At 42.8% G+C, this 487,587-nt stretch overlaps 16 protein-coding genes and 4 long non-coding RNA genes across 45 annotated transcripts; 11 read left to right on the top strand and 9 right to left on the bottom strand.

The window, feature by feature from the left end:
• Window positions 1–1,562: 1,562 nt before the first annotated feature.
• Window positions 1,563–3,326, top strand: LOC117218873 (transforming growth factor beta regulator 1). Its single transcript, XM_033467591.2, has 5 exons — window positions 1,563–1,860; window positions 2,014–2,242; window positions 2,314–2,590; window positions 2,667–2,886; window positions 2,967–3,326. The coding sequence occupies exons 1-5, from the start codon at window positions 1,741–1,743 to the stop codon at window positions 3,138–3,140; spliced, it is 1,020 nt and encodes a 339-aa protein (XP_033323482.1). The 5' UTR covers window positions 1,563–1,740; the 3' UTR covers window positions 3,141–3,326.
• An 811-nt stretch (window positions 3,327–4,137) lies between these two features.
• tank (EI24 domain-containing protein tank) lies at window positions 4,138–6,369 on the bottom strand. Of its 2 annotated transcripts, none has more exons than XM_033467593.2 (7): window positions 6,351–6,369; window positions 5,772–5,847; window positions 5,302–5,483; window positions 4,979–5,234; window positions 4,541–4,884; window positions 4,376–4,450; window positions 4,138–4,295 (listed from the first exon to the last, which is right to left on the bottom strand). In XM_033467593.2, the coding sequence occupies exons 2-7, from the start codon at window positions 5,784–5,786 to the stop codon at window positions 4,208–4,210; spliced, it is 960 nt and encodes a 319-aa protein (XP_033323484.1). In that variant the 5' UTR covers window positions 5,787–5,847; window positions 6,351–6,369; the 3' UTR covers window positions 4,138–4,207. The 2 variants fall into 2 exon arrangements, with proteins under 2 accessions (XP_033323484.1, XP_033323486.1); XM_033467595.1 differs by lacking the exon at window positions 6,351–6,369 and adding an exon at window positions 6,178–6,196.
• A 1,066-nt stretch (window positions 6,370–7,435) lies between these two features.
• ArgRS (arginine--tRNA ligase-like protein) lies at window positions 7,436–10,423 on the top strand. The gene is made up of 8 exons (XM_033467602.2): window positions 7,436–7,590; window positions 7,713–7,868; window positions 7,987–8,212; window positions 8,291–8,715; window positions 8,905–9,046; window positions 9,155–9,414; window positions 9,501–9,693; window positions 9,778–10,423. Exons 1-8 carry the CDS (start codon window positions 7,534–7,536, stop codon window positions 10,350–10,352), a joined length of 2,034 nt encoding a protein of 677 aa, XP_033323493.2. The 5' UTR covers window positions 7,436–7,533; the 3' UTR covers window positions 10,353–10,423.
• Window positions 10,424–10,619: 196 nt separating this feature from the next.
• On the top strand, window positions 10,620–15,624 carry LeuRS (Leucyl-tRNA synthetase). Of its 2 annotated transcripts, none has more exons than XM_033467601.2 (13): window positions 10,620–10,763; window positions 11,047–11,259; window positions 11,360–11,569; window positions 11,642–11,803; window positions 11,881–13,024; window positions 13,106–13,244; window positions 13,307–13,577; window positions 13,648–13,895; window positions 13,968–14,202; window positions 14,288–14,545; window positions 14,624–14,839; window positions 14,928–15,153; window positions 15,271–15,624. In XM_033467601.2, the coding sequence occupies exons 1-13, from the start codon at window positions 10,761–10,763 to the stop codon at window positions 15,486–15,488; spliced, it is 3,543 nt and encodes a 1,180-aa protein (XP_033323492.2). In that variant the 5' UTR covers window positions 10,620–10,760; the 3' UTR covers window positions 15,489–15,624. The 2 variants fall into 2 exon arrangements, with proteins under 2 accessions (XP_033323492.2, XP_076378710.1); XM_076522595.1 differs by lacking the exon at window positions 10,620–10,763 and adding an exon at window positions 10,947–10,967.
• Window positions 15,625–15,647: 23 nt separating this feature from the next.
• Window positions 15,648–17,161, bottom strand: LOC117218880 (betaine-homocysteine S-methyltransferase). Its single transcript, XM_033467606.2, has one exon. It carries the CDS (start codon window positions 16,820–16,822, stop codon window positions 15,857–15,859), a length of 966 nt encoding a protein of 321 aa, XP_033323497.1. The 5' UTR covers window positions 16,823–17,161; the 3' UTR covers window positions 15,648–15,856.
• Window positions 17,162–17,299: 138 nt separating this feature from the next.
• Window positions 17,300–21,414, bottom strand: LOC117218879 (betaine-homocysteine S-methyltransferase). 3 transcript variants are annotated; one of them, XM_076522611.1, is made up of 4 exons: window positions 19,881–20,959; window positions 19,445–19,773; window positions 18,547–19,112; window positions 17,300–18,450 (listed from the first exon to the last, which is right to left on the bottom strand). In XM_076522611.1, the coding sequence occupies exons 3-4, from the start codon at window positions 18,709–18,711 to the stop codon at window positions 17,467–17,469; spliced, it is 1,149 nt and encodes a 382-aa protein (XP_076378726.1). In that variant the 5' UTR covers window positions 18,712–19,112; window positions 19,445–19,773; window positions 19,881–20,959; the 3' UTR covers window positions 17,300–17,466. The 3 variants fall into 3 exon arrangements, with proteins under 3 accessions (XP_076378726.1, XP_033323495.2, XP_033323494.2); XM_033467604.2 differs by lacking the exon at window positions 19,881–20,959 and adding an exon at window positions 21,276–21,414 and having other exon boundaries at window positions 18,547–19,773; XM_033467603.2 differs by having other exon boundaries at window positions 18,547–19,773.
• A 30-nt stretch (window positions 21,415–21,444) lies between these two features.
• On the top strand, window positions 21,445–22,518 carry LOC117218881 (protein lethal(2)essential for life). Its single transcript, XM_033467607.2, has 2 exons — window positions 21,445–21,579; window positions 21,647–22,518. The coding sequence occupies exon 2, from the start codon at window positions 21,652–21,654 to the stop codon at window positions 22,291–22,293; it is 642 nt and encodes a 213-aa protein (XP_033323498.2). The 5' UTR covers window positions 21,445–21,579; window positions 21,647–21,651; the 3' UTR covers window positions 22,294–22,518.
• A 298-nt stretch (window positions 22,519–22,816) lies between these two features.
• Window positions 22,817–79,503, bottom strand: LOC117218876 (uncharacterized). Of its 4 annotated transcripts, XM_033467596.2 has the most exons (13): window positions 79,226–79,503; window positions 78,720–78,799; window positions 74,510–74,584; window positions 33,550–33,735; window positions 32,736–32,843; window positions 32,210–32,597; window positions 27,538–30,300; window positions 27,358–27,461; window positions 27,172–27,271; window positions 24,504–24,585; window positions 24,233–24,422; window positions 24,028–24,123; window positions 22,817–23,933 (listed from the first exon to the last, which is right to left on the bottom strand). In XM_033467596.2, exons 1-13 carry the CDS (start codon window positions 79,326–79,328, stop codon window positions 23,781–23,783), a joined length of 4,428 nt encoding a protein of 1,475 aa, XP_033323487.2. In that variant the 5' UTR covers window positions 79,329–79,503; the 3' UTR covers window positions 22,817–23,780. The 4 variants fall into 4 exon arrangements, with proteins under 4 accessions (XP_033323487.2, XP_033323489.2, XP_033323488.2 ...); XM_033467598.2 differs by lacking the exons at window positions 74,510–74,584; window positions 78,720–78,799; window positions 79,226–79,503 and adding an exon at window positions 64,870–65,151; XM_033467597.2 differs by lacking the exons at window positions 74,510–74,584; window positions 78,720–78,799; window positions 79,226–79,503 and adding an exon at window positions 63,965–64,063.
• Window positions 25,450–26,509, top strand: LOC117218884 (uncharacterized). The gene is made up of 2 exons (XR_013033604.1): window positions 25,450–25,982; window positions 26,052–26,509. It is a non-coding gene; the product is annotated as an uncharacterized LOC117218884 (long non-coding RNA).
• Window positions 74,207–79,678, top strand: LOC117218885 (uncharacterized). 3 transcript variants are annotated; one of them, XR_013033603.1, is made up of 3 exons: window positions 74,207–74,473; window positions 74,534–74,785; window positions 79,505–79,678. It is a non-coding gene; the product is annotated as an uncharacterized LOC117218885 (long non-coding RNA). The 3 variants fall into 3 exon arrangements; XR_013033602.1 differs by lacking the exon at window positions 79,505–79,678 and adding an exon at window positions 75,638–76,142; XR_013033601.1 differs by lacking the exon at window positions 79,505–79,678 and having other exon boundaries at window positions 74,534–74,789.
• A 1,805-nt stretch (window positions 79,679–81,483) lies between these two features.
• Window positions 81,484–299,917, bottom strand: scalloped (TEA domain transcription factor 1 homolog scalloped). 7 transcript variants are annotated; one of them, XM_076523254.1, is made up of 10 exons: window positions 299,701–299,917; window positions 222,747–222,827; window positions 130,940–131,064; window positions 129,224–129,362; window positions 102,604–102,734; window positions 94,385–94,540; window positions 89,755–89,970; window positions 89,390–89,619; window positions 88,301–88,535; window positions 81,484–87,709 (listed from the first exon to the last, which is right to left on the bottom strand). In XM_076523254.1, the coding sequence occupies exons 2-10, from the start codon at window positions 222,781–222,783 to the stop codon at window positions 87,596–87,598; spliced, it is 1,383 nt and encodes a 460-aa protein (XP_076379369.1). In that variant the 5' UTR covers window positions 222,784–222,827; window positions 299,701–299,917; the 3' UTR covers window positions 81,484–87,595. The 7 variants fall into 7 exon arrangements, with proteins under 7 accessions (XP_076379369.1, XP_076379370.1, XP_076379368.1 ...); XM_076523255.1 differs by lacking the exon at window positions 299,701–299,917 and adding an exon at window positions 299,283–299,614; XM_076523253.1 differs by lacking the exon at window positions 299,701–299,917 and adding an exon at window positions 297,430–299,078.
• Window positions 299,918–308,454: 8,537 nt separating this feature from the next.
• Window positions 308,455–312,249, top strand: LOC117227226 (integrator complex subunit 12). Its single transcript, XM_033482299.2, has 3 exons — window positions 308,455–309,745; window positions 310,448–310,769; window positions 310,850–312,249. The coding sequence occupies exons 1-3, from the start codon at window positions 309,194–309,196 to the stop codon at window positions 311,017–311,019; spliced, it is 1,044 nt and encodes a 347-aa protein (XP_033338190.1). The 5' UTR covers window positions 308,455–309,193; the 3' UTR covers window positions 311,020–312,249.
• A 357-nt stretch (window positions 312,250–312,606) lies between these two features.
• On the bottom strand, window positions 312,607–321,784 carry LOC117227235 (post-GPI attachment to proteins factor 2-like). Of its 4 annotated transcripts, none has more exons than XM_033482318.2 (5): window positions 321,688–321,784; window positions 320,270–320,552; window positions 319,880–320,147; window positions 319,575–319,772; window positions 312,607–319,474 (listed from the first exon to the last, which is right to left on the bottom strand). In XM_033482318.2, the coding sequence occupies exons 2-5, from the start codon at window positions 320,432–320,434 to the stop codon at window positions 319,341–319,343; spliced, it is 765 nt and encodes a 254-aa protein (XP_033338209.1). In that variant the 5' UTR covers window positions 320,435–320,552; window positions 321,688–321,784; the 3' UTR covers window positions 312,607–319,340. The 4 variants fall into 4 exon arrangements, with proteins under 4 accessions (XP_033338209.1, XP_033338210.1, XP_033338212.1 ...); XM_033482319.2 differs by lacking the exon at window positions 321,688–321,784 and adding an exon at window positions 321,322–321,611; XM_033482321.2 differs by lacking the exon at window positions 321,688–321,784 and adding an exon at window positions 321,056–321,276.
• A 127-nt stretch (window positions 321,785–321,911) lies between these two features.
• Rbm13 (RNA-binding motif protein 13) lies at window positions 321,912–324,204 on the bottom strand. Its single transcript, XM_033482317.2, has 7 exons — window positions 323,842–324,204; window positions 323,733–323,779; window positions 323,516–323,659; window positions 323,046–323,358; window positions 322,724–322,960; window positions 322,197–322,274; window positions 321,912–322,117 (listed from the first exon to the last, which is right to left on the bottom strand). The coding sequence occupies exons 1-7, from the start codon at window positions 323,854–323,856 to the stop codon at window positions 321,980–321,982; spliced, it is 972 nt and encodes a 323-aa protein (XP_033338208.2). The 5' UTR covers window positions 323,857–324,204; the 3' UTR covers window positions 321,912–321,979.
• A 586-nt stretch (window positions 324,205–324,790) lies between these two features.
• Tace (ADAM 17-like protease Tace) lies at window positions 324,791–328,594 on the top strand. 2 transcript variants are annotated; one of them, XM_076522893.1, is made up of 14 exons: window positions 324,791–325,082; window positions 325,174–325,312; window positions 325,394–325,494; window positions 325,575–325,696; window positions 325,768–325,918; window positions 325,990–326,186; window positions 326,264–326,458; window positions 326,542–326,680; window positions 326,762–326,916; window positions 327,008–327,088; window positions 327,164–327,372; window positions 327,505–327,743; window positions 327,823–327,938; window positions 327,997–328,594. In XM_076522893.1, exons 1-14 carry the CDS (start codon window positions 325,025–325,027, stop codon window positions 328,303–328,305), a joined length of 2,211 nt encoding a protein of 736 aa, XP_076379008.1. In that variant the 5' UTR covers window positions 324,791–325,024; the 3' UTR covers window positions 328,306–328,594. The 2 variants fall into 2 exon arrangements, with proteins under 2 accessions (XP_076379008.1, XP_076379007.1); XM_076522892.1 differs by having other exon boundaries at window positions 325,162–325,312.
• LOC143259651 (uncharacterized) lies at window positions 327,366–329,721 on the bottom strand. 2 transcript variants are annotated; one of them, XR_013033670.1, is made up of 3 exons: window positions 328,771–329,721; window positions 327,821–328,001; window positions 327,366–327,638 (listed from the first exon to the last, which is right to left on the bottom strand). It is a non-coding gene; the product is annotated as an uncharacterized LOC143259651 (long non-coding RNA). The 2 variants fall into 2 exon arrangements; XR_013033669.1 differs by having other exon boundaries at window positions 328,870–329,721.
• LOC143259650 (uncharacterized) lies at window positions 328,807–331,262 on the top strand. Its single transcript, XR_013033668.1, has 2 exons — window positions 328,807–328,986; window positions 330,849–331,262. It is a non-coding gene; the product is annotated as an uncharacterized LOC143259650 (long non-coding RNA).
• Window positions 331,263–331,615: 353 nt separating this feature from the next.
• On the top strand, window positions 331,616–345,255 carry LOC117227231 (uncharacterized). 4 transcript variants are annotated; one of them, XM_076522897.1, is made up of 6 exons: window positions 331,616–331,838; window positions 332,095–332,194; window positions 332,765–332,884; window positions 332,973–333,147; window positions 333,371–333,487; window positions 342,179–345,255. In XM_076522897.1, the coding sequence occupies exons 2-6, from the start codon at window positions 332,135–332,137 to the stop codon at window positions 343,132–343,134; spliced, it is 1,428 nt and encodes a 475-aa protein (XP_076379012.1). In that variant the 5' UTR covers window positions 331,616–331,838; window positions 332,095–332,134; the 3' UTR covers window positions 343,135–345,255. The 4 variants fall into 4 exon arrangements, with proteins under 4 accessions (XP_076379012.1, XP_033338206.2, XP_033338205.2 ...); XM_033482315.2 differs by having other exon boundaries at window positions 331,706–331,838; window positions 332,973–333,156; XM_033482314.2 differs by lacking the exon at window positions 331,616–331,838 and adding an exon at window positions 331,856–332,005.
• Window positions 345,256–345,360: 105 nt separating this feature from the next.
• LOC117227230 (paired box protein Pax-6) lies at window positions 345,361–473,487 on the bottom strand. 3 transcript variants are annotated; one of them, XM_076522894.1, is made up of 10 exons: window positions 472,580–473,487; window positions 459,444–459,567; window positions 434,094–434,259; window positions 429,131–429,311; window positions 401,508–401,698; window positions 401,307–401,416; window positions 351,804–352,063; window positions 350,424–350,737; window positions 349,312–349,619; window positions 345,361–347,372 (listed from the first exon to the last, which is right to left on the bottom strand). In XM_076522894.1, exons 2-10 carry the CDS (start codon window positions 459,454–459,456, stop codon window positions 347,278–347,280), a joined length of 1,638 nt encoding a protein of 545 aa, XP_076379009.1. In that variant the 5' UTR covers window positions 459,457–459,567; window positions 472,580–473,487; the 3' UTR covers window positions 345,361–347,277. The 3 variants fall into 3 exon arrangements, with proteins under 3 accessions (XP_076379009.1, XP_033338201.1, XP_076379011.1); XM_033482310.2 differs by having other exon boundaries at window positions 350,424–350,764; window positions 472,580–473,484; XM_076522896.1 differs by having other exon boundaries at window positions 347,287–347,372; window positions 349,228–349,619; window positions 350,424–350,764; window positions 472,580–473,485.
• LOC117227232 (uncharacterized) lies at window positions 373,812–376,306 on the top strand. The gene is made up of 3 exons (XM_076522898.1): window positions 373,812–373,970; window positions 374,151–374,741; window positions 375,618–376,306. The coding sequence occupies exons 1-3, from the start codon at window positions 373,965–373,967 to the stop codon at window positions 376,104–376,106; spliced, it is 1,086 nt and encodes a 361-aa protein (XP_076379013.1). The 5' UTR covers window positions 373,812–373,964; the 3' UTR covers window positions 376,107–376,306.
• Window positions 473,488–487,587: the final 14,100 nt, after the last annotated feature.

Here is a 487,587-nt window from a genome sequence, read left to right as displayed (position 1 = left end):
CAGCTAGAAACATGTGCAGCGAGCCTACACTCTTGCTTAGAATCATTCTTGCCGAACGAATCACCGAGAATGCAAAACGCAATATTCGTTACCACCGCACTGACGATTATGATCAATTATACCATGTATTGAGAACTCAAGTTTCTACGCCAGTAACCACCGGCGGATGCCGTACTAAATTGCAAAGCACCTATGAAAACCGAGGTCAGTGCCCTTCGACATCGTGAGCCACAATTCCAGCCAGCAAATGCATCCTCAACTGCATGGGTAAGTTTCTTATTGATAATATTTTTCATATTTCTCTAATAAACAAATCCATTACGTCCCTTAACGCGATTATTTATTATTAAATTAGCTTTGCGAATCATTCGTTGAATTCTGTTCGAACACGGAATTATTCAAATTAAAATATCATTTACGAACTTTGTTAATCTCCACTGTACACCTTGCATAAAAATTTCATATGGTACACGTGAGGTGTCATGCACACCAGAAAATTAAAACGGCTGTCACGGTTAAACTACATATTATTTCGGGTCCGAAAAATTAGTAAATATTCTTCAGACATTCTGAAATAAGGATATGAACAGCGTTTTTCTTAAAATTATCACTGTCACAAGGTAAAAAAAAATATCAAAAGCTCATGCTCCGTGACTTGTTCATTGATTCGAACGCGGCACAGAGTCCCCCTTTAGCTGTCAATCTCCGCGGCAGGAGCACGTGGCGCTCGATCGATCGACCACGTCGTGGTTCGCGCCATCGCCTCTGATTGGTCAGTGTTTTTCGTTAATAACTCGTAAACAAAGCCGCAGATTGTATTTTCGCAAAGGAAAAAGTTACTTAGAATGACCTCAGCTACCCCACATTTCCGTAATGCGAGACATTTTTGGAACACACTGTATGTATGTGAAGTTTACGACGTTGATTGCTTAACAGAACGTACGTCTCAGAATCGATTTAAAAAATTTCGTTCCGAAGATTTTTCACTTAAAGATGACCAACGTTCTGGTCTACCTTCTGAAGTTGATGATGACAAAATCGAAGCTATAATTGAATCCGATCGTCGTATAACTGTACTGATTGCAAAAAGGTTAAATGCATCACAAACAACAATTGAATATGTAGTTTAAATTTCTCACTTATTCTCCTTTGAGGAATATCCAAAGAACTTTTCTGAGACGCCTAGGGATGTTTATGAGAGGTTGGAGACTTTCAATAATACGAAATTTCTGAAAAAATACATAAAATACGTCTAATTGCGTTAAATTGCGTCTAACCAATTCCTCAACCTTTCACAAGCGACAATTTTGTTAATAAACAATAAATTTTAGAAGTAAATGTATACGAAACTAGAAGCTAGGAGCCGTTCACGTTTGCCAAAATGGAGAACAAATTTGATGTCGCATAAATATTCAAAAATTGCTCTAACTCAATATGTAATTGCTTAAACAGTTGCTATATAATTGCCCATTATTGATCTGTAATTGCTCTTAATTGGTTCTTCGTAGTTTCTCAGAAATTTCCAAAAAACTTCTTTAGGACGACTAGGGACTTTTATGAAAGACTGGAGACTAATAATAATACGAATTTTCTGAAAAAATGCATAAAACGTGCTGCACGAGCTATGTGTCAAATAATTGCTCTTTAATTGATAAATATCGTTGTGTAATTACTTTTAATTACACACTAATTATCAATTGTTCATAAAGTCGTAAAATTCTCTAATATAATATTCTTAAAATGACTCAGGTTTACGATAATTATTATAATGAATTTCAAAAGAATGCAGAGTTGCAACAGAATATAAAATATAAAAGAAAATATCGAAGGTTAAAGAGGATTATAAAGCACACAGTCTTTGTAAGTTTATATTTGTTAGCTTGTTAGCTTTGTTAGCTTTGTTAGCTTACTTTGTAACTTTATATTTGTTTGACAGCCAATCAATATTTCTTTTCTTTGATTAACACTCAGTCTCTATATACAATGTAACAATAAAATTAACGATTACATTAGGAAAATGCAGCACTATGCGATCAAGTTGCACAAATGCAAGAGAATCTTATGCTTGTAAAAGAAGAAAGACTGTTTCTTTTACGTAAATTGTGTCAACAACAAGGAGACGTAGATCCATCTGCTGTGATTCCTAGATCTCAGTCAAATACTATTAATTCCACTTTGTTCAATCCGGAATGCTCTACTCCTAAAAAGGCTGCAAAAAAAAGGGTTTCAACAGATGGATCAGGTATTAACTTGTAGATTTTATTACAATCGCATTAGAAAATGTCGATCGTTACCCTACAGTTGTGTTTACAGAAACAAAGAACAAATCTAAACGATACAATAAAATTATGCGTAAGGTAGTTCAATTGATACCGATGGATATGCATGGAAGGCCTATATTTCCCATTTCCTTGGGTGACCTTACTGTTTATTCGCTTGGTGAAGTAATATCCGATAGAATACCCTATCACACGGAAGATCTCATTTATCCAGTAGGTTATTGCAGCACAAGAGTATATGCCAATTTAAGAGATGTAAAAACAAAAAGTTTTTACACGTGCAAAATATTAGACGGTGGCTCAAAACCGAGGTATCAACTTGTATATTCTCCTAATTGATCAATGTTTCATGCATATTGCTAGAACAGATTCAAATGATTTTCATAGATTTGAAATAGTGTCCGACAATGACCTGGATCAACCACTGGTGGGATCAACTCCTGACGAATGTCATTCAAAACTATTGATGGCAATTTCTCCTGCACTTCGAACAATAACACCGAAGGGTGCTGACTTTTTTGGCATTTCCCATCCTACAATTCAAAATCTTATACAAAGTATCCCTGGCACTCGTAAACTAGCTGTATATAAACAACAACGTTTCGAAGTATACAATTTACCTGTTTATGCATTATTTAGAATCATGTTGTTGAAAACTCATGTTCCTAATTTTTGATCTTTATTTAGGTAAGCAAGAGTCAAATTATGGAGAGAGACACAAGTCCAATAATGGAGGATGAAACGGATCCTGGACTTGGATTTATTGCTTTGCACAGGAATTATACTTTAACAAATTCTTATCGGATTAAGGAAGAACCTTCGGATCATGATCTCCTAACTCTTCAGGAACTACTTGCTTAGTTTTCATAACTGTTGATATTTAATAGCTATAAGTATCAGGAGGTATCAAACAATACATAATTATCAGATAGAACAAAGTGCGATAAAACGTGTATAAAACGATTTTATTTTCCATCTGTGTGACTTTGAATCGTTCCATTAAATAATGTACAAATATATAATAATATAACATAATGTTGAAGTAAACACAGCGCGACTCGTACTCTTACTCGTTTACACAATATTGATATAATATTTAATTATACTAGTACACGAAATAACATAGTCTAGATTTAAATCTAATATTTAAACTTTGTCTTAAGATTAATAGTCATAGTTAGTATTTTGTTCAGTATCATTTCGATACACCACGAATGGTACAGTGAAGTAAACTGACTTGTTTTATCAGAACCCCTTTTGCGGTTAGATATTGTCATTGTAAGTCGCACCTTACAATGTAAGAGTCTCAGAATTGACTAGTTGCGGTAAAATAACATTCGGCATCCAAAACTATAAAACTAATTCCTTTCATATCGCAAATATGTTCACCAAATCTAATAAATCGATATGTTGGCAAATATTTTTTTCACTTAAATGTTAATAGTTCCCTTTAACTTTTGTTTATATAGTTTTCATTTGTTCACAAACTTGTAAGCATTATTACATGGTACAAAACAAAAACATTTTGGCATAAGTTCGTAAAATTTGAATGAAATAAAATATAATTTTTGTACATATATGTACAGGTACAAATTTTTTATAAAATATCATACAGAGGGAAGTAAAAGTTACTTTCTGTTGTAAAAATATTGACACAACGATAGTTTTCAATTGTACAACATACTGTTCTCATTTAAATAATTAATGAAACTGTAGAAATGTTCAAACAGATTTTTTCTGTCTTTGCCATACCGTGTTAGGACAACATAAAAATCACATGAAAATTCTCTATAATCATATCTTTGACATCTATGAAAATCAATTAAATAAACGCCCAATAAGAAATAATAAAAATATGTAAAAAACCTGAAAAATAGTTTATTGCTACATATTTTATTGAAGTAATATGCAGATTATACTGTTCGTTGTCACCGTCTGGTCGCTGGTCTAATTGTTTTATTGAAGAGTGTGTTTGCGATTGCAATTACCGGTGAAAACAGTTTCAGAGGACGATTACTGAAATAATAGATTTTTTTGTCATAAAATTCAATAATCGTCAAGTATGAATTATTTGTGTAGAATATGAAATTATCTACCATACTCCAGTCACAGGTTCTGCTTCGTTCCCGCTAACAATAAATACTGGAAATAATATAGAGAAGACACAGCCACTAAAAAAAACAACAACGATTTTAGTCTTAGAAAAACCATCTATTAGAATAAAAGAAGAGAAGAAAAGAATGTCGTTTTGAAAAAATTACCTTATTACATATGAATTGGGCAGTTGGGTAAGTACTGCTAATGGCAAGCCAAAACCCACAAAGTATGGCCAGTTACTTTCAATGAAACTCAAACGCTTGTGCAACTCCCAGCCCATATTGAACCATTTATACTCGAAAGTATAGAGAGCGTACAGAAGGCACATGTGTACTAAGGCCAGAATATCACCTACAATAGGTAATGGGAACCTGGATACCAACATTCCTTGGCCCAAAAACAATGCTTGAACTAATATACTGAAAAGTGTGTCTGCTATCAGCTTGCTTACACTGGATAGCAGTAATGGCCTTCCTTGCCTATATCGGTAAGCACTGTCCGCTATATCCTACATCGTTTACAATTATATAGTGTTTTTTATTAAATCCTTGAACGATTATATTACCTAAACCTTTCCTCTTTTACCATAAAGTAACTCATACCTGAAACCATAAACTGTTGACTATTCTACTGAGTAGAAACAGTGGTAGTACCCATACAGTGCCAAATGTTAATGATAAAAATGGTTTTGTCCATGACCATACAGTCATACCCATACCCGACGAATGACCAAATATAATGGTCAATAAGTATTTGAGAAATGGAAGTAGGCCGCATTCAAAGATCAATATGCTTGCCCAAAATACACCACCATTCAATGCGCAACATTGAATTGTTCTCTTCAGTACTTTCGATTCCCTAAAGACAACACAACGTTATGGGCATAACAAACTTTTAGACACACGTATCTCTGTAGACAATATACCTTAACTGGTTATAATAATGTTTCGAAGGATTATGTATAAGCACAATATCTTTTCCATGAGTATCTGTCCTAGACGGAGATTGTTTATATAACTTCTCATTGATGCGTTTATCCATATAAAATAGGACAACTGCTCCCCTTAAGCTGTCGGTCAGACCTCTATACATGGCACGTATTATTCCCTGAAATTATAAAAAGCAACTCTATTAGTACTTTATTATCCTTCTTAAACGAATATAAGTAAATTGTTCCTTTTTAGTTTACATATCCTCTTGTTAATATAGGAGTAGAGATAACATTTAGCACGTCAGAATTTAATATATAATCTGTTCAATTGTTAAGTTACAAATATTTCCATTAACAAAGCTAAAGGGCATGAGGAAAATACAATGAACATGTAATTCTCACGTGAACATATTTGTGATAACCTTCACTGTGTTTTTAGTAGAAGTCACGATTGTTATACTTACTGTCACGTTATCCATATTTTACAATAGTGTCCACGATAGCATATAATTAATCTATACTCGAAATATGATGAGAGATCTGGCAAAGAAACATATTCGAGGTAACATAACTGTCGACATCGGGAACAATGTGTAAGCACACCGAGAAAATTATGTTTATGAGGATGATTCGAATAGTACAAAGTTCCTCGACACCTTGAATATACGCATACTGTCATTCAATAATCTAATAATGCTTGATAAATGTGAATTTCCCTTTGTAAAACATACGAGTTCAAGTAACCAGCAAATTTAATGAAATTCCTAATGCATCAGCTGATTGATATTCCTTGAAAGCAAAGGTCAGCGGTGTGTTAATAGGTATAAAGGTCAATGCGGATGAAAAATAGTATCGTTTAATGCATAATACATCATTGTTAATGAAGTCGTATAAGAAGCACAATAGAAGAATTCGTTTCTTAGAAATTAATTAGATAATATCGAGTTCAATGTTTCAATACATATGTACATATTTTCCTATGTGTAAGTTATACATTTAGCAGCGTTTTTTATTCAATTTATGAAACACGCATTCGTACATACATATAATACGTATGTACATGGAACTGTAAAGAAAATTAACAAAGAACTAGCGCAGCTGACTTCAGCTGAGTCTACTTATACTTAAGATTTACATGACAATATGTATTACATAATTTGCATAGGTGACTGTTTTCATGAAACAAATAATTTTCATTCAATTGTACATACATTTATATTTATATATATATATGTGTATGTATTTTGGAAACTAAACAATTAAATTTTTGGTAAACTTGTCAAAAAGGTACAATCTCGATTTGTACTGGAAGAGGGTCGGCCCGACAATATGTACAATGTATGTACATAAAAATCCCTACGAAATGAGTTACAGTCATGTAAGCAATTCTGCTTCACCGTAGTAAGCATTTTTATCCCCACCATTTTAATGCGCATCAAGGGCCGCGCAGTTGCTTTAAAAGGAGAACGGGAGATGATCGAGAGAGACAGAACGAAACCAGCGGGCTCTATGCGTGTGTCCACATAGACGAGAAATCTAGGCCGTCTCACTTTACCGTGCTTGCGGTCTCACTCTTCGCGCAGCCTGGCGCTCCATTCAAAACTCCATTTGAAATTTCCGATCACACAGTCCAGCATATTTATGAACGTCTTAAAACGGCGATCATTTCTACAATTATTAAAATTTTCGAAAACCCTTAAGCTATACTTTAAATAATTTTTCTAGATTATATCTTAAATAATTTATGAATTTACAAAATTTTGTTAATTCAATCATCCCAGTACATACTTGTCAAGTGTGACGGTCAGCATTGCTTAGCTGTAAAGTGTTAACCAATCAGAGGAGAAGCAGATTCTTTACCTGCTATGTAATTCTAAGCCGGTTGCCCCGGTCTCATAAACACATAAATGCATATATAATGTACTGACGAAACATACACGTGAATTGTATCGATATTACCAGTATCGAATATATCGCTGTACGTACTTCCTAACAAATTATAAAATGATATCAAGGAATGTAAATAAATTATTTAATTATATTTATAATATGTGCATATAACATGCTAAGTTTTCTTTCTTTTTTTATTTTATATAGTACGTACTGAGTACTATACTACCAACTTCTCCTTACGAAATATTGATATTTGGCTTGAGTAGTGTAGTATTTTGACACTTCAGTGGTGCTTGTGTATACACCGAGGAAAGATAAGCGTTCCATTGTTCCATGCACATGATGTCTGCACCGAATTTGGAAGTTTTCTATAAAAGGGCGGCTGCAGCGGTAAATTATATCTATCACTTGTTTTTCTTCATTATTTATAAAGTTTGGAGATGATGTAACCTCAACGGAATAGTTGTAAGCGTTTTAGGTTATAATTTTTTATATCCATATATGTTCTTTAGGAAGAAGAGATTGCAGCTTTGAAAAAGCAAGTTGAATATTTACAGCAGAGTATTGCGAATAACGATTCTAAATTACAAACTGTGCCTAAAGATGAATATACAAAATTGGAACTAGAAAACATCAAACTAAAACATAGGGTAGCCATTCTAAAAAGGGTATGTTTTTTTAAATATTATAATTTATATATAATATGTTGGTTAAATTTTACTTTTACTAAATACTTCATTACTATTTTAATTTGTCTGATCCTTTGTTTGTTCGTTTCATTGATAGACCATCGAAGCTGATAGATCGAAGATTCAAAGTGAGGTGAAAATAGATGTGTATAATGCAATAAGCATATACGATACATTGTATAAGTTATTCAAAAAAGCCATTCATGCCGCATATGGAGATAAAATTGAACCTCCAGTGATTATAACAACTAGTAATAATCCAAAATTTGGAGATTACCAATGTAATAGTGCTATGCCGCTTACAACATTACTTAGTAATAATGGTAAGTATCGGAATGAGTGTACATGTTAAAAGTTCATATTAAAGTATTGTACTACTAACTACATGCATATTCGAGTAGGAATTAGAACATCGCCAATAGAAGTTGCAAAAAGTATAATAACAAAAATTGAGAATTCCGACATGATTGACAGATTTGAGGTGGCAGGTGGTGGCTTTATAAATATATTTCTGAAACGGAAATTTGCACAGATAGCACTGAGTAATTTGGTAAAATGTGGAAAAGCTTTGCCACCATATACCAAGAAACAAAAAGTTATTGTTGACTTCTCGAGTCCCAACATTGCTAAAGAGATGCATGTTGGGCATTTAAGGTCCACTATAATTGGAGATAGTATCGCAAGATTATTGGAATACATAGGACACGACGTGCTGAGAATAAATCACATTGGTGACTGGGGAACCCAATTTGGAATGTTGATAGCTCATCTACAAGATAGGTTCCCCGATTATTTAATTGTATCACCTTCTATTACAGATCTTCAGGTGATTAAATTTAATCTAATTGAGGTGCATTACATTTCTGTTTATTAATCCTTCGGTGCACGGACGAATAAAATTTAAACTTGTGGAATTTCAAATGGAAGTAAATTATAGATTGAAAGGATTCCACAAACTCAACACGTGCACTGGAGAACGTTCAAAATATTCGAATTAATGATTTGTAAATTATAGAGCTTTTATAAAGAATCAAAGGAAAGATTCGATCAAGATCAAGAATTTAAAACACGTGCTTACGAGTGTGTTGTTAAGTTACAAGCATTTGATACCGATATGATAAGGGCGTGGCGACTAATTTGTGATGTTTCTAGGAAAGGTAAAGTCATCTATACATAAAATAATCTTCATTTGACTGAGAATAAATAATTAGTATAGCACTCTTTACCTATTCCCATTTGTTTCTTTTTTTTCCCATTAAATCCAGACATTGAAAAGGTATATGTTCGATTGAACATTAAATTGATAGAAAGGGGTGAATCTTTTTATCAGAAACATATGGAATGTTTAATCAAAGACCTCGAGTCGAGAGGACTATTAGAAGAAGACGATGGACGAAAAGTAATGTGGAGTAAATGCGGAAATGAGATACCTCTCACTATTATCAAATCTGATGGTGCTTTTACATACGATACCTCAGATTTAGCAGCTTTAAAACAACGATTAGAAGAAGAAAGAGCTGATTGGGTAAATTATTATAACTACAACTAGCGTATTGTCTTGCTTAACATCAATTGTTAATTATCTGACCCAGAACGACACATTATTTACAGATTATATACGTAACAGATGCTGGTCAGTCTACGCATTTTCAAGTATTAGTACACTGTGGTGAAAGAGCAGGTATTGTAAAAAGTTGGCATAGAATAGATCACGTTGGATTCGGTGTAGTACTTGGTCAAGATAAAAAGAAATTTAAGACTAGGTCCGGAGAAACAGTAAAGTTAATTGATTTACTAGACGAAGGTAAATACTTTGGTTTCTTGTCTCTTTATGTATTATTGGCATATTGTATTGAAGTTGATCCATCGTCAATTTATGCTTATTCAGGTTTAAGAAGAGCACTTCAAAAGTTAAAAGAAAAACAACGCGATAAGGTGCTCACAGAAGAGGAATTGAAGAAAGCTCAAGAATCTATTGCTTACGGATGTATAAAATATGCAGATTTGTCACATAACAGAAATCACGATTATGTGTTTTCTTTTGACAAAATGTTAGAAGACAAGGGAAACACAGCAGTGTACTTACTGTATGCTCTCACCAGAATACGTTCTATTGCAAGAACAGCGAATATTTCGCAAGAAAAGTTGCAAGAACTTGCGCAAAATACGCCGATATCGTTAGACCATCAAAAAGAATGGAAATTAGCTAAAGTATTAATAAAATTTCCAGATGTATTAATTAAGATTACAAAAGATTTGTACTTACATCAGTTGTGCGAGTATTGTTATGAAATTGCATGCGCATTCACCGAATTCTATGATAATTGTTATTGCGTTGAAAAAAATGAAAGTGGGGAAATAGTGGAAATAAATATGGGTCGTATATTATTGACAGAAGCTACTGCAATTATTATGGAAAAATGTTTTTCGATACTCGGTTTAGAACCGGTTGAGCGTATGTGAATATATTTATGCATATTATGTATTTGTGAAATGTGAGATTGGAATAAAAAGTGGATGTTTTTTTTAAGGAATCACATGATAAACGTATGTATACATATGTATATGTAACATGCTTTCACTTTCATTTAAATCTGTAATAAGCAGTCTTTCTATTCTTTTCACTCCCTTCTGCTGCACCGAATATGGACGTACCTGTATCTGAACATATATTCCCGTAAAAAATTACATCATGTATTTATATGTATGTACATCATGCACACGTACGTACATACATACAGCGATCTGTGCTGTTTTATGAACAGAACAGTTTCTTCAGTTCTCACCTGAACTTCACGGCACGTGTATGAAAGTATTGACCTATCGTGTTTAGTATATCAACTGATTTCTAATTTATTGTTGACAACAAAAATGGTAATTATTAATTTTCCTACTGTTCTCGGAATGATATCAAAATAATTAATTGTCAATTACTACAATTTTATTTATAACCAATAAATTAGCGTGAATAACTTTCATGCCGGCAATGATGCAATAGTGGCGTATAATAGACTCAATATGTTTTTAATAATTCAAGATTAACAATTATCAAACACGGAGAACATTGTTCTGTAAAATGTTATTGTCTTTTATTTTAATTATACGTAATCTTCGGTATTAGAAAAAGATCTGCATCACGTTTCTTGTAAATTCACAGACAACTGAAAGGAAAGGTACGTTCAAGGTAGAATATCTACAGAAAATTGAGAAAGATGTACAAGCAAAGTGGGAAGCTGAAAAGGTGTACGAGCAGGACGCACCCTTGGAAGTTAGAAAGTCTGCAGATGACAAATTTTTTGCAACTTTTCCTTTTCCTTATATGAATGGAAGACTTCATCTAGGACACATATTTTCATTATCGAAATGCGAAGTAAATATTGGATCAAATAATTTGAAAAGTTCCAAATATTTTATAATTCGTTTGTATGAAACTAAATGATATTAATGCGTGTCATAACTATTGCATGTAGTTTGCTGCACGGTATAATCGGCTCTTGGGAAAGAAAGTACTATTTCCATTTGGTTTACATTGCACTGGTATGCCTATCAAAGCATGCGCTGATAAATTAAAGAGGGAAATGGAATTGTATGGGTGTCCACCAAAATTTCCTGAAGAAGAAACGGTAATAGAACAAGACGTAGATGACTTAATAATAAAAGATAAGAGTAAAGGAACAAAGGTAATGTGACAATGCATTGTGCGCAGAATATGTATCTAATTCATGTTTATAAATTCGTCTGACTGATTTCAGAGTAAAGCAGTTGCAAAAACAGCTAGTGTCAAGTATCAATGGCAAATTATGCAAACGCTAGGTTTGGAGGATGAAGACATAAAGAAGTTTGCGGATTCTGCGTACTGGTTAGACTATTTTCCACCTCTTGCTGTGCAAGATTTAAAGTCTATTGGATTACATGTAAATTAATGAAAAACCTTTTGTAGTTTTTCTTGTATTTGTGGTGATCATAAGGCAGGAGGTCCTATTTGTTTTAGGTGGACTGGCGCCGAACGTTTATCACGACAGATGCAAATCCATTTTTTGATTCGTTTGTACGTTGGCAATTTCAACATTTGAAAGCTAGAAACAAGATAAAATATGGAAAAAGACATACAATCTATTCGCCAAAAGACGGTCAGCCATGTATGGATCATGATAGATCGTCAGGGGAGGGGGTAGGGCCGCAAGAATACACGCTAATTAAAATGAAGCTCAAAGAGCCTTACCCGATAAATCTAAAATGTCTTTCTGGGAAACCTGTTTACTTGGTAGCTGCAACTCTGAGACCGGAAACAATGTATGGTCAAACAAATTGTTGGATTCATCCGGAAATAACATATATTGCCTATTCTCTGTCAAACGGAGATGTGTATATATCAACTGAAAGAGCAGCAAGAAACATGGCTTACCAAAACTTCTTCAAAGAAGAAGGAAAAATATTTACCGAACTGAAAATTATCGGGAAAGATATATTAGGATTAGCCGTGGAAGCACCTCTTACAGCCTATAAAGTAATTTACACTTTACCCATGTTGACCATCAGGGAAGACAAAGGGACTGGGATTGTTACCTCGGTGCCTAGCGATTCCCCTGATGATTATGCGGCTTTAGTAGATCTCAAGAAGAAAGAACCGTTCAGGAAAAAGTATGGGGTGGCCGATGAAATGGTGTTACCTTATGATCCTATACCCGTCATCAAAGTGCCAGAATTTGGTGATTTAACTGCAGTAACGTTGTACGAGAAATTGAAAATACAGTCTCAAAATGACAAAACAAAACTTTCGGAGGCAAAAGAAATGGCGTATCTTAAAGGTTTCTACGACGGAATCCTACTAGTTGGTAAATACAAAGGGAGCAAGGTGCAGGAAGCAAAGAAAGAAATACAAAAAGATTTAATAAGCAAAGGGAAAGCAGTTTTGTATTATGAGCCCGAGAGAAAAGTTATGTCTCGGACGAACGACGAGTGTGTAGTAGCTTTATGTGATCAATGGTATCTGGATTACGGCGAAGAAAACTGGAAAAAGGAAGCTACGAAAGCTTTAGCCAATCTTAATACTTTCCATGACGAAGTAAGAAAGAATTTTATGGCGTGTCTGGACTGGTTGCATGAATACGCGTGTTCAAGGACTTATGGGCTTGGTGATTTTTTTGTAGTAATTTTGAGAGAATAATAGGATCGAAGAGTGTTGTTAATGTACCTTTAATAATCATAAATTTTAGGTACTAAATTGCCGTGGGATGAAACCTGGTTAATCGAATCCCTCTCCGATTCAACGATTTACATGGCTTACTACACTGTTGCACATTTATTGCAAGGAGGAACATTCAAAGGCGACAAGACAAATACATATAACATCAAGTAAAGTTTAAACATTTATATATCCATGCGAAAATGTATTAAAATACGATAACGATATTTAGGGCTGAGGATATGAAACCAGAAGTATGGGACTACATCTTCTTCGAAGATGCTAAGCTTCCAAAAACAAGTATAAAGAAACAGGCACTGGAACACATGCGACGTGAATTTCAATACTGGTATCCAGTGGACGTAAGAGTTTCTGGGAAAGATTTAGTACAAAACCATTTAACCTTTTTTATTTACAACCATACCGCAATATGGCCCGAACAGCCGGAATTATGGCCAAAAGGAATAAGAGCCAATGGACACGTTCTATTAAACTCGGCTAAGGTAAAATAATGCTCTTAGCAATATGTCATGAGATACTGCCTACTAAATGTTATGAGTTTTATCTTGTTAGATGTCGAAATCGGAAGGCAATTTTCTAACACTTGCCGAGGCAGTAGAAAAATTTTCGGCCGACGGTACACGGCTTTCGTTAGCTGATTCTGGCGATTCGGTAGAAGATGCTAATTTTGTTGAAACCACGGCGAATGCTGGAATTCTTCGACTGTACAATCTTATCGAATGGATGAAGGAAGTATTGGCTTCCAAAAGCACTTTTAGACATGGGAAACCACATACGTTCAATGACAAGGTTTTCGACAGGTATCCCTATTTATTAAAAAAATCCTTATGATTCTGTTTCTAAAACTAATACTAAGTTTATAATTCAACTAGTGAAATCAACCTAAAAATACGCGAGACTGGAGACAATTATTCGAAAATGTTGTACAAAGAAGCATTAAAAGCAGGCTTCTTCGAATTGCAAGCAATAAAGGACAAATACTTACAATTGACTACGCTAGACAATGCAAATTGGACACTGATTATGAAATTTATGGAAACTCAAATTATACTGTTGTCACCTATTTGTCCGCATATATCGGAATATCTATGGAAACTAATTGGTAATGTGAGTATTCGTCTTTAATTAGAAATGGCAATATACTCATTTACGACAGTAATTACAATAAGATGAAATTTGAACTTTTCATCAGGAAGATAGTATATTAAATGCTAGATGGCCCCAGATTGAAGAAATCGATGAAATTCTTATAAAATCATCTCAGTATCTAATGGATGCTGCACACTCATTCAGAATCCTCCTAAAAGCTTATATGACACCGAAAAAAGGACCAAAAGGAAAAGACGGTGCAACGGTCGTAGAAAAGCCTACTGATGGTACAATTTGGGTAGCAAAAACCTACCCCGCTTGGCAAAGTACTGTTTTAACTACAATGAAAAATTTGTTTGTTGTAAGCGATTATTATAAACAGATTCGTGCGTTCAATTCGAATGATAAATTTATTTAAAACTGTTAAATCGGCTTACAGAGTAACGGCAATAAACTACCAGAAAATAAAATGATTGCGATCGAACTAGGAAAATTGCAGGATCTGAAGAAATACATGAAACGAGTGATGCCATTTGTGCAATTTGTACGAGAAAGGATGGAGGTTATTGGATTCAATGCGTTCAATTTAACTTTAGATTTCGATGAATTCAACGTTCTTCAAGATAGTAAAAAATATCTTGAAAATACTTTGGGTGTAAGCAATGTGTTTATATAGAAAATCTGTGCAACTAAAATTCGTATGTACGATTAATTAATTCGCTCTCTTATTTATTTCAATACAGTTGACGAATATCGTGATAAAGTATACCGACGAAGCTCCAGAAAAAACGAGAGAAGAATGTTGCCCAGGCTCACCGTACATGAATTTTTCTAATCCTAGTCTCTCTATATGTATTACTAATCCACAAAAATGCAATGGTTTATTCAGGATGATTATGAAAATCATGAACAGAGACACTGGTGAAGATGTAATCGCACGAATAATGAAACAGAACGAATTTATAAATAGTACGTATTATTTACTGGTGTAAATAATATTTTAAATAATTTACTGGCGCTTGCGTATGTGCGGTACGTGTGTTTTTGTGTCATTGTGTTTATTAACCGTCATGATTTTTGTTGCAGACCCGTTATCCGTTTCTCTGTACCGTTACAGTGATCCTTGTTTAGGACCTAGAACCAAACCAATTGTTGACGATATTTTAAGAGGTAAAGTTGAAGTTCCTTGCACCTCTGTATTTAATGTCGATGTAGAAAACAAAATCATTCAAGTCAACGTTGAAGGAAATATTTATGACATCGGTAACGAGCTAGTATACATAGTTCAGTCTAACGACAATTAAAGCATAAATCGGAATTATAATACTTTCCATAATACAAATATGATACAAGTAACAAACTGGTTACAAAAATTATTTTCTCAAACGTAAACATTTGAACATGTAATTTTTGTATTGATAAATAAATCAATTTCACGAATCTTATCTTTGATTCTTCGTGTGTCCATATTGAAAGAAAGTTTATTTATATATACATACATACATACATATATATACATACATATATATCAAAATATCTCTTTGAATTTTTATGTAAGTGTTACATAAAAATTCAAAGAAATATTTTGATTCTCGAAGATGCTTCTCTGAGTGACAAAATTGCGTGTGAGTTAGAGGCAAGTTTGTTAGCAAGTTGTTCAAAGTTTGTTTTTTTAGTTGCCCTGCCAGGTGTTCACCTCTGCCCATATTTTCTTGATGTCTTCGGCATTTGTCCTACAACAACCACCTACATATTCAACACCCAGATTCAACCATTCGTGTACAAATTGATGTAAAGTGTATCCCCCTTGCTTTTGAATCCAGCCGGATTCCACTGTATATTTGTCACCGCTATTGGGATATACTACCAATGGCATGAGATTTTTCTTACGATTTCCGTTGACTACCTTCAACAAAGGTGTCACGTTCTGTGGTGCGATACAATTAACGCCAATTGCTAAAATTTGTCCTGGTGAAGCTTTTTTATAACATTCCGTTACAACATCATGGAAACTAGACCCGTCTGCTATACTCTGTCCATCGTCGCGACAAGAAAAGGACAACCATGCTTTGGTATTTGGATATTCTTTCAGCAGAGTAACCAGAGCTTCTGCTTCTCGTTTACAAGGTATCGTTTCCATCGCCAATATGTCGATACCGCTAGCGATCAATTTATCGATACGAGGCCTGTGCCAATCCATAAGAATCTTTTCGGACACCGATGAACAGTATCTGCCGGTATATTCCGAGGCATCGTGCAAACAGGCGCCATATGGTCCAACGGATCCAGCAATCAATGGATTCTCGTTTACAATTTCCTTTCCTTCGGCCTTTGTTTCTCTCTTGTATAAGTTTACAGCTTCTTTGGCGTAATCGACAGCTTTACAAAATAAATTCAGGCTCTCTTCTTCCGTTAGACCAATATACTTGGAAAAACCGTCGATCGATGCTTGGTAGGTATTCGTAAGAATAATTCCGGCGCCAGCATTCAAAAAGTCCAAGTGCGTAGAAATAATGGCATTTGGATTTGTGACGAGAAATCGCGCAGTCCACAGAGGATCACCGTCTATTATGTCACCCACGTGAGTCGCTAATTGTGTAGAAAATCCACCGTCCAGCACTTTGATCGTTGTAGACATAATTTGACTTTGAAATTATACGATTTATATGATGTAATTCGAACAGAGAAACTGCTATTCCTCAACAAGCCAACTTTTACAGATGCACATACACGTATCTATTGCTTAAGTGTTTCTGAAAATCTGAGGCAATACTTTCTATGAGTGGCTGCAGAGAATGCTGTTAATCCAAAGTCCGCGAAGAATCTCAGATAAGTATTATACTGTACGAGGCTCTTTAAAAAAATACAAGTTTTAAGATTATGCTCTTTTTTATATGTACCTAGGATGTCGGGAAGATCTCGCGTATCAACGACAGAAATAGAATGTGTGTGTGCGTGTGTGTGTATGCAATGTAATATTTTCAAACGTCTTGAATAGTATCTATCTCTAATCTGATAGCTATAGTAAATATTTATTTTCGAATATCTGTTAACTGATAAGTTTCAGCATGCAACAAGTGGTTTTCAAATTTATTGATATCACTTTTGGATCGCATCTTTTGCTACTTATGTTTTTATTGTCCATGAGCAATGAATTGTTACATAATTTACAGAAGAAATAGATTTTTCTCTCTACATAAAAATTATTTCATGTACAAAACAACTCTCTGCTCGATGCAAAGAGACATAAATTATTGTCTTTTAAGTCAAATCCATTAAACATTATTTTAGCAGATTTTTCTTCTTGAAACTGCTTACTTCTTTTCTAATCGACTTTATATTGTCCGTATACATTCTGCAACAGCCTCCAAGGTATCGTACACCAAATTTCAACCATTCCGGAATAAAACTTTCCATGGAATTACATGTTTCATTCCAAACCCATCCTTTGGTTGGAGAATATATTTCTCCGCTATTGGGGTATGCTATTAGTGGAATAAACTCGTTTCCTTCGTTTCTGTTAATATTTTTTAATAAGCCGCTCACATCCGACGGAGCAAGGCAATTCACACCAATGGCGACAAGCTGTCCTGGTAAAGCCATTTTGTAACAACGTGTAGCTACTTCTTCAAAATTACTTCCATCCGCTAAATTTGGACTGTTTCGTTCGCACGAAAATGAAAGCCATGCTTTAACATTTGGATATTCTCGTAAAAGTTCGACCAATGCTTCTGCTTCTTGATAGCAAGGTATAGTTTCTAATGCTAACAAGTCAATGCCAGCATCTACTAAAACATCGATACGTGATTTGTGCCACTGTTTTATGATTTGGCTGGACGTAGTTCTACCATAAGCTCCATTGTATTCTGAACCATCGTGTAAACTAGCTCCATAAGGACCACAAGAGCCAGCAATCAATGGATTTTTATTTTCAACCTCCTCGTTTCCCGATGTTTCTTTGATGTAATTGTCAACCGCTTTTCTAGCAAGTTCAACAGCTTTAGCTAATAAATTTTTACTGGCTTCTTCGCTAATAGATAAATGTTTTGTTAAACCAGAAATTGAAGCTTGATAAGTATTAGTTTCTATGATATCTGCTCCTGCTCTTAAAAAATCTAAATGCGTTGCATAAACTGCGTCTGGATTCGTTGCTAAGAAACGTGCTGTCCATAAGGGATCGCCATCAATTTTTGCACCAACATGTGTAGATAATTGTGCACCAAATCCACCATCTAAAATTTTAACGTCCATCTTTCCTCGCATTACCTTGGAAAAAGTCGTCAGTAATGAACAAATAGTAATCCATAAATTACTCGTCTTCTTTATCAGATGTTCAAGAATCGAATCATTTTATATACATACGTGCATATCTTGTATTTTGCTGCATATAAATTTCTTACTACGAATAATTGAAGATGATTTTACATCTCCTATCAGACTTGTAATATAATTGCGATAACCTTTTATGTTTATCGTCGATACATATGTTTGTATGTATACATTTACATTGTATACATATTCGAACATCTATCGTTCCCTATCAAAAATATTCAAGAAACATCACGATGTACCGTTTATTAAGAAATTCGAATGGTATAAAATCTAACTCAATGTGTAACAGCAATTTATTTTGAATTAGTTATGAATTTGACGGCAAGTATTCGTGTGATTTGTATCAAATGCAGATCCATATTGCATTCGTTCCGCATGTCACATGGACTCGTACGGATTTGGCAATTTGGCATCAATGCCTCCTTCATGCTAGACCTTGTAGCGCTATCTGTTGTCGAAAGTGGGCAGATCAGTCGCAATAAAAGCGGACCTAGGCGTTACCAAATACACAGCCTTGGAATCCGTACAGACATTGTACCTTACGGACTTTACCGTGTTGCGTTCAACGTTACCGACAGTTCACGATTTTAGGCACGCTAACAAGAAGCAAATGTAATTTTACAAACAATAACGAAAAGTTGTTTCAAGCAAACAGTGCAAATTACATTGGAATAAAGTGTAATTCAGATTTATTTACTGCGCTAAGCGCCGAAAATGTTTTATATGAGATAGATAAAAATGTGGATAGGAAATGATTAACCGAGATACATACGTCGAGCTCCGTAAATATGTATGTATGTACATATGTATTTCGGTTAATCATTTCCTATCCACATTTCTATCTAGCGTGGATCGTGGGATAGGGCGCATGCGCAGTAGTGGTAATTCTTGCACTCTTGAGCATTACTGATATAGTCTACAAACTCACGCCAAGTTACCAAAAGTTCATCAATTACACCGTCGACGGCGCTGAGATTGAATTTCTTCAAATCTTATAAAATTGTTCTGCTGAGCCCTTCGGGATAGGACATCATAAATCCTCAGTCAAAGTCCTTTTCCTCGTTCAAGTTTCCGAGCCCGAATTCTTGGCGTGTAATACCTTCACAACCCTCGTAGGCGCGCTGTCGAAGCATCACCACCACCACCACCGCCAATAATCATCGAGTTGCAACCGGTAGACGGACCATCCGACGAATCAGCGTCCAGCCGGGGGACTCCATTTTCCTATTGACCGAGAAGAAAGGAGGGGAAAGGAAGCTGGAAAAAGATTAAAAACCGAATGATAGAAAATCACAGAATACACATCGTACAGCTCAGACAATAAAGCGTTTCAGCGCTCATCGAAAATTCGCTACAATTCATACCAAATGCGAACCAAGCTCTCCTTTAACCTTTTAGGTACGGCTGGATTCTGCGCGAGGCTATTTCTCTGGACGGCAGAGTCTGATATGTACTATACAGAGTCTGATACTGTATATTCTGTCTGTATATACAGGGTGTCCCAAAAATGTCTCGCAATCCGAAAGTGGCGGGTTCCTCAGGCCATCCGCGAAAGCCACTATAGTGGCGTGTGGTTCTGAAAGATGACATCCGCGGAAGCCACTATAGTGGCGCGTCGTGCCTAAAAGGTTAAGCAGAGTCTTGGCACCAAATTGACATAAATATCCTCCCCCAGTACAATACCAAGTGTTTAGCATGTATTTGGTCGAAACACGAAACAGAGTTGGCTGACTTAGTACGATCGTATTGTTATCTTATGACCACTTATAACTTATGATACAACCGAATAGAACGATATTGTAGAAAGGCGTCGAATATTCCAAGCGTCGTCGCCGGTACACTCATTGGATTATTCTTAGAAGATATTTAAAGCTGACCAAATATCTATAATTAACATTTGAATTACACTTTGTACAACGTATCGCTTTCATTACTAGGTAGTCCAAAATAAACATAATCCAACGGATATGTATGCATTCAAGTAAAGGAGCAGATACATAATTATTTTGATAGAGATGTAACGATGGTATGCTACATACATACACATATGTATACAGCACGGTATACACAAAATCTATTTTCATATGCATATATGTATAGTTCGTCGTTCGTCGCTTTCGTATGTTTATATGGTTGAACTCCATGATTAAATCCTGTTGACTGTGAACATCGTTTTCTACGGACATATTTACACGTCGCCCACGACAACACGGTATGATTTTTTCAATAAAGATCAATGAGAAATTACCCATTCAAGGATATTTCCCATGAAAACAATGATCTCTAAATTGAAGATACATTAGTTATTATTATTAGTTATTAGATCGTTGATTTTCATTCTATTACAGCGTTTTGAAAAAGCGTTTCGTAGCTAAACAGCTCGTTTGCAAGTAAGTAATTTCCCATGAGAACAATGATCTCTAAATTGAAGATACATTAGTTATTATTATTAGTTATTAGATCGTGTTGATTTTCATTCTATTACAGCGTTTTGAAAAAGCGTTTCGTAGCTAAATGGGTCGTTTGCAAGTAAGTAATTTCCCATGAGAACAATGATCTCTAAATTGAAGATATATTAGTTATTATTATTAGTTATATTAGATCGTTGATTTTCATTCTATTACAGCGTTTTGAAAAAGCGTTTCGTAGCTAAATTGGTCGTTTGCAAGTAAGTAATTTCGCATGAGAACAATGATCTCTAAAAATTGAAGATATATTAGTTATTATTATTAGTTATATTAGATTGTTGATTTTCATACTATTACAGCGTTTTGAAAAAGCGTTTCGTAGCTAAATTGGTCGTTTGCAAGTAAGAAAATATACGTGTGTAGAAGTTTCTGGAGACCGAAAACTCATGCGTGTTCGAGCTCGGAACGTTCTGGATCTGTCTGATCCATCGGTCGGTGCGCGTATAAATATCCGCGGTGCGGAGCGTATGGTAACAAGCAATAGCAGCCGGTAGCAGGTAACAGTCAGCACGTCAGCCGTGTAGCTGTAGCGGTCCGAGTAGAAAGCATCGAAGATTCAAAAGCGACTTGCAAGTCTGTGAATATTAAATAGTAGGTTCGTGTCAACGTATCAAACTACATATTTAGCAAGTACAACAAGTAACACAAGTGAACTGATCCAGTCGAAATGTCTCTGATACCGTTGCTGTTCTCCGACTGGTGGGAGGATTTGGATCGTCCTCATCGACTTCTCGATCAGAACTTCGGCTTAGGACTGCGTCCCGAGCAACTGCTGAACCAGAACATCATGGATCACTACATTTTGCCTCTCCGGGAGAGAAGAACGGGTAGAAATCCGCTGATCTACTACAGACCGTGGGGTGAACTTCTGCGAAATGAAGGAGGAGGCGGTACATCCACCGTCAAAGCGGACAAGGACAAGTTCCAAGTTGTCCTGGACGTTCAGCAATTCAAACCCGACGAGATCAACGTGAAAGTTGTGGACAGATCTGTCGTGGTCGAGGCTAAACACGAGGAGAAACAGGACGAACACGGATGGATATCTCGCCAGTTCACCAGAAGATACATAATACCTGAACAATGCAACATCGACGAGCTCACGTCGAGCCTGTCCTCCGACGGCGTACTTAGCATCACCGCGCCTAGAAAGGACATGCCGAAGACCCAGTCCGAGAGATCAATCTCGATCGAGCGGACTGGAAAGCCGGCACTGAGAGAGAACCAACAGGAGACGAAAGAAGAGGCGAAAGCGGAGACGAAAGAAGAGGCGAAAGCGGAGAAGAAAGAAGAGAAGAAAGAAGAAAAGTAATTATTTGTTAAATATGCCCGTTACAAGTTCTAACCTATATTGTAATCTGTGTGTTTCTATTTCTCATACGAGCTTCGTTTACTTTCACGTTAAATAAGTCCACATTGTTGAAAATATTTATACATGTTACATTGCATTGTAAAATATGCTTTTTTTAAGTTCTACTTTTAAGAAATTTTGTAATAAATACTTTAGACAATAAAACCGACGTTCTTTTTATCGTGATTATCTTATTTTTGATTTGATAAGAAAATTAATGGCAATATGTGTAGTAACATCGATATACAACAATTAAAATTAAGATCTTGAACGCTAGAAACTATTGCATATTTCCTATACATACAGTTTACTGTTCTGTAACAACTGTAGACAGATTTTCTAAAAATATTGGTGATCGTAATAGTACGATCTACTCACTGCACAGTACGGTATCGCGAGCGATAAACAAATAAAATAACAATTGCAAAATAAAGTCGTAGCTGAAACAATTTAATCAAAGAGTTTCGTTAAAAGGTCCGATATATCTGATTGTATATATTTATGCATATATTTTATTTATATTATGTATATATACAGACTGTATACATATACATGTACATATGTCTTGTAGGTAAATCTCTGTTGGATATGCGAGCGATGTTAGAGCTTCATACAAAAATTATAGTCAATTCAAGAGGTACAATAAAACATTTAACATTAGTTTATGCACCATTTGCTATTTCACAATACCGCGTTTACTTTTAGCGTATTACTTTTGTACATTTGAAGGAAAATCGAAACAAGCGGTCTTCTTTACACAGTATTATAAAATTTAAACCTATGACAACACGAATGCAACTAACGCGTATATCTTGTGAGATTATAACGAGCAAATTTATACGAGTTGAAATTGAGAACAATACAAATACTTATACCGTACGTTTAATATTCCTTATTACTTTATACGTTGTACAGTATTCGATTAGATTTTATTTATTCGTCTTCAAATTAACAATCACACTTTTATCGGGGTCATTGTGGATTCCTGTATAACAGACTACGGAGTTTTTGTTAATTCATGTTCATTTTCATATTTATCTACGCGTATACGTATAATATATGTGTGTATGTGCATGCGTGTGGTGTGTGTGCGCGCGCGCGCGTGTAGTATACGTATCCATATACATATCTTATTGTCGGCGAGCAAATTAGAATTCTCTGATAACCATTAGAAAGTTTCGTTAAATGCGTTGTATAAAGTATTCGTGAGGATATTCGTTCGTTTTAAGGTTTATAGTCTTTCGAGCCTTATTGCCTTGTAAAAAAATTCATTGCAAACGCTGTACACCATGTCTCTTGGCAGTACAATCACGAATGTCTTCTACGTGCTCCTTCTTCCTTTATCTTTGTCGAATGTCGTTCGGTTCAAAGAAATGTATTTTTGCAATGTTGCCTTCAACTATAGTTTAACAATTAACAAAGCCTAGAATGCATCGGAAGTTTTAATATCAGTTGTCCTTCAGCACTTCTTTTAAGATAGAACCTGTATTTCTGGCTGGCACAAAGTCCGGGAATGTTGGAAGATTTACATTGGAGAGCAACAACGTGGATTGCGTCGACGATGTAGAATGCTGTCTGCTGTGGCCAGGTTTTTGCAAGGACTGTAAAAAGAGACAAGCATTGTAGTTAAGATATGCTTGTACTTTATAAAAGTTATTATTATTATTCATTATTATTCATTATTATTATTCATACCGATGTTTGTATAGGCAGCGCAGGTAATTGCGGCTTCGGTATCGATTCGCTTTCCAAAAATCTCACGAATGCCGCCGTCAAGGATGCTTCTTGATCCTGGGGTGCGTAACAATTTGTGAGCTTAAGTTTTTCGTTCAGTATTTATGCTTAATAAAAAATTTCTATTAACAAAGAAGAATTGGGAAAATCTATACAATTAATCTACCTTGTTCGAGATATGAGAACCGCTATTTAAACGCCAAAACCAACCGTTTTGAGCGGTCGTGTTGAGCAAACCAGCTCTATCCCTTTCTGCCTCGTTGAAATCCAAAATCGTAGAAAATACTTTGAGTACCGATGGTTTGTCTGCCGTCGGTGCGGTGAGATAGCCCAAGAGAATATTTTTAATGAGAGACCTGAAAAAATATTACTCATATTAGCGGTTGAGCGGAAAGTGTCTGCGATGTTAATGGTAAATTCAAAATTAATTTACTGACTTGTTAACTTTTCCCTCCCCGCTTTGTCGTGCTTCCTCTATCCTTTGGTCGGCAGTGGTTACAAGATTGGTTAATCGGTCCACTATAAATATACGATAGAAAAGCATGAGGCAAACGTTCGTAAAGTTATTATTAGTAAATAGACTGCAACAATACGATCTTCGATCGAGTAAACTATTCGTTGTTCAAGGAATCTTTAGTATCTTAGATATTTGATTTTTGTACAATATGCATTCCAGCGTTGTAAGGTTGGCAGATTCGAAGGTTGAAAAGACATGAGCGTAAGTATAACACAAGTACTGGTTCTTCGAATATCACACCAGTACCTGATGTAATACTCACACCCGTGTCTTAATTGATCATGCTGCATTCTTCATTCATCATGCCGTACTATAGCAAACTAACTTTCACACATGCCACTAGAAGTAAGAAAGCTATATAAGGTAGTAATTATAATAATATAATTAGTATGTTACAATGATATAAACTATTCCATTAGAACTCGATAGCTGTTTATTAGTATCTGTTAGGGTTTCTTTACTTCTATAATTTGTACATAGAAATGAAATTAAAGGGTGCCTGTTTGTTATTTTTTTGTGTACGAATTGGACGGTATTTTGTTACAAAAATGAAATATATTGAGTATTCGTTGTTGCATTGCTAGGGCAAAACTATAAACAAGACGAAAATATGCATTATTATATAGGAAAATGAAAATTTGTATTGCATGCTTTCATCTTTGTAGGATCATGGGAGCGGGTGGGAAACCCCACGAGGTAATATGAGCTGTTACAATTTACACGCTCACAGTTACCGCATGAGATTACCCACTCTAACGCTACCAAATTATACGTGTGGTTTTAAGTATGGATATGTATGTATGCATCTATGTATGTATGTATGTATGCAAGTATGTATGTATATGTATGCATGTATATATGCATATGTGTGCGCGCGCGCGTGTGTGTGCGTGTGTGTGTGTATATGTATATACATATATACATACATACATCTTTTTCTAACGTATCCTATATTATTATAGCATGTACACATATGTATGTATGTACATATATCCGTAGCCAGAACATTCTGTGGACATAAAGTTTACGTTTGTTCGATTGGTATCGTACGATCGCAAATATAATCGACATAATTATACATACAATTGAGCGACAGGTGATCAAACATATAAATTTTAGAACTCAAGCGTATGATTTAGTAGTACTGCATAGTCATAATAACTAGCATCTTTTTTTTTCCAAGGACCAACCAGTAAATAGATAAGGTCACGGTGTTACCTAATAAGTCGCTTTTACATTGTATCGCGTGCGCACCGATAATTCGACCGCATGTTATGCAGATGTTGCAGATTCAAAGAGAAACCGTGGAATGCTAGATTTATTAGATAAATTGCAAAGAAAACGAAACGAAGAAACAAAATAAGAAGGATAGTAATTTCACATACATACAAAAAAAAAGGTAATGTACAATTCAATGGTTGGCTCGTATTCCATTTCTGGATGCGATAGATTGAGAATTTATGTTTAGAAATGTGGGAGGAAAAATAGTACCAGCACCAGTGGCAATGCATGGGCCAACGAGGATGTGATTTAGTGTGCTAAGGCGACGATCCAGTTCGTAGCCGGATACCAGCAAGAATCCTGGGCTATTCTCAAAATCCCAGAATTACCAGCTGATATTTGACTACGTAACCGGAGTTTCTATGTGTTTGCGCTTGCAGATTAGTCACAGATCGCACTCGAACCAATAATTCTAGAGTGGGATTTGAACCGCGTCACCAGTGCATAAACTAAAATGAGAGTGTACAATGGTTTTGCAGGTTGATATTATAGCAAGCTGTGGAAATATCGGGTCCAGTTGAACAATTTCATTACAATAGATACGTGCGCTTTTGGAAGATATTGTTACGAACGTATGCTAGATTTAGACTTTTTAATATTATCATCAGCGTGATTATACCTAATAAATATTATGTATTAACGACAGCGAGTGATCGCAAGATATCTCGTTGCTTTGAGTTTAAACCATCCGTCAGTGTCCTCGAAGGATAATACATATATATACCGCAACATAATTGAAAAAATTATTTACGCTTTCACCCAAGAATGATAATTAAGCAACAAAAAGATTAGGCACCGTTCAACCTAGAATGCTGAGTTACAGTATTTTTTTATAAAATGATTATTTTACACTTCATACAATAGAACCCTCTATCCAAATAAGCACGTGAATGTGTTATTTACTTACAGGTAGCAACGGTTTACGATTTCGTGTTTTGTATCGCGCGTTTAACAACAAATTAGAAAAATCTGTATTAAACAAATCGGCAGCGGACGTTTGAGCGTCGACGAGTTCTCGTATTAAAATTCCATAAACACGGTGTTACGTCAGCAAAAGTTCTTTTACGGTATCTTTTCATTGTGAAATTACGCTAACCATGCGAGATGTCAAAGTGGCAAGATGCAGGTAGAAAATAAATGTGAGAAATAATAATAATAATACTAATAATGATAATGATAATGATAATAATGCTAATAATAATAATAATGCTAATAATAATAATGCTAATAATGATAATGATGATGATAATGATAATAATAATAATAATAGTAATAATAATAATGATAACTATTACAAAGTCGAATACCTTCTTCGCTCAGCTGTTGGATACGTTCTGTTTTTTTGTCGAGCTGCTCGCTAAGTCTGGACGCTGCTTGTACGCCTTCTTTAGCTTCGGTTAATTGTTCCTATTAACAGGTATTAAAAATGACATTGAATGGGCAACACGATGAGAACACGGCTGAGAACCGTGTGTGGCGAAACCGATACACACCCTGATATTGATAATATCGTTGGCTAATTCTTCTTGTCTTCTATGCGATTCGTTCAGTTTCGCTCGAAGCCTCTCAGTAGCTGCTCGAATGTCTTTTTCTTTATCTAAAATATCAACGCGCCGTTAAAGAAACATGTTGGAATATGTCGCCGGTAATCGAAGGATTTAAAATATGTATACCTCGTTGGAATTGTTCCAAGACGATTTGCAAGTTGGTCAAAGACGCGGACTGCGACAAGATTTTATCTTCCGCGCTGGACAATTTATTTTGTATGTCGTCCCTTTGCTGAACGATCAGCGCCATTTGCTGCTGCAACGTTTCCACTTGTTGATTCGCCCTGATGTTAGCGGACGTGTACGCGGTCGAACTATTTTTCATTTTCTCCTCGGCTTGCTGCAGCTTCGCCTCCAATTCTTGCCTCGCTTCCTCCACGATCAGAGCTTCTTCCGTGTAAGTGGACTGGATTTCCACCAAGTGCGTTCGCAACCTTTCCAATTCCTTCTCCGCGTTCGCCTCTTTGTTCTGACTCTCGATCAGCTGATGCTGCATTATCCGGTGACTGGATTGCTCCTGAATCAAGGCGGCTTCCAGCGCGTTGCACTTCTCGTTGAGAACCGCGGTCTCTGCCAGAAGTCTGGTATGATCGACGATCCCGCAGGTTCCGCCGGTGTCCGATGCCTCGGCGTTCCTCAGACGCTGTTCAATCTCGCGCATCTGGCTCGTGATCCGTTCCAGTTCCAGCTTCATCGCGACCAGCTGGCTCGAAGATTCGTCCCTTTCCGCGGTCAAGCTCTGTATCTGCGCCACGTGCTCGTTCATCAGATGCGTCAGTCGTCGAATCTCGTCGTAATACTGCAAGCTTTCGTTGTGCTTCGCGGTAAGAAGGCTCACCAGCTCGTCCCTTTCCTTCGTCACGGCCGCGACATGGTCCCATCCCACTTCCGAGCTGTTCCTAGCAAGATCCATCGACGTCTTCAATATATTCAGCTCCTCGTCCTTCTCGCTGACCAAATGGGACAAGTTCTCGATCGTCTGCTTCGCCATGTCGGCCGACTCCGCCCTGACCTCGATCCCATGGAGTTCCCTCCGCGCTTCCGCAATTTCAGCCATCAAGCTCTCGTTCTTGTTCCTCAGGATCTCGTTTTCCTGCGCCATTCCCTTCAGAACCATCGACACTCGCTCTCTCTCTTCTCCCTCGTTGTCGACACGATTCGACAGCTCGTTGATCCGCGCCTGCAGACTCGCGGTCTCCTCTTCGAACTGTTTACATCTGGCCCGAAGATCTTCGTTCAGGATCCTCGAGCTTTCGTTGTCTTCGGTCAGCCTCCGGACGGTCGCCTGCAAATCGTTCTCAACAGCCGACTCGGACATCCGTTTCGACTCTTCTTCCCGCTTTCGTTTGTCGCGTTCGTTTCGAAGTCGTTCGTTCTCCGATTCCAGTTCCCCGGCTTTTCTACGCAACGAGCAAAGCTCGTTCTCCAACCAGACGTACTTTTCCTCGGTTTCTCGCAACCGTTTCACGATCTCGCTCAATTCCATCTCCCTGTTTGCCACAGCTGCCGCCAGTTCTTGCTGCTCCTGCTCGAGCAACGATTTCTCCGTGTTCACCAAGTCGATCTTATCGTTCGATTCGTCCTGAATGGCCGAGATCTGCTCGAAAAGGGAGTTTTTTTCCTTCGTCGAGCTCTCGTACTCTTGGCTCAGCCTCGCGATCTGGCTTTCCTTCAGACGTATCTGGTTCAACGCTTCGTCCAATTCTTTCCTCGTATTCAGGATATCGCGCTCGAAATGGTCCCTCTCGCAGGTAACACTGTCCAGTTGTTCTCGAAGATCATCGTCCTGCTTCTCCAGCGCCACTTGCTCCCGCCACTTCGAGATCTCGATTTCCAGCCGATCGTTCTTACGCGACAACTCCTCGTTATCCCTCTCCATTTGCTGTTTGGCTTCGACCAGAACCGACAAACTATCCTCCAGGTGCTTCCTATTCCGAGCAGACTCGCCCAGCTCGCGTTCAACCCGCTCCAGGTCGAGCTTCAGTTCCTCGACGTACGCGGCGTTCTCCTGGAAGTCTTTGCATTTGTTCAAGGTCGCGGTAAGCTGGTCCCGCGTCTCCTTGCCCAAGCACTCCAGATGCTCGATCTTCTCCTTAAGTTCGCTGTTCTCGTCCAAAGCGGCGAGCAGCCTGCGATTCAGATTCTCGAACGAGCCGTCGGTCTCTTCGACGCATTCAGGAATGTCCTCGAGTCGCCAGCCCGTCGATTTTTTCGTTTTAGCCAGCGTGATCGCGGATGCGGGCCCGCGACTACTCTCCTTTCGCAGCGCCTCGTTCTCCGCCCGAAGCTGCTCGAGCTGCTCGTGCAGAGACTCGGTTTCCGATTCCAACGAGGCGACGCGTTCCTCGCTGGCCTCCGGTATGGACGGCAGATTCAACTTCAAATCCTGGATCTCCAGCATCAGCGTGTCTATGTGCGTCTGCATCTCGTCGCACTCGATCTGCAGGCTTTCCTTCGTCTCGGCGACGTCCTTCAGCTCCCGGTTCAATTCCGTCAGCCTCTTCTCCAACATATCCTTCTTCCATTTCGCGTCGACGTATTGCCTGGCGACGGTCTCGAAGATCGACGCGTCCGGCTCCGGCTCCAGCGCCGCGTTCTTTAAGATCTCTTTCACCTTGGCGGCGAGTTCCTCGATCGTCGACTCGTTTTCTCGGCAGTTCTCCCGAACGGTTGTCTCTCCCGTGGCCGTGTTTTCCGCGCGAACAGTTTGGCAGAAACGTGTGACCGTTTCGACTCGGACACGTTTCGTCGTTTCGCCGCCGGTCAACGTGTTCTCCAGCTGGACAACCTTGTCCTGGGCCTGGTTGTAATCCACGTAGAGCTGCTCGTAAGCATTTTGAAGGCGTTGGTGCTTCTTCTCGATTTCCTCCTTGAGGGACAGCAGCTTTTCTGCAACACGAAAACAATTTCAACGGCGGTCTCGACACGGTCGTTAACCTTTTAGGTACGGCTGAATTCTGCGCGAGGCTATTTCTCTGGACGGCAGAGTTTGACGTGTACTGTACAGAGTCTGATACTGTATATACAGGATGTCCCAAAAATGTCTCGCAATCCGAAAGTGGCGGGTTCCTCGGGCCATTCGAAGCAACTTTTTCCTTTACAAAAATTTTCTCCGAGGCACCGTTAACGAGTTATCAACGAAAAACAGTGACCAATGAGAGGCGAGCTCGGCTGGCGCGGGGCGATCGAGCCAATGAGCGGAACTGGGCTTCGCGCGCTGGTTGGCTGGGCCGCCTCGCGTCAGCCGTACTCGATTCTTATTGGTCACTGTTTTTCGTTAATAACTCGTTAACGGTGCATCGGAGAACATTTTTGTAAAGGAAGAAGTTGCTTCGAATGATCCGAGGAACCCGCCATTTCCGGATTGCGAGACATTTTTGGGACACCCTGTAGACTGTTGTAAATCGATGCGAAGACAAAAGAAGTGTGAAACAATGCATATGAAGACGATTATTTGATTCGAACGATGAGCGAGTGAGCTACTAGAGCAAGCCACTATAGTGACGCGTCGTTCTGAAAGATGACATCCGCGAAAGCCACTATAGTGGCGTGTCGTTCTGAAAGATGACATCCGCGAAAGCCACTATAGTGGCGTGTCGTTCTGAAAGATGACATCCGCGGAAGCCACTATAGTGGCGCGTCATGCCTAAAAGGTTAAACGATTGAAATGTCATGTCGGTTAAGTTTACTAATCTAGTTTGATGGGAAACATTTTTTTGTTAAGCCATCGGAAGGGGTTGAAATGGGGACTGATTTGTGACTCACCCTGTGTATGGACATCTTTTCAAGCTTTTTTAAGATTGGACCGAACGAGTTGAATTTTTGGGGGTATCTTAGAAGATCTAGTTTGATAGACAATGTGTAACACAAAATTGTGCAGGAATAGCAAATACAAAAAAGAGACAAAAATATATAGACAAGTTTTTCAGAGTAAGATGATAAAATATCGAGACTTTTTTTTCTTACAGTTTTTGCTTGAAAGTTCTGGAAAACCCTGTAGTCTGTTGTAAATCGATGTGAAGCAAAAGAAGTGTGAAACAATGCATATGAAGACGATTATTTGATTCGAACGATGAGCGAGTGAGCTACTAGAGCAAGCCACTATAGTGGCGCGTCGTTCAGAGAGATGACATCCGCGAAAGCCACTATAGTGGCGTGTCGTTCTGAAAGATGACATCCGCGGAAGCCACTATAGTGGCGCGTCGTTCTGAAAGGTGACATCCGCGGAAGCCACTATAGTGGCGCGTCATGCCTAAAAGGTTAAACGATTGAAATGTCATGTCGGTTAAGTTTACTAATCTAGTTTCATGGGAAACATTTTTTTGTTAAGCCATCGGAAGGGGTTGAAATGGGGACTGATTTGTGACTCACCTTGTATATGGACATCTTTTCAAGCTTTTTTAAGATTGGACCGAACGAGTTGAATTTTTGGGGGTATCTTAGAAGATCTAGTTTGATAGACAATGTGTAACACAAAATTGTGCAGGAATAGCAAATACAAAAAGGAGACAAAAATATATAGACAAGTTTTTCAGAGTAAGATGATAAAATATCGAGACTTTTTTTTCTTACAGTTTTTGCTTGAAAGTTCTGGAAAACCCTGTAGTCTGTTGTAAATCGATGTGAAGCAAAAGAAGTGTGAAACAATGCATATGAAGACGATTATTTGATTCGAACGATGAGCGAGTGAGCTACTAGAGCAAGCCACTATAGTGGCGCGTCGTGCCTAAAAGGTTCAAGAGTTTCCTCGAAATCGAATTCGAGAAACACTGTTTCGATCTTCTCTCTCTGTACTCACGAATCGATTCCTCGTGCTGCTGATCCAGCTCCTCGACGCTCGCGAACAGCCTCTGGTTCTCTTCTTGTAGCTCGTCGATCTTCTTCTGGAACTCCGTTTCTTTGTTACTCGGGACGGCGTCGCACCCGGACCTCGTGGTCGAACCGGCGAGCTCGTTTTGGTCGAAATTGTTGTCGGGCTTGGAATGTTTCTCCTCGAAAACGGACTTTTCCTGCCTGCCGGTCTCGTTGCGCTTTTGCTGATTCTCGGTCTCCAACGCTCTCAACGCGGACCGCACGAGATCCTGCTTCTCGAGGGAGTTCAATTTCGACAGCACCGCGCGCAAATCGTTGGTCAACGCCGTTTCGTCCGGCTGTGCGCGTTTCGTGTTCCTCTCTGCCTCTCGGTTCTGATCAAATCCGAACAGAACCGATCCGAACGAAACAAAAGAAAAAACAAAATCATTTCGAGGTGCGGAAGAAGGCTTTTATTCCGGATTTAAACCGCGTTCGAATTCAACGTGATTTTTTTGTTTGCCACGTTCTACCTTTTCCTCCATTTGTATAATACGGTTCACCATGTCCTGCTTGGCTCGCAGAAATTCTCCTGTCTGATATCCGTCGGAGAGATCGTCTTTCAGAGAGGAATTGGTCACCTGCGTGAAACGAGACCTTCCTCAGAACGTTTTCTCGGGAAACGAAATATCGCATGAAATATCGCATGAAATATGCGTTATGAGATATGCCATGAAATCTCTGGATCGACGGTCGAACAAAGTGGAAATAATAATAATAATAATAATAATAATAATAATAATAATAATAATAATAATAATAATAATAATAATACGGTATATTCGGTTTCGATCGGTCGCGAACCGAATTCGGTCTCGTGATTTCGGCCAATAACGCGTGCAAGAGCATGCGCCAGGTTCAATGATATGCCAGAACGATACGATATCGATTAACGATAACGCGTAACGACATGCGTCGTCACGTGCACGTATGCGTGAAACGGTCCGCCCCGGTCGGTCGGGCGCGCGCGGTTAAAATTAAATGCAATTATCTCCAAACAATTACAATCGTAATCGTGTCTTTTATGGTCGCAATAATTAGTGGGACAGAGGAAACGAGCAACGTGATTATTAAACGGCCGGGGGGAAGGAGGATCGACGAGGGGGAGAGAAAGGAAGAAGGGCGCGCATATTGTTGCAGGAGTGGCCATCGAATCTCGGAAAAATTCTTTTCGAATAATGTAAAGAGCTATTTATTTGGGGGCAACGGCATTGTGCTTTCTTTCTAAGCGAATGTAAAGTAAAACCGACGTGTTCGAAAAGGTACGAACGCGGTCCGATATCTTACCACTTGAACGCGTTTCAATTCGGTCTCCAATTTAGTCTCCAATTTGGTCTCCAGCTCGCGTATCCTCATGGCGGCTTGCGCCAGTTGTTCTTGCAGCTGCCGATTCTGGTTTTTCGAATTACGGTTCTTGGTGGACACCGGATCCCAGAAGAATGCTTCGTCGTCGTCATCTTGGTGGCTGCCGTTCTGCAACGAGGAAAAACAATCGCGACGTCAAGCATTTTTCTCGAGGAACAAAATCGGGAAACAAAAATTGACAGAATTTTCTTTACGTTCTACATCGTATCGTATGCTTACGATATGTTACGTGCTTTCGTTTTCATGTTCGTTTATCATTCGTTTGTTCACGGGCGAAACCGAGAGAAGCGCGAGAAAAGGCGATACATAGGGCGAAACGAAATAAAAATGATACGAAAGAAAATGTCGTCGCTCGTAGAGATTGGTCAAGCGATTATTTGTGTATCGTACAATATTTCTGCAGCAATAGAGTTTCAGACTTTCAGGGTTTGTTCGATTCGGACCGATATGCTGCGCGATGGTTCACAGAACGAAATAGTGTGTGATTTCTTAACACTAATCTAAAAAATAATTAATTTTTGCTGTAATATCATATCTCAAACGACAAAATTAAATAAAGCAGTTATTTCTAATCGTCACATATCCACGTTTCAAACTTCCCACCACCTATTTTTGTACTCAAAATAGTTTATAATTTATGGTGAAGAACTTCCAAATAAATTGTTTAATTACACTAACCGTTTCTATCGTGTTCCAACAAGACGTTAGTAACAAGATCGAGTAACATTATCTTTAAAATTTCAATAAATGAAAATTCTGTTAACAGGCTTCCGGTAAATCAAGTGTTAAGGAATAGATTTGTCATTTGATTTTTCTATTTAACACTAAACCTACCGCGGTCAAAGTGACCGCTTTCTTATTTTGCAATTCTGCAAAGTTCCGAGACTTTTTCGTGGAAAACGCTTGAATAAGTCATCAGGTCTACCGGAAAGTTCTGTCCGTTTAAGAAATGAAAGGAAATAATAGATTTTTCATAAATTTAGTAATATTTATTGTACAGTATAATTTCCGTCGTTACTTATGACCTCTTGCCAGCGTGATGGCAATTTGTGAGCAACATTGTTCAAAAATATATGTCTCAAATGAACATGTGCGTACCTATCGAAATTTGCAATGACATTATCAGACAGAACTTTCCCCCCGGTAGACCTAATATATTATTGGAGGAAGTTTTATAATAAAAACTTTACGAATTCCAAATAAATTCGGTCTTCTCACTTTTGCGAGAAGCAGTACAACGCCAGTTAGTATCACTGCTTGGTAGGTTTAGTGTTAAATGTTTCAATCAAAAAATATTTCAATACAAAGAAATACGGTATTCGATAAATTGAATAAACGTCAAGAGGTATCTATTGGGTTGGCAACTAAGTAATTGCCGATTTCAGTTATAAATGTCTCTCACTCCCATTTTTGTGATATCCGTAAATGTTATATTATAAAATTATTATTATTATTATCATTATGTTATTTTTTATTATCCGTGAATGTTAGCAACTGGACAAATTGAATGCAACGATCAAGGAAAAGCGACCACAATGCTATAGTTAGCTTGCTGACTTTTTTAACACCCAAGAAATATAGTTCAAATGTTATTTTAGTTTTCTAAAATGGCACCAAAGTGGTACCACCGGCATACAACAGATAGTTTTTGCATGGCACCAGCGTGGTGCCACCGGACGGCATAGTGTTAATATTGAAACCAATAAAAGGATTAGCTTCAGTCTCAACGAGGAGGTTTTGATAATATATTGGGTTGGCAACTAAGTAATTGCCGATTTCAGCTATAGATGTCTCTCACTCCCATTTTTATGATATCCGTAAATGTTATATTATAAAATTATTATTATTATTATTATGTTATTTTATATTATCCGTGAATGTTAGCAACTGGACGAATTGAATGCAGCGGTCAAGAAAAAGCGACCAGAATTGGTCGATCGTAAAGGTGCCATTTTCCAGCAGGACAATGCTAGGCCGCACACGTCTTTGTCCACTCGGCAAAAATTGATGGATATTGGTTGGGAATTGATGTTACACCCACCATATAGCCCTGATCTCGCGCCATCGGATCACCACTTATTTCGATCCCTGGACAACTCCCTTCGTGGTAAAACTTTTAACGATGATGACGCTGTAAAATCTCACTTAACTCAGTTTTTGACCGAAAAGGATCAGACTTTCTACGAGCGTGGAATTTTCAAGTTGTCGGAGAGATGGCAAAAGGTCATCGAACAAAATGGAAAATACATTACAGATTAAACTTCGTTCCAAGTAAAAAGAAATTTTTTATTTCATTGTACAAATCGGCAATTACTTAGTTGCCAACCCAATAAATTCGATTCGATGGTAGATCGATGGCGGCTTCTCGTCTACGAAATCACGCGGACCGTGACAACGGTGACGTTCGTTCCGAGACCTCGGTAGTAACGCAGGATGCGACTACCGAGGCACCGGATGATTAGTAACTTGGTATTGTTATGCAGGTTTACATAAGAGGCTCATGGTATCAGCAATGTGCCTAGTATGGCGCTGTTCGACCGCATGCCTGGTCGACAAAAAAAGAAATATGTATATGAAAGAAGAAAAAAGAACGGCCAATGAGAGAAGGAGGTGGATAAGAAGATGGAGAAGGAGGTGGAGAAGACGACGAAGCCGAGGAAGGCGATCGAGTAGAAGGAGGTCGAGGAGGTCGAGGAGGAGGCGCAGGAGGCGATAGGTGGGAGCACACTTATGCAATAGAAATTACGAGCGGTTACAAAGTTTTCGAGTAAGAGAAAGAAGCCTGTAACTATCTATTACATATCGGGGAATCCGAGCGGCGCGTTCGGTTTTTAAAATTGCCCCCCTGGCCTCTTTTCTCGAATGGAAACGATGTCAAGAATCCACAGTGATTTTACAGTGAACCTTGCTTAACAGTGAATCGAAACTTTACAAGCCTTGTCTCGTTTCATAGGAATCGCCTGAATCATGTAATCCTCCCGCGAGCACCGTAAAATGCGTTTATGCGTTCTCGCCGACCGTTTTTTTTAATCGTTTCATCCATTCGAGGGCCGTGCTCGCATTGCTGCGGGACCAGAACAATGATATTGTTCCGTGGACAATATCGGCAGCGCCAATAGGCAGAGCAAGCTCGAGTTCGATTAGCACGAAGACGCGCAACTTTCGTTCGATCACGATCGCGATTACGATTGCGCGGCCGAGGGAAGCTGTTGCGACAATTGCGGACCACTAATCGCGACCAGAAAAATATTATTTCGTTCACTTATTCACGGGAAAAATCCTTTATCGCAAGAGAAGACGTTACATAGGGTAAAAAGAAAATTCAAAATTACACGAAAGAAAATAGAATTTTGTCATCGTTGCGTCGAACTGACGCGCCGATCTTTACCGGACAGTTTTATATCTTCTCTCTGCTGAAATATCGAAACCGAAGAAACGTTTCCGATTGCGTCTATATTCCAAATTCTAGATTCTAAATTCCAGATTCCAGATTCTAGATCGTCGGTGAAACTGCTCGGTGTCTTTCTTGATCGATTCCAAAGTCCTTCGCGGCGCGCGCATTACCATAATTCTATACAAATTATTCAATGAGCCGTTGTGGTAGTCGCGCATCGCCCAGACAAAGGACTACAAAACGGTTTTTAATCTGACATAAGTTTCCCCCAAGATTCACCTTTTGACCGGCCTTTATGTTGTCCAAAGTTCTTTCTAATCTAAAAGTCAATTCGCAGTATACATATTTTCCATTTCGAGCCGCATAATGTGAACAGCGACGATGTCAATGTTGCGCGACTCGAGCTTTCTGCTTTTGCCTCGGTTCCGAGTTCCGAGTTCCGAAGTTCCAAGTTAACAGACTAACAGCTCCGCCCCGACAAGGATGCTCCGTTTAACGCGCGATCGGGCCCTATCTATGCATGCACATACATATATCCTATCGTGTCATTGATCTCTCGGAAACCGAACGCTTTCGGAATTATTTACGAAATTCGTTCGACGTTCTAAATAGGTAGGATTGCGCGCACGTTCCGATGAATAAGAAACGAGCCAAGAATTCCTCTCGAATAATTTATTTCGTAACGTCCGTCGAATTGCGTTACATATTTAATAAGATTACGCGAGCGTTAAGAAATCTAGTTCGCATCAAAATATTTTATTCCGGCGAGATTTACCTTCGAACGTTCGATTCGGTGTTCGATCGAATGCTGGTTTTCCAGGCTTTCGGGCGATCGTCGTTCTCTTCGCGATATCTAGTTTCCCCGAGGAAAGCGAATCAATGTTTTGATTGGCCAGTTAGTTGTTTCTTTTTTTCGACGAGTACACTCGACGTGATAACGTAAAATTTTCTGATAACGTAAAATCTTTTGATTAATCTTCGAAAGAATTTAATAATTTAATTTATATAAATTTTAATAATTCATTGTTAAATATATTGATTTATAAAAAAATTTATTTAAACAATTGATATATCGTTATAATGATTAAATTAGTAAATTTAAGCTAATTTAGACTTAAGCTAATAAATAATTTTAAGGAATTCGGCAAAATAATTATATTCACCTGTTTATCAAAAACATGTCTTTTTGGGTATAATGAAAATTTGCACAATGAAAACTTTAAATCGCTGCGGTATTTTGACTGTACGAAGGTAGCATAATCATTTGTCTTTTAATCGAGGACTAGAATGAAGGGGTTAATGAGATATAAACTGTCTAAAATTAAATAAATAATTTAGATTTTAAGTAAAAATACTTAGATTTAATAAAGGGACGAGAAGACCCTATAGAATTTAATACATTTATTATTTTAGTATTAGTATAATGATAAATTATAATATGTTAAAATCTTCTTCGCGACGAGTATACTCGTGAGAAACGGTTAACTGATTCAGAAAAATACTCTTTCTTCAATTATAATAATATATTTCATAAAAGTGTTGCATCGAAGCGCGCACGATCTTCAAACTTTTTCAAATACGTCGAGCGTTGTCTACCGTAACTATAGGATCGACGCCAATGGAAAGCGCGACGAGATGACGCTGCGCCAGCAGTGGCGTGGCGACGTGATGCGCAGTGGGACGTCTACCGGGTGAACTTGATAATTCTGAACTGCAACGGCGACGCTTCGTCAGAGTAGTTCAGAATCGTAACCCTATGCCGCTGTGCGGAATTGCCGCGCATGCGCCGCCTGTCCCCACTCCTTGCGTAGCGACTTTTCGCGTGTACACTGAGAGCATCGCTGGGGAGAAGATTAACCCTTTGCACTCGAGTGGTGACTCTGAGGCGACACTAAAATCGTTAGTTCGCGTTCTAAGATAATTTTTATATTAACGTAATAATAAGGTAATATTAACGTAATAATATTATATTAACGTAATAATAAGGTAATTTTTATATGAAATTTAAAAAATCGGTAAAAGTGTAACTGCGATCGCAAGTTATCGCAACATTCAATTTCATACGCATAAAATACGCTTTGTCGTATAAAATGGAAATACCATAAGTCGGAAAAATTTATTTTAGATTTACGGTTAAAATGGCTTCGAGTGCGAAGGGTTGAAGATTCGATAGAGTAGAAGCAGACGAAGAAATTGAAGTCTGAAACGCGAAACGGAAACCAAAACCAACGCGAGAATGTCCGTAATGTTTTTGCATATATGTATCTATTATGTACTCTGTGATAACTTGAAAGCGACGAATGAACGTAAAATCATTGCATCGATGGATGAGCCGACGACGAGTCAAAGCGATTCGGTGTCTCATCCTTGCATACTATTTGCTCGAGATCCCTTCGGATATGCGACTGATATCGATACACATACCGTTACCGTTACCGTTACCGATAGCGAGAGCGAGGACGAAAGCTGTACCCACACCGATATCGATACCGAAATCGAAATCGAAATAGAGGAAACGCTTTCGCGTTCGATTTCGAGAATGGTAATCGATGCGCGCACTTTATGCAGCCACCTCGGTCGAATCGATTCTGATACCGATCCCGGTTGAGGCAACGAGACTAACCGACGTTCGATACCTTCTTGGATTTCAGAAAACACGAAAATTGTCGTAACGTATTATTTCATTATTTATTATATTATCTTATTTATTATTATTATATTATATTATTGTTATAATATAATATAGTATAATATAATATAGTATAATATAATATAATATAATATAATATAATATAATATAATATAATATAATATAATATAATATAATATAATATAATATAATATAATATAATATAATATAATATAATATAATAATAATATAATAATATAATATAATAATAATAAATATAGTAATATAATATTAATAATATAAATATATTATATTATTATATTATTATTATATTATATATTATTTATTATATTATTTCATTATATTATTCGTATTGCATAATTTCATTTTCTTTTCAACGCTCGCTTATTTCTTTTTGTACGCAAACAGCGGATTTTTCTCGTTTACATGGACTCCACCGGACGAGCGAACAGCACCGAGATAATTACAAGACGAAAAAGGGAGAGAACCGTAAGCCGTCGAGAAGATCGTTCGTTGAAAAGAAATCGGTCCGGAGACACGTTAATAATAATTGGTGTAGTCTTACATTTTGACACGTTGAAGCAGCGAGGCGTCGCGACGCGACGCGACGAGGCTTGCTCGCACGCGCGTCTCCCAAAAGGGGGTAAATTCTAATGAATATGAAAGAGGCCTCCGTTAGGTCAGGTCAAGGAATAATGCATCGTTTGACTTGCATGCGGCCAAGCGACAAAAGTTTCCTTCTTTTTTCCATTACGGCATGCGTGTGTGTGGTTGCTGTCACCTTGAGCACTTGGTTTCTTGCGATTACGACAGCCAGGCTCTCCCTGTAGCAATTCTTACCATTAATAACTTGACGCTTCGAGAAACGTCATAGAACGTCTTTTTTATTCCTATCCGCTCACGATTCTACGTACAATATCGTGCCGTCGTGCATCGCGTATCTGGATCGCGTTAGGATACTAGTGTTGTGTGTGTGTGTGTGTATTTATTTGCTTTATTTCTTTACATATTTACTGACCGACTATAAACCGTTTGATTTTTTATTGACATAAAGTTAGTTATACGTTGAATTGAAAATATATCGATGCAGCTACAATATTTATTAACATTTACAAAAATCCTATTCTGGCAGTTGAACTGATCGAATAAAATCCTATGCTGTTTCTAAAAGAGGATTACTTCGTAAAGATATATATATATATATATATATATATATATATATATATATATATATATATATATATATAGAGAGAGAGAGAGAGAGAGAGAGAGAAAGAGAGAGAGAGAGAGAGGATTACTTCGTAAAGATAGATATATATATATAATAAGTAATATAGAGTAATATATAGTAATCTATAATTATATATATTATAGATTACTATAGATTACTCTATATTATAGATTACTATAATATTATAGTGACTATATGTATATATCTACCTTTACGAAGTAATCCCCCCCTCTCTCTCTCTCTCTCCCTCTCTCTCTCTCTCTCTCCCTCTTTCTCTCTCTATAATATATATATATATTCTATATACTACACTCTATATATATATATAGAATAGAGTATATTTAAACGAACTACCTATGTATGTATGTATGTATGTATGTATGTATGTATATTTGTACGTACGTTTGCATATGTTTGTATGTATGTATGTATGTATATATTTATGTTTGCATGTATGCATTTGTGCATGTATGTATGTAGGTATGTACGTACATATGTCTGTAGATCGCGTCTTTTCCTGACCAGTTCATCGACACCTTCTCTTATTATGCTAAAATCAACCAGTTTTCCCCCCCCCCTTCTGCCATCTTTTCTTTTCCTTTCTTCCACTCCCATTGTATTGGGTAGTCCATTCAAAGATACACACATACGTACGCTGTTTGAACAGGGATCCGCGACTATTTGGGTTTCCGAGGCTAATTAGAGGCGATTCAAACAAAATTTACGACTTTCCGGATCTTAATTCCTTCTATTTTCCAGCTTATTCTACAGTATAAATGCCGGCACATTATTGAAATTTGAAATTCTATTGCCTTCGAGGTGAAACAGGAAGTTTAAATAGTTTCCAACGACGCGGTGAACACGCACAATTCTAATTTATGTAACTAGTAGACAGGATAACTATGCATCGTCTATATCGAAATTGCTATTCGGCCCATTCTTAATTTATACGAACGATCTACTCAATTTATTTGATCCACGCTTCGCACACGACTTACGTTCGGTCAGAATATCAAGCAGTGCTATTATTATTATTAATATTATTATTATTATTATTATTACTATTATTATTATCATTATTACTGTTACTATTATTATTACTATTATTATTATTATTGTCTATTTATATTGTCTTATAATATCAAGCAGTGCTATTATTATTACTACTACTACTACTACTACTATTATTATTATTATTGTTATTATTATTATTATTATTATTATTATTATTACTATTACTATTACTATTATTATTACTATTATTATTATTATTATTGTCTATTTAGTATCTATGGGTGAACAGCCATAAAAACACAATAAGTTTGTAGCGGATGGTTAAAAAATAACATGAGAGTAAGATAAAAGCGGATGTTACAAAAGATCACAGAAAATTTTGGCTTGTCATATCTCGTACACAACAGAGCGTTTAAAGTCGAAAAACAACTTTCAGATCTTACGGTCTGAGGCGTAAGGCGTGGATGCATAAGCAGACTCTTCGTAAGTCAACTAGGAAACCTCGATGTTCGTAGTTCCGTTTGCGAATGTTCCAAGAACTGCCGCGAGAAAGAACGTCGGTCGACCTGCGCGCGACACTTCGAAGGCACGTTTCTCATTACGTTATGGATAGCTCGGAGTAATAATTTGTCGATCCTAACAAACTGTGCACACCGTTGACGCAACAACGATAACGATCCTCCTCTGTTTTTCATCGATACGTTAAGCTGCTCGATGCCCTGTTTACTCTGCGCGTATATATGTACACGTATACAGGTAAGAGATGTGTTACTAAAAAATTGAAACCATATGTCGCCAAAGGTCTTTGACGCGTATCGAGAACACAATGCGGTCGCGACAATGTAGATTTATAGATGCGCGTAGAATGTAGAAGCTCGCGTCGAACGACGATACGCGATGGTTACCGTTGCAAATCAAACAAATTGACGCGAACACTTGCAATTGTTAGCCGGACGGATGACGAGTCGACAAAACGTTAATCGTGCAGGGTGCTAGGATATTTTACTGTTCTCATCGCGTTCAAAGCTTCTTTTACCGTGCCGATCCCCGTTCGAATTCTGACTCTGAACTACGGCAGCGACACCTGACACCGACTTCGACTCCGCTTTTCTATCACTACAGTAATGTCTCCTTAACTGACGCACAGGTTGTGCTCAAAAATGGACAATTTGGGAAGAGGAGATACGATTATTCGAGCTTTGCGGTTTATTATTTATAGTTATAAATTGTCCACAATTATAAGAACTAGCCGCAAGGATCGAATAATCGTGTCTCCTCTTCCCAAATTATCCAATTTAGTGGACAAACTGAGCGTCGGTAAGGGAGACATTACTGTACGCGGAACAACGTATAGTCCTCGCGCGACAAGAAGGCGCCTTTGTGCTTATATTCCCCCCACCCCCACACCCTTATTAGCTGCCCCACTGCCGCGGCATTCGATCGCTATTGGCCGAGAATGGCGGCGAAGATCGTCGTCGGTCAATTCATATTATTCGGGAAGCGCGAAGAGATTCGATTATTTCATAATTTTTACAGTAATGTCTCTCTAATTGACGCTCCACAAAAATGGACAATTTGGGAAGAGGAGACACGATTATTCGAGCCTTGCGGTTTATTATTTATAGTTATAAATTGTCCACAATTATAAAAACGAGCCGCAAGGCTCGAATAATCGTATCTCCTCTTCCCAAATTATCCATTTTAGTGGACGATCTGAGCGTCAGTAAGGGAGACATTACTGTACATAGTAGAATTATGATAGCGGAACTGGTTCCTGTGGAGCGTGGAATGACCGATTTCTGTGTCTTTCGTTCGTTGTATGGCATAATTCGCTTTATGTTTAATATAATAATAATAATAATAAGATATTTTATTTACGGGGTTATTTACTCTTTAGTCTAACGAATATTACACTCTCTCTTATACTATATATACTATACTATACTATACTATACTATACTATACTATACTATATAATACTACACTCTTTAGGTTAACGAATATTACATTGCATTAAACTTTATATTTGTCGAATAAGACGTGTTAAATGTTTTTATTCGAATATAAACAAAATAAAAGAATAAAATTGAATATGTTTGAATATTACGTATCTAGAGTTGTAGGGTTGCGGAGTCGGTTCCCGCGGATGTGACCAATCGCTGCGCTTCTTTGGATTCTTTTCGGGCATGATTCACTTTGGATTTATCGAATAGAACGTATCGAACGTTTTAAATTCGTAAAAGATTGGAACAACGATAATTGCGAAGAATTGCGGTAGCAATTGTTTTCGAACCGATTAAAGTTCCAGATTAATTGAATCTTCGTTGATCCGGTTGGCAGGACACGAGATTATCCGAACGACTAACCATGTTTCCTGTTTCTTTTGACACTTAGCCAACCGAACGGGGAGATCTCCTCGTTTTAAATTCAGTCGGTTGACGACCGAATGGATGATTGATGAAAAATGAGAAACGATTGCTTAATTTTATTAAGATTTGCAAGAGGTACGAATGCTGAAGAAGTGATCAATGCCATATAAGTTAGCTTCATAATTTTCGTTTAATCGAATGAAATATTTCAATTTTATTCAAATTTCTGAGGTTCCTAGCGCGATCGTGGAAGTATTAACCCTTTGCACTCGAAACCATTTTAACTATGAATCTAAATTCATTTTTCTGACTTACGGTGTTTTCATTTCACACGACAAAGTGCATTTTATGCATGTAAAATTTAGTCTTGTGACTCGTACAACAATTAGACTTTCAAGTATTTTTCATATCTAAGCTTTTACAATATAAAAATTACCTTGGAACGCGATGTGATAATTTTAGCGGTGCCTCAGGGTCACCAATCGAGTGTAAAGGGTTAAAATCGAAGCTTCGAAAATCGAACCGAAGATTTCCCGAACACTTAGACGGTCGCAACAAGTGCTCACGCTCGAATCGTAGTCGTAGACATACTCCGCTTATGGTGCCGTGTTGCGGTGACACGCACCCAAGCAGAAATTGTGCGGGGAAACAAAAACCCGAATAAATAGAAATCAAATTCTGAACAAAGATATTAAGCGTCCGCATAATTTCTGCTCCCGTAAGTGAACCCGCGGCAGCGTGGATTTGCATAATGATAAGCAGCAACGTACCGACTAATCGCAATCGCAATCGCAGTCGCAGTCGCAGTCGCAATAGTTTCCCGTAAAATGTGCTTCCCGTGCAATCTTCGCCGCCCTTTAATATACGCATTGCACAAGTTACTCGAACGACTGCACATCGCTGTAATACGTTACAATCGCAAATAAACCTCGGAATAGGTGGAGACTGTGTATTCTACGAGTGCAAACAGCGATAGCGGACGCGAAGGATTATATTCACTTTTATACATATGGTCTGCCGATGTACGCCGAGGTCTTCCAGCCAGTACTAATTATAATCCCGCCGAGATAAATGACGGTAAAACTTCAAACATGGTGACGAATCGTTGCAGCATTATTAAATAGATACTGATCACTCCGCATCGAGTGAATCACGCGCTGTACAGGGTGTCCCGAAAGTGACTCGTAATACGGAAATGGAAGGTTCCTGAAGTGATTCGAAGCAACTTTCTCCTTAGCGAAAATGCGATCCGCGGCTTTGTTTACGAGTTATTAACGAATAAACGGTGACCAATGAGAGGCGAGCTTGGCTTTCGCGGGGCAGCCCAGCCAACGAGCGCACGAAGCCCAGTTCTGCCGATTGGCTCGGTCGTCTCGCGCCTCTCAGCTGATCTCGCCTCCTATTGGTCGCTGTTTTTTCGTTAATAACTCGTAAACAAAGCCGCGGATTGCATTTGCGCCAAGGAGAAAGTTGCTTCGAATCACTTCAGGAATCTCCTATTTCCGGATTGCGAGACATTTTTCGGACACTCCGTAGATGCGGCAAAAGGCAGCGACTGCCTCGTCGCAGTCTCGTTGTTTCAATTTCGACCACGAAGTTCCGTTGTTCATCATTCGACTGCGGAGATGTTTATGCAAAATAAGAACGTTCTTGCTCGGTTCCAACAATCGATCTCAAAATATTTATCATTAATCGAAATATTCGTGCGAAATAATCGACTGGATTGTTCGGTGGTGTGTCAAAGCGAGCACGTACACAAAATACACACATACCTACGTGTGTTTACGAAGTAGATAAACGTATGTATACGATACAGAGCACACGCGTGCACGCGCGCGTACACGCATAGGCGGAACCGTACGGTAAAAGAACGGTAGATAGCGAGCGTGGGAAAGGAAGCTCCTATCAATGACTGCGTAAACGTGCACTATTCTAATCTGGTCGGAAAAGAGATCGAACACGATGTTCTCGGAACTTTTTCTCGAGCGCGATATTATCTAAGAATCAATAACGATTTATCGGGCAGGAAGAAACGGCCGCGAAGCTCCATTATAAAACGATGAGCAATTTAACGGGAAGAAGAACTTTTAAGCCCGATAACAGGTGGCTTTTCTTGTGTTTTTTCAACCGAGAAGCAAGCGGCGACGTTTCGAGACGATCGAACCGGGACGAACACGAAACGGGACTGCGGTTGAGACCGATTGTGAGACTGGGACGCGAGAAGCTACGGGGACGGGACGTCGAATGTAAGCAGATGCTACTCAATATTCTAACGCGAGCTATGTCAACACGGCCCGTAATAAAACCTCCATTACGCTGTCCGTATGTGTCCACGTGCTTTGTTTTAATCGTCCAGAGTCTAGAGACTCCATTGTGCCAGTCGACGGAGCGCCTGGAAAATTCAATTGGATTGTGTTGTGTCTGTTGGTGCCGCGACAAACGAAGCTCTTCTCGACGATCGACCTGTTACGAAAATCGTTCTCGCACACTACATTGTATATACATACACGCGTTGCTTTCAAATCGTGTATTTCTTACCTTGGTTCTACGATCTAGAAATGTTATTCGCAGATCCTAGTGCGGTACAGCTTGCTCGGACTGTTTGCACCACTTCAAACATGTTTCATGCATTATACGGACCATTAATATTTTCCTGTGATGCGCGGCTTAATCATTTGCATATGTATATACAACATGATTTTCACAATCATTGTTTATATATATATTCCTTAGATCATTTGAAGCAACTTCTTCCTTTACAAAAATGTTCTCCGAGGCACCGTTAACGAGTTATCAACGAAAAATAGTGACCAATAAGAATCGAGTACGGCTGACGCGAGGCGGCCCAACCAACCAACGCTCGAAGCCCAGTTCCGCTCATTGGCTCGGTCGCCTCGCGCCAGCCGAGCTCGCTTCTCATTGGTCACTGTTTTTCGTTGATAACTCGTTAACGGTGCCTCGGAGAAAATTTTTGTAAAGGAAGAAGTTGCTTCAAATGAACCGAGGAACCCGCTACTTTCGGATTGCGAGACATTTTTGGGACACCCTGTATATATATATAAATTAGTATTATATATATTAAAATAATGAATATTAAGGAATCAATTTAAATTAGTATATATATACTAATGATAGAAGTAGTAGATAGAATTAGTATATATATACTAATTTAAATTGATTCCTTAAAATTCATTATTTTAAATGCTCAGGGTCCAGCGAATCCAAGAGAGTTGTTGCTAACCATCTTTTCCTCCTTAATAGTGTACGAGTGAAATGTTTTTTATTCAGATCCTACAACAAGAATTATCCTACCCCAGCAAACGAGCACGGTACCGTAATGGATCTTTCCAGTGTTTCCTCATTATTGAATGTTGAACGTCGAACCGATTTCGATGAAATATTTAACACGCGTGTAAGTCACAGAAGAGACCTACAAAACGGATCGTTTAAATTGTCGTAATAAACTCCAATAAAAAAAAGTTAAAAACGAAAATTCTTTACTTCTTTTTTTTTCTTTTGGTCGATACAGGCAATAGGAAAATGAAAAAGAAAAGATTCCAGTCATTTAATTCAGTTCGGTCCGGTTCGAAGAAAAGTTATTTCGTTTTAAACGATGTTTCTTAACTGTTGTCCGTAAATGTATACATATGTATACATATACTAAACAGATGCAAACCAACATGTAGGCGTGAAAGGAAAGAATTGGCAAACGATGCGCAACACGCGACGAACAACGATGAACGAGCAACAACCGGACAGGCAAAAGCAGGGAAGCAGGTCACGATAAGAGCCGGACAATCAAAGGTTGTGCGTTCCCTCCGCCTAGATACGTCACTCCAGGTATCAGGAATAAACGAAGGTTCGAGCATTCTGCCGTTCGGTGAATTGTTCGCATTGCAAATATTAGCTGCAGTCCCGAGTAACACCGCCGGGATATTTCTATCCGACGCGGCGCTCGCGTCTTCCTGTAAATTCATCGCGAGAACCAGTTCCTTTTTCTCCACGAAAAGCAAATTCGCACGTGGAAATTTGCGAAACACCCGAGCGACGCTCGAGAATCGATATTGCTGTTGCAATAACAATATGTAGTTCGGCCCATATGTTTGTGTTTGGTTTTACTTTCGATTGAAATTTCCGGCATAAAAATTGGCCATCGTGACATCGTTTTGTCTCATACGTCGTTCGATGAATTCCTTCGGTTTTTCACTTGTTGCGCGAATGTTTCGCTTGTCCGTTCCGTGCGAGTTACAAAGTGGTTGACTTTTTGACAACTATGAGAGCGTCGCAAGCTAACACGAACAGACATTTATAATTTAAATATTTGACTGCTGAGGAGCGCTATCGCGCTCTTCGCATTTTTGGGACAACATAAGAAGAGCGCGATAGCGCTCCTCAGCAGTCAAACGGTTATATTATAAATATAACGGTTATATTATTAAAAAAAACAGGAGCGCTGTCGCGCTCTTCGCATTTTTGGAACAACATAAGAAGAGCGCGTTAGCGCTCCTGTCTTTTTTATGCCAAGACTGCGGAGAACGTAATAACGCTGCTCTCTAAATCACTAGAATTTGTGCTTATTACCAATTTTATTCACAAAATTAATTAAAACAAATTTACGTAAATAAGTGGCATTTTTTAATTTTTGTTGTTGCAAAGCAAAATACAAGTGAGTTTATTGTACGAAAAGTGTTTTACATTTTTTCCCCATACGCGCGCAATTAGTGCCGCAGTTTTGGCATATGTCCGAAAAAATACGTCAGCAGCCAAACGGTTAATCATAAAGCAAAACGATTGATATAATATCACAAATAGTCGATGCTCCATAGTTATCGAAAAATTCATTCCCTTGCTGTTATTATATTGCTTACAAGTATATATATATATATAATATAATATAATATAATATAATATAATATAATATAATATAATATAATATAATATAATATAATATAATATTATATATAATAATATTGCTTATATTATTACTACGAAATGAATAAGTGAATTTGCGAATAACGAAAGGTGAATTAAAAGTACTATAGAACGCAAGAAAGAATGAAACAAATTTTACGAATCTTTTATGCGAGTCACTCTCAAGCTTCAACTTGCAATTGCAACTCGCTGCTTTTCGAATGAGAACGATAACGAAAAAGAAAACGAAGATAGTCTCGAATAAGGGTAATTTCGAATAAAAAGGAGATTGTAGCTTTCGCAATATTATAGAACGAAATTGGCACGAGGCTCGTTGGTTGTGCGAGCATGCGTACAGTGTTTTAGTTAGGTCGGCATGGTCGGCTCTTGCACCGGGACGGTGACGGTGACGATGACGGTGACGGTAACGACGGCGACAGGCACATTGCAGGCACGTACCTGTGCTGGTACTATTAGCTAGCGTATTAACGTCGCGCGATGCCAATGACGTAATGACGTAATCCAACGCCGACCACCATGCGCGTACAGGAAAACAGGCCATTGAAATTTTTTACCGACTAAGCTCCTCGTTGCCCCTTCGATTTTCGATCTCCAAGTCGAGCGCTGCGAGAAATATGGAGAACGTGGCAACGCGACAGCGTCGAGAACGTCGAGAAATACATGCAGTTATTTAACCCTTGTCCGTCCCTGGTGCTAATTCGCCGCTACTTTCAAGTTTCAACATTAAATATATGCAGCTATTGTTATCGATGAGAAAACATGAAACTTAAAGATGCGACAATATTTGTGTAGAAAAGAGCCTTCGCATGCCATTTCGACATAGAGATGAATTTCACGAGCAGGAGAAAACAGGTCGCTTCCTTCTTCGTCGAAACACGTGTACTCAGAGGCTACTATACAGAGTGTCCCAAAAATGACTCGCAATCCGAAAGTAGTGGGTTCCTCGGATCGTTCGAAGCAACTTTTTCCTTTACGAAAACTTTCTCCGAGGCACCGTTAACGAGTTATTAACGAAAAACAGTGACCAATGAGAGGCGAGCTCGGCTGGCGCGAGGCGATCGAGCCAATGAGCGGAACTGGGCTTCGCGCGCTGGTTGGCTGGGCCGCCTCGCGTCAGCCGTACTCGATTCTTATTGGTCACTGTTTTTCGTTGATAACTCGTTAACGGTGCCTCGGAGAACATTTTTGTAAAGGAAGAAGTTGCTTCAAATGATCGGAGGAACCCGCCATTTCCGGACTGCGAGACATTTTTGGGACACTCTGTAGGGAGTCGAGTCTAATACTTCGGAAGAATTTTGAACGGATACGAGCGAAAACGACGAACAAATGCAGTGGTCAGTTTGCTGTACATGTCTTAACGTACATTATGCACACCGCACATAATGTATGTTGTATAAGAAAGTAGGCGCGATAAGAAAGTAGGCTTATTCTAATAATTTATCTGCAACAGATATTTAGTAATATAAATTTTTCGCCGCTTCTTATTATACACATATCGATTTCTTACGACAGCGCCAATTTGACAGACGAGACGAGAGCCGCGTTAAAATTGAAAAAACGACGGCGGGACCAGGGTTGAATGGACGTAGGAAAATTTCACTGTGTAACGACGATGACACGCTCGACCATCCGAAAAGTTTCGTTCCTGTTTCACTATTTTGTAAAACGTATGAAACTCGACGGAATCGAGTATCTGCCAAACGGAATATACATATCGACAAACTTTCATACCGAGAGATAGATTCTTCGGAATTCGCCTCGGGGGTGATTGCCCGATTTAGTTTACCGCAATAATAATTTGAATCTGGTAAGCGGCGTGCAACAGATATATAACTCCGATCGGACACGCTGTCAACGATTCCGAAGTTTTGTCGAAGGGTAGAAAATCAAACGGAAATGCGGAGAAACGAAAAACTAAGAACGAAGAAAGAAACGGAGACGTCTCATACTCTAGCACATTCGTCGCCGCGTCACCCAGATCTGGGTGACGGGTATGTTTCCGTGGAGACCCCGTCGCTCTTCTTATTCAATTTATAGGACTTTCAGTTGGATTTTAAAAGGAACAAAGTGGTATAATCACTGAAATATAAGGATATTAATATAGGATATACAATTTAAAAATATTATAAATATACATATTATACTATACATCTTACTAATTTATATTTAGTATAACACGTTACATTATACTATGTCGTATGGTGTGCGTTGAAACATTCTAAACACATTTGAGGTGATTTTGGACAATTCGAACGATATGGTCGCAGTTATTTTTACATTTTTTTTCGCTTCTTGACGTTCAGGTTGTGTCAAAATTAAATATTATTTAAAATTATTTATTTAAAAAAATTTATCGCTCTGTTTATGTTTCGTAGGTCGTAGTTCTTTTTACATTTTTTTTCGTTTCTTGACGTTCAGCTTGTGTCTAGATTAAATATTATTTAAAATTATTTATTTAAAAAAATTTATCGCTCTGTTTATGTTTCGTAGGTCGTAGTTCTTTTTACATTTTTTTTCGCTTCTTGACGCTCAGCTTGTGTCAAGATTAAATATTATTTAAAATTATTTATTTAAAAAAATGTATCGCTCTTTTTATGTTTCGGTGCTCCAACAGTCGGATTTGGGCCCCGCGAAAAACTCAACCGAATTGCGCTGGTACGACGAACGTGCCTAGACGAGAGCGTGCAATTTGAAAGTTTCGTTGGAACACAACGTGCGAGAGTTCTGGCCCCTTATCTTGGCCGAGAACACGCTGAATATTAACTTCTGAGTATCTTAGGCGAGTTACGGTGTACCTTTTCTGTCCATGTTGGTAATATCCTCCGGTATCGCGAGAAGGGAAACGAACACGGGTGCCCGCCCGGCAGACTACATACTCGGAAAGGCTGAAGGTGGAGAAAGATGACCAATTGAAAGAACTCGACGATGGGAAACGACGGCTCTCGTCTCGTCTCGTCTCGTCTCGTCGGCTTTGCTGACTAATCGTCGAGGCGGGCACCTTTCTGGCTCGCGCGATCGTGTGTCCCCAGTCCCCGACGCGAACGTCACCGCCTATCGCTTCGGCTCGCGAAATTCAAGAGCCGAAATTGTTCTCGTGGCTAAATCGTTCCCGTTGCTCGTTGATTAAACGCTAAACCTACCGCGGTCGAAGTGACCGCTTTTCTTATTTTGCAATTCTGCGAAGTTCCGAGAGTCTTTCGTGGAAAACGCTTGTAGAAGTTAGGAGAAACAATCGCGACGTCAAGCATTTTTCTCGAGGAACAAAATCGGGAAACAAAAATTGACAGAATTTTCTTTACGTTCTACATCGTATCGTATGCTTACGATATGTTACGTGCTTTCGTTTTCATGTTCGTTTATCATTCGTTTGTTCACGGGCGACACCGAGAGAAGCGCGAGAAAAGGCGATACGTAGGGCGAAACGAAATAAAAATGATACGAAAGAAAATGTCGTCGCTCGTAGAGATTGGTCAAGCGATTATTGCGTATCGTACAATATTTCTGCAACAATAGAGTTTCAGACTTACAGGGTTTGTTCGTTTCGGATCGATATGCTGTGCGATGGTTCACAGAACGAAATAGTGTGTGATTTCTTAACACTAATCTAAAAAATAATTAATTTTTGCTGTAATATCATATCTCAAACGACAAAATTAAATAAAGCAGTTATTTCTAATCGTCACATATCCATGTTTCAAACTTCCCACCACCTATTTTTGTACTCAAAATAGTTTATAATTTATGGTGAAGAACTTCCAAATAAATTGTTTAATTACGCTAACTGTTTCTATCGTTTTCCAACAAGACGTTAGCAACAAGATCGAGTAACATTATCTAAACATTTCAATAAATGAAAATTCTGTTAATAGGCTTCCGGTAAATCAAGTGTTAAGGAATAGATTTGTCATTTGATTTTTCTATTTAACACTAAACCTACCGCGGTCAAAGTGACCGCTTTCTTATTTTGCAATTCTGCAAAGTTCCGAGACTCTTTCGTGGAAAACGCTTGAATAAGTTATCAGGTCTACCGGAAAGTTCTGTCCGTTTAAGAAATGAAAGGAAATAATAGATTTCTCATAAATTTGGTAATATTTATTGTACAGTTTAATTTTCGTCGTTACTTATGACCTCTTGCCAGCGTGATGGCAATTTGTGAGCAACATTTTTCAAAAATATATGTCTCAAATGAACATGTGCGTACCTATCGAAATTTGCAATGACATTATCAGACAGAACTTTCCGGTAGACCTAATATATTATTGGAGGAGGTTTTATTATTTACAATTATGTATTATTGTTTATAATTCTTTATAATATATATATATATATATATATTTATAATTATATATATTATATTATATATATATATATTTATAATTATATATATTATATTATATATATATATATTTATAATTATATATATTATATTATATATATTATATATTATATATTATATATATATATTTATAATTATTTTTTTATAATTATGTATTATTATATTTACAAATTCTAAATAAATTCGGTCCTCTCGCTTTTGCGAAGCAGTACATGCCAGTTAGTATTACTGCTTGGTAGGTTTAGCGTTAAACCGATCGAGTCCACGGAAATCCTAACACGGGCAACGGAACAACGGCGATTCTTCCTACCGCGGTAACAAGCGCGACAACGCGACAACGCATCTCCGCATGCTCAAGATTCTATACTACGACCCTGCTACTCGTTTCCTTCGCCGAGCTAAATGCAAGAGAAAAGAAATACGCGCGAAGAATGCGTTCGACTGCATCGAAACAGTTCGCCAGCACTGTAACACGGCCGTGAGGGACAGAACGACGAAAGGGTTCGTAACAGTTCTGGAAAAAGTCGAGAAAGTGTCTGTTAACGGTTTGCGCCGATTAGATTAGATAAGATTAGATTAGATTAGTAAACGGTCTACGATCGATCTCTAAACGGTTTAAACAATTTTTTGATAACCATAGAGCGTACGGCGCGATTAGGAACGACAAATAGACACACACATACATACGTGTCCGAGGCTGCGTACTTTACTAGCGAGGCTTTATTCGTGCGCATGACGCGTACGCGAAAAATCGAACTAATAAAAATCTGACAAAAAGTCGTCGCTGTCGTCGGCGTTCGAGACTTTCGTCTCTTCGAGAGGCGCCGAGGGGAACGGTTTCTTTTCTGTTTTCGAGCCTCGAGGCGCGTATATTCCGCTCCTCTTTTTCGTAATTCCTCGGCAAACAATACCGCCGAAAATACACATCCGTACGTGCGAAGGACCTGAACGAAACTCACGAAACTCTCTAAATCTCGAACAACGAGCAAGACACGCTGCGCGACGCTTTTTCCGCGCGAGTCGAAAAATCGGTTCTCGACGAATTTCGATCGCGTGTTCGCAGATTCGCGATGAAACCGTGCTCGTCCCGTCGCCTGACACAACTTTACTTGCCACCGCGCTTTTTAACTGGACGAGTAAAAAAATGCATCAGAATGCATCGGAATGCACGTTGCCGACGCGAGGCGACGCGAGGCGGGGCGAGGCGGGTCGAAGCGACGAACGTTCCAGAATTTGCAACGCTGCTACGAACGTATTACCGGTTGTTCTTGATCTTTGATCTACGTCAACGTGTCGAAAAAAGGTCTGCGCTCTTCTTGCAAATAGAATAAAAATACATGTACGTATATATGGCACAAGGTAACGCCGGAAAGTAGCTACGAATCGAGAATATTGACGTTAGAAGCACGCCCCGCGCCGCGACGCGGCTGCGGCTGCATCGAGGATGCAATTAAGTATTCCGCCGCGTGGAACAAATAGGGATTCCGGTTCAACAACGTTCGAAATATTTACGCGAGCGTACCGGTAACGTGTCATCGAAACCTATAATATTCGTTTCACGCGACATTTATCATGGAATCGGTGTTTTAACACTATGCCGTCCGGTGGCACCGCGCTGGTGCCATGCAAAAATTATCTGTAACTATAGCATTATGCTTATTTGACTAAGAATTAAGTACGAAAATTCTTGGATGACTTATCTTAATTTTAGAAATTTATGTTAACGCCATCTTCGAAATTTTTTTTTAAATATAACATTTCCAAGCTATTATGCTATTATGTGTCGAACGAAAGAATCATATCTAAGATCTGCGGACGGCGTAGTGTTAATAAACGGATAATAATAATATATATATATATATATTATATATAATATATATAATATATATATATTACTATCCAATAGTTATTGTCTATTTGACTATTCAATAGTAAATCGGTGCCGTTTATTATTATTATATATATTATATTTATATATTATTATAGTTATATATATATACTATAATATTATATATATTATATATATAGTATTATTATATATAATATATTATTTTACTATATTATATATTTATATTTATTATTATTTTATTATTTTATTTATTTACTATTATTATATATATATACTATAATAATAATATATAATAGTATATATATAATAATAAACGGCACCGATTTACTATTGAATAGTCAATAATAATTATAGACAATAATATGGATAGATATAGACAATAACTATTGCATAGTCGAAGTTGGGAGAGCCATCTTAAAGTCTAACGGAGATCACCGTTACGGACGTTATCGGTTATTTGGTCCGTAGAACGAACGGGTAGGTACTGTGTATCGGTGTCGTATCGGTACCGAGCATGCCAAAGTGCACGGTGACTTTGCATCTGCATCTCGTCGGAGGTTGCGACTCTCGACGCTGTTACGTCACACCGATGACCTGCAATTAAGCACGGCCGAACGTCGGTTCACCGTGTGTATTTCACGTTATTTGAAAAATCCTGTTCGTTTCTAAGAACTTACTACTTGCGCTTTCTTTTCCTATTTTTTTCGTTGCCGTTACAGATTCGTGCACGAATAAGGCTGTTCAAGGTCGAAAATTCTAACTCAATGCATACATGCAGTGACTCGCATTAATATTCGGACACGACATTGTTGGAAGAATTATTGCTCCTTTTCATTGTTTACGATAGTATTATCGAATCAATTGTTTTCTCATATAATAAAGCACTTCTTAAAGCACTTCTTATCAGGACAATGATCCTAAGCAGAAGGCCAGAATTGTACAGGAATATTTATTATACAATTGTCCAAAAGTACTGCATCCTGCTTCTCAATCGCCTGATTTAAATCCGATTGAAAGTTTATGGGATCGATTGGACCGCAAAATTCGTACAACATCTACAAGGACAACAACAGAGATAAAACAACGTTTGTTAGACGAATGGAAACGGACTTCGCCGGATTATTTAAATAAAATCATCTGTAACATGCCCAAGCGATTACACGAAGTAATATAACAAAAGGGTCAACCGACAAAATATTAACATTATGATAACACGATCGAAAAGATTTTCATTTTATATAAAATTAATGTAATTCGTTCGCTGTCCGAATATTTTTGCGACGTTAAATTTTCTCACAATCTTGTTGATCGCTTGTTATACGAAAGAACATGCGCAACGAATAAACAAAATTTATGTTTCTGCTTACTTTAAGAAGTGCTTTATTATATGAGAAAACAATTGATTCAATAATACTGTCGTAAACAATAAAAAGGAGCAATAATTCTTCTAACAATATCGCGTCCGAATATTAATGCGAGTCACCGTACATATGTACATAAGTAACTACGTACCTAAAGGTTTCATAGATAAGGATTATCGCTCGCGGTTGACTTTTTATTTTCGTCCGGCTTATCGGTAATAGCGACCGATCGTCCAATCGCATAACAGCATAGCCGTTAATAAATGTGCATAAGAAAAATGTCTCGTATCGTCGTCGACGTGGACGTGGACGTAGACGCCAACTTATCGGTTTTCGCAATCATCCTTCCCGTTATCGGAAAGAAAAAATATAATAGATTTGTTCGAACCGCGAGACAATGGTCAGTAGCCTTGCCTGACTTTGAGCTCGCATATTTTTATCGCGTTCGACCAGCAACGTTTCCGTCGTGCTCGCAAAAATTTTCCGACGCGGGACATTCGCTTGCTTGCCAACTTAAAAGGTGAAAGCGAAACCGCGAAACTTCGTTCTCCGGCGACGTTCTCGAGCTTTGTTATCTTTTCGATTCGAAAAAACGTTCGAAAAAGCTCTCCTACGTTTCAACGATTTCGCGAACATTCGAGCGGAATATTGAAATGAAACGATAATGGATTTGGAAGGCTAGCTATTTTGCGATGCAAGCGCACACCACCCGACATCGGTTACGTAAAGCAAGCCGGTGCCGTACCGACCATAGCGACCGCGTACGTATGTATGTATGTATTTTCAAGCGGCCGGAGTTTTCTATTCGCACGCGAAAGGGACCCAAAGGCAAACGAAACGCAACAAAGTAACAATATTCTCCGCGAAGCTTATCGAAAGATCAACGTTCTCCTTTTTTCCAAGACCGGTGCGGTCTGGAAAATTTTTCTATCGGATCGAAGCGTACGAAGAATTCTTGCAATACTTCAGATCGCGCCGATGTCTAAAAAATGTAAAATTTATGCTCGAACTCGATGTTACAGTTACATCTATTTTCGTGACACGTTACACAACGTTTCGCGTCGATTTGGCCGATGCCGATTTTAAATCCGGTAGCAAAATTTATCTAACGCTTTAGAGAAGAATATAACCGCTTCGGAGAAAGAATCGATTCAAGCGCGAGAACTATCGAAATTGCGAATTTCTCGTTGTAACGATTCGATGATACCGCTGATTCTTTTTCGATGTTCCGAGAGCGAAGAAAATGTTTATACCGCATTTTCTCTATCTTTCATTTATTCTGCTTTAAGGGTTTTTTTTTTATTTTTACACAACTTTGTCGCCGAGATCCATTGTGCGGCGTAACGACGCGACGCGACGCGGCGCGACGCGAAGCGAAGCGACAAAAATGATCGGACCAGGTGAGGTCGTATTGCGGTTCGCGGTACCCTAGTAAGTAATTTCATTCTCTGTTCCGCCACCGTGAAATGGTAACGCGACTGCCTGTTCGATATGGTTCGCGATTGTCACTGTTTCAGAATCGAAACCAACTCCTTGTTGTTCTTTTAGCTTTTCGACTTCGCCCATTTCCTGCAGAATTTCGTTACGAATTTATTCGTTTGGCAACTAAGTAATTGCCGATTTCAGTTATAGATGTCTCACACTCCCATTTTTATGATATCCGTAAATGTTATATTATAAAATTATTATTATTATTATTATGTTATTTTTTATTATCCGTGAATGTTAGCAACTGGACAAATTGAATGCAGCATTCAAGGAAATGCGACCACAATGTTATAGTTAGCTTGCTGACTTTTTTAACATCCAAAAAATATAGTTCAAATGTTATTTCAGTTTTCTAAAATGGCACCAAAGTGGCACCACCGGCATACAACAGGTAGTTTTTGCATGGCACCAGCGTGGTGCCACCGGACGGCATAGTGTTAATATTGAAACCAATAAAAGGATTAGCTTCAGTCTCAACGAGGAGGTTTTGATAATATATTGGGTTGGCAACTAAGTAATTGCCGATTTCAGTTATAGATGCCTCTCACTCCCATTTTTATGATATCCGTAAATGTTATATTATAAAATTGTTATTATTATTATTATGTTATTTTTTATTATCCGTGAATGTTAGCAACTGGACAAATTGAATGCAGCGGTCAAGGAAATGCGACCACAATGCTATAGTTAGCTTGCTGATTTTTTTAACACCCAAAAAATATAGTTCAAATGTTATTTCAGTTTTCTAAAATGGCACCAAAGTGGTACCGCCGGCATACAACAAATAGTTTTTGCATGGCACCAGCGTGGTGCCACCGGACGGCATAGTGTTAATATTGAAACCAATAAAAGGATTAGCTTCAGTCTCAACGAGGAGGTTTTGATAATATATTGGGTTGGCAACTAAGTAATTGCCGATTTCAGTTATAGATGTCTCTCACTCCCATTTTTATGATATCCGTAAATGTTATATTATAAAATTATTATTATTATTATTATGTTATTTTTTATTATCCGTGAATGTTAGCAACTGGACAAATTGAATGCAGCGGTCAAGGAAAAGCGACCAGAATTTGTCGATCGTAAAGGTGTCATTTTCCAGCAGGACAATGTTAGGCCGCACACGTCTTTGTCCACTCGGCAAAAATTGATGGATATTGGTTGGGAATTGATGTTACACCCACCATATAGCCCTGATCTCGCGCCATCGGATTACCACTTATTTCGATCCCTGGACAACTCCCTTCGCGGTAAAACTTTTAACGATGATGACGCTGTAAAATCTCACTTAACTCAGTTTTCGGCCGAAAAGGATCAGACTTTCTACGAGCGTGGAATTTTCAAGTTGTCAGAGAGATGGCGAAAGGTCGTCGAACAAAATGGAAAATACATTACAGATTAAACTTCGTTCCAAGTAAAAAGAAATTTTTTATTTCATTGAACAAATCAGCAATTACTTAGTTGCCAACCCAGTAGTTACCGATTGTCAACGATTCTAAAAACATGGTGCAAAGTCGGAATAATCGTATCTCCTGTTCCCAAATTGTCCATTTTTCTGCACAATTTGAGCGTTTTTGGCCGAAAAGGATCAGACTTTCTACGAGCGTGGAATTTTCAAGTTGTCAGAGAGATGGCGAAAGGTCATCGAACAAAATGGAAAATACATTACAGATTAAACTTCATTCTAAGTAAAAAGAAATTTTTTATTTCATTGAACAAATCGGCAATTACTTAGTTGCCAACCCAATAGCTACAGTACTGATTTCAGCCGAGATCGTATTTCATTATCGACCTCGCTAATGAATAAATACCGAACGAACTGTTACGAGTTTTCGAATTCGTAGAGTTTTGGTGTACGTTGTTCTGTTCACCCTGGATCGGATGGAACGGTCGGTGCAACGCGTCGGAATAAATAACGCCACAATTTTTGTGCAGCCCCCTGTCTTCGGGAGAAAATATCCGGGTGTTAATTTACTCGAGTTTACAGCATTCCGCGCGACGCGCGTTTCAATTCACGCCTCAAAACTCAAACTAACTCGTGAGTTTCTCCGGCACGTTGCTGCTGCACACCGCGGCGACGAGCAACGAGCAACGACACAACGCGGCAACGCGTATCCATCGCGTTCGTCCATGCAGGTGTATGTATGTACTTACTTTTCTCGTTCGCGTTTCATTTCAAACTCCCTCCTCGTTCCCATCGCTCGGCAGATTTCGTCCTGAAGATCAACCTTCGAACCTTATCCGACAAAGCAACGACTCGCACGACGCGCTCCTTCGACTTTGTTCCATTCTGCTCCTGCTTCTTCTACTTTTTCTTTCGCCAAAGTACATACTCATTAGTCCACGTTGTCCGAGTCGATGCAACATCCTTGCAACGTCTATGCAAAACCGTTTCCGAGCAATGAAAAAGTTGTCCAGAGACTCCTCCCCTCGGCCCGAAAAAGTTAATAAATGTAAACCGGACGATTCCGATTTATCCTTTTACATTTCGGTACGTTTCGATAACGAGCGTTCCGTCGTCGAGCCGGCAATTTTTTTTCATTCTTGCTGTCCCCTTTTCCCAAAACATCGTCATCTATCGGGGATCGCTTTTCCGAAATTCACGAAGCAACGCGCGGCTCGAGCGTCAACCGACCGCCATTTTCTTCTCTCGACGAACCCTGAACTTTACACGAGATTACGTAGGCTGTAGTCGGTTAAATCGCGGTGACAAATTGCTGCGACTTTACTTCGTTTTTGGGTATATTTCGCTTTACAGGTGTTTATCGAATAAGACATTCCTATATTTCTTTATTCTTTTTATTTTCGTTATTCTCGAATCAAGAAATTTTGTCCTAATATGTCCTATTTGATGCACTTAACACGTTCAGCGTCACGTCGGTCAAATATGAGCTGTTTATTTTGAAAGTGCCCTAAGTCATTTTTCAAAAACACCGAGCTAGCTATTTTAATATTCACATTTCTACCTTATACATATAATTTAATGTCAGCAAAGCTGAAAGAACGCAGTGACCCTTAGGAACACAAAAACATTATACCACCATGTTATCAATTAGCAATATTTTTTAATTTATTAAAACGTAAAAACCTTAAATATCTGGATTTTCAAATAAATGGATTTAGGCCACTTTCAAAATAAACGGCTGATATGGGCGACACTGATCTTTGACCAATTGAAAATTCATTTTCATTGTAATATATTCGAACAAACTGAGTTTGACTAGAATGTTTCGGATGCGAAGGAGTTCTAATATCATCCACTACGATAAACTTTAACTTTCTAGTACTTTCGGCTCGATTAATTAAATTGCTTTGATTTTGTAGGAATTTTTTAGTGCTCGATCGTGGGCACCGAACGCGTTAAAGCGACTCGTGTCCGAAAAGAAACGAAACGCGCGACAATTCGTCGCAGCACAAAATAACCGGCTCCGTTACGCAGCGGAATAGAGAATGTAGGAAAAATCGAGAAAAAAGAACGAAACTCGAAATCGGAGAATCTTGAATAATGGATCGCGGATCGTTACCACGGTTCGCAATTGTGAACCGGTGGCACGACAATTACGTGTGTGCTTCTATTGCGCAACTGGATCGCTGGACGAAGACCTTGATTACGTTTACACCTCCGCGGATATTTTTACATCTTTCTCAACGTCGAGCAATCTTCGTTTTTCCTAGCCGAGCCAAGGACTCCTCCATATTTCCTAGCTACGAAATTCGGACGAAAATCGACGAAGCGAATTAGGCCAGGCACGATTTTCAAAAACTCGTTCTAGAGGCGTCTCTTGCGTTTCGAAGAAATATCAAATTGGAACGAATTGCTTTGGATCGTCGATCGTCGACTGTCCCGTTCAAGGGATCGGCGTTGTTGCGTTGCGTTGCGTTGCGTTGCATTGCGTTGCAGCAGACTAAACAATCGTTGTTCCCAAAGCGATAATACACAGTCATCTTTCTAGAGGCTACACACGATGTCGTGCGACCAGCTTCAAAATGGCAGCCGGGTTAATTGTACTTTGTAACGCTGGTTAGCTCGATCCACGCGTCGCGAAGTTTATCGAACAACAATACAACTTGTAAAAGAAGCTAGGAGAGGATACTGCTCGCGGAACGATAAAAGGCCAGCGCATTCGAAATGCCGCATGACGGACGTAACACGGATCACGTGGAATTGCACATTATTACCAGCGATATTATTTGCAGATTTAGAATTATCGACTGCAAGGTTAGAGTACAAGGATCGACTTAATTACCTGGCAACTAAGGCAGCAGGCACGCGTGTCTCGCCCGTGGCATTCTCTGTCCTTTCCACTGTTTTCTGCCGTTTCAATCGCGCGAGAATCGAATCGAATCGAATCGAATCGAAATCGAAATCGCTGCAGCTCCCTACTCTTCACATTTGCCGCGGCTGGAATTGGTTTCTTCTTCTTATTTCAAAGGACGGCGAATATTTCACGGTAGAAAAAACACTTTCGAGGTTCGATGCATCGATGCACACATCCATTACTATGCCAAAGATAAAACGACACCGCGAGCTTATCAGGCGGTTAACTTCACTTTTGCAATAAAAATTGCTGGAACGAACGTCGCAGCTACTCGCGTGGTTAATTGTTCCACGCGTTCGTTAACGTTCGGTAATCGTAGAAATTTGTCCTTCGCGTTTTATCTGCACCGATAAACACGGTTATTCTACTTTGTACCGTAACAAATATCAATAGCGTTTCTTTCTTTGCTCTGCTTTGCTCTGCTCTGCTCTGCACTACGCTGCTCAACCGGACAATCCTTTTTACGAGATATTCTTCGTTCTTTTGTTTACAAATATTTGCTGGTAAAATCGTTCTTCTCGAACGGCAGAGAGAACACGCGTCAAGAATAGTAATGTCTCCCTAATTGACGCTCAGATTGTCCAGAGAAATGGACAATTTGCGAAGTGAAGATACGATTATTTTGTTTACAAATATTTGCTGGTAAAATCGTTTTTCTCGAACGGCAAAGAGAACACGCATCAAGTACAGCAATGTCTCCCTAATTGACGCTCAGATTGTCCAGAAAAATGGACAATTTGCGGAGAGCAGATACGATTATTCGAGCCTTGTAGCTCGTATTTTATAATTGTTGACAATCGGTAACTATAAGAACGAGTTGCAAGGCTCGAATAATCGTATCTCCCCTCTTCCCAAATTGACCATTTTTTTGTGTGGACAATTCGAGCGTCAATTAGAGAGACATTACTGTGCTCGCATAATAAATATACATATCTCTTACGTCTTACTACGACACGGTCCAAAAAATATAGGATCATATTTCTCGACTCGTTTCTACGTTCCTCCTAGATTTTGTTGAATAATATATCGCAAAATGCATCACCGGCGTGTCGGCGAATCGCAGCGAAACGTACGAGCGTATTCCCCGGCAACGTAAAGTAAAACCACAAGGCGCGAAGATTAGACCACCGTTCTCCTTATCCGTCATATTACCCGGAACTTGATCCGCGAATCGAAGATTTCGAAGGTCGCAACACATTTTTTCCATCGTGAAGATCGTCCTATCGTGGCTCTCATCGATCAAATCTATCCAATCTATCTAATCGAAAGAAGCGTCCTCTTACGGACTCGATCATTTGTTTCGATTTCAAAATTGCAATAAATTTCTCGAAAATGATACCGATGCTTCGGCATACCCGAGAACCTCGAGCACCTCGCCTCGTGCTCATTATTACCTGCAATTCGTATCTATACGGGTCCACGTTCGTGACGGGAGAAAAATCTTTAAACGGAGCGAACGAAAAGCTTTCGAAGCGCATTTACGGAAAACCGCTTCTCGAGAGGTTGTTTGCACAACGACTGTTAATCCTGTTTGTAATGTTTGCGAGCGTGGCGTGATGCGGCACGGTTCGCCTCGCCTTGCCTCGCCTCGCCTCGCCTCGCCGCGGCGGTTCTGCGCAGATGTCGCAGAAATCGTGTTGCTCGTAACCAGAACAATCGTTTCCGATCGTAAACCGGAAAGAATATGGATCATTCTCGAACATGCATGCTAGCTGAACCGACGAGGCGAATTTGGTGGATTGTTCGCGCTTGCTCGCGACGCGACGACGCGTCGATCGAGCGCAAGGGGATGATGAAGTTGAATCGCACGTCCCGGTGGAAACTTGTTGCGTCGCCTTGCTGACGTATACGTATTATCGCGCACCCTCGTCCTCACCCTCGCTCACTAATCAGCCGCCGGTCACTCGCCGCCGCACTCGCCCCCGCACTCGCGACGACCGACATGCGCCACCAACTTTTCCGGACCGTTTCATAGCTATCGCGGCGGCTAACTAGATTATTCGTAGCGCCGAGGGAATTGTTAACCTTGTTTCAGCGCCCGTCTCGGTGCGGAGTGCTCTGCAGAAGTGCGGAGAACCTATCGGGGCAGGCTCGCGGGACATTGTCATCGCCTATATGGGAGCCTAATATCGTAGAAGCCAGCTGGCGACGTCGAGACTGTGCAAATAACCGTGCACCGGAGTCAACGGCACTTGCAATTCGTTGCAATTCGAATATGCCATCGGCCAGAATAATGTTGGCGCTGTTCGCGATCGTCTTCCGCGAAATCGTAAATGTATAATAAATTTGTTTCTCTTACTTGATGTCGAACGGACACTCGTCTACCCTGCTGTTAAGCCTCTTTCCCGCGTAAGGGTGTATCCTCTGCCGAGGAGATAACACAAGCCGAAGGGAGGCAAGCCGAGGCGAGCCCCATCCAACGGCCACGGCGGCGTTTCGCTGCTACGGAACAACTCGAGAAGGTGGTTGCCGTTCGACTACGACTGGAAACTGAACGGAGATGTTCGCGCATCCGAGAGCTCGGACCCGCGTTCACCGTTCGACCGTCGAGAACCGACTGAGCGTTCGGTGCCGCTTGCCGCTGCACCTCCTACTCCTGCTATCGTGCAACCATCGGGCAACCCTCGGCCGCGGAGAGGAGAGGGCACAGGCACGCAAGCGAGCACGCGAGCAACCGTCCCGGCAACCGAGCAACAAGGCACGCACGCATCGAGAACCTATCGCGCTCTATCGTCGCTGTTGCTCTGCCGTTTTGCTGCTGCTGACACAGAAACGTGCATCGTTGCTCCGGTCGCACGAACTAGCACTGACACCGACGACAACGACAACGACAACGACAACGACATCTATATCGACACTGCTGACGTCGACGACGCAGGTATCAAAAATAGATGTGCACACCGATGACACGTCAAGATATATTCTACGGGCAAATGCAGGATGTCCCAAAAATGTCTCGCAATCCGGAAATGGGGGGTTCCTGAGGTCATTTGAAGCAACTTTTTCCTTTGCGAAAATGTTCTCCGAGGCTTCGTTTACGAGTTATCAACGAAAGACACTGGCCAATGAGAGGCGAGCTCGCTCAGCGCTTGGCGGCCGAGCCAATGAGCGCACGACAGCCCAGTTCCGCTCATTGGCTCGGCCGTCTCGCGCCAGCTGATCTCTCGCCTCTTATTGGTCGCTGTTTTTCATCGATAACTCGTAAACAAAGCGGCGGATTGAATTTTCGCTAAGGAAAAAGTTACTCCAAACGACCTCAAGAATCCCCCATTTCTGGATTGCGAGACATTCTTGGGACACCTTGTAGATTCCCTGTTGCGTACGAACGGCTAGAGGTGACACGAACATTGGTCGGCAGTGATCGCGGCGGTGCATACAGCATACATACAGCGTGTAGAACTCGGCACACAGCATATGTGAACAGCACACAGCACGCACGCGTTTGCGTGGAAACGAAGAACGTGTAACCACGGAGTAGCACGATCTCGCAGCGCGGGACCACGTGTCTCCCAGTTTCGTCTCGACATTCGGAGCTACGAGTTCGCGTTAACACTTCGCATTCGCTGAGTTTGTCGGTTGTTCAACGATCGACTCGGTGTTAACACTAAACCTACCACGGTCAAAATGACCGATTTCTTATTTCACGATACTACGAACTTTGGAGACTTCTTCGTAGGAAATGATCGAACAAATTATATTATTGAAACAAGTCTCACAATTAAAACTGTACAAAATCCAAATGAATTCTATCTTTTCACTCTTATGAGTCAATGCACTGTCATTACTGCTCGGTTGGTTCAGTGTTAAGAAACACAGTAATGTCTCTCTTACTGACGCGCTCAGATTGTCCACTAAAATGGGCAATTTGGGAAGAGGAGATACGATTATTCGAGCCTTGCGGCTCGTTTTTATAATTTTGGACAATTTATAACTATAAATAATAAACCGCAAGGCTCGAATAATCGTATCTCCTCTTCCCAAATTGTCCATTCTTGTGGACAATCTGAGCGTCAATTAGAGAGACGTTACTGTACGTCGACGCGTCGTAATATTAGGTGATTCGTTAAACGCACACCCGCATACGTTTGCGCGCAAAAACATGAATGAAGCAAGTTTTCACCGTAGCGGAGATTTTGGCAAATGGCTCGAGTCCATCGGGTCGAAATTGGCTCCGAATGCGCGGCATCGTCGACATCTTGTCAAAATGGAAAACATTCTATCGCCCTTGTGTCGCGCGATTCGTAAACCATGTTGCCCGAGTATTACACCCTATCGCTGTTCAATATGTACAGTAATGTCTCCCTTATTGACGCGCTCAAATTGTCCACTAAAATGGACAATCTGGGAAGAGGAGATACGATTATTCGAGCCTTGCGTCTCGTGTTTTTATAACTGTGGAGAATTTCTAACTATAAAGATAAACTGCAAGGCTCGAACAATCGTGTCTCCTCTTCCCAAACTGTCCATTTTTGAGCACAATCTGAGCGTCAGTAAGGGAGACGTTACTGTACCCAGTTTTATAACAATAAAAACAAGGGACACCTTATGTCGAACGGCGATAAAGCAGTGAATCGGATGAACAGTTTTGTAAGGACTTGTTTCGAACCTAATAACACTGACCGCAAATATGTCGATCTTATTGCTATAATTGCCAAATATCCTGCAAAACTAAATCTCGAACTCGGTCGGTCGAGCTAAATCTCGGAGAGCACCGCGAGATTCTAAAGAGCAGGACCGACTAGCAAAGCGGAGTGTAGCATCGAAATTTACAAGCAAAGTAGCGCTAGAATCGTTTGTCATACCATGCATAACTTTATACAGGAAACATAGATCCGCGACGATGCTTCTGGACTAGACACAACCTGCAGTAACGTCTCCCTTACTGACGCTCAGACGCTCTTCCTTACTGTCCACTAAAATGGACAATCTGGGAAGAGGAGATACGATTATTCGAGCCTTGTTTTTGTAATTGTCTCGTGTTTTTATAATTGTGTACAATTTCTAACTATAAATAATAAACCACAAGACTCGAACAATCGTATCTCCTCTTCCCAAATTGTCCATTTTTCTGCGCAATCTGGGCGTCAATCAGAGAGACATTACCGTAACTATTTCAGCGTCGGTATATACGATACACGGTGTACGGTATACGCGATCGCCGAAAGAAGAGAAATGAAGCAACGTCGAATATCGCGTCAGTCTTTTAAGCCCTACGTATCTCCTTTCGTATTTCTTTTCGCTGACGCGGACGCAAACTGCACACCGAACTCGCGCAATTCGACCAAGTATAGGCTGCACGTTTTGCCGCGTGTTCGCTCCGCGCTGCTGTTGCATGCAGGAGGAACGGTTTTCGTTCTTTTCAAGGGGATATTTTGTGCTTCTCGAAGCCAGGAGATCCGAAAGAAAATTCCCGGCCGAAGACTTATTTACGCGCTCGCGTTGTCCCCGCAGCAAAGTTCACAGAGTTTCGGTCGAGGAACAACCGCGGGCACGGTCATGAATAATGTAATTAGGCTAGCTGCCGCGTTTTCCTTTCGAACGTGTTTGCGTACGTGCGTACGTATGTATGTACGACGCATCGTTGTTAACAGGACAGGACATTTTTATCGGCCCCCATGCGAACCCGTGCTGCGGGCGCAGCTGAACCGAACCAGAGTGGAAAAGGCGCGTTACCGGTGACATTATGCTAATCGTAGGGTCATGTTCATTCCCAGTTCACCGTTTCCCGTGCCTCGTCCTTCTTTCTCCCCTATTTTTTCCTCGAGTCCACCTACGAGAGACGTCTTTCCCGTTTCACCGGAAGATCCGCTGTTCGCGTCCGACGAAACACCGTTCCGGTTAGCTCGGTCAGCTCGGTTATTCGGCTTAGCGGTGCGGTATTCGTGTGAACAGGTTGCCGGAGTCCTTTCGCGCATAGGCGAATCTCGTCGAATTTTTCTAATACAAATTCTAGCCCGTGACCGAAATCGTTCGGTAAAATGTTTTTCCACGCACCACGCAACTTTCGCCGAGCCGAAGCGACAACGAAACAACTCGCCGGGACAACTCACCGACAGCAACGAAATCGCGAGTTCTTCCAGCAAAGTTACCGTTCGGGTCTGCCTATTCTTCGATACGTCGTGTGAAAACGGGGAAACACGGATTCCGGTATTCGCACACCTGTTGTTCCTTCAGTCCGTCGTTAAGCAGGTCGGATAAACCCGCTTAGGGCTTGTAAACGCGACAAGTCGGAGTCGATAAAATGTTGCGAGACGTCGAACGAAGATGTGAAATAATACAAATCTCCTGGAATTACTGTATATTTTCGATGAAGATCCAAAACGATGATGCTCTCCGAATTAGCGAATCTTATACGATTCTTATGTCTGCAAATTTTATATACTGACCTTAGGTCAAAATTATTATTTGGACATCGCAGGGAGATCTGCAGCGGTAACAATAGCAGCAGCAACAGCAGCAACAACAACAACAAAAACGGCAACTAGCAGCAGCAGCAACAGCAGCAGCAGCACGTAGAAGAGTAGAAACTCGATCGACCTACATTTATAGCCATTCACGAGGGAAGGTAGTCATAGTCACTATCACCCCCGGGGAGTAAGCACCCTTCGATGCTCGACCTATCGTATTTCGACGCGTTATCGGGGAAGATGAAACGCTAATAATTACAACATATACGCCTATACCCATAGCGACATAAACGAAACGCCGCGCTATTTTCCGTCGTGCCATATTTTGTTATGCCAGCGAAATAAGATCGTTCCGTTGTTGCGTTTCAAAATGTTTTCGCCTCGCGGCTAGAAGCTTACAATTAGCGGAAACGTGGAAAATTTTTAAACGGAGCCCGATAAGCGACGCATTAAGTAATTTTTCGAATCAGCAATTGCGGTGGACTTCAAGGACCCGACAGTTGAGACCGACCGCACTCGAAAACGGCCATGGCTATTGTTGTCGGGGGGATGGTGAGTCACAGCGTCGCGACGTCACAGCGAGACACTTGCACGGCGCGGCGTCACGGCGTCGGCGGTGTCGTCGTGTCACGACGCGGCAACGAATTTCATCTTGCCCGCCCTCGTTCAACACGTGATGGAAATGGACGAGTCGCGCGACGTTTTACCACCTGATTCGATCGGTTATTAAAAGCCGAAAGTGTCGGAGGTCACCGGCTACATCCGGTGCTCCGCGTCGAGAATGCAGCGTAACGATTCGAACCGAAGACTGCCGCGTTACCGGCAGGGTATAATACGGTAATGTCTCCCTAATTGACGCTCAGATTGTCCACGAAAATGGACAATCTGGGAAGAGGAGCCTTGCGAATTCGAGCGTCGCGACTCGTTTTTATAGTCACCGATTTTCAACAATTGTAAAAACGAGCTGCAAACAGACGTAATACAATAATGTATCCCTAATTGACGCTCAGATTGTCCACGAAAATGGACAATTTGGGAAGAGGAGCCTAGCGAATTCGAGCGTTGCGAATTCGAGCGTTGCGACTCGTTTTTATAGTCACCGATTTTCAACAATTGTAAAAACGAGCTGCAAGCAGACGCAATACAATGTCTCCCTAATTGACGCTCAGATTATCCACATAAATGGACAATCTGGGAAGAGGAGCCCAGCGAATTCGAGCGTTGCGACTCGTTTTTATAGTCACCGATTTTCAACAATTATAAAAACGAGCTACAAGCAGACGTAATACAATAATGTATCCCTAATTGACGCTAAGATTGTCCACATAAATGGACAATCTGCGAAGAGGAGCCTTGGGGAATTCGAGCCTTGCGATTTTGAGCGTTGCGACTCGTTTCTATAGTCACTGATTTTCAACAATTATAAAAACGAGCTGCAAGCAGACGTAATACAATAATGTCTCCCTAATTGACGCTCAGATTGTCCACGAAAATGGACAATTTGGGAAGAGGAGCCTAGCGAATTCGAGCCCTGCGAATTCAAGAGTTGCGACTCGTTTTTATAGTCACCGATTTTTAACAATTATAAAAACGAATAATTGTATCTTCCAAAATTGTCCGTTTTTGTGGACAATCTGAGCGTCAATTAGGGAGACATTATTGTATTGCGTCTCCTCGTGTCTCGCACGTTCCGCTCATTCTTTGTGTACTACGAGATGCGAGAAATTTGGAATTTTCGAAGATCCGGGTCCGTGGCTGCCGCGAAATAAAACGGACGACGCGTATAATTCGCGTCGAATTTTTGATAAAACTGCTCGACGAAAATTTTCAAAAATTTTCGTGTCCGTATCCTGTTGTTCTCTCTTCTACCCTTGCACCCGTTAAGCTGTTCGTTCTACAGAATGTCCCAAAAATATCTCGCAAACCAGAAACGAGAAGTTCATGGGATCATTTGAAGTAACTTTTTCCTTAGCGAAAATGCATTCCGTGGCTTCGTTTACGAATTATTAACGAGAAACACTGACCAATGAGAGGCGAGCACGCCTAGCGCTTGGCGGCCGAGCCAATGAGCGCACGACAGCCCAGTTCCGCTCATTGGCTCGGCCGCCTTGCGCCAGCGTTATCGCACCTCTCATTGGTCACTCTTTTTCGTTAATAGCTCGTAAACAAAGCCGTGGATTGCATTTTCGCCAAGGACAAACTTACTTCAAATTACCTCAGGAACCTCCCATTCTCGGGTTGCGAGACATTTTTGGGACACCCTGTATAACTACTTTATATTCCTTCGGGTGCCGAACGCATAATGCCCGTGCGACCTGGTATGTCAGACGCTCGTTTGAACCATTTGTTTGTCGAACGCGACAAACGAAGGTCTGCGATACGCGGCATGCGACGTGCGAGACGCGAGGAGACGCAATACAGTAATGTCTCCCTAATTGACGCTCCGATTGTCCACAAAAACGGACAATTTTGGTAGAGAATATACGATTATTTGAAAATATTATTTATAATATTAATATTATTATTATATATATAATATATATATACTATATATATAATATAATTAATATATATACTATATATATAGTATAGTATACAGTATATAGTAAAATATTATAAATAATATATATATATAATATTATTATTTATTATTAATATTATTGAAAATCGGTGACTACAAAAACGAGTCGCAACGCTCGAATTCGCAAGACTCGTCTTCCCAGATTGTCCATTTATGTGGACAATCTGAGCGTCAATTATGGAGACATTACCGTATACCCTCCCGGTAACGCGTAACGGCGTAATCGGCAGCGAGGGAGGAAACGAGCGAGTCTCCTCGAACAGCATTTAGGAGGCCACCGGGTGTGGAAGGGAGAGGTTGGACCGATCCTTTGTTGGCCCAAGATACGAAATAAAGTGCGAGGTTACGGTTATCGGCTTATCTGGCATTCCTAGCGAACGTTCCTATCGCGTGAAACGACGCCGCATCGATGTCGCTTCTTACGTTCGCTGCCTTTCGAAATTTTGTATCCCGCGAACCGATACCGATTCGAACGAGGATTTCCGGATCTCTTTGATCGGCAAACCGGTGGTCGATATCAACGATATTTCTCCCTCTGTAGAGGATCCTAAAATTCAGTCGAATGCGTTCGATCAATCGTATTTGCAATTCGAACGAATTCGAAGCATAATCGTACAACTGTTGGCAAACAATTCGACGACACCCGATCTCGATCGTGGATCGTGGATCATCCTTGCGATTGCCTAACAACTGGAATCTGAACGTTCTTTAGAACGTTGAAGAAGCAACAGTTGGTTTTGAATGCGACTGCCCGTAGCCGAGGGTGCATCGCTCGTGAATCGTGCTAGTTTGCGACTGCGACTGCAACTCCAAACACGATTGCGACCGCGACCCCAAACAGTTGTTAACGCGCGGCTCATCGATGGATATTTTTTTCGCCAATTTTACAAAGCACACGTCTGCGCGCCCGTGATCGTTGTTTCTACGTACAGGATTGTCGCAAAGATCTCTCGCAGTGGGAGAACTCTCGTCGAACCACGCGTTTTGTCAACAATTTCGAGAAATTATTGCGATGCAATTTTTTCGTTGCTTCGACAATCGCTTAATCCATCGACTGCCACGCAAATTTAGCGCGTCTTGCCCTGGGTGCCACGGTTTTATTTGAAAAAAGAGAGAGAGAGAGAACACGAAGTTTTACAAAATATAATAATATTAAGTTACCGATATAATATTGCAATGGCATTTACAGTATTTTTTTTTTGATAATCAATATGTTCTCTATACCAGAGGTGTCAAACTTGCGGCCCGAGATGAACATTTTAGCAGCCCAGTCAATATATCCGACGCAAAGTAAAAATAAAATAGAAATAGTCTCGGCCAATAAAATTTCTCCCGAAATAGGAAAGATAGTACCAGAGAAGAGATGTCAAGCATCAGGACGTAAACAATAATTTAACTTTATATATGTTTATTACAATGTACTAGTCAAAATAAAAATATTTGTTTCTATGAACATTGATTTTTTTTGCGGCCCACCTAAAGTTAAGCATTGTTTATTTGGCCCATGTTAGCTTTTGAGTTTGACACCCCTGCTCTACACTATACAGGGTGTCCCAAAAATGTCTCGTAATCCGGAAATGGCGGGTTCCTCGGATCATTTGAAGCAGCTTCTTCCTTTACAAAAATGTTCTCCGAGGCACCGTTAACGAGTTATTAACAAAAAACAGTGACCAATAAGAGGCGAGGGATCAGCTGACGCGAGCCGGCCAAGCCAATGAGCGGAACTGGGCTGTCGTGCGCTCATTGGCTCGGCCGCCAAGCGCTAGGCGAGCTCGCCTCTCATTGGTCACTGTTTTTCGTTAATAACTCGTTAACGGTGCCTCGGAGAAAATTTTCGTAAAGGAAAAAGTTGCTTCGAATGACCCGAGGAACCCACTACTTTCGGATTGCGAGACATTTTTGGGACGCCCTGTATAGTAACCTCTGGGTGCACGTGTTTCGACAAAAAAAAAAAGGAAGGAAAAAGGAAGCGACGCGTTTTCTCCTGCTCGTGAAATTCATCTCTATGTCGAAATGGCATGCGAAGGCTCTTTTCTACACAAATATTGTCGCATCTTTAAGTCTCATATTTTCTCATTGATAATAGTAGCTTCATATATTTAAATATTGAATGACCCGAGGAACCCGCCACTTTCGGATTGCGAGACAGTTTTGGGACGCCCTGTATACATTTTTCATTCATCCTTTCTAATAGTTCCTAACTCAAACAGCCATTTGTAGCCAATCTAAATTTGCAGCACCCACTACTATGATATCTCGTAGCTGACAGTTTTGGTACAGACGTTTACCACGAGATACATATCTCGTAGTTGGCAGTCAATGGGTTAAAAAGTCGCCGAAAAATAACATCCCGCGCGAAATTGTTTTTCTAAAGGAAGGCGCGCTTGAAGTGACATTGCCGATTGTCTCCGGGAATTGCCGGTTTAACGATCGGAGAGGGCGGCGGATTCTTTTCGAGCACTTCGAAACAGCTTCGGCTCCCGAGGTGTGCGAATACGCAACGGTAACAAACGGCGGCACGTCTCGAAGAAGCGCGTTACAGCGCAAGCGGCACGAACGGGGCAAGATACGGGAGGGGGGAGCGAGTGTTTAGCAGATTTCTATCTGCATCATCGTCCGCTACTTAGCATATACACGGCGCGGCGCGACCTACGAGAGTGAACCGAACGCGAACAGTTCGCGTCGGGTACGTACATACTTGAAAAGAAACGGTAGAGAACGGTAAAGAAACGGCGCGTTAAGAAACGACACTGTTACTCGAACCTTCGCGATAGAACGAGCAGCCGCGTTTTTTTTCTGCATTGTCGCGGCTTCGAATGCTTCTCGTCGTTGACGAGAAACGAGCATCATCTTCGCGGATTTTTCTCGACGCCGGTTAGCAGCCGGGTTATGTTTTCGGTGGAACACTTAACAAAGTAAGGCGGTGAAAATGTCGTATTTCGTTGACTTACCGAATCTTTCTGTTTTGCGTTCAGCTCGATCACCGTTTTCTGAAGCTCGCAGTTCTGCCGGCGCAACAGCGAGATCTGTCAATGATCGAAACATATATCCTCGTTAGCGTTTGCAATTCTTGTTCCTATGGAGGTTATAAAATTGCGCGCGGCGGTGTCGATGGAGATTTTCGAGGGAATCGTTGGCGACGTTGTTGAAATAGCAACGAAAAATCGGTATCGGGTACGACAACGGCGACGGCGACGGCGACACGGGGAAAAAAAAAATAGAAAAAGGTACGTTGACACGAGGAACGCGGTAATCACGTCACGGGCTTAAATATTGGTAACCATAATCAGAAGGAAATCCGGTGGTACGCCGTGCTGTGGGCACGGAGACCGTACGATGCGCGTTTCTGTTTGCCTTCCTTATCTCAGGTTTGCGCTGCGATAACCGTCTTTCCCCTTCCCCGAACGTTATATCACCTATACCGCGCTATCTCGCACCACCGCGCCGAGCCACGTGACGTCACACCGCGCCGAGCCGCCGTCGAGCAGGCCGTTGCGTTCGGAAGGATCGGAAGCGACGCCTAGCGATGGAAACGATCGAGCGAAAGCGAGGCGACCGAAACGTTCGTTTCGAATCATATTTCGAATAAATCGCTTGGAACGCCGAACGTTATTCGAATATTCCTTGCCGGAGTGTTTCTGTAGTTCGGGAAAATTTTGTTCAAGACTTTCGAAGAATTTCTTCGAATGAACACGCAAGGGAACAATTTCGGAGAGATTATTCGACTGGATCGATAATTATTAGGTCTACCGGAAAGTTCTGTCCGATAGTGTCACTTCAAGTTTCAATCCATATGCACACGTTGATTTGAGACATATATGACTATCTCTCTTTATCATTGCATTTACACACGTGTACTCTCCTAAATAAACTGAAACAAAGATGTCTCGTGTCATTATTAAGTGAGACGCGATCGTGAAAACATGGCTACCGATGATAATGCCAGACCACGTGCTGCTTTGGCGACTCGTCAGAAAATCGCAGAGCTAGGCTGGCAAATTCTGTCGCATCCACCATACTCCCCGGACCTAGCACCCTCCGATTATCACTTGTTTCTCTCTTTGCAAAACTTTTTACAGGAACAAAAATTCAAAACTGAAGCTGATGCCAACCGAGCACTAGTCGAGTTCTTCGCCTCTAAAAATAAATCATTTTTTAAAAATGGCATTTACAAGTTGCCATCGCGCTGGCAAGAAGTCATAAGTAACGATGGAAAGTATATTCTACAATAAATATTATTAAATGTATGAAAATTGTGTTATATTTCAATTCAAACACGGACAGAACTTTCCGGTAGACCTAATATTTTGAGAACAGGATTTTCATAAGTTAACCTTTTGCACTCGAGCGGTGTCTCTGAGGCACCACTGAAATTTGTTATATCACGTTCTAAGATAATTTTCACATTAACAAAGTTTAGATTTTTAAAAATTGTTAAAAGTGTAACCGTTGTGTAAGTCGCTAGACCCGATTTCGCGCGCGTAAAATGCACTTTGTCGTATAAAATGAAAATATTAGGTAAGAAGACATAAGTAACGATGGAAAGTATATTCTACAATAAAAATATTATTAAATGTATGAAAATTGTGTTATATTTCAATTCAAGAACGGACAGAACTTTCCGGTAGACTTAATACATACGTTTCAACGAGACAACCGATACAGTAAATTCTCTCCAATTGTCCCGCGAGCTTGTAAACAAAACTGGACAATTCGGGAAAAGGAGATACGATTATTCTTAGCTCGTTTTTATAGTCGCCGATTGTGAACAATTATAAAAACGAGCGTATCGTATGTTCTCTTTCCGTATTGTCCAATTTCGTTTGCAAGCCGAGGGACAATTGGAAAGAATTTACTGTATTTTGAACATTTTCGCGGCGCGTCAACGATAGATCGTGGCTGTGGTCTCGGTTTCTCAAGGATGCGAGAGCGGTCGCGCGAGCATCGTTATCGTCGATGTAGACCGTAGGCTCATCGCTATCTATCGGTTCGTAGAACAACAGAGGGCATGGTCCTGAAGTTTAGCACAAAAGCACGAACGAACAGCGGCGCGCGCGCTTTCGGTCTCTCTTCGCTTCCACAAATTGTCCGCGATAACGAACCGGAACGACGCGACGCGATGCGACGCGACGCGACGTGACTGTGTAGAGCGCAGACTTCAATGACCCCCTTCTGCCTCCTCCTTTACCACCCTCTGTGTTCCCCTTTCTTCGTTCCACGATGAAACGATTGCACGTCCGAAGGTCGTTTCGACCGGTAATATTTTATGAAAGAAACGCGACGATCGCCGACAAAAATTGAATATTTTCGAAGGATCGTAATTGCGAATAGATTTTCAACGAAAACGATGGTTTACTCGTTGGAAGGACTGCTACAGTAATGTCTCCCTTACTGACGCTCCGATTGTCCACTAAAATGGATCATTTTGGGAAGAGGAGATACGATTATTCGCGGCTCGTTTTTATAGTCGCCGATTATTATAAATACAATTATAAAAACAAGCGTATCGTATCTTCTCTTTCCGTATTGTCCATTTTTGTTTACAAGCCGAGGGACAATTCGAAAGAATTTACTGTGTTTTGAACATTTTCGCCGACAAAAATTGAATATTTACGAAGGATCGTAATTGCGAATAGATTTTCAACGAGAACGATGGTTTGCTCGTTGGAAGGACTGCTACAAGTAATGTCTCCCTTACTGACGCTCCGATTGTCTACTAAAATGGATCATTTGGGAAAAGGAGATACGATTATTCGAGCCTTGCGTCTCGTGTTTTTATAATTGTGGACAATTTATAACTGTAAAAATAAACCGCAAGGCTCGAATAATCGTATCTCTTCTTCCCAAATTGTCCATTTTCGTCCACAATCTGATTGTGGACGAAATTGTGCACAAGAATGGACAATTTGGGAAGAGGAGATACGATCGTTCGAGCGTTGCGGCTCGTTTTTATAATTGTGGACAATTTCTAACTGTAAAAATAAACCGCAAGGCTCGAATAATCGTATCTCCTCTTCCCAAATTGTTCATTTTTGTGGTCAATCTATCCGCGATACGTTTCAGCCGTCATATTTAATGCATATTTATACAGTGTGTTCGGAAAATCGTGGTACAACCGGCAATAGAGTGATTCCACGTGCAAAACTAAGTCGAGAAAAAGGAATAACATTTTCTTATTTAAGGCTCCGTTTTCGAGAAAAATTAGCTTGAAAGAGCAATACAGTAATGTCTCCCTTACTGACGCTCAGATTGTCCACTGAAATGGATAATTTGGGAAAAGGAGATACGATCGTTCGAGCCTTGCGTCTCGTGCTTTTATAATCGTGGACAATTTATAACTATAAAAATAAACCGCAAAGCTCGAATAATCGTATCTCCTCCTCACAAATTGTCCATTTTTGTGGACGATCTGAGCGTCGGTAAGGGAGACATTATACTGTATTACTCACGGATTCACTCCTGACGATCTACTCGTTTCGTCTTGAACGAGCATGCTACAATTTCATGAAAATTTGAACTCCGAACGTCCGATTTACACATCGAGGACACATCGAACATCGATGTTGCCCTCCTGCTTCGAGATTCCAACGAATAAAATCACAGAACTTGCCGAAACGTCCGACTTGTTTATTTTTCACCGCTGCTACGTTCAGATTGAACTACGCGCTCCGCGTATCGCTCCTTCCTAAAGGGTTGCCAGTTTGACGGGTAGGCGGGTCGACGGTCTAGCGCGAGTCGTACATACATACGTGTGTATATGTAGCGGGTGGCAGGATTCGAAGTAGGTGTTGCACGAGATAAGGTAAACGTATTTACATTACACTCAATCCCGTTTATTATGGAAAGCAACATCTGTTAAAATAATTTAAAACCGGCGCGGCTGTAACCGTACCCTTATCGAATCGATCGACATCTGCGCATCGGCACCAAGGATTTCTAATGAATTCGACAGCCGGTCGCGAAGCAACTATTAAACCTTGAAAACGATCGCAGCGAATCCTTCTCGTGTCTCGGGAAATGAAAGTCGACAAATGATTTATGCGACGCACAAAAGTTCTAATTTAACCGAGAGGCACTTTCCATGGTTTTCGTATTTATAATTTTCGTGAATCGAAAGCGCAAAGATTCCGACAAATTTTTTAGGATTAAGTTGATACTTACCTCGGTGTCTTTCGTCTTGAGCAGCTCTTGAAGTTCGACGCATCTTTGATTCGCTTCGTTCAATGCCCTCGTACGTTCGTCTGCGCGTAAAAGACAATTGTAATTGCACGAGAACGTAAAATAATATATATATATAATATATATTATAATATATATATATAATAATAATATATATATAATATATATTATTTTATATCATAATTATTTTAATAATTAATTTAATAATTATTAAAATAATTATTATTAATTTAATAACTATTTTATATAATAATATATATATATAATATAGATTCGTAACTAACAAACGATTCGAGCGAAAATTCGGATTTCAACGTGAACCACGCGATTCGAATTTCCCGCCACTTTGTCGCGCCCTCGCACGGTAAAGCAGAACCTTAAATTGACAGTCGAGAGTAACCTCCAACTGCGAGCAACGCGTACGTAGTAAAAAAGACGAATGGCAATTCGCGGTAGTTGAATTCGAATTAAAATGAAATTCTGCGTACCTATTTCGTCTACGATGCCCTCTGACAAGACCTCCTTCGTGAAGTTCGATATCTGGCCCTTTAAATTCGACAAGCTAGGCAGTCCGTCACCGAACCACGCCATTTTACACGTCGACACTTCTCGTTGACAGTATTTTCGGTGGCGTTATTCGAGCACTGATCGAAATTGTGTTACGAGCACCTCATATTTTCGAGAGACTATACGTTAACGACACAAAAGTATCAAAACATTGAGTAACAGTAACCACGTAGTAACCTTTCTAAAATGCACAATTTTAGCGAAACATGGTTGGCAACACTACGCGAAGAACCACCAGACATCGTGGGACTTTTCCCGCTTATGCAGATCATGGACAAACATCGGACGGATATTATAGACCATTTACAATGTACATATTGAAATTTGGAATATGAATGGAATAGACAATAGAATAGAGTACATACGTACATAGAGCAGACGCTTATTTTTGTCCATGAAAGTTTTCTGTTCACGAACCACGGATCTACCAAATTATGGTTTCGCGTGTCATTTACAATCTACGACTACGACCACGAGCAAATCCGCGTGCAACGAGTACGCGATAAAACCGCGTGCAAATCCGTGTGCAAATTCGTGAACAAATTCGCGACCTGCAGATTGAACTACGAAATGCATCACGATGAGAATTAAAACCTAGACGAGCTAAAATTCGTTCGGTACTTTAATTCTTTAGGAAGAAACGAAAAGAGAAAGAACGCAGCACTTTTCGGGTACTCATGAAACAGAATCTTCTTCTAAAACGTGATGTAAGATTGCGTAAAAACAAATGTCCGGAGAAATTTCAAACAAAATGTGCATAGAAATTTTTATAATTGCTGTCCTTAGCTTTTCCAAACTCTCGCGCGTATAAAATTGAATGGTGGCGCCACCTGTCCGTGACACTTGTTAACTCGACAATCGAAATAAATCAAATATGTAACACACGATACCAGCGGATCGAAATTAACGTTTTCGGTCTCAAACTGTTTTTAGCGATCCAGCGAATCGATCGTATATCCGAGGTTATCATAATTATTGCTGATTACTGATTTCTTTAAAAAAAAAATAGGCCCCATGAATTGTGGCGCATTGGTGCAGCGTGGCGACCGACGCCCAAACTAACTCTCTCCCATAGTCCCGTATGCGGAATCCATGGTCGTCGAAAAATATTAATTAAAGCCTAATTAGAGCAAATCAAAATTAATGATGTGCACAGAAGTATTTAGGAGAATCTGCTGCATCGATATCATGTGGAAAATAACGAAGATGTCACGATCACGATACGCAATTAATTAACGTAATACTTGAACAAGCCTAAAAAGTCAATTAATTATGTTTAGCAGTGTTCTTATCTGTTTTATTTTCATATGGTATCGATGCAGTAGATTCTGCCATTTTGCTGATCAATCTTGTATTCTTGATTTATTTCTGTACGCTCTGACGTTCAAAAATATTCCCATAACTAATGTTTTGCGACAACCCTGTTTGTGCGTACAACGGAGATTTAGTTCGGCTGTTTACCGCCACGTGGTGATAGCGTGTCCATGATCCATAAAATTTCAAAAATGCATGTTTTGTTTGAAAAAGAAACCCTAATTAAGCTTTATCATATAGCACACCGAGATATAGAATCGTTACACTGGGTTACCGTAAATGGTGTCAGATTAAATATATTCATTTTTAGCCAGTAGCTCTCGAGTTGTTTCATTTTTTCTTAGTTCGAGTTTCCAGATTTCGCTTTCTTTACCATTATTTAAAATATTTATTCATTGCGCGATTAGAACCAGGTATTAGCGTCAAGGCCAAAGTTTCTCTTAACCATATATATGAATCCAATATATGTAATAAATATTTTTAAATATTAATATAAATATTATATATAAATTAATATAAATATTTTTGCCATTTTTTATCGAAGAGTTTGCAAGATTCTGCCTGGATTGTCACGTTTTTAATTTATTAGAACCGCATCAATGTTCCTTAGCTAACAGATCGATAAAGTATAGTGCACTCAAGATATTAATTGTATGTTGAAAAAATGAAAGCAATAACAATGACACCGGTAACACGGTAATAGTAATAGTAACAGTAACAATACAATAACAATAAGGATCGAAACACACTATCATGCTGTTCTTGGAACAGTAATGTGAATTACAGGCATACTAACATACTGGCACAACAATGCGCATCATGCGTTTTTATGTCTTTCATAGGGGGAGTCATCGAAATGATACAATTTCTTTTTATATCAATTATTTATTTTCCATACAAATTATAAACATGTTTTTCAAATACTGTACATATACTGAATTCTATTATATTTTTAAACCTCTAATTTAATGATATATCATTTCATTCTTCATTTACTTGTTAAATCAACTACTTTGATCCTCGTTTCATTTTATTTATGATAATATACAGGTAGATCCCATTCGTTCTGATCAATATTTCATTTATTTCTTTTGTATAATCAAGCTCAATTCTTTGATATGGCAGTTCCAGGATATGAAGAAATAGAAATTTGAAATAAGCGCGAGCTTCTCTTTTTTCTTGGGCGTACACAAATTGAATAATACATTGTAATAATTCAAGTCGATGTTTTCATAGAGATTATTCATGGAACCATTGGACGAATTTTCATTTTCAGTGAATCGAACGGAAATTCCGACCAACGCGTCGCAAAGCAAAGCGATATAGTGAATACGGGACACAAATTCTTCCGAACTGAGTATAAATACGTACATAGTGTTTGTTTCGATAGTCGGGCGTGTCTCTCTATGAAAATACAGACGAAGGATTGTTTGCGCTTCAGTTTGAAACAGTTTAACCGAATTCGGCAGAGAATTTACAAGTTAAAGAATTTTCCGTTCTCGCGAAGGTCTATACACAATACAATACGCAAACATGTAGCCGCTGGAACTTCTCTTTTGATGATCATTATGTAAATATGTACAAAGATATTTAACAAATTTCTGGTTCTCGTCATCGATTGTAACATGTATCGTGTACAGAGCGCGAATTCGTTTTCATTCTCCTTTCTCCCGCGTTTCTTCGCGTCCTTTCGCATTAACAGCGTTTATTTTTTCTTCCACGTTTCGTTTTCCCTTCCCTAATCCACTTCTGCGTTTCTATTCTTTATCGGATTTCGAGTTTCCTGTCTGATATCATCGATATAGAGTGAGAGAGTGCTATTTTCTATCTTCACAGAAGACATAGATAAATATATATTTTCATAATCTTTCCTTATAAATGTAATTCGCTTACTTTAAAATCATTATTCAATAATGTTAATAATATTAGTATCGGTGCTCCGTTTTTTTGTTCTTTTTCGATTTCATATTTCTCCCTTGTTTTTGTTTCATTCCGTCGAAATCAAAATCAAAATCAAAATAAAAAATCAAAATCAAAAAAGTCAAAATCAAAACCAAAATCAAGACAAAATTCGCATTAATCGAACGACATTTGAGTATCTTTCAAAGATATATCGTGATTTGTTGTTTCCTTCGTAAGAGAACGCTTTATCGCGAGACGATTCGGAACCACGAGATGTGCCCAATTTTTCTATCAACGGTATACAACAGTTTTCGAAAAATCGCCAATCGTGTATTCATCTTATTCGTTACCGTTTATTAAAAAAAAAAAAAACAAAAAACTCATTTACATTTTCAAGGAATGCTTGTAATTCCTTTGAACAATAATTCGCGCGATTGTTAAAAATTTAAATACATTTCTAAACAATGCAATTCTCACGCAAGAACATCTCGATGGTTCCAATTTCACCTTAACCTTTACAATTTTGCAAGATTACAATGTATATATAATAATATTTATTATTATTATGTATATATGTATATGCATACATACATACGTATATACATACATACATACATACATACATACAAACATACATACATATACATACATACATACATACATACATACATACATACATACATACATATATGTATATGTATATAAAAAAGAACAAGAGACTTATGGTCAATTATTACAAAACAAAAAAAAAAGAGAGAATAGGTAACAATAATTAAAAAAAAATTGTTTGAAAGCTGCCAGTTATCGAACGAAAGCCACGTAACGTTACCATCTAAAATATAAGTTCTTCCTTTGATATATTCAGTCGATCACTTAGCAAATTCAATTCTCACCCCAAATAAAAAGCGACGTTACTTCTGACTAAAACAGAGATCAAAATACATTGCCACTTGTTGCGTAAAAGTTAATTAACGTAAAAATACAGGTAAGTATTATTAATTAATTCTTAAATTATACAATGATTCTCTCCTGTATATATGTATGAGTAATGTTCGCCGCCAATATGGGCAAGCACATTCTTTTCGAACACATAATCGATCAGATTAAAAAATACCATAGATAATTCTCTGTGCATACAACACACGGTTGGGATTTCACGAGAGATGCGAATCGAATGAAAAATAAACCGCAGGTCGCGTGTATTTATCGACGCGTATTAACGCGTTCTCTACCAACATTGTGAAAAAGTATTTCTCGCACACGATCAACAATAACAATAATCAAATATACACAACTGCTAGCCAAGATTTGGTGGATTTTTTTTGGACAGTTTGTCAACAACGATACGACGAATTCAAAGTCAGCCGCCAGTCGTTATTCTCGTTCGACAAATTCTCCGTATTATCCTCTTTTTAGAGATTGAACGAACTTTTATACTGGAAAAATCCTCGAGTCAAGTTCCGTCGTTATAATTTGCACCGATAAAAAAAAAAGAAAAAAAAAAGAGAAAAAAACACACAACGTTAACGTATGCCTCGGGAATTAAACTCGACAAACATTTTGACCGTAACAACCCCGTGCATATTATCCCCAAGTTCCTTTCCTCTTCTTCCTTTTTTTTTTCTTTTTAATGAAAAAATAGAGACTACGCGCGGCTCTGTGAGCAGTCATTCCTCGGAAGTACGGTAACGTCCCGTTGATTTCCTCGTTGTTCCTTCCGAATATCTTCTTTCTTTTTTCTTTTTTTTTAATAATTACGAAGTACAACCGAATTCGTTAAGGTACGCGTGCACATCTGTTACCGAACCTCGTCCACCCAATGTCCATACAATCATTTCCGAAGCCTAAACTCTAAACGAAACGATAACGATCGCAGACCGATACCGCGTTATCGTGTGCCGTATGCTGTTAGGGGTAGGGGCAGGGGATAACGGTAACGGTAACGGTAACGAGAACGAGAACGAAAACGAGAACGAGAACGAGAATGAGAACGAGAACGAGAATTCGGCAACGGGCGTAGACGCGCGCGCCTGTTCGAATCGACGAGACGGTACCGTTGCAAAAGATTTGCGGTAGGTAGCGAACGCGTTAAATAATCGCGTTACCATCACCGATTCAAGGAAAATCTCTGCGTTCAAGCATTCGTCGTGGTCCATGCGTTTGAGAAACGTTGCTTTAAGTACGAAACACATTGTCGAGAAAGATTCGTGAGAACTTTAGTAAACGTGTTGCTCGAGGTTCAGAGAGCTTCAATGAAATCACGTTATCGATTGTTCGTCGTCATCGATACGGAGGTCTCGACGAGAGGTTTTGTTATCACTGGTGTGCGCGTGTGACCGTTTTCTTTCTGTTCCGCGTGTGTTCGCGCGCGTGCCCGCGTTGTGTTCTGTTTGCGTGTGTGTTATACGGGTGGGAGAGCGGTGATCTCGAACTGCGAGATCCTCCGGCCGACAAGTCGTGAGATCGTTTATTCGCAAAAAGTTTAACAGAGAAACGTCTCCGTCGATCGTTTCGGTTCCCCCGAAAAGGAAAACGGATAGTCGCCTACGGATGAAAGTTGCTTGTGTCGCGTAGCGAGCAATGATAGAAAGATTTGTTAAGAAGCTCGAAGTGTGCCAAGTATGAGAGCGAGTCGCGCAACAGGATATAGAAAAGAAAGAGCTTAGGGTACGAGAAGTAAAATCGATTACAAGAAATACAAAACACATCCCTCTAATCTAAGTGTCGCGCTGCCTGAAATTGGCTGGCTGGATTAAAAAGACTCTGTTCCTTTTGTTAAAATGGAAAAAAAATGAATTACGACGTAAAAAAAGAAACGACGAGAGCAATAATCCCACTTTTCTATTACCTATCCGGCATCCGATCGTTGAAAATTGAAAAGTTCTGCGGCGAGAATTCTCACGTTAATCGCAGTACAGTTATATATATATAAAGAAAAACAAATGGGTGACAGAAACGGTGGTCGAAATAGAACAGAAAAGCTTTGGGGAAAGGTTTGCGTAACGTTTCACGATACCATGCTCTCGACTTTGCTATCTTCTCACGATCAAATGAAAAGGGGACAGAGAGAAGAAGCGAAGAATAGAAAGAGAGAAGAAGAGAAGAGAAGAAAGAAAGAGACGAACAGAGAAACGGAGGAAAATGAGAAAAAGAGAAAGACAAAAAGAAAATGAGAAAATGACGAAGAAAGTATAGTAACGTTAATGTAACCAAGGAAACTTAAGAAATCATAATAATGGCATACCTCTCTATTAAACTTCCATTTCGTTTAAAACTTAGAAATCACTTAGATAACTTTATACACGATCATTTATAACAATGTAAATTGTAATCATTGCATTAATATTTAACATATATATTCTTATATGTAATATATGTATATCTGTGTGTGGATGTCTTGTCTGATCTATTTCCTAGTTTAATAATAATAAAACTATAATACTAAATTATGTCAGTACCACGCCTTTCCGAGATCAGAGTCTGTTTCTCCTTCTTTTTTCTCCGTTCCGTTTTCTTTTTTTGCTATTTTTTGTCGTTTTCATACTTTTTTTTTTTCTTCTTGGTACATACAGCTATCGTCGACGCATTCTCATACCAAATTTATTGTCAATTTTAACTTAACATTTATTATATCTCTGTATTAAAATCCCGACGATATCGATTCGATTCGTTTCGTAGAGCAAATGACGCGAAATATTCATAAAATATATATGTATATATATATGTATGTATGTATATATATATATGGATACTATATACATATGTATATATATATACATATATATGTATATATATATGTGTGTATATATGTATATATATATATATACATGCGATTACATCTGTTTCAATATAAAATTTACAGTTTACTTTTTTCCTCAAAATCTGAAACGTGGTTCCCGCGCATTGGTCGCGGGGAATCCTTTCCACAATCTATTAAAACACGCGTACCAATTATTTCTTACAAGTTTTACCAGTTTTCTGAATCAAACTCAAGCTCGGTCTGGCCAGTACTTTTAACGTGTGTTTTTGCGTGTCATGTATGTATGTACGTGTGTGTACGTGTGCGAATGCGTGCGCGCGTATTTTTCTCTGTTAAAACGTGTTCGTGTTTGCACGTTTCCACGGTAATGCACGGTTGCACGGTTGCACGGTTGTACGGTTGTGGGTGGCATGTACGAGTTTCAAGTTCCCTCCGAGGAGTTTCTTGGGAAATGTTCGTTCGAACGTCGCGGAGTCGAGCAGTCTCGTTAAAAAATTCAACCGATCGAGATTATCGGCGGAGATATCGGCGTTCACCGTCTAATTGGACAATCGTTTAGACTCGTCCTCGAGTCGTTGAAATACCTCTTTATGAATTTGTCGCCGGACGACGGAACATTTTCGATCGAAACTCCGCGAGAACGTGGACGCGGAAACGTTTTTCTTTTTTCTTCGAAACGTTTGCCGCGACCACGCCGTGTATACATAGACCGAGCGTGTTACTATGTAACGTATTCACGCTTAACCCTTTGAAGCGTACAGTTGTTAAAGGGAATCCCTAGGATTGGTCACTCCGTAGCTGCTAAAACGATGAAATCGGTAAAAGATACATATTCGCGACATGCAAAATCGTTTAAAACTACAAAACCCACATACAAAGTATAAATATAATATTTGTTACACGTAAATATTATACTTACACCGATATTAATGGTCAGGTTGGATACAAAGTGATATAAAAAGAAAAGGAGGGGGGGGGGGACAGAGGGCGGAGATGAAGATGGTAATGGAGATGGAGATGGAGATAGAGATGGAGATGGAGATGGAGATGGAGATGGTGATGGAGATGGAGATGGGAGAAGAGTGAGCGGAAGAGGAGAGAGAGAGAAAATAAACGGGTGAAAGAAAAAGTGAAAACGAAAGAAACGAGCTTGTAAAGACATTTGCGGTGGTTGCACGTATTAACCACGACACTTCAAAAGGTTATTAGAAATCCCTGTGTGTAATCGTGTAGTTGCGCGTATGGATGATTTTTGAAATGTGATGGTAGGCACTGATGGGGGTGGATGGCTGCATGGCGAGCAGGTTCAAGCAGGCTAGTCCTTGATCAATCTGTATATGTGATGTTGCGCGCCGTGCTCGGACGTCGACACTTCGAACACGTATGCCGTACAGAGTAACGTTTCCTGCGTATCCCTGTTCGTGACAACCTGCAATCGAAGGAGAATGATCGTCGTTGAATGTTCTGTTCGAACCACTGGCGACCGATTTTTGTATCTCGGTTCTCGGTTATGTCTCGCTGGACTATAACAGGTCGTCCCAAAAATGTCTCGCAATCTGAAAGTGGTGGATTCCTCGGGTCATTTGAAGCAACTTTTTCCTTTGCGAAAATGTTCTCCGAGGCTTCGTTTACGAGTTATCAACGAAAAACACTGACCAATGAGAGGCTAGCTCGCCCAGCGCTCGGCCGTCTCGCGCCAGCTGATCTCTCGCCGCTTATTGGTCGCTGTTTTTCGTCGATAACTCGTAAACAAAGCCGCGGATTGAATTTTCGCTAAGGAAAAAGTTACTCCAAACGACCCCAGGAATCCCCCATTTCTGGATCGCGGGACATTCTTGGGACACCCTGTATAGTCGGTCGATTCACGGACGAACTTCGGATCTCGCTAGCTCGCGAGAGCTCCCGAACTTCCGAGCACCCGAGCTCCTAAGCTCGTAAGCTCCCGTAGCTGCGCAAGATCAAGCTCTAGATTTCGGACAGAAAACGGAAAGAAACGATAAAATATCGTGCAACAACATACCTGGAGAATGGTGAAATTCTCGAGCACGCTGTTCATCATATACTTCTCCGGCAGGTGCTTCAATTTGTGTATAAAATTGATCATGTACTCGCACATGGGCGATCGACTGATCCGATAGACGAACCTGCCATTTTCGAACCTAGCGTATTCCGTTTCCACTTTCTCCACCACTTGTTTACCGAAAGAGCAGACTTTGGTCGAGCATGTTATCGTCATGTTCTCGTTGCTCTCGTACCTACCGAACAAACGGAAGCGTAACAGTAACGGTAACGAGCGTACTCGCGTTCACCGATATCGAAGTCATTCGTTATATAAATATACAGAGTGTCCCAAAAAATGTCCCGCAATCCGGAAATGGCGGGTTCCTCCGATCATTTGAAGCAGCTTCTTCCTTTACAAAAATGTTCTCCGAGGCACCGTTAACGAGTTATTAACGAAAAACAGCGACCAATAAGAATCGAGTACGGCTGACGCGAGGCGACCCAGCCAACCAGCGCGCGAAGCCCGGTTCCGCTCATTGGCTCGGTCGCCTCGCGCCAGCCGAGCTCGCCTCTCATTGGTCACTGTTTTTCGTTGATAACTCGTTAACGGTGCCTCGGAGAAAATTGTTGTAAAGGAAGAAGTTGCTTCGAACGATCCGAGGAACCCACTACTTTCGGATTGCGAGACATTTTTGGGACATCCTGTATAGTAGCCTCTGGGTACACGTGTTTCGACGAAAAAGGAAGCGACGCGTTGTCTCCTGCTCGTGAAATTCATCTCTATGTCGAAATGGCATGCGAAGGCTCTTTTCTACACAAATATTGTCGCATCTTTAAGTTTCATGTTTTCTCATCGATAACAATAGCTGCATATATTTAATGTTGAAGCTTGAAAGTATCGGCGAAACACCCTGTACATATGTCGTACAAGTAATCCGCGAGCCGCTCGGTCGAGGCGAATCGATAGAGACGAGATCTGGCACTCGAACCAGGTGTCCGAGCAAGTTCTATCGTCCGCTGCTCCGTTTAGCCCGGATAATCGATGATCTACCAAGCGTACGCGACCGATCGGTGCGACGAAAACGACGACAAAATTTGAACAACTTACTGGCTCGTCACGCCGTAAAAGGCTCTCGCTTCGTCTTGGATGTTGGTATTGAGATCGGCCCAAAATTTCACGAGAAAGAAGGCCGCCTGAGGTCCTTTGTCGTAAAGCTCCTTCAGACCGCCCTTTTTCTCCGGGAATTTGTCGTATATCTGCCTAACGTCGACAGCCTCTAGTAACGGATCCGCGTAAGTCGCGGATCCTCCTATGTGGACGAACAGGTGTTTATGGTACTGAAAATGAAAAGATTTCGTTTTGAAAAAAAAGAAAAGAAGACGAAACGATCGAAGCGCCGTGTAATCGGTGCGATATCGGAGCGGAAACAACGCGCGGACAGAGTTGTTTCTCTCGAAAGGTATCTCGCTTACAATATCCTGGTCTCTCTGCTGATCCATGTAGGCCGAGAACTCGACGAGCCTGAGCTTGTGGGTTGCAATGGCACGTCCTTCCCAGGGCGGGGGTGGTTGAGCCTGGACCATGTCGCCGCTCGAGACCGCCGTCGCTGGTTTCCCAGTGTACGCCGGCTGCGAAAATGGCTTGACATCCTGAGATGTTCCTGGCTGCAGACCCGGCTGCCAAAATTGCTGAAAATCCGACGTTTCCAACGGTCATTTTGCAACATCGACGCGACATTTCCGCGGGCTCGCGGGTTAGGGTTAGGCTCGTCGCGACAGGGTTCGTTAGCATTTCCTTAGCGTTTTCCTCGCGTCGAAGCTCCTCGAACGCTCACCGAACGAAACGCACCGTTCTTGACTCGCGTTGACTGCCGAGCGAGATCTTGATCGTGATCGTGATCTTAATAATCGCGATAATCTTGCTACGAATCTACGCGCCGTTCGCGGCAGAGTAACGGAGCGACAAACTGCTTCGCTATTTATCGAATTGGATATTCATCGTATTCATTATTCATCGTACTTTTATTTCGTTTATTCGTATTTATTACAAGGAAACGCGACGCGCCTTATCCGACGAATATAATGCGAACTGTGCCCGGAAACAATTGGTCACCCCGTTAGCGTTCGCGCGCACTTAATTCTTGCGCCCTCAATCGTAACGCGGCCCTGCTACGCGCGTACGCAGAATTTCCAAAACGTGTACATCGTTTCATGGGGGGAAAAAACAACTTCGCAGCTTCCTCGACCGTTCGGGTTTCAAAGTAACGCGCGATCGGGCCGAAGAAGCAAGTATTCTGTGCACAGAGGAAAGGCAAATCTTGACGCCTAAATCATCCCTTTCGCCCCGGCACGCCTTGTTCCGTTCACGATAAAACTAGACCGAAGCGAATACCGACCGTTCGATCGAATTCTAAGTTCTAAGTTCGATCCAATTCTATACGGCCAAAGCTACGAACGATTCGCTTCGACGAACGGTGAAAAAGAAACGAGCGTCCGAAGTTGATGTCGCAACCGAACGACCGATGAAGTCGCTAAGGCAGTCAACGCGAGAACTGTCTCACCGGACCGGCTTCACGGACAATGGAAGAACAGTGGAAGCTCCGTTACACGTGTTACAATGTACGGTTAAAATGTACGCGTTCGACTATATTCGAATAGATTTTCCGACGAACGATCGAAAACGCGTTGAAACGCGACGACATTCGAGCCGCCTTCCGCGGTTTCTTTCGATCGGATCGCGCGTAACGGAGGCTCCACGGAAAATCGAGTATCCGTGACACGAAACTTCGAGATTCCACAAATGAAAAAAGATCTCCCATCGTTCACCGCGAGCCATCGAGCCATCGAGCCATCGGGCGAGGAACGACCGCGAATCGCTTTCCGGTACGGAGCGAAAGAAACAACGCAACAACGACAAGAACAACAACAGCAACGAGATGAGAATACAAACATGTACCAACGCGAGTGAAAGAAGATAATAAGTAGTGGTATTATCTGAAGAGAGAAAGACAGTTTCGTAAGCCACAACAACGTTTCGTAACGTGTGATTATGTGAATAATAGGTATATGTGTATTATACTGTTCAGGATACACGGTATTGCCTCGATAATCGCACGCTGTCCATTATTGGTTCCTTGATCGCTTTGTCGTTATTTTTGCACGGACGACGAAACAAAGAAGAAAAGGAAGAACCGAGAGAGAGAGAGAGAGAGAGAGAGAGAGAGAGAGAGAGAGAGAGAGAGAGAGAATAATCATAATCTCGAATAAAAGGTGAAACGATGTTATCAGAACCAACGTGAACGGGGGCGATTATAAGGAGGGAATACTGTATACGTATATGCAACCCGTGCGCGTGTATACAATATATATGCCCAGTTGATACGTATGTAAATACATAGAGCAACGGACGATTGAACAATACACAACAAGGGCCCCCAAGGGCGTAGCAGCAGAGAGAGAGAGCAAGGGATTGTAATTTCACGAGGATGGTTAGTTTTTGTCAGAGAAGCTTTCGCGATGCGGACTTCGATGCAGTCTACGTGTACGCTGGAAAGCTACGATTTCCACGGAATTCCATTCGAAACAGAGCTATAAATATACAGGGCGATCCGAAAATGTCTCGCGATCTGGAAATGGGAGATTGCTGAGATCGTTCGAAGCAACTTTTTCCTTTGCGAAAATTTTCTCCGCGGCTTCGTTCGCGAGTTATTCACGAAAAACACTGACCAATAAGAGGCGAGCTCGGCTGGCGCGCGGCGGCCCAGCCGACGAACGGTCGGCGCCCAGTTCCGCCCACTGACTCGAGCGCCTCGCGGCAGCTGATCCCGCCTCTCATTGGTCAGCGTTTTTCGTTGATAACTCGTAAACGAAGCCGCGGATCGCATTTTCGCTAAGGAAAAAGTTGCTCCGAATCGCCTCAGGAATCCCCTACTGTCGGATTGCGAGACATTTTTGGGACACCCTGTATATGTATGTCGATGCCGAGTAACATTTGCCGTTCGATTATCGCGAAGCAATCGTCACGGTAGAGTCGAAAGTGCTTTTTCCACGGAAGAAGCAGAGACGCGGCGATCGAGACGCTCTCTAAAATTCCCCTCGTTCTCTGGACGAGTCTCGACTCCGCCGCTGAAAGAAACGACAGATCGGTGCGACGGACAACGGCGTGTCGCAACCAGTCGCGATGGTTAATCGGCGACGAAATGCGACGAGTTCGTTCGTCGTCCAGAGACGCGCGACGGGATCATTGTTCGCGAGTCTGTCGAGCTGTTCGACGAACGCCAAAACTTTGGAGAACGTAAACGCAACGGTGAACGCAACGCAAACGCAACGTGTAAACGCAACGCAAGCGGATTAAAACGGTTGCAGGGCAAAGCGGTTAGAAAAATAGAGACCAACTTCAAAGAAGAAGCCAAACCGGCAGTACACAGCGATTAGAATTTCCATGTTCAAGACGACGAGACACCGTTCTGGGCGCGATTACTACACGCCCCCCTGACACGCTCGGACGAATATGCAGGCTTGCGAACCGATAATTCGCGAACGGATCTGGATTAATTGGCGCGTCTACGATGATCGCGCGTCGGAACGTTTACCCAATTTTCCGTTTCGAAGGATGCACGCGTTGCGGGCCATGTAAACGGCGTACATGGGAAAACACCGTGCGAACGCGCCGACCGCGTTTGCCGCGACAGCACTTGGACGTCTGTTAATTGGGATAGCTTCTGACAGAGACCGGCGGATAACGCGGATCCTCGATACCGCTGCTCGGTAACGCATCGTTTTAGGATCATTGGGCAAACATCCGCGTACGCAAAACTAATGCAACGGCATTGAAACGAAACGGTTGTTGTAAGGTCGACGTGCGAACGGATTAACCTTTTAGGTACGGCTGAATTCTGCGCGAGGCTATTTCTCTGGACGGCAGAGTCTGATATGTACTGTACAGAGCGTCTGTATATTCTGTCTGTATATTGTTAAGATATAGATATATTGTTGACACATTAAAGGCGGGAGTCGTAGTACTACGATTTATCTCGACTTATACGATTTATCTCGATTTATCTCGTAATTAGTGTTTAGTTCTTTTTTAATATTTCTTTTAGTTTTAAGAGTTTAAATAAACTTTTTTAAGTCTACATTTTTTTACGATTACACCAAATATCGCCCGCTCTAGGACGAAAAACGAGGCGGGGCGGTCGCCGCGTTACCTAGCATACTTTCGTCAAGATCCCCCGACTTTGATGTGTTAACAGTTATATTGTTAAGATAAGTCTGTATATTGTAAATCGATGTGAAGACAAAAGAAGTGTGAAACGATGCAGATGAAGACGATTATTTGATCCAAACGATGACCGAGTGAGATGACATCCGCGAAAGCCAACTATAGTGGCGCGTCGTTCAGAGAGATGACATCCGCGAAAGTCACTATAGTGGCGCGTCGTTCAGAGAGATGACATCCGCGAAAGCCACTATAGTGGCGCGTCGTTCAGAGATGACATCCGCGAAAGCCACTATAGTGGCGCGTCGTTCAGAGAGATGACATTCGCGAAAGTCACTATAGTGGCGCGTCGTTCAGAGAGATGACATCCGCGAAAGCCAACTATAGTGGCGCGTCGTTCAGAGAGATGATATCCGCGGAAGCCACTATAGCAGCGCGTCGTGCCTAAAAGGTTAAGACCGAAGCAAGTTTTCACGAAAATCGCTTCTCGAGTCGACATTTACGATACGCAATTGTTTTCGGTGCTCCGGGTGCTTTTTGGCTCGTCAGAGTATTCGAACTCTTTCTCTCTTTCTCTCTTCATCTCTCGCTCTCTTCCTCTCTTCCTCTCTACCTCTCTGAACCGATTCACCGTGTCTCGTCGTCTCGCCCAAAAGCTCGTGGCTCCCTCGGAAAGTAGTATATCGCAGTCCGACAACGAAACAACGAAAATAGAAAACGAAAAGAAACAGAAACAGAAACGGAGAAACGATAATAATAATAAAGAAGCACGAGAAAACAGACGAAGAAAAAGACAAAGACAAAGACAAAGAAAAAGAAAAAGTAAAAGAAAAAGTAAAAGAAAATGAAAATCGTTCCAAGGGGTTTCTCGTGATCGGGACTTACCGCTCCGGGATAGGAGACAGGGGTGGAAGCGTGAAGGGCAAGGGGCCCCACGAGGGCAGGGGGCATCTTGTTGTGTATCGCACTCCCAGCTGATACTATCTGGGCGCTCGACATGCTCGACATTGTCTGGAGCGCCTTCTCCTTGGCGGCATGATCCTAACAAATTGTCAAACCGGTTACAACGCATCGCCGATATTGCCATCGCGAGACGGGAAACCCTCGCGAACGTAATCCCTTTTGCAAGTTGCGTTCGTTTGCAAGCACACGGTTGTTGCGCGACGGCGAGCGGACGAGAGGCGGCGGGAGACACGCGACACGATCTATTCGATCGACAACGGTGGTTCGAACGTGGACGATCGAAGAGATGGTCGGCGATGCTCCGTGCAAACGAATGGCACGCGGAGGGACGATAAACCGAGAAGTCGAAAATCGAAGAAGTAAGGCGAAAGCTGTACAGTAATGTCACTCTAATTGACGCAAAGATTGTCCATAGAAATGGACAATACGGGAAGAGGGGATGCAATTATTCGAGCTTTGCGGTTCGTTTTTATAATCGTCGACAATTCGTGGCCATAAAAACGAACCGCAAGGCTCGAGCAATCGCACCCCCTCTTCTAATTAGGGAGACATTACTGTACAATAATGTCTTCCTAATTAGAAGAGGGGATATCCATTTTTGTGGACAATCTGAGCGCTACTAATGTCTCCCAGTAATGTCTCCCTTACTGACGCTCAGATTGTCCACAAAAATGGGCAATTTTGGAAAAGGAGATACGATTTCTCGAGCCTTGTGGCTCGCTTTTTATGGTTATCGATTGTCAACAACTGTAAAAACGAGTTGCAAGGCTCGAACAATCGTATCCCTCCTTCCCAAATTGTTCAGTTTGCTGAACAATCTGAGCGTCAGTAAGGGAGACATTACTGTACTTGGTATTTTCCAAGGAATCGTTTTTGCTGCCCGACGCGGTATACGAGGCGAACCGATAAAATCTAATCGATAAATCATTTCTCATCGGTGCATAATTTCGTATTCGTTACATTACTGTACAGTAATGTCTCCCTAATTGACGCTCAGATTGTCCACGGAAATGGACAATTTTGGGAAAGGAAATACGATTTCTCGAGCTTTGTGGCTCGCTTTTTATAGTTATCGATTGTCAACAACTGTAAAAACGAGTTGCAAGGCTCGAACAATCGTATCCCCTCTTCTAATTAGGGAGACATTACTGTACAATAATGTCTCCCTAAGGACACGATTGTTCGAGCCTTGCAACTCGTTTTTACAGTCGTTGACAATCGATAACCGTAAAAAACGTGCAACAAGGCTCGAGAAATCGTATTTCCTTTCCCAAAATTGTCCATTTCTGTGGACAATCTGAGCGTCAATTAGGGAGACATTACTGGGAGACATTAGTAGCGCTCAGATTGTCCACAAAAATGGGTATCCCCTCTTCTAATTAGGGAGACATTACTGTACAATAATGTCTTCCTAATTAGAAGAGGGGATATCCATTTTTGTGGACAATCTGAGCGCTACTAATGTCTCCCAGTAATGTCTCCCTAATTGACGCTCAGATTGTCCACAGAAATGGACAATTTTGGGAAAGGAAATACGATTTCTCGAGCCTTGTTGCACGTTTTTTACGGTTATCGATTGTCAACGACTGTAAAAACGAGTTGCAAGGCTCGAACAATCGTGTCCCCTCTTCCCAAATTGTCCATTTTGGTGCACAATCTGAGCGTCGGAAAGGGAGACATTACTATACAGTAATGTTGACGCTCAGATCGATCGTCAATGATGATGACGCTCTGACTAATTGACGCTAAGATTGTCCACAGAAATGGACAACTCGGGAAGAGGAGATGCAATTATTCGAGCTTTGCGGTTTGTTTTTATGGTCACGAATTGTCGACGATTATAAAAACAAGCTGCAAGGCTCGAACAATCGTATCCTTAGGGAGACATTATTGTACAGTAATGTCTTCCTAATTAGAAGAGGGGATATCCATTTTTGAGGACAATCTGAGCGCTACTAATGTCTCCCAGTAATGTCTCCCTTACTGACGCTCAGATTGTCCACAGAAATGGACAATTTTGGGAAAGGAAATACAATTTCTCAATTCTTGTATCCCGCTTTTTATGGTTATCGATTGTCAACGACTGTAAAAACGAGTTGCAAGGCTCGAACAATCGTGTTCGCCCTTCCCAAATCGTCCATTTTGGCGCACAATCTGAGCGTGTCAGTAAGGGAGACATTACCGTACTTGGTATTTTCCAAGGAATCGTTTTTGCTGCCCGACGCGGTATACGAGGCGAACCGATAAAATCGAATCGATAAACCATTTCTCATCGGTGCATAATTTCGTTATCGCTGCTGGGTTTCGCCCCTACAGGTGTCGGTGTTTCAGCCTGACCGTGGTTGATGTCATCGATCGCTATCGGGAGAACGGCAATGCAGTTGATTGCAGAAACAAGCCCGGTTTTGGGTCGCGAAATTCGCGGGAATTTTGCGCTTTTATCGGAAAGCCGTCGTTTTAATCAGAGGCCCTCGGACCGAAAATCGCTGACGGAGCGAACGAGGGATTCGTTCGCGTGATATCCGGGAAATTGGCGTGTCCCCCGCGCCCGCACCCGCGCCCGTACCCGCGCCCAACCTACACCACCCGCGCTCTTCGCATCCACGCTCGCATCCACGCCCACGTCCACACCCACACCCAGGGAGCCCGAACCCGTGTGCCCGGCTACAGAGCTTTTCAATTTCGTTCATAAATCCGTAATGGGAGAGCCATTACAAACTGCGCGTTTGGAATGAAGCGCGCCCGTCCGCGTAACAATGCCAACTGCATACGGTTTTAATAGGTGCACGCGGCGCGCTGAAAAACTCTAATGTTACACCCGACTTACTCTACCGTTCTTCTTTTTCTTTTTTTTCCTCCGTCCTTCGACCGGTAAACGCGTCGTTTTCCGTTGCCTGTCTTTTCTCGCCGGCGTACTACGCGCCGGTGTATTTCTTCGTTTTACGCTCGCGTTTTCTTCGCGCTAATCGCCGATTGCCTCGCGGGTCGACTGTCGCGGCTCGAACCGAGCTTTCGGACAAAGGGCAGCTGCATCGGCCGACTTTCTCGACGTCGACCTCGAGAACGTCGCGAATCTCGATTATCCTACGATTCGTTCGTCCCGAACGCGTTCGAGCTTCCGACGAGAAGCAATTTGTCGAAGGCGAGATTGGCATACGGGCGCGATATGCTTCGCGAACGACGCGACCCCGCGCCACCCCTTTATCACCTAGCTATATATACGCAACTTAATGGCCGAGCCGTAGCGGATGAACGAATAAGCTGGATGAACGAATAGCTGCGGTAACGTCGTAGTCTCATTTGTACGTTCGATCGAGTCGCAAACGCTGTGCAAATAAGCCGCGACACGGATCCCTTCGCCGACGCACGGAATAAAAAAATATTGCAAGGATCCGGCGCGGTCGTGTCCTTTTACGCGCGCGTAGCACGACGTCGAAACTGCTCTGTGTAAGTACACGCTCGCTTCAGGCCGCTTTAGCCCGCTTTACCCCGCTTTATGTAGCCCTCTTTCGCCCTCTTCCGCCCTCTTTCTCCGATCGAGGTCCGCCGCGGAGGTCTGTTTGCACGCGGCGCGCAGCGTGTAGCACGCGTTTTATTTCGCTCGCGGCGTGATTTAATAAAAGGAACGGCCGCGCGGACAAATTTTCGAATTTAAAAAACGATTATCACGGTGCCGGGCTGCACGCGAAAAGCTCCATTGAATTCCGCGGGACCGTTGTTCGAATCGTGCACCGCGGGTGAACTCGCAGTCGAATATCAATTCGGTTAATTGAGAGAGAGCTGGCTCTCTCTTCTTTTTTTTTCCACCCCACCCCCTCTCGGCCACCCTCCCTCGGCCACCCTCGGCCGGCCCGCTTCCCCTGTTTTTTCTTGTTTTAATTTCCGCGTCTCTCGTTCTCTTTGTCCCGCCGGGCATCGTTTTGTCCTTGTCCGCTGCAGCCCCTCATCGTGCAAATACACGCGAGGAATGCAGGATTGGCTGGGTAACCCGGGCTGGACATGTTTATCGACATTCTGAAACGCCGCGCCGGTTGGCCGTTTTTGGGTATCGCTGGTTATCGGACTACGTTTACACCGCAACAATCAATTACAGCGTAACGCTCGGCAGGATTATTCCGGAAATTGATTGCGCGGCCCGCGATCTCGAAAGAATGCACTCCCGGGGAAAAATGACGCGCGTTCGATTAACCTCTCGTTACCGGTGATTGCGGAACGGTCGGCCGACCGCTCCGCTCCGCTCCGCGCTCGTCGTTGTTGTTACACGCCGCTTGTCCGGCCGATCGCGTCTACGATATTAATTATCGTAAATTAATAGCGCGACCCCCGAGAGTCGTCCGGCGGAATAAAAAGTTCGATGGAAAATTTTTCGTCGGGAATTCAATTGGAAATTCGGGGACAAAAATGACTGCGAATCGCCGGCAAGCCGGAAACGGCTCCGTTCCAGCGGGCCGCCGGGCCGTGGAAGTTGTCCGGCGTGGTTTTTGCGCGCGCGGTTGGTTCGCGAAACTTTGACACGACCGCCGGCGGACCCGTGAAAATATACGGCCGCGGCACGGTTCGCCGCGAATGGTCTTTAACGGCAGTAACCGGGCGTAGAAATTAAATAAGGCGCGACCACAGGAAACGTAAACAGCGTGCCTAAAAATTCTTTTCTCGCGGGATATTTATTATTGCGCATGCGTGTGTACATGTGTAACGTGTTGTGTTCTCGGGGGAGATCTGCGGGTCGCGCGATCGCGGGGAACTCTCGACTCGCCTCGGCTCGGAAGCGCGAGCAGAGCGAGCAAAGCGGCCTGAAACACGGTCAGCTCGGCCGCGCGCGCGACGCACCTGAAACTCTCGAAACGCGGAAAACGCCGAAACTTCCAAATTGCGGAAAACGTCGGAAAACGCCGAAGCTTTCAAAACGCGGAAAACGCCGAAACGTCGTAAACGCCGAAGCTTTCAAAACGCGGAAAACGCCGAGACGCCAGAAAACGCCGAAACGCGGAAAACGCCGAAACTTCCAAAACGCGGAAAACGCCGAAACTTCCAAATCGCGGAAAACGCCGAAACGCCGGAGAACGCCGAAACTTCCAAAACGCGGAAAACGCCGAAACGTCGTAAACGCTGAAACTTCCAAAACGCGAAAAACGCGGAAAACGCCGAAACGCGGAAAAAGGCCGAAACTTCCAAAACGCGGAAAACGCCGAAACTTCCAAATCGCGGAAAACGCCGAAACGCCGGAGAACGCCGAAACTTCCAAAACGCGGAAAACGCGGAAAACGCCGAAACTTCCAAAACGCGGAAAACGCCGAAACGTCGTAAACGCTGAAACTTCCAAAACGCGAAAAACGCGGAAAACGCCGAAACGTCGTAAACGCCGAAAACGCTCGAAGCGACCGAAACGCGGAAACTAGGAAATTACGTCACACGGTCGGCCCAGGGTTGCTTTTCGAACGAACAACGTTCCCGTTGTAGCGATCGTCTGCATACGATTTTCGAGAACAGGACTCGACGGAATTGTTCGGGTGCGCGAATATCGGAAGCACGAAGTTCGTTAACGCGGTAATCGACTAAATCGAACGGTGAGTTCTTCGCGCGTGTTTCGATCGCGTCACTTTGTACCAAATATTCCGATTCGTCGGCTATTGTCCGCGATTCTATAAACATTGCGCCCTTGTTTTCTATCCTCTTTCGTTTCGAATGGTATCGACGAATGGAAATGCCGAGTCCAACCACCGCGCTGTGATTTATTAACAGCCCGCGCAATTGTTCCCGAATCGCTTTAATAATTCAGTCGTTGATTAAACGAGCCCCGGGTTCATTTTTACGCCTGATTTATTGCTTTACAAACCACCCCGGCGTCGCTTTCGATCGAACAAATTCCCTCCATTGACAATTAATTCTCGATCCGATCCGATCCGATCCGATCCGATCGGATCCGACTCGATCCGATCCAATTCGATTCGTATCATTCCGATACGAATCGTCGTGGATAAAATTCCACGGCAGGTAATTCGTTGACAGATAAAAATGGGACAACTATCGCGTAGCTTCGACTTGCCGAACGACGCTCCTACGGATTGCGAATCGGAAGGTCTATTTTTCAAAGGTATATACAGGGTGTCCCAGGTTTTGATGTTCAAACTTTGTCGGTGTATTCTATGGCACAAAGTAAGAAAAGAATGTTATGTAAACATAGGTCATAACATTTTTTTCTTACTTTGTGCCATAGAATACACTGACAAAGTTTGAACATTAAAACCTATTCCTATTCTGAAGTTTTGTTATAACTTCTTAATAAAGCTCCATATGTAAACATAGGTCATATAGAGCTTTATTAAGAAGTTATAACAAAAATTCAGAATAGGAATAGTAATCAACTTGCTGTTACTGCGAGCATTGGCTTGAATAGATCAGCACATGCCGTGTGTTTATGTAAGCTGTGTTTATTAATACATTTCGAAACGTATTAATAACCGCTGTTGACAATACATGATTGACATCGAGCGAAGATTTTTTTTTATTTTTTATTTTCTTTTTAGTTGATTACTATTCCTATTCTGAATTTTTGTTATAACTTCTTAATAAAGCTCTATACGAGCTATGTTTGCATAACATTTTTTTCGTACTTTGTGCCATAGAATATACTGACAAAGTTTGAACATTAAAACCTGGGACACTCTGTATAGCAGAAGGCTGTTCGATTTCCGGAGGAAACGTTTTTATAATTACTAGAAATTACTGCGGGCGTATGGCATATCGAGCGTAAAATTTAACCTCATACATCGATCGAATCGACGAAAGCAAATTGAGCCGTTTATTTTGAAAATGGCCTAAGTCATATTTCAAAAACACCGAACTAGCTATTTTAATATTCACATTTCTACGTTATACATATAATTTCATGTCAGCGAAGCTGAAAGAACGCAGTGACCCTTAGGAACACGAAAACATTATACCACCATGTTATCAATTAGCAATATTTTTAAATTTATTAAAACATAAAAACCTTAAATATCTGGATTTTCAAATAAATGGACTTAGGCCACTTTCAAAATAAACGGCTCAATTATAATAATAGAAAGAGCAGATCAATATGGAGGACATTCTTTTCTTCTGCTTGTACGTATAGCGCGTATAATAATGTTTTCTGCTTACATGCACAGATACAGGTATCGGTACAAGTATAGTCATACAAGGATAGGTATTAGGTACGCATAGTATAAGGATAGATCGTTGTAAATGTAATTAGAAAATTTGTTCCGGTATTAAATGTTTAATTCGTATCAAATGTTCGATCGTTGTTCGGGCCTGTTGAGAAGTATGTACCGTTATATGCGAGAAAATGAAATACATAAAGTGACTCGCCTTAATATATTCGGACACGATATTGTTACAAGAATTATTGCTCCTTTTTATTGTTTACGATAGTATTATCGAATCAATTGTTTTCTCATATAATGAAGCACTTCTTAAAGCACTTCTTATCAGGACAATGATCCTAAACAGAAGGCCAGAATTGTACAGGAATATTTATTATACAATTGTCCAAAAGTACTGCATCCTCCTTCTCAATCGCCTGATTTAAATCCGATTGAAAGTTTATGGGATCGATTGGACCGCAAAATTCGTACAACATCTACAAGGACAACAACAGAGATAAAACAACGTTTGTTAGACGAATGGAAACGGACTTCGCCGGATTATTTAAATAAAATCATCTGTAACATGCCCAAGCGATTACACGAAGTAATATAACAAAAGGGTCAACCGACAAAATATTAACATTATGATAACACGATCGAAAAGATTTTCATTTTATATAAAATTAATGTAATTCGTTCGTTGTCCGAATATTTTTGCGACGTTAAATTTTCTCACAATCTTGTTGATCGCTTGTTATACGAAAGAACATGCGCAACGAATAAACAAAATTTATGTTTCTGCTTACTTTAAGAAGTGCTTTATTATATGAGAAAACAATTGATTCAATAATACTGTCGTAAACAATAAAAAGGAGCAATAATTCTTCTAACAATATCGTGTCCGAATATATTAATGCTAGTCACTGTACGTACACGATGATACCGTATGCGCGTGTACTCGCGGGCCAATAAGGAAAGCGAGCGAGAAAAATAAAGTCTTCGGATACTCACCACTTTGAGTTTCGCCTGTATTTCACGGAGTTTTCGCCTGGCGAGGACCTGTATGTGCGAAGATACCTGCTTTCGCGTTCTCGTTTTGCCTGTTCTCAACTTGATGTAACGAGCGATCAGCTCGTTTCGACCTGCAACAATCGGAAGAAAACGCGCCCGATTTAATGGAGAAACAGAAGAGGATTTTGTCGAAACCGAATTTAGATGGTTGTCGCATACTTGCGACAAAGTATGCACGCGAATGTTCGAATATTCGGCTTTACCGATCGTCGAACCGTCGAACAATTGCCGGTGTCGATTCGATTTCTCTAGAATTCCAGCTCACCAAATCTAAATTACCCTGTTACTACCCTCACGGTCAAGTAACAGAGTTGACATTTTGCACAGATAAGTTCTTCTCGATCAGCAATCGAACGGTATTGGGTTGGCAACTAAGTAATTGCCGATTTGTTCAATGAAATACAATTTTTTTGTTTACTTGGATTGAAGTTTAACACATTCCGTGCCGAGCTTTTTTTACTCGAATCTTCACACTTTGATATTTTACTAAAACTTGATGTATTACGTGCAATTATTAATTCTCGTACACATAACAACGTAACAAAAACTTATCAACGCCCATTCTTGCGGTGGAAATTGATTCTTCGGTTCTAAATTTCTTGTAAACAATTTGTTCAGTTCACTAAGTAAACATGCAAGCGTGTACCATGGATGGTACACGTGGCACGGAAGGTGTTAATCTGTAATGTATTTTCCATTTTGTTCGATGACCTTTTGCCGTCTCTCTGACAACTTGAAAATTCCACGCTCGCAGAAGGTCTGATCCTTTTCGGCCAAAAACTGAGTTAAGTGAGATTTTACAGCGTCGTCATCGTTAAAAGTTTTACCACGAAGGGAGTTGTCCAGGGATCGAAATAAGTGGTAATCCGATGGCGCGAGATCAGGGCTATATGGTGGGTGTAACATCAATTCCCAACCAATATCCATCAATTTTTGCCGAGTGGACAAAGACGTGTGCGGCCTAGCATTGTCCTGCTGGAAAATGACACCTTTACGATCGACCGATTCTGGTCGCTTTTTCTTGACCGCTGCATTCAATTTGTCCAGTTGTTAACATTCACGGATAATAAAAAATAACATAATAATAATAATAATAATAATTTTATAATATAACATTTACGGATATCATAAAAATGGGAGTGAGAGACATCTATAACTGAAATCGGCAATTACTTAGTTGCCAACCCAATATATTATCAAAACCTTCTCGTTGAGACTGAAGCTAATCCTTTTATTGGTTTCAATATTAACACTATGCCGTCCGGTGGCACCACGCTGGTGCCATGCAAAAACTATCTGTTGTATGCCGGCGGTACCACTTTGGTGCCATTTTAGAAAACTGAAATAACATTTGAACTATATTTTTTGGGTGTTAAAAAAGTCAGCAAGCTAACTATAGCATTGTGGTCGCTTTTCCTTGACCGCTGCATTCAATTTGTCCAGTTGCTAACATTCACGGATAATAAAAAATAACATAATAATAATAATAATAATAATAATTTTATAATATAACATTTACGGATATCATAAAAATGGGAGTGAGAGACATCTATAACTGAAATCGGCAATTACTTAGTTGCCAACCCAATATAATACCCATTAAAAAAACCACAAAGGGACAATTTTGACAATCTTAATCGGCTAGGCCCTTCCGGATTCGCGCACCCAGCAGCCAAGCTCGCTGTCGGTTTTGTTTCGTTCGGAGCGATTAAAAATATGGCGCGTTTCGCCATCGAACGCAACGTCTGCAAACAAAGTGTTTCGTTCAGAAATTCTGTTTGGCGCGGAGAGTAGTACACCCTCCCGTTCTCGGCTTGCTTCGCACGCTGGAAAGCAAACGGTAAGGGAGGATGTGCGATCGTAATTAAATCGAGTCCGGGATAAGCGAGTGAAAGATCGCCACGACGGATAGATAGCCGAGGGACGGGAACGATAACGAGCGTGATAAATTGAAACCAAGCTAAGGACTCGGTGCGGATGCTAGACTGAGACGAGGGTGGAAAAAAGACGAAAATGACGATATACAGGGTGTCCCAAAAATGTCTCGCAATCCGAAAGTAGGGGATTCCTGGGGTGATTCGAAGCAACTTTTTCCTTAGCGAAAATGCAGTCCGCGGCTTCGTTTACGAGTTATTAACGAAGAACAGTGACCAATCAGAGGCGAGATCACTTGGCGCGAGACGGCGGAGCCAATGAGCGGAACTGGGCTCCGTGCACTCGTTGGCTGGGTCGCCGCGCGCCAGCCGAGCTCGCCTCTTATTGGTCAGTGTTTTTTCGTTAATAACTCGTAAACGAAGCCTCGGAGAAAATTTTCGCAAAGGAAAAAGTTGCTTCAAATGACCTCGGAAACCTCCCGTTTCCGGATTACGAGACATTTTCGGGACACCCTGTAGAGACGGCGGAAGATAGCAGCGTGAACACGCGGCACAGAGTTGTGTCAAAGTACAGGGTTGAGAATACAAGGTGCAAAGTGTGCAGACGCATCGGTGAAAGGAGTAACGAAGATGCTTTCGCGGTGCGCGGTTCGCGTTTCGCGGTTACGCCGACATAAAATAACCCGGCTGAATTTGAAGAGGAGTGGAAACGGGGGAAGGGGGCCGGGGTTAAAAGCGCGCGCGTGCATACGAACACGAATTAATTCGAGTGTAGGGTGCTCTCGGTTTTCGAGGGCCGATGAAAACGCGCACGAGGAGGGTCTTCCCCACCGACAATGATCGCGTTCCATTTGCACGGTCGGCCGATTTTTTATTTAACGCTGTTTTTTCATAATGGCTATCGGACGACCAGCCGAATTCACCGGCGTTTTCCACCGTTCGCAGAATGCACAATGATGTTATTGCAGTCTATCGAACCGTGCGAAACGCGTCGACAAAAAAATTCACCGGAACCCAGCCCTCGCCTCGCGGAAACATAAACCAGCGGATTCAATGATTTCACGTATTTCGATCAGCCGTTTTGTATGGAGATTTCAATCGCGTTGGCTTCGCTCTGTCTGCGAGAACACCCTTTTTTTTCTCTCTGGGCCGCGGCGTTATTACGGTCCGTTGCGTTATTACCCGGCAAATTGAGTGCCCTCCGGCGAATGCACTTTGATAACTTATTTTCACCTGGAGATACGGGGGGGAAACGGAGACGGAAACGGAGACGGAAACGGAAACGGAAACGAGAATACGCTTCCGTTTTCCCTTTACGCGAACCAGAATTTTCGAGGCGCGTTCTTTTCGACGCACGCGTTGCTTTTCGTTCTCGTTCTCGTCCCGTTTCGGTCTCGTTTTTCTTCTCGTCCCGTTTCGTTTCCTTTTCTTCTCGCTGTGCAAACACACGTCTACGCATGTTTCAACTAAATACGAAAAATCTCAAGCGAGATATACGAAAAAATTCAAATCCTCCGATTCGAATTGTACCGTACATCGAAGGGACGCGATCCCAGTTATCGCAGCACCGTAAACGTTTGACGTCGTCTGGTTCCGGGTTTACCGGTTTTATGGGTTTTACTGGTTTTACGGGCGAGGCTGTAAACTCTGAACGACTGTGAAATCTAAGCAACGATAACGCGCCGCATGGAATACGATTTACCGGATTCAATCGGCTGGAACTCAATCGATCGTTCAAAGCGGACCACCACCTACCCCCCTTTTGCGTGCACTCTCTTCTTTCCTTCTTCTTCTTCCCATCCGTCAGATTATACATGCATGGTTACGTTACATTGAAACTGCGACTAAGAAAATGCAAGCGCAAGTCCCGTCCGTTTTTATCTACCGGAGTGCTTCGAGTCGCCTTCGCTTCGACCCTCGAAGTCCCGAAATCTCGCTGTACCACACCTTTACCGATTTCTGCAGCGGCGACAATTGCGTTGGTCGGTCGTTTTGCTTTCGCATAGACGGTATCTGTATCCGATCGTCGCGGAAGATACGTGCGTAACACATACATATTGCGAACCATTCAAATGGACGTCGTTGTTTTTATAAATCACGATTCGACCTCGACCTCGACGATATCGGTGTAAGTCAGAAGTGACTCCGTCGTAGGACGATGTCCTCCGGTAATGCGAGGTTAATCTATTTAACTGTTTGCGTACCAGATGGTTCTGAAAAAAGAGGATCGAAAAGCGCCGAAGAGCGCAATAGCGCTCCTTCGATTATGTGTCGAAAAAAGCCGAAGAGCGCAATAGCGCTCCTTCGATTATGCGTCGAAAAAAGCCGAAGAGTGCAATAGCGCTCCTTCGATTATGCGTCGAAAAAAGCCGTAAAATATAAAATAAAACGTTACGAATGAAAATATATATACTATTAATTTAGAATAGGTAACAACAAAATGCAAATTGGATTACTGACAGCGATGCGACGCGCGACGTATACATGCGTCTGAAAGACTGAGCACGTTTCGACAAATTTCGGGTGGGCCGTAAGTCGTCTGTTTCGGCCAAATGCCCTGGCTTTTCTCGACACAAAATCTAAAGAGCGCAAAAGTGGGCTCGTGGTACGCAAACGGTGATCTATTTCTTGATTCGAATGAGATTCACGTAAAGACACGAAGAGTGTTTAACCCTTAGCGCTCCGCGCGTTTCTCGAGTACAGTAATGTCTCCCTTACTGACGCTGAGACTGTCCAGAAAAATGGACAATTTGGGAAGAGAAGATACGATTATTCCAGCCTTTCGTTTCGTTTTTATAGTTACGAATTGTCAACGAATATAAGAACGTACCGTAGGGCTCGAATAATCGCATCTCCTGTTCCCAGATTGTCCATTTTTCAGCACAATTTGAGCGTCAGTTAGGGAGACATTACTGTACTGCCTACCAGCAACTCCGGTACATTTTTGGAGCGGAGCGCCCGAGATAAAGGAAGTCTTATTTTCAGCGGAAAAGATTACACGTACTTGTGAATGCATTTGATTTTATTGATTTTATAAATGAGCCGTTTATTTTGGAAGTGGCATAAGTCACTTTGTTTTTAAGTCGATATATTTAAGGGTTTAGGTTTTAATTTTAATATGGAAGCTAACTTTCGAGAAGATTTACTTGTATTTGTTATCTCAGGATACTGATCTTTTTCTCAGTATAAATAATTTCGTATGAACATTAAAAAAATCTCCACTTTTCATTACGGTAAAGTGACTTATGCCACTTTCAAAATAAACTGCTCAAATATACATTTTCCTATTGCAAATAAAAGATAAATTTTCAATTTTGTAATTCACCATGGTGCGATATCTTTGGTAAGAATCTCCCATGCGCATTCTGGGTTTACTCGGACAAGTGTCACAGTGTTCGCTTTGCCAAATAGAGTTACCAGATATTTCTTTCAAGTTTAGAACATTTTCGGCGCAATTGTTGGTTTCCTTTATAATTTCATTCACCAATTCGTCCGTGAAAAATAATTTAAAATATCGTATCGGCTGTTCGATGTTTGTAGGAACTTGTGGTCCAATGACCTGTGGCAATACACTAAAAGGTATTCTATCTGGAATATGTAATTCTTCCGTAACATCGCGCCGATCGTCCAAGTCTTGTAACGAATCTTCACTTTCGCTTTCAACAAAATTCTCATTCTTCGTCTCTTTGGTAGTATAATTTCGCTACTGCTACTCAAAGTGTCAGAATTATAACCAACATTGTCTTCCACAATGTCTTTTAACTCTTCAAAATCAAACACGTCTTCGGTATCGCTCGGCTCTAAATTCTCGTCGTAATATTTATTTTTCCCCGTGTTGCTAACCATAGAAAAGGTCAAAAAACGGTTTAATCGTAATGGTACAGACTTAGCACGTTTTAACTACAGATAACAATTGCTAACGCCGACGATAACGTATGCTAAAAACGTTTGGCTCCGCAGCGGAGCCTTCGGAGTTACGGAACAAATGACAAATGTTTCCGTAGCGGAGCCTTCGGACCGCTAAGGGTTAATTTGATCGATTTCGACTGCGGTGCACCATGTCGATGTCGATGCCGATGCCGATACCGACGCCAACGTCGACGCTGACGTCGACGCCGAACGCTGTCGAGGAGCACGGAATAGCGACGAGCAGCGCGGAATAGCGCGGAGTAGCGTGGAGTAGCGCGGAATGGAGATAAGCGTGGTGGGAGGGGTTAAAGGAGGCAAAGGAGCGGTCGGGAAAACAGGCGAGATGGAGCGAGAGTAGGGAGTGGGGGGGAGCGTCTGAGGAAGCAGGAAAAAGGAGGGCGGGGAGAGGGGAGGCACAGAGAGCACCGAAGCATCGGGAGGAAAATATTCGAGATTCCAGGCGAACCGCGTGATGACTCAATTTCGCAAGGACCGTTAAATGGCCCGCTGTGAACCACGCGCCGGTACTGGTCGCGTTCCTTCTCTGTTTTTGAAGGCCGAACATTCTTCGAAGGGGGTTGGTTCCGTCGACTTGAATACGCCCGGAAAATACTGTTATAAAGGATCCATTCTCGGCGGTTTATTTACGTAACTCTGCCCCGGAGCACGGAAAAAGATGGTCGCTGCCTAGAACATTGTTCGACGAAATTCGATCGACTCGCGCGGAGCGTATTAAATTAAGTGGACACGCGGCGCTCCTTCTTTTCGTAGCGCACGGTATTTTGCACGGTGTGTAACTGGTGCAGCAACGGCGCCGCGCCGGCCGTGTTGCGCGAAACGGCGACCTCCCAGAGGGAGAGAGAAAGCGGTCTTCGTGCTCGTTACTTCGAGTTCGAGATCATAATGGCCCTTCTTGTTAAATTGAGCATCAGCCAAGTGATTTACGTTGATTGCTCGACGCGACGCGCATCCACTGCCCTCACCCTCTCCCATCTTCTTCTTCGCTAGCCTCTCGCCCCTCGCGCCCTCTCGCCGTCGCAGCCGCTGCGAATCCACCCTCTTGCTCTCTCTCTCTCTCTCCCATCCTCTTGCTCTCTCTCTCTCTCTCTCCCACCCTCTTGCTCTCTCTCTCTCTCTCTCTCCCACCCTCTTGCATGCTCTCTCTCCCTCCCTCCTTCTTGCTCTCTCTCTCTCCCATCCTCTTGCTCTCTCTCTCTCTCTCTCTCCCACCCTCTTCACGCTCTCTCTCCCTCCCTCCTTCTTGCTCTCTCTCTCTCTCTCCCATCCTCTTGCTCTCTCTCTCTCCCATCCTCTTGCTCTCTCTCTTTCTCACCCTCTTGCTCTCTCTCTTTCTCTCTCTCTCTCCCACCCTCTTGCTCTCTCTCTCTCCCTCCCTCTTGCTCTCTCTCTCTCTTTCTCTCTCTGTGTGTGTCTCTCTCCCTCCCTCCCGTCCTCTCCCTCACGCTAGAGTTATACCGCCCCTTCCGATCCTCTGTACGACACGTAACTTTTCTCACCAGTGTACGCACGGTGCATCGATCGTTGATCTTGTTCACAGCGATTCCATTCTACCATGGAGATCGGTCGTCTTCGTTTCGATCGGCGCCGAATCGCCAGGGAAATACGGCTTGCCTCGATCCACTTTGCTCTCGTTGCACCCTCTGAATCTGTTCCAATTTTTTGGAACTAGATTCTCTCCTTTCTTGCTCGTTCTCCTTTTTTTTTAACGCATCGCGCTTCGTATTTACGGACAGCCCCGGCGGCTGTCATATAATATCATCTGCGTTCGATGATACTTAGCGAAATTTAACCTTTTAGGTATGGCTGAATTCTGCGCGAGGCTATTTCTCTGGACGGCAGAGTGTCTGTATATTCTGTCTATATATTGTTAACAGTTATGTCGTTAAGATCAGTCTGTATATTGTAAATCGATGCGAAGACAAAAGAAGTGTGAAACAATGCATATGAAGACGATTATTTGATTCGAACGATGAGCGAGTGAGCTACTAGAGTAAGCCACTATAGTGGCGCGTCGTTCAGAGAGATGACATCCGCGAAAGCCACTGTAGTGGCGCGTCGTTCAGAGAGATGACATCCGCGGAAGCCGCTATAGTGGCGCGTCGTTCAGAGAGATGATATCCGCGAAAGCCACTATAGTGGCATATCGTTCTGAAAGATGATATCCACGAAAACCACTATAGTGGCATATCGTTCTGAAAGATGATATCCACGAAAACCACTATAGTGGCATATCGTTCTGAAAGATGATATCCACGAAAACCACTATAGTGGCATATCGTTCTGAAAGATGATATCCACGAAAACCACTATAGTGGCGCGTCGTTCAGAGAGACGACATCCGCGAAAGCCACTATAGTGGCGCGTCGTTCAGAGAGACGACATCCGCGAAAGCCACTATAGTGGCGCGTCGTGCCTAAAAGGTTAATCGGTCGTCCGTTTCGTCGGTTTTAATCGGCGAACGACGAATAAATGATTTCTCGCGTTCATAGAATCCGATACGAGCGAGCACGTTCGAATAATCGTCTCGTAAAAATGACCGACTCCGTGGATCGAACGATCGATTCGATCGATCGCGGTTTCGGGTTCGACTCGGCACCCGACACCCGACACCCGAGTTTCCCGTTTCGATCGGATGCCCGATCGTAGCGTCGTCGTCGAAACGGTAGCTCGGCTTACGGAGTAATAAGCGAGACAGGGGTATACTTTAAGAGTAATTAATTAGGACGGTCTGCTACGAGCATTCTTGGCAATCCACGTTCAATTAGTCGCTCCTCTAGGAGAACCGCCGAGTGCATAGTGCATAGCCCCGTGTGTACGTACACTGCTAAAGTACGTACACGGACCGACGCGTTCTTGCCGCTTGGCCGACGCGGCGCGGAGCAGCCGTTGACGGAAGGGATCGCTTTTGACGAGTCGAGAATCCAACGTGCGGCCTCGGACATCGGTTCTCCGGATCTAGAGAGGGTCTACGGGTCTAGACTTTACCGGCAAGTGCCCGTAACGTTGGTCGATGCTCTGCAAACAGTGTGCCCTATGCCGGTCCTTCGAGACTCGAAGTGCATTTAAGCTCGTTTAGTCGATTAGTAATCGTCGAGCAATGCGATCGAATCGAGGGATACTCGAAAGGCGAACCGGACCGGGCCGGACCGGACCGGACCCGCCTCTCCCACTTCGTCGTTCTCGCGATTCCTGTAGTCTAGGCCGGAAGGCTGCTTTTCTTCTTTCCTTGTCCAACGAAGCCTGTCGATATTCGTATCAATCTACTGTATTTGCCGTTTACTGTTCTCGATCGGTCGTTAATTACGATCACCGATTACGATGTTTCTTTTTACGATAGCGTCGGTGTTTCATTTGTAATCGCGCGTGAAATATGAAACGCGTGAAGTGAAATACAAAATATACGGTATACGTAAAAACGAGAATTGATGTTCTGCGTAACTGAAACTTTTGTAGGAATTTTCCATGTATTTGAATTGAATTGAATCGGATTGAATTGAATTGAATTCCATTTGCTTAGCGTGAATGGGTCATATGTACTTTTAATTTGTCATAACAGTAATATAGCATCGCAATGATAACGGTGATAATAATAATAATAATAATAGAATGATAATAATAGAATAATAATAAAAGTAAACATGGAAATGAAAACAAGACGATTACAACGTGCAATGCGAACGCAAAATAAACGTTCTAGATTCCAATCTTTGGAAGATTTCGTTTGGAAGAAAACGTTTACGAAATGCTAGTCGTTCGCCGTGCGATAATATCCGGAGTACAGTAATGTCTCTCTAATTGACGCCCAGAGTGACCACAAGAATGGACAATTTGGAAAGAGGAGATACGATTATTCGAGCCTTGCGGTTTATTTTTATAGTTATAAATTGTCCACAATTATAAAAACAAGCCGCAAAGCTCGAATAATCGTATCTCCTCTTTCCAAATTGTCCATTCTAGTGAAGAATCTGAACGTTAGTAAGGGAGACATTATACTGTACTCGTCATGGAGAGGTGGCAGTATTTTGTGTATTTAATGCGGATTTATAGGATTAATGTAGATCGATAGAATTTATGTCAACTGAAGTAAAATTTGCACTCTCAATTATAAGAAAATGTCACCGATCTGTACGATTGCCTCGTGTAATCTGTTATGCTTCGCAAATGTTTTACGCTGTCCTAAAAATTAGTGTAATGTCTCTCTAATTGACGCTCGGATTGTCCACAAAGATAGGCAATTTGGGAAAAAGAGATACGATTAATTTGAGTCTTCCGCCTCGTTTTTATAATTACCGATTCTCAACAGCTATAAAAACGAGGCGCAAGGCTCGAACAATCGTATTTGCTCTTCTCAAATTATTCATTTTAGTGGACGCAGTGTAGTCTAATGTCTCCCTTACTGACGCTCAGATTGTCCACTAAAATGGACAATTTGGGAAGAGGAGATACGATTATTCGAGCCTTGCGGTTGATTTTTATACTTATAAATTGTCCACAATTATAAAAACGAGCCGCAAGGCTCGAACAATCGTATCTCCTCTTTCCAAATTGTCCATTTTAGAGGACAATCCGAGCGTCAGTAAGGGAGACATTACTGTATGTAGTTGGCACGCGCTCGCCGGTCGCCGACCGGCACTCGGACATCGAGCGAATCGTCCGATAAGTAAGATGATTTCGGTAGGAAATGCCGTGGCAGACGGTTGGTAATATATATGTATAAAAATTGAACAGCTTGGCGGGCCACCGAAGGCTGGTTCGTATCGTGACCGGTCGGGTCCTTATGGGCGTGTATACTCGAGCGAGAAACGAGGGGAGAGAAGATAGAAGTCGATAAGTGTCCTTGCGCCAGAAGGAGGATCCTCTCGCATCTTGACACGGTCACCCCCCACCGCAACGCGACTCGCACAAACTCGCTCGCGAAAGCCTGGCGAACCCCTACCCAAGAAGTCGGTCTTCTCTTCTTATCATCCCTGCGCCCGCCATTCCATCCATCTTCCTTTCTTTCCATTTTCTTCGGTGCTACGGTATACCACTACTACTACACCACCACCACCACCACCACCACTACCATCGCTACCACCCACCACTACACCTCGCTCTACTCCGCATCGTCGGGAACACCGTCGTCGGCTGGGATCCGCCGTCATGGCACACCATACCAGAATCCTCGGCCACCCCATCCGCCCCATCCATCCCATCCACCGCCCCAACCACCTCGAGCACCCCTCTGTTCCCTCTGTTCCCGCCGTTCCCGCTGTTAGCTCCCTTTCCGGGTCCCGTGCGCCGGCCCCGTCCCTCTAAAACCCGCGCCTCCACCTCGTGCTCTGTTCACTAATTGCACATTCTTCGCATAGTTTCGCCACCGTCCGCCCCTGCCAACCCCGATCTACGCCAAGGACGGACGGCGAAGGGGAATTGTAAGCCCTCGACACACGACCAGCCTCGCCATCCTCGCCACCCTCGCCACCCTCGCCACCCTTTCGCTTCGCGTCTCGCTCGCTCTTTCCTTTCCACCTTTCCACCTTTTCACCCTCCCTCCGCGCCGTTGCGCTCTCTCTCTCGCTCTCTCTCGAGCTGTTCCTCTCTCTCTTTCTTTTTCTCTTTCTCATCCTCTCTCTCTCTCTCTCTCTCTCTCTCTCTCTCCTTGTCTCTCTCGCTTTCTCTCTCCGAGCTGTCTTCTTGTTCCAGCGGCCTCGTATGCTCGTACCATCTACCATGCCGTATCACCGTATCCTTCTCCCTCATTTTACTTTCCGCTTGCTTTCGTACTCCTTGCCCTCTCTATTCTTGACCCCACCCACCGGCATCGCCACCCTCTCGTTCCAAGCATCCACCGTGCTTTTGTGCCGTTAACTCAGTGAGTCCACGCTTCCCAGAAATCAAGCGTGTGTTCGTTGGCGAGTCTCTGTGTGTTTCGTGTCGCTCGTCGGCTCGTCGCTCGTCGCGCACTCGGCCGTGCCAAGGAGAACTGTGAACGACGAAGCTGCGTAACAGCGAAGAACGGAAGGACGAGCATCCGCGAGAAAGACGCGGGTTGAACGTGCTTCTTACGACAACTCTATTTTTTCGAGCGATTTCGGTGGCGCGCGTCGATAAGACGGCCTCCTAAAAGTAGCGAGATCTCTGCGAGACGAATGGTCGAAGACCAGGGGCGACCAAAGCGTCGACCGTGTAATTACTCATAATTATTATTAATTATTCCTAGTCGCCCGCCTGTCCGATATTATCTATGTTTGTTTGAAATTTAAACTTATTTTTGGCTTTAAATTAGTATTTTTCTCATGATCATTTGACACATACGATGTTGGCAGATATTATTTTAAAATAATATCTGCCAGCATTTTGCCAAAATAATATCTGCCAACCGGCTATTATTTTAAAAAACAGGTCGCCCTCAGGTCATTCCTGCTCTAGACTCTAGACTCTAGAATCTAGAATATCTAGAACCATATGGATGCCACGCTGCGATTTTGCATCATTTCGAGAAATCGAATTTTCCCAACGTTGCTTGTCCCAAAGTTCCCAGCTACGGATTCGCCTAAGCTTCGCATCAACTACTTAATGCTGGATTCACGCAACGCTAAATAATATTTAAGTAACATTTGACCCAAGTGGCCGGTCGTTTCGACGGGTTCCGTAAACCGAAGCGTCGAATGGATCCCGAATCGCGAACGAAATATCTTGAAACAAAACACGACAAGTTTCTTACAAGTAATCCTTGTAAGAAAAGATTTTATTTCAATAATTTCTAATATATGTCAGAAATTATGGCTCGCACGAATGCCAGATGTATTCGGTACTTGTCCATACCGGTAATCGGATGGATGCCGGTATACAGGGTGTCCCAAAATTATGGTATTTCCGGGAAACGAAGGGTTCCTGGGGTCATTTGTAGCAACTTTTTCCTCAGCGAAAATGTTCTACGATGCTTCGTTCACGAGTTATTAACGAAAAACACTGACCAATCAAAGACGAGCTCGGTTGGCGCAAGGCAGCCGAGCCAATCAGCGGATCTGGGCTTCGCGCGCTCGTTGGCTCGGCCGCCTCGCGCCGATCGAGCTCGCCTCTCATTGGTCACTGTTTCTTGTCGATAACTCGCGAACGAAGCCTCGTAGAATATTTTCGCTAAGGAAAAAGTTGCTTCAAATGATCTCGGGAACCTCTCATTTCCCGGAAATACCATAATTTTGGAATACCCTATATATCCGGCGCTCGGCCACACAGGTGACCAGATGGATGCCGGATATATCCGGCGCTAGTACCGAAAGGGTTAAAGACCTCGACGGCAAAAATATCTCTGGATATTACACGGTACTTTTATTGTTGATGTACGACGGTCGCCCGCACGAGTGTCCATAATTTCGCGAAACAATCGTGCATCGACTCCTTTGCAAAGCGCATGGGATACGACGCATCGTCGAAACCGAAGGAAATACAAGAAAGAAACGAGAATAAACAAGGCGCGTTGCATCGTTTGTCAACACCGACTAAATCGATTCTTAAGATAATTTAGAGTTTAGTTTATCCACGGTAACTTCCTCATTTATTTCGCTTGTCCTTTTCAACACTTTGGCACGCGTAGATTACACTTCTAAATTTATAATTTACAATTCTACCGGTCTAAATGTTCGGAAATGTCGCTCGCGTCGACACGGATTCTATTTCACTCGTGCAACGCGTATAATAGCGAAACATCGTCTAGAGCAGGGCGGAGGTGAAACGTCCGTGGGACGGAATCAAAGATGTTGGAGGATGAAGAGGACAGAGACAGTGGGAGGAGGGACGATCAGGGTCGAAATAGCAGCCTTACGCAAACTATGCGCTTACTGGAAAGATCGTTTCAAGGTTTACGGAAGGCGTATAATCCCGTTTATCGTGCTCGTAAATCCGGGAGTATACACTCCTCGGTTTTCGCCCTTCCTTTAGCTTCGATCACCCCTCGCGACGCCAGAAACTCGGTGGCCGGTGGCCGGTGGTCGGTGATCGGTCGTCGGTCGTCGGTCGTCGGACTACCAGTTTAATTCCTTTTCGTTTTACGAGCGGCTTTTACGAGCCGTCTTACTCGACCGCTTGCACCAATCTACAGGTCTTAGAAACGGGCAAGCCAACCTCGAAGAGGCTTACACGTTCGACGATGCTTTAGAAATTTCAATACAGCAGAAGCGCTTTCGCCTTGAAGCTCTGTTATCCGAAAGCTTCGCTCCACGAATCTTCTAATATCCTTGTGGAAATATGCGTGCACGCGACCGTATTATACCGTACGCCGTACACCGGAGCGGTAATTCTAATAAACATATTTCGGCGAATTTCTTTCTACTCGATCGCATGTTGAATGATAATTAACCTTTTAGGTACGGCTGAATTCTGCGCGAGGCTATTTCTCTGGACGGCAGAGTCTGATATGTACTGTACAGAGCGTCTGTATATTCTGTCTGTATATTGTTAAGATACAGTTATATTGTTGACACATTAAAGGCGGGAGTCGTAGTACTACGATTTATCTCGACTTATACGATTTATCTCGATTTATCTCGTAATTAGTGTTTAGTTCTTTTTTAATATTTCTTTTAGTTTTAAGAGTTTAAATAAACTTTTTTAAGTCTACATTTTTTTACGATTACACCAAATATCGCCCGCTCTAGGACGAAAAACGAGGCGGGGCGGTCGCCGCGTTACCTAGCATACTTTCGTCAAGATCCCCCGACTTTGATGTGTCAACAGTTATATTGTTAAGATAAGTCTGTATATTGTAAATCGATGTGAAGACAAAAGAAGTGTGAAACAATGCATATGAAGACGATTATTTGATTCAAACGATGACCGAGTGAGATGACATCCGCGAAAGCCAACTATAGTGGCGCGTCGTTCAGAGAGATGACATCCGCGGAAGCCACTATAGTGGCGCGTCGTGCCAAAAAGTTTAACGGACTGCGGGTTTTATGCGTTCACGGCGCAAAATTTTGTAGATCGAAGGCCAAACGTTTTGAAAGCATTTAAAGAATTAGAAAATGCTATTTGTCTTACATTCGACTCGTCAAAATTATTGGGAAAAGAAACAGTTGCCTGGTGTAGCCAGCCTCCGTGTCTTGCAATTAACGCGGATCATTTTTATTCAGCATCAAAATCTGCGGTCTAGTAATTCGAAACGATCGATTCGTATTCTTATCAGCGGTCGTTAAACGAACAATAGCGATAAGAATTATTTCAATGACGTTTCGATAGGTGAAAGAGGATCGTTTTAACAACGAGACGCTGCGAGCTCGGCACGTACGCGTATGCCGAACTATGATAGCGGTATTGCCACGAGCTTTCGATATTGGTCCACGTGCTTCCGCACGCGACTCTAGATATATTCATAGTTTCCTCCGTATGTACAGTAATGTCTCTCTAACTGACGCTCAGATTGTCTACAAAAATGGATAATTTGGGAAAAGGAGATACGATAATTCGAGCCTTGCGGTTCGGTTTTATATTGGGTTGGCAACTAAGTAATTGCCGATTTCAGTTATAGATGTCTCTCACTCCCATTTTTATGATATTCGTAAATGTTATATTATAAAATTATTATTATTATTATTATTATTATTATTATGTTATTTTTTATTATCCGTGAATGTTAACAACTGGACAAATTGAATGCAGCGGTCAAGGAAAAGCGACCAGAATCGGTCAATCGTAAAGGTGTCATTTTCCAGCAGGACAATGCTAGGCCGCACACGTCTTTGTCCACTCGGCAAAAATTGATGGATATTGGTTGGGAATCGATGTTACACCCACCATATAGCCCTGATCTCGCGCCATCGGATTACCACTTATTTCGATCCCTGGACAACTCCCTTCGTGGTAAAACTTTTAACGATGACGACGCTGTAAAATCTCACTTAACTCAGTTTTCGGCCGAAAATGATCAGACTTTATACGAGCGTGGAATTTTCAAGTTGTCAGAGAGACGGCGAAAGGTCATCGAACAAAATGGAAAATACATTACAGATTAAACTTCATTCCAAGTAAAAAATAATTTTTTATCTCATTGAACAAATCGGCAAATTGCCAACCCAATAGTTACGAATTGTCAAGAACTATACAAGGTGTCCCGAAAATGTCTCGCAATCCGGAAACGGCAGGTCCCTGAGGTGATTTGAAGTAACTTTTTCCTTTGCAAAAATTTTCTCCGAGGCTTCGTTTACGAGTTATTAACGAAAAAACACTGACCAATAAGATGCGAGCTCGGCTGGCGCGCGGCGGTCCAGCCAATGAGTGCACGGAGCTCAGTTCCGCTCATTGGCTCGGCCGTCTCGCGCCAAATGATCTCGCCTCTGATCGGTCACTGTTTTTCGTTAATAACTCGTAAACAAAGCCGCAGATTGCATTTTCGCTAAGGAAAAGATTGCTTCAAATCACTTCAGGAATTCCCTACTTTCGGATTGCGAGACATTACTCCCTGTAGAAACGAGCTGCAAGGCTCGAATAATCGTATCTCCTGTTGCCAAATTGTCCATTTTTCTGCATAATCTGAGCGTCAGTTAGAGAGACATTACTGTATTTCTCTATCGTCCACTACCGAGCGGTGGACGGATAAGCGAAAGCTCGCGACTGCAAAATAGGCGCGGTAACCTAAATCGGTACGCGGACGGCGAGTAAGGTGAAAAGAGATGGCGAAGAGAGGGCGATGAGAGGTTGAGGAGCGGACGAGGCGAGGGTGGGAGGCGAAAGTACAGGAATAGAGAGGGGAAAAAAGAGAAAGGATGGGGAGGGCCGAAGCTCGAAGAAACGGGACAAGGAAAGCTCGCGGGCTGGCTTATCCTCCGGAAGGAGATACAAGGCAGCAGCCCGTCCGCCGGTTTCTGGGGATGTAAGGCTGGGGGTGCCAGGCAACTACCACGAATTAATATTCATTACCCCGCGGAACGTCAAAGCTGGCTGCTCGAGATTGTACAAATATGAAACAACGTAGTTGCGCTAATTAAAATACCTGGCTGCTTTCTTGGCAGAAACGAAATTCTCCTCCCCCAACCCCTCCGACCCAACCCCACCCCACCCCTTTTCTTTCGTTTACTATTTTACTCAGAATCCGATAACGTTGTCGCTGCCGCTGTCACCGGCGACTCCGTCGTTGCTACCTCTACTCTCGCGTTGCCTGCACCCAACGTTGTCGCCGTTACACCGTGCATTTTCATCTAGGCATGGCTCAGAAAATTCCAACGGGGCTCGGTTGAATCGGAATGTCCATTTTAAAAAACGCTAGCCTAGCAGCGGTCCTTTGAACGGGACCGGCGGAGGGATAAATTCGATCGAAGGTGGTCTCGTTACGCGAGCACGGCGGATCAACCGGTGAAAACTTGTCGTAGAAACGATACATCGATTGTCCGAGCAATTGTTTTCGGGATTAACGGTAACAACGATAACAACCGATTGATAACTGTTGAAGCAAGAAGTAATTTCTTGAGTCTTGGGAAGCCTCCACATCCTGAAGTGCAGGGTTTCCATATACCTGAGGAGAGTACACAGGTATAAAAACATGTCGCCCAGGCCTCTCAGGTTCTTCCGTACTCTCATACTGTGCGCTTCTTCAGAGTGTTTCCTTCACTTCTTTCTTAAATATAGTTATTTACGTGTTTCTCATTCTACACCCTTTTATTTCAAATAACAACCCCCTCAACAATAACGATCGACGTCTCTCTCTCTCTCGGTCCACGGATTGCGACCACGCGAACCATCCGAGTCCGTCTTAGAATCGGTTCATCGTGTCGGTTCATCGACAGGTCCTAATCAATTTTTTCTCCGAAGCTGTATAGAAGCGATAGAAGCGATAGAAGCGAAGATTCGAAGTATTTGCGTGGAAAGGCGTGTTCGTTTCAGCAGGAAGCAACGGGACAAGGCAAGACGGAGAGAATATCCGGGGCAGACACGGTGAAACGCGCAAACGCGCAAACGCGCGAACGGGAAGAAGAGAGGACACGACGAGGAGGGATGTAATAATCTGCGTCCGCATTGTCCGTCTTGCCGGCATGGCCGAGTCCTTTGACATCTCACGGAGTTTAATTAAACTCGAGCGTATAATAGCTGCCCGTCGAGAAGGCGACCCGAGGTCCAACGTCCTTGTCCGACGCCTGCTACCGCTATCCCTGGCCGCCATCCGCTGTCCGCTATTTGCTATCTGCTATCCGCTACCAACTACCCGCTACCAGCTACCAGCTACCAAATACTAACCATTCGCTATCGAATGCACGCGCGGCATCCCGCTATCGTTGCGCCACCGTCTTACCGCCGTTTCGCTTTCGTCGCATTCTCAGAACCGATTTTTTCGATAGTCATTTCCGCGGCCGCAGGGGTAGTCTACGTTTACGATCCTTCGCGGATTGTTATTTCATCCTTGTGTTCGTCGTCGTCGTCGTCGTCGTCGTCGCAGTCGTTTTGCTATTTGTTCTGCTTTCCTCGAACTTGAACGTCGCATCCGAACACGGAGGAAGAATCCACGGCGCCGTGTCGTGTGAATGCTCATAATTTCACGCTTCGACGACGCCGCGGCATCGGATTATTGGATCGGAAATCAAGAGAGGAAGTCTCCCTGCAATCGTTGTCTGGCACCGAGAAGATCGGAATGGTCGTTTCCGCGACAGAACCTGGGGAACGCGTCCCTGGGGAACCGCCGCTGGCTGGCCATCGCTTCCCGAAACGACGAAAGACCGGCCGAAATTGCGGGAAGAACGTTTCCTCGAACCTCCTTAAAGCCTCGGCATTCTTGTCGTCCGGTCACCTTTTTCGTCGCAACTTTTCCGGAACGGCGACGCTCGTTCGCGGCGAGCATTTCCAACGCCGCGCCGCGTCGCACCGTTTCGTATTCGTTGTTTCGTAGGGAAAGAATAGACGCGCGACGACGCAAGAGTGGGTGGCCTCGGTGGTGTTTGAAAACCTACCTGCCAAAAATTATATAGCTCTGTTTTCTTTTTTTCTTTTTGGTAAATTAACGTACGATCCGAGTACATATACCGATACAGGTCAACGATAAAAAGGGGGAAAGTAATCGAATTCGTCTAGGTACCGCGGATCTTTGCGCAAAATAAATATGTTCTTTGCAGTCGTGCAAGGCGTAGGAGCAAAGCGCAGTCTCGTTTCTCCCTTAAATAATTTTCAGAAGTTGTAATCAACGTATCGACATTTTTGGTTTCTTTCGATCTGTCCTCTGTTCTACGTTTCGCTTACACATTTTTCTTATAAACGAATCATGTCCGTCATCTAGCAACGACCGAGTTAGAACTCGAGCGACATCGAACTTATCTTTCAACGTCGTTGCTTTTTACCGATTCTGCAACACTTATCTTATTATATACTTATCTATGTATAACTTGCTGACGGATAAACATGAATTCTCGAATCGTCGTATTTCGAGTTTCTGCCAGGTTTCCGAGGCTCGGACCGCGCGTTGTACCGTGCAACGTTCGGATGGTCACGGTGCACGGTGCTATTGAAGCTTGAAATCATGGCCAAAATCCAAAAAATCGATGTTGTCGTTGGGGAGTTTTTGACTTACGGATTGGTTAGTTTAACGATGCGTCCGTGTGGTAGGGAAAACGAAATGACCCATACTTTTATACCTGAATGGCAATTACACTCTGAATTTCGAGGTTTTTGGGCAGCCGTTACTCGTGAGCGAGACCGACAGTACGAAGTGAATAGTTTAAAGCGTGTATGTTTTTGTGGAAGTGTTTTTTTCAATTGTGTAAAATGGATATTGTTCCTGGTGCTAAGTACAACATTTTGTACCGCTAACATCTCACGAATTGTTAACTATTACATTAGTAAATCGATAAATTGTAGATTCAAATTACAAGAGCAAATGGAATGCATTTACTGTAAAGTTATAGTCGAAACTTTTGCGGCCATGAGGGCCTGCTTTCAAACTTACCGGAGCCATAGTTTATAGTTTCATCTAGCTGCGCTTAAAAAATTGGCTGCATCGCGTTGCACTTTTTTCAGTTACAACCATTTTTGTGAGTCAACGTACGGGAAACCGTCTCACGAGAGTATCTAAGACGGAATAACTTTCTACAAATCGTGCCAAATTGCTTACATCGTTTTGAGATGTTAGAAAAAACACTTTATTAGGCAATGTCGAAAATTATTTTGAAAAAAAATGAAATTTTTAGATTGAAAAAAATGTTTCAATTTTTGGTTTTCCATTTTCAGGATCTCGTGACAGTCGACAGTGTCTAACTAGGAAAGAAGTGTTCCTTATTATTAAAGAAAACTTGGATAGTGACAATAATTCGATAATAGAATATTTTAAGCAAAAAATATTGCAGCAAGAAGGATTCGTGATCGACACGAACGATGATGTGACACAAGCCATGAAAAAATTATTTTCTGCCTCGAGATGTCAGCAATCTGAATCGTTGAAGTCGTTCCGAAAATGTTGTTATCAAAAATATTACTGTAGAATCTTGGGAAAAAACAAGGGAACTGTATACAGGACTTTTGACTTCGTAGCCGATCGACCCTTCCGCATAGCTACGGAACCTTCCTGATTTCCCAATGTTTCAACAACCCATCCGCCATTTTGTTTCTGGAATTTTGAAATTCAGATTCGCAATCGGCGACCACGAAAACCCTCGCATACAAATTGTCAAATAAATCCGTCGCTGTTTCTTATTTTGATTTGATGATTTCGAGCTTCTACCTCGACAGAAGTAGAAGCAGAAAGAAGAGTAGGTGCGAGAAAAAGTTCGGTCGACGACGCGACGGTTGCGTTTGCTCCCGAGAGTTCCGATTCTTGCAAATTGGTATCTCTTTCCCCGGCGATGGCTGTCAAAGGTTTTACAAGTTTTCCGGATTCGTTTGAATCGCGAAAGGGAAAGCGTCGTTGAGGTGGCCGAGGTGGCCGAGGTGACCGAGGCGGTCGAGAGGTGGCCGAGACTCTCTCCTTCCGCCGCCGCGCCGCGCCACGCCGGTCAATAACTGGACACTGCCTTCCTTCTCCACCCCTTGGACAACCTCGTACCATGCGACACATTCGTAGTCCCACCCATGTCGGGCAAGTTCTCTGCCATTTTTCCGTACACTTCTGCCTTTGCGTTCGAAGAAAGCGCACCGCAACGGAGTACAACGCCGCGCCGGCGTACGGTACGACGATTATTGCCGTCGATTGTTTGTTCGTCGGCGTAACCCGACGTTACCGTTGACAACGCGCGGATACGTTGTCTCGAGAAGAAGACGCAGCGTGTCGTCGAGCCAAACGACAATCGTGGAATTTGATTAACGCTAAATTAATAATATTATATTATAAAATAATATATTAATAATATTAATAATATTATATTAATAATATTAATAATATTATATTAATAATATTAATAATATCATATTAATAATATAATATTGACGCCTAATAATATTGACCCCTATTAATAACTGACGCTGAGATTGCGCAGAAAAATGGACAATTTTGGAAGAGGAGATGCAATTATTCGAGCTTTGCGGTTTATTTTTATAGTCGCGAATTGCCAACGATCATAAAAACGAGTCGCAAGGCTCGCATAATCGTGTCTCCTCTTCCCAAATTGTTCATTTTAGTGGACAATCCGAGCGTCAGTAAGGGAGACATTACTGTATATATTGAGCAGCGATAGGGTGTAATACTCGGGCAACATGGTTTACGAATCGCGCGACACAAGGGCGATAGAATGTTTTCCACTTTGACAAGATGTCGGCGATGCCGCGCATTCGGAGCCAATTTCGACCCGATGGACTCGAGCCATTTGCCGAAATCTCCGCTATGGTGAAAACTTGGTTCATTCATGTTTTTGCGCGCAAACGTACGCGGGCGTGCGTTTAACGGATCGCCTAATATTACGACGCGTCGACGTACAGTAACGTCTCTCTAATTGACGCTCAGATTGGCCACAAAAATGGACAATTTTTGGAGGAGGAGACACGATTATTCGAGCTTTGCGGTTTATTTTTATAGTTACAAATTGTCCACAATTATAAAAACGAGCAACAAGGCTCGAAAAATCGTATATCCTTTTCCCAAATTATCCATTTTAGTGGACAATCCGAGCGTCAGTAAGGGAGACATTACTGTATTGCTCTTTCAAGCTAATTTTTCTCGAAAATGGAGCCTTAAATAAGAAAATGTTATTCCTTTTTCTCGACTTAGTTTTGCACGTGGAATCACCCTATTGCCGGTTGTACCACGACTTTCCGAACACACTGTATAAATATGCAGTAAATATGGCGGCTGAAACGTATTGCGGATAGATTGACCACAAAAATGGACAATTTGTGAGGAGGAGACACGATTGTTCGAGCCTTGCGCGGTTTCTCTTCACAGTTACGAATTGTCAAAGGTTACAAAACCGCCGCAAGGCTCGAACAATCGTATCTCCTCTTCCCAAATTGTCCATTTTTCTGGACAATCCGAGCGTCAGTTAGGGAAACATTACTGTATTTGGATCGGGACTAGAGTCCATTGGCACGGTTCGATTGCCGAACGTCGATGCGACCAGCGGCCGTTTACGTCGTTACACGAGACGAATTTTCGGTGTTTCGCGTTACAGAGCTATCCTCTGACAAACAACACGGAATTGGTTAATTGCGACTATTTAGAAACGACCCCGACGAAACAGCACGATAGCACGATATCCAATGCAACCATTCGCCGACTCTGTTTCAGCATCGAATGCGATCGCGACGCTCTTTCGAGTCGAGCGAATCGATGGAATCACTCGTAAACGCGGTCAGTTTATCCGTGCAAATCGGAATCTAGGATTCCTCGTGCGTTTTTACAACGACTCCAACTTTTGTCGGTAAGTGTATGCCTAGCGATGGCCTCGACCTGTACGGTAGCGCAACTTTGTAATAAACCGGTCGTGAAACTGTTCGATAGTTCTTTGCTGTACCGTTGCTTTCTTTTACTCTCATCCGCCTTTGCTCCGCTTTCGGTACTTACTTAGGTACTTACTGTACGGATGTTGCTTCGCTTCACCGATATTCATCGGTGACTTCTCGTGTTTTGTATCCGATCCGACGAATGTGCCGAGGATTCGGAGATAACGGAAGCATCTTACGACACGTCTGCGGAAGCTGATATTTATACGGGCGACGACGACGATGACGACGACGATGACGACAACGACAACATCGACAATGGTAACGGAGACGTCGACAGCAGGCCGAGTCGTCGGCGTCCACCGATTGGAAATAGAGGATAACGAGGCGTGAAAATCGCTTAACGCGATTGGCCATCGATCCTAGGGGAAACTTATCTTGCCCGTTGTTCGTTCGCCCAGCCAATAAAGGATCCCTCGGCCTTTCCCCAGGATTAAATATCTCGGGGCAATTTACCTCGTTCTCGAGGTACCTCTTGCCACGTCTCCTCCTGCTTCGTCCCTTGGCACTGCTGGTACGTCCACGCGCGAACCCTTCTCCCCCCGTTCCTCCTCCTTCACCTCGCCGTCACCTCGTCACGGTTGGTTCGCTCTTCTTTTTCCATCGGAACGTCGACGCCCCGTACCCCGTGATTTCTCCGCGAAAGACCGATCGTCCGAAGAGATGCAGCACTAGGAACGAGGATTCTGTTCGTTCCGTGAAACGTTATCGCGCGGTAACCTCTTTTATTTCTCCCAAGAGCTCCCACGCATACCTTTATTAGCTGCCGCTCTCGATTTCCATTTAGGAATCGAAGCAACAGAAAGTACAGTGATGTCTTCTCTCATTGACGCCCGGATCGCGCACAAGAATGGACAATTTGGGAAGAGGAGATACGATTATTCGAGCCTTGCGGTTCGTTTTTATAGTTACGAATTGTCAAGAACTATAGAAACGAGCCGCACGGCTCGAATAATCGTATCTCCTCTTCCCAAATTGTCCAGCTTATCTCCTCTTTATGTATCTCCTTTTCGCAAATTGTCCGTTTTTGTAGACAATCTGAGCGTCAGTTAGAGAGACATTACTGTACATACGGAGGGAACTATGAATGTAGCTACAGGGTGTCCCAAAAATGTCTCGCAAACCGAAAGTGGCGGGTTCCTTGGATCATTCGAAGCAACTTTTTCCTTTACAAAAATTTTCTCCGAGGCACCGTTAACGAGTTATCGACGAAAAACAGTGACCAATGAGAGACGACCTCGGCTGGAGCGCGGCGACCGAGCCGACGAGCGGAACTGGGCTTCGCGCGCTGGTTGGCTGGGCCTCGATTCTTATTGGTCACTGTTTTTCGTTGATAACTCGTTAACGGTGCCTCGGAGAACATTTTCGCAAAGGAAAAAGTTGCTTCAAATGATCCGAGGAACCCGTCATTTCCGGATTGCGAGACATTTTTGGGACACCCTGTAGAGTCGCGTGTGGAAGCACGTGTACCAATACCGAAAGCTCGTGGCAATACCGCTATCATAGTTATTTATATAGTTATAAATTGTCCAGAATTATAAAAACGAGCCGCAAGGCTCGAATAATCGCATCTCCCCGAATTATCGAATCTAGTGGACAATCTGAGCGTCAGTAAGGGAGACATTACTGTACCTAGAGAGTTTCGGTCGGATGCGCGACGCAACGGGAGTAACGCGTTGGTGGAAACGTCTGGACGGACATCGTTATTGCTCGATGCCGAGGTCGGTATACGTGACCGAGCAGATATTGCCTGTTACGAGACCGCGGGTAACACCGTAGTCGCCGCCGTTAACTGGCCGGCACGAGCTCTCCAACCCGAGGCAATAACGCCACACTTCGAAAGATACCCCCTCGGATCGACATCTTTGTCCGAGAACAGTTTAGCGCTTTCCATCGCTTCCATCGCTTCCATCGTTCGCGAAACGGTCGTCGCGCACCGCGTTGTTAGAAGTAAGATGGTAATGGGCGATGAAGCGCGCTTTCTCGATCGGCTTGAAAATTCTGCTAGAAATTATGCATAGTCCACGGTCTTCCGAGCAAATTACCAAATGAAATATTATCGAAACGTCTAAGTGATAGAAGGAGCGCGTTGTAGAACAGGTTCCTCCGATACAGAAGCTCGTGCAACGAATTGAATTTGTACGACCATATCTACGCTACCCATCTTACCTAGAATAAAACTGTTCCTTATCGAATCCAAACCTTCTACCGGCCACGAAAGAAACCAAAATTGAGATCAGATCCACATCCGATAGTTCGCATGTTCTTTCGCGTCTTCGACCGAGCGGGTTAGAATGGTAGCGGCGCGAGTCGGATTTTCCTTGTTGCGAGAAACAGGGAGCGTTTCTATTATATGTAGTTCGCCAACGAGCGTGTCGTTCGCCGGCCAAATTTATCGTCACGATAATTCAGGGTTCGGTTATAGCAACTTTATCGCTTATTTCGCCCGCCGTTTCGACATTTTCGAGAATGTCGCTTACGCCGGTATGAATTCTAACCCGCTCGACCGCCTCGTTCAAGCGCGATGCAACGAAACAATTTTAACGACGTAGTAGTAGACTGTACATATAATAGTGTAGTCGAATATATCGATTCCTTTTCCATACAAACCGGTCACACCCGTAAGAGAATAAGTAAATACAGCAATGTCTCCCTTACCGACGCTCAGATTGTCCACTAAATTGGATAATTTGGGAAGAGGAGACACGATTGTTTGAGTCTTGCAGCTCGTTTTTTATAGTTGTTGACAATTCGCAAAATGAACCGCAAGGCTCGAATAATCGTATCTCGTATTCCCAAATTGTCCACTAAATTAGATAATTTGGGAAGAGGAGATACGATTGTTCGAGCCTTGCGGCACGTTTTTATAATTCTGGACAATTTATAACTATAAAAATAAACCACAAGGCTCGAATAATCGTATCTCCTCTTCCCAAATTGTCCATTTTTGTGGAGCGTCAATTAGAGAGACGTTACTGTAAAAATTATGAAATAATCGAATCTCTTCGCGCTTCCCGAATAATATGAATTGACCGACGACGATCTTCGCCGCCGTTCTCGACCAACAGCGATCGAGTGCCGCGGCAGTGGGGCAGCTAATAAGGGCGTGGGGGTGGGGGGAATATAAGCGCAAAGACGCCTTCTTGTCGCGCGAGGACTATACGTTGTTCCGCGTACAGTAATGTCTCCCTTACTGACGCTCAGATTGTCCACTAAATTGGATAATTTGGGAAGAGGGGACACGATTGTTCGAGCCTTGCGGCTCGTTTTTATAATCGTGAACAATTTATAAATATAAAAGCAAACCGCAAGGCTCGAATAATCGTATCTCCTCTTCCCAAATTGTTCATTTTTGTGGAGCGTCAATTAGAGAGACATTACTGTACTCTCTAGACACAACGCTCGCGAATTACGCGTAGTAGATCCGGGGGGAAACGGGCTCGGTCGATCGAACAAATCGCGTTTTATTTTTCAGCTATTCGGGACATTTTTCTTCCGATTAATTTTGATCCGCGCGTAATGAACGTTGTTCCGTATTATTATTTGTACGCCTTCTCCGAACGAAACCGAGAAGGCTATCCGGAGGAATCGCGCGGCGTATCGCTTCGTAGGATCGACGTTGTTCGTCGTTCGAGTAAACGAATTTGAATTTGCTTCGAGAATGCTTTGAGAACGGGACGACCGGTTTCGTCGAAACTTTCGTCGGGCCATCCGGAACGAAATCCATTTAAAAGTTGTTCCCGTCGTCGGCGAAGCGCACGCGCGGAAGCTCCCTCGCAATTATATTTAGAGGTCTAGAGAGGCTGCCGATGGTGGTTTCATCCCCGAGGGAAACATCGAAAAGAGATTTGCCAGGAAATTGTTCGACTCACCGTACATCTTCCCTTCGTCGGACAGGATGATTTTGCGTCGGCCGCATGGTGGATATATAGTGAGGGCTTCCTGGAAGCTCTGCTCGATATCCGGCGACCACACACCCTCCGCGTCCGCTGCCGATAAGTCCTTCTCGTCCTGAAAAATATGGGAACGCGGCAATTCGTCGATCGTTCGATTCGCCGGCCGGAATCAATTTCGCTCGAATCGTAAACGTCGTTCTTTTCCGATTCCAACGAATTTCCTTCCGGCCGACGCGAGCGACGTGGCTCGGCCCGAGAGCATTTTTGCGCGGCGAATTGCGAATCGTGCGCGAGATAAACCTTTTTTTGCGCATCGGCGATCGATAAACCCGAGCGATAAATTGTCGAGCCTCGCGCTGCGGTGGCCGGGTAATTTTCACCCAGTAGGTATTTAAATCGCTCGCTCTCGATTGCTCGATGATTCCCATCGACGAGATGAAATAAACCGCATCGGGAACGACGGAACGACTGGTAAAAGTCTGCGAGAAGTACGGCAATGTCTCTCTAATTGACGCTCGGATTGTCCACAAAATTGGACAATTTTGGGAAGAAGAGATACGATTCTTCGAGCCTTGCGACTCATTTTTATAGTTATCGATTGTCAACAGTTATAAAAACTAGGTGCAGTGCTCGGACAATCGTATCTCCTCTTCCCGAATTATCCACTTTTGGGGACTATCTGAGCGTCAGTAAGGGAGACATTACTGTATTCAGTACTGTATTGACATTACTAAATATCTCGATCGCTTACTTTATCTTTTATCGTATCATTTCTTCTCTTTTTTCTTTGTTTCTTTTCGATATACAGTAATGTCTCTCTAATTGACGCCCAGATTGCGCGCACAAAAATGGACAATTTGGAAAGAGGAGATACGATTATTCGAGCCTTGCAGTTGATTTTTATAGTTATAAATTATCCACAATTATAAAAACGAGCCGCAAGGCTTAATATTCGAAAAAACGTATCTAATCTTCCCGAACTATCCATTTTAATGGACAATTTGAGCGTCAGTAAGGGAGACATTTCTATACAGTAATGTCTTTCTAATTGACGGCCAGTTTGTGCACAGAAATGGACAATTTGGGAAGAGGAGATACGATTATTCGAGCTTGTTGCGGTTTACTTTTATAGTTATAAATTGTCCATAATTATAGAAATGAGCCGCAAGGCTCGAATAATCATATCTCCTCTTCCAAAATTATCCACTTTTGGGGACAATCTGAGCGTCAGTAAGGGAGTCATTACCGTATTCATGTTTATTTTCTCCGTTTTTACATTATTTAAATATCTCGATCGCTTACTTTATCTTCTATCGTATCATTTCTTCTCTTTTTTCTTTGCTTCTTTTCGATATACAGTAATGTCTCTCTAATTGACGCCCAGATTACGCGCACAAAAATGGCAATTTGGGAAGAGGAGATACGATTATTCGAGCCTTGCGGTTTATTTGTATAGTTATAAATTATCCACAATTATAAAAACGAGCCGCAAGGCTATAATATTCGAATAATCGTATCTCCTCTTCCCAAATTGTCCATTTCTGTGCGCAACCTGAGCGTCAGTAAGGGAGACATTACTCTATAACACGCGCGTTTGATCTGAAAATTCTGCACGATCTCTAAAAAGAACGAGAAGCAGAACGAAAGAGAATCGACGAAACATTGCAGGAACTGCGGATAATTGTAACTTACATCGCTAATTTCACCAACGTCGAGGTTCTTGGTATCCGAGCCGGAGCCGTTCGCGTCGGGCGGCGGCCCGGAACTCGCTGGAGTCCACGGCGCGGAAATGGTGTCGGCTGCAGCCACCGCACTGCCTGCAACAATTGAACGTATTTTCAACGATTTCAGTCTCGCCAGCTGTGCGCGCGCGAGCGAAATTTTCCTTCACGTTACGTGAAACTCGGACGATATTCGTTTACCAACACGCGTATCGTTCGCTGACCAAAATTGGTTGTTGAGATAATTCGGAGTTCGATTAATTGATAGCAACTTCATCGTTTATTTTATCGTTACAACCTATTCGCATCTGTACGTAGATCACGTTCGTGGATGCAAAGGCGAGCATTTTCAAAAATATCGCTTACGCCGATACGGATTCGAATCTCCTGGGATCGATAAATACGTCCGTTCGTGTCTTCGAATCGGATATAGTCGCGTGCTACGGCGGTCGATAATTGAATCCAGCTGGAAATTGTTGACGGAAGGTGGAAGGAACGTGGAAATGGCCAAGGGGGATGAAACGGAAGCGTGCGCGACAGAGCAAGGTGGCTCGCGCGTGTGCCTGTACGTCGCGATCGGGCTGGCGCGTTCGCGCGGCGTGCGAGTGCTCGTGTGCGTGCGGCGCGCGATGTAGGAGGGGGTGGGGGGTGGTGGAAAAATCAGCGCGTGAAAAATCGCGGTCGAACGGAGCGCGGCGCGGCGCGGCACGGTGCGCTCGTTGGCGCGGCCAGGACAGAATCTCTATACGTTGGAGCAACAAGTGTTCGCTGATATCGCGTATCAGTGCCGCGGTCGGCGGTGGGGGTTAGTCGTAGGCGGTACACTCCGCCTACCGGGGGTGGAGTGTGTACGTTGAGCCCCCGGAAGAGCCTCCTTCCCCTCGGCTTCGACCGTGATACCGGATCCCTTGCGCGGGAACAAACCTCCCGAAACCAGGAGAAATCGGGAGAAATCCTGCGTCCCGACGCGTTCCGCGAGATCTTCCAATCCCAAAGCGAAACATCGTTTCCTTCTGTTTACGCGAACACGGCGAGACACCCTTCGCGAATGTCCGGCGGAGTTTCCATCGTCGTCCGTGGCCATCGTCCTCCTCAAAATATCGACAACCTAGTCGGGAACGAAGTTATCGGCGGTAGGGTCTGTTAAACGACTCGTAATCGACTGATACCGAATACCGAATAAAGTAGCAGGAGCCGGCAACCGTTGGGCAAGGCCAATTGCTGCGCCCTATATTTATGCGAATTAGTACGTTTTGTTCTTCGAGTATGTGCGATCGAAGAATACGAATTGTCTTGACGCTATGTATGTATATTTTTTAAATATACGTTGACCTACCTGCTACGTGTACATACGAGTATCCGCGAAACCATATTCGAAATCTATTGTCGTACGAAAAAATAGTCGATCCGTATATGTCGTCCAAATCGCGATAATCGCTTACAAGAGATCATCCCCGAAATCTCAATACGTCGCGCACATCGTACGGATATTTTCGTTTACCGAACCAGGCTGGCGTTACCGAAGATTTCAATCGACGAAGAACGCGTCTTCGGCGGAAACCGCTCGAAGATAAAACCCTGACCGGACTGGCACCGAACACGGTAAGTTCTCCCTAATCGACGCTCAAATTGTGCACAAAAATGGACAATTTCGGGCGAGGAGATACGATCGATCCGAGCCTCGCGGCTCGTTTTTACAGTCGTTGACAATCGAGCCGTTTATTTTGAATGTGGCATAAGTCACTTTGTTTTCAAGTCGATATATTTAAGGGTTTGCGTTTGAACACGTTTCAAAATATGGATGCTAACTTTCGAGAAGATTTACTTGTATTTGTTATCTCAGGATACTGATATTTTTCTCGGTATAAATAATTTCGTATAAACATTAAGAAATCGCCACTTTTCATTACGGTAAAGTGACTTATGCCACTTTCAAAATAAACGGCTCAATCGGTAACTATAAAAACGAGCCGCAGAAGCTCGAACAATCGTATCTCCTGTTCCGAAATTGTCCATTTTCGTGTACAATCTGAGCGTCGATTAGGTTGAATTTACTGTATTCGCGTGTGCCACGATGGTAGGGTTTTTTTTGCGTCGCGAGGCACGAGCCACGAGCCACGGGCCACGATACGCAACGCGTTAGCTGGTGAAAACGAGCGGGAGCTTTAATAGAGAGGCGAGCGAGTCCAGATGCTGGCGCACGCGTACGGTCGCTGGTCGCTGGTCGCGACGGCAACGGCAACCGACGACCAGCGATCGACTACCGGCGACGGCGACGGCGACTACGAACCACTAGAGCAACAACCATCGGATACATGCACATACATGCTTCCGGCTAGCCAAACTGGATATACCGCCTACGACTATCTGCCTGTACGCGCGAACGTTCTCCGCGGAGCGGTGTCGTCGTTGCACGATGCACGATGCACGATGCACGAGCACACGGATAGCGCGCTCGCGTGTAATGCTAGCACGACAGAATGCATAGATCATGGCGGATGACGCATGGTTGCATTCGGCGTGCTCGCCGTTCGCTGCTCGCTGCTCGCCGGTCGACGCTCGCCGCTCGACGGGGGTTGTCCAGCAGAGGGATGGAAATGCGCGGCGGATGAAGGATAGGAAATGGCCGGGTCAGCCGTGATAGGGCGCAGGAACCCGCCACGAAACGCGGAGGAGGGGAGAAAGCATTTCGGAATGTCGCCGTGGCTACTCTCGGTCATGGGAGAGACCGGAACGTCCTCGACCACCTGGCCGGCTTGTCCCGGCATAACTAAATTTCTTGTCTCCTTTTAACTCGAACCGAAACGTTTCCAAACATTTGCTAGAGGGGGACGCGGACTTGCGAGAGGCGGGGACAGCAATGCGAAACTTGCTCCTTCTCCGGCATTGTTGCGTCGAGTTTTCCACTCGCGATTCTATTCGTTTCGTCTACTCGCGTCGTCCGTCTAGAAAATATCACGACGCATCTATCCATTCCACGGGCTTCGCAAAACTTGTAACACGCGGTCCCCAGTCTCGGCTACGAACCCGCGGAACGACCGGCGACCATTTCTTTTCTCAGAGTTTCCTGCGAATCGAACGATAACAAGTTGTATCGACGTATCGCGATCTACAGGGTGTCCCAAAAATGTGTCGCAATTCGGAAATGGCGGGTTCCTCGGATCATTCGAAGCAACTTCTTCCTTTACAAAAATTTTCTCCGAGGCACCGTTCACGAGTTATCAACGAAAAACGGTGACCAATAAGAATCGAGTACGACTGACGCGAGGCGGCCCAGCCAACCAGCGCGCGAAGCCCAGTTCCGCTCATTGGCTCGGGGTGACGCAATGAAAATGCGCGCATAGCACAGTGGGTCAGTCCACACTTTTGTACGAAGATTTTCTTAAGCAATAACTAAATCTTTTGTTTCCTGCAAACGTTCTGTTAAGGGCCTACAATATGTTCAAATCTATGAACAAGCTTCGAACAAGAACGTAACCTCAAATTTTGTAAATCAATTCAGGTCAAACGACGATTATACCTGTAGCTGTTTTTTCGGAATCCTTGTAAGAAAAGACTTTATTAGAATAATTTCTAATACGTCAGAAATATTGCTCGCACGAATGCCAGATGTATTCGGCACTTATCCATACCGGTCATCGCATGGATACCGGTAAACAGGGTGTCCCAAAATTATGGTATTTCCGGGAAACGAGGGGTTCCTGGGGTCGTTTGTAGCAACTTTTTCCTCAGCGAAAATGTTCTACGATGCTTCGTTCACGAGTTATTAACGAAAAACACTGACCAATCAAAGACGAGCTCGGTTGACGCAAGGCAGCCGAGCCAATCAGCGGATCTGGGCTTCGCGCGCTCGTTGGCTCGGCCGCCTCGCGCCGATCGAGCTCGCCTCTCATTGGTCACTGTTTTTCGTCGATAACTCGCGAACGAAGCCTCGTAGAATATTTTCGCTAAGGAAAAAGTTGCTTCAAATGATCTCGGGAACCCCTCATTTCCCGGAAATACCATAATTTTGGGATACCCTGTATATCCGGCGCTCGGTGACTGATATATCCATCGGGACATCTGTGACAGATATATCCGACCGGATGCCGGATATATCCGGCGCTCGTACCGAAAGGGTTAAAAATCGGCGTGCTACGTATGCGCTGGATGCGTATGCGCGACGGTGACATCCGTAAATCGTTCGAAGCGGCTTTATCCTTGAGCAAACGCGTCGTACATAGAGCGTCGCGTATCCGATTCACAGACCCGAGGGTGTAGTAAATGGCGTGTTCGCGGATAGCGGTGGTTCTGGCTAAGCTGTAAATTTGCCGTATAACCATTCGAGGGTAGCCGGCTCCGGTCGAGCAGGCCCGGCTCAGCCAGCAGCAGCCCGTTCCCGTTCCCGTTCCCATGCTCGTGCTCCTGCTTCTACCCGTGCTCCTACTCGTGCTCGCGCCCGTTCCCGTGGCCTATGCCCGTGCCTGGTTTGCGGGGGAATTCGGTGGACGCTGCGAGAGATGGAGAGACGGAAGATGCAGGATGGAGAACGAAGGACGGAGAGAGAGGCAGAGAGGGAGGAAAGGAGGAAAGCGGAAGGTGGAAGGTGGTGGGTGGTAGGAGGGAGGAGGTAGGTGGTAGGTGGAAGGGTGAGACAGGAGACGGGGGTCGTAGGAGCATTCATAGCAGAGACCAGAGGGTGGCTTCGGTGGAATGCGTCCCGTTTAATATCGCGGAACATTATATATCGCCTCTCTTGTCCCTACGTTGTCCGTGCCGCACGCTATAACACGTACCTACAAACACACCGACGACGCGGCGCTACGCTAGGCGACGCTAGGCGACGCTAGGCGACCCGAGGCGGCGCGACGGTTCGCCCACGGCGATCCTTTGGCGACATTGACTCGTCCACGCAGTTTTCCCGGCCTATATGCCACGAACGTGTCGAATTCTTCCTGCGGCACCCCCGTTCACCTTCGAACGTGACCCCGCTGGATTAAAACACAGGCACGCCGCGTATCGCGACAACGTGTTCTCGGTACACCACCGAGCGAAGTCAAGTTTCCGTTTTCCTTCGAGCTTTCCTTCTCGTCGTCGTTAGAGACGGACACCTCGAAAGGAACAGAGGTGTCTTATTAGGTCTACCGGAATCGTAATCTGTAATCCGTAATCCGTTCTTATCGTTGTGACAATCTCTTTTTCCTTATTAGTCGAAAGGGTCGCGGATTAGCAGTCTCCGATTCCTCCTTGCTATACCGTTTCTCGACTCTCGATTCCCGTTTCCCGTTTCACGAAAAAACATTTCTCGACCGAACGAACCGCTTCGACGTCTCGTTCAACTCCGAAGAACGTATCGTCGACCCCTGGCACGCTTAAAGGACGGTCGAAAAATGTTCGCGGAGTTTGAAACACGTATTTTTGTTCCAAGAATGTTCGGAAGAATAAATCAATTTTTGATATTTTATTTTTGCATCGATAGGGTGTTATCCAAACGTGTTATTTAACGGTATCGCACGAAGAAATATCAGGTCTACCGGAAAATTCTGTCCGATAGTGTCACTTCAAGTTTCAGTCCATATGCGCATGTTGATTTGAGACATATATGACTATCTCTCTTTATCATTGCATTTACACACGTGTACTCTCCTAAATAAACTGAAACAAAGATGTCTCGTGTCATTATTAAGTGAGACGCGATCGTGAAAACATGGCTACCGATGATAATGCCAGGCCACGTGCTGCTTTGGCGACTCGTCAGAAAATCGCAGAGCCAGGCTGGGAAATTCTGTCGCATCCACCATACTCCCCAGACCTAGCACCCTCCGATTATCACTTGTTTCTCTCTTCGCAAAACTTTTTACAGGAACAAAAATTCAAAACTGAAGCTGATGTCAACCAAGCACTAGTCGAGTTCTTCGCCTCTATAAATAAATCATTTTTTAAAAATGGCACTTACAAGTCGCCATCGCGCTGGCAAGAAGTCATAAGTAACGATGGAAAGCATAATCTACAATAAATATTATTAAATGTATGAAAATCGTGTTATATTTCAATTCAAAGACGGACAGAACTTTCCGGTAGACCTAATATTTTGGGAACAGGATTTTCATAAGTTAACCCTTTGCACTCGAGCGGTGACTCTGAGGCACCACCGAAATTTGTTATATCACGTTCTAAGATAATTTTCATATTAACAAAGTTTAGATTTTTAAAAATTGTTAAAAGCGTAACCGTTGTGTAAGTCGCAAGACTCGATTTCGCGCGCGTGAAATGCACTTTTTCGTATAAAATGAAAATATTAGGTAAGAAGTCATAAGTAACGATGTAAAGTATATTCTACAATAAATATTATTAAATGTATGAAAATTGTGTTATATTTCAATTCAAAAACGGACAGAACTTTCCGGTAGACCTAATATTAACCCTTACGGGACCAAAACTATTTATTTCCAGTTTACACACTGCCAAGTCCAGAATGTTTTTCAGACAAAGAGAAACTTTTTACTGAAATTTTTTGCATCGAATATAGAGAAGAGATATTCATTTTTTAAAAATAAAACTTCGTTGATATATTTTCATCGAAACAATCGTGCCTATTCTTCCAATGTTTCCTGCCAGATTTTGCGGTTTTATTGATTTCCGCCGCGTGTATGGCGGCATTGGATCGTTTAAGGGTTAAACTGTTCGAGCACCGACCAACGTTCCGAATCGTTCGGAAAACGAAGCTTTAAATTGATAAAATCATTTCTAAATCAGCGAGAACGAACAAAGTGAAGTCTGGATTATCTAACGATGAAGTCGTTCGGAAACTCTACGAACGATGCCGTTTGTCCGATTTTTACCTTCTAGTGGAGCGTCCGAATCGAGCTTTTTTCGATTTTCGGATGTTTCCACTCGCTCGTCGGAATCGACAATGAACTACGTTGAAGATCGTTGGACGATCTCGGAACGGTTCCCTCGACGATGTACGACGGACCGGGACTCGTGCCGATTAGAACTCGGAACTGTTCGTAAATAAAACGCGAAGTGACAACGTAACGCGTAGCCGAAAGCGCGAGTGGATTGTTGCACGATGCACTCAGGATAATCATTTTCCAGAGTATTTTCCAGCGAGAATACCCTTTGTGCGGGTTTAAACATAGATTTAATTATATCATATTAAAATTATAATATGCCTGTAGTATCAGCGTCGCTGTACGTCGAGAATGGTAATTTAATTCCTCTCGCAAAGGTATCAAAATTATAATATCCGTCCATATTGCGCCAGCTGTACCCTTTCGACTCGCCCCCCCCCCCCCTCATCACACCGGCCACACCGTCGACGCTACTACTCGCTTCCACATCGTGTTTCAACATCGTGTAGGTTCCATTGGTTTATCAACAAACCAACCGACAGGATTATGAAATAAAATAATTTTTACTATTTTTATCTCGCTCGTTAGAAGGGTTGATCGCGATCCCCTTTTACACTAGACTAAACAAAGTATCGGTGGCATTGTGCTGTGGTAGCAGATCCAGGCGCTTTAACGACTTTTTTCTTCGAATTACAGTAATGTCTCTCTAATTGACGCCCGGATTGCGCACAAAAATGAACAATTTTGGAAGAGGAGATACGATTATTCGAGCCTTGCGGTTCATATTTATATTTACGAATTAGTGATAACTATAAAAACGAGCTGCATGGTTCGAACAATCGTATCTCCTCTTCCCAAATTGTCCATCTTTCTGCATAATTTGAGCGTCAGCACACACAGTTAGGGGGAGACATTAATGTATTAAACTAGCAAATCGACTAAGACGTTCGTCCGTTGAATAAACGCGAAATAACAGAAAGTACAGTAATGTCTCTCTAATTGACGCCCAGATTGACCACAAAGTGGACAATTTTGGAAGAGGAGATATGATTATTCAAGCCTTGCGGTTTATTTTTATATTTATAAATTGTCCACAATTATAAAAATGAGCCGCAAGCCTCGAATAATCGTATCTCCTCTTCCCAAATTATCCATTTTAGTGGACAATCTGAGCGTCAGTAAGGGAGACATTACTGCACATATCGAGCAGCGATAGGGTGTAATACTCGGGCAATATGGTTTACGAATCGCGCGCCACAAGGGCCATAAAATGTTTTCCGCTTTGACAAGAAGTCGGCAATGCCGCTTCAAAAGAACGAAGATCGAGATCGAAAGAGAGAGAGAGAGAGAGAGAGAGAGAGAGAGAGAGAGAAAGGGAGAGAGGGGCGGGGGAGATCGCTTCCTACGCGAAAAGCGTAAAGTGGACGATTTTCCTCCGATCAGTCTTTGTGTTGTGGCGGCTACCTCCAGACCCGCCAGCAGATGGCTCCTCTTCCCGCAAGTAACCGATCCGCCTCAATTTGTATATACAGGGCGTCCCAAAAATGTCTCGCAATCCGAAAGTAGCGGGTTCCTCGGGTCACTCGAAGCAACTTTTTCCTTTACAAAAATTTTCTCCGAGGCACCGTTAACGAGTTATGAACGAAAAACAGTGACCAATGAGAGGCGAGCTCGGCTGGCGCGCGGCGACCGAGCCAATGAGCGGAACTGGGCTACGCGCGCTGGTTGGCTGGGCCGCCTCGCGTCAGGCGCACTCGATTCTTATTGGTCTCTGTTTTTCGTGGATAACTCGTTAACGGTGCCTCGGAGAAAATTTTTGTAAAGGAAAAAGTTGCTTCGAATGATCCGAGAAACCCGCCATTTCCAGACTTCGTCCTTCCGATCGATATCCCAACGTCTGAGGCAAGGGCCCGCTGAGTCCTCTAGCGGGTCCTGGACGAAAAACGTCTCCCCCTCTCCCTTATCTCCTTACTCCCTAACACAGTCACTTCAACTACCGCCAAAGTGTAAAGCGAGAATTTCTATCGTCGACACTGTATTCCTGTTCTAAAATAACAGGGATAAGACCGCGCGTGTCGCTTCGACGGTTCGCATTACGCGAACATTACAAAATTGTCCATTCGAAAATTGTGATACAGATATATATTTAGGAGATCGCGATAACTGGCAGCGGAAAACGGTATTTTCACGCCAAAGTCTGCAAGTTCTGTGTGCCGGTTACATCGAAGGCGCGCGCCCGCGGATGGCCGAAGATTCTCGTAGCTCGATTTGAAATTCGGCCGGCCAGAAGTTTTGGGCTCGAGCCCGAAACGTCGGGCACGCGTGCACCCTTAGAAACCGCGATAGCATCTTGCAACGGATGTTTCAGCATCTCGATAGAACGATCTCGAGGATCGGAATGGTAAACGTGGAAGATCGCGCCGCGATCCGGCCGAGTTTACAAGTGTCTCGATCGATCGTGAAACCCGTGAGAAGGCAGGCAGCTTGGAAAATGGGCGAGGAGAGAAAAGAACGTAAAAGAGGTAAAGGCGGTAAAGGCGGTAAAGGCGGGTAAAGAAGGTAAAAGACGTAAAGGACGCGCGCGCGGCCATAGCCTTCGGGTTTTATAGCGCAGCCTCCCCTATCGCGGGTCGAACAACGCGATCCGAAGCCCGCCGCGGCTGCGGCCCGATCTCGACCTACCCCAACCAGCCGGCCGGCCCTCGAGCTCTCGAGCTGGTTGTATCCCCGTGGAAATATTCGAGTGTACCTATTTATTATTTGTTCCCCGTTCGATCGCGGTGACTGGCTGTTACCCGCCGAGGCCACGGCACGAAGCCGCCGTCTCTTCGGTTCTGTTCCCACTTTTGCTCTCTCTTGCTTCCTGCTTTTGCTCCTGGTTCAGAGCTTTTGCTCGCTGCTTCCGGGGGAGGGGGAGCGCCGCGAGGGGCGCGAATCACTGTCGAGTCTCGCGTGGCCGCGCACAAGTGGATGGATGCGTGGAAACGAGGCGCGAATTGGTCTCGATCTTTTATTTCTTTTTTTCGACGGGGGCGAAACAAAACCGAGGGGAGGAGAGAACACGCAGCGTGGATAAAAGGCAGGGAAAAACGCGAAGAGAAGAGAAACGGGGAGAGAGAGAGAGAGAGAAACGGGCCGGAGAGATTAATTACTGTCATGCGGTGAATGGATGCACCTGTGGCCTCGAAGCAAGCTTTTTTCTATCGGGTGCTGCAGGAAATTAACCTTCCCTGCTTGCCAGTTGAATTCTCCAGTTTTTACGGCTCTTCGTGTGCGCGCTGTTTCCTTCATTTTTTTCCCCCGTTCGCCCCGCGAACCCCTCTCTGCCCGCGCGTTTCCCCCTCGACGAAACGGCGTATGTAAAAGCAAGGGAAACAGACGCCGCTCGTTCGACTCCTCGACGATATTCTCCTAATTGCACCGAAACTTTTCTGGTCCCCGCGCGATTCTCGATAAGGCGAGAGACGCGAGACGTCGTCCCAGCGTTCGTCGTTAATTCGACGAACGACGATATGTCTTCTCGCGCGAAACGAGCCAACGCGACACCCGCGCTCTCCCTATCGTAAACAGGCGCGTGCATCGATCGAATAAAATGTTGTCGAGCATTTCTTTCTTCAGCCGCTATTCGAGCGAGCCGTTTGTCGTTGTTTCGGCGCACGTTTCGGGCCGTTTCGTCAGAACTGCGGATCAAAGTTTCCATTTGGTTGAACGGATCGATTTCCACGCCCCGACAGCCACGCTTAGATCTAGATCGTGATTCTACCTATACAACGTACAATCGAAATATGGCCTACGTAATCCAATGAATGGCGTCACGCAGTTTCACGCACACTAGGGGATAACTTACACTCGGTATTTTAACCGGTTCTATGGAAACCTTTAAACGTTGATTGCACAATATGTAGTTATCAATTGCATCGTTATGTCCGGCAACTATGTATAAAATAGCATATATGCAATGCAAAGGGCTTCTAGTTCGTTTACCAATAAACAATAACAACAACATTGATAATAATAATAATAATGATAATATTCTTCGTAACTCTGATTGATTTTTCGGCAAGCATTCGATCGCGAATGTAGCATTCAGGGAGAAACAAGTTTAGCCTATTTCGGAATGTTGTCGCATGTGCTTGTTGAATTGTCAACTGTTGCTTAGCGGCGGGAAGAAGCGACGCTACGAAAGAATATAGCGGATGTAGGAATCGTTAAAATGGATCGCTATTGTAGCGGGAAGCTCGTCGCTTCACAGTCTGGCAGCGGTCGCTACGATGCACAGTGGTATAAAAGCTCGAAATCATGATCAAAATAAGAATTGGTCGCTGATTACGAATCTGAATTTAAACATTCCAAAAACAAAATAGCGGATCAAATATGGCGGACGGGTTGTTGAACAATTGGGAAATCGGGAAGGTTCCGTGGCTATGCGGGAAGGTCGATCGGCTACGAAGCCAAAGCTCCTGTATACAGTTCCCTTGTTTTTTCCCAAGATTCTACAGTAATATTTTTGACAATAAAATTTTCGGAACGACTTCAACGATTCAGATTGCTGACATTTCAAGGCAGAAAATAATTTTTTCATGGCTTGTGTCACATCATCGCTCGTGTCGTCCACAAATCCATCTTGCTGCAATATTTTTTGCTTAAAATATTCTATTATCGAATTATCGTCATTATTTAAGTTTTCTTTAATAATAAGGAACACTTCTTTCCTAGTTAGACAGTGTCGACTGTCACGAGATCCTGAAAATGGAAAACCAAAAATTGAAACATTTTTTTCAATCTAACAAATTTCATTTTTTTTCAAAATAATTTTCGACATTGCCTAATAAAGTGTTTTTTCTAACATCTCAAAACGATGTAAGCAATTTTTGCACGATTTGTAGAAAGTTATTCCGTCTTAGATACTCTCGCGAGACAGTTTCCCGTACGTTGACTCACAAAAATGGTTGTAACTGAAAAAAAGTGCAACGCGATGCAGCCAATTTTTTAAGCGCAGCTAGATGAAACTATAAACTATGGCTCCGGTAAGTTTGAAAGCAGGCCCTCATAGGCCGCAAAAGTTTCGACTATAACTTTACAGTAAATGCATTCCATTTGCTCTTGTAATTTGAATCTACAATTTATCGATTTACCAATGTAATAGTTAACAATTCGTGAGATGTTAGCGGTACAAAATGTTGCACTTAGCACCAGGAACAATACCCATTTTTCACGATTGAAAAAGAATACTTCCACAAAAACATACACGCTTTAAACTATTCACTTCGTACTGTCATTCACGCTCGCGAGTAACGACTACCCAAAAATCTCGAAATTCGGAGTGTAGTTGCCATTCAGGTATAAAAGTATGGGTCATTTCGTTTTTCCCACCACACGGACGCATCATTAAACTAACTAATCCGTAAGTCAAGAACTCCCCAACGACAACTTCGATTTTTTGGATTTTGGCCATGATTTCAGGCTTCTATACCACTGTGCGCCGGTCACGGTCCGGCTTTTATCGAAATCGAAGAATTTTTTTCCGAAGCGGGACGAAACAGGTGCGCCGCACAGTGGGGCATAGCGACGAAGTTACGTCAGAATCAAAGAACTTTTCATAGAATCGAGATAAGGCGATTGATATTTTTTCTACGTTGGAGCCGAAACGTTGCGAAATAGGAGAAAGACGGAGAGAACGCGGTACGAGTAGTTTTTATTGTCGAAATTTTTCGTTAAAGTCGAGATATTCCACCCAAAATTTTGATCCATCTGATACCAGGATACGTACAGTTATACATACATCGTTTCAAATTCGGTCGTAAAATTGATCGACCGCTTCGGAATTTCGAAAAAAAATCAACGGGTCGTCGATTTGTTCGCTCAAATCGATGTTTTTTTTTCAAAAGCCCGAAGCGGTGGAGAAACTTTGCGAGCGGATTTGAGATCGGCGCGCGAAAATCTATGGGAAACGAAATGCAATAATGTCAACGTCGACGCGTAAATCAGGGAACGTGTGTGTATACGCCCTCGATCTATCGCCATTACAAACGAAGTTGTTCTATTGCAAAACATAAAAAAGGAAGGGAAAAAAAAGAAACGCGTCGACAACGCACGCTGGGAAGTTTCGTACAGTCGTTCGGATTCGAGTTCCCCGATTCCAGCGCCGGTTTCCGCGAACCATCGACTATAATACGGTTAATGGTTTTCTGCTTGAACGGCGAGTCGAGCACGCCTCTTTCCTTATTCTCGAGAAGCATTCAATTATTGACTCGGATTCGAAGCCGACGCATTAGCATACCGTGAATAATTCATGCCCGAACGGTTAATCCGGCAATATGTAAATTAATCCCGCTAATTGCGGCCAACAATACGAACGTTGCGACGCGGAATCGCCGAACGATTTATGTACATATTTCGTCGCGGGGCGGCTTTAACGAGGCAACGCGACAAATTCGTGGTCGGCGCGGCGTAGCGGCCGAAAATATAACAAGTACGCGTACAGCGATCGAAAGGAGGAAGCGGATAGATTGTATGCAGACGCGGCGGATGTAAATATAGATACCGATATCGTAATTACACGTAAATAGCGTCGCGGTATACGTATATACGTACGTGCACGCGTACAATCGTAACCGAGGAGGAGCAGCTCGAAACGCGAGCTTGGCTCGCGATAAAAAATACTTGTCGTCCCGAGCTATTCAATCCGTAACTGCTACGCGAGCGATTTACGAAGCACGGCGATTCAATTCGATTCTGTTCGATTCGATTCGATAAGACACGATACGATACGATACGATACGATCCGTCTCGATGATTTAACGGCTGGTAGACACCGCGAGCCACGCATCGAGATTCGCGGAGTCAACGAGGCGAAAATATTTGTTGCATCGACGAACACCGGTCGAGATGAGGCGACGTGCAAGCGGCAGTACGCGCGTACACGTATACAGGGTGTCCCAAAAATGTCTCGCAATCCGAAAGTGGCGGCTTCCTCGGATCATTTGAAGCAAGTTTTTCCTTTACAAAAATGTTCTCCGAGGCACCGTTAACGAGTTATCAACGAAAAACAGTGACCAATAAGAATCGAGTACGGCCGACGCGAGGCGGCCCAGCCAACCAGCGCGCGAAGCCCGGTTCCGCTCATTGGCTCGATCGCCTCGCGCCAGCCGAGCTCGCCTCTCATTGGTCACTGTTTTTCGTTGATAACTCGTTAACGGTGCCTCGGAGAAAATTTTTGTAAAGGAAAAAGTGGCTCCGAGTGGCCCGAGGAACCCGCCACTTTCGGATTGCGAGACATTTTTGGGACACTCTGTATGCAGTCGGGTCGACGGTTCTCGCGAACGCGTCGTCGAACGCGCGGCTTTTTCTACGTTTCGGAGGTAATTAGAAGTAATTAGGATCGGATAAAATTGTTATGTTGCTCGACGAGTTGCGACACAAAGGTGGTCGACGTAGGTGCACCGACGGAACGGAGCGCAGAGAGAACCGAACAAACGCTGGATCATCGATCGTTCCTGTGGAATTCATTTCGAGACTGGTTTTCATCGAGAATCCTCTCGCGGTGTCGCTCGTAGTCCCGCGACACGCGGGCTTTCTACCTCGCGATACAACCGAAAGTGTATCCATAATTCACGCTGAAAAACGCAAAAGTCGCGGTACGCGTTCGAACGAACGATTCGGGAGAAAGCGAGTCCCGAGCGCGAACGGTTCGACGCGGTTCGTTTAATCTCCGAATCTCTCGAAAATATGGGTCGCGTTAAAAAAAGAGAGGGAAAAAAAGGTAAACGAAGGCGGAGCAGAGGCTGAAGATGAATTCGGTTGGAGCCACGACGACAAAGGTTCGGCGAATAAAACCGAGGAAACGCGTAAACGGATGTCGCGTTGCGCGCAACTTGTCGAGGAAAAAAGACGCGCACGGTGCTCGGGGACGCATAATTAATCCTCTGTTAATTCCCGCGACCCTTTTCACCGTAAATTGCTTCTGCGAATTATTTCGTTCTAATTTAGCTCGAACGAAAAGCATAACGATACAGTGGCGCGAGTAAATTACTCGCAGGTCGACGCTAATCGCTCTTGCGCGCCAGCAAATCTCGCGTTAAAAGAGCAGTGTCATTGCGCGAGTGCGCCCGTCCTCCCATTCCCGTTTCTTTTCTCTTTACGCAACGGCAACTGCGACTGCGACTGCGACAGCAACGTCAGCGGCAGAGTGCTATTCGCTTCGTCATTAACGGTAAAAGAAGAAACAAAGAAACGGAGAAGAGTCAGCTTGGAAAATAAAAGAATAATGTTACCGTCGCGTCGTCGTCGTCGCTGCTACCGCGTCGCCAGCACCGTTGCTGCCACCGCACAGTGTATAGAAGCCTGAAATCATGGCCAAAATCCAAAAAATCGAAGTTGTCGTTGGGGGGTTCTTTGACTTACGGATTGGTTAGTTTAACGATGCGTCCGTGTGGTGGGAAAAACGAAATGACTCATACTTTTATACCTGAATGGCAACTACAATCCGAATTTCGAGATTTTTGGGCAGTCGTTACTCGCGAGCGTGAATGACAGTACGAAGTGAATAGTTTAAAGCGTGCATGTTTTTGTGGAAGTGTTTTTTTTTCAATTGTGTAAAATGGATATTGTTCCTGGTGCTAAGTACAACATTTTGCACCGCTAACATCTCACGAATTCTTAATTATTACATTGGAAAATCGATAAATTGTAGATTCAAATTACAAGAGCAAATGGAATGCATTTACTGTAAAGTTATAGTCGAAACTTTTGCGGCCATGAGGGCCTACTTTCAAACTTACCGGAGCCATAGTTTATAGTTTCATCCAGCTGCACTTAAAAAATTGGCTGCATCGCGTTGCACTTTTTTCAGTTACAACCATTTTTGTGAGTCAACGTACGGGAAACTGTCTCGCGAGAGTATCTAAGACGGAATAACTTTCTAGAAATCGTGCCAAATTGCTTACATCGTTTTGAGATGTTAGAAAAAACACTTTATTAGGCAATGTCGAAAATTATTTTGAAAAAAAATGAAATTTGTTAGATTGGAAAAAATGTTTCAATTTTTGGTTTTCCATTTTCAGGATCTCGTGACAGTCGATACTGTCTAACTAGGAAAGAAGTGTTCCTTATTATTAAGGAAAACTTGAATAGTGACGATAATTCGATAATAGAATATTTTAAGCAAAAACTATCGCAGCAGGAAGGATTTGTGGTCGACACGAGCGATGATGTGACACAAGTCATGAACAAATTATTTTCTGCCTCGAGATGTCAGCAATCTGAATCGTTGAAGTCGTTCCGAAAATTTTATTGCCAAAAGTATTACTGTAGAATCTTGGGAAAAAACAAGGGAACTGTATACAGGAGCTTTGGCTTCGTAGCCGATCGACCTTTCCGCATAGCCACGGAACCTTCCTGATTTCTTAATTTTTCAACAACCCATCCGCCATATTTGATTCGCCATTTTGTTTTTGGAATTTTTAAATTCAGATTCGTAATCAGCGACCACGAAAACCCTTACACACAAATTTTCAAATAAATCCGTCGCTATTTCTTATTTTGGCCATGATTTCGAGCTTTTCTACCACTGTGCATCGTAGCGCGTCGACGACGACGATCGAGGACGCGGCTCGGAGTCCGATCCCCGTGGGCGACGGTGTTCTCTCTTTTCCCAATGGTCCTAAGATTCCTACGTTTCCAATATGTTTCCAAGTTGCCGGCCGTCCAGCCGACAATCGCGGAAACAATAAATTAGCGACACTCGGCTGCGCGTCGCAAAACGCAGATATAATATAAAACATAACTCCGTACATTTATCGCAGGAAATTATTAATATTCGAACACTCTTCGGTACCAAAGAAACTGTTTGCTCGCATTGCTACACGCGTAGACGAGTTTAGATCGTTGCATCGGCCGTTTGTCTCCCGAGAAACTTCGTCGTACGACGAATTTTACGAAAGGAATATGCAAGATCGGTAAGCGATGACGTCGACGTGATACTACTGTATCTGCCGAATCGATCTTTAGAACGGCGATCCGAATCGGCGGCGATAGGTGTCGGTATTCTTTTTGCCGAGACTTTTTCTCCCCGTGATGCATCGACACCGGCAGAGTCGGCCTGAACCCAAGAAGAATGGAGGAAGCAGACTGCGGGAAAAGGAATGAAAAAAGGAAAGGAACCGGTTGTTGCCTCTCCAGCAGCTGTCTTCCGAGCTAATCTCGAGAAAGATCGAGCAACCGAAGAAGAAGAAGAAGAAGAAGAAGGAAAAGAAGGAGAGGAAGAAGAAGAGCGATATCTTGTCACGGCTCGACTCGGCTCGGCTCGTTTCGGCTCGTCTCGGTACAGTTCGACATCGAACAGCTCCCCGTTTCTGAAAACGACGGAGTGCTCTTTCGGCCAGCTTCCATTACCCTTGCTCGCTTTCTTTCCAGCCTCAGGTTTTGTTGCTGCCGCGTTTCGTCTCTCTCTCTCTCTCTCTCTCTCTCTCTCTCTCTCTCGTAAGAGGACACCGTGGATAACCTTTCCACGGTTCAAAAGGAATCAGCTGTTGCGACGAAACGAAGCGACGAGACGTTCCGCAAAAACCGGCATCATACGGGATCATCTGATCGGAGTCGGAGCGATCAGAGAGCCGAACAGCCGGACAGCCGGATAGGTAACGTATGAAAATTCGCGTAGGGTGCCTTCGGTTCAGCGAATCATCGACTCGACCAGGATTTTTCAAACTCTGTTAGCGGCTGTCGATCCTGCGCCGCTCGACCGATTGGGTCGACTGTCAGCGCGCCGACTTTACCTTCCTCCCTTACCAAGCTATTGGGTTGGCAACGAAGTAATTGCCGATTTGTTCAATGAAATAAAAAATTATTTTTTACTTGGAACGAAGTTTAATCTGTAATGTATTTTCCATTTTGTTCGATGACCTTTTGCCATCTCTCTGACAACTTGAAAATTCCACGCTCGTAGAAAGTCTGATCCTTTTCGGCCAAAAACTGAGTTAAGTGAGATTTTACAGCGTCATCATCGTTAAAAGTTTTACCACGAAGGGAGTTGTCCAGAGATCGAAATAAGTGGTAATCCGATGGCGCGAGATCAGGGCTATATGGTGGGTGTAACATCGATTCCCAAGCAATATCCATCAATTTTTGCCGAGTGGACAAAGACGTGTGCGGCCTAGCATTGTCCTGCTGGAAAATGACACCTTTACGATCGACCAATTCTGGTCGCTTTTCCTTGACCGCTGCATTCAATTTGTCCAGTTGCTAACGTTCACGGATAATAAAAAATAACATAATAATAATAATAATTTTATAATATAACATTTACGGATATCATAAAAATGGGAGTGAGAGACATCTATAACTGAAATCGGCAATTACTTAGTTGCTAACCCAATACAACGTTTAAAGGTCGAAATACACCATCGTGCCGTTCCCGGTACGATTTATGCCGGAGCGTCGACGATCGCTCGACGTCACGTCAACGTCCCGCGCCGATCGGAAGTCGTTGCAATCTCTTTGAAAAGTTTGCGAGTTACTGTCGTTATACCGTATACGAGTATTTGATATTTTTAGTGTGTCGTCGTTTCAATGAAACATATTTGTGAAACGTAGAAATTAACCCTTTACAGTCGAGCGTTGACTCTAAGGCACCGCTAAAAATTGTCACTTCGCATTTTTGGCTTCTTTTAATTTGTTCGCCTAATTGGTTAAATGTCCTATCCTGTATAAAGGATCAAAAGACAGGAAGGGAGTGGAAGGAAGAAGCGAAGAAAGGGAGGAAGGAAGGAAGGAAGGAAGGAAGCGAGGAAGGAAGGAAGGAAGGAAGGAAGGAAGGAAGGAAGGAAGGCATGAAGCAGACAAGATTGCATATTTATCAGTCGATATTGGCGGTAAAGGGTGAGCGCGCGTGGATGTACCGTTAATCCCATTTGCATAAGACGATAAGCGATAAGACTGGGCATATGCGTGCATGCAAACGGCAGGCGTGTGTTGCTTTGGATATAAGCGAATGTAGCGCGCGCGGCCAGAGAAACCAGTTCCGAAGAAAAAGGAAAGCGAGTAGAGGGAACGGGAAAGAATATGAGAAGAATAAGCGAAGAATACGAGAGGAGAAAGAGAAGAATAAGAGAAAAAGGAGAAAGGAGCGTGTCGTTGTCGGTGTCGGTGTCGCTGTCGGGACATGGACGCCGCTCGTCGCTAGCAGTAATTACGCGAGGGTTGCGATCCGCGGTAACGATTCTGCAAAGAGAACGGAAAACGCGCGTCGCCGTCGACAATCGGCCATTGCCGCGAAGTCGACTCCATCGTGACGATAGGAAAATGTGGACGAAGGACGTGTCTAAACGGGTTCGCTCGGTGGCCGAGAATCGCATTCTTGGAGTACTCCGCAAGGTATTCTGGAATCGTAATCTGTAATCCGTAATCCGTTCTTATCGTTGCGACAATCTCTTTTTCCTTATTAGTCGAAAGGGTCGCGGATTAGCAGTCTCCGATTCCTCCTTGCTATACCGTTTCTCGACTCTCGATTCCCGTTTCCCGTTTCACGAAAAAACATTTCTCGACCGAACGAACCGCTTCGACGTCTCGTTCAACTCCGAAGAACGTATCGTCGACCCCTGGCACGCTTAAAGGACGGTCGAAAAATGTTCGCGGAGTTTGAAACACGTATTTTTGTTCCAAGAATGTTCGGAAGAATAAATCAATTTTTGATATTTTACTTTTGCATCGATAGAGTGTTATCCAAACGTGTTATTTAACGGTATCGCACGAAGAAATATTAGGTCTACCGGAAAGTTCTGTCCGATAGTGTCACTTCAAGTTTCAGTCCATATGCGCATGTTGATTTGAGACATATGACTATCTCTCTTTATCATTGCATTTACACACGTGTACTCTCCCAAATAAACTGAAACAAAGATGTCTCGTGTCATTATTAAGTGAGACGCGATCGTGAAAACATGGCTACCGATGATAATGCCAGGCCACGTGCTGCTTTGGCGACTCGTCAGAAAATCGCAGAGCCAGGCTGGGAAATTCTGTCGCATCCACCATACTCCCCAGACCTATCACCCTCCGATTATCACTTGTTTCTGTCTTTGCAAAACTTTTTACAGGAAAAAAATTCAAAACTGAAGCTGATGTCAACCGAGCACTAGTTGAGTTCTTCGCCTCTATAAATAAATCATTTTTTAAAAATGGCATTTACAAATTGCCATCACGCTGGCAAGAAGTCATAAGTAACGATGGAAAGCATAATCTACAATAAATATTATTAAATGTATGAAAATTGTGTTATATTTCAATTCAAAAACGGACAGAACTTTCCGGTAGACCTAATATATCTCGAACAGAAAAGATAATATTTATTGCACTCGTTGGACCGTCCCTCAGCGATGAAACTACTAAACGAGTCGAAACGACTGGTTCTTCGATTTTTCATTTACAGTTTTCGATGTTAGACGAATGTTTCCATGAGAAATGTTATAATTATATGTTATACAAATTTAGACATACCACCTTATTCCGGCCTGTATTGTAACAGGTATCGTGCCAATTTCAAATGAATCCAATCTCGTCGTTGTTATAAAACAATATGCGTTCGGGACTCGGTAGTACAGTAATGTTTCCCTAATTGGCGCTGAGATTGTGCACAGAAATGGACAATTTGAGAAGAGGAGATACGATTATCCGAGCCTTGCGGCTCGTTTTGTATGGTTATCGATTGTCAACAACTATAAAAACGAGCCGCGAGGCTCGAATTCGCAAGGCTCCTCTTCCGAAATTATCCGTTTTTGTGAACAATCTGAGCGTCAGTAAGGGAGACATTACTGTACAGTAAGGGAGACATTACTTTATCCGAGTCTTGCGGCTCGTTTTTATAATTATTGACAATTCATAACTGTAGAAACAAACCGAAAGGCTCGAATAATCGTACCTGCTCCTTCCAAATTGTCCATTGTTGTGGACAATCTGACCGTCAGTAAGGGAGGCATTACTGTACTAGCGTCCGGCAGACCTTAAACCTTTTAGCACCTCGAGAGTCCTAGGGTTAACGGAACGAGCAGCGAAAGAAGAACGAAGAGTCTCGAGGGTCGAGAGAAAGAGAAAGAGAAAGAATGAAGAAGAAAGAAGAAAGGAAGAAGAAAAAGAAGAAAAAGAAGAAGAAAAAGAAGAAAAACTGGTTATCGCGGCGAGGAATTATTATACGGAGAGTTTGAATTTCGACCGCAATTTCGGCGCAGCTGTGCTATCCGTCCCGTTCTAACCTGGCTCGCTCGTCTTTCGATAGTACTCTCGAAACTGCGGAGTAAAGTCAAGCGAATGGTTACAAATTGAAGACGCTAATTTACACACGGTTTCGCACTCGAGCTTGCTCGATTCCTCCGACCTGCTGCTAGCCTGCCTGCCTGCCTGCCTCCTTGCCTGCCTGCGCTTATTAACTCGCGCAAGTTTACGAGCCGGTTTCTAGCGGCTAACAAGGTAAACAATGTTTGGCAATTATCTCGGTTAAATGATCCTCGTGAGACGCTGCTCCCGTGTACAACAGCCCACGCCGCGTAGGAGAAGCGACGACGGAGGAGACAGTTTCTCGCGCGCAACCCTAGAAAATCTACCGATCCGCGGGTCCCGCGGCGCTATTTCTCCGCTACTTCTTCGTTTCTCGGACAGATTACGATCGTCCGTTTAAGGCCGATTTCTATCGTTCGTCCCCGACACCGAACGGTTACGGCACGATTCGTTCGGCTCGGGCAAATGCCATCCACCGGCGGTATTTATATCACCGGCCCGCGTTAGGCAGCGGCAGCCATAAGAATTCGTTCGTTCAACGTACGATGATTATGTCGGTTGGAAACGTGTTTGCGCCTTTGTTCGTGAAAGATCCGCGCCGCGCGACAGTATTAACAGGGCCGGGTAGCCGCACACTATGACAACCCACACATAGAAGAAAAAATAATATATACGTATATTAGTTTTAGAGGTTTACATCCACTGAAACTGACGCTTTACTATCGAAGTGTGCAGTTCGCAAGTGGAGAATTTAGATTCCCAAAAGACTAAACTCGGGGACTTCGGTTGTAGAAATATCCGTTTTGCAGTTATTCAGGAGATATTTGCAATATTCGGCCAGAGTGGTGTCAATATCTCACGAGCGCTCTCCCTTAGCGCTCCGTTGGCTCCGCTATGGAGACATCCGTCATTCGTTCCGTAAATCCGAAGGCTCTGCTGCGGGGCCCAACGTTTTTAGCATGATTACACCGAAGATCCTATGTTTTTGTCGACGTTGGCAATTGTTGTTTGTAGTGAAAACGTGCTTAGCGCGTGTACCATTACGATTGGAACATTTTCTGCCCATTTTTATACTTAGCAACATAAAATGAATAAAATCGAACGCTTTCGCAAGGACGCGTAATCTTTTCCGCTCGAAATAAGGCTTCCTTTATCTCGGGCGCTTTGCTCCAAAAATGTGCCGGAGTTGCTGGTAGTGATATTTTTCAGAAAAACGCTGTTCAACTTTATTTTAGAACGTCCGAAGAATATTTACTAATTTTTAATTTAATTTAATTATCAATCGGGCCGATTCCAGCGAAGATTAACGATAACAAAATTCCGGCAAACTCGCGCAAAAGATATCTTTGTTTCAATAATTCCGTATCCGAACAGAATTCAACAGACGATTCGCGATGCTAATTTTATAATAAATCGCGTCGAAGAACACGAGGGATGTATTTATTTAAGAATTGCGAAGAATATCGTTAATAGTAAATTTACCCGTTTCGACGAGGATGCATTTACTGCTTGGAAATTTCGGTCACGATTCACGATGTCGATGCACCGACCTCGCGCAAGTAGATACCATTACGATTAAAACATTTCTTGCCCATTTTTATACTTAGCAACATAAAATGAATAAAATCGAACGCTTTCGCAAGGACGTGTAATCTTTTCCGCTCGAAATAAGACTTCCTTTATCTCGGACGCTTTGCTCCAAAAATGTGCCGGAGTTGCTAGTAGGTAGTACTCGAGAGACGCGTGGAGCGCTAAGGGTTAAATTCGAATTTGCACGAAGATACGCAGTCTGCCAACGATGATTCGCGAACGGTCGAAAGTCGGTAGACGGTTGTCGAGTGTCATTTAAAGGCTCGACGAAATTCTTGCGCGCGTTGTGAACAGACGCTAATAAATCAGTGGGAAAAGGGCAACTCGCGGTGACAAAGAAACGAACGAAAAAGTTTGGGGAGGCGAGTGTCACCGGGGTAGAAAGGGTTAACCGTTTGGCTGCTAACGTATTTTTTCATAATAAGAAGAGCGCGATAGCGTTCCTCAGCAGTCAAACGGTTAACACGTTCCGTGCCGAGCTTTTTTTACTCGAATCTTCACACTTTGATATTTTACTAAAACTTGATGTATTACGTGCAATTATTAATCCTCGTACACATAACAACGTAACAAAAACTTATCAACGCCCATTCTTGCGGTGGAAATTGATTCTTCGGTTCTAAATTTCTTGTAAACAATTTGTTCAGTTCACTAAGTAAACATGCAAGCGTGTACCATCGATGGTACACGTGGCACGGAACGTGTTAATAGACAAAGTAGAGGAGAATAGGTAAAGGACACGTCGTTTTGCTCTGCGCAAAAGGTTAAAGAGAAGAGAAGAACAAATTGACGGAGGATAATCGAACGTTGTCGTTGTCGTCTGCGCGTCAGTTCGGGCAAATTATTGTGACCGAGAACGCCGACCGGCAAATGATTTCGTCTGAAACGATTCGCGACGCCACGTGAAAACGGTCTTATCTCTTTATCCGCGATCGAACCGAATTTATCCGAACCGAACCGTTCCGCTTCGTTCCGTAAACGTTTCTCGCCCGGACGGATGACGTGGATCGGTCTTTAAACGAGAACAAGAATGACAGTAACAACCCATTTCTCGAATAACGCGCGAAAAACAACGATCGAGTAACGTGTAAATTCGTAAATCGTGTGAAAGGTAAACGCGCGCCCGGACGGTCCTTGCAGAGCTAATCTCTGCGCACGAAAGATCATCGCTGCTTGGATCGCGGAGATTGTTACCGTTAAATGAACCATTGCGAGGAGCTTGACGTCGCTGTGTAGCTGCACGCTCGAAAGCGCTACGCGTGCCTGAAAAGCGAGGAAATTGCGGAAAAAGGAATTGAAAGGGTAGAAGGAGAGAAGTACGCGCGCGCGAGCGCGAGGAAGAGAGAGAGAGGGGGGGGAGTGAGAGAGATAGAGGGAGCGAGAGAGAGAGAGGAAGCGAGAGCGAAAGAGAGAGAGAGAGAGAGGGAGCAAGAGAGAGAGAGAGAGAGAGAGAGAGAGAGAGAGAGGAAGATATGCGAGGTGTGGCAAGACGAGGTGGAACGAGGTATAGGGCGTAGGTAATTATCCATAGGAAGGTTCAAACTGGAAAGCAAAGTCGAAGGGTGGCTCTCCCGCGAGAGGCGTGAATTACACAGCGAGGCAAGCGAGCCGGTAGACAGGCTCATTGTCCTCCGCTAGTTTAATTAATGCAGCTGAACCGGCAGCCTCTCTCGTTCCTCTCGCCCCTCTCGGCTCTGCCTCTTTCCTCTCTACTCTCTACTACCTACTCTCTACTCTCTTCTCTCGCCATTCCTCTTCCCTCGGCCGCATCTCTCTCTCTCTCTCTCTCTCTCTCTCTTCCGTCTCTCTTTTCTTCTTCGTTCATTCTGCGTTCCCACTTGCAACCTCTACGCGCCGCGACGATGTAGACGCGAGCCGACCGGGGAAATATGTACACCGAGCCACCACGAGGTGCCTGCTGTGCCTGCCTACCATCGTCGCACGGATATTTAACAAGATCGGTCCGTCGATCGGCGCAACGACGCGACACCGATCATCGCGCGATAAAATACTACTCGTTGCTCCGAACGTCGTTTTTAAACCGATATCAAACGTTTCTTTGTGCACTGGCTGTCTCGCGCGATATGCCTAAAAAGCGTATCGACTCGATCGAAGCACCGATGGCCGCGGGAAAAGACAAAGGTTACAGCTCTACGATCACGATCCTATCGTGCGAGAGGAGGCAAGAGGAAGGAACGTTAAAGCTTTGGAAGGTGAGCTGCGAAACTGCTTACGGTGGAGTCGAGCACCGTAATCTGTTGCGCCCGCCGCCGCGCCGCGTCGGATCATAGACGTAGCAGGGTTCAGGCACAATCGAGTCAAAGCCATGAAAGACGAAGAGGAACGGAACGGAAGACGATCTTCTCTCATCGGTTCTTTCTGCATGTTAGCCTGCTTGCTTGCTTGTTTCGCTCTCCCTTCCTCCCTCTCTCCCTCTCTCTCTCTCTCTCTCTCTCCCTCCCTCTCTCTCTCTCCCTCCCTCTCTCTCTCTCTCTGGGGGGGGGGGGGGGGGGGGAGATGGGATGATACGTAGAATACATATACACTTACGGACAAAAGTTAAGAAACAACGTAATCGTTTGATACATTTCGGTATATTGTCTATCTTCTAAGATACATAGGTTGGAACAAAAAATAGCATAATGAGATAGCATCCCATACATCAATGATCAATGAGTTTTTTCTCAAACATACTTGTACAAGAGCCATAATTAAATCGAATCGAAGAAATAAGACAAAAGCTGCGCGACACAAGTTAAGAAACATACATCGCTTAAGTTATATAATCACTTTTAATGAAAAACAGCGATGTATCGATGTCTGTAGCTTTCATAATAGTCTAATAAGATGTTGGATAACCCTTGGATTCGTGGACTGCATTGCATCTGCGTGGTATAGATTCGATTAATCGAACACAAAATTCGGTCGGTATTTCTGAACATATTTTCGCGATTGTTTCCATTAATTCTGCTTTATTGTTAAAAGAGTGACTCATCGCCAAAATTATAAAACAATTCGATGAATATGGAACTGTTAAAACGACACCGCGAACTGGCAGACCGCGAAAAACAGATGAAAAACCGGATCGTCGAATTGCAAGCCTTTCTAAGTCGAATCCATTTTACACTGCTTCAGAAATTAAAAATCAACTCTATCTGGAAAACATTAGTAACGGGACAATTAACCGGCGTTTAGATGAAAATAATCTTTTTTCACGCAAAGCATGCAAGAATCCACTTGCGTCGAAGAAAAATAGAGCAGCTCGATTGGAGTTTGATAGAGAACACCTTAATCGGATTGCTACCGAGTGGTCAAAAATTTTATGGAGCAACGAGAGTACGTTAAACCTGTTTGGAAACGACTCTAAAAATAATGTGCGACGCCCTACTGGACAACGATTTCATGTTAAATACCTAAAACCGATGGTAAAATTTGGTGGCGGCAATGTAACGGTGCGGGGTTGTTTCTCGCGTAACGACTCTGGTCCATCAGTACAAATAAAAGAATCAATGGATAGAATTGTGTATCGTGACATCTTACAAAATCATATGCTGCCATTTGCCAATGAAAAAATGTCATCAGGGTGGTTATTTCAACGCGATAACGACCCTAAACATTCTTCCAAGTTGGTCAAGACGTTTCTTGCAGAACAAAATATTAATGTAATCAAGTGGCCAAGTCAAACCCCGGACTTGAACCCAATTGAATATCTATGGGATTGCATTGGACGTCAGTTGGGAAGTCATTCTTTTAACAATAAAGCAGAATTAATGGAAACAATCACGAAAATATAGTCAGAAATACCGACTGAGTTTTGTGTTCGATCAATCGAATCTATGCCACACAGATTCAATGCAGTCCACAAATCCAAGGGTTATCCAACATCTTATTAGACTGTTACGAAAACTACAGACATCGATACATCGCTGTTTTTCATTAAAAGTGATTATATAACTTAAGATATATAACTTTAAGATTATATAACTTTTGCCTCATTTCTTCGATTGAATTTAATTATGGCTCTCGTACAAGTATGTTTGAGAAATGATGATGAATTGATCAATGATGTACGGGATGCTATCTCATTATGCTACTTTTAGTTCCAATCTATGTATCATAGAAGATAGAGAATATACCGAAACGTATCAAACGATTACGTTGTTTCTGAACTTTTGTCGGTAAGTGTATATATAACAGAAAACGGCCGGAAAACTGTAGGAAAATTAATCGGCGTTCCTGTTTGCCGAGCCAACCTGCGAATTTGAATTGAATTACGGTTGTTCGCGTCGTCGGAGCGTGTTTCGAGTAACCTACTTTTCGAGAAAGATCTCGAGGAAGTTTCGAGAGGACACGAGCACGCGAGATTCCGTGTAGGATACCGTCTTTAAATTCGAATCGGTCGAAACACAACTCGGTTGCGCGCCGAAGATGTTGATTAAACGATATTGCGCGTGCACCCGAGTCAAAACTTATCGATGCCGAAAAAACGTTGCAACTTCCTCGATGGTAGCGCGCCAACGTGCTCCGGAATCGTCGTTTTTTGTTGGAATAATCGAAAGTCGGTGACCTAAGAGACATTTAACTCCTTGCAGTCGGAGCCACTTTAACTCGAAATCCAAAATAATTTCTCGGACCTACAGCATTTCCATTTTATACAACTTAATGCGTTTTATACATATGAAATTGGGCTTTGCGACAAAGGCAACTGTTACGCTACTAACAATCTTTTAAATATAAACCAATTTGATGCTATTAAAATTATTTTCAAACGTGATATAACAATTTTTAAGGGCGCCTTAGAGTCGCCAGCCGAGTGCAAAGGGTTAAAGCCTGAGCGCCGGCAACGTATCGGCCACTCAAACCCCGAACGCCGGTCTTGTTCGCTTATTTCTGATCACTGAATAGCCAAAAAAAATATTTAAAACATTATATATTTTCGTAAGATAATACATTTTATTTGCATATTCTTCATATACGAATTAACGATAATTAAAAATTTAAACAAAATCGAAATTTTTAGTTTATAATTATTAAAAAAATTGAGTTTCTCATTTCATGGTGGGGCAGCTACTCAAGCGACAGACTCAGATCAATCCGCGTTTTCGCGGGGCCGGCTGTCAATGTGATAAGCGCCGCATTACAACGACTGATCATTCGAATGCTTCGCCTAACCGATTCGCTGCCTCGCTCTTGCAACTCGCAGGATTCGATCGATAGGAAGCTGCCGCCGCCGCCAAACTTTCGATGAAAATGCCTGTTTAGAGAAAACCGTGGTTCGCTTCGCGACCAACAAACTCGTTTGCTTCTCCCGCTACTCTTCGTGTATCCGCACGCTTTCATTGCGCGTTGTTCTTTTCTCGGCGCGCGCAACTTTGCTGGCCTACTACAGTAACGCCTCTCTAATTGGCGCTCAGATTGTCCACAAAAATGGACAATTTGGGAAGAGGAGACACGATTATTCGAACCTTGCGCCTCGTTTTTATAGTTGTTGAGATGATCGGTAATTATAAAAACGAGGCGCAAGACTCAAATTAATCGTGTCTCCTCTTCCCAAATTATTCAATGTAGTGGACAATCTGAGCGTCAGTAAGGGAGACATTACTGTACGCGGAACAACGTATAGTCCTCGCGCGACAAGAAGGCGCCTTTGCGCTTACATTCCCCCCACCCCCACACCCTTATTAGCTGCCCCACTGCCGCGACACTCGATCGCTATTGGCCGAGAACGGCGGCGAAGATCGTCGTCGGTCAATTCATATTATTCGGGAAGCGCGAAGAGATTCGATTATTTCATAATTTTTACAGTAATGTCTCTCTAATTGACGCTCCACAAAAATGGACAATTTGGGAAGAGGAGATACGATCATTCGAGCCTTGCGGTTTATTTTTATAGTTATAAATTGTCCACAATTATAAAAACGAGCCGCATGGCTCGAATAATCGTATCTCCTCTTCCCGAATTGTCCATTTTTCTGCATAATCTGAGCGTCAGTTCAGCGGAGACATTACTGTATTCAACTAGCAAATCGACTAAGACGTTCGTTCGTTGGATAAACGCGACGTCGATAACGAAGATTTGCGAGGATCTCGTAGAATACGATGCGACGAACCATCTTGCTGCGTCGAGGCGAAATATTTCGGTTTACGAACAAGCATCTTCCCGTCCAACCGTAAAGTCTCGTTAGTCTCGGCAATCTCCGTTTCGATTCGATCTAACCGATTGCGAAACAACGTCGTGTTCGCGGGATTTTTCGAAGAGTTCGAGCAATCTCACAGAACGCTCCGCGCTCGCGGACGCTTGAAAAAGTGTCAACGAAATCTAGACGAAATCGTTTTTTCCGTTAGTTGGTGTAAAAGTATACGTTTCATCGTCCGTCGTGCGCTACGTAAGATTCGCGTTAATTAAACGATGTCACGGAAGGTTTAATCGACTGTTCGCAAGAATCGATGCGACGTCCCTCGAGCCGCGTGCAAACCGATCGGAAGATGCCGAGGAAAGGCGAAAGCAAAGGCGAAAGCAAAGGCGAAAGCGAAAGAAGATGAAAAAGGGAGCGGTGACGAATAATGAGAAGACGGCAGATTTGTATGTAAGATAGATATTGTCTGCAACGATTGCAAGGTGCAGGAACTATTTCTTTCCTTATTAATTTGCACGAGTTCAACGTGATACAAGGTAGCGGAACCGGTCGCTGCTAGGTGACCGGTTTCTGTGCCTTTGCTTTCTTTTCGGTCATAATTCGCTATAGATTCAGCGAACGAGGCGTACTGTATTTTTTTTTTTTAGCGAACAAAATATTGGGTTGGCAACTAAGTAATCGCGGATTTGTTCAATGAAATAAAAAATTATTTTTTACTTGGGATGAAGTTTAATCTGTAATGTATTTCCCATTTTGTTCGATGACCTTCTGCCATCTCTCCGACAACTTGAAAATTCCACGCTCGTAGAAAGTCTGATCCTTTTCGGCCAAAAACGCTCAAATTGTGCAGAAAAATGGACAATTTGGGAACAGGAGATACGATTATTCCGACTTTGTACCATGTTTTTATAATCGTTGACAATCGGTAACTACTGGGTTGGCAACTAAGTAATTGCTGATTTGTTCAATGAAATAAAAAATTATTTTTTACTTGGGATGAAGTTTAATCTGTAATGTATTTCCCATTTTGTTCGATGACCTTTCGCCATCTCTCCGACAACTTGAAAATTCCACGCTCGTAAAAAGTCTGATCCTTTTCGGCCAAAAACTGAGTTAAGCGAGATTTCACAGCGTCATCATCGTTAAAAGTTTTACCACGAAGGGAGTTGTCCTGGGATCGAAATAAGTGGTAATCCGATGGCGCGAAATCAGGGCTATATGGTGGGTGTAACATCAATTCCCAACCAATATCCATCAATTTTTGCCGAGTGGACAAAGACGTGTGCGGCCTAGCATTGTCCTGCTGGAAAATGACACCTTTACGATCGACCAATTCTGGTCGTTTTTCCTTGACCGCTGCATTCAATTTGTCCAGTTGCTAGCATTCACGGATAATAAAAAATAACATAATAATAATAATAATTTTATAATATAACATTTACGGACATCATAAAAATGGGAGTGAGAGACATCTATAACTGAAATCGGCAATTACTTAGTTGCCAACCCAATAGAAGAAGGAAACAATTTGTTACGTCTCGTTCCATAGATATAAAGCGAATCGTGCCCGAAAATAAACCGAAGGCGCAACAATCGATGGGTTCGCGGTAACCCGCGGCTCCATTATCCTAACCGATTTTGAAATTCATCCGTTCGTTAGATTTACGAAATTCGTAGTCTAGCAACGAGTGCCGAGTAACGAGTAGTCACGAGTTAACGAGCAATAGCAAACGGCGATGGCGGTGGCGATCGGGGAGTTTGAAGAGTAGAAAGTGACGAGAAGGAAAATAAAAAGAAAAGAGAAGAAAAAGAGAAAGAAGAGGTAGAAGAAGAAGCGAAAGGGTGCGAAGAGAGACGCGGTGGAGGAACGTCGCCGACTGCTATTTATATTCGATGCAGCGGACGTTCAACCTGCGAGCACCCCCGCCTTACGCGACATATCCTCTCGTTCGCTGTTCGCTGCCCCTGGCCCCTGCGCCCTGCTCCCCTGCCCCCTTGTCCGCCGGTCCTCGAGAGCGTCGAGAGCGAGAGCAAGTGGAAACGGACAAACTCGCGAATAAATCTTTCGGTCGGTCGGTAGCCCCGGTCAGGGCCGTCCCATATTCCTATTTTCTGACTGGGCTCGAAACCCGATTGGTTCAACGAAAATAAATGGGATTCTACAGGGATGAGACACTATATACGATGGAAAGCGTCTCCCCGATGATTTATCGCGACGACGCGACGCGTCGCGACGCCTTACCGGTGTGGCAAACGTGAACCCGACACAATATTATGCATCGTTATCGGTACAGTTTCCGTACATCCACTGGACGTCGACGATAGATACTTAATCGACGGAGCCGAACGATCTCCGTTCGCGACGCGATCTGCTTGAAAGCTTTTTTTGGGCGTCGACTTTTCACCGAAGAAACACGACGAATCGGCCCGTTATCCGGTGAATTCGCTCTTCTTCGACTCCTTTTGTTTCACGACGACGATCTTTTCTTTTTTGTGCCGTGAGAGCAAGCTCCATTTATTATGATTTATTTTGACTAAACGTTTCACGAAATATTTCAGAAATACATACACTTACCGACAAAAGTTAAGAAACGACGTAATCGTTTGATACATTTTGGTATATTGTCTATCTTCTAAGATACATAGGTTGGAACTAAAAATAGCATAATGAGATAGCATCCCGTACATCAATGATCAATGAGTTTTCTCTCAAACATACTTGTACGAGAGCCATAATTAAATCGAATCGAAGAAATAAGACAAAAGCTGCGCGACACAAGTGAAGAAACATACATCGCTTAAATTATATAATCACTTTTAATGAAAAACAGCGATGCATCGATGTCTGTAGCTTTCATAATAGTCTAATAAGATGTTAAATAACCCTTGGATTTGAGGACTGCGTTGCAATTGCGTGGCATAGATTCGATTAATCGAACACAAAACTCGGTCGGTATTTCTGAACATATCTTCGCGATTGTTTCCATTAATTCTGCTTTATTGTTAAAAGAGTGACTTATCGCCAAAATTATAAAACGATTCGATAAATACGGAACTGTTAAAACGGCACCGCGAACTGGCAGACCGCGAAAAACAGATGAAAAACCAGATCGTCGAATTGCAAAACTTTCTAAGTCGAGTCCATTTTACACTGCTTCAGAAATTAAAAATCAACTCTATCTGGAAAACATTAGAAAACACGTTCAATCCAGGTTTTCCCGTGAAAGAAGAAAGTCCTGTGCTGGTAGACGACGATCGTTCAAACTTTCGACATCTTTGATCTCTACTGCGCGGAGAAAACGTTACGGCTCGAAAGAAAACTGTGAAAATTCGAAGTGTTGCCATAAGTGCTAGGTATCAATGGGTAAGAAGAACGTAAAACGTGCCAAATACAGCAAAATTATCTCTAATCGACGCTCAGATTGTGCACAAAAACGGACAATTTGGGAAGAGGAAATACGATTATTCGAGCACTGCAGCTCCTTTTTATAATTGTTGAAAATCGGAGACTATAAAAACGAGTCGCAAGGCTCAAATTCGCAAGGCTCCTCTTTCCAAATTGTCTATTTCCGTGGACAATCTGAGCGTCAATTAGAGAGACATTATTGTACAGTAATGTCTCCCTTACTGACGCTCAGATTCTCCACTAAAATGCACAATTCGGGAAAAGGAGATACGATTATTACACGGCTTTTATAATTGTTGGCAATTCCGCAACTATAAAAGCAATCTGAGCGTCGATTAAAGAGACATTACTGTAGTCGGACGGATTACAGCAATGTCTCTCTTACTGACGCTCGGATTGTGCACAAAAATGGACAATTTGGGAAGAGGAAATACCATTATTCGAGCCTTTCGGTTTGGTTTTACAGTTATGAATTGTCAATAATTATAAAAACGAGCCGCAAGACTCGGATAAAGTAATGTCTCCCTTACTGTACAGTAATGTCTCCCTTACTGACGCTCAGATTCTCCACTAAAATGAATAATTTGGGAAGAGGAGATACGATTATTCGAGCCTCGCCGCTCGTTTTTACAATTGTGGATAATTTATAACTATAAAAATAAACCGCGAGGCTCGGATAATCGTGTCTCCTCTTCCCAAATTGTCCATTTTCCTGCATAATCTGAGCGTCGATTAGGGAGAATTTACTGTTACGAGAAATTTCCGACAAGATATTTCGTCGTGCTTGGTTCGCAGGTTAAATTAGATTTCTTTCCTCTACGAGATGGGGAAAAAGAAGAGAGGAGAGGAAAGAAGAGGAAGAAGTTGATCGTCCATTCACCGAGCTGGCGTCTACGGACGTGCGAAGGAAAGCGGAAGAAAGCGAGAAAATGGCAGGTCGAATGTAGCGAACGAAAAGAAGAGATTCGGTCCTGGTCGCGCGAGGAAATCGAGCAGGACGAAGACGAAGGAATGGAAAAGGAGAGAAAAGCATGTATCAGCTTTGGTTGTAATTAGAATCCATTTCGTGAAAATGGCAGTGTAAGCGGCGGCGGCGGCGGCGGTGGCAGCGGCGGAGGCTTCAAAATACTCGACCGGCTGCCGACTGCCGGCTGCTTCTGCCCTCTCGATCCTCTCCCGTTTCCCTCCCGTTTCCCTCCCGGTTCCCTCCCGGTTCTCTCCCGTTTCCCTCCCGTTTCCCTCCCGTTTCCCTCCCGTTCCCCTACCGCGCTTCCACCGATGATCCTCTCCTCCAGTGGCAAGCATACGTGCGCTGTCGCGTTTAATACGATTACATAATACCCACCGGCACGGAACGTTATCCTCTTACGCGTAAAGCAGGAGGAAAATAATTCGAAAGATAAGAGATTTCGAATAGATTTCCGTACTTGGATGGTGCGCGGGTCTGCCTGCTACCGTTGTTCGAACATTGAATCGTCCCCCGTGTGCGCTAACGAGCGGAAATATAATGTTCGTATCAAAGAATACTTTCAAAGTTCTGTTCGCAGCAATGGTTCTTTCTTTCGTTCGAAGATGAAACCCACCTCGGCGATGCTACTCTGGTATATGCTAGATACGGTGCAGCATATATTCCTTAAATACGTATCTTTCAAAATAATCGAACCCGTGACTCTTCTCTCTCGCAAAATTACGATACCATTCTTAGCTTATCGGGCACGTATCGTCTTAAAGCTCTCCTCGAACCGTGTTATTTTAGGTGAAAAAGTTTCCAATCGAATCGCTAGCGACAGAATAAATTAAGCTCATCGCGTTGCGTGGTTCACCCTATATATATAGCGCTTAATATGTATATATATATACACAGGATGTCCCAAAAATGTCTCGCAGTCCGGAAGTAGAGGATTCTTCAGGTCATTTGAAGCAACTTTTTCCTTAGCGAAAATCTTCTCCGAGGCTTCGTTTACGAGTTATTAACGATAAACAGTGACCAATCAGAGGCGAGATCATTTGGCGCGAGACGGCCGAGCCAACGAGTGGAGCTGGGCTCCGTGCACTCGTTGGCTGGGCCGCCGCACGCCAGCCGGGCTCGCCTCTTATTGGTCAGTGTTTTTCGTTAATAACTCGTAAACGAAGCCTTGGAGGAAATTTTCTCAAAGGAAAAAGTTCCTTCAAATGACTTCAGGAACTTTCCATTTTCGGGACATCCTGTATATTATATATCATATTAATCGTTTGACTGCTGAGGAGCATTGTTGCACTCTTCTTATAAAGAAGAGTTTTTCTTATAAAAATATGTCAGCAGTCAAATGGTTAAGCTCATATTATGAGCTTAATATACATACATAGAGGAGAGAGAGAGAGAGAGAGAGAGAGAGAGAGAGAGAGAGAGAGAGAGAAATATAGATATATAGAAATATATAGAATTTCCCCGGATGGTCTACTTTATTAGGAATTACAAAAGTATATAAATATTTGTAATTCCTAATAAAGTAGATCATCCGTGGAAATTCTACTTTCGCTTGGTCAAACGGAGAGTCGATGACGATACAACGACCATTGGAAAAAGCTCGCCAATGTTTGCAGAGTTTATACCCTTGTGGGAGAATCGGTCGAATGGATTCGAATATGAGAACCTCTGCGATGCACCACGTACTTACTTAGTAAGGTAACTGGTCTACTGGTGGGGGTCAAATGTCGTACGGTGACTCACCATCGGCTCAAAGTGGTTGCCGCTTGCTGCTTACCGCATGCTTGTCGCTTACTGCTTGCAGCTTACCGCTTACCGGTCATTGGTTACCAGAGTTGGGCAGTATTATTCGAATTGCTTGAAGTAGATTATTTATCTAAAATAATTATTCGAACGAACTTCTTTTTAACCGAATAATTTTAGTCGAATAACAATTACATACTCGTTCTCCGTAATAAATTATTCGATCGATTCATTCGTACGCAGATTGTAAAATCATTCGAACAGAGATTGTAAAATTATTCGAATAACAATTCGAATATAATCGTTGACAGTTTTCTTTCTATGTAATCCTTGAGATACGAGTCCCATCGGAATGTACGATGACTCGACTTCCTTTGCATTCGAAGAAAGATTATTTAGTTGTGCGCGAACAGCGAATCAGAAAGTTAATTGTAAAAATTAACAAGGGAGAAATAAAATTATTATTCTCTATTCTATTATTAATAAATTATTATTCCTACAACGTGCGACTTCTTGTTCGAACAAAATAATCGTATTTCTTCTTAGCATAACGTGCAATTTTCAATATTTTGACGCGCTAAAGGGTCTGGTAGCGGTAAATTAATTGCATCTATCTGGAGCGAAATTGTACTTCTTCTAGAAGCTCGATCAACTTTTTCGGTTGTACTTAACGCGTTGGTAGAACGTCGCGCGTCCGTGTCTTACCCTAAATTAGAATTTCTTCGTAAACTATTCCTGACGCTTGCAAGACTAATATAGATGATAAACAGTACGCGTATATCATATCCTAATGCTGTCTGTATAGGGTATATGGTATACAGTACAGAGTACAGTAATGTCTCCCTAATTGACGCTCAGATTGCACACAAATGTGGACAATTCGGGAAGAGGAGATACGATTGTTCGAGTCTTGCAGCTCGTTTTTTTATAGTTGTTGACAATTCGCAAAATGAACCGCAAGGCTCGAATAATCGTATCTCGTATTCCCAAATTGTCCACTAAATTGGATAATTTGGGAAGAGGAGATACGATTGTTCGAGTCTTGCAGCTCGTTTTTTTATAGTTGTTGACAATTCGCAGAATGAACCGCAAGGCTCGAATAATCGTATCTCGTATTCCCAAATTGTCCACTAAATTGGATAATTTGGGAAGAGGAGATACGATTGTTCGAGTCTTGCAGCTCGTTTTTTTATAGTTGTTGACAATTCGCAAAATGAACCGCAAGGCTCGAATAATCGTATCTCGTATTCCCAAATTGTCCACTACATTGAATAATTCGGGAAGAGGAGATACGATTGTTCGAGTCTTGCAGCTCGTTTTTTTATAGTTGTTGACAATTCGCAAAATGAACCGCAAGGCTCGAATAATCGTATCTCGTATTCCCAAATTGTCCACTAAATTGAATAATTTGGGAAGAAGAGATACGATTGTTCGAGTCTTGCAGCTCGTTTTTTTATAGTTGTTGACAATTCGCAAAATGAACCGCAAGGCTCGAATAATCGTATCTCGTATTCCCAAATTGTCCACTAAATTGAATAATTTGGGAAGAGGAGATACGATTGTTCGAGTCTTGCAGCTCGTTTTTTTATAGTTGTTGACAATTCGCAAAATGAACCGCAAGGCTCGAATAATCGTATCTCGTATTCCCAAATTGTCCACTAAATTGAATAATTTGGGAAGAGGAGATACGATTGTTCGAGTCTTGCAGCTCGTTTTTTTATAGTTGTAGACAATTCGCAAAATGAACCGCAAGGCTCGAATAATCGTATCTCGTATTCCCAAATTGTCCACTAAATTGAATAATTTGGGAAGAAGAGATACGATTGTTTGAGCATTGCGGCTCGTTTTTATAATTGTGGACAATTTATAACTATAAAAATAAACCGCAAGGCTCGAATGATCGTATCTCCTCTTCCCAAATTGTCCATTTTTGTGGAGCGTCAATTAGAGAGACATTACTGTAAAAATTATGAAATAATCGAATCTCTTCGCGCTTCCCGAATAATATGAATTGACCGACGGCGATCTTCGTCGCCGTTCTCGGCCAATAGCGATCGAGTGCCGCGGCAGTGGGGCAGCTAATAAGGGTGTGGGGGTGGGGGAATATAAGCGTAAAGGCGCCTTCTTGTCGCGCGAGGACTATACGTTGTTCCGCGTACAGTAATGTCTCCCTTACTGACGCTCAGATTGTCCACTAAATTGGATACTTTGGGAAGAGGAGATACGATTGTTCGAGCCTTGCGGCTCAATTTTATAATTATGAACAATTTATAACTATAAAAAAAAACCGCAAGGCTCGAACAATCGTATCTCGTATTCCCAAATTGTCCGTTTTTCTGGACAATCTGGGCGTCAATTAGAGAGACATTACTGTATACAGTATACGCCAAGGTGAAAAGTGATTTCCGTACTTTCGAGCCTCGGAGTTTAAATGTTTCGCGCTTCGTTCCGTATCATCCGATCTAATAAAATCGACACGGCCGAACCCACGCGGGCCGCCATTATTTACACAATGGAGGTAGGAGATACTTATCGGATTTGATCGGCCGTAAGAGAGAAGAGAAAAGAGAGAAGAGAGAAGAGTGAAACGGGGGTCGGTAGACTGATGACGGGGTTGAAGAGAAATCGTAATTGATCGGTTGTCGACTCGCGGGCTCAATTTCGCGTTCGGTTGCGACGCGACGCGGCGCGACTCGACGCCGCGCCGTGGATACGATACATGTAACGGGTGTCACGATTCTGTCGACTGGCCCGGAAACGGCTAATAATTCGGTCGCGGTAATTGAATCAGGCAATTAGGACAGCCCGTAGAACATCGTCGTTTCGACGGATGTCCTCGAACATCGTTGGAAAGCATCGTTTTGTCCTCGGTTCCGAGTAGACTCTGCTGATTTTATGCATTTATGACAAAAGCGAACGGATGAAATTCGAAACGGTGAAAACAACGAAACAATTTGAAGACGTTGTCGCATTAGGCGTTCGACTCGTTAAGCTCGTTTAAAAAAGAAACGAATATACGGAATACAAATTATTCGATTCTAAGAAACAGAGAAGTTAAATTGGAAATCTGTATTTCTTCTTCTTTTAATCGCTTTAACTGGTCGAAGACGAGATTGCAATGTCCTCTTAAATTATTCGTATTTTTCTGGCGATTTCAGTCGGAAACGCGTTAAAATCCGCAGTCCATTTTGTTACCATTAAATTTAGCCAAAAAGGTCCCCCGAAATCGACTGGAATATCTCAGGGAATGGCTCTGCTCCTTCTCCTCCTCTCCTGCCAAATACGATAGAATTTTCCATTTAATTCGGATCTCGTTTCGATCTTGCGACTCGAATTAAGCGAGAAAAACGCGCGATGCATCGATTTATCTTTGATCGATCGTCGATGTTATTCCTTTCGTAATTACGTAATTAGGAACGAACAAAGAGAAACGAATACGTGCATATATGTACGTATCGCGATGCGAGCCGCATCCTTGGAACGTCGAATGCTCTCCGAAATTGATCCTGACCTTTTATCTTTTCTTCCCATCTTTCCTCGCTCGGCTGGAAAAGCAAACGCGCACAGTTCAAGGTAGTCGATCGCAGAGCAGAGGCGGCGAGAGCGTCGCGCGAAAGGTTTGTTCGCCGAGGAGTAGTTTAGCTTGTAGCCTGCGACTAGCAACTATTCGAGCGACGCGAAACATTTCTAGCACGTATGTACATACAGGGTGTCCAAAAATTATTGTACGAGCGGGAAATGAGGGATTCCTGAGGCGATTCGAAGTTACTTTTTCCTTGGCGAGAATGCAATTCGCGACTTCGTTTACGAGTTATCAACGAAAAACACTGACCAATCGGAGAGCGAGCGCGGTCAGCGCTCCGCCCTTTCGGCCAATGCCGTGTCGCGACGGCCGTCTGACGCAGTGGCAGTGGTCGCGAGGGCGGGGCGTCAGCAGTACGCGATCTCTCATTGGTCCCTGTTTTTCGTTAATAACTCGTAAACGAAGCCGCGGATTGCATTTTCGCTAAGGAAAAACTTGCTTCGAATGACCTCAAGAACCTGTCCCTTCCCGCTTGTACAATAATTTTGAGTCATCCTGTATGTTACGAAGGATAACAAATTTTTACGTTCGGTATTTCGTGTGCCAACCGAAAAGCGTACATCTTCGTCGGCAGACCGCGTATCTTTGTGCAAAATAAAAATAGTTATATCGGTTGCAAGATGTAGGAGCCAAGCGCGATCCTGTTTTTTCTTAAATAATTTTCATAACATTGTAATTAATTAGCCAACGTATTACCAACGTTGTTACCAACGTATTTGGGTTCTTTTCATCTTTTCGCTATTTTACGTTTCTCGCGTGTACACCTTTTTCCCATAAACGCATAAAATCCGCGGTCTATTCGTCGGTAAACACCGACACAGGAAAAACATCGGCGCGTGTAATCGAGCATCGCGGACTGTGGTACGACGGAACGAACCTTCTTTCGTTCCTCCGCCAGCGAAACAGAAGATAGTTTCACGTGGGCTGACTCGGATCGGATCGATGCGAAGACCGAAGGAAAGGAGCGGCGAGGATGTTTTTTTGTTCTTAGCGACGACCGCGCGCGGTGGTGCGATCGCGCGGATGGGTTTATGCGACTACAGTTCGCGCGGCTAGATTTATGCCGATACTTAATGCGGCCCGCATAGAGAATATATGCACGCGTATAAATATGTATAACACTGTTCGACACGATTTTTGGATTCCCATAGCCACTGTGAAATTCTCGTAGAGCTTCACTCCCTGAACAAGAATCCGAAAACCGAATTGCTCCATCGCCCTCAGTTTTTTAAATAAACGGACTTTTGTAAAAATCCCAAATTTTCGACAAAAATGAGGCATTGCATGGAAAGTACAAACGTTAGAAAGTTCTAATCGGTGTTAGAAGATAGAGGAGAGTTTCCCGAATATAGTGGCATGCAATTGATTAATTGTTTTTGGTCCTGAATAGCAACAAATTGATGCCAAAGTTTAAAAAAGTGTCGACGCGCGCAGTTTCTCCGCAATGTTTTTGTACTTTTACGAAAAGTTCTTTGTTGAGCACGAAAACTCTACCCAGGATCGGATTCTGTAGACATTTCTGAAGAAGAAACGGCCCGATAGAAGCGTCGGAACGATGTACATTTTGAGTAGGTCGAGAAAATGTTCGTCGGCAACATGTACACGATGTTTTGCCGCCATGTGCTTCGCTGTGCAGTGTAATCGGCAGTCCGGGAGATCGCCAATGGAATTTTTCTTTTCGTTAATGGATCGAGCCGAGGGATTTAGCGTTTCATTTTTCCCGGTGACATTAACGCGTTGCGAATCGACGGCCGAGTAAATCTCGATTGAATCTTCGTCGGCCCGAAGCCGCGGAACAGAGTGTGCGAAAAGTCGGGCCGAGATTTTCTCCGCATTATATCCTAGAATAAGGCTTACGTTTTATGGCGTCGCGCAATCAAGCGCCACGCCGTTACAGACGCAGAAAAAAGACTGGAAAGGGATTCTTTGGTTGAGACTTAACGGAGCGGCCGAAGTAACGATAGGTTCGTTCTTATTCTCTTAGTCAGTTTTGTTATTACATAGTCGATGATTCGTTGTAATGCATTTACTGAAACACGCAATTATTTAACACTAGACTTAAGGTGCACTATATTGGTTTGTAAGAGTAAACGATAAGACGTTTACTACGATTTTGAACGAGCTTCATCGTATCGTATACATACATGTATATTAATTATTAGTATATTTATTATATTCAATTTTTTTTTATTTTATTTAATTTTTATTATATTTATATTTATTATATTTTATAGTATATTTAGTATATTTATTATTTACTATGCCGTCCGCAGATCTTAGGTATGATTCTTTTGTTCGACACCAGCATAATAGCTTGGAAATTTTAGATTTTAACAAAAATTTCGAAGATGGCGGTAGTATAAATTCCTAAAATTAAGATATGTTATCCAAGAATTTTCGTACTTAATTCTTAGTTAAACAAGCACAATGCTGTAGTTAGTTCGCCGCATTTTAACACTCAAGAAATATAGTTCAAAAGTTATTTCAGTTTTTTAAAATGGCACCGAAGTGGTACCACCGGACGGCATAGTGTTAATAATATATTAATAAATAATACAATATATATGTACATTGAAGAAATAACCGCTGAATGTATTTTTACAATCTGAATAGCTATTTTCTGATAAAGCTATTTTAACTGTAAATTTCAAATAATTGTTTTTTGATTTATAGTATTTTCATTTTATACGACAAAGTGCATTTTACGCGCGCGAAATTGAGTCCGAATTTTTATCCGAAATTTGTCTACGATATAATTTGTTATACGTCTATTTATATATATCTATTTATATACGTCTCACTTAATAATGACATGAGACATCTTTGTGTCAGTTTATTTAGGACAGTACACGTGTGTAAATGCAATGATAAAGAGAGATAGTCATACATGTCTCAAATGAACATGTGCATACGGATTGAAACTCGAAGTGACACTATCGGACAGAACTTTCCGGTAGACCTAATATAAATATGACACAGTCGAATGCGATCGAACCGTTCGCCCGATCCGAGATCGACGATGGCCGCTATATATCGAGCCACGAAATTATGATGATCGTTGCGAGAAACAATTTGCCGATTGCAGATACAGAGAGACAGTTTAAGAACGCGTTTCCCTTCGCCTGGCTCGCGCGATGCTGTGTATCGCGCACAAAGCGAAGGATCCGCCCGTAATTTCAGCATTGCGCAACAATAATGATCCCCGAGACAATGGCTCGCTCGTACATATTGGGTGGCAAAAGCGTTTCGCGTGGGTCGAGGATCGCGCAGGTAACGTCGGCACGCACACGGTCGCGCATTCGCGCGCGCGTACACGCATGCGGAGTGGGGGAGCGAGCGAGCGAGCGGAGGGCAGGGGGCAGACGGGCACAGCAGGCAGACACGAACAGGCACAGAGAGCGACGCGGAGGCGAATTACATATTGCCGAAGCACGAGCCTCGGCGCTGCGAGAAATTCTGTTGTCTTTCTGCCGTGAATAACTCGCGGAACTCGAAATTAATCGTCGAGCGATCTTAATAAACGCAATAACGAACAAGCTTTGCAGTTTCCGCCTCAGCTACTTTAAACGGTGCCGGTGACAACTGGCGATAAGCCGGCACGCTTTAATAACTATTTGACTTTAATTAAGCTATTTCTGCCAGTGTTTCGCGCGTTGCTGCCGCGCCCGCGCGTCCCCTCGTCTCCGTCTACGTCTCCGTCTTCCTAGCCATTCGTCGCGCTGCCGACTGGAATTGTCATCGTCGTCGTCGTCGTTGTCGTCGTCGTCGTCGCCGCGGCGAATGGTGCCGTTATCGGGACAGGTCTCGCCAGAATTCGAACCTTTCTCGGAATCAACAACACTTCTGAACGCGCTCGGATCTCTTGCTCGAATTGCGTAGCAAAATAAAAAACAAACAAAACGAAGACAGCAGACACGGTGGTCGATAAGCGAACGCGAATAGGCTATTTTTTAAATATATTTTCGATAACATGAAAGGAAAATGATTTCCCCCGATTTCATACGTTTTATAGTGTAGCATAATTACGTCAACACGCGGAAAGGGGTGATTCCTGAGGTCATTTGAAGCAACTTTTTCCTTAGCGAAAATGCAATCCGCGGCTTCGTTTACTAATTATCGACGAAAAACAGTGACCAATGAGAGGCAAGCTCGGCTGGCGCGAGGCGGCCGAGCCGACGAGCGGTAGAAACCCAGTTCCACCGATTGGCTCGGCCGTCTAGCGCTAGGCGAGGAGTTCGCCTCTCATTGGTCAGAGTTTTTCGTTAATAACTCGCGAACGAAGCCGCGGATCGCATTTTCGCTAAGGAAAAAGTTGCTTCAAATGACCTCGGGAACATCATTGCATCATTTCCCACGTGTACAATAATTTTGGGACACACTGTACACATATCTAACCGATACGTATTCTCTCGCTATTGGTTAATCGTTGAACGAGAGTTAGAATAAAGCGAGGCTATGCGTGCGAACGCGCGAATTGTTTTCTCAGCGACGCGTTTGTCAGAATTCTCAAAATTATTCGCAAGAGTCGAAACAAGTGCTCATTCCTTCGCCCGTATTGTACGCTTATCTAACTTATAATTGTTCAAACTCGCATGTTTTTATATAATATACCGTGGCTGGAATATCAAGGAGCTCGAATTTTCGAGCGCCCCCATTCTAGCCAATGCGAGCACACCAATAACTTGGTAAAATCAATACCACGAAGACTCGGAGCGATCGTAAATTCCAAAGGCGACCCTACTAAATATTAGAATAGCAACTAACTCGATCTTAACCCGTTAAATCGACAGTTTTTGTTGAAAATAGCACCTGCACGAATGTTTATTACGCTTGCATTTTCGAGCATGTTCGAAAGTTTCGTCAAAATCTTCGCAACAAATGTAAATAAAAACCGTTTCTGTTTCGTTGGTGTTTGTTCCAGAAACTTTTAAAAACCGGTGTCCGCCTTCGTTGTAAACATTTCTTTGTAACGAAGGAACTTGTAGATTATATTTTTTCTCGGAATCGTCTACCGTACGAATACTTTCTACACCCGCTCTAGCTCGGGTGCGTTAAGGCGCGAGGCGTAATGGAATCGAAATTACCAAGAAAACCGGAAGAAATCGCGAGGACCGTGACGAATCGAACACCCTGGAACCGGCAATTATGCCCGTCGAGGTGGCTGCGCGTTCGGTTCCGGCACATAAAGCAGGAAACGCGCGCATCTCAATCGCGCTTCCTTTCGTTTCTTGAATGCAAGTTGCGACTCCGCGGATGAAAGAAATCCAAATCGCGCGCCCACTGCTCGCCTCGATCTTCGCGGAGAGGTGCGCCAAGTATTGGGCGAGAGAGAGAGAGAGAGAGAGAGAGAGAGAGAGAGAGAGACTAGTATATTACATATGCGTGCACGCATCTCGGTTACACTCTTCTCCTCTTTCTTTCTCATTCATTCCCTCCCCTTGCTTTTTCTCTGCTTCTCTTCCATTTCTTTCCTTCTCCTTTTCGAAGGATTTCGAGGAACGGACGCGCGTATAAATGGGGAATTCTAACCGGACGTCGGGCGTTATTGCGAATTAACTGTCATCTATTTCGTGACAAAAAACAGAGCCGTCGCGAATAAAGCATAATAGCGAAACGTTGTAAATATTCCATTTGCATTAGTACGTGCGCGTTAATAATAATAATAGTAATAATAATAATAATAATGATGATGATGATGATGATGATGATAATAATAATAATAATAATAATAATAATAATAATAATAATAATAATAATAATATTTATTCGATCGACAGGAAAAAGTTCCTGTATTACAATAGTATGACAATACAGTAATGTCTCCCATACTGACGCTCAGATTGTCCACTAAAATGGACAATTTGCGAAGAGGAGATACGATTATTCGAGCCTTGCGGCTCGTTTTTATAATTGTGGATAATTTATAACTATAAAAATAAACTGCAAGGCTCGAATAATCGTATTTCCTCTTCCCAAATTGCCATTTTTGTGCGCGCAATCTGGGCGTCAATCAGAGAGACATTACTGTATATCGAAAAGAAGCAAAGAAAAAAGAGAAATGATAAGATAGAAGATAAAGTAAGCGATCAAGATACTTAAATAATGTAAAAACGGAGAAAATAAAGATGAATACAGTAATGTCTCCCTTACTGACGCTCAGATTGTCCCCAACAGTGGATAATTTTGGAAGAGGAGATACGATTATTCGAGCATTGCGGCTCTTTTTTATAATTGTGGAAAATTTATAACTATAAAAATAAACCGCAACAGGCCCGAATAATCGTATCTCCTCTTCCCAAATTGTCCATTTTCGTGCGCAATCTGGGCGTCAATTAGAGAGACATTACTGATACGGTACGGGATCGTTGGAACAAATCGTCGAATAAACGAAATCTATTTAGCGATCCATTGATTTTGCTTCGTGTTTTCGAAAAACTCTATAAGAAAAGCATTCTCCGTTTAGCATCGTAAAACCCGACGAAGTTAAAATCTGTGACGCAAACAACGATGCGACTGAAATAGATGGGTAGAAAGATCTTAACCGAAAGAGAGACAAAAAGAAACGTAGAGAGAGGGAGAGAGAGAAAGAAGAGAGAGAGAGAGAGAGAGAGAGAAGGGAGAGTGAGAGAAAGAGCTCGTTCTTACGTGATCGTGGACACGGTATATCACGGTTTCGTTTTACTTCGCGGTGGTTAGATAAACAAGATTTAGCGGCGATAACCTCAAAGTGTTATGTTTTATGTGGTTACACGTGTGTGCACATGCGAGTACAATGGAGAAACGCCAACGACGATTCGCCGACCCGTGTCGTGTAACCCGTCGTGATATGTTGTCTTGCCAAAAAAGCGAGGCGCGAGTAGATCGAAAAATTGGCACTCGCGCGAACAACAATCGGCACGGATGAATTTTCAAATGTTCAATTTAACGCTCCGGCTGGATTCATTTGAAACTGATTCATTGTCGCTGCCGGTAATCGACGACGAAACGTCCGCTTAGGCCTCCCAAGACGGTAGCTAGGTCGATCTTGACCCGGAGTATACGACCCGTTCGCTTACAATCGGAGCAGTGGAGCCAATTACCGTGGCACAGCGCGATCGATCGCTGTGCCTTTGGTTTCTTTTCGGCTACGATATCTTCGCTTTAGATTCGTCGAGCAAGACGCATTCGATTTTTTAAGCGAACAATTGAACGCGGCGAAGGAATAGAAAAATTTGGCAAGTCTTCGATAAAATGTCAAGGTTAATTATGCCCGAAAACGAAGCGAAGGCGATTGGTCGCCGTGCGATAACCCTCCAAGATTTACCGAATTTTCGACGATTAACCTTTTGAGCTCTGAATACTCCTGGCCGAAACGGTTCGTAGGGACGGAGCGCGGCTATCGCTGACCATCGCTGGGGGCGGAATACTTTTTTGCCACACCGAAGTGACTATTCAAGGCGCAAACAGTAATAAATTATGGTGATTCTTTTGTAGAAGGTTAAATAATTAATCTTCCGATTCAATGTCCGATGACAGTGATTCACTATATTCTATTTCACTGTCGTCCCTTGTGAAATATTCCTCAAGATTTGACATTTTGTAGGGTGTCACGAATGAAAAAAAAAAATCGAACAAGTTATATTCCGCACTATCGTTGTTGACGCGAGCGAGACCGTGAGGTTCTTACATTCGCAAGACGATACTGCTGACTGAGTCGTTTCGAGTGCTTCGAGTCGCGAAAAGGTGACAGTGCAGGTAATTATTTTGAAATCTAATTGGTTAGAGAGTGGGACATAAAATGGGATTTCCGTTTCGGAAATTCCCGGGGATTTTTATGACCCTAATATTGCCCAACCGCTACCTAAGGAAGGCAAATTACTATCGAGTGCCCCTGTATTAATTTTACACGAAAATAACTGCATATCGATTGAAAAAAATCGACAAACGCATATATGCGCCCTTAGTCCAGGCCGATGACTTAGAGAAAACACATTGTTTTGTCCGTACGTTCGGTTAGTCGCCTAACGTACATGCGCGGCCGAACTATTGTACGCTCGATTCGCGCTTCCTACGGCAAACTAATGACGTGGAAGGGTCTCTAGTAGTCTTAGAGAACTTTATTTTTTGTGTTGCACTCTCTGCGAGCGCTGGTGGAAGAATGCTCTTCCAACGCTGGAAAGTCGTGGAAGAGCACCCGTGGATGGAGGTAGATTGTTTATTATTGGTCGAGGCACGAATCACCCCTTGGAGGGGGGTGTCTGCCTTGACCCTTGTTGGGGCCTGAGAGGGTTTCCCCAATGGTGGGACCTTTTTATGGCCCTTGTCTCTGGACGCAACACACATAAATGCGGCCTTAGGCTACACGGATGACTTTCGCCAAACGCGTATACGCGTCCATAGAGCTCTAAGGGTTGAATCAAGTGAATCGAATGAAATCGCATTAGGAACAACGGAGAAGCCGATAAGTTTGCAAGAAACACCGTCGCAAAAATATTTTGAATGAAGCGTCAGAATTGTTCCGACTCCAAAGTCTGTCGTGAAATTTCATCGAATTAGCCCCGCCCCGTTAGTCGCAAGTTTTCGATATGAATTAGAGTCAATTACACGGGGCCGTGAGTAATCCCGTGCAAACCGAGCATCCATTCATCGAGTTAGCTAGAACTTGAAACTCGATGAGCAGCAAAGTTCGTCCGACATTAAAATCGAGCGCGATTTAATTTCCGGGGCTCGATCGGTTCGAACGGCCCTCGGGCACTGGTATATTCGTCGTTCGCCCGTTCTATTCGATTTTTTCTGATCCGGCGATCCAGCGATCCGACGTCAATTTCTTCGATCGCGAAACAATTGGCCGACCGGTCGAAACATTTGAGCCGTTTACTTTGAAAGTGGCATAAGTCACTTTTTTTTCTTTTTTTTTTAAATGAGAAGATACCGTTCAATTGTAATTAGTGATACTATAAACTCGATTTTTTTGAAAAAGTGACTTATGCCACTTTCACAATAAACGGCTCCATTTATTCGTTGAATCGATATTCTCGCCGTCTCGAAATACGTATTTCTATCCGAGAATTTCTCGAAATTCGAGCAGAAGAATCGAATCGAATGTCGAGATGTACGAAGAATGGGAAGAAAAGGAAGCTCGTTTCGATCGTTATACATACATACGTAATCCGACAATCTCACTTGCAATCTCACTTGCATCGGCAACTGGTAAAAGCAGCCCTTGAATATGCACCGGCTGGCCGAAAAGTTTCGATTAATACGAAAGACTTACCTGAAACAGATCAAAGAAAAACGACTGTCGGTTATTGTGCTCGTATCGAACGCTACTACCGCGTTTCATTCAACGATCAACAATTATAAATATTTTATATATATAATATATATGTAATAATATATATATTAATATAATATTTTACAACGATCTTTTGCTGATATATAATAATAATATAATATATATATATATATATATATATATATATATATATATGTATTATATTATTATTATATTATTATTATATATATATATCAGCAAAAGATCGTTGTAAAATATTATATAATATATATATATATATATATATATATATTTTACTATTATATAATATTTTACAACGATCTTTTGCTGTTTGACAAAGTGTATAATATTCATTCGATAGAGCTTTTTCTGCTCTACAAAACTGTGCTAATCGTCTTTTCGAGTAATTTAATTTTTTATTATTTTCGAGGCTTGGAAATGGAATATCCAGGAGGTAAAAAGCAACGTTTTCGACACCTTCTCTTCTTCGCTCTTCATCGAGGCCAAAAAGCTGCCGAAGCAGCCCGGAACATTTGCAACGTATACGGAGAAGGTGTCGCAGGCGAGTTTACAGCACGGAAATGGTTTGCGAAGTTCAAAAATGGCGATTTTGACGTCGACGCCCCGCAGAGCGGAAGACCTTCTGAATTCGAATTTAATCCGGGCTCCCAATTTTTCGGCAAATCCCATTGCATAAAGACGATCGAGAATCGTTTTATGATCGCAGTTCATTTTTTCGGCCAATTCACGACTTGTTCGGTGACCGTCCTCCTTCGAAAGTGCTTCGAGACGCTCTTCGTCGAATTCAGAAGGTCTTCCGCTCTGCGGGGCGTGTCGTCGACGTCAAAATTGCCGTTTTTGAACTTCGCAAACCATGTCCGTGCTGTAGACTCGCCTGTGACACCTTCTCCGTATACGTTGCAAATGTCCCGGGCTGCTTCGGCAGCTTTTCGGCCTCGATGAAAAGCGAAGAAGAGAAGGTGTCGAAAACGTTGCTTTTTCAGCTCCTGGATATTCCATTTCTAAGCCTCGAAAGTAACAAAAAATTAAATTACTCAAAACTGACTATTAGCACAGTTTTGTAGAGCAGAAAGAGCTCCATCGAATGAATATTATACACTTTGTCAAACGGCAAAAAATCGTTGTAAAATAAAAGAAAATATAAAAACGCAACAAACTTATTTCGCAACCAAATATCAGCTTGACCAACGAGTTCGCGGAGATCCTCGACGATGCGCGCCGTTTTCTGCATTCGTCGAAGATCGTCGCGCGAACCTAATGGTAAATTTTCGCATGACGTACAACGTAGAACGGACAACGTGCAACTATCCAATTAAGACGCACACGTGCACACGGAACGGGAAATCGATCGAATCAGCGGATATAGCGATCGCGGTGCGTTCGAACGAAGTCGTTTTCAGGCCCCGTTCTCCGGGGAGAATCGATCGGGGACGAGTTTCCGGTGCCGAGATAGTTCGCAGTCGAGTTCGCTGTGACTGCGGGACTTCAAGTTTTGAAAACGTGCAAACCATGCGAGTTGATTCGCTCGCGTCCCGCGTCTCGCGGGTCACGTTGCGCGCGCCGACAACGCGACCAGAAGAAACGAGCGCAAAATAGAAACACCACAAAACAAGTGAAAGCATTCGGTTCTACATAGTATTTATGGTTCACCGATGTTTCCAATGAATATGTATACCATGTACATTCTTTCGTATCTAGAACGATCGTTGCGGATCGAGGCTTACCGTATAAAATTGTACACAATACGACAAACGATCCTAAGCGTTAATCCGCTTTTACAGTGCTCCATCTCCAAGCCTCGCAGTGCTCGTCGAGGTTTAGTCCGATCAATCCGTTTTACAGAACAGGTATACCTGTTGCACGAACAAATTATATCGTAGACAAATTTCGGGTAAAAATTGAGCAACGTCGACGAACGATCGAGGGCGATGACTTGTTTTTCTAACACTAAACCTACCGCGGTCAAAGTGACCGCTTTCTTATTTTGCAATTCTGCAAAGTTCCGAGACTCTTTCGTGGAGAACGCTTGAATAAGTTATATTAGGTCTACCGGAAAGTTCTGTCCGATAGTGTCACTTCGAGTTTCAATCCATATGCGCATGTTGATTTGAGACATATATGACTATCTCTCTTTATCATTGCATTTACACACGTGTACTCTCCCAAATAAACTGAAACAAAGATGTCTCGTGTCGTTATTAAGTGAGACGCGATCGCGAAAACATGGCTACCGATGATAATGCCAGACCACATGCTGCTTTGGCGACTCGTCAGAAAATCGCAGAGTTAGGCTGGGAAATTCTGTCGCATCCACCATACTCCCCAGACCTAGCACCCTCCGATTATCGCTTGTTTCTCTCTTTGCAAAACTTTTTACAGGAACAAAAATTCAAAACTGAAGCTGATGTCAACCAAGCATTAGTCGAGATCTTCGCCTCTGAAAATAAATCATTTTTTAAAAATGGCATTTCATAATGGCAAGAAGTCATAAGTAACGATGGAAAGTATATTCTACAATAAATATTATTAAATGTATGGAAATTGTGTTATATTTCAATTCAAAAACGGACAGAACTTTCCGGTAGACCTAATAATATAGAATAATAAATATATAATATAATATAATATAATATAATATAATATAATATAATATAATATAATATAATATAATATAATATAATATAATATAATATAATATAATATAATATAATATAGTATAATATAATATAATATAATATAGTATAATATAATATAATATAATATAATATGATATAATAATAATAAAAACTTTACAAATTCCAAATAAATTCGGTCTTCTCACTTTTGTGAAGCAGTACATGCCAGTTAGTATTACTGCTTGGTTGATTTAGTGTTAAATGAAACGAGGAAGATCAAACTTCGTTCGGCTGCAAACGGCATCTCCGAAAACGGAAAACAAATTTTGCATCTTTGCAAAATCCGAGCATTTGGTGAAATTTTGAAATTTTCAATACGACTAACATGGCTTCGCAGTCTTATGATTACTGCGACGAGGATGCGTTGAGCTTATAATCGAGATACTCTATCATAAAGTAGAGATTTCGAGCTTCGATTTGAAACGGGAGTCATCGTTCTGCGATGATTTTTCACGAAATTATCGTCGCTAGAAATTGGCCGATCGATCGATCGACCGGCCGACAACTCAATTATACAACGGTTGCTCAAATGTCGGTAAGTTGATCGCACGGCGGTTCAATCTCGACTACGGTACAACAGTTCCATAGCAACCCCTATCTTCAATTATTCTATTAGGGGTTGTCCACCACAGAACAGTATCGCATTATAGCGATTTGATTTGGACAAGTTGCCGTAACGCATGTATGAAAGTACCGGTATCGGCCGTAAATACCGATATTAAAACCTAATTACGGTTTCACTAATACCGGTATGATACCGATACCTCAAAATACCCCGGTATTCTCTCTCTCAATTCCAGCATTTAACCCTTTCCACTCGAATGGCGATTCCAAGGCGCCATTGAAAATTGTTACGTCACGTTTCAAAATAATATTGTTAATCGAATTTGTTCATATTTGGAAGAACTGTTGAAAGGATAACTCTGTTGCATCGATCAGAAAATTCAATTTCATACGTATAAAATGCATTAGGTTGTTTAAAATGGAAATACAGTGGGGTCGGAAGAACTGTATTAAATTTTGCGTTAATTTGGCTTCGAGAGAGAGTTCGAAGGGTTAACATTGAACGTAGAACCAATGACCACTGTCTACTGATCACTGATCATTGACGAGCGATCACTGACCATTGATCATTGGTCACTGACCATTGGCCACTCATCACTGACCGTTGACCATTGACTACCAGCCGTTGACCACTGATCACTGACCATTGACATAACCTTGGCATATTTGTATATATCGCATTTATGTTACATTTTGACAACTGATCACTGACCATGGACCACTGATCACTGACCGTTGACCACTGATCACTGACCATTGACATAACCTTGACATATTTATATATATCGCATTTATGTTACATTTTGACAACTGATCATTGACAACTGATCACTGACCATTGACCACTGATCACTGGCCGTTGACCATTGACTACTAGCCGTTGACCACTGATCACTGACGATTGACATAACCTTGACATATTTGTATATTATTTATGTTACATAACAGATTTGTTTGTACCTTGGCAATTTCTTATTACTGATTATCCTGTTACATTGAAATATTTGTTACTTGTTTAAATGTATTATGCTCAAATACGTCTCAGTTATGTATGTATTATATTAGAATGTGTGTTACCATAATAAAATTAGTCGATACACAGTTTCTAAAAAATTACCGAATACCGAATGTTGATAAAAGATGTTTTTATTCGACAAAAAACAAAACAAAATCGTTGCACCTTTTTAACATAACTGTATATTATTTATGTACGAATCGATTCGTCTTTATATCTCCTGCAAAAATTGTTAGCGTACTTCGGTCGAAAATTAATTAGTTTAAATGTTACGATCATTGTCCCGAACGCCCATAAGATCGCATCACTGTGCACCACAACGTTTGCGCGTCGTACCAGGCTGCGTTTGCAAAACTACACGTGTATGCATATATGTATTATGTATCAAGCTCGGATGCGTGTATATTGTACATCACCGTTACCCACAGGATAACGATAGATCGATGGAACACGCTCGGATTAACGGGCTGCACGCTCGCGCGTTTCCAAACTCGCGCGCACCGTGGCCGCACCATGCGTTATCGGGCCGCTCGTATTTTCTCCCCGGGCACGGGAGCCCTTCTTGCGGTTATCGAGATAACACGACATCCGACAGCCGTGTTTCCATGCGTGTCGAAAGCTGCGCGGTTCCTTGTTCCGGCGACGCGTACTTTTTTCCAATTCCGCCACGACCACGCGAATTCCTTCGACTCCGCCGAATAACTTCGTTATGGCCGTTGTCGCCGATCCCATAATCGTTCGCCTCGGAAATATGTTCGGATTTTCGTCGGAATATCTTCCATCGATTGCAACTCTCGCGTCGAATAACGCCGGTTTAGTAACGGCTGCAATAATATCTCCCTCGAAGGTCTCGTCTCTTTCCTCGTCCCTTCCCCCATCACCATTTGTTTCCTAGCACGATAGAACACACACGATCCAATTACATTTTCGTTAGCCAAGAATCTATATCATAAGCTTTCCCCATGTTAGAGAACATAATGTTGCGGGAACCACTCTCGTTCGACTAGATTACCAGACATCGATCGGTTTTCTGGTACGCATTAATACGGTATTACCAATACAGTAATGATGTCTCCCTAATTGACGCTTGGATTCTTCAGAAAAATGGACAATTTTGGAAGAAGAGACGCGATTATTCGTGTCTTGCATCTCGTTTTTATAATTGTTGACATATTCGTAACTATAAAAATGAATCGCAAGAGATATTAGTGTACTATTAGAGCACGTTTCATTCTCAACTGTCGAGTGCATGGGCACCTTTTCTTAGCTGTCAGTTATTTGTCTACGTTTGAAGAAAAGGCACATACAGGCGGCCCTCGACTTTTGCACATACTATTGGGTTCGCAACTAAGTAATTGCCGATTTCAGTTATAGATGTCTCTCACTCCCATTTTTATGATATCCGTAAATGTTATATTATAAAATTGTTATTATTATTATTATGTTATTTTTTATTATCCGTGAATGTTAGCAACTTGACAAATCGAATGCGGCGGTCAAGGAAAAGCGACCAGAATTGGTCGATCGTAAAGGTGTCATTTTCCAGCAGGACAATGCTAGGCCGCACACGTCTTTGTCCACTCGGCAAAAATTGATGGATATTGGTTGGGAATTGATGTTACACCCACCATATAGCCCTGATTTCACGCCATCGGATTACCACTAATTGTCGATTTCAGTTATAGATGTCTCTCACTCCCATTTTTATGATATCCGTAAATGTTATATTAAAAAATTATTATTATTATTATTATTATGTTATTTTTTATTATCCGTGAATGTTAGCAACTGAACAAATTGAATGCAGCGGTCAAGGAAAAGCGACCACAATGCTATAGTTAGCTTGCTGACTTTTTTAACACCCAAGAAATATAGTTCAAATGTTATTTCAGTTTTATAAAATGGCACCAAAGTGGTACCACCGGCATACAACAGATAGTTTTTGCGTGGCACCAGCGTGGTGCCACCGGACGGCATAGTGTTAATATTGAAACCAATAAAAGGATTAGCTTCAGTCTCAACGAGGAGGTTTTGATAATATATTGGGTTGGCAACTAAGTAATTGCCGATTTCAGCTATAGACGTCTCTCACTCCCATTTTTATGATGTCCGTAAATGTTATATTATAAAATTATTATTATTATTTTTGTTATTTTTTATTATCCGTGAATGCTAGCAACTGGGCAAATTGAATGCAGCGGTCAAGGAAAAGCGACCAGAATTGGTCGATCGTAAAGGTGCCATTTTCCAGCAGGACAATGCTAGGCCGCACACGTCTTTGACCACTCGGCAAAAATTGATGGATATTGGTTGGGAATTGATGTTACACCCACCATATAGGCCTGATCTCGCGCCATCGGATTACCACTTATTTCGATCCCTGGACAACTCCCTTCGCGGTAAAACTTTTAACGACGATGACGCTGTAAAATCTCACTTAACTCAGTTTTTGGCCGAAAAGGATCAGACTTTCTACGAGCGTGGAATTTTCAAGTTGTCAGAGAGACGGCAAAAGGTCATCGGACAAAATGGAAAATACATTACAGATTAAACTTCGTTCCAAGTAAAAAACAATTTTTATTTCATTGAACAAATCGGCAATTATTAGGGGGACCGGAAAGTAATGTCGTTTTCTCAAGTTAAATTCACACGACTACATTTTTAACAAGTTTTTATTTCTAATCAACAATATATTCACCTTCGTTATCAACAACCTTTTGCCATCTAGTATACAAATTTTCAATGCCGGAGCGGTAAAAATCAATCGGTTTTTCTGTAAAATATGTCGAGATAGCATTTTGGACATCATCAAAATTTTCTAATTTTTTGCCACTAAGACAATGTTGCAGTGATCGGAATAAATGGTAATCCGAGGGTGCAATATCGGGCGAGTATGGTGGGTGAGGCAGTACCTCCCACCCCAATTCGTTAATTTTGTCTAAGGTCCGTTTTGCACAGTGCGGTCTTGCATTGTCATGTTGCAGAATAACTCCTTTTCTGTTGACAATCGCCGGATATTTTTCAATCAAAGACTGGTTTGCTCGTTCCAGTTGTTCACAATAGACATCTGCATTAACAGTTTGTCCAGGTTTTAACATTTCAAAGTGAACAACTCCGCGTGTATTCCACCAAACACACAGAAGTGCCTTTTTGGGGTGTAAACCCGGCTTTGCAGTAGTTTGTGGTAATTCATTTCGGCTGAGCCACTGCCTTTTGCGTTTCGGATTGTCGTACAGGACCCATTTTTCGTCTCCAGTGATCAAGCGATGAAAAAACGGATCTGTGCGGTGCCGTTGAAGCAATACGTTGCACGTGATGGACCGGTTGGCTTTATTCTGTTCGGACAGATTATGGGGGACCCAAACACCAGCTCTGCTTATTTTTCCAATCTGTGGCAAATGTTCTTGCTACCACTTCTGCCCTTAGCACATCGTTATCTAATGTTGTTGGTCTTCCTGATCGATGGGCGTCCGAGAGATCAAAATTGCCTGATCCGAACTTGGAGAACCATCTTTGGCATTTTCGAACGTCCAATGCGCTTGGATAAACATCGCAAATGTTTTTAGTCGCAGCAGTCGCGGTATTACCCTTGCGAAACTCAAAAAGCATACAATGCCGGATATGCTCTTCTGGTATTTGACTGGCCATTTCACCCCAAATTACAAAAAAAAATCTAATACTTGATTATTCAGAAGCAAATATGATACAATAACCTCAAAATCTCTTTGACACGCCTTCCAAGTACGTAATGAGCTACCAAATGACAATCAAATATCGAAATGCGCAGAAACGACATTTACTTTCCGGTCCCCCTAATACTTAGTTGCCAACCCAATACATATATGTACATACGTGTATAACTGTAATATTTAAACACTTCGATGCTCTTACCTCTAATATAATACTCGCGCATCGTTCCCTGCAGTCTGACGATTCGACGGAGAGCGAATCTGATCCTGCATGCATATTTTACTTATCGGTAACCGGCCATTAGCAACGGTAGAATAATTATTGCCGACAAATAGAAATCAGATAAACCGATAGTATTCGTTTCGACGACGGAGCTGAAACGTTGCGGAGTAAGGGAAGAATAGAGGGAACGTGGTACGAACATTTTTTAACTCTTTGCACTCGAGGGCTCCGGAGCGGAGCCATTTAAAATTTGTCTTCAAACTCGAGGGCTCCGCTACGGAGACAATGCAAATAATTTTCAGTTTTTAACATAAGAACAAAAACAAATCGTAAAAATTAGTTATAGGATGTTTCGCTGTTGGTGACAAATGACGTTTGTATCCATAAACAATTAAAAAAATAATAACATACAACGATGACTTTTCTTTTAATGCTTATATCATGAACTTACATGAGAATATGATCTTTTCACTAAAATGGCTTCGAGTTGCTGGTAATATGACTGAAAAAAAACTTCGAGTGCAAAGGGTTAATATTGAAAATGTCTGTTATACTTGAAATATTTCGACAAAATTGTGACTTATTCGATAGCCGCGTAGATTTCGGACTCGACGATCGCAAAATTTATCCGTAGCTTTGGGAGCTAGAAAATGGATCGATTCGAGTGAAAATAATATAACGAGAGTTTTTCGATTTCGACGCAACCTCGTCACTGTGACGTATCGTGCGCCGCAAAGGATATTCGAGGTCATCGAAAACAATGGAGGACCGACTAAAACGTTAAGGTTCCTTCGTATCGTGTTCACGTGATCATTTTGTAGATACGAATAAAAAAAATATTAACACTTTATCGACCGCTAGCCTATTTATCGGCTTCTCGATTGCCAATGTTTATCGATCGCTAGCCTATTAATCGGCTTTTCGATTGCCAATGCTTATCGACCGATAGCCTATTAATCGACTTTTAGCTATCGACGGTTTTCGCTTCTTTACTGTTTTGTTAGTAGCTGACCTCCTGTATGCTGACCTCCCCATATCCTTATGAATTATAATTATAATAATTATATTATTATTTATTATTATTTTTAAAGGAATAAGCACAACACAATGAATAGCGAAAATTTAGCCGGTACTGGGAGCAAATGCGCGCGCGACTAAGCCAGTCCTTACTGAGTGGCAGCCTCAACCACAACCGGACGATAAAGTGTTAAGCGAACCTACATTTATTTCGCGCAACATTTTCAAATTGTTCCAATACCTACATAACAACCATATTAATCAAAATTATATGATTTAAATAATAGCGTGTTCCGCTAAACGCATCGCATCGAATCGCCCGTACCAATAACAAAACGGAAAAATAGTACGTAAAACGCGTTAATATTCTATAAGAAAAATGAGTCGAACTATCTGTCGGATACTGTATCTGTGTAGAATACACCTGCAGATGTATGCGACAATGATATTCTTAATGGAAGGCTACAGATTGACCGTGATTAATCGAAGCGTGTCACCTGCCGCGGAGAGAGGAAGATGCGTCGAAAATAAAAGTTGGCCGTCGCAGCGGTCAGAGATGGCTGGAGGCATATACTATAGAAAGAAGAAGAGGAAGAAGAGAATGAACAGCGTGGGAGAAAGGAGGCGAGAGGGGGAAAAGACGGACGGACGGACGGACAGAGAGAGAGAGAGAGAGAGAGAGAGAGAGAGAGAGAGAGAGATGCGAAACGTGGCTCGAACCACTCCTCCCTTCATAAATGTTTGAGCGGACGGCAAAGTGCGGAGTGGTATCGGGCTCCCTCCACAGTCCACGCACAGTCCGCAGCCTTCCGTTCCGTATCCACTAACTGAATTAACCGGTCGCCGGTGTACCGTTGCGCCGCAACGCTGCGCGATGCGACGCGTATATTGTAGTATGACGCGCACCTAGGAGAAACACGCGTGCAAAACTCGCGCTTTGCGGATCCGCATCGCGCGAGCCACGCGTATCCTTCGTACGAAACGTTGCCCCGTCCGGTTCTCCGGTGATTCGGCCCTCCTCCGGCCCTCCCGACTCACGAAACCCCGGCCGCAATATATTACCGAGCGCGATGTCCCGTGCAATTTACGTACGATTATGCAGATGCGCACGAAGCTCGCCCACGTCCTGCTTTCCGACGCGAAAGAACGACGAGGAAAGTTGCAGCGAAAGGGAGAATCGCGCATAGACAGAAACAGAGAGAGGGAGAAAGTTGGGAAAACGAACAAGTCGCGTCCGGCTTCTATGTATGGGAATCAGAACCGTTGCGGGAAGAGAATGGATGCATAGATAGGTGGTACATAAAGCGAGAAAAGACAAAAAAAACTCTTTCTGGTTTCGAGCAATGTCTTACTCGAGAATAAAACCGCCGCGATGCCGTCTCGCGTATCGTACGTATATCGAAGCTGGAATACGATATCGTGGCGTTCCCGGTCCGGGCCAGGTCCGGTAAACTCTTATCGGCGTTCACCCTGCCAAACAGTGATATAGAAGCCTGAAATCAGGGCCAAAATCCTAAAAATCGAAGTTGTCGTTGGAGAGTTTTTTGACTTACGGATTGGTTAGTTTAACCCTTTCGGTACGAGCGCGTTGTCCGCCGTGACACTTCCACTGTACGGGGTGCCGCGCCGAAAATGCGCACATAACGCAGGGTCAGTTCACTTTTGTGGATATTTTTTCTTAAGCGTTAAGTAATGACTGTGCTTAATCCGTTTCTAAATCTTTCTTTAAATATTTCCTGTAAACATTCTGTAAAGGGCCTACAGAAATATGGCTTACATGGATGCCGGATGTATTCGGCACTCGGCCACACAGGTGACTAGATGGATGTCGGATATATCCGGCGCTCGTACCGAAAGGGTTAATGATGCATCCGTGTGGTGGGAAAAACGAAATGACCCATACTTTCATACCTGAATGACAATTGCACTTCGAATTTCGAGTTTTTTAGGCAGTCGTTACTCGCGAGCGAGAGCGAAAGTACGAAGTGAATGGTTTAAAGCGTGTATGTTTTTGTGGAAGTGTTTTTTTTTCAATCGTGTAAAATGGATATTGTTCCTGGTGCTAAGTACAACATTTTGTACCGCTAACATCTCACGAATTGTTAACTATTACATTGGAAAATCGATAAATTGTAGATTCAAATTATAAGAGCAAATGGAATGCATTTACTGTAAAGTTATAGTCGAAACTTTTGCGGCCATGAGGGCCTGCTTTCAAACTTACCGGAGCCATAGTTTATAGTTTCATCTAGCTGCGCTTAAAAAATTGGCTGCAACGCGTTGCACTTTTTTCAGTTACAACCATTTTTGTGAGTCAACGTACGGGAAACTGTCTCGCGAGAGTATCTAAGACGGAATAACTTTCTACAAATCGTGCCAAATTGCTTACATCGTTTCGAGATGTTAGGAAAAACACTTTATTAGGCAATGTCGAAAATTATTTTGAAAAAGAATGAAATTTGTTAGATTGAAAAAAATGTGTCAATTTTTGGTTTTCCATTTTCAGGATCTCGTGACAGTCGATACTGTCTAACTGGGAAAGAAGTGTTCCTTATTATTAAAGAAAACTTGAATAGTGACGATAATTCGATAATAGAATATTTTAAGCAAAAAATATTGCAGCAAGAAGGATTCGTGGTCGACACGAACGATGATGTGACACAAGCCATGAAAAAATTATTTTCTGCCTCGAGATATCAGCAATCTGAATCTCTGAAGTCGTTCCGAAAATTCTATTGTCAAAAATATTACTGTAGAATCTTGGGAAAAAACAAGGGAACTGTATACAGGACCTTTGGCTTCGTAGCCGATCGACTTTCCCGCATAGCCACGGAACCTTCCTGATTTCCCAATTTTTCAACAACCCATCCGCCATATTTGATGCGCCATTTTGTTTTTGGAAAACAAAAATCGCTACAGCAAAATTTTTAAAAATGTGTTTTAGTCATTGGTACAGTAAACTAGTCCCTTTTACGCTGAAACAAATTCGAGTCGTTCAGTCCGATCCGAAAGAAGTCATTCGGTTTTAGAAGCTGGTCGATTACTTTTTGCCAGGGATTGTATTATTCGCAGGTGCAGGAGGACCGGTAGGTTCTAAACGCGCGTTTCGTCTCGTTTCGTTTCGTCGCATGGCGTCGCGTTCACGGAGACGACTAAGAATGATTTATTATGCGCGAGACACTGCTGTACGCGAGCTGGGCATAAGGACGAACCAGCCAGCCAGCCAGCCAGCCAGCCAGCTAGCCAGCATCGCTTTATTTCATTTTATGGCCACCCTTTGCCCGTTGCAACTTTATTGCGAAATTCATTTACGGCGGAGTCGGCCCGTCCGAAAGACCCCTTAGACTACCTGAAAGGACGTAAAAGCCGCGATAATTGAAGTTCTGCCTCGGTCTACCACCGCTAAAATTCTTCCCTTACAGTTTAGTCAAGTTTATTAGACCGTAAGAGAAATTCGAAAACGCGCGCGGATATACGTACACGCGTCGCATACATCGAGACCGATCGATTGTAGAAACACCGTCACAGGACGCGAACCGACGATTACGCTCGAATCTTCGTGCATTTATTCAATAACGCGAGGCACAAGACGCGTGAGCAATCAAAAAATGGGTACGGCCCGGCCGATGAAAATGTGCGCTTCGGATAAGCGAATTAGCCGCGTATCACGCAGAGTCGCCGCCGCGCAAACGTTTCGCGGCCCGCGGCTCGCCGCTCGCGTCTCGCGTCTCGCGCTTCGTTGCCTCGTGTTCCGTGCCACGTGCCGCACGCTTCGCGATTCGCGACACGACGCCTGCCGTCGATGCCGTCGACGCCGTCGATGGCCATGCCCCGCGGGTCGCACCGCCGCCCGCGGTAACGACGTCGCGCACGTTCACTCGTGTTATCGGCGGTCCACGGATAAAATAATGTGCCTGTGTAAATATCGTTTACCGCATTCCTTCGTGACATTTACCGGTCCGTGCGGTCCGCTGTAGAAACAGCAGAAAAGTTGTCGACCATGCTGCGCTATTACCTATTTTATTCGCGTTGTGCTCTATGGAATATACAGGGTGGACACCCTGTATTACATTGGAGAGACATTAATGTACAACAATGTCTCTCTAATTGATGGTCAGATTCTCCACTAAAATGAATAATTTGGGAAGAGATACGATTATTCGAGCCTTACGGTTTATTTTTATAGTTATAAATTGTCCACAATTGTAAAAACGAACAGCAAGGCTCGAATAATCGTATCTCCTTTTCCCGAATTGTGCATTTTAGTGGAGAATCTGAGCGTCGGTAAGGGAGACATTAGTGTACAATTAGTGTACAATAATGTTTCTCTAATTGACGCTCAGATTGTCATCAGAAATAGACAATTTGGGAAGAGGAGCCTTGCGAATTCGGACCTTGCGACTCATTTTTATAGTCACCGATTTTCAACAATTATAAAAAGGAGCTGCAATGTTCGAATAATCGTATTTCCTCTTCCCAAATTGTCCATTTTTGTGCACAATCCGAGCGTCAGTAAGAGAGACATTACTGTAATCCGTCCGACTACAGTAATGTCTCTTTAATCGACGCTCAGATTGCTTTTATAGTTACGAATTGTCAACAATTATAAAAGCCGTGTAATAATCGTATCTCCTTTTCCCGAATTGTGCATTTTAGTGGAGAAACTGAGCGTCGGTAAGGGAGACATTAGTGTACAATAATGTCTCTCTTATTGACGAACAGATTGTACACGGAAATAAACAATTTGGGAAGAGGAGCCTTGCGAATTTGAGCCTTGCGACTCGTTCTTATAGTCACCGATTTTCAACAATTATAAAAAGGAGCTGCAATGTTCGAATAATCGTATTTCCTCTTCCCAAATTGTCCATTTTTGTGCACAATCCGAGCGTCAGTAAGAGAGACATTACTGTAATCCGTCCGACTACAGTAATGTCTCTTTAATCGACGCTCAGATTGCTTTTATAGTTACGAATTGTCAACAATTATAAAAGCCGTGTAATAATCGTATCTCCTTTTCCCGAATTGTGCATTTTAGTGGAGAAACTGAGCGTCGGTAAGGGAGACATTAGTGTACAATAATGTCTCTCTTATTGACGCTCAGATTGTCCACGGAAATAAACAATTTGGGAAGAGGAGCCTTGCGAATTTGAGCCTTGCGACTCGTTCTTATAGTCACCGATTTTCAACAATTATAAAAAGGAGCTGCAATGTTCGAATAATCGTATTTCCTCTTCCCAAATTGTCCATTTTTGTGCACAATCCGAGCGTCAGTAAGAGAGACATTACTGTAATCCGTCCGACTACAGTAATGTCTCTTTAATCGACGCTCAGATTGCTTTTATAGTTACGAATTGTCAACAATTATAAAAGCCGCGTAATAATCGTATCTCCTTTTTCCAAATTGTCCATTTTCGTGCACCATTTGTGCGTCAGTAAGAGAGACATTACTGTAATCCGTCCGACTACAGTCCGCGAGCGAATGAAGAAGTTTTCCACCGCACACAAGTGTACAAGTAATTTCGAATCATCCTACCCCGCGCTGGTTGGCTCGGCCGCCTCGCGTCAGCCGAGCTCGCCTCTCATTGGTCACTGTTTTTCGTTAATAACTCGTTAACGGTGCCTCGGAGAACATTTTCGTAAAGGAAGAAGTTGCTTCAAATGATCCGAGGAATCCGCCATTTCTGTGAAACATTTTTGGGACACCCTATATATCTATATATACATATAGATACTCGATAATTTCGCGCTCCTGTGGTATCGATTCAGGTAATCGCTGAAATCAGGACGGTAGTTTGCTGCTTGACCGTAAACGAGGTTTAATCGTTCGTTTTAATGGCACGGCCAACGGTTTTTCCCATTTGAGTTTTGCAAAGCGACGACAGAGAAGCTTATGCGAAATTCCTAGGCGTTTCGCATCGCATCCAAGTCGATTTAATTATCATCGATGCGGACCCAGAGCATTCGAATCGTTCGCTCGATTGCTCTTTTTCCGGTAATTAAATGAAACGAATCATTGTTACATTAGGAACAAAAAGATTGTACCTACCAAGCCCGCGAGAAATATCTTGGAAAATATGTTTGAAAAAATTGCCGAACAACAATAAAAACGTCGGAGGGTTAAACGGTACGGAACAACCAGTTGCGGAGAACTCGAGAATCTTCAGCGTCCGCGATCGGCGATACAAACGTTTACGGAAAAGCGACGCGGGTACGACAAATGGGAATGAAGGAGAAGCAAAGGAGGGAAAGACGAAACGAAAGAGAAAGAAAGGAGAGAGAAATGAGAAAGAAGAAACGGAGAGAGGGGAAAAAGTAAAGGGAAAAAGGAAAGGTGAAAGCAACGTTGGTGCGCCTAGAATTTCACAGTCGTCTACGCTACTGCACGCTCATTAACGACCGTTCACGGTACACCCACACACGCACCGCGACCGCGACGTGCACAAATGCGTGTGCGCAAACGCGTGTAAACACCGCAGCGGTGCGCGCGCGGATCGTTTGAATAATGCGACGCGCAATTACGCGACCGAACGGGAAGACGTGATTCGTTCGTCCGTTTGTTCTAGGTTCGCGAATCGACTTCGCGAACGGCTGTCTCGCTGAAAACTCGATGCTCCGCGCAAAAATATTAGAGTCGCGGCGATTCGCAGACTCGAACCCGTTCGAAATTGTCGAATAGAACAGGCTGCGCCATTGAACGGTGAACAGAAAAATTCTCCCTAATCGACGCTCAGATTGTACACAAAATTGGACAATTTCGGAAGAGGAGATACGATTGTTCGAGCTTCTGCGGCTCGTTTTTATAGTCACCGATTGAGCCGTTTATTTTGAAAGTGGCATAAGTCACTTTACCGTAATGAAAAGTGGCGATTTCTTAATGTTTATACGAAATTATTTATACCGAGGAAAATATCAGTATCTTGAGATAACAAATACAAGTAAATCTTCTCGAAAGTAAGCATCCATATTTTTAAAAGTGCTCAAACGCAAACCCTTAAATATATCGACTTAAAAACAAAGTGACTTATGCCACTTTCAAAAGAAACGGCTCGATTGTCAACGACTGTAAAAACGAGCCGCGAGGCTCGGATCGATCGTATCTCCTCGCCCGAAATTGTCCATTTTTGTGCACAATTTCAGCGTCGATTATGAAGAACTTACCATGTTCGGTGCCAGTCCGGTCAAGGTTTTATCCTCGAGCGGTTTCCGCCGAAGACGCGTTCTTCGTCGATCGAAATCTTCGGTAACGCCAGCCTGGTTCGGTAAATGAAAATATCCGTACGATGTGCGCGACGTATTGAGATTTCGGGGATGATCTCTTAAAAGCGATTATCGCGATTTGGACGACATATACGGATCGACTATTTTTTCGTACGACAATAGATTTCGAATACGGTTTCGCGGATGCTCGTATGTACACGTAGCAGGTAGGTCAACGTATATTTAAAAAATATACATACATAGCGTCAAGACAATTCGTATTCTTCGTTCGCACATACTCGAAGAACAAAACGTACTAATTCGCATAAATATAGGGCGCAGCAATTGGCCTCGCCCAACGGTTGCCGGCTCCTGCTACTTTATTCGGTATTCGGTATCAGTCGATTACGAGTCGTTTAACAGACCCTACCGCCGATAACTTCGTTCCCGACTAGGTTGTCGATATTTTGAGGAGGACGATGGCCACGGACGACGATGGAAACTCCGCCGGACATTCGCGAAGGGTGTCTCGCCGTGTTCGCGTAAACAGAAGGAAACGATGTTTCGCTTTGGGATTGGAAGATCTCGCGGAACGCGTCGGGACGCAGGATTTCTCCCGATTTCTCCAGGTTTCGGGAGGTTTGTTCCCGCGCAAGGGATCCGGTATCACGGTCAAAGCCGAGGGGAAGGAGGCTCTTCTGTGGGCTCGACGTACACACTCCACCCCCGGTAGGCGGAGTGTACCGAGGCTCGAATAATCGTATCTCCTTCTCCCAAATTGTCCAGTTCCGTGTACAATTTGAACGTCGATTAGAAGGAATTGCTGTAATTCGTTTCGAGTTGGATCAGTGTATTCGCGGCTCTCAGGAAAAACGCAGCAAGTCGCGATTTCAACAAATTTCAGTGAACGCGTTAATTGCACCGTAGCATATAGGATTTACGTATTTGTCGGAGAAATACATCGCGAAAACAATTTTTATAGGCGCCGATATCTCGGAAATGAAAACACTCGCGGCCGCGGCGATTCGTTCTTCCTTACAGTCGTAAATATCGAGATCGGACGTTATCTTGAACTTCGTTTCTGACGTTAAAAAGACGGCTTATTTGAACGCAGAAACATTAGGCTACATAATCCACCGATCGAACCGGCGAAACCAAGTATTCGCGAGGATCGAAATAATATCGTAGAAATATTCGTTGAAAATATTTTACAACAAGAATTACTAGAATCACTAACCGTAATCGATCTTTCTGCTGCCTCTATAGTTTCAAATGTCGAAATCGAATAAGAGATCTGTTGCAACCGTCGCACCGATTGCTACATTCTATCGCGCGTACTCTAATTTAGATTTTATTTATTTACAAGCGTATGAATAAATAAATAAACAAATCAGAATGTTACCACGTTAAGCAACAGGTAACTGGTAACATCAGGAGAATCGGCAACGAAGCATTGCCCGCAGAACTTGTGCAATACTAATCGTATTACCTTCGAAGAATAATCTTTCTGTTCGAGTCGCTCGCAACCGTACTGCAAACTCGAGAGAGAAGATTGTCATCGACGAACAGTTCGACGGACGTTATTAACACTAAACATACCGCGGTCAAAGTGACCGCTTTCTTATTTTGCAATTCTGCAAAGTTCCGAGACTCTTTCGTGGAGAACGCTTGAATAAGTTATATTAGGTCTACCGGAAAGTTCTGTCCGATAGTGTCACTTCAAGTTTCAATCCATATGCACATGTTGATTTGAGACATATATGACTATCTCTCTTTATCATTGCATTTACACGCATGTACTCTCCTAAATAAACTGAAACAAAGATGTCTCGTGTCATTATTAAGTGAGACGCGATCGCGAAAACATGGCTACCGATGATAATGCCAGACCACATGCTGCTTTGGCGACTCGTCAGAAAATCGCAGAGCTAGGCTGGGAAATTCTGTCGCATTCACCATACTCCCCAGATCTAGCACCCTCCGATTATCACTTGTTTCTCTCTTTGCAAAAATTTTTACAGGAAAAAAATTCAAAACTGAAGCTGATGTCAACCGAGCACTAGTCGAGTTCTTCGCCTCTAAAAATAAATCATTTTTTTTAAATGGCATTTACAAGTTGCCATTACGCTGGCAAGAAGTCATAAGTAACGATGGAAAGTATATTCTACAATAAATGTTAGTAAATGTATGAAAATTGTGTTATATTTCAGTTCAAAAACGGACAGAACTTTCCGGTAGACCTAATATTAATGGAGCAAGGTAATATATATTAATAATATATAATAATAAATATATAATATAATATAATATAATATAATATAATATAATATAGTATAGTATAGTATAGTATAGTATAGTATAGTATAGTATAGTATAGTATAGTATAGTATAGTACAGTACAGTACAGTATAATATAATATAATATAATAATAATATAATATAATATAATATAATATAATATAATAATAATATAATATAATATAATATAATTTAATATAGTATAGTATAGTATAGTATAGTATAGTATAGTATAGTATAGTATAGTATAGTATAGTATAGTATAGTATAGTATAATATAATATAATAATAATAATAATATAATATAATATATAATAATAAAAAATTTACAAATTCCAAATAAATTCGGTCTTCTCGCTTTTGTGAAGCAGTACACGCCAGTTAGTATCACTGCTTGGTAGGTTTAGCGTTAATTGTTGAGAAAATTCGTTTCGATTCTCCTCGACAAGGAGAAGAACAGCGACGATCGAAATCACGAGCGAAGCGCGGCGCTTTGTCTCTCGGGCAAAATAATTTGGTCTTTTGGATTCGGCGAGTCTGTCGCGAGCCCGGTCCAGAGATTCTGCACGCAACAATAGCATACGCAGAAACGCGGAGATGCACGCGGCACGCGTATTTCGGCCGGGTTTCGTGCGCGTCCGCGTCCGCGCTTGGCAGCTGCTTTCAGTTGTCCATCGGCCGCGAGGAAACGCGATTCGTAATTTGCCGTGCGTTCGTAGAAACTAGAAACGTAACGATGATTCATACGCGGAAAAGGATTGGTCTCGGTCGAGCGGCACTCGCGAGGAGCTAGGAATATCGCTCGCTCGACTCGCGCACAGAAATGCACCTGAATGGAGATCGCTGCTGCTCCCCCGGCCCCGCACCTCGAGCAGAGCCACGGAGCTTCGACACGTCGTTATCTGCCGGCGATAATTTCATCGTTCTTGCGAGCCTAATTTACCGTCGAGAACTTCTCCACGCATTCGCTAACCGCGTCGCTGGCGTGCATATACATATAGTTTCTATTTGTTGGATTTGTCGTATTAAATACGTCGTATACTCCTCGAAAATATGACGAAAGAGAAGCTATAAATTCTCTAGATATCATGCCAAGGGTTACGATTTTCAATAATTATATTATATATTATATCCAGAAAATTCATCCGACGTTCTTCACGCGAACGCGTTAATGAGAATGGCAGTTTCAATCGCGTACCAACGAGTCAACGTCGATAACTAAATCGAATAATTTCGTTTGGAATTGTCGTAAAAAGAGAGAATTTTAAGATTCCTTTTAAAGAAAGTGCGCCCAATTAAAAATCCCGCGGGCCCTCTCCGGTGCACGAGTTGGGTTCGAGGGAATCACGAAGGTGCTTTCATTTATTCGTTCGTGTATACGGGTAAAAAAAACCCTTTGTTACAGAAGAAGAAAGAAAAAGGAAGATTTTATATCAGTAGCGAGTACGATGAAAAATGGATATTATATTGATTATATATATATTGAGTATATTGAGTATATATATATATATATATATATATATATATATATATATATATATATATATATTGAGTATATATATATAATGAGTCAATATTCAATATACTCAATATATAATGCGCATATGCTCAATAGATCATTATATGTCCAAAAATTTCTTTATTTTTCGTACCCAAGGTCACACGAAGGTCGTGATATTATAGGTTATTAGATTCGTCTTGATCTTAGCTGTCGTGATATAATGCTAGAAATATGTAATCCCATTTGAAAAAACATCGATGACCTTGAAATTTCAAAAACTATGACCTTTACAAAAATATGATTTCCACCGCAACACGTGTCCCTTCGAACCAAACAATTTGTTCCTCAAGCATTTCCGCGTATCATTAACGATAATGGAGATATCGCTTTGTAACAGAGTTACTGAGACACCCTGTGTATACAGGGTGTACAGTAATTTCGATACACGTATGTCCGTCACATTTGACGGAAAGGAACCGTATTCAATCGATAAAAATATAAAGCGAAGACCAGGTCCCTGGAAGCCTATCCGTGCGATACAAGTAATATTCTTCTCCCGTGAACCGGAGAGAGGCTCGATAGGCTCCCGGTTAACGAAGCGTTAAGCCACTCGCGAGTCTTGTCCACTCGTATTTTCTATGGTTACGATATTTTGCAGTCTGTTCCATCAGAACGTTCTCCCTTTCGCTGCGGAACAGAGGGATTGCAGTAATGTCTCCCTTACTGACGCTCAGATTGTCCCCAAAAATGGACAATTCGGGAAGAGGAAATACGATTATTCGAGCCTTGCGGTTTGTTTTTATAATAATTATTATATATAATTTAATTTTATTATGTAATTTAATTTTATTATGTAATTCATTATATATAAATTGTCCACAATTATAAAAATGAGCCGCAAGGCTCGAATAATCGCATCTCCTTTTCCCGAATTATCCATTTTTGGGGACAATCTGAGCGTCAGTAAGGGAGACATTACTGTACAGTAATAGATTGTGCAGAAAAATGGACAATTTGGGAACAGGAGATACGATTATTCCGGCTTTGCACTACGTTTTTATAATCGTTGACAATCGGTAACTATAAAAACGAGTCGTAAGGCTCGAATTCGCAAGGCTCCCCTTCCCAAATTGTCCATTTTCGTGGACAATCAGAGCGTCAGTAAGGGAGACATTACTGTATTCCGTAAGGCGATACTCGCAGAGAGCTGTGAGACACGTTTTAAATACATATTAGGTCTACCGGAAAGTTCTGTCTGATAATGTCATTGCAAATTTCAATAGATATGCACATATTTATGTGAGACATATATTTTTGAAAAATGTTGCTCACAAATTGCCATCACGCTGGCAAGAGGTCATAAGTAACGACGGAAATTATATTGTACAATATAAATAGTACTAAATTTATGAAAAATCTATTATTTCCTTTCATTTCTTAAACGGACAGAACTTTTCGGTAGACCTAATATGTATAGAGCGACACGTTTTCGGTGATCACCATTCGCCATCGTCTTGCGTTTTCCGTCGCATGAGATGTGTCACCGAAAATATAAATTATAATTAAGCTTTGGAAAAGCTTTACGAGAGCTATGTCGAGAACGAAGACAGTCCTCGGTCCTCTCTCGACGACAAAACGCGCAACGTCCAAGATCAAACGTAATTCTCTCTCGTTGTTAAGTTTAAATCTTAAATTGTTGTTAACCTTTCAGGTACGGCTGAATTCTGCGCGAGGCTATTTCTCTGGACGGCAGAGTCTGATATGTACTGTACAGAGCGTCTGTATATTCTGTCTGTATATTGTTAAGATACAGTTATATTGTTGACACATTAAAGGCGGGAGTCGTAGTACTACGATTTATCTCGACTTATACGATTTATCTCGATTTATCTCGTAATTAGTGTTTAGTTCTTTTTTAATATTTCTTTTAGTTTTAAGAGTTTAAATAAACTTTTTTAAGTCTACATTTTTTTACGATTACACCAAATATCGCCCGCTCTAGGACGAAAAACGAGGCGGGGCGGTCGCCGCGTTACCTAGCATACTTTCGTCAAGATCCCCCGACTTTGATGTGTCAACAGTTATATTGTTAAGATAAGTCTATATATTGTAAATCGATGTGAAGACAAAAGAAGTGTGAAACGATGCAGATGAAGACGATTATTTGATCCAAACGATGACCGAGTGAGATGACATCCGCGAAAGCCAACTATAGTGGCGCGTCGTTCAGAGAGATGACATCCGCGAAAGCCACTATAGTGGCATGTCGTTCTTGAAAGATGACATCCGCGAAAGCCACTATAGCGGCGCGTTGTGCCTAAAAGATTAAGTCTCGATCTTAATTCACCAATTCACCGATTAACCCTACGATTCGATAGTTCCGTGTTCTAGAAGTTTCTGGGATGTTCGACGTACATATATTTTGAAAAACGGCGACGGACAAGGTCGAAACGAAGAAGAAGAAGAAGGTGACGTGCTTGTAATTGGTTGCTCTCTAGTTAAAGTGCTTACGTAAAGGAAGGCTATTAGAAGAGGACACGAAGGAGGGGTTGACGAAAGAGACGACGAGGCGGTGCAATGGTACGTGGCCCGTTGATTCACCGCAATAACGAGGAAGCGTAGTCGTAGCCGGGGATCCTTGTCTAGAAGGATACCGAGCCTATTACGAAACCGCTAAACCGCAAATAGCGAAATAGCTGATAGCTGATAGCTGATAGTCGATATAGCCAATGGCGCGGCTCGGAGCGGTGCGGCGCGGCGCGCTAGTTCCGGATGCGTGGAACGCGTAACTCGAATTACACTCTTTCTTTTTTTCCGAGGGCATCGATCAAATCGGTTTCTGTTCGGGTTAAACGAGCGATCGATCGATGAGAATGTTCCGCATCTTCTTCCTGCTTCCTTATTTCTTTTTTTCTTTCATCCACTTCCTCCTTCTTTCTCCTCGTCCGTGCTCAAGGTTTCGTACACAATTACTTGTTCCGAATAAGAAGAATAAATTAACCCTTTGCACTCGAAGCTATTTTAACTGTAAATGTAAAACAATTGTTTCTGACTCACAGTATTTTTATTTTCTACGACAAATGTGCATTTTATGCATATGAAATTGACTCTTGCGATTCACGCTACGGTCAGATTGTTCAGAAAAATGGACAATTTGCGAAGAGGAGATACGATTATTCGAGCCTTGCGAAGCCTTGTCTTTACAGTTACGAATCGTCAACAATTATAAAAACGAGCCGCAAAGTTCGAATGATCGTATCTCCTCTTCCCAAATTGTCGTGGACAATGTGAGCGTCGGTAAGGGAGACATTACTGTACGTTGTATCTAGTTCAGAAGCATCGTCGCGGATCTATGTTTCCTGTATAAAGTTATGCATGGTATGACAAACGATTCTAGCGCTACTTTGCTTGTAAATTTCGATGCTACACTCCGCTTTGCTAAGTCGGTCCTGCTCTTTAGAATCTCGCGGTGCTCTCCGAGATTTAGCTCGACCGACCGAGTTCGAGATTTAGTTTTGCCGGATATTTGGCAATTATAGCAATAAGATCGACATATTTGCGGTCAGTGTTATTAGGTTCGAAACAAGTCCTTACAAAACTGTTCATCCGATTCACTGCTTTATCGCCGTTCGACATAAGGTGTCCCTTGTTTTTATTATTATAAAACTGGGTACAGTAATGTCTCCCTTACTGACGCTCAGATTGTGCTCAAAAATGGACAGTTTGGGAAGAGGAGACACGATTGTTCGAGCCTTGCAGTTCCTTTTTATAATTGTTGAAAATCGGTGACTATAAAAACGAGTCGTAAGGCTCCTCTTCCCAAATTGTCTATTTCTGTGGACAATCTGAGCGTCAATTAGAGAGACATTACTGTACAGTGAGGTCTCCCTTACTGACGCTCAGATTCTCCACTAAAATGAATAATTTGGCAAGAGGAGATACGATTATTACGCGGCTTTTATAATTGTTGACAATTCGTAACTATAAAAGCAATCTGAGCGTCGATTAAAGAGACATTACTGTAGTCGTACGGATTAGTTATAAAAACACGAGACGCAAGGCTCGAATAATCGTATCTCCTCTTCCCAGATTGTCCATTTTAGTGGACAATTTGAGTGCGTCAATAAGGGAGACATTACTGTACATATTGAGCAGCGATAGGGTGTAATACCTAATGTTTTCCACTTTGACAAGATGTCGGCGATGCCGCGCATTCGGAGCCAACTTCGACCCGATGGACTCGAGCCATTTGCCAAAATCTCCGCTATGGTGAAAACTTGCTTCATTCATGTTTTTGCGCGCAAACGTATGCGGGTGTGCGTTTAACGGATCACCTAATATTACGACGCGTCGACGTACAGTAACGTCTCTCTAATTGACGCTCAGATTGTCCACAAGAATGGACAATTTGGGAAGAGGAGATACGATTATTCGAGCCTTGCGATTTATTTTTATAGTTATAAATTGTCCACAATTATAAAAACGAGCCGCAAAGTTCGAATGATCGTATCTCCTCTTCCCAAATTGTCGTGGACAATGTGAGCGTCAGTAAAGGAGACATTACTATGAACGTATTTAACCCCTTGCCGTAATTTGACGAGAGTCCGACTCGTCGTGAAAATTTCTAGTATTAACTCATTGAGTGATAGATGTTATTTTGTCCTTTAGAATTGCAATAAAATTCTATTCTTTTGTCGTCAATATTTAAGCATTCAAGTAAATTTAGGCACAGAATAAGCATTAATTTTTCTTTTCTTTCTAAGAAATGATTACGATCGAAAAATTTCTAATCGCAGTAGCTGCGAAGAAGATGGTACGTCAAGGGGTTAATAAGACTCTCGGACACTGCGCGCGTGCATTGGCGCGAACGAAACCGCGAGATCAACGGTGACGTCGGTGAATCCGTTGCGGCGATCAATTCGCTCGCAAGAAAACAGCGCGGATCGGAATTCTGACATTTTCGTCGGAATACCTTGAACCATGGGGAATGTAGAAAACAAAACTCTCGCATGTATACCGTGCGCGCAACGCGAACGTGAACGCGAACGCGAACGCGCACACGTATTCAAAAGCGTATCAACGCAGAAACTAAATTACCGTTCCTTTGTGTGCCGCTCTATTATCGCGGACATGTTCGTTAAACACTGCCAAGATGAAACGGTACGAATGATCGTTTGTCGCGCGAGCTCGACTAACTCCCAGCCGCCGCTAATTTCATTGAGAATATTTCAGCGTAGAACGCCGCTGGGGGGGTCGCTGGTACGGGTTTACGCGGTTACGCGGGCTAGCGTGTCTGGGCCGGAAAGTTATGTTGCGTTGTAACAGCGGATGGCTGACGCTCGCGCATGAATGCAGCTCCCGTGTCGTTTTCCCAGCGTCGGTACTGTTTGTTGGTACCGTTGGTACCGTGGCTACTGTTGCTACTGTTGGTACTGTTGGTACTGCTGCTATTGTTTGTAGGCAGCAACGCGAATTACGAGTTATACGCGTCTACCGTCTGCGCGCGTAACGCGTAACTTGTAACTTGTAACGCGTAACGTGTAACGCGTATCGAACAGCCGACAACGTTCGACAAAAGACGCCGCGTGCAGTTTTACCAGCAACGGTTCTAGCATAAACACACCCGGAAGCGCTAATATTTAACCCAAAAATTTCCTTATTTAACCCTTAGCGCTCCGAAGGCTCCGCTACGGTGACATTTGTCATCTGTTCCGTAATTTGTGCTGTTTTTTGCATATCCTTTTATGGGCATCTGAAGTTGCCTTTTTGGGACAAAAACAGCTGTTCTTTCTTCAAACTGCGGTCGTTTCAACAATTATTAACTCTTAGCGCTCCGAAGACTCCGCTACGGAGACATTTGTCATTTGTTCTGATAATGATATTCTAGGATATTCAAATTGAATTCTCGAATTGTTGGCTCTCGATAGTATTGCCAGTATTTGAGCGACAGTTGTTTGTAAACCGAACTGGACCCGAGCGTCCCGGTGTGATCATAGGGGTTTTAACCCTTAGCGCTCCGAAGGCTCCGCTACGGAGATATTTGTCATTTGTTCCGTAACTCCGAAGGCTCCGCTGCGGAGCCAAACGTTTTTAGCATACGTTATCGTCGGCGTTAGCAATTGTTATCTGTAGTCAAAACGTGCTAAGTCTGTACCATTACGATTAAACCGTTTTTTGACCTTTTCTATGGTTAGCAACACGGAAAAAAATAAATATTACGACGAGAATTTAGAGCCGAGCGATACCGAAGACGTGTTTGATTTTGAAGAGTTAAAAGACATTGTGGAAAACAATGTTGGTTACGATTCTGACACTTCGAGTGGCAGTAGCGAAATTATACTACCAAAGAGACGAAGAATGAGAATTATTGAAAGCGAAAGCGAAGATTCGTTACAAGACTTGGACGAACGGCACGATGTTACGGAAGAATTATATATTCCAGATAGAATACCTTTTAGTGTATTGCCACAGGTCGTTGGACCACAAGTTCCTACAAACATCGAACAGCCGATACGATATTTTAAATTATTTTTCACGGACGAATCGGCGAATGAAATTATAAAGGAAACCAACGATTACGCAGAAAATGTTCTAAACTTGAAAGAAATATCTGGTAACTCTATTTGGCAAAGCGAATACCGCGACACTTGTCCAAGTAAACCCAGAATGCGCATGGGAGATTGTTACCAAAGATATCGCACCATGGTGAATTACAAAATTGAAAATTTATCTTTTATTTGCAATAGGAAAATGTATATTTATAAAATCAATAAAATCAAATGCATTCGCAAGGACGTGTAATCTTTTCTGCTCGAAATAAGACTTCCTTTATCTGAGGCGCTCCGCTCCAAAAATGTACCGGAGTTGCTGGTAGGCAGTACAGTAATGTCTCCCTAACTGACGCTCAAATTGTGCTGAAAAATGGACAATCTGGGAACAGGAGATGCGATTATTCGAGCCCTACGGTACGTTCTTATATTCGTTGACAATTCGTAACTATAAAAACGAAACGAAAGACTGAAATAATCGTATCTTCTCTTCCCAAATTGTCCATTTTTCTGGACAATCTCAGCGTCAGTAAGGGAGACATTACTGTACTCGAGAAACGCGCGGAGCGCTAAGGGTTAAATATTAGAATCTAGTGAAAATTGCACACAGAAATACATAAATGTCAATACTTAATGCAAGATACATAGTAACGTTAAAATTAAGCTAATGGTTAAGGTAGTATTTCTGCTCGTAAAATGCGTATTCTTACTTGATCCAGTCATGGACCGATCTGTGCAAGATACATGTATTTACTATTTTTCACCTACATTTGTCAAAATACAAATACCTAATACGAGCAACAATATCCACTGGTCTGTTACAATTCTTTCACTCGATATTCTCTAACTTCTGTTTACTTTCCCCACCTTTTCCCTCCGTGTGCCTTACGAAAATAGTTGGATATATCTATTAGCTACTTGGAAATCTAACAGTTATATCCGTCACTTTCCATAAAACTTTGTAATTCAATTTTCTGTAAGAATTTAGTACACGAGCCGGAAGGTATTATTTGATATTTGGCACCAACAGAGCAGTAAAGAAAATCATCGATTTTCTTTGATCGATTATATTGCCAAAATTTGAGTGTTCAGAGTTCCGTATATAATTACTTATTCCGAATAAAAAGAATAAATAAATAAAAGAAATCAAACTTAATCAAAGAGTCTGCTTTGATCGATTATATCGCCAAAAATTTGAGTGCTCAAAGTTCCGTATATAATTACTTATTCCGAATAAAAAGAATAAATTAATCAAAGAAATCAAACTTAATCAAAGAGTCTGCTTTGACCGATTATATCGCCAAAAATTGGAGTGCTCAAAGTTCCGTATATAATTACTTATTCCGAATAAAAAGAATAAATTAATCAAAGAAATCAAACTTAATCGAAGAGTCTGCTTTGACCGATTATATCGCCAAAAATTGGAGTGCTCAAAGTTCCGTATATAATTACTTATTCCAAATAAAAAGAACAAATTAATCAAACAAATCAAACAAAATAAATATTTACATCGCGAAAAGGTGTTCTCGCGTATAATCATCGTCTTTTTATTACAGCCTTCTTGGTCGGTAAAACATCTTAGCCTGCCTAAATCGACCGTTTCGGCCACCGCGCGGCGTCGAGAAAGCAGCGCTCGAAAAACAACGAATCGGACTGGTTCCTCGCGGAGTCGCGGACAGGCTGTCTCCGGTCAACTCGCGAACGGTAGGCTAGCGATCGTACACAGACGGAGTCGTGTAACGCGAAGCGATCGAACGGAACCCGCGGCACGGAAAAAGAGTCGGGAAATACACGCGACTGGAAAGAGTAGGGTGACGAGAGTGCATTCGCGAGACAAAGCCGAAGGGAACGAGAGAAATAGCGGCGGGAAAAGAGGTGAGGCGGAGCGAGGAAAAAGAAGGAAGGAGAAAGAAGGGAGAAACAAGGTGAGAAAGAAGGAGATGGAAGAAGGAAGAAAGAATGGAACACCGAGCTGCGGAGAGACGTGCGTGGACGCGCCAATTACCAACTCGTCCAAAGACGGCCATTAGGGGTCTCGACAAACAAACAACTTTCCCTTTTTGTCGTCTCGAAGCTCGATCGTTTTAACGATCATCGGTACACCTTCGCGTGATTTCAGATGGAGAAGGGCCGACCGCGTGTTAACCGTTCTTCTGGCTAGCCGATTCGTTTCTTTGTAGCGATCCGCCTGCCTTTGATCTCGAACGAAGGAGCAGCTCGAGCCGCCTCGACGACCGCTCGACCGCGTCGTCCGCATCGTCCGCTTCGACCGCTCGGACCGTTTGAACCGGCAAGACCGCGCCGCGTCGATGCGGACCGTGCTCCTCCGCCGATCTCCGCGTCGACGTCGACGTTGACCGAAGCTGTTCGAGACCCGTGAACGTCTCGACGACCAATCGTTCGAAGAGCATCGTCAACCTTGCAGCAATCTTATGAAATATCGCCGAACGAGCTGCGCGATTAAAAAATTGTACCGGCGCTCCCGATACCGATCTACGCTTCGTTCGCCAATTTTCCTTTTCTCCCTTGTTTCTCCCAATTTTCCAACGTCGATGCCACGCGTCGTGGCGACGAATGGTACGCGGACGAGCACGTTCAGCCATCGTACAATACAGCAAGAGAGCCAACGAATCGATCTTCGTTGCTACGTAAGCAACCGTTTCTGTATTCGTTTTAACCCTTAGCGCTCCGTTGGATCTGCTATGGAGATATCCGTCATTTGTTCCGTAAATCCGAAGGCTCTGCTGCGGAGCCCAATGATTTTAGCATTATTATACCGAAGATGCTATGTTTTTGTCGACGTTGGCAATTGTTGTTTGTAGCGAAAACGTGCTTAGCGCGTGTACCATTACGATTGAAACATCTTTTGCCCATTATACTTAGCAACATAAAATGGATAAAATCGAACGCTTTCGCAAGGACGTGTAATCTTTTCCGCTCGAAATAAGGCTTCCTTTATCTCGGGCGCTTAGCTCCAAAAATGTGCCGGAGTTGCTGGTAGCGATATTTTTCAGAAAAACGCTGTTCAACTTTATTTTAGAACGTTCGAAGAATATTTACTAATTTTTTATTTAATTTAATTATCAATCGAGCCGATTCCAGTGAAGATTGACGATACAAAAATTCCGGCAAGCTCGCGCAGAAGATATTTTTGTTTCAATAATTCCGTGTCCAAACAGAATTCAACAGACGATTCGCGATGCTAATATTATAATAAATCGCGTCGAAGAACACGAGGGATTTAAGAATTGCGAAGAATATCGTTAATAGTAAATTTACCCGTTTCGACGAGGATGCATTTGCTGCTTGGAAATTTCGGTCACAATTCACGATGTCGATGCACCGACCTCGCACAATGTTCAGTAGATACCATTACGATTAAAACATTTCTTGCCCATTTTTATACTTAGCAACATAAAATGAATAAAATCGAACGCTTTCGCAAGGACGTGTAATCTTTTCTGCTCAAAATAAGACTTCCTTTGTCTCAGGCGATTTGCTCCAAAAATTTGCTGGAGTTGCAGGTAGGTAGCACTCGAGAAACGCGTGGAGCGCTAAGGGTTAATATAATATATCGTCGTCGAAGACTGATCCAGCTTATAGTACTTTATTTATAGTACTACTTTACTTATAGTACTATATAGTACTATTTTTATTACTTTTTGTTTTACATTGTGATCCGAGCATCGAACGCTGGAAAACGTCGAAAGAAAGGGTGGCGTCCGTGGAAGGCTCGTTTGTACGCGGACAAGAATCACCCGAGAATTTTCTCGGGTATTTTGTAACCGGACGCATCGAGAGTTGAACAAGTTTCTTGCCAGTCGTCGACTTTCCCCGTCGATGCTTGTCAAACGGACGCGCCCGCGTCTTTCCGAATGCAAATTTGCGCGATCGACGAACGCGAACGAATAATTTTCAAAATGTGGAGTAGAAAAATGCGCGAGACTACCGCCGGCTTTCCGGTCCGCCCGTTTCTCCGTGAAACATTTCAATTTGAACGTCGCATACCAGACAGAAACGCAATTCGAATTCGCAGTTTGAAAAAACGCAACGATCGCTGGACTACCGGACTACGCGCCGGTCGCCGACCTCGGCCAAAAATGGAAAAAAAACTGAAACGCGTCCGTAATGAATCCGTAACGAATCTGAGACGAATGTGAAACGAATTCGGAACGAAACGAAACGAATCAACGAAACAGCTGACTCCGAAATATAGAGCGCGCGAAATAGACATACGTAATTATTAGGTCTACCGGAAAGTTCTGTCCGATAGTGTCACTTCAAGTTTCAATCCATATGCACATGTTGATTTGAGACATATATGACTATCTCTCTTTATCATTGCATTTACACACGTGTACTCTCCTAAATAAACTGAAACAAAGATGTCTCGTGTCATTATTAAGTGAGACGCGATCGTGAAAACATGGCTACCGATGATAATGCCAGACCACGTGCTGCTTTGGCGACTCGTCAGAAAATCGCAGAGCTAGGCTGGCAAATTCTGTCGCATCCACCATACTCCCCAGACCTAGCACCCTCCGATTATCGCTTGTTTCTCTCTTTGCAAAACTTTTTACAGGAACAAAAATTCAAAACTGAAGCTGATGTCAACCGAGCATTAGTCGAGTTCTTCGCCTCTAAAAATAAGTCATTTTTTAAAAATGGCATTTACAAGTTGCCATCACGCTGGCAAGAAGTCATAAGTAACGATGGAAAGTATATTCTACAATAAATATTATTAAATGTATGAAAATTGTGTTATATTTCAATTCAAAAACGGACAGAACTTTCCGGTAGACCTAATATTTTGGGAACAGGATTTTCATAAGTTAACCCTTTGCACTCGAGCGGTGACTCTGAGGCACCACCGAAATTTGTTATATCACGTTCTAAGATAATTTTCACATTAACAAAGTTTAGATTTTTAAAAATTGTTAAAAGCGTAACCGTTGTGTAAGTCGCAAGACTCGATTTCGCGCGCGTAAAATGCACTTTTTCGTATAAAATGAAAATATTAGGTAAGAAGTCATAAGTAACGATGTAAAGTATATTCTACAATAAATATTATTAAATGTATGAAAATCGTGTTATATTTCAATTCAAAAACGGACAGAACTTTCCGGTAGGCCTAATATATCTCGAACAGAAAAGATAATATTTATTGCACTCGTTGGACCGTCCCTCGGCGATGAAACTACTAAACGAGTCGAAACGACTGGTTCTTCGATTTTTCATTTACAGTTTTCGATGTTAGACGAATGTTTCCATGAGAAATATTATAATTATATATTATACAAATTTAGACATACCACCTTATTCCGGCCTATACTGTAACAGGTATCGTGCCAATTTCAAATAAATCCAATCTCATCGTTGTTATAAAACAATAAGCGTTCGGGACTCGGTAGTACAGTAACGTCTTCCTAATTGACGCCTGAGATTGTGCACAGAAATGGACAATTTCGGAAGAGGAGATACGATTATCCGAGCCTTGCGGCTCGTTTTTTATGGTTATCGATTGTCAACAACTATAAAAACGAGCCGCGAGGCTCGAATTCGCAAGGCTCCTCTTCCCAAATTGTCCATTTTTGTGGAGAATCTGAGCGTCAGTAAGGGAGACATTACTGTACAGTAAGGGAGACATTACTTTATCCGAGTCTTGCGGCTCGTTTTTATAATTATTGACAATTCATAACTATAAAAACAAACCGAGTGGCTCGAATAATCGTATCTCCTCCTCCCAAATTATCCATTGTTGTGGACAATCTGAGCGTCAGTAAGGGAGACATTACTTTATCCGTGTCTTGCGGCTCGTTTTTATAATTATTGACAATTCATAACTGTAAAAACAAACCGAAAATCTCGACTAATCGTATCTCCTCTTCCCAAATTGTTCATTTTTGTGGAGAATCTGAGCGTCAGTAAGGGAGACATTACTGTACAGTAAGGGAGACATGACTTTATCCGAGTCTTGCGGTACGTTTTCATAATTATTGACAATTCCTAACTGTAAAAACAAACCGAAAGGTTCGAATAATCGTATCTCCTCTTCCCAAATTGTCCATTTTTGTGAACAATCTGAGCGTCAGTAAGGGAGACATTACCGTACAGTAAGGGAGACATTACTTTATCCGAGTCTTGCGTCAAAAAGCGGACAGAACTTTCCGGTGGACCTAATATTTTCCGTTCGAATAACGCCGCGACGCGGAACGGAAAAGAACGATAAACGAACAGAGAAGAACGGCGATCCGGTGAAGAGAGTCGATGGAGGAGAAGTCGCGGATGAAAAACGTGAGACAACACCTCCGGCGAACAATAAGGCTGGCGAAGAAACGATTTTCTAAAGGGGGAGAACGAGGGGAACGTGCGCAAACGACAGTCTCGATTGTGCAAAATTCACGCGAGATACGTATGTATCTATTATACTTGTATATCAAGAATCCATATACTATTGGCGCGGCGACACGCGGGCGAGAGGGGTAAACGGAGAAGGGTAGGGGTGTATCGAGGTCGACCGGTTCTCCAACAGCCGTCACCCGTTAAGGGACATTGCGACATACGCTCCAGCCTCCTCTCCCTCTTTTTCACCGTTTCTCTCCGTTTCTCTCCAGCTATCCACCTTTCTCTCTCTCTCTCTCTCTCTCTCTCTCTCTCTCTCTCTCTCTCTCTTCGCCTCGTTCGCGCGTTCAACTTGGCCACTGCTAAACCCAGATCCAACCGAAGGAATAAATTCTACGCGTCTTGGATTAGCGCGCGCCGCGCGCTTCGCCGCTCTTTCAGCTTCGGACGGGTCCGACCCAACCCCGATCGAGTTCGTCGAAATTTCGGCTCCCTCGGAAATCAACGACACCGACTTCTTCGGCACGGTGTTCGTCGACCGTGTTACCAGGCTCCAGATTTCATCGAGAACGAATAGAACGAGATATGAAAAGGCTTACGAGGATAAAGATCTAAAGTGAATCACTTTGGTATTAGGTCAACCGGGCGAGATTTGGGTCAAGGTTGGCCCTCGGTTAACCCTCCATGGGCCGAATATTTTTCTTGAATATAGGAAAATGTGTGCAGCGGAAGATCTATTATTATAAACTTGTATACGCTAAGTGAAAAAATATTTAACAGTTTGAACAACTTTATTATAATTAGTTGAATTTGTAACTTTGAAGTAACAACGGCTTACAATGTTTCCACTTCTGTGCATAAATGCTTAAGCGTGAAATTCCATAAAACAGTTCGAATGTGGCGTTAAACATTGATGTACGTTGCATTTGGAACTGGTTGCGAAGTAGTTTTTCTGATTTTTCCTCATCTGATGATAATTCGGTACTAAATTCATCGTCACTGGCGATAATATTTATGCGTCGTCTGATAAATGCTACCGAATGATCTTCATCGGACTCAGAATCTAATAAAGAATCTTCGGATCTGTTACCGCTAATGCGTCCAATTCTATAATTCCTCTTTTATTTTTCTATGATTTTGTATTCATATTTCTGGGTATTTGATATATAAAGTTGAAAATAGAAGAAAGCACAACTATTATCCTAAATACACTCGAATCTACCACAATATCCCAATGTAACACTGAAAGTTACAAAACTGGATCATATACAAACAGTAACAAAATGATTATTGAAATGCAAATAAATAAATTGTTATTGATATACGAACCCAGAGCTATTATATATTTTATATATTTTATATTAAAATATTAAAAATTTATTAAAATTATTAAAATTATATATTTTATATTAAAAATTTATTAAAATTATATATTTTATATTAAAATATTTTTTATATTTTATTTATATATTTTCTTTTATTTAGTAAACACCGACAAAAGCACAAATAATCTCAATTGCACAAGACGGTCCCTTTGGTTTCTATCTGCAGACAACTTTGCAAGGTATTTATTTTGACATTTCAGGTCGATGGTGCTGCCAACCGTCGTCAATATTGTTATCGGTTATTTCAGAGGCATTATATAATTAAGACGTACACATCATCTTGAGAGAAAAACTAAAACTATTTGGTAAAATGTGGATATATCAGCTTGTGACTTGAAAGTTACATGGGCCCATAGAGGGTTAAGTTTGTCTTTTCGCATCGTTTCGCATATACGCTCGTATCCAAGAATCATTTTAACGATTACCTGACCTATCGTTTCAATAAAGACCTAAGGAAAGTTCGAATAAACGGTTAAATAATTCTTGATTATTTCATAATTCGATCAAACGCGCGAGACATTTATACAATGCCCGCATTTAACGTCGCTGTCGGCTAATACTTTCGTCGGCTAAGGTCGTCGTCGATTAACCCTCCATCTGCGGTTACCGGGTCGTTTCGACCCAGCGTACTTTTAATCGTCGCCCAATTACTCGGTCTACGGAAATTCGATCAAACAAATCGCTGTCGCACTAGGAACAGCCGAAAGAGAAGCAGATCTACGAGAAGAATCTTCAAAGAATACGTTTGGAAAAATTATATTTATATCTTATATATAAATTATATATATAATTTAAATTAAATTATATATAATATAATTAAATTGTATATAAATATAAATTTATATATACAATATAATTAAATCATATATAAATCTATATTATTTATATCTTAGAATTATTAGACTCGTCGTCGATCGTGCAATCGTTAAAATGATCCATCGTTCGATGGTTGAAGGAGTTGTCGGTCGAGTTTGTAATCGGTGAATACCGGATAGAAGAAATCTGTGTCGTTAATTTCCGCGAAACCCGAAATTTGTTGGTCTAAACCAGGAGCGTCAAACTCGCGGCCCGAGATGAAGATTTTTGCGGCCCGGTCAATATATTCGACGCAAAGTAGAAATAAAATAGAAATGTGAATTAGAAATTTTGAAAGTAGTCTCGGCCAATCAAATTTCTCCCGAAATAGGAAAGATAGTATCGGAGAAGAGATGTCAAGTATCAGGACGTGAACAATAATTACAAACAATAATTAATACTGGTTTAATAGTATTATTATTACTATTATTATTATTATTAATTTAATAAAATATTACTATTACTATTATTATTAATATTAGTTTTATTAATACTGGTAAAACAATAATTAATACTAGTTTAATAGTATTATTATTACTATTATTATTATTATTATTAATTTAATAAAATATTACTATTATTATTATTATTAATACTAGTTTTATTAATACTGGTAAAACAATAATTAATACTAGTTTAATAGTATTATTATTAATATTATTATTATTATTAATTTAATAAAATATTACTATTATTATTATTATTAATACTAGTTTTATTAATACTGGTAAAACAATAATTAATACTAGTTTAATAGTATTATTATTACTATTATTATTATTATTAATTTAATAAAAAATTACTATTATTATTATTATTAATACTAGTAAAACAATAATTAATACTAGTTTAATAGTATTATTATTACTATTATTATTACTATTATTAATTTAATAAAATATTACTATTATTATTATTATTAATACTAGTCAAAATGAAAATATTTGTTTCTATGAACATTGGTTTCTTTTTTGCGGCCCACCTAAAGTTAAGCATTGTTTATTTGGCCCAAGTTAGCTTTTGAGTTTGACACCCCTGGTCTAAACTAACTGACCGTTTTTGCCCAAATACCGTTCACCGAGCACAGTACGTCGATCGACAAGAGTAAAATCGCAAAAGCGATTTCACTTGATCATTCGACGTTGGCTCGCACGGAATCGATCCCCCGGTGCGGCCGAGAATCGAACGATCGCCGTCGCTGAAAATTCGAACAACCGATCTCCGCATAGAAGGTGTACCAGCTTGGCGAACCTCGGCGGTTGTATTGCGATATCACACGGTCGGATTTATAGCCCGGACAATCTGCTGGCTATTTTAATACTCGCCTTCGAAACTACGTAATACTCCACGCTCCACGCTCTTACACTCGACACCCCACACGCGCTTGCGAATACATACATATATCTCGATCTATCGCCGGATTTTTAACGAGCCGGCTGTCGGCTGTCGGCCGCCGCCGGTCGCCGCCGCACGTCCAGCGTTAGACCGGCCATTTTTACTTTCCATTCTTTTCTTCCTGTTCTCCTCGAGAGCGCAAGAGAGCAAGACCAATACACGCTCGTATACGATATCTCGATGCTCGATATCGCGCGCGACTCAAGGCCCAGTCTCGACGGACGCATAATCGAACTCGTTCGGGTCGGCGTCGATAAAGTTATCGTAAGAAATAGTCGGGAACAATTAGCCCGATGATCGGTAATTACGGTGCTCGGGTTTCAACGTTCGAGAAAACGACGAAAGCAAGATCGAATTACTCGCCGACGAAATCGACACTTTCACGTGTTTCGCTAATTATCGTCGTAACGGTGAAGATAACGGTCAAGATAAAGGGTAAAGATAAACGTAACGGTAACGGCGTTGGCGATGGTAACAATAATGGTAATGATAATAAAAGTAAGCTTAACCAGTTAGCTGTGCTCGACGAGTATACTCGTCACGGAGAAATGGCGATACTTTGTGACACGACGAGTATACTCGTCGTGCGTAAGAAGTAATGGCCATTGGCTATTTAAATTGTAATTTTAAGGAAAACGAACACATATTCTCAAATTTCAAGATGTTCAGAATATTTTCAGGCCAATCCTGCGCGAAGTTGTTTACATTGTTGTAAAAATGAAATTAGAAAAGAATCACGGTATCGGCGTTCGACGTGCAAAGTGCCATTACATATTGTTCCTTGCTTTGCTAAATACCGCTCTCTCTCTACAGTAGCAATTTGAATTTTTAACTTTTATAAGTATCCGATTATCCCTGGGTTTTTCGTTCATCATGTATATGGTATATGTTAACGTCAAGCGAATGAGTAAATATTAGTGATAAAATTGTTAATTTTATCGAATAAAACCGTCTTTTCGATCCAATATTTTAACAGCGACGCTTACATCGCGTTCGACGAGTATACTCGTCGTCGCTCGATTCGTCGCGACACGTATAGCTGCGCGCTCTGAAACGGAGGCGCCGCAGCTAACTGGTTAAAATATCGTCTCGCGGGTCGACTCTGTCATTTCGTTCTCACCCTGTGTTCAAATAGACACGGACGATCGGAAGTTCTGCACCGAGAATCGTATCGGGTCCCGATTCTGGATTTCGGATTTCGGATTTCGCTTTCTGGGTGCCGTAAATACAGCAATCTGGCAACGTCTCGTCGCGTTTTTAACGTAAACTTTTCGATCGCGAGTAAGAAAGTGAAAGAAAGCGAAGCGAAGCGAAAGAAGGAGCCGGTGCGAGATCACCGATAATTGTCCTCGTTCGCTTGATTCTCGCGACACATACAGGCAGTCCCGAAAATGTCTCGCAATCCGAAAGTAGGAAATTCCTGAGGTCATTTGAGGCAACTTTTTCCTTAGCGAAAATGCAATCCATGGCTTCGTTTACGAGTTATCAGCGAAAAACAGTGACCAATCAGAGGCGCCAATGAGCGGAACTGGGCTCCGCGCACTCGTTTGCTGGGCCGCCGCGCGCCAGCCGAGCACGCCTCTTATTGGTCAGTGTTTTTCGTTGATAACTCGTAAACGAAGCCTCGGAGAAAATTTTCGAAAAGGAAAAAGTTGCTTAAAATGACCCCAGGAACCTGCCATTTCCGGATTGCGAGACATTTTCGGGACAGCCTGTACAGGTGCGCGCTCTGAAATGGAGGCGCCGCAGTTAACCGGTTAAATAAAATTTGTCGATACGTTAACATATCTATTGTAAACAGTTGTATTTTGTTCCTCCCCCGCCTGTCTCGTGCCTTGGATGTGCATCGTCCTCGTGATTTCTACCGTTAGTAATTTCTAATCTGTTTATACGATCGAATTCGATAAATGCATCGATCGCTTTGCGTTGCGATTCGGAGACACAACGGACAATACTGTGCATGCAACAAGTAAATAAAAACAGATCAGGAGTACGGAAGCAGAGGCAGAAGCAGAAGCAAACAAACGAATAAACACACACAAATAAACGCATAAGAGAGTAAACACACTACACCACGGTCACACTGCCAGTGATAAAATTCTTTCCGGCGCAAACTGCATCGCGACGCAGTCGATGGAGAGCAGTGCATCGCGCGGCGCGCGTAAAACACCGCGAGGTTTCGTTCGTGAAAGTAACGGTCCTCGCGTTTTTTCGATTCAACCACGTTCCCGGACGCTAATTCGCGCCGCGCTGCGTCAAGCCGAAAACCGAGTCGAACCAGGCCAAGCCAGACTAGATCGGATCTAACCGAGACCAGGCAAAGCCACCCCGCGCCACCCCGCACCGCTGTGGGCAAGGCGTGCGCCACACGCGGTAAAAAACAATACGTGCCCCGTGGACGCCACACAGTGGGCCGGATCGAAGATTTCGGTGACTTTTTGACAAAAACCTAATTTTCTCATATATATGTCCGGTCAATTTTTATTGCTTGTTAAATGTCCAATAGTTAATGTAATAGATACGACAATTTAAAGTTGATCACTTTGAGCACTACATTTGTCGCCAAAAAATATGCTTCTTTTCCTCGCAATGTCCTGACAAACCTAATTAATTTTTTCCTTTGCTTTCTTTTATAATATTAGGAGGCAATATTATTACCCTCGAAAGTGGGTATATTAATAAAAATGATCATAAGTTGTAACGGATACGACAATTTAAAGTTGAACATTTTGAGCACTACATTTGTCGCCAAAAAATATGCTTCTTTTCCTCGCGATGTCCTCACGAACTTAATTAATTTTTTCCTTTGCTTTCTTTTTTAACATTAGGAGGCAATATTATTACCTTCGAAAGTGGGAATATTAGTAAAAATGATCATAAATTGTAACGGATACAACAATTTAAAGTTGAACATTTTGAGCACTACATTTGTCGCCAAAAAATATGCTTCTTTTCCTCGCGATGTCCTCACGAACTTAATTAATTGTTTCCTTTGCTTTCTTTTTTAACATTAGGAGGCAATATTTCTCGTTAGGAAGCAGTAGCTTAAATTAAGATTATTGTATCCTATATATGAAAGATATAATGTTTAATAAAATACAAAAAGTGTAAAAATTCTTTACATTCGACAAGGAATTTCTTTTGACACCCAAGGACTCACAGTTTCGGACAAACGATATATTTTCAGGATACCTTCCTCTACGTAATTCTGTAAAGGTTATATACCAAGACGAAACAGATTGTAAATTATTACGTTTTAAAGATATCAACGTTACGTTACTTTGAGGTTAAAGAATTTGGGAAGAGGAGCCTTGCGACTCGTTTTTATAGTTACCGATTATCAACGATTATAAAAACATAGTACAAAGCCGCAATAATCGTATCTCCTCTTACCGAATTGTCCATTTTCGTGCACAATCCGAGCGTCAGTAAGGGAGACATTACTATAATCCGTACGACTACAGTAATGTCTCTTTAATCGACGCTCAGATTGCTTTTATAGTTACGAATCGTCAACAATTATAAAAGCCGCGTAATAATCGTATCTCCTCTTCCCAAATTATTCATTTTAGTGGAGAATCTGAGCGTCAGTAAGGGAGACATTAGTGTACAATAATGTCTCTCTAATTGACGCTCAGATTATCCACAGAAATAGACAATTTGGGAAGAGGAGCCTTACGACTCGTTTTTATAGTAACCGATTTTCAACAATTATAAAAAGGAGCTGCAAGGCTCAAAGAATCGTATCTCCACTTCCCGAATTGTCCATTTTCGTGCACAATCTGAGCGTCAGTAAGGGAGACATTACTGTACTTGGTACTTTCCAAGGAATCGTTTTTGCTACCCGACGCGATATACGAGGCGAACCGATAAAATCGAATCGATAAATAAATAAATAAATTGTCCACAAAAATGGACAATTTTGGAAAAGGAGATACGATTTTTCGAGCCTTGTGCTCGCTTTTTATGGTTATCGATTGTCAACAACTGTAAAAACGAGTTACAAGGCTCGAACAATCGTGTCCCCTCTTCCCAAATTGTCCATTTTGGCGCACAATCCGAGCGTCAGTAAGGGAGACATTATTATAATCCGTACGACTACAGTAATGTCCCTTTAATCGACGCTCAGATTGTTTTTATAGTTACGAATTGTCAACAATTATAAAAGGCGCGTAATAATCGTATCTCCTCTTCCCAAATTCTCCATTTTCGTCCACAATCCGAGCATCAGTTAGGGACGACATTGCCGTAGTTGAACTATTGGTCAAAATTTCCTTTACCGTAAGCATGCTTTCATCGAATGACTTTTTACAGCGTTCGACCGTGCGATTGCCCCATAGCGCGCCGGCGAGTTTATGATTTTGCTTAATTAATGGTCCCCTCGCATCCGCCTCCCACCACGGGTCCATCCCTCGCGGCTCGCGGCGTACACGAGACCCCCGACCCCGACACGGTCTCCCCACCGTAGCCGGCCGGCTGGCCGACCAGAAACAGCCTGGTGGCCATTAGCCTGCACGGATTGCGCAATTTCGGGAAATTGCGAAGTAATTCGCGGTTGCGGCCACTCTCGGCTTCGAGCAACAGAGGAAGAGTGAATGGGTGAATGAATAAGAGAGAGGGAGAGAGAGAGAGAGAGAGAGAGAGAGAGAGAGAGAGAGAGAGAGAAAGACAGCGAGGGATAGAAAGTGCGAGAGAAACGGGAGGATCCGTTGCGAATTCGAGGAAAAGACGACCGTTGAAGCGTCCGCAGTCCAACTTGCTGCTCCAACCCTCGGTTCCACGGCGATCGATCCGACGGAGAACCGGAAGCCGGCCAACGAGGACAATTATCGGTGATTTCGCGCCGGCTCCTTCTTTCGCTTCGCTTCGCTTTCTTTCACTTTCTTACTCGCGATCGAAAAGTTTACGTTAAAAACGCGACGAGACGTTGCCAGATTGCTGTATTTACGGCACCCAGAAAGCGAAATCCGAAATCCGAAATCCAGAATCGGGACCCGACACGATTCTCGGTGCAGAACTTCCGATCGTCCGTGTCTATTTGGACACAGGGTGAGAACGAAATGACAGAGTCGACCCGCGAGACGATATTTTAACCAGTTAGCTGCGGCGCCTCCGTTTCAGAGCGCGCAGCTATACGTGTCGCGACGAATCGAGCGACGACGAATATACTCGTCGAACGCGATGTAAGCGTCGCTGTTAAAATATTGGATCGAAAAGACGGTTTTATTCGATAAAATTGACAATTTTATCCCTAATATTTACTCATTCGCTTGACGTTAATATATACCATATACATGATGAACGAAAATCCCAGGGATAATCGGATACTTATAAAAGTTAAAAATTCAAATTGCTACTGTAGAGAGAGAGAGCGGTATTTAGCAAAGCAAGGAACAATATGTAATGGCACTTTGCACGTCGAACACCGATACCGTGATTCTTTTCTAATTTCATTTTTATAACAATGTAAACAACTTCGCGCAGGATTGGCCTGAAAATATTCTGAACATCTTGAAATTTGAGAATATGTTTTCGTTTTCCTTAAAATTACAATTTAAATAGCCAATGGCCATTACTTCTTACGCACGACGAGTATACTCGTCGTGTCACAAAATATTGCCATTTCTCCATAACTAGTATACTCGTCGAACACAGCTAACTGGTTAATTGAATCGATTCGCTCGAAAGGAGACCTTCTGGCCGGGTTCCACGGCACTTGCCCGCTATCCGCATCTACGATACAGTTTCTTACTTATTTAGGCGTCACCGAATCACGTGTTCATTTGTTTCTGGTAAACGCAGTGGACATTATAATACAGCGTGTCTCCCAAAAATGTCTCGCAATCCGAGAATGGGAGATTCCTGAGGTAATTTCAAGTAAGTTTGTCCTTGGCGAAAATGCAATCCGCCGCTTTGTTTACGAGTTATTAACGAAAAAGAGTGACCAATGAGAGGTGAGATAATGCTGGCGCAAGGTGGCCGAGCCAATGAGCGGAACTGGGCTTCGTGCGCTCATTGGCTCGGTCGCCAAGCGCTAGGCGAGCTCGCCTCTCATTGGTCAGTGTTTTTCGTTAATAATTCGTAAACAAAGCCACGGGTTGCATTTTCGCTAAGGAAAAAGTTACTTGAAATGGTCCCAGGAACTTCTCATTTCCGGTTTGCGAGACATTTTTGGGAAACCCTGTATACGCGGTCACCATTTGAGTGGGGGGATAACTCGGGGTAACTTTTTCCAAAGTGGAATATTTTTAAAGCGTTATTAAATGCGACTATTTTATCGCGCAACGACTAAAATACTTGATTTAATTTCGCTGTTACTCGGAACGGCCACAGAAAATAAGAAGCTTCGGTTTCTTCACGTTTTTATCCAACCCCGCCGACGAGAATTTAATGCGTTTAATGCGTTTAACGTGTTTTTCTTAGACAAATCGCCGGCCGGCTACGCGGATCGAAATATTATTCCCGAAGTTTGCGGAACGCACTCTTTGCCGAACATGAATTTCTGTAATCGGTTATACGAACACGCTATTCCAGCGTGCACGAGGGCGCTTTATGCCTCGGCTCTCGCGGCGTACTTCGTTATTCCGCGTCTACCGAATCTACGATGCCTGAAAAGCTTACAAAAAAGACGAACCGTTTTTTATCGAAAACTCTTATCAGAAAAGATGGCTGACGTACCTTGTACAAACTGCATTTTTCGCACTATTTGCCGGGGGCCGGGGATCCTAAAACAACGTTCTCCCGGTTTCTAGAAGCTCGTCCACCACCACCATACCGTATGCACGGACGTTACTCGATCCTTCGCGTAGATTCGCATAATTCGATTTCGTTGTCGTCAACGAAACAGCTACAAGAATACCGAGCAAAACATTGAATCGAAAAATCGAAAATTATTCGAAGAATTTTTGTCGCGCGAAATGCCGAATCGATAAATTGGAAAACTTTTCTCTGGACAACGGCGTCGTGTTCGTTTACACCTTTCGTTACCGGCGCAGCGCTGCAACTACGGCCAGCCTGCATCCAGACGGTAAACGTTCCGATAAACGAGAGATGAAAAAACTTTCGCGAAACGTAGAAAGATAGGAAAAGTAATACGTAGTAGTCGCGAATCGATTACGAATCGTTCGAAGGAAACGTGAAGAAAGTGGAGAAACAGAAAGAAAACGGAAATCGAAAACTGAAAGTGAGGCAGAGGCAGAGGCAGAAGCAGAAACAGAAGAGGAATAAATAAAAAAAGAAATGGCTACAATACCGATGCTATTCTGAGTACTGAGTTCCCAGTCTTTCATGAGGATTTCTCGGGCAGGTCAGGATGACGGCGACGTGGGTACACCTATAATGCAGACAGTGAGATCACACATGTAGAAAACCATGAGCTTGTGTCAACATAAATAATCGTGAGATCACGGGTGGAATTATTTTCGACGGGGGGCAAATATCGTTCGGGTATATTCGGGAATATCCGCGGAGTATCGCACCACCTGGGAACAAAAGGGCCCGCAAATGTTACGATATAGCGGGCGCGGAGTACGATTTTCTCCCAAAGCTATGCAGTAAATTTTCGCTTTGGAATAAACTCGAGCTCGGGAGCATCGTATTTCGGCGAATTCGTAATTCGCATTTTGCAAGTTGTCCGGGCCCTCTGCGTTGCACGCAACAGTTGCTTTCGAACGTCGAGCTCTACGTCACGAGCGTCCATTGTCGACGGAGTCGTGCCGCGTTTTCAACCAAATACATGATCCTGCAACTATGATTTTTTCGAACAATCTTTACGTTCGCGTTACACCGAACTCCGGTAAGATCTGCTTTATAATGAAGGCGACGAAAAATACTATCGCTGTCACTCGGTATCCTAATTGCAACGAAAACTTTCCAAGTACAGTAATGTCTCTCTAATTGACGGCCTGATTGCGCAGAAAAATGGACAATTTGGGAAAAGGAGATACGATTATTCGAGCCTTGCGGTTTATTTTTATAGTTATAAATTGTCCGCAATTGTAAAAACGAGCGGCAAGGCTCGAATAATCGTATCTCTTCTTCCCAAATTATTCATTTTAGTGGAGAATCTGAGCGTCAGTAAGGGAGACATTAGTGTACAATAATGTCTCTCTAATTGACGCTCAGATTTTCCACAGAAATAGACAGTTTGGGAAGAGGAGCCTTGCGAATTCGAGCCTTGCGACTCGTTTTTATAGTCACCGATTTTCAACAATTATAAAAACGAGCTGCAAGAATCGAATAATCGTATCTCCTCTTCCCAAATTATCCATTTTTGGGGACAATCTGAGCGTCAGTTGGGGAGACATTACTTGTACGACGTCGCACCGATAATTGACGATTTATTTTCAGAACGAACTCGTAAACAAGATAAACGAATATTTTGCAAGCTATCGTCGACGATACCGTTTCAGAATATTTGATTGAAAAATTCGACGACCTCGAAAAGACCTAGAAGGGGCAGAATTTGATTTCGATTTACAATCTACGAACAACATCTACATCCGGTAGATCGTGTTCGAAATCTTCGTCCAACCCGATATTATAGAATATACAGGATGTCCCAAAAATGTCTCGCAATCCGAAAGTGGCGGGTTCCTCAGGTCATTGGAAGCAACTTTTTCCTTTACAAAAATTTTCTCCGAGGCACCGTTAACGAGTTTTCAACGAAAAACAGTGACCAATGAGAGGCGAGCTCGGCTGGCGCGAGGCGACCGAGCCAATGAGCGGAACTGGGCTTCGTGCGCTGGTTGGCTGGGCCGCCTCGCGTCGGTCGTACTCGATTCTTATTGGTCCCTTGTTTTACGTTAATAACTCGTTAACGGTGCCTCGGAGAACATTTTTGTAAAGGAAGAAGCTGCTTCAAATGATCCGAGGAACCCGCCATTTCTGCGAGACATTTTTGGGGCACCCTGTAGAATATCGCGAAGCAAGTGGTTGAAAGTCAAACACGGACAAGTTCGCAGACTGTGAAGCGTAGAGTGTAGAGGTAGGAGACGCAACTGTATCGTCGCGTCAGCGTCGGCATGTACAGGCGGTAAAGGCACAGCACGATGCAACGAGAACGTGCACGAGTCCGTGTTTTTCTTGCGTCGGCTGTAAACTGTAAAGGACCGGATGTATTCCGACTTTCACACGACCACGCAGTGAAATCACCGGCTCGTAATCGACGAGCCAGCGACTCGCGTCGCGGTTACGCTCGCGAGCATCTTCGGAAAGCGTGGAGGCGAGCGTCGAGCGGCGAACGTCGAGCGTCGAGCGTCGAGCGTTCGCACGAACAAACAAGCAGCGTATTGCGTTGCGAGCGCAACGAGCACCGTTTTCGATATCGGCCGTGTTGTTGCGCAACTAACGGTAACTGCTGGAATCGCCGCTGCGGATTTCTTGCACGCGGAACCACGGGCATCGAGAGTCCCGGATTGCGAGCCCTCGGCCCTGAGCCAGGAGCCCCGGGGCCCAAGGCCTAAGGCCTAGGCCTACCGAGCGATCGAGAGGTCCGAGACGTTTCCGTGCGATGCTTCGTCCCAGATGCAACACTTTCTCCGACGATATAGCTCAATTGTTCTCCATTTATCCGATACAAGTCAATTATCCGGTGTAACCCGTCCGACTTCATTTACGCGAATCGTTCGCGTCTATTGGGTTGGCAACTAAGTAATTGCCGATTTCAGTTATAGATGTCTCTCACTCCCATTTTTATGATACCCGTAAATGTTATATTATAAAATTATTATTATTATTATTATTATTATTATTATTATTATTATTATTATTATTATTATTATTATTATTATTATTATTATTATTATTATGTTATTTTGTATTATCCGTGAATGTTAGCAACTGGACAAATTGAATGCAGCGGTCAAGGAAAGGCGACCACAATGCTATAGTTAGCTTGCTGACTTTTTTAACACCCAAGAAATATAGTTCAAATGTTATTTTAGTTTTCTAAAATGGCACCAAAGTGGTACCACCGGCATACAACAGATAGATTTTGCATGGCACCAGCGTGGTGCCACCGGACGGCATAGTGTTAATATTGAAACCAATAAAAGGATTAGCTTCAGTCTCAACGAGGAGGTTTTGATAATATATTGGGTTGGCAACTAAGTAATTGCCGATTTCAGCTATAGATGTCTCTCACTCCCATTTTTATGATACCCGTAAATGTTATATTATAAAATTATTATTATTATTATGTTATTTTTTATTATCCGTGAATGTTAGCAACTGGACAAATTGAATGCAGCGGTCAAGGAAAAGCGACCAGAATTAATCGATCGTAAAGGTGTCATTTTCCAGCAGGACAATGCTAAGCCGCACACGTCTTTGTCCACTCGGCAAAAATTGATGGATATTGGTTGGGAATTGATGTTACACCCACCATATAGCCCTGATCTCGCGCCATCGGATTACCACTTATTTCGATCCCTGGACAACTCCCTTCGCGGTAAAACTTTTAACGATGACGACGCTGTAAAATCTCGCTTAACTCAGTTTTTGGCCGAAAAGGATCAGACTTTCTACGAGCGTGGAGTTTTCATGTTGTCAGAGAGATGGCAAAAGGTCATCGAACAAAATGGAAAATACATTACAGATTAAACTTCGTTCCAAGTAAAAAAAAATTTTTCATTTCATTGAACAAATCGGCAATTACTTAGTTGCCAACCCAATAGTTGGCCTAGCCAGGCACGATCATGGTCTCGCTGGCATCGAAACGCTCGCAGAAGCCACAAGCTGTTCGTTCATTTTGTAGAATTCGCGGACACAAGCGTTCGCGCTCGTACAGCGGCACGATTGAATATAAGCTGTTTCGCGTTTCAACGTGATTTCGACTCGCGAAAGAAATCTCTTGGTTCCGGTGTTGTTGAAATAGGTTCGTGGATCGGGTAGCCACGAATTTTAAAAAGCGATCGCTCGAACACATCGATTCCGGAGCTCCGCAAATTATTTTTCCGAAATATTTTTCGCAACCCATATATTTTTGCAACGCATTCTCGCAAAACATATTTTCAGGTTGCGTAACATTTCGAACATGTTTCTTGTAACGCGATCAAACTATGAACGGAAAAATGGATGGAAAAAATTCTGGCAATAAAATTCCGCGCGCGGTTCGCTGACCGTGCGCGGAAAATCGTTAAAATTTTCGTCGTTTTCTCCGTCGGACGAAGAGTTCCGGTTTTGGTATTCATTTGTAATTCCGTGATCTATTTTACGTCGACGCGTCGCGTCGCGTCGCGTCGTCGCATCGGCAGCGGCAACCGGTAGCCGTAGCGACAGATACCAATAACGGATCCCTGTACAATTGCTGTCAATTCTATGGTTCGACAGACGGGACAGTCTTATCGCGAAATTCTTGATCGCACCCGATTAGAGCTGTTGCGCGAGGACACGCTTTTAGGTGCCTGCCTCGTGCGCCTACGTCTAGCATTTCGAACGGCGCGCGGTAGAAAAAAATAAGATTCGCCCGCGCAAGGGAAGAACGACGTAAGCCAGGGATGTCAAAGTCGCGGCCCGAGATGAACACACTTTTGCGGCCCGGTCAATATATTCGACGCAAAGTAGAAATAAAATAGAAATGTGAATTAGAAATTTTGAAAGTAGTCTCGGCCAATCAAATTTCTCCCGAAATAGGAAAGATAGTATCAGAGAAGAGATGTCAAGTATCAGGACGTGAACAATAATTACAAACAATACTTAATACTAGTTTAATAGTATTATTATTACTATTATTATTATTATTAATTTAATAAAATATTACTATTATTATTATTATTAATTTAATAAAATATTACTATTATTATTATTATTAATACTAGTTTTATTAATACTAGTAAAACAATAATTAATACTAGTTTAATAGTATTATTATTACTATTATTATTATTATTAATTTAATAAAATATTACTATTATTATTATTATTAATACTAGTAAAACAATAATTAATACTAGTCAAAATGAAAATATTTGTTTATTATTAATACTAGTTTTATTAATACTAGTAAAACAATAATTAATAATAACATTGATTTCTTTTTTGCGGCCCACCTAAAGTTAAGCATTGTTCATTTGGCCCAAGTTAGCTTTTGAGTCTGACACCCCTGACATAAGCGAACGCCGTTCGTTTATTTACTCGTCCGTCTCGCTCGCGACTGCGAATACGCGCATTCTTTTGTCCGACCGTTTCGAGGCCCGTTAAAAAATCCACGACAAGGCAGGCTTCCGGGTATAAAGTTGAGCATCTAGGAAAGAATGCGAAGTCTCGGGGAACGCTCTTCTCTATACGCGGAAAGGAATTTCGAGGATGAACCCTGCCTTAGGCATCATCGAGACATCGAGAACGTTGCCCCGGGCTGTTAGGTGGAGCCCCAACGCGTAGCTGCGCGGCGTTACACCTGCATGCATGAATCATACGTGTATGCACACAATACGCGTGTACTCGTATGCGTAAAACATACACGCGCTGCCGTGAACAAGTAAAAGTTTACCAACTTTATTTTATTGCTATACATTCGCGTACAGTGAACATTTATGAATTCTGGTAAAGTAATAAATAATTAGTAATAAATTAGTGAAAGATTAAATATTGCAATCCCAAAGTTTCGAATCTCTCTCTCTCTCTCTCTCTCGCGCGCTCTCTCTCTCTCTCTCTCTCTCTCTTTCTAGCGCTCTCTCTCTCTCTCTCTCTCTCTCTCTCGCGCGCGCTCTATCTCTCGTGCTCTCTCTCGCGCACTCTCTCTCTCGCTCTTTCTCTCTAGCGCTCTCTCTCTCGCGCGCTCTCTCTCCCTCTCACTCTCGCGCTCTCTCACTCTCTCTCTCTCTCTCTCTCTCTCTCTCTCTCTCTCTCTCTCTCTCTCTCTCTCTCTCTGTACGTATGCGTGCGCGTTTCTCTCGGTTCGATGGGTTTTCGCGGCAAGCAATCGGCAGGAACGAAATATTCGATTACAGCGAAGCGTCTTAAGAGATGTTCATTGTTTCTCTTGGTCCGCGTACACTCGAAGCGAATCGACGCGAGTCACGTAACAAGCATTTTATCCCTATTCGTCGAAGACTCGAGCAACTCGTTGATATAATGACCGTGATCGTTGGATCGTGACGCTATAAATGCTACACTCGGCTAATTGAAAAAAAAACCGCTTCGATGGTATCAGCACCGAAATGTATCGCGTAGGGTCGCGAGATGCGAACACTCGTTGCGCACGGCGCAATTCGAATCAAACGTCTCTTGATGCGCTACTAGCGCAGAAGTCGAGATGCGTTCCGCGGCTTGAACACGACCTCCATTAGCCTTCCCGATAAGCGTGCTAATTGGTTGACTTCACTGAACGAGCAATACGTACGGCGCAGCGGATTTTAACTCGCTCTTTTTTCCTTCTTTCTCCGCGACTGGACTTTTCGATCTCAACCTCGACGCGACGCGAACTACGCGGAACTACGATATCGCTCGGTCCAGAGATCGAAAATCTTGCGCGAACGTCGGAAGAAATTTCAATTTTTCCTTAACCCTTTCGGTACGAGCGCGCTGGCAGCCGTGACACTCCCACTGCACGGGGTGCCGCGCCGAAAATGCGCACATAGCACAGTGGGCCGGTCCAGTTTTGTACGAAGATTTTCTTAAGTAATAACTGTGATTAATCCGTTTCTAAATCTTTCGTTTCCTGTAAACGTTCTGTAAAGGGCCTACAATATGTGAAAATCTATGAACAAGTTTCGAACAAAAATGTAACCTCAAATTTTGTAAATCAATTCAGATCAAACGACGATTATACCTGTAGCTGTTTTTCCGGAATCCTTGTAAGAAAAGACTTTATTAGAATAATTTCTAATATCGACGTATCGCGATCTACAGGGTGTCCCAAAAATGTGTCGCAATTCGGAAATGGCGGGTTCCTCGGATCATTCGAAGCAACTTCTTCCTTTACAAAAATTTTCTCCGAGGCACCGTTCACGAGTTATCAACGAAAAACGGTGACCAATAAGAATCGAGTACGGCTGACGCGAGGCGGCCCAGCCAACCAGCGCGCGAAGCCCAGTTCCGCTCATTGGCTCGGAGTGACGCAACGAAAATGCGCGCATAGCACAGTGGGTCAGTCCACACTTTTATACGAAGATTTTCTTAAGCAATAACTAAATCTTTTGTTTCCTGCAAACGTTCTGTAAAGGGCCTACAATATGTTCAAATCTATGAACAAGCTTCGAACAAGAACGTAACCTCAAATTTTGTAAATCAATTCAGGACAAACGACGATTATACCTGTAGCTGTTTTTTCGGAATCCTTGTAAGAAAAGACTTTATTAGAATATTTTCTAATATGTCAGAAATATGGCTCGCACGAATGCCGGATGTATTCGGCACTTGTCCATACCGGTCATCGGACGGATGCTGGTATACAGGATGTCCCAAAATTATGGTATTTCCGGGAAACGAGAGGTTCCTGGTGTCATTTGTAGCAACTTTTTCCTCAGCAAAAATGTTCTACGATGCTTCGTTTACGAGTTATTAACGAAAAACACTGACCAATCAAAGACGAGCTCGGTTGGCGCAAGGCAGCCGTGCCAATCAGCGGATCTGGGCTTCGCGCGCTCGTTGGCTCGGCCGCCTCGCGCCGATCGAGCTCGCCTCTCATTGGTCACTGTTTTTCGTCGATAACTCGCGAACGAAGCCTCGTAGAATATTTTCGCTAAGGAAAAAGTTGCTTCAAATGATCTCGGGAACCTCTCATTTCCCGGAAATACCATAATTTTGGAACACCCTGTATATCCGGCGCTCGGCCACACAGGCGACCAGATGGATGCCGGATATATCCGGTGCTCGTACCGAAAGGGTTAAACATTTCTTCCGTCCGAATCTGTACAGTTCGTCTCGGCGTCGGCGAGCCGAGGCAGTAGATAAGGCAACTACGAGTGTTCGATCGCGCGAGCATTACATACCCCTGGCGAAAAGTATTCGAACAACTTTTCAAACGCGATAACTGTTTTCAAACCGAACCGAACCGAACCAAACCGAACGGCTTGAATCTGTTTCAACGTCTCGTCTGTGCGTCAAGCAATTTCAATGAAATTTCCAGCATGTAGCACAAGTTACTGAAATCTACGAAACGCATTTTTTACACGCGCTTTTTACATCCGTTACACGCTCCGTTGGATATATCGATTGCGCTATTAAAAGCGTAGAAAAATCGTAGAAACGGCCGCGGCTCGAAAACGAAACATTATCGTACGTTACGTCGTCGAATATTCCGTGCACATTATCTCCGTAAAGTTCCAAGTGAATCGAACTTATAATTATAAGTTGTACATCCCCCGAGATTTCGCGACGGCCAGGTTGGAAAATGTAGTTTCTAGAAAAACGTAAAAGAAGTTTCAAGACGACCCGACCCGTCTCTCTTCGATAAAGCAAGAATATTCAAGCTGTAGCTTCGGTCGTTAAACGTTCGAATTTCGAAATATCGCTTCGTACGTATAACATTCTACACGCTTCATTCAAACTCTAAGAGAAAATGAATCGATCTTTTTTAACCGTTGCAACGGTGTCCTCCGCCACCTCCCCCACCCTTAATTGCTGCCGCAGCACCGTGCAATCGCGATAAACGCATCGATACGTCTCTACAGACAGCGTGTATTCCCCTGCGCATGCTGCGAATAGTACGCATCAACGTACGCGCAGCCCACTCATCGTTTGTTACGGTTTAGATAACACTGGAAGAGGACACGGGGGAGGATTGCAATGGATTACCAGCACACAATTAACACGACTGAGGTATCCGTTTGATTTTACACAATCCACCCCGCAGGTAACCATCCCGGTTCGCCTCTTCATCACGATAATCCACCTCTACGCCTCCTATCGCGGCGCGGCGCGGCGCGGTGCGGCGCGGCGTGACGCGGCGTGACGCAGCGCGGCGTGGTGCGGCGCGGCGTGGCACATTAGCATGGCATGGCGCGACGAGAAGCAGCGCCGAGTATCGACGCATAAATGAAAACCGCCGAACGTATTTAATTTACGAATGCATATTGCTTTTCATTTTAATAGGAACTGTTCGAAACAAAGCCGGTAATTACGGCGTGCTTTTGTCACTTTGAAGGTGCCGGCTTTCGATTCCCTTAACGCCACGAGATCGTACCTCGCGCATCGCGCTTCTCGCTCCATACCCACCCTCCGCTCTTCTCCATTCGCTCTGTCCCTCCCCCCTTCGCTTTTTCGCTTCGGTTCCCGCCGATGCACCAACTTGCTAATTACACTGTCCGACAAAATCAAACTTTTTTTCCGGGTTCCTATAGCCACTATGAAATTCTTGTAGAGCTTCACTCGCTGAACAAGAATCCGAAAACCGAATTGCTCCGTCACCCTCGGTTTTTTAGGTAAACGGACTTTTGTAAAAACCCAACATTTTCGACAAAAATGAGGTATTGCATGGAAAGTACAAATGTTAGAAAGTTCTAATCGGTGTAAAAAGATAGAGGAGAGTTTTTCGAATACAGTGGCATGCAATTTGTTAATTGTTTTTGGTCCTGAATAGCAATGAATTGATGTCAAAGTTTAAAAAAGCGTCGACGTGCGAAGTTTCTGCGCAATATTTTTGTACTTTTACGAAAAGTTTTTTGTTCGGCACGAAAACTCTACCCAGGATCGGATTCTGCAGACATTTCTGAAGAAGAAACGGCCCGGTAAAAGCGTCCGAACGATATACATTTCGAGTAGATCGAGAAAATGTTCGACGGCAACATGTACACGACGTTTTGCCGCCATGTGCTTCGCTGCACGCTTCTCTCTGTCCGACAGGGCCGAAGCTATGGGTAATCAACACCGATGGAGGGATCAAATGGGTTACCCACTTTTCGTAAATAATATTTGAATTTTTTTTAATACTTCAATGATCTGTTTTTTCTTTTTACATATTTTACAGTTTTTACAAGAGTACGTTTATTTAACACGTTCCGTGCCACGTGTACCATCCATGGTACACGCTTGCATGTTTACTTAGTGAACCGAACAAATTGTTTACAAGAAATTTAGAACCGAAGAATCAATTTCCACCGCAAGAATGGGCGTTGATAAGTTTTTGTTACGTTGTTATGTGTACGAGAATTAATAATTGCACGTAATACATCAAAAGTTTTAGTAAAATATCAAAGTGTGAAGATTCGAGTAAAAAAAGCTCGGCACGGAACGTGTTAACCCTTTAGACACGACGCGCCACTATAGTGGCTTTCGTGGATGTCATCTCTCTGAACGACTATAGGCCACTATAGACGAGATCAACTGCCGCGAGATGGCCGAGCCAACGGCGCCAGCGGTCGAGCGGTCGAATCCCAGCTCAGCTGACGCAAGGCGACCGAGCCAATGAGCAGAACTGGGCTTCGCGCGCTGGTTGGCTGGGCCGCCTCGCGTCAGCCGTACTCGATTCTTATTGGTCACTGTTTTTCGTTAATAACTCGTTAACGGTGCCTCGGAGAACATTTTTGTAAAGGAAGAAGTTGCTTCAAATGATCCGAGGAACCCGCCATTTCCGGATTGCGAGACATTTTTAGGACACCCTGTAGACTGTTGTAAATCGATGCGAAGACAAAAGAAGTGTGAAACAATGCATATGAAGACGATTATTTGATTCGAACGATGAGCGAGTGAGCTACTAGAGCAAGCCACTATAGTGGCGCGTCGTTCAGAGAGATGACATCCGCGAAAGCCACTATAGTGGCGTGTCGTTCTAAAAGATGATATCCGCGGAAGTCACTATAGTGGCGCGTTGTGTCTAAAAGGTTAAAGGAATAAATGAAATTCTACTCGGCTCTTATAATATTTCGTAATATTTCTAATAATTCACGTTCGTTCAAATATTTTGCAATCGATGAATACAATTTTGATCGCGCGTAAAGATCCACGATTCAGTTACAAGAATGAAAAGAGGAGGTACAGTAATGTCTCCCTTACTGACGCTCAGATTGTGCACAAAAATGGACAATTTGGGAAGAGGAGATATGTGCCTTGCATCTCGTTTTCAAAATCGTTGACAATTCCTTACTATAAAAACAAACCATAAAGCTGGAATAATCGCACCTCCTCTTCCAAAATTGTCCATTTTCGTGCGCAATCTCAGCGTCGATAAGGAAGACATTACCGTATACCGTGTAATACGATGTAGCGCGCAGGCTGATTTTTCCATCCACCCGGTATCTTGAGAAATTCCACGATAGCTTGTGCTATCGACGGCGGATTTACGCTGGAAAATCCGCCAAGGAAGTCCAGTAGCTAGCGCGCGGTACAACGGAAATCCCAGCCGAGAAATGTAATCACGGAATTATGTTAATTGCCCGTGGCATGTCTCTCGCGTTCGATATTCCAGTATCGCGGGTCTCGTTACGATACAGAGAGCAAATTAGTAGTAGGGAGGCCGGCCGAGGAAGATTCTAGGAGCGATCGTAGCTACGAATAACTCGTGGTCCATTCAAGGGTGCATAGCAGGGCCAAGTGAATTTGCCCGTTTGCCCCAACGACGGAGATGCTCGGCTTGGGAACGATGCGCGACGACGTTCGATTGCGCCGACAGTCAAGAATAATCCCTCCTTCTCCTCCTCCTCCACTTCCTCTACCGCTCCACGTCACCCTCAATATCTTCCTATTCAATCAAATGTGAAGAGAGAGAGAGAGAGAGAGAGAGAGAGAGAGGGAGAGTAAGATGGGTTGATAGGATAGATAGATAGATAGATAGATAGATAGATAGATAGAGAGAGAGAGAGAGAGAGAGAGAGAGGGGGGGGGAGTAAGATGGGTTGATAGGATAGATAGATAGATAGATAGATAGAGAGAGAGAGAGAGAGAGAGAGAGAGAGGAGAGTAAGGGGGGAGAGTAACAACCGAATTCCCAGCATACCACGAGGCCAACTGGTTAGCAAGCGATTTACGATATTGTAAACCGATGCGACGGTGGCAGCCGTGCCCACCGCCGAACCTCAATCTAATAGTGGCGACTTCGACCTCCAATGCCAAAGGCACGTCGTCCGACAGTAACATTGTTCGGGCCGCTTTTACTTCCGCCTGTTCGACGCCGGCCCGACGCCCGCTGGGTTCTTGCTTTCCTCCCCGATGTCCGATATAGAGCCTCGGCCTAACGACTGCTGCCATTCTCACGGTGATTGTAAACGTCCGAACCATTTATCCGAAAATATAAATTCGCTGGATCGTTACGATCCTGACGAAATCGAGGTGATCGAGGTGATCTTCTACGAGTAATACAAAGTCGCGAAGCGAACGACGAAGGAAAGAGGTGAAGAGAAGAAGGACGGACACGTTTCGGGGACAAACGCGAGGAGGATCGTCCCAGACAGGTTACAAACGGCAATCCAGTTGCAAACGTAAATCGAGGTAGGAGCTGCTCGCGAGCAACCATGCGGAATAATGATACGTAATCGGGAAACTCCCGCGCTCCCGCGCCAGCACCCAGCGGCCAACAGTCGGCAGACCAGCGCTTCGAACTCGACGCTCGGCGTCTCTCGATATACGTATATATATACTCTGCACTCTGCACCGTGGACCGTGGACTGTGCAGCAGCCGGCGCGGGGGCGATCGCGAAAGCGAACGCGAACGCGAGTCGCGAGTCGCGGACGCGAGTCGCGGACGCGAGCCGGCGACCGGCAGCGAGCAGCGAGCAGCCAGAAGACAGCCAGAAGGCAGCCAGCAGCCGGCCACGTGTTTGTGTCGGTACGCGTGCGTTCGAAGTGTATGCTATCTAGAAGTGGTTGTAGAACAAGCGAAACGTGGCCGTGCCATTTACCGGTTGCGCTCTCGCTCTCGTTCTTGTTCTCGTTCTCGTTCTAGTTCCCGTTCTCGTTCTCGTTCCCATTCTCGCTCTCGCTCGCGCGCTCGCGATCGACGCGATACAACGATACAAGCACACGACCCCGGCGCGTATTCAACAACCCCTAACTTCTCCGTTACCTGCAGTTACAACAACAGCCACCCCTGTTCCGAGCGTACGCGGCTACTACCGCTAATTAAAGTTGCACGATGATCCAGTCGCGCGTCCGTAGCTGTTCAACAATACATGGAGAATCAATTATGCAAGGAGAAATGTACCGTTCGGTCGAAAGAACGCGGCGCGGCGCCGCAGTGGTATAAAAGCCTGATATCATGGCCAAAATCTTACAAATCGGGATTGGTTAGTTTAATGATGCGTCCGTGTGGTGGGAAAAACGAAATGACCCATACTTTTATACCTGAATGGCAATTGCACTTCGAATTTCGAGTTTGTTGGGCAGTCGTTACTCGCGAGCGTGAACGACAGTACGAAGTGAATAGTTTAAAGCGTGTATGTTTTTGTGGAAATGTTTTTTTTGTATCGTGTAAAATGGATATTGTTCCTGGTGCTAAGTACAACATTTTGTACCGCTAACATCTCACGAATTGTTAACTATTACATTGGTAAATCGATAAATTGTAGATTCAAATTACAAGAGCAAATGGAATGCATTTACTGTAAAGTTATAGTCGAAACTTCTGCGGCCTATGAGGGCCTGCTTTCAAACTTACCGGAGCCATGGTTTATAGTTTCATCTAGCTGCGCTTAAAAAATTGGCTGCATCGCGTTGCACTTTTTTCAGTTACAACCATTTTCGTGAGGCAACGTACGGGAAACTGTCTCGCGAGAATATCTAAGACGGAATAACTTTCTACAAATCGTGCCAAATTGCTTACATCGTTTTGAGATGTTAGAAAAAACACTTTATTAGGCAATGTCGAAAATTATTTTGAAAAAAACTGAAATTTGTTAGATTGTAAAAAATGTTTCAATTTTTGGTTTTCTATTTTCAGGATCTCGTGACAGTCGATACTGTCTAACTAGGAAAGAAGTGTTCCTTATTATTAAAGAAAACTTAAATAGTGACGATAATTCGATGATAGAATATTTTAAGCAAAAAATATTGCAGCAAGAAGGATTCGTGGTCGACACGAACGATGATGTGACACGAGCCATGAAAAAATTACTCTCTGCCTCGAGATGTCAGCAATCTGAATCGTTGAAGTCGTCCCGAAAATTTTATTGTCAAAAATATTACTGTAGAATCTTGAGAAAAAACAAGGGAACTGTATACAGGACCTTTGGCTTCGTAGCCGATCGACCTTTCCGCATAGCCACGGAACCTTCCTGATTTCCCAATTTTTCAACAACCCATCCGCCATATTTGATCCGTTATTTTGTTTTTGGAATTGTTAAATTCACATTCGTAATCAGCGACCATGAAAACCCTTACGTACAAATTTTCAAATAAATCCGTCGCTATTTCTTATTTTGGCCATGATTTCGAGCTTTTCACCGCCGCGGCGATTCGACTACAAATTCGTATAACACAGAGAGACAGAGAGAGAGAGAGGATGAGAGAGATAGGCAGAGACAGAGAGAAAGAGAGAGAGAGAGAGAGAAAGAGAGAGAGTGATAGAGAGTAAGAGAGAGAGGGAGGGAGAGAAAGAGAGAGAGTGATAGAGAGAAAGAGAGAGAGGGACAGAGAGAAAGAGAGGGAGAGAGAGAGAACGACGCATGAATTGAGATTGATCCTGGATTTCCCAGCGCGTCGCGCGTCCGTGGATCAAACTACGCGTCCAAAAGATTTCCGGTGAAACCATATTTTGGGCGCGATTCGCGCTTAACGTCGCTCTCCGCGCGCGAACGATTCAACGATTCATTCAGCGCTGTGTCGCGCCGGTAAACGCGATGTTCGACGATAGTCCCGCGAATCGTTTCACAGTGGCATCCTCCGCGAGAAACACGAGCGTATCGTGCGACGAAATCTATATGTATGGCGCAAACAACAACAGCTTCGCGTAAAGCAGAAACCAGCACTGAAATCCGAGAAGAATATGACGCGAGCAATTAGCGAGGACGCAAAGGTAAACGCAACAATGTGTGTGTGTGCGTGCGTATGGTAGGATACCATAAAATTCCAATCCGACGATCTTGTTTCAACCCAAAATCGTATTCCGTCGAAATAATTGTTAACGTTGCGAATTGCGTCCGCGGCATGTACGAAGCGCGTGCGGATTGGATAATTTCAGCTGCAAAGCTACCCGTGCCGTATTTCCTCTCCCTCGAAATACACGAATACACGAATACTCGAATACTCATTTCGCCCTTGCTTCTCGCTTGCTCTTATGTGCGCGGCGCCCAGTCCCGTTTCATGCATCGTTCTCTCTCTCTCCCTCTCTTTCTCTCTGTCTCTCTCTCTCTTTCTCCCTCCCTCTCTCTCTCTTTCTCTCTATCACTCTCTCTCTCTTTCTCTCTCTCCCTCTCTCTCTTTCTCTCTATCACTCTCTCTCTCTCTCTTTCTCTCTGTCTATCTCTCTCATCCTCTCTCTCTCTCTCTGTCTCTCTGTGTCCGTCCCTGTCCCGCGATGCGCCTGCGAATACGTCGGAGCCGTAGAGACCGTTTCCCGGTTTCAACCTTCATCCCCTCGCGCTCCCCACCCACGCACTATCGCTCTCTCTTTCTCTCTCTCTCTCTCTCTCTCTCGCTCTCCCTCCCCACGTCCTCCACTTCTCGCCGTCTCTCTTTCTACCTATTCGTGTGTCCATTCTCCACGCAGCTGTCACTGTTGCACACTCGACGGTCGAGTGCATATACCTGCAGTTCGCGTACAGTTACATTTTTGCGGTTGACGCAACCATTCTGTTCATCGTCCGCGTAAATATGTGCGTGATTACTTTTAATTCCCTCTATTTGTCGGGCTCGTCCTCCACCGCTGTCCGCCTCTTCCCATTTTTCTCTTCGTCCCGCTCCGCAACACGTTCGTTCGACCCTTTCCCGAGGACGAAAAGTCTTTTCATCTCTGAACGCGTGTCCGGACACCGGTTAACCGCGCAACCTGTCGCTGTCGCTGCCGCTTCCGCGCTCCACGCGCTGTTCGCGAATCTCCGCGCGGTCATGATTCGTTACCCGCTTCAAATTGATTCGCCAGAAACTCCCGGAAATATTTTTCACGACAATTGATTGCCGATAGGGGGAGAAAAAAGAGGTCGAAGGAACGGTCGGAATTCCGTTCCTACGCGTACCGACCGTCGAAACGCGTTGTCGATCGTCGGGAACGGAGGAACCGGAATCGACGGTGTGCCAAACTTTTTCGAACGCGCGCGTGTTAGGTTGACTGGGGGGGAAAAAGGGCGAATACTTACTCTAGCGGCTTTGCTGCGAGTCTGTTAATTTTTGGAGGGATTCGAAGGATCGTGAAAGTCTGTGTCCTAACCTTAAACGTAAATACAGATCTCGGGGGGGGGGGGGGGGCGAAGAAGTAGCGTGGTTTCGGTACTTCTTCGGCAGAAGATAAGGTGAAATTTAACCCTTTGCACTCGAGTAGTGACTCTGAGGCACCGCTAAAATTGTTACATCACGTTCCAAGATAATATTTATATTATCGAAGCTTTGGTATAAAATGATTGTTAAAAGTCTAACTGTCGTATGAGTCGCAAGACTCGATTTCATATGCGTGAAATGCACTTTGTCGTATATAATGAATAATAATAATAATAATAATATATAATAAAAAATACTATAAGTCAGAAAAGTTAATTTAGATTTACAGTTGAAATTGCTTCGAGTGCAAAGGGTTAAAAGGGTTAAAGAAATTGTAGATCGCGCGAGGCGATTCCGACGATTCTGAAGTATATTATAGAAAACAAGATTTTTATCGGAACGGTAATCGCCGTTTGGTTTTAGTTTTCGAGATGCAGTAATGTTTTTTTAATTGACACTCAGTTTGTCCACAAAAATGGCGAATTTGGGAGGAGGAGATACCATTATTCGAGCCTTGCGGTTCGTTTTTATAGTTACAAATTGTCAACAACTATAACAACGAGAAGCAAAACACGGATAATCATATTTCCTCTTTCCAAATTGTCCATTTTTGGGGACAATCTGAGCGTCAGTAAGGGAGACATTACTGTACAGTAATAGATTGTGCAGAAAAATGGACAATTTTGGAACAGGAGATACGATTATTCCGGCTTTGCACTATGTTTTTATAATTGTTGACAATCGGTAACTATAAAAACGAATCGCAAGGATCGAATAATCGTATCTCCTCTTCCAAAATTGTCCATTTTGGTGGACAATATGAGCGTCAGTAAGGGAGACATTACTGTATTTGCAAAACTTGTTGGATCTACCTACCGCATCGACTTCGGCGTTAGTTTCACGCGTTATTCACCGAACGCCGTCGTCGCCAAGTCCAACCCGAACCAATTGATTATCATTTAATTGAATTAATTAAATAATTAATTTTGTCGAGCTCTCCGATCAATCCCTTGTTTCGATGATCAAATGTTTTCTTTTAAGACGCTGTACAAAGTAAACATAATATTTTAGGGCAAGGCTATTAACTCTTTGCGGTCGAGTGTCGGCAAATAGCCGCCCAAGTCTTTTTACCCTTTCTTTTTTTATTAATTTATTAACACTATGTCGTCCGGTGGCACCACGCTGCTGCCATGCAAAAACTATCCGTTGTATGCCGGTGGTACCACTTTGGTGCCATTTTAAAAAACTGAAATAACATTTGAACTATATTTCTTGGGTGTTAAAAGGCAGCGAACTAACTATAGCATTGTGCTTGTTTAACTAAGAATTAAGTACAAAAATTCTTGCACGACTTATCTGAATTTTAGGAATTTATATTACCGCCATCTTCGAAATTTTTGTTAAAATCTAAAATTTCCAAGCTATCATGCCGGCGTCGAACAAAAGAATCATATCTAAGATCTGCGGACGGCGTAGTATTAATTATTAATATAAATGTATTAATTTAACCGTAGATTCAGAACGAATTTCAGTTCGACGAGTCAGTCTTTCTGTGTCACTACCAGAGAAACCAACAAAGTTTTCCACATATTTATAATCTTATAATAATACAATTATATCTTATAACATTTTTTTTTATTTTATATCCAACACCTGTCGTCCACAGCGACGCAACGCCCGTCGAGCGGCTTCGTCCGCAAAGGGTTAAACGAAATATTTTGCAGAAAAAAGTCCAGTTTGCAACCACACCGAACTCCCTCGCGATTCAAGCAAAGGAGAAACCGCCTCTCCGTACGGACGTCGAGAAATATTGTGCTATCGAAAGTGTGAACACTCTCTGGGATCCACGCAGAAGATAAACGCGGGGAATTGAAAGAACGAGCGCGGACCGGAAGCTGCTCTAACATTAGGGAAGAATTCTAGATCAAAGGAAGCTTCTTGATTCCTTAGGCTTTACACGCTGCTCGCACGCGAGAGCTACTTGGGCCCGCGTTTTAAGCTGCCGCACGCTTTCGAAGCTTTCCCTTTTTCATTCGCTTCTCTCCCTTTTAGAGGCGCTTCCGCTGAAAGAAAATCCAAGGTGTCGTGGTTTATCTTATCCACGGTGAAATTTAAATGCAGCAAAAGGTACTGCGTGGCCTTGTCTGTCTGTCTGTGTGCGCACAGACGTATGGAAACTGTATTTGCCTCTTTTCCGAAAGGCGAAGCGAGCGAGCAAGACGAAGAGAGAGAGAGAGGGAGGGAGAGGGTGGAGAGCGGAGGAGAAAGAGCTGTCCTTGCGAGGAAGGTCCGCAAGGTGAGCAGATTGTCGGTTGGCTATCGGAAATATTTTCTAGCTCCGAGAATTTATCGGGCGTCTGCCCGGAAATATTTGAAAATTCCTTGGACGCTGATGCAAGGCGGCACGGCTCGGCGCGGTTCGACGCGGCTCCGCTCGGCTCGGCTCGACCCGGCGCACGTACAAGAGCCGGCTACCGTCGCTCTTCCGATCTACGATATTCTTCACACCTTAATTAATATTGTGATGGACGAGATTTTTACTTTCTCCGTCACAGCACCAATGCGCGTCGCGTCAGACCTCGTTTTTACGTAAACGGCGGACGGACAATTTCCGCTTCGATTCTCTACGATAACTCGAATCGTTGCCGAATCTAGCCAGAGCTAGGATCCACGGATTTTCCAGTTCAGACCTCTGATTTCAATTAGAAGATACCTGTGTGCTGCGTAGACAGCACACTCTACGCTCACATCTATACCTATTCCATGCAGTTGCCGCAATTTCGACCTTCTTCCTTCGTTGCGATTGCATCAGGTACGCAACACTTTTCTCAAATGCATTTCTACGATTGAAGAATCAAATTACATCGTTACAAATCATATAGAAATTTGGAATAAAAATTGGCCAACGTCGATAACGACAATACCGGCGGTACATGACAAAATTGCAAGGGTTACTTTAAAGCGCTGTAACTTTGCGAACAGAAATCGCAGCCTGGTTTCTTTTCTCGTGAAATTAAAGAGGAAGGATCGAACTTCCTCCTGCTGCAAACGGCATCTCTGAAAACAATTTTACAATGTCCGCGCATTACGTTTAACTTGACAATTTTCAATATGATAAACATGATATTGTAATTAAAAAGTTACAGCGACGAATGTGCATCGAACTTAAAATTTAGGAACGCTATCTTAAAGCAGAGCTCTCGAGCTTTAATTTGAAGTGCGCGTCATCGTCCTGCGATGATTTTTCACGGAGTTATCGTCGGTCGAAGTTCGACGACTGTTAACCAAAAATTCTCTATGCTATAATTTGTTCGAGCAATTTCAAGATATTTTAATAATAAAATTAATATATTTTCGGGCATTTCTTTCGACCCAAACCGTGCCCACTCTTCGCGATCTCTTTTCTTTTTTCCATGCACCCCCGTCGCTCAATTTACGGCTTGATTTTACGCAGCCAGAAAATCTTTGCGAAGCTCTAGAATTACCTAAAAAAAGTTGGAGAGTGCCGTCGCCGACATCGAACGAACGAGCCTCGAAATTTCGACGAATTTTAACGAAATGTTGCAACGAATATCGTCGAACCTGTGAAAATTTGGCGAAGGAAAATATCGCGAAAGAATCGTGTGGAAAAATAAAATGTTCGTTAACGATCAAAATCAAGTCGAACTTCCAAATATTTCGAGCGATCGAGTCGACGAGTTCGCGTCGATTAAAAAAAGAAAGGTTGATTCTTTTAAACCGCAACAGCGACAGAAAAACCGAATAGAATACAATTCACTTCTGTGTTCCGAGATGTTATAATTATTCTTTCGTTAAGCTGTGCGAGATAAATATGTATTTCTAAGTGTTTGTATCAGCTTTTATTTCCGGTAATTTTTCTTGCGTACTTACAGGCTACTATTTCACGGGATTTTCATTCGCGTTAAACAAATCCACGTGGTACGAATATTTCGCGTAAATCGAGGTACACTGTACCGTACACAGTATACAAATGCACCGTGCACGGTGCACCGTGCACCGTATGCAGCGTACGGCATACGGTATACGGTATAAAGTATATCGTAGCCAAGCTGTCGAATAACAGATCGAATGGCGCGGCAACTCGATGAAAACGAAGATGGAAGAGAAACGAGAGAGGAACTCGATCTCGATAGCCACGCTGCGATAGCAGGCCGTGGCATACCACCATCGTCGCGCGTCGCCTCGCGTCGGTAATACATATAAGGTGACGGAATAAGATTACGAACCCTCCAGCCTCGATAGCACCCAGCCCCCTCTCCTCTTAGGTAGGATTGCTGCCCTTATTGCAAAGACCACGAGTTTATTGCCAAGGACTATGCGCCTCGTTCACTACCCGCCGATTTATACGGATGAGAGCACACGTATGTAATGTTCAACTCTAAGCGCATACCGTGCATTCAATTCCACCGATTATCGATCGATCCAATATTTATTCGTGTCGCGTGATCTTCTTTTATCTTTTTATTTTTAGGTCAAAAAAGGTCAAAAAGGTTGACGCTCAAATTGTCCACAGAAATACAGACTGTCCCAAAAATGTCTCGCAATCCGAAAATGGCGGGTTCCTCGGATCATTTGAAGCAACTTTTTCCTTTACAAAAATGTTCTCCGAGGCACCGTTAACGAGTTATCAACGAAAAACAGTGACCAATAAGAATCGAGTACGGCCGACGCGAGGCGGCCCAGCCAACCAGCGCGCGAAGCCCGGTTCCGCTCATTGGCTCGGTCGCCTCGCGCCAACCGAGCTCGCCTCTCATTGGTCACTGTTTTTCGTTCATAACTCGTTAACGGTGCTTCGGAGAAAATTTTTGTAAAGGAAAAAGTTGCTTGGAATGACCTGAGAAAGCCTTGCGACTCGTTTTTATAGTTACCGATTTTCAACAGTTATAAAAACGAGCCGCAAGGCTCGAATGATCGTATCTCCTCTTCCCAAATTGTCCATTTTTGTGGACAAAAAGAGCGTCAGTTAGGGAGACATTACTGTACTACGTTTCGACTATACTGTCGTCAGCGACAAGAATTCGGTGTTTCTGCTAGATTTTGCTACACGTAGAGTCAAGTTTCCCTGAAATAGATCATATGGTATCTTTAACGCGCTTTTCAGACATCAGAAATGTCTGGATACATTTTGAATACAGTGTCAAACCTCGTGTTATTTTCTTTCATAATCGTTAGAATCGCTGGACCGCGGATCTTTGTGCAAAATAAAAACTGTCCGTAATAAAGTTAATTGCACGAAATACAAGTTAGATGGAAATGTCTTTTCTCTTTCAATAATTGTAATAAGTAGAAATAATGTAACGGTATGTTTGACCTGTTCATTTTTGGTATAAATGCGTAAAATTCGCGGTCTAGCGATCACTTTTGAAATAAAAATATTCAACGTATTACTTTAAGTAACGCGTTATTTTATTTTAAAATTATTTGAGACAATTGTGAAATTCTTCTCGAAGATGATACACGGCGATCTAATTATCGGGCTCCCTCAACGAGTCCGGTTTATATGTACCGTCGACCTCGTTGGCATTTATGCAAGACGAAAGTAACGATCCGACGATATTAAACGATTGCCCGATAATAAGGAACGTTTCTCTGAAAAATGTCACTCTTTTCGTCTTCCGTAACCGTCGTGCCATTATTTTCTTTCGCGACGACGTAAGATCGACTCGAATAAAACATCTCTCGAGCATGAACTGTTCGAGAAACGAGTTTTGAGAATTATCTCGAGAATTATTTCCTTCGTTGCATTTGAAACGAAATAATTCGTTGATTGAAATTGCTATCGTTTCGAATGTTTCGATATTATTTTTTCTTTTCGGATCGCGGCGTTGAAAAGAACAGTTTTTTCTTTCGACACGAATCATTTCAAATAATTAGCCCTTATTTTCGGTGGAACGGTAAGGAATAGACGAGTTCGCTCGTGCGCGAAGGTAAGCGAAGGTAAGCGAAGCGAAGTGTATACCTTTGTTTAAATATGAATGCTATTTCAACATGGCAAATCCATAAATCCAGAATGAACGGTGCTGTACGACGACCCTGAAGCAGCCCCTTCAGGATCACACTTGTTGCTCGGCACCCTTGGTTCGTAAAGTCACCCCTTCGGGCAGCCCTTTTTTCCGGAAGAGGCTCGAGTATTAAAAGAATTTACGGAACAATCTTCGACCTCGTTCGTACGTGCCTCGGCTACGATACTTTTACGACTACGGCTACGACTACGACTACCATTACGACTACGACTACGATGCAACAGTCGAATTACAATACTATCGATATTTCAGTTTTCTCGTTGAAAGTTTTCCCCGTTTCAGGATAAGCCTCGTAACGATACACGTACGTATACATATGTATACATACGTGGACGGAAGGTGTACGTAGACGTGTTCAAACATACGTATTGTTGTTACCGTTACCATTGTTATCAATATTGTTATTGCTATTACTATTGATACAATAGTATTATTATCGTATCCAACCATCTATGTAGTTTATATCAAGCACATCGTACATATGTATCTCCCATGAAGACCGCAATCTCGCCTCTCTGACAGAGGTAGGTGTATTAAATAACAAGATCTACTCTTTTTACATTTCATTAAAACGTTGTGCCCTTTTTGATCACAGTGACTGCCGCGTCCTCCAAATGTGGATGACAAAATTCTTGTCTCAGATTTGAAAGGTAATTGTTACGCTAATGCCTCTTCTATTTATCGAATGCCTCGAAAAAGAAACTGGTATCGAACAACGTCGCTTTGTGATTTGAACTTAACCATTTGCGGACGAAGCCGCTCGACGGGTATCGCGTCGCTGTGGACGACAGGTGTTGGATATAAAATAAAAATGTTATAAGATATAATTATGTTATTATGAGATTATAAGTATGTGGGAAACTTTGTTGGTTTCTCTGGTAGTGACACAGAAAGACTGACTCGTCGAACTGAAATTCGTTCTGAACCTACGGTTAAATTAATAAATTTATATTAACAATTAACACTACGCCATCCGCAGATCTTAGAGATGATTCTTTTTGTTTGACGCCGGCATGATAGCTTGGAAATTTTAGATTTTAACAACAATTTCGAAGATGGCGGTAATATAAATTCCTAAAATTCAGATAAGTCGTACAAGAATTTTCGTACTTAATTCTTAGTTAAACAAGCACAATGCTATAGTTAGTTCGCTGCCTTTTAACACCCAAGAAATATAGTTCAAATGTTATTTCAGTTTTTCAAAATGGCACCAAAGTGGTACCACCGGCGTACAACAGATAGTTTTTGCATGGCACCAGCGTGGTGCCACCGGACGGAATAGTGTTAATAAATTAATAAAAAAAGAAAGGGTAAAAAGACTTGGGCGGCTATTTGCCGACACTCGTCCGCAAAGGGTTAATTGCATAAAACTGTTTAATCGTATGCAATTTTTAAGATCGTTGACGCGATAGTGCGTTAATGGTCCACACTGATAGAATGGTAACCGCGTTATAGTATAGTATATAGTATAGTATAGTATATAGTATAGTATATAGTATAGTATATAGTATAGTATATAGTATATAATATATAGTATAGTATATAGTATATAATATATAGTATAGTATATAGTATATAATATATAGTATAGTATATAGTATATAATATATAGTATAGTATATAGTATATAATATATAGTATAGTATATAGTATATAATATATAGTATAGTATATAGTATATAATATATAGTATAGTTGCTGTACACGTTCGATGAATACTCTTGAACAGAACTCCACGGATTCGACAAACAGCACCTTCGAATTCGACGCGATCCGAAAGGTACTCTCGTTTACACATATCAAGATAGCTATAGTATCGCCATTCTATATCTATCGTATAGCCTGTCTATATCATATAGCCATGTGCATATACTATACATGCGTATACATATTGTAGCGTCGAGCCGCGTCGATGGAAAACGGGCGGCGGGCAGGGAGCAGCGAGCAGGGCAAACGTTTCCGTTCATCGATTCATCTCTGGAATTCTTTTTCTTTCACTCTCGACTTTGCCAGCGCTCCTCTACTCGATTTCCATTATTGGCAAACCGATAACTCGGCGCGTCGGTCATAAATCAAATTGCCAGAGTATTTTCGCCTAGCTTCGTCTACTAAAGAAACCTACTAAAGGAACCTGCTACAGAAACTTATTCCACCGACAGCTCCTTCATCCTCTAATTAACGATCTGCCAAATGACGGTTCCATTTTTTTTACTTTACGAGCAATCGTATCGTGGAAACCAAGGTCCTCCTCTCCTTTTGCATCCATGCCGACGATGCAGCTACCAAACATTTATGTCAGTTCGCTATACTGTAATGTCTCTCTAATTGACGCTCGGATTGTCCACCAAAATGGACAATTTTGGAAGAGGAGATACGATTGTTCGAGCCTTATATGGCTCGTTTTTTATGGTTATCGATTGTCAACAACTATAAAAACGAGCCGCGAGGCTCGAATTCGCAAGGCTTCTCTTCCCAAAATGTCCATTTTTCGTGGAGAATCTGAGCGTCAGTAAGGGAAACATTACCGTACAGTAAGGGAGACATTACTTTATCCGAGTCTTGCGGCTCGTTTTTATAATTATTGACAATTCATAACTATAAAAACGAATAGAGAGGCTCGAATAATCGTATCTCCTCCTCCCAAATTGTCCATTTTCGTGGAGAATCTGAGCGTCAGTAAGGGAGACATTACGTTATCCGAGTCTTGCGGCTCGTTTTTATAATTATTGACAATTCATAACTATAAAAACAAATCGAGAGGCTCGAATAATCGTATCTCCTCCTCCCAAATTGTCCATTTTCGTGGACAATCTAAGCGTCAGTAATGGAGACATTACTTTATCCGTGTCTTGCGGCTCGTTTTTATAATTATTGACAATTCATAACTATAAAAACGAATAGAGAGGCTCGAATAATCGTATCTCCTCCTCCCAAATTGTCCATTTTTGTGGAGAATCTGAGCGTCAGTAAGGGAGACATTACTTTATCCGAGCCTTGCGGCTCGTTTTTATAATTATTGACAATTCATAACTATAAAAACAAATCGAGAGGCTCGAATAATCGTATCTCCTCCTCCCAAATTGTCCATTTTCGTGGACAATCTGAGCGTCAGTAAGGGAGACATTACTTTATCCGTGTCTTGCGACTCGTTTTTATCATTATTGACAATTCATAACTGTAAAAACAAACCGAAAGGCTCGAATAATCGTATCTCCTCCTCCCAAATTAACCATTTTCGTGGACAATCTGAATATCAGTAAGGGAGACATTACTGTACTAGCGTCCGGCAGACCTTAAACCTTTTAGCACCTCGAGAGTCCTAGGGTTAACGTAACGAGCAGCGAAAGAAGAACAAAGAGTCCGAGGGTCGAGAGAAAGAGAAAGAGAAAGAGGAAGAAGGGAGAAGAAAGAAGAAATGAAGAAGATTATTATATTTTTATGGTTTTACCGATTGTCGACGATTATAAAAACGAGCTGCAAGTCTCGAACAATCGTACCTTCTCTTCCAAAATTGTCCATTTTAGTGGACAATCTGAGCGTCAATTAGAGAGAGAGAGAGAGAGAGATTACATGTATATGTAATCAAATCTTCCGGAGCTGCAATTTACTTTTTCGACTGTTCGCGAGAGAAGAAAACGTTGCAGACCAAACAGAGAGCGAATTGCCAGTCGCGTACTTCGAGCCAGGAATTGAAATTCGATGCCATCGTTCTGCCAGGTGAATGAGCACCACTGACGGCCACCTTAAGAGAAATAAAGCGTGCGAGCGAACGAACAGAGAACAGAATATCGTCGGTGGCGAAGAGATGCTAGTGGTGGGGAGGTTTGGGTCAGGATGCGCCTGGCCAGGAAATGCACTTGATGCAGCGTCTTCGTTGTCGTTGTAGTTGTCGTCATCGTCATCGCCATCACCATCGCCATCGCCATCGCCATCGCCATCGTCATCGTCGACATCGTCGTGGTTTCTGCTACTCGGTGGTAGTGTAGTTGTGGTAGTGGTAGTAGTGTAATTGTGGTAGTGGTAGTAGTGTAATGGTAGTGGTAGTACTGTAGTGGTAGTGGAGTGGTAGTAGTGGTGGTGGTAGTGGTACAGTAGTAGAGGAAGATGAGTCATCGGAGATACGGAAAACCGGTTCGCCACGGCTATAAGCCTCCCATCCTCTCGGCCATTCTCCGCTTCCAATTCTCTCTTCCAACTTCTGTCACTCTTTCAATTTTTCTAGGTTCGTTTTCTTCGGCGTAGGGTGGTCGGTGCTCGGGCAGTCAGCACTTTCCAGCGCTTTCAGCTAAACCTCGAACGGTTACCTAACCGCTTTACAGCCTCCTATGTTCCGACTTCCGATGGTAGGATTAAAGGTGAATCTATCGGCATCGGCATCGACATCAACATCAACATCAATATCAACGTGAATATCAACGTCGGCATCATCTTTCTTCGCTTTGTCACACCGCGTACGGATTGTTAGATTGTACGAGCAACGGTTCCTTTTCTGATCGAGAAATTAATCGATCGCAGAAAGGTCAGCTTTTTCAGTTCCCCTACTCGCGACCTTCCAAACTTGGATCATGGATCTACCTATGTTCTAGCATGCACGATCCAGCATTATACCGTACAGTCGATGTACAAATCGTTCCTACGCTTTTTAAAACGAAATGCAGCAATGTCTCTTACTAACGCTTAGATCGTGCAGAAAAATGGACAATTTGGGAAGAGGAGACACGATTATTCGAGCCTTGCGACTCGTTTTTATAATTGTGGACAATTTATAACTATAAAAATAAATCGCAAGGCTCGAATAATCGTATCTCCTCTCCCAAATTGTCCATTTTGGTGGACAATCTGAGCGTCAGTAAGGGAGACATTACTGTACAGTAACGCGCTCACAGAGACGCTCAGGTTGTGTACAGAAATGGACAATTTGGGAAGAGGAGATAATTGTGGACAATTTATAACTATAAAAATAAACCACAAGGCTCGAATAATCCTATCTCCTCTTCCCAAATTGTCCATTTTTGTGGAGCGTCAATTAGGGAGACATTACTGTAAAAATTATGAAATAATCGAATCTCTTCGCGCTTGCCGAATAATATGAATTGACCGACGACGATCTTCGCCGCCGTTCTCGGCCAATAGCGATCGAGTGTCGCGGCAGTGGGGCAGCTAATAAGGGTGTGGGGGTGGGGGAATATAAACGCAAAGGCGCCTTCTTGTCGCGCGAGGACTATACGTTGTTCCGCGTACAGTAATGTCTCCCTTACTGACGCTCAGATTGTCCACTAAATTGGACAATTTGGGAAGAGGAGACACGATTATTCGAGCCTCGCGGCTCGTTTTTATAATCGTTGACAACTCGTGACTATAAAAACAAACCTCGAATAATGAAGTAATTAATATAAAATATTATTATATTATATTTAATATAAATATAAAGTAATGAATATTGAAGTAATTAACAAAGCTCGAATAATTGCATCTCCTCTTCCCAAATTGTCCATTCATCTGCGCAATCTCAGCGTCAATAAGGGAGACATTACTGTAATCTTTTTATAATTGGGCCGTGTTATCTAAATATTTTGAGGATTTGGCTAAATTCGATGGCTAAAAAATTGCTTTCAAAAGTTAAGAAACGACGTCTTTTTTTTCAACCTTTTTATGCGAGCCTGTAACAAAAATGAAAGGAAAGAAATGCATTTTGTAGATCTCGGTAACTTACGCGCACGCCGAAAATTACATCGAAATCGGTCGACGCGTGGTCAACCTACAGTCGTTGAAAGGTGTAAAAAGAAAATTATCCGTGCAGCTCGTGCCAAGGTCGAGCCAGCGAGATGTACAAAATGCATTTTTAAATTGTTGTTCATAGACTCGGATAAAAAAGATGGAAGCAACGTCGTTTTTTAATCGCTTTATCAAACAATTTTCAAATCGCTTATCAAATCGCTTTTATAAACAATTTTCAAATCGCTTATCAAATCGCTTTTATAAACAATTTGTTAGTTTTTTAGTCATTCTCTGATAAACCGATCCTTCTAACATCCCAAAAGACATGAAATGGCTTGGTCCTATTTTAAAAAGGTTTGTCCGTTTTAAAAGGAAAGCAAACTGTTTATAAACCGACCGCGGATTATGCACCATAACCGTGGCAACAATAACAACAGACACCGGTGCGATCGGAGAAAATATCGAGCTGCGGCGTGTCGGTCCCGTCGACGATCCGATCGTGCATCCGGTAAAACCATGAATGCCATCCTCGAACGTAAATTGCTTTAAGGAAAACGACACTCGCGAGTCTCTCTGGTCTATTCGGAACTCGGAATCGACCGCGACTTCGTAGAATTACCAAGTGCATTGCGCTCGATTGCAAAAACTTTGCATACATATATTGTCGTGCAGCGTTCCGAAATGCACTGACCTTCTATTGTTTGTCGACAAATCGCCGCATGCCGCATGCCTCGCGCCGCGCGCTGCATGCCGTATGCCGCGCACCTCGCTCGTTCGCCGCGGTTTCACTTTTTGCTATCTTTTGCACCGGTTTACCGATCCGAGAACGCAAGAAAGAGAAAACGGTAGAGAGATAGAGAGTGTGAGAGAGAGAGGGAGAGAGAGAGAGAAAGACGCGGAGAGCATTCGTGTTCATCTCGCGGAGTCGGCACGAATCTCGCCAGAGCTTGGCTGCATCGATGCATCTTGACCTTTTTCTTGGCCCCTTGAAATGTCATTAAACCAGAGGCCGGCACGATCTCGTTAGAAAAGGCCTTGAGAGGAAACTTGGTTGCTTCATCGACCGGTCTTCTTGCTAGCGCATATTAAAAACTGTAAAGCCAACTGCAACGATTGCTCGTTAAACGATATCGCGCGATTTCGAAACGTTTCGTACGAACGGAGGCAAAACTGCTTCCAAATATTGACTTCGACGCGACACGCGCGCTCCGGGATTTTCTAATCAACGATCGGCGATGGGAGCATACGGAACGTTAACGATGGAATCGATAATTACGGATAACGATCGGGTTGGAATCTCGAACGATTCTACGGAAATTTGTACGGAGAACTCGGTTTAAAAAAAAGCCACCGACGCTGGATTTACAGACCACCGAAAGCAGCTGTTTCCTAGTAGTTTATAAAAGCAACGACCAGACGTTTCTTCTGATTTTGAACGAGTTATATGATAATATAACATTTGCCGAGAATACCTAATTGTATATTGAATCTATCGAATATCTCTTTACGATCTGAATAATCGTAACTGAAGTATTGGGATGGTAACTAAGTAATTGCCGATTTCAGTTATAGATGTCTCTCACTCCCATTTTTATGACATCCGTAAATGTTATATTATAAAATTATTATTATTATTATTATGTTATTTTTTATTATCCGTGAATGTTAGCAACTGGACAAATTGAATGCAGCGGTCAAGGAAAAGCGACCAGAATTGGTCGATCGTAAAGGTGTCATTTTCCAGCAGGACAATGCTAGGCCGCACACGTCTTTGTCCACTCGGCAAAAATTGATGGATATTGGTTGGGAATTGTTGTTACACCCACCATATAACCCTGATCTCGCGCCATCGGATTACCACTTATTTCGATCTCTGGACAACTCCCTTCGTGGTAAAACTTTTAACGACGATGACGCTGTAAAATCTCACTTAACTCAGTTTTTGGCCGAAAAGGATCAGACTTTCTACGAGCGTGGAATTTTCAAGTTGTCAGAGAGATGGCGAAAGGTCATCGATCAAAATGGAAAATACATTACAGATGAAACTTCGTTCCAAGTAAAGAAAAATTTTTCATTTCATTGAACAAATCGGCAATTACTTAATTGCCAACCCAATAATTGGTGATCCGTCGTTTCGACGGGTTCCGTAAATACGTATATCGTTATGAAAAATCATCGTCCTTGAAAAGTTTTCAACTGTACGATATTTCAACTGTCCCGGGCATTGCAATTTTTCTGAATTCCAAGCTGACCCGATTCCCCTTACGGTGCTTGAATTTTACAAACTTTACAAACTTATATACATATACAGGGTATCCCAAAAATGTCGAGCAATTCGAAAGTGGCGGGTTCCCCAGGTCATTCGAAGCAACTTTTTCCTTTACAAAAATTTTCTCCGAGCAGAAACACCGAATTCTTGTCGCTGATGATAGTATAGTCGAAAAATAGTGCACAAAATGTCCACAAAAATGGACAATTTGGGAAGAGGGAATACGATTATTCGAGCCTTGCAGCTCGTTTTTATAACTGTTGAAAATCGGTAACTACAAAAACGAGTCGCAATGCTTCCTCTGGCCATTTGAAGCAACTTTTTCCTTTACAAAAATTTTCTCCGAGGCTCCGTTAACGAGTTATCAACGAAAAACAGTGACCAATGACCATTGACCGGCGCAAGGCGACCGAGACAATGAGCGGAACTGGGCTTCGCGCGCTGGTTGGCTGGGCCGCCTCGCGTCAGCCGTACTCGATTCTTATTGGTCACTGTTTTTCGTTGATAACTCGTTGACGGTGCCTCGGAGAACATTTTTGTAAAGGAAGAAGTTGCTTCGAATGATCCGAGGAACCCGCCATTTCCGGATTGCGAGACATTTTTGGGACACCCTGTGTAATGTTCGCTTAACATTGAAACGTGAAAACGAACGAGTCGACGCAACACGCGACGCATCGAATGAAAAGGCAACCCTCGAGAGCGAGGTTGGAGATCTGAAACCGGAAACAGCACGGACGATCAAACAGTCAAAAATGATACAAATTCGTCGGGGTCTCGTCACGAACTGTCCATTGTTTCACGCGGACGGTCGCGCCGACTCGCAGACCGATAAATTAGATTCTGAAATGGGTAGTAAAACGAAGCTGTGGTTTACGAGGTCCGTCGAAGCGGGACGCGGCGGCGGCGGCGGTGGCGGCGGCCGCGGCTGCAGCGGCGGTACACTTTGGTGCAGGTTTACAAATACGCGGATCAATTCCAGGTTTATCGTTCGACAGCGACGATTGGTAGATTCCCGTCGTTGCATCCATACGTAAAATATAGTAGTGGAGTAGGAACATGGATGTACATCCACGCTACACGCTACACGCTACATGCCACACGCCACACGCTTTACGCCACGCGTCACAGGCTGCAGGCTACACGCGAAACACGCGCGCGCGTGTCTGTGTAGAAATTATATTAGGTCGGGAACTATGAAACGGGCGCTGAATGAGGTAAATCGCGTTTTGTTTCCATCTGGTTTCGGAGAAAAATAAAATAAAAATGGGACACAAACGCGAAAACAAATGTTACGAAATGAGTAAGAAGAATACCTTTAAAATTTATAAATAAAAATATTGAAGCGCACGTTACGATGAACACAGTCGCAGCTGAGCACAGACTAAACAAAAACGTCCGTTTCATAGTTTCAAATTTAATACATGTTCGTACAGTTGCCCACAAAAGTGTTCCTACACGAGAACGAAATTTGTTCGATTCAATTTTATTAGTATCTACAAAACGTTTTTTTCTGCAATGTGTATTTGGGAGACGGGCAATTTGCACATAATCGACGGTATTATGGATAAATTTGTTTATCTAAATATACTTAAGGATAACTTAAAAGTTAGTACCGAGATGTATTTGGAATTTCGAATGACTGCAACTTCTATCAAGATAATGACCTAAACACTTTTTACTTTTTTTTAAACAGTTTATCTATATTATTCCCCATGCGGTAGCAACGCTTTCTCAGTCTTCGGATCTCGATCCAATTGCACGTCTATGGGGAAAAAATTAGAAGCACGCCAATTTCGAACCGGGAAGAATTCAAAAACATTTTAAAATCTAGATTTGAGGATATAAGCAATGAAATTACTTCCAACTTAGTGCAATCGATGCACCAACGATAACAAGTTTAAATTAAAACGAAAGGTAATCCTACTAAGTATTAATAGTCTTTAAATTCGTATTATTACTAAATGTACGAAGACTTTCGTGACCCGATATTTGTACCATATAGTAAATATACTCTACTTACTTAAAGATAAAAAGGGACGTGTTTATTTACTCCTATATACTATATATATTATATATTATTATTATTATATATATATTATATTATTTTATTATATATATATATATATATATATTATATATATATTATTATATTATTTTATTATATATATATTATTATATATTATATTATATATATTTATTTACTCCCCTTATTTGAAGACTAGGAAATGTTCTTTAATCGTGTGTATACATAATCTGAAAAACGTTATATATATACTAATAAAAAAAATTGAATTCAGCAAATTTTATTCTAGTGTACGAACACTTTTGTCGGCAATTGTACACGTACCACGTACACGATAATGCACACGGATTCTACATATACAGTGACTCGCATTAATATTCGGACACGATACTATTAGGAAAATGATCGCTCCTTTTCATTGTTTATGATAGTATTATCGAATCAATTGTTTTCAATTGGTATCATGGACAGAATGAAGTATTTGGACATTTAAAAAGAAATTTAATTACAAGTGCTATAAATATGGGTATACGTACAGTTTTTTTAAGTTTTATCAGGACAATGATCCTAAACGCAAGGCCAGAATTGTACAGGAATATTTATTATAGAACTGTCCAAAAGTACTGCATCCTCCTCCTCAATCGCCTGATTTAAATCCGATTGAAAATTTATGGGACCAATTCGACCGCAAAATTCGTACAACATCTACAAAGACAACAACAGAAATAAAACAACGTTTGTTAGACGAATGGAAACGGATTTCGCCGGATTATTTAAATAAAATCATCTGTAACAAGCCCAAGCGATTACACGAAGTAATATAACAAAAGGGTCAACCGACAAAATATTAATATTATGATAACACGATCGAAAAGATTTTCATTTTACATAAAATTAATGTAATTCGTTCGCTGTCCGAACATTTTTGCGACGTTAAATTTTGTCACAATCTTGTTTATCGCTTATTTATATGTGCAATAAATAAATAATATTATATTATTATATATAATATAATAATATTTTAAATAATATATTAAATAAATAATATATTAAATAATATAATATTATTATATTAATGTTTCTACTTACTATAAGAAGTGCTTTATTATATGAGAAAACAATTGATTCGATGATACTATGATAAACAGTAAGAAGGAGCAATAATTTTTCTAATAATATCGTGTCCGAATATTAATGCGAGTCACTGTAATCCGATCCCGGTGCGCATCGCCATAATAATTTACTTCCCGGTCTATCTCGCTCTGTCTCTCCGCGACTATATCTTCGTCGCTCTCGAATGCGACCGCAACCTGCATCGCCGATAAAATACGAGCAAATCGACTGTAGCGGCTATTTTCTGCCCAGTTACGTAAATTAATGCCAGAAACGATAGTCGGTTTATTGTTTAATCGATCGCCTGAGCAACCCACGGAAGCAACGACGACTTCGAATCGATGATATCGCGAGTCGGCGGACCAGCAACGATCGCGCGACGATAACGCGTGAGAATTTCCGATTTTGAAATTTTCAGGCGACGGTGGATGTGTCGAGAGTCGAGACGTTCGAACGTTAAAATAGCGATCGATTAAACGTGAAACAACCAAGACGAGCGCGCCGAGTTCCAGTATCGTGCGAACGCTTTGAAACGCAAACGGTGCTTCCGAATGCTTCGGAAAAATTCTAGCAGTCGAGAAGCACGTTTATTTATACGTATATACGACCCTCGAGCGGTAATTGCGATCGGAGATTGCGGATCATGCGAATTCGCGAGAATTTCGCGTCGGTAGCAACGGGCCGTTACACGTGTAGACGTGTACGAAACGTCGTCGCGCAAGTATGCGTGGTTCGTGGCACGATGGAAAACTGCGATCGCCGGCCAACAGCGGCACGCAAAACGAGCCGACAAAGGCGTCTTATCGTCGCTAATTTATATTTCAAAAGGTTACCGGTACCATCGAAGGACCGTAAAAATTGCCGAAGCTATCCGCGCGAGTAAATTTCCCTTGTCGGCATCGGCATCGGCATCAAAGTTCTCGCGGCGATCGATTTATCAATCGCTTCCGCGCAATGCCGAGTACGCGCGCGCGACAATTGCCTGTCTTGTCTTTTCGAATCGTGTAGAAGACTCGCCCGAGCGCGCGGTACCCTCGACGGAGGAAAATCAGACGCCGGTAGAACAAACAAGTTTGCTTGGTTTACGAGCTTACGAGCCTACGAGCCCGCGAGCCTATCAGAAAACTGTAACCGAAGGACCCGGAACGATCGTGCATACCTAACCCGAAGCTTCGTCTATCGCGCGTGCAGACATACCTCTCCAAGGTATGCGAGATCACCAAATAGCTCCGGTTAATACGAATAACTTACCTGAAACAAAAAACAATTACATTCGTTAGCTATTTAGTGGCGTCGTCGAACGGTATCGTCGATACACGCGAGCGCACACATTTTCGAAATAATTTCCCATCGACTTCCGCGACTCGGAAGGTACAGTAATGTCTCCCTTACTGACGCTCAGATTGTCCACTAAAATGGACGATTTGGGAAGAGGAGATACGATTATTATTCGAGCCTTGCGTTTTATTTTTATAGTTACAAATTGTTCACAATTATAAAAACGAGCGGCAAGGCTCGAACAATCGTATCTCCTCTTCCCGAATTATCCAATTTAGTGGACAATCTGAGCGTCAGTAAGGGAGACATTACTGTACGCGGAACATCGTATAGTCCTCGCGCGACAAGAAGCCGCCTTTGCGCTTATATTCCCCCCACCCCCACACCCTTATTAGCTGCCCCACTGACGCGGCACTCGATCGCTATTGGCCGAGAACGGCGGCGAAGATCGTAGTCGGTCAATTCATATTATTCGGGAAGCGCGAAGAGATTCGATTATTTCATAATTTTTACAGTAATGTCTCTCTAATTGACGCTCCACGAAAATGGACAATTTGGGAAGAGGAGATAGGATTATTCGAGCCTTGTGGTTTATTTTTATAGTTATAAATTGTCCACAATTATCTCCTCTTCCCAAATTGTCCATTTCTGTACACAACCTGAGCGTCTCTGTAAGCGCGTTACTGTACAGTAATGTCTCCCTTACTGACGCTCAGATTTTCCACCAAAATGGACAATTCGGGAAGAGAAGACACGATTATTATTCGATCCTTGCAGTTTATTTTTATAGTTATAAATTGCCTACAATTATAAAAATGAGCAGCAAGGCTCGAATAATCGTATCTCCTCTTCCGAGATTGTCCATTCTTGTGGACAATCTGAGCGTCAATTAGAGGGACATTACTGTACGTCGACGCGTCGTAAAATTAAGCGATCCGTTAAACGCACGCCCGCGTACGTTTGCGCGCAAAAACATGAATGAACCAAGTTTTCACAATAGCGGAGATTTTGGCAAATGGCTCGAGTCCATCGGGTCGAAATTGGCTCCGAATGCGCGCGCTTTGCTCTCCGCGCGAAGTCGTCGCCGCGCGGTTTCGTCCCCCGTCTCTCACCTATGCAGCTTCGACCGGGCTGTGCGGATCTTTGGCACACGCGCAATTTTCATTATCTCGTTTCGTTATCTGGTTTCCGGTCGATGCTAAAATCGGTCGAATTCTACTTTCCGGTGATAAACACGATCGACGACGCGTTCGACTATGAAATCGCGGTATTACACGCGGTAACGACAACGATCGTTTAAATTGCCATCGATCTACTGTCCACGATCGCGTGGACGGCTCGGAAATCGGTCGGTGTAAGTCCATTGATCTTGAAATTCGGATAAACAAGGACTATGCGAATTAGCTGTCGAAGAGTAACGTTATTAACGGAATCCACGATTTTTATTATAAAATAACGTCGGAACGAACTCGATCGGAAAAGAAACGAAAGAAAAGAACGTCGATCTTATCTTCTTTGGAAAAAAACTGGTAGCTAGCTGGTGCTGCTTGTTTACGTTTATCGATTCATCGTGCGCCACTAATTTTCAAAGAAACCTGGGCTCCCATCGATCGGCTTCCGGTGCGCGTTATATGTACAGGGATAATAACGGTTTAAATAGGATTTTTGAACGTTTTGCAAATACGATCGGGTTAACCGGCGTGAAGGTGATTCACGATCGTTTAATTTTCCCAGACGAGTCCACCCGCGGACCGGGAATAATTGGTCGAGCAAATAATAGCCGCGTGGCACTGTTGACCGACGATCGAGCAGAGTTTCGACGCTTCGACGATGAATAGACCGTGGTGATTTAGGATCCAGGATCTCGATGGTATACGCGCGTAGAATATCGTAGATCGTAGAATGTAGAATGTAGAATGTAGGAATTCAAATCCAGGATCTAGAACGAAGGATCTAAACCCACGCAAACGCCTACCACCGCATTGGCAGCCATCGGGGAAAATGTCTTTCGGCCGGCTGTCGATTCGCGATTCTGTATCGCGTAGACGTCGATCTTGAATAATCCGGGCCATTATTAGATTCATTGGGGTTACACATCGATCGATATAGCGCGGGTATATTTTTGCGTTTCGATCGCGTTGCGCAATACGTATACCGTAAAATAATTCACCGTGCATCGCGTATCCGTGCGCATTTATGCGCGGCTGTTCGCGTACCAAGTACACTAATGTCTCCCTTACTGACGCTCAAATTGTCCACTAAAATGGACAATTTGGGAAGAGGAGAAACGATTATTCCAGCCTTACGGTTCATTTTTATAGTTACGAATTGTCAACAACTATAAAAACGAGATGCAAGGCACATATCTCCTCTTCCCAAATTGTCTATTTTTGTGCACAATCTGTGCGTCAGTAAGGGAGACATTACTGTATACGGTAAACGCGAAGAAAGGTGTCCAGAAAGCTATCGTTGTATCCGATAGTCGTTGAAACGGTTGTATTAACGGAAGATATACAGTAATGTCTCTCTAATTGACGCCCAGATTACGCGCACAAAAATGGACAATTTGGGAAGAGGAGAAACGATTATTCCAGCCTTACGGTTCATTTTTATAGTTATAAATTGTCCACAATTATAAAAACGAGAAACGAGTTACTGTACAGTAATGTCTCCCTTACTGACGCTCAGGTTGTGTACAGAAATGGGCAATTCGGGAAGACAAGATACGATTATTCGAACCTTGCAACTCGTTTTCATAGTTGTTGACAATCGATAACCAAAAAAAAAAAACGAGCAACAAGGCTCGAACAATCGTATCTTCTCTTCCAAAACTGTCCATTTTTGAGGACAATCTGAGCGTCAGTTAGAGAGACATTACTGTAATTCGCAAAACTATCATCGACCGATATACGTATGTACACAATTAGGTACCTACGTATGTATACGTGCGTGCACGTACGTAGATACATATACCGTTCCCAACGAGCCGGCCGAGCCGACGTTGTTTCGATGATTTGCAGGATGATTTCTTTCGACAACCGCATCGATTTAGCGCTTCTTCGTTTTCATAATTTCTCTATTGGAACAAAACAATTCGAACTTCATCTACGCTTTCGTTTACCGTCGTTCCTAAGCTTCGATAACGGACGAATCAAGCTTTGTTCCGATTTACGAGAAACGAATATAGTATTCGCATTTGGTAGATCCTGCGTGCTTTTTATAGTTACCGATTTGCAGCAATTATAAAAACGTGCCGCAAGGCTCGAGTAATCTCGTATCTCCTCTTCCCAAATGTCCATTTTTGTGGAGCGTCAATTAGAGAGGCATTACTGTAAAAATTATGAAATAATCGAATCTCTTCGCGCTTCCCGAATAATATGAATTGACCGACGACGATCTTCGCCGCCGTTCTCGGCCAATAGCGATCGAGTGCCGCGGCAGTGGGGCAGCTAATAAGGGTGTGGGGGTGGGGGGAATATAAGCGCAAAGGCGCCTTCTTGTCGCGCGAGGACTATACTTTGTTCCGCGTACAGTAATGTCTCCCTTACTGACGCTTAAATTGTCCACTAAATTGGATAATTTGGGAAGAGGAGATACGATTATTCGAGCCTTGCCGCTCGTTTTTATAATTGTGGACAATTTATAACTATAAAAATAAACCGCAAGGCTCGAATAATAATCGTATCTCCTCTTCCCGAATTGTCTATTTTGGTGGACAATCTGAGCGTCAGTAAGGGAGACATTACTGTACCGTGAAAACTGTAGTAGAGTAAACACGCGTCGATTCTGGCTCTCGTAAAAAAATGTCTATTAACCGAATCGTGGTTCTCCTTTCATAATTTCTCTATTGGAACAAAACAATTTGGATTTCATCTACGCTTTCGTTTACTGTCGTTCCTAAGCTTCGATAACGGACGAATCAGGCATTGTTCCGATTTACGAGAAACAAATATAGTATTCGTATTCGGTAGATCCTGCGTGACGCGTTGATCGCGAGTCCGACTCGTTGTTACGATGCAAGGGGTTAACCCGTAACTACTACACCTATTCAAAGTTACGTAACCGCTATTAGCGGTCGCCGGACAGACCGCCAATGTTTGTTGCGTTATTATTGACATTAAACCACGAATCGAAATCAAATGAAAACGAAGGGGTTCGGGGTTTCTTGTTCCGGAAGCAAGGTCTTTGTCGTTCATCGGATAGAAACAAGTGTATTATTACCACGGATCGATGAGTGTAAGAGAGATATCGCAGATCGACGATAGCAGTTGAATTTACTATTAAATCGATTCTTTCGATAGAAAATTCAGCAACTTCTTCAACGAGGCGATTTCGATGGTAAGATTCGTACGGTAATCTGGTTCGAAATTATCGAACTTTATCGAATCTGGGAAAGCGATTATCGATAATCACGGTATTGCGTCCGGCCAGTTAAAGATTCAAGCATTATGCGAAGGTCGGAAACTGTTGGTAAAAGTGTAATCTCCGGGAAAGACCTCTTTTTTTTATTTCCTCGTTGTGTTCGTAACAAAAAGTCAAAGAACGCGTCGGGGGCAGCCTCGAGTGGACGAGAGAAATACAGAGAAACGTCGGACTAGTGCTCGTGCTCGTGCTCATGCTCGTACGCGACGCGGACGCGGACGCGGACGGAGCAAGTGGAATAAAAAGGTTTATGGTTGTTTCGGGTGCTCTATCTTTAGGACTCACATATCATGCTACGCTCTCTCTCTCTCTCTCTCTCTCTCTCTCTGCCTCTCTTTCGCTCGCTCGCTCCCTCGGCCACCTCTTACTTTCTGCTCCTTTTTCCTCTCTTTTTCTACTTTCTTCTTGTTTTGTTCCTCTCTTTTCAACTCGCCTCGCGCGACCCTTCTGGCTGAACCCTCGACTGAGTTATTTCACGGTTAAAATAGTCGAGTATTCCTCCCGACTGAGAGGTTGCCCGCAGCCTGGCAGCCTGGCTGCTCGTCTGCTCGTCTGCCCTCTGCTCGCCCGACTGCCTGACTGCTTGATTGTCATTCGCTCAGTTTCGCCCGCAAAAAAATGCTAGACGAATCCAGTACCCAGACACCTAACGCACCACCGACGGCTACCATCGGTTCACTAATTTATCCATTTATTTTGTCGTCCCCGACCAAATACAGGATACACGTTTCGCGAGCCACACCTGCGCGAAACTAATGGAAAGAAGACGAGCTGCCAAATGAAATTCAAGATATCAATGACGACTACTACGGTCACTGTTTAACGTCGCACAACGACTGTGATTGTAACTAGAATTATTATCGTGGTAGTCGAACGCGAATGGGAGACAGGTGTATCCGGCGAGGGCGCCAGGTTCAAGAATCGCGGGAAAGACAGGCCAACGAGAGGAAGAACGCGGGAGACGAGTTTCTGAGTTGAGAAGCAAACGAGACGATTAACCATTTCGGGAGCGCGTCGTGGTCGAACTAGCGAAACAAAAATGGAGGGAAATGGTACTTGTCTCGTTGACCTATAATTAAACCGCGCGTCGTCGTTGCGAGCGAACGGTACGTTTCACCGGTGTCGTTCGACGAACAATCTCGTTAAGGGAACTCTCTGCTCCACTCCGCTCGATTCCATTCCGTTCGGAGAAATTTCGAGGGGAAAAATGCCGCGCCGGGGAACGCGCCTGTAGGTACGAATAATTAAGAGTACAGAAATGACTCCCTTATTGACGCTCGGATTGTTCACTAAAATGGATAATTTGGGAAGAGGAGATTATTCGAGCCTCGCGGCTCGTTTTTATAATTGTGGACAATTTATAAATATAAAAATAAACCGCGAGGCTCGAATGATCGTATCTAATCTTCTCAAATTGTCCATTTTTGTGGAGCGTCAATTAGAGAGGCATTACTGTAAAAATTATGAAATAATCGAATCTCTTCGCGCTTCCCGAATAATATGAATTGACCGACGACGATCTTCGCCGCCGTTCTCGGCCAATAGCGATCGAGTGCCGCGGCAGTGGGGCAGCTAATAAGAGTGTGGGGGTGGGGGGAATATAAGCGCAAAGGCGCCTTCTTGTCGCGCGAGGACTATACTTTGTTCCGCGTACAGTAATATCTCCCTTACTGACGCTCAGATTGTCCACTAAATTGGATAATTTGGGAAGATGAGATACGATTATTCGAGCCTTGCCGCTCGTTTTTATAATTGTGGACAATTTGTAACTATAAAAATAAACCGCAAGACTCGAATAATAATCGTATCTCCTCTTCCCAAATCGTTCATTTTAATGGACAATCTGAGCGTCAATTAGAGAGACGTTACTGTACGTCGACGCGTCGTAATATTAGGCGATCCGTTAAACGCACGCCCGCATACGTTTGCGCGCAAAAACATGAATGAACCAAGTTTTCACCATAGCGGAGATTTTGGCAAATGGCTCGAGTCCATCTGGTCGAAATTGGCTCCGAATGCGCGGCATCGCTGACATCTTGTCAAAGTGGAAAACATTCTATCGCCCTTGTGTCGCGCGATTCGTAAATCATGTTGCCTGAGTATTACACCCTATCGCTGCTCAATATGTACAGTAATGTCTCCCTTACTGACGCTCAGTTTGTCCACTAAAATGTACAATTTGGGAAGAGGAAACACGATTATCTGAGTCTTGCGGCTCGTTTTTATGATCGTTGACAATTCGCGACTATAAAAATAAACCGCGAAGCTCGAATAATCGCATCTCCTCTTAAAAAATTGTCCATTTTTTTGCGCAATCCTCAGCGTACCGAGCGAACCCTTCTTCCGTTTCTTTCGAAAACGCTTTTCTTTCGTGGAAAATGATCATCGTCGATTGACAAAGCACAGTCGTGGAGAAGAAGGAAGAAGAAGGAGGTGACGTGAAATGGCAAGTGACACGGAGCCAGTCATTATTCCATCAACGGGTGGTCCGTCATCGGCGTCGAGCGTCGGGTGTCGGGCGTCGGCCGACGTCGGGCGTCGAGTAGAAACATTCGCGAGGCGGGTGCACATGTGTTTACGCGCGATTGCGCGCATGTGCACGCAGATGATAACGCGTAACGAAAGTGGTTGGTTCCCGCCGTTCGTCGAGAGAAGAACTGCTCGAGGAGAGATGCGCGGTGTCGAACAGCTGAAATTCGCACGAATTTGTAGAAATTTGCAGAAATTCGCGTAAACGTGATCAAACGAGGATCGCCGGGAACAAGAGAAGAAGCTTGCGCTCGGCGATGCGGATGAAACACGCGTCACGCGCCTATTTACATCCGCATCAACCAGTTAGCCGTTGTAATCTGTTTGAAAAGTGTGCGAGTTACTCTCATTATACTGTACCGCGTGTTTGATTTTCTTCGTACGTCGGCGTTTGTCAAATACATATACAGGGTGTCCCGAAAAATGTCTCGTAATACGGAAACGGGGGTGGCTGAGAGGTCGTTCGAAGCAACTTTTTCCTTAGCGAAAGTTCAATCTGTGGCTTTGTTTACGAGTCATTAACGAAAAACACTGACCAATCAGACCACCATTGCAGTCGAGCACCGACTCCGAGGCGTCGTTAAAAATTCTGGTATCGCGTTTCAAAATAATTTGAATATACTAAAAAATATAATTTATAAAATAATAAAATAATAATTAAAATAATAAAATATATAATTATAAAATAATTTGAAAATACTATGGGTCGGACAAACTAATTGCGAATTTCGAGTTAAAATGGCTCCGACTGCAAAACTGTTAACGACAACTATGAAAATATGTTTTCGGAGAGTAGGCTCGTCGCGAACAAAAGGCCCGTCGAAAACGGCTAACCGGTGAAAAGCTCGTAGCCTTCCGCGAGTCTCTTTTTTTCGTTGAACGTTAAACGGTGAGCATTGCCGTTCGTCGAACGCGTATTAGTTGCGATTGTTGTTATCGCGATGTTACCTGCTCGAGTAACCGTTAAATCGAGTTTGCGAGGTTACTTCTCGTCTTAAGCGAAAGTAATTGGTAGATTGGCCGCCGGAGAAAACCGCATTACCTCGATCCAACCATCTATCCCTACGGTCTACGATCTCCAGGTATCGGGTTTTTCGAGACTTTTTCTCTCGCAAGAACGAGACGGTCGTACCTGTTTCATATAAAATGAACTGCGCTCGAAATTTTTGAACACGAGTCTACGCGCTTTGTTTTTACTATTATTATATTATTATTATTATTATTATTATTATTATTATTCCTACTATCGTTATTGTTGCGTACCACAACTTCTCCTATTGCTATTACAATTCTTAATATTATTCATATTGCTACCATCTTCTCTCATTCTGCCTCCGTTCATTGTTATCTTTTTATTATTAATTTTCCGTTTGTCTACCTTTGTCTCGTCTACTCGCTACTATAACATTCTCTGTAACAATGGGTCCGCCCGGTTCATATTATTATTATTATCATTATCATCATTTGTTATCATTATTATTATCATATTTATTATATTATAATATTAATATTTATTATATTTTAATATAATATATAATATTATTATATTATTATTATTATTATTGTTATCATTATTATCATTGTTACTATTATTATAACACAAGTCTACGCGTTTTGTTATTGCTATTATTAATATTATTATTATTATTCCTACTATCGTTATTATTGCGAACCACAACTTCTCCTATTGCTATTACAATCGTTAATATTATTCATATTGCTACCATCTTCTCTCATTCTGCCTCCGTTCATTGTTATCTTTTTATTATTAATTTTCCGTTTGTCTACCTTTGTCTCGTCTACTCGCTACTATAACATTCTCTGTAACAATGAGTCCACCCGGTTCACATTATTATTATTAATATTAATATCATCATCATCACCATCATTATTGTTATTATTATTATAACTTAAGTGTAAAGGTGTTGAGATACGAAGGCACCGTTCAACGCAAACAACACAATCTCTGATGAAAGAGCAATTTCGAAATTAATTCCATCGGCGACAATCGTTCCGGATCGCGGATTTCCGATATCTTGGGTAATTTCCTTTGGTCGCTTTGAAAGGCCAGCACGAGAATAGATTGCAGGAGGCTGTGCAACAAGGAAAGAATGGCATCACGGCGGAAGATCAGGGACTAAAAGGAAGACGAGAGGCCGGTCGACCCTCTCTCTTCCCTTCCTCCAGATCCTCCCTTCGTTTCTTCTCTTCTCTTCTCTTCTCCTCCCTTTTCTTCTCTTCTCGCCTCGTTTCGTTTCATTCTCAGTTTCGACCGCCCTCCTTTGTTCTCGCGCCACTTTCCGGACCTAGTCCTCGCTTCGTATCTTTCGTTTCTTCCTTTTCCTCTGCTATATCTTCCACTATAATAGTGCCAACGATCTGTTTCGTCGTTGTTTTTTTTTCGTGATTCACGGTTACACAGAAAGGAAAGCACGGACCTCGACTCGAAGCGGTCGATAGAGGCAGAAGAAGGCGCGAAAACAGCAAGGAAAGAAGAAAGAAAAGGGAAAGCCAACGAGATTGTTTCGTGGTAAGATGACAGCGACGACGATGGCGACGATGACGACAACCTGCTGCTTTCGACGAACTCTTTCAAACGAGAAGATGAAGAGACGCGAAAGTCGCAGAGGTGAAGATGGGCAATTCTCGACGAGCGGAGCAATTGTCGAATCGCGGTTATCTTTCCAATCCGAGCGCGACTACCGGAAGAAAAGCTCTCGAATCGGCGATCGTAGGTAGTAACGAGAATCTCTACACGAATTTTTCCTCGAGAGGAAACCGTCGTTCGAAGCACTGGATGCGATATGACCGAAAACAGAGGAATTGCCCGATCGCGAAGACTGGCAACTGATATTAACCCTTTGCAGACGAGTGTCGGCAAATAGCCGCCCAAATCTTTTTACCGATTTTTTTAATTAATTTATTAAGATCTTAGATATGATTCCTTTGTTTGACGCCGGCATAATAGCTTGGAAATGTTAGATTTTAACAACAATTTCGAAGATGGCCGTAATATAAATTTCTAAAATTAAGATATGTCGTCCAAGAATTTTCGTACTTAATTCTTATTTAAATATAAGCACAATGCTATAGTTAGCTTGCTGCCTTTTAACATCCAAGAAATATAGTTCAAATGTTATTTCAGTTTTTCAAAATGGCCCCAAAGTGGTACCACCGGCATACAACCGGCATAAATTGATTAACCCTTTGCACTCGAGTGGTGACTCAGAGGCACCACGAAAATTTGTTACATCACGTTTTCAGATAATTTTTATATTAACAAAGTTTAGATTTACAAAATCATTAAGAGCGTATGCATAATATGCATTTTATCGTATAAAATCAAAATACTATAAGTGAGAAAAATGATTTTATATTTACAGTTAAAATAGCTTCGAGTGCAAAGGGTTAATTTAACCGTAGGTTCAGAACGAATTTCAGTCTGTCGAGTCAGCCTTTCAGTGTCACTACCAGAGAAACCAGCGAAGTTTTCCACATATTTTATAACTTGTAACATTTTTATTTTATTTTATTTTATTTTATATCCAATACCTCGTCCACGACGACGCTCGCCCGTCGAGCGGCTTCGTCCGCAAAGGGTTAAAAAACGGATAAAAAGCGAAGAACGATTGCAGGAGGTCTTCCGCGGCGATGCGCAGCCGAGGACAGAATGGAAGAGCCGAACGTCGCGAAGGAAAGATCGAACGCATCGCGCAGGCCCGACCAAAAAGATCGGAGGATGGTGCGACTAATAAAATATGCCTAAAGATTTCAAGCAGAATTTTGATCTTCGCGGCCGATCGTTTGCTCGAGGGCTGGACAAGAAGAGATTCTCGTCGTCGCGAAGAAATCTAACGAACCGAATGCCGCGAAAGCGGTGAATCAAAGATAAAGCATACACGCTTGAAGCCTGTGTCACTTTCGCCCTGGTCGCTCGTACACGCTCGTAACTTCTGCGAAACACCGCCCGGTTAGTTTGCGCCTTTTTTTAGCCGGCGACCAATAATACGCCACGCGCGACGCGAGTAAAGCGAAAAAGATGTATAAAATCCGCAGTCCGGTGATAACGTAGCTCCGCGTAAGGTTTGTAACGTTTGGACTTCGAAGCACGAGCGAACGTTCGAACGAGAACTATAGAAATTTCAACGAGGAAAAAAATGTCGTACGAAAAGAAACGCCAAATGGGTCACTCTCGAGGAATCTAGGAGTTTCGAGGGTGGCGCGTGCAATTGTGCACGAAGAGGAAAAAATGTGCTCGGAGACGTTCGCGCGTTGGAAAAGAAAAGAGGAGCGTTTCGCTCGGTCCACGAATCGTCCACGCCAGATGGTTCAAGATCGAGAGGCCTTGTTTGGGAGATACGAAAAGCTAAACCGCGACGCGCGAGAGCTCCGACGAGGTCGGTGGCAAAAGGTGGACGCAAGAGGGGCAAGTATGTAAGCGCAAAGAAGAGAAAAAAAGCGTTCTTAGAGAGAACACCGACGTAGGCACCGGGTAGATTTCGAAGTACGATCGAAAAAGGAAGGAGAATTCTGGATAAATTGACCGGTAGCCGAGGCATGGCGGATCGGAGATCGGGGATTGGGGGAAAGGAGAAAGGAGATCGGGGGTATGGGCGAAGGCAAGGAGTCGTAAACGAGAGGAAACGAGAGGGCGAGCGTAGGGTGGGTGTGTAACCCATCCCGTTTCGAGTGCATTCGACGAAAGGGGCCACGACGAGGAGTAGCTTCGCTTCGGTTCGGTTCGGTTCGGTTCGGTTCCGTGCTGTTCCGTGAGAGCACGCGGACGATAATTCGGAGCCGCGCGGTCGACTCAAAGGACCCGCGAGACGATATATCAATGCCTTGCTTGCGGAACAATTCGAACTATCCGCGATACACAAAGAAAAATACCAAATCGAATGCCTGGAATAGCGACGAGCGGCCACGGCGGCTCCTTCCATCTCTTTCGTTCTCGCTCCGACTACCGCTCCTGAATTCTCCCTCGGCCCACCCGCCCCTCCCGGCCCTCCCGATTCTCGGCTCCCGACTCTCCCGACCCGTTCGGTCCCCACGGTGTCCACGGTGCCCCACGGTCCCTATGGCCCCGCCAGTTCTTTCACCCCGTTCCCGCCGATTCCTCCCTTCCTCCACTGCTCTCTGCTCTATCGAATCGTTCTCCTATTCCGTGAGCATCGTGGTCTCTTCTCTCTTTCTACACGGCGAGCAGCGCCCGACGCTTTCCCCGGTCCGCCAGGACTGGCTGCCGATGCCAATGGACTACACCACGCCGAGGAGGACTCTCTTCTCGGACCTCGAGAGCATTCATGCGTGCGCATCGCATCGGCCGTGTACGAGAATTCGCGGTCGCGGTCGCGGTCGCGGTCGCGATCGAGAATTTCCTACGATCTCTCTCTCTCTCTCTCTCTCTCTCTCTCTCTCTCTCTCTCTCTCTCTATTCGCGAGCTAGAAATTATCCGGTGTTGCGAGAGATTTTACATTTACAATTTTAGGATCTCGGATTTGCGTCGGATCCACGCAGACCCCGGGTCTTCTTCGGAAAGCAGTCTACCGTCACTGATGGATTTCATTCGCGTTCGAATTAAGGAAAAAATTCCTTTCGGACCGATCGAGCGATTCGTCGGTAGAAATGTAAGTTCCTTCGAATGGATACCTATGTTACACCAACTCGAACTCCCATATATAATACATATATGTAATCATAATAATAATAGTAATTATATGATATAATATTATATATATTATACTATAATATGTATGTATAAAATATTATATTATAATATGTATGTATAAAATATTATATTATAATATATGTATATGTATAATATTATATTATAATTTATGTATGTGTATAATATTATATTATAATATATATGTATATGTATAATATTATATTATAATATATATGTATATATATAATATTATATTATAATATATGTATATGTATAATATTATACTATAATAGATATGTATAATATATATGTATAGTATTATATTATAATATGATATATATATATATATATATATATATTATTATATATTATAAAATATTACATACATATTACAATTAAAAAAAACTTCGAACATCAACTTGTCGCGGCCGTAAGATTCTACTCGATGAATAATTGATCGCAGCGGATTTCATTGGCACACGCGTAAATCGAATGCTGCCGAAGCGGAGCTCGATAAAACTGCTGGACAATATTTCGAGACAGCCGTGTACATAATTAAATTTGTCCACCGTAGCTCGTAATTAGTCGATCGATTTCTCGATCGAGCGAGCGAGCGCGCCAGCGTCACAATCGAGGAATCAAGGAGTTGATTTATCCCAACGAATGGAAAATATCGGCCGAGCAGGCAATAGTCGCAGACAGAAGAAGAGAGCCGCGTGGGCACGCGCGCGCGCGTACACGCGTGTGCCACACAAACGCATGGAGCACGCGTCTTGTATCTGGTGCAGACCGGCTACTATACTATACGCCAATCGAATGATGAAGCAGTGGTTTGGTTATAATTGGATCAGTTTAGTTAGGTATTGCAAATATTGGCAGCCAGGGAAGCTGCCGGCGACCCAGTGATGAAACCTAATTGGGTAAGTCGGCCTGGCTTCGCGCCAAACGAACCAGCCCAGCTTCAAATTCTAGATAGCCTACCACGATCATGCCTTCCATCTCGCCTCCATGCTCCATCCTCCATCCTGTCTCTTCTCGTCCAACCTCATCGCCTCGCCTCGCCTCGCCTCGCCCCGTCTCGCTTCCCCTCGCCCGTTGTAGCGCCGTTGTCGCCATGTCCGTCGAGGTACGGAAATTGACACGTAAATACAAGGTGGGTCGCGTACGTGGAAACTGGAAATGGACGATGGGGAATTCGTTGGACCGACTGGGTTTAATTGGACTGCGATGTTGCGACGAGGCGAGACGAGACGCGACGAGACGCGACCGCGCGACGTCCAAATTGCGTCGAAAGAGGAACAGAGACACGAACGGGGCAGACCGGATCGAACTTCGAAAACGAATGCTTCGAATTATGTAAACGAGATCAACCGAAGCCCGGTAGACCGCGCTCCCGCGTCGCGAGAACGACGAACCATTTTTCTGGAATCCTCGGATGCGCAAGGACTCGATCCGCATCATGATCGGAAACAGCGCAGAAATTAACCCTCGAGTGGCGACTCTGAGGCACCACTAATATTAGTTATGTGAGCTTTTAAGATAATTTTGATATTAACAAAGTTTACATTTGAAAAATTGTTAACAGTGTAACTGTTGCGCGAGTCCCAAGAGTCAATTTTCATATATGAGCCGTTTATTTTGAAAGTGGCATAAGTCACTTTACCGTAATGAAAAGTGCTGATTTTTTAATGTTTATACGAAATTATTTATACTGAGAAAAATATCAATATCCTGAGATAACAAATACAAGTAAATCTTCTCGAAAGTTAGCATCCATATCTTTAAACGTGTTAAAACGCAAACCCTTAAATATGCATAAAATTCATTTTCTCATGTAAAATAGAAATACTGTAAGTTAGAAAAATGATTTTATATTTTCAGTTGAAATAGCTTCGAGTGCAAAGGGTTAAAAGATCAGTTCAAAGTACAGTAATGTCTCTCTAATCGACGACCAGATTGCGCAGGAAAATGGACAATTTGGGAAGAGGATATACGATTATTCGAGCCTTGCGGTTTATTTTTATAGTTATAAATTGTCCACAATTATAAAAACGAGCCGCAAGGCTCGAACAATCGTATCCAGTCTTCCAAAATTGTCCATTTCAGTGGACAATCTGAGCGTCAGTAAGGGAGACATTACTGTACGTAGAACAACGTATAGTCCTCGCGCGACAAGAAGGCGCCTTTGCGCTTATATTCCCCCCACTCCCACACCCTTATCAGCTGCCCCACTGCCGCGGCACTCGATCGCTATTGGCCGAGAACGGCGGCGAAGATCGTCGTCGGTCAATTCATATTATTCGGGAAGCGCGAAGAGATTCGATTATTTCATAATTTTTACAGTAATGTCTCTCTAATTGACGCTCCACAAAAATGGACAATTTGAGAAGAGGAGATACGATTATTCGAGCCTTGCGGTTTATTTTTATATTTATAAATTGTCCACAATTATAGAAACGAGCCGCAAGGCTCGAACAATCGTATCCAGTCTTCCAAAATTGTCCATTTTAGTGGACAATCTGAGCGTCAGTAAGGGGGACATTACTGTACGTACTGCACGCGTTTCGATTCGTGCAAATTCGCGCGACTTTGACAAGAAATTTCGGTGCGGGGGACAGGGGTGAACGAACCGTAGGAGGAGAAGAACGTGCTCGTCGCTCGAGGTTCGAGATGCACCGTGCATTGTAAACGAGCCGGTCGCGACAAGTGTGCACTTGATAGTGTTGACCTTTCAATGACGCTAAGTTACTACTCCTTGCCGGCGCGTCGCTGTTGCCATCCCCGCCGCTTCCCCCCACCCCTTCCTTCTCGCTCCCTTTCCGCGCGTTCCACCGAATCCGATCCTCCTCGAGCCGATTTTCGAGAGGGCAACGAGATCGTTAAACGTATTTCGCTACCTGCGACGATCGTGACGCGACGAATTTCCGCCTTCCAATTATCGTCCGCTGCCAATTGTGCGCCAATTTTTCTCGAACATTCGAATAACGTAGAGCGACCCACGAAAGTGAACACTTATCGAAACGCGATAACGTTCTCCAAGCTGGTCTAAACGACTCGAATTTTTGCGACGTGTTAGAAGAACCGGTTTGCCGTATAATGACTTTCTTAAAATTTCAATATTACTTTGTAAAACTGTAAACTGAATCCTTCCATCGTATACGAAGTAACGCATTCGACTCGTTTAGTCCAGTTTTGAAAATGTTACCGCGTACAAGAACGTGCACGAAAGTTTTGTGGACCACTGTACGTACAATATACGGTAATGTCTCCCTTACTTTTTATTCGAGTCGATCTTACGTCGTCGCGAAAGAAAATAATGGTTCGCCGGTTACGGAAGACGAAAAGAGTGACATTTTTCAGAGAAACGTTCCTTATCATCGGACAATCGTTTGATATCGTCGGATCGTTACTTTCGTCTTGCATAAATGCCAACGAGGTCGGCGGTACATATAAACCGGTCTCGTTGAGGGAGCCCGATAATTAGATCGCCGTGTATCATCTTCGAAAAGAATTTCACAATTGTCTCAAATAATTTTAAAATAAAATAACGCGTTACTTAAAATAATACGTTGAATATTTTTATTTCAAAAGTGATCGCTAGACCGCGAATTTTACGCATTTATACCACAAATGAACAGGTCACACATACCGTTACATTATTTCTACTTATTACAATTATTGAAAGAGAAAAGACATTTCCATCTAACTTGTGTTCCGTGCAATTAACTCTATTACGGACAGTTTTTATTTTGCACAAAGATCCGCGGTCCAGCGATTCTAACGATTATGAAAGAAAATAACACGAGGTTTGACACTGTATTCAAAATGTATCCAGACATTTCTGATGTCTGAAAAGCGCGTTAAAGATACCATATGATCTATTTCAGGGAAGGTCGACTCTACGTGTAGCAAAATCTAGCAGAAACGCCGAATTCTTGTCGCTGACGACAGTATAGTCGAAACGTAGTACAGTAATGTCTCCCTAACTGACGCTCAGATTGTCCACAAAAATGGACAATTTGGGAAGAGGAGATACGATTATTACGCGCCTTTTATAATTGTTGACAATTCGTAACTATAAAAGCAATCTGAGCGTCGATTAAAGAGACATTACTGTAGTCGTACGGATTACAGTAATGTCCCCCTTACTGACGCTCGGATTGTGCGCCAAAATGGACAATTTGGGAAGAGGAGATACGATTATTCGAGCCTTGCAGCTCGTTTTTATAATTGTTGAAAATCGGTGACTATAAAAACGAGTCGCAAGGCTCGACTAATCGCATCTCCTCCTCCCAAATTGTCCATTTTTGTGGACAATTTAAGCGTCAAATTGACATTACTAGTACATATGTACGTATACACGTTGATTCGGATAAACTTGTTGCGCGCTAGTTGCAATCGAATTTATTAATCTGCGATCAAAAATACGTGATGTATTTTACGTGATTTTCCATGTTTTCCAATTGCTGGAATCGTGCGAGCTCTTTATCAGCGGAAAAGTAACGACCGCGTAAAACAACGGGCATCGTTGACGAATCGATCAGTATCGACGATCGCGGTAAACATCTTCTCGAAACGAACAGGTACACGTAACGGATGTCGATGGTCCAACCACGAACCAGGATCGGAGTTTATTAAACGAACGGGTGATCGAGGCAATTGTACGCGTATATATACATATACATATGTATATGTACACGGAACTGTGAGCAGGGAGCATCGAGCCGAATGGGAAGCCTAAGTCAGCGGGCAGCCGACCGAGGTCGCGACAAGTTCGAGGTTAATCGTTCGTTTGGCATGAAGCGCCTCTTTGACCGGCCAATCCGTGCCGCGTAACGCGAAAACGGAAAAAAAGAAAAGTAACGATCGACCGATCAAAATGGTTGATTAAATACACGGTACATACGCGGCACATACGCGGTACTCGATCCGACACTATCGCCAGGCCGCGATAAATCGAGAACCGATCCTCCCCAACGATTTCATTAGATTCAATGCCAACTTTAGAAATGGGGTTTTGAAAACATGATTCGGACACCATGGTCGAACACTCTGGAAAGCCTGGTCGAGGATGAAAGGTTTATCTGAAAATGTGCAGAGAGCGGAAAATAATGGCAACGCGTTCGCGGATATATATATTAATATATATATAATATATAATAATATATAATATAATATATATAATATATATTATATATTATATATAATATAATATATAATATAACCATTGTCGCGGACGTGCGACGACCACGATTTTCTATTTCGCGTAATGAACATCGAACGAATGAATTATTAATTTTTATAATTTATACATTATATTAATTATTTATAATCAAAAATAACAATTTACATATTACATGTTATATCAATTATTATAATTTAATTATTGAAAATCGTAACGCGTAGCATATATAGTAATGTCTCTCTAATTGACGCTCGGATTGTCCACGAAAGTGGACGATTTTGGAAGAGAAGATACGATTGTTCGAGCCTTGTGGCTCGTTCTTTTACGGCTACCGATTGTCAACGACTATAAAGACGAGTTGCGAGGCTCGAATAATCGCGTCTCCTCTTCCCAAATTATCCATTTTAGTGGACAATCTGAGCGTCAGTAAGGGAGACATTACTGTATAGATATTTAGAGAATTTTCGCTAAGCTTCTCTGTGACAACATTGTCGTCATATTTTGGAGAGGGATACTAAATTAATTAAATATTAATTATAAGTATTAATATAAAATATAAAATAATATAAAATAATAATATAAAATAATATAGTATAATATAATATAATATAATATAATATAATATAATTTAATATAATATAATATAATATAATATAATATAATATAATATAATATAATATAATATAATATAATATAATATAATATAATATAAAATATTAATTAAATAAATAAAGAGGGGTAAATAGAACTGTGCGCGTCAGCGACGCTGCTAGCGAACGTGTTAAAAGAGATTTCTCTTGCAAAGTTGCTGCGAAACCTAACGAGTTTCGCGCAAAATGCTCGTCTCGTATGAAGAAGTGGATAGTACTCGATGCTCGATTCTCGTTTCTCGATCCTCGATTCTCGACCCCGACCGTGTACGGTCGCGCATGCGATTGTAAGTAAGTACGTTCTATCTCGCACTCGTCTAAAGTGTACATATGTACGCTGACGCTGACACAGGCTGACGGCGGGGATCGCGTGAGCAAGAGAGTCCCAATCCCCACAACGGGTGGCGCGGTCCCAATGAATAATTCATGAGAGGAGTTGCACAGTCACGGGGTCCCGTGCCCATGATCATCGCAAGACACGCTGGCACTCTAGCCGCGGTCCCAGGTCCCTGGGTCCCTGGTCCCCGGCTTCTCCCTCTCCTCTGCACGAATTATCGTACGCGCATTCGTATCGTTGCCTTAGCGCAGGCGTGTCAAACTCAAAAGCTAACTTGGGCCAAATACACGATGCTTAACTTTAGGTGGGCCGCAAAAAAAAAATCAATGTTCATAGAAACAAATATTTTTATTTGACTAGTACATTGTAATAAACGTATATAAAGTTAATTATTGTTTACGTCCTGATACTTGACATCTCTTCTCTGATGCTATCTTTCCGATTTCGGGAGAAATTTGATTGGCCGAGACTACTTTCAAAATTTCTAATTCACATTTCTATTTTATTTTTACTTTGCGTCGGATATATTGACCGGGCCGCAAAAATGTTCATCTCGGGCCGCGAGTTTGACACCCCTGCCTCAGCGGCTTCTCCCTAAGTCTGTTTATTTTTCTTCCGGATTTCTCATAAAACGTGATATTTTTTAACCTTAAGAAGGAATCTAGATCGGACCAAAAACGGCAATCGTTATTGTTCGGATGAAAATTGTCTATCATACTCTGTCTAAATATCTCATACTCTATAACACGTTTCAAAATCGTCCGGCTCGGTTCGCCCGCCTCGCAGAATTCCAAAGAATTTATAAATTCTACGTTTCTCTCTTCAAACAGCGAAAAGTACGTTATTCTTTGGAGCTCTCGCGATCGGATTCCTTGTTTCGACGTGACAAAGTAAAGGGATTTTTGCTCGCGAGAACATCGATTAGTATATTTAGCTCGAAATGACAGGAAAAGCGAATAATTTCGGTGCGAAGTATATCATGGTTTACTTGCAAGAGAATAATTCTTTGGAAGACGCGAATAGTGAAGAAAGAGTGAGAGAGAGAGAGTGGGGAGAGGCTAAGAGCAGAGAAACAGTGCGTCAGCTCCCGCCAGAAATAACATGGATATACTTAGACGGCCCTCCGTGCAAGATCCAACCAAACCACGAACCATCTCCGAGATCATTCGAGTTGTACTAATGAAAACTGCGCCGCGCCTCTCCCTGCCTCTCCTTACCCCCGCCATCCCCCGCGCCGCTCGTCGTCCCTCCCCGCTACTCCACGCCTCCTCTCGTCGGCGCCGCTACTTCGGAATAAAGGGGCTCTCTGCTGTCTATTATCGCCCCCCATACTCGATACCTCGTCGATTATCTGCTCGCCAAGAAACGATTCGGAGAAATAACATCCAAGAACGATTTTCAAGCTAATTGTAAGATGGGAGGCCGATACATACCGACGAATAGGTTTTTCGTGAATCCGATCGATGACGAAAGACTACTTATACCCACGAAACTATGACAAATCGAGCATCGTGCCAACAGGATGCGAGAAGAGGCTAGAGACCGTGCCAGCGAGCGCGGCCATGCGACGGCGAGAACACGGGGAAACCTATCCAACGATAAGTCTGTAGAGATAGCGATCGCAAAGAGGAACAACGATGCAACTTTTTATCGAAGACGCGACACAAATTCATCGTTGAATGATCATCGCTATTGCGACGACGTATCGGTTGGTTAGATACATACATACATACACTCACTGAGAAAACTTAAAAAACGACGTAATCGTTTGATACATTTCGGTATATTGTCTATCTTCTAAGATACATAGGTTGGAACAAAAAATAGCATAATGAGATAGCATCCCGTATATCAATGATCAATTAGTTTTTTCTCAAACATACTTGAACGAGAGCCATAATTAAATTGAATCGAAGAAATGAGGCAAAAGCTGCGCGACACAAGTTAAGAAACATTCATCGCTTAAGTTATATAATCACTTTTAATGAAAAACAGCGATGTATCGATGTCTGTAGCTTTCATAATAGTCTAATAAGGTGTTAGATAACCCTTGGATTTGAGGACTGCATTGCAATTGCGTGGCATAGATTCGATTAATCGAACACAAAACTCGGTCGGTATTTCTGAACATATCTTCGCGATTGTTTCCATTAATTCTGCTTTATTGTTAAAAGAGTGACTTATCGCCAAAATTGTAAAACGATTCGATGAATATGGAACTGTTAAAACGACACCGCGAACTGGCAGACAGCGAAAAACAGATGAAAAACTAGATGCTCGAATTGCAAGACTTTCTAAGTCGAATCCATTTTACACTGCTTCTGAAATTAATAATCAACTGTGTCTGGAAAACATTAGTAACGGGACAATTAACCGGCGTTTAGATGAAAATAATCTTTTTTCACGCAAAGCATGCAAGAATCCATTGGGTCGAAGAAAAATAGAGCAGCTCGATTGGAGTTTGATAGAGAACACCTTAATCGGACTGCTACCGAGTGGTCAAAAATTTTATGGAGCAACGAGAGTACGTTAAACCTGTTTAGAAACGACTCTAAAAATAATGTGCGACGCCCTACTGGACAACGATTTCATGTTGAATACCTAAAACCGACGGTTAAATTTGGTGGTGGCAATGTAACGGTGCGGGGTTGTTTCTCGCGTAACGGCTCTGGTCCATCAGTACAAATAAAAGAAACAATGGATAGAATTGTGTATCGTGACATCTTACAAAACCATATGCTGCCATTCGCCAATGAAAAAAATGTCATCAGGGTGGTTATTTCAACGCGATAACGACCCTAAACATTCTTCCAAGTTGGTTAAGACGTTTCTTGCAGAACAAAATATTAATGTAATCAAGTGGCCAAGTCAAACCCCGGACTTGAACCCAATTGAATATCTATGGGATTGCATTAGACGTCAGTTGGGAAGTCATTCTTTTAACAATAAAGCAGAATTAATGGAAACAATCACGAAAATATGGTCAGAAATACCGACTGAGTTTTGTGTTCGATTAATCGAATCTATGCCACGCAGATGCAATGCAGTCCTCAAATCCAAGGGTTATCCAACATCTTATTAGACTGTTATGAAAACTACAGACATTGACACGTCGCTGTTTTTCATTAAAAGTGACTATATAACTTAAGCGATGTATGTTTCTTAACTTGTGTCGCGCAGCTTTTGTCTCATTTCTTCGATTCGATTTAATTATGGCTCTTGTACAAGTATGTTTGAGAAAAAACTCATTGATCATTGATGTATGCGATGCTATCTCATTATGCTATTTTTTTGTTCCAACCTATGTATCATAGAAGATAGAGAATATACCGAAATGTATCAAACGATTACGTTGTTTCTTAACTTTTGTCAGTAAGTGTATGTACAGTAATGTCTCCCTAATTGACTCTCAGATTGTGGACAAAACTGGACAATTTGGGAAAGGGAGATACGATTGTTCGAGCCTTGCAGCTCGTTTTTATAGTTGTTGACAATCGATAACCATAAAAAACGAGTCACAAGGCTCGAACACTCGTATCTCCTCTTCCAAAATTGTCCATTCTTGTGGACAATCTGAGCGTCAATTAGAGAGACAATACTGTAGTTTCTTAAAATCTCCGGTCGAACGATTCTGACTGCGAGACGCGAGAAGAACCGAGGCGGTTAACTTCTCTAGCCATAAAAGGACGTGTCGGTTCGCGGGATCCAGCCCCAAAGGATGAGGAAATTCGTCTAATCTATTTTCTTGTTCCGAGCTGCGACCATTGTCAGCGATGATACAACGTAAGCACGATCCGTAATGGTTCGAAACGATCCATGATCGCACGTTTGATCGTGACCGTTTTGGGTCAGTTCCAATCGTAGGTGAGCGGCCTCGTGGAATTTCAACACGTGGAACAGCTAAATCATCCAGGATTAATAATTAGTCCCGGGAAACGAGGAGCGGTCCAAGCGTTCGTCGTGCGGACGTAGAATACGGACAGGCGATAGGGACGCGGATCGTTTCGGATTTGTCTCTAATTCGTCGAAGCGACATGAACGAACATTCTCGGGGGCATCGATCAACGTACACGATCGAGGTATGCAAAATGAAAAATGCCGGTTGCAGCGTATGCACTCGTAGAATCGGTATCGAGCTTACTACTCGACGTAATGTTGTGTCTCAGCTTGGAGATTGGAGATTGGCCAACCCAGAGACATTATTGGGCCAGAGTATAACACAATCGAACCAGTTCGAATATCCACCGCTACACTTAGTTTAACCCGGGATCCTTGGTTCGACCTACCGCCGCGGCGCACCGCGAAGGCAACGCGGCAATGGTAAGCCTTGTCAAGCAACTATTTAGCAGCGTTTAAGCAAGCAAATATTTTAGCACGATTTTAAAAGCACGATAAGCCCTTTTTCATTCGAACCGCGAATATTCGTTCGTAGTAGACGCGGCTGTTTCGATCCTAGGCAATTGTGCGAAGGAGCCTCGACTAAAATGTCGCGTCGAACACGGTTCGAGATGGTCTTGCTACACCCGTTGCGTTTATTTCGTGCTCGTTTTAAGCAGTTTCAATCGACCGAGAGACTTTTCTGCGACAGTCGAGCCCCCGCGTTGACGCGCAACACGTTGCGTGCGCGAATCCATGGATTCGTGGCATAGCTACCTGTTACGTTCCTCTGTAACGCGTACGCGTACACGATCGCAGCTCTCGCCGTTCTGTATTTTCTTGATGAAACGCGCGGTAGCTCGTATAGGACGGGCATCGCGTACCGAGCGCTCGGGTTCGCCGATTGCCCGCCGTGCAATGGATTATGCAGTCTGCACTTAGAAAGTTTCCCCTAGTCGACGACGATTCCCCATGGTTCGTCGCAAGAAGGAACGTTTAGCTGGAAATCACGAAACGCGCATAGAACTTCGCTCGAAAGGAGAACCACGATTCGGTTAATAGACATTTTTTACGAGAGCCAGAATCGACGCGTGTTTACTCTACTACAGTTTTCACGGTACAGTGATGTCTCCCTTACTGATATTCAGATTGTCCACGAAAATGGTCAATTTGGGAGGAGGTGATACGATTATTCGAGCCTCTCGGTTTGTTTTTACAGTTATGAATTGTCAATAATGATAAAAACGAGTCGCAAGACACGGATAAAGTAATGTCTCCGTTACTGACGCTTAGATTGTCCACGAAAATGGACAATTTGGGAGGAGGGGATACAATTATTCGAGCCTTTCGGTTTGTTTTTATAGTTATGAATTGTCAATAATTATAAAAACGAGCCGCAAGACTCGGATAAAGTGATGTCTCCCTTACTGACGCTTAGATTATCCACGAAAATGGACAATTTGGGAGGAGGAGATACAATTATTCGAGCCTCTCGGTTTGTTTTTACAGTTATGAATTGTCAATAATTGTAAAAACGAGTCGCAAGACTCGGATAAAGTAATGTCTCCCTTACTGACGCTTAGATTGTCCTCGAAAATGGACAATTTGGGAGGAGGAGATACGATTATTCCAGCCTTTCGGTTTGTTTTTACAGTTATGAATTGTCAATAATGATAAAAACGAGTCGCAAGACACGGATAAAGTAATGTCTCCCATACTGACGCTCCGATTGTCCACTAGAATGGATAATTTGGGAAGAGGAGATACGAGATTACTCGAGCCTTGCGGCTCGTTTTTATAATTGTTGAAAATCGGTAACTACAAAAAGCACGCAGGATCTGCCAAATGCGAATACTATATTCGTTTCTCGTAAATCGGAACAAAGCTTGATTCGTCCGTTATCGGAGCTTAGGAACGACGGTAAACGAAAGCGTAGATGAAGTTCTAATTGTTTTGTTCCAATAGAGAAATTATGAAGACGAAGAAGCGCTAAATCGATGCGGTTGTCGAAAGAAATCATCCTGCAAATCATCGAAACAACGTCGGCTCGACCGGCTGGTTGGGAACGGTATATGTGGCTACGTACGTGCACGCACGTATACATACGTAGGTACCTAATTGTGTACATACGATGGTAGTTTTGCGAATTACAGTAATGTCTCTCTAACTGACGCTCAGATTGTCCTCAAAAATGGACAATTTTCGAAGAGAAGATACGATTGCTCGAACCTTGTTGCTCGTTTTTTTTTTGGTTATCGATTGTCAACAACTATGAAAACGAGTTGCAAGGTTCGAATAATCGTATCTCTTCTTCCCAAATTGCCCATTTCTGTACACAACCTGAGCGTCAGTAAGGGAGATATTATTGTACAGTAATTCGTTTCTCGTTTTTATAATTGTGGACAATTTATAACTATAAAAATAAACCGCAAGGCTCGTATAATCGTATCTCCTCTTCCCAAATTGTCCATTTTTGTGGTCAATCTGGGCGTCAATTAGAGAGACATTACTGTATATCTTCCGTTAATACAACCGTTTCAACGGCTATCGGATACAACGATAGCTTTCTGGACACCTTTCTTCGCGTCTACCGTATACAGTAATGTCTCCCTTACTGACGCTCAGATTGTGCACAAAAATAGACAATTTGGGAAGAGGAGATATGCGCCTTGCATCTCGTTTTTATAGTTGTTGACAATTCGTAACTATAAAAACGAATCGCAAGGCTCCAATAATCGTATCTCCTCTTCCCAAATTGTCCATTTTTGTGGTCAATCTGGGCGTCAAGTAGAGAGACATTACTTTACTCTCTCTCTCTCTCTCTCTCTCTCTCTCTCTCTCTCTCTCTCTCTCTCTCTCTCTCTCTCTCTGTCGGCTTGCCGCAGAAACGACTGAAAGGTACGCAACGAAAGAGGAGAAAAGAACGCGAGTGCAGTTCGAGAGACAACGACGTTGTAAACGCGCCTAACGAAACCCTAGGATGACCAGGTCAACGCGTAATATCCATTCTACCGTGATAATATTATTGTATCTACAATGATGTCGCGTCGGTCTATAACTGCCGACGGCTTCGACGGCGCGACGACCAACGATTGACATCGTGTCCTAATTCGATGTCGTGCGACTACAAAATCCAAGTCCGGCCGACCAACCGACGCGACGACAAACAAACAAAAAACGTTCTCGAGCCAGGATTTCTTTCGTTTTGTCTTCGTAAAAATCACGTCGCCTTTGTCCATCGACGAACTTTTGTTTGTTTTGCACGCAGGCTGCTCGCTTCGAACATTTCTTGCAGCCACGCCGCGGATTTTTATGCAAAATAAAAACTGTACTCGCTAATCGCAAGATACAGCAGCTACGTAAATATTTCATTTCTCGATCGTTCGAATACGTTAGTTTAGTTTATTCGCACCCTTTCGGGTCACGAAGTCGTCCATTCCTTTTACGAAAGCTATTACTTCTAATAAGTTGAAAATAGTTCGATGACATTTTTAAATTCGCCAAATTCGATCTAGTCATTTTCAAATCCGCGAATTACATACAGTAATGTCTCCCTTATTGACGCTGAGATTCCGCACGAAAATGCACAATTTGGGAAGAGGAGATACGATTATTCGAGGCCTTGCGGCTCGTTTTTATAATTGTTGAAAATCGGTAACTATAAAAACGAGTCGCAAGGCTCGAATAATCGTGTCTCCTCTTCCCAAATTGACTATTTCTGTGGACAATCTGAGCGTCAATTAGAGAGACATTACTGTACTTATAACGTAACGTGTTTTACCCTGATGTCCATTATCGGTGGGATCTTGTACGAGGGGTCGTTGAAATCATGTCTAAACAGCCATCATTTTTGTAGAAGCAGAAAAGTGTGCTATGCTATTTCAGAAAATAGAGATGATCTTGAAATTTCCCAAACCCCTCCTCTTACAAAACGACGATTACATACTCGCACATCACCCTCCGTACCATACAACTCGCGTCTGTAAAAGGTTCCTCTAAATTCTATAGGGTGTCCCAAAAGTCGCTGGCAATCGGGAAACGAGGGATTCCCGAGATCGTTCGAAGTAACTTTTTCCTTAGCGCAGACGCAATCCGAGGCTTTGTTCATGAGTTATTAATAAAAAATAGTGACCAACAAGAGGCAATCTCGGCTGGTGCGAGGCGACGAGGCCCAGTTCCGCTGATTGGCTGCGTCAGCCGATCCGACTGATCACGTCGAAGAACCTCGGGGACCCCTCATTTCCCCGTTTGGGACACCCACTATGTACAGGGTGTCCCAAAAATGTCTCGAGAATTGGAGGTTCCTGAGGTAATTTGAAGTAAGTTTGTCCTTGGCGAAAATGCAATCCTCGGCCTTGTTTACGAGTTATTAACGAAAAAGAGTGACCAATGAGAGGTGAGATATGCTTGCGCAAGGCGGCCGAGCCAATGAGCGGAACTGGGCTTCGCGCGCTCATTGGCTCGGCCGCCAAGCGCTAGGCGAGCTCGCCTCTCATTGGTCAGCGTTTTTCGTTAATAATTCGTAAACGAAGCCACGGATTGCATTTTCGCTAAGGAAAAAGTTGCTTCAAATGATCCCAGGAACTTCTCATTTCCAGTTTGCGAGACATTTCTGGGACACCCTGCATATCTTGAGAAACAACGAAGACATTCAAGATTATGTCCAATTTATTGAAATCTGCTGTAATGCCATAAGGCCACGATACACAACGATACGTGAGAGGGTACGCGACAAACGTAATTGTTCGCGTGGAAAATTCCTCGGCAAATTTGATCGCGAGTCGCGCAGCTACGGTAATCTATCCCGCGCCATAACGAAGGAAAGACAGAAGGCGGAGGAGAGGCGCGAGGAAAGAGGACACAGCAATTTAATCTTTCTCCGGTGTTGAGAGTTCTATATCGTTATGGCAGATGCGTCGTGTCCACGGTTTATTACATTTTTCCTCGCCTACCAGAACCAACTAATGGACTACTAGAAATAGTACCAAGGCTATACACAGAGGGGACGTCGCCTGCACCCCGGGCTCGGCTCGACCACCATTGCGATCGACGTCGAGTAATTTCAAGTTTCTCCTATTTATTTCGAATTTTATTTCCGACGTTCACCTCTCTCCTCTTCTCTTTTTACTTTTGTTATTCGTCGCGGACTGATCTCTGTCTCGGTGTTCCCGTGAAACGTAAGAACACGCGAAACAAAAGATAGAAGACAAGGCGACGTAAGACATAAGTTATCGGGGGATTTGGACGATCGCGGACACGGATCAAGGAAAAGGATCGATACGCTCTCCGGCCAACTTCTTTCGAACGTTTCGGATTTTCTCGTGTACGCGGGATAAATTTCGTGGATTATCTCCGGCAACTCGACACGACGGTCTCGCATAGCTATTTTAAATGTTACGTGTATATTACGAACGAAATTTCGTTACCGTGGGGAGGACGTAATCGCGAGAACTCGCAGTTCCGAAGTTACAACTAGTTGGGACGCTTCGAATAGCTAGGAACGCGCGCCGGAATTTTCGAAATGTTTCGCATGAAGAATTTTACGCGCGGCCGATTTATACGGGCTAGTTCTACTCAGACTTTTGTCAAGAACGCGCGAACGCGACGCGTATCATCGAATTTATAAGTGTACGACCTTGATTTATAGCTTTATCGCGAACCGTGCAGAACCCGTCATGCTCGAATATTAGAACGACGAGATCGAGAACGATAAAATTCTTCTTTATTTTTGCTATAAATTATTGCCCGCCCAAGTTTTCCCATTAACCCTTACGTAGGCGATCTCTATAGTTGCGCGACGACCGGGATACCCGGATACACGATCTGTTTTATTTTCAACGATCTACGTTTTAATTATTCATCGTTTTCCTCTCGGATAGCATGAAAAATGTCGTTTTCGTACTTTCAATTTTTCAAAATCGATGAACCGTGTCTGCTTGTGTATAGTCGAGGACAAAAGTAAGTGGACAGACGATGAAAACGGATATCGACAACGTTTATACGATATAGCATCGTAATTTCAATGTTTAAGCAGTACAACGTTTTCGTCCACGTCTTAAATTCTCTACGGTATTATGTACTAGATATCTTTTTCATATTTTTTTCCACGACATTTTTTGATATTTTATACTCTAGGGCTATGAGACGGTAACTTAACTTATTATATAACAGTCCGAAAGAATTAAGTTGATATTTCTGCTGTTTTCTGCATTTCTATGTTATTCGACGCTTAATCTTACTCGTACGAAGCTTAAATAATGTACTGGAAAGTTTATTCAATGTCGCTATGTACAAACATGACCTACATATAATATTTATATACATTTCTTATCTCACAACAATAATTATTATATATATATTTTCCAGTACATTATTCAAGCTTCGTACGAGCAAGATTAATATAAGATTAATATAGACGAATAATATAAAAATGCAGAAAACAGCAGAAATATCAACTTAATTCTTTCGGACTGTTATATAATAAGTTAATATAATAAGTTATATAGTATATAAGTTACTAGTATATAAGTTATAGTATATAAGTTACTAGTATATAAGTTACTATATAAGTTATATAATAAGTTATATATATATATATATATATATATATATCAATCGAGTGTCCACTTATTTCTCAGTAATTCGTTGATTTTTTGTTTAAACTTAATTTGTGTTTGCACCGACTATAAATATTACTTTTGATCGTTATTAAAATAATCTATACGCTATAAGGATAAATGTTAAATACAGCCTGAACATGTAATTACGATGCTATGTCGATTAAATTTTATCGATATCGTTTCTCATCGTCTGTTCACTTACCTTTGTCCTTTCAAATAAAGGCGAACCGCGCGAGAAAAGCAAACAGCCGTGGTCTATTTGTTCGGCAGTTAGAAGAAAAACTTTTTCTTTTAACAATTCGAACACGATGATGTGAATGTTAATGTTACGAGGCATGCCGAATAAACCAGACACGGGATGGAACCGGTGAAAAGACAATCACAAATACGATCGTGTTGTATTCGTAAGAACGATCCGGATGAAAAATGGAGGAAAACTCCAAAAAAAAAAAATTGCCACCATTGCATAAAACCAGTTTGCACACCGACGAGCATCATCGATACAATTGCAACATACTGTAATAATCGTAGTAATTTGTAATTATTGTCTGTATTAATCCGCCCCTACAACGTTAAATAAATAGTAAAATAACTAAGAGATATGTATCTTATACATATAATTCGATCATAAAAAATTACTCGTAATCGACAAAACTACTACTACTATGTATTTTGATTGGTTGGCAACAGCGATAAATTAGACACATTTGCAGTCAATGTCACAAAATTCAAAACGTGTAGCGTTTACATAAACTGTTCACCTGAACTGCTGATTCGCCGATTCTCTGTCAGTCTAAATACGATATGCTATTGTTCTGTTATTGTAAAAGTAGATGTCGATTGCACAACAATCGTATGGACAGGTTTGAAACTTAGTTGCTTAAAAAGCCTTTGCATAAATCTACTTCTCAAAGCGTATACGTATGTATAGGTATAAAAGTGCCTAAACAATGGGGAGTCAAGGCGATATAGCATCGTAATTTCAATGTTTAAGCTTTATTTAACATTTATCTTTATAGCATATAGATCTATCTTATAAATATCTTATAAATGATATGCCGCGACGACTAGAGAGACCATAATTGCAACAAAGGCGGCAATACCGAATACTAATTAGCAGTTATTGGTAGTGTCCACAATGTTTTGTCTTTCTGTAATTCGTTGACTTTTTGTTCAAACTTAATTTGGGTTTGTATCGACTATAAATATTACTTTTGATTAAACTGCTGATTCGCCGATTCTCTGTCTATGTCTAAATACGATATGCTATTGTTCCGTTACTGTAAAAGTAGACGTGTCGGTTGCACAACAATCGCATGGACAGGTTTGAAACTTAGTTGCTTAAAAAGCCTTTGCATAAATCTACTTCTCAAAGCGTGTACGTATGTATAGATATAAAACTGCCTAAACAATGGGTAGCCGAGGCGATTTTGCCTTATCATGCCGGGTAGACACGGCGGCAGAACTTCCAAGTAAACGTAGAAGCGGTTGGTCGTTGGCCGCGCGAGGGTTAAAATGTGCGTATTTGTTTCAGACGTCGGATTTCGAAACGGTGACGGGGCAGAAACGGGACTCGTTGAAGCCAGATCCAAGCCAGAAGAAGTACTAAACAAGCTTCATTTTCCATTGGGTGGCCGATACCCTATATCGAAATCGCGTGATTGTGGCTCGATTGGTATGCAGACAAACTGCAGTGGGGTGCTGCATTATTTCCGAAAGGGAAAAGTAGATGCGGAGAGAGAGAGAGAGACGAAGAGAGATAGAAAGAGATAGAAAGAGAGAGAAAGAGAGAGAGAGAGAGAGAGAGAGAGAGAGAGAGAGAGAGAGAGAGAGAGACGACGACGACGGAACGGGACGGGACGAGACGAGACGGGATGAACGCGAGGGGAATCGTGACTGTGTACGCGTACATTCTACGGGGGAGGAGAGCACGAGGGAGAGAGCAGTGGCCAGGTGGTAAAACCACCCCATGATTTTCTGACCCGTGAAACTTCCCCGGGGAGAGGGAGCCAACCCCGCGCACGTTCTCAATCACGCGATTGAAATGCACACACGTTTCTCTGCGCTGAACCGAACAGATACGTGTACGTACACCAATCTCTATACCGTGCACCGTATATACAGTACACCCCGTGTATACATATAGCGTATACCGTGTACCGTATGCAATATGTATTACAGTATATGTACGGTATACCGATAAATTCTCGTCGGTAGGTAGCTATCTGTCGCGACCATGCCACGTATTCTATCGGCCGTCTTATTACCGGATATCGAGTATCGATTACTACCAGAAACATTTTCTCTCGTTTCGTAATAACGATCATAACGCGTCGTGTACACACAACCTATCGCTCTCGCTCGCGCGAGCACGCAAGCATACACTGTTCACGAGGATAATACGAGTGCACGCACAACACCGTAGGGGTAGAGGAGCGGGCGTTTTTACAACCGGCCACGGCCATCGAAACGGTAAATCACGACTGGGCTAACAACCGAGGCGGCGCGGCGCGGCTCGCTGTTGTGCGGTGCAACTTCTGCTTCCGGTTGCTCGCGGACTAGCCGATGCGAATCGACGATGACCAACGAGGCGAATGCTAAATAACTAAATATTATTTATCGAAAAAAAGAAAACACGACATCGCATCGACATGGATCCGCATCGCGAAAAATATAACCCCGATTCGGATATTAGACAAAGTTTACCGTTCTCTCTTTTACCGAACATTTCATCCGAGCGAAACTTCGAGCATCGAAAGCCCCTCGGATCGTCGATGCGGCGTTCGAGCGAGTTTAAAAGGCCAGCTATGTACTTTGAAAGTTCTGTTCTCGGCAATTTGTTGTTCCACAAATTGAATGTCCGCCTCGGTAATGTGCTAGATCGAACTCTTGTCGCTGCTCACGCGAAACTACGATTGCGTATTTACTCTTTATACTCGAGACCATAAACGGCGTGATCGATTGTTTGAGAGTCCAAATTAGCACCTTTCAAGCTGAAAGTGCCGTGAAAATTGTGGCTGGAACTGCGAACGAACCGAGCGACCATCCAGATCTCTTCGACATTTCTCTGCCGTCTCTTAGAACATTATGTATCACCGCGTGAATTCTTTGTACACATACAGGGTGTCCCAAAAATGTCTCGCAATCCGAAAGTAGGGGATTCCTGAGGTGATTTGAAGCAACTTTTTCCTTTGCGAAAATGCAATCCGCGGCTTCGTTTACGAGTTATTAACGAAAAACAGTGACCAAACAGAGGCGAGATCATTTGGCGCGAGACGGCCGAGCCAATGAGCGGAACTGGGCTCCGTGCACTCGTTGGCTGGGCCGCCGCGCGTCAGCCGAGCTCGCCTCTCATTGGTCAGTGTTTTGCGTTGATAACTCGTAAACGAAGCCTCGGAGAACATTTTCGCAAAGGAAAGAGTTGCTTCGAATGACCTCAGGAATCTCCCATTTTCCGGATTGCGAGACATTTTCGGGACACCCTGTAAATCCATGATGTCCAATATCTAATAGCGTCTCGAATTTTCTATTGATCAACATCCGTTGAACCTACGCTAGAACTTATAAAGCTCGTTAATAAAAAATAATAATAACGATTAAACTTGGCAACGATCGAACACCACTATCACGAACAACTGAATTATTTCTATACATAGAACCGTTTCTAATAAAAGCTATTGCCAACTAGTAAAGAATTTTTGATTATTAACGTCGATTGCAAAGGCTGCGATCGGAACGCCGTGAAAATATTATAACGTGGACAAACGAGTAGATTCGATACGTATCGGCGCGTAACGCAGCGTGTTCGCAATTTTCATCGACGAAATTTCCACGGGTGAGCGGGTCTGCCCGCGTGAAACCGGTCGTCGGTTAATTTACTACTTTCAATTTTACACTATTAACGAGAGGCCAAAAAAAAGTTTCGTTTCTCGATCCTCGGCACAGCGCACGAGCCCGACTTTATAAACGGCGCGGAGAATCGCGATAAAAATCAACGCGTGTACGTGACATTTGTTTCAACAACGAAATGTCACGCGAAAATTGTCCTTCGCGCGATGAAACGTGCGATAAATTATTATTATTATTATTGGATCGAATATATCGGTGACTCCTTGGCATCGCGCGATTGCCTAAAATCAATGTTCATTTTTAAGGGATTCGACGACCTTTTTTTTGATGCAACCATTCAACGTTCGATATTGTCGCCAACGTAGAGAGGCGGCCGAGCACGTCATTTTTTTTATTAAAAAAACGAATATCTCTTCTCTATATTTGATACAAAAATTTTCAGTGAAAAATTTCTCTTCGTCTGAAAAAAAACAGTCTGGACTTGGCAGTGTGTAAACTGGAAATAGTTTTGGTTCCCTAAGGGTTAATGCTATGAAACGATCTACAATATGTATGTATTCTATTTCGGTTACGTGTTCGGTAACATCCGGCAATACTAAATTCATTGATTTCGTTATATTGAAGTCCTTTAAATAATTCAAAGTTTCATAGAGAAACTGTGAAAATCGTTTAGACTTTGCTAGACGGAGAAATTTAGGGGAATTATCGAAAATTTGAGAGACGTTCATAGGTATTATTACGAGCTAAACGGAATTATATTTCTTCGGATATAATGAAGAAATTCATAGCTAGAACTATCTTAATCAAAGAAAATATCATGTACTTATGGACAGGAGTGTATTGTATTTCACTGGCTCGATCTCGTATGACAGTTGACACTTTCCGAACAACCAATACTAATCGTATTGTACTTTTTTAGCGCGTTCGTTATATTATATTATATCATACAAGTTGTCTCGAAAATGTCTCGCAATTCGGAAATGGGAGGTTCCTGAGGTCATTCGAAGCAACTTTTTCCTTTGCGAAAATTGTCTCCGTGGCTTCGTTTACGAGTTATTAACGAAAAGCACTGACCAATAAGAGGCGAGCTCGACTGGCGCGCGGCGGCCCAGCCAACGAGTGCACGGAGGCCAGTTCCGCTCATTGGCTCGGCCGTCGCGCGCCAAATGATCTCGCCTCTGATTGGTCACTGTTTTTCGTTAATAACTCGTAAACGAAGCCGCGGATTGCATTTTCGCAAAGGAAAAAGTTGCTTCAAACGATCTCAGGAATCTCCTACTTTCGGATTACGAGACATTTTTGGGACCCCCTGTACATTAGACAGTTGCTAGTCCCGAACGATTATTTCTCGTCGTCCAAGTATCCACGCAACAGCAGATCGTCTTGCTGAAAACCTTTGACCTGATCGGTGCTCGGTTAAGCTGGTTCCACCGGTTTAACGTTCGACCTTTCGCAGATCGATCTAGGGAACGACAACTTTTTCTGCGGCTTTTATCGGGGATTTATGCGGCCATTCGGAAATACATACACACGCGAAACCAAGCTGCCGGCACACGCGCCCGTGCGTATTCGTAGTTCGGATAGGATCCCTTCAACAAAATTCGAAATATATATTTCAACGACGGAAATTCCGAAAACGGTTGCTCGAAACTTTTCAAATTTAACCTGGTCTCCGCTAAAAATACATATAGCCACGTGGATATACGTAGAGACGAGAATAGATGAAGAAAAAAAAAGAAAAAACAGAGCAAAGATCGCGACGATCTCAAGAAGTGAACGGCGCGCACAGTTTCGATTCAAGCTAAGAGAGAAACGTTGCTATTCGAGGAACCAACGAGTGCCGAGCGCACGGAAAAAGGCAAAGGAGTAACTCTAGAGGAGAAGACGCCGAAAGGAAAAAAGGAGAAGGGCGAGCGTACACCTTCGAAGGTAATTTTAGTTACTTGACAATTTGGCATCGTCTACGACAAATAGAAAGTGACGGGCTGCGAAAGAAAGCAACGGGAGGCAGAGGCAGAGGCAGAGGCAGAGGCAGAGGGTCGAACGGGAGAAGTGGAAAAGGAAAGAAGAGAGCAAAAAGACCGGTGCAAGCGCGATAATCTATTTGCTCCTTCCGTAGCGCAACGGGACAAGAAGTCCTATTTATATCGCGAGAAGCCTCGGTTTAATGAGTCTAGCTGCTGTCACTGCTACTACCACACTCTACCATTGCTGCCGCTACCGCTACCACTGCCGCAACTACCATCACTATTGCCATCGGTACTGCTGTACTACTAGTGTCGGATTACGATTCTATCGTGTATTCAATATTTGTTGCACTCTCTGCGAGTTTAATCAGCCAATCAACATTTTAGTCGGAATTGTGATCCGATCTCGCTTGTAATACAGCGAAGGTACGATACGGTTTGCGTAAAGGTTCGAGTAAATGCTAGACTATTTAACCAGTTAGCTGTTGCAATCCGAAAAGTGTGCATGTTACTGTAATTATTCTGTGTATTACAGGTTTGATTTCCTTCATAGTTTCTTTAAATACAACACTTTTATTTTTATGACAAGGATACACATTTTAATGTTCTTTATGGAGTTATACTATACACGCTTTAATATTCTTTATGGAGTTATACTATACACACTTTAATATTCTTTATGGAGTTATACTATAAAAATATAGTAGTGTAGTATGCTGGAGTGTAGTATATAGTATATGGAGTTATACTATAAAAATATAGTATAACTCTAATATATAACTCTAAAATATACTATAAAAATATAGTATTAATATATAACTCTAAAATATACTATCAAAATATAGTATAACTCCACATACTATATACCACACTCCAGTTATACCATACACACTTTAATATTCTTTATGGAGTTATACTATATTTTTATAGTAGACTTTAACATTCTTTATGGAGTTATACTATATTTTTATAGTAGACTTTAATATTCTTTATAGAATTATACTATAAAAATATAGTATAACTCCATATACTATATACTACACACTTCAGTTATACTATACACACTTTAATATTCTTTATGGAGTTATACTATATTTTTATAGTAGACTTTAATATTCTTTATAGAGTTATACTATAAAAATATAGTATAACTCTAATATATAACTCTAAAATATACTATAAAAATATAGTATAACTCCATACATTATATTTTTATATAGTAGACTTTAACATTCTTCACGGAGTTATACTACAAAAATATAGTATAACTCCATAAAGAATATTAAATTGTGTATCCTTGTTAATCGGTTAGCTGTTTCCGCCGAGTAACTGGATAATCTGTATATTAATTTTTACTAAAAAAAAAAAGACGCTAGTTGGCGAAAGGAAACGATGTTATCCGAGTTTCAATATTTGACAAGATTCGATAAGGCAAAACGATAAAACTCCACTATCGGGCGTAGAAAGTGAAGGCACGTTTAGCGAAGGTGATACGAATATCGAATTCATCGATTACCGATTACCGCCGCCGCGCCGCTACCGGTTCCGCGGTTCGAGCGCGAGCGCGCGCGCGTGCACGGCGTCGTTTCCCCCTTTGGAAGAAAAACAAACTGTTCGCCGAACGAGACCGAGCCGGTGCTAAAGGTGGAGGTGGTGTAATGGCAATGGTAATGATAGTGGTAGTAGTGTGGTGGTGGTATGGTAGAGGAAGAGGTAGAGGTAGAGGTAGAAGTAGAGGTAGAGGTAGAGGTAGAGGTAGGGCCAGCGGTAGTGGTGACGGTAGTGTTCGTGGTGGTGTTCGAGGAGAAGAGGTAGGAGAAGGAGGGCAGAACCGTCTCGATGAAACATACGGTTGTTCGGTTGTTGCACCTGCTACTTAACCGGTATCGTTCCTCGCGAACGGGAACCGAAGATTTTATCCGACTAGTTAAAAATTCGATAGCTATCGCGAGCTTCGAGAGGAACCGGCGATTTTTAACTGGCCCGCCCGACTCGATGCAAATGCATGCCGCGTTGCGTCGCGCCGCACCGCACCGCACCGCACCGCATCGGACCCGCACGGTGATTAACAACTCTCAACTCTCGACCTAACCCAGACCATGACGCGACGCTCTTGCGGCTTCCGAAAGTTGCAGTTGCAATCGTCGATTTGCCAACACTGTGGATCACCTTCTATTCGTAATTCGTGCAATTCGATACAAACGTCCGATGCGACGCTCTCGACGGCTATGTAAGCAGGTACATACACATAGTAGCTACTCTCCGACCTAAGCAACTTCGAAATCATCGTTTCGAAGTCTTCGCATACCTTGTTACATGTCGCGACAACGACCAATTATTCGAGAAATTTGAACGCCGTACCTAATTCGATAGAAAACAGGTGATTCACCGGCTCGAACATATGTATCTGTATGCATTAACGTTATCGTCGTTATTATCTATAGGTATTAACACATTGAATGCCACGGGGGTCACCGGCGACCGGCGCTTAATTTTTCCGTCGGAATTTTCCCGCGACACTGGGTATGTGGAAAATCGTATACGTAAATTGAAAATCCATCGTCGAACACTGTAAAAACGCAAAGCTTCTTTTGGCAACGTTAAATCGAGGAAAACTCTTTCGCGCGTTTCTCGTCCTATTCGAAGCGTTCTCCAATTAAAAAACCTTCTGTGCGCGATACTTTTAGACGCGACTTATCGAATACGCCAAAAATAGGAAATCATATTTGGAAACGTGAATCGAGAATGACGATTTAAAATGGCGGGTTGCGTCTGCTTCATTTCACTTCGATATCCTTAATTCTCCGAGGCATACGATTTTAACACGTTGAATGCCACGGGGGTCACCGGTGACCGGCGCTTAAATACTATGCAGTCCGCAGATCTTAGATACGATTCTTTTGTTCGACGCCGGCATAATAGCTTGGAAATTTTAGATTTTAACAAAAATTTCGATGATGGCGGTAATATAAATTCCTAAAATTAAGATAAGTCGTCCAAGAATTTTCGTACTTAATTCTTAGTTAAATAAGCACGACGCTATAGTTAGTTTGCTGCCTTTTAACACCCAAGAAATATAGTTCAAATGTTATTTCAGTTTTTTAAAATGGCACCAAAGTGGTACCACCGGCATACAACGGATAGTTTTTGCATGGCACCAGCGTGGTGCCATCGGACGGCATAGTGTTAACTTGGCGGTGACGCCATGGGGGCCACCGGTGACCGGCGCGCCCAAATTGATAGAAATATATATAATTTCAAACAAATGTCAATATCTAAAATTTTGTATCATTACCATCGTCGATTCGAACAGTGACCCCTGTCGCAATTAACATATCAAACATGGTTACACACTGTAACTTATCTATCGCAGATAATATTTCAACATTACATGTATCACATAGAAAGAAAATTCATCGCGGCGCCACGGGCAATTTCTGTAAAACCGGCATGGCATTCAACGTGTTAAATAATCCGGAAATCGAGTGAAACGTCGAGATCGTGGTCGATCGTTTCAAAAAGAAATCGCAGACTATTGCACGTCGATGCAAGAACGACGATGCCACAGGCACGGAGTGTAAACGATGAAAAAGAATTCGATTGTTGCGAAATTCGAAAGAGAAATGGATTTTTATGTCGTCGAACGCGATTAACGGCTGACTGGAAATACGCGTTTCAAGTTCCCCGTGATATTGTTTTCAGAACGATGACTACTATTGCTCGTCCGGCAATAAAACGTTTCGATCCGACGCCAAAGTTCGTTCGGGAAGAAAAAAAGAGTGAAGGAAACGTATTCGTGTAATTTCGAAGAAATTTATTTCAGAGTAACGCTATGTATTCTCCTGCCACGCTCTCATGTGGTAAAAGAAAACCCCGAAAAACCTACTTCGATGTACCATTATTTTTTGTTAACCTTGCATCATGGACAGTGTCAACGTCGTCGATGTACAGATGACAGGACAGCAGTCGACAATTGAGCTGTTTATTTTGAAAGTGGCTCAAGTCACTTCACCGTGATGAAAAGTGGTGATTTTTTTAATGTTTATACGAAATTATTTATACTGAGAAAAATATCAGTATTCTGAGATAACAAATACAAGTTAAAAACAAAGTGACTTATGTCACTTTCAAAATAAACGGGTCATATATAAATATATGATAATAAATATCGCTATATAAATATAAATGGCTGTTATATTATACTATATATTATATTATTATATATATGCCACTTTCAAAATAAACGGCTCAATTACAATGCCAACCCGAAATCTCTGTGCTCTGCATAATCGACGGCGAAAACCTTTTCCGAAGAGTGTATACCTGAACGTACGGCTCACCCAGCCGCGATAGCAAACCAAGTATCTGATTAAATTTATGTAATGGCGTGTTTCCATGTCACCTAGGAATTATTTTTGATAACCTACTGCGATAACGCCATTCTGCTGGTCGCCGCCACTCGAATATTCCAGCGACGTTGATCGTTCGCGACCGTGTGCTCTCGCTAAACATCGCACGAAACTCGAAACAACGTTCGTCGGTCGGTAAACAAATCGCGCTGCACGGCGTGTACGCGTTGCTGAAACCGTGACTTTCGGCTGGTTTTTCAGCATTTCTGTTTTCTGTTCACTGGCTTTTCCGGCTGAGAGAGAAAGAGAGAGAGAAAGATCCGCGATGTAAACAATGAAAATTGAACGACGACAGTCCTTCCTATCGTTCCTAAATTTACTTTTTGAACGCAGAAATTCTCCTTATCGAAGGGACGGCGAACAGAACGTCGTATAGAACGAGGAAAGTCATTGATTTGAAAACGAAACTGCTACGTACGTGCGCGTGAAAAGTCATAAAAAAGTCTACGAGAAGAACAACGCCGTGTTCCGACGGGCGAGCGTTCACGACGCGACGCGACGGTACGCGAGACGCGACGCGACCGTTAAGTTGTACGTCGAATGGACCTAAGGAGAGAAAAAAAAAGAACTATCTGTGTACAACAAGGCACTCGTCGCGCACAAATGCACAGGTACATTCACAATCGCACAGGTAGGCACATGCAAGCGCGTATACATCCGCGCACAGAGGCACACGATTAAAAGAGAAACTCACTCCAGAAATAATGCACAGTATCCATCCAAGTCGCGGTGGCGAAGGTAGGGCTTTTCTTGTCCTGGATTATCGAGACGCGAAACGGTGTACGACGACGAAGGCCGGGCGAGCCGAGAGTTTACCGCGACGAGTGTAGTTTCCGCGAGATCGTCGTCGTCGTCGTCGCCGTCGTCGTCTTACGACGACGACAACGCTTTTTCCCCGGACGGGTTTCTGTCGGCAACCTTCTCGATAATCCGTGTTTCACGTATCTCTACACTTCGCATTCACTGGCCGTACGCGGACCGAGAACGCACACTGCGTGTCACGTTAAAAAAAACACCGTCTACATTACTCGCCGCGAAACGTGTATTTCGCGCCGAGAGCTTTTCCCGCGTTTCGTTTCGTTTCGTTCCGTTGACGCACACGCGATATACGGCAACGCAGTCAGAGTGAGACGGAGAGAACACACACACATGTAACACGCGCGAATGGAGAAAGAGCGGGGAACCGAGTAAGAGCGAGCAGGAGGAGGAGGAGGCGGAGGAGAAGGAGGAGGGGAAGCAGAAAGGAAGAGAGAGCGGGAGAGAGGGACCGGGAAAGAAGAAGAACGAAAGGAGATGGAGAACATTCGAGAATGACGGGAAAGGGAAAGAGAGACGCGTACGTGGACACGCGTTACGCTGCTGCAACTAATGAAATTTGTGCGAATACACTTGGATCGTTCCCGCCTCGAGGGAAAAAATAAATCTGCGTTGTCGTCGGCGTTGTCGCTGCCGGTGCTGCTGCTCCACCTTCAGAGCTCGAGTGTAAATTGCATTATATATGTGCGGCAGAGTGCGTGAACGCGCGCGCGCGCGCCCGCGCACAGTTTTCAAAACAAGACCGGTACCATATATATATGTATATATATCTTTCAACGTTTCTTCCGACGTGACGGGTCCGACCGACGTTTTTCCTATTCTCGGCGAATTTCTCTATTACTCGGCCGGTTTTTCCCCACACATACGCTGCGGTGGATCAATAATTCACTATACGAATTCACCAGAAGCAGGAGAGCGAGCGGACCGTGCAGAACGCAAACACACTAAAGCAGAAGCACGCGTTTCTGTCGTGGCGCGCTCTTCTCAGGGAAACGCACGCAGCCCACCACCACCACCATCACCGTCACCACCACTACCACCACCACCACCTCCGGCAAACGCGAATCACACTTGGTCCTAACCTCCGCGACACGGGTCTCGTGTCCGTGTCTAGTGTGTTGTATGCCGAGCTGAGCTGAGCCGAGCCGAGCCGAGCCGAGTTGAGCTGAGAGCTGAGCCGAGCCGAGCCGAGCCGAGACGAACCGAGTTGTCAGAGAGAATGCAGACACTTTGCTACCACATACACGGTACTTGCGTTCTCTTGACACACAGCTGACACAACGCTCGTAAACACGCGACAGTCGGACAAAGACCGATGCATGGATGCGCTGATGCACCACCGAACTACAGAGTTAGATGCGATAGACCGGCACGGCACGACTCGTACTCTTCGTTTATCAAACTGATTCTACCATCGTGTCATCTCTCTCTTTCTCTCTCTCGCTCTTTCTCTCTTTCTATCACTCTCGTTCCCTCCCCCCCTACGTCCGCGAAACACAACCTCTCTCGCTCGCTCGCTCGTCCGTGCACGGACACACATATGCACGCACATACACGCTCGCAGCCAGATTCCCTCTATCTCCGTCTTACGCGCGTTCTCTCTCCCTCCCTCCGCCCCCCTCCCTCTCTATCTATCTCTCTCTTTCTTCGAAAGCAATGTAAGAGCAATATCACCACTGGCAGCAACACGGAGCTAGCAATACGAACATCACGGTCACCGGAAATACAAACCTGACAACCGCGGGACACACGAGGAAATCACCGAGAAATCGGTAGTATCGTTTACTAACTCGGGATCACAATCGACAGAATAACGTCGCTCGTGTACACGATTATCCACGCACTTGGTCCGCGCTTACGTTCTCTTTTCCACGTAATATTTGTCTTTATCGCACTGCCGGTTCGTCGGTCGGTCTCTTTCTTTCGCGAGGCGTCTATCGCCCTCTGTCTCTCGCTCCTTTTCGTCCGTCTGTACGTCTGTCGGTCTGTCGGTGTCCGACGGTGTGTGTATATTCGCCGTCGTCGCTGCTGTCGAATCCGTTCGGTGCGCGGCCCCTGTGTGGGACGACGCCGCTAGGACACACGGGCGTGGACGAGTAGACGCGGTCTTTCGAGGACGTTTCGACACTATATTCTTTAATGTACTTACCACTGGGCGAGCTGACGTGGCGACGCGCGCGCGCGGAGCCTTTTGCACACCGAGTAAAATTCGCACAGTAATATTAGCGCGCAACGTTGCACCCCGGTAAATACGAGCGCAGTCACCACTCTTGTTTTTGGTATGCCAGGAATGGCACAAAGAATCTGGACAACGCACACGCCTGCTGCGCAGCCGGTCTGCGCACACGCTGACACCGCTTATGCGGCCGCGGGAGAAACCAGAAGCCGAGACTGTCCGAGTGCCCGCGAACCCGCCCGATCCTAACCGACCGTCTATCCCCCACCATCCGCCATCTAACCCAGACCGTTCCGTCCCCACTCCGCCTGACGACACGAATGGCACGATCGGTCGCGGCAGCCGCGGCAGTCGCGTCACGCACGTAATAGAGATTGGATGTTACTCGCTCACTCGTTTATCCTTTCTTGTTCAAGTTTTAGAGGCACTTGTTGAATTTCAGCCGTCGCATTTAACCAGTACCAGCTTCTTCTTTTTTTCCATACGACCTTCCGAGAAACGTCCGAACGTTGCTCGATCGTTCGATTCGTATCCATCGCGGATCGATTATCATAACCTTGACAAGACCCTGGTAATTTTAACGTAATCCCGATCCGATGACGAACCGTGTATCGATCATCTTTCTTCGTTAAACAGTGGACAATACGAAGGATGTAGGTACTCTAGTATACATATGTAGAACGGTATCATCAGACACTCTATGGTTATTTTATTTAAAGAAACGCAAACGCCGCATATTGTAATATGTATATCGCACACGTTGAAGTTGCTGTACATAGATCGATTCGAATGTAAACATATTTCGTTAGCCGTTCTGATGTAAATGGGGGAATCGTAAAGGGAGTCATTTGTATTTAATGCGTAGTTAACGGTCTCAAGGGATTAGCCGACGTTGGGTTAGTTTGTTTGCGAAACGTAACTAACCCAGTGTACCTGTGCGCTGGCTTAAAATTATCGAGTGGCGTTTGTGGTCCGGTTCAACCAATCGGATCTTTTGCTTCGGCTATCGTCGAGGCAATCTTACCTTTTCTACCTGTTACGCCCTAAAGCAACTTTAGCATGCTATACCATAGAATAGAATTTTAAATGCTAGAAAATAACCCATATTTTCCGTGAAACCTACAACTATTAGGGGGACCGGAAAGTAATGTCGTTTCTGTGCATATTTATCTGTTTGAATTTAATGTAAACAAACGACATAACTTTCCGGTCCACCTAATATTTTTGATTGATAGCAACGCGTCAGAATTTCTTATTTTTTGGTAAGCTATAAACAAATTGTTCAATGTTTACTTTGCACACGTAAATCGACTCTGATCGTTTAGAAGTATACGAGCATAAGAAGCATATGATCATTTATATAGAAATCTCACGCGAACGATTTAATAGTTACCGAGAGCTATTTTGCTGATGATTTATTCCACTTGTACCAATCATCGACTACCTACTTTATCTACAGAGGGTTATTGTACAAAGACTTATCACAAAAAAAGGCGTGAATGGCAAAAGTTGCGCTAATCGTTTGTAGGTATAATTTCGTTCGGCCATCGTTCACGGATATATCGAATTTCGAAATTGGCGAAGCATCCTTATCTTTGCCGAAGGAACTTCGACTTCGTTCAAGTAAAATCATACGTCGAGCGTGAACTTCTATTTTTCTCGAGCAATAAATATTTTATATATATATTTATATATTTATATATATATTCTTATATTTAGTAGATATGTATAAATATATTATTACACATATCTACTACGTGCCTGTATATACTTTTATTTTTCTCGAGCAATAAATATTTGGATAAGTCGATTTGGAAGAATATTTACCAGAAAAAGGGTCGTTTACATATCTACTACGCTGCCTGTATATACTTTTATTTTTCTCGAGCAATAAATATTTGGATAAGTCGATTTGGAAGAACATTTACCAGAAAAAGGGTCTTTTACATATCTACTACGCTGCCTATATATACTTTTATTTTTCTTGAGCAATAAATATTTGGATAAGTCGATTTGGAAGAATATTTACCAGAAAAAGGGTCGTTTACATATCTACTACGCTGCCTGTATATACTTTTATTTTTCTCGAGCAATAAATATTTGGATAAGTCGATTTGGAAGAACATTTACCAGAAAAAGGGTCTTTTACATATCTACTACGCTGCCTATATATACTTTTATTTTTCTTGAGCAATAAATATTTGGATAAGTCGATTTGGAAGAATATTTACCAGAAAAAGGGTCGTTTACATATCTACTACGCTGCCTGTATATACTTTTATTTTTCTCGAGAAATAAATATTTGGATAAGTCGATTTGGAAGAATATTTACCAGGAAAAGGGTCGATTACATATCTCTACTACGTGCCTGTATGTATACATATACACGTATGTATACTATGCACGCTATGTATGTACATAGGATGGAATCTCGAACGCGAATGCCATTGAAATCTGATCGATCCTTTAGAAATTGAAACAAACGAGCTACTACAGATACGGATCTGTTGAAAAGTTGATTACAATGATCGTGAAGTTAAATTCGGGCGACATTCGACAGCCGAAACATTGAAACGCACGGTTTTCGAACTGCTGGAAAATACGTTACGAATGTACCATATGCATTATTCGTTGTACGCATGCATATAACACATAGATACTTGGCACACGCACACGCGGAACAAATTTAACGCGGCAACGAACGTTTAGAGGTGCGATTTAAACGTGACAAAATCGGGGTAACGTTCGCGAAATCAAATGTCACGTATTAAAATGACGTTTAAAGCATGCCCTTTGTACAAAGTCAAAAGCAGTAATTAATGCTTTTATCCTATAATCATATACATACACGCATACACGTAAGCCTGTAACATAGTATACATACAGAATGCAGCGTGTGTTGGAACCTCCGTTTTGTCAATCGGGCGCATTATATCCGACAAACGTTTACGAGCCATCGCAGGTTAGCGAAGTGTACGTAATACGAATACACGTGTGCGTGCATGTATTCCATAGTACGTGCATGTAGGCGCGTATAGCGTACATGCAGGTGACAGATTCGTCGAGGATCGTGTACCGCGAGCACAGTTTTTCTATGGGTTTTCATTGTCGGCGGTGTGTGCGACGCGTTGAATAGGACAACAAACGGTTCGATTTCAGCCGCGAGCTTTACCTACCTAATTACGTTAACGCCCAATTTTCCAGACGCGTCGACGAACCACGTGAACCGCTTGTCAATGATCCCGTTAGCTTCGTGACAACAGTTTCGTTCGACAAGGCACATACATATAGACAAAGTATGGTCGCCGATAACAACGGGTCGAATAACTCGCGTGAAAATCCTATATGCACAGCAATGTCTCCCTAATTGACGCTCAGATTGCGCACAAAAATGGACAATTTGGGAAGAGGAGATACGATTATTCGAGGCCTTGCGGCTCGTTTGTATAATTGTTGAAAATCGGTGACTATAAAAACGAGTCGCAAGGCTACTCTTTCCAAATTGTCTATTTCTGTGAACAATCTGAGCGTCAATTAGAGAGACATTACTATACAGTGATGTCTCCCTTACTGACGCGCAGATTCTCCACTAAAATGACAGAAAGAGAGTACAGTAATGTCTCTCTAATTGACGCCCAGATTGACCATAAAAATGGACAATTTGGGAAGAGGAGATACGATTATTCGAGGCCTCGCGGTTTATTTTTATAACTATAAATTGTCCACAATTGTAAAAACGAGAAACGAATTACTGTACAGTAATGTCTCCCTTACTGACGCTCAGGTTGTGTACAGAAATGGACAATTTGGGAAGAGGAGATACGATTATTCGAACCTTGCAACTCGTTTTTATAGTTGTTGACAATCGATAACCAAAAAAGAACCAGCATCAAGGTTCGAGCAATCGTATCTTCTCTTCGAAAATTGTCCATTTTTTAGGACAATCTGAGCGTCAGTTAGAGAGACATTACTGTAATTCGCAAAACTACCATCGACCGATATACGTATGTACACAATTAGGTACCTACGTATGTATACGTGCGTGCACGTACGTAGATACATATACCGTTCCCAACGAGCCGGTCGAGCCGATGTTGTTTCGATGATTTGCAGGATAATTTCTTTCGACAACCGCATCGATTTAGCGCTTCTTCGTCTTCATAATTTCTCTATTGGAATAAAACAATTTGAATTTCATCTACGCTTTCGTTTACCATCGTTCCTAAGCTTCGATAACGGACGAATCAAGCTTTGTTCCGATTTTCGAGAAACGAATATAGTTCGCATTTGGTAAAAATGTCTCGCAATTCAAAAGTGGCGGATTCCTCAGGTCATTTGAAGCAATTTTTTCCTTTGCGAAAATTTTCTCCGAGGCACCGTTAACAAGTTATTAACAAAAAACAGTGACCAATGAGAGGCGAGCTCGGCTGGCGCGAAACGACCGCTCTAACGAGCGGAACTAGGTTGCCTGGGCGCTGGTTGGCTGGGCCGCCTCGCGTCAGCCGTACTCGATTCTTATTGGTCACTGTTTTACGTTAATAACTCGTAAACGAAACCGCGGATTGCATTTTCGCTAAGGAAAAAGTTGCTTCAAATGACCTCAGGAATCCCCTACTTTCGGATTGCGAGACATTATTGGGACACCCTGTAGTTACCGACTTTCAACAACTATAAAAACGAGTCGCAAGGCTCGAATAATCGTATCTCCTCTTCCCAAATTGTCTATTTCTGTGAACAATCTGAGCGTCAATTAGGGAGACATTACTGTACCTATAATTGTGTAATTTCTACCGATACATTTAATGCGAACAGAATTTTGTGGAGCCACGCAAGGATGCAGAATTGTTACCATCGCCGTTGTATTGGCATCGAATGAAACACGAAAATATCGTGAAAGAAGTGCAAGAACATCGCTATTCGAGCGTTAAATGAAACTTCGCACACGCGACTGCGCCAATCCGATGCTCTCCATTTCACCGTGTTACACGATCAGGTGTTTTGCATTCGGTCGTATCTAATAACTTAATTTAGTATCGACACACAAGTTCATCGACATCGGCGATCGATGACACCCGAACCTGACCGTTGCAAGAATCTTCCAGCTACGTTCAGTCTTCTTCGTCTTCGTCTTCGTCTTCGTCTTCGTCTTCGTTTGGTATGCTCCGATCTGGCTAGAACGGTGATCCGAGCGAAAGTATTTATCGTTTAATTTCAGTGTTGACAGCGCGATGCATCAACCGATTCAACAGAAATTGGAGCAAACTTGAAATTATAGGTACGCAGAAGTTACATCTATTGTTCCGGCATTGTATGGAACTACGGCAGAGGACGCAGAACCTGGCCAATTCTAGTTTCCGCTTTAATTTGTGACGTTACGACAATGGCCAAATTGTATGCGAATAGCGTGCGCATAGAACAACCGCGCGATCAAATTATGTACGTATTTCTCTCTCTCTCTCTCGCGACGAGCGCTTTAAATATCCTTTTAAAAAAAAGATTCCCTCGATGAATCTTTACCTTGTATTATATTTCGCCTACAATTTGAACGTTTTCTCGAATGTCTGGCATCGTCGTCGTAGTAATTTTCCTTTTCGCCAGGGAATATTTTTATTTGCGTGTTTTACGTTGCCTTCACCTCTTCCCCGTTGATTCCGTTATTTTAAAAAAAAAGAAGGAGTAGAGGCGTTCGTTCGATCCATCCTACGGTAAACCTTCGCATCACCTCATAAACTTGGAAAACATTTCTTATAAGCGGCGGATATTCCGCGAGGGTGGGATACCGGGCGAAACTTATCACCTCGGAGATTTATTTGCGCGAACGACAAGAAAAAAGATATTAAAATATCGCCGAAAGCCTTATTTCGTAGATGCCTGAAATATCGTGGAATCATACTAAATCGTACCAATACTATCTAAACCAATGCTACTCGTAATCCATGTATATTTACCCTTCATCTGTAGCTAATTGTTAGTCTTCGACCGATTTATCGTCAAATCGAGCAACAAACTAGCAGAACCGTTGCCGGAATACTATCCCTTTTAAAACGCGATAACTTTCTTTAAAGTGGACTGGGGCAGCGGCGCCCCGGTCACCGTGGGCGGACCAATCGCTGTGCCCTTGGTTTCTTTTCGGGCATAATTCGCTTTTTATATATTAATATTAATATTATTATTATATTATAATATTAATATTATTATTATATTATAATATTAATATTATTATTATATATTAATATTAATATTATTATTATATTATAATATTAATATTATTATTATATTATTATATTAATATTATTATTATATTATAATATTAATATTAAATCTTTTTCCTTATCCTTCTCTTTTATTTATTTGTGAATACAAACATTTTTCATTCTTCTATATCGTTTATTTTTCAATAAAAAAATATTGACATTCTTTTATTTCGTTTGTTTCTGAATAAAAGAAATTCTGTACGTCTTATTCGAAGAACATAAAGTTAATTCTAAACGGTAACCAGAGCGCCACTAGACCTAGACCAGCTTGAAAAACAAAGTTACTCCTTTTTAAAAGGTGTGTTCCAATACTTGTTGCCAGGGGTTGCACGGTCGCGCGTACGTAGACATTCCAAAGTAATGCGCTCGAATCGAGTTGAAAATATAGAAGTATGAAAATGTAGAGGCGCAGAACTGAAGAAACGACGAGACAAAGAAGCGAAGAAACGAAGAAGAAGAAAGAAGAAAGAAGAAAGCAGGAAGGAGACTAGAGGGAAAGAGCGAGAGAGAGAGAGAGAGGGTAAATGGTGGCTGGAAAGGACGGGGCAACGTCGAGAGACGCGTAGCTCACCTGGCATACCAGGGGAATATCGCGACACATTTTGATCGAATTCTTCTCGAGGTCGAGGAATGTCGGTATCTCCAGTAGATATTATTACATATTTAGGTGGTACGGTGAGCTCTCGGAGGTAATACACTTAGACGTATTCTCTCGGTGCTGGCGTTGCTGTCGGGGTTGCCGGGTTTCGCCGGTGGTGGTGGTGCAAGGGCAGGATAGGGCAGGATAGGACAAGGCAGGGGGCAAACCAGGCGGGGATACGGATCCAGGTTTACTCGCGCGCACCCTTATCCGTTACCCGTACCCCGACCCCGTGCCCCGTGCTCCGTGCCCCGTGCCGGCGCTCCGCACCCCGTGCTCCCGGCCGCCGCCACCACCCGCCGCGCCGATCCCGCGCCTTTGCCCTCGATCTCGAAGGATCGCAGTTTGCGCGATATCCTGCATATCTCGGCATACCGTCCTCGTCGTTTCCGACATTGTTCCCCGGCTCCTGCTCCGATCCACCGGCGAATAATCCTACTCGTTCGACGTCTACCGACTCCGGCTTCTCAGCTGGATTCCACTCGATTCTGGTACTCTGCTTGCAGGGCGAGAACACATCGCAAGTCCATAATTATCGAAACGAAGACTTTCTTCGACGATCTCTCTCGCCGATCTCTCAATCGATTCCGGCACACCGGATCGTAGAAAACTGCGAGTTCTCTTCGAGATTTCTCTGGAGCTGCGGAGTCGGACATAATTAATTTTATATCTAGAGAATAAGGCGTATTAACCCTTTGGGGACGAAGCCGCTCGACGGGTATCGCGTCGCTGTGGACGACAGGTGTTGGATATAAAATAAAAATGTTATAAGATATAATTATATTATTATAAGATTATAAATATGTGGAAAACTTTGCTGGTTTCTCTGGTAGTGGCACAGAAAGACTGACTCGTCGAACTGAAATTCGTTCTGAACCTACGGTTAAATTAATACATTTATATTAATAATTAACACTATGCCGTCCGCAGATCTTAGATACGATTCTTTTGTTCGACGCCGGCATGATAGCTTGGAAATTTTAGATTTTAACAAAAATTTCGAAGATGGCGGTAATATAAATTCCTAAAATTAAGATAAGTCGTCCAAGAATTCTCGTACTTAATTCTTAGTTAAATAAGCACAATGCTATAGTTAGTTCGCTGCCTTTTAACACCCAAGAAATATAGTTCAAATGTTATTTCAGTTTTTTAAAATGGCACCAAAGTGGTACCACCGGCATACAACGGATAGTTTTTGCATGGCACCAGCGTGGTGCCACCGGACGGCATAGTGTTAATAAATTAATTTAAAAAAAACGGTAAAAAGACTTGGGCGGCTATTTGCCGACACTCGTCCGCAAAGGGTTAAATCTTTTTATCTAAATTTTATCTGAACGGAAGTTCTGAAAATACCAAAAAAGTTGTTATGAAAAAGCTTAAGAAAGTATCCAAAATTTAAATAAAACGTTCTAGGGAAAATATCGCGATATTAATTGTATCGATGAAACGTCTTACGATTCCGAGAAAACAAAACTTTCGTGAACTTCTAAATGTACTGTGATATTACATATTATTTGTAGAAAATATAAATGTATCGAAGCATGTTAATTACTTACTACCCCGTAGCGATAGAAAACATTCTCGATCGATAGATCTTATTGCGGGACCAACGAATAACGCTCAAGAATCGAATTTCATTTCCTAGGAGACATTTCTTAGTAACGCGTAATACAGGATGTCCCGAAAATGTCTCGCAATCTGCGAGAGGATGATTCCTGAGGTGATTCGAAGCAACTTTTTCCTTTGCGAAAATGCGATCCGCGGCTTCGTTTACGAATTATTAGCGAAAAACCGTGGCCAATGAGAGGCGAGCTCGGCTGGCGCGCGGCGGCCCGGCCAACGAGCGCACTGAGCTCGGTTCCGCTCATTGGCTCGGCCGTCTCGCGTCAACTGATCTCCCGTTAACTGATCTCGCGTCTCATTGGTCACGGTTTCTCGCTAATAACTCGTAAACGAAGCCGCGGATCGCATTTTCGCTAAGGAAAAAGTTGCTTCAAATAACCCCAGGAACTTCCCATTTCTGGATTACGAGACATTTTTGGGACACCCTGTATAGATGAATAGCGCAGCCACTAGCAGAACAAGTTCCAGTTGAGAAATATCAATTACCTACATACGTACATAAGTATCTACATACTCCGATTTCGAACGTTCCGCAATGAACGTCTCCATCCAGATCCAGAGGTGTTCCGCTTCCATTATCGACGTTAACATTCGCTCGATGCAGAATCGTCGCAATCGAGTTCGTCGAGTGTGTCGAGTGTGTCGAGTGTTTGCTGTTCGAGTCGACGTTCGTGTCGTTTCATTTCGATCCGGAAAGGTACAATTTTTCGTACTCTTCGAGTACGTTACAACACTTTCTGATCTTTCGTCTCTCAGCGCCGATCGCCATTACCAATCGTCGATGAGAAGAAATTAGGAGAAGCAAAGCTTTTGTTGGTCCAGAGGTTTCGGTATGTTTCTTCGCTTTCCGTGCCGTTGGTTAATTGAACGTTAGCTAAAAAGCTGCGATACAACGTTCGACGGAGAACATCGTGCTTATCGCACGATATCGCCGCCGTCGGATTAGGAAATGTACGAGGACGCGGAAGACGCGTCTTCCTCCCTGACCTCGTGCAACGTCGACACCAAAGATTTCACCGACGCTCTGGCGTTGCTGCGTTCGACGGATATCGATAGCGCGGATAAGCTTTATGAAATTTTGGACACGAGCATCGAGAAGGTGTACGGTTTTGAGAGAACTTTAAGAGCGAGGATGCCGCAGAAATTCGATCGGAACGCGAAGCCCCGCGAAAGTACGTTTGCCATCGGCAAATCCGGGAGGCAAGACGACGCGACGTCGCGAAAGGATGATAATGCTGCGAAGAAAACCGCAAACGTATCGGCTTTCGCGAACGACCCGATAAAAAGCGACGGGAGATCGACGAGAATATTCGACAACGAGACAGAGGCGGAATCCGTTTGGAAATCTCGGAGAGCGCTCGATAATGCCGCGACGAACGATTACAAGCTGTTCAAGTCGTCCGACGAGGAGGAAGTTAAAGTTGACCATTTTAGCGAGACGGCGGATATTCCGAGGATATCCATTCCGGATGAAGGATCGGGGGACGGACTTTTTTGCAAGGTTTTTATTCGTTTCTTCGCGTTGAATTGTTAACTCGGTTTACCGTTCCTTCGACTTTTATACACACGCGTGTACGTAATACTATATTATTTTATATTATATTATATTCAACATATATTATATCGTAACACATTATATCCAAAAGATGTTTTTGTTCCAACGATCTCATACTGTATTATTCTCTTTCGTTTTCTCCGTTTTCACGTTAATATCTCGATCGCTTATTTTATCATTTATCGTATCACTTCTTTTCTTTCTTCTTTGCTTATTTTAGATATCCTATTTGTGCGACATATTGTCATGTTATTGTCATACGGGGATCTTCGCGCATTGATTAAATAATAATAATTATTATTATTATTATAGTTATAGTATAGTTATATTTATAGTTATAACTATATAGTTATAGTTATAGTATATTATTATAGTTATGTAGTATTATTATTATAGTTATAATAATAATAATTATTATTATTATTATTATATATATATTAATAATATTAATATTATTATTATTATAACTATAATAATATACTATAACTATATAGTTATAATAATAATAATATTAATATTATTAATATATATAATAATTATTATTATTATTATAACTATAATAATAATACTATAACTATAACTATTTTTATTATTATTATAGTTATAATAATAATTATAATTGTTATCGTTGTTTTCGTATTATAAAAGATATGTAACGGAGCAAAATTGGGACCGCTGATTTTATTGGAGTGTCAAGACTGTCAAGAAGTTTACCATCCTTTGTGTCACCAACCGCCTGTGGTAGACATCGATGTTTACGATCCTAGAATCGTATGGCACTGTAACAACTGCGCCAACACAGTTTCTGCAGATCGTGATCTTATCCTAAACGAGAAGAACACGAAGAAATTTTATCGACGAAACGACACGAATACCGCCAAAAAAAGTGCTATCAATGTCGACAAATCGGTCAAAATGGAAGAATATCTTTCAAAAAATGATACGACCAGCTTCGAGAAAACTTGTCCCGGTAAACGCTTCACGCTTCACCCGACCTATTGAACTCTTGTAATTTCGTCTTGTACATAATCGGGGATCGTTATTTTGCAGGCGCTGCGCGAGAAACTTGCGGTGGCGACAGCGGCAACCATCAAGTTATGTCGTATTCGAAGGATTCGTCACTGTCGACCAACAAAATGCAGAGCCTATCCTCCAATCAATTGAAGAAACGAATTGGCTCTAAACTTTCGGTAACGCGTGTTGTAACAAAACAATCTTGATATTTCTCCCAAAGAAGAAGAAAAACGTGTAGAACGCACGAATGTAAGGATTGCGTCCATGTACGTGTTACACGAATTCTCAAAAGTAGCAGTGAAGCTTGCAAGTGTACACCGTTGCTAATGACTACATATATCAAGTGCTGCAGGATTAGTAGAGATAGATAGATATACAGGATGTCCCAAAAATGTCTCGCAATCCGAAAGTGGCGGGTTCCTCGGGTCGTTCGAAGCAACTTTTTCCTTTACAAAAATTTTCTCCGAGGCACCGTTAACGAGTTATCAACGAAAAACAGTGACCAATGAGAGGCGAGCTCGGCTGTCGCGAGGCGACCGAGCCAATGAGCGGAACCGGGCTTCGCGCGCTGGTTGGCTGGGCCGCCTCGCGTCAGCCGTACTCGCCTCTCATTGGTCACTGTTTTTCGTTGATAACTCGTTAACGGTGCGTCGGAGGACATTTTTGTAAAGGAAGAAGTTGCTTCGAATGATCCGAGGAACCCGCCATTCCCGGATTGCGAGACATTTTTGGGACACCATAGAGAGAGAGAGAGTTCGAATCTGATAGCTCGTTTCTGCGAGAAATCGCTCTGATCGTAGTGCAGGCTGCGTTGGCTGGACCAGTTATACAGTTGTAGATGAGACGGCCCTCGCATAACAAGTGCAACAAAATGATAAATTATCCCGTTTCCATAAATAGAAGCAAGACGTTGGAAAATCAGGAGTCGATGGTAGACGCGACGTTTCTAATAATTGACAAGGTTTCGTGATGCGATCGATATTCCCGTAATAATTGCAGAAAAGTCTCTGTCATTGTCGCGCTTTCTCAGTCCGTTTTCTCGCGTTCGTTCTCTGCGCGTTAGGGTCAACAGAGTTCAATTACCTTCGGCAACCACGCCAAAGTTTTCATCAGGCGTCATATACTCGATCACTTTCGCTCGAATTGATCGTGCGTACGGGACGAGCCGAGCCGAGACGCGACGCGTTCAAAGATGCGTGCAAGAGAAGAGAATCGAATACGCGGCCGAGGTGATAAAGAATTACAGATCGCCGCAAGTTACGTGTCAATTCAATTTATGTTACGTACACGTACATGTTAGCCTACAAGAATTAGAATACAAGTCGAAGAATTATGTCTAATCTATGGAGCGCGTGAACGCCTGTTTCGTACAGGTCTGGGTTTAATGTAATAATATATAAATAATATATAATATTATAACAATAATATATATTATAATAATATTATAATATTAATATTATAATATATAATATTATAATAATATTATAATATTAATATTATAATATATAATATTATAATAATATTATAATATTAATATTATAATATATAATATTATAATAATATTATAATATTAATTAATATAATATTATAATATTAATATTATAATATATAATATTATAGTAATATTATAATAATAAATAATATTAATGTATAACGAATCTGGGAACAATTATTTTATAACTATATAGTCCGCGAACTTTGTGCGGCGGCCGCCGCCGTTAACGCAACGAAGGTACGTCTTTCTAATCGAGACTGATGGAACTTCTGTAACATAAATTAATAACGGAACCAAATGTTTGTGGAATTTGTATATTTTTGTCAATCTCATCTTGTAAATCAATCTACAAAAATAATAGCAGCATGTACTTCACTCCAGGTATACCTATTTATTCGTATGTATGCGGCTACTCTGTGGAAGTATGTGTATAAGAGGGTTGTTTCGAAATAATAGAAAATTTCGATCGATCGGGCTACCACCTACGCCTACGACTACAATACTCGAAACAACGAAATGTATTCTACAGAAGCAAAGTTTATTCAATTTTCTTGTCCCCCCTCGGGGAAATTGTCCGGTTACGGTTACGATTACGGTTACGGTTACGGTATACACTAGTTTGGTACTTCTCCGCAATACCCTCGCTCCTTACAATCTCCACTTCCGCAAACTTCGTCAAAATTAGAGCAACATTCACGGAATCAAATCTCAATTTTTCGACACAATTCTCGCGCAATCGTCGCAACAATTATGCAACTTTGCGGCTTTCGATATTCGATATTATCAATAATATTAATAATAATATAATATCAATATTATCAATATTAATAATAATAATAATATAATATCAATATTATCGATATTAATAATAATAATAATAATATATCAATATTATCGATATTAATAATAATAATAATAATATATCAATATTATCGATATTAATAATAATAATAATAATATATCAATATTAATAATAATAATAATATCAATATTACCAATATTAATAATATCAATATTAATAATAATAATAATAATAATATAATATCAATATTCAATAGTCAATATTGAAATATTGGCCGACGAAATCGTGTCTTTGGTTCTTGCATCGTATCCATCAATCGTCGTTTCCGAATAGTAAAATGTAATAGTAAATGTTCTTTACGACACCGAAATTGGATCACGAATTTCGAACGAGAAGAGCTGCGCGAAGGATTACGCGGAATCGAACAAAATCAAGCCGCCTCGGAGAAATCGCGAAAAGCTTTTCTCTCGTTGCCCAGTAGATGCTGTTCCGAAGACAAAGAAAGGTGCATTTCAGCGACAACGTACATATACCTCGAATTTCAAGTACCCGATGCAAGAACAGCTAAATACCCGATAAACCATCGTAGAAACGTAAGACAGCCATTTATGCTTATTATCACAGAACCATCGGTCATTGGAATTAATCTCGTGTCGAAGAAGTGAAATCCGTTTTTACGTTCGTTCGTTCGTTCGTTCGTTCGTTCGTCTAAAATCAGAAAAAGTGTTTCGGTAGCAAAATTATGTTGAAAAATATGCGCCCAGGAATAACATCCGCGAGCTGGTAGCAAGAATATCCGCGTACAAATTTCTTTCCGGATTCCTTGACTCGGCGAACAGCAGACCGAAGCATTTTTCTAATTTTTCGCCGTACAAGAGCGTGTTTCGTCGTCGAAGCGAATATCTCGCGAAAATTACCGTTGCCTTTCCCACGAGTCGTTTATACCCTCGTTTCGATATGTTTATTATTTTCTTTCTTGTTGCTTTTCATAGTCGGTTTCATAATAGTGTCATTATTGCTGTGTGTGTTCGATTCAGTTCAATAAAGTCTGAACTATACAAAAAGTGCTATAAATACTATATACGAGGCTCGTTCTTTGCACGCAAACTTCCTAAATCGTTTACACAAAGACAAAAAATATATACTTTGTTTAGAGATAACAATCACGTAAAAGATAACATCGGTTCACAACCAAATATTACTATACTCTAGAGAACTATTAATCGCGTCGCGGGGGTATCGTCGATTTCCTAAAAATCGAGTCGGTAGTTCTTCTTCTTTTTTTTTTTGTCGTTTTAAGATTTTCATCAATTTTTCTCTCGCTAATTCTTCATTAGTAGTCACTCAGAGAGTGTGAACGCATCTTTCTAACATGCTCGTACGTTTTTCCCGGCGTTATACGTTAATCGTTCGTGTTAGCTTTGAAGTTTGTTCTTCCAAAAGTTTCGCTATTAATATACTCGTTATGTATAATACTCAAGTGGTAATAAAAAGCTATTGATAGCGTTTGAAGCGCTAACGGTGCAGGCATGCGTGTAACGAGAAAAATTGACGTGTAGATAATGATATCCATAGGAGAAACTTATGATCGCGATGCGCGCGAGCACAGCGCGCGTTCGCGGAACCATGCTATGTTCCGCGGTTCCAAGCAATTCGGTACTTGATATCTTAAATGACGATCGCGACAGAAAGTCATCCTACATTGACTATGGTGCGCCTTTGATCGTAGACTCGTCGTACCTAACGTATCGCTCTATCTTTAGAGAGGTATTCACCTCGTGTACTTACTTGCATTATTATTAATACAATCGTATCGTAAAATAATAACAATAGTAGTAGTAATAATACTAATAGTAATAATAATAGTAATAATAGTAATAATAATAGTAATAATAATAATAATAATAATAATAACAATAATAATAATAATAATGCAACATACAGTTGCTCGGAATAAGGTGCGAGTCAAGCGATTATCGATACCTCCCTTCATCCCCGCATCGCAGTCGGCTTAAATCTATTGTAAACATAATTGTTAATTACATTGTAGTTTTTCGGTGTAGTCGCTCTGCTCGAGAACGCTTTACATACAATAATAAACGCCTCCGTTTCAACCGCAGGAGACATTCAACCTAATTCGTGACAGAGTTGTCGTGCCAAGTAGCTGACATCAATTAAATAAAGATTCTGACACGTGTCAAGGTTACTTTGTGTCGCGTTGCACTATGTCAACCCATTGATTGACCTACGAGTATCTTTCAGGCAGCCACCTAAGGTCGCGCGGTACCCTCGCAAGTGAAATTGCACTATAAATCCGATATAACGCGTAGAATAGATTCGAGGAAAATGGGATCGTACGAATTGTTCGTGTCGTTCCGAACCATTCGAATTGTTAGCATTTCAAAACCGGATGGTAACGATGGAATCGCAACGAATGTACTTGGTACATCGCGTAAACATCGTAATCGTTTGTTTGTCCGAGTGATCATGCTCGATGGTAAAGAGATCTAACTTTGTATAGTGTACTGGCACTTATACATGCGACACTTCACATAAACCCTATCAGGCTTCTTTATCTTTTCGGGCCGCTGTAATGCAACCCGAGAGTGTCGCGTTAAACTATATTACAAAATAAGTACCAGCCTAATATTATCGTTAAGATTACTGTGATTACTACGGTTATTATCATCATCATTATCATCATCATCATCATCATCATCGGCATCATTATCATTATCATTATCGTCATCATCATCATTACCACTATCACTATCGTTACGTTTATTATTCCTCTTATTATTTTTGTTATTGCAACTAACAAATAATAATAAGTCACAATGCTTTCTCAACGCTCTACTTATACGTACGTACGTTTCTATGTATATAATATGTGTGTATGTATGCATATATACATATATATGTATATATGTATATATAAGTGTGTGTGTATGTGCAATACGGTATATAATAAATCGTTTTTGCAAACTCTTTGAAATGATTTACCACTACTGTACTTTTAGGATAGTTTTAATTTTAGAGTCCGCAGCACGTAGATATCATATTTAGACTGCCCTACTCGTAAGCATGCTACACATATCCATAGATATTCGTTAAATATTCACTGAACTATCCTCAAACAAGAAAAACGTCTGCTATAAATAAATGCAAAAAAAAATGATTGCACGGAGAGTACGAGGAAAATAAATAAAATCGGCTAAGCGCGTACATCGTGAACTAGTTGAAGATTTCCATGTAGCACGACAAATTTCACGCAAATACGATGAACGCACATTGTATCTAGGTATGCATGTTGATGGATGATGGTATTGTGAATACATCACTTGGCACGGATTCGAATGTTTAAAAGTTACATCAAGAGAAACTAACTGTTTCTCCATTGTGGTTACAAACAAGTCTAAACTGGTTATTAAAAGCCAAAAGATTTCCAAATATTATTAGGAAGCCATATATTGGCAGAAAGAAATGAAAAATACAGTAAATTCTCCTTAATTGGCCCTCGGCTTGTACACAAAAATAGATAGAAATTTGAGAAGAGGGGATACGGTTATTCGAGCCTTGCACCACGTTTTTATAGTTGTTGACGATACAGTTGGTAACTATAAAAACGAACCGCAAGGCTGGGATAATCGTATCTCCTCTTCCCAAATTGCCTATTTCTGTGTACAAGCTGGAGGTCAATTAGGGAGAATTTTTGATGATATTTCTATCTATTCCAAGGCAAAGGGTTCAACACAATTGAACAGTCGAACAATTACTTTCACTATGAAGAAGAAGAAGAAACTCGAAAACAGAGATATGAAAAATATGCAATAATGACACCCCTACGCAAACGTTATCAAGGATCTATTTTGTCAGTATCTGCAATGAAAACATGTGTACAGGACACATTTTGTCAATAATATGTCACACACTGCTGTAACACTGTGTGATACGCGCATTCACCTAGCGTTTGTAAGCGTTAGTAGCATTTATACGAATTTATAAAACTGATTCGGTCGTCTAAAGCAATGTGTTTTATCACATATTTATTTCGTTTCGTTTCTTTTCGTTTCATTCCATTTCACTGCGTTTCATTGCGTTCCATTCAGTTTCATATTGTTGTGTTCAATGCTCAAAGTGAAGCATGGAAACTTTGACAAAGTATACTGGTTTTCAAATGTAAAATTTTATGCGAACAATTATTCGAATTCCACAATGTTGTTGTACAATTTTGGACGTTATTTGAGCTTTGGTCAGGAATACATTGTATAATACAAGATAAATATTGATTTCATATGTTATATGTTCTTTCTCTATTAACGTTGTTACCATACGTACGCCAATTATAGTTTCGATAGTTATCGTCGCTGCACTCACAAGTCGTACATTAAATAGAAACATAAGCATTAATTTTCACATCCACAACATAATACTGTAACGATTCGTTCCATCGGACGAGTTACCTTTGTTCAGAACAATCTGTTATAGTTCGATTGTTTTATGTTTTACATACTGTACGAATCGTGTTGTATTACTTATACACAATGAAATATGTATATTGATGATATACAGCTGTACAATGTTAGACAATATTACTACAGTACCTTAAATTAAAATTGCGTACACTTATTTCATACGTAAAGCATGTACCCTCATAAAACATGAAAGTCATGCCAATGTAAATGCATCCTACATACTAACAATGCATTAGAATTCATGATGTCATGTAACAATATTTTTAAACAAATAAATCAAAACACGACGACTAGAATATATTATTGACTAGAATTCTCACTTTACGGAAAACCTCTACAGAAGCAACTTTAAAATTATTTTTGTAAAACAGCTTTCGCCGTGACCTTCTCTTTCCCTTTTATTACCATTGCTCGCACTTACTTTTTCAAAAACAAAAACTATATACAGAAATCAGACATCCTAATTCTTTTCGTTTCTTTTGACTCTGTAATATTTTATATTGTTCGGATGTAGGATACATATTTCTCTAGTATCGCTACAAGTTTCCACTACCTAAAAGGCCATTAAAGATTTCATTGCCTGGGAAGATACCAATGCCATACTTTGGAAGCGCTAGATTCTTTGCTTTAGCATTTTAATTGTGCCATTGTCGATTATTTCGAAAATAACTGGAAGATACCTATTTTGTGTTTTAGTTCAAAATAAACAACATCAGAATTTATGTTGTCAAAAAAAAAGCTATTTAGAGTGTACCATATAGTCAAACTGGTTTTTCTCTTTCTCTTTTTTTTCACTTTTTTTGTTTGTTTTTGTTAAAGTAAACATGAGTCAATCGGAGAAATTTTTGTTTTGTGCATCATTCTTCTGTGTATCCACTCAATATGTAAAAAATTTTTGAACACTTGTCGACATTTTGTCGTTTCGGTTAGATAGTTGGATGTAAGAAATATTTGTTGCATGTGTATATAAATGTAGCATCCAAATTTCAATATCTTTTGATTATAACCATTGTAGGAAAGATGAGCGAGATTTAAGATCGTTGCGAAAAAAATAATTTCTGTATCATGTTATTCTTACCAGTACAATAAATTTCGAAATTTTAAAATAAACGTATATATTCAGTAGATAATAAAAAGAAAAACGACGGTAAAAAAAATTAAAAACTATGGAAGAAAGACTCCTGTATGGGGAGCATAATCAATTATTAAAAATTCGATATACATTATATTGATGCATGCTCTAACATCGCCTGGACATAGTGCATAAATAATCAGAATAATTGACATTTACCATAAATGAACGAAAGAGACTTTTCTCAAGAATTTAGAATAGCAATGACAGTCATCGCAAACTGATTATCTGACAATAGTGAAGAAATTAATAAACATAACTTGTCCTTTATCAAATCAAGTAATTAGATTCTTTGCAATGTCTATATTTATTTGGAAAATAAGAGAAATTTAGAAGCGATAGTTATGTGAAATTTTTACTTTCAGCTTATATTGGATATAAGCACACTGTTTATCATCGAAACCACTGTACATATAAAATGTTTGGTACGAACTATTTTAAACCTGTTTGCATAGAAAGATGTTTTGTTAAAAAGTTTTCAACAGTATTTACCAGTGGATACTCAGCATTATATAATATGACATACATACTTTTAACTCTTGGCAATAGCACTTCCAGACAGTGGCAGTAGGCACTTTGATGACAATAATAGGATAATGATAAATATAAAATATCATAAGGAGTTATTCCACCTTTAAGGTTGGTAAACCATTCCCAACAACCAGCTGTTCCTTGGGAAAGTCTAGAACTACGGTAACATGAAAACCCATGTTTGCAGAGGCAATCACATATTCGCACAAGGAAAACCAACTAAATGCTGTTAAAAAAAATATTATAATAAGTTTCATATGTAGTCATTATCGAGATATATATATTATGTATAATTTTCGATACAAAAGAGATACAAGTTTTCTTACCCAAATCATGGCAGAGCAGTCTGTGTTTTAAGAAAAACACAATAAGTCCAATAGTACTAATAAGACTTGTTACAAAAAGTGCCTGTTTATACTGAAGACTTGGTGCATTCGGTGTTATAAGGCGACTCAGCCTTACCGCTGTTAACATATATGTCAAGGAACTAATCATAAAGCCAATGAAGATTTTTTCATGAACCGCTGTGGACAGAATTTTATTAGATACAAAATCATGAGTCAGGAAACTAATAGGAGTAAATACATATATATATATATATATATATATATATATATATAATCTTACTTACAATAATTTTCTCTGTTGGAGATGTATGTAACACCACACAAGGTTGCCACTTCTGCTATGCTGAGCCAATAACATAAATTTAAAAGTCTGCTTCCTTTAATCTTCAAAGTTACATCGTCGATTGCTTTGAGTATATTATAATAATAGGAGTAGTAAACGCTAGCAATAATTAGGCGAGGACCAATGTGTAATGCAATAGTTACACGCCACAAATATCTCTGCGGAGAAATACCAGTAATGGCTGATATCGATGGAAGTACATTATAGACCTAAATTGAAAATATTTATTCCTTATAGAAATAGTGTGTATAGAATAAGTGTAATAGAAAGATTTCTAATGATTAATAGCCATCAGTATATAATGTAGTATCAAATATATCAATGATCGTACCCTACAGTGCGTTTCATGAATGTCATCCTGCTGGAAGATATATCCCGTAATGAAACAGACTAACAAAGTAACAAGTGGCAAAGACACTGTTGCTATACATAATTTTTTAAGCGATATTGCCATATATATTGAGTTCTTGTTGCTTCCCACATTGTTTAGCTCCATGATGATATACAAAGTAAGAAGAAACCTTCAGAGATTCTGGCTACGTTACCACCATAATAAAGCCTTACTTTAAATACGATTGAAAGTTTCCTAGTGTTCTTTCGAGTTCATAATATGCCTGAAATAGAAAGACATACATTACATTAAAGATACAATATTAATCTGTATGCGCCATTCAAATGTTGTTTGAAACCCTTGTACAAATTGTTCAGTAATAACTATCTTCTGGAGAACATTTAACAATAGTATTACAATTTTTATATGTTCTGTTTAGGGGAAATCCTTGAATAATTATCTCATACCTTCAACATTTGAGGAAATTATTAATTGAAATCATTTTCAACCATCATTGTACACTATTGCAACAAATGACATAGAACACGATTGTAATTACACCACAATGGGATATTGCTTTGCTAATATACAGTAATTAATGTAAATTCTTTGCATCAAGTGAATTATACAAAATGCATCACTGTGTATACAAACGGGAAGGAGTATTTTTAGGAGATGATAGAAATTGGAATAAATAAGTTCACTGCCGCAAAGTGGTATATTCAAAACGATAAACATATTCAGTTAACTGTCCTATTTTCGGAATTGATTTTAGGGATAACCTACTTTTTCTATTTATAGCAAACAAAAGGCACTGTGACGGGTAACACGGAGTTCGTGACATATGGCTGCAGGCAATTTATAATGAAATTCAGTACGTCTGTACGATGCTCGTAATAAAATAACCGAACTTCGTTTACACAATACGAAGATTGAACATATGTAGAAGCTTCTCTAATTTATGCATTTGACAGACAGCGAGTTATCGTACACCTACTGCCTCTACACATTGCATGCCATTAAAAAAAATTATTCTATTTGAATAAAAATACCTGCATAACAACGTGTTAGATATGTGTTTGACTGACAATTGTTTATTTCATGATACATGTAAATTTTATCCAAGCGTTGCAGCAGATCATTATGATACATTTCCAGACAAGTCTATGTCTGTTGGTATATTATGATATGTATACCGTACATGAAGTATGTAAACAAGTATACACAGTATACGCATAATTGGTCTCATGTACATACATATGTACTGCAATGTACATTTATGACATAGCTTTTCTGCATTGTTACAAAACAAATAAAACCACCAATTTTAACTTATTCATGTAACTATAGTTACGACAGTAAACACAACTCACCCATATCCATTTATAATTTTCATGAGAAAAATTGAAAAAGTTTACCTTATTTCTTGTGTACAAACATGTCGTCTGCTAGTCCCACGCTAGTCCACACAATTTTTTTATATTCGAATGCCATCTATGATTCGTATGCTTACATATGTATATGTGTACATACATATATTCCTTTTGAACACTTATCTATTGGCGCGAATTTTAAATTTTTCGTTATTGACGACTGATACGTTCTGAATAAATGACTGATTCGTTCTCGTAAGTAACACGAATTTTTTAGTATTGTAGAAATAGTATTTTATTTAAAATACAATTGCAATTAATCTAATTAAAATAAGTATCACGTTCGTTCTTTCTGTCGCAGGTCGTCTTCAACTTCGTATTCAATTTCAACTTTCGGACGAGCTTTCTTTTGAGTTTTACCCTTCTTTGTGACCTTTGCTGATTTTGTTTTCTTACTGGTTGAAGGTAGCATATCCTGTAACAATACATCGTATTTAAACTCAATTGTATCTTGCAATACATCTTTAAACAGATACAAAATTTGAATTTATTACTTCAACATCGCTTGCATCAGATTCAAAATCACTGGACAATTCAACTTCTTCTTTGCGTCCTGAATCGCTATCCTCACCCTATGGAAACAGATACATCAAATCGTAGGCATCTTTTAAACTATGCATATGTATACAGAGTGTAGCGAAAATTGTGGTACAACCAGTCGGGTAGTGATTCTACATGCAATAAAGTGAAACAAAGGAGTAACATTATTTCATTTAAGGCTTTGTTTCTGAGAAAACTAACGTGAAAGATACGTTAAGTTCGCGTATCTTGTAGTATGACCAAAAGTAGAATTGGTATGGCATGTCCAGACACGTCACTTGATTTTCAATAGTATTATTTTTTCAACCTGATTTTTTTTTAAACGGAGCTTTAGATGCCATACCGTTATTCTTTTTCTTTGATCTATTTTTACATGTAGAATCACCTCCTGCCCGGTTGTACCACGATTTTCAATACATTCTGTGTATTACGAAACCGAAAAGAATGAAATATTTTATGTATTTATGAAAATAAAAGTTACTATAGATAATTCATCGACATCAAAATCATCATCTTCATCGCTTTCTGCTTCCACATAATGTGGTTCGTTGGTTTCTCTTCTTTTCTCGTCTGCTTCTAATTCCATTTCTACTTCCTTCTCAATTGCTTCTTCTCTTTCTTCTTCCTGCTCGCTTTCAGCTTCGCTTTCGCCTTCAACTTCAACAGCTTCCACAGCTTTATCAAATACTTTTTGTGGAAAATTGTAAATATCATTATACTGGAAAAAAAATTAATAATTCTATAATCATGTAGAATGTAAGTATTCTTACACGGATATAATTAAACTCAACATATGTACATACCATGCCTTGCTTCAACCTTTCCATAAGTTGTTTCTCTATTGCTGTTTCCAATCTTGCAGCAACCAGAGCCTTTTCTTCTCTCCGTCTTTCTCTTCTTTCAATTTTCCTTTGTATTGGGACAATTTGTTTTTGTCTTCGTAATCTTAATTTTCTCATACGTATCAGGTATTGCGTAATTTTCACAAATCTTTGTTTGCATTTCGCTTTTATAAAACCTGGCCAATATAACAAATTTTCATTGATTTGAAATATAGCTTTTTCAAAATTTCTAGAAAGCTTGATTTTCTCCCAAGCATTTTTTGGAAAATGTACTCTGCAAATCAATGGTTTCAAAGAGATATTACACAGCAATGAACTCGTTTCATAGACTATGAATGTTTATATAAATTTAAACACAACCTATAACATATCGTTCAATATAATTAAACCGGAAAAGCTTAGAGTTGTAACAATACCATCAACTTTTTTACCTTTCCGCAGTCCTCATGTACAAGTAAATAATGCCATTTTCTTCCCGTACTGTAGCGTACTGACTATTTGCAAGGGGGCAAGATGCCCTGCTACATAAACCTGTAAGGTTATATTCATTTCGACAAAATCGCTGTGTTTTGGTGCTGAAAAACGAAAACATCAAATGAGATGAACGTTTGGTAAATGATTAACATTTTTCTTCTTAAATATACATACTTTACTTTAAAGGAACAAAAAGATTTGTTGATAACACTCCACACGACCTGAAATAATTTAAGGTTAGATTAAACGCAAATTTTTAATAAGTTACGCGAAACATACTTACATCGTCATGCTGCATCTTGCTTCTTTAACGTATTACTTTACCGTATTAATTTAGGTACGTCCTGCAAATGGATTGTATACACGTGTATTCAAATGTTCTATTTACCTGTAAGGTTATGTATCGCACATGGGATAGAGGATACAGTAATAAGATTCGTAATTATTATACATTAGAGTGGGGGTACAGAGTGTACTTTTTCGAGCATAAGTATATGGTCTAAGTCTAAGCTAGTCTAAGCTTTAAACCAGGGACCGCCAACTCTATAGGGAAAAGTGAGGGACTTTTTTAACTTTTTCGACTGCTACCTGATATAGCTGCAAACTTGAACGAACTAAAATTCAATATGGCTGCTCACTTGCATGCGCATTTGGTGCACTGTGCTAAACCATGTGCCGATGCAACACCATTCCCACTATTCTGAGTAAAGCCAAACTGATTGCAAGCAAAACAGCGAACTGTAGCGACATAAGCTACACTTATTTTTATTTCCCGTAGTCTCTTATATTTTTATAATAGTATTTAATAATAGTATTTATTTTCACTTTTTCCTTAACAAAAATACAATCCGCAGTTTTGTTTACGAGTTATTAACGCGAAACACTGACCAATAAGAGACGAGCTCAGCTGGCGCGAGGAGACCCAATCAACGAGCGCAGGAAGGCGACTGAGCCAATAAGCGGAACTGGGCTTCCGCCGCGCGACAGCTGATCTCGCCTCTCATTGGTCACTGTTTCTCGTTAATAACTTGTACATAAAGCCGCGGATTGTATTTTTGCTAAGCAAAAAGTTACTTCGAATGATCTCAGAAACCCCATTTTACCACATTGTAAAATATTTTTGAGACACACATGGTACATGGTTCGTACTATAACAGCACCATATCTGTATTCGCACTATGTATTTCTATCATTGGCCGCTTGATGCAGCACTATACCGGAGCAAATCGTACACAAGGCGTGAGTCCGTAGACGTGAGCGCGTAGCACTCTTATTTGCTCTTACTCTTATTTCCACTGTGGTATCAGCTGATACCATCATGAATCATGTTTTGATAATGAGTTTCTTGTTTAGAGCACCTATCTAATTGTGAGATAATATAGAAAGAGTGAAAGATGTATAATATAAATTAGTTCCTTCAAAATAAAACACGAATGTTTTAGTAGTTTAGAACGTTTGTGTTAGACATGGAAATTCAAATTACTCTTTTGATTTATTGTATGTCTTTTATTATTTACAACAGCAGTAAGTTTTTTTTTATTACTATTGTATCGTTATATTATTGTATAAGCAATTTTAATATGATCAATTTATTTTTAAAAAGATATCATTGTAGATGGACTTCATAGAAATTTAAAATACTATGAAACTCTTCATTCATCTCATTTACAACACAAAATTATAAAACGAGGTATTCAACACAGTTATCATCCTTATAATAAAATAAGTGAATTGGAATTTTATTCTCATGGACGGTAAGATCATAATAATCATTTATAAATCACTATTTTAACTAAGCTTTTTGTATCTAAATATTGTATTCTTTACTTCTCAAGGTATTTCCGCTTAATTTTAACGCCAAGAAGAGAAGTGATTCATTCAAAATTCAAAGCGTACGAAGTTAATGGTGATGGAGAAGAAAAAACTATACATTTAGGTAAAACAGTAGAAATATATGTGTACAATTATGAAATATATACTTTTCTACTGTTACTAACATATATTTTAATATTTCAGATCATGAAAGATTTTATCATGGGCGTGTGTTTGGTGAAATTGATTCTCATGCTCAAGTACATATTGATAATGGAATTCTTACAGCCAGTATTACAATCGCTGATGAAACATTTCATATTGAGGTATTACATACACCGCATTTTAATGAGATTAACATGTTTTTCATTTTTATAGTAATCAAAAATATGTTTAGCCATCTTGGAGGCATTTGCCTCATTTAGGTAACGAAACAATGATTGTTTATAAATCATCAGATGTTAAATTAAGTTGGGAACATATTGAATATGGGGAAGGACATACTCATGGTGCTCCTAAAACTTGTGGATACGTGAAAGAAGAATTAGGTGAGTAATTCTCTGTTACAGACAGTTATATATTGTTCGGCTTTTGTACAATATGTATATATATAATACAGATATTCCAATAAATGACGGGGAAGTAATAAAAGAAGGAGTTGATTTTATGGAAGACAAACATTTCAGAATAAAAAGACAAACGGAGACATATGAATATACACCTACAAAAACAAGATGCCCTTTATTACTGGTTGCTGATTATCGTTTTTATCAAGAAATGGGTGCCAGTAGTACAAAAACAACAATCAATTATTTGGTAAAAGTATAGTGTTCATAAGTATAAGATTCTTTAATCTCATCTTGTTTTACAACAATTTTCTTTATATTTTATAGATAAGCTTGATCGATAGAGTACATAAAATTTATAATGACACTTTATGGCAAGATCGGCAAGAACAAGACGGTTTTAAAGGAATGGGTTTCGTTATTAAGAAAATCGTTGTTCATAGTGAACCAACTCGCGTAAGGGGTGGTGAAACACATTATAATATGGTTAGAGAAAAATGGGATGTGCGCACATTGCTAGAGGTACATGAACATTACACCATTTCCATTTGTAATGATTAATTATTATTATAGTCACAACAATGTACCATTTATGTTGCATTTAGGTATTTAGCCGGGAGTATAGCCATAAAGACTTTTGCTTAGCTCATTTATTCACCGATTTAAAATTTGAAGGTGGTATACTGGGCTTAGCATATGTAGGTTCACCTCGTAGAAACTCAGTGGGTGGCATTTGTACACCAGGTATATTAAAAGACGCTTTTTCGTATGAACATATTTTTTGTCCACAAATATTAAGATGAAATTTATTTCATACTTTTACAGAATATTTTAAGAACGGCTATACACTGTATCTTAATTCAGGACTAAGTTCTAGTAGAAATCATTATGGACAAAGGGTGATTACTAGAGAAGCTGATTTAGTTACTGCACACGAATTTGGGCATAATTGGGGTTCTGAACACGATCCAGATGTAACGGTAAGAACTCTTTTATTTCTAGTAATTAAAAATAAAAATAATTCCGTCTGACATACCTATTCCTAATTATTGTAAAATGGTGAAACTATAGGAATGCAGTCCAAGTGCTAGCCAAGGAGGTTCGTACTTAATGTATACATACAGTGTTAGTGGATACGATGTCAATAATAAGGTAAATTATTATAGCGTGGGTAGTATAATCTAAAAACAGAAAAAATACTTATTATACCATTTATGATGGGTGCAGCGTTTTTCACCCTGTAGTTTAAGATCTATCCGGAAAGTTTTACAAGCAAAATCAGGTCGTTGTTTTTCTGAACCGGAAGAATCATTTTGTGGTAATCTACGCGTCGAAGGAGACGAAGAATGCGACGCAGGATTACTTGGAACCGAAGATAATGATGCTTGTTGTGATAAAAATTGTAAACTACGCAGAAGTCAAGGAGCAGTTTGTAGGTATGTAACAAAACAATTTTTTTGCTTTCCCTTAAAACAGTGATTCACTTTTACAGACGTATTGGTACAAACATAGCAGCATTGTGTCTATGGAATATTTCCAAATATTATTTAATAAAAAATTCATTTTAGCGATAAGAATTCACCATGCTGCCAAGGATGCGCATTCATGCCCCTAGGTGTGAAGTGTAGGGATGCACAATATGCTACTTGTGAACAAGAATCGCGTTGCACAGGAGCGTCCAGTGAATGCCCTAGATCTCCACCTATGAAGGATGGAACAGGTTGTCTTGAAAGAGGTCAATGTAGACTCGGAAAGTGTATACCATATTGTGAAACGCAAGGCTTGCAAAGTTGTATGTGTGACACAAGTAAGTTTATTACTTATTACTATTAATTTATCTAGTATACTGTAAAATCTTGACATTTATATTAAATTTTTATTTACAGTTGGAGATGCGTGTAAAAGATGTTGTAGAATGAGCTTGAACGAAACGTGTTTCCCCATAGACCCTCAAGATATTTTACCCGATGGAACTCCATGCATTCAAGGCTTTTGTAATAAGGTAATATTAATTAACGTTATTACAAACTACTTTCATAAATGTAAAATTATATTTTTAGGGCATCTGTGAAAAAACAATTCAAGATGTAGTTGAAAGATTTTGGGATATTATTGAAGATATAAATATTAATAAGGTCATGCGGTTTTTAAAAGACAACATAGTAGGGGCAGTTATTATTATAAGTGCCATCGTATGGATTCCGACAAGTTGTGTTATCAGTTACATTGACCATAGACGCGTTAAAGAAAGCGAAAAGAAATGGCGTTGGCAACATACGGAAGAACTTATTCATCCTGATGAACACAGACAATCTATTTATATAGATCTACAAAGACAAAGAATGCAACAAGTTTCACAACAATCATAAATTATTTATGTACACTATCATACCATCTGTAGTGAAACTTCTAGTCACATGTGTTATGTCTTACGATGCTACATTTTCTATTATGTACATACAAATATTATTTAAAATATGAATACAGTAATATATACACAATTTAAGTGAAAATGCACCAAATCAGCCATACATTTCGTAAAACCTTCTAGCAATGTATTTATTGCATAACTTTATATAAGTACAAATATGCGTATTAAGTTTTATTTACAAATTGTGAAAAACAGGAATAAAAAATTAACAAGCTAATTAAATGACATTATTAATTGTAATTTATTTGCAAATACGTATATTATTTACTCTGCTTACAAAGTTGTAAAACTCCGCAAAAAATTATTATAATTGGTAGGAAAAGTTCTTAGCATTAATTTTTAAGGAAACTACTATTAATGCAAATAAATGTAAAATATGCTAGATTGACGATTTACAGCTTACCACTGCTGCCCTCTTAATCAAAGACAAAGAGAGGAAATGGCGAGTGAGCAAGAAAGCACAATATCAGCACACAACACATGCGAAACGAGTTACACCGACCTGAATGTAGTTTGGCTCACTTTACTGTGCTTGTGGTCTCACTCTTTCCGCGCATCCATATGCCTGGCGCTCCATCTGAAACACGCGGTGCGATATTCGATTTGCACTTGTAGCCTGGTAAGATTCGCAACCAAATTGTCCAGCGTATTTGCGAAAGATATATAATGCATTAAGATATGTTTCGAACGTATATGTTCGTAGGGTATGTTTTGACAAGTTGAGCAGATGTCAAAGTTACATAAGAAAGTACATACAACACGAAGTACATTTAATTCTATAAGAGACTGCTCGGTCGACAAGCTCACAATCAGTTGACACGAACGAACGGTGTACATACGCGTACGTATGTAATATTCGTAGGTCACGGACAACGAAATGCGCAAACGCGGACTGCGCAAGGTAGGGGTGAGGGTACGTGACTGCTCAGTCTGACGACAAGCTTCGTCGCGAACGAACCGTGCAAGTTCACGGGGAACGGGCCATGAGCAGTCTCCTTCCCCCACCACTATCTTGCGCATTTCGTTGCCGTTCCCTACGAATATACACCGTTCGTTCGCGACAACTGAGTTTGTCGACCGAACGGTCTCCTGTTAAATTAAATTACTTCGTATTGTATGTACCTTCCTATGTAACTTTAACTTTATGTATCGTTAAAAATATAACCGTTATATAAGTCTCAATGATATACGCATGAAATGCAATTAATCATATGAAGATGAAATTATTCATATATTGTAGGCCGAAAGAAATGCCTCGTTTTTGGAGTTAAAATGACTTCGAGTGCAACGTGCAAAGCTAAACGTAAACAGACGATCGAGAATGACAGTGATAGCTATATTTTGTCAAAAAGAAAAGCCAACCAACCGCGTATTTCAGATAGAGCACCAGGCGTACGGATGCGCGGAAAAAGCGAGACCGCAAGCACGTTAAAGTGAGACGGACTAGGTTTCTCGTCCGTGTGAGTTCACACATATAGAGCCCGCTGGTTTCGTTTTGTCTCTCTCGATCATCTTCCGTTCTCTTTCTAAATCAACTGTGCGAATTTGGATGCGCAGTAGAATGGTGGGGGATAAGAAGGTTCTTGTGCATAGGGAGAAAACGGTTCTTGAATGTAGGGACTTCTGCATGTCTCATATTGTAGCTAAATCCGGAATCTATAAGCGAGTCTTGTAATAAAAATGGTGCCCCCCACCCCCATCCCCTTTGCCGAGAACATGACCAGTGTACATGGGTCATACTCCTGCACACTTTTCGTGCTCTCTAAGCTGGCTCGCATATCCCCACCATTTTATTGCGCATGCAACTCCGCGCAAATACTATAGAAAGAGAACGAGATACGATGGAGAGAGAAACAGAACGATACCCATCGGATACTCTTTGAGAGTGTGCACACAGGCAAGAAACCTTTGCCGTGCTCGCGGTCTCACTCTTTCAGCGCATTCGTTCGGTCGACGCGAAATCTTTCGCATCGTAGGATGCTTCCCACAATGGGAAATAAAATGTATTACCGAAAACATTTGCAATGGCGGCGATTACAATAGCATTTCACATTGGCCGAAAGAGCGCCAAAATTCTTCGCTGTTTTATCTGAGCTTTGAGCAGAAATCTTTAAACGTATTTGCCCTTGAATTGGTGTTGTGAGCATTTTTGATGGCATGTTTTGAGCTGAGCAAGCAGTGCGCTAGCATCGATCGAAAACAACATGAAATTCACAGTACAGTAATGTCTCCCTTACTGACGCTCAGATTGTGCACAAAAATGGACAATTTGGGAAGAGCAGATACGATTATTCGAGCCTTGCGGCTCGTTTTTATAGTTATAAATTGTCAACAGTTATAAAAATAAACCGCAAGGCTCGAATAATCATATCTCCTCTTCCCGAATTGTCCATTTTTGGGGACCATCCGAGCGTCAGTAAGGGAGACATTACTATATAGGTAGTGGAAAGTGTCAACGTCAATGAGCATTGCTGTGAATAGGTGAACCGCGTGTACGGGTTGGCCCTGAGTGCAGGAAAACGAGGCAAGAATGAAGATCATGAGGGTAAAAGACTGCTCTTTCATCAGACGATGACCATAGCCATTATGTGAAAGAAAAAAATTGTATGAAAGATGTCTAGGTGACGGAAATCTGGGTTCACGAGACTTGCAAAAGTCAAGGGAAAAGGCTGGATATCCCTAATGCTGGGATGCTATTCAAAAACCGCTCAATAATATAATAAATAAAGTATTTAACTTAACAGCCTTTATTTGAATATGTAAAGTGTAAGATATTATAACATATAGTATTAACCATAAAATATTAAATATAAAATAAAAGGAATGCAGTATAAAATATAGAATGTACAATATGAAAAAATTGAAAATATAAACTACGCAATGTACAATACAAAATATGCTTTATTCTATATTAGGTATATATTCATATATTTGGGTATTTGGGTAATCCGCAACGAATCGTCGGTACAAATGCTTACCGCCTTCCGTTGACAGAGTATTCGAGAATCCTACGAGGTAACCGATTTTATTATTCGAAGCTTCTTTACAAATCGAATTTCGCGCCGCGTGTCTCTGATGGCGCGGCAACCGAATGGATATGCGAAAAGAGTAAGACTGCAAGCACGGTAGAGTGAAACAAGCAACATTGTTCGTCGGTGTGACATGTTCCGCATGAAGTTGTGCCTAATTTCATGCTTTCTTGCTCACTCGCTGTTTTTCCTCTTTTTCTTTGACTGAGAGGGCAGCACTGTCTCGCCGATGGATCGTCGACCAATCGGAGCAAAGAAAATTTCTATATCGACCCTCGCTAACGGATCGAGCTGCAGCCTGGAGATGTGCAGGAGTAGGATCCATTACTGTGCTGTACTACGGTCGAACTATTTACTTGAATCTGTGTGCGAGTCGATTTAGTGTGTGGGTCAAAGTGAAGGGGCAAAAAAGAAGTCATCTAAGGAATCACTGCCACCACATGTAAGTAATAAGTATACAAGTAATAGGTACGTAACGAGAAAAGGTCATTTTCTATTGATACAAATACCCGTGATCACGGCACCTTCCAATTCAAATTAATTTCCAATAACATTGTAACTAACGTTTCACCAAGTACATTACGTTGTAATCATGTTTCGTACGAAATGGTAAAGTTTCACGTTCAATTTCTCATCGCTTTCGTTCGCTAATTTATTTATTTGAGCATATCGACGAACTTAAATATCTTCTGTTTCAGCAAGGAACACGATCATTCATCATTCTATCAGTTCTTGCAAATGGAGCACAGTTATAAGAATACCGACTGTTATTTTTTCTATTATTCTACATGCAAAAAGGTGAGTTTTTTCTATTAACAATTTAAACAAAATATCCGTTGTGCTGATTCGCCGCGAGCAAATTTGAAATGTTCAACAAATTTGTTACCATATTGCTTCTGTACCATTCGTCTCGAGGTTAGATCGGCCATGTTGAAGCCAGAGGTTCCACGATACCCTTCTTTTTCAAATAATTGACGAATTAATTATTTATACACATGAATAAATTTTGGAACGTTTGCGACCGCAGTCCTTTTAAAATTATTATCTCTCATTTTTCTATAGTGTTACAACAACTTTTGTCTCTGATAATATTATCCATATAATTATTGGTATAAATATCTGACATTTTAAGTACACATAATTCTGTGAAAATTTATGAGTGAATTTAATAGAATTGCATCTTCATTGTATCAGAAAATTTGTTGCATGTAAAAGACTTTTAAGATGTTACCTTGCAGTATCAATGAATTGAACGAGCACTGCAATGTTTTACGATGATCATAATCAAGTATTTTGTACGCAATCTCTATCGGCTTTACCTCAATCGTGCTAACATTCTACCATTGTTGTTTTTGATTATGTTCAAAGGGTGATGAGTGTCCATTCAGGCATGAACCATCTGCCTTGGGTTGTGAAACAATGTGCATATATTGGCAGCAGGGCAAATGTCTCGATGAACACTGTAATTATAGGCATATGGAGTTGAAAGTAAGTACACGGAATATCAGAAATGTTAACTATCGAAAGAAGAAACTTGGAGAAACCATTAATCGAATATTTTTATTATTTGAATTAGAAAAATCGTAAGGCGATTCCGTGTTATTGGGAAAAACAACCTTCCGGTTGTAGGAAACCGCACTGTTCGTTTATGCATTCGAATGCTCGCATGATCACTAATAATCCCATTAACCCAGTGAAGAATTCAGAGTTGACACCAAAGTCGTTAAGTCAGGAATGGTTAAATCTTCAAGGTAAGCATAGTATGTGTTCGCAAGATATTAAATAATTTTGCTACTTTCAGTGATAAAACATTAGTATTCATTCTTGTAATTTTACCGCATAAAATGCGTTACTTTCCCCATGTGTTACGAAAAATTGTATACGAAAGATAATTTTATTATTGAAAAGTGGCAGGACAATTATACTTTCTGAGAATATCGGATCATTTATTTCACTTGTTCCATTTGTTGGCAGATGATGCAAAGTATGATGGAAACAGCACAGAGTCGGATCAAGGTAGAGGAAGTAGCGAAGCAGGCAGTTTTATCGGTAGTACAGCCGTTGACCCTCTTATCGTCAAATTTGAAGAAGGTATGAGGCTTTACTAGCCCCCCCGTCCATCTTTCAGCGTACATTATCTTACATCGGCTACTCTTTCCCTTCCGCCCAATTTACAGACAAGTATAAATATTCCAAACGCACTCAGTATACCGAGCAATCTGACAATCCCTAATAACGTTTCTAACAGTCTCAACCTATTGAACAACATCAACGTCACGAACAACTTGAACATACCGCAACCGAATGTACAAAATTCACAGACCTCCCCTTGTCATCACACGTTGTCATTCTCCCATCCGCAAAACCTCCATTCACACTCCCCTGGTCAGTCGTTGTCGCCAATGCAGAACCAACAGAGCTCTCCGCTTCTCCAGCAACCACCGTATTCGCCCATTCACACGCGACAGACCTCCCAGCCTCAGACATCGAGGTTTCCCTTTCCATACTTTGAGATGACCTCCTATAAACGTTTTTAAATCTGACGAAACATTCTGATTGTAACCACGTACATTTCCAACGCCCGTAAACCATAAATTAGCTACTAGTTAACAATACACTGAAAAGATGGTGACAAAAGGAGGAAACAGATACCATAAGTACATTTTACAAACTACTGCTCCTTGAACGATGTGAAGTATCGTATACGTATACGACGGAACGTGTACGATACTTTGTACGTAAAAAACGTTGTGTATCTCCTATTTTGTGAAGTTGATTTAATTGCAGATTATTTTTATCAAATCGATCACTAGGACACGTTAGTACATTTCCGATACTTAATCGATCTTCGCTTCACATATTTCCTTTGGAAGCGAATTGATAAGCAGCAAAACTATATAAAAAAAAAGAGGACAAATCCATATAAGAGAAAAAAAGCAACTTCAGCTGCATTAGATCGAGAAGTTATATAATATTTGCAGATGATAACGGCTTCCGATAGTGTTAGAGGCACCAGTGTATCGTAAATTCGTAAAAGTGTTTCAAGTTTCCTTTTCAATAATAAAGACTGCACTACTTAGCGTTATCAAGTATTCAAAAAGTACTAAGGATTTTTATTTAACTCGTTTAATGCTGGAACCATTGAACCGATCGAAACGACCGATTCCACGTGTCTTATTTAAATTTGATTAGTCAATACATTTGTTTCCGTACGTACTGCAATGAAAACGATGAGAAACCGAAATAAATTGCAGAAATTACAAATCCGACGTTTCGACCACTCTCGATAGTTCCCGCGTTGAAGGAACAATGAATGACGATAAATGGAAAATAATGTCTTGCTAGAGAAGAGAAACTTTAGAGAAGCAATAGGCAGAGTTGGGCCATGTTTAATGCAAGTAAGATATGATCGTTGAAACGTGGTCAACGATCGGTAATCAGTAAGAAATATTAATCGCGATTTACGATGATCAATTATTATGAATCGCGAGCATTAATTAATCGATCGAATTAAAAGTCTTTTGTCGATCGACGCCCGACTCTGACAATAGGTAATCGTTGTCTTTATTATTGGATAGAGTAAGAGCATAAAACGATATTAACGTATGAAAGTTTTCTTTGGAGAAAATAGTTTCAAACATTTGTGCCCGCTACACTTTGAAACTATAGTTAACAGCTACGTGTTATTTCAATATGATTGAAAATAAGAATATAAGTTACTATATGTAGTACGCAGTGTATTACCACTGGGGAGAGGGATTAACATGCAACATTTAGATCGATTCGACGAGGCTGTGTTCGCGAACAAATTCATTGCAACCGATTGGATAGTAATTAATTGTTCATATTTGTCGGGACACAGTTTGCGTAACGAGTCAGAAATACTTGTCACATCTTTGAAAAGTAAAAAAAAAAAAGAGAGAAGCCTATGACCTTAACTGTAAACGAACAGAGACAAACGAACGAACGAAAAAAAAAAAAATCTAAAAGTAGACGAGTAAAAAAAAACGTAGATTTGAATATCAATTTTTCCAGGGGCTGCTATATCTAAACTTTGCCTGTAGCCCTCTAACTGCCTATGGCTATCTTTCTCCAGCGACAATGCGATGAGCCTCGAGTTTTCCTGAATGCCACAATACAAAACAAGATCGAAGTATCCGCATCTTTTCGATTGTGCTATATGATACCTAAATGAAAACTGTTCTGGATGATTAAGAAGATAGCTATGGGTCGTCGCTTTGCCACACACACACAATCTGAACTCGCACAGGTACTATGATGCCGATTCAACATCACAATAGTAGGGCGAAGAAAGTTTCTTTATAGGCACCGAGTCCTCCCCCCACCCCCCCAAAAAAAGCCAAAAACAGGTAAAAACAGAAAATCGTACTTGAAGCTCGACACATAACGCTCGAAACTGAAGAAAGAAAAGAGATTGTAATTATCTCGATGATAATTATCGAAACGATTTCCGATTAAAAAACTAAACTCACAGTTATGCTTCGAGCTACTACTCACGGTAAATAGTTAAATAAATGAGAAAATTATTCCAATCGAATACTGCCTCGGATACGCGTGCACACGTGCTTTGACATTCTTCGTGCAGTATCGCAATAATAATACAATAGATATTATCGTACGCGATCGTTATGTAACCTTCGAAGGGAACGGAAGAGATACGCAGGGGGATACGAACGAACAAGAAAAAAAAACCCGTATGACTTTACATGTAGGTGTGAGAGTCTCCTTCGATTTAATAATGCGTGCACACAAACGATAACAATGCCTTCATATGTTTTGGCTTTCCACGAGAATTAGCGGCTAGTCTCGACAAAGAACTGGAATAAGAATAGCGTGATCAGCGATGTCCGGACGTGTGCTCGGACGGGAATGCAAATTTGTTAAAACGTCGTGCAGACTGTTCCAGCAAAACGTATTTAACGTATAAACAAAGACAATGGATCATAGTAGTATTGTGTATCTTTGGAGCATACGTTCTCGCCGAACAGTGTTGCACGCGACGGCACTCTGAGACGCTTTAAACGGAGACCCGATAAATCGTTTCTTTTCGAATTAAATATGTAAGTTAGCTTGTGTGTCTCGCGTAGCGCGAAATTATGGATCATTAGTGCTGAAAGTAGCAACAAACGAGCGAAGCAGAGAGAGAAAGAAAGAGTGAGAGTGTGTGCGTGAGAGAGAGAAAGAAAGTGAGAGAAAGAGAGAGAGAGCGGCAGAGAGAGTGAGAGAGAGAGCGGGAGAGAGAGTGAGAGAGAGCGGAAGAGAGAGAGAGAGAAAATCGCGAAGATGTCGGGGCACCGAGTGAATGAACTCATGAGAAATTCACCGATGATTACGATACGCATCTTCGGGCAAAACGGACAAACCAGTCTTTCAATTAGTGTCCGATCAATAGAAGTTTACAAGATATACATATAGAGGCACGTTGCGTTTTCCTTCCACGAAATTGTTCCTCGCGGTTCTGATGGACGACAACACTAATGAGAAATGGGGACGAGAATTGAAATGATGAAGAAGGGACGATTTCGAGGATCGAAAACGGCGTGGAAAGGAAAAAGGTTTCAACAATGAAGTATAAAACTATACGATACAGATACTTAATTATCTATATAAATATATAAATATATATGTTTATATAAATTTATATATATATATTTATATATATACACACAATATATAAATATATATAAATATATTATATATATGCGTGCGTGTACGTGTATGTATTTATGTATTTATATAAGAGATAAAATGAAAAAAAAAGTATAGAAAGAGGAACAAGAGAAGCAGCTAAATAAGCGAAGGGATTTTTAAAAAACGCGAAGTGCGAACTAAGTACACGTATTGCATGCGTACTGACATATTTACATATACGTACTTTCAACGTGAAGCAACAACGCGGTACACATTATGTATAAACAACAATAAGAAAACTAGTACTTTTTTGAATTTCGATCTGAGTCCGCCGCCGCCGCCGTCGTCGCGGCTGATGCTTCACTTATATGTTAGTCCAAGAGAAAGAATCGGTAAAGAAAGAGCTAGTGCAAAATCAAGCGTTTTTTTCCCAGCTGCTAGGAGTATTCGAAATCTCGGTGAAGGCAAATTGCAATATTTATTATTTTTTTTAATGTACACACATATATATATCGCTATTTCGCGCTTAGATCTGCACGAGAAGAAACGTGTAAACGCAAAACCATTGTAATCCTTATTAAGAGAATTCGTCGGCATGAGAAATGAATCATATATCGAGACGTTGATAATATTATTAATGGTCGAGGGATCGAGTAAAAAATCGTGCGTGTTTAGAGCATTGATCGCGGTCGCAAACGCGATCGCGGATCAAGGTTGTTCAGATTCATATTTTTACTCATTATTTTACACAAATAGAGTCTCGAACGTACTAGTCCTTTGCTGGAACTTAATCTCACTGTTTAAGTGAATTTTCGTCTTGTTTCAGTCGAAAACAAATGTTTGCTTAATACGTCGCGACGAATCATGTTAATGTTCGCGTGATCGACGAGAACGCGACTTTCAATTTCGTCATAACGAAAAAAAATAAATAAATAAATAAAATAAACGAGGGGAAGATTTCTTATTTTATACGGAATTTTGTATTATATCTCGCAACAAAATGAGAAATTTCATACAATTGTAATTTAAATTGGGCAGTCGTTGGTGGAAACGGTATAGAAGGAAAGATGAAGAAAAAATCTGTACAAGAACGATGCGAAGAAAGAGCGGGAAAGCGAGGGAGAGAGAGAGAGAGAGAGAGTGAGAGAGAGAGAGAGAGAGAGCGAGCGAGAGAGAGAGAAAGAGAGAGAGAGAGTGAGAAATTGTGTATTATACGAAAGAGTAGTGTAAAATTAGTAGAATATGGTCTTCGTCTTTCGTTTCTTTTCTTTCTTGTTTCTGCTGTATAGAACTTGCCGGACAAACTAACTCGTACTTGATACTTATGACTGTATCGATGGTTAATATTAACGGAATTTATCGTGAATTTGTTCAATGTGATATAGCACACGGATGAAACCAGAAAGTACACTGAACCGATTATTTATAATCCTTATAGATCTTTATATATTGAGAGAATCATTTCACATTCTTGTCTCGATCTTGCGCGAAGCTCGCTGTACAAGGATGCTTTTTGTTTCTATTTAGAAATTAAGAGACGGATTTATAAGAGAGAACGAAAAGAAAGCTAGATAACTTAATTTACAGAGAATGCATAAATAGAGAGTATCGTTTCGAGTCTTAACGTTTCTGTGGCTAGCCTATATTAACTACAAAAAAGAAAAATGCAGAAAGAGAAAATTATTTAATGGAGAAACATTAGTGTGAGAAATATTTTCAATCTCCCGAAATCCGAAGAAATTGTCTTTGATCGACAAAGAGAAGAAAATGAACAAAAAAAAAAAAAAATATATGAAACGGCCTGTAACGCATGTAACTTCCTCGAGAGTGCGTGTGTGCGTGAATATACTAAGAGAAGAGATAGTGTGCGAGCACTTACCTATAACTATACTTTATGAGAGAGAGATAAAAAAAAAAAAAGAAAGGGATCAGCAGCTGGACTCTTGTGTCTCCGGCGACGACCTTGATTTCTTAGCGTGTTAGAATTTTTGTTGGTCCTTTTAGCTGTCGGAAAGCGGGTGTTCAGAAAGCGATCGAGCGGTGCGAACCGAACGCCTCTATGGGGGTGCGTGTATGATGGTCCCCATCCATGGGGGTGACGGCGCGCCGACGTGCTTCGCGCTCGAATTTCTTCTTAAAACAAGCTAAAAGGGATAGTAGTAAATTGCGTCGATGTTTAGTCGATAAATAATGCATTTAGCAACGTATACATTACGCATTGTAATCATCTACATATTTTAGGATCTTTTAATTCTTTAACGATCGCCGAGAGAGACGGGCGATCGGCCGTTTTGTTTCGATGCGATGCGAGGCTCGTCGGCGAGTCGTGGTAATTTGTAATCGCGCGAGAGAACATCGTGCACCGAAATGCTTCAATCAAGACTGGCATCTTCGTTTCTTTTTGCAATTTTTTTAGAACAATTGGCACGGTTTATCGATCATATTCTATTCTTTCTGTTAAAAAGTTCCCGGAAAGTTCCTTCGTTTTCTTTTTCTTTTTAAATGTTTTCTATTTTGTAGCGATTCGGCTCGAGAGTTTTCGAAGGCATCTCGATACAATAATCTGTTTCCATTTCCGTTGTTTCTTTTTTTTTAATCCTTTTGTCGATTATTTTTTTCCATTTTTTCGCGATGGCTACTTATTTCGTGCGCGTCCAGCTGCAATCATTGTTCTCGCATCCTCGGCGCCAGAGGACGACGGATCCTTTGCTCGAATTGTATTTCATCGATCGTTTAATCTTCCTCCTTGTTCTGCTCTTTTCCTTCTTTTTATTTATTGTTACTACCGTTGCCGGTAGTGCCGGATGGAAAGAGAGATGATATTGTCAATCCTATCGTTGTTAACTGTTATTATAATTTTCGGAAACCGAACGATTTCGTTTACGATTGTACAACGATTGTTTTTTTCCGCGGTGTTAACTAATAGAAAATTGATTGTGCGAAGCCCTCTCGAGCAACGACAATTTCGATCTTTGTTCCGGTTGTTCCGCGTGCGACATTTTTTTTCTTTTCTTTTTCGTTGCGACACAATCGATTTCTCGTGGTCGTCGTCGAGCCTTCTTTATTTCGATCGCGACCATAGTATCGTTTCGGTGGGACTAGTTATCGATGGACTGCGGATCTTTGCGGCCGAAAATCAAAATTGTCTTCGCGAGCCGCGACAAACGGCGGCGCGAAGCGCATACGATCGGAGGAACCGTTTTATATGTTTCGCCCAATTTTCGTTACCGCGCGCATAGAATCCGCAGTCTGGAATGAATCGGCTAAGGAAATTGTCGTTGCGTCGATAGAATCATGCGTAAAACGGTTGATTTGGCGATTTAAATAGCGAAACAAAGGCGAGAACGAGTCCTTTTTGTATTCTCGCGTGACGAGGACATCGTTCCACCGAGAGAGAGAGAGAGAGAGAGAGAGTACATTCTAATTATACGCGACCCGTAATTCCTTGCTATATGAATTGATGTAAACGAATGGAAATCATTAATTTTTATTGAGATGATACTTGGATTTCAATAAACTTGATACAATGAAGAAAAAAGAAAAGAAAAAAAAACAAACAAAAAGATAAACGTGGTGAGCGCCGTTCAGGCGCATCAGCGACGATTCTCCTGCGCGTCTTGTTTTCTGTTCTACGACACTATATATATATATATATACATGTTAATCCCTGTAATCGAACGCTATAGCCGGGACAAATGGAATCGATCGTCGCGAGGATTGGTCGTTTTATTTTTGCAATTATAATCACGTCAGCTGATTTCTCGGGCGTAGAGAGAGAGAGAGAGAGATAGAGAGAGCGACCGCGCGGAGATTTCGTATAAGTAGACACCCGGTGACTTTGGTCGATCGCATCGCTTTGTTCCGATTATGGTTGATGTTCTTTGCATCGGTCCGATTACTTGTTGAGATTTACTTTTTTTGTACGCGTTACTGAAAAATTTATTTATCCGATGTAAACGAAACGATATTGCAAATCGATATTTACGACAGTAAATTTGATCAACAAAATATACAATCTCCTCTGTCCGCATTTGTGATTTCACGGACCCAAGAACGATCGTAGAGCAACCGATTGTCGTGTAGAGGGAACGGCTCCAGAATTTTTGGCACGCTTTTGGTCGCCGAAAATGTGACGCGCGATCGCAAGAAACTATTTTACTATCAACGCGTCGCGTCGCTTTAAACCGTCGCGCTTTACTTTCGCGATTGATCATGTCGGGTTCTGGTTCGAACGAGACCTTTTTTTTATTCTTGCTCGTAGTTCTTCGTTGTCGCAATTCTACGATCGAACTTCTTCTGTCGTCTGGGATACCTTTTCTTTCGAAAAAAAAAAAACGAAGAAAAGGTAGGCGCTGCTGATCGAACCTCGGAATCGTTGCGATTCACGGAACGGTTCTCGATCGTTCGGTCGGTCGAAGGTGGACACGGAAGCCCGACGAAGCGAAAAGCTACGGCTAGAACGAGGCTGTGACCAAGCTTTTCAGAAAACAAATGTTTCCAGAGATCTATGGTCGCGAAAGAAATGCGAAGAAAGAATAATTACGACGACGTGGGCAGCGGGATGAGGCAGTATTTGCCTGTAAAATCCGTTCAGTATCGGAAATACTCCTGTTACCGAACAAATCCGAGAAAGAGAGAGGGAGAGAGAGAGTGAGCGAGCGAGCGAGGGAGAGAACGAAATTAAATGCGGCAAACGACTGGTTGCAAGCGGATGCGGAGACGGATTGCTCGAAAGGATATCGGTCAAAGTATTGGAACTGTACTGTTATACTAAATGCTCTCCTTTTTCCGACTAGAATCCATTCGCTTTAGAATACAAAAAAAAAATTCCTAAAAGCAGGAATAAACAAACGAACAGACAAAACAAACAAACAAAAAAAAAATAAACGACCGGAAAACGGTAAATCGATCATTCGAGACACGAGTCGAGAAACCTAGAAAAAAAAAACTTAGCACTAGCCGCAGGATGTACACGTAAATGACAGAGGGGAAGTGTCGGACCGAGCCGAGCCGAGCCGGGCCGGGCCGGGCCGGGCCGAGGATTTAGCCGATGGCGTCGAGGATCGTGAAAGGCCGTCGACGCCAATCTCGAGTAATATATTCTTGCATTTCGTCCTGTGTTTCTTCCAGAGTCGGACAATGAAAGTGTACCGTCCCCGGTAAAGCCGCAGCCGAGGGTTCCTTACTGCAAAACCTACGAAGAGATCAGGCTGGAGGAGATCCAGGCCGAAAGCGCGGCATATTACTCCTACCAGATGGAGGATCAGCGGGGGGAAGCGGCCGATGACAAAGCCAAGATACGCAGGGAGAGAAAAGCCGGCCCGTATCCGACGAACGGCAAGGAAAAGAACGGCGAGAAGAGCTCGGACCTCGACTTCAAAGTGCTCACGTTGGAAGAGATTCGGCGCAAGAAGAGGCGCAAATTCACGCAGGATACCGAGTCCGGGTCGCCCATGGAGGCCTCGGCTATGGAAGACGTCGGCGAGCCGGTCGATTTTCTGAAGGACACCGTGAAAACGCTGGCTAAGCTCAGAAAGGCGACCGGCGTGCAAAGAGGCGTCAAGAGAGTCCTTCGAGACGACAACGACGACAACAACCACAACAACGACGAGGACGAGGACGACAACAGCGGTAGGTGCAAGATCAGGTGCAACAGCACGAACTCGGGCTTCTCGGGCAACGCTCCACCGGTGAAGCTGAGGAGATCGCCGAAGAGGTTCGTCTCTCTCGGGGAAGCCGACGCGGGAGATTCCTGCAAGCCTCCCCGAGTCGCCGAGGGAGAGAGAAAGAGGAGTAGCCCGGCAAACCCCGGACTCGAAAGGCTGAACAGCTCCGAGTCGACCGAGTCGGCGAGCCTGGGAAAGAGGAACGAGGTGGAGATCAGGCTGTGCGACAGCAGCACGGACGAGGATCAGAGCCAGGTGGAGGTCAACGAGGAGAAAAAGCTCGCCGGGGCGATAGATTCCAAAGAGACCTGCGACAGCCTCTTGAACGTCAACGAGGAGGACTATCTGACGCTGGACATGGCGTCCGACGACATCCTCAAGGACATCGACGCTTTGCTCAAAGAGAAGAACTCGGTCTGAGGTTATGTCCAAGGTTATCGCGGTTCTCTCTTTGGTTCTCTTTTACAGGCTGTTCGGAGACGGTCGTCGTCGTCCTTCGGTTTCGCGTTCGAAGCTTCGTTCGATTTCTTCTTTTCCCACGACCGACCGAGGTCTCTGATCGTAGCTGAATTTCCGGTAATTTTCGAAGATTCTCGGTGTTGCGATACTTTTCGATTGAAATTCCAAGAGAATTCGTTTCGTTCGTGATAACACACGCCATCGTTTATAACGACACCGTTGCGTTACGTTAATCTCGGTATCAACGACAGATACCTTTCCTCTTTCTCTCTCTTTTTTTTAGACATTTGTACAGTTTCTGTGCTCCGTTAACCGTAGGTTTTTTAGAAGAACCATGCATTTCTTCGTCAACTGTTCGCATTTTCGTCTTTCTCGCAGAAGTCTATCGTTGATCGGCTCACGGTTCGCGAACGGAATATTCGATTCCTCAACGTTGCGAGTATATGCGTATCTCTGTGCACGCGTTCGAGCCGTTTTATCATTGGATATTTGTAATCGTTGACGAGCTTACTGCTAGTAGCGACTTTCTTCGCTTCTTCGAAAGAACATCGTCGCGGTAGGAACAACTTCGTTCGCATAGGGCGCAGCATTCCCTTCGCAGACGCGCGCACCGTTCTCACATTCGTTTTTATTCCTCTCCGCTGAGAAATTTCGATGTTTCACGAATTTCTGTCGAATCTTAAAGAGACGAGGCTTCATCCCGCAAGGTAAGACAAGGAACAGGGTTTTATCGATATTCTAATTCACTTTAGAAGAAGCAAGCCGATTGCAAATCGGATCGGGAAGAGGGGGAACGACGCGGCAAACATTTTCCCATCGCGTTCCCGTATCTCTGGATCCTTGTAGATCGTAGACCGTAGATCGTAGATAAGAGGAGTTTCTCACGGTACATACTCGTACTACTACGTAGCACCCAAGACTACGCAGATCGTTTTTAGTCGTTCGTTCAATTTTTGTCAATTAATTGTTCTCTATTTGGAACGTATGCTTGGAAGTATCGCGGGTTCGCGATGTGCGGGCTCGCTCTAAAACTCGGTGATCGGTCGACCGTGTTGGCCACCGATCGCGAGGGTGTTTCGCGCGAGCTCTAATCGCGAGAGTGTTCCGCGCGAGTTCTGCTCACGAGGGTGTCTCGCGCGAGTTTTATTTGCGAGGGTGTTCCGCGCGAGTTCTACTCGCGAGGGTGTTCCATGCGAGTTCTACTCGCGAGGGTGTCTCGCGCGAATTCTGCTCGCGAGGGTGTTTCGTGCGAGCTCTAATCGCGAGGGTGTTCCGCGCGAGTTCTACTCGCGAGGGTGTTTCGTGCGAGCTCTAATCGCGAGGGTGTTCCGCGCGAGTTCTACTCGCGAGGGTGTTTCGTGCGAGCTCTAATCGCGAGGGTGTTCCGCGCGAGTTCTGCTCGCGAGGGTGTCTCGCGCGAGTTCTGCTCGCGAGAGTAGAATCGCGCCGCCGCGCCGAAAGAACCCGCTTTCGAGACCGAATCTCGGGAGAGCAAGCATCGGCAGGATGCACGGTCCTCGAATTTGTAATAATAGAATTTCGTTTCGTACTATTCGATGCTAGTTACAACGTGCAACGATGGCAAAGAAGGAGAGCTCGGGTATTTCCCCCGGTCGGTTAATGAATTCTTTTTTCTGCATGCATCTTGATCGGCCGACTCGCGCGATTCTATTTGCATCGTTGATCAGCCCCCGTTCGCGTTTGATGTTTGAAATACGTTCGCGTTCGCATGACTGTACACCATCCGGATGGTCGTGGATAAAAACGGTTCAGACGGATAAATTCGAACGCGGTAGAGCTTATATTAGTTAGGTCGAGAAGGAACTTGGGTGGTCCGATAGCGTTTCGTCGAAAACAACCTGCTGGATTAGAAAGGTTATTTAGGTGAGTTTTTGCATCTTCGCGATCGTACTCGTCGTTTCTTTTTCTTTGTTCTTTTTTTTATTAATATTTTATTCCTGTCCGCCACTTTTCCGATTATTGAAACTATAGACTAAGTTTTGAAGTACCTTCTGATATTGACATTGTATAAAGAAAAGTATTAAATCGGAATAAATATACGGTTGTTACATTTGCAAGTAACTTTGGTGTTTGGCCGAACTTCCTAACAATTCCAGCCGGCGCACGCGTGGGACGACGAGAAGAACGTTCGCCGAGAAGAAGGTAGGTGCAGTGAAAGAAACAAGGTTTTACTTAAATGCACACACTATTTATTTCGAATGCATAATCGTACGGTTAACATACCTGGTGTCGGTCGCGTCTTTTCGCCGATGGATCGATCATCTTGCACCGGATACAAACGATGAAGTCGAGTTTGCTTTTATCGGATACTTGGGATTAGAATCAACTATATATAAATGTCGATATCATTACGATTTACACACAATAAACGTCCATTACGCTTGCCTCGCTTCTTCTCCTCTTACACGAATATAAATAATACCGACTTAAAAACTATTTTTACGTTCTTTTTATTGGCCTAGAGGTTACATCTACGAACTGCGGTTAAAAACTCTGCCAGACGCCATTGCTAATTACCCCCCCGCTGTTGATACCATCCGTTCGGTTTCGTCGCGCACCTTCGAATTATTCCGCTTAATCGAGTTGTGCGATCTCCAGAAGCGAAATCGCCTATCGTCACGAATTTTCTTCGTCGTTCCTCTTGTCTTCGAACACATTTTGTTTTTTGTTTTTTTGTTGTTGTTGTTTTGTTTCGTCTTCGCCCCGAATACGAATTTCATTCAACTCGAGTTCAAAGAAATATCGTAAAATGAAAGCGTCGCTTTCCGACGACTTTCAAGCTCTCTTCACCGTCGTTCGTTACAATCTCTTTGTACAAGAACATGTTCGCGCGATGAATTACATTCAATTTTCGCGAATCCGATACCACAACCACGATCGCGTCGTCTCGCTGTTCACGCGGAATCGTTTTACAATCGGACATTCGTGACGCACAGAGATGGCTCGAGAGCTTCTCGAGCCTCTTCGATTCTTCTCCGATAGTTCGCAAGGTGTCGATATCTTCTGCTGCCTACGTTACTTTAATTATCATCGAATCGAAATGATCTCGTCGCGCCTGTTAACACGAGTACACAAAAATTCTGCTAAGAACATATTAAAAAGAATCTCGTTAAGTACCTCTATTGCATAGAAATCCCGCGGCGTCGTCATGGATCGCCGCGGGAAACGAAGCTGCCGATCAGCCGCCATATTTGCGCATCGCTGAAACGATTCTCTCGCGAGTTCCATCGCCGGACCGTAGAAGAAATATCTTTGAGAAAAATTGAGACCGTGTCCTGAGAACTGTTCCGCCTTGAAATCGCTCTATTCGAGGAAATTGCGACCGTAACTAAAAATTTAATGGAGATTTTTAAGCAATAATTACCGATGCCTGTCACTAAGGTATAGCTGTGGGTTCCTCGAATTCTTTCAGTGTCGATCCCTCGCTCTTTTTCTCTCCTTTCCACTCTCACACTCTCTCATTCTCTCTCTCTCTCTCTTTCTCTCTCTCTCCTGCTTTTTCTCTGTCCGTAACGAGCCTACGACAACAATGTCTTCTAGAGATAATTGCGTTAATTTGTCTGCGAATCTGTTCACGGTTAAAGCGTTCGATTCTCTTAGGCGTGTACGAATCGTCTTGCAAGAGCACGGTCAGCGAATCTCGACAGGTTCTCGTCGGACCGTGTTTTAAGCTCGATTCGAGGTTCTCGCCGGTGACCATGTTGGAAATCATGAGGAAAAATAGGCTCGAAAGCAATTCGTCGAACGAGGCTTCGCAACGCAGCGTAACGCGCTCGTACACGCCCGGCGACACGGGAAATACCATTCGTCGTGCACGGAAGAAACGATCTTTTACGAATGCAGGCTTATTTTCACGCGCGGTGTCGCTTCGTGACATCTGCGATCGGACATCGCCGCTCGATTCAAAGGCAAACGACGGCCATCGGTGACGGTAGAATCGTTTTGAACGTCCGCAAGAACTGCCTTTCATCGATTTCGAACGTCATCTCCTCGTGTTCTCTTGTATCTAACGTTTTGTAAGCTAACGTAAGTCAAAGAAGCTCGAGTCTACGGAGAGGATGTCGACACCGATGACCACCACGGTCACTGCAGCCTCGGTGACCAGTATTGAGCCGCCATGTCCGGTGCTGGTTGACCCGGCACTGCGATCGGCACACTGACGCCTGGCGATATCAGACCTGGAAAATCACGGCGAGCCGTTTATCAATTTAACCGTTGCGCGAACGTACGGTTCTGGTATAGATTTCGTTAGAGTTTCGTAGCACGATTAGAGTGTGTTCAACGGAGTCTAAGATTAAACGGGACGAACCGCAGAAAGAAACCGAACCGAATGAATTTACGACGTTGCGTCGCACAGTGGTATAGAAGCCTGAAATCATGGCCAAAATCCAAAAAAACGATGTTGTCGTTGGGGAGTTTTTGATTTATGGATTGGTTAGTTTAATGATGCGTCTGTGTGGTGGGAAAAACGAAATGACCTATACTTTTATACCTGAATGGCGATTACACTTCGAATTTCGAGTTTTTTGGGCAGTCGTTACTCGCGAGCGTGAGCGACAGTATGAAGTGGATAGTTTAAAGCGTGTATGTTTTTGTGGAAGTGTTTTTTTTCAATCGTGTAAAATGGATATTGTTCCTGGTGCTAAGTACAACATTTTGTACCGCTAACATCTCACGAATTGTTAACTGTTACATTGGTAAATCGATAAATTGTAGATTCAAATTATAAGAGCAAATGGAACGCATTTACTGTAAAGTTATAGTCGAAACTTTTGCGGCCTATGAGGGCCTGCTTTCAAACTTACCGGAGCCATGGTTTATAGTTTCATCTAGCTGCGCTTAAAAAATTGGCTGCATCGCGTTGCACTTTTTTCAGTTACAACCATTTTTGTGAGTCAACGTACGGGAAACTGTCTCGCGAGAGTATCTAAGACGGAATAACTTTCTACAAATCGTGCCAAATTGCTTACATCGTTTTGAGATGTTAGAAGAAACACTTTATTAGGCAATGTCGAAAATTATTTTGAAAAAAATGAAATTTGTTAGATTGGAAAAAATGTTTCAATTTTTGGTTTTCTATTTTCAGGATCTCGTGACTTCGATACTGTCTAACTAGGAAAGAAGTGTTCCTTATTATTAAAGAAAACTTAAATAGTGACGATAATTCGATGATAGAATATTTTAAGCAAAAAATATTGCAGCAAGGATTCGTGATCGACACGAACGATGATGTGACACAAGCCACGAAAAAATTATTTTCTGCCTCGAGATGTCAGCAGTCTGAATCGTTGAAGTCGTTCCGAAAATTGTATTGTCAGAAATATTACTGTAGAATCTTGGGAAAAAAATAAGTGAACTATATACAGGACCTTTGGCTTCGTAGTCGATCGACCTTCCCGCATAGCCACGGAGCCTTCCTGATTTCCTAATTTTTCAACAATCCATCCTCCATATTTGATCCGCCATTTTGTTTTTGGAATTTTTTAATTCAGATTCGAAATCAGCGATCATGAAAACCCTTACGTACAAATTTTCAAATAAATCCGTCGCTATTTCTTATTTCGACCATGATTTCGAGCTTTTATACCACTGTGCGTCGCGTCGAAGGTTGGCACTGTCGTTTTTTTCAAACAAACCGTGACATCTTCCGACCTTCCGCAACTTCGAACGTGATCTTTGGCCACGACTTTCAACGCACCGATCTGCTGCACAGTTGTGACCGTAGCGACCAGAAGAGAGTATCGTTTACGTAGAAACTAGGATCCGTCTTTTTCTTTGTTCGAGGCGGTTTAATCTTAGACGGTTTGCGAGAAAGTCTTTGCACGTCGGAAACAGAGAATCCTGTCGAGCACGATATCGTAGAATGTACGCGGACCAGCCTGGAATTTAGAGCAAAGACAGCTTTTCGTTGAACGGCCTCTGCGCGTTACAACGTCTCTGATGTTAGAGCAAAGCGATGGGGGACTTGAAACGAGAGGAACTCTGTCGTTGCGGAAAGACGTTCGTAACACAGAAGCGAGTATAATCCATTACCAGCAGGCTCGATAGCGTGTTATCCGTGGTAGTCCGTCCGCTAAAGTGCAAGCAGCGAGTGCAGTGAGTGCGGTAGACACTCACCGGTCGAGCTGGTGTTCTGATTGTACTGGTTCAGGCCCGCCGTATGGTAAGGCTGAGTCGGGCTGCAAGTGGGTCTCGCACCGTATCCGAGATGAAGAGGCTCGTAGCTAGCGGGCCGAGCTACTCCGCAGGAGTAGCCGTTGTCCCGCTGCTGGAGGCAGGCGCCGGGGCTCGGGCCCACCGTCATGCCGACGGTCATGCCCATCGGGCCCATTCCGCTTCCGGTCGACAGAGACGACATGCTGGTCGTGTGCTGGTTCTGTTGGCTGCCGCCGGACATCGCGAAGCTCGGCATCGACGTCATCGGACTGCAACATCGGGGATAATTAACCGCGATAATTAACCTTTTAGGTACGGCTAAATTCTGCGCGAGGCTATTTCTCTGGACGGCAGAGTCTGATGTGTACTGTACAGACTCTGATACTGTATATACAGAGAGTGTCCCAAAAATGTCTCGCAATCCGAAAGTGGCGGGTTCCTCAGGCCATTTGAAGCAATTTTTTCCTTTACAAAAATTTTCTCCGAGGCACCGTTAACGAGTTATTAACGAAAAACAGTGATCAATGAGAGGCGAGCTCGGCTGGCGCGAGGCGATCGAGCCAATGAGCGGAACTGGGCTTCGCGCGCTGGTTGGCTGGGCCGCCTCGCGTCGGCCGTATTCGATTCTTATTGGTCACGGTTTTTCGTTAATAACTCGTTAACGGTGCCTCGGAGAACATTTTTGTAAAGGAAGAAGTTGCTTCAAATGTTCCGAGGAACCCGCCATTTCCGGATTGCGAGACATATTTGGGACACCCTGTAGACTGTTGTAAATCGATGCGAAGACAAAAGAAGTGTGAAACAATGCACATGAAGACGATTATTTGGTTCGAACGATGAGCGAGTGAGCTACTAGAGCAAGCCACTATAGTGGCGCGTCGTTCAGAGAGATGACATCCGCGAAAGCCACTATAGTGGCGTGTCGTTCTGAAAGATGACATCCCCGAAAGCCACTATAGTGGCGCGTCGTGTCTAAAAGGTTAAGCGCGGACTCGCGGCTCGTCTTCGATAGACTCGATCGATCTAAGGCGGCGCGGTGAGGCGCGGCGCCGCGTTCGACGCTCTCCTCTCACCTGTACGAATCAGGCATGCTGGGTATTCCGGGGTAAACGGCGGTGGGTGCGAAACCATGATGTATCCTAGGCGGAGAGGGCGGTGCTTGCGGGGGCGGCTGGCCACCCAATATACCCGAGGTCGGCGGCGGCGTGGGGTGTCCGGTACCGACCAGGCTTACCCCGCCGCTGTGCTGCTGTTGCTGCTGCGACGGTTGTTGCTGTTGTTGTTGTTGTTGCTGCTGCTGCTGTTGCTGTTGTTGTTGCGGTTGCGGTTGCTGTTGGTGCTGCGGGTTGTCCCTCCGTTGCGTGCGCAATTTCTCTTCGCGCCGCCACTTCGCCCGCCGATTCGAAAACCAGACCTGAGTTAGTGAACGAGAAGACAGACGAAGATACAGGTCAATCGCTAGGCTACAGGCTCCACCTAATTATCCGGCCGCGATAATTCGATCTTCGCGAACGCGAGCGACAAGCTACGACTGTCGCAGATTCGACGGTCGATTCCCGTTCGAACTTTCGTGGACCTGCTACGGCACAGATGTACGTCTATATGTACTTGGTTCGACGAGAACTGGCGTAAAAGTATAATTACAGTAATGTCTCTCTTATTGACGCTCGGATTGCCCACTAAAATGGATAATTTGGTAGGAAGAGACACGATTATTCGAGCCTTGCGCCTCGTTTTTATAGCTGTTGAGAATCGGTAATTATAAAAACGAGGCGGAAGACTCAAATTAATCGTATCTCTTTTTCCCAAATTGCCTATTTTTGTGGACAATCCGAGCGTCAATTAGAGAGACATTACTGTAATTTTTAGGACATTTGCGAAGCATAACAGATTACACGAGGCAATCGTACAGATCGGTGACATTTTCTTGTAATTGAGAATGCAAATTTTACTTCAGTTGACATAAATTCTATCGATCTACATTAATCCTATAAATCCACATTAAATCCACAAAATACTGCCACCTCTCCATGACGAGTACAGTAATGTCTCCCATACTGACGCTCAGATTGTCCACTAAAATGGATAATTTGGGAAGAGGAGATACAATTAGTCGAGCCGTGCGGCTCGTTTCTATAATTCTTGACAATTTATAACTTTAGAAATAAACCGCAAGGCTCGAATAATCGTATCTCTTCTTCCCAAACTGTCCATTTTTATGCGCAATCTGGGCGTCAGTTAGAGAGACGTTACTGTAGCTGGACGCGAGCGGCGAGCGACGCGCGATCGGACCAGAATCACAATTTTGTCTACTCCGCGTGCGAAGGGCCCTCGACGAAGGTCCTCTAAAATTCTTCCCCGAGCGTCGTCGCCCAACAGCGATACTTCCGTTTACATTTTACGGCGGTTCTCTGTAATGAACGCTGTATCGTAGAATCGGAACTCGTAATCACCTGTATTCGCGCCTCCGGTAGGCCGATCTTTCCGGCCAGTCGCTCCCTGGCGAACACATCCGGATAGTGCGTCCTCTCGAACTCCTTCTCGAGAGCGTCGATCTGCTCGTTACTGAAGCTCGTGCGATTTCTTTGAAGCTTCCTTTTCAAACGCAGGCGCGCCTGATCGTCGTCCGTGCCGCCCGACACGCTCCCAGCGTTGCTGTTGTCACCCCCGCTGTTCGTTTCATCCGAGTGCGCGCCACCCTCCAGCTCGGCCACTGAAAATTAACGGACATTCGCCAAACGGACCAAGGATTTTACGTATTTATCGCATTCCTCGTTTCCTACGAGTCTCTCTGTTTCAATATCGGTATCGAGGCAAACGTGCGCGACCGAGTTTCAGAAATCTCTCAGGGATGCGAACAAGATAATGGCAAGCGCATATTCGACCGCACGGTAAATCGACACAGTTGTGAGAATCGGGCACGGTGTGGTCGCGAACATTTTGGAACAGATAACGCCTCGATTATGATACTTTAGTCGGAGCGATCGCGAAGATGGGCTGCGGACGCTGTTGCGGTTTCGGACGTGCCCGATAATCGAGCACAGCTTTCTTCTTCGATAAGTAAGTTAATTTGGAACTGTACGATGTTAACATTTCGCACGCTACGTTATATATTTTCAAACTGCAGCACATCCACGTTGCATCTATACGAACGATGTTGTTTCGACGCGATCAGCGCCGACGATCGGCCGCTAAAATTTCCGCGAACTCGAAGGAATTTCATTAATTGAATCGAAAAATAAAAACTTCTCAAATTTACAATAGCGGATGACGTTAGAACTTCTTCGCATCCGAAACGTCCTAGTCGAATCCAGTTTGTTCGAATATGCATATGCATCAACGAAAACGAATGATATTGGGTTGGCAACTAAGTAATTGCCGATTTCAGTTATAGATGTCTATCACTCCCATTTTTATGATATCCGTAAATGTTGTATTATAAAATTATTATTATTATTATTATTATGTTATTTTTTATTATCCGTGAATGTTAGCAACTGGATAAATTGAATGCAGCGGTCAAAGAAAAGCGACCACAATGCTATAGTTAGCTTGCTGACTTTCTTAACACCCAAGAAATATAGTTCAAATGTTATTTCAGTTTTCTAAAATGACACCAAAGTGGTACCACCGGCATACAACAGATAATTTTTGCATGGCACCAGCGCGGTGCCACCGGACGGCATAGTGTTAATATTGAAACCAATAAAAGGATTAGCCTCAGTTTCAACGAGGAGGTTTTGATAATATATTGGGTTGGCAACTAAGTAATTGCCGATTTCAGTTATAGATGTCTCTCACTTCCATTTTTATGATATCCGTAAATGTTATATTAGAAAATTATTATTATTATTATGTTATTTTTTATTATCCGTGAATGTTAGCAACTGGACAAATTGAATGCAGCGGTCAAGAAAAAGCGACCAGAATTGGTCGATCGTAAAGGTGTCATTTTCCAGCAGGACAATGCTAGGCCGCACACGTCTTTGTCCACTCGGCAAAAATTGATGGATATTGGTTGGGAATTGTTGTTACACCCACCATATAGCCCCGATCTCGCGCCATCGGATTACCACTTATTTCGATCCCTGACAACTCCCTCCGTGGTAAAACTGTTAACGATGATGACGCTGTAAAATCTCACTTAACTCAGTTTTCGGCCGAAAAGGATCAGACTTTCTACGAGCGTGGAATTTTCAAGTTGTCAGAGAGATGGCAAAAGGTCATCGATCAAAATGGAAAATACATTACAAATGAAACTTCGTTCCAAGTAAAAAATAATTTTTTATTTCATTGAACAAATCGGCAATTACTTAGTTGCCAACCCAATGCAACGAACGACGCGGCGCCGAACGTGTTAAAAAACAGAATCGAAGTTGTCCTTAAATGCATACGGCCTTCGCCGTCGAAGTATGCCGATTCTCTTTGTCGATCAGCGATCCGTGGCCTAGAAAGGGTTAAAACGCGACCATCGTTTATATCGTCGACGTTCCCCCCACGCTTCCGCGATAGCAACGAATGAAGAATTTGCAATGGAACACGGCCGAGGGTTGATAGAACCGGGCAAAATCGAATCTCGAATTTTTCCGGTTAGCAGCGAGTGCCCAGTTTCCAGTTAGTAGAAAAGAATCGAGATTGGTTCATCGAACGGTCGAACCGTTGCCAGTTTTTACCGACCCTATCGTCCCTTTTTTCCTCGGTTCGAGGGTCGTCGGCGGGTCGTCGGCGGGTCGTCGGCGGGCGTACACGTCAGTTTTCTTATATAAATACCTAGATGCGTGTAAGTACGGAGTCGCGGATGCGTGTATGCGAGACCGAATAGAGAAAGAGCGAGAGAGATAGGGAGGAGAGAGAGGGAGGAGAGCGAAAGAGAGAGAGAGAGAGAGAGAGTGGTAGGCAGGCGTTGCTGGGTGAACCTTATCGTCGGTTTCTGGGTGAGCGAACCCAGGCGTCACTGGGTTTTGGCTCGGCGGTGAGAACCGCGCGGGGGGAGGGCGACGCTGGCGGAATAGCCGGAGGAAAGAGCGAAGGGGGATGCACGATAAGACGCCGGGTGTCCCAACGCCAGTCGTTGCTCTCCCTAGCACGATACGCTTCTGTCATCCGACCGAAGTCCCATCCTCTTCCTCTTCCTTTTCCTCTTTCCATCCCGCCGTCCCAGCTTCTCTCCTCCTCTAGGTCTCCTCCTTCCCCCGTATCCCCGTCCTTTTTTCATCTCCCCGCCGCCCTGTTTAATTCTCTCCTCTATTACAGGCTCTTTTCGCTATTTTCACCCTCCACCGGTGGCAACTGCAACACAGTAATCGGGAAGTTCCCCGGCTATCGCACCGCGTAACGTCTCCGCCTAGGAGTAATCTTCAATTTTCCAGCCGACGCGTCCTTTCCGCGCGTTTCGAATCATTTTTCGACGTTTCTCCGAATCCTTGGCTTTTCCGCCAAGCGAACGTTTCTCCGCGCCGCGCCGCGAACAATTCTCGCGGCTGGGTATCAAAGTTCGCCACCACCAGGTACCCAAAGGCTGGAACTGGTTTTCATAACGATACCGCCGGGGAAGCGATGAGAACTCGAGAGATAATCCGTAACTCCCTTTCATGGATGCGGTTAAGGTTTATTCTGGAAGCTGGCAGGGCGCCACGCTAGCGGTACTAAAGTTCTCGCGGAATCGGAAGGCTCCGGCAGCAAGTTTCCAGTACAGGATGTAGAATCGGGAACAACGCGGAACTTCCTTTTCCTCCGCGGCTTCTTTCTCGGTTGCTTCGTCTTGGTTGTTTGCAGCTTCCTCTTCGCGTGCTCCGTGTCCCCAGTTGCTAATATTGTTTTCCACGGCCGGTACGAACCCAGCATGGGCAACGGACGATCTTCCGCGGAAGCGTTGCCGCGCGCAAGCAAGGTTTTGGACGTTGGGGGAAAGAAAAGGGAAAGAATGGATCGGGCGGTGGAGGCGAGAGAATGTGTATCGCCGCGTCGGGCCGCGTCGGGCCGCGCCGATGGAGGGGAAACTCGTCCGCCCAGCTTCTCGAGTTCTTGCCCTTTGCTCTTCCGTCCCAACCAAGATCGTCGTTCAACGTATTATCCCGCCAACCCCGGTCCAAGTCGGTTCAACCGTGATGGCGGACCTCTGTTTCCCATTTTCATTAAATGCGAGCGATACCCTCCTATTTTATTTTGCTTGCTCGTCGCTGTCGATATTTGATAAGAAATATCCAATGTTGTCTCTGCACTGTCGCGCGGCAATTCGCGAGGCCGACGAATCAGCGGGCGATCGCGGCGCCGGGTTCCGCGAGTTTAGGACGGGAAGGCGGGATGCAAAGGAAAGTGCGAGAATAATGAGAATCGTAAAACGCGGTCTCGCTACGGCACTCGGCCGCGAAAACCGTTAAAATACGACGACAACCGGGAGAAAAACGAGGTTTAAAGAGTCACGCGGGTCGGGCCGGCGTGAAAATAAAGGTGGCGGAGTCGTTGTCGAGTAATGGTCGGGGCACAAGTGGCGAACAGCATTATTAACGCCGATAATGGCCGTTGGTGCACTTACCTAAACGCCGGGGCTCGCCCCCGGAATTTTTCTATTGCACTCGAACGTGCTACCGCCGCTACAATGCCGGTTCTCCGGCGGCATTGTGGTTACAGCCCGCTTTGGTTTCTACAGGACGTTTCGTAGGGGGTCTTGGAGGGTCGCAGGAATTGGCCTTTATCCCCATTACATATTTCGGAGATCCGTTCATTGGCATTTATCCCCATTAGAAATTTCAAATGCCGTTCGTGCTGGTTAAATTCGCGATTTCTACGCTCTATCGAGCGGTGCCAAAGATCGAAACGTGGACGTCGAGGTCGGTTTCCAGACGGAGGATAACTAAACGTTCTTCGAGTAAATACAGGGTGTCCCAAAAATGTCTCGCAATCCAGAAATGGCGGGTTCCTCGGATCGTTCGAAGCAACTTCTTCCTTTACAAAAATGTTCTTCGAGGCACCGTTAACGAGTTATTAACGAAAAACAGTGACCAATCAGAGGCGAGATCATTTGGCGCGAGGCGGTCCAGCCAACCAGCGCTTCGCGCCAGCCGAGCTCGCCTCTTATTGGTCAGTGTTTTTCGTTAATAGCTCGTAAACGAAGCCTCACAGAAAATTTTCGCGAAGGAAAAAGTTGCTTCAAATTACCTCAGGAATCTCCCATTTCCGGATTGCGAGACATTTTGAGGCACCCTGTATATTACGTGTCAACGCATCCGGCTGGCAAGATATTACAGGATCGGAGAAGTTCCTCCAACCATTGCCCGCGCAATTTGCTTCGCGCAATTAAAACGATTGGAAGCTTTTCGATCGTAATAATTCCTCGATGAAAAAAGACGATACACAGGGTGGTCGGTAATTGGTGGTGCAAACGGAAGAAGAGATATTCTACGTGCAAAAATAAGTCGAAGAAAAGGAGCAGTTAGTAATGTCTCCTTAACTGACGCTCAGATTGTCCACTAAAATGGATAATTTGGGAAGAGGAGATACGATTATTCGAGCCTTGCGCCTCGTTTTTATAGCTGTTGAGAATCGGTAATTATAAAAACGAGGCGCAAGACTCAAATTAATCGTATCTCTTTTTCCCAAATTGCCTATCTTTGTGGACAATCCGAGCGTCAATTAGAGAGACATTACTGTAATTTTTAGGACAGCGTAAAACATTTGCGAAGCATAACAGATTACACGAGGCAGTCGTACAGATCGGTGACATTTTCTTATAATTGAGAGTGCAAATTTTACTTCAGTTGACATAAATTCTATCGATCCACATTAATCCTATAAATCCACATTAAATTCACAAAATACTGTCACCTCTCCATGACGAGTACAGTAATGTCTCCCATACTGACGCTCAGATTGTCCACTAAAATGAATAATTTAGGAAGAGGAGATACGATTATTCGAGCCTTGCGGCTCGTTTTTATAATTGTGGACAATTTATAACTATAAAAATAAACCAGGCTCGAATAATCGTATCTCCTCTTCCGAAATAATCCATATTAGTGGACAATCCGAGCGTCAATTAGAGAGACATTACTGTAACAGTTCCTCATTTAAGGCAGCATTTTCAGAAATTTCGTCTCGTTACAAATCTTCGGCACGAGTCAGACTCGACCGGTATGCAACAAGAAGTCGAAGAATCGTTTTCTACTTTAGAAGTTGAAGAACCGTCGTAAAATCGGTTTTCGATACGTCGAGAGAAGCGATTCGGCGGCGCGAACGATACCGTGGCCGGCGCGCGTAGCGACGAAAGCGTGAAAGCGAGAAGTTCGTCGTATCCGCGAATGGTTTTTTAGACGTCGAAGGGTCAAGGGCCTACGGTCTGCGGTCTACGGTGCGGCCGCATGGCCGAAATGTAGAGGTGCTCGAGGAAATCGGAAAGGCCAACCGTGTCAACGAGATCGCGAGAGCGACGAGAGGCCGGAAGGGGGACGCGACAAAGCAACTCTTAAACTTTCTGCTGTACGCGTGGCTTTCTGCTTCCTCTTCTGGACACTCGAGAAAGAGAGAGAGTAGCAGGTTTCCCGTTCGGTTTCGCCATTCACGGGGCTCTCTGCGGACCGCTTAGCTCTCTCGATAGGAAACAATGCCGCGCTTTAAATGGCGTATAGGTAACAATAACAGGAGCCGGGTTTTAAACGGTGCGTGGCTCCACTCGTGACTCGTGACCAATTGTTGCGATCGAACCGCGGGACCTTTTCGATTCTTTCCTCTCTCCGGTTCTCGGCGTCATTGTGTTTCCTTTCTCCGGCGGCGAGGCAAGCGCCGAGTGGCGAGCGCGCGCGATTCGCGAGCCAGCCGCTCGCTTCTATCGGAAACGATTTTAATATGCTCGGCCTGCCACCACTCTTCTTCAAACACATTGTTCGATAATTGACGCTGGTCGCGTGGTAAACGAGACGAGTTTTTGTTAGGTCACTGACTCGCGTGCTCCTCCAGGCACGAGGTTCGCGCGCGACGCGTTTCGAGTCGCTGTGCTCGGTCAGCTGTGCGTGGATCCCATAGCAGCCGGGGAGAAACCTTCGATTTAGAAGTTTGTTAAAGCGACGAGGGAGAAGAACCGATCGAGAGCCTATCGCGGAATATTCGTTCGCTTGCGGAACGGTTCAAAGAGCGCAGCAACACGCGACACGGGACACGTCGAGGAACCGCCGTTGATTTTCGTGTTCTCGGGGATGATTCCAGAGGTCCCGTTCGCCGGTGTTCAGGCTGCCTGAGGGGTCCGCTTTAGGATTCTCGAGAAGGGACCAGATGCACCGCACTCCGTGTCGAATGGTCGAATAGGTAGCGATGATACAGATGTTAGCGGGATTGTTCACCGGAGCGAAGAGGAAGTCAGGGCCCGATTCGCTGGATCCACGGAGAACGGGGCATATTATTAGGGGTTGACTAATAACGCGTAATGCGACCCACCGGGGGCCGGCCCCTCCTCTCGCTCTCTCTCTCTCTCTCTCTCTCTCTGTCTCTGTCTCTGTCTCTCTCTCTCTCTCTCTCTCTCTGTCTCTGTCTCTGTCTCTCTCTCTCTCTCTCTGTCTCTCTCTCTCTCTCTCTCTCTTTCTCTCTTTCTCGTCTCTCGCGCCGATTTTTATTATCCTTTTGGCGCCGAACGCGCGAGTTTCCTCCCCCTTTTCCGTAAACGGTGCGACGTCATAGGTGAACCGGCGTCGAAGGGAGGTTCCACGTGTCGTCGAGGGGACGTGAAAAAGTGAAGCGCACATTGGGCCACTCGTTCCGCCGTGACACCTCGCTCCCGGTCCCCCGACATCGCGATTATCATTTTGAAATCGACTAGAAAAGCCAGTTGGTGACAATGGCCGGCCATGATGCGTTAGTAACGGCCATTCACCGGGCGAACCGGCGAAAGAATGGACGGCGAGATAGAGGGGTTGATCAAGGGCCAGAGGGGCAACGGGAGGGGCGGAGGAGGTAGCGGCAAAGGGCTAGCAGAGGGTGAGAGGACACGAGCGAGGATAAACAGCGCTCGCGCGCCAGCCGTTTCCTAGACGAGTCGAGTATGTATCTCTCTGTTGGTTCCAGATGCGGATCCGAAGAAAGAACGTTAGCTGGCTATTGGGGCTAATGGATTATGCGAGCGTGTACTGTTAACGAAATCTGCAGAGACACCGTGGGTTCTGTTGGCAACGTTGGAATATTTTCAACTCGTTCGCGTTATCGACGGGACTTCTTCTTCTTTTGCAAACTTTTATTCCGTGTAGAGGTACAGTAATGTCTCCCTTACTGACGCTCAGATTGTGCACGAAAAATGGACAATCTGGGAAGAGGAGATATACGATTATTCGTATTTTTTTTAGCCATCGGATTACAATGTTGTTCCGATCGAGAGGTCAAGACTTTGACAATTAAAAATATGAACGGAGGGTTTATGCATCTCTGGATAAATTTTTAACCATTATTATTAACTATTAACTATTATATTGATCGCGGAAATAAAATAAAAAGGAGGTACTCGACTAACTGTTGACAAATTTACAAAGAAAACACACGAAAGCTATATAAGTAAATAAATAAATACTTTAAAACACCGTTTTTGGGGCATATTTCTTTACATCCCTCTACTTTCGAATATTCAACATTCGCACACACTTTCAGGAGCCAATTGTGTGCGAAAATCGAGGGCCCGCTGTAATTTGTACAGTAAATCGTTTTGAATATGGGTTGTCTTCGATCGATCCGATTATGTACATCGAGGTACAGTAATGTCTCCCTTACTGACGCTCAGATTGTGCACGAAAATGGACAATCTGGGAAGAGGAGACACGATTGTACGAGCCTTGCAGCTCGTTTTTATAATCGTTGACAATTCGTGACTATAAAAACGAACCGCAATGCTCGAATAATCGCATCTCCTCTTCCCAAATTGTCCATTTTCGTGCGCAATCTAAGCGTCAATTAGAGAGACATTACTGTAACACGGTTTAGGCTAGCGGAGACGATTATTATCGCGGGATAGAATAATTTCTGTACCTTTGTGCTTCGTTTTCGGGCATAAGTAACGTTATATTCATCGAACAAGGCGTATTCGATCGTTTTATTCGAAAATAAACGAAGTAAACTAAACAAATTTAGTACCCTTGTGCTTCGTTTTCGGGCATAAATAACTACTATATTTATCGAACAAGACGTATTCGATCGTTTTATACGAAAATAAACGAAGTAAACTAAACAAATTTAGTACCCTTGTGCTTCGTTTTCGGGCATAAATAACTACTATATTTATCGAACAAGACGTATTCGATCGTTTTATACGAAAATAAACGAAGTAAACTAAACAAATTTAGTACCCTTGTGCTTCGTTTTCGGGCATAAGTAATGTTATATTTACCGAACAAGACGTATTCGATCGTTTCATTCGAAAATAAACGAAGTGAACTAAACAAATTTAGAGTACTCTTGTGCTTCGTTTTCGGGCATAAATAACTACTACATTTATCGAACAAGACGTATTCGATCGTTTTATTCGAAAATAAACGAAGTAAACTAAACAAATTTAGTACCCTTGTGCTTCGTTTTCGGGCATAAGTAATGTTATATTTACCGAACAAGACGTATTCGATCATTTTATTCGAAAATAAACGAAGTAAACTAAACAAATTTAGTACCCTTGTGCTTCGTTTTCGGGCATAAATAACTACTATATTTATCGAACAAGACGTGTTCGATCGTTTTATTCGAAAACAAACGAAGTAAACTAAACAAATTTAGTACTTCTTATTCGATGATCGCTCCACCAGTGACCGGCTCTGCAACCCTATTCGATGGCACGAGCTTCGCGGTGGAACGACTGTATCCGGCGTCGGCTGGCTCTCGTCGAGCGCCTCGATTATTTTTTACAGCGTAATCGCGGGTCGCTTATTACCGGATTATGAGATTTCATCGCGGAACGAGAGTATCGGAAATCCATGCTGTGCCTTATCAGTCACGGTTGAAAGTTTTCGAAGATTACTTTGATATTTTTTCGCGCTTCCCGCCGTGAAAGTGATTACGGGGGAGAGCAGTGGGGGAGGGGGGAGGGGCGAGGGGTCTAAGGGGTCCGAGGGACCGGATATCGCGAGACTCGTAACGACCGATACGAGACTCGAGAGGGATCATCCTTCCTGGTTTGCGATATGTTAGAGCGTGTTGCAAGCCGAGGGTGGTAAAGCGAGACGCGGGGGTGCGAGAGGGCGGAGCGGGGACCGACGGAGACACGGTCGCGCGAACGCTATCGTCCCGCGAGGATCCGATAGAAACGGATAGGAATTCAACGTATAATCCGTTTCGGTCTAATGCCTGATCCCACCCACGAATTTATCGAATTCGCGTCGGAGCCTCCGCCAGAGGATGCCGTACTCGTCCGATCGGCTCCCTTCTCTCTAATCGTCGATGTAATTTTAATCGGCCGCCGCTCGAGCAATTAACAGCGCGCACCATCTTTCGCTGGTTCGCGCGCAAGATCCGGTCAAGAATCACGTCCCATTACACGAAGATCGTTAATTATCGTAGCAATAAGAAACGTCGCACGCATGGCGGATTAATTAATCCCCTTGCAATAACCAGATCATTAATTAGATTCCGAGCAACCGTTATAACGGCTTATGCAATGGCTTTCGCGGTGGAATTAAGATCGATTTAATTAGCGCGCCCCCGGGAAAACCGTGAGCGACGGTATCAAAACTGAATCCGACTCGTCGCGCGGACCGTTCGCGACGACGGGATATTTTCGTCGCGCGAGTCGCGAACGTGCGCGGATACGATAACGATTTCGCGAACGAAACACGATGGACCGTGAATGGGTCGGGACGGCAGCTGATGTTTAATGGTTGGAAAGGAACACGGTGCCGACCGTCCTGGCCGTGATGCGCGTGCAACGAACGTAACAAGCGTCTATGACGGCGTCGTACGAATGCAAATAGCCGGTGGCCGGTTCGCGCGCGCGTCGAGCTTTCGATTAGAACGGCCGAGTATCGTGATACGAAAATATTTTCCATGCGCCCGGAGCGCGGACGTTTCCATGCAAAAATGAAACATTTACGCGCGATCCGACCGAACACGCGCGCCCCTACAATTTTTCCCCCCGGATAATTGACAGGCGACGATGGTACGTGCGACGCGATCAAGAAGCGGAGCGAGAGCGCCGAAAATACAAGAAAGTTTCTTCAGCGAGCAGGATCGCGGTCGGAAGCGCGGGGCCGTAAGCGAGTAAGTAGCAGGAGCAATTAGAGAGGCGGAAGTGTCGCGCGCAAACCTAACGAGCTAACGACAATTAACACACCAGACTGATATCGAGAGAGGGCGTAGAAAGAGGAGCACCGGTAAGTGGAAGGAGTTTGGCAATCGATCAACGGCGAGCGGCGAGAGACGAGAGACGAGAGGAGAGAGGAGCCGAGAGAGCGACGAGGAGACGGAAGATAGAACTAGCTGGCGAGTTTGGAGGATCGAGGAACAGAGGCGAGTCGACGGAAAGGAAAATATTGGAAACTCCATTAGGAGTGGTGCAACCAGCCGTGCAGCGGAATACATAAGCAGCCCTCTTCCATAGGGTGGCGAGCGAACAGGGGGGAGAAGGGAGTCGAGCTGAAGAAGGAAAGAACCAAGAGGCTGTGGAGGTTATTACGCAATTCATTTGAAATCTTTCATTTTTCGTGGCCCTGGCTCGCCCCTCGGCCTCGGTCTCTGCCTCGGCTTCTTTCTCTCCCTCTCTCTCTCTCTCTCTCTCTCTCTCTCTCTCTCGCTCGCTCGCTCGTTCTTTCCTTCAGCGATTTAATTCCGATCAGCGCTCTTTGTATCCCCAAAATGTGTTTCGGTCGCTCCAATTATTATCGCACTGAGAACTTCTCAAGCGGGACACACCTTTCCGATCCCAGTTTTTCGAGAAAGATCCCCAATATCTTTCCCCAAAGTTCTTTTGATTTCTTTAGAACGTCGTCGACGTGGAATCTTCTTATATACGGTTGACCAAATTCATCGGAATTGTTATATTCCCGGCCGATCGGGGAGGAACAAGCAGCATTACGAGCTTGTTCATTTCGGTTCCTACGAAATCAGCTTTGCGAGTTCTATCAGCTTCGCTGTTATTAACCCCTTGCAACGATCGATTTCGACAGCAATGCCGAATGGATCGCGGAGAAGGGAGAAAATTAACCCTTTGCACTCCGCTGTCCCCTCTCGTGGGACATCGTAATTCTAGCATATCACTCGGATGTCCCCCCTTGTGGGACATTAAAGTTTAGTAGTGATTACGGGGAATTGAGTTATTTCAGCGCAACTTTTTCAAACACGCATGTTTCCCTGAAGTTCTCTCTTGAAATGGCACAAGAAATCGAATCAAAATATACTAAAATTACTAAGATATATACAAGAAATGTCAGCGGGTTTTGACGAGAACGTGAGAAGCGTGCTCACGACCGAGCACCTCAAAGGCGCCATTTGAAAAGAGCGATAAGGCAAGTTCGTAGAAGAAAGATCGGTATGCGAACATAGCACGCACTGTACAGTGAGATTTATAATCATAAAATCTGGAGGAAAAGATTTTCAAAGCTGAACTCGGTCTGGTTCGAAGCGTCGAGCGGTATAGATAGATCTAACGAGTGAGAAAATCGGAAAAGTGATTCTTCTCTTGGTAAATAAATTGTTTGGTAAAAGTTTTTTTGGTAAATTTCATCTTGCGAGTTGGTAATAACAATTAGAAATTTTCAACCTATGTATTTATTCATATTTTTTATTAGAACAATGGCAAAACGTTCAAACACGAATGAATCTCGTGACACAAGTAGTAGCGAAGATGAGCTCCAGATAGACGTTCATACAGATATGTTAGAAAGACTAACTGCAGAAGGTTTTCTTCTACAGTTAGTCTATCGTTTTGATAGCAGTGACAGCGATATCGTCCAAGCAACAAGGCGACGAGAGAAAGAGTTCGCATAGATAGCGATTATAACGACAAAACAAAATTATAAAACAAACGATAACAAAATTATAAAAAATAAAATATTGATCTTTTTGCAAATTTCTTGATTTCAGCCAAATTCATATAAGTCCAATATCATTATAATATGTTAGTCAGTTCCAAAACCATACTAAATAATACGAGGGTCTGTAAATGCCCGTTTCTGCCGAAAAGCGGCGCTGAGTAGTTGGTAGCCAACGTCCAGAATGGTTCGCAGTGCTAAGGGTTAATTGGTGAATGGGTGAATTAAGATCGAGACTTAACAACAATTTAAGATTTAACCTTAACAACGAGAGAGAATTACATATGATCTTGGACCTTGCGCGTTTTGTCGTCGAGAGAGGACCGAGGACTGTCCGAGTCCTGTCCATAGCTCTCGTAAAGCTTTTCCAAAGCTTAATTATAATTTATATTTTCGGTGACTCATCTCCTGCGACGGAGAACGCGAGTCGATGGCGAATGGTGACACTCTATACATATGTAATATTTAAAACGTGTCTCACAGCTCTCTGCGAGTGTCGCCTTACGGAATACAGTAATGTCTCCCTTACCGACGCTCGGATTGTCCACGAAAATGGACAATTTGGGAAGAAGAGCGAATTCGAGCCTTGCGACTCGTTTTTATAGTTACCGATTGTCTACGATTATAAAAACATAGCGCAAAGCTTTACACCCCCCACGATTGCTGCAACGGCTATCACTTCAGACGACTCCGTTCCGAAAGTCTTCGTCGCCGAACTGGTACGCGACGTCGCAAAGGGGTTGATACTTTCGAGGCGCGAACAACTAACCGATATTCGACGCGTTCCGATGTAAGTTTCCCGCGAAAGTGTATACGGCGTCGTCGGAAAAGCAGCGATCCCTTAATTTCCCTACTTAATTCGAGGATTCGGCTATGGTGGCCGCACAGGCGGAGCCATCGGCAGGCACTAAATGCCGTGAAATCAGCCGATGATAACGTAGATACGCGCGGCGTAGAACTCGCGCGATTACTTCCGGCCTCTTGAGTCGCGATGTACTTTTGCAAGTTTCGCCTTGAGACTCCCATCCACCGGTTCGAGCCGCCCTTCCCTGCAAACCCCTTTTCACCGGCATCCTCCTACCTCGACCAGTTCTGTTTCCTCCACCCGTTACCGCCGCCGCGTTCTCCTCTTCTATCCATCCACCTATCCGCTCCACCTCCGCCTCCGCCTCCCGAACCTTCTCTCCGGCTCCTTCGCCTCCTCGTCCTCCTCCTCGTCCTCCTCTTATTCCACAACTTACGCCACGTCGAGGTGCGGTTAAGCTCCGTTTACGCAGCGGAGTTTCTCCTCTCCTCGATTTCCTCGGGGCTTTTGTCGCAATCTCGGCAACCCTACGCTCCTGGTTTTCGCTAGTTCGCAGACTGGTTCGGTTATAGTTTGGCCGGCTGGCGCAACAGCCGAGACAATCGCTGGTTAAAGAGAAATTAACTCCCGGAATCGTTCCGTACGAAATATGACACGCCGCGGTTAACAACCGCGGTCGGCCGCGTTAACGGCGTGTGTCTGCCGCCTTTCTAACTTTAGGCCACGATCCGACGGAAAACGTGGAATTCTTCTCGACACGTGGAAACAGAGACGAACGAATAACGGCGGCGGTCGCCTCCTTATCGCGGTGTGCGAGAAGGCGAGTGGTGGAACGACTTCGTTCCTACTCCTGCGATTCTTAACCCTTTGCGCTCGAAGCCATTTCAATTGTAAATCTAAGTTAACTTTTCTGACTTACAGTATTTCCATTTTATGTAATAATGTTCATTTCATGAATATGAAATTGAGTCTTGTGACTCTTACAACAGTTAGACTTTTAACCTTTTATATCTAATCTAATTTTATATCTATTCTATTATCTATTCTATTATCTATTATTCTATTATCTATTCTATTATCTATTATTCTATTATCTATTCTATTATCTATTCTATTATCTATTATTCTATTATCTATTCCATTATCTATTCTATTATCTATTATTCTATTATCTATTCTATTATCTATATATTATTCTATTATCTATTCTTTTATCTATTATTCTATTATCTATTCTATTATCTATTCTATTATCTATTATTCTATTATCTATTCTATTATCTATATATTATTCTATTATTTATTCTATTATCTATTCTTTTATGTATATATTATTCTATTATCTATTAATCTTTTATATCTAAGCTTCGATAATGTGAAAATTATTTTAGCACGTGGTGCAACAATTTTAGTGGCGCGTCAGAGTCACCACTCGAGTGCAAAGGGTTAACACTGGAACTATCGACGATCGGGAGGTCGAAATGATTCGTTTTTGAAATTTAAACACGCGAAACAGCCACGTAACAATATGACGAAGATAAAAGAAGGAATGAAAATATTCAGCAAACATAACGCGTCTCTTATGGTAATTTCGTACAACATAGATGTACGAAAGTACGCTGAATTTTCTGAAAATGTATTTGAACTATACAAAAATAATATGAGATACTTCTAAAATCGCCTGAGTTTACCCGCGTTCCGTGGGGCTCGAAATGACTCATCTCGGTATATAGAGGTACGAAATTTTACATCGAAACGACGAAAAAATAGAAAACTGTTTCACAAAATTAATTAGTATGTCTGCATATTTTAGAAAAAGTCGTACAAAATTTTATAGAACAAAATGTACCGAAAATGAACGATGATTGTAAGAAGTGCCGAACAAGTCGTTTTGACACCCCCCTGGTAGATTTAGGGATAAAAGTTTGCTTCCGATATAGACCGCTAGGTGCTCCGTGAAACTTTCGTACGACGACGATCGGTGATGTAATACTACCACGCTTGTAGTGAAAGATGCGCATTATTTTCTGTACGCTTTAAACTATTTATTAGAAACGTCGCTTTTGCTTGCTCGACAGTGGGCGGAAGCATTCGCGCGCGATCGAGGAGAATACGAACTCTTTGAAGAGTAGGGGAGTAGATATACAGGGTGTCCCATAAATATCTCGCAATCCGAAAGTAGGGGATTCCTGAGGTGATTTGAAACAACTTTTTCCTTAGCGAAAATGCAATCCGCGGCTTCGTTTACGAGTTATTAACGAAAAACAGTGACCAATCAGAGGCGAGATCATTTGGCGCGAGACGGCCGAGCCAATGAGCGGAACTGGGCTCCGCGCACTCGTTGGCTGGGCCGCCGCGCGCCAGCCGAGCTCGCCTCTTATTGGTCAGTGTTTTTCGTTAATAACTCGTAAACGAAGCCTCGGAGAAAATTTTCGCAAAGGAAAAAGTTGCTTCAAATGACCTCAGGAAACTCCTATTTCCGGATTGCGAGACATTTTTGGGACACTCTGTATATAATTATATAATTATATATTATTATATATATTATTATACACCATATATATACTAATATATACGTAATATATACGTGATTCGCACGCGATCGAGGAGAATACGAACTCCTTGAATAGTAGGGGAGTAGACATATATAATTATATATTATTATTATATATATATATATACACAAGAAATCGTGAGCGCCTGCGTTACGTCCAAAGATGCCGCCGATGATTAAGCAATTAGTTAAGACAACTTCGATTTGCGAGCTAAACAAGGTTCGCGCAGGCAGGAAATGTCTGCGATCGGGGATTAGATTATCGTAATCGACGGAAAACGATTGAAACAATGGCTCGGGGGCGGCTAAACCGGCAAATTAATTGACCGCGAACGCGACCAATTTGTATTAACAGGTCTAATGGGGTTGCAGCTCACCCTGTTAACCGCGATGTAAATCAATGACCAAGGGTGATTTCGGGTCTCTCTTCCCTGGCGAATGAATACCCCGGTGAAAGGCCCTAATTCGTTTACGACTTGCAAAACGAGTCTTTTGGGAGCGCGCAACTGGTAGCCAAACAATTTCTCTATCGTTACACACCCCCGTAATTCGTCCCTGGGGTAACATCGTCGAAATAAAATCGCGCGTATCGACACGCATCGATCCGCGCGGCGAGTTGCGGCGCGGCGCGGCGGTCCAGCGGCTTCGAAACGACCGCCTCGAAAGTGCCGCGTTACCCAAATCGGCGCGAACAACGTTCTCCGAATCGATAATTATCGAATCGTCGTCGAACGACAGGGATCCGCCGCTTGCGAAACATCCGAATTTTATGGCGAATTTAGTCTGTGCGCTGTACCGCGTAGCGAGAGGGGGGTGATGGAGGGGAAGGGGGGAGGCGAGAAGCAGTAACTCCAGCTCGAGCGACCTCGTGTCATCGATCAAAAGGTATAATGATCGTTGAAAGTCGTGTCAGGCGCGGCCGCGTAGCAAACGACGTGTTTCACCTCCGCAATCGGACAACTCCTATCGTTTCTCGTCTCGTTAATTGTTGCTCTAAACCGTGTAAACAATGGTAACAGCTCGTTCCGCGCGGGCCCTTTACAAAAATTCGGCGCGCGTTTCGCGCGAGCGCAATTTGAACGGGGAAAAGTTCGAATTTTTGTGTCGGCCATTTCAGCGTTGTTCAGGAAAGTCGCGAAAACCGTGAACTTCCGAACGAAATTATTAGGTTGGAAACTATGAAACGGGCGTTGAACGATGTAAATCGCGTTTCGTTTCCATCTGGTTTCGGAGAAGAATAAAATAAAAATAGGATGGAAACGCGAGAACAAATTTTACGAAATGAGTAAGAAGAATACCATTAAAATTTGTAAATAAAAATATCGAGCGCACATTATAATGAGCACAATCGCAGCTGAACGCAGACTAAACAAAAACGTCCGTTTCATAGTTTCCAACGTAATATTGGGTTGGCAACTAAGTCATTGCCGATTTGTTCAATGAAATAAAAAATTATTTTTTACTTGGAACGAAGTTTAATCTGTAATGTATTTCCCATTTTGTTCGATGACCTTTTGCCATCTCTCTGACAACTTGAAAATTCCACGCTCGTAGAAAGTCTGATCCTTTTCGGCCAAAAACTGAGTTAAACGAGATTTTACAGCGTCATCATCGTTAAAAGTTTTACCACGGAGGGAGTTGTCCAGGGATCGAAATAAGTGGTAATCCGATGGCGCGAGATCAGGGCTATATGGTGGGTGTAACAACAATTCCCAACCAATATCCATCAATTTTTGCCGAGTGGACAAAGACGTGTGCGGCCTAGCATTGTCCTGCTGGAAAATGACACCTTTACGATCGACCAATTCTGGTCGCTTTTCCTTGACCGCTGCATTCAATTTGTCCAGTTGCTAACGTTCACGGATAATAAAAAATAACATAATAATAATAATAATTTTATAATATAACATTTACGAATATCATAAAAATGGGAGTGAGAGACATTTATAACTGAAATCGGCAATTACTTAGTTGCCAACCCAATATATTATCAAAACCTCCTCGTTGAGACTGAGGCTAATCCTTTTATTGGTTTCAATATTAACACTATGCCGTCCGGTGGCAGCACGCTGGTGCCATGCAAAAACTATCTGTTGTATGCCGGTGGTACCACTTTGGTGCCATTTTAGAAAATTGAAATAACATTTGAACTATATTTTTTGGGTGTTAAAAAAGTCAGCAAGCTAACTATAGCATTGCGGTCGCTTTTCCTTGACCGCTGCATTCAATTTGTCCAGTTGCTAACATTCACGGACAATAAAAAATAACATAATAATAATAATAATTTTATAATATAACATTTACGGATATCATAAAAATGGGAGTGAGAGACTTCTATAACTGAAATCGGCAATTACCTAGTTGCCAACCCAATACAATAATTATGTGAAACCTGATAATTCGAAAATTCCAAAAAAAGAGGGAGAAATAGGGAATGAGACTGTTATTTGTTAAAAATATTTAGAAAGCAACATTTTCCCGAGCGTAGGTGGAGCAACTGGTCGACCGAGTCGATAACGGCTCGAGCAAATTTCGGCGTAGCGTCGGAGGAGGGAAAGTATCTCTCTATCCATCCCCGAGTGTATGATCGATATAATATAATAACGAGAACAACCACGGCAGATCGACGCGTTCGTTCGAACTCCCCATGGGCCTATGGGGATCTGATTGCAAACGAATGCGGCAGGGTTACAGTCTCCCTTCATAGACGATTAATCCAGTTTACGCGCAGACGTTGCCTCGGTATGGGGTTCCTGTAAGCCGAGAATCCGCACAAACGTCCCTCCCGCGCTTAAATATATTCAATTACGAAGCTCGAGGCAGCTCGGACTTTTCTCCGACTTTCCTCCTTTTTTTCCTCTTTCTCTTTACACCCCGGTTTGTAGCTTTTCGCCGCACCTTTGGTTTCGCTCGTTCTTTGTTCTTTTCACAGACGGAAGGGACGAGCTGGCCGGACGCGACGCGCTGCCATTTTTATCTTCCGAAGCCAACCGAATCCGTGCCGGCCCTTTGGAATTTCGAGTTTTCGAAACGGATTCGCGCTTCGAAACCGATGTCTCGAAGCTCGTGGGGATTTTCGTCGAATCGCTTCGCGACCGGCTCGGATTCTAGCTTTCTGGATCTCGATCGGATCGGAGGCTGGCGATCATTTATCCGTCGAAACTCGAACAATTTCTCTCGTCGCGGTGATCGGGTAAACCCGTGTTCTGCGGATGCGAGTCGCTCGCGAGGGACGCTGGGCGAACGGTGCGAGGGGTGCGACGGGTGTGGGACGAGGGGGCAAAAGGGGGGGGCAAAAGGGTGAAAGCGGAGCCAGAGCAACGAAGAAAAATAAGCGCGAAGGAGAGACAGGAATAAAGTCGGGGACAGAGGGAGGGGAAGCGAAAAAAGAGGAGAGTCGAGCCTGCAGGCTGCAGCCAAAGGTATCGGAGTGGTGGGTACTGGCAAAGCGAAAGCTGAAGGGAGACAGGCATCTCGCCCTTCTTTTGTCCCTGGGCCTCGGTCCGATATTGAAATGGAGTCGTTTGAGTGTGAATAATTTGCTTTACCCGGGCCACCCCACCCAACCCCTACCAACCACTCTCTGCCATCCTTCTCTCCTCTTCTCTCTTCTCTCTCCCCCCTTCTCTCTCTCTCGCTCTCTCTCTCTTTCTCTTTCGCTTCTCTTCTCTCTTCGCTTCCAGTTTGTCTCTCTTGCCATCGCCCTTCGACATTGCCACATTTCGCGAGTCACGGCAACCGATTCGAACTTTCCGCTGATTTTACGTGAAATCTTTCTACGCCAGGGTTCCCATGTTTTCATGGTGAAACGTCGGCAACCTACTTCGCAATGACGACACTATTACGGCAATGCGAAGCGCGGGATCATTTTCGTAACTCATCGTTTCGATGAATTTTTACAGAAATTCGACGAAACGCGAGATAACATGTGATATTATCTTCGTCTGTAAAGTACTTGACGGACTCCCCGATTCTTCAGCAATTTTCGGGAAGTTTCAGGCAAGTTTCTTCGTATTCGGAGACACGGATATCGTATCACAGCGGGCTCGATCGTGTTTTCTTCAATGCGAATTGCGTCGACTCGTCCGACGACTTTTTTCTGTCGTTCACTACGCTCTTTCGAACAGATTTATTATTATTTGATTAAGATTGTGATTTCATTATTATTATTACTCGACATAACTTCGCAACCTTGTTATAGTTCGTATAGATTAGCTCTATACGATAATAATATAATAATATAATATACTATTATATTAATAATAACTATTATAATAATAGTTCGTATAGATTAGCTCTATACGATAATAATATGATAATATAATAGTATATAATTAATAATATAATAATTCCTTAAATAAGATTTATTTATTATTATTACTCGACATAACTTGGCAACCTTGTTATAGTTCGTATAGATTAGCTCTATACGATAATAATATAATAATATAATAGCATATAATATAATATACTATTATATTAATAATAACTATTATAATAATAGTTCGTATAGATTAGCTCTATACGATAATAATATAATAATATAATAGTATATAATATAATATACTATTATATTAATAATAACTATTATAATAATAGTTCGTATAGATTAGCTCTATACGATAATAATATAATAATATAATAGTATATAATATAATATACTATTATATTAATAATAACCATTATAATAATAGTTCGTATAGAGTAGCTCTATACGAACTATAACAAGGTTGCGAAGTTATGTCGAGTAATAATAATAAATAAATCTTATTTAAGGAATTATTATATTATTAATTTAAGGAATGGCGGTGATCTTATCTTTCGTTTCACCTTGTACCAATTCATTCCAAATCTTTGCGTTCTTTGATTCCACAACTAATGGGTAACTTTCCGTATGAATTCAATGAATAAATAAATAAATAAATAAATAATTGCGCGTCGTACGATCCGCGACCGTCGATTCTCGACCGCGAATTTTCGTCGACTGCGATTTACCGAGCTTGTCTACATCGTAGATTACCAACAATTAGATGAGGTACGATCGAGAAAGCGGTCGGATCGAGTCCACCGTTGAATTTATTAGCACGAAAATCATAGCGACCCCGCGCGCTGCGTGCAACGAATCAATTAAAACATGTAGTATGCGGAGGCGCGCGCATGCGCCCCTATTTCTGTCAGCGTTAATATTACGTGGTCGTAATCGACGCATAATCGACGGATTCCCGCCGGCGATCGGGCACGATCGACGTAATCGGTCGTCGGACCGATCAAGGAGAATCGGCCATGGACGAAGGATGACAAATTCTTGCTGATTCAGATGACGATCCGCGGAATATTAATCGGAGCCTTAGAAATTTGACGCGACCTCAGCTTGTTCATGGAGACCTGCCCTTGATACCCGTCGCGTTAATAATGCTTTGTACCTGCACGAAAGTATACGTTTAGAATACGTTAATTAAGAAACAGAAAGAACGGAGCCCTGAAAGACTCCTTGGGCAGGAACATTGCAAATCCTTTATAGCATTATGGTTGTTTATATCGGGCAATACCGAAAGATCGGGGACACTTGGCTCGTTCGATCGAGCCAAAGCATTTAGTAATATAATATAGTATAATATATATAATAATAATATAATATAATATAATTATATTATATTATATATATTATACTATATTATTATACTATATTATTATACTATATTATATCATATAATATAATATAGTATAATATATATAATAATAATATAATATTATATATATATATATTATATTATTATTATATATACTATACTATATTATTATACTATATTATATGATATGATATAATATAGTATAATATAGTATAATATAGTATAATATATACTGTATTATATATATGTAAATAATAATATAATATATAGTATAATAGTCAATATTAGCCATTTATATTAATATAGCGATATTTATTTAGATGGGACAGCGCAGAGAGCGAATGATGGCGAACGACGAAGCGTCGGAAACGATATTTCTGCCCGAAACGCGCATCGAAGCGCCGAAAAAGAGACGAAGGTAAAACGCGACCGGACGATGAGCCAACGATCATCGAGGATTCATCGGTCTTTTAGGAGGTCAATGTCATCGGGCGGTCGGCAGTCGGCGCGGTTGCCGGCGAGCCGGTGCGGATCTTCTTAAAGATGCAGACCGCATACGAATCACGGTGTATATAATCCACCGGCGGTGCCATCGGAAATCAGTCAACTCGACAAGACAAACCGAGTAACTTGCTACACCAACGATGAAGGTACTGGATCCTCTCAATTGCACCGTCGATACTCGTAACTCCTGGATCGTCAAACGTTCGACTTAATCGAACTCGATTCGACTGTAAAATTTTCGCGAAATTCACCGGAGAGAACGTTGAATCGAACGTCTCTAGATGTTGATCGAGAAAATTGATCGACCAATTCGTTTGATATTTCAGATCTTTGTCGCATTCGCTGTTCTCGCCGTGGCGGCCGCGGAACCACCCAGGTACCGTCAGCAACAAAGACAATACTACTTCGCCAGGCAGCAGGAGGACACCACCACCGTCGACGCTCCGTACGCTCCATCCAATTGGAGACCAACCGGACCAGCCTTCGAGCTTCCTCAGAGAGGGTCGCAGGTTCCTCAGAGGCAATACGGAGCACCAGCCGCCCCTCAGCAACAGTACGGAGCACCCGACGCTACTCAGCAACAGTACGGAGCACCCGACGCTTCTCAGCAGCAGTACGGAGCTCCTGCGACTCCTCAAAGACAATACGGAGCACCGACAGCTCCTCAACAGCAATACGGAGCACCGACAGCTCCTCAACAGCAATACGGAGCACCGACAGCTCCTCAACAGCAATACGGAGCTCCCGCGACTCCTCAAAGACAATATGGAGCGCCGGCAGCACCCCAATCTCGATACGGAGCGCCGGCAGTTCCTCAGCAACAATACGGAGCCCCGCAAGAAGCTACCACCACCGAAGTAGCCGACACCACCGAGGAGGAGGATGTCACCACCGTTTCCAGCGTCACCGAGTCCGAGGTGAGTACAAGTTGCCAGTTAGAGAATATTAGTTTACAAAAAGCAATCGAGGCAAATCCAACGTCTCGGAACCAACCCAGACAGAATATCGGATAGTCTCTTTCGCTCGTGCAAGAAAGGGAAGATGTCCCGCGCGATTCGGATGAACCCGCAGGACCGAAGGGTCCTCGTCTCGTTCTCTATCTTGTGTTCTCGCTCTTCGTCGTCTCCCGTTGTTCTTATTCGGCCGTCTTAACGACATTAGTATTCGAGTCTTCCTTTGCTTTCGATCGCTGTGCAGGCACGCGTGTGCCCCTACCAAATTCAAAGCCGGCGTGACACAATCTGTGATGCAGTCAGCCGTGATTCGAGTCCTCGGGATCGCTCGCGGCGACCTTTCTTCGGGCTGGTTTGAAAAATCGAACGATGTCTTAATTGCTCCCCTTCCCGAATGCGCGGCCGGCCCTGCTCGAATTAATCGAGCTCCGTCTTCTCGTCGCTGGTAGCAAGAAGGCTCGTAATGGACGATCAAATATGATCACCGGTGTTATTAGACTCGCTCCGATGCGGTTGTAGAGAGAAAGAGAGATCGCTCTTCGGGGCACGCTTCGTCTCTCTTCTGTGCTTTCCAGATTTTCCGGCCGCGATCGTTCAACGCTAAACGCGCCGCGGCCTTTCTCAACGTTCGAATAGATCGCGTCGGTCGAGCTAGATTTGTAGTCAAAGCTTCGCATGAATCTAAACGAATTCTTACGAATTTTTACGCGGCGACGCGCATCGATTGCCGTCGCTCTCGCTAGAGATTTAGCGTTGCTCGCATCGATTCTCCGAGATCGTTGCATTTCCGAGAGAGCATCCGCGTTTCAATTGTCCTAATTTCGCCGTGGGTGCTCGCAGTCCGAGCCCGTGAACTCCGTGAACGAGCTCGAAGACGAAGAGGTTGACGAACAGCAGCAGCAGCCCCAGCAGTCCGGAGAGTACTACATCGCCCTTCCCGACGGCCGTCTTCAACGCGTGCGGTACGTCAGCCGCCAGGACGCCGAGGCCATGAAGTATTTCGCGAAGATCCGTGCCGAGAACGTGGAGCCTCTTCGTGGACCGATCTACGCTTACGCTCCTCTCGAAAAGCTGCAGATCCTGCCCGCTGAACTGCGACTCTCCGTCGGTCCGGTCGCGCCCGTCGCGCCTATCGCAGCTGCCCCCGTCGAATCGAAACCGCAAAAACTCGAGATCAAGCCGGTCGCCACCCAAGTGCAATACCAATACGACGATCCCGCCGGCGTGATTCCGCTGTCCGCTAACCCAGTCAGCTCCTCTTACACTACCTACACCACCAATTACCAAGTGCCCGCCAGCGAGTCCAGATTCCTTCTGTCCGTCCAGTAAACTTGCACCCGCGAACGCTTGGCTCTCTCCTATGTATTTATGTAATTTATGTAGAAATTAACGTTTTAATTGACGAGGGACCTGGACAACCAGGCCCAAACTAATTCAACGCGACGCTCGCGAGTGCGGGGTGATAATGCGAGTTGAGCGAATTATGCGTAGATTAAGAACGAAGCAGCAATAAAGTCATTGTCACTGAACACCGTTTGTCTGTCTGTCTGTCTGTCCTGTCTGTCCTGTCTGTCCAGAGGACTTCTATATATTATACAGCACCGATCTTCGTATTCGCGAGCCGTCTGTACCGAAGTTTCAATTGATCCGTTCACAGATGCGTGGCGAAAGTACGAGACGCGATATCTTGTCACGCGGATTTACTTTTGTGATTGGACGGAACCTCGATTATCTGGTCTAAGCAGATTCACCCGCGATTATTCGGATAACGGAACAATTACTTGCAGCAGACTTCAATTACATTATTTGTAATTACAGCAGCAGACTTCATAATATGGATTACAGGCGGTCCTCGATTTTCGCGCATTCTACCTTCGCACAATTCCCGCTATTTCGCACATTTTTAAAGATTCAACTTTGTAAGCCCTTGCGGTCGAATGTTCCCTCTGAGCGGACATCGCGAGTCGAGCAGGCTACATTGTAATTGGATACCTCTTCTCAGAGGACATCGGACTTTAGCCATCGGATTACAATGTTGTTCCGATCGAGAGGTCAAGAAACAATTGAAAATATAAATGGAAGCCTTTATGCATCTAGACAAATTTTTAACTATTATGGAGGAATACGATCCTAATGGAGAACGTATAGAGGGTGTCCTGAAAGTGTCAGGCAATCCGGAAATGGGAGGTTCCTGAGGTCATTTGAAGCAACTTTTTCCTTCGCGAAAATTTTCTCCGAGGCTTCGTTTACGAGTTATTAACGAAAAACACTGACCAATAAGAGGCGAGCTCGGCTGGCGCGCGGCGGCTCAGTCAACGAGTGCGCGGAGCCCAGTTCCGCTCATTGGCTCGGCCGACTCGCGCCAAATGATCTCGTCTCTGATTGGTCACTGTTTTTCGTTAATAACTCGCAAACGAAGCCGCGGATTGCATTTTCGCTAAGGAAAAAGTTGCTTCAAATGACCTCAGGAATCCCCTACTTTCGGATTGCGAGACATTTTTGGGACACCCTGTATATCAAGTACGTAGGGCAATACAAAAAGACACTGCGTGTTATAGAAATCTTGATCGTGAAAATAAGATAAAAAGGGGGTACTGAACTAACTCTTGACAAGTTTATAAAGAAAACACCCGAAAGCTAAATAAATAAATAAATAAATACTTTATAGAACACCGTTTTTGGCGCATATTTCTTTACATCCCTCTACTTTCGAACATTCAACACTCGCACACACTTTCAGGAACCAATTGTGTGCGAAAGTCGAGGGCCCACTGTAATTTCTACAGTAAATCGTTTTGAATATGGGTTGTCTTCGATCGATCCGAATATATACATCGAAGTACAGTAATGTCTCCCTTACTGACGCTCAGATTGTGCACAAAAATGGACAATTTGGGAAGAGGAGACACGATTATTCGAGCCTTGCAGCTCGTTTTTATAATCGTTGACAATTCGTGACTATAAAAACGAACCGCAAAGCTCGAATAATCGCATCTCCTCTTCCCAAATTGTCCATTTTCGTGCGCAATCTAAGCGTCAATTAGAGAGACATTACTGTACTACGATAATCTTGGTTCTACCGTAAATCGAATTGCATTAGGATTCGTACGATCTGAAAGAATCGACAGCGCGATAATTCGAACGTTTCAGTTCCCGTTTCGTTGATCGAATTAACCACCGATAGAGCGATAATTCGAACATCCCGGTTCTTGTCTCGTTGATCGAACGAATCCTTTGCATTCGAAGAATGTTCGCAAACAACTTACCAGAAACTCGAACGCATTTTTTCCACGAATTAGCAAGCAACATTCGAATGATATAACACTGCAGATAATTACTCGATCTGAATAGTTTTTCGCAGAAGATCGTATCGTTGTAGATTTCACGAAGTAAAAATTAAAAATCTCGAGAGATTGGCACAATTGCCGGCAGTTTTAACGCGTCCAGAATATCGTAGAATCGTCGTTCTCGCAAGAGAGTCGAAGCATTCGAAGCGGAGAATTTGTTTATTCGGCCGTGCTTGAAATTTGAACGAATCGATCGTTTCGCGCGATCGATGGCGTCGAAAATCAGCGGTATTTTAGGAGCGGTGTGATTCGATACCGTCGAGCTTCCTCGCCTAACAAGTTGAACCGTAACGAGAAGGAAACCGTCGTGTGTTCGTTGGTACACAATTGTGTGCGTGTGCGTGCGCGTGTGCTTGCGCGTGTTCGCATCGAATCACCGCATCGAGAAAAGGTAATGGAAGAAATCCCATGAAAGCATATTGTTAGCCGCGGCACGTGGACGAAGCCATAGGCACGGGTGTGTTGGTGAGAGAACCGTCGGCATGTAGACGCGCCTAACCGCAAAATTCCAGAAATTTAATATCTCCCTCGACTCTACCGGGGTTGGCCGTTTCATAAGTTCACTCCGACACAGCCAATCCCTCGACAGGATCCTCCTCGAATTCTACCACCACGTTCCAACCCACCAAAATGTTCTCCCTTTCTCCGGGCTAGTCGCTTTTCATCGTATTCCGTAACCACACCGTGGCCAATTTCTTCCTCTTTAGTTCAATCGAATCGCTGCAACTTGTTTCTCGCTCGTCCGCCAACGGTGTCGCGCCTAAAGAAATATCGAGACGAAACGGGGAAAAATCACGGGAAAAACGTGATAAACGTCGAACAAAACGCCGTTCGTTCTGTGGCAAGAAAAAGAAAATGAAAAAGACGGTTCAAAACGGCATCGAAACGAGCGTTATGGTTTTCGATACGAGCGAAATTGGCGAAAACTCGTTAAAAGAAATTCCGCGCGTTCGGTCAGCCAACAAAGATTCCTCCTCGCCCCCGAACGAATTGGTTCCTAGTAGTCACAATGGAAACGAGCCGGGATCGGCTTCACGAAATCCCGGAACTTTTGCGAACACAAAGTGCAGCCGAGAACGGTCCGGGAACAAAGGTATCCCGACGACGCTAAGTACCTCGAAGACGCCGGGAGCCCGTAGGTTGAAATCAAATTTCAAATTGGCCAATTACTCCGGTCAAGTGGTCAAGACCAATTAAACTCTACCGATCTTAAGACCGGGCTAGTCGATAAGAGAGCTCCGCGGTTGCTTCCAAACTCTATGGGCCGTTCTCTCCGATTCGGCCAGAGTTTTATCCGCTTTGAACGATCTGTTTTTTTTTGTCTTTTTACTTTTTTTTTTCGTTGGAACAGGTCAGAGAAGACGGGAGAATTTTGTAATTATTTCGGACGTTTCGATATCGTTTCGAGCGAGAATATATATATATATAGCGGGTTATTTGATCGTAATATTATCCTTTCGGAGGGAAAGAAAGTTTTTCTCTCTTTCTCTATCGTTTGGATCTCGGTGACACGGACGTCTGCGCTCGAGTCAACCAGCCGGCGCGCGGCGCGGAGCGGAGCGGCGCGGCGCATCAACCTGCCCACGGGATATTAATTTTTCCGGAAGTTACCTCCACCACATTTTCCACCCGCCTGTCTCTCTCCCTCGTTTTCTAACGAGTTCCTTGTTTTTGTCCGGCGGTGTTTTATTTTTAGAGGGGAAAAAAAGCGCGAGGGAAAGTGTCTGACATTTAGTAATGCCACCGCGGACCGCGCTGGTTTTAAATAACCGCGTTTTCTTCCGGTGGTCGATTATTTTTATATTTTTAAAACAACCTAGCCTCCCCGTTGTCGCATTAATTTGACCGTGCAGGGGTCAACTAACTTCGCAGGATTTTTTTTTGGCCAATTCCCAGCACTGGCTCGCGCGACGATCGATCGGGAGGATCGGTCTTTCTCGCGGATGCATCGTTGAATCGATGAATTTTTTCATTTACAACTACTGACGAGCTCTGCGACGAACTTGGCCCGTGTTATCTTGCTTCCTTTGGGAATTCGATGGTATACAGGAGAATTATGAAAATTCATAATGGAATAACAACGATGCAAAGCGTAACGTTATACCCCCGAGAACAGCGTTGTCGGCAGATTAATCGTTTCGTTGTATCGGCTCTGAAACGAAGCCAAAGACGGCACTGCAGCTGCATTGTCAACGGCTTCGTCCAATCAGATAAATCTACCCTTGCGTCAGAAATCGGGAACAACGATGTTTTAACCGTGAAACTCGACACGCAAACATCCGGTAGCCGGAGATGATCGTCCGGATAAAAGTCACGATTATCACATTGCAATTTCCCTCGTATCTAAACAAAGCGGCTCCGAGATCGTTGGACAGTAGACATCCTATCGAGACGAAGCACGATCTTTTTAACTCTGCGGACGAGGATCTTTGAAAGTTCTACGAATTATTACTACGGAGAAACGAATCGTATATCAACGACTCAGTCATGTTCTCATTGTTGCGAAAAACAAGGAGCGCTGTTGTTTACCAGCTGTTAATTTAACCGATTCGACCGACCAATAATTTAGAGCGATGTTAAACCTTAGCGCTTCGAAGGCTCCGCTACGGAGACATTTGTCATCTGTTCCGTAATTTGTGCGACTTTTTGCATATCCTTTTATGGGCATCTGAAGTTGCCTTTTTGGGACAAAAACAGCTGTTCTTTCTTCAAACTGCGGTCGTTTCAACAATTATTAACTCTTAGCGCTCCGAAGACTCCGCTACGGAGACATTTGTCATTTGTTCTGATAATGATATTCTAGGATATTCAAATTGAATTCTCGAATTGTTGGCTCTCGATAGTATTGCCAGTATTTGAGCGACAGTTGTTTGTAAACCGAACTGGACCCGAGCGTCCCGGTGTGATCATAGGGGTTTTAACCCTTAGCGCTCCGAAGGCTCCGCTACGGAGACATTTGTCATTTGTTCCGTAACTCCGAAGGCTCCGCTGCGGAGCCAAACGTTTTTAGCATACGTTATCGTCGGCGTTAGCAATTGTTATCTGTAGTTAAAACGTGCTAAGTCTGTGCCATTACGATTAAACCGTTTTTTGACCTTTTCTATGGTTAGCAACACGGAGAAAAATAAATATTACGACGAGAATTTAGAGCCGAGCGATACCGAAGACGTATTTGATTTTGAAGAGTTAAAAGACATCGTGGAAGACAATGTTGGTTACGATTCTGACACTTCGAGTAGCAGTAGCGAAATTATACTACCAAAGAGACGAAGAATGAGAATTATTGAAAGCGAAAGCGAAGATTCGTTACAAGACTTGGACGAACGGCGCGATGTTACGGAAGAATTACATATTCCAGATAGAATACCTTTTGGTGTATTACCACAGGTCGTTGGACCACAAGTTCCTACAAACGTCGAACAGCCGATACGATATTTTAAATTATTTTTCACGGACGAATCGGTGAATGAAATTATAAAGGAAACCAACGATTACGCAGAAAATGTTCTAAACTTGAAAGAAATATCTAGCAACTCTATTTGGCAAAGCGAATACCGCGACACTTGTCCAAATAAACCCAGGATGCTCATGGAAGATTGTTACCAAAGATATCGCACCATGGTGAATTACAAAATTGAAAATTTATCTTTTATCTACAATAGGAAAATGTATATTTATAAAATCAATAAAATCAAATGCATTCGCAAGGACGCGTAATCTTTTCCGCTGAAAATAAGACTTCCTTTATCTCAGGCGCTCCGCTCCAAAAATGTGCCGGAGTTGCTGGTAGCGATATTTTTCAGAAAAACGCTGTTCAACTTTATTTTAGAACGTCCGAAGAATAGTTACTAATTTTTAATTTAATTTAATTATCAATCGAGCCGATTCCAGCGAAGATTAACGATAAAAAATTCCGGCAAACTCGTGCAAAAGATATATTTGTGTCAATGATTCCGTATCCGAACAGAATTCAACAGACGATTCGCGATGCTAATTTTATAATAAATCGCGTCGAAGAACACGAGGGATGTATTTATTTAAGAATCGTGAAGAGTATCGTTAATAGTAAATTTACCCGTTTCGACGAGGATGCATTTGCTGCTTGGATATTTCGGTCACGATTCACGATATCGATGCACCGACCTCGCACAATGTTCAGTAGATACCATTACGATTCAAACATTTCTTGCCCATTGTTATACTTAGCAACATAAAATGAATAAAATCGAACGCTTTCGCAAGGACGCGTAATCTTTTCCGCTCGAAATAAGACTTCCTCTATCGCAGACGCTTTGCTCCAAAAAGTACTCGACAAGTACTCGAGAAACGCGCGGAGCGCTAAGGGTTAATTTATACTAACTTTATAACTTATTTCTCTGGTCTTGTCAACATTTTGCCACGTATAGATTACATTTTAAAGCACGAGTGAACATTTTCGAGAATGTCATTTACGCCGCTACGATTCTAACCCACTCAAACAGCAAACGGCCCGTTTCAAACAATACAAAGACTCCGAAGTGACGGGCGCTCGGCGATCGAGGATTTATTTGCCAGGGATCTAATAGCAACCAGTGTTCACGAAATGGTCCCGGCTAGGAAAAATGATTTATATCGCGCGGCCACGAGCGTAAGGAATTTTTATTTCTCCGGTCTGAGAAAGATATTGGTTTGGCCGCGTTCCCACAGGCGCCGCGGGGGCCTCCCGCTATTTTCTTGATCCGAGCTCTCGCGGAGGCGAGACAAACGATCGAGAACAGCGAGAACCGGGGTGCCCGCGGTGCGGCTACCCTTTTCCTTGGCCGAGCTATAGAAGCCGGCCCGAGAAACCATAACCCCCGTCGATGATTCCGGGGAATCGACTTAGCCGGGCAAACGCGACTCCTATTCTCCATCCCATTTACCGCGCTTTAGTTTTCGCTGGCTGTTTGCGGGTGGTCACGGCTGGTTCTCATGACTCTCGAATTCGCGAGGCGAACGCGTTCCCACCTGACTTCCAGGCCCATTCGATCGACTGTCTGTCTTTAAATGGTATTACATTTCCTTTCCCGGGGATCGCTTTCGGAAGCAGATGCCGAATCGGGACTCGTTTATCTCGCATTTTTCACTCACGAACGCAGTCGGGGCTCGACGCCTCCGAAGACCACCGATATAGGTTGTTTAGTTTGATCGGAGGGAATTCTGTCGGGAGGAACCGGAGGAGCCGAAAAAAAGGTTATATTAATTAAGGTTGTATAAGGTGATCTGTTGTCGTAACGAGTAGTCGCATTCGTGATAATCATATTTATGCAATTGCGTTGATCGTACAACGTTCGTTCGAATTCCTGGGGAATTGGATATATTGCCCAAAAGCAGTCGTTTTGACTGCTTGGGAAATTTAAAATAATCACTCTTATTATTAAATTGAGTAAATTTCTTATATGACCAGTTCGGCTCTGCATTGAAATAACATTTTTCATTTCTTTCGATCACCGTTACATGATAACATACAAGTACATGATAAATTGTCGATCTGGGCGTATACTAGATAAGTTGCAGTCGCTCAGTAAGCTAAAATAGTACTTGTTATTCGTATCTTAAATTTTTTTTATTGTTAATATTTACTAATAACCTGTTATATAACTGTGAATAATATAAAAAAATATTAAAAATTAATTTTAAACAAATTTCTTTATGCATCAGTTATTCTTTCATGATGCAGTTATTTTGACTGCTTTTGGCCAATATAGATATATACTAAGTTTCAGTCTTTCTAGTGTTAAACAAAAGATTGAACAAAATTATTTTAGCCGCCGTATCGTGTATCAGTCCCTCTGACATCTTCAACAAATTCAAGCCACTTGGTCCAGATTCGAAAAAAGTTATTACCATTTTCAGAGGTGTTCGAAAAGCATCGTTAACACTAGATTGCCCAAGGAAGTCATTTTTTGGCTGCTTTTTAATTTCAATTAGAAAAAGAATTATGTATATAATGATACAATTTCTTAGAATTTTGTGACTTTTTGTACAACGTATAAATGCGTTTATTAATAATTGCAGTTACCTCCCCATCTCTTTCATTTCCGGTATATATATGAGTTATACCTATATTGCCCAAAAGCAGTCGTTTTGACTGCTTGGGAAATTTAAAATAATCACTCTTATTATTAAATTGAGTAAGTTTCTTATATGACCAGTTCGGCTCTGCATTGAAATAACATTTTTCATTTCTTTCGATCACCGTTACATGATAACATAAAAGTACATGATAAATTGTCGATTTGGGCATATACTAGATAAGTTGCAGTCGCTCAATAAGCTAAAATAGTACTTGTTATTCGTATCTTAAATTTTGTTTATTATTAATATTTACTAACCTATTATATAACTATAATATTTAATAACCTGTTATATAACTATAATATTTAATAACCTGTTATATAACTATAATATTTAATAACCTGTTATATAACTATAATATTTAATAACCTGTTATATAACTATAATATTTAATAACCTGTTATATAACTATAATATTTAATAACCTGTTATGTAACTATAATATTTAATAACCTGTTATATAACTATAATATTTAATAACCTGTTATATAATTCTAAATAATATAAAAAAATATTAAAAATTAATTTTAAACAAATTTCTTTACGCATTAAGTTCTACTTTCTTTACGCGCTTTCTATTCTTTCACAATGCAGTCATTTTGACTGCTGTTGGCCAATACAGGTATATACTAAGTTCCAGTCTTCCTAGCGTTAAACAAAATTATTTTCGTCGTCGTATCGTGGACCAGTCCCCCTGACATCTTCGACAAATTCAAGCCACTTGGTCCAGATTCGAAAAAAGTTACTACCAATTTTCAGAGGTGTTCGAAAAGCATCGTTAAGCGATCCACGGTATCCGTGCCGCGTCGAGCAAAAGAGAAAGAGAACGGGCATGCTCTTGAGAAAAGAGCGAAAGATAGAACCGAACCCCCGATACGCGCGCACCGCGAGAGTATTTGTACGATTCGTCTAGGGCAGGTCTCGTCGATAATCCCACGCGGTGCCAGGCGATAGAAGGTGAAACAATAAGAGGAGAGAAAAGGAGAAGGAACCGGAGAAAGGAAGGCGGCCGCTCCCACGTATGGTACACAGACGTGGGTACCGTAGAAACGGTAGTGATTGAGGATCCCCCGTCGACAAGCACGTCGAACTCTTTTCGACTCTTTCGAAGTCGGCACCTGCTCTCGCTCGCTTACTTGCTCCGCGCTCTGTCCTGGCTCCGCTCCGCCCTGCTCCGTTCCTCGCCGCGCACCGCTCTCCGCTCCGCTCTCTCCGGCTTGCGACGAGAAAAGCCTTTGTGATCCTTCCGTCTGCATATATCCCTCATAGTTTTCAGAATCCACGCGCACGACCGCGGGTATGCTGTGTGTGCTGGTGTGCACGATGTGCACCGAGTATACGCATTGCGTCACAGGCCACGTCGATATTGAACCGGAGGGTACCAAAACAATAAGGTTCCTACTGCGCTCATGACGGTGCCCTTTTGTACCTAGGAACTCGCTGCTTGATTAATATCGCCGAATTAATATGGCGACGAATGGTATACGGGGACCGTCGGAGACTGGCAGCAGAGACACGGAAACGCCAGAGAGGAAGAGGGTAAACGAATAGTTTCCCGTTCTTTCTCGGCTGTAATCTTCTCCGCGTTTCCTTCTCGCGAAGAATTCTTTTTACCGCGCGGCCCTGCGGCTTCGCCCCGTGCGCAAACAAATTATAAATAACCTCGTGTAGAGCTCGGGATATTTTCGCGGACGATTCTCTCTCCTCGACTAGAAAGAAGAACTGATATTAGGTCTACCGGAAAGTTCTGTCTGATAATGTTATTGTAAATTTCGATAGGTATGCACATGTTCATTTGGGACATATATTTTTGAAAAATGTTGCTCGCAAATTGTCATCACGATGGCAAGAGAGAGAGAGAGAGAGAGAGAGAGAGAGAGATGTCATAAGTAACGACGGAAATTATATATATTACTAATTTATTATATACTATATATTATTTATACTATTATATATTATTATTATACTATTTATATTATATATTATACTATTTTATTTATACTATATTATTATTATACTATTATTACTTGTACTATATTATATAGTATTATTATTATAATAATAATACAATATATATATATATATATATATAATATAATATAATAATACTATATATATAGTATTATAATATTATACTATACATATACTATATTATATAGTATTATTATTATATACTATAATATATTACTGTTATATTACATAAATATTACTAAATTTATGAAAAATCTATTATTTCCTTTCATTTCGCAAACGGGCAGAACTTTCCGGCAGACCTAATAAATTGTTGAACACCACCAAACCTGCCGAGCGCTAAAAGCGACCTTCGTAACGATGACGAAATTGACTAATTTACCAGAGCTTCCGCCAATTTGATCGCATCGCATGCTTGGATTAAACAAATTTGCTCGATTGTTTCCTACGATAGAGTCTTCGTAATGTCAGCAACATTCTTTTTTATTGTTACACTCGAGCAGATTCTCGAGTAGAATTTTTGATAATCGCGGCTTTAACCCCTAATTGAACTGCCAATTACAGTCGGTTATTGTTTCTCAGTAAATGTTGCATATTTCCAAATTGGTAAGTACAAGTAAATCTACTTCGAAACATTGCAAGCTTTACGAGTTAATAGAGGATTGCGCGAATTTTTGAATAATTACGTTAACGTGCGTCAACGACGACTGGTTTAACCCTTTGCGGACGAGTGTCGGCAAATAGCCGCCCAAGTCTTTTTACCGGTTTTTTGTTTTATTAATTTATTAACACTATGCCGTCCGGTGGCACCACGCTATTCGTTGTATGCCGGTGGTACCACTTTGGTGCCATTTTAAAAAACTGAAATAACATTTGAACTATATTTCTTGGGTGTTAAAAGGCAGCGAACTAACTGTAGCATTGTGCTTATTGAACTAAGAATTAAGTACGAAAATTCTTGGACGATTTATCTTAATTTTAGGAATTTATATTACCGGCATCTTCGAAATTTTTGTTAAAATCTAACATTTCCAAGCTATTATGCCGGCGTCAAACAAAAGAATCATATCTAAGATCTGCGGATGGCATAGTGTCAATTATTAATATAAATTTATTAATTTAACCGTAGGTTTAGAACGAATTTCAGTTCGACGAGTCAGTCTTCCTATGTCACTATCAGAGAAACCAGCAAAGTTTACCACATATTTATAATCTTACAATAACATAATTATATCTTATAACATTTTTATTTTATATCCAACACCTGTCGTCCACAGCGACGCGATACCCGTCGAGCGGCTTCGTCCGCAAAGGGTTAAAGTTGCGTGGGGCCGCAGCGAGCATCGTAATCCAGTCAAGGGTTGAAGGAAAAAACGCGTAGCCGGTCATTTTGACCAGCACGGAAGTTTAGCGTTACGAAATCGATCGGAACCGCGGATGATAATTTATAGAAAATACGAATGTGTGCATTAACCTCCGAAATAACAATTTTGTTCAAATTTGTACGCGATTCGAATAAATCGTTCGAGGACCACAGGATTTCTATTCGGCCGACCAACATGTAAACAAAGAATCGTGGACGGTCGGGTGGCGCGTTTGCACGTCGCAAAGCGAATCGGGAATATTAGGTCAGCCGATGAGTGAAGTCGCCCGATATTCCGCGCACGGCGATCATAATTCAATCGTCTGTAGTGCGACGAGCATGCTCCGCCGATTTCGTAACGTTTCGCGATGCTTTCGGTGATCGAACCGTGTGCACCAACGACAACGACAACGACAAAACCGACGACAACGACCGACAACGACAACGACACTGTGGAACCACCCCCATCGAAACTTACAACGTTTCCAGTTTTATCGAGATCGATAAACGCTCCGGACAACGTTAGGCGTTCGTTAAATTATGCTAAGTCGTTTTAAACGAACGACCACAAGCGCTGCGCCGCCACCAGACCAGCAGAAGCAGAAGAGCCGTCCGACGATCCTCGGAATGCAAGGAAAAAATTTCTAAGGGGTTGTTGACGACTCCCCTCAAACTCCGGCTTCTTTGCGAACCCCGCCTACGCTTCGAAACGCGGAAGTCGCGCGGAGTGCCTTTTACCAAGCGGATCTCGCGCGGCTCTCTTTATACACGTAACACGTACTTGGCATTATTCATACACGAGTCACGTTATATTCATCCCCTCGCGGTGTGTACGCGACGAACGAAGGGGTTGCTGCCTGGCGGAGCCTGTGTGAACGTTGCCTAAAAGAGCGTCGGTGAGTTTGTTTCTCGAAAGGGTTGCTTCCGTGTTCGACTGCCGACCAATTTTCGGGAACGGGGATCTCGAACGATCCCTACGGAGGGTGGCGACTCGCCCGTTTTTCGACAAATTCTCCGCGCGGCGAACGAGGCCGCGTCGGACGACTGCCCTGTTGTTCGATCAGTTTCACGGATTTGATTTACGGCGAGTCTTCGAGGTCTCGTTCCTTAACCTTTTAGGTACGGCTGAATTCTGCGCGAGGCTATTTCCCTGGACGGCAGATTCTGATGTGTACTGTACAGAGTCTGATACTGTATATACAGAGTGTCCCAAAAATGTCTCGCAATCCGAAAGTGACGGGTTCCTCAGGCCATCTGAAGCAACTTTTTCCTTTACAAAAATTCTCTCCGAGGCACCGTTAACGAGTTATTAACGAAAAACAGTGATCAATGAGAGGCGAGCTCGGCTGGCGCGAGGCGATCGAGCCAATGACCGGAACTGGGCTTCGCGCGCTGGTTGGCTGGGCCGCCTCGCGTCGGCCGTACTCGATTCTTATTGGTCACTGTTTTTCGTTGATAACTCGTTAACGGTGCCTCGGAGAACATTTTTGTAAAGGAAGAAGTTGCTTCAAATGACCCGAGGAACCCGCCATTTCCGGATTGCGAGACATTTTTGGGAGACCCTGTAGACTGTTGTAAATCGATGCGAAGACAAAAGAAGTGTGAAACAATGCATATGAAGAGGACAAACAATGCATATAAGACGATTATTTGGTTCAAACGATGAGCGAGTGAGCTACTAGAGCAAGCCACTATAGTGGCGCGTCGTTCAGAGAGATGACATCCGCGAAAGCCACTATAGTGGCGCGTCGTTCTGAAAGATGACATCCGCAAAAACCACTATAGTGGCATATCGTTCTGAAAGATGATATCCACGAAAACCACTATAGTGGCATATCGTTCTGAAAGATGATATCCACGAAAACCACTATAGTGGCATATCGTTCTGAAAGATGATATCCACGAAAACCACTATAGTGGCATATCGTTCTGAAAGATGATATCCACGAAAACCACTATAGTGGCATATCGTTCTGAAAGATGATATCCACGAAAACCACTATAGTGGCATATCGTTCTGAAAGATGATATCCACGAAAACCACTATAGTGGCGCGTCGTTCAGAGAGATGATATCCGCGAAAGCCATTATAGTGGCATATCGTTCTGAAAGATGATATCCGCGAAAGTCACTATAGTGGCATATCGTTCTGAAAGATGATATCCACGAAAACCACTATAGTGGCATATCGTTCTGAAAGATGATATCCACGAAAACCACTATAGTGGCGCGTCGTTCAGAGAGATGACATCTGCGAAAGCCACTATAGTGGCGCGTTGTTCTGAAAGATGACATCCGCGAAAGCCACTATAGTGGCGCGTCGTGCCTAAGAGGTTAACGAAACGCGAGACCCCGGACTCGTTCGCGTCTGAAAGTTTCGCGAGTCGCGGCCGTGTATCGATTGGCGTTACGAGGCGGATCAGCCCCGTCCCGGAGTCGATGTACCTACCCTCCTCGAGCCGCGAAGAAAACGGTAAGGGTAAGGAAAGAGATCTCTCTCCGCCGCCAAACACCGTCCCCTTCTTCCGCTTCTTATCCCGTTCGCGGCGGAGACACTTTGTCACCCTCTCGCGCGCTTCCCTCGATCGAGCATGGCCTAGCCCCGACGACTCTAAAGCCTCGGACGTGTCAAAAAGAGTTCGAGAGAGGCGAAGGAAGACGGATAGATCTTTATTGTCGTCCTCGCCGGCGAGACCGAGACCGTGTACCACCGGGACAGCCCGGAAGATTGATTGTTCCGCGGACAATTAGGAGAGGAATGTTCGGGACTATTATACGTACTTTGATCATTATTTTCTTTGGAGGCTCCGTTAAATATGCCCGTTTCTCCGCGCGAGAGAAAGAAAAGTTCAATCGAAACCGCCGGCGCGCGACCATTTCAAATTTCAAAGTGGACAAATAAAATTCGCCGCGCGCTCCGCGAAGCTTTGCAAACTTTTGTTTCGGGGAACTTTTGATCGCCGATAAGGTAGCGGTATCTGCTTTGGAACGCTTTTCAAGAGGCATAAAATTATCGTCGATTTGATCGCAACTTAAAAGTTTCGTTACAACTGGATAATCGTTGAATATTTATACTACCGTTCGATAGATTTGTGTTTATTAATTATATATATATATATATATATATATATATATTATGTATATAATATTTATTCGTGTTAATTAACCCTTTGAGCGCTGAGTTTCCCGATGTTAAGCGTGCGCCATGAAAAAGCCTACCGTGGGCTGCGTATTTTTTACGAAAGAGCGCAAGTTGAGCAGACTGAATTTTCATTGCAAGGTATATCGATTGTAACTGAAATAAATTATGCGATGACCTCGAAAGCCTTAATAACCATTTATTTCATTGAGCAACGATAACACGAGTGATATAACAGTAGTAAATTATATCTTTTAAATGGAAAATTTAATAATTTAATAATTTAATAATTTAATAATTTTGTACGGTAAATCTCGAAGCAGGGTTCGATACGTAAGCCAATGTTACATTTTTTGCGTTCGCAGCGCGACTTCTCCCGAAATAGGAAAGATAGTATCGGAGAGGAGATGTCAAGTATCAGGACGTAAACAATAATTTAACTTTATATATGTTTGTTACAATGTACTAGTCAAAATAAAAATATTTGTTTCTATGAACATTGATTTTTTTTTTGCGGCCCACCTAAAGTTAAGCATCGTTTATTTGGCCCAAGTTAGCTTTTCAGTCTGACACCCCTGCTCTAATCCATTTTTCTATCGTATCGTTTGCGCTGCTGCTCGAAGAGGGGGTCACGATTGAGCGGTGTTTCGTAATAGGCGCTTTTGCCGTGGAAGGTTCGTCGAAGATACGAGCACAATACGTGTGTTTGTTGGAACGCGGGTACATAAAATCCGGCGGGTCGCGATAGGTCGGCCAAAGAGCCTGGGCAGCGGGCGAAACATCGGTGCATCGGATCACGTATCTGCAGCGGCCGCGGAATTTCATCTCCGAATTCCGCCGTGTGTTTTCCAACTAGTTCGAATGAAAGAATTTTTCCTCGACCACCGATTTCTGGACGCGGCCGGGAATTCGTAATAGCCGGCCAGGGGCCCGGGGCCAGGATGATTTGCGCGCGGCACGTACAAGAATTGCAAAACCGGCCGAGGAGAAAGACGAGAAAGAGAAAGAGACAGAGAGAGAGAGAGAGAGAGAGAGAGAGACAGAGAGAGAAAGCACAAGAATGGGAGAAAGAGAGAAGGGCAAGCAGGCGTTTGTTATTTCTCTCGATTGCACGGTGAATAACGCCCGACACACAATATATACTGTAACTTTTCTCCCTGCGGAAGACCGCAGAGCTTCCATGCGCATGGCTCACCGCAAAAGCTCGCTGATGCGTTTTGCACGATCATCCGCCGTTATGCTACATATCGACTTCGGAGTGTTATGCTACGTGTCGACTCGACGAGTTTATCCACGCTCGTTTTGCATTTAACTGTTTCTCGACTGCTAACAACTCGCGACAGTCGAAAATGGAAGTTTCGTCTACTAAACTCGACCCTCGTGTCTTAATTTTCATCAACGTTCGTAAGATGAGTGCCAGTTTAAACCCTCGATTAACGCTTCTTCGTCGTTTCTTCCGTTAAAGAACAGGACTTTGATAACGGAAGGATCAAATTTTGCTCCGATTTAGAAGAAACGGATAACATTCGTATTCAGTAGATTACGCGCGAAGTCTTCGTCGCGAGTCTGACTGGCTGCTGTAGCGTGTGGTTGAAAAGGTATTTAACACGTTCCGTGCCACGCGTACCATCGATGGTACACGCTTGTATGTTTACTTAGTGAACTGAACAAATTGTTTACAAGAAATTTAGAACCGAAGAATCAATTTCCACCGCAAGAATGGGCGTTGATAAGTTTTTGTTACGTTGTTATATGTACGAGAATTAATAATATTGCACGTAATACATCAAGTTTTAGTAAAATATCAAAGTGTGAAGATTCGAGTAAAAAAAGCTCGGCACGGAACGTGTTAATATAAACAGTACAATTCCTATCGTATCAAATTAATCCTTCGAGGACGAAGGATTCGTCGAAGGATATCGGCGTAGTCACGACGCGTCGTGGTATAAAAGCCTGAAATCATGGTCAAAATCCTAAAAATCGAAGTTGTCGTTAAGAAGTTTTTGACTTACAGATTGATTAGTTTAATGATGCGTCCGTGCGGTGGGAGAAACGAAATGACCCATACTTTCATACCTGAATGACAATTGCACTCCGAATTTCGAGTTTTTTGGGCAGACGTTACTCGCGAGCGTGACCGACACTACGAAGTGGATAGTTTAAAGCGTGTATCTTTTTGTGGAAATGTTTTTCTTCAATCGTGTAAAATGGATATTGTTCCTGGTGCTAAGTACAACATTTTGTACCGCTAACATCTCACGAATTGTTAACTATTACATTGGTAAATCGATAAATTGTAGATTCAAATTAGAAGAGCAAATGGAATTCATTTACTGTAAAGTTATAGTCGAAACTTTTGCGGCCTATGAGGGCCTGCTTTCAAACTTACCGGAGCCATAGTTTATAGTTTCATCTAGCTGCGCTTAAAAAATTGGCTGCATCGCGTTGCACTTTTTTCAGTTACAACCATTTTCGTGAGTCAACGTACGGGAAACCGTCTCGCGAGAGTATCTAAGACGGAATAACTTTCTACAAATCGTGCCAAATTGCTTACATCGTTTTGAGATGTTAGAAAAAACACTTTATTAGGCAATGTCGAAAATTATTTTGAAAAAAACTGAAATTTGTTAGATTGTAAAAAATGTTTCAATTTTTGGTTTTCTATTTTCAGGATCTCGTGACAGTCGATACTGTCCAACTAGGAAAGAAGTGTTCCTTATTATTAAAGAAAACTTAAATAGTGACGATAATTCGATAATAGAATATTTTAAGCAAAAAATATTACAGCAAGAAGGATTTGTGGACGACACGAGCGATGATGTGACACGAGCTATGAAAAAATTATTTTCTGCCTCGAGATGTCAGCAATCTGAATCGTTGAAGTCGTCCCGAAAATTTTATTGTCAAAAATATTACTGTAGAATCTTGGGAAAAATCAAGGGAACTGTATACAGGAGCTTTGGCTTCGTAGTCGATCGACCTTCCCGCATAGCCACGGAACCTTCCTGATTTTCCAATTTGTCAACAACCCATCCGCTATATTTGATCCGCCATTTTGTTTTTGGAATTTTCAAATTCAGATTCGCAGTCAGCGACCACGAAAACCCTTACACACAAATTTTCAAATAAATCCGTCGCTATTTCTTATTTCGACCATGATGTCGAGCTTTTATACCACTGCGCGACGTCGGCACTACTTATTCCTATTATTTTTCCTACAGTTTCCCCTATTAATCAAGCAATTCGATTCATAATCTAGTTCCTTTTTCAGGAAAATATTCTCAACAACCTATCACGATGAAACGACCCGTCGCTCATTTCATAATCATAAAAATTACAAAAACATTTCCACGCGATTCGATCGAATAAGCTACATCATTCGTCGAAGCAACTGCTACGATAAAAACTGTACCGATCTAAATAGATTGGATCTTGTCAGTTTCACGAGGACACAAGCACAGTCGATTGTTATCGGTCGATACGTTTAGCGTGAACGCTTTGAGAAATCCTCGCCGGCAAAGTTCTGAGCAACCTTCGATTAAGATCGATTGGCGAGAGCCGAGAAGTAAACGCGAACGAGGTCAAAATGAAAGAAAATCGTAGGAATGAATGAAACGCGATTATAGGAGGCTTTCCAGGCGACCTGGCCGAGCTGTGCTATTTCCGCGACTCCGATTTCTATCCTAATTCGCGCGTACCGTGCCTCTCGAACCGGTGACCGGTGACCGGTGACCGACGCTCGTAGAAAACCCGCGCGCTCGCTACGAGCCGCCGAGCTGCGAGTTTGCGAGTTCGCGAGTTGCGGTCGAGGCCATGCGTGATCACGAAATGGCCGAGTTTTTATCGTTTGCTCGGTGGCGTAGATATTCATCGACGTCGGCCGTTCATCGGCGCGGACGAGAATAAAACGGAAGACAAAGGAGTACACCGCGTCGTTGCAGGATAACGCGGCGAGAGAGGGCGACGGCGAGATGGCGAGGGTGAGGGCGGGGGCGTGTCGTTGCAGAGGGTGCGGGGCCCGCGGGGCCGCGGGGGTTGAGGGGGTGCTCCATCGCAAGACGTCGCCGTGGATGGTAACCCGAGCCGCGGCGGGAGGTCAGTCTTCCAAGATTGACGAACACGATAAATCGAGCGGTAGTGACACCGGTTTGAATGACTCGACGCGACAACCCACTGACCTGCGAATCCAATGCATAGAGTTTCTCTCTCGGCTCCGCTGCGCTAAGAACGATCCGGAACGCAACACGGAACGTGTTAAGGAAAACCTGATAAATATTCTTGTTCATACACGGTGCCTCGGCTAAAGCTCGACTTCCACCGCACCGGGAGAACTTTCTAAGGACGCGTGGGACGCCCGGAATCGCTCTCTTTAATCATTATTGACCTCGACCAGTGCTCTCGTGCTAATAAAACGTACGGTTTTAGAAGCGATCGCTGAATGGTACGAGATTTTTAACCCTCCGCGGACGAGTGTCGGCAAATAGCCGCCCAAGTCTTCTTGCCGTTTTTTTATTTTATTAATTTATTAACGCTATGCCGCCCGGTGGCACCACGCTGGCGCCATGCAAAAACTATCCGTTGTATGTCGGTGGTACCACTTTGGTGCCATTTTAGAAAACTGAAATAACATTTGAACTATATTTCTTGGGTGTTAAAAGGCAGCGAACTAACTGTAGCATTGTGCTTATTTAACTAAGAATTAAGTACGAAAATTCTTGGACGATTTATCTTAATTTTAGGAATTTATATTACCGGCATCTTCGAAATTTTTGTTAAAATCTAACATTTCCAAGCTATCATGCCGGCGTCGAACAAAAGAATCGTATCTAAGATCTGCGGACGGCGTAGTGTTAATTATTAATATAAATTTATTAATTTAACCGTAGGTTCAGAACGAATTTCAGTTCGACGAGTCAATCTTTCTATGTCACTACCAGAGAAACCAGCAAAGTTTTCCACATATTTATAATCTTATAATAATATAATTATTTCTTATAACATTTTTATTCTATATCTAATACCTGTCGTCCACAGCGACGCAATACCCGTCGAGCGGCTTCGTCCGCAAAGGGTTAAAAGTTCCTCGAATACCTTGTACAATACATCGACGAGTGCGACTCGTGCTGGAGATTTCTAGTATTAACTTGTTAAATTTGAATACAGAGTATCCGAAAAGTAATCGCAATTCCAGTAAAAATAGTAAATAGTAATAGTAATAAAAGTAATCCCAAAAACTCGCAATCGGGAAATGAGAGATTATGTGAAGAAACAGTGATCAACGGTCGCCTCTCGCTAGCCGATCTCGCTTCTCATTGGTCACCGTGTTTCGTCGGTAACTCGTAAACGAAGCCGAGGATCGCATTTGCGCTAAGGAAAATTTGGCGGCTGCTGAAAAGACGGAGTTGCGGCGAAAAAGAAAGGGAGAGCGTTTCATCCGCGACTCGCTGGAGGACACATCGGTAAAGGCTATCCTAGCGGGCCCTTGATTTAGATGTTGGGATGTTGAATGTACGGACGAGGTCTGTATCTATACAAATTTGGGGCGGATCGGTTACTCGCGGGAAAGGAGGATTCATCTGCTGACGGGTCTGGAGGTAGCCGCCACAAAAATGTTATTCGAACCGACCTCGGGTAGCTTTGATTTTCCGATTACAAGTGACTTTTGGGTCATTCTGTATAATTCTGTTCTGTGTACACAGGGTGTCCCAAAAATGTTTCGCAATCCGGAAATGGCAAGTTCCTCGGATCATTTGAAGCAACTTCTTCCTTTACAAAAATGTTCTCCGAGGCAGCGTTAACGAGTTATCAACGAAAAACAGCGACCAATAAGAATCGAGTACGGCCGACACGAGGCGGCCCAGCCAACCAGCGCGCGAAGCCCGGTTCCGCTCATTGGCCCGGTCGCCTCGCGCCAGCCGAGCTCGCCTCTCATTGGTCACTGTTTTTTGTTCATAACTCGTTAACGGTGCCTCGGAGAAAATTTTTATAAAGGAAAAAGTTGCTTCAAATGACCTGGGGAACCTGTCACTTTCGGATTGCGAGACATTTTTGGGACATCCTGTATAAATAAATACATATTTCCTGTTTCTCTTCTATGGGATTATTACGATCAAAACGGTTCTAATCGTTCCATTAACGGCAGTTTGGTCTCGACGGGATGGAACTCGCGTTCCAATTTGCGCGGAGATGTAACGAGAGGACCCGTAGCGGCACGCAGCCGCTACAAAATTGTAAACTACCGAAAAGCTGTAGAAGAAGAGGTAAGGAGCGGAGAGCGGTCGCGGAGGGGGGGAGGGGCTGGAAGGCAGCATCGGAGGCGCGCGATTTAACCTCCGAAAATTTCCAGCCTACGCGTTCGCTCGGTTCAGACTCGGGCAACGATAAAAAAGAAAGGCGGACAAAACAAGGGGAAACAAACCGGTGAATTTCTCTCTAAAAACTTTTCCTTTTCCCGTCGGCGGAAAAGGATCCGGGCGCGGCAGGAGGAGAGACGTTACCACAAAAGGTATCGGAGAGCCATTAATATGCGGATCGCGTGTTTCCGTGTCGAGAGGATCCACGTCGACGGTCGCGTGGTGCAACAAGAACAACGACAACCATGGAGAATGACGAGGAGGATACCGTACTCGACGACAACAACGAGAACAGCCACAGAGGTTCGGTATTGTCCTGGTAGACGATAAAAGGTTTCGCATGGTTGCAATGGCGTGTACCTACTGGGACAGAGGGAGACGGAGGGAACAAGATAGAGAGCGAGAGAGTTCCCGAAGAAGAAGTAGAAGCAACGGACTCGGAGAGCGAGAGAGAGAGAGAGAAAGAGAGAGAGGGAGAGGGAGCCGTATACGAACAAAACGAGGGAAAAAGGAGAGGAGAAATCAGAAAAAAAGGAGGGAAGAAAAGCGAAGGGAGATCGGGTGCAGGAGATAAAGAGGTCGACGATAATGCTCTCAGTACACCCTGGGTCTCGTAGCAGAGAGCGCACCCGGCGGCCATTATATTGTTTTACCTCTGTATCTCAGCCAGAGATCAACGAGCACGCCGCGACGCAACGCCGCAGAACGCTGCGGAACGCGGCAGAAACGCGAAGAGTGTTCTCTATACACATACACCATCGACGACAGCCACGATGGAAGCAGAGACCGGCGACGACGTCTGTCACGACAAGCAGAACGCGAGCACCGAAACAACGAAATCGCAGGGGACGAAGCGAGCAAAGTCGCGAGATCGCGGTCGGCCCATGCGCCGCGTCCTGGAACGAAGTCTGCCGCGCGATGCCGACGCGGGGCGAAAATGGACAATTTTTCGACAACGCGATGCACTTAGTCCGAGCAACCGATGTAGAATCCGTCGCTATCCGTCGCTGCGGCATTCCGAAAATGTCCAACAACAGAGAAGAGGAAGGATTACGACGTCCTACGAAGACGTTGGACGATGATGCGCGCAGAGTGTATTTTCGAAGGATCATCACGAATTTACGAAGTTTGCATTCCCAATCGAGTACGCGACGCGACGTCAGGTACCATCGAGGTTTTGGGATGGCATTCAGGACTCGCGTCGTCTTTTTTTTCTCTCCTGCTCCGTTCCCCGCCTGAACAGCGTGGCACGGGACTACGGGACCCGGGAGGTGAAAAAACAATAGCCTTACGACCCGAACCCCTTTCGTTTCGATCAGCACAGAGTCTCTTTGCACCCTTGTCTCCTTTCTTCCTTGGCCTCTCTTGTTCGTTTCTGCTGTCGCTCTCTCCTCTTCCTTTATTCGCGTCCTCCCTTTCTCGCCACCCTCTCATAGAATTCTTCTCTACATGCCGCTGCGTCCCGTACCGACTCGGCTCGTCCCGTCCCGTTCCGTTCCGTTCCGTGCCGTTCCGTACCGTCTCGTCTGGTCCCGTCTGGTCTCGTCTGGTCTCGTCTCGTCTCGTGCAACGGCACAATGCAGCTCAGGGATGCTTTGTGGATCAGTTTCACCAGACACCCCAGTGATACCGACGGCGAGGACGACGACAACGACGACGACGACGACGACGGCGACGATGGCGACGACGGAGACGATGGCGACGCCGAGCGTACATACAGGGTGTCCCAAAAATGTCTCGCAATCCGACGGTAGGGGATTCCTGAGGTGATTCAAAGCAACTTTTTCCTTAGCGAAAATGCAATCCGCGGCTTCGTTTACGAGTTATTAACGAAAAACAGTGACCAATCAGAGGCGAGATCATTTGGCGCGAGACGGCCGAGCCAATGAGCGGAACTGGGCTCCGCGCACTCGTTGGCTGGGCCGCCGCGCGCCAGTCGAGCTCGCCTCTTATTGGTCACTGTTTTTCGTTAATAACTCGTAAACGGTGCCTCGGAGAAAATTTTCGCAAAGGAAAAAGTTGCTTCGAATGACCCGAGGAACCTCCCATTTCCGGATTGCGAGACATCTTCGGGACACCCTGTATACCCGATGCATCACGATCAGGGCATTAACACTTTAATAGTCGCCGTTCGCGTAGAAACAGTTCCATCTTCTTCTTTCCAGTGTTGTCGAGCACAGAGTGCTTTCCATGGTCGCGGCCCGTCCGGGTTCCTCTCAAAGAGAAAGGTCGAAAGGGAAGAACAAATATTTTCAAGAGCGTCCCTTGCTTTTCTCGCATCGAAGACCATGGATTTTAGAGCAGTTGTTCAATCTTTAATCAAGATCGCGATAAAAGCGTGTCGAATTTCTGGATTTGTTCAGCCGAATAAAACTTTCGACAGCTTCTATGTAATTAGCGATAAATAAATAAATAAATAAATCCTCGGGAATTCCTGGCGAGTATCTATGCTCGTCGCGGTCTTAGCGCGTAAGCTGGACGTATCGCGGTTTTCGCGAGCAGAATCGAAGACGCGAGCTGTAACAGGCTGTTCGCAGGCTGTTCGCAGGCGGACACAGGCGCGTAGAATTGGCGCGATGATTGTGCCGTAATCTGCTTTCGCTCTGCTTTTCGCGATGGGGTGCCAGTTGTCGTTTCTGATTGGCCCGAGGCGTCTTCCGTCTCTCGAGCCGGTTGCTATCGGCCTAGCCGAGTGAATACGGAACAGAGAAAATTTCGAAAGACGAAGACGAGCGAGAGAGAAAGGACGCGAGATGCTCCGAGGCATGGACAGAGGGGAGAGACGATGCCGACCGAATGGGAAACTGAATGGGAGGGAGAGAGAGAGAGAACGCGCGCGCGCAAGAGAGAGAGAGAGGAGAGAAAGAGATTGAAGAACAGAGAGATGCCGGAGAGAAACGGAGGGAAACGGAGAAACAACCCTCCTGACACGGGTTATCCTATAAACGGCAGCAACCCTGCAGCAACGCGGAGATAATCCGGCCCCCGGGGTCCGCGTGCGGTTGAACGCTCGCAACAGTTACCATATTTGATTGTATCCCTTCTACCCTGCTGGAATACAAAATAATACCCCGTGTATGAGTTGGGAAACCCGATTAACGAATAACCTTGCAAGTCTACGCGGCTCGAATCGACGGCTGAGCGATCTTAAAAAATCCGGGGGAAAGCGATCGTCGCTCGCGCGATCCGGGTACACAAATTACAACAACTGGAGCCAGTCTGCAACTCTCTTTCGCGCGTTGCAAACGCGACAACGAATACGTTGAAATACGTGATTTGTAATTTCTCCGGCTAATTTGCAATCAATTTCCATCGAAGATCCGAAGGACACGAGTCCTTCTTCTGTTGTAATTCGATGCTATGTTCCTCCGCCGGAAGGCGTAAGAAATTCGGGGGACAGTAGCAAAAAAAGAAAAGAAACGGACGAAAACACGCGCGTACACGCACACCGACGCGTATCGCGTATGCGTGCACGGGGTTGCTTTTCGCTGCTCGTGACACCGCCCGCCACCCTGGCGGGAAAACACCGGGGCAAAAGAAATCGCGCGTTTGATGTACCGCCAAAGGGAACGCGTGCACGACCGTACGATGAAAGAGTGGCGAGGGGCGAGGGGGCGAAGGGGCGGAGTACGGGGGCCAAACCGGCAGGAGAGAGAATATTCCGTCCGTCGAGGTACAATTTCGTGTGGGTTGGTCGGTCGACTGCAACCACGTTTCTACCCTTGCTCCGCCGCCCGCTGCCACCCACGCCCGACACCCACCGCCCTTCCGCCCCCACTCGCCCCCTCTCGCTCCCATTCTCTCCGTCTTTCTCGTTTCGCTTAAACGTTACAATTATTACCGGAAAAGCTGCACACGCATGCGGCAAACCACGGGACCCACCGACGGAATTACATTGATATTAGTATCGTTTCAGCCGGCAGATTAATTAATTAAAACGTGCCTCCACGCGCCTCTTCCCCTATCCTCCGATCCCGTGCCCCCCCTCCCTCCCCCCGTACCCCCTTGTTACCCCACTGCTTCTCACCGCTGCGCTGGCCACTTTTGCCACATGCAAACGCATACCCGACCGTGCGTCGGTTTTCTGCATATTCGCGCAGAAAATCGCGAAAGACTGACGCGCGCGTCGGCGGCCCGACACGACTCTACGTCCAACGGATTCGTCCGGTTTCGCGGAAACGCGCGTTTCGCTCGATGATTCGACTATCTTTGTCCGGTTCCGCGGCGTCAAAGAATTACAGAGCGCGTTGTTTCTCTTACCTTTTTTCGCGTGCAAAATGTCCGCGGGATCCGGCGGCAGGGTCGTACAGTGGCTCGGACTCAGGCTGGGCTGCAGAGACGGAAACGGGCTGCCTGCTCCCGACGGATACCTGATCAGAAATTGTTGTTCGATCGTTCGAAATGTGTAAACTCGTCGGGCATTTCTAACGTGCTGATCGCATATCTGTCGCGTCTATTTACCACGGATTCGGCCTCGGCCAGCCCGTGGCCTGCCCGTTCAGTAGCCTCAGCTTGTCGTAGACGCTCTCGGCCGGACTCCCAGCACCCACGCCGACGCCAACGGCCGACACTCCCTGTTGCTGTTGTTGCTGTTGCTGCCGCTGCTCTTTTTGCGCCGCCAAGTTTCGCAGCACTCTGTTGATGGACGACACCTGCAACCGAAGAACGAGACGATGGTTAACAGCGAACGCGACGGCGAGAATCTTCTCGGAACTTCATTCGGACGACGCACGCCGCGGCTAAACTATTTGTTCGATGACCTTTTGCCATCTCTCTGACAACTTGAAAATTCCACGCTCGTAGAAAGTCTGATCCTTTTCGGCCAAAAACTGAGTTAAGCGAGATTTTACAGCGGCATCATCGTTACAAGTTTTACCACGAAGGGAGTTGTCCGGGGATCGAAATAAGTGGTAATCCGATGGCGCGAGATCAGGGCTATATGGTGGGTGTAACATCAATTCCCAACCAATATCCATCAATTTTTGCCGAGTGGACAAAGACGTGTGCGGCCTAGCATTGTCCTGCTGGAAAATGACACCTTTACGATCGACCGATTCTGGTCGCTTTTCCTTGACCGCTGCATTCAATTTGTCCAGTTGCTAACGTTCACGGATAATAAAAAATAACATAATAATAATAATAATAATAATTTTATAATATAACATTTACGGATATCATAAAAATGGGAGTGAGAGACATCTGTAACTGAAATCGGCAATTACTTAGTTGCCAACCCAATATATTATCAAAACCTCCTCGTTGAGACTGAAGCTAATCCTTTAATTGGTTTCAATATTAACACTATGCCGTCCGGTGGCACCACGCTGGTGCCATGCAAAAACCATCTGTTGTATGCAGGTGGTACCACTTTGGTGCCATTTTAGAAAACTAAAATAACATTTGAACTATATTTCTTGGGTGTTAAAAAAGTCAGCAAGCTAACTATAGCATTGTGGTCGCTTTTCCTTGACCGTTGCATTCAATTTGTCCAGTTGCTAACGTTCACGGATAATAAAAAATAACATAATAATAATAATAATAATAATAATTTTATAATATAACATTTACGGATATCATAAAAATGGGAGTGAGAATCATCTATAACTGAAATCGGCAATTACTTAGTTGCCAACCCAATACAACAGCTTCTGTTGCCAAATTTTCCGAGCGCAGTAGCGCCCTGCCAAGCGTAATTTTTTAAATCTAACACCTTCGGATCCCGTTTCGCGAATTGCACGTTTAGAGGGAGCCGACGAAGAGACGAACGAAGCCGCGTCGATCGATGCCGGTTTTTAAAGTTTAATTCTCGCGGGACGAACGTAGATCACTCGAGACGACAGTTCTTACGCGGACAAAAATTTGTTTACGGCTCCTGTCGCGGCCCGGGAAGGTCCCTGCGGATGATCGGTCGGTGTGAGAATCGACCGATTCTTGAAAAGGTTGCCGCTTGCCGGATAGAGACGTTACAATATTATCCTCGCACTATGCCTACTAAACGACTCGATAACGAGCGCCCTGCAAATAATTCGTGGATCGCGTCGGAATTTTCAGTAACTTTCCTTTGGACAAAGCGTTCGCTGCGACGCCGGCAAAAAATGTAGCAAAACAATTAAGCGCTTAAACGGGGTAAACGAATTATTTTTAGCGATTCCTTGCAAACATAAATGTCGGGGAGAAACGTGCAATTCTCGCTTGCTTTATCAAGCGTTTAGCACTCGTCTTCCGTTTGCGATAACCTTCGAAACTGTACGCACGCTTCTTTCGTAATTATACAAGCAAAATCGTGTTGCGAGTTGTAAGTAACGCGTCGCTCGATAAGTCTCCGGTCTGACATATATATAGCAACAGTGTTGACAAACCTATACGATTTCTGGACAGTAGCATTCTTCAAACGATACGTGTCAAAATTTCATGACATTTTGATGATTAGTTTACAGTTTACAGTGGTTTTAGCGAGCCCAGTTTTGTAATTTTCAAAACAACGGTTAGAAAAGAATTTCGTGTATCGATTAAACATTGTTTTTTGATGGGGAAAAATACTGTTGAAGCCAAACAGTGGCTTAATAAGCGTTACGAAGACTCTGTACCAGGGAAAACAAATATTATCGACTGGTATGCTAAAATTAAACGCGGTCGTACAAACGCCGATGACGCTGAACGCTCCGATCGCCCAAAATCGGCAGTTGTTCCGAAAAACATAAGAAAAGTCCACAAAATAGTTTTGAAAGACCGTATAGCGAAATTGCGTGAGATATCTGACACCTTAAAGATATCAGAAGGTAGCGTGTTTACAATTTTACACAACAATTTGAGCATGTGTAAATTGCTTTCGAAGTGGGTGCCGCGTTTGCTCGCACCGGATCAAAAGCAACAACGTGTCGACGATTCGGAGCGCGGTTAAGCGATGGTTAAATCGAACGAATTACGCTTCGAATTGCTTCCCCACCCACCGTACTCTCCGGATCTAGCCCCCAGCGACTACTGGCTTTTTGCGGACCTTAAAAAGATGCTCCAGAGAAAGAAATTTGGCTCGAATGCTGAAGCGATCGCCGAAACGGAGGCCTGTTTTGAGAACAAAGACAAATCGTTCTACAAAAATGGCATCGAAAAGTTAGAGGAGCTTCGGTATGAATGTATCGCTCTCGATGAAGAGTATGTTGACGAATAAAGTCGAATTTCTAAAAAAGAATTTGTTTTCCTTAGCTAGACCGGAGACTTATCGACTGATGTGATAGAATGGTCCGCGAAGCAGGAGAGCAAGAAATATTTATTCGAGCCGATTCGCGAATTACGGTCGCAAGAACGAGAACGAGAACGAGTAGGAGTAGGAGTAGGAGAACGATAGGCGAATGTCGGTGATACGCGCAGACGGAAAACGCAACGTGTCGCGCGCAACGTACATCGCGCGTACTTATTTGCATACACGTGTTTCCGAGTGAATCGCGAGTATCGCAGACGCGCGAGTGCGTACTTAGGTCGGTAGAAGCCGAAGTCCCCTTGGAGTGACGCGAGACGGATATAATTGAAGGCGGAGGTAATTAACTCCCTCGTGGAGCACACACCGGCAGCCGCTCACCGCATCGTTTTAATTACCGCTCTCATCGCATTTCATCGGGCAGAAGCGCTCTCTCGCATCCCGCCCGGCAACCACCCCTTTTCCGCCCCTTTCCATCCCATGCCGCCCCGTTGCCGCCCCACGGCGGCCCACGGCGGCCCACCGCCCCGGCGGTTCGTCTCGTACCTCTATCACCTATAGGCCGCGGCGTCTAACCCTATTCCCTCGCGTTTCCTGTTTATAATAAATCCGACGCCACGGAGGACGCCTCTCTTCAGCCACTCCGCAATCTCGTAACGGCGCCCCTGGAAAGCCCCGGAACCCGTTCCACGGCTGGTTCCCGAGCACTGGGCTCGAAACAATGGGGGCTGTTTGTTTCTTTTGCTTCGCGCCCTTCGCGCCTTTCGCGCCGTTCGCGCCCTTTGGCGGCATTTCTCTGGAGAAAATGCGGGAAAGAATGACACCGCGCGAGTCGGATCGCTCGCAAAGTGGACTAATAAGCGTTAACAGCCTCGGCGTCCCCGCAGATTTCGCGGCGGCCGGGCTCTCTCCTCCCCCGCTTTCCCGGCGAGAGACACCCAGCGCACGTTCCCGTAACGATTTTCGATATCGCTATCGCGTCCGAGAACGTTTGCAACTTCCGAAGGAGAACGCTACGTCTAGATTCTGGAACGTGGAAGTATGTCGAAGGCGAGGACAGGGAGGAGTATCGGTGACGTCTGTTTCGTGTTTGGGACGTGTCCGTGATAGCGATGGGTTCGCGGGTGCACCGAGGGGGATGACACTGCCTCGGTTCCTAGGTCCGAGGTGTCAGCCCGCTTCAATGCCGTGGAACCCTGACACCGGGTCTAACAAACCTCGGGGAAAGGAAACCTCCCATGGCCAATCCCGGAGTTCTCTGCGTAATCCGGGACACGGAGCATGGGACTCGGGACCAGGAGTCTCTCTTTTCTCTCGGCGCCTCTCTTTCTTTCCGTGAGAACGAATTACAACGGCACCTTTATCATCCGAATTACCGGATTCACGATTCGCGTATTCGTCCGCGCTGTTCGTTCAACGCGATAATTCCACCGCGCTGGTCGAAACGATCGGTCCAGCATTTTTTATTCTTAGCTTGCTGATATTATAAAGTCGATCGAATTAACCCTTAACGGTCCAATGCCGCCATACACGCGGCAGAAATCGATGAAACCGTAAAATCTGGCGGGAAACATTGGAGGAATAGGCACGATTGTTTCGATGAAAATATATCAACGAAGTTTTCATTAAAACAAATGAGTATCTCTTCTCTATATTTGGTAGAAAAATTTTCAGTAAAAATATTTCTCTTCGTCTGAGAAACAGTCTGGACTTGGCAGCGTGTAAACTGGAAATAAATAGTTTCGGTCCCCTAAGGATTAATTCGTTTGTCGAAGCTTACATTTTAATAGAAATGTTCTTGCCATTCTTGTATAAGCCAGCATACAGTGGCCCAGAGAAATGTTCGTACACCTTATGAAACGCGATAACTATTTTAAAACTGAACTAAATGACTTGAATTTTTATAATCAATAATAATAATAATAATAATAATAATAAATATATATATATATATATATATATATATATATATATTTATTATTATTATTATTATTATTATTATTATTATTGATTATAAAAATTCAAGTCATTTAGTTCAGTTTTAAAATAGTTATCGCGTTTTTTATTATATATATATATATATATATATATATATATATATATATATATATAATAAAAACTCAAGTTATATTTAATTCACTTCAAGGTTATATATATATATATAATAAAAATTCAATTCATATAAAAACTCAAGTTATTTAGTGATGATGTTATTTAGTTATTCAAATGACTTGAATTTTTATTGATTTTTTAATATATTTTAATATATAAATTATTAAAATATATTTTTAATAATTTTAATATATATATATATATATATATATATATATATATATATATATATTATTATTATTATTATTATTGATTATAAAAATTCAAGTCATTTAGTTCAGTTTTAAAATAGTTATATATATATATATATATATATATATATATATATATATAATAAAAATTCAAGTGGGGGAAGTCCAGTTCCGCTCATTGGCTCCGCCGCCACGCGCCAGCCAAGCTCGCCTCCCATTGGCCACCGTTTTTCGTTAATAACTCGTTAACGATGCCTCGGCGACAATTTTTGTAAAGGAAAAAGTTGCTCCGAATGACCACGGGAACCTCCCATTTCCGGATTGCGAGACGTTTTTGGGCCACCCTGTAGAGACGATATTTCGAAATTTTTGTGAACGCCCAGCGTTCAGCATCCAATCGCGAGAGTTTGGCAATTATCCGGCGTGGTTGCGCGCGCTCGTGGCGAGCGTTTGTTAAACGGAACGAGAACGCTCTCGTGTCGCGCAATATTCGTTTTACGACGGAACTATGCGCCGTCGAGAATATCCGGCAGCTAGACAGCATAGTCCAGGCCACCATTCGTTTCACCATCGTATCTTTTATTTATCCTGCGAGCTGCTTTCGTCGGGTCTGTCACTTACAGCTCGTATAAATCCCGGCCAAGTCGTAAAAGAATTCCTACGAACTAAAGCGGTACATTCTTCTGCTGCCGATAGTTCCGCAATTTATTCCCTCGAGTTCTATATTTTCGTCTACGCAACCGGTACCGAATTCGCGCGTTCAACCCACCCGCCCCCTCCCTTCGATCTTCTCCAATTAAAATTGTTGGAATTTGTAATTGTTTGTTTGCTAATAATACAACACAAATATAATACAGTGATTTAAAAAAGCACCTAGCGGATTTAAGATGTATGATACGTGTATGTGTGATACAAAATGTACTTTATGCGAAGAAGAGTAACTGTATGTGAAGTCGCGGGACCCCGCTGGGACCCAAACGGTTAAATTATCCAACGTCGATGTTCTTCGAAGAATCTAGCAGCGATCCCGATCATGTTGGAATTTGTAGTTGTTTATTTGCTAATTGTGCAATACAAATATAATACAGTGATTAAAAAAGCAAATATATATATATAATATATTAGAAAATAATATAATTATATAAATAAATATAAATATATATATAATAATAATATATAATATATAGATATATATATAAATATATATATATATATAAATATAAATATAAAAATATAATAAATATAATATAATAGAAAAGCAAAATAATATAGCAAATATATATAATATATATTAAAGAAAAGCAAAATAATATAGCAAATATATATAATAAAGCGGATATAAAATGTACTTTATGTGAAGAAGAGAAACTGTATGCGAAGTCGCGGAGATACTGTCCGACTGATCGTCTTCTAGGCTCTGTAGTTCTCTGGGAAGTGTCTCGCACTGGAACGTGCAGTCCTTTTATACTATTCCTTTAGGTAAATTCCAGGTAAATGAGAGTACTAATGTACACGTGTTTCCCCGAGAAGACCGGACTTGTACCTGCATTTACGAAGCTCGGGCTTGTACCTGTATTTATTGCCCCGATGTATGCACGTGTGTGTGAGAGAGAGTATCGTTGTATATACCAACAAAAATGCTTCGGCCGAAAAAATTGCTTCGTCTCCGCGTTCTCCGACGATTCCGAAAACACGGTTCTCACCTCGGAGACGATGCACTCGTTGACGTTGGTCGGAATAATTGTTCGATCGTCTTCTCCGCTTATTTTTCGTTTCGAGCAAAGTCCTGGCCCGTTTGCAACGAGCAGCCAGTCCGGGGACACTCGAAGGCGCACAAAAGCAACGACATCCGAGTCACTCGATGTCAGGATCGGGACATAATGGAAAGTCGTTGCGGCAAGAAGGTCCTCGGGCGACAAAGCGTACCCGAAAGAACGAACGGGTGCCAGTCAAGCAACAATCTCTCGGTCCTGGTGCGACATCGAGTGTCCCGGCTGTTTGACCGTTTTTTGATTGACATCGACCGCAAATATCGCCCGCTCCTTTTGGCTTTCTATCCGCCGACAGTCTCGACGTTTGTCGCGCGTGTCACCCTCGTCATTATTCCGACAATCGTCGCGCACTAGAAATCGATCCCACAATAGACCCGGCTTTCGTGCTGCGATCGCGCTGCTCGCGGGCACCGGAATCGGGATCGGAATCGGGATCGGGACAGGGTTCTCATTTTTCCAAAGAGTTTCGAAAAGTCGACGCGGCCATTCTTCGGACGGCTCTAAATTTCGAAAGTGCTCGATCGATTCGACGATTCCTCCTCGCGTTCCTACGATTTTATAAGTTCCTGCGATATTTTATCGAACGGATTCGAATATCTTTACGAATGTCTTTTCGCCGCGACGCGGGAAACCGACGAACGCGTGCATTTTATCGGTCGGTTGCTCACAATGAGAATTTCAAACGCGTTTTCCACGGTATGTCGGCGTGGCGACGCGTCGCGGCGCGCGGCGCCCGGCTCGATGTTATATACGCGATCGACGCGAAAGGGTCCTAGATATTATCCTGGCTCGCATAAAGGGCGACACGCGGCGGGAGCTCGGAACACGCTGGGACCTAGAAGAATCCGGCGGATCGATGAAATTAGCACGAACCGTGAAGAGACCGAGGGTGGCCGATTCTTGAAAAGGGTGCCGCTTGCCGGATAGAGACGTCACAATATTATCCTCGCACGATGCCTACTAAACGACTCGATAACGAGCGCCCTGCAAATAATTCGTGGATCGCGTCGGAATTTTCAGTAACTTTCCTTTGGACAAAGCGTACGCCGCGACGCCGGCAAAAAATGTAGCAAAACAATTAAGCGCGTAAACGGGGTAAACGAATTATTTTTAGCGATTCCTTGCAAACATAAATGTCGGGGAGAAACGTGCAATTCTCGCTTGCTTTATCAAGCGTTTAGCACTCGTCTTCCGTTTGCGATAACCTTCGAAACTGTACGCGCGCTTCTTTCGTAATTATACAAGCAAAATCGTGTTGCGGGTTGTAAGTAACGCGTCGCTCGATAAGTCTCCGGTCTGACATATATATAGCAACACTGTTGACAAACCTATACGATTTCTGGATAGTAGCATTCTTCAAACGATACGTGTCAAAATTTCATGACATTTTGATGATTAGTTTACAGGTTACAGTGGTTTTAGCGAGCCCAGTTTTGTAATTTTCAAAACAACGGTTAGAAAAGAATTTCGTGTATCGATTAAACATTGTTTTTTGATGGGGAAAGATACTTTTGAAGCCAAACAGTGGCTTAATAAGCGTTACGAAGACTCTGTACCAGGGAAAACAAATATTATCGACTGGTATGCTAAAATTAAACGCGGTCGTACAAACACCGATGACGCTGAACGCTCCGGTCGCCCAAAATCGGCAGTTGTTCCGAAAAACATAAGAAAAGTCCACAAAATAGTTTTGAAAGACCGTATAGCGAAATTGCATGAGATAGCTAACCCCTTAAAGATATCAGAAGGTAGCGCGTTTACAATTTTACACAACAATTTGAGCATGTGTAAATTGCTTTCGAAGTGGGTGCCGCGTTTGCTCGCACCGGATCAAAAGCAACAACGTGTCGACGATTCGGAGCGCGGTTAAGCGATGGTTAAATCGAACGAATTACGCTTCGAATTGCTTCCCTACCCACCGTGCTCTCCGGATCTAGCCCCCAGCGACTACTGGCTTTTTGCGGACATTAAAAAGATGCTCCAGGGAAAGAAATTTGGCTCGAATGCTGAAGCGATCGCCGAAACGGAGGCCTGTTTTGAGAACAAAGACAAATCGTTCTACAAAAATGGCATCGAAAAGTTGGAGGAGCGTTGGAATGAAGAGTATGTTGACGAATAAAGTCGAATTTCTAAAAAAAATTTGTTTTTCTTAGCTAGACCGGAGACTTATCGAGTGATGTGTTATATAGAGGATTATACAAAGTATATCTTATAGACACATAAGAATCTAATACATTTTTGTAAATTCACATAAAAATTATTCCTGCGTTACTCCCATTTTGGGGAAAAGTGCGAACTACCTGACACGACACGTATACAATTTTCTATGATTGTGTAAATTTGAAAAAGTAGAAAATACACATTCAACGACATAATTGTTTTAACAACGCGTGCAGGCAATAATAACTATTTCCGTTGGAGATTCGAAATATTCGCGTTTCATGTTCAACTTCGCTTCGCTTTATAGAACGCTGCTCACCGGATAAAAGTAACTGGACAATAAGAAAGCTAATAATTCGTAAATCACGGTCAGGACCAACGGTTCCTATCAACGGATTCGGCATTTCGAGCGATCTTCTCGCAGCGCGGCATTTCGCGTTGCCTATCGCCGAGAATGAGAAAATGGAGGAAGTCCCGCGGCGTTCGAATCATAGCGTTGATTTATCGCGATCGCGCATCCGGATACGACTCGCGACAGGATGCGGGACAGGATCGTTCCCCGGAAGCGTTACCGTCGCAAAACGTCACCCTTAACCGAGACTTTCATAACTTTCGAATAACCCTCGTAAAGTGGCTCTCTGACCACGCGTCTCGAGTCACCCGAACCTACTATTTCAGGATGTTTTCGCGATAATAAAGCCGCGGCGTGTATGGGTCTGGTTCAGACCCCAGGATAACGGAAGTGGACTGAATAGAGGCGACCCAAGGAGAGAGAGGAGTGGAGAGCGTCGCACCCTTCGTTTCTTCCGCTGTTCGTGCTTAATGCACTCGACTCGTGGCGCGCACGGAGGGACGCTGGGACGCCGGGACGAAGGGACGAAGGGACGCCCAGGAAATACGCGACTACCGCGGATAAGCACTCGTAAAAATTGCACACTTATACAGCCGCGAGCGTAAACAGTATCCGCGTCGGGATATAATGCGCAGGCTATTACCGCGTGATCCCCACCGATGCGACGCGACGCGACGCAACGCGTCGCGGAGCCGTTGGCGAATCCGATTACAAACGTGTTGATAATCTTTCTTTGAATCATCGGTCAAATATTAGGTCTACCGGAAAGTTCTGTCTGATAATGTCGTTGCAAATTTCAATAAATATGCACATGTTCATTTGAGACATAGATTTTTGAAAAATGTTGCTCACAAATTGCCATCACGCTGGCAAGAGGTCATAAGTAACGACGGGAATTATATTGTACAATAAATATTACTAAATTTATGAAAAATCTGTTATTTCCTTTCATTTCTTAAACGGACTATATAATAATCTTAACGGAATATATAATATAAATATATATTAAATATAAAATATGTATAAGTATATTAACACATTCAGTGCCCACAATTGACCACTAAAATCCCTACAAAATCAAAGCAATTTAATTAATCGAACCGAAACTAGGAAGTTAAAATTTCTCATAGTGGATAAGTAACGACGGAAATTATATTGTACAATAAATATTACTAAATTTATGAAAAATCTGTTATTTCCTTTCATTTCTTAAACGGACTATATAATAATCTTAACGGAATATATAATATAAATATATATTAAATATAAAATATATATAAGTATATTAACACATTCAGTGCCCACAATCGACCACTAAAATCCCTACAAAATCAAAGCAATTTAATTGATCGAACCGAAACTAGAAAGTTAAAATTTATCATAGTGGATAAGTAACGACGGAAATTATATTGTACAACAAATATTACTAAATTTATGAACAATCTGTTATTTCCTTTCATTTCTTAAACGGACTATATAATAATCTTAACGGAATATATAATATAAATATATATTAAATATAAAAAATATATATATAAATAAGTATATTAACACATTCAGTGCCCACAATCGACCACTAAAATCCCTACAAAATCAAAGCAATTTAATTGATCGAACCGAAACTAGAAAGTTAAAATTTATCATAGTGGATAAGTAACGACGGAAATTATATCGTACAATAAATATTACTAAATTTATGAAAAATCTATTATTTCCTTTCATTTCTTAAACGGACAGAAGCTTCCGGTGGACTTAATAATAATTCACATTATTGGCCGGGTGGAGCAAAAATAATCGTGAAAAATGAACTATAAGAGTTAACGTTTAAATTGTGTCTTTCTTTTTATCCGATTCTTAATAAATTGTTGCATAAAGTGAACATCTTTTCAATCATGTTGCATGATTTTCCCATTTCTTTGTGATAAATAACCGATTGTCGGATTTCAAAAGACGTATTTCTTCCTTTTCGTCCCATTTTCACAACAAACAAAATTTATGTTTCTACTTACTTTAACCCGAGAAAGATAACCTACGTCGCAGAGGCGCCTGCGAAGACTGTTGATTTTTGTTAATTTTTCATAGAGGTCTAGTGATTTAAGTTTAAAATTACTTAAAATATAAAAAAATATAATATAAATGCATTTTATTTTTACAATAATGCCAAACCTTTAAAATGACTAGATTAACTTAAATAAATATCCATTGTTAGTATAAAATTGACGCCTTAGAAAAGCATGCGCCTCTGAAGCGTATGGTTATCTTTTACGTACGTTGTCATATGGTTATCTTTCTAGGGTTAAGAAGCGCTTTATTATATGAGAAAACAATAGATTCAATAATACTATCATGAACAATAAAAAGGAGCAATAATTCTTCCAACAATATCGTGTCCGAATATTAACGCGAATCACTGTAAATCAATTTTATATGAAAATCTAATTAAATGAAAGAAATTTAGGTACGCAACGTACGGTATTGTGTATATCATCGCGTCGATCGCGTGATCGAGGGACACCGGGTCAGAAATTGGTCCAGGAATTCTGATAGCAGCTAACAACAGAGGTTTCCCCGGTTCGCATTTGCGATTCGAAATGGGATACCAGGGAGTCCGATGACTCGTGACACGTGCTATCACCATCGTGTCTTGCGCGACAGAGCGAGAGACAGAGAGAGAATGAGAGCGAGAGAGAGAGAGAAAATGAGAGCGAGACAGAGAGAGAGGGAAAGAGAGAGGGAGAGAGAGAGGGAGAGAGGGAGAGAGGGAGAGAGGGAGAGAGGGAGAGAGGGAGAGAGGGAGAGAGAGAGAAAGAGAGAGAGAGAGAGCGAGAGAGAAAGTGGTATTCACCGAGCGTACAAGAGCACTACGAGCAAAATGTCGCAACCTGTCATTAAATCACCCCTCGAGGTGCGCGCGAGCGCGTGATTCTCAGCCGGGTAACCGCACGACCCCGTGTGTAAACATCGAAATCACAGGTTACGCGAATCACGTAATAAGAGCGTATCGCGTTATGATGGTGATCCGCCAACCGACACCTGCGGAACGACGATCTGCGGAACGACGACAACTTCAGGAACGATCGGGAATCGACGCTCCCACGAACCTCGGAACGAAAGAATCGCGTGCAATTTTTCGCCGATTATTCCCAATTGCGATCGCAACGAATTCGAGCGGCTGGAAATTGGGGCAAAACGATGCGCGCCACGCGCCGATACGCCGATTTGCAGTATAAATCTTGCACCCTACGCGGCGGCAGCGTTGCCAACCCCATGCCGCGTGGGAAATCCTGCTTGGGCTGGACCCGAGGAGAAAAAAAAAGACAGCGGAACGCGTGTCGTGCGATTGTTTAGGTGACAACTCTATTGCGCTAGCTGGTGACACGACTCGGCAGCTTCAAACGTTTTTCTTACCCTTTTTTGGGGGTGGGGGGAGGTGGCCGTTCAGAACTTAGTTTATCTCGGGACACCGGGAGGAAACCACACCGGAGGAAAATTTATTTACAGTGACTCGCATTAATATTCGGACGCGATATTGTCGGAAGAATTATTGCTCCTTTTTATTGTTCACGATAGTATTATTGAATCTATTGTTTTCCCATATAATAAAGCGCTTCTTAACCCTAAAAAGATAACCATATGACAACGTACGTAAAAGATAACCATACGCTTCAGAGGCGCATGCTTTTCTAAGGCGTCAATTTTATACTAACAATGGATATTTATTTAAGTTAATCTAGTCATTTTAAAGGTTTGGCATTATTGTAAAAATAAAATGCATTTATATTATATTTTTTTATATTTTAAGTAATTTTAAAGTTAAATCACTAGACCTCTATGAAAAATTAACAAAAATCAACAGTCTTCGCAGGCGCCTCTGCGACGTAGGTTATCTTTCTCGGGTTAAAGTAAGTCCAGCGTATAACGGATCGATTTCTATTTGTGAATAACGCCTAAGTCTTCCTTTTTTTGGTGACAAATCCAAAGTTAGAAATTCATCTTTTTCATCCAAAGTTAGTTTATAAAACATTTTATAGCCATCTGCTGGCGGGTCTGGAGGCAGCCGCCACATCACTATAATATAATTTACGAAACTGCACTATTCTTTCGCACTTATAAAAATAAGTCCAGTGATCGCAACTTTTTTTAAAATACTGAAAATAATTCAAAACAATACTTCGCACACACTTATCACACGTTTCTATTTCTTTTACACTAAGCCCCGCAATTAATTTCCCGAGTACAGCGACTTGCGCCACTTTCAAAATAAACATGTTCGTTATACCGTTAATTAGCAAAACTTCTCTCGAACAAATCTCAATAGTTCTCAACTTACTGATTGCAAATTTTTTCAAAATGAAAAGATACCGCTCAATTGTAATTAGCGTTACCATTAACTCGATTTTCTTGAAAAAGTGACTTATGCCACTTTCAAAATAAACGGCTCAAATGTTACTTTATCTCGAAACACCGTTCGATGCGACGACGGATGAAATTTATAACGCGGTAATTGAAGCTGCCACTATTTTCACGGATTATCCCCGATAATAAGCGTTTCGTTCAACGATCGCGGCATAGATTAAGCGTCAAGAGATACGGGCGCGGGCCGCGAAAGGCGGAGGCCGGAGCTGGAAACCAATTCCGGGCAACGAAGACGATCCTTTCCCGTGTATCGTTATCTCGCGGGCCATTATTCCACGAGTTATCGCCGCTAGTTTGATTTATCGTCTCTCGGAACGCCAAGAAACTTGGCCGAGTCGCCGACGCGTTTCTTCGAGACAGTTGTATCGCTTGAAACGACACCGATATCGTGCGACGAACGGGAGAATTAGGCAGCGAAGATTATCCGCTATTCCGGGACCAAAGAAGTTAGCGCGATCGCGCGCGCGCGCGCGAGAGAGAGAGGCGCGCCAAAAATTTGGGGAAACGGAGAAGAAACGCGGGGGAGACGAGCGATCGCGGGCAAGATACAAATTACATTTAAATAGAAGTCGAGGAACGCACGGCATCCGCAATTTAAACCGAAAGAGAGACGGGCCGGAGCGAGAGGGGGGGTAAAACGGGGAGAAACGGTAGCACGGAAAAGGACCGGAAATGGAGAATCACGGGATACAACGATGATCTCTTTCTCGAATTTTGTTTGCTCGTTAGTTCTCGCGAAACTGATTAACACGTTCCGTGCCGAGCTTTTTTTACTCGAATCTTCACACTTTGATATTTTACTAAAACTTGATGTATTACGTGCAATTATTCATTCTCGTACACATAACAACGTAACAAAAACTTATCAACGCCCATTCTTGCGGTGGAAATTGATTCTTCGGTTCTAAATTTCTTGTAAACAATTTTTTCAGTTAACTAAGTAAACATGCAAGCGTGTACCATCGATGGTACACGTGGCACGGAACGTGTTAAGAAAGGAGATCGGTCGATCGCGAGAGGAAAAAGGCGATCGAGCACGAGAGAGACCTTTCGACCCGACGATCGTATCTTCTCTATCGTCGATGATAGGTCGACGATGGAGTGCCGGATGACCGATGCCGCGTATAATCACAGCTTTCGATCTGGAACGGGCGAGGGTAGTTTTTGGCGGCAATACAAGGGGGGGTCGGGGCTCGAAGACGGTCCGAGGGTTGGCGCAACCGAAACCGACGCTGGCTGGCCGGGGCGGAGGGATGCGGTATTTAGCAAGCCGGCAGGGGGTCCCTGGAGTAATACAGGGGCGGCGTGGACGCCACGCGTCGCCCGTTATTGCCTTCTACACGCACGATGGAGAACGTAGAACGCGCCACCAGCAACCTCCTCTAGCAACCCTCGCCACCCTCGCCGTCCTCGGCCGCCGCCACCGTCGGATTCCTGCGATCCACCGCCCGTCGGATCCCGCTTTTTCAATCGGTCCCGAGCTCCGGTCGCGTGCACAATTTTCTAGATTATCTCTCGATGCGTAACAATTGGACTTTTACACGCGTTGGCGAGCGGCCGGCAGCAGGTGGCGAGAGCTCCGAGGAATTAATAATAATCGTCCGTCCGATGTGAAATCTGCGCGAGACCGAGGAGCCTCGGACCGAGACAACACTCGTGTTGTCCCCGGTGTCCGGGACGCTAGAACCGTCTAGGCGCCCTCGGGATTCCGACGGGCAACGAAAAAAAAAAAAAAACAAAAAGAAGAAGAGGAGACCGGTCCTCGAGAAATAAAAATCTCTCGCAGGAGATCGGAGTGGCCGATAAGCCAGCCTAAGAGGAAAACGTTGAAGACAATCGAGCAACCTGTAAACCGATATCCTTCGGCTACACCGATCCGTGCACGCGCGGGGAACGTAGGGGGCTCTCTCGTCTTCGAGATGACACACGCTCGTTTGTAGGCGAAGGGCCGCGGATCGTTTCTGATTGGACGGGACAGCCGCTACACGGTGGTTGAACTTGAACGGCGACGAACAGCTAAGGTATAAGGTTGCCGGATCGCTCGGCGGTTAAAGTGATGTTAACTGCTTCGACAGAGGTTAGAGACGGGCAAAACTTTTATCTAGATCGAAAACTCTCGGACAACCGTGCCGAACGTTTTACCTGTTCTCCTCCCCCTCCCCTCCCCCCTGAATCCATCGGCACGAAGATGCTCGCGAAACGAAATCGTGGCACGGCGCGGCGCGGCGGCGCACTTTGAATCCGTGAAATATAGCTTGCGAGTTCCCTTCGACTTGGCAGGGCTCTTTTTGAAACCAGATTCCGAACAATATGTAATATTGTTAATATAATATATTATATATAATAATATATAATATAATATAATATAATACAATATAATATAATATAATATCACATAATATAATATAATATAATATAATATAATATAATATAATATAATATAATATAATATAATATAATATAATATAATATAATATAATATAATATAATATAATATAATATAATATAATATAATATAATATAATATAATATAATATAATATAATATAATATAATATAATATAATATAATATAATATAATATAATATAATATAATATAATATAATATAATATAATATAATATAATATAATATAATATAATATAATATAATATAATATAATACAATATAATACAATATAATATAATATAATATAATATAATATATTATATCTATAAATTATATTACATATAATAAAATATATTATATATATTACATATATTAATGTAATATAATATAAAATATAATATGCGGTACCACGAGCGAGAAATATCGATTTTTTGGGCGCCCGGGTCCGATCGCCCTAACGAAAGGGCGCATGGCTTCGCCGATAGTATCGCTCGGACACTTGACCTCGCCGAAGCGAGCGATGCGTCAACGATGGCATCGATGTTGTCTCAAAAGCGGGCCAGAAAAAATGTGGCATCGTATCGTTTTACGCGAGCAACGAATACGATACGTACGCGACGCAGCCCTCGCCTCGAAGTTTAATTAATTACCAATTAATTGGTGAACGGAATAAAGAGCGTCGCGTCGCGTCGCGTCGCGCGGACCGCTTCCGGGGCGGGACGAAGATTCGCCGGCATAAGGAATTAATTCCATAAGAGCATCGTGTCCGGCAGGGGAGGGCGACGGTTCGGTGATTAAAAGGGACGTCGGCTCGCGCTGAAGAAAAAGACTTCAGCGGAGGCTGAAGGATCGGCTATGGAAATGGAGGCAAAAAGGAGGGAAGGAGACGGGTAAGGGGGCGGGCCGCGGGATAAAGGAAGAAAGAAAGCGGAGCGAAGGAAGAGGAACGGAAGAAACGTTGGACGAAGGGGATGAAAAAGGGTGAGAGTTAGTGGCGGTTCGGTGAGAAATACATAATGCAGTAGCCGGACGTCTCCGGCACCGGCTCCGGCTCCGGCACCCTCCCTCTCCCTTCCTTCGATCCACCCCTCCTCCCCTTCTCCCGTACCTTGGCCCTGCGTCTAGGACCGCAAGAAGGGCTGCCCTGCACCGCTCGACTCCGCTCGGCTCGGCTCCGCGCCGCTCCGCGCCGCGCCGCTTTGCGAGAGAGGACACGGAGGAGGCCGAAGAGAAGAGGGGCTGTGCTCGTGGCACCAGCCACGACCAAGGAGGGGTTGGTAACGCGAGAGGACGAAGGGGTGCATTGATTTACGCGGCCAGGGCAAGGCGAGGGTGTCTCCAAGGCGGACGTGCAGGGGCCAACAATTCACTCGCCTCGGGTTCTACCAGCCATCCATTACTTTGGCTCTTCCACGGCCCGAGATCCGCCACCCTTTCCAACCCCGTCTTCTTTCTTTCCCGGCATTGTTGCGGTTACTTACCGGGTGTATCGGGAACTGTAACGACGTCCCGCTCGCGAGGACACGTCTTGTCGCGTCGCCGACGATCCGACCGCCGATATCGCGGGACGCTCGGATCGCCGACGGGCCGAACTGTTTTCCCAGGCAAGTTACGAACAATTAAGAGCTCGCCGTCGGAAATGGTCCGGTCCGTGACCAGGGTGCTAACACAGCCGGGCTATCCGTTCGAACGTTCGTCCCGTTTGCACCAGCGCGTGGAAACGGCGCAGAAACAGAAGCGTGCAAACGCATCCCTGAGATCGTTCATTCATGGCGGCAGACTATTAATTACAGGGACACGCTCGGCCACCACGGGAAATCGTGTTACCCCCGATTCAACTCCCTTGCGGCGCCCGTGATTTTCCACCCCAGGGTCCGAGAGCGGTGGCGGGATGCGGGGGAGGAAGCTACGCCGGTGTAGATGTCGCGTGGTCACTGCTGATGAGAGCGTTAGCGGTATCGTGTCGACATCGAAACCCGTCGTTTCGGCAACGCTCCCGGCAACCCTTTCGACCCTCCCCCGTCTGCCTAAAATGCCTCAATTTACAAGATTTCATTGGCTCGATCGAACCACCCCTCTCGAAAACACCGATGGACTATATACTCGCTATTTGCATCGCGTTTCTCCGTGTTTAGTTCGATTTGTTTTAATGCGATAGAAAATTCGCAAAGAGAACCTCGAATGTTGCCGAGTACACAAATACCGGCCGTGATTTCGGAGTTTTCATTGGGGTTGAGACATCAACGTCAACTCCCGGAAAGAACGATCGCGGTCAGGCTGCCCTGTACAACGAATGTAATCTCGTTTGCCAGTGGTTCTCTCTTCGCGAGTCGAAGTCACCGCGAGTTTGATCTGTTGGCATATACAACGATACTCTCTCTCACACACACGTGCATACATAGGAGCAATAAATACAGGTACAAGCACGAGCTTCGTAAATGCAGGTACAAGCCCGGTCTTCTCGGGGAAACACGTATGCATTAGGACTCTCGTTTACCTGGAATTTACCTAAAGGAATAGTGGAGAGGGCAGCCTAATTGCGTCTAAAGAACTTAGTATAAAAGGACTGCACGTTCCAGTGTGAGACACTTCCCGCAGAACTACAGAGGCGTTCATCAGCCTAGAAGACGATCAGTCGGACAGTATCTCCGCGACTTCGCATACAGTTACTCTTCTTCGCATAAAGTACATTTTATATCCGCTTTATTATATATATTTGCTATATTATTTTGCTTTTCTTCAATATATATTATATATATTTGCTTTTATTATATATAGTTGCTGTATTATTTTGCTTCTCTTTAATATATATCATATATATTTGCTTTTATTATATATAGTTGCTATATTATTTTGCTTCTCTTTAATATATATCATATATATTTGCTTTTATTATATATAGTTGCTATATTATTTTGCTTCTCTTTAATATATATCATATATATTTGCTTTTATTATATATATTTGCTATATTATTTTGCTTTTCTTCAATATATATCATATATATTTGCTTTTATTATATATAGTTGCTATATTATTTTGCTTCTCTTTAATATATATCATATATATTTGCTTTTATTATATATAGTTGCTATATTATTTTGCTTCTCTTTAATATATATCATATATATTTGCTTTTTTAATCACTGTATTATATTTGTATTGCACTATTAGCAAATAAACAATTACAAATTCCAACATGATCGGGATCGCTGCTAGATTCTTCGAAGAACATCGACGTTGGATAATTTAACCGTTTGAGTCCCAGCGGGGGTATTGAAAAAATACTGTCGAAGAATCCCGAACAACGCAATCGCGCTTTCTCTAAACGAATACGAAAAGACCCAAGCAGCGCGACAGCGCTTCTTTCATTTGATGTCGAGAAATACCAAGCGGCGCGATAATATTATATTATAATATTAATATAATATATAATAATAGTATATTAATAAATAATAATAATATAGTATACATTAATAGTATAATAATAAATAATAATAAGTAATAAATTAATAATATATTAATAATATATATATATATAATATTAATATTATATAAATTAAAAATTTGTATTTTCTAATGTATCGCTGCATTATTATACATAGTATTGCTGCGAATTCCACCATTTCTCTCGCGTCGCGGCATTTTATTTACAATAAAGAATATTGTAAAACACAATTCGATACAATTACAATTCAGATCTTTCAGAAGTGGGATGTTGATCGTTCGACGGTCCGATCTCGACTCTTCGATTGTCCGTTGGTAACACTCCTCCGTGGCAACCCCTATCTTCTATTATTCTTTAAGGAGTTGTTCACAACAGGGCAGTTTCACATTACAGCGACTTGATTTTGACAAGTCGCCGTAACAGTATTGTTCTACCTATTGTAAATTGTACTATTCACGTTAAAAGGAGCTGCGCGATGTGATTTATCGACTTGCTTCAGTAAATCCGAGCGCGCATCGACGATCGGCAACGCACCCTCGGTTGTCCACAATGTTCGAAATCTGCTGGGTTTTCTCGACGTAAAATCTCAACAGCGCGATCGCGCTGCTTCGGACTCGAACGGTCAATGGAAAAAAATGCAACGTTTCCCATTCAATGATCTGGAATTCTATAACTTTCGTTTACCAAAATCGTTTCGGTATCTTTCGAACGAGATTTGTTGCTACGAACGAAACGTGTTACTTCTACCCTTCCGGATTATCCGTACGCGGTCCGACAACCGCGAAGCACTTTCGGAAGAATGAGGAACGATGCTCTGTGTGGTTAATGAATCCGAAAAATTAGATTGGTACTTCTACGGGGATTTGGAACGGCGGCGAGCCGTTCGGCGAGTGTGCCGAAGGGAGAAGAGGGGACGCGCCGAAATTGAAGCGCGCGCGCGCGCGACAGTTTTCACGGTATACGGGGCCCGGCATTGAGAATCGGCCGAGAACCACTGATAGTATTCCGGAATCAGTGGTGCGAGTAAACCAATAACGCGTCCGCCACGCCGAGTGCCAGATTCAAATCCGACCGGGGACTGGCATTCGACGACGAAACGGATAGCGAAAGCCTCGCAGGACATTTCGGATCCGATGCCACGTCCTGGCAGCCGTTCCGGGTTTGTCAAATCATTGTCCGTTCGATTGTTCGCGCAGTCCACAAAACCACTGGATATTTCCCTTTTACAAACTAATTGGATGTTTCGCGTTTATAGGAACGTTATCTATATCGTTGTTAACCCTGAGCACTCCGAACCATTCTGGACGTTGGCTACCAGCTACTCAGCGCCGCTTTTCGGCAGAAACGGGCATTTACAGGCCCTCGTATTATTTAGTATGGTTTTGGAACTGACTAACATATTATAATGATATTGGACTTATATGAATTTGGCTGAAACCGAGAAATTTGCAAAAAATCAATATTTTATTGTTTATAATTTTGTTATTGTTTGTTTTATAATTTTGTTTTGTCGTTGTAATCGCTATCTATGCGAACTCTTTCTCTCGTCGCCTTGTTGCTTGGACGATATCGCTGTCACTGCTATCAAAACGATAGACTAACTGTAGAAGAAAACCTTCTGCAGTTAGTCTTTCTAACATATCTGTATGAACGTCTATCTGGAGCTCATCTTCGCTACTACTTGTCTCATGAGACTCATTCGTGTTTGAACGTTTTGCCATTGTTCTAATAAAAACTATGAATAAATACATAGGTTGAAAATTTCTAATTGTTATTACCAACTCGCAAGATGAAATTTACCAAAAAAACTTTTACCAAACAATTTATTTACCAAGAGAAGAATCACTTTTCCGATTTTCCCACTCGTTAGATCTATCTATACCGCTCGACGCTTCGAACCAGACCGAGTTCAGCTTTGAAAATCTTTTCCTCCAGATTTTATGATTATAAATCTCACTGTACAGTGCGTGATATGTTCGCATACCGATCTTTCTTCTACAAACTTGCCTTATCGCTCTTTTCAAGTGGCGCCATTGAAGTGCTCGGACCGTCGTGAGCACGCCTCTCACGTTCTCGTCAAAAGCCGCTGACATTTCTTGTATATATCTTAGTAATTTTACTATATTTTGATTCGATTTCTTGTGCCATTTCGAGAGAAAACTTCAGGGAAACATGCGTGTCTGAAAAAGTTGCGCCGAAATAACTCAATTCCCCGTAATCACTAATAAACTTTAATGTCTCACGAGAGGGGACATCCGTGTAATACGTCCGGATTTAATTGTCCGGAAAGTTTGTGCCGATTTTCGGTAGGTAGCGTGAGAGACCTGACCGAATATATCACAACTATTGTAAACAAATGACATGTGTACATATTCTAAAAGAGATAACTTCAGCCATATTTGGAAAAAAGTTTGCTTACGATTCGTTAATTTTTATCAGTTTTGTACGCCTTAGAATATGGTGGCAAATAAAGTGCATTATAGGCATTTAATGCTTTTATTTTTCCGAAAGGGCAAAAATGCCACACAAGTGGCAAATAAGATATGCGCTGTTTATGGCGAGGATGCTGTAGCCGAAAGAACTGTGCGGAAGTGGTTTGCTCGGTTTCAAGCTGGAAATTTCGACCTTGAAGATCAAGAACGCCCGGGTAGGCCGTCCACCACAGACGAAGATATGATTAGAACAGAAATCGAGAATGACCCACGCTCGACATTACGTCAATTAGCAGGAATGCTGAATAAATCAAAATCAACCATCCACGATCATACTGTGAAGCTTGGCTCCAATATTTAAACGAGCTGCGTTTTAAGTTCCCTAAAAAATCGGCACGAACTTTCCGGACAACCCAATAGAATTACGATGTCCCACGAGAGGGGACAGCGGAGTGCAAAGGGTTAAACATCGAGGACAGCGTTACAGCCGAAAGATCGAGCGGAAGAAAGATTGGGAAAAAGAATCGAGCTGTGCCGAATTCGAATGAAAAATCGAATCGAGACGCACAATTTATGCGGGCCTGCTATTCGCGACGGGCTTCGACGAGCGTATTCGACGCGCTGAAATTGATTAGCGAACGATATCAAATTGTTGACTACCTTCGGAGGAATGATTCGCAGCGTAGCGCCGCGCCGCGCTTATTCCCGCATCTTTCGCTTCGAGCACGAAGCAAGAAGCAAGCTGCCTCTCTCTCGGGATATTCAAGGATATTCCAGCCGTTTTACGGGGTGTACGAAGCGTATCCAATTTGATGGCATTACAATAACGGGGGTAATGTCTGAGAATAATGAAATTTCCCTCAATCACCGCGACCCGCCTGGAATACGTTCGTTCCTCCTTTCCGTTTCTACCTTTCGCCTTCCCTTTCTCGTGCCTTCCCTCCCATCGCGACGTCGTCCTCTCGGGCTGTGCGAGCCCAGAACCTTCGACACGCCGAGGACACCGAGAGAGGATACCCGGCCAGAGAGGGAAATCTATAACCGTTCGAACGACAGCGACGCTTTTCGAATCGATTTCATTCCCGCGGACAGTATTTCCCTTTTACCGAATAACACGGACAGAGGAGAGAGATTCGATTTTTCATCCGAAATGCTCGATAGCTGTTTTTCGAAAACGAGTTTCGGGTTCTGTCGCGGGCCGGGAGAATCGGAATTGCCGGCGAAAAGAATGACGAAATCACGGGAAATCACGGGAAATCACGGGAAATCGTTCCCGGGGGCCGAGCGACTAAAAATATCGCTGGTGTTGCAAACACCGTGCAAGAAAAATTGCTTTCCCCCGTGATTTTCCTTTTATTTCTCGGTTCGGTCGATCTGCTACCTCGCCCCGCCCCGCGATCCCACCCCCATCCCCGGCCGGCCGAAACCCCTTCCACGACGACGTCGACGCAATAATTCTCGGGCGAACTGTACATAATGGAATATTACACGGGCCATTAAAGAAACGTTAATCTTACCCACAACAAGTTCAGAAGCGCTTACAGGATGTTCAAACGCGGCCGGGATTATACTTTGTGCACCGGCTTTGATCCTCCTTCGCCCCGGAGGCTCTTCCGACCCTGGGCGCGTCCGTGCAATTTGTTAAACCGTTAAATTCCGCGATCGTCTCGGCCCGTGCCGGAAAATCGCGTTCTTACGTCGCGTCGGAAGCTACCCTGCGCCCATTCGCATTAATTCGCTTCAATCTCGTTGCTCCCGTCTCCGTTCGTTTTCTTTCTTTTTTTCTTTTTCTCGTTTTTTCTTTTTTGTTCTACTCCAAATCGAAAACCGGTCCCGGATTACACTTTGAACCGGTCTGAACGCTTCGGATTCGGAAATTATTACAAGATGCGAAGGCGGCCGAGAAATTAATCGGACTAATTTAATCCGTCGGGTAGAGTCTCGCGGATACGAATAATATTCGTTTGTCTTTTATCTCTTCCTTTTTATATTGTTTCATCGATGTTTAATCCTTAATTGGTGCACACACTTGCCGACAAAAGTTAAGAAACAACGTAATATCGTTTGATACATTTAGATAAATTCTCTATCTTCTATGATACACACACACACACACACACAGGTTGGAACTAAAAATATTAGGTCTACCGGAAAATTCTGTCCGTTCGAGAAATGAAAGGAAACAATTATTATTATATAATTACAATTATTATAACAATCTTGAGCTTTATTCAGTAATTTTCTCGAAACATATTTTTGGAGATATTTTAATAAGCAAACTTGTTAGCTTTTCTGTTGTTCCCACTGTAACAGCAATTTATTTTATTCAACTTCTAATAATTGTGTAATTAAATGAACGATTTAAATTTTCTGGGTAAAAATTGACACAGCCATAGCCACGCAAGGGTAGAAACGCGGGATTTATTAGGTCTACCGGAAAGTTCTGCCTGTTTGAGAAATGAAAGGAAATAATAGATTTTTCATAAATTTAGTAATATTTATATTGTACAATATAATTTACGTCGTTACTTATGACCTCTTGCCAGCGTGATGGCAATTTGTGAGCAACATTTTTCAAAAATATATGTCTCAAATGAATATGCGCATATCTATTGAAATTTGCAATGACATTATCAGACAGAACTTTCCGGTAGACCTAATAACAAAATGAGATAGCATCTTATACATCAACGATCAATGAGTTTTTTCTCAAACATACTTGTACGAGAGCCATAATTAAATCGAATCGAAGAAATAAGACAAAAGCTGCGCGACACAAGTTAAGAAACATACATCGCTTAAGTTATATAATCACTTTTAATGAAAAACAGCGACGTGTCAATGTCTGTAGTTTTCATATCAGTCTAATAACATGTTGCATAACCCTTGGATTCAAGGACTGCATTGCATCTGCGTAGCATAGATTCGATTAATCGAACACAAAACTCGGTCGGTATTTCCGACCATATTTTCGTGATTGTTTCCATTAATTCTGCTTTATTGTTAAAAGAGTGACTTATCGCCAAAATTATAAAACGATTCGATGAATATGGAACTGTTAAAACGGCACCACGAACTGGCAGACCGCGAAAAACAGATGAAAAACTAGATCGTCGAATCGCAAGACTTTCTAAGTCGAATCCATTTTACACTGCTTCTGAAATTAAAAATCAACTGTGTCTGGAAAACATTAGTAACGGGACGATTAACCGGCGTTTAGATGAAAATAATCTTTTTTCACGCAAAGCATGCAAGAAACCACTTGTGTCGAAGAAAAATAGAGCAGCTCGATTGGGGTTTGCTAGAGAACACCTTAATCGGACTGCTATCGAGTGGTCTAAAATTTTATGGAGCAACGAGAGTACGTTAAACTTGTTTGGAAACGACTCTAAAAATAATGTGCGACGCCCTACTGGACAACGATTTCACGTTGAATACCTAAAACCGACGGTAAAATTTGGTGGCGGCAATGTAACGGTGCGGGGTTGTTTCTCGCGTAACGACTCTGGTCCATCAGTACAAATAAAAGAAACAATGGATAGAATTGTGTATCGTGACATCTTACAAAATCATATGCTGTCATTTGCCAATGAAAAAATGTCATCAGGGTGGTTATATCAACGCGTTAACGACCATAAACATTCTTCCAAGTTGGTTAAGACGTTTCTTGCAGAACAAAATATTAATGTAATCAAGTGGCCAAGTCAAACCCCGGACTTGAACCCAATTGAATATCTATGGGATTACATTGGACGTCAGTTTGGAAGTCACTCTTTTAACAATAAAGCAGAATTAATGTAAATAATCGCGAAAATATGGTCAGAAATACCGACTGAATTTTGTGTTCGATTAATTATGGCTCTTGTACAAGTATGTTTAAAAAAAAACTCATCGATGTATGGGATGCTATCTCATTATGCTATTTTTAGTTCCAACCTATGTATCATAGAAGATAGAGAATATACCGAAATGTAGCTCGAGCGACTCGAGCACCGTCCGCTCCACTCGATCTTCTAGAAAATATGTAATTTTCTATCGCGACACAGCGGTCGCGTTTGCAAGGATCGTTCTATCAATTAAGGGTTAAACATCGAGACGGATAGAGACACGCGATAAATGCGAATCTGATACGTTAGTTTGTACCAGAGCATCGTCGAGAACAAAAGAAAGGTTCTAATTGCTGTAGTTAAGAGAGTTCGATCGTACAGCAAGAGGTTAATTAATTAATCGGCGGTCTTTGGTTGTTGTCGCGTACCGCGTCGCGTTGGTTTGGAAGAAGTAATTTTTGAAGAGCGTGTGACATTTTTAATTCCGTTCGATCGCTCGGGAGAGTCTCCGAAGCAATCTTTCGGATGGCCCTGTTATTCGCGTCGGAGACAGTTAACTTCCGACGGTTTCCCTCGCGACGATAAAAATGCTCCGGGCCCGTCGTCATCCCTTTCTTTCGGAATTTCTGTCGAAGCATCTGCAGGAGGGTGGTGTACGTACACCTCGAACCCATTACGAAGGCGCGAGGGAAAGAAAGAGGGAAAGAAAGAGGCGAAGGGTCGAAGGAGGGCGGCACGGCGAAAGGAAGAGAGAAACAGAGAAAGAGAGTGAGAGAGAGCGAGAGAGAGAGAGAGAGAGGCGGGAAAGGAGAGACGGAGAAGGACAGTGAGAGAGGGAAAGAGGAAAAGAGAATTTAGCGACCCTCTTTCGCTTTTTACCCTGAGCAAGTCGAGAGCCCCTTAGCCACCGTTTATTGGACGCATGCAAATATCCATGGCAACGAGGGACCACCATGAGAACCAGCCCCGTCGCCGTGAACTCTGAACGTATTAGTGGGTGGAGTGTAGGTCTCCGGGAGATCGAAGGAAAAGGGAGATGTCAGGAAATTTCCTTTTGATCCGTGCGTTATTCCGTCCACCCTTGGCAATTTCTTAATTGATTCTTTTGTTCGCGATACGCTCCGCACTTTCGGCCTCCGAAAGTTTCCTGCTTAAAACTTCAAGCTCCCGAAAGACGCTCGAACCTTTCCCCGAATGCTGCCGCGATATTCGCCAACTCCAGCTCATATTTTTTGTGCTCCGACGCGATTCCCGATACGGAAGAGCGAGCTTCGGCTCGATCCGCGATCCGCGAATTCGAAGAAACTTTCCGGTTGTTCGTAGCGTCGCGAAAATAGATCCAGCTCGTCGCGACAGAACCCTAAATCTCCGTCGCCTTCGCGGCAAAGCGGTAACAGCGATACGTAGACGCGTCGCAACCGCCTCGCGGAAAACCGATTTCCATCCCCCAGGACCCTCCGTGGTCCGTGTAAACGTGTTTCTGTTTTGTCAGCGGAGGAGAAAGCCCCTGATAACACGCCTGCGCGTCCCCCCGTCCTCCACCCTCCGAAACTCGGGGTTCGTTACTCGTGTGTCTTGCGACACGCTTTATAAACTGCCGTCCTTGTTACGACGGGACCAGCCATTAAACAACTCGGACGCTGCCCTTTTTACCGTTTTGCTCGATGGCGTGTCCATTTACTCGAGCCATTTACCGCTCGTCACGACGGTGAACGCGGGACGCGGGGCGCGGTGACGCGTTCGCGGATCATTTTCGTGGATGAAATTTTAGCTGAGACAACCGGGGTACTTACGCTGGGAATGTTGTCGTTGGTGCAGACACCCTCCTGAAGCAAACGATCTCTAATCTCCCACGCGAAGATGGATGGACACTCGCTCTTGTAGAGGGAAATCTTGCTTACGACTTCCGCCGTTGCCACGCGCGGTTTGCTACCACCGATCGCTCTGGGCCTGATGGATCCGGTCTCGTAGTACCTGCAACAATAATATTTTGCAGTACAATACGGTAGATGGAATCCTTACTGACCCGATACTTGAGCCGTTTATTTTGACAGTGGCATAAGTCACTTTTTCAAAAAACAATCGAGTTAATGGTAACGCTAATTACAATCGAACGGTATCTTTTCATTTTTTAAAAATTTGCGATCAATAAGTTGGGAACTATTGAGATTTGTTCGAGAGAAGTTTTGCTAATTAACGGTATAACAAACGTGTTTATTTTGAAAGTGGCGCAAGTCGCTGTACTCGGGAAATTAATTGCGGGGCTTAGTGTAAAAGGAATAGAAACGTGTGATAAGTGTGTGGGAAGTATTGTTTTGAATTATTTTCAGTATTTTTAAAAAAGTTGCGATCACTGGACTTGTTTTTATAAGTGCGAAAGAATAGTGCAGTTTCGTAAATTATATTATAGTGATGTGGCGGCTGCCTCCAGACCCGCCAGCAGATGGCTATAAAATGTTTTACAAACTAACTTTAGATGAAAAAGATGAATTTCTAACTTTGGATTTGTCACCAAAAAAAGGAAGACTTAGGCGTTATTCGCAAATAGAAATCGATCCGTTATACGCTGGATCTCGTCCTGTTTCTTCAGCAAAATACAAAGACACGATGGACTTGCTTAATTATATACCCCCAATATACCACAGTTATTTGAAAAATTTGAAACAAAACACGATTTCCGAGGACTTAATCACTCCTATCGATGACGAAAATTTAATTGAACCGATGTATTTTCATATAAATTACTTATACTTATGTTTCAAAATGTACTAGTTATTTTTGTATTTTATGAATATTAAAATAAAAAGTACTTAAATCAAACCTTTATATTAAATATGTTCATGGTATAAATTATTATTATATATGTAATTTATTCAACGATTTTAGTAAATCACTGTCCTTTCAAAATATCACTTCGGTAAAATACGTCGGACAAAATTAATATTTGTCAGTCATTTTTCTAAACTATTTATTTTGAAAGTGGCTTAAGTCACTTTACCGTAATGAAAAGTGGTGATTTTTTAATGTTTATACCAAATTATTTATACCGAGAAAGATATCAGTATCCTGAGATAACAAATACAAGTAAATCTTCTCGAAAGTTAGCATCCATATTTTGAAACGTGTTAAAACGCAAACCCTTAAATATATCGACTTAAAAACAAAGTGACTTTCAAAATAATGCCACTTTCAAAATAAACGGCTCATTTGGTGCCCGATGCTCGGTGTTCCGCGACAGCGTTCGAAGCGAATTCGTTTCATTTTTTCATAAGCGATCGACGACGCACAGCGGTAGCCAGGTTTTCCAAAAAACAATTTGCCACAATTCGTAACATCGTACGATTTTCATGAAAATCGGCACTCTCGTGTTTTCAAGGTTGTCGAATTCGAATTTATCGCAAAATTCTAAATGGAAAATCAGACGCTACTAGCGTAAGCACTGTTTATAATTTATTCGTTTTGAATGTCGACGATTAACAGACACTTTGCTACAATTGTATAATTAGTTTAACATCGTTAACGTTTATTTAAAGGTACGAGAGACAGAAAGTGTACTTCGAACGTTATATAAATCGCATAGTAAGTTTGTACTTTAACGACGTTAATCGTTGTCATAATATCGTACTGTGTGCGAAGATTCAAGGTGATGTACAGTGGCTCACAAAAGTGTTCGTACATCTTTTAAAACGCAATAACTTTTTTTAAAAATGGACTAAGGGACTTGAATATTTTTAGGTGATAGCGGGACTAGTCTACCAGACGATGACCAAAACGCTTTTTTTAAATTTTGCTATCACTTGGAATGACAAAAAAAGACTTTCGTTTTTTAAAACTTTTTTTATTTGAGCCTATAACAAAAATTTAAAAAATGCCTCTCGTAGATCTCGGCGTAACTTACATTGATGCTGAAAATTTTATCGAAATCGGTTAACTCAGAGTCGAGCTACAAGCGTTGAAAGATTGAAGAAACTGCAGATTTCTTCCAGTTTTTGGTCAGAATCGTGATAAAACTGCGATTTTTGCCGTCATTAATTTGTTGAAACTCGTGACAACGTCAACCGATTTCGATAAAGTTTTCAGCACGCGTGTAAGTTACATCGAGATCTACGAGAGGCATTTTTTAAATTTTCCTTTGTAAGCTCAGATAAAAAAATGAAAAAAACTCTCATTTTTTTATTTTTGTTGCATTCCAAGTAATAGCAAAATTTCATCGTCTGGTAGACTAGTGTCGCTATTATTTGAAAAATATTCGAGTCCCTCAATCTATAATTTTTAAAAAAATTATTGCGTTTTAAAAGGTGTACGAACACTTTTGTGGGCCACTGTACGTGTTTATATAGAATTCCTGAGGTATGTACAACTGTGTTTGCACGTGCGTTTGATCCCGCGTTTGCCCCATTCCGTCACAGCTGTCGCAATCTGAACGTTTTTAATACCATTCACGGAGAGAGCGTGGAATATCTTAAATATATCTTGAACATCTTAAAAATGTGCAGAAACTGATACAATCTTTTCAATGGATATTATTGTTGACATCTCGCTCGAATGCACGAATCGTGTTAGAGTTGGTCTTTCTACGACCATCGCGATATTTCTTCTACCGTTATACCATCGTACGAGAACGACTACAAGAACGTTAGAAGAACTATTATAGAATTCCAGGGTGTTGTAAAAGAGACTACAGTTTATAATTGAGCGATTTAAACGATCGAAACGACCGCAGAGAGTGCCATTGGATTCGGGAAGGAAATATGCAGACTGCATCTTTATAACATATATTTTAGTAGTAAAATGTTTTATAAATGATTTCTTTATGGATAAACTTCGTCAAGACATTTGTACGAAGTATGATAATTCGTCAACTTTGACGAACTGTCCGCATCTCGAATCCATGCACGATATTTAAAATTTACATCTCAATTTACTGCTCCGAAATGTACGTATACAGGATGTCCCAAAAATGTCTCGCAATCCGGAAATGGCGGGTTTCTCGGATCATTTGAAGCATCTTTTTCCTTTACAAAAATTTTCTCCGAGACACCGTTAACGAGTTATTAACGAAAAACAGTGACCAATAAGAATCGAGTACGGCCGACGCGAGGCGGCCTAGCCAACCAGCGCAAGAAGCTCAGTTCCGCTCATTGGCTCGGTCGCCTCGCGCCAGCCGAGCTCGCCTCTCATTGGTCACTGTTTTTCGTTAATAACTCGTTAACGGTGCCTCGGAGAAAATTTTTGTAAAGGAAAAAGTTGCTTCAAATGACCTGAGGAATCCGTCACTTTCGGATTGCGAGATATTTTTGGGATATCCTAACATAATAACATACAAATGTCTAGAATGTTATATCGTCAAGTTCGAGACGATTCAACGTATCTGAGATTTGTTTTGTATAAAATTAGGAGGCCCATACTGTATTTTTTTGAAAACTAGGATTCCATCCTCGGCCTCTCGAACATGCCCACGCTCAAACAAAAGAGAACCATCGAGGACCTCGTATTTAGTTTTGAAGTATTCAACCGTATAATTGACCGACCACCGATTCTCGAGCCGTTAAATCTCAACATTTCCCTTAGGGTTTCAAGGAACTCGCAAGTTTTCTGGATTGGCCGTAGTATAACCTCCTTGTTAGGGTTCTCAAAGCTGTATCGCAAGAGCGACTAGGATGGCAAACGAGTTCAGCCTTATTGATGCTCAGATTGTCCACTAAAATGGATAATTTTGGAAGAGGAGATACAATTATTCGAGCCTTGCACCTCGTTTTTATAGCTGTTGAGAATCGGTAATTATAAAAACGAGGCGCAAGATTCAAATTAATCGTATCTCTTTTTCCCAAATTGCCTATTTTTGTGGACAATCCGAGCGTCAATTAGAGAGACATTACTGTAATTTTTAGGACAGCGTAAAACATTTGCGAAGCATAACAGATTACACGAGGCAGTCGTACAGATCGGTGACATTTTCTTGTAATTGAGAGTGCAAATTTTACTTCAGTTGACATAAATTCTATTGATCTACATTAATCCTATAAATCCACATTAAATCCACAAAATACTGCCACCTCTCCATGACGAGTACAGTAATGTCTCCCATACTGACGCTCAGATTGTCCACTAAAATGGATAATTTTGGAAGAGGAGATACGATTATTCGAGCCTTGCGGCTCGTTTTTATAATTCTGGACAATTTATAACTATAAAAATAAACCGCAAGGCTCGAATAATCGTATCTCCTCTTCCCAAATTGTCCATTCTTGTGGTCAATCTGGGCGTCAATTAGAGAGACATTACTGTATAGAAATGTCTCCCATACTGACGCTCAGATTGTCCACTAAAATGGATAATTTGGGAAGAGGTGACACAATTATTCGAGCCTTGCGGCTCGTTTCTATAATTCTGGACAATTTATAACTATAAAAATAATCCGCGAGGCTCGAATAATCGTATCTCAATTAGAGAGACCATTACTCTACACTGACTATCTGTCGCAAAACCTTGTTCTCTGTAGCGTTTATTTTGTTTCGAACCGTGCATATTTCATTTGTATAATTTAAAAGAGTCTAGTAGCCCGTAAATATATCAATAAGTGATAATAACAACAGTAGCAGTAGCAATAACATACGTGGCACGATAACTTTCTGCCGCTGCGTGCATCGAAAATTGCCGACATTTTGGGGAGAACGTACCGCCGTGCGACGTCGGCGAAAGCTCGGAAGTTCCAGAAGCTTAGGTGGTTTCAAAACAAGCAATATTTCAACCAACCTTCCAAGAATCTTCGAGACGCAGCCATTGCTGACCTGCAGGATCCTAGAGATGTCGCAAGGTCGTGCGCCGGAATGCGCGAGTTCGACGATCTTTTGCCTGGTCGAGTCCGGAAGCGGTCGACCGCCGACGAAGACACCCCCCAGCTGGTTCACCCCACTGTGACCTAAAATGAAAACGTTCGAAAATCAATTAGCAATCCCGACGGCGGGGCGGCCGATAATTTTTTTGTCCAACGGTTCCGAACCTCGAAGCGGCCGCGCGTCGACGAAACAAGGTCTGCTGCTCGTCGCGTCGACTCGAATTGATTTTCCACGGATCGTTCGTGCAAGGGCCGTGAATGATTCAAACGCGTCGGTTCTCCCCCGCCCGCCCCCGAAGACATTCCCGCGTCTCCAAGAATAATACGTCTATCGCTATAGATCACGCATTTTTTTCTCCCTCTTTAGACACGTCGGCAGCGGAGAGAGGCGGTAGAGGAAGAAGAAGAAGAAGAAGAAGAAGAAAAAAGAAAGGAGAAGAGCGCCTCCTTTCTTCGCGCGGATTCTTCCATTTTCCGAGGGGGCGAACGAGCAGAGAGCTGGCTCGTCGGGCAGGGAGCCGGTCCCCGGCAATATAACGTTAGCGAATCCCATCGTAGATAATCTTCCACTCATTGTGTCGGTGACAAGGCGGACGCACACGCGACAGGCTGCGGTGTATCCGCCGCGTTCGAAAGTCAGGACCCGGGGACTCACGGATTTCTCGCAGATCTTTTATATATCGCCGCTACACTCGCTGCACCCGCTGCGAGCGAGACGACTTGTAGTGTCGCCGAGAGCTGCCACGCCCTAATTTTTCGGGGGGTTGGGTGGGGTGGGATAACCGCATAATAGCGGTCTCCGACCCGGGATGGAAGAGAAGACCCTCGAGAGATCGAGAGGATTCAAGGTTTTCTTGGAAGAAATCGTCGGTTCCGAAACGAGTCACCGATCGCCTGCAAACGATCCTCGAGTAACCAATGTTTCTCCGCGCGTGTTTCGATGATTTTGCGAGACGGTTCCTTTCGATCGTGCCCCAGAGGAGGAAAGAACGGGGCGACGATCATATGTTCCGAAGGGTACCGCGGAGACAACGGCTGACAAAAATTTCCAGACGGGGCTAATTCGATGCGTCGGATGCTACGCGGCGAACGTTTCTATGGAAGATTTACGATCGCGCGCGATCGACGAAGGGTGGCTTACGGTCGATTGACTTTCGGGAAAAGGCCTAGCGCGCGAATCACCAACAATTTCTCGTGCATGCTCCTAGGTAGCTGCGAACGCTTCTCTCGTTTCCCTCTGGGAAAGCTTCCCGCGACGCGCCGGTGTTCGCAACCTCGTTCGGATAAATCGAGAAAATCGCGAAGGAAACATTTTGATTTCGCCGGGTTTACGTGTCGCGCCGAGCGAAGAGAACGTTAGCCCGCCGAAAGAAGAAGCGCAAATTCCAACAGCAGGGGTGCAAACACGAGAAACAGAGGGGGTCGAAGTCAGCTAATGATGTCTTAATAAACGAGAGGCTTAGGACTCTCTCCCCCTCTTCCTTTTTTTCTCTCTCTCTCTCTCTCTCTCTCTCTCACTCTGTCTCACTCCGTCTCTCGCCACCCTTCCCAGTGATATTTAATACAAACGTTACAATATCAAAACACGTTCTCTCGCAGAAAGCCCACTTGAGCGCACCCCTTCGTCGCGCAGTTAATACGCGCGGCGGGGTTACACTTAGGCTGGCTTCAAGGTGTACCCCTCTGCAGCCAACACTCGCACCGTATTATTCGCTCGTAGATAAACAGAGACCCTCGCACGGACAGACACGAGCAGCACGCGCGATTGTCGCGAGTTATGCTCTCACAATGGACGCGCAACTAGCGCTCTAGAAATGTACGCTGTTTGCCGGAGTTATTATCGCTCGTTAAGGACCGGCATTCGAGGCTCGATAATTCGCTTCTTTCGCCCCTTTCTACCCCGGCGACACTCGCCTCCCCAAACTTTTTCGTTTGTTTCTTTGTCACCGCGCGTTGCCCTTTCCCCACTGATTTATTAGCGTCTGTTCATAACGCGCGGAAGAATCTCGTCGAGCCTTTAAATGACACTCGACAACCGTCTACCGACTTTCGACCGTTCGCGAATCATCGTTGGCAGACTGCGTATCTTCGTGCAAATTCGAATTTAACCCTTAGCGCTTCCACGCGTCTCTCGAGTACTGCCTATCAGCAACTCCGGCACATTTTTTAAGCAAAGCATCTGAGATAAAGGAAGTTTTATTTCGAGCGGAAAAGATTACGCGTCCTTGCGAAAGCGTTCGATTTTATTCATTTTATGTTGCTAAGTATAAAAATGGGCAAGAAATGTTTTAATCGTAATGGTATCTACTTGCGCGAGGTCGGTGCATCGACATCGTGAATTGTGACCGAAATTTCCAAGCAGCAAATGCTCATCCTCATCGAAACGGGTAAATTTACTATTAACGATATTCTTCGCAATTCTTAAATAAATACATCCCTCGTGTTCTTCGACGCGATTTATTATAAAATTATCATCGCGAATCGTCTGTTGAATTCTGTTTGGATACGGAATTATTGAAACAAAAATATCTTTTGCGCGAGTTTGCCGGAATTTTTTATCGTTAATGTTCGCTGGAATCGGCTCGATTGATAATTAAATGCAATTAAAAATTAGTAAATATTCTTCGGACGTTCTAAAATAAAGTTGAACAGCGTTTTTCTGAAAAATATCACCACCAGCAACTCCGACACATTTTTGGAGCAAAGCGCCCGAGATAAAGGAAGTCTTATTTCGAGCGGAAAAGATTACGCGTCCCTGCGAAAACGTTCGATTTTATTTATTTTATGTTGCTAAGTATAAAAATGGACAAATGTTTTAGTCGCAATGGTACGCGCGCTAAGCACGTTTTCGCTACAAATAACAATTGCCAACGTCGACAAAACCATAGCATCTTCGGTGTAATCGTGCTAAAAACGTTGGGCTCCGCAGCAGAGCCTTCGAATTTACGGATCAAATGACGGATGTCTCCATAGCGACGAAAGGGTTAAACGACGCTGAGCATCTTCGTTCCCATCGATGCCGAGATGACAATGGGATCCGTAAGAATTTGACAATGTTATTACCAGGATTTTCGTCGAATTCGACAGGTGACCCTGCAAAAGTCCGAAGCAGGAAAAAAATGTCCGAGAACTGTTAGAAATCCGCACGCGGCATCAACGCGTAAAAGCTGGCGGTCTCTACTCGTCGACGATTCTTTTCGGCTCGATTGTTCCGCGGAGAACTCGCGCGCTCAAGATTTTCGTCCGGCGACAGAACAATGAATCGCAACATCCTTGGCAAGGCATCTTGTTTAATCGATAATCGATCGCCGGTCTTTTGTTTTTCATCGGTGCCGGCTCGAGGCGCGGGGGGTGGAAAAACCACGAGGAATCCGTCGGCGAAATTTAATCGACGATAATAGCCGGTTTTTGCGCCGGCTGCCCGCTAATTTCTCGTATCCTTATCGGAAGATAAATGGACGGATAAATAAACTATGGCCGTCGAAGCTCGTCGTCGATGGTGCGCAACCGAGAGAGTGGCGTTCTCTATGTCGAGGGAAAAAAAAGGGATGCTCGTTTACAAACGAGAAACAGAGCCTCGCCGACGCGACGGCTGAGACGGCGCATTTATCATCCAACCGACTTCTTGCCGCTCCTTTTTCCACGGGGGTTTCCCCATTGTGGCATCTTTTTGTCGTTATATTTATTCCCCCGACTCTGTCCGGTGTTGGCCGCCCGTAATCGGTTCCAACACCGAAGTATCAAAATCGCGCGATCCCTCGCGTCCCCGATTTCTCGACGTCGCTTTTCTCTCTATTCCGAAGATCTCCCAGGTGGATGGATCGCGAGTCATCTTCAAAATTTTTGCAACGTTCTCCTGCAGCCGAGGGAGAGAGAGAGAGAGAGAGAGAGAGAGAGAGAGAGAGAGAGAGAGAAGTATCAAAATCGCGATCTCTTATCCCCGATTTCTCGACGTCGCTTTTCTCTCTATTCCAAAGATCTCGCAGGTGGATGGTTCGCGAGTCCTCTTCGAAATTTTTGCAACGTTCTCCCGCCGCCGAGAGAGAGAGAGAGTGAGAGAGAAGTATTAAAATCGCGATCCCTTGTCCCCGATTTCTCGACGTCGCTTTTCTCTCTATTCCAAAGATCTCCCAGGTGGATGGTTCGCGAGTCCTCTTCGAAATTTTTGCAACGTTCTCCTGCCGCCGAGAGAGAGAGAGAGAGAGAGAGAGTGGGAGAGAGAGAGAGAGCGAGAGAGTGAGAGAAAAGTATCAAAATCGCGATCCCTCATCCCCGATTTCTCGACGTCGCTTTTCTCTCTATTCCAAAGATCTCGCAGGTGGATGGTTCGCGAGTCCTCTTCGAAATTTTTGCAACGTTCTCCTGCCGCCGAGAGAGAGAGAGAGAGAGAGAGAGAGTGGGAGAGAGAGAGAGAGAGAGAGTGAGAGAAAAGTATCAAAATCGCGATCCCTCATCCCCGATTTCTCGACGTCGCTTTTCTCTCTATTCCAAAGTTCTCCCAGATGGATGGTTCGCGAGTCCTCTTCGAAATTTTTGCAACGTTCTCCTGCCGCCGAGAGAGAGAGAGAGAGAGAGAGAGAGGGAGAGAGAGAGAGAGAGAGAGAGAAAAGTATCAAAATCGCGATCCCTCATCTCCGATTTCTCGACGTCGCTTTTCTCTCTATTCCAAAGATCTCGCAGGTGGATGGTTCGCGAGTCATCTTCGAAATTTTTGCAACATTCTCCCGCCGCCGAGAGAGAGAAAGAGGGAGAGAGTGAGAGAGAAGTATCAAAATCGCGATCCCTCGTCCCCGATTTCTCGGCGTAGCTTTTCTCTCTATTCCGAAGATCTCCCAGGTGGATGGTTCACGAATCATCTTCAAAATTTTTGCAACATTCTCTCGCCGCCGAGAGAGACGATTAACCTTTTAGGCACGACGCGCCACTATAGTGGCTTCCGCGGATGTCGTCTCTCTGAACGACGACGACCACTATAGTGGTTTACTCTAGTAGCTCGCTCGGTCATCGTTTGAATCAAATAATCGTCTTCACATGCATTGTTTCACACCTCTTTTGTCTTCGCATCGATTTACAATATACAGACTTATCTTAACAATATAACTGTTAACGATATAACTGCATCTTAACAATATACAGACAGAATATACAGACACTCTGTACAGCACATATCAGACTCTGCCGTCCAGAGAAACAGCCTCGCGCAGAATTCTGTCGTACCTAAAAGGTTGCGGGAAATAATACGACTCGTCGGCGCGGCTCGGCGCGGCGACTACGAGGCCACACGGAGGACGGAGGAAGCGCCGATATTGTGCCCATTATACCGGGTGATTTTGCGTCATTGTGCCCGGTATTGTTCGGGGGTCCGCGAACTTCTCCCGGGGTAGTTCGCAACAAGCGTGGAAACGGCTCGTAAAGTTGCTACAATGCATTCCGTAGTGAGACGACAAACGGTTACAGACGATTAAGGGTCGGTTCATCTCCGCGCGGCGCGGCTTGTTGGTATCTCAATCGGGTCTGCGCAGAAGTGTTTCCGGAGAATGAATGAACAAGACACCCCTGGAACCATTTCAAGCTCCTCAACTTCGAAGAGGGAGGAGTCGAGGGATGCCCACTTGGCCTCGAGTACCTCGCGGTGAACGTTTCTGCACCACCGAGGATAATCGCTCGAGAGGATAAAGAGGACAACCGACCGATCTATCTAGTTTGCTTTGCGGCCATTTTAAATGCACCTCAAATATTGACCGCGAGCGACTTTAAACTGGGACGCCCGCGGAAACTCGACGGCAAATGTTTGCTCCCCGGAAAACATCGGGACCGGGACTCTTCCTCCCGGGAGAGACCGAGATCAGTTTTCGCAACCCCGCAAATTGCGAACACCGGCGAGCCGCGCGCACGGCGCGCAGCGCGTCGTTGCTTCGCACGATAACCCGGCAAGGTTAAATCGACGTAAAAAGACCGCGGGGCGATGCGACGCGTCGAACGATCCGAAACTAATCGTCCTTTCGCAGATTTCGAACTTTTGTGCGGTCTCGTTTCGCTCGAGCTCGTGTATCCAGGCGCGTTGCGTCGAGACAGCGACGAGTGGAGGATGCAACGCGGAACGAGGGTGAGTCGCGCACAAAACTGACCGGCACGGCACAGGTAAGGATCGCAGGGAAACGCTGGAAAAGAGCGAGAGAGAGAGAGAGAGAGAGAGAGAGAGAGAGAGAGAGAGATGGAGAGGGAGAGAGAAGCAGGAGGGAACAGAACTACAACAGTTACGATCGTAATAGCTTCATTGTTGCGGACATGTTTTCAAAACGAGGATTCTTCCAGAGGTCTCCCCACCCCGGTGCATCGTGCATCCCTGCCTCGGCCTCGTCGACTGTCCGGGCGAACCGAACACAATAAGGACTCGAGTATTTGTTGTGTCGCTGTTTGTAGCCAATCTGCCGCGTGCTTTGACCCGCGCGGTAGCTCCTCTTCCGCATCGTGTTCGAAAAACGTGCGCCCATCCCCCTAACTCCCTAACTCCCTCTCTCTCTCTCTCTCTTTCTCTCTCTCCCTCTTCCTCACCGTCGCGTCGTCTTTTTTTTCTCGTTTTTCGTTTCTCCACGACCGGGCGACTCGACCTTTTCCCGAAAACGTGCACCCGACAGTTATTAGCGTTATTAATGGCCGTCCATTGACAACTCGATTCATCGACGATCGTCTATTTGTACCGGAGGGGAAAGATCAACCGTTCGGCAGATGTATATGTACCGCCTTTCGGCTGCCGATCGAGGGACCTTCGACGATCCGTGAAAGGCGTCACGGGTGTAGCCGAGCGCTCCGCGAACGCACCGATTCCCGAGCATCGAGTGAGACGTATGCCGTGACCATTGTCGGCGACACTCGAAACGCCGGCTTTGAATAGCGATGTCCATTTCTCATCGACGTTACACCCCGATCCCGGACCGTCTCATTCGCCTCGGTTCTCGTTCGATGACACGGAGAGCACAAGTATCTAAGTATCAGGTTGTGCGACGAGTCCGTTCGCGCTTTCCTGCAAGAAAATATTGTCGTCGACAACGGACTTGTTGTACGATTTCAACCAGATCTATCCTGCCTCAAAGTAGACACTTCCAGCTTTCGTTTGAGCCTAAGTTGCGTAGAAATTGCCTCGCGAGAATGTATCTGAAAATTCGTCCGAACTGTTGCTTCGAATTCGAGTAATTTCCTTTGTCTTTTCGTAGACGTCGGAGGTCCGCGAACGGACCTGTTATACGATCCAATATTGGGTTGGCAACTAAGTAATTGCCGATTTGTTCAATGAAATAAAAAATTTTCTTTTACTTGGAGTGAAGTTTAATCTGTAATGTATTTTCCATTTTGTTCGATGACCTTTCGCCATCTCTCCGACAACTTGAAAATACTACGCTCGTAGAAAGTCTGATCCTTTTCGGCCAAAAACTGAGTTAAACGAGATTTTACAGCGTCATCATCGTTAAAAGTTTTACCACGAAGGGAGTTGTCCAGGGATCGAAATAAGTGGTAATCCGATGGCGCGAGATCAGGGCTATATAATGGGTGTAACATCAATTCCCAACCAATATCCATCAATTTTTGCCGAGTGGACAAAGACGTGTGCGGCCTAGCATTGTCCTGCTGGAAAATGACACCTTTACGACCGACCAATTCTGGTCGTTTTTCCTTGACCGCTGCATTCAATTTGTCCAGTTGCTAACGTTCACGGATAATAAAAAATAACATAATAATAATAATAATAATAATAATAATTTTATGATATATAACATTTACGGATATCATAAAAATGGGAGTGAGAGACATCTATAGCTCAAATCGGCAATTACTTAATTGCCAACCCAATACAATAATCGAGTAAATGGGAATAATAATAATAATAATACGATTCTTGAAAAGGATCTGGCCGCGAAGTGAGCAACGCGTGGAAGTTGCAATTATAGTGGAAATTGCCGAAACTTCTAATACGCTACAATTTCGAGAACAAGGTTAATTCTGGTCGCTTTTCCTTGACCGCTGCATTCAATTTGTCCAATTGCTAACATTCGCGGCTAATAAAAAATAACATAATAATAATAATAATAATTTTATAATATAACATTTACGGATATCATAAAAATGGGAGTGAGAGACATCTATAGCTCAAATCGGCAATTACTTAATTGCCAACCCAATACAATAATTGAGCAAATGGGAATAATAATAATAATAATACGATTCTTGAAAAGGATCTGGCCGCGAAGTGAGCAACGCGTGGAAGTTGCAATTATAGTGGAAATTGCCGAAACTTCTAATACGCTACAATTTCGAGAACAAGGTTAATTCTGGTCGCTTTTCTTTGACCGCTGCATTCAATTTGTCCAGTTGCTAACATTCACGGATAATAAAAAATAACATAATAATAATAATAATAATTTTATAATATAACATTTATGGATATCATAAAAAATGGGAGTGAGAGACATCTATAGCTCAAATCGGCAATTACTTAATTGCCAACCCAATACAATAATTGAGCAAATGGGAATAATAATAATGATAATAATACGATTCTTGAAAAGGATCTGGCCGCGAAGTGAGCAACGCGTGGAAGTTGCAATTATAGTGGAAATTGCCGAAACTTCTAATACGCTACAATTTCGAGAACAAGGTTAATTCTGGTCGCTTTTCCTTGACCGCTGCATTCAATTTGTCCAATTGCTAACGTTCGCGGCTAATAAAAAGTAACAATAATAATAATAATAATTTTATAATATAACATTTGCCAACCCAATAGATGAGGGCACGCGCTAATTCGCAGTTACTTTTCGAGCAATTACGTCTCCTACGGTAGTCCACCGTAGTATTGTTTTGAACGTAGATAAAAGGTGAACGCAAGAGAGAACGTGGCGGCCCATCGATCTCCACGGGGCATCAGCCGGGGGCCGGCCATTCGCCCTGAAAAATGTAAATAGGAAGGCTGTCGCTTTCGGAAGCGGTTTTTCGATTAATCGCGTCTCCCTTTGGCGCACAGGCAATTGGGTCTTCCTGGGAGAAAGAGAGAGAGAGAGAGAGAGAGAGAGAGAGAAAGAGAGAGAGAGAGAGAGAGAGAGAGAGAGAGAGAGAGAGAGCGAGAGCGGGGCGTACGGCTCTTCCGGGTCGAATTATCCAATTACCTGGAGGCCAACCTGTGCCTCGGCGCTGGGAAGGTCGAGGAATGGATCGGGATCGACGACGGGAACGACGGGATCGACGGTAGCCACGGCACCGGTAGCACGAGGCGGTCGTGGCCCAAAGCGGACCGGACAAAGAGCTCGTAAACGCGTTATTCCACGCCAACGAATCTGTCAGAGCCGCTTCTCCGGGTGCACCGCGTGGAAAAGGTCCGTCCACAACCTTCGTACCGTACCCACACGACGCGACGTAGGTACTTCTGCGAGCGAGACACGCGGACTTCGCCGGCCAGCTCCGCTTACCTTCGTTATCTCGGCATCAGCGGCCGGTATCGGTTGATAGTCTCGAGGACAAAGACGAGAAATGAATGGGAAAGGCTGCGGAGAGAACCGCCTACGGTGGATCAGGAATCGGGATAACACGGTTGCGACGAAGCTTTAACCCTTTCGTATGGTACGAGCGCGCTGTCCGCCGTGACACTCCCACTGTGCACGGGGTGCCGCCGCGCTGAAAATGCGCGCATAGCACAGGGTCGGTCTGCTTTTTTACAAAGATTTTCTTAAGCGTTAAGTAATAACTGTGCTTAACACTAAACCTACCACGGACAAAATGACCGATTTTTTATTTTACGATATTATAAACTTTGGAGACTTCTTCGTGAAAAATGGTCGAATAAATTATATTATCGAAACAAGTCTCGTAATTAAAACTTTACAAAATCCAAGCGAATTCTGTCTTTTCACTCTTATGAGTCAATGCACGTTAATCATCGTTACAGGTCGGTCGGTTTAGTGTTAATCCGTTTCTAAATCTTTCGTTTCGTGTAAACATTCTGTAAAGAGCCTACAATATGTTCAAATCTATGAACAAGTTTCGAACAAAAATGTAACCTGAATTTTTTTAAATCAATTCAGATCGAACGACGATTATTCGTGTAGCTGTTTTTTTCGGAATCCTTGTAAGAAAAGACTTTATCCGTTTGAATCCCAGGGAGATTATTCAGAAAATACGGTCGAAGAATGCCGAACAACGTGATAATTACGCGCTTGTCTTAATTGACTGCGAAGAGACTCAAGCGGCACGATAGCGCTCGTCGAGATTGACAAACAAAACGAAAAGAAAAAAGAATGAAAAGAAGCAGCTATGCGATGTGCGCGCGTCGCTAAAGTTTCATCGCGACACAAGATCTGAACAGCGCGATCGCGCTGCTTGGGATTCAAACAGTTATTAGAATAATTTCTAATATGTCAGAAATACGGCTCGCATGGATGCCGGATGTATTCGGCACTCGTCCATACCGGTCATCGGATGGATGCCGGTATACAGGGTCTCCCAAAATTATGGTATTTCCGGCAAATGAGGGATTCCTGGGGTCATTTGTAGCAACTTTTTCCTCAGCGAAAATGTTCCACGATGCTTCGTTCACGAGTTATTAACGAAAAACACTGACCAATCAAAGACGAGCTCGGTTGGCGCAAGGCAGCCGAGCCAATCAGCGGATCTGGGCTTCGCGCGCTCGTTGGCTCGGCCGCCTCGCGCCGATCGAGCTCGCCTCTCATTGGTCACTGTTTTGCGTCGATAACTCGTGAACGAAGCCTCGTAGAATATTTTCGCTAAGGAAAAAGTTGCTTCAAATGATCTCGGGAACCCCTCATTTCCCGGAAATACCATAATTTTGGAACACACTGTATATCCGGCCACACAGGTGACCAGATGGATGCCGGATATATCGGACACTCGCACCGAAAGGGTTACACTCTCTTGACATAAAGTTTCGAAGAGACGAAACGAGAAAAGTAATCGAGGTTGCTCGCAACGGCTTCGACGCTCGTTCAAATTCACGGATCGTGCGAGGAGAATCGTGCGATCGTACAGAAGGGAGGGAAAGAAAAAATCGGGCAGACAATGAGGAGCGACATGTGTTCCGAAGGCGTAATCCGCGCGCGAATGCTGTGTCCGGGCGCGCGACTCCGCGTGGCAAGCGAGAGGCTTAATCGCGATCGACGTTTGCGAGGGACGTTTCTCGATATACGGAACGACGGAGAACGACGGGAGCGCGGGGTTGGGCCCCCCTTTTTCGCCGGTTATTGGCGAAAACTGCAAGAAAGGCCCCCGACAGAAATGCCGAAATAAGGGTCGAACTGCGCGCCGCGCCGGCCGGGAAATAAAAAGCCGAGGAAGGGGCCCTTTAACAGAGGCGCACAGGCACAATATCGTACAAGGTGCACAATGACATCGACTGGCTGGCATTGTGGTCGCGCGGGCCGCTTGTTCCCGTGGGATTCCTGTCCGTGAAGGCTTTGACATAATTAGTCCACGTATCGGAATGATCAGCTGTGGGAATGGCCCCCCGAAAACTGTCGATCTACATCCAGTTCTGGAACCGGGCCGCCGCGTCGGAGGGCGTAAAACCTCGGCGAATAGTTTTTAGCGGCGTCGGCTCGTTCCGAAACTTGACAAACATTACCGACGATCTAACTGTCGGCTAATCGTTCTCTTTACACGATCGCAGCATTTTTTATTCGCGTCGTCTCGCACTGCGAGGCGACAAACCTCCGGACGCGTGGACAGGTCTTTTGCAGAAAAAATGTTTTTACCGGTGGCGCGTACGGCGTCGTTCGAACAGGAGACGCGGAAAACGACGCGAACAAAGATGGACGGTCGGGAGGGAGCACGGAGAAGAGAGAGAGAGGGGGGGGGGAGGTTTTCAAAGACGAAGGGTGAAGCGAGGAAGGGCGAAGAAGAGAGACGAGAGCAAGACGCGGAGGGCAAGTGTGCAGTCGGTGAACTCGTACAAATGAACCTTTCGAAAAATTGGATGAAAATTCTAGCGGGTTCGCCGAACGACGTCATTATCGCCTTGTTAACTCGCGTTTACTAACGATCCGCACGCACATTTTCGCTCGTTTTTACAACGCGGCCGGACCCCGTTTTCCCCGGGGGAAAACGAGCGACGAACAGAAAATTGCACTTCGCCGTTTTGTTTTCGCGAAGAACCGAAGCGCGCTTCAAACCTGAACGAGCGAACGAATATAAATGTGCTGTGTTCAAAGAGAAGAGGGAAACGCACGCGGCAGGGAAACCAATAAGCGTTTATACGAGATTTCTCGATGATTCTTGCTCGATCTCCTCGAGCCACCGTTAGCGTACGCGCTGACAGCAACGCGAACGACGCGATCTCCACGGCATTTTATCTCGTTTTATTAAGACCGAGCTCGTTTAGAAAACTGTAGCAATTAGATCGACGCGATTCGAAAAGAACATGTTCGTTGTTCTTCTTTGTATCGGTAACGGGGACAAGGATATCCGTTTTCCTCCGTCGATAAACTGCACGGGCCACCGTTGAAAGAGCAAATCCGGCGGCCACGAGGCCACGAGCACAATGAGAATTCGATGTAATCTCCGGAAATGTTTTTGGGGGGGAAAATTAGACCGACAGTTGTCGACGAACCCGTGGGTACCGAAAAACCATTGCTCCCTTCGAAACGGTTTGTCAAAATATTTATTCGGCGCGCTAACCATCGTGCTTTTTTTCTTTCTTCCGTTCCCCTTCCCGAATCTATTGGGTTGGCAACTAAGTAATTGTCGATTTGTTCAATGAAATAAAAAAGCAGTACATGTCAGTTAGTGTTACTGCTTGGTAGGTTTAGTGTTAAAAAGTATGCGTCAGAATTTATAAAACGGTCGACCCTTTGCGTTCGAGCGGCAATTCGCAAGTATTTCTGGAATATCAAGTTTTTGTCGCATTCTGCATAACTGTTTGATAAATGTAGAATATCGCGCGAGCAAATACGCCGAATATCGTGTGCGAACAGCGTGAAATCGTGTAAAAATTATAACATTGTAGATCGGAAGAAATTAAAACGTTTCGCTTATAAAAGCGAAGCTATAAAGCTTCCATGCTTGGACGAAACGATATGTTGAAGAATTTTTTACTTGGAATGAAGTTTAATCTGTAATGTATTTTCCATTTTGTTCCATGACCTTTTGCCATCTCTCCGACAACTTGAAAATTCCACGTTCGTTTGATCCTTTTCGGCCGAAAACTGAGTTAAGTGAGATTTTACAGCGTCATCGTCGTTAAAAGTTTTACCACGAAGGGAGTTGTCCAGGGATCGAAATAAGTGGTAATCCGATGGCGCAAGATCAGGACTATATGGTGGGTGTAACATCAATTCCCAACCAATATCCATCAATTTTTGCCGAGTGGACAAAGACGTGTGCGGCCTAGCATTGTCCTGCTGGAAAATGACGCCTTTACGATTGACCAATTCTGGTCGCTTTTCCTTGACCGCTGCATTAAATTTGTCCAGTTGCTAACGTTCACGGATAATAAAAAATAGCATAATAATAATAATAATTTTATAATATAATATTTACGGATATCATAAAAATGGGATTGAGAGACATCTATAACTGAAATCGGCAATTACTTAGTTGCCAACCCAATATATTATCAAAACCTCCTCGTTGAGACTGAAGCTAATCCTTTTATTGGTTTCAATATTAACACTATGCCGTCCGGTGGCACCACGCTGGTGCCATGCAAAAACTATCTGTTGTATGCCGGTGGTACCACTTTGGTGCCATTTTAGAAAACTAAAATAACATTTGAACTATATTTCTTGGGTGTTAAAAAAGTCAGCAAGCTAACTATAGCATTGTGGTCGCTTTTCCTTGACCGCTGCATTCAATTTGTCCAGTTGCTAATGTTCACGGATAATAAAAAATAACATAATAATAATAATAATAATTTTATAATACAACATTTACGGATATCATAAAAATGGGAGTGAGAGACATCTATAACTGAAATCGGCAATTACTTAGTTGCCAACCCAATATTAGCCGTATCGGGAAGATTCGTCGGTGTTCGCAGTCGCGCGGCTTCCACATACATATCGTGTACACGCGCGCGTCCCTTCTTCCTTTGTAAAGCGAGCTCGAGACGATTTTTATCTTTTATCGTCTTATCGCGTGCTTCCTAGCCGAAGCGGCCCGTCGTGCCGCGCCGGGCGAAGTAATCGGCGCAATGGCCCTTGCCGATAAGGCGTTCAGAGTCCCCCGGGCAATTTATAGTTAGCGCAATTTATAGCGTCGGTCCGTCGAATGCAATTCGCGCGTCCAGGCGCTCGGGGGTGCCGGGTGGAAAATTCGAATTTCCAAGTGCGAGTAATGTTTTTATTTTCAATCGGGGCAAGAAAGGTGGGCTATAATGGAAACGGGAGGGCGGACGCTTTAGCGTGGAAGCTCATTAACGCGATGAAAGAAAAGAACTAGCGGCCCCGGCGACCCTCGCCGCTGTCAGGACGCGGAGCTATTGCGATGGGAATTTCATGGATTCTCCACGGATGTCGCGAATAATGTGCCGATCGTTTCGTCGATTTAACGCAGAAAAGTGGACGAAGAGGCCGGCGTGGGTGCCTGGGAAGACTCTCCGGGAAACGCCGAAAGACACGGCGCGATTGGTTGTTCCCTTTAATACCGCCTCTCTTGGCCGGATTTACGATCGCGTTCTCGCCGAGTTTCATTCCAAATCATCGATTAAAATCAGCCTGACGCTACGTAAAACTCGCGTCTAACAGTTCGTCGAATCAAATTTTTACAGTTTCCTACGCGCGGCACGGCGAAGAAGGTGACGCCAGGTAGAGGGAAAAAAGCGAACGCTTTTCAACGAACTTGAACTTTCGACTGTAACGGCTGGGTCTATCTCGAAAACTACATTTTCGAAAACTCCGTCCAACTTGTCGACTCGCGACGCGACACGCATTTTCAATAACTACAGTAACGTCTCCCTAACTGACGCTTAGATTGTGCAGAAAAAATATCCTTGCGATCCTATCCGTGCGATACAAGTAATATTCTTCTCCCGTGAACCGGAGGGAGGCTCGATAGGCTCCCGGTTAACGAAGCGTTAAGCCACTCGCGAGTCTTGTCCACTCGTATTTTCTATGACTGCGATATTTTGCAGTCAGTTTCATCCGAACGTTCTCCCTTTCGTTACGGAACAGACGGATTACAGTAATGTCTCTCTAATTGACGCCCAGATTGCGCACAAAAATGGACAATTCGGGAAGAGGAGACACGATTATTCGTGCCTTGCGGTTTATTTTTATAATATAATTATTATATATAATTTAATTCATTATATAATTTAATTTTATTATATAATTTATTATATATAAATTATCCACAATTATAAAAATGAGCCGCAAGGCTCGAATAATCGTGTCTCCTCTTCCCGAATTATCCATTTTTGGGGACAATCTGAGCGTCAGTAAGGGAGACATTACTGTATAGTAATAGATTGTGCAGAAAAATGGACAATTTGGGAACAGGAGATACGATTATTCCGGCTTCGCGGTATGTTTTTATAATCGTTGACAATCGGTAACTATAAAAACGAGTCGCAAGGCTCCTCTTCCCAAATTGTCCATTTTCGTGGACAATCCGAGCGTCAGTAAGGGAGACATTACTGTACAGTAAGATTTACAGTACAGTAAGATTTTACAGTACGCTTAGCTTGTGCAGAAAAATGGACAATTCGAGAACAGGAGATACGATTGTTCCGGCTTCGCGCCATGTTTTTATAATCGTTGACAATCGGTAATTATAAAAACGAGTCGCGAGGCTCGAATTCGCAAGGCTCCTCTTCCAAAAAGTGTCCACTTTTGTGGACAATCTTGCGAAGAAACTGCGCACGTCGACACTTTTTTAAACCTTGACATCAATTCATTGCTATTTAGGACCAAAAACAATTAATAAATTGCATGCCACTATATTCGGGAAACTCTCCTCTATCTTTTAACACCGATTAGAACTTTCTAACGTTTGTACTTTCCATGCAATACCTCATTTTTGTCGAAAATTTTGGGTTTTTACAAAAGTTCGTTTATTATAAAAAACTGAGGGTGATGGAGCAATTCGGTTTCGGGATTCTTGTTCAGGGAGTGAAGGCTCTACAAGAATTTCATAGTGGCTATAGGAACCCAAAAATCGTGTCGGACAGTGGTATCGTTCCCATTAGGGTCGAAACACGCTCAGCCGCGAGGCACGGTCGTCAACAGCGAACAGTTGCTTCGAGTTTCCATATTTCGATACTCGGCATCGTGGAAGGTTTCCTCTCGGCGCGTTCTCGGGCTCGAAGAAGCACCCAGTCGCCATAGGGGCCCCCCGTCGCCCCTGTCTCCTCTTTTTCTCTCCTCCGTCGAAGAGCGTCCCCCGAGGAAGCGCCGTAGGAGGAAAGCAGAGCCGTAGATTTTACGGCTATCTATCTATCGAACCATTTCGTACGTGTGCTGGGTACACGGAGAATTTTCTCCGAGTCTCCTCCACCCGTGTTGTGCCTCTGTATTGGACTACGAATTCCTTGGAACTACCCTCCGCGCGCGCGGTCTCTCCCATCTTTTTCAGGGTGGACCAAACCGCCCGCCGAAATGTGCCAGCCACCCGTTTCTGTTTGAAGAGGGAATTTTACAGTCGAATACACTTGATGCAAGGCGTACACTTCTGTCCGACTATTTCAACCGGCTAGAGTTCCGCTCCGTCTGAACCGGCCTCGGCCTCGGCCTCGTCCTCGTCCTCGTCTTCGACAGTCCTCCCTCGCGATCGTTGCTGCGATCCTATCAATCAACACTCCAGAATGCCATCATTCCTCTCGGCTATGGACGCGTATATTTCTACGAAGACTATCGGCGCGGACATCGTGCGCGCGTCCGACGATTGTTTCCATCCCTTATCGTCTAACGTAAAAATGCTTCGCATTTTGATGCGGCGCTTATTTTTGATTAGAAAACATTTGATACGTCTTGTTCGGTAAATGCGAAGGTAATTGGGCCCGAATACAAAGCAGAGGCACGGCAATTGTTCACCCCGCGGCGACTTCCGATTATTCGACGAATCGTTGACGCTTAACACCTTAATCGAACGATTTACGTTCGAGGATTTTGGGCCGAAAACGTAAACAAGCTCGCGCAGCCTTCGAGCCATTTGCACGCACGACTTGGTCATTTGCCCCAGCACAAATTTTATTACATTTTATGCAACAAAATAAATAAATGTTACGTTGACTATAGGATCAGCATAGCCGAATCACTATTGAAGAATATGCCAAAACCGAATTATAGAGAACGAGAACAACTATCTTCCGGAGATATGAGCCGTGTATTTTGAAAGTGGCATAAGTCACTTTGTTTTTAAGTCGGTCACTTTGTTTTTAAGTCGATATATTTAAGGGTTTGCGTTTTAACACGTTTAAAAATATGGATGCTAACTTTCGAGAAGATTTACTTGTATTTGTTATCTCAGGATACTGATATCTTTCTCACTATAAATAATTTCGTATAAACATTAAAAAATCACCACTTTTTATTACGGTAAAGTGACTTATGCCACTTACAAAATAAACGGCTCATATGCCAGAGAGACTGCACGGCGAAGCATTGGGCGTTTACAAGTTGCCATAAGTCATAAGTAACGATGGAAAGTATATTCTACAATAAATATTATTAAATGTATGAAAATTGTGTTATATTTCAATTCAAAAGCGGACAGAACTTTCCGGTAGACCTAATATTTATATTTGGCCCGATTTCCGTACTTAACCCTTAAATGCATAATTTTTTGTTTCGAATTTTAAAAAATCGTTTTTTATAGGAACGTAGTCATAGGTTACGTAAAAAATAAATACAAAAATCTAGGTAATAGTATCGAGTATTTATTTTGAAAAAAAGTTGTATGTAGACTTTTGGCAACAATATGCGTTTATTACTAAAATTATCGTAGACGTAAGCAAACGATCATGTATTTATATTATCTATTAGTATAGGAATTCTCACGTTATTTATAAATGAAATGCAGCAAAGCAATTGCGATTTTTGTTGTGACACAAAGCAACCTTGCATTTGATGCACTCAGTCCGTGAATATCCTTTGCAACCTGCAAGTTATCACCCACCACATTCAAATGTCAAAAAACATATAACTTACTCGCCAAAAGTAATGTCAAGTCTTTTATTTCACACATGGTCTATCGTCTATTGTTATCAACGTGTGTTCGGAAACATAACATACTCAGGTTTTTGAATAAAATTAAGTGGAACTGGAATGTAGACAATCGGCAACAATATGCATTTAAGGGTTAAGGGCTGTGCCCGTAATATTCACTTTTGGCCCGATCATCGTACTTAAGGGCTGTGCCCGTAATATTCACTTTTGGCCCGATCATCGTACTACGGTCTATGCCCGTAGTCGTAGGTTAACACGTTCCGTGCCACGTGTACCATCGATGGTACACGCTTGCATGTTTACTTAGTGAACTGAACAAATTGTTTACAAGAAATTTAGAACCGAAGAATCAATTTCCACCGCAAGAATGGGCGTTGATAAGTTTTTGTTACGTTGTTATGTGTACGAGAATTAATAATTGCACGTAATACATCAAGTTTTAGTAAAATATCAAAGTGTGAAGATTCGAGTAAAAAAAGCTCGGCACGGAACATGTTAAGGGGTTAAACCGTTCGAACTATCAACTGTAACGATTTCTCGAAGAAGGCGTCGCATCGAGGATCTGAACTATCTCGGTACGCCGACGGAATCTAGGCTAAGCGAAACGGTATTTTTCTCCTCAACGATTACCACAATTTGGGGCACATGGCACGGTCAAAGGGTTAAAGGTTGACGCACACGCATCGCTCCTAATGGATCGGCTGGTGTTCGAAGGATGATCGGGGAAATGAGCGAGGACGTTTCGCAACTGCGACAGAAGCGAGCGACGGCCGTTTCTTTTCTTCCCTAATTTGCGAGGTACTTTTTGAGCACAAAGCGGCGCTAATTGTCACGTAATCGTAACGACGTTCGAAGTCCTTCGGGCTCGCAAACGAGGCAAGCGGTTCTATCCGGAGTCCGGCGCGGCGCGGCGCGGCGCGGCGCCCGGAGAAAAGGGAAAAGAGAGACGGGAGAAGAGAACGAGAGGCGGCGAGGCAAAAACAAAAGGATAACCTCGTCCGGTTCGCCTAAGAAACGAGAGCAGCGACTGTTCTCTGCACAAACACGTTACCGTTTCTTCAGGGACGAGTGTCGCGACGCGACGCGGCGCGACGCTGGAGCGAAAGAGAGCGGACGAGGAAAGAGAAAAACGGAGCGGGGAGCAGAGAGGAGAAGAGAGCGGCAGGGGAGAAAAGAAGCGGAAGGAAAAAGAAGAATCGGCGAGAGAGCCGGCGAAGGAACCTACCCCGGCCGAAGGTACTGTCGGATAAAGGTGGCGAGCTTTGAAGGTAGAATTCTCCCGGCCACCTTTACCAACCCCCGCTTCGCTCGGCGTAAAAGAACAGGGGGAGAGTGTCGGCATTTTTATGCGAGGGCAGTTACGAATTAATTGAATGAGAAAGCCTGATACCTCTCCAGAGGACGTCCGAGGAAATATGGCTCGCGGATCAAAGAGGCGCTCCCCGTCCGTTCCTCGCGACGACCAGTTATTTCTAAGGCGCATCCTCGACCTCTTGTTTCGTGTCGGCAGCCCCCTTTTCGCCGCTCTCTCGCGTTCTCTCCTCTTCCCTTCCGGCCCCGCGGGGAAAACAACGGCGAGAGTAACGCGCGCGAAGAATATGTGCACGCGATAATAAACGAGTCGCGCGCTTTCGGTCGCGAACGCATCGCGGCGACTTTACGCGCGCGACCATGTTTCACCCTTGTTGTTTGCTCGACGAATAAAATACTTTACAGCGGAAATAGTTGTAGAGACGAAGTTTCAGCTCTATGCCGGTCCGTTCTGGCGCGATGCCTCGTAAAAGGTAAACAGAGCGTAATTAGAAATTTCGATGGCGAAGTTATTACCGTTACGATCTATTAGCAAATTAATTACCGAATCTGTAGAGCTCCCGTTCAGCGAACGCCGCGGGAACGCGAAAACTTGTCAAACTTTCAAAACTCTCGCCAGATATTACAACCGAGTCTTCGTCGTTAGTCGCGAACTTTCTTAACGAAGTATACGTGTATACCTCGCGCAGCTACCTATATATACATATACGCGCGGCCGGGAACACGAACGGACCCAAAAACTTCGTTGAACGCGATCTTCCGAATATTTCCGGCATTATCGCCGTCCCATCGAGCGCGCATTTTCGGCGACCGTTACATTTCGTCGGATAAACAGCCGGTTGAGATTCGACTTCGAGCGTCTCCCACGAGCGGAGAGCACCCACCCGTCGAGTCGTCGCGAAGCGAATTTCACGCGTTCGATCGGAGATCGAAATTCGGAAACGCGCGAAACAATGTCCGGGGCGCGGCGCAAGCCGCGAGATCGGGCAAATAGTCGGTTGAAAAACTAGGCAAGCTGATTTGTTCTCGTCGCGCGGAGGAACCGGAAATACGATTTGTACGTACGATCGATCAAAACCCTCGTCTCTTGGCATCGCGGCCGACGTCGTTCCACCGGAGCAATTCGATGAGCTAACGCCAACTTAACGCTACACACCCCACTGAGCCGCACTCGGTCAGATAACTCGTGGATTTTCGAGCATCGCGCACAGATTCCTGCTCGCTCGCTCGCTCGCTCACTTGTAGATTCTTCGATGATTTAACTCGTGCCGACCATTTATCGCGTCACCTTTGGATTCCTCTCGCGCAACCACCGAAACGCCTCGCTCCAGCGCAGCGTTTCCACCCATTTGCAGACGTCGAAAGTTCACCGACTACTCGACGGAACGTCGTGGAATACAGTGGGTGATTTCGCTTATTTAGAAAACTCCGGAACAGCCAATTGGCGTGGACGCGGAGATCCAAGGCTTAACCCTTTCGGTACGAGCGCGCTGTCAGCCGTGACACTCCTCCCACTGTACGGGGTGCCGCGCCGAAAATGCGCACAGAGCACAGTGGGTCAGTTCACTTTTGTACGAAGATTTTCTCAAGTAATAACTGTGCTTAATCCGTTTCTAAATCTTTCGTTTCCTGTAAACATTCTGTAAAGGGCCTACAATATGTGAAAATCTATGAACAAGTTTCGAACAAAAATGTAACCTGAAATTTTGTAAATCAATTCAGATCGAACGACGATTATACGTGTAGCTGTTTTTTTTCGGAATCCTTGTAAGGAAAGACTTTATCCGTTTGAATCCCAGGGATTATTCAGAAAACACGGTCGAAGAATGCCGAACAGCGTGATAATTACGCGCTTGTCTTAATTGATTGCGAAGAGACTCAAGCGGCACGATAGCGCTCGTCGAGATTGACAAACAAAACGAAAAGAAAAAACAATGAAAAGAAGCAGCTATGCGATGTACGCGCGTCGCTAAAGTTTGATCGCGACACAAGATCTGAACAGCGCGATCGCGCTGCTTGGGATTCAAACAGTTATTAGAATAATTTCTAATTTGTCAGAAATACGGCTCGCATGGATGCCGGATGTATTCGGCACTCGTCCATACCGGTCATCGGACGGATGCCGGTATACAGGGTGTCCCAAAATTATGGTATTTCCGGGAAACGATGGGTTCCTGGGGTCATTTGTAGCAACTTTTTCCTCAGCGAAAATGTTCTACGATGCTTCGTTCACGAGTTATTAACGACAAACACTGACCAATCAAAGACGAGCTCGGTTGGCGCAAGGCAGCCGAGCCAATCAGCGGATCTGGGCTTCGCGCGCTCGTCGGCTCGGCCGCCTCGCGCCGATCGAGCTCGCCTCTCATTGGTCACTGTTTTTCGTCGATAACTCGTGAACGAAGCCTCGTAGAATATTTTTGCTGAGGAAAAAGTTGCTTCAAATGATCTCGGGAACCCCTCATTTCCCGGAAATACCATAATTTTGGAACACCCTGTATATCCGGCGCTCGGCCACAGGTGACCAGATGGATACCGGATATATCCGGCGCTCGTACCGAAAGGGTTAAGACCTACCACGAACTGGACCGATCACTGTGCACCGAACAACGAGGCCGTGGGTATCGATCGTTCGAATATCGAATAAACCCTTGTATCGTTTCCCTGTAAACGTTCTGTGACGTACACTTTGTACACTCGCCAGCGGACAGCTAATTACCCGGCATTCCTTCCAGAACTATCCAACGTATACAACGACGGCCTTTGCTGCGTTGCGTGCAAGAACCAACCTATGCATCTCGGACACTTCTCGAGCCACGAAAATCGATATTTTGGTCGGATCTCAAAATATATTGCTGGAACCGATATCGATGAACCCTTTGTGGACAAAGATTACTTCGGGCACTGTGAGTATCGTTCTTAAACAACCGTATCACATATCGGGGACTCGATGAATGAGAAACACGGACGACATACGTACAGTAATGTCTCCCTTACTGTCGCTCAGATTGTACACAAAAATGGACAATTTGGGAAGAGTGGACACGATTCTTCGAGCCTTGAAGCTAGTTTTTGTAATCGTTGATAATTCGTGACTATAAAAACGTTCCGCAAAGCTCGAATAATCGCACCTCCTCTTCCCAAATTGTCCATTTCTGTGGACGATCTGAGCGTCAATTAGAGAGACATTACTGTATTCCAATCTTAACCCTTTGCACTCGAGTGATGACTCTGTGGCACCACTAAAATTGTTATATCATACTCCGAGATAATTTTTATATTAACAAAGATAATATTAAAGAAATTGTTAAAAGCGTAACTGTTGCACGAGTCACCGCAGGACTCAATTTCATGTGCGTAAAATGCACTTTGTCATATTAACCCTTTGCACTCGAGTGATGACTCTGTGGCACCACTAAAATTGTTATATCATACTCCGAGATAATTTTTATATTAACAAAGATTATATTAAAGAAATTGTTAAAAACGTAACTGTTGTACGAGTCACCGCAAGACTCAATTTCATGTGCGTAAAATGCACTTTGTCATATCAAATGGAGATACTATGAGTCAGAAAAATTATTTTAGGTTTACGGTTAAAATAGCTTCGAGTGCAAAGGGTTAACAGCAGCTTCTGCTGTAAGACGTACAGTCGGAACGTCGATGCGTCGGCGTTCGTCATGGAAGCGTTAAAGTGGCCGGGAAGTGGCTCGCAGGCGATAACCCTAAGGGCTCCTGCGAGATAGCCTAACCGACGAGTCCTCTAGCAGGTCCTCTCCGACCTCTCTGTTGCTTCGTTCACAGATCGGCGACATTTTTACACGCGTATACGCGAATATTCGACGAGCTTGTTTCGCCGTCGAAACCGCTCGCCGCCAAACAGCGGACAGCATTCCAGCAAATTAGTATTTAAAAAGTAATCGAACGAGCCTCTCCGAAAAGTTCGAAGTTTCCTCGGAAGCGGGGGACAGAGTTCGCGCGATCGTCCACGATTATCGGGCCGAGGGGGTGGCAAGGGGATGATTTCGCGCAAGGGCCGACAGAAGCCGCGGAAAGGGGCGAGTGTTGGAAGGCGTAAGAGAATGGAAATCAATACGTGAAGTGAGCAGCCAGTTTCAGGCAAGAGCCTGCCGGCTTTAGAAAGCCTTGAGACGTCGTCTGTTCATCCTCTTTGTACCCTCGTGTTAAGAGAGCTCGAGCAAGCGCGAGAGCGAACGACACACCGTACGGAACGGCGACGGAAACTTTCAAAGTCCGAGAGAAAGAGAGACGACCGAACTTCCATTCAGGACTAATGGGGTTAAACGCCTTAGCCATCAACCGAACGTCTCCCTCTTGATTCTCGGACGTTTCGATTCGGCTTCACCGGTATTCCCGGAGTGAGCAAGCGTGGCCCCGACATCGTTTCGTTTCGTTTCGTTTCGTTTCGTTTCATCTTTTCGACCCGGTCCGAGACGATGCTCCGGATTTGCTTTTCTTTCGTTCGATAGACTCGCGAAAAATTAGCAACTTTCAACGAAACGATGTCGTCGCGTGCGCGTTTCACGAGTACGGAATCGCTCGTCTTCGATGAAATTCTGAACGACTGATATTTTTCGCGGCTTCCGACGCAGCTCGAAAATGAACGTATCGTAAGAGAAAGAAATACGCGATGAGCAAAACTCCTATAAGATCTGATTTATATTAAAGGCGAAAAAAAACAGACGAAAAATACAGTCGCGCTGTCACTCGGTATGCTAATTGCAACGAGAACTTTCCAAGTACAGTAATGTCTCTCTAATTGACGCTCAGATTGTCTCCAGAGAAATAGACAATTTGGGAAGAGGAGATACGATTATTCGAGCCTCGCGTCTCGTTTTTATAGTTGTTGACGATCGGTGACTATAAAAATCGTATCTTCTGTTTCCAAATTGCCCAATTTTTGTGCGCGATCTGAGCGCGAGTTACAGAGAAATTATCGTAATTATACACCAACCAAGATCAACGCCTAGAATTATCGAGTACCAAAGGCAACTAGTTTGCATTTATTTTTAAAATTACCAAGATCGTATTTATTAGCAAATATGTGGATAGATATACATCCGGTAACTTCTTACAAAAGTGTTTTTTACGGTTGCAATAATAAAAAATTGAAGGATCTCGAGTATGCAATTTTTACGAGTCACGTAATTCTGGCGTTTCGAGTCTAAAGCACATTTAGACTCGTTTTGAGCTCATTTCGAGACGGTGCGATGACATTCTCCTGTGCCTCGAACTTCTACTCCAACGAAAAATGTGACAGCTGAATGTAACGATGCGGTCCAGTTCGGTATTTGTACAAAATATTTATAAAAAATCATATAGTTTATGTAATATAGTTTATATAATAATATATATATATATATATATATATATATATATATATATATATTAATATATAATATAATATAATATATATAATATAATAATATAATAATATAATAATATATATATATAATAATATAGTTTAAAAGCCCCGCTACAACACGGTGCTACGGAGAGCCTAACTCCGTTATTTCCAGACGCTTAATTCTTATTTTTAACATTGCCTGGTCTTTTTACGCGACATCTGCAACCTGTGCCAACTGAAACGCTCTCCGAAGGGTGAAAACCGTGAACTCGACTTTGACAAAAATGTGCAATAGGCGCCCTTTTTGTTCCCGGTTGATATTTTCTGCCCGATATTTTCTACTTAGTTGGAAAATCGTGTCGTCGTTCTCAGCGGTATTACAAGGCACAATTTCGACGGTGGAACAAACAATGAAAAGAACATGAATTTACCTTTGTGTGCCATATCGTCAGCGGTGACAGAGGCTAGGAGGCCGGTGGCGCCCGGCCATGGAGCGACCGCAGCGCCAAGCTGCTGCGAAGGCAGAATCTTCGGGCTTTTAGGCACTTCCGGTCACTAAAACAAATACAAAGTTTTCGTCATCGATCGACAGCAAATATCTGAAAGTATTATTTATTCACACCGAAAATTGCGTTCGGCCTGTATCGCGCGACGACGAGGCCTGACGAACCTTGACACGCGCTCGCGAACAATAAAACCCAAGCCGAACAGCGTTCCTGCGCCGGGTCAATGAATAATATCCAAAAACGACACTGTATCGGCGAATCGACTTTTTGATACTGCGAACGAGATTAGTTTCGGCGTACATTGTAAAATTCTGTCCACACGAGGAGAGCCACCTGTGTAAATTGAAATCGTTCGCGTGAACCGGCGCGCGGGTGCGATTCGAGCGTGTGTCTTCGGCCGATTAAAAAGCCCACGAGATTAAGGTCTACAAACGTGTCGCGCGTGTCGCCAAGAAAATACGTATATTCTCGGGAACGAAACGAGCATGTTCGACGAGCGATGTCGCGACACCGAGCGCGAGCTGCGTTAACGCGAGAAGCTCGTGCGCTGCGAGGCCGCCTCCTCGCGCTTTATTTTCTCCGATATCGGCTCGCATTCGGACGGTATCGACAGTCACGCCTAATTAATACGCTTTCACCGAGCTCAATGACAAGAAAGATCGTAATTACCGCGCGCGCGGCACGATATTCCCCTCTAACATTGAAAAGGTGTCTCTCCGTTCTAATTGGCTCCATCGTAACGAGCTGCGGTGCGGAAAGGGCACGACTTGTTGAGCAAAAGAATCGGCATCGCTTCTCCTACGAGAGAGCTTAACGGCATAATGGCGTTTCTCTGCGGACGCGAAATCCCTTTTAAAAGCTTAGATACACGAGGTCTCGTTTTGAACGGCGCGCACCGCGACGTTCGCCGCCTCGAGTGTCGTAATTACCCGGCCTCGTGCTCTCCCTCTCCCCCATTTTCCTCCTCTCTCTCTCTCTCCCCCATTTCCTCTCTCTCTCTCTCTCTGCCTCTATCTGTCTCTCTCTCCCTCTCTCTCTCTTCCTCTCTCTCTCCCCCCTCTCTCTCTCTTCTCTTCTCTAGCCCTCCTTCCTCTCCTTGTAGATTGTAGATGATTCTCGCTACGCTCACTTACACACGTGCACCGCCCACTAAACCTGTCGCCGTGCCGCAATACAAGTGAGAAAGAGAAACGTGTATCGTTTGAGAGCGATGATAAGGGGTCGGGATACAACCTCGACGGTGTAATAATTAGTGCACACACGCGAGCGTATCGAACCTGATTCCACGAGAGCCCGATCTATAGTTTGGCGAAGATCTGTTCCCAGACCTAGGAGTCGCAAATCAATTTCGCTCGTTAGCGTCGAGACTATCGCGAAGCAGTCGCCTGTCAGCGACGACTTATTTCAGCGACAGAGATCGAAGACTGTTCGACGCTATTCGGCTTTCGGTTCATTTGGAAACGGTAACAATTGCACGCAGCTATCGCGCAGTTATCGCGTCGATCGATTCTTTTTCTTCTTCTTCCGTGATACGTAGACCGAGGCTATTTAACCGTTTGCGTATCAGATGGTTCTGAAGAAACAGGATCGAAAAGCGCCGAAGAGCGCAATAGCGCTCCTTCGATTATGTGTCGAAAAAAGCCGAAGAGTGCAATAGCGCTCCTTCGATTATGTGTCGAAAAAAGCCGAAGAGCGCAATAGCGCTCCTTCGATTATGTGTCGAAAAGAGCCGAAGAGCGCAATAGCGCTCCTTCGATTATGTGTCGAAAAGAGCCGAAGAGCGCAATAGCGCTCCTTCGATTATGTGTCGAAAAGCGCCGAAGAGCGCAATAGCGCTGCTTCGATTATGTGTCTAAAAGAGCCGTAAAACATAAAATAAAACGTTACGAATGAAAATATATGTACTATTAATTTAGAATAGGTAACAACAAAATGCAAATTGGATTACTGACAGCGATGCGACGCGCGACGTATACATCCATCTGAAAGACGGAGCACGTTTCGACAAATTTCGGGTGGGCCGTAAGTCGTCCGTTTCGGCCAAATGGCCTGGCTTTTCTCGACACAAAATCTGAAGAGCGCAAAAGTGGCTCGTGGTACGCAAACGGTTAAGAAAAATAAACATTATGTAAGGCAATTCCGAGAAGCAGAAGTTAAATGAAAATGTATTTCCACTTTCAACTGTTTTTTTTATAAGTCGAAGATAGCGTAACGATGCGTTCAACTTCTCCCGATTTCCTTACAGCTTTGTAACCGACATACTCATTTTTGTCATAAATGCGTACAGTCCGCGAGATTTAGTGGAACAACCCGGACAAATTAACCCTTAGGGGACCAAAACTATTTATTTCCAGCTTACACACTGCCAAGTGTCCAGACTGTTTTTCAGACGAAGAGAAATTTTTTACTGAACATTTTTGTATCGAATATAGAGATGTTCATTTTTTTAAAAAATAAAAATTCGTTGATATATTTTCATCGGAACAATCGTGCCTATTCCTCCAATGTTTCCTGCCAGATTTTACGGTTTTATTGATCTCTGCCGCGTGTATGGCGGCATTGGGCCGTTAAGGGTTAAACGTGCATTATACAATAATTGTGCAAATGGGAATAATAATAATAATAATAATAATAATAATAATAATAATAATAATAATAATAATAATAATAATAATACTGTTCTTGAAAAGGATCTGGCCGCGAAGTGAGCAACGCGTGGAAGTTGCAATTGAGCCGTTTATTTTGAAAGTGGCGTGAGTCACTTTGTTTTTAAGTCGACATATTTAAGAGTTTGCGTTTTAACACGTTTCAAAATATGGATGCTAACTTTCGAGAAGATTTACTTGTATTTGTTATCTCAGGATACTGATATTTTTGTCGGTATAAATAATTTCGTATAAACATGAAAAAAATCACCACTTTTCATTACGGTAAAGTGACTTCAGTCACTTTCGAAATAAACGACTCAAATATGGACTTAGGCCACTTAGATCGGTCCCGTGATCTAAATGTCGTTGAGATCGATTTCCTATTTATCTTATGTAAAAGCATCCCGCCCTTCGCACATCGTACGGTGTCAAATCATTGATTCACCTTGTAGCCCGTACAATCGTCCTGAATAAACTATTGTGTTGAGATCTGCAGTCGCGTTTCGTTTCGCGTTCCACGAGTCTCATTCGCCGGTCCCATCGAGACGGTTCCCTTTGTCGTCTGCGCGGAAAAAAAAAATAACGATTTCAGGATTTATTACCCTTAATTGGTTCATTACCGGCGTGTGTTTTCTTTTCGGGGTTATTCAATGAACAACTTTCCTTCTCTCTCTCTCTCCTAACGCGTTGCTTTCCTTTTCTCGACGTCTCTTTATTTAGCCTGTGACCAAGAGTATCGTTTACCATCATTCTTTACACAGACACACGGATTTTCCGTGTCAGTTAACCTTGTTCCCGAAATTGTAGCGTGTTAGAAGTTTCGGCAGATATTTTCGGATCTCGATAAATCAAAATAAATTCGCTTTCGTTGGAAATTAGAAATTTGTTTGACATATCGTTGGTTTAGTTTAGGTCCAGAGATTGATATTCGGTAGTTCTATACATTTATTTCGAAAACGTATAAACAATTCGGCTTACAGAGGATTAAAATTGAAACCGAGATAAATACATGATATTCACACTTTTCGATTAGCAATTGAGCCGTTTATTTTGAAAGTGGCATAAGTCACTTTACCGTAATGAAAAGTGGTGATTTTTTTCATGTTTATACGAAATTATTTATCCTGAGAAAAATATCAGTGTCCTGAGATAACAAATACAAGTAAATCTTCTCGAAAGTTAGCATCCATATTTTGAAACGTGTTAAAACGCAAACCCTTAACACGTTCCGTGCCACGTGTACCATCGATGGTACACGCTTGCATGTTTACTTAGTGAACCGAACAAATTGTTTACAAGAAATTTAGAACCGAAGAATCAATTTCCACCGCAAGAATGGGCGTTGATAAGTTTTTGTTACGTTGTTATGTGTACGAGAATTAATAATTGCACGTAATACATCAAGTTTTAGTCAAATATCAAAGTGTGAAGATTCGAGTAAAAAAAGCTCGGCACGGAACGTGTTAAATGTATCGATTTAAAAATAAAGTGACTTATGCCACTTTCAAAATAAACGGCTCATTTGTCAATTATTTCCGGTCGCCCGTGGTTACATGTACAACTTAAGTTATGTGTCAATAAAGCGTTCGAGGTTACTTATATTCCGAGTAAATACGATAATATTGAACACACAAGTTTTCAGAGTTAGTTCAATGATTGAGCCGTTTATTTTGAAAGCGGCCATTTATACTTAAATCGAGATATTTATTATTGATAATGTCCGAAGGCAATGATGAAGGTAATTTTAATTAATTCGTATTTAACAAGTTAACCTCAGTTTTTGGACAATATATAATCAGCATGTTTAATTAATGCAGTTAAACAAAATTTACGCAACATACATACCTGCAGTTAAATATAAAACTTAAAATTTAATATATTAAATTTTAGAAATTATTTCACCCATGGGGAAGAACAAAACGACAAGAGCGATACTTTTTTTACTTTAGATAGTGAAGAAGAATTAGTAACTAATGATTTCAAGGAAAATCGAAAAAGGAAGAGAATCATAGAACAATATTCGTCGTCAGGGGATGAAGATTCAGATAACAATGGAGAAAAGATTGATGAAACATGCATCCGAAAAGTGCGAAAGATTAAACGGAATTCAGGAAAAACATATTGTACCTTTAAAAGTTTTCCAAAACAAAACGTAGATGAGCAGTAAATTGTTTTGTAATTTATGTAGTTAAAAAATGTTTTGAATCGCATAAATTATGTTTTTGAAGTCCTGTGAAGATATATAAAATAAATTGAGTATATATTGTTTTTTTTTTCAATTTAAAGCATCTTAAATTATGTTGAATGGACTTGGGCTCCTTCAAATTTTATAACGAATCTGGTTGTTAATTTTGAAAGTGGCCTAATTTAATATTATTTAATATTAATAATAATAATAATAATTTTAATATTACATCGGCAAACTTCAGGATAGAAATTTAGGACTTTGAAAGAAACAAACTTTTCCTCTGTAAGTATACTCGCCGTCGAAATAATTTACACAAGGTTTATCGCATAAATTACAAAAGAAGATTGTCGTGTTTATCGTAAAAATAATTTAATTATAAAAATAACTGTAATTATTTCATATGTTACACATAAACGTTACACCTATGAATAACAGATGAAGCGGCTGGCCGATACTGTAGACCTATTATTTCGTTAGACGCTTGCACTATTCTCAATCCGAATGTTTCAATGTCGTCAACAATTACCCGGAACGAACGATAGTTGCTTCGTCACGGTGCAAACAGCAACACGATAGTGACTCGGAAACACGAACATTGCAGTTATCCGTTTCTAACTCTCGACAACTGTCGAAGTAAATGCCTCTCGAAGAAAGCATTTGCGAAAGCATACTTTCGAAAGACCAATTCGTTCGTTTCAGAGTTCTAAATTGATAACCTAAAGTTCAGCGATTTAATCCGGGACCACCCTGTATATTAAAATAGTAATTACCATCGACGAGCTCGCGCATCGTTGAATCTCACTTTTTTGCTCGTAATTATGTTTTAAAGGCGGGAACATGGTCGGATACGATGTTACGTTTTGTACTCTTTTTTTTTGTTGGTTTTGAAGGGAGGAAAAATTACGAGATATACGCGTGACAGGGGATTGCGAGCAAAGAGGACGGAGGAGCCGTGGGGGCGACAGTAAAAAGAAGAAGTGTCGCGGGAAGGGAGAAAAGTACATCGCACTCGCATATTGTGCAAGGGGATTACCTCGGATTATGCGCGACTGAGCGCAAACAAGATCTCGCTGGCTTGTGTTTACAAGACGCCAAGCTGTCGATTTAGTAAACTCCGACTCCGGCTCTTCGTCTTTGTTAATTTGCATTGCGTCGGGGCAACTATTAGCGCAAATATCTGACCCGAGATCCGGTTCTCGCGCCGATCACTAGACGGCATCTATTTCACTGCGTACGAATGCCATTCGGATTATATTAATTTCGCTTGCTTTATATTATTATTATTATTATTATTATTATTATTATTAGTAGTAGTAGTATAAATAATAATAATAATAATATTATTATTATTTATTAACACGTTGAATGCCACGGGGGTCACCCGTGACCGGTGCTTAAATACTATGCCGTCCGCAGATCTTAGATACGATTCTTTTGTTTGACGCCGGCATAATAGCTTGGAAATTTTAGATTTTAACAAAAATTTCGAAGATGGCGGTAATATAAATTCCTAAAATTAAGATAAGTCGTCCAAGAATTTTCGTACTTAATTCTTAGTTAAATAAGCACGATGCTATAGTTAGTTCGCCGCCTTTTAACACCCAAGAAATATAGTTCAAACGTTATTTCAGTTTTTTAAAATGGCACCAAAGTGGTACCACCGGCATACAACGGATAGTTTTTGCATGGCACCAGCGTGGTGCCATCGGACGGCATAGTGTTAACTTGGCGGTGACGCCATGGGGGCCACCGGTGACCGGCGCGCCCAAATTGATAGAAATATATATAATTTCAAAGAAATGTCAATATCTAAAATTTTGTATCATTACCATCGTCGATTCGAACAGTGACCCCTGCCGCAATTAACATGTCAAACATGGTTATACACTGTGACTTATCTATCGCAGATAATATTTCAACATTATATGTATCGCATAAAAGAAAATTCATCGCGGCGCCACGGAAAATTTCTGTAAAACCGGCGTGGCATTCAACGTGTTAAACGAGCTAATTACCCTTTAGATTACAGAAAAGAATACAGACTAACAATTTAGTTCGAGCGTGCGCGGTGTAAATTGCGTCGGGAGATTCGTGAGCCACAGAAAAAATTAATGTTATCGGTGCAAAAGTTTGCATTTCTAATCATTCTATTTCGATACGATTATATTATATTATTATTCTTTATATTCGTATTATAAATCGTATAAAGACCCTGGTAGATCAAATCTTTCATAAATAATCATAAATCAAATAATGTAATTCCTGCTCGTGCCACGTACGGACGAAACATTAATGGCGAGAGGGGGGAGGGGGTGATAGAAAATTCTGCAATAATTTTAACGGCGAACCTACCAAGCTCAAACATTTACCAACGCGTGCTGCTTTGTAAAAATAACAAGATCTAATTTATCTAGACCAGGGGTGTCAAACTCGCGGCCCGAGATGATCATATTTGATGTCAAGTATCAGGACGTAAACAATAATTTAACTTTATACATGTTTATTACAATGTACTAGTCAGAATAAAAATATTTGTTTCTATGAACATTCATTTTTGTTTGCGGCCCACCTAAAGTTGAGCATTGTTTATTTGGCCCAAGTTAGCTTTTGAGTTTGACACCCCTGATCCAGACGGTTCGCGGTTGTCGTTACGATGGAAATCTGAACGAACGAATTTGTTTCTGAGAAAATGGAAAAACGTGAAATCGGCCATTTCGACCGGCACGGCGGCAGGTTCGGCGTTAAAAAATCTACCGAAGTTCGCCGATCAGAGTGACGAGATTCTTCGCGCTCGCACGGCGAAAGGGTTAAATATGATAAAGACAGCTGAACTCGTCCGTCCCTGCCACCGATCCGGCTTCCTCGTAATTCAGCGAACAAAGTGTGACCGATGAACGGGCTTGTAAAGTCTTCCGCGCAAGTTTCGCGGGACAATTATTCGAGCCGCGTTCTACAGCCCTTCAAGTTCTTTGCGGCGCGTGGTAACAACGCGAAACACCGGCAGAGCTTGGTATTATACACGCGGATGGTAATAGGTTCCATATCCACCAGCTCCCGGCGCATTATGCTTTACATTTCCGGCGAAACACTGTTAATGGCACCGCCGCCACCACCACCACCGCCACACCACCACCACTATTACCGTCGCACTCTAAATCCAACCCCATAGTACACGGTCGAAGCCCGCAGGAATTAACTGCTCGCCCGCTCCTCGTTTCCCCTCGACCCCCCCTGCTGCTGCCTTACGCAGTGACTTCTCCGCCGCCGTTCTATTTCGCGAGCATTAATTAATAATTTCATCGGACGAGAGTATAAACGCAGCATTTATTCGATTCGATGGGAAAAGTAACCCCGGCTCGATCCTGTATCTGCCGAACGAATCTCGCAGATTTACTTGGGAACATGTGAAAAACGCGACACGATAGACAGCTTCGGAATCGTCTCCGTTTTGTTTTTTGTTTTGTATCAAGGATCACGTACGAATTGTTCGCTGTAGCAATATTTTTGCACTAGCCAGCGGGACGAGAGACATTTTATTGGCCAACGTTAATTCGCGCGCGCGTGTGTAACATTTATACGATTCACGGGTGCTCAACGACTCGTTCATAACGCGAACAGTTAACTGGCTGTTAAACGATTATAGATCTTGCGGAAGCCTCTCCTCAGCCGTGCACAAGGATTCACGTTAATGAAATTCCGCGTTACGAGAGGAAAATCGCTGCTTCCGCCTTCGTGCCGTCATCGGTGGCATCTAGTCGCACCTACGTGCAATATTTCTCTGCCTATAAAAAAAAAAATTATTTACCTCGACGATGTTTAATTACAGCGGAACCTTTGTACCGTGGAACCTGCTCTTCCGAATAGTTCTCCTCTGTGCTCCGTGGACTTGGAATTTCGCGAGCTGTTCATTTTCTTTTATTCTTCTTCTCCGATCGGTAATTGACGTTTGCCGAATTATTCTGGGATCGGTGCAACATCGCGAATTGATCGCGCGGTTGTAACGGTAAAGAAGATACCCGGTCCCGAGTTCCGGCGACTACTATTTCCGGTTTGCGAACCGGTTAGTCCCACTACTTACTGGTGGAATTTGTAATTGTTTATTTGCTAATAATACAATACGAATATAATACAGTGATTGAAAAGCAGCTAGCGGATATGAAATGTATAATACGTGTATGTGTGACGCAAAATGTACTTTATGCGAAGAAGAGTAAAGAAAGCGCGTTTAAAGAAAGCGCGGTTGCGCTGCTTGGGATTCTTCGACAATGTTTTTTCAATACCCCCGCTGGGACTCAAACGGTTCAATTATCCAACGTCGATGTTCTTCGAAGAATCTAGCAGCGATCCCGATCATGTTGGAATTTGTAATTGTTTATTTGCTAATGATGCAATACAAATATGATACAGTGATTAAAAAAGCAAATATATATATAAAATTATATATATTATAGATAATAAATAATATATATTAAATATAATATATATTAAAGAAAAGCAAAGTAATATAGCAAATATATATAATAAAGCGGATATAAAATGTACTTTATGCGAAGAAGAGTAACTGTATGTGAAGTCGCGGGACCCCGCTGGGACCCAAACGGTTAAATTATCCAACGTCGATGTTCTTCGAAGAATCTAGCAGCGATCCCGATCATGTTGGAATTTGTAATTGTTTATTTGCTAATAATGCAATGCAAATATGATACAGTGATTAAAAAAGCAAATATATATATAAAATAATATATATTATAGATAATAAATAATATATATTAAATATAATATATATATATATATATATATATTAAAGAAAAGCAAAGTAATATAGCAAATATATATAATAAAGCGGATATAAAATGTACTTTATGCGAAGAAGAGTAACTGTATGCAAAGTCGCGGAGATACTGTCCGAATGATCGTCTTCTAGGCTGATGAACGCCTCTGTAGTTCTCTGGGAAGTGTCTTGAACTGGAACGTGCAGTCCTTTTATACTAAGTTCTTTAGACGCAATTAGGCTGCCCTCTCCACTATTCCTTTAGGTAAATTCCAGGTAAAAAAGAGTCCTAATGTATACGTGTTTCCCCGAGAAGCTCGGGCTTGTACCTGCATTTATTGTCCCTATGTAGACACGTGAGTGTGCGAGTGTGAGTATCGTGGTATATACCAACACTTACTCGTCTACAGCGATAATTGTAAGAAGAACTGTAGAAAAAAGTTAGCAACACGCTCGCTTCTATATTCGGTCGAACTGTCCTATTTGGTCCGCTTCGTTGTCGACGTGCAAAGTAGAAACAATTGATCTTCATTTTTCATTTACCACTTTTGCGTGAAGAATAACGGAATAAATATCAGCGGTCCGTGAGACGGTTAATTCATTGCCGTACTTTAACACTAAACCAACCGAATGTAATGATGATGATTAGCGTGCATTGACTCGTAAGAGTGAAAAGATAGAATTCACTTGGATTCTGTAAAGTTTTAATTATGAGACTTGTTTCAATGATATAATTTATTCGATCATTTTCCACGAAGAAGTCTACAAAGTTTGTAGTATCGTAAAATAAAAAAAAATCGGTCATTTTGACCGTGGCAGGTTTAGTGTTAACGAGTCAGACTCGTGGTGGGGATTTCTAATAATTGGTACGCGAACGTTGTTCCGTTCCTTCGAGTCGAGATCAAATTCTATTCTATTGATATTTAAAACGTTCGAGTAGTCGTGAACACGCGATAAATGTGAAGTTTAGAGCAGGGATGTGAAACTCGCGGCCCGAGATGAACATTTTTGCGGCCCAGTCGATATATCCGACGCAAAGTAAAAATAAAATAGAAATGTGAATTAGAAATTTTGAAAGTAGTCTCGGCCAATCAAATTTCTCCTGAAATCGGAAAGATAGTATCAGAGAAGAGATGTCAAGTATCAGGACGTAAACAATAATTTAACTTTATGAATGTTTATTACAATGTACTAGTCAAAATAAAAATATTAGTTTCTATGAACATTGATTTTTTTTTGCGGCCCACCTAAAGTTAAGCATTGTTTATTTGGCCCAAGTTAGCTTTTGAGTTTGACACCCCTGGTTTAGAGAATTCGAGAGATTATAACGATGCCCGCGGAGGCATTTTTTGGGTACATCCGTTTGTTCGGATCCAGCTTGTAATAAAAATCGTGCCGCGTCTTGGGGAATGCGGCCCAGCTACTTTTAAAAGTCGATATACGAACTACAGTAATGTCTCTCTAACTGACGCTCGGATCGCCCACAAAAATGGACAATTTGGGAAGAGGAGACACGATTATTCGAGCCTTGTAGCTCGTTTTTTCATAGTTACGAATTATCAAAGTTATGTCAAGGTAGTAATGCAAGGCTCGACGAATCGTATCTCCTTTTCCCAAATAGTCCATTCTTGTGCGCAATCTGGGCGTCAATTAGAGAGACATTATCGGTGTTTCGACTCAACAGTTTCGATGTTAAACGATTGATTCGGTCATCGGGCCTGTTACGACATTGTTTCGGGCCCCCGTAACGAAAACTGATAGGCGGTAGGTCCCCAGCAGCACTCGAGGAAACAAGCGATCCGCCAGTTCGACGGAGCCGGCGCGGCGCGGCGCGTCGCGTCGCGGAGCGGTTCGGCGCGCAACGACGCTAGACGACGCGCGACGACGACGCGGTTCGACGTTCGTCGGTGGCCGACGCGCACAAAACAGTTTGCATTCAGCGAAACCGAAAACTACTAGAAAACGGCGAACAACGAACCCTCGTCGAGAGCCGGGAAAGGCTTGCTGACAATGCGCGCGTCGAATGTCGCCGCGGGGTGTCCACACTTGTACGGGCTGGGAGCATTCATCGCGACGTCGGATACGGGGCTCGTTCGCTCCGCGGATTTTACACGGAGAGTCGCGTGTAGTCTATTGCCTAATTACACCATAATACTGTACGCGGGAGCGGCGAAAGACCGCGAAGAGGGTGGCAGAGAGAGAGAGAGAGAGAGAGAGAGAGAGAGGGATCGCGCCGAGAGAACAGCGTCGCTTGCTCCGCCGCTCGGTACCGAGAGAAACGGTGAAACGCAGACAACAGAACTCAACGTATCGTTCAATCACATTCATCTCCAATATAGCGCGCGTATACGGGCCGCATTGTGCCACTTAAGCTGTATTATAGGGTACGCGCGTGCAATCTGCATCCTCGCACACCCGTGTATTCGCGCGCGCCGCTGATACCGACTATTAAGCGGGAAGACAACCGGCGGAGGGGTTCCTTTCGGAACCAAGGGGACGCGCCGGGACGCGTATTTAACGTCGCGAGGTTAATTTCTGAAAACCGATTAACCAGCATCCGCCGGGGATACGCGCCTCTTTCGCGCCCGCTACTAACGAGCCTGTCGCTACCTTGTCACCGCCGCGAGCCTCTTTACAATTTTGCCTCGTGCAAACGGTGTCGCGAGCTTTGTCCCTCGATTGCCTTACAAATTGAAAGCCCGAAACAAAATTGCTTTCGGGTTTTAAACCGAGGCTTTGCACCGTTCGGTACCGTCCGGCCGATCGCGACAAGGCACGACGCATCTCTTTCGATAATTGTTCTAAATACGGCGAGTCTGCGAGCTCTTCAGAAAATGCTACGCGCGTTCGTTACGTTCTCGCAGGCGCTCGAATATTGTACGATGGAAAAAACTGCCGAGGTTTTACAGTAATGTCTCTCCAATTGACGCTCAGATTGTCCACATAAATGGAGAATTCGGGAAGAGGAGATACGATTATTCCAGCCTTGCGGTTCGTTTTTATAGTCACGAATTGTCGACAACTATTGAATCGAGCTGCAAGGCTCGAATAATCGTATCTCCTCTTCCCAAATTGTCCATTTTTCTGCAGAATCTTGAGCGTCAGTTAGGGAGACACTACTGTACAACAATTCGAACGAACCAGAGGACTTGGCGCGTACCGATAACCTCCGCTGAAACTGCCTCCCCGTTTCTGTTACCAAAATCCATCGTGGATAATTCAACATTCGGTCGCTCCGTTTCTTTTTCTCCGATGGAGACGCTATTCTCGAAGAGTTTGTCTCGGCGCAACCCCATCGTCGAAAGCGTCCAGCGACGACGAACGCGCTCGAGCACCGACGAATCGAGAGATTCGTGCAAACTTCGCGACAAGTCGTTCGTGTTTTACTTAGGGCGCGAAAAGTTGGTGCCGCCTGGATGGCAGGAGGTGCCAGGGCGGCCACGTGACTACGTACCAAAAGCTGCCGTCGGCCGACGCTGCCCTCGGGATCGGCTTTGCTGATGAACCAGCACGAGGTGGAATCCCTGAACAACGTGGTACCGCCGATCACACCGCGTACTTTGTTCACAGTTTTCACGAATCGACGGGACGAGACGCCGAAGGTACTCGATCGGAGAACCAGTCACTCGCGTGTCCAAGCACTAAACTCCGGCGAACGACGCGCGACGGTCGTGAGCGAGGTCAACGACGCAGGTCAATGTCATTTACCGTAGAAACCGATTTCGCGAGCTCGATCGTTCGCGACGAATTGTTCGCGCGGGGTCGGTCGAGGCTTCGCGGGGATGCGGCCGACGAGCACACTTTCTTTCGTCACCGATGATGGAATAACTAGCGAACAGAACTAGTTTCGTCGCGGCAAATCGTGCGGTTTTGGGAACGCCGATCGGGTAATTGCTCGCAACAATTTTACGCTGCCCGGGAGATTGTTTCGAGCAACTGTAAGCCGGGGGTGGCTTGTACGATCCGCACGAGCGCAGCACACGTGCTGCTCTGCAGCGTGATTCTTCTGCTTTCTTGGCTCTCGAGAGTAGCCGTGGTAGGAGAGAAAAAGAGAGAGAGAGAGAGCGAGAAGAGAGAGAGAGAGAGAGAGAGAGAGAGAGAGAGAGAGAGAGTTGAAGCGACGAGGAGCGAGGCGAAGTTAAGGGCGAGCGAGAGGGCTAAAATCGACGAAGAGACGAAGAGACGAGGAGACGAGAGAAAAGCGGGCAAAAGCGGGCACTAGCGGGCACTCCTGGCCGTGGAAATATTATTAGGTAAAGCACACGCACGGACTGGCACGCACCGACTTGCGGACTCTCGTTGGGTCGTGCTTGCGACCCCGCGATTCGTGTTGGTACCTCGAGGTACGTCGGACCAATGGGCGGAGGGCACCGTTACCACCACCACCCTTGCGAGCCGCGGTCGGTGGGGATGCTGGCTCCGCTTCGTGACATCATCGATTCTGAATGGTGGAAATGCTCAACCGTGCGGAAGGCTCATCGGAGGGCGCGTGTTGCACTGTCGCCACGCATGCGCCGAGTCCACCAGATCCCCAACACCGGACCCGCTCGACACAGAAAAAGGGACGTGCGATAACTTCGCGCCAGATGGAGACCGACTGCTTGCGCGGTAAGGTGTCTGCTCCTAATTTTGCTCTCTTCGATTATTTCGAATTCTACTTTCATTTTCATTTCTAGTTTTATTTTTATTTTTATCTTTATTTTTATCTTCCATTCCGAACCAGCTGTCGCGAGAATAATTGACTCCCTTGGGAATCTTGCTTCGCATCAATTTTCTAGGAAAGTTTAATCATCTTTTACATTACTTGCACCAGCTTGCCTACCCACGGTGGCTCGAGGAAGTCTCCACTAAATTTCCAATTTTCGACGAGTCATCGATACTTGCATATGTATGTGTGGAAATAATTTTTAACTGGGTTTTGAAATTCGTTTCTGTTGTAATATGTTAAACAAATCGAATAGGATTTTTAGGATTTTTAGAATATGGAAAATTTCAACTTTCTAACTTCGGTTTTAGTAAGCCATTGCATTATAAAAATTTGAAATATATTCTACCAAATATGAATGTTATTTATTTCGTCTGAATCGAAAAGAAACTTTGTTTTGGCTGTTATCAAAATTCAAGAGTGAAAGTAAACGTGGTCATACATGAAGCAAATCGCTAATCACCCATCTGGTGGTTGATGCGACTTTAAACGCCGAATAAAAAGAAAAAGGAAGAAGCAAAATTAGCCTCGTTCTATCGAACAGATTATTATTATCAACGTAGCCGTGAAAGAAATTGTAGTGTAAGAGGTTAATTAAATGACTTTGATATTATTATTTGATATATTATTTGATATATTATGTGATATATTTTTTTTTATTATTATTATTTGATTATTATTATTATTATTATTATTATTATTATTTATTATTATTTGATATATTATTTGGAGGGGGAGGGGAGGAAATCTCCAGCATTTAACGCGTTAACACTCGACCGAGCCGATTAAAATGATCGGTTCCGCACATTTTGTTTCAAAATTGTTGAAATTATAAAGACTCTTTCGCAGAAAATAATTGAATAAGTATAGTTATCGTAATAAAAATGACGAATTCTCTAAATAATATTCAGTCTTGACATTCAGGCACCTCGTTTGGAAACTTGGAAACCATCTCCACAATTCATCGTTTACAAAAACAGATTTGCTGGAAAATGCTGCAATTTGAAACGTCTCCAAAAACAATCGAAAATATCGTACACCGGCGAATCTACCATAGATTTGAAGATTGTATCTGCACTTACGCAACGACTCCCAAAAACGTGACGTATAATACATTTTTCGTCGTCCATGAAATAGAAACAAGGAGCAAGTTATGCAAAGTCCTCGCGTGCCTTGTTTACTGTAAAGTACATCTTTCGCTCCAAGCTCTCGACAGATTGACTAAAATTATCGAACAGCGGAGTTTAAGGGGTCGTTATAAAGGGGAGCCTTCGATCTTCGAATCTATATTAGAATTATCGACGAAAAAAATTCTCCAACGTATTTACAGACATTTCAATTCGCAACATTGTCAGCAAAGAGCAGTTTCCCGCCTGTTATTATTATGAAAACATGTTGCATCCCTGGACTAGGACTCTCAGACTTTAATATGAACTTTAGTTTATTAGTTTAAAAAGAGTTTAAAAAGTCTAGTTATCGATTGTATTTTTATTTGCAACGACCGAATTCCTAGACCACCGTATTCCTCTCTTGCGCGCCAGACACGTTTGCAAGCCGGGCTCTAGACAAAGAGCGAAGCTGTGATACTTTGAGTAGACAGTCTCGAAGATGGCCATTTCCGAAAATTTAACGACACGCGTAAACTATAATTTCCTTCGGTCCGTTTTGTAAACGGGGAATCTTGAAAGACGGTATCGAGTCTCGCGTGGATCGGTCCTGGATCGATCGTGGATCGGTCGTGGGTGCTGCGCGCTCGAAAGCACGGGACACGGGGTGAGTCACCCTCTCTTTTTCTGTGTCGGGCCCTCGCGAGTTTGCCCGCGACGTAGGAGGGGGATAGGAATAACTGCATCAACCCCTGTTCGGTAGTGCGAACGTTTAGGCCCTCTCGCTCCCTCGCGAAGAAACAAGCTCGTTTCACACGAAATACCCCCGCGCGGACAGACCAAGAAGTCATTTTACGGAACGGAAAATTCAGCCGGCTGGCCCCGGGAGAGCGTGTTTTCGTCGAAGCACCACTTACGGCCGGTACTTTGACCCGAAAGTATGCTATTACCCGCGAAACTGTGCCATGAAAACCGTTGCCGCAATCGTTAACAAGCTAACAGCCGTCGGTTCGCTGCTCGCGCGTGAATTAGACCAAACAGAGCCAAATGGCCCGCGCGAAGGTCAAGTGTGCCGGCTTTTTTTTCCAAGTTTATTCAAGGTGTTTGCTCGCGATCGGTCACCGATAGCACGTGGCTCGAGATTTCCGTCGTCGTAGCGCAAAACTTTCGAAGCTGTTCTCTTCTGAAACGTGCCACGCTCGAACAGTCCGAGCGTCGCTGTTGTTTGCTCGAGAAGTCGGATCGGTGATTTTCGATTTTGCTTGTTAGCTGCCGGCGAAATGGAAATTTGCTAAATTCGAAATTCCGGTATACATCGTAGTCGTATAGGTAATCGCGGCGCCTGATTCCCCTACGAAGCGTTCGTAGTCCCGTTTAGGCAGCTTTCGGCCAGTTCAGGACATATTCGAGGATCCTGTAAGCTGCGAGTCACGATGTGAACCCAGCTTTAGGAGATCCACGCTGTGGAAGTAACGCGTTTCGATTTTGCGTTAGCTCAGCTACGCGTGAATCCAGCCAAGGTCAAGTCGTTCCCCGTTTCCGAGCATCCCTCCAACGCTCAGCTAAGATCGATTCTAACGAATTTCATATCTGGGGTGGATCTGCATAAAGCCAGGATAATATTTCGGTTAGCAGTGATTAGCGACGGTTTACTCGTTCACCGATTACGAGGACCGAGCATAAACAGCGGACGAAATTTCGAAATCCTCGATTAGACGTCTATTTAATAGCCACGCGGAAGACGACCGTACGTTTTTAGAAATATCTCCGGCAGCTGCTGATAATTTGCAAGAAGCCGTGGAGCAACTTTTTGTTTCGATTACGTTCATCTTTAACCCTTTGCCCTCGAGTGGTGAGTCTGAGGCACCACTAAGATTATTGTATCACGTTCTAATATCGCTTTTATATCATCGAAATTTAGATTGTAAATATTATTAAAAGCATAACTGTTCTATAAATCAGGAGACTCAATTTCGCATGCATAAAAAAGCAACTTTGTCATATAAAATGGAATTACTGCAAGCCAGAAAAATTATTTTAGATTTACTATTAAAATGGCTTCCAGTGCAAAGGGTTAAAAACTTTAAGACCAATCGCGTAATCGATATTTGTTACAAGTGAAGAAGCGACTATCAATTTGAATGTCGCGTGTCCTTACGATTTAATACTTCGAAACAATTTATTATTGTATTTCAATTACACCTCGGGGCGGGGAGGGAAGGGGGTGTCCTCCTCGAGGTTTAAAGTGCCCAAAATTTGTCTAGGTTAAATTTGTCACGCATTCCGCGTCCAAAACTCTTCGATTACGGACACAGGTAACGTACTTACGATCTAATCTCGTTTAGGGTAGGGTCTAAATAGGATAAACTTTGTCGAGGGGTGCGCTAGGAAATCTCGGATAAAACGTTAATTAGCCCCGAGCAAATGATCACGAGTCGCGCACGACGTCGCTCTATCGTTTCTTATCTCTGTCGCGTTTGCCAATAACAAACATTTCGATCTTACAGTTTGTTTGAACACGTGGAATCGTTCGCCGCGAACGGAATCGATTTTGAAAATTACACGGACTCGGCGAAACTACAGTTTCGCCTCGTTGCGAGTCGAACTACGCGCAGACTTTCGCGCCTCGAACCAATGTCCGTCGTCCCCGTAAGGCGTAAGGCGTAAGGCATAAGGCACAAGGTAACGCGTAGAGTACAGGGAGAGACACAGGGAGGACAGGTGAAAGCCAGTCTCTGCCTGGAGGGGGAAGGGGGAGAGTCGAAAGTGATCCGAAGGAGCAAAAGAGGACGTGGAAGGGTAAAACAAACAAATTAACGTCAGAGTCGCTTGTTTATTGTTGGGTGGGGAAACGGTAACCACGCCTTTGTCAAGCACGCCCTCCGAGCGTGATATTCCCCTTTTTGCCCCACTACCATCAACGCCCCTGACTCACTCTCTGCCTCTCTGCTCCCCACTATCGTTCGAACGCCACCGGTGGTGGAAATGACGTCAGTCCGCGGCAAGATGCAACAGGCTGCTACGGAGGCCGAAACCGTGGACGTTGAGCGAACGCCAGCGAGATATCCGATAATTCCATGAGTAACGATGTTTTCCCGCGAGCTCCTTAATCGACGAGCTTGATACTTTCCTACGAAAACCGCGCGAACTCCGCGGCGGTTCCGCGAATAATCCTCTCTTCCTCGATGATAAATTATCCGCACGCACCTGTCGCGCGAACCTTTCGCATCGGCATCAATTTTTCTCGCGCGTTTCAGCTAAAAAATCGTCGAACTTCGCGCGTCGAGCTTAAATTCGGAAATGCCGCAGCAAACGCGGAGCCTGTCGAACGGTGTTTAATCTTTTAGGTACGACTGAATTCTGCGCGAGGCTATTTCTCTGAACGGCAGAGTCTGATATGTACTGTACAGAGTGTCTATATATTCTGTCTGTATATTGTTAAGATACAGTTATATTGTTAACAATTATATTGTTAAGATAAGTCTGTATATTGTAAATCGATATGAAGACAAAAGAAGTGTGAAACAATGCATGTAAAGACGAGTATTTGATTCAAACGATGACCGAGTGAGATACTAGAGTAGGCCTCTATAGTGGTGCGTCGTGCCTAAAAGGTTAAATTCCGAAATGCCGCAGCAGACGCGGAGCCTATCAAACGTCGTTTAACCCTTCGCGCGCCGATTTCTTTCCCAACTAGGTGGATCGACGCTCGTTCGTCACTGATAAATTTCTACGCGAGATAACCTTGACATTTATCGCATGCCGATCTATACTTCGATGTTTAACCCTTAGCACTCCGAACGATTCTGGACGTTGGCTACCAGCTACTCAGCGCCGCTTTTCGGCAGAAACGGGCATTTACAGACCCTCGTATTATTTAATATGGTTTTGGAACTAACTAACATATTATAATGATATTGGACTTATACGAATTTGGCTGAAACCGAGAAATTTGCAAAAAATCAATATTTTATTTTTTATAATTTTGTTATCGTTTGTTTTATAATTTTGTTTTGTCGTTGTAATCGCTATCTATGCGAACTCTTTCTCTCGTCGCCTTGTTGCTTGGACGATATCGCTGTCATTGCTATCAAAACGATAGACTAACTGTAGAAGAAAACCTTCTGCAGTTAGTCTTTCTAACATATCTGTATGAACGTCTATCTGGAGCTCATCTTCGCTACTACTTGTCTCATGAGACTCATTAGTGTTTGAACGTTTTGCCATTGTTCTAATAAAAACTATGAATAAATACATAGGTTGAAAATTTCTAATTGTTATTACCAACTCACAAGATGATATTTACCAAAAAAACTTTTACCAAACAATTTATTTACCAAGAGAAGAATCACTTTTCCGATTTTCTCACTCGTTAGATCTATCTATACCGCTCGACGCTTCGAACCAGACCGAGTTCAGCTTTGAAAATCTTTTCCTCCAGATTTTATGATTATAAATCTCACTGTACAGTACGTGCTATGTTCGCATACCGATCTTTCTTCTACGAATTTGCCTTATCGCTCTTTTCAAATGGCGCCTTTGAGGTGCTCGGTCGTGAGCACGCCTCTCACGTTCTCGTCAAAACCCGCTGACATTTCTTGTATATATCTTAGTAATTTTACTATATTTTGATTCGATTTCTTGCGCCATTTCAAGAGAAAACTTCAGGGAAACATGCGTGTCTCAAAAAGTTTCGCTAAAATAACTCAATTCCTCGTAATCACTACTAAACTTTAATGTCCCACGAGAGGGGACATCCGAGTGATATGCTAGAATTACGATGTCCCACGAGAGGGGACAGCGGAGTGCAAAGGGTTAAATATTGATGTCAGAAGGGTAGAATTTGATTTCGGTTCGAAAGATCAGAACAACGTCCGTATTTAGCAGAAATCCGCGTTCCAAACCTTCGCAACGAATCTGGCACGGTATTACAGGGTAACGAGTCGTTCGGAACGGTCCGGTTCTTTCGTTTGAACATCCGATCGATCTTGATCGATTTTCTCCGCTTGTCCGGAGGTTCGAGAGGCGTTCGAATCGAGCAGACCCGAGTAACCCCGATAATTTGTCAGCGGACGGAATTCTGCGGGGAACGAGAAAAGGAAAAAATTAGGGGCAACCGCGACGCTGGGGCTGCGGGGGCGACTCGAGGGGTGCAGGTGAGCCAGGAGTCGGACGTTCAGCGAGGAAGCCGACACGGATTGTAAATTATACCGGGCAGATAGAGAGAAATTCATGCTCTGATGACGCAGCGTTAACCACTCTCCGGTCATGCGATGATCAAAGGTAACAGTAATGGCCCGTGAGAGGATATCCGCTTGTATTTCGCCTAATATACTGCCGGCTAAATGCTGACGCGATTTCGAGAGCTCGAGCAGAAGATGCGGAGAGAGAGAGAGAGAGAGAGAGAGAGAGAGAGAGAGAGAGAGAAAGGGAGGGAGAGAGAGAGAGAGAAAGGGAGGGAGAGAGAGAGAGAGAAAGAGTGAAAGGATGATAGAATGGGTGAGGAAGGGGGAACGTAGGTGTGCGAAGACAGAATCGAACGAAGGTAGGCAAAGGGGCCGAGAGAAACGAGAAGCTGGAAGCCAACGGAAAAATTAGCTTTTCAGCGAGGAACGGATAGATTTCGTCGAGGAAAATGGCGGCGGGGATCGTAAATTGTTGAAGTAACGCGTGTACCTAACGTGCGCGCATGGTCGAGCAAGAGATCCCGTTCACCGCGGCTTTCAAAAATTTCACACGTTACCGATCTTCCGCTATGTTCGAGCTGTGCCGCTCGATCTATCATTTCGGCAGTTCGGAATCCGCGAAAATTATCCGACAAACGCGCCTTCTCGTCTGTCTCTGCGAACGTTTCCCGACGACGGGCGTCGGTCCGCGATCCTCCGAACGCAAACTTTATCGGCGCAAGATTAACCTTTTAGGCACTATAGTGACTTCGCTATAGTGGCTTCCGCGGATGTCATCTCTCTGAACAACGCGCCACTATAGTGGTTTTCGCGGATGTCATCTCTCTGAACGACGCACCACTATAGTGGCTTGCTCTAGTAGTTCACTCGGTCATCGTTCGAATCAAATAATCGTCTTCATATGCATTGTTTCACACTTCTTTTGTCTTCACATCGATTTACAATATACAGACTTATCTTAACAATATAACTGTTAACACATTAAAGTCGGGGGATCTTGACGAAAGTATGCTAGGTAACGCGGCGACCGCCCCGCCTCGTTTTTCGTCCTAGAGCGGGCGATATTTGGTGTAATCGTAAAAAAATGTAGACTTAAAAAAGTTTATTTAAACTCTTAAAACTAAAAGAAATATTAAAAAAGAACTAAACACTAATTACGAGATAAATCGAGATAAATCGTATAAGTCGAGATAAATCGTAGTACTACGACTCCCGCCTTTAATGTGTCAACAATATAACTGTATCTTAACAATATACAGACAGAATATACAGACTCTCTGTACAGTACATATCAGACTCTGCCGTCCAGAGAAATAGTCTCGCGCAGAATTCAGCCGTAGCTAAAAGGTTAACGGAGCCTTTGCTTTTGTCTCCTGGAAAACCGGCGTTTCGCGGATTCGCCGACAAAGAATCGCTCCAACGATCGATCGGTCTTCGTAAAGAACCGGTCCCTATATTATAAACCGAAAGCTTCCCCCCGTAGGTTTTACGATATTCGTTTCTTCCCCGTCACCAGAATCCATTCTAGTCTTAATACACTAAACGCGAGCGTTCCAGGACAAAATTTCGCCCAGCTCGCGCGCGCGCGCGGCTCCACACGAGCAAAGGACTTTAATAAAGCATCAGCAGTCGACGGTACATCGTGTACCCTGAGCCCCGGGGTGTCGAACATAATGGGGTGTTCGTGTTCCGTATCGTTATAATGGTGTTTCTCTCTCTCCTCCCTGACAATAGGTCGACCAGGTCAAGTGTGCGTATACTAATCATGTTCCTGGTCAGGACGGAGGTCCGAGAATGTACCGAGGAAATGCGAACTATGCGCGATACACAATGCCCCTCTCACACTTTCGACCAGATGCCACGGATATTCTGTCCGCTGCGCCCCTAGCTGGACGCTGAATTCGGGACGCCGCGCGCCGGATCCTGTATGTTGTAGCTGCGATCGTGATTTTCGGCGCGGCGCGGCGAACGATCCAAATTAACCTTTTACAGCTCTGTGTAATTTTCAAGTTACGCGCACCGATTTATCGTTGCGTTTTTGATCTTTTTTTAACGCAACTTCGCTCCTACCTAGAATTTTCGGATCTCGATAAATCAAAATAAATTCGCTTTCGTTGGAAATTAGAAATTTGTTCGACATATCGTTGGTTTAGTTTAGGTCCAGAGATTGATATTCGGTAGTTCTACATATTTATTTCGAAAACGTATAAACAATTCGGCTTACAGAGGATTAAAATTGAAACCGAGACAAATACATGATATTCACACTTTTCGATTAGCAATTGAGCCGTTCATTTTGAAAGTGGCACAAGTCACTTTACCGTAATGAAAAGTGGTGATTTTTTAATGTTTATACGAAATTATTTATTCTGAGAAAAATATCAGTATCCCGAGATAACAAATACAAGTAAATCTTCTCGGAAGTTAGCATCCATATTTTGAAACGTGTTAAAACACAAACCCTTAAATATATCGACTTAAAAACAAACTGACTTATGCTACTTTCAAAATAAACTGCTCAATTTGTAGGATATTGAAGATTGTACACCTCCACCCCCTCCAAAAGTATTAGGACGCTTGCTTATTTAATATAAATCGTAATGTTTCGTTCAGCTTAGGTCCAAACTTCGAAAATCATTTTTTCCATAACACATCCGAGTCAACCGAATTTTATTAGAATCTGTAGGATATTGAAGAATGTACACCTCCACCCCCTCCAAAAGTATTAGGACGCTTGCTTATTTAATATAAATCGTAATGTTTCGTTCAGCTTAGATCCAAACTTCGAAAATCATTTTTTCCATAACACATCCGAGTCAACCGAATTTTATTAGAATCTGTAGGATATTGAAGAATGTACACCCCCGCCCCCTCCAAAAGTGTTAGGACGCTTGCTTATTTAATATAAATCGTAATGTTTCGTTCAGCTTAGGTAACGTCTGCGAGTCTTATGGCATCGTATCGACGACAGTACATATTAAGTTACAAGCGTTTGTCGCTTATGCAATTAGCTGCAATTAGTACGACACGCGTCGACTCCTAATATGTTTTCTTAATACGTGGAACGTACTAAGAATACGGAAATTAGTCGAAGAAGTAATTAAAGAACGCGATGGATATATCGACGAATATTTTATATGATTGACGTTATTTTTATTACGACGTAAAATATATCGATGTACTTGTTACAGTTTAATATAATTAATTTCGAAACGAACTTAGAAAATTACAACAATTTCGTATCGGATTTTCATATTTACCTAATTTTCCGTAAGCGTTCGAATACTTTTGGAGAGGGATGTATTATAATTGATTCAATTATTTCGACTTTAATGGTAGAGGGAACACGGATTGGGAAGTCGTGCTAGTCGATTAGCTTGTAAATAAGTCTGACCATTGCTGTTTCGCACAAAAGCTACTCGAGCAGGAAACATCGTAAGAGGCAAGAAGCCAAAGCGTCGTCTACCTGCGGCCTAGAAGCTAACAGCTCTCTTTCCAAGCAACGTCTCCGCATTCTTCGTACGAAATCCGAGAAACGTTGGCCAAGCTTTCCCACATAAACCGATGGGGAAAAGGGAGCGAGAGGGTGGAGATCCGTAGGCGAACCGATACAATGAAGAGTTTCGACCACTGTTGCGGGATCCGCGTCGAGAGCAAGAAGCGTCTGTCAACAGGGGACGAAGATAGAATGGGGAGCGACGACGAGGCGAATCGTCGCGCGGGATTGCGTAGGATTAAACGTCGAGTAGCTAAGGGGTAGCAAACCACCGACACATCGGTGGCGGCTCGCGCGTTCGTTTCTTTTCGGCCACACCTGTGCGCGACGAGCCTTAAGCCTGCGATGAATGAACACTCGTGCTCGTTCGTTCATGATCGAGTGGGATATTCGGTGAATCCTCTCTGGCATAGGCGTATCTCCTGTTCTCTGTGCTCGATAACGAATCGGATCAGCCTGTCCCAACTTTGCTCGAACCATTTCGAACGCCGAAATTTCCAAGTACGATGCGCGAGCAATTTTAACCCTTAGCGAATTTCAACCCGAAGGCTCCGCTACGGAGACATTTGTCATTTATTCCGTAACTCCGATTTTTTGTTATTTTCGTAAACTTTGAAGTGTGCAGAACGCTACGCCAAGACGATCTTTCGAAATTCGAATGTTCAGCGACTAAAGGTAAAGTTTAAAAAATCTGACTTTTTATCGGAGAGAAAGATGATCTTAAAACTTCTATCTCCGAAACTATACATCCGATTAGCTTCATAGTTTTTGAGATATCCTGCTCAGAGTATCATATACAATGTAGCGTGCGATTTTTTGCATATTCTTTTATGGGCATCTGAAGTTGCCTTTTTGGGACAAAAACAGCTGTTCTTTCTTCAAACCGCGGTCGTTTCAACAATTATTAACTCTTAGCGCTCCGAAGACTCCGCTACGGAGACATTTGCCATTTGTTCTGATAATGATATTCTAGGATATTCAAATTCAATTCTCAAATTGTTGGCTCTCGATAGTATTGCCAGTATTTGAGCGACAGTTGTTTGTAAACCGAACTGGACCCGAGCGTCTCGGTGTGATCATAGGGGTTTTAACCCTTAGCGCTCCGAAGGCTCCGCTACGGAGACATTTGTCATTTGTTCCGTAACTCCGAAGGCTCCGCTGCGGAGCCAAATGTTTTTAGCATACGTTATCGTCGGCGTTAGCAATTGTTATCTGCAGTTAAAACGTGCCAAGTCTGTACCATTACAATTAAACCGTTTTTTGACCTTTTCTATGGTTAGCAACACGGAGAAAAATAAATATTACGACGAGAATTTAGAGCCGAGCGATACCGAAGACGTGTTTGATTTTGAAGAGTTAAAAGACATCGTGGAAGACAATGTTGGTTACGATTCTGACACTTCGAGTAGCAGTAGCGAAATTATACTACCAAAGAGACGAAGAATGAGAATTATTGAAAGCGAAAGCGAAGATTCGTTACAAGACTTGGACGAACGGCGCGATGTTACGGAAGAATTACATATTCCAGATAGAATACCTTTTAGTGTATTGCCGCAGGTCGTTGGACCACAAGTTCCTACAAACGTCGAACAGCCGATACGATATTTTAAATAATTTTTCACGGACGAATCGGTGAATGAAATTATAAAGGAAACCAACGATTACGCGGAAAATGTTCTAAACTTGAAAGAAATATCTAGTAACTCTATTTGGCAAAGCGAATACCGCGACACTTGTCCAAGCAAACCCAGAATGCGCATGGGAGATTGTTACCAAAGATATCGCACCATGGTGAATTACAAAATTGAAAATTTATCTTTTATCTACAATAGGAAAATGTATATTTATAAAATCAATAAAATCAAATGCATTCGCAAGGACGCGTAATCTTTTCCGCTGAAAATAAGACTTCCTTTATCTCAGGCGCTCCGCTCGAAAAATGTGCCGGAGTTGCTGGTAGGCAGTGCTCGAGAAACGCGCGGAGCGCTAAGGGTTAAAAGCGAAGTACATAATTACGAACCGAAACGAGCAAGTATCAGCCGCGGTTCTGTAAATAATGCTCGTCGCACGGTCGCGTCTTCGACGAACGGGATCCGATCATCGGTGAACGAATTGATCTTGCGGAGACAGAAGGTGTCCCGTGACACGCCCGGAGGTGCACAAAGACACAAAGAATGTTCGAGAGGGGGTGCGCTGAATGGTCGAGTCCCGGATTTAAAATCCGTCCCCCCCTCCTCCTTCTCTCGGCCCACTTAAAATCGCGTTACCGAATGTGTCTCTATGGGTCTACGGTCTACGGGCTGCTCAGCGTGCGAAGGGATTAAATAGCTACGCGAACTTCCGTGCCCGTTTCCACGATATTCACCGCAGGGTGTTCTTGGGTAACCGCAGATGCGACGCTTCAAAGCGATGTCGCGACTCGGGGCTGTTACGCGTGTAAACACGACGACATCCGCACCCGGAAAGGATAGAGGATGGCTCGGTGCGTGTTACACGCGTGCACGCGCGCCGCGTCGCGTCGCGGCGCTCTAAGCGGAATTTAATTCGAAACGAAGGGATACAAACGATACGCGGCTACTTTCGGGGGCAAAATTATTTTTTCGCGGTGTCGGAGCCGGCCGGTGTTGCGAGCGCGGCCTTTCGAACGTCCGAGATGCAACGGAATTTTCAGCTAGACCGAGTACGCTCTCCCGCGTGCCCTGAAAGTTATACCGGTGATTTTTGTTCACGATCTCGACTATTGAACAGTTCCGCGCCCTTTATTACAGCTTCGTTTATTCTTGCTGTTCTCGTTTATTTTTGCTGGCTCGGAATCGTTGCTCGCGTGGGCGACGTATGCCGAACATCGAAACACCGAAAATTCCCACGGGATCGATGCCGCGAGCCGAAGGTGCGAGTTTCGCCTGGGAGCATCTTGGAGGTGGTCCATTTCCCAGCGTCGGTCATCTGCCGTGTTCTTTGAAGGCATTGCCGCTGGTGTAACGTGTCCTTAGTCCTCGGGTTTGCAGCAGGTGACCGGGGTTAAATTATACGCGCCGCCGGCGTACCACGCATTTTTCACGATGCTGGTCTAGAATTTGCCTGCGTCGCCGGACCCTTTGCCGCGAGACGTCGAACGTTCCTCGCGTTCACGGGGTAACGTTACGCTTCTGGGTGGCTCTCGGTGTCATCGGTGTCTTCGACTCCTTTCCTTCTCGAAATTGCCGGCATCGTTTACGCGAACATTGAGATTCCTCGTGGACCCTTTTCTCATCACGGATCGATGTCGGCTGCGAGCCTATCCCACCAATGCCAGCTGGACGCCCGCTGTTGCGAAATCTGAAATTGCAAAGCAGAATCTAATCGCCTCGGAATTTACCGTATCGGCCTGTTAGCCTCTTCGCAAGGTACGCGCGAAGATTTTTTATTTTTATTTAACCCTTACCGCTCGGAACACATTTCCGATACACCGGCCAGCGACTCGGAGAAAATTTTGCAGTAATTGTGATTTTGATATTTATCGAGTCGAATCGAGATAAAATTAATTATACCGTTGCGAGATTTAATAAGAATTGGCGAACAAAAGATTTCGTGTTTTTATTCACAGTGGCCCGCAAAAGTGTTCGTACATCTTTTAAAACGCAATGACTATTTTAAAGCCGAACTAAATAACTCGAATTTGCTTTAGATGATAGATTTGGAATGACAAAAGAGAAAATAAAAATCTCTCATTTTTTAACTTGTTTTATCCGAGCCTATAACGAAAATTAAAAAAAAATGTCTCCCGTAGATCTCGGTGACTTATATGCATGTTGACAATTTTATCGAAATCGGTTCACGTTGTCACGAGTTCCAACAAATTAAAGATCGCAAAAATCGCAGTTTCATCGCGATTTTCACCGAAACCTGTAAGAAATCTGCAGTTTTTAAAATCCTCCAATGTCTGTAGCTCGATTCTCTGTGTTAACCGATTTCCATCAAATTTTCTGC

The sequence above is a fragment of the Megalopta genalis genome, chromosome 6 (genome assembly GCF_051020955.1).
Source record: "Megalopta genalis isolate 19385.01 chromosome 6, iyMegGena1_principal, whole genome shotgun sequence".
NCBI classification, from domain to species: domain Eukaryota; kingdom Metazoa; phylum Arthropoda; class Insecta; order Hymenoptera; family Halictidae; genus Megalopta; species Megalopta genalis.
This window is presented reverse-complemented; position numbering and strand designations above follow the sequence as displayed.

Coding starts and splice junctions, on each gene's coding strand:
- LOC117218876 (XM_033467596.2), bottom strand. CDS start 79,328: ATGGCGTGGTTCGGTGACGGACTGCCTAGCTTGTCGAATTTAAAGGGC. Junction 33,736..74,509: donor ACGCAAAACAGAAAGATTCG/GTAAGTCAACGA, acceptor TCCTCGTTGCAG/AACGGCAGCCACCAAGATGA. Junction 32,844..33,549: donor AATTGAAACGCGTTCAAGTG/GTAAGATATCGG, acceptor CGTTTCACGCAG/GTGACCAATTCCTCTCTGAA.
- LeuRS (XM_033467601.2), top strand. Junction 13,025..13,105: donor TTCAAGGACTTATGGGCTTG/GTGATTTTTTTG, acceptor CATAAATTTTAG/GTACTAAATTGCCGTGGGAT. Junction 14,203..14,287: donor TATGGAAACTAATTGGTAAT/GTGAGTATTCGT, acceptor ACTTTTCATCAG/GAAGATAGTATATTAAATGC.
- scalloped (XM_076523252.1), bottom strand. CDS start 178,675: ATGCAAGTGAGATTGCAAGTGAGATTGTCGGATTACGTAT. Junction 129,363..130,939: donor ACGTTGGTGAAATTAGCGAT/GTAAGTTACAAT, acceptor CATATTTTTCAG/GACGAGAAGGACTTATCGGC. Junction 89,971..94,384: donor CTGTCTCCTATCCCGGAGCG/GTAAGTCCCGAT, acceptor TCGGATTTTCAG/CAATTTTGGCAGCCGGGTCT.
- LOC117227230 (XM_033482310.2), bottom strand. Junction 350,765..351,803: donor TACCGGAGGCGCGAATACAG/GTGATTACGAGT, acceptor TCACTAACTCAG/GTCTGGTTTTCGAATCGGCG. Junction 349,620..350,423: donor AGCATGCCTGATTCGTACAG/GTGAGAGGAGAG, acceptor CCGATGTTGCAG/TCCGATGACGTCGATGCCGA.
- LOC117227235 (XM_033482318.2), bottom strand. CDS start 320,434: ATGGAGCTAAACAATGTGGGAAGCAACAAGAACTCAATATATATGGCA. Junction 319,773..319,879: donor CTCCAACAGAGAAAATTATT/GTAAGTAAGATT, acceptor TTCTGTCCACAG/CGGTTCATGAAAAAATCTTC. Junction 319,475..319,574: donor ACTGCTCTGCCATGATTTGG/GTAAGAAAACTT, acceptor TTTTTTTAACAG/CATTTAGTTGGTTTTCCTTG.
- Tace (XM_076522892.1), top strand. CDS start 325,025: ATGGAAATTCAAATTACTCTTTTGATTTATTGTATGTCTTTTATTATT. Junction 326,187..326,263: donor AAACAACAATCAATTATTTG/GTAAAAGTATAG, acceptor TATATTTTATAG/ATAAGCTTGATCGATAGAGT. Junction 327,373..327,504: donor AGTCAAGGAGCAGTTTGTAG/GTATGTAACAAA, acceptor AATTCATTTTAG/CGATAAGAATTCACCATGCT.
- LOC117218880 (XM_033467606.2), bottom strand. CDS start 16,822: ATGTCTACAACGATCAAAGTGCTGGACGGTGGATTTTCTACACAATTA.
- LOC117218879 (XM_033467604.2), bottom strand. CDS start 18,711: ATGTTCGAATATGTATACAATGTAAATGTATACATACAAACATATGTA. Junction 18,451..18,546: donor GCAAAATACAAGATATGCAC/GTATGTATATAA, acceptor ACTTTTTCCAAG/GTAATGCGAGGAAAGATGGA.
- ArgRS (XM_033467602.2), top strand. CDS start 7,534: ATGCACATGATGTCTGCACCGAATTTGGAAGTTTTCTATAAAAGGGCG. Junction 7,591..7,712: donor ATAAAAGGGCGGCTGCAGCG/GTAAATTATATC, acceptor TATGTTCTTTAG/GAAGAAGAGATTGCAGCTTT. Junction 9,694..9,777: donor AATTGATTTACTAGACGAAG/GTAAATACTTTG, acceptor ATGCTTATTCAG/GTTTAAGAAGAGCACTTCAA.
- LOC117218881 (XM_033467607.2), top strand. CDS start 21,652: ATGTCTCTGATACCGTTGCTGTTCTCCGACTGGTGGGAGGATTTGGAT.
- LOC117227226 (XM_033482299.2), top strand. CDS start 309,194: ATGTACGAGGACGCGGAAGACGCGTCTTCCTCCCTGACCTCGTGCAAC. Junction 309,746..310,447: donor GGGACGGACTTTTTTGCAAG/GTTTTTATTCGT, acceptor GTATTATAAAAG/ATATGTAACGGAGCAAAATT. Junction 310,770..310,849: donor CTTCGAGAAAACTTGTCCCG/GTAAACGCTTCA, acceptor GTTATTTTGCAG/GCGCTGCGCGAGAAACTTGC.
- LOC117227231 (XM_033482313.2), top strand. Junction 332,195..332,764: donor ATTATTCTACATGCAAAAAG/GTGAGTTTTTTC, acceptor TTATGTTCAAAG/GGTGATGAGTGTCCATTCAG. Junction 333,157..333,370: donor AAATCTTCAAGGTAAGCATA/GTATGTGTTCGC, acceptor ATTTGTTGGCAG/ATGATGCAAAGTATGATGGA.
- LOC117218873 (XM_033467591.2), top strand. CDS start 1,741: ATGACTCAGGTTTACGATAATTATTATAATGAATTTCAAAAGAATGCA. Junction 1,861..2,013: donor TTATAAAGCACACAGTCTTT/GTAAGTTTATAT, acceptor CGATTACATTAG/GAAAATGCAGCACTATGCGA. Junction 2,887..2,966: donor ATAAACAACAACGTTTCGAA/GTATACAATTTA, acceptor ATCTTTATTTAG/GTAAGCAAGAGTCAAATTAT.
- tank (XM_033467593.2), bottom strand. Junction 4,885..4,978: donor TCAACAGTTTATGGTTTCAG/GTATGAGTTACT, acceptor TAAACGATGTAG/GATATAGCGGACAGTGCTTA. Junction 4,451..4,540: donor CCCAATTCATATGTAATAAG/GTAATTTTTTCA, acceptor TGTTTTTTTTAG/TGGCTGTGTCTTCTCTATAT.
- LOC117227232 (XM_076522898.1), top strand. Junction 374,742..375,617: donor CCAGCGTCACCGAGTCCGAG/GTGAGTACAAGT, acceptor GGGTGCTCGCAG/TCCGAGCCCGTGAACTCCGT.
- Rbm13 (XM_033482317.2), bottom strand. Junction 323,359..323,515: donor TACATGAGGACTGCGGAAAG/GTAAAAAAGTTG, acceptor ATTGATTTGCAG/AGTACATTTTCCAAAAAATG. Junction 322,275..322,723: donor ATGTCGATGAATTATCTATA/GTAACTTTTATT, acceptor CTGTTTCCATAG/GGTGAGGATAGCGATTCAGG.